General features: G+C 48.0%; 3 protein-coding genes and 2 long non-coding RNA genes across 13 annotated transcripts; 2 read left to right on the top strand and 3 right to left on the bottom strand.

Moving 5' to 3' along the window:
- Nucleotides 1–9,921: 9,921 nt before the first annotated feature.
- PPM1J (protein phosphatase, Mg2+/Mn2+ dependent 1J) lies at nt 9,922–27,887 on the bottom strand. The gene is made up of 10 exons (XM_074935953.1): nt 27,613–27,887; nt 23,906–24,032; nt 23,061–23,384; nt 21,484–21,596; nt 18,208–18,292; nt 15,144–15,262; nt 14,491–14,554; nt 12,853–12,960; nt 12,086–12,237; nt 9,922–11,610 (listed from the first exon to the last, which is right to left on the bottom strand). Exons 1-10 carry the CDS (start codon nt 27,885–27,887, stop codon nt 11,463–11,465), a joined length of 1,515 nt encoding a protein of 504 aa, XP_074792054.1. The 3' UTR covers nt 9,922–11,462.
- Nucleotides 27,888–58,240: 30,353 nt separating this feature from the next.
- On the top strand, nt 58,241–129,678 carry TAFA3 (TAFA chemokine like family member 3). Of its 6 annotated transcripts, XM_074936135.1 has the most exons (7): nt 58,241–58,296; nt 58,367–58,401; nt 90,310–90,398; nt 91,312–91,427; nt 116,759–116,908; nt 123,065–123,189; nt 127,636–129,673. In XM_074936135.1, exons 3-7 carry the CDS (start codon nt 90,364–90,366, stop codon nt 127,645–127,647), a joined length of 438 nt encoding a protein of 145 aa, XP_074792236.1. In that variant the 5' UTR covers nt 58,241–58,296; nt 58,367–58,401; nt 90,310–90,363; the 3' UTR covers nt 127,648–129,673. The 6 variants fall into 6 exon arrangements, with proteins under 6 accessions (XP_074792236.1, XP_074792235.1, XP_074792239.1 ...); XM_074936134.1 differs by lacking the exon at nt 58,241–58,296 and having other exon boundaries at nt 58,312–58,401; XM_074936138.1 differs by lacking the exons at nt 58,241–58,296; nt 58,367–58,401 and adding an exon at nt 63,941–64,115 and having other exon boundaries at nt 127,636–129,674.
- A 58,570-nt stretch (nt 129,679–188,248) lies between these two features.
- On the top strand, nt 188,249–456,198 carry LOC141975786 (uncharacterized). 2 transcript variants are annotated; one of them, XR_012636009.1, is made up of 4 exons: nt 188,312–188,329; nt 188,501–188,587; nt 253,782–253,970; nt 454,629–456,198. It is a non-coding gene; the product is annotated as an uncharacterized LOC141975786 (long non-coding RNA). The 2 variants fall into 2 exon arrangements; XR_012636010.1 differs by lacking the exon at nt 188,501–188,587 and having other exon boundaries at nt 188,249–188,329.
- SLC16A1 (solute carrier family 16 member 1) lies at nt 436,608–468,637 on the bottom strand. 3 transcript variants are annotated; one of them, XM_074936437.1, is made up of 7 exons: nt 468,529–468,637; nt 463,750–463,864; nt 460,245–460,300; nt 448,853–449,110; nt 442,373–442,516; nt 441,023–441,895; nt 436,608–440,235 (listed from the first exon to the last, which is right to left on the bottom strand). In XM_074936437.1, exons 4-7 carry the CDS (start codon nt 449,067–449,069, stop codon nt 439,940–439,942), a joined length of 1,530 nt encoding a protein of 509 aa, XP_074792538.1. In that variant the 5' UTR covers nt 449,070–449,110; nt 460,245–460,300; nt 463,750–463,864; nt 468,529–468,637; the 3' UTR covers nt 436,608–439,939. The 3 variants fall into 3 exon arrangements, with proteins under 3 accessions (XP_074792538.1, XP_074792539.1, XP_074792540.1); XM_074936438.1 differs by lacking the exon at nt 463,750–463,864 and having other exon boundaries at nt 468,529–468,610; XM_074936439.1 differs by lacking the exons at nt 460,245–460,300; nt 463,750–463,864 and having other exon boundaries at nt 468,529–468,547.
- Nucleotides 468,638–491,511: 22,874 nt separating this feature from the next.
- On the bottom strand, nt 491,512–505,938 carry LOC141975702 (uncharacterized). Its single transcript, XR_012635995.1, has 3 exons — nt 505,751–505,938; nt 505,051–505,231; nt 491,512–491,911 (listed from the first exon to the last, which is right to left on the bottom strand). It is a non-coding gene; the product is annotated as an uncharacterized LOC141975702 (long non-coding RNA).
- Between the last annotated feature and the right edge of the window lie 16,155 nt (nt 505,939–522,093).

Below are 522,093 nucleotides of genomic sequence, written 5' to 3'. Positions count from 1 at the left end.
AAGGAGCTGTAGGAACAAGAATTCCCCCCCACCCCCCACCGCACACACACACACTGGTGCTCACTCCTGCCACCTCCCTGGACCCCCACAGCTCTAGGGGATCTCTGGGGACCAACCTGTGTATGGGGAATTGTCAATGAAGCGTTAAGTCCCCACTTCCAACCCCAGAACCTGGCAGCTTGTGTGGTGCACTGCTGCCCTGCTCATCTGGGAGTGTGTTACCCAAGTGTTAGTGACTCCAGCATTCGCCAGCCAGGGGAGAATCTTTAAAATATCCTTTGAACTGGAGGAGGGCTGGTCCAGGCTTGTAAAACCCCATGGGTTGGGTTTTCATTCTGCAGAACCTTGGGGTTTGGGATCCCTGTCCCAATTGCACATCTGGAGAGCTCTAATAAGGGGTTCTGGCTGCACCCAGCTCCTGGAGAACAGAGGATTTCCCCTATCTGTGGATTGCACCAGCAGGAAAAATACCCCTCCTGTGTAATTGGGTACTCAGAAATTAGAGCTAGGATGTCACTTAATGGGACAGGGTTGGGATTAGCATGAGGGGCTGATCTTAACATCTTGCTGACTATTTCCTCTGTTCTCAGGGAATGCACTTGCTGCTACTTCCCTTCACAGTGAACTTTTCCCATGTTCTAAATTATTATTTAATTGCCAGTCTTAATAACAGGCCTCCAAAAACCAAAAACCTTCCAAAAAGCATATCTGGGCCAACACTTTTCAATAGGAAAGATGCAGCTCTGTTCCTTTCTCCTTAATCCCCCACCCCCCAACACACATACCTCCTCATTAATACTTTCAAGCCTTGGCATTTTGGCAAGGTATAGCAGCAGGCCAAGACACAGGATAGATGTGGGTTTTGGTAGAGGCTTGTGTATTTATAAATCGCTGCAACTCCTCAGCCCGAAACAGCTGCTCTGTTCTCCAGTTTCAGTTCGCAGTGCCCAATGCCCATCTTGGAAAGGGTTTTTCTAAGTAGGCAACATTAGCTGCAGCAGCTTCCCGAAGCCAGGATGGCAAATGCCTGTTTTCTAGCCTGACAGAAACCCCTCAGCGACCTTGTCGTCCTCTGCACGGTCTGGCAGGGAAGGGTTGTGCCCAAGCAGCTGAGCAGAACTCACACGCAGAATGGTTACTGGAGCATTTCGTGCACACGGCAGGTGAAACCAGACAATCACGATGCTCATGAATGAGCTCACACAGGAAAATGATACAGGACAAAAACACCCTGTCACCTGTGGGTGAACACTTTTCACAATGCACTCACTCTCTGTCTGACCAATCAGCCCTCATCCTCAAAGGAAACTGGTGTAACGCTTTCAAAAATGAGCTCAGGAGTTTAAATTCATAACTTTGCTAGACACTAAAAATCCTGGTCTTAATAAAGACACGGGATTTATGGTTTATTACAACAATTGGTAACCCACAACCCTTCCTTTTTGCCCCAAGACTGCAGAGGTGTTAACGGGCCATTCTACCTTGAATGGTCCCTTACAATATATGCTAACTACTGGGGCTAAACAATCTGTTCCACCCAGCATTTAGCTGGGATGCTGGAAGTACCTTTTCCAGGCCTGACGCAGAGCTCTGTGGCAACGTCTACGCTGGCAATTAAAGGACAAAACTTTTATCTTTCAGAGGCGTTAACCCCTCCCGCCCCAAAGACAAAAAGTTTTGCCAGGGCCAGTGCCAGTGTGAAACGCCGCTTGTTGGGAGTGGAAGTTTTTCGTCGGCAGCAGAGCCAACAATCAGTGGCTACGCTGCGCGACTCTTAGCGGCACGGCGGTGGCAACAGAACCATATCGCTAAAAGCTGTGTAGTGTCGACAGAGCCTGTGTGGCTCAAAAGCTCATCTCTCACCAACAGAAGTGGTCCAGTAAAAATATTATCTTAGCTTCCTCATCTATCTATCAGCCATTGTGCTAGGTCCTAAACAAACAGTAAATGACACCACCTGCCCTAAAGGCCTTACGATAGCCAGTCTGTGTAGTGTGGGCAGTAGCCAGTTGTGCCTAGTAGCCTGTCTCATATCTATTAGGTAGCTTGGGTCATGCTGCTAGTAACCAGGCTATCGAATAGCTCATCCCTTCTGTATGGCTAGTGGCTAGAATAGAGCGTCTAGGAACCAGTCTGCTGTGGCCCCTAGCCAGCTGACCTGAGATTTAAGGCTTTGGTGAAATAGAAACGCAAAAAACATAATTGTCAAATGTATTCCTTGTTGGGAAAACCTCGAGCAATTCATATTTCGTTCACGAGACACAGGTGAACACACACAGAGACAGAGTCATACGAACCTCACACACACACACTCAGGCTTGCACATGCCCCGTGACGCTAACACCGCCACCCTTAGCCACAGGAGACAGCAAGCATTCCTGCAGCTGTGCAACAGGCAAGGACTGTAATTTACAAACATAAACATGACCCCCAAGGCAGGAATCAGGAAACAGACAAGGTCAGGCTCTTCTGGCTGTGGCATTTCCTGTCTTTATAGCCATCCACAGCAGCAAGACGACTATGAGGCCTTATTTTATGCTATTTATTTACTCCTGAGGGTAGGAGTTTCATGCTGCATCAAATGATGAGGGACTGGAAGAAGCAGGAGCAGAAGGTGATGTAAGCCGCTGCAAAGCGGATACAGCGCAGACTGAACCTGGCCGATCTTCCTGAGCAATCGTTTCATCTTTCAGCAAGAGCTCGGTCTCAAGGGAGAGGAAGAATTCTTACTGATTAAAAGAAAGGATTAGACCTTTACTGTAAGTGAATAAAAACAGTGTTCACCCCTACAGTCACTAGAGCCATCAACTGTCAGGACAGAAGCTGATCTCCACCTGAGTGGGGTGCAGCTCCCATGGGATAGTGATCAGCTTTATTGGTCATTGCTGCGGTCAGGATAGGAGACTGGCTGGCCCATTGGTCTCTTCCAGCACAAAGGGAAATGGGACATTGTAATGGAGGTACAATGACCGAGACACTGAACTGGGAATTGAGAGTACTGGGCATTATTCCAACCTCAGCCTTCTGCTCCATGTGCAATCACCAGTCTGTCCTCAGTTTCTTCATCTGTAAACTGGTGGTGACGCTGCTGACACCTTTGTCAACTACTTTGCGCATGGCGTGTGAAAAACGTTCTACAAACACAGAGCTCTGGATTTACTCGGTTGCGGCTGCCTCCATGGTTTTGTGATTCCAGATTTCAGGGCTGATGATAACTAGAGCCTGCAGTTATGTCAGGCAGTGCTGAGAGCAAAGCTGGTTGGATCATTTCCATCCGTGGCAAGCAGAGGAAAACAACGTGGGGACATTTTCCTGATTTCTTTTTTCTCACCACCTAGAGAACCACTCCAGGCATTTTCATCAGCATCCAGCACGTTGCTCAGGTATGGCTCAGTTATGATTTCCCATCACACAGGGATTTGTCAAGAAAGGAACGGTAAGGCAAAGCGTATCCATCGTCCTGGTTGAAAGTCCCAGCTGCAGGCCGTGAGTCAGCAAGGAGGGAAAGCCAGCCCCGGACTCTGGTTCAGACCCACCACAGCCTATAAACCCTTTGCTATTTTAAACGCGTTTGGCCTCAGAGACAATTGTTCTTAATTTACTGGGCTTCGGATTTGGAGTTGGCTCCAAAGGAAACATTTCCATATAAAGAAAGGGAACCAAGGAGGAAGTTTTAACTTCAACTCCTTCCCAGGTTTCCTTTCCTTTATACAGCCCCCAGCCTGTGCTCCAGAAAAACAAGTGTCCTGTTCTCTTCAGAAGCTAGCGTCTAGTCTCATGCCTTTCCCCCTGCAAACAATGAGCGCGTTTGTGTGCCGGAGAGAGTGTATATGTGCCTAGGTAACACTTGGATACAGGGGAGGGAGAAAGCGAACACAGGAGGGCCGCAGGAAAGGAACCAAACAGGGATGATTTCAGCAGTTACCCAGATCTATACAAATTCCCTGGAATGGCTCACAGTTTCCAGCTTGTGGCTTCTGCTTCTTCCTGCCACCCAGGAAGCACAAACACTGCTGGGAAGAGGGAGTCCTGTTCCCAGGACTGGGGTCTGAGATCACCTGGGGCCTCCTGCTAACAGACAGAGAAGCCCTGGCATCTCAGTGAAAATGACACCACACATAAGCCTCGTTTCCATTGAGAAGCTCCTGGGAACTGGGTGCCCAAGTGCCATGCACCATCGAGGTGCTATGTCCACATACCACCCAACAGAAAATCCACTTCTCCCCATCCAGGATGTCTTCAGAGCGATGGGAGTCACTATTAAATCCCTCTCCCCCGCACCTCCCCCAGCTCCTGTTGACACATGGTCTCTGCCTCCAGTATCTCATCTTCAAGACAAAAGAGGGATGGAGTTGGGCAGGGATGGCTCCCAAGCTTCTCCGCTATACACTGTCTTTTTCCTGAAGATGAGATCCTGGAGGCAGAAATCGAGCATGCTGCTTTTCATTGTCCCTTGCTCCCAGATGGACTCTCATTCTCTCCACCGACCAGAGATCTATGGAGTTTAATGTTCTGCTGATGTCTTTGTACCAGCTGGGTGGGTCTTTCACGCTGCAGATTAGTCACTGCATAATTAAAGCGTTTGCTTCTTTCAGCACAGTCCCACTTGTGATTACTCTAATCTTGCTATTCGGACTATTTATGCTTTGCTCACCCTGTCACCCTGACCAGAGGCAGCTGCTTACGCAGGAGGAACTGTGGCCACCAGGAATTTTCTGAGGGCCAGCATCACATCACTGCCGCATGCATTGCAAAGTGACAACATGCCATGGCATGGCCGGAGAGAGGCTGTTATCCTGTTGATACCGATACCTGTGCCAAGCAGTTTTCTTCCTCTGTGGGGGGGAGATCACCTCTACCAGTGATCCCACGTCTGTGGCTTCCCCAGGCTCATGCCACTGGCAGGGTTTACTTGCTAGTACGCAGTGTTGATTGTGCCAGCCATTAATCCTGCCCATCTGCCAGGCAGCACTGGTAGTGCGCAATGCTCCCGTCTCCGGCTCTCCCTCCAGTGGCAGCCCAGGACGGACGTGCTGCTCACACCCACACATCACGTTGTACCTGTTGCCTGTGAATTTGGTGCTGCTGAAAAGTGCTGGATCAATGGAGGCTCCTGTTAGCCTCCAGGACTGAGATAGCTCAGGCAGAGTGGGGCAAGCTTCCCTCACACTGCCCTCCGCACTGCACCCCGCAGCCCTGGACGAGAAAGGAGCAGTCTTGAACTTTGCTGGGTAGCCCAGGCGGCTAGTGCCCCTCACACGGGTGGCTGCTGTAATGTGGACACCTGGCCCCAGGGTACCATGCTCAAGTCCAGCAACTCACTTCCCAAAGGCTGGCAGCTGGCCCTCCAATGGCCCAGGCTGTCATTCACCCCTGCCCTGTTCTGAGCGGGATCTCTCTGCAGGTAAAGTCCGGCAGGAATTAGCAGGGATCTCCAGGATGGATCTCCTCATCTTTGGAAAGTGGAGAGAGCAGAAATAAATTCCAGTGTCCAGCACAGAGGAGGGCGAGGGTGGGAGCAGCGAGTGAAATACAGTGCAACAGGATATTTCCCCTGGGCTTTGCTTACCTTGTTATTTCCCTTCCACTTCCATCGCCTGAACTTCTTGAGCCCTGGAGAGTATCCTTCTGCATTTTTATGAGAGTCGACTGCCTGGAACGGTGCTGCTCCCCAGACAAATGGGGCAGCATGAGGAATCTCACACTGTGAGCTGTGAGATTTACTCAAACATGAACCTCCGTTAAATAAAAAGAAAAGGAGGACTTGTGGCACCTTAGGGACTACCCAATTTATTTGAGCATAAGCGTTCGTGAGCTACAGCTCATGCATCCGATGAAGTGAGCTGTAGCTCACGAAAGCTTATGCTCAAATAAATTGGTTAGTCTCTAAGGTGCCACAAGTCCTCCTTTTCTTTGTACTTGTAGAGTTAACACGGCACCACTCCCCTCCTGTGGATGCAGGTATACTGGTACAGAGGTGCTTCATGTTGGCATTGCTACTCCTGTATAGGAAGGGGAATGACTGTACCAACATAAGGCAGCTTGATAGTAGAATAACTGCATCCATACAAGGTCTTGTGCCACTAACTATTTTGGCAAAAAATCACCCCCTTACTGAAAGAGTTATATCAGTCCAACAACTGTGTGCAAGCCAGGCCTTTCGCCCTCAGCATCACCATTCCCCTGTCTGCCAGGCTCTTTCTCATTAAATGTTCGGCCTCAGTGTTGCATTAGACACAGAAGCCAGGTTGGTGCCCCCACCATGCATCGTTCCCACTGCGTTGCCAAGGTGGAGTGTTTTGTTGACAGTTTCTGCAGTTCAGGGTGTGCTTTAATGTAGACAACAAATGCGCTGGGGCTGAACTAACATTGCTCTGGGAACCTTTAACTTCTGAACATCCTGAGTTGTGGGTGTTTCCGCGCCCTGCCTTAGCTATGCATTCATTGAATATTATAAGAGACGCAGTAGTAGTGCTCAGGGCCAACACAATTAGTGCTGTTCCACCCCACTGCCAGCTGCTAACAGAGCCTGTCCCCACTTCCTCTGCCTAGCATCTGCCCCGCCCTGGCTTTGGAGAGGTGAATCCCTGCACATGTGCCTTTCCATTGGCAGCAGGCCTGATTCGCCACTGCTCTGCACCTTCTGTCGGCATTTGTATCTGTGCAAAATCCTGGCGTTCTGATTCAGTACTCGTGCAAAGGACAATGCCTGGTGCTGGGCTATAGTGAATGAGGCCCAGTGACTGGAGCCAGGGACCCCTGAGCTCTGTTGCCAGCTCTGTGGCAGAGCAGCTGTGCAATCCTGGGAGAGTCACCACCTCTGTTTCAGTTTCCCCATTTATTCAATGGGGATAAGACCTGCCTCATGCTGGGCTGTTGCAAGACCTGTTTGTAAAGTAAGTTGCAATTCTTCTCCCACTCGCCCTTCCCCAAACTTTGGCTGAGGGCTTGCCTACAAGCAGTTTAACTAAAGGCGTGGTTTTAAACCAGTGCAAAGGCTGTGTGGACTCTATTATTTCAGTTTAAAGCAGGCTTGGCTTATTGTGGTTTAGTTTAAGTCCATTGGGACAGGCTTAAGCTAAAAGAAAATAAGCCACTCAAACCTAATAAGAGGGCCCACACAGGGTTTGCAACAATTTAACCAAACTGCTTCAAATGAATCACTGCAGGTTTGTGTGTAGACAAGGCAGGAGGGGCTCAGCTCCTGCAAGTGCCCACGCAATTCTAATTGTTTGATGATTTTGGGGAGACATTTTCAGTTGATTTCTGTTTGAAAATGTAAAAAGAAACTTAAAAAGCCATGTTATAAAGCGGTCCAAACCCAACGGTAATGTTTTCAGACCAGGGGAAGGACAAGGAGGTGGAGCCAACATGGGGTGACCAGCTAGCACCCCACAGCCTGCCAGCAAGGGGGTGGGGAGCACTGCTTGGGAGCCAGGGCGCGAGCACATGGCTGGGGCAGCGTCCCCGCAGTGGCAGCATACAGCCCGCGCTGGGAAGCACGAGGAGCAGGCTCGGGAGTGCCCCAAGAGACGAATACATTTTCCTTGTAAAGGCTCTTCTGATCCTAATGAATAGCCCATTAGCCAGACGTCAATCAGAGCCTGCCAGAAGCCTGGACTCCATCTAGCCCATTGATTTTGGCCGTGGGCTCTCCTTCAGAAAGTTTCTCTCAGTCAGATTTAGAGGCAGTAGCGGTGAGGGTGTTGTACCAAACGCCGCTGCTGCCCTCTAGTGCCCCGCTGCACGCCACACAGAGCTGCACTCCTGGTTCCTTACCTGGCACCTGCCCATCGTGGTCTAGCTCACACAAGGTGGGCGAAGCGCCAGGCTGACTGTGCAGTCGTGATGGCGCGTTCACCACAGGGGCGCTCTGGAGCTACGCGGGATGAAGACGCGCAGCCCCGGAAGGTCTGAGGAAGAATGAGGAGACCCCATTAAAGCCAGAGGCAAGTCTCAGAGGGCACGTCTACACGGCAGCCGGGACACACAGACTCAGGCTCGTTCTACTCAAGCCAGCATGCTCACAATAGCAGCGTGGACGTTATGGCTCAGGTGGCCGCTCAGGCGAGCTGCTTGAGTCCAAGCCCATCCGAACATGCGGGTCCAAACTCAGGGGGCCAGCCCCAGCCCCAGCCGCTCTACAACAACATCACGCTGCTAGCGTGCTTGCTCGAGCGGAGCTCGCATGAACCTGCCTACCCAGGCTCGGAGACTGCTCCCAGCTGCAGCGTGGCCAGGGGGTAACAAGAAAAAGCCCTGCGAGAGCCGTTACCGCTATAAGCTCAGCTCTTTATGGGTAAAGATCACAGGCCAGGATTTGACTGGGGCACTCGGCAGCTCTGAAAATCAGGCCACTCCTTTGGGTGCCCTGGCTTCAGGCACACCAGCTGCAAAATGCTGGTAAGAATCGGCCCCTCTCTCCTTGGGCGTGTTAGGTGAGCCGAGTGTACGCTGGGGCAGGCCCAGAGACAACCCCAGACACACAATTTAGTTGGCTTGACTAGCACACATTTCAAGAGACTCTCGTATTTCTCATTACTTGAGGTCAGCACTGCCCGTCTTGTTGGTGGCCCCATTACGCACGGGATGGGGGGCACCAATCTCACTCCACACTGCCCTCTGAGAAGGGCTGTAATGCACTAATACCCTAGACAGTATTCGAACCAGGCATGCAAGCTCTCAGGACCTGATCCAAAGCCCACTGAAGTCAGAGAAGCTATCCACTGACTTAAGAGCTTTGGATCAGGCCCTGGGTCACAATTCCCTCTTCCAGCCAGGCCCCAGATTGTTTCAGAATTCACCTGCTCTTCAGTTCTAACTGGAGTCATCATCGGCAGAGATAGCCCAGCAAGTAGTTGCCAAGCAAGTAGTCTGGGGGGGAGGGATAGCTCAGTGGTTTGAGCATTGGCCTGCTAAACCCAGGGTTGTGAATTTAATCCTTGAGGGGGCCGTTTGGGATCTAGGGCAAAAATTGGGGATTGGTCCTGCTTTGAGCAGGGGGTTGGACTAGATGACCTCCTGAGGTCCCTTCCAACCCTGATATTCTATGATTCTAAGACATTTGTCAGCCCAGGAGGGGTGTGAATAGCAGACGGAATACTAACCAAGAGAGTTCCTGTTTTCTTTGGTTTTTTTTGCAAATATTCCCCACAACAATAAAAAAGGAAGCCCTTGCCCGCTTACAAATCAATCAGAAAAACATCCTAACTCCCTTCGGAGGCATGAGCAGTTTTCTGGACTCTGACTGCTGGGAATTTAGTGGGAAAGGTGCAACCAGCTGGAGAGTTCCAAGGGAACAACCAAAAGATTAAATTTCCAGAGAAATATACTTTGTCTTTACAAGCGCCAGGCAACACGCTATGGAGCAACAGACTCAATCTCCCCACAATCGCACATGTAACATCCTGTCTCAGATGGCAGCTAATACCCAGTATTCTGTTTGCTAGCCCAGGGCAGCTAAGATACTCGTATCACATTTTGGGTTAAAAAACCAAACCAAACCAAATAAGAGGCTCTCAGAGCATCAGTAATTTGTTCTCTCTCCAGCTCCTGGATACACAAGAGAGTCAACTCCACTCCTCGGGTGTCATCTTGCCCACTTGAGGTGAGTCAGACTAACTGAGTAACTTTCACTTAGTCGGCACTAAAGAACAACACCTGACAATGGCAGTCAGTTGAAAATATGCACACATTGCTTGGCATCAGGGAAGGCAAAGTTCCACTCTTAGCATATGTGGAGTGGGGGAGGTTTTGCATGATCGGATTTTGTGAACAAGGAGGAAGATACTGGCTCATAGAGGTCTGTCTGGGTATATTTGCTGGCAGCCCTGTAAACTACGCACAAGTGACTGGCTTTCAGGCAAGTCTCCTTCACCAAAGGCTCTGCAATAAAGACTTGGCAGTGGGATTCCTGGTGGCATTCTTTATTTAAAAACACAGGTCTACACAGGGCGATCTAACGATCTCCTTCCAGCACAGAAACGTCAATAGATTAAACACTCCCTGGATGCCTTTTAGTTCCAACTAGGTGTACCCAGTTTATTTACATCTCACAAATTACGAGTTACAAACAACGTTCATCAGAAGGTGACACATCACGATAGTGCTTGGTGCTCCTGGCAGCAGCAGGACACGAGAAATAGTCAAAGTGTGCTTCAGAAACAGAGGGAATTTGCCCCATTTTTACCCTGGGACCGCCTTTTATAGATACACCCCTTCATCACACTCTGAGGAGAACCAGAAAATTCATGTCCCAGATCAGAGGTTTGCAGAACATGTTGCTTTTACTAAATCAAGCATTCCGCAGGGCAGGGCAGAGCCCCAGCTCCAATCAGAATAGAGCTGGTCATGGCTCTGAGATTAATACAGGAAAGAAGGTGATTTGCTTTTTTTAGAGAAACACACAGCTTATTAATTATCCTTGGCTCTCAGCTAAGCACATGGATGCAGCATATTTAAATTGCAAGGTCTTTGGGGCAGGCCTGGTCTGTATTTTGAATAGAACTAAGCACCAAATTCATTACAGCTGGTGGGAAAATGGGATGAAAGTTTTGTGGACATTTCATCCCAGTGGTTTTCATTTAAATTTGAATTTGGAAATTTTCAGACCAGTTCTTCAATTAACAATAATTGGGCCGATTCCCCGCCTTGGCATCTGGGAACTCAACACTGGCCCAGGGTGCTAAAGCAGCTCTGGTGGAAGGTGCAGAGGACTAGCAGGGGCGGTACCAGCTCATGGGAGGCCCGCTTACATATATTTCCAAGTATTTATATAGTGCCCATCACCATGGTAACTGGGCGCCTGCTCCTGGTTACAAAGCTGAAACTAAGACACAGTAAGGGACTGAAGGCTGCATGACCGGCCAGATGGCAAGGGTGCTCAGCCACAGCCCCCGCAGCACGGCTCCATCCCAGTGCTCTCTCTGGCAGGCAATTAGGCACTAGGACTGGACACAGGCATGTGGGAACAGTAGCTGGGACGCAATGGTGCAGATCTCGAGGTGGGAGAAGGAAGGGTTTGCAGCGGGCAGCACGCACTCCCCCGGGTATGCTCCTCCCGCTAATCCACACCATTCTCACATTACGAGAACCAGCCACCACAGCCCTGGGGGCTCTCTCCCATCCCTGCAGAGGACACTTTGAGCGCCGAGTCCTCTCGCAGGGACCAGGTCAGGTAGGGTTGGCTATGGGTGCTGGCATCAAAACAGTCCTGCCTTGATCTCCCCACCCCGAGGGCCCCAGATGGCTTTTCTATCACTAGCTGCTACGGCTCTAGGCTCTGCCCAGTGGCAGGGAAGCAGCAGGCGGAGAGGGGGGCGCGGGGGGAGGCTGGGGTTCCAGGGTTTCTTACTCCTCTTGTAGGAGAGGCAGGAAGCTGGTCAGGCAGCCCCTGTGCCCCCCACCCCAGGTCCTGGTCCCACGCCGACTATAGCGGTGCTGCGCCCCGGGGCAGCTTGGCCTCACGTGTAATTGCCGGGGCCGCCCAGAGGAATCACGAAGACGGAGATGTCGTCTCCAGAACCCAGCTTGTCGTTGGCCAGCCGCCAGCCTCGCTCCTTCAGCACCCCCCTGGACCTCACCACCAGCTCACAGGCCGCCATGGTGTACCTGCAGCACCGCCGGGGACAGCCAACAGTGGCAGCCAGTCAGCAGCAAAGGCTCCCCCTGCCAGCCATTCACATTTGGGGCAGATCCCCCATCCTAGAGCCCCCTACTGAGGCTGACTGTACGCCCTGATGAGAAAGGGGACGGCTGCGGGGGGCGAGGGGGGGTGGGTCAAGCTCTATGGCAGAGGAGGGAGGAATACACTGCTCTCAGATGACCCCTCCTGCCCGCTCCTGTGCGCTGTGGGAAGCAGCATTCAGGGCCCCCCCCCCCAGGACACATGGCGGGGACACATGGCTGTGACCCGGTGCCTTTGAGGAGAGACAGCGGCAGGCTGTGGGAACTGTAGCCCGAAAGGGAATGATGGCGGCAAGCCGGGAGCGCTGGGCGTTTGGGACTGCCGGGCCCCGCGCCGCACTGCAGCCATCCCGCCCTCGCCTTCACTCCCGGGACAATACGCCCGGCCCCCTCGACTCACCTGCAGGGGTCGTTCGGCTCGTAGCCCATCAGCACTTCCGTGACCACGTCAGCCACCTCCCGGTCACTGGTCACGTCCCAGAGCCCGTCGGTGGCCAGGACCAGCACGTCGTCAGGGCAGTGTTCATACTGCGTCAGGTCGTAAACTCTGACCTGGCGAGAGACAGGGGCTCAGCGCAAACACCAGCCACTTGCTACTGCTCTTCAGAAAGGGCCTGTCCAGCTCCTGCCCTGCCCTGTGTCACAGCACCATGCCCTGGCCCATCTCCTCCAGCCAGCACACAGGGATCCCCAGGGTTCCCATCTCGCTGTCGCTTTCAGAGTCATCTCCCTGTCCCAGCTGGGCTCAGAAGGGCAGAGAGGAGGCAGAAGGGAGACCAAGCAAAGCATTGTCCTGCACACCCAGACAGGTGGCCCAGCTCCCCCTCTGTCCAGCAGGGACGGCAGCCCTGCCCTGCCTCACGGGGGGATAACGGACCTAAATGCTGCAAGGCGCTCAGCTACCCTGATGATGGGGGCCTAAGGCCTCAGGCAGACAGCTGGGCCCGGGGGCAATGGCAGAGCTGCATGATGGGCCCAGCACTGGACTAACCGGGGCTGCGTAAGGGCAGGACAGAGGTGCCGCGGCAGAGCTCACGCGGTGCCAGTCCACGTGACCCTATCGCTAAAAGCCCCTCCCTGAGGTGAGCACTGAATTCGCTCACGTTACCTAGCACCGGCCACTGATGGTAACTCTGGGGAGGAGGACAGCGGGCCAGGCAAACTCACCTCAGGGACACAGGAGAGGAAAGGCTTGATGTAGATATTGGAGTTGTACACCTTGAGGTCGTGGTCTCCTAAGCCCCGCGTGACCCCAATTGTCGCCATCACCCGTGCCTGGCGGGAAAGCAAATCAAACAGCTTCACTGTCTGCTCCCCCTTGGCGCCAGGGAAATACACGCACAGTGGGTGCTGCAGTCAGTGCATCTGCAGGGGGCCTGAGTGGGCCCTTGGGCTCACTGGAGAAAACAGGGCTGGAATTTAAACCTTCAGAGACAGAAATCCCCTCACAACCCACCCGCCGACAGAAGTCAGACAAGAAGAGTCCCCCCAAACCACTGCAGACTCTAATGTCCCAGCTCCATGCCTGGATTTCTATGACCCCTCTAAACTCCTGGCCTCCCTGTTCAATGGGGATTGTGTCTGTATGACATCCTGTACCCCATGTTCACCACTTTTATATGGCTATGATGTATTTCATATAAAGTTGGCCTTGTGAGCTATCATTTGAAAACTCATAATCTACTGAACATCATTGTCCTGTTAAAATGTGTGTAACAACAGTGTTGTAAAGCTATGAGATTTTACTATATGTTTGTTACTGAAATATGTTGTAATTCTGGGGAATGCCTACAGACTAGCTCCTCAGAGACAACAAAGGACTGGCCACAGTTGTTAGAAAATTATTAACTGCTGAAAGAACCTTCCACCAGTAATGGAGACTGTACATAAGGAATTTACAGGTCATCTCCAAGACGGCTCAAACTTCACATACACAGAAGGTGTAGGCAAGAAATTTAAAATTCACCTAAAAGACATTTCAAGTTTCATGTGCACAGGGGACTGTTTTGTCTACCCCCCCCGCTGGGGGTAATCCTCAAAGAGGGGAAAAAGGAATAAGAATGGAGAACTCACAACACACAAATTACCTCTCCTCCCCCATCTCTACTCAAGGCAGTAAGATCGCTTAAAAGACAAATGTGCATCATTGAACTGGGGGGAGTGGTCCTGGCCTGGAGGTTTTCCAGCCAGTCCAGACTGCTGAAAGCTTTTGGGCAAGATAAACCTTTTTGCTTTTAATCCTATTAGCCTTGGTAATATTTAGGAATTAGCTTGCATGTTTATCTTTTTATTTCTTTTGTAACCAACTCTGACTTTAATGCCTTATCACTTGTAAATCACTTAAAATCTATCTTCCTCTAGTTAATAAACTTGTTTTATTGTTTTATCTAAACCAGTGTGTTTGATTGAAGTGTTTGGGAAATCTCTACTCAGGACAACAGGACTGGTGCATATTCATTACCCATTGTTGGAATGATGGACTAATTATGAGCTTGTACAGTCCAGTGGGCTACTGGACAGTACAAGATGCACATTTCTGGGGTGCATGGCTGGGACTGAGAAAGATGCGGATTTCACCCTGTATCTAGTCATGGCTGGCTGAGAGAGCATTCATGTATTCAGCTGGGAGAGACTTTACATGGCAGTGGCTGGGAGCGAGCAGAGCCGGGAGGGGTGGCTGTTCGGACAGTAAAGCAGTGTAAAAGGCATCCCAGGCTGGAGAGCTAAGGGGACACAGCAGTCCAGGTTGTACCCTGGGGAATGTCACAGTCTGTAGCTCACATCTGCAGTTCCTGGGCACTTTACCTTTTTACCTTCTCCGTAGATAAGCGGAAACTTCAGGTCGTCCTCTTCTATCCTTTTATAGGCCCTAGTTACAAACAGGGAGATCACAGAATCATAGAATCATAGAATATCAGGGTTGGAAGGGACCCCAGAAGGTCATCTAGTCCAACCCCCTGCTCGAAGCAGGACCAATTCCCAGTTAAATCATCCCAGCCAGGGCTTTGTCAAGCCTGACCTTAAAAACCTCTAAGGAAGGAGATTCTACCACCTCCCTAGGTAACGCATTCCAGTGTTTCACCACCCTCTTAGTGAAAAAGTTTTTCCTAATATCCAATCTAAACCTCCCCCATTGCAACTTGAGACCATTACTCCTCGTTCTGTCATCTGCTACCATTGAGAACAGTCTAGAGCCATCCTCTTTGGAACCCCCTTTCAGGTAGTTGAAAGCAGCTATCAAATCCCCTGGAGATGACCAGGTAAAGCTTACCAGCAGCACCTGGGCTGTTTTCAACAGAGCAGCTTGTGCCCATCAGACACTCAGTCCCTGCCTATGCTAGAAAATCTGCTGGCGGCTGCCAACAGGTGCAGCTGAACCCACCCACAGGGGCAGGAGGGTCTAAGCAGCTAAGTCACCAGGCTGGCACAAAGCGTAACAAGCAGGTCAGTGGCCTTACCAGCCATTCATGTTCTGGTCTCTGTACAGCATCTTCTTCCCCAGCTCCTTGTGCTGAATTCTCCGTGGAAACTCGAGGTGCGTGAACTCATTCCCCAGCAGCTCAGGTCTCAAAAACCCCTAAGGGGAGAAAACAGCAGATTCAGCCACAAAACCCAGCAGTGCCTGATGCATGTGAACAAGAGACACAGCCTGTGCCCCAGGCACTCAGCAGGGGCTATGCTGGAGCGGGAGCCCACAGTGCATCGTTCCCCAGCTCATTAAGACACCGGGCTTCGAGAGTGAAGGCAAACGTCCAGGCTGGGCTCCTGGGCATGCCAAACCCTTCTGCACACCGCAGCAAGGTGTGCTGGTCCCAAGGCAACACAGCTTGGGTGCCAACAGCCCTTTCTCCAGCTGCGCTGCCCTGTCTGATGAAAGTCTGACTGACGTCTGATGGCTTCCAATAAGCGTCCTGGAGAGGAGGGTTCTGATTTCAGTGGGCTTGGGGTTCCCTGGGTCACTCCCTGGGATACAGCGAAAGGGCCAGACACCGCAAGGAAAGGGGCTGAAATGGCTTTTATTATTGGTGACAACAGCAACACATCTCACTGTGATTGGAAAGGCTGCTGGGCAGCCATCTCCCAGCGCTGCACCGGAAAGCCCCAGTTCCACGTGACACCAGAGCGCCTCCATGTAGTTCTGGGCACAAATGCCCCTCATGATGTCAACGGGGGCTTTTGCCCATGCTGATCTGGAAAGGGCTTTGCAATAACTGACCCAGAGGATCTGGCTGAAATATGCAAGAGAGAGAATTCAGGGGGAGGCTGAAATACACCCGGGTCTGGTTCAGGTACCCAGAGGTTACCCGTGGGTTGCAATGGCGAGGCGGAGTAGGGCAAGAGACTATCACTCCACCAGCCTGAAATCGGAACTAGCAGAGACGAGAGAGGGGCATCGGGTACAGACAGCAAACACTGGCCCAACTCAGCAACCTGCACCCGGGGCTCAGAGATGGCAAGTGAAAAGCAACAGGGAGTGACTTCTCTTCTCTCAGCAGGAGCCTCCGTGCCATGGTTAATGCCATGGCCTCTGCCAACCCTCCTGTTCATTTGCCCAGACACAAGAGGAAACGCTGGGACTTAGACACTGAACTAGCCTCTGTGGGCGGTGCCACTGTCAACAATGTCCCATCATTACTGAGTATTTCCTTGGACGTTTAAACACCGCCCACGTGAAGGTTCCCAACTGTTTCATTCTGCAAAGAGGGGGATCCCCTCAAGCACCCAATTCCCTTCCCACCCCCCAGAACCTTTAGTCCTACATTTCTCCATGGGTCCGGGATGGTCCCTGGACCACAGAGTGAGAACCACTGCTCTAAACAAAGCCAATTTCCCCCTAGCAGACCCCTAGCCAATGAGTTGGCTGCCCAAGCTTACATGGGAATCTTCTGCGTCAGCCCAGCCCTGAACCCACAGCAGAGGGGCAGGGCACGTTAACGTGCAGTTATCGCATTGCACCACAGAGTTCAGGGATAAGAGAGACCCGTGCCGAGATGCAGGGAGGGACACGGGCTGGGGGGATTCTAACAATGTTAGCAAATGCCAAATGACTTAGCAGAGGAAAAGATGAGAGCAGGAGGTGAGGGAATCCAGTGCAGAGCTGCAGACAATCTCTGCTGGAAGGAAGGCTCTTCCCAGGGGCTGTGTGTTCTATCTACAGGAACAGAAGTCAAACCGTGAAATAAATGCCCTCCATTTAACTTGTGTCATGGTTACAGCAGTTTCCTGCATTCTTATTAGGACACAAGGCCTACAAAAGGGCTCTGGCTGAAATCAATTCACCCCAGCCCATGGGGCAAATCTAGGGTTGATTTTCTGACTGCTCAGGTTTCCTGCCACAGCCAGTTGGAGAGACTACACTGCTGGGTGCAATTTCCTCCTTTCCAGGGCTGTTTGAAAACAGAGCTGAGGATAGGAAACCTCTTGGGGTTTTTCCAAGGTATAGTTTGAGCCAGGAGACATGTCCAGCAAAACCTCAGCTAACTCTCATGTCACCTTCTCCCTCCCACTCTCTGTGGGGGCATTTCTTTACAACCCTATCAAGTTTCATTTTACAGCAGGGTGATTTTTCCAAGGCAAACTGGAGAGAGAAGCTTTCAGGAACCACAAGAGCGATGCTCAGACTTGATCTGTTTTCCTAGTGCTGTGGCAGGCACCGGGGCGCAGAATCAAGACTTGGCATTAGCACAGTCTCCCATCACCTGCTCCCCTAGAGGAGAACAATGGGGCCTGGGAACATGATGGGCAAAGGGAGGGGCAACGTGTACCGACCAGGAGACGGCTGCTTTCACGGGGAACCAGACAACACTAAATAAATATCAGAGAGGCCTCGCCCTTCCCACCACTCGCCTCGGGCACGGCACATGGTCCATCTTATGCATTGGCTCCGTGCTGGCACGAGGAGCCAGATCGCCAGCTCTGGGGAGCACTGCCCTCTCTATGCCCAGCGTGAACACAGAACAAGCCATGGAAAGGCACGCACTCCCCACGCTGGCCTGCTCGGACCTAAGGGCGAGAGGGAGTTCAGTCTCCATGGCCCGTTCAGCCCTCGGCCTCTCTGTTGAGGCTACTACACGAGAGGTTTGTCTGCACAAGAGGGAACAGGCGGAGACCACTGACTTGCTCCCAGGGGTCCCCGGACAGCTCTGAGTCAGCTTAACTGCCAACCTGGCCTGGACCCAGTGCCCTAGAGGGTAAACACCTCACATGCCATTCCCCAACCCCCGAGACAGTCCGACGTGGGGCTGGATCGGAACTAACGAGGCCCCACTTCTCATTCCCAACCCCCCATCCAGGCCCCGTCAAACTGCACCTATTTCACAATCTGGGGCAGATGGAAACCGCTGCTGATTCACCTGCGGGGTTGTATTTAGCGAACAAACCGCACAAGTGATCTCAGTGAGGCTTTTCCCAGCAGCACAACTGCCCGGAGAGCTGCCCGGCTCATTGGTTTACAGACCCAGAAGCTCAGCGGTGGGGAAGGCGGGTTAGAAGGAATCCGATGAGAAGAAAGTTCTTTCTTACTAAAACCTGTAGCCTCTGCCTCTCTGTTTCGGGAGTAAATTCCCTGGACATTGGGATGATTTCCCCGTTACGGATGATAATGGCCCTGCAATGAAATACGGAAGGATGAGATTAGTGAGAAAGGGAAAGCGGCTGCTCTCATTTCACAGCTACGGGAAGAACATTGCTGTGGGCTCCCTCCAGATCTGCCGGAGGCTCCTGGTTTATTTACTACACAGCACACCTTTGAGGAGCGGGGCATCTCACACTGTCCATTTGCCATTGGGTATTTTTGTATCTGCTGTTCAGATTCCACCAGCCCTGAGCTGAAGAATCACTTGCTGGCTACACAACTGCGATTCCCCCGAAGCTGCTATTGGGAGAGCCAGGCATGGGGGACGCAGTCTGCCTCAGGAAGACCATAGAGGTCAAAATATAAAAAGTAGAAAGCGGGACAGAGAAAATAATCTAGGTGGAAAGTGGAGCAGAGAGAAAAATGAGTGGAGGTTGGCTGTGTGAACAGGATCTGCGTTAAGGTCACAGAGGCATCGTGAACAGGAGAGCGGGACAGGGAACATGCAGAACCCCTTGGCCGTTCACAGACAGGGTGCGCAGGAAATATTATCCTGTGTCACTGGTTCACTGCCAGCGCGGTGCAAGGCAGGATGGGTTGTTCAGCGGATATGTAAAAAAAGCTGCTCACGGCACTTGGCTAGAGGTTACCAAGTGCAGCCAAGGTCCTTGGGTGTCTGTGGCCTGGCTGGATCTCTGGCTTTCGCTGCTCTCTGTGGCAGCGGGGTCTCCTCCACACACTGTGCGACTGCTGCAGGCACCCCTGGGGCCCGCTCGGTGTTTGCTTCCCTGACCAGAGGTAAAGCAGAGACCCTGACTCGGCTGCCGCCGTCTCTCGGGAAGGATCCCAGCGTCGCCGGCCAATGAATGAGAAGCGGCTGGTCGACATTACGGGGCCGGACAGTGGCTGTGTGGGAACGGCGCTCACTTATGCAGCAGGTTCTAGCTCCTGTGCACGCTCCGAGCCACAGCCACTGATCAGCCACCTCACAGTCCTTGTGCTCCCCCGCCTGGTTGTATCCACCTGTTGGCTCAGTTAGACTGCAAGCTCCTTAGGGGAAGGACTGTCCTTTCGCTACATGTGAGCACTCAGTCCCTAGCACGATGGGGCTCGACCCCCGACTGGGGCTTCCCTCGCTTCTGCAACAGAAGCGGCACCAAGAACCACCCCCAGCCATTGCCCAGTGAAGCCAGCGTTATACTAGTGCCTGGGCAGAGGGCAGGGACGGCTGCAGGAGAGAGAGATGGGCTCTACTCTGCCTCGTGCCTCCCCAGCAGGACCCTTAACTGACTTCCCCCGGTGCGGCTGCCTCTGTTCCTGGCCAGGAAGAACACAGCCCACTTCTCGGCTGGCAGGGTGAGTCTGCAGCTCCAGCAGCTGTGTGCGCGTGGGGGGAATTCCTCGTTTAACCGAGCCCCATGGACACAGCTGAGCGTGGGAGCCCAGAGCGGCATGTTAGGTCAGTTACCAGAAGCCACACTCCAACAGGGACACAAGAGATGGGGGGTCTTCCAGCCTAGCTGGGTCTCACCATCTGGGTCACTTTGCCCAGACCCACGCGTGGGACAGCGGCTGGCAGCATGGGGAGGAGCTCATGAGAGGCCTGCGGAGGCCACTAGAAGCTGGTGGAGATGAAACCGATGCCTGCTCTCTCCAGCTACCCGTGGCCGTGACAGAAGATACTTCCTCCATTTGGCTCGGAGCATCTTCCATGCAACACACTGCAGCGCAGGCCTCTACAGCAAGGCAGGGCTCACACTGACGACAGTCACAGCCTGGCCTACTCCTCCGCCTTGGTGCATTTCCTAGCCGGTGGCCAACGGAGAGCTTCAAAGACACTCTCCAGACGGGTGGCTCCGCCTCCCCCCAGCTTCATCAGCCGGGAGCGCCACGCACACCCTCATTCCATTTGCTCCTACGGCGGCTCAGCTGGGAGTGCAACACCACTCCACAGGGCACCAAGTTCACACCCCCGACCTCCAACCAACACGTTCTACCAACACCCACATTTGCGGGGGTGACATTTATGCAAGGGGCTAAAATTTTCAAAAGTGCCTAAGTGATTGAGGTGCCTAAATTCCATTGGTTTCCACTAGTACTTAAGCACCTAAGTCACATAGGTGACTTTGTAAATAAGAGTTAGATTGCAAGTGCCTAAGGGCTTATTACACACAGGTTTTGAACCACTTAACTATCACCCCCCACCCCTCCCAACAACCAAAATAGTTACATGGGTACAAAAAGTGCATGCACCCCTGGGCTCTGACACACAGGGCTCATCTACACTGCAATACAATACGCATGGCACAGCCGCGGCTGGGCTGGCTCGGGCAGTGGGGCTGCTGGGGATCAGGCTGGACTCCGGGCTCCGAGACCCCACAACAAGGGTGGTGTCAGAGCCTGGGGTCCAGCCTGACCCCCAACGGCCACGCGGCGAGTTTTAGCCTCTGGGCTCGGAGACTCTGTGTTGCCAGTTTTTCCTTGTAGTGGAGGTACATCCCCCCCCAGGGGGATTTTCACGCCCCTACAGCCAGCTACGGAGTGAAATGCAAGTCAGGCCGGGAGTCCGATTGAGAACAATACGTGGAGCACACAGCAGAAAGGTCTGTTAGGAAATATTGCTCGGGGAAGAGAGGAGCTCACTGCAGTGGGGTCCCCACTCCGTCCCGTCTTTAATCACACACAAGATACTGCCAAGGAAGGTGTCTGGAGCTTAAGGAATCAAACCCCGAGCTAAAGGAGGCAATTCTGCACTACCCGAGTGCCCCGGGCCAATGGGCGGACAGCAGCATTCATTCTTCAGGGCTTACTCTGCTGCTCTGAACGCCACCATTACCCACAGCTCTGGACAGCGTGCGATTGAAGCACCCCTGTGAAAGTGCACAAACCTGCAGTTTACAGCTGTGTGTGGAGGCATGCAGGGCAGCACCCTCACCAGCCCCAGCCCCAGGCTTCGGGATCCACACCTGACCAGTAGCTGCGATGAGGCGGGTTTCTCCGGGGCTGCCACATGCCTTCACCAAGCTCCTTTTTTTTTTTACGGGCACGTTTATTTCCTCGATCAGTCAGTGACTGGGTTCTGGAGGGGGGGTCAGACCCATTTCCAGCGGGCAGCAAAGGAGTCTCAGCCCATAGTCACACTGTGACTGCAGCTGCCATGCCCCGGCCAGGGGAGGGAGCCCTGGGCCAGACACTGGCCCCTGTACACACTCGTTCTCTCCTACCTACTGTCACCTGCGTTTGCCACGTAGACTTTCCCCAGGAGGTAAACCACAGCTAGGACGCAGCAGCCTCCCGCCACGAGCCGGGTCGTCTGCTCCCGCTCAATCTGCTCGTCCTGAGGAGACAGACAGCAAGACGGACCCACAGATGGAGGCAGCTCAAAGATGCCGAGAGGTCAGCAGGGCTCTTCTAGGCGGGCTGCTGAACCAGACAGCGGGTGGGAAATACCCGTACACATGGAGCAGGGGTTACCACTGCAACTGGCCCTCCAGCATGCCCTCCGCTGGGCAAGGGCCCCCCCAGCGCCAAGCCGCCCTCCCCCGTATGCTGGTGGCTCTACGGCCTGAACACCCTTGCTGTTCTGTCATGTCTCTTTGGTTAATTCCTCATTCTGCCCTCTCAGCCTCCTGACCCTGGGAAATGAGTGTCCTGTCCCCTCCCTACCCCAACCTCTGCTCTGCCACAGCCAGGAGCAGCAGCGAGAGGGTTAACGCCAGATCCTCCTCTCCCTTAGCGATTGCACCCTCATTCACCTGGCTGGGCACCACTGCCAGCCCTGTGCCTGCTGCTGGGTGCGCGAGGTCAGTCCTGCCTGCCCCACACGCACACGGGACACTTGTCACTGCACCTGGGGCCCCTGTCGAGGCAAAATAAAGTGCCTGGCAGGCCAAGGCACTGGCCGAGCTCTCAGCACCAGCGGGGGTTAGCAAAGACAGGGTCAGGCTCCTGAGTCCAGAGACTGCAGCAAGCCAAGCACATGCCCCAGCAGACCAAAATAGCCCTCTGCTGTCCTGTCAGCATGCTGGTTACTAAAGGAAATGAGCGTACATTCCAGCTGGAACGCAGCTGCCCAGCCAGGGCCAGGGCACATCCCCTTGCCTGATCCCAGGGGCTCCAGCCAGCCGGCACTGGACACAAGACACCTGGGTTCCCCCGTGGCTCTCCCGGGGGCAGGCTGGGGAGAGAGGAGTCCTGCAGAGAGTGGCTTCCCTCAGCCTGCTGGGGGCTTGGGAAAGCAGCAGCAAAGAAAAAACAGCCCAGGAGCTGCTTGTGCAGAGCCCCCCTCCTTCTCCCCCTCCTCCTGCTCCCTTGGGTGCCGTGAGGCAGTCTCCGTGTGAGAAAAATGACACATCAGCCTCCCTCCCGCCGCGGGCCTCAATGCTTCCTGTTGCTAATGGTGACGAACAGGACGTGGCGTGGCGTGGTGGGAGCTGATCTCACGTGGCACAACCCCTGAGCAGAGCACCTCCAGTAAGGGGGTGCCAATCTGCACCCAGTGCAGGCTGCGGGGGAGGAGGCCAGGCTTGGGGAGAGCAAGGAACGCTCGGAGGGAACTTTCCTCCTCCCTGTTGTAACTGTGGATGCGCTCATTAGCCCCAGACACGCCTAATCCTTTCTGGCATCCTGCTGAGCTCCTGGCTTCGGTGATCTGTGTGGCAGTGAGTTCCACAGGTTAACCGTGCCATGTATGTTGTGGGGAGGAGAGGTTGACAGGCCTTTCCTCCTCTGACAGTTCTCTACCCAACTCCTCCCCTTCCACCTCCTGCTCTGGGACTGCACACTCCCCCAGCTCGCTCACCATCCGCTTGAAGGCGTTCTCGATCGCACCAATCACCAGGCTTTCACAAGAGACTGCCTTCTCCAGGTGGAATCGGGGCAGGGCATCGTTGGGGAGCTCTGCATCTGCTTCTGCAAGGGGGGCCCGGTTCCGCTCAGCCGGGAGCCCCCGGGAATCGCTCGGAAGGCAGAGTGGGGGAGGGGAAGAGTCCTGTAGGATATCCACCAGGTCCCTGAGCTGGTCACAGATGTGAAGGTGAAGCAGCTTGGATGCCATGACAGCGGCACCACTGCCAGCGTGGCCGTCAAACAAGCCCCAGTAGTGGAAGCAAAGGCCCTCCCTGCCCTGTTGGGAGAAACGGGACGGTTAAGGGAATTCCCCTGGGAGTAAAACCAGGGGGAAGAGAGGGTGGGCCCAGCTGAGCAGGGAGGTTAGTGTCACCGGGCTGGGCTTGGCTTGCCCAGGGCACCGATCCCAGGACGGAAGGCCTGTTGGCCCTCAGTGTCAGTTCTAATCTGGCCCACGAGGGGACTGACCAAGCTGGCTGCTCAGTGACTTGGGCCAGATCGATTAATTGGTGGCTTCAGGGCAGTTCCCTGACACAGGCGGCCCCTTCCCCTAGGTGGCAGGTTCCGCAGTGAGGCCAAGCACTGAATGGACTGAAATCCAATCGCACCCCAGAGGGGCCCAGGCCAGCGTGACCTCCCCTGTCCGTACACGCAGCGGATGGAATTTTGCATGTGTGTTTCCAAAGCCATTTTGCCTGGACCATGGCAGGAGCAGGGCGTGGAGCAAAGAGAGTCAGCATGAGAATTACAGGAAGGGTCCCTGCCAGGGTCCTGGCCTCCATGGTTTACACTGCTCACCCCCTCCGCTTCCCCTGTGCATCCCTTGGGAGCTGGGTTACACCTCGGACTGCATCGCCTGTCCACCAGCACCACCTCACAGCAGGCTTGATCCTCATTGTGCTGGCTCTTCCCAGCATTTATCACCCTAGGGGGACAGAAAGAGATGAAAGAGACAATGATTTGGGGTGAACGCTCCATTTATCAGTGGATTTCACTCTGTGACTGCAGAGAGACACGGCAAGCGCCAGCCAGTCCTTCACTCGCCCTGGTTTACAGCATGCAGAGAACAACTGCCCACCGAGACCAGCTAGCTCACGTGGCAGGCTGTTCCTTCCTCACAAAGCTTCTGACTCAGAACCTGCTAAAGCCTCGGTTGCAGTCGTGCAAGATACACATACCAAATCTTGCAGCCACAGGTCCTCCGCTAATGGGTGAGGTCACGTTCCAGTATGTGCCAAAATCCTCAGTGCCCCACAGAAAGCCTGGTTTGCTTAAGCAGAAGTGGGCAGGCAAGATGTACCAGCAGAAACTTTTGCAAACAGAGTGACATTAACTAATCAATCCCCCCTTGCTAAGCAAATTTCAGATCTCGATTGCAAAACCTGCTTTGTGGGAGGAAGTTGTAGATATGCAAAACAAGAAGTGCTCTTTGGGCAGCAGCTCTTCAAGTGGTTTATAGGGAAGGAATGGTGTCACATGGACAAGCAGTCAGAGCTAAACTTAAGGGTGCTTTTAACGAGTTCCTCTAATACTCTGAAAGGTTCCTACTTCTGAGAACTCAAGTGCAGGGTTTTCTATTCCCATTACCGCACTGAGCAAGTGACATTTCAAAGAGTTCAGAAGTTGGAAAGAAACCCAGAAAAACCCATCCAAGCTTTGGCTTGTTCCCATCACAAATTGTGAGCAAAAAAAGCCCAACTGTGTGTCAACAAATGAGAAAGATGGTCATTTCAGAACTCTCATAATGCCAAAGTCCGAGACAGTGACTGCTGTTTATTATAGTGAAACAGCACCACCAGGGGCCACCTCTGCAATATATCATCTTATAAAAATATCTTACCGCTTCTCCAAGATTTCCAGTAAATTTTTCCCCGCTCTTTAATTAAAGACAAATTTCTACTAGATGACAGATCTTTGCTTGTCCCTGGGGTGGTCACTTGAAGGTAGGTTTCACTGTAATACCCTACATGGAAGTGATGTTTCTGACAATATTTGTTATTGAAGGACAATCACAGAGCTGTGTGCAGCGCTGCCAGGAGAGAAAGGAAAATAGGGAGTGCTTGGAAAATCCAGGTCCAGAAAACTAGCCCTGACAGCACGTGCCACTGTGAAAAGCAGCAGAGCAAGCACCAGACCAAAGACACACTGAAATGAACCCCTGATTGTCTAAGGTCCTTGTCACAAGTAAGATACACCTCCTCCCGGCCTCTCTCCCACCTTAAGAGGAGGCCTTTGCAAAGAATTCCCCATTAAGTCTAGTTTTTACCCACTTCATGGTTGGCATTTCAGAAGTCTCAGGGCTGGCTACAGGATGGAGGTGACAAAGCCAAAAAAAGGCCAGGCTGCGGGAGGGTCCCTTGTGCCCCTCCCAAGGAGCTGAAGTGACTTGACTGGCCTCACATCTCTGGAAATGGGCCAGGTAATACAGCCAAGTTAGCTTAGGGGGCCTCTCCTGCTCCCAACGAGCATGTCAGGAGCAGGTCTTTAAAGAGGAAGTGTGAAGCTGCCTCTTCCCAGGAGCAAGGTTCAAGTCCCTGCTCCTCTGTGATCTTGGGAAGCTCAGGGGCTCTGAGCCTCAGTTCCCCATCTGTGAAAAGGATAGTGTGAGCTACATCCAGAAAACACGTGAAAGATTGTGAGGCACTTGGATATCGCAATAGCAGGGGTATATATCCAGCCGACGGAAGGGCAAAACAAAAGCCCAAACAGCACAGCCTGGCTCCTCTCAAATCTACGTTTGACTTTTCTTCGGGCCAGGTTCCAACACCCTTATTCACACTGAATAACACCGTACTCTGCGAGTCATCTCACTATGGCCAATGTGACTGCTCACCTGCAGAAAGTTAAGCTAACAGGTAAGTCTTTGTAGGTCTGGGGCTAAAGACACTATTCAGTGGGAGGGCAGCAGGCACTGGCCCATCAGGTTTGCTGCCCTGCAGAAGGTATTTGTTTCACCTACGCAGGTACACAGGTAAGCCAATAATAATCCATTTAAAAGGAAAATATAACTTGTGCCTTCCAGGACCGGCACCAAATGGAACCAGAGTCAGCACTTGACCCTTGGCCAACTAGATGATGATACTTACAGCAGACATTATCTCAGGGCTGAGCCCCAGTAACCTTTGCTGCCCTGCAGGGACAGGGTGTCAAAAGACCTTAGGGAACCTCCGTGGACTGGTGATGGAATGAGAACAAACAGAGCTTCCCTTTAGTTATACCACAGGTTCGAAACTGCAGGGGAGGAAAGGAAAGTGGACAGACATCTCTAAGGCAGTACGGACCTCTGCCTTACTCCAGCTCAGCTAATACAAAAAACACTGCTAAAAATGAAACTCCCACGTTGTAGACTCTCTGGGAGAGGCATCTCCTTTTCATTCTGTGAGCACAGACCCCCAGCACTATGGGGCCTGTCGGCAGTATGGCAATTGTACCACCGAATGATGTGCAGCCACTCATTGTACAGTTTACACACCAGGGCTCTAGAAATATAAAATCCTCCGGTTAACGGCAGGAGGGAAGCTGGCCACAACACAGTTGTGATCCTGCAAACAGGCTTCCCTGTTCACTCGTGTTTCTGCGCTCAGACTCACTTCACTCACCGATTACTCATGTGCCTAAGTGTCTGCAGCTTCTGCAGAACGGTGCCTCCAGCTAAATGTCTGGCTCTGACCTGCGACAGGCTCTGGAGATGCTAAGCACCACACAGTGACTGCACAGAGTGGCCACGGCAGTAGATAAGCCGGGGAAGGTGAGCGCCCTCGGAGAGTTAAACACTGCTGCATGCTTGGCTCTGCTTTCCCCGTGTGGAGCAGATGGGAGCAAGGCGAAGGGCTGCTGTCTGCACAAGGCGAGACCCCTGGGGCAGGAACAAGGGAGCTATTCAGAGCCTAGGTGCTGGAACTAGGGGTGCGGCCACCCCCTGGCTTGAAGTGGATTCCATCCCATACAGGGTTTACTTTGGTTCAATGGCTCTCAGCACCCCACCATACACATAGTCCAGGCCCCCGACTCAGGGTCCCAGACTAAGTCAGGGGAACCCTCTCCCGACAGGGATCCTGCTGGGGGCGTCAGGCACCGCAGCGCCCGTAGGCTGGATACCCCACAGCGCCTGGGTCCCGTCCCGGTGGCAGCGCCCTGGGCAAACCACCACCCGCCTCGGCCCCGGGCAGCTGCACCCACGGACATGCCCCCGCTGCGGGGCCTTCTCCCGCCATCCCCGGCCACCGAGCCCCGCAGGAGCCGGAACCTCGGCGGGTCCATCACACACGGGGTTTGCAGTTTGGTTCAATGGCTCTCGGACCCCCCGGGGGACCCCCCGCCTAGCTCCCTCCCGCGGAGCATCTCCCCGGGCAGCCCGCGCCCGGGGCCGGGCAGGGGGAGCGGAGCGCCCCGCGGTGCGTCCCGGGCACGCCGGGCGGGCAGGTCCGTGTCCCCGCCGCCCTGGGACCCGCCCCCGGCTCAGCGCCCGGCCCGGGCCCCGCGCCCCCCGGCGCCCCGCGGCTCACTCGGCGTAGCCGGTGCTCCAGGGCAGGCGGCGGCGGGTCTCCCGGGGGCTCTGCACGGCTCTGCCCGCGTGATCGCCCGCCCGCCGCAGCTCCTCGGCGCTGAGCTGCAGGAAGGCCGGTCTGGAGAAGCCGCCGCCCGCGGGCGGCCCCCGGCAGGCGCCGGGGCCGGGCGGGACCCGGGGCGGCGCAGGCGAGTCCCGCGGGGGCTGAGCGGCGGGCGCGGGGCCCGGGCCCCCCACCAGCTGCGCCACCGCCGTGCGCACCCTGCCCAGCATGCTGCCTCCGGCTGGCCGCGCCGCTGGGGCCGCCCGGCTCCGCTCCCCGCCTCCCCGCCCACGGGCTGGCCCCGCCCAGCGACCCCAGAGACCACCCCACCACCCCGCACCCCTCCACTGCCCCCTCCAGCACCCCAACCCCCCGCACCCCTTCCCTGACCCCCCTCCAGCACCCCAAACCCCCGCACCCCTTCCCTGACCGCCCTGCAGCATCCCAACCCCCCCGCACCTCTACCCCGACCCCCTGCACCCACTGCCCCTTCCTGCACCCCTTCACTGACCCCCCTCCAGCACCCCAACCCCCCCGCACCTCTTACCTGACCCCAATCCAGCACCCCAACCGCCCTGCACCCCACTGCCCCTTCCTGCACCCCTTCACTGACCCCCGTCCAGCACCCCAAAACCCCCTGCACTCCTTCACTGCCCCCTCCAGCACCCCAAACCCCCCCGCACCTCTTACCTGACCCCAATCCAGCACCCCAACCGCCCTGCACCCCACTGCCCCTTCCTGCACCCCTTCACTGCCCCCCCGCACCTCTTCCCTGACCCCCCTCCAGCATCCCAAAACCCCCTGCACTCCTTCACTGATCCCCCCTCCAGCATCCCAAAACCCCCTGCACTCCTTTCCTGACCCGCCTCCAGCATCCCAAAACCCCCTGCACTCCTTCCCTGATCCCCCTCCAGCACCCCTAAACCCCCTGCACTCCTTTCCTGACCCCCCTCCAGCACCCCAACCCCCTGCACTCCTTCACTGACCCCCCTCCAACATCCCAAAACCCCCTGCACTCCTTCACTGACCCCCCTCCAGCACCCCAAAACCCCCTGCACCCCTTTCCTGACCCCCCTCCAGCACCCCAACCCCCTGCATCCCTTCACTGACCCCCTCCAGTACCCCACACCCCCCTGCATCCCGCTGCCCCCTCCAGCACCCCCTGCACCCCTTCACTGACCCCTCCAGCACCCCAAACCTCCCTGCACAAGAGGAACAGCGACATTTGGTGTGGAGGACATTAGAAATGATGAGCTATGTTATGTCCCCTAGCCCAGTGGGTCTCCACCTTTCCAGACGACTGTACCCCTTTCAGGAATCTGATTTGTCTTGCGTACCCCAAGTTTCACCTCGCTCAAAAACAACTTGCTTACAAAACCAGACATTAAAAAAAAAAAGTGTCACAACACACTGTTACTGAAAAATGGCTTGTTTTCTCATTTGGACAATGTAATTATAAAATAAATCAAGTGGAATATAAATATTGTACTGACATTTCAGTGGACAGTATCCAGAGCAGGATAAACACGTCATTGTCTGAAATTGTAGTTTGTACTGACTTACCTAGTGCTTTTTATGTCGCCTGTTGTAAAATTAGGCCACTATCTAGATGAGTTGATGCACTCTCTGGGAGACCTCTGTGTACCCCCTGGGTACACGTACCCCTGGTTGAGAACCACTGCCCTAACCTACCCCTCAGGCAGTGCAAGGTGGCCCCTACAATATGTTGTTCACGGCTTGTTTCTTACTGCTGTAATTTACTAACCTCCAGACTCTGGCATCACAGAAACAAGTCTCCTCATAGGACCTCTTGCCTGGTTTTTCCGTGGAGCAGCATGATGAGCCAGAGCATATCCATTTCTTTTTTCCCTTTTATACAGCGTCTCCTCCCTTTACTGGTGCGCTGGTTTTCTTTTGTATTTGCATTTGCATAGAGACTAGGATGAGGTATGCTGTGTGAAAACCCTCCAGTAGAGAGAGACTTGTAAATAAATAGCTTTGTTTCTGCAAAACACACTCCTGTATTTTACCGAGTTAACATTTAACGTTGTCTGCATTATATTTTATAAGTGGTGCACAGACAGAAACAGGTTAATTGAAAACTCCCTCTGTTTTTAACACTTGTGTTCCTGGCTTTTGTCCCTTTCCTCCAGTTGTAAAATGAATCTTCCATGTGCCAGATCTATCTATTCAGTGTAATACTCACAGACCTACAGAGCACTGTGTATTCTCTGTGTGGTGTCTGAAACATGTTTCCCCACATTTGGAGCACACACCCTGCAGGAGTTCAAAGAATGGGTGGGGAGGACATAACTTGATAGTTCAGTAGCATTTCAGCTTTAATTTTTTTTTAAAAAGGGGGGGTCTCCAAAAAACCTCTGTGATAGTTGTGAAGAAAATCTTCAACATGAGTGTGACCTCTGCTGAGATACCTACCTGAGTTTGCAGAGAGCCTGCAACAACAGTTTGGAGTGGTTTGAACAGCCCCCTATACTTTAAAGGGTTCTAACTCAGGGTCCAGTGAGGATCCTTGAGACGTTAATATGGCTGACTATTTTACTGCTTGTCAGAGTGGCTAAGAAAGGCGAGGAAGTATCATAGCATGAAGATCTGCTCTCAAAGTGGGAGGGGTGGTGGTAAAGAATTAGCTGGGAGGAGGGACTGATGATGTATAGATTGAAATATATAGCCTTTAACAGCAGCTGGTGGGATGCTGGGGATGGGGGGGAGGGTTAATTTTCCTGAAAGGGGGCTCGGCTTTCCAAAGGGCTGTGAAATGCTGCTGTGCAGTATCAGCACACAGAGAAGGCCGAGTGCATTTCAGGTTGTGCATCGCATCACACCATCACGGGAATGCCACTTTCTGCAGGGTTCCTTCCATCTTTTGCACAGTAGAGGCTGAAAGACTCATGAGCAGAGAGATGCACGTGTGGAGAGGTTGGGACCTTGGAGGAGTAGTTTGCCTGGCTGAAATGGGTACAGTGGACAGGTGACAAGAGAGAGACAGCATGGCACATTATAATATGGTTTGCTTCTGCTGGGCTATTTCCCCTCTGTTAAAAGCTGCTGCCAGCACGGGAAGCCTGCTTCAGCCTAGGGTAAGCGTGCTTGGTACAATGTACATCCAAGGAGAGAGAAGTTTCCTGGTGAGCAAGCAGGCAAGATATTAGTACTTCCAGTGCCACCATACAGCAGGGGCACCTCAGCCTTTGTGATGGGAATCTTTAGGTAGCCAAGACAGGCCATTTAAATACTGGGACATATGGCCTGTTCATACTTCAAGGCCTTGGCCTCTGATGAGCAGCCATGCCTGACCCACACAAGTAAGCACTGACCCCCCTCCAGCACCGCAGAGACCCCCATACCCTGCTGCCCCCTAAACCCACACTCCCCCCTCCACCACTGTACTCAGTTCTCACTGGTAACTAACTCACTGGTAACTCACTGTACTCAGTTCTCACTGGTAACTCACTGGTAACTGCCTCCAAACTCTGTTAATAAGGAAAAAGAACAGGAGGACTTGTGGCACCTTAGAAACTAACAAATTTATTGGAGCATAAGCTTTCGTGAGCTACAGCTCACTTCATCAGATGAAGTGAGCTGTAGCTCACGAAAGCTTATGTTCTAATAAATTGGTTAGTCTCTAAGGTGCCACAAGTACTCCTTTTCTTTTTGCGAATAGAGACTAACACGGCTGTTCCTCTGAAACCTGTTAATAAGGAGTAATGGAAAGGACTCCTGATCGGGATTGCCTGGAGACAGATTGCTAGTTGTTTCTTTGTCTACACCCAGAAGTTTCACTGCTTTAACTAACACCAGTTTTTAGACTGATTTCGTTAAACTGGTGCGAACCCCTGTCTAGACACACGTAAATCAGTTTATAACTGACTTACATGGATTTAGCCGAATTAAGCTCAGAATCAGCATTGCTAAATGGCAAGCTCAGCAGAGGAGCTCCTCCTCTTGACCCCTGGAAAATCGTAGGTCCTGGACGGAGCTGAGGCCCTTTGGCACATGCACCGCTGCTGCCTTCGCAGTAGCTGAGAGAAATAGCCTCTAGGAACGTCACTGCAGCACTTCTCCCCCGTGCTAAAATCATGCAACGCGTCCAAGTAAGGATGACTAAATAAGGGCAATGGAAGAAGGTCACTGGGTGGTTTGTTTTACGTTGCAATAAGTAGAAGGCTCTTTTTAGCATCTGCTTGAAATTGCATCGCGGGTAAAGGGGCAGAGTTCTGATTGATTGCGGAATTTATACCCTTTTAGTGTTTCTTGGCATAGAGTCCAGGGAGAAAGAGAGCTGCTAATAAATACAGCGATAGCTTTTTGTGCCACAGCCACCTAAAATGCTAGCTAAGGAGCTTTGCCTGGGGAGGCCTGCTGGCCGTGTCTTCTGCAGCTAGTTTTAAATTACAGCGAGAAGGGTCACAGTGTTACAGCCTCTCACAGCATGACCCTTGGAGCCTTGGCTGGAGATAAGAGGGGGAAGGTGCCTTTTATTGGCTGCAGGAGGGATTCAGGAGGCCAGGAGGGACTTGGCTGGTCAAAGGCATTGGCGTGTATCCATTCACCTTGTGCACTCACTCCTCACCGTCTTTCTTGCTGCGTTTGCTGCCCACCGGATAGGTCTGTCACTGTAATGAGGGCTTGGCTGCTCCCCAGCCCACCCTTCGGCCCCTTGGATATCAGCTACTTCCGTGATAACTGGAGTTCGGTTGCTACCCCTCATTTTGTCAAGTGAAATTCAATCTGTCCCCTTGAAGGAGCTATGGTTGTGTCCTGTCCAGCTATTTAGGCCAAGCCCCCAGGGAAGCAAGGAGTTAATGTGGCCAAGGGATTGACAGCGTCTCTCTCCCTGTTATATCAGCTCAGGCACAATCCAGACCTGGCCAGGGCCAGGACTCGGTTTAATCCTTTGATTAACAGCGAAGCTTTAAGCACCAGTTGGGAGCAGACGCCCGGGCACTAGAAACCGGGCATTTCACCCAGCATCCTTCCATGCAATCCAGCCTTTTCATCGCTCGGTCTCAGCTCCAACCTAGTGAGGTTCCGAGTTTATATGATAACATGGAGCGCTGCTAAAAAGTCTGATGCCGTAGCCCGTCACCTCCAGGGGCGGGAGACGGAGTGGAGTGTGGAGGCAAGGCAGAATGACGGCTGGGAGGGAATGGAGCAGGGCAACTCACAGACGGGAGCAAGGATCCTTTCACTACTGCACCTTGCGTTAGGAACGTGTAGCTTTCCGTTCTGTGCTCTCAAAGCATGTTACAAAGGAGGTGTTATCCCTGTTTTACAGGAAAACTGAGACACAGAGGGGCAAAATGACTTGTCCAAGGTCACACAGGGAGCACCTGGCACAGACTGGTGCAGAACCCGGGAGCGCTGATTTCCTCTAACCATGCAGACGTACTGTACTGTGCATCACAAAATGAACCTGACCCAAGGAGTTACCTTGTTTCCAATAGCACCTGCCTCACTCGCCACAGGACAGGCGAGACACTCAGCAGCAAACAGAAGCAGGGCTCCCCTGCTGTCTCTGTTTGATTTATTGCCCTTAGGAGACCAGTTTCTGACAGAGCTGGGGAGAAACAATCTGTGCTATGCTGGTGAGAGTGTTCTGGTTTCCCCACACTGGTTTCCCCAGCCAGACCTGTTTTTCTTGTGGTACTGGAAAGCCTGACAAATGAATTGCAGAGATCACTGTGCTGAGCCAGGGTGTGTTCCACAAACAAACTAACTGGCTCAGCACCAAACACCCAGAAAAGCTCTGATGCGTTATCCTTGGCCGGGTTCATGAGCAAATCGCAGCACCTGCCTGAGGGGAAGGGTAGGATCTAAGGATCTTGCTGGCTGACCTGGAGCGCACCCAGCCCATGTATTTTAGTTCTTTGCCTGAGTTTAGGAGTGGGCTCTGGGACTCCAAGCCAATAATCTCAGCTCTGACACTGACTCACTCTGTGACCTTGCGTAAGTCACTTCAGTGCAAATCTGAGAAGGGGCGTCTGATTTGGGGTGTGGGTTTCTAGGAACCCAACTTTAGACACCTTGGCTGAGCACCTGCAGCTCCCAGTGATTGTAATGGGAGCGGCTCAGCACATCTGCAGGTCAGGTCCCAGGGGTCTAAATTTGGGTACCCAAAATTAGAGGCCATTGCGGAAAGCATGGTCTTACCCCTTCTCTGCCTCAGTTTCCCAATTTGTATGATGAGGTGAAAGCTCCTTCCTTCCCACACAGGAATGTTGGGGGCTTAATGCCTGTAAAGCGTGCTGCAGCTGAACAGCTGTGGGTGAAACCTGAACCGAACCCCTCTTCTAAACTTGCGCGTACATTCCTCTCTGCTGTGCAGCGAACATCTCAGCCCTGCCCTGTCGTGTCTGGGTTCCGTCACTCGGAGATGCCAGGCTCCAAAATCCTCTTGTTAGACCCCACCCATGAATTGTCACCCTCTTCTGGTTTCGTTGTCTTGTCTTCTCTGACTCCTTAGCCAGCTGCCCTTCCCTTCCCTTCTCAATCTCTTCCCCCTACCCCAACAGCTCCCCCGGCCCCCAGCCCTGGTCTTCCCCTGCTCCCCGCAATGCATTCCTCGGCGGCTGTGGTTCAGTCTCATGCTACCCCCCACCCCTTCTAACCCCATTTCTTTGGCTCCCTTTCCCTCTCTTTTCATGGTTTAAAACCCCTTTCCCCCTATCAGGCAGTGCCCCCAGCTGCTGGTGGTGACTCCAGGTGACTCTTTCATTGCCCTGTCTTCTGTTCCCCTCCACCAGCACTTCCGAGGCAGCACCGAAATGAACCTGCGAGGACTGTAATAAGAGCTGAGCGTCTTTGCTGGCTGTCCCACGAACTCAAGCACCGAGCAGCTCCAGCAGCCTCACACATTTCCCCTCACTCCATTCCTGATGCAAGGTCATTGGCTTCAAGGTTTCACACCAGGACTGAAGAAGGCCCTGTCAGGCCTTTCCAGCCACTTGCCCTCAATCCCGGCACCATGCTCATGTCCCTGACCCCAGCAGAACTGAAATGTTTTTCTGCTTCGCAAAAGGGGGTTCCAGTTCCCAGCCACCCACAGGTGCTCCTTACAGCTGGGAGGGGAGGCAGGTCAAAGGGGCTCCAGGATCTTGGTATCTCTCTGCATTGCTGCTAATACCTAAGGGAAACTCAGCCAGAGATGATCCGGAAGGGTATTTCCTGCCCTATCGTTGCTGTGGAGGGACAGTCCCCAGCCTAAGTATCTGCTGCCCTCCAGTGGGGAGAGCGACTCCCGAGTTAGCTAACTCTGCGTGGGCACGGTCAGACCGGAAAGAGCTCTGTGTATGCAGCATGAAAGCTTGTCTCTCTCACCAACACAAGCTGGTCTCCATACAAGATATTACCTCCCCCACCTTGACTATGTGGTGTGCTTGGATGCAGACTCCCCCGCGCAGACTCACACTGGTGCAGTGGCACTCAGAGATTTCCCCTTGATACCCACTAAGGGCTGTTTTCTCAGATGCCCTCAGTAATCTGGGCAGTTTTTAATGTAGCTGCTCCTTAAAGTGCAACTCGAGGCAGAGGGCTCTGTTCTCAGGAGTTTATGCTCTGCCTTTGCAGTAGATCCTGGCTCCTCTATTTCAGTGCTTCTCAAGCTATCGGATGTGGGGGACCGGCCTCTTTTTTCTCCAATGTGCGCGCAGACCGGCAGCCGATGGCTCACGGGCCGGCACCGGTCCGCGGACCACCACTTTGAGTAGCACTGATCTATTTAACTGCCAGCCATTCACTGTGGAGTCACCTTATTTGTTAAAGAGCCTGGGAATGACTGCCCATAGGACTGGGGCCCTTTGGGGCTGGGGCTGGGGCTGTCTTTCTGTCCTGTTTCAGAGTAGCAGCTGTGTTAGTCTGTATCCGCAAAAAGAACAGGAGTACTTGTGGCACCTTAGAGACTAACCAATTTATTTGAGCATAAGCTTTCGTGGGCTACAGCTCACTTCATCGGATGCATTCAGATGAAGTGAGCTGTAGCTCACGAAAGCTTATGCTCAAATAAAATTTGTTAATCTCTAAGGTGCCACAAGTACTCCTGTTCTTTTTGTCCTGTGTTTGTACAGCATCTAGCACCATGGTGGCCTGGTCCTTGACTGCGGCTTAGTTTTAGGGGCCTCCATAATACAAGGAAGTATATAAATAATGCATGTGACAATGGGTCAGTATGTGAATCTGTCTTCCATCCCTTTGCCCCCCCCATCATTCACCAGCTTCTTACCCTGAAACCCGATAAGCTCTACAGCGCATAACAATGAACTGCTTTAAATCCAGCACCATGCTGAGCACTGAGACAAAGGGATCGCGGAGATCAGCCCCTGGAGACCCAGGCTGCCCTGTCCTCTGTGCCCTTCACTCTTGCACACCCTCACTGCTCCCAGGACCAGCACTGCACATTTCTTCTCACTCTGGCCTGTGCTTGGGGCAGCCCCCTGGTGCCCATGTGCCCGCCTGCTCCACCAGCAGATCCCCCCTTAACCTCCCACACCCCACCTCACACTGGGTTCCCCACACACTGTCTCCCCAGTCTCGCCCAATGTGGCCTCTTGCCCCATGTCCGGCAGCAGGCAGGAAACCCTGTGGGGAAAGGGTGCTGAGTTTCCTGTCTATTGCAAAGAGCCCTGTATCATACAAATAATGAGAGCAGAAAAGTAGTGCCAAGCACCCAGGATCTTTGCTTTACGATGACTAGCGGTGAAACTTTGTTGGGGCCCCTTTAGCTGCCCCCCACTCAGCAAAGGGTGAGAATGAGTTGTGGGGCCAACAGGGAAACAGCAGCAGCAAAATACCTTGGAATTCCCCACCCACAAATTCCCCCTGCTGAAATTGGCAGCAAAGAGGCCAAGGGCTGAATGGGGCATAGAAGCTGAGCTCCCTGCTACCCCAGGGCAGGGTCCCTCCAGGGCAGAAGTGAAGCCCCCTAGTTCCACAGTGTTGGAGAAGCCGGTAGGGCTGCGGGCTGCGTTGTGGGCACACACAGACTTTCTGCCACGCCCGCACATTCCGCCAGCGCTCCGTCCACATTGGAAACATGAAAGAAAAACAAATGACAATGAATAAAAAGTGTAGCTAGGCAAGGAGGCACTAGAGGGCAACGCAGCCCGTGCTACAGCCCTGACACCAGAAACAGAGCCAGGGAGCAAACTTGTCCCAGAGCCATCTTCACACTGCCAGCCGCCCAGGGGGCTGGCTGCAGCTGATCACAGCGCCAGGGCTGGTGGCTCTTTGGAGGAGCCAAAGGAAAGTGGAGAGTGATCTGGGACAAAGAGTGGGGAGCATTCCCAGGCTGTACGCTCTCAAAGGGACCTGCCCTTCGCCGTCCCAATCCCACAGGAGCCCCACAAAGCAGATCTTACAGGGGATGCAATCCAGCCAGAGAGGGGCGTTGTTTGGGCTCACGAGAGAGGACAGCTTCGGCAGCAGAGCTGGTTGAAAAAATTTTTTCCAGGGGAAAAAACTGAACAATTCATGTCCCAAGCAGCGGTATTCCGAAACCTAGTTCTGTGTGTAAGGAGGGTGAAAGGCAAAAGCAGCCGAAAGTCCCCCCTCCAAATAGCCAAACATGAAGGATCCCCAAGGGCAGGGCCTATGGGTGCTTGGAGTTATGGGTGCTCATCACCTCTGGAAATTAGTCCAGGCCAGAAATGGGCATGTGTAGCTGGCATCCTGTGGGGATGCCCCTTCTCTCATCTCCTGTTGACTCCCTTCTCCCCAGGGAGTCTGTTCAGCACAGGGCAGGCTCCCTAGGGTGCTGCTTCAGGGCCCCCCGGCTGCTCTCACTCCTCACTCAGAGGCTGATGCATATGTACACTGTGGAGCAATGTACGGGCTGGGTGGGGAATTGGAACTGGTTGTGATGATCTGGGCCCCACTTCACTTCCTTGGGGCATGTGCTGTCATAACCCTGCAAGTTCTCTGGTCACCCAGAGAGTCACCCAGGAACACTAGGGCAAACAAGGATTCAACTTATAAAGTGTGTGGGGGGCAGGGAATCCCGGCCCTCCTTCTATGTCACAAAGCAGCAAATTAGTCCCCAGACACCCTGGTTGTTTTCCCTTTGCAGACCACCCTTCACTGCTGCACTGTCCCCTTCCATTCTTCCTTTTCTGTCCACGCTTTGTTCAGCCTAGCTCCATTTTGTCTGTATGGCTGACACTTCAGAGCAATTCTGACAGGATTTGGCTGTGTCTCCACAAGGGAGCTCACACTTCATTGTCTGCCTAATGGCCAGGCTATTTGGCTTTGTCTAATCATTACCCAGTAAGTAATGGTTGTGCTAGAAATTCTCCTATCAACAGGCTGCAGCAGGCTCCAGGAGGAGACAGATTCCTTGACAGGGAGATGATTCATGGGCTGAGGGAATGGGAAGAGATGCAGGAGAACAGGTCTGGGATGGGAAGATAAGTCGCCTCCCTCTTTCAGGCAGGAATGCAATGGCAAAATGTGACATTCACTGGGGATGGAGCAGGAGTGCCAGGGGTTGTGCTAGCTGGTGGTGCCAACTCTCGCCAGCTTGGCGTGACTCTCCTGATATCCGGCATTTTTGTTACAGCCCAAGTTCCAGGAGTCAGGTGATTGCATGAGGATCTGGTTTTTTAACCAAGGTAAATTTCTAGCCCTCCTGGTTGTGAAGAAAAGCTCGTGACCTGAGTGCCACCTAAAGGTCCAGAAACCAGAAGGAAAAGAACAAGAACCCAACATCTTTTATTTTTTTTAATGCCATAATTTTTGAGCACTTGGGGACCCAGCCTGAGAAGGCTTAAAAACACCTGGTTTCCAGAGGGCTTGTGCCCAGCCCGTTCAGAAAACCAAGCCCCTTTAATGCCTCTCAAACTGGGCACCCAAAATCACTGGTCTCTTTTGGAAATCTTGGCCCCTGTTTCTTTCCTGGATTCAGTTTCCAGGTTCTCTGGGGTGCCCAGTTCCTACCAGTTGCCTTGTACTGGCATTTCTTCCAAACGCCCATAAGATGGTTGCTCAGCAGGAGGTGAATGGGAGTAAAGCCAGGGTCACATGGACACCTCTTGCTCTGCCATAAAACACTGAACTGAATGGGCTCTATGTCACCTCAGGGCACCAGGCCAGCTCCCATTTCTCATCTCCTCTATCGCATCTGCTGGAGAGGATGGCAAAGTGCAGTGCAGGGCATTGCGGACACCTCACATATTTCTCTTGTTTAGGTTTGTGCTGCTCTGCGATGTATGTGGATGGTCCCCTGCAGACAGAGCCAAGTCCCACAGAAAAGCAATTCAGGAAGCTTTAGATTATGGCTGTCAGAAGTGGCTATTTGGAAATGGAATCTGAGACAATAACAGAGGAGCAGGGAAGAGAGAGAAAGAAAGATTCCAGTATCTGTCTCTTTGGGGTGTAGCCATTAGTTGACACTTACTTAGCACTAACTCAGCTTTAACAAGAGAGACAAGGTGGGTGACGTAATATCTCGGCTTTAACAAAGCAGCCCCCGGCAATGCAGATATTTGTTCCTATGGAGAGCAATTGCAGGAATTCAGAGGTGCTGGTTGTCTGAGCTCTGTATCACCCATAAGCCTCTCCACAGAGGTGGGCAACATTTTTGAACAAAAAACATGTTTGTCCAAAAATGGCCTTTTCCCCCAGACCAGAAATGTTTTCTGAAATTTTCAGTTGTTGTTTGTTTTTACAAAGCGCCCCCGAGTTCCAGTTTAATTTCTTTCTCCCCCTCCCCTTCATCAATGGCAACATGGAAAGAAGGAAAAAGGAAAGAGAGGGAGAAAGGAAAGGAAAAAAAGCGAGCTCTCCAAAAAGTAACTTTTAATCAAAACCAAAAGTTGGTTCTTTTTGAAACCACCAACTGAAAATATTTTCCGAAGTTCCCCTGCTCGGTTTTCCCTGTTTTCTGACCTGCCCCCTTTCCGTACATTTCCTCGTTGATACCACTCAGCAGCCCCGAGTGCCAGGGCGCCTCATAGCTCACTACTCAAGCCAGAAAGAAAGTTGTTCCCAGCCCCTGGGACACTTACAGCTTCTGGGACTTCAGCAATTGATGGTCCCTTGCTCCCCATCTCGGCACCTGCCATGGTACGTCACTGCTGCCCACTCATGCATACTTTCACCTGCTCCGACATCTGGGCTGCTGGCTGGTCTGGCAGCTGTCCAAGCTCCACTAGGATGCACACTGAGAATGGGAGGAACTGGGATGGTTGGGAACTGCTGCACTAGTGCCTGGGGTCACAGCCCCCTCCCCCCGCCCTTGCAAGCAGTCTGCCCTCCCCCCTGGATCCCTCTTACTCTGTCTCCCGGCCTTCCCCATCCCAGTGCCTCCAACCCGCTGCCAGTCACAGCAGGAACCACAAATATTAGCGCAATATCCTCTGTGTTATTAAGACTGAAAACCACTGGGCTCCTTTGGAGCTGTTTCCCATCTCAGCGGGGTTGTAAATATGTGATTTACTGGGAACGCTGACAAGCATTACAAGCCCCAGAGAGGCCCCTTCACGGCTTTCCAAGCTGCCCGTTAACCGTCCCGAGACATTCCCTTCAATGGGAGAGGCACCGTCTGAGTGGGGCGTGCTTGGCTGGTGCCTACATTGCAGGCAGGTGTTTGACACACAAAGGAAGCCAGGTGATACGGTGTCTCAGCAGGGCAGCTGAGCTTTCTGGGCGCGAGCCTTTAATTTAGGTGGGAGACCCTAAAAGTAAGGCAGAATCTGGGGTGCAGGGTGAAAAAACACCAGTGGGAGGGTTCTGCCTGGCTGCTGCACACTCGTACTCAGGGTGAGCTCCCCTCCCCAGCACCCGGCACCCCACCATGCTGCTCTGCCGCCAGCACCCAGAGGAGCAAATGCCCCCTCCGGAGAGGGCCAGACGGGAGAAGCTGCTGTGAGCGCCTTGGGGCAGGGCCCATCTCTTTGTTCTGTGCGTGCACACGGCACTTAGCACTTTGCGATCCGGATCCAGGCTGGAGCCCCAGTGTGTGAGCACCGTGCCAATCGTAAACAACAGTAATAAAAGGCTACGTGTGTCTTGTGCCTTCAGGAGTTCTGCGAGCACACACTACCCATCAGATGCTGTCGGAGCAGGGTCCTGAGACCCAACTAGTCCAGCCCCTCCTCCTGGCTCATTCTTCTGCTGGGTTAACTGGGAACGCAGTGCCTTGCTCCAGCCCCAGAGAAAGCATGGCAATCGCCAGCAAAGTGACTTTCCCCAGAGCACCCTCGTACTTCGCAGAGAAGCTTCTCGGTGCTTCCGTTCCTCCTAGGGCTTGTCTTCTCTCCCAGGGTAAGTCGACCTAAGTTACGCCACTCCAACTACATGAATAAGGCAGGGACGGTGTCCCTAGCCTCTGGTTGCCAGAAGCTGAGAATGGGCAACAGGGCATGGATCACTTGATGATCACCTGTTCTGTTCATTCCCTCTGGGGCACCTGGCATTGGCCACTGTCGGCAGACAGGATACTGGGCTAGATGGACCTTTGGTCTGACCCAGTCTGGCCGTTCTTATGTAAATCCCCTCTCCACCCCCACCATCCTTTGTCTGTCTTGGCAGGTTAGGAGCAGGGCCGATCACTCCTGGGGGCAGGTTATCCCATACTTGCCTGCTGCAGGGTTTCTTTAACCTCCCTCTGAAGCATCTGGTAGTGGCCAATGTTTGAGGCATGACGTTGGGCGAGATGGGCCACGAGTCTGAGCTGGTCTGGCAGTGCCCATGTACCTGTGTTGTGATGCTTAGTTAACAATAGTTTGTAACGTGCTTTGGGATCCTCACTTGACAGGTGCTGGAGTAGGGCACAGGATAATTATTTTAGGAACAAATAGTTTGCTCTCAACTACCAGTTTTGCTCCCCTCAGGGCTGCTCCCAAGCAAGCCTGGCAAACGGGTCTTGTTATTATTAACAAGTGACAGCAGTGTCTTTATTAAGATGCCTCTGTTCACATCTTCTGACTCTCCGTGTGTGACGCTCACTAAACATGCAGTTCTGCAGAAGGTGCCAAACTGCACATCTCCCCAGCATTGCATTTCTCACAGCGCTGCATGGGTGCGAATGCGATGAGGGAGCCAGGATGGCTGCTGGACTTCAAAACACTCCTTAATAAGGTTCCCTGAGGCAGGAGGGAGCTGTAACTGCTTAGAGCTCTCTGAGTTACAATCCGTGTTTCAACGGCTGCAGGCGAGGGGTCCATCTCATCCCTGACTGGGCTCTGCCTCCGGCCCTACTTATTTGCTTGCTATTGTTTTCCGCTCAGAGGCTGAGATTGAGCTGGTTGTCACTGTGATAATAATATGCTGTACTGTAGCCGTGTCAGTCCCAGGATATTAGAGGGACAAGGTGGGGGAGGTCATATCTTTTATTGGACCAACTTCTGCTGCGGAGAGAGACAAGCATTCGAGCCACACAGAGCTCCGCGTCAGGGCTGGGAAAGGGACTCCGAGCATCACAGCTAAATGCAAGGGGGAACAGATTGTTCAGCGTAAGTAGTTAGCACATATTTAGGGCCCTTCGTTTTCCGTTTTTATTTTATTTAATTTTTCTTGGGAATTTATCAGTGTTTATTACCACCACAACAAAACCAGGTGAAAACCAGTGCCACGAAACTATTAATAATTTTGCTGGCTAAATATCGGGGTTTATTTTGGTGGACAGAAAGACGGGCTTTGAATTCCATTCATCAGTGTGGTTTGCTGCAGAACTCAAAGCACAGCGCCACCTCTGAGTTTAAGAAAGCAATACATCTCTAATCCCCAAATAAAACTTTTTATTTGAATAAACAGTTTACTGCTGAAGACTTAGAACTATAAATATTTACATTTAATAATTGGGCTACACCATTTGCAGTGCATACATACAACTTCATCCTTTTCTCCTGGTTTTGTTTTTTTAAAACTTTCAAATACTTCCTTGCTTTCTGATACAGATTTTCATTTTCTTCCCATTTTAGTGTGTCAGCTCTTTAAACCATTGTCTGCTAACAGCTTGAAATGTGTACGTGGTGGGTGTGAGATTCATCAATACGTTCGGATGCGCACGCACTTCAGAGCTTGCGTGCGTGCCTGTTTGTTTAGTGTGTATCTTCTCGCCTAATACAGAGCCTGACTTCGAGGCAGCTTTGCATATACACACAGACTAATGTATTATTGTAATACATAGCTCTCACCCAATGTATTGTGTTTTCCTCATAAAATAAGTTATTTTTTATATATTTGAATGATACAAAAGTAGGGTGAAAATCAGAAAAATCTGAATAATACTTCTTGTAAAGCCCAGGAATTTTGGGGTAAAAATTGGTTTAAACTAAAATCGAAGGGGCTGACTCGTATTGTAAGGGACCATTTGAGGTGCTACAGCTGAAAAGGAGCTGGTCCAATAAAAGCTATTACCCCACCCAGAGTGATAATAGTGCAGGTCCCAGTGGTAATGAACGGTACCAGGTGATCTGCAGATTTGCATTGTCTAGTATCTCTGGGAGCTGACACAGGCTGCCAGTCTAGGGGCCACAGTTTGAGTTGCCCCCAGGGAGAGTCTCAAAAACCAAGGGGCTGGCTTAAAGTTTAGGGGCTGAAGCAGAGACAAGAGTCGCCACACTTTGAGTGTGCTGTGGGCCAGACTCAGAGCGTCCAAGCCTTGTATTCGTGAGGGTCAAATCCTCCCAAGGGGTGTGTGAGTGTACTTAGGAGCGAGCAGCAATAGGGTCTCCCTGCCCGTGTGAAAGGGAGATGAGCCCTCCTTCAGAGATTTACAGTTCTTCCTTGTTCCTCTTCACCTGTGGCTGTGGCAGACCTGACACAGCTTCTCCTTGCATGCCCGCATAGGCAGCTCCCACCTGAAAGCAGCCAGCCATGGCTCCCTGTCCTGCACCTGAGATGTGCAGACTCCTCTTGTCTCTGGTTAATTGAATTCTATTGCCTGGCAGCCCTCAAGGGTAAGAACTAGGGAGTTAGATTTTATTTTGCTGTTGGCATTTGCTCTGCAAAAACAAACAGCACAGCTGTGGATTTCTAAGAATCGAGGACCTCGATAGTGCGTGATTGGAAAGGCCATGGGCAATACGACTGATCAGCACTGATTTGCACTGGACTATTGGGTTTATCACAGGAGCAATGGGATGGCATTAAGGAAATCTTAATGGCTGGATTATCAGGGGGAAAAAATCTCGACAGTGAAATTTAAAGATGAAATGAAATGAGACCTAAAGATGTGGAGCTAACAAGCCATGTGCTGGACAGACCCAGCTTCGCTGACATGCTGAACCCCAGGATAAGAACATAAGAAGGGCCAGACTGGGTCAGACCAAAGGTCCATCTAGCCCAGTATTGTGTCTGCCAACAGTGGCCAGAGCCAGGTGCCCCAGAGGGAATGAGCAGAGCAGGGAATCATCCAGTGATCCATGTTTGGAATATTATAGCCCAGCAGTTCGCGAGCCCGACTCAGCTGACCCTGGCTCAGACTCAGCGCCAAAGGCTTTTTATTGCAGCGTAGACGCACCTTGGAGCTGAACCCCTCTGACGGTGCAGTAGCTCTATGGATCCTGATGCGCCTTATCTGCTTCATAATCCTATGGGAATGAATCTCCCCTATGGCCTTATAAGAAACGCTGGCTGCACTGAGTTCCCTATGGCCTTTTGCCATACATGGGATGTTCTGCCCTTGGCTTGCACTACTCCCCAGGATGCAAAGAGTTAATGTCACACATGTGCGCTCTGACCTAGCTCCCCTTGCTCCTGGAGGTGCCTAGTCTGACATTTGCTCTCCTCGCCAGGCCAGGCATGTCCCCAGGATTGGGGAAGTTCCTGCCACCCTCTCCCCTCAGCAGCTGCTCCTCCCTCGCTACCCTTGACGGAGCTGACCTGCATTCAGAAGAGAGGTTTGTCATGCAGCTTTCTGCCCTTTCCTGGGCTTGGCGTCTATTGTCACTCAGCCAACCCTCCCCCCTCCCAGGCTGGCCACAACAATTTAGGCTGACTGTAGTGACTTATTACTCACAGGCAATCTGCTACAGAGCCAGGGTCTTGGTCGGGCTGCTGCGGAGGTCTCCTGGGTGGAAGGTGAGTGCCAGCTTGCAAAGTGGGTTATTCTCTATTGGCAGAAGATAATTAGATAGCTTCCCCAGGCACTGGAGGGTCACGCTCTGCAAACATGATTGATAGCTGGGGACTGATGGGAATGAAATGATGCAGGCTTGGCATCTCACTAAGCAGCAGTCAACTGTGCTGAAGCTCGCAGGGCTGGGGTCTGCCTGGGAAATAGCTGTCGATGTGCAGGGCTTTCCTTCTGTTCCAGTAGGGCAGGCCTGCCCCTTGCCCCGGGAATGGGAGTGCCCGGCTGCGCGGGAGGGCAAACCCTTCAAAGCGGAAACTGGATGGTGGGGAAAGAGCAGGCCTGACGTGGGGAGCTACAGCAGCTTGCACCAGCCGAGGCTCTGGCCTGGAGGTGAGAGGTGAACAGCACCATTTCACACAGGACAGGCTGCTTTTATTACGGCCCCGATCCTGCAATCTCGAGGCCTGAGCCAAAGCTCATTGAAATCGTTCCAGTGACGTCAGTGAGCTTTGGGTCAGGCCCTTGATGCAGCCCCAATTCCCATGGAGATCAGCGAGTCTTGCCTGAGGTCCTTGGTGCCTTTCTCACCTGGAGACAGGGAGCGGGATGGGAAGCCTTTCAGGGAGCTATCTATGTGCACTAATCCCAAAGGGCCCTGCAAACAGGCTGGGGGAGGGACAGCAGTGCCACTCGGCTCCCTCCATGCTGGGCGGCAAGGAAAGGAACGGCTTTTCTTTAAGGAAGGGGAGCGGGAATGAGTGCAGCTCTAGGCTCCTTCGGAGCCTGGTGAACGCAGGTCCCGCTCTGCTGCCGCCTACACACAGGTCGGGACAATGAAGTGTTGCACGGGAGAAAGGCTGGTCGTGTGGTTACGGCGCTGGCTGGGTGCAGGGGACCCACATTCAGTTTCTGACTTGGCCACAGACTCCCTGCATGACCTCGAGCCAGTCACTTCATCTCTCTGTGGCTCTGTCCCCCAGTGGGGATGCGAATGCTTCCATTGCCTGTCCTGGCTGTTTAGACTCTCCACTTTCTGAGGCAGGGACTGCCTCTGTGTGTTTGCTCAGAACTCAGCACACTGGGGCTCTGGCCTCCTGTGGAGACTCTGGGCATTACTAAAATAGCAAATAAAAATAACCCTGGAATGCCCACAAGCTCCCAACAGCACTGGGTGCCACCAGAGAACCCCTGGAGCCTTCGCTTCGCACACCCAGGGTGTTGTTAGTCGTGTTGTTGTTCGCTGCCGCTCCTTTGCGATGCCCGCAGTTTTGCCTTTTAATTTTCACTGGGCCGCTGGCCCCGTCTCTGTGAGCACCAACCCACGATGAATTCATGAGCTAGTTTGCAGCCACAGATGGCCTCACTTTCCCACTGCCATTAAACTGCAATTTAAAGAGATGGGGACCATAAGAACTGACCCATTATGCTGGTTATTTAATTCCCAGGCAAATGTGAGAGGCTGGAGATTAGGTTTTCAAATAGCTGGAATGGGGAGATTTGCATGGATTGTTGCTGGACGGGAGCCGATGGGGCGGTGACAATGACAGGTTGGAAGTGCAAACCAGTCGCTAGTTTGTGCTAAATTACCCTTCATGTATCATTGTAAAATCTTCCCTTTTTTAAAAATAAAAATGTTGAATTGCAGGGATATAAATCGAAGAACATCACTGGGGCTCCCAAGTGTCAGGAGCTCAGCCCAGGATGGGACTGTCAGCTCAGGGAAGACCATGTCCCTACAGACTAGCTCTCACCTGGGGGAAAAACAGGTTTGGCAACATGTGAGAGCAGGAACGGGTCCACCCAAGGATCATGTTTTTTCTCTCTCTCTCTCTCTCTCTCTCTCTCTCTCTCTCTCTCTCTCACACACACACACACACACACACGCATGCACGCACACACACACTTTCTCATGCACCCACAAATCTGGCCTGTGCAATTTTTTTAAAAGTAAACACAGAGAAAAGTTCTCATCATCAGACACACGTGGTTTTCTAAGGCATGAAATGGCTGCAAGTTCCTGTCAGCTCTGCTTGTCACTTGCTAGTTTTAGGAGAATTTATTTAAGTCCCAGAGTTTTCTCATTCGTTTGTGTGTGGGGCGGGCTGTCGGTGCTCAGACTTGATGCTATTTGCATTATTTATTTTTCTGGAGCTTGCTTAAACCTTCCATTATCCTGAAGTGGTGCTTCCGACAGGAGGACATTGGTGTTTCCAAAACAAATTCCACATAGACTCTTTTTCTGGGTTTTGCATTTGTGTTATTTGGGCATGAAATAACGGTTGTACAGAAAGCACGGCCCACTAATCAAACACAATGCAAGGCTAATACTCTGCTTTCCTGAAGTCCAGGATACGGACCCTGGACTTCAGGAAAGCAGACTTCGACTCCCTCAGGGAACAGATGGCCAGGATCCCCTGGGGGACTAACATGAAGGGGAAGGGAGTCCAGGAGAGCTGGCTGTATTTCAAGGAATCCCTGTTGAGGTTACAGGGACAAACCATCCCGATGAGTCGAAAGAATAGTAAACATGGCAGGCGACCAGCTTGGCTTAATGGTGAAATCCTAGCGGATCTTAAACATAAAAAGGAAGCTTACAAGAAGTGGAAGGTTGGACATATGACCAGGGAAGAGTATAAAAATATTGCTCGGGCATGTAGGAAAGATATCAGGAGGGCCAAATCGCACCTGGAGCTGCAGCTAGCAAGAGATGTCAAGAGTAACAAGAAGGGTTTCTTCAGGTATGTTGGCAACAAGAAGAAAGCCAAGGAAAGTGTGGGCCCCTTACTGAATGAGGGAGGCAACCTAGTGACAGAGGATGTGGAAAAAGCTAATGTACTCAATGCTTTTTTGCCTCTGTTTTCACTAACAAGGTCAGCTCCCAGACTGCTGCGCTGGGCATCACAAAATGGGGAAGAGATGGCCAGCCCTCTGTGGAGAAAGAGGTGGTTAGGGACTATTTAGAAAAGCTGGACGTGCACAAGTCCATGGGGCCGGACGAGTTGCATCCGAGAGTGCTGAAGGAATTGGCGGCTGTGATTGCAGAGCCCTTGGCCATTATCTTTGAAAACTCGTGGCGAACGGGGGAAGTCCCGGATGACTGGAAAAAGGCTAATGTAGTGCCAATCTTTAAAAAAGGGAAGAAGGAGGATCCTGAGAACTACAGGCCAGTCAGCCTCACCTCAGTCCCTGGAAAAATCATGGAGCAGGTCCTCAAAGAATCAATCCTGAAGCACTTACATGAGAGGAAAGTGATCAGGAACAGTCAGCATGGATTCACCAAGGGAAGGTCATGCCTGACTAATCTAATCGCCTTTTATGATGAGATTACTGGTTCTGTGGATGAAGGGAAAGCAGTGGATGTATTGTTTCTTGACTTTAGCAAAGCTTTTGACACAGTCTCCCACAGTATTCTTGTCAGCAAGTTAAGGAAGTATGGGCTGGATGAATGCACTATAAGGTGGGTAGAAAGCTGGCTAGATTGTCGGGCTCAACGGGTAGTGATCAATGGCTCCATGTCTAGTTGGCAGCCGGTGTCAAGTGGAGTGCCCCAGGGGTCAGTCCTGGGGCCGGTTTTGTTCAATATTTTCATAAATGATCTGGAGGATGGTGTGGATTGCACTCTCAGCAAATTTGCGGATGATACTAAACTGGGAGGAGTGGTAGATACGCTGGATGGCAGAGATAGGATACAGAAGGACCTAGACAAATTGGAGGATTGGGCCAAAAGAAATCTGATGAGGTTCAATAAGGATAAGTGCAGGGTCCTACACTTAGGATGGAAGAATCCAATGCACCGCTACAGACTAGGGACCGAATGGCTAGGCAGCAGTTCTGCGGAAAAGGACCTAGGGGTGACAGTGGACGAGAAGCTGGATATGAGTCAGCAGTGTGCCCTTGTTGCCAAGAAGGCCAATGGCATTTTGGGATGTATAAGTAGGGGCATAGCGAGCAGATCGAGGGACGTGATCGTTCCCCTCTATTCGACACTGGTGAGGCCTCATCTGGAGTACTGTGTCCAGTTTTGGGCCCCACACTACAAGAAGGATGTGGATAAATTGGAGAGAGTCCAGCGAAGGGCAACAAAAATGATTAGGGGTCTAGAGCACATGACTTATGAGGAGAGGCTGAGGGAGCTGGGATTGTTTAGTCTGCAGAAGAGAAGAATGAGGGGGGATTTGATAGCTGCTTTCAACTACCTGAAAGGGGGTTCCAAAGAGGATGGCTCTAGACTGTTCTCAATGGTAGCAGATGACAGAACGAGGAGTAATGGTCTCAAGTTGCAATGGGGGAGGTTTAGATTGGATATTAGGAAAAACTTTTTCACTAAGAGGGTGGTGAAACACTGGAATGCGTTACCTAGGGAGGTGGTAGAATCTCCTTCCTTAGAGGTTTTTAAGGTCAGGCTTGACAAAGCCCTGGCTGGGATGATTTAACTGGGAATTGGTCCTGCTTCGAGCAGGGGGTTGGACTAGATGACCTTCTGGGGTCCCTTCCAACCCTGATATTCTATGATTCTATGATTCTATGATTTACCAAGAAAGAAAACCCAGTCTCCTTCCATTTCCGTGCAAGGGTCCCCTGTCTACATATCCAACGTTATAATACTTATCCCCTTGGAGCTTCCCATTAGGGAGACCTCTGGTTTTTGGCTGTGTCATGAGGTGCACCACTCACCGCCGGACTGGCGCCTCCTCCTGGTGCTCTAAGGATTAGCCCGAGGCCGATGCCCCCCAACTGCGGTTTGTACACTGTCACTCCGTCCGCCTGCAGCTCCTCCCGCAGCCTCAGGAACCCCAGTGTCCTCTTTGTGTCTCGGCCCTCTGACCGGGTCACTGTCTGTGCACCCCACTTCCAGGGCGTTTAGCTCCTCGATAGCCCTAGGCAGTCCTCCCACTCACGGCCTCGGTGCCACTCACCCAGTGGCTGGTAGGGGAACCTGGGCCTGCCCTCTACTCCGGGTTCCAGCTGTGGGGCCCTCAGCTCAGCAGTCTGGGCCTTCTCCCTCTGGCCTCACTGCTCTATCCCTGGGCTGTGTCTTCCTACTGGTTCCCCTTTCCTTCCTGGGGCCTAGCAGTTCCCAAAGCCTCCTCCCTCTTCCCTGGCAGTGACTGCAGTCTACAGTGCCCGCTCCTCCCTTTCTCCTGCCAGTGTCTGCCTTTTCCCGCAGTCCCTTCTGCTTTCAGCTCCTGGGCTTTCCACCTATTCCTGCCCAGCTGAGCCTCCCGAAATGCTGCCCAGTGGGTTAACTGGCCCATCTGGCCTGCACTGGACCCCGCAGGGTAAGTGTGAAGTAGCCACCCCATCACACATGTTAAAGCGGTTCTGAACAGAGGCTCGTTACTATTTTGGTCGGTCACCCAGGGCCCCTAGTCAACTTCACGAGTTAGACACTCACAATGTGGTTCTCCAAAGCTGGTCTATCTCTGCCCACGCTGAAACCGGGGGGAACCTCCCACTGAGTCCAAAGGGAGAAGAGCTGGGCCAGCTGTGAGTGCTCCTGAAAATCCCTGCTCCTTTAACCCTAGGCAGGGCTGCTTCTGACGGGGCTGAGCAATGGAGCTCCAGCCGTGGAGGAAGAGAGCAGGGCCTGTCTTTACTGCACTCGGAAGTGGCGTTCTAAGCCCCCTCATGAACTCTCCCTCCATGGTGCATTAATGCACCGTGGGGCTGTGGCCAAATCTGCAGCCCCCTGAGTGAGCTCTGCCGCAGCCAGAACGACAGGAGCTGCAGGCCTGTGGGCAGATCGTCTGGGGAAGGCTGGCTTGGAAAGGCATCAGTGGGGCTCTCAGCTCTGGAATCATATGCAGGCCTTTTGCACATGCCTTCACACGTATACGCCCACAAGGGGGTAGAGGAGTCGCCGTAGCTGGTGATAAGCAGCCAGGAATTAGCAAGCCCCACCGCTGTATCTGCACTGAACCGTCATGGCACGTATAGTTGTCACTAGGAATGCCGTGGACTGAATTGCCCAAACCATTTCTAGCAACCACGCGGGTTTTCCTTAGAGGCCTTTCCCCCTGTTATAGGCCCTGCTTAGTCTGGCAGGACCGCACAGCAGCGTGAGCTGTGGCTGCAGGTAGTTTGATTCTTTAATATCATCATCTGCAGCCCCTGTTTCCCTGTCTGAACCCCTCCTCAGCTCCTCTTTGCTTTCCAACCGGGCTGTGGAGAATCCTCCACACATCTTGGCAACCGCTGGCCTCCTTTCAGTGTCATGAAATTGCAACGATTCCCCTTGAATAGACATGAAATTGCCTGGCACTTTGAACAAAAAGTTGGCGGAATGAGAGATGGTCTGCAATGTCCTTGGAAGAAACGAGCCAGGGAAAATGAATAACCTAGGCTCCTCGCAGGGTTGTTTCAGTCCTTGGGCTTTTCTCTGATCTGCTATCGAAAGCTTTCACTGCTGAGGCACCATACAGCAAGGGCTGAACTTAACAGCCTCCTCAGAAACGCAATTAAGACTCCTTTCTGTGATGCTGGAAGCAATCTTGCATGTCTAGGTCTGGCTCTTCCAGCCCTTTGCCTTTGGAACGCTTCCAAATACCAGATCAAAGGCCTGTGAAAGGCCCTCAGCTGGAGGAGACACTGAAGGGAGTGCTCTAATTCACCGTTCCCTGTTCTCATCTCACCATTAAAGGAAAGCTGCACTGATGACCACCATCCCCTGGCTTACTGGTCTGGGGTCAGAGGACATCATTGTATGTCTTGGGGGGCCCAAGCAGTTCAGTGCTCCTGTGCAGCTATTTACACTCCAGAGGCACCGGAGATGGGCACATCCGAAAACCAAGGAAACAAACCAGCAGGAAGCAGCCTGGCCTGGTGGACTGACTGACCTCAGAGCTGGGAGTCAGAGCTCCAGGGACAGATGGAAAACTTCACACCTAGTGTCCTTCCTCCCTTACTAAATCCACAGGGTCTGTGTAACAGGGACACCTGCACAGGGCGGCCCAGCTTGCATCCCGCCCTCGGTTTCCCTCTGGGCATAAGTCACTTACGCCCAGAGGCTTTACAACAATAGTCCCCCTCCCGGGGGGTCTAATTTATCAAGCAGCACCCAGCTCCCAAGGCAACCCCTCCCCCTTATGTTCAGGGCTCCGCACTCCTCCGCCTCGGAACGGTGTGTTCCAAATAGTGCTATCCCCAGCCTGCGGACGCTCCCCTTAAGTCCAAGGTTTCACAGCCCTCCATCTAGGGACCAAGCTGGCTGGATTCCTCCTCTCCGCGGGCTCTGCCTGACTGGGCTTGGAGCCACCTTTCTGCTTCACCCACCCAGTCACCTGGCCACACTCTGAATCCTGCCCTGGAGGGTCAAATAACCCCAAAACAGCTACAGGAAGCTTGTTCTGCCCACTGCACCATGCTCCTGATCCCAGCCCTTAAAGAAATGGTAGCCTGGGGTTGTCCTAAATCTTCCCTCTCCCAGACACTCACCCTTCCTCGGTACCATCTTCCTCTCACCTGTTTTGGTTATTCTGGACCCCTGGAACAGGGTAACTGCCCTCTTAAAATACCTCTTCCAGCCTCCAAGGGCCAGTACCTGATACAGTCTGATTCACCACGGTCCTGCTCCTTGCACTGTCACTCACACCAGAGCATAGCAGGGGTAAAACTCTCCAAGATCTTTTCGGGTTTTTGACAAAATTAAACAAAAATGTTCATTTTGGTTCATCTTTTAAAGATCTTTTTCAATCCCTTCTCTCTGTGTGTCCTACCTCTCCCTTTTATTTTCTTACTTTATTTTCTTTTTGAAAAATGTGTGTGTGTGTGTGTTGGGGTGTGGGGGGGTGGGAGGCAGAAGGAAACAGAGAAAAGAAAATGGGAAAGAGGCCATAAAAACACCAAACTGAAAAAAACATCGTTTTCCAAATCCTTTTGTCTCATTGCAAGACAGGGACATTTCAAAGGAAGCGAAACATTTAATTTCCTTCAAAAAGGCCATTTAAAAACAAACAAACAAACAAAAAACAATTACCTCCACTTGGAACTGAAAGGCTAAAGATCCGGTGTGCCACAGGGACTGAGTTACCATTTTACGCTGGCAGGGTCCCTAGAGGTCAGGACTGAAGCCTCTGGCGGTGCAGTGTGTTCGTAAGTGTGGGTGTGGGTGTGTAAAGAAGGGATGCTTGCTCTTCTGTGGCCCGTGCTGTACTCGTTCAATGGCTAAACAGGGAATGTCTGGAGCCAGGACTGCCAATCCAGCAGTATGAAAGGCTTTGTTTAAAAATAAATACATAAGGAATTAGCCTTTTAAAGGCTACTGTTTTACTCCATTTATTGTATGACAGTTCAGCATAAAAATCCTTTGAAAGGTTCATCATTTCAGCGTGTTTCCAAAGCCCCGGAGGAAGTAGGATGAAGTCGGGGATATTGCCTTCTGAGTTGTAATGCACTTTCTGGCAAACCCACCAGAGAGTTTGGAGAATGACACTTTGGTGACATTTAAACCAATACAAAAGTAAATTAAACATCTAGATAATAAAAAATACCAAAGGATGTTTTAAAATGGCCTCTTTGCAGCACTGCATTAGTTAACTACACAGCTTTAGTGTGTAATGAGCAATATATTAATTTATAATTAGTGTAATACAGTAAAGCTCAGCAAATAGCTCTGTGCACCCTGGCTAATTCATCAACGGAAGAAGCAGCTCTTAATGGTTTCCAAGGTTTGCCTGTCCCCTGTAATTGGGAAGTCCAGAATTTATTGTTATTTCTTTTAAGGGGTAATTTGATTGCAGCTACACATCTTCATTTTGTGTCTGCTCCCACTCCAGTGCAGGGAAGGAGAAATCTCCAGACCATAGTGTTTCGCGAGCACTTTACGTGACCCCATTTGCAGCTTCCCCCTGCCCATGTTGTGCAGCCCAAGGGACCTCGTGGCCTCAGGGACTTCCTGCAGCTTTGGCCAGGCCTTCTCCTGCTGCCACAGAAAGGGTTGGTGCCAGAGGCTTAGCCCTGCTGGAGTAGTTTGGCTGCTCCCCATACCCTCTTGCTTTTTACTGGAATTGGCTTTCCCCCCCCTCTTCCTTTTCACTTCGTCACATTTGGGAGTGACGTTTTCCTCCCAGTCTCTCACTCTCACAGGATGTTGCTGAATAGACAGGAGAAGAGCAAATGGAGGATTTGAATGAAGAAATGTTTAATCATAAGAATATTTAGCTCTAAGGAGAGCCAGTGGGAGTTAGGCACGTAGCTCCTTGAAGCCCATTGGAAGGTCTTAGCCTTTTTCATCAGGTCGATCAGAAAGTAGCTCCAGAGAGGAAGGGTGATTTGTGGATCAGGTGCTGACTGAGTCTCAGGAGATGTGGATTGATTCCTGGCTCTGCCACAGGCTCCCTGTGTGATCCTGGGCAAGTCACTTCATCTCTCTGGGCCTTGATTCCCCACCTGTCAAATGAGGATAATCGCCCTGCCTTTGTCTGTTTAAAGTCTCTGCAGCAGGGGCAGCCTCTGACTTCATGCCTGGATGGTGCCCAGCATACAGAGGCCTGCTCTGCGTTGCCGCAATGTAATAACACATAGACAATGGGAATGTGACTATCCCCATTTGCTAGATTGTGAAACTGAGGAAGAAGGCAGTTACGGGACATGCTCAGGTCACACAGCGAGAGCCTGGCTGACCTGGGAACTGAAGCCAGGTCTCCTGACTGCAGCATGCTGCTGCCCACTCTAGCAAGGGCACCCCAGGGACAGCTCTAGGGTACCGTATGTCAAAAAGAGAACATCTTCCTTCCTGGGTTCCCTCAGTCGGACACTGCTGCACTTGGGCTGAGCAGTCAGCTCGTAAATCCATTTCTCCCCCAGTTAGCAAATGCGACAGGGCAACTGGTGACTCCCAAAGTTTCTCAGCAGTTCAGAGACGCTTTTATGGATGTGGTGGGGCCTTGCCTATCTACCTTAGGTACCACATCACCAGTGTAGCTGAGCACCTCAAAGTCTTTAATGTTGTTATCTTCACAACACCCTGGTGATGTATGCCCATTTTACGGATGGGGTGCTGAAGTAGAGAGGCTAAGTGACTTGCCCAGGGGCACATTGGACATTTGTAGCAGAGAAACTGAACCCAGGTCTCCCACCTTCTAGACTGGTGCTCTAACCACTGGAACATCCTTCCTCTCATAGCTCTGGATCCACTAGGGTTCTCACTGGTACAACTGAACCATCAGTGGGAAATGTTTGCAGAAGTTCCCTAATGTAGACAAAGCCGAAGAGACAGAGAGAAAGCAAAGCCCTCAGGAGGGGATGTCACATGCTCAGTAGAGCTCGGTGAAAAGTTTTGGCTGAAACTTTTTTCATCGAAAAATGCAGATTCAGCGACACCAAATTTTTGTGTGAATTCATATCAGTTTCAAAATGAAACTTCATTCTTTTGTCTTGAAACGACATTTCATTTCAAAATTTCCTTTAACTTTATTTTAAAAAATTCAAATAATTTTAAAATGTTCAAAATCTAAATGATACATTTCAATTTTGTTTAAATTAAACTTTTTGGTTGATCCCAAACAAACTTTTTTTTGACTTTTTGATTTCACCAAAACTTTTGAAAAATTGTGTTTCTGGTTCAACCTTATACATACTTTGTGTGTATAAAAAGATCTTCTATACTTTCCACAGTATGCATCAGATGAAGTGAGCTGTAGCTCACGAAAGCTTATGCTCAAATAAATTGGTTAGTCTCTAAAGTGCCACAAGTCCTCCTTTTCTTTTTATATATATTTAACTTTTCAAAAATAGCCAGCAAACCAAAAACCTTTATTCACATAGCTCTGGCACTCAGCTACCAGGGTAATGAGTGAGGTATAAAGCCCTAGACAGACGGATTAGATAAATAGCTCCCAAGAATAATTCAGTAGCCCACTGAAAAATGTAGGTGTCCCAAATCTTTCCAGAGCACATCACTGAGAACACAGGGGTTTGATAACCCTAATTTAGGCATCTCTCTCTATTTATTTTTAAATTTGACATCTGTAGACAAATTGATCCCATATTAACCATTTAAAATATTTCTGAGATGCCAACAAAACTCCAGCATCTGCCTGTATATCCTGTTCTAACCCTCTGACTGAAACCTTCATTGTAACTTTTGCATCTTCTTTAGACTGTGAAGCTCCAGCTAATTGCTGAAGCATGTGTGTAACTTTAAGCAGATGAGTAAAGCGGATGAGTAAAACTTTAAGCAGATGAGATTAAAATCAATGGGCCTAGTCATGTGCTTAGATATCTTGCTGAAGCAAAGTCGGAAGGACTGACATCAGACATCTGGAGAGCTGAAGGAAAGACTCAGGATAATGATATTTGAGCAGGTATGTCTGGTCCAACCAAGGCTAAGAGGAAATCCTTTGTTGTATTGTGAGATGGATCTTCTTTATTAGGATTTGCTGTATCAGTTCTTTTCCCTGCCAAATTTTGTCTTTTTAAGGATACTAAAAAGTCTCTTTTGCATGATTATAATGAAGTGGTGGGATCCTTGAAGATACCCAGGAAGGAGAAGGGAAAAACAAACAAAACCCAAACTGAACCAAAACAAAACATGAATTTGTTGATGAAATCAGATAAATTACCCGATTCAGGTTCAGTTCTACATAAATCCGATTTTCCCCCCTCTTCCCCCTTTCCCCCCAACCCCCATGTTGTAACTCCGTGATCTGGAAAGTAATCTATTTGTATTTACAAATCATCATGCCAGTAAGGGTCTAAATTGTGCAGATTTCCTTGTTGAATAATATGATTCTAATTTAATTGGCATTTGTCTGATATGAAAAGTAGTTTTGATAGTGTTTGCTATTGATTGTTTGTGTTAAAACTTTGTGATCTGGAAAGGAATATGTTTGTATTGACTTATTATCCTATCAATAGATGTCTAATTTTGTGAGTTTTTCTTTCAAGTGATCTGATGAATATAAATGGCAGATTTCATTTAGCTTCTTATTGATTTTGTTGCTGTTATTAGAACTCTGTGATCTGAAAAGTAAAATGTTTGTATTTACTTAACAGCTTATTAATGCGGCTGGGTTTATAGGACTTTTCCCTTTGTATTGACTAACCAGGTCTAATTTAACATATTAAAAGAAAAAAAATGCAGTTTTGACTTGGTTCTTTTTTTAAAAAAATGTGTTAAATTCCTATATAGCAAAAATGATCTCCTTTTTACTCTAAGTCGGACGCTATGCCCCAGTGACTAAACAAACTCATGGCAGCCCTGCCCTGCCCTCTCCGGCACTGCTGCAGCTCCTCATCCCCTGCTGGGAGAAAGGTGGGGAGACCCTAGACCAAATGGCACCCCAGGTGAGGAGACTCTCTGCCCCCCCCATTGTTAAACTTTTGAATACCTTACATTTTATTGCATTTGTAGCCCATTTCACAACTTTGATGCATGATTTGGATGCCTGAGTTATCCCTGTCATATAAGACAATAAATTTGCACACTAGGATCTGTGAATCTGTATTTATTCATGCCATATCTGAGCAAATAAAACAAATTGTTTCCTCTAAGCTTATAGAAACGTTTTCATTTTAAGAATAACTGAAATGTACAGGGCATGGCTGACAACATTCTAGGGGGCTGGAGGAAGAGGTAGTTCTCAGAAAGCCCGGAAAGTTCCAGGAGGTTCTACAAAGGTCCAGAACATTCTAGGAGGTTAGTGAAGAATGACTCCACATAGGGAACACCTGAAACATTTCACTTCAGACATCCCATGTTCCCTTTTGTCGCTAACAATAAAAGCAGCCCCCGAGCCTGGCACCCCATGTGGTCGCCTGCCCCTAAATCCGGCCCTGGTCTGTTCCTCCTCACAGGAGCGCTTTGAAATGCTTTCCCCAGCCCCGGGGCCATCACCTTTGCATGACTTAGGCCCCCATTCAAGAAAACCACTTTAAGCCTGTGCTTAAGTCCCATTGAAGTCAAGGGCTTAAAGTTGAGCGGGTGCTGTCCTGCGGGGCAGCCCTCGCCCCAGGCTCTGTGGGGCAGGGGCTGCCTCTTCCTTGGGGGGGGTTCCAGGGTCCAGCAGAGTGGGGCCCCCACCAGACTGGGGCCTCTCCTTACTCCTGCAGGGTGCCGGGCCAGAGCGGCCGGAGCCCCTGGGCCAGGTGCTGAAGACCCACAGGTAGGCAGAGCGTGAAGGGCGCGAGCTCCCCCTCCAGCAGCCCCTACGCCCAGTGTCCTGGGGGCCGTGCCATCGGGTGGGACCCAGGTAGGGTGAGCAGACAGCAAGTGTGAAAAAGCGGGGCAGGGGTGGGGGGTAATAGGAGCCTCTATAAGAAAAAGACCCCAAAATCGGGACTGTCGCTATAAAATCGGGACCTCTGGCCACCCTAGAACCGGGGGCAGAGGGGCTAGCCGCCCTGACGGTCCCTTTGGCGGCCCAGCTACCGAGCGGCTCCCCGGGGCCCCCCCGGCCGGTGGCGCAGCGAGCGCAGGCGGGGAGGCTCCCTGGGGCCGCCGGCCGGGCGCTAGGGGTCGCTGCGCCCCTTCGCAGGCGCCCAGGCTCTGCCCGGCGGCCCCCGAGGAGGCTGCAGCGGGCGGGCGGCGCAGGAGCGAGCCAGGCTGGTGCGGAGCGAGCGGAGCCGCCAGACGCGGCGCGTCCAGCCGAGCGCAGCCCTGCCCGGGGAGCCCCGGCCGGCCCGAGCCGCGCAGCGGCGGCGCGCAGGGCGCAGGGCGGGGATGGGCAGCGGCCGGGGCGCGCGGCGGGGACACCTGTGACGGGACCCAACAGGTAGGTGCGCGGGGACCCGCCGCGGCCGGGCAGAGCCGGGGGGGGAGCCCGGGGCGCCCCCTTTGCCACGGTCGCACCCAGCGCTTCTCCGCGGCCCCCCGGGGCTCGGCGCCCGGACGCTGCAGCCAGGTGCGGGGCTCGGAGGGCGGCTCCCGGCCGCCCCCCTGCTGCAAGGGCGAGGCGAGCTCCGGGGAGCTCCCCGCGCGCCCGGACCCGCCAACTTTCTCTGGCTGCCTCTGCGCAAACTTCCCAGCGAGCCGGGGCTCTGGGGGCTGAGAGCCGCCCTGGGACCCGCGGGAGCCGGATTGTCCTGCCCGTCTGGTCGGGTTCCCGGTGCCGCTGCGCGAAGGGTCCGGGGTGAGGCGGAAAGCTGCCCGGGCGGGGTCCTGGGAGCTGGAGGGGCGCTCCCCGGGGAGCACGAGGCGTGCCGGGGCAGTGGCGGGGGGAGCAGCCCTGGCCGGGCTTCCAGGACTCCTGGGGATGTTCCAGCCTCCCTCGGCGTGTCACGAGGTGACTTGGTTCTCCGCAGAGATGTCAGCCTCTTGGAAAGGGGGCGCGGGAGGACAGAAAATGCAGATCAGCAGCCCTCCCCCCGGGGACACTGCCTGCCGTGAGCCCCCTGGGGGAACACACTTAGTCCAGAATCGCTTTGGAAGCGGAGTCGGCAGAGGGTCCCTTATTCTGGAATATGAGCGTCCACACGGGGCATTAGTCCCAAATAGCTGCTGTGCTTAAATTTCCGCGCTGCCCTAATCTGGAGTAAGTCCCCCGGGGCAGACAGGTCCCTAGGTGGCGTTCTTGGAACCTCCCCACCGCCTCCCATTCCCCTGCTGGGTTAGCGGAGTATGGGGACAGGGTCTGCTCACAGGGAGGAGCAGCGGGAGAGTTTAAACACCCCTCCCACCCCTTTGCATCAGGGCAGGAGTGGGGCTGCACTAATGGGTTGCTGTCTGGGGCAGACTAGGGGGCTCAGGGGGAGAGGGGAATATCTATAGGAACACAGGTGCCTGGCTCCAGGCAGTGTTTTCCTGGCTCTCCGGTTGCTGTTGGGGTTTGAATAACAACATCTCCTCTCCTTCCCCCTGGGTTTCTCTTCCTGCTGTGAAGTCATAACCCAGTGATGCCGCACTGGTGGGCTGTGATCTCAGATTCAGCAGGAGAGCGTCCCAGTGGCACGAGGAGTCATGGCTGGGGGAATGTGGGGAACTAAAGGGCAGGAAACCTTTCTGAAGCATAAGTATGGTGGGTGACCACCTGGCTGGCGTGCGTCTGTATGTGGGAGCCTGGTCTCTGTTTGAGTTTCCCCCAGGCGGGCAGTTCTCCACGGAGGCACCGCCAACGGGGAGGTGCTTTCCTGCGTAGGATGTAAAGCCAGTTAAATCAGCAAGACCTGGTTCCCATTAGCTGCATTTACATCTTGCCTAGCTGCCTCACTCAGCAGACTGGGCTATCTTGCACCTCCCTGTGCCCTCTCTGTCAGATCGGCTCTGTGTTCGTGCCCAGGGTAGAGCCTAGGTGTTGGAATGCAGACACCAGGGCCAGCGGTGGCATAGATGTGAGGAGGGAGGTCTGTGGCTCCATGCCAGACAGGACTGGTTCTAAAGAAACGGTGAACTCCTGCTAGGCGCAAGGCTGAACCAACAGTGAAACTAATTAAATTATCCGCTTGCAGCGTGCATCTAAAAAACCCAGCTCAAAACCTTGCATAATTTGTAGGCGAGAGAGAGACCTGAGCTGGGAGAGTGACTCATGGCAGAGGCAGATCCTTCAGGTCTCAGTGGAAGTCATCTGTGACGGTGATGGGCAGCAGCCAGCTGGCACTGTTAGATTTGATGAGTGACTTGCAGCTTGGCTTGCTTGGCCAGAGGAATGCAGCGCCCAGCTAGGACCAACTTGGGGTGGCTCTTGCTGGCTCAGCAAGGCAGAGGCTCCCCTGGAACTGCTGCTGTCTACACACCCTGGCAAGTGTCAGGTCCTGTTCCCGCTGCTGTGGCCTGCAGGATGCACACACAGTGACATCCAGCCCACCAACAGGGATTGAAGTCAATCCTCCCATCTGGTCACCGTTTGAGAGGTGTAGCGTTTTCCTGCACTGTACCTCGCTATTGTAAAATCTCCAGAATGAGTCCGAGAACTCCTGCTCCCACTCCCTCTGTCCCAGCGTATGCAATAGCCGAGCCTTCTGTTGTCGTCAGCCTCACAGGAGCAGTGGAGGCTGGAGAGTCACATCCAGGCTGCTTCCCTGCGCCAGCACTTGCAAACTGATCGGCTAAAATGACTGGCTCAGGACCAAAAAAGAAGCAAACATTTCCTGCTGCCGTTGCTCCATTGCCCAAACCCTGGGAGGGGGAGAGGGCAGCTTAGTGGATAGAGATTTGAACTAGTGCTCAGTTCCTGGCTTTGCCGCTGGCCTGCTGGCTGATGCTGGGCAAGTCACATCCCCTCGTGTGCCTCAATTTCCCCATCTGTAAAATGGAGTAAATTATACTGACCTCCTTTGGAAAGCAGCCTGCGAGTGCATAAAAGCTCAGTTATAGCAACAGTTGGTTTTCTTTCTGGGAAGGAAATGGCCCTACTTGGCACCAATTGTTCCTGACAGCAGAGGGGTTCAGGCAGGAGTTAAGATGCTAGATGGGTCTGATTCTGATCTCACCTCATTTCCTCTGCTTTAATTTTATTGGCTTAGTGGAGCTACTCCTGATTTATACCAGATCAGAATCGGGCCCAAAGATTCTACGTCCTGTCGAGCTGACTTGTAGAATGAGGTAAGGGGCAGAAGGGGACAGAGCTGTCCTTATGCCTGGCACGAGCATTCCCCTCTTCTCGTTGGCCCCTTTGTGTCCGGGGAAAGATTCCCAACAGGGGCCTGGCATCTAGGAAGGAGGAATGTGCCAGCCAGAGGCTTGGCCATCCCAAAGAGATGGAAAGGGGGGGATCCCACGCCCTAGCACTGGCCTGGCAGAGAGAATAGGAGGGCTTACTCTCTGAATAATCTCTGTTGCATGATTCAAGTTGATTGGCCATCAGTGGTGGCATGGCACAGAGATATCCAAGAGGCTCTCCTCTGCAGCACTACACGCGTGCTCCCGGGGCACAGAGCCGTGCCGGCAGCACTTGACAGTCAGTGGGACAACAACTTTAGCTGTCAAGTGTCCTACTCTCCTGCAATGACCAGACTGATTTAGCTGCTGTTAACCTTGGGTATCAACCCCCCTGCTGAGCTGCCTCTCTCCATCTGAGAGCAGCAGCTCCTGGCCCTGGTTGAATCTGAGGATAGAGCTGTCAATAGAGCAGACCTTCAAAATGCCAGCAGCATCAGGAGATGGGAGTCACGAAGTGCAAGGGCAGGAGTCAGTCCCAGCACTTGGGCTGAATTCAAGTTAAAACCTCCCTTGCTCACCCTTGGCGGAGAAGAGAATGTGGCAAATGCTGACGGAATGAGCAAGGAGGTGAAAGGAAATCAGACTGGAAGAGAGAAGGAGAGAGACCCTTTAATGGGCAGATTTGTTCAGCTCTGCAGGGCTCCCTGCTGCTGCTTTGTCATTCTGGATAGAGTGTCTGTGCCTCCTTTGGGCCTGCCCGGCAGAATCCCAGCAGTTTCCACAGTTTTGCACAACATGTAATTAGCCTGTGGAACTCATTGCCACAGGATGTCATGGAGGCCACCAACTTGGCAAGATTCACAGATGGAGTGGACATCTGATAACAGGAATATCCAGAGTTCTAACAGCTAATTTTCAAATGAAAAGGGGCATAAAACCTACTGCCTCAGGGCTTATGCCAGAACCTAAATGTTGGGAGTTAGGATGAAACTCCCCTGGGGCAGATTATCCCCCATCTGCTGGCTGCTCAGGTTCTTGCACCTTCCTTTGAAGTAGCTGGTGTCACTGTTGGAGATAGGATACTAGACTAGCAGAAGTTGGGGCTGGTCAATTCTGGCAAGTCCTGCGTTCTCTGCTTTCCCATTTCCCACGGTGCTGTGCTCCCTGGCCCCCCAAGATTCAGCAGCAAGGTAACCTTCTCCCACACTGTGTCTCAGCCCTGCCCTGCATTGTCGCGTCACAGGGGCTTTTCTAATGTGTGTCACTTTGAGTACCAAGAAAAAGGGATCAAGAGTCTAAAAGCAAGCAGTGGAGACGTGCCCAAAAGCTGGAGGGACAAGGGGAGTACAGTGTGTCAGAGGGCGGAAGCTGAATGTTTCGATTTCTGCACAGTAATTTCAGGCAATCCGCCGATGAGTGGGAAGGCAAGTTAGCTTCATGGGACACCTTGCCCAAAGCAGCATCAGCGACTCCCCCACCCCGCGAGAGCTCTGCCTCGTGCAATTTGAACAGGTGAATTTGCTTCTTAAGCATGATTCGTCCCCTGGAGGGCACGACAGAAAAGGTTAACCAGTCAGTGTGACCTGTGGGTTCCGCTGTAAGCACTGAGCCCATTTGTATTGAGTTTCCAGCCTTGTCACGATCAGCTTATGTTCAAAGGAGAGTAACATCTTCCTGAGCCGACTTCCCTAGGAATCCTCCGATTCTCTTCAGACCGCGTAATTCTTACTGTTGAGGAGAGCAGCAGGATTTGTCGGAAAGCAGCCACGCTCTTGTCCAGTCCAGGTGATGGGCCCCACTCCTCCGCCTGCCAGGGCTGCCGTGGGTATTGGAGGTGCTGAGACTTGTAGTGCAATGTGCCAGCTGGTTTTCATCCTTTCTCGCTACAGCCCACCCACTGCTTTTGCCTTTTCCTTCCAAACCAGGCCTTGGACACCTGAGCTACAGCGGCAGGGTACCCATCTCCCGCACTGTGCCTGGCCCCTCACCTGGAGCAACGCCTCGGAAGGCCTTCATTCCGCGTGGTCTGGCTGATCCCCAGCTTCCCTTCTGAGGCCCCCACAAAGGATGCCAGTTAGTGCCAGCGACAGGAGTGCTTCTGCAATGGGCACATTTCTCTACTAGCCATTGCACCAAGAGGCACCCCGTTGAACAGCCTTTCACTGCAGCTGCAGCCGGAGGCTGTGCACCCACCATGGGGTTTGCCTTGGGAGAGGACAATGCGCGCGTGCTCTCTCTCTCTCTCTCTCTCTCTCTCAATTTCCCTGCCTTGTGGGATGTGGCATGAAGGATAGTGACTGGTGAGACTAATTCCCCCTGTAATACCAGGGAACCTTTGCTTGGCTACTGCTGTAGCTAACATCTGCAGCCGTTGCATCCAGCTGGGCACTACAGTAGGGCGAGCTGACAGACGCAGCTTTGTCCATTGCGCCCTGCGTGGACTGAACGGGCAGAAACCCTCGCCTGCACCGAGGTCTTGCTCAGCTTTCCGGGAGGCCGTGGCAGTACCCAGAGTGCTCGGAGAGTGAAGGGCTGGAGCATGGGGCGTAATCTTCTCTCCTGTCTGAAAATGGCCATCTTAGCTCGGGGCTGGTTCTGAGAGGTGCTGGCCGGAAGTTAAAACTGCTGCCTTACTCGGCCGTTTGAGAGCAAGTGGGATTGTGATGGGGCTCAGTACTTTGCAGACCTCGGCCCTAAGATGAAGACAGGGATGGCTGAGGTGCACTTACTGTGATCCTGCTTCCCAGGTGCTGCTCTGCAGTGGGTGTTCCAGTTGTGTACACTGGATCACAGAGAGACTTCCTAGTGTTACAGGGAGGCTGCATGAGAATATTCCATATTGATAGATACACATCATACCCGTGACTGTCTGTGTTACTAACCAAACCAGGGGTGAGTGCAATGTCCAGAACTGTACAACCTTAATTTACTTTCATTTATTGGGTTGCTTTACCCTTTGTATTTCACTCCTTTTGGAAAATTGACATGGACTAATCAGTTTCACCGTAGATTACAGTCTGCTCCAAATCCTGCTTTTCATGCATTAGCCCAATGCTGTTATTCTTTGAGCTGCAAACATTGCAGGGGAGTGTTTAAATTCAGCAGACAACCAACCCATATCTTGTACTGGCATTTAGTAACACAATCATGAGACTGTTTTGAGTCAGTTTCTCCCCATCTCATCTACCCCCCCTCCCCCCATCACACACATTGGTTTGATAAACTACCTGATATGTTGTCCCTAGAAGGTTGCGGGCACTGTTGGTCCTTTCTGACCAACCAAAAATGCTGTAAACTCATAGCTGTCCTGAAGTAGCTGGACTATTAGAATAGCTTTCCGAAAGCTGGCAAAGCCGCTGGGCCTGAGGAGGGTGTGATGTGGTATCCCTTTAGAGACGAGTGCTGTATTATTTTGCATTGAAAACCTTGCGCCTAATTCCTATTCCCCCATCTCCTCTTTTTTTTCCCGTGGAATATTGCTGAGTATAATTATCCTCTCTCACAAGCCTGTGCACATAATGTGCCAGACTTCCAAAACTCGGAGCATAATTGATTGTGACAGAAAGTCCCTCATTAACACTGTTGGGCATCAGACTGCATTCCAAACGGCGTCACAGCTGGAGCCGTACCAACTGGAGGTTCAGCATTTTAAATGCTGCTTTAACAATAACAACAAAACAAGGCTTTAGATTTCAGACCATATAATTTGGTAAAAATGAAATCAACACCTTAGTGCTGAGATCATAATTTCCATGGCTGTTGGTGATTAGCCTCTGCTAACTCTCTTTAGCGCTTCATCACTCACAGCTCTGTACCATACTTAATGAATGCGTTACAAAATTAAACACAACTGCTGCAATGATGCTAGCACAATAGAGGCTGACTACAGCAGGCCCAGAAAATGGCCCATGTTAAAAATGATCTCTTCCATTTGGAGAGCATGGCAGTTATTAGCCAGAGCTGAAGAGGAGGCACCAAATGCAGCATCTCTTTAAGCTTCATCATGTAATCTTGCCCAGTTTGTCAGCAGCTCTTCTGGGGCATCAGATTGTTGGTGGGGAGGAACATGAAATGGTGAAAAGTGACCCCAGAGACAAAGGGAGGAGTAGGCCCTGGACACTCTGACACGCTCATTAGCATTCCTGTCAGCCTGCCTTTTGGCAACGGTCCTGACAGCAGCCCATGGTGTCTTCACTGGCATTGTCATGAAATGCATTGTGCCATTTGTAGTCAGGGATCCATGTCTGGCCACCTCACTTGCAGGGGATGGTGCAGCATTTCCCCTGCGTCAGCGTGGGCTTGGGCAGGAACGCTGGCCAGCTGGTTCCCATGGTGGCTGTTGTCTTTCCCTGGGCAGGCGGGGATAGGATGGGTATGTCTGCCACTGGGACACAGAAACCAAAGATGCCAAACCCTCCCCCACCACCCCAGTCCTGATAAGCTAGTGAGCAGGTAACCGGAGCAGGTGTTCCCTGGCTCAGCTTTTCACTCCTTGGAAAGCGGGCTTAGCTCTGGTGAACAAGGCAGCATTGGTGACCCTGGGGGACTCTGCCCACTGAGCAGGTAGAGCATGGGCAGCGTCTGCCCGTGCTGCCCAGGAGCAAGGTGGGTCTTGTGATTATGGCAGTTGAGGGAGACTCAGGTGACCCTGGTTCAATTCCGAGCTCTGTCAGAGACTCCCTGTGTGACCTTGGGCAAGTCACTTAGCCTCTCTATGCCTCAGTTCCCCACCTGTCAGTGGAGATTAGTTCCTTTCTGCCGCTTACTCTGTCTGGTCTGTGCAAGCTCTTTGGGGTGGGCACCGGCTCGGTGTGGGTCCCTCGCACCTCGTGGTTTCTAGTGCAGTCTCTAGGTGCTCTTGGAATGCAGACAGCAGTGGAGATATCTGCAGGGGCTGGCTGGAGGTGCAGAGAAGGGAACCCAGGCTCCATGGCCCTGCACGCTCAGCCTCTGGCATTGGGAAATGAGCCCCATACTCACTGGCTCCGAAGCGCAGGCTCTCAGTCTGGGGCCATGACCCATGGGGCCTTCCCTCGTGTCCCCAGGGTTTGTGGCATGGGCCTGTGGTACAGAGAAGGCTGAGAGCCCCTACCCTGGAGCCTCCCAGTGGATGTCACTGTTAGTTCCCTGTGCAGCTGGCTTGACTCTGACAGGCTGTTGGCTGAGGTGCTGGCCATTGCCAGTGAGTCCTGGAGAAGGCCCTGGGATATCTGCCCCTGTCTCTGGGGTAGGATGACCAGCTGTTCCAATTTTGGGGTCTTTTTCTTATACAGGCTCCTATTATCCCCCACCCCCTGTCCCAGTTTTTCACATTTGCTGTCTGGTCACCCTACTCTAGGGGGTGGCAGGTTTCCATCTCCTCTCTGCTCAGCCTCTCGTACCTGCTTTGTTCTCCCGCTCCATTGTCACCGCTGAGATAAGTGCCTGTCACACCAAACCCATCAGCAAGGAAAGCAATGGAAGCCGCCTCCACCAAGTGGGGAAACTGACTGGTGAATGAAAGTGTCCCAGCCACCTCCCTCTCGGAGCGGAGCAAACCTCCCTGCGGCTGGGCCCCAGTTCCCTCTGATGGCGCACATCAGGGGGGTGCCGTGCATAAAATCCTCCGGGCAGGGCAGGGGAATGGTTTTCACCTGGCCCTGCGACAGAGCCTTGAGCGAGATATTCCCACCAGAGGCGCCGAGCAGCTCGCAGCACATTTCCCGTTGTCTGCGTTCCCACTTGCTGTGTGTGTGTGAGAGAGAGATGGGGTTGGCTGGGCTTTGAGAGGCTCTAACGCAGACAGCAAAGGGAGGAACGGGTCGAGAGGATTCCTTGCTCTTCCTCGTGGCTGGCGTCAGGCCCTCCGGTGTTACTGTGTGTTTATTCACAGGTGCTTTGGCCCTTATTGCCTGCCCTCTAGGCAGCACCACCCTAGAGAGGATTGAAGTCACTCACCCACCCATGTGCCGCAGGACCAGCGCCATGAATTCCCCTCACGCCATTAAAGAGACGGAGCTGGGGGCTACCTTAGCAAGAAAGCTCCAGGTATGGGGTGAAAAGGGCTTTCTCTGTGGTGTATGGGGGAAGGGGTGCTCCTCCTGGCCCAGGTTTGAGATCTCTACGTAGGGGTGTCATGGCAATACTTGCCAGCTCTTTCAGCTGCTGTTAGGATTTGTTATTTGTGTGATCCAAGTGCCTCGGAGCCACATGGTGGACCAGAACCCCAATGTGCAGTGTTTCTCAGCCACAGATCCCAAAGCACTTGATAAAGCTTGTCAGCGTCGTTATCCCCAGTTTACAGATGGGGAGCTGAGACACAGGGAGATTAAATGACCCATCTAAGGTCACTCAGGAAATCTGTGGCAGAGCCAGGAATTGAACTGAGATCTCCTGGGTCCCAGCCCAGCACTTCAGAGCCAGGGGGCATTGGTGGTTAGTTCCCATTGGCTTCTGGGGAGATTTGGGTGCGGGAGTAGGCGCCTGTAACTGGAAGTTGTTTGCAGAGGAAATCTCTGCTCCTATGATCTCCTCTCTAGCACAGTTGTGTGTTTTGCTTTGTCTCAGGAAGCAAACCCATCAGCGTTTGGTGAGTGCATTCCCATGACCATTGGGCGTCCCTAGATGTAGAGCAGGATGGGAAATGGCATTTTCACACCGTGGGAGAGTCAGATGTTTCCAAATTACTTTCTGTTCCAAATCAGAATGAAAACCAGCGCAAGAAAATCCAGCCTGCCAATGGAAAATTCTGAAAACTTTCCAGCTGGGAACGTCAGATTGGAACTGTATCGACAGTGTCAACCAAAGGAAATGATTTGACGTGTCAGAACGGTGTTTTTTATGTCAGAGCGACATTTTGGAATGAAAAATGTCATTTTGTTTCAAAGTGTCCAACTCAAACTGGTTAGGTTGGAGTCTCCTGCTTGGGACAATCAGAAGATTGTGCTGAATTCAGCCTTTTCCCATGGAAGACAGTGAACTGTGCAAAATCATGTTTCCCGATGGGAACAGTTTTTGTGTGGAACTATGTGGACCAGCTCCAGCGAGGTTGATCGGAGCTGGAGTGTGTGGCTCCGGGTGCCGTGTTCCACAAGGATGGATTGTGCTCCACTTTGTCTCTTACAGCATGCAGTGTTTTAGATCCCCTGCACTTCTCTGAGCACCAGGGAGGGCGTTCACGAAGGCGGTACAGTCCCCAGCTCTTCCAATGCCACACAAGAGCTTTCCTGCTCAGTATAGCGTGGCCAGCTGTAATTTATTTATACTTCCATAGCTATCCCAAACAGCTCAGTCTTCCTTAACTAACTGCAGATTGCACAGCTTTGAGAAGGTAGGGGTGCTTGGCACTTGGCCAGCCTTGATTTCTACAGCTGTTTGAGTCCGTTCCAGGAAGAGATTCCCCCAGAAACCCCACGTTGTCTCGCCTTGCTTGGTCACTGTTGTTCGTATCAGAGCAGCACCTGGAGGCCTGAGCTGAGCTCCGAGCCCGTGGTGCTGGGCGCTGCGCAGGGCCAAGTAGCAGAAGTTCCCTGCCCGGAGGAGCTCACAATCTGAATAGACGAGGCACAGAGAGCGTGGGAGGTTGCTGTATTACTTCACGTGAAGGACGCTAGTGACGCCACTTAATGCCCTGCTGGACTGTGCTTCTATGCTCCGGTGACGAGGGTGGACGCTGAACCTGTGTGGAATAGATTCATTACCGTGGCCTAGATGGGGACCCGAGGCCCAGCAGGATAAATGAATTGCCAGGTGTCACACAGGGAGTCTGTGGCAGAGCAATTGGATCCACATCTTTGGAGTCCCAGCCCAGTATTGTGACCACAAAGCAGTTCTTCCCCCGCTCGCATGGGTAGCATCTGGAGCTGACTCTGTGCAGTGCATGCAGGGGCAATGTACGCCGCCCCTAATCCCAGTACCCCTCTGCCTTGTACCTGAGGGTTCACACCCATTCAGATCCACTCCCAAGGCATTTTCTGCTCACTGGGTGTCACTGGTCTCATCTGGAGCGTGTCAGATTGTGCTCATCTCCTGCCGGGGGGAGGAAAGGGGGCAGGTGGTCCCTTCGCTCCATCCCTGCCTGCTGAGCTGGGGCGCCAGTGGAAGGAGGTGGGATATAGATTGAACTCTGGTGTGGATCTGAAAGAGACTCGCTGAGGCTCGTCCTGACCGTGTGTCTTCCAGCCCAGGTTGAGTCCGGAAGCATTACTGCTCTGATTTCCAAGCAACTGAGATCTGAAGGGATCCCCTGTTGTCCCTCCAAGCCCCCTGGCAGCCACGAGGAGGGCTTTAGGCAGCTCCCAGTGAAAGCTGCCAATGCCCCTCGAGTGCTGCTGCATTGGGGTCACAGCTTCTCCCACAGGGACAGGGTCCCAGGCCCTGCTGATGCTAGAGCAGTGGTTCTCAACCCCTGGGGGTCCGCAGACTATGGTTAAGATTTCCAAAGGGGTCCGCACCTCCATTCCAATTTTTATAGAGGTCCGCAAATGAAAAAAAGTTGAAAACCACTGCCCTAGAGAGCGTGGGGCACTGGCTCTGGAAGGTCAGAGACACGAGAGATGACTGTGGGGTGTGATGCAGGAGCCTGAGGTCTGGAGAATCACCAGGCCTGGGGCGAAGACAAGACGACTCCCCGATATCTGCCTTTCATCAGTGTGCATTGGCCAAACCAATGGGACAGACCCCAGTGCCTCACTGCTGGAGTCTGAAGTAGGTGGTGAGCAAAAATCTCTCTCTCTCTCTTTCTGTCCCCTTATACACCCTCTGTCTGTCCTCAGTCACCAGGCACTGCTGTCTCAGCATTGCTCCGTCATCTTTCCGTAGCCTAATGTTGTTACAGGCCTGGAGTTGACAGTCTGATGGTCCTGGCAGCTCCTGTGAACTCCCCTCCGTGTTGCAGCACAGACCCCTCACAGCGTAGCAATGAAGTGCTCAGGCTCTGCTTGTAGTGGGGACGCGTCTCCCCTGGGCGTCAGGCCCCCGGCTCAGGGGAGCAGTGTGCTGGGTGTGCTTTCAGGGCACGTTCTGTCACATGGAGATCAGTCAGTGGAGCTGGGGGGGTTTCAGGACACAAAGAACCAGAGTTATTGAACATTGAAAAGGAGGCTCGAGTGACACCAGTTAATGATGGAAAATGCCTGTTTGTCAAGCATTTTCGGGTCACGGGGAGAGTAGGACACTTGCATCAGAGCTGCCAGGCAGGATGCTTGCTGCAGCCTGGTTCTCCCCCCCATCCCGCCGTCCCTGCCAGCGAGGTGAGCAATGCTGCTCTATATGCAGACGACGTTGCTAAAGTAATTCATTCATTTTCCACATTTCTCTGACTTCCACAAGGACAGAGCCTGGCATTTAAATTGCCTTGGAGGATCTGAAAACATCTGGCCGCTATTGACTGACCTTCAGCAGATGGATGGGGGATGCGGATCAGAGGAGGTTCCCGGGCTCTGCGCAATGGTTTTTGGCCCAGCTTGCTCTCGGAAGCAGCACTGGCCAGCTCTGCCCGGCACTAGTGAGCGTTCCACTTGTGAACGTGCCACGTTGCTAGAGCCACATGCACTTCCCCAGTGAGCGGTTCAGAGAGCGCTCCCTCCCTCCCTCCCTCCCGGAGTAGGCAGCTGGCCCCCGGGCGCTTTGCAGATTGGTGCACACCCAGGAGTCTGCCTCACTGCTCTCTTCCCCTGCACGCCCCACGTAGGCAAATCCACTTGTGCAGCGGCAGGGCCTGGTCTCCTCATGACCACAGATGTTTTCATGACGGCCTTTGGCAGGTCTCCTCCACCGCGAATCAGTACACCAAGCACCTGCTCTCCCCGGGGAGTCAGTGGCATGTGTGGGTGGAAATCAGGGCCTGAACCTTTCCATGCCTCGGTTTATTCCGCAAACCGTGGATAAGAGCAGCTGCCTGGGAGGGGCAACGTGGTCTGGCTACTGGGTCAAATCCTGCTGCTGGCCTGAATGGCGCTGGCAGGGGCTCAGCCATTTATTGCCCCTCGGTTCCCCCTGCACATCTGAGATGTGTTCCTCCATGTCCCCTTCCCACGGGCCCCTCACCATCACGGGCAGCAAATCCTAGCTGCCCTCAGGACAGCAGAGCTATGGTTTCCTGCGCATCTCCTTGCTGTGGGAAAGAGGCCATAGTATGGTATGGGAAAGGCTCCCGCACCCTGTAGCAGCAGGCACTGGGAGATCGGGCTTCTCCTGCACCCCATTTTCAGAGGAAGGCCTGGCGAAGGAATGCATTTCAATCGTGGCTCTAAACGTAGGGTGGGTGAGCCGGGAGCAGTCCAGCCCGGAGAAAAGGCTGATCAATGCACTGTAACCTCCCTGCATAATGCTGAACTCTTCCTGACACCTGATGGAGCCAGGCAGCTGAGGGCAGGTTGGTAAGCATGGCTGACAAGGTGTTTAACCCTGCGGACTTGACAGGAAGGAGGGGACACAGGATTGTTCTTCCTGCTCAGCAAGAGCAATTCCCCTCCAGGGGAGTTGTACGCTGAAATTGTCTAGTGCTGCTTTGCAATAGGATCAGACCTCTGCTCAGAGCAGCTCTCCTGCACCTTGATCTCCTTCACCCTCATCACCCGCTGGGGAGCACGGTCTGCAAAATGGCTGCACCAGGAGGTTGCTGTTTGCCTCTGCTCTCGGGCTAATGCAAAATAATTACTCTTCTCCAACCCCCTGGGAATGCAAGCAAACTGCCAGGCATGCACAGCCAGTTGTGTTACTAGCCCAATTATGGGGCGGGGGAAACTGAGGCACAGAGAGTAGAAGTGACTTGCCCAAGGACACAAGGTGAGTCAGTGGCGGTGCCAGGCCTCTTGGCTCCCCTGCCTGCATTCTCACCATGTGGCTGTACTGAGCAGCAGTTGTTTTGGCCTTATTTGGAATGGCTGAATCCTCCCAGCAAAGGGGAAAGCCCCAATGCCCATTAGTGGGCAGGAGTCCCGCTGTCCCCCGCATTTCACTGTCCTGCGGTCATGGGCTGCGACCCTGGGTCATTCCCCTGCCAGAGGATGCTTTGCTGGAAGGGACCCTGGTGCTGCAAACAGCCCCTGTGACCAGCCCCTGAGCCCCTACGTGCTAGTGACAAGCAGCATGGCCTTTTCCCAGGGGGTCTGACCACCAGCCTTTGGGTGGGGAAGCCTGGGCTCCTGGCCTCCAGCCGTGCCCCTACTGCTTCTCTAAAAAGTCATTGGAAATGAGTAACAAAGAATTAGGATCCTGCCCTGCTGGGGCGTGCGTGAATCATAGAATATCAGGGTTGGAAAGGACCTCAGGAGATCATCTAGTCCAAGCCGGACCAATCCCCAATTTTGCCCCAGATCCCGAAATGGGCCCCTCAAGAATTGAACTCACAACCCTGGGTTTAGCAGGCCAATGCTCAAACCCCACTGAGCTATCCCCCTCTCCCCCCGGGTGGGCTGGGAGGTATTGGGGGTGCATGGGGGGGGGGAAGATGAGGGGTGTTGGGAGATGGGTGTTAGCGAGATAGAGCCTCTTCCCTGTGAGAAATGCAGAGGGTGAGGAAGCCTCTTGCTCTCGTTCTGTGGGTGGGTGTCTCGGGGCAGGCAGGCCCGGTGTGTGCTGCTGGGTGCACTGCTCACCTCTGCTGCTCCGTCAGTTCAGGGAGGAGGGAGGGTGAGACCACAGTACACAGCATCCTCGCCCTCCTTTCATTTCTGCTCCTGGCTCCCGCTCCCTCGTGCGCCGGCCGTGGTGCTGCAGGCCGAGCGTGCTGCATGGGCACCTCTGGCTGGACGTACACAATCGGCCCTAGTGGTGCAGAGAGGGCTGGTTCCTTTTTTATCGAGTAAATAGTTCACATTTTTAAAATGGTCTCAGTATCTCCACGCTAGGCTGTGCCATCTCTGAAGGGGCCAGGACAATGCAGGTCATGGTGTGAAAATCGGAGCACGGATTTAGCCGACAGACCCACTGGAGCTTTTGAAATTGCCTAGATGTGTCTTTACGCAAGGGAGTCACCCAGTTGTATCCCATCAGCTCATGCCCACTTCAAGCGGAGAGCATTCACTTGCGTAATAATTCATTTAATTGATTCAGCGACAGAAGGGGGAAGTCCCCTCTCAGCGATGGGGTCTGGGATGGGATCCCCGGGGTGCAGTCTGGGACTGTGGGACCGCTGTGCCCCCTTAACTCTCCAGCCTGGGCTCTCTCTCACAATGCCTTGCTAGTGACCAGCAGCAACCCCCTCCAGGCGCTGTGATCACTCAGCACAAACACACATGGAGCCCCACACCCAGCTAGGTTGCATGAAGCTCCCAGAGCCACTCATGAATCACCCAGGGAAAGGCACCAGCCAAATCCCCCCCAGCTCCAAGCCTTGTACCTCAGGAATATACCGTCTTGCACTGCTCAAGATGAGCAGTGGAAATTTATTAATTGGTTCACCACTTCATCAGTGGAAAGTGGACATACATCAGCCTTTGTAAACTTGAGCAAGCACCCTGACCAAACGCTTCCGGCAAACCCACTGGTAAAGATAAACTGTTAAACACACTTATTGACTACAAAAGATTATAAGTGATAGGCAAAAAGTCAGAGTTAGTTACCAAAAGAAAGTCTAAGCACGCAGTCTAAACTCTCAACCCTATTAGACTGGGCAACATCTAGATTAAGCAGTTTTTCTCACCCCAATGGATATTGCAGTCCTTAATATACAGGTTTGTCCCTTAAACCTGGGCCAGTCTCTTCTGTTGGAGTCTTCAATCTTCTGAGTGTCCTCCTTGCTTGCAGCATAGGTGGGGGCAGGAGAAAGGCCAGGCACGGGGCCCCTGTGTTCTGTTTTGTACCCTCAGTCCCATGTGCTTGGAGAACACAAGTCCAGGCATATCTGGGGGCATTGCTGAGTCCCCAGGCAAGGTTGAGCAATTGCACTGGTGTGGCCTCAGGCAGGTGAGTCACTGCATTGTAGCTCCCTTGCTGGACAATGGCTGTTAAGGGGTTGTTTGACACCGCCCAGGCATTGGTTACTTTCTTTGCTGTTGTCTCTGGGGAGTGAATATCTGGCTGGTTCCCCAACTTACAGCATGTTTTAGTGCCAAACATACAACACAATTCTCATAACTTGGTCTGCAGTAAAGATACACATATTTAGATAGAACAGTGACTTTCAGCTGATAACCCTTCCCCTGATACCTCACAAGGCATGCTTTCTATGCAATGTCACAGTTTTAGACAGATGAGGAATATGGGGGTTACAAGACCCTCCCCCAAGGTATAGTATATCACAGGGTCTACCCAGCCTCCTTGCTGGGCTGCATCAGCAATGCTGGGTGCGGCCATGGGCATGGGACCATGTCCATCCTGACGGGGGGCGTCAGCACAGCTCTGGAGGGGCTCTGCCCAGGACACAAGTGCCTTTGCAAAGCTGGGTGGGGAGCACAGAACTGGGATAATGTGGGGGGCACTGTAGGCTGAGATTGAGGGGCATTGGCAGAACTGTGTGTGTGGTAGGGAGATCCCAGGAGTAGCGGGGGGCTGTGGGTCGGGTTCAAGGAGCATTGACGGAGCAAGGTGGTAGGGCTTAGATAGAAGGAGGTGCTATATATCAGGTTAGACGGGCACTTGCAGAATTGGTGGGGAAGGTGCCCAGCACCTGGCATATTCTGCAGATTCACTCTAAAAAAACAGAGCGAAGGGCAGCTTGTTACGGGTGATCCTGCCTTGCTGGGCCTCTCTTGCCCTGTGGCCCATCTCCCGCATTGTGATGCGCCATCTCCTCGGTGCTTTTCCAGATCATCTCTGTGCTGATATATTTCCCCATGAGTTACACCTTTCCCCACCCCTTCTGCTTCTGTTCTTTCCTCTGGTCACTTTCCTGCTGTGCCAGCTGTAAAATCCTATTTGTATGAGTATTTTTCTAGCATGCAAATAGTCAGGTTAGGCCTGAGGGAGGGAGATAAAGCGGGTGGTGGTGGGGAGCTGTAAAAAATCCAGCCAGAGAGAGAGAACCCCCCTACAGATTTCACAAACCTTTTCCAGCCGATCTCGGAGACACAGACCAGGCACCTGCCCAGTGCTCCTGTGGGATAATCAGATCCCTGTGCTGAGCAGGCCTGAGGCCGTCCTGAGGGCTGGCACCACACACTGAATCTCCGCCACATTGCTCAGCCAAGCAGCAGTGGCAGGGCTGGAGAACTGGAGTGTGGGGCGTCTGCAAGCTGAGGATGTGAAGAGCCGCTGGGAGGAAGATGACCTGCACTCAGAGATCACGAGCCAGGCAAAGGAGAGAGAAGTGAGCGAAGGTCGAACGGGAGGCAGGCACAAGTGTGGGAGAGACAGGAGAGCTCTGGGGGTGCATCTCGGAGCCAGGCTCATTATCGAACTGTGCAGCTTTGGCTGGGATCTAATGCAGCTGGCAAACACGGCGGTGAGCAGGGGAAATGCAAACCACCCCGGGGAGAATGGAGATCCGCACCTAGGTGCTGTGCTGTTTGCTTCTACAGCAGCCAGTCCAGGGGGCTCTGCTCCCCGACAGGGACCTTAGGAGATACGGAAATAGAAATACCCAATAACAGGAACAGCCAGACAGGCAGACTCTGGGTCTGACCCGAGCCCAGACTCTGATGTCATAGCACCAGCTGCTGCAAAGGGAGGTACAGGAACCCCCAGAATGCAGAGACCGTGGTGGTGTGTGGAGGGGAGGGCGATTCTTCCTGACCCTCTTGGCCAGAAGCTGAAACAGAAAGGCCTGGCCCATACCAGCTTTTATGGGGAGAGGAGCTGAGACACCTGGGAGGGGCCCTCTAGAGCAGAGACTGTGTGAAGATTGTCCCTCTCGGGCTGTGTGGTTACCCCTTGGAGCAGGGGCTCTGGCAGAGGCTGCGGGGCGGGCAGAGCTGCCCTTGATTGGCAAAGGTTTTGGAGCCGCTCCTCTCCTGGTCAAGGTGGGAGCTTGACTCCAGGATGCCGCACGAAGACAGCCCGAGCCCTTGCAATGGGGTACGTGGAGCGGAGGCAGCTTCCCTGGGATGAGCTTTCCTCTCCCTCTTGTGGGTAATTCGGTCCAGCCTGGGACAGAGCAGAAATGTGCATTGCCTCTGAACTGCTGCCTCGATGCTGGGGGATTTCACTACTGCTCCTTTCCAGCGTTCCTCCCAGCACGGCTGCGTCCCTACGCCTACCGCAGGACAGGCTCAGGGGGCGTTATTAGAGGAAAAACCCCTCTTCCCCCCTGCCCGCGGGACCTCCCTCCAGCCACTGGCAACCCAGGATGCAGTCCCTGCCCCGAGTGCAGGGATCCCACTGGCTCAGGGAGACTGTGTTGTGCTAGGTTCTGTACATGCCCCAAGAGAGAGAGAGAGACTCCCCCGGGAGCTTACACTCTAAATAGACACCGGGAGAGAGGGGAAACCGGGGCCCAGAGAGGGGAGGTGACTGGCCAAAGATTGCACAGCCGGTCAGTGGCAGAATTGAAAGAGAACCCAGGTTCCCTGACTGCTAGTCCAGCACCTTCTGCTAGGATACGTGTTAAGAGCACCGCCAGTTTAGCAGAGATAGTCCACAGCAGAATCTCAAGCCATTCTGGCGATCTGCAAGGCTGGGATGCCCGTTTTGTGTAGGAAAGAGTTTGGTGGCCCAAGGCTTCACCGATCCAAACCTTAATTAAGGCAGCGTGTAGGGGATAAAACCAAAGGAACCCCACAGAGCCTTGTGGAGGAGGGAGAAGATACAGTGTCCCCCAGAATCAGCAATAGCAAGGAAGATCTGTGTAGGGGGGCGGGAATGGGGTGTAGCAAGCACTGCTCACCGGTGCTCTGTATCCATGCAGTAACCACTACAGCCACAGCCGCTTTCACTCAGTAAGGTCCCAAAGAGTTTTCGCACCGGATACACAGGATTCAGTTCTCCCATCACTGAAATGCAGCCATTTCTGGGGTGGAGGATGTCAGTAGTTCTATAGTTAATGGCAGGACTGGAGTAAGGGGAGGGTGGGGGCTTTTGGCGAGAACGCAGGGGCAAGCCCTCATTCTGATACAGAGGGTATGCCGGATCTTTGGCTTCTCCCCGATCACACAGAACTTCTGTTCTTAAGGAACTGGCCAAATGACTCCCCGTGAAATAAACTGCACACAGCTTAATTTCTCTGCCACAGACCGATACAGGACAAGGTTAGAGCAAGTTGGGTTTGAACCTGAGCTTGCCAGGCAGTCAGATGGGGTGCTCAGGGCTACTCGCATACCGAAAGTGAAGCATGTGCTTTGAGTGCTTTGCTGGATCGTATGGGCAAAGTGGGGGTGGTTGGCAGGTTGCTGTGGGTGGCTGCTCTGCCTGCCGTGGGACGCATCTTGGTGACGAAGGGAACAAACTGGCTCCCGTAGATTTCCTGACGCCCTGGAGTAGCAAGCCATGAAAGCAAGGCAGGTTTCCAAGCCGGGTAACCTGGAGCGGTGATCACTTGGGGTCTGGAGAGGGGTGTGAGCCCCTCTCCCTGTCCTGTCAGGTAAGGAGAAGAGAGGGACACAGACAGTTATCTGTGTGTGCAGCTTCCTCCTGAGAACGAGAGATGCCCCTGAAACGCATCCTGGTGGGGTCACTCTGGGTAGGAGCAGTTTAACAAGGGCGTCTACACGACCTGCGGGATCGGCAGGCCGCGATCGAGCCAGTGGGGGTCGATTTATCGTGTCTAGTCTAGATGCGATAAATCGACCCCCGAGCGCTCTCCCGTGGACTCCCGCGGAGCGGTGCAGGCCGTCGGCGGGGGAGCGGCAGCCGTCGACTCCCGGCCGGGAGGACCCCGCGGTGAGTGGGGCTAAGGACGTCGACTGCAGCTACGTTATTCCTGTTGACCCCCCGCCCCAGTGTGGAGCAGGGCTAAGAGATGTCTAAGGGAATGTCGGCTCCTCTGGCAAGCTGCACCGAGCACCATCATGCCTGCGTCCTCGGGCTGCCACGTGCCCGCGGTCTGACGTGGTCGCAGCTCCCGCCCACGCGGCCGCTGAGCCGGGGCGAAGGGCTCTGCGAATGCTGACGGTGCCCCAGCCCCACGCAGAGGCCGGGGCGTGCTGTTAGCCCCTGTTTCAAGTGGGGATGCTGGATCCATCTCTGGGATCACCCACTGCGTCAGGCCCAGGTCTCTGGGGGCCTGTGTCCCCTTGCTTCGTTCCGTGTTGGTGGCTGCGGCTCTCGTTTCCAGCAGCCAGCACATTTCTCTCCTCTCTGATGCCTGACCTGGTGGCGCTTGCGCTCTTGGAAGCAGTCCAGAGGGAAGGCTCCAGCCAGGTGCATTGCAGGAGCGGAGAAGCTGCTGCTTGCTGGGAGAACCAAGCGGTTTCCAGGCTGCAGGCTGGTGTGGATTCAGGCACACAGCACTGCTGGGATCCTCCCCCGCTGCACTGGGCGGGTGCCATCTTCAGAGAGAGCAGCTCAGGACAGCCCAGAGACCCTGAGCGGGGTAGCGGCAGCCCAGCCTGGTGCACCCTACCAGACGGGAACCAGAGCTGGCTTTGCTTCCCATGGTCTGTGCAGCACTCCCTGCCCCGGCTGTAATTTCACTCTTGATAGAGGAAATGGTTCTACATTCCCTGTGGTTTCACCACCGACCCTGAAGGGCACGTCCTAAGTCCAGTTCCCCGTGGCCAGTGGCAGGCTGAGGACCCTGGCCAAGGCTGGGAGGGAGACTGTCGCAGTGGCTCCTCTCTTTTGAGTTAGCGGGTGTCTCCCACCCTCTCACAGATGGCACTTATTGGGGCCTGTTAACAGCTGTGTGTCTAGTAGCTGCCCGCTGATACCCTGCAGGCTCTGTACCAGGGCAGTTAGTTAATATTCAATGTCCGTCCATGTGCACGTGGGAATGGTGAGTGGTGTGCTGTGAATAGAGCTCCCTGAGATCTGTACGTGGGAGGATGGGGTGCTGGACCTGGGAAAGCAGAGGAATGCTGCTCTCCTGGCGAGTTAACCCCCCGGCATACCATCCAGTCGGGTGCTGAGAGGGGCAGAGCCTCGATGTGTGAGTGAAGCAGAAGGAAAGGAAAGAAACTAGCCCCTTCCCCATTGACCCCCACAGCCCGCTCCACCAGCTCAGAATACTCAGTGCTCAGAAGGCCTGTCTCCTAAATTCTCATCTGTGGTCCACGTGCCGCTCATTAGCCGGGGGTCACTGCCAGGCATAGACACAGGAAGCAGGGTAATCCCATTAGTAGAGTGCTCTTCAAAGGAAGCCTAAAGAAGGCGGGGGCTGAGTCTGTTATTGTAACAGGAGTGACAGGTCCAACCTCCTCCCCCTGGGATTTGTTGCACACTAGCGATGCCATGCCATGCTGTCCCGTGCCGTTCCATTCCACCTGGGCCGTGCCCTGCCATTCTGTGCTGTCCCATCCCGTGCAGTGCCATTCTCCCATGTTACCCTGGGCCATTCCAGGCTGGCTTAGTCTTGTAGACTTAAGGCCAGAAGAGACCATTCTGGTTATCTGATCTGACCTCCTGCCTAACCTGGGCCAGATGATTCTGCACAATAATCTCTTCGGGGCGTCCAATAGCTTCTGAGTGAGCTAGAGCGTGCCTGAGCTAGACAGAGAATCTGGTCTTGATTTAAAAACTGCAACCTGCTGCATCCCTTGGGAAATGGCTCGTGTGGTTAACAACCCTCCTCGCTAACAACCCCATGTCCTGAGTTCTGCCGGGTGAAGCTATCCTGTGTCATGCCTTGCTGTCCCAGTTTGTCTTGGGTTACACCCCGCTGTCCTGGGGTGGCTCATCTTTCCTACTTGGGAGCCAGGAGGTGCTAACAGAAGAGGTGATCATAACTGTCCTTTAGGCCTCCAGATCTATAATTTTTGCTCAGCCTGAGTTTATAGACCACACAGCTTGTTGCATCCCTGACCCCAGCTGCCCAGTCCCACTGGAGCCTCCCCATGTGCAAATGCCTGTGAAATTCCCACTGCTTATTTATCATTTAACCCTGTTGTTTCTCCAGCCCAGTTGAGTTCACTTTCCACCCCATGAATTATTCCCTGTGCACGACGTCCAGACGTCTTTCATTTCACCCTTTCCTCTGGCAGCTTCGGCCTCACTCATAAATATTTACTCTGCCTGTGTGCACAGCGCTGTAATGAAATAATCAGTGGCTGGCTCGCCAGTGATGGTGGGGAGTGGTTCGAGGTGTACATTACAGTCCCTGCCTCACATTACTGAGAGCAGCTTTGAGCTCCGGCTGAATCATTTATTGAACAGAGGGTGCTGCATATGAATCGCTGTGTGTTGCAGGAAGTGTAATAACCAGGGGAACTGCGCAGGGCTCTTGGGAAGGGCAGAGACTCAGACTGGCACTCAAGTTTCTGTGCTTTTGGACAAGAAGGGGTTCAGTCCTGGCCTGTCTTGCGATGTAAATTATGTTATTAATTGTATTATGGTCGCTCCTGAAGGCCCCCACTGCAGCTGAGCCCCTTTGTGCTAGGTGCCATAAGTATACCTGGTAAGAGGCAGCCCCTGGCCCAGAGAACTCACAGTCTAAAGGTGAGAGGGGAAGAGATTTGCCCAAGATAACTCCCAAGGCAGTGGTGGAGCTGGAAGTAAACAGGTCTCCTGACTCCCAGTCCAGTGCACTATCCACTGGGCTACACATCATCGTTATGGGGTGCAAATGGCAGGGCTCACTGTCCCCAAGGGTTATCGTTAGAGCTGGGTGAAATATTTTGCCTGAAAAAATTTCTCATCTGAAAACATGGGTTTGTCAAAATCCAAATTTTCTCTGGGAAAATACTGATTCTGACAAAACATTTCCATTTTCGTGGTCAGGCATGCCCATGCTAGCTTTGATTGGGCTAGCATGGGGAACAATAGCCGCGAATATGTGGCTGCCTGGGCTAGCCGCATGAGTGCAAGGCCGCTCAGCCCCTGGGTACATACTCCGGGAACTAGCCCGTGCTGGAAGCTGTGCCACCAGTCTACGCAGCTATCGCTTACCCGTGCTAGCTAGCTCACCCTAGCTCCGGTATGTTCCACCTTCATGGGCGGGGCGGGTGTACTCTAACCAGATGTAGAGACGCATGATGTGTTTTCCTGCAACAGAGCAGAGGCTCCTCTAGCCCGTTATCCTGTCTCCAATGGTGGCTGGTCCCAGCTACCTCTGAAGTTGATTGAACTCTAATGGATAACAATGCAATACGAGGCCCATTCCAGCTATGGTTTTGTCCTATTTAGCATAACAGTGAATATTCCTATTAGCAGTAGAAATGCCAAATCCGTTTAGAAACCTGCTAAATTCAGGAGCTCTGCAGCTGTCTTCTCCTCGGGTGCACGAGGCAGAGGAGGGAGACCGTGATCTCGGAACTGGGAGTCTCCGTAATGAACAGCCACATGGCTGGGTTCTGTGCTCGGGACAGTCAGTACAAACTTGCTAATGATCGGGGTGGGGGTTGTGTCTGCTCCCTCTGATACCTCCAGCCCTCTGCTGCCGCCTCCTGCTTTGTATTCACAGGGAGGTGATTGGTGACTGGCACTTCCGCATCCTGGCTAGAAAAGCCCCTCCTGGAGAAGGCCCTTGGCAGAGAGAGATTATAATGCAGGGCCTTGGAGTAGGTAATCTAATGGGCCCCTTCTGGTGCTGTTCTCAGGAGCACAAGTGACCGGAGACCTGGCCAAGACAATGGAGTATTTCACTCCAAGAATGGTGGGCAGCAGTGTGGCATGGGGCTGGGTAGGCAGCGAGGCTGGGCTGCGTGGGTAGCCGGGGGACGGGGCTGCAGTCCTGTGGTCAGTGTCGCACAGGTGCACTGCTCTGCTTCATCTCTGCCCGTTACCCAAGGCCCGCTGGAAATGCGCTATGTGAATTCTGGACCTGCTCTGCGTTCACCTTGCGTTTGCTGTGCAGGTTCTAGGTATTGATGGATTTTCACTCAACAGAGGAATATCCTCTTCCTGCGGAGACAATTTTTTCACAGCATGACTGTATGTGGGGCCAGCCCTGGGTCTGGCCCCCTGGCTGTAGGTTTCATCCTCACCAGGATTCCAGAAAGGAGGGATGAGTTTGCATTTAGGGCGCTGGGCTGGGATTCAGGAGATCTGTGATCAGGTCTCAGCTCTGCCCCACGTTCCCTGTGTGACCCTGGGCAAGTTGCACGAGGCCAGATTGTCCGAAGAGCCCCCCTTGTGACACGGCCAGATTTTCCTGGTTGGCACCCGCTGTGCTGAGCTCCTGTGAAAACCTGCCCCCTTGTTTTGATGCCTCAGTTTCCCGCTTGTAAAATGGGGCTAATATTCCTTCCTGTCTTCCCTTCCTTTGTATGTCTGGTCTGATTAGACTGTAAACTCACCAGGGCACGGACTGTCGTTTCAGGCAGCGTCCCGCGCAAGGAGTCTCCAGTCTCAGCTGGGGCCTCGAAGAGCTCCGGTAATATCCCTAATAATACCCATTGGGATGTGCACATTGCAGCAACCGAGCTTCCATCCTGGCCCTCCAAAGGGTGTTTCACTCACAGGGCTGGAGCCCTGTGTATCCATTGCACATGGATAGATTAACTGCACCCTGGGTAGGAAGTTGCTCTCCCTTTCCCAATAGGAAGGATCCCCAAGGGACTAAGTGGCAGCGTTTTGTCACATTTGGGTTTGGAGACCATTTCTTTTCTTTCACCATGACATAGAAAAGCGCGAGAGAGAGAAGCTCCGGGAATGTTTGTGTCAGGCTTGAGATGTTCCCCCGGATTTTCCCTAATATGAGTGGAGAGTGCACGGGCAGCCCCCCTCCCTGCTGAGTTAGCGCCATAAATGTTTGATGGGTTCTGTCTTGCAGTCGGACCATCTTTCACCGGCGAGAAGTAAATAAATCATCCCCTCTTTGCGGGGGAGAGAAGCTGGCTGTGACGCTGAGTGGAAGCAGCTGCTGTCAGTGTGCAATGCCCAGCCCTTCTGAGCAGTTCAGTGGTGTGCACTATGGTAAACTGTCCCATGAGCTCATGTTTGTATTGTCGGCGCCAGCCGGCGAGAGACGTGCAAACGGTCACTTCTCCCCGCAGGCAGTCCAGAAGGATAACGCATGCAGAGCCGGGGGTGGCGGGAGGTGGCATTGTCTCTTTCTCAGCTGTGTGTGACGTGCCGCTCCCTGCGAAGCTGGTTAGAGCAGGCGAGTGGCAGTGAGAACTCCTGACTGCTAATGCTGGCTCGCTCTGTGACCTTGGGCATGTCCCTTGAATGCCCTGCCTCAGTTTCCCTCTCCTCACTGCTGGCTCCTGTAATTAATGCATTCGCTTTTGTTGTCTCGGTACGTGCCGTCGCAGGGCAGGGTGCTATACAGACAGTGAAGAAGGCAAGGCCCCTTGCTATGGGGCTTACAAGCTAGGGGCCAGATGCTGTCCTCCTATGCGCCCCGCAGGGTCCTGTTGAAGTTGAGTCAGAACAAGGGGGGCAGAGGAGTGGAGATTGCCGGAAATCAGGGGAAAGGTGAGCGGCTCTGTTTGCGCCTGGAGAGCCAGGCAAGGGCAGAAATGCAGCCCAGTAGCCAGCTGTGGGCCACAGGACGGGCTGGGTTTTACTTTCTTTCTCCTGTGTGTGACGTCACAGCATGCAGGGACAGTCCCGCTCCAAGGCAGTTCTAGCCTCTGCTAGCCACACTTCGCAGCTAACCCACTGGCCCGTTTTATTCTGGGGCAAGAAAATGGACACTGGGTAATTTCTGCCTCCGTGGTGCCTGGTCCGGGGTGCTCAGGTGGCGTGGGATGGCTGTGCTGGGCTGTCCGCCAGCAGAGTGGCTCAGAGCAGGGAGGCAGGTTTGTTGCATAGGGGCCTGAAGGGTCATGGATTCAGTTCCTGCTTCAGCCGTAGCCCCCTTCCCCGTGTGACCTTGGGGCAGTGACTTAGCTGCTCTCTGCCTGAGTTTCCCCTTCTGCCCAGTGGGGATAGCAGCCCTGCCCTGCCTCCCAGGAGGATAAATGCCTTAAAGATTGTGAGGTGCTCAGATAGTACAGCCTGGGGGGCCAGGTCAGACCTAGAGGGAGAGCCCATGGGGTGGCACTGAGAGGGGCAGGGAGAGGAGACAATTGATCACCAGCCTCATTAATCTCTGAAGCCACAGCACCTGGCCCTTGGCACAGTTCCCCGGTTCAGATAGCCATAAAGTGAGCTCGGCCTGCTCAGTTATTCTACCTCAGCACCCACCATCTGCCCCGTGAAACGCCGGCGTTAGGTTGAGGTGAGAGTGGCAATACTTGTTGCTGTGTGTGGGGATGTGGGCATTTGGCGGGCCAGGCAGTCTGTAGACACTAACCATCTGAGCCTCAGCAGCCCCCCCCTTCATTTTACAACAGGGAAACAGAGGCACGGAGCACTTAAGAGACACAGTGGCAGAACTAGTCACAGAACTCAGGCATATTGACTCCCAGTGCCGCTTCCAAGGGCACTCCAGTGAAAAGGAGGGAGGCAGGTGTTGACAGTGACAGCAGATTGAGCACTGGCTCCAAGATGCTGCCCCTGCTGCATGGCGCCAGCCAACACCTTCCCTCATTGCTGTTCAGGGAGCGCTGTGGGGATGTGCGTCATGTGCGATGCATGCTCAGCTCCAGCACAGCTATGTCCTGGGTTACGAAAAACCCGGCCAGTGCCAGCTGGCCTGGTGGGACGGGCATGTGGCATCAGAGAACCAGCTGCTGCTAGGAATCGCATCTGCAACCAGAGACAGGGGGAATAAAATGGGGGAGAATGGAGCAGCCAGGCCAGGCACGGAGCTGCCTGAACAAGGACAGCTGCCCACTGCTCTGCCGGCTTGGATCCATCCCTGGCACGTTCCCCGCATGGTGCTGGAGGGGTCACCTGCCATTCTGAACCCTGTAGCCTGCCCATGGGCACAGTGTACCCTGCTGTTTGGACCCTGGGAGCATGGCCCTTGCTTGGCAGTGCCAGTGTGTTACAGCTGGCTGAGGTCCTACGGTGTCAGCGCACGATCTCCAAGTGGAGGGTAGGGAGGGGGACCCATGATAGAAGGGAAGAAATATCCCGGGGCTTGGTATCTGGGGAGGAGGGGAGAAAGAAGGGTTACTCTTTAGATCGACTTCCCAAAGCAATGGGGCGATGGTGCCAGGGCAGCACGCTCCCTCCCTGTCACTGCACTCCTGGAAGGGTTAGCATTCACAGGATCACTTACACTGCCAGGCAGACCCGCCGTGCCATACGGGGATGGTGCCATGCTGCTGCATGCTCATGGGACATCATGCCAGCATTTGGTGCTCCAGTAGGGAAAAACTCTATTGGCACTAGCCAGCTGAGCCTCACAAACCACCACCTCATCTTACGGCTGGGGAAACTGAGGCACAGAGCACTTAGGTGACTTGTCCAGCTCAGTGGCAGAGCCAGGGATAGTGCCCAGGAATCCTGACTCCTAGCCCCTGCTCCAGTCCCTAGGCCGTGCGACTCCCCTTTGCAATCACAGAGGTGCGGTGCTGAGGGCCAGTACAAATGTGTGAGTTAATGAAATGGCAGCAAAGACAGGAAGGGGCTTGACAAGGCACCGCCAGGCAGGATTCCACACAGGCAGGCAGCCAGCAGCCCAGAGGACAGTCGGGCTGATCTGCCAAGCATGGCTCATAAATTCCTTCCTCTGGAGTCGGTGTCATTTCCCAGGGTCCTCAGCAGCCAGGAGCTGCAGCAGCAACAGATTTCCTTGCCTGTCCGCTGGCTCATCGTGGTGATTTGCTTCGTGCATCTGTGTGGGATTACAGCCACTTGGTCTTGTGACCATGCTTCTCTGTAAAGTGGGGAAGGAGCAGACATTCCTTAGCAACCGACATTAATTTCAAGCTGATTAGGAAGGCGTGCCATGGGTCAGTGGTGGTTGCTCCCGCGTATGGCCTGCAGACAGCACTGTTAAAGTGAGGAGGTGGATGTTCTTTCCTGGAGAGAGGCTCAGCTCCCCGGCACTCTCCTGCTCCTGTATTTTCAGTGCCGAGCGCAGGGGCTCCACAAGAACTTCCCCCCTGAGGCGGCGATGCCCCTGCGAACCAGGGGCACACGTGTTTGGAGACAGGAGGGCAAGCGGTGGGTAAATCCCACTAGCTGGCAACCAAACTTGTCTTACTGCCTCTGCTGGAAATATTGAGACTTTGCTCCTGAACAATACCTGGATGTGTGAACTGGCCAGGTGTGCAATTTAACATCGAGGCTGGGGAAGAGGGGACCTATCGGTGGATTCCTAGGATGGTCTCTCCCCTCCCCCATCTCAGTGCTCCCCCCCCCGTACATTTTCTGCAGATGCCTGGCACAGGGTGCAATCCAGTCTATTCCGAAGGCCTCTGACTTCCCCTTCAGGCGTATTGTACTGGGACAAAGGGATGAGCCATCTCTGGCTGGGGTTGATGGAACGAGAGTGACTCTGTCACAGGCAGGCATTATTCCAGCTTCCCTGCAATGGGGTGGTGGGATTTTAACAAAGCCCCGCTGTCCTGTCACGGGGTCCTGCCAGAGCAAACGTGGCTGGCACATGGGGCGAGCAGCGGAGAGCTGGGTGTAGAAGGGGCAGGGTCCTGTCTGGATAAGGAGAGACTGGGCCCAGCTTAGTGATTGTCAATCGTAGAAATGCGAGTGGGAAAGGTCTTTTAGGGCCATTTAATTCATCTGGTAAAAGCATGTTCCTTACAGAGTATTGCTGCTTTCCAATGAATTGCTCAGTCTGGCTTTAAAAGCCTCCAGCCTTGTGCCCCTACAGCTGGCACTGTTCTCCTTCTACGCAGCTGGCTCCTGCCTAGCTGTCAGGAGAGAGGTAGTAGCTGGTCTCGCATTTAGGACATGGGACTGGAGCTTAGGAGACCTGAGTTTTCTTCCCAGCTCTGCAGGTGACTTTGGGCAAGTCTTTTCCCATCTGTGCCTGTCTTGTCTATTTAGATGTAAGCTTCTTGGGGCAGGGACTGCCTCTCACTCGGTGCACACAGCTCCCTGCTGGCCCTGGGACACATCAGCCTGTTCTGACGGGGCTGGTTGCTGGCTGCCTTGGGACACGTCAGCCTCTTCTGATGGAGGCAGGTTGCTGCCTGGCCCTGCGTCAGGTCAGCCAGAGCTGCTCATGAGCATCTGCATCAGCACAGATAGTATTTACTGACTCCAGCTTGTCTGTAATAAATCCTGGCTCGGCACCGAAGCTTTACAGGGGACGTGGTTATTTGCCCTGGACCCTGTCAGGTCCCAGCAGGCAATAAACAGGGCCATGAAGTTGTCATTTTACCTTTCAGATGCAGAATGGACTTTCTGCTATCGAGGCTGTTACCTTGATTGCTGCTTTCTCCTCGCTCCGGCGCTCTGAGCCATCCCCACCCCACGGCCATAAATATTAAGAGGGATCTATTTAAAGCTGCCGAAAGTAAAATGTTGATTTATTTTTTTAATTTCACGCAAGGAACGGAGGTGACATGACTGCTCTGCACCTGCCAGTGCATCCTGCCCCGCTCTGTGGGCAGAGCCTGCAGCGTGCGGAAGGCTCCATGCAGTGGGTGCATTGATGTTTGCAGACTTCCCCTTCATGTGCTGCACATTGGGGTGGGGTGTAGCACCGTTACTGTGGAGCTAGGGGCTGGGAGACAGGGCGTCCCCCTAACTAGGGCCCTGGGCTAGGAGCAGGGGACTTGGGTTCTGGTCCCATCTGTGTGTGAGGGCTGCTGTCAGTGACCTGGGGTACGGCTTTCAGAAGTGCTCAGCCCAGGGCCTTTCAGTAGGCCTTAGGGGTTGTTATTGCCGGCTCTCAGCTAGTCCCAGGCGGGTGCTCAGGTACCACAGGGCTGAGGGCTGGATCAGTCCCTGGGTGCATGATGTGATTTTTTTTCCTGTACAAACATTAAAAAGACCCCCCAAAATCCAGATTTCACAACCTTGAAATTGTTTGAAAAATCAGCCCCGAGTTACCTGGGGGGCCCTCTGGAGTGGCACCCAGGAGCTGTGCGCTCAGTTCCTGCTGCTCACAGGCTCCACCTGTGACCATGGGCCAGTCCCTGGATCGCTTGTCTGTCTTGTCAAGACCCGTGAGGCAAGGGATGCCTCTCCCTAGATTTCTGCATAGAGCCGGGCCCTGACCTCCGTTGGTGCTTCTCCCAACGTAGAAATGATTACAATAGTCCCTAGCGACAGGTGTCAGCATCACACAGCCACCCCCTCTCCTCCCTGTGAGCACTAATTACCCCCATTGGAGGCCTCAGCAGAGGTGCCAGGGCTGAGACTGAGCTCCCCTCCTCCCTGTCGAGCTGGTTTCTCCAGGGCAGGGAGCCGGGTGCGAGGGAAGGCAGCCCTGCTGCCGCCTGAGAGGTAGCTGTTCTTCGGCCAGCTGGAGGACTGGCTCTCCGGAGGCGTCAGTCTGTCACCAGCCCCAGATTTGCTAGAGGGGGCCAGGGCTGCTCCAGGGCATGCTGACTGATGGAGGAGCCGAGTCATGCTCAGGGAAACCCCCACCTGCCTGGGAGGTGGCCAGGGTTCCCCCAGCGGGCTGTGGCCCTTGCTTGGTCCCTCTGTTTTTGACACACAGTTCGGAGCAAAGCAGCTGCATTTATCTCCTCTCAAGTCGCTGCCCGAGGGCAGGCACAGCTCGCCTGGGCTGGGTGCCGGAGGAGCACCACAGGGTGTCCCCAGCGGGCTGAGGAGAGGCAGGGCTGGAGCGCGCAGCTGCTGAGCAGAGAGCAGGCTCCGGAGGTCTCTTCCGAACCCGCGTGGTCCTACGACAGGCGGCGTTCTGCTGTGGTTGGGCAGCCTGTGGCTCTGGGTAGCGACGTCCAGGTGCAGTGTCTGCCCTCTGCAGGTGCCTCGTGTTGCCAGGCCACTGCTGAGGTTCCCAGGAGACCTGCCCATAAAAGTTTTGTCTCTGCCAGCACAGTGCGGTTTTCCCGTGTCCCTCGTTTCACTGTGTAATCAGGGCAGGTGGTAAGTAAGTGCTATGTCTTACCGTTGGGGGAACCAATGTAAGTCTGTATGTATGGATCATGTATTATTTGTGGCAGTCTTACAAACCGAATGCTGCAGCTGTTCCTAAGGAAAGTCGGTCCTGCGGTTGAGATGCTGGACTGGGACTCAGCAGGTCAGAGGTCGGTTCCCAGCTCTTCCACAGTCTGCTTATGTAACCTTGGGCAAGTCATGTCATTGCATTGTGCCTCAGTTTCCCCATATGTAAAACAGGGAGAATGATGGCCCCTTCTGCAAGCCTTTGTCTCTCTTTTCTACCTAGAATGCAAACTCTTCAAAGCAGCGGCTGTCTACCAATCGGTGTATGTACAGTGCCTCGTGCAGCGTGGCCCTGATCCACAGTGCTCCCATAATGATAATGTTGGGGTCAGCCCCTGTCCAGTGAAGGCAGATGCTGTGAAAATATCTCTGTTAGTTTACTCTCTCGCTTTACTTATACTCTGAATCTGTTCAGTGTGTCTGCGCTACGTGCGTAGTGTGGGTGTATATTGGGTCTGGTTCTGATAACAGTGACACCAGTGAAATCAAGAATAGCGCCGCTGAAATCAACGGAGTTTAAAACTGGGACAAATAAGCTCAGAATTAGGACCACTGGAGTATTTAAGGGATTTTTAAGGGTCTCCTTGAATCATTTAAAGGATTGGTTTCTTGATTGGGTGGCTGGTTTGGTCTTTGGCTGAAATTTGTTCAGCGTATTATGTCATGAGAACAGCTGGTCAGGAATTTTTCAATGACACTTTTTTTTGGTTGGAAAAATGTCAGTTTGTTGAAAGCAAAACTTTTTGCGTAAACATATCAGCTTCAAGGAAGCTTTCATCGGGAAAGGTTTCTCAGGTGCAGGGTGAGATTCCTGGTCAGAACCAGAGAGATGTGGGTGTGAGAGAGGATGTGGGTGTGCAGGTGTGAGTGGGTGTGTGCATGGCTTCCTACTAATGGACGATGAGTGCTCTGCGCGGGCACATACTGTCTCCTCCCCCCGCGTGACCTAGGGGCCCTGCTCCATTACCGTGCTGAGTAGGAAACCTGTATTTTCAGAGCCACAGGGTGGGAATGCTGGGCCCTCCTGGTGGCACAGAGGAGACAAGCTGATTGCGATGCCTGGATAATTGCAGCTGTGGGTCATTCCAAGTCAGCTTGCTCCCAAGGAGCTGCGATCCTTTCTGATTTGCTCAGGTGGAGCTCTCATAGACGATGTCATTATTCAAGTGGCTGTTTCTCTCTCTGCTTTCAGATGCCCTGATGTTTGCCCTTTTCTGTAAAGAGCAGATCTATTGGAGACTGGCGAATGCAGAGGCTGTGGCTGCGAAACCCCAGTAAGAGGTAAATATCTCTGCCAATGCGACTGGGTCAATGGCACGGCCTCTTCTTGCTTGAACAGACAATATTGCTTTCAGAAATCTGAACAGATCTCTGCGACAAGGGTGAGTTCTGAATGGCGCATGCTGGCGGGTGGGTCGGTGGGCGTGTTCCCTCCAGGGGTTTCACCTGAAATGACAAGGTGCTTTTTGCCCTCTGTTTTCTAAGCATGAAAATACTTCGGGCCAAATGTGGTGCCAGTTGCCCAGGTGTAAATCCAGAGTAGCTCCATTGGAGTCAGTGGGGGTTAGGCCGGTATGACGAGAAGCAGAATCTGTCCTTTTAGACACCACCCCAGAAGGTAGGTTCCCTCTCACCGCCTCCGTGCTGCTGCTGCCTTTAAAGAGGGAAGAGAGGCTGATGTAATGTGGAAGCTGGGAAGGCCCGAGAAGGGGCATTCCCCCTTGAACAGGAGAATGAGCCCCTTGTCTCACTGTGCAGGAGTGAAAAAGAAGCATGTGGTCAGATTCAGGCATCTCTCCCAAGTGAGCAGTTCTAGGACTCCCATCTCTGTCCCTAGCAAGGGCAGCTCCCAGGGTAGAAGGGCAGAGGCTGCGTTGCTGGTGGAAGGCACCCAAGTGGATGAGAGGGTTTAGTGAAAGGGGAATAATGATACCTTCCAAGCTCTGTGTGCATTGTGTGTGTGCGCTCTGTGAACAAAACGTGGGCAGGGTTTGGTCTTTTGCAGCAATTCCGTCTTTAATCCTGTGTGTCTCCGCTGTGTTCTGGGACAGCGAGTGCCACCTCGCCGAGATTTCGTTGTATCAGCATGCTGCTGCCTCTAACCCGCCTCCCTCCTCAGACCCTCCCCTGGCCTGCTGCACATTGCTGGAGTTCTCTCTTTTTGCATCTCTCTCTTTCTTTTTGTTTTTGGTAGAATGAGTGAAAGAGACATACAAAGTTTGAGCAAATGGGTATTGGTGCTCACTCTCTGCCTTATCACGCTATGGGGAAGATTGACACTGGCCTCATCACATCACAGAAGCCATTCAGGTAGGGCGAGTTGTATATCTTATTTCATTCATAACACCCCTGTATGCTAACCCAAGTCTACAGCATCTGAGTGTCTTGAATGGGGGGGTTCCAATGAATGGTTTGGGGATGGGACAAAGTGATTATTTACAGTCTTACTGGCTTCATTCTTGGCTATGAAGTTGCCATTGCTTTATTAACCCAGCTTGCCACCAGACCCCGTCAACTGCACTGCAGCACCTTGGTAGTGCTCAGCCAGGCTGCAATAGAGTTGCAAAGTTTGCAGATGATACTGAACTGCTCAGGATAGTTAAGATCAAAGCAGACTGTGAAGAACTTCAAAAAGATCTCACAGAACTAAGTGATTGGGCAACAAAATGGCAAATGAAATTTCATGTGGATAAATGTAAAGTAACGCACATTGGAAAAAATAACCCCAACTATACGTACAATATGATGGGGCTAATTTAGCTACAACTAATCAGGAGAAAGATCTTGGCGTCATCATGGGTAGTTCTCTGAAGACGTCCATGCAGCGTTCAGCGGCAGTCAAAAAAGCAAACGGGATGTTAGGAATCATTAAAAAAGCGGTAGAGAATAAGACGGAGAATATCTTATTGCCCTCATATAAATCCGTGGTACACCCACATCTTGAATACTGCGTACAGATGTGGTCTCCTCATCTCAAAAAAGATATGCTGGCATTAGAAAAGGTTCAGAGAAGGGCAACTAAAATGATTAGGGGTTTGGAACGGGTCCCATATGAGGAGAGATTAAAGAGGCTAGGACTTTTCATCTTGGAAAAGAGGAGACTAAGGGGGGATATGATAGAGGTCTATAAAATCATGCGTGGTGTGGAGAAAGTGAATAAGGAAAAATTATTTACTTGTTCCCATAATATAAGAACAAGGGGCCACCAAATGAAATTAATGGGCAGCAGGTGTAAAACAAATAAAAGGAAGTTCTTCTTCACTCAGCGCACAGTCAACCTGTGGAACTCCTTGCCTGAGGAGGTTGTGAAGGCTAGGACAATAATGGGGTTTAAAAGAGAACTAGATAAATTCATGGAGGTTAAGTCCATTAATGGCTATTAGCTAGGATGGGTAAGGAATGGTGTCCCTAGTGTCTGTTTGTCAGAGGGTGGAGATGGATGGCAGGAGAGAGATCACTAGATCATTACCTGTTAGGTTCACTTCCTCTGGGGCACCTGGCATTGGCCACTCTCGGCAGACAGGATACTGGGCTGGATGGACCTTTGGTCTGACCCAGTATGGCCATTCTTACGATCTTAGATAATCAGGGGCTGAGGACAAAGTCCTGTCACTGGGCTCAGGAAGGGACTGGCTAAAACCATGCTAGCGGGAATAATGTCCTGCCCAACACAAGGGTTGGGCTCAGTGAATCGAGAGCCTCATGGACTCACTGCAGTAACATGGGGCTTCCTCGTAGTCCCTTGCAGAAGCCAATAAAAATAGGTCAGTGGGATGTGTGTGTTCTCTCCACTAGAGGAGACACCCTAGGTAAGGCTGTGTTGGGGTTTTCACGTACAGCAGGGACTGCAGCTCTTTGCATGGATAGGGTTGTGTAGCCTCAGAAAACTTACGGCACTTCGCCTTAGGCACTCAACTTTTCTGAGCAGTTTGCCAGTAAATGTGTTAACTGGGCTCTGAGTTGTAATTATTTTAAAACGGGCCCTTTCGGAATTATTGTTTGGTGAGTCTAACCATTTTTTGGCTCTGAATTTTTGGATTTGAAAACTGGTTCACTTCTTGACTATAGCAAAATCTAAGGCATCTATGTTTCAAGTCTATTAATGTGTTAATTTTTGATTGCTGAATACTGTTAGTCATAACCATTTCTATCTAGGTCAGAGTGATTGTCATGAAGTACATTTGTCATCAGATAGACACTCTAGACTTTAAGCTTTCATTAAAAATATAAAATGTTATCCCTCCGGTTGTGAAGGTAATCTTAAAATATGAACGGAGCGTGAACTGATGTAGAACCCAAATCACATGGCAGTACACCTCGCTCTGACATGTTGTGATTTCCTTATACATCATATCCTGAGTATACCTACGAACCATCCCCTATCTGTGAACCTCAATATCATCTCTGTGTGTATCTGAATGTTAAGAGTATGTATTGTGTATGACTGATCAGATTTTTTTGAGGTTCTGGGCCAAAGCGACTGCATGGGAGAGTCAGTAATGTAGTGGTGGGGCTCTGTAGCGGGATGGCAAAGGACTAATGCTTGGAGACTGGTACTGGGTTAGGTGAAAATGCTGCCCTCTTGGCTTCCTTGCTCTCTAGTGTTTGCGTTGCTAGGCGGAAATACACGGCCGCAGCCATAAGTTTACGTTCGCACAGATTTTTGGGTGGGTCTGTCTAATTACACACACATCAGAATCCAGCAGACACAGATGTGTCCCACTTCCTACGCCATCTCCGAAGCAAGTGGTTTGGAGTGCTGGGCAGAGGAAACACAGACCGTTACAACTTCACAGGATTCCGGGTTGAGCCTGATTGCCCCAGCTAGAGCTGAGTGGCTGCTCACTGCAGATCCACAGCCATCATGGTGTACAGCCTGGACAGCACCTCTTCAGCCTGGTACAGGGGCCTGAACCCTGTTACTTCGTTGCGTGGTGTCTCTCTTACAGTGTAGGAATTACAGAGAGAGAGAGATCAAGGAAATGAATAATAAGCGACTGTCTGGGGAGAGGGAACGTAGGCAGCCACAGCTCCAATCCCAGCTGAGCCTGTCTGGGGAACCTGGAGATGCTGGGCTGTAAATGCAGTTTGTTCATTCTGCCCTGCAGTTTATTTTCCATGTCTCCTTTGAAAGCAAACCCCTTGAGTGGGTTGGATCAACTGGTTTGGCAGGGGGGAAGCCTGACTTGACTCTGAGCAATCAAACTCGCCCTGGAAATTTTAAGATTCAGCTAATGTGTCCCACTTGGTCTCCCTTGTCTTCATGTTTGTTCCCCCTGTTCTTCTTCATTCTGCCACAAACTTCAAGCTTTTTAACTGGCAGCCCATCGTGGTTCCAGAAATGAGAGGCTTCTTTTTCTCCTGCCCGTGCTGCTCTGAGCCAGTCAGCCCAGCCTTCCCCTGCACCCATCTGCCAGCATAAAACTTCAGACCAGTTTTGAGCTGCATTATATTCTGTGCATATGCACAACAGCCTCAATGTGAGCCAAGAAAGGAGCGATGGTCACAAAGTAAAGAGATCCAGAATAGGGGCTTATAACTGAAATCCAGACAGAACCATTAACCCTGGCTAGAGATGGTACTGTGGCTGGAGACCAGACACTGTAATAGGATCTGTGTTTGGGAGAGACGATATTTAAGGATTAAACTGAATATGCCCTTGCATGACCCTACACCTAACCCTTTCCCCATTTCTGAAATTTTCCCTGACAGTTAAAACAGTTCTAATCCCGTAATCCCCATCCTTAAAACCAACATGTCTCCCAATGTGACTGTCTCAACCAGCTAGTCAGCACTTACCTGCTTTACTCACTTTGTAACCTGTAACAGGTGCATATGATGATAAACCTCCATAATCATCTCTGGAATTATCTTTAGCAAGAGCTCAGGGCTTCCCAGGATATCTACTTGAGTGATGTCCCAGATGTGATCTTTGATTGTTGGTTGTGAAGTCTGAAACTGAAAATGCAGCCCTGGCTAGGGAAATATTCCTATCAGACATACTTTGGCTGGAGCTTGCTGGATTTGCAGGATTTGCAGTGTTTGCAGATGTGTTTATTCAGTTAGATAAATCCATAGAGGTTTTAATTTTAGCATAATGCTCTGTTTGTTATCACTGCCTATCCCCAGTGTTAATCTGGATGGAGACTGACAGATGGACCACGGGTAGCAAACCTTCACTTCTGTCCAAATCACATACCACAGAGTTGAAAGTCATGACATGTCTTGAGATCCAGACATGAGCAGCTGGAGTGATCAGGAACATGCTAGCAGATACTCTAAACAGGTCTTTGTTCCTTCCAAGAGGATAAGAGAATATATAACCCGGGGACAATGGCGCACACACTGGTGCCTAAAATTAGGTGCCTATATTCCAGTTTAGGCATTGAAATAAGTGGTCCCATTTTCAAAGGTGTGGTGAGCACCAGCTACTCCAAAAAAAGTCATCTAGAACTGCCAGGGTGTGAAAATCAGGCCTGAAATGAATAAACCACAGACTCGAAACAGAGCAAATGCTTAGCTCTATTTGCGTGGTGTGACTTAAATCCAGATTCTACACTGCTTTGTACGTATGTTTGTGAAGAAACACGCTATGTGTTCATGTCTACGGTGTGCGTGTGTGTACATCTGTGTATTTTTGTGTATGGATATGTTACACCCAGATAAAGAGCTATCCGTAATGGGCTAAATCTTGAAGTTCTTACTCAGGCAGAACTCCAAATGCGGACAAAGGGAATGCAATCTGGCTAACGACTGAGCTAGAACTATTGGGTTTGGCCCAATCTGTGTCTCTCTATAAATTTCTTTCCGTACTCCCTGATTTTCATGATATTGAAAGAAGTTCTCACTTTTGGTGCGTGATTCTCATTTCTTCCGGCGTGGCTTGAGTCTCCTTCAGCTTGTACAATGAGTTTCAATCTGCTGATGGGTTTTCTTCTCCAGCTGCCTCCCCCTGGTTCATTTGGGGAGGCTGTTAACAGGGGTTATATTTTATGCCAAATTTTCTAAAGGTCGGGCTCCCAATTGTGGGTTCAGTTTGACCCTGAAAATCTGCCCTCACATTTTTGCATCTGGAATTGAACTGCAGAGGCAGAACTGGGCACTTGCGTCGCTAATACCTGTTTGTGGGAGCAGATCAGAGCGTTAGAGGCGCAAGTGATTTGCCCACATGATTCATTTGCAGTTGCAAATTCTATAAAGGAGAGATTGGGACACACACCTTCCCCCACCATCAGAATGTTGGCTTAAAAACCATGTGACTTTTTTTTAAAGTAAGATGTGCCTGCGTTCTGTTTATTTGTCTTCTGTTTTTTGAAACTTTAGGGGTCATATTCTCCAGCTTTTCTCTGCAACCAGGAGAGCTAGAAACTCACTGTTTTTTTAAATGAAAGCTGAGATCCTTGTGTAATAACATGACTCTAGGAGCCAAGGCTTTGAGAAAAGCACCAATTACTGTGAGACTCGCGATAGCTGGCAACAAGGTGAGCAAACAGGAAACTCAGCATCTCCTAGAGACCCCAGCCAAGATCAGGGCCTCCTTGTGCTGGGTGCTGTACAGACACAGACTGAGAGACAGTCCTGGGGCCACAGAGCTTGCGGGCTAAGTGCCTTGCCCAGGGTGTCCTAGTAGATCAGCGGTAGAGCGTGAAATGGAACTCCCAGCCCCATGCCCTATTCACCAGGCCACACTACTTCTTAGCAAGGGGAAGACTGGAATAAAACCCTCAGTAATGTCCCCATACACACACACACAGAAGAGCTCGAAATCATCACTAAATGTAGGATCGTGGACGGATTGCCATGATCGGCCAGGTTTTGGAGGTATCCTAAACCACAGCAGTGGTGGTTTGTGATGTCAACTGCCATGGGTAGGAATTAATACCATAGTCCTCCAGCCTCTTGGATTTGCAGTCTCTCCTCCCACACCCACTTCAGATTTTCAGATTAGCTTGTGCAAATTCAAGAAAACAATGAATTTTAAACATCTGGCTTTTGAAAGAAGATCTAATCACTAACATCCACCTAGCACATGGAGAATGCTAACGTGTCAGGATCTAGCACCGCTTCCTTGATTACGAGGTTGGATTTAAATAGCCACATAAATCAAGTGCTAAAATTAAGACATTTCTAAATGGAATAGGGAAGCACTTTGGTGAAGAATGGCTCACCGGGAAATTAATCCCCTGCACAGGTTGGTGGCCTCTAATTGGCAAGCTGGGTTTGTTGGTCCATATAATGCTCTTAGTAAGACGTTATTATCGGCATTGCCAGATTGAAGTTGTTAGCGCTGATCATCAGAGCGCCATCCTCACGTGGATACAAGCTCATTGTTGAACGCCTGTGTGGGCAAGCGTGTGTAGTCACCTGAGACCTTTGTGTGTGGGTAGTCCCCAGCTTTGTGGTTAACTTGCTGAAAGAATTACTAGTGGGTGTGTCATCGTGTGGACTGACAGCAGCAGCTTGATATTTTCGGTTTTTATGTTGCTGATCCGTTGCCTCTTGCCTAGGGAAATGGTGCGTGTCCCAGCACTTGAACGCATTACATCGAGATTGGATGTCTCTCTGAAAGACCTGCGGTAGCTCATCCAAGTAATAGACGTGACGCAGGAATCACTGGGTGAGGCTCTCTATCCTGTGCTACGCAGGAGGTCAGACTAGACAATCGTAATGATCTCGTCTGGCCTTCAGCTCTGTGACTCTCTTTATCCTGGTGCCTGGTACCCTGGCTGATTACTTGTTTCAGAAGCCTGATGGTGGGTAGTTGTTGCTGGATGGAAGTGGTAAGGCATCCACCTGGATAGGAACCCTGGACTCTAGGCTGCCGATTTAATTAGTTGCATCATGCACTCCCATTAAACATCAAACAGCCCCCCTATAATTCAGGAGCTTCAGCTGAGCAGGAAACATCACAGTTTTCAGCTGGAAAACTGCTTCAGATAGGACAGGCGCAAAAGGATCGAGTGTCATTTGGAAAGGCTGGCATGCAGAGCCCTGTCTGATGGGACAAGTACACCCTGCTAGCGACCTAGGAGAAAAGGAATAGAAACAATTCTCTCTGCTGATGAACCGTGCACCTCTTCCAAGTCCTTCCATTCCCGGCGTTGCAGAAATCCACGCCTGTGTGTGTTTGCACAGCTGTGTGTGGATGAACTACAAAGCCAGGTTCTCCGGTGCCCTGCACCTGGCGCAGTCATTGGCACCAGGTGCACAGCAGGGGTGAAGTGCTTCCATTGTGATGTAGTAGCTTTTCACACCCAGTAGCACGGGTGCAAATGACAACCCAAGGGGCAGGACAATGGAGAGTCAGGCCCTGGCATACGGCGAAGGGAAGGATCTAGTAGGTCATCTTATCCACCTCCCTGCCAGTGCAGGATCATTCCTCATTGGACATTTGGAAGAAATTTGCAAATCTGTTTACAGGATTTTGATGCCAAATTCCTATTTAACATTAATGGGAATTGTCTGTCCTAATCATTAACTATAGTAATACTAACACCTAGCCCTTATGTCACAGTTTTCATCAGTGGATTTCAAAGCGCTTTACAAAGAAAGGTATCATTTTACACATAGGGAAACTGAGGCACCAGGAGGGAAGTGACTTGACCAAAGTCACCCAGCAGGTTAATGGCAGAGGGAGGGGACTAGAATTCAAGTCTCCCAAACCCCAGTCCAGTGCTTTATCCACTAGGCCACACTGTCTCCCATTACATGGCTTTGAGAATCTCAGCCTTAATAGCATTATGTGTAGGAGGCACTCAGTATTTCTGTGCAGATTTCTCTCTGTACAAATGCAGACTAATTAATCCGCGCAACACTTCATGTATGTCCATGCGTTTGTTTTTCTGTGTTGAGAGAGTCTGTGTGTGCACATTTTGTGGGTGTGAATGCGTTTGCCTTTGCGTGTGTGACTTTAGCAAAGGAAACACAGTGTGCTCTGTTGTCTTGCTACGACAGAGAAGTAAAAAGGTTTGCTGGGGGAGAGTACACCACACAGGTGGTTACGCATCCCGCACCAAGCTACTGCTGGTAATACTGAGATCCTTAAAGTGATTATCCTTTGCATTGTGGTAACACCTCGAAAGACCACCAGAGACCAGCTACCCATTGTACAAGTGCTGTAGAAAGGCAGAAAAAGAGAGATGAATTTTAACTGGACAGGCCAGACAAAGGAAGAATGTGGGCACAGGGAAGGGAAGTGACTTGCCCAAGGTCACCCAGCCCCATGCTGGGAACAGGACCCCGGTCTCCTGTTGCTTACTCCACTGCCCTGGCCATTAGACCATGCTGCCTCCCAAAGGAGTGTCTGGGCAATGAAGGGCTTATCTGAGCAGCCCTATGTGGGCTTTGGTTTCCTAGCGAGGGCCCTCAGTATGGAGACTGAACCCATGTGCTGTGGGGTGGGGATTGTGTGTGCTCCATAGTGGTTCAGAGCAGCTCTTCAGAGCTGGTTATGGGCAGGCTCCGATGCATTTCAGCCACACAGGAGGAGGGAGCCCACCCAGGAATAGTCTTGTTCTCAGCTTCTCTTCACTTTGCAGCACTCCTCACCTGTTAATGGAGTGATATGTACATCAAATGAGCTGGGAAGAGGCTGCATCTCTCCAGGGCTAGACAGCTTGTGCCGTTTCAGGTGATGCTGTACAAACCATGTTCGGCTGCTCACTTAATGGTCAACCGGACTAGGACACCGCTTTTGTTTTCTTTTTACATGCAGGTTTCCAAAGCCGGGTGCATTTACAGTGCCTTTATGCTTCTAGGAGATACAGTTTGTTGAAAGGGCTCCAGGGGGAAGTAACAGTGAGGTTGGAATGAAAGGCATGCAAGCAGCCAGGAAATGGTCATGGGCTCTCTGAGGGTTTCCCACCTTTCCCACAGGATCTGATCTGCATTTTCAGACAGAACCAATAGGAGGTTTCCCACAGTTCAGCAGAAAAAGGAAGCACCTGCCGGCCAGCTCAGAGACACCCTATGTCCCTGACTGCTCTTGTTCCCAAACTCAGGCCTCTTTCTGCACAGCTGAATGACATCAAAGGGGGCCAAGTGTGGAGCTGATCAGTGGAGCAGTGTGCAAGCAACAGCTGCCTTCACCTGGATAACCCGTAACTTGCTTTAATCCCTCCAAAGCTATCAGTCGCCGTCCAGCATCTGCCCCGACGAGCTGCTGTTCATTAAGCTGAAATCCTGGAATGAGGGAATGGCAAAGTCATGTGTTCCAATCCTGTGAATCAAAATATTTGATGCCAAATGATTCATTTGCATAGAGTAAAAAAAGCCCAAATGTCTCCCTAGTCATATGCTGGGAATTGGCCAATTCAGAGCTTTGTCCTCCTACAATACCCAGCCCATGTTGCCCATGGGTAGCAGAAGGCAAACCTGGTCCAGATGAAATAAGAACTGCTCCAAATCTCGCCCCCGAGCCCCTTGCTGAAAGGGAACCTGAATCACTTGCGCTTTTGGAGGTTTGAAAAAGTTGTTACTTGTTGCAGTCCTGCCATGTTTCCTCATCTCTTGTTAGCTCTTATTTTTGCCTGTGCTGGGACAAAGGCGAAGCCTAAGGGAAGGATGTTTGTTTGTGGTATTTCCAGCCAGGCTGAAGCCAAACAGCAGGACCCAGATCCAGCCCACAGCTGAACAGAGAGTGGGCAGCAGCTTGCCTGGCTTTCCTGCTCACGCTCTGACAGCAGGTAACATGTGATACAGACGGCACTCGAGCAGCAAGTTAGCCGCTGCCTGAAAAATATGGAAGCCCAGTTGGGACGTCTGGGATAATTGGTGGCCCCTAAACGGATTCACAGAAGCGTCTCTGCTGCCCTGCTAAAGTCAGAGCTGGACTTGTGCCCAGAAAGACGGAGTGCTGGCAGAGGCAGCCTGTTATTTACATCAGACACAAAGATTTTATTTAATTTCCATCCAGTTCTCTAGCACCCCCCCCCACAACACACACACACCCCACCATCTCCACTCAGATCATCCCTTCCCCAGATGGCGATGGTTCAAACCCCAACCTGCAGACAGTGGGGGCAGGTTTGTACACCTCACTGTGAGGTCTGGGCAGGCTGCATGCGATTTCCCCACGGACAGCAGGAGAGGAGCGGGGCTGCCTGAGTCTGGAGAGGAGCAGTAATGAGCTGTTACAAAGGCAGCTAAGCCACAGGGCTGCCTAATGTCTCCAGCAGACTGTGCCGGGTGCAGCTACACCCCCCGAGCTGGTGTTATGAGACTGCAAAGGGAAAGGCTACCCAGCACTTTCTGCATCACCTGCAGCTTTATTGGGAGCAATTACATCTGGGTAGCTAATGCTGTGTGTCTGCCCCAGGGAGGTGGATAGCCTGGGCCCAGAGGGCCCAATCTACGCAGGGCAAATCTCCAACTCCAGTCTATCCCAGGACAGGGGAGCTGGTGGCGAGAGGCCACACCATCACACAAGAGCCTTCCCCAGCTTGAAGGCAGGAGGCCAGGCCGCAGTGGAAACCCGTGCTGCCATCAGCGCTCTCCTGCATGGCGCTTTCACAGCCAGCCAAGTGCAGTCTGCTGGGTTCGTGCCGTGTGGCGCACACACACGGATGGCAGGGGTGGGGGCTGTGGGCAGAGCCTCCGGGGCTAGCGCCAACAGGCCGGTCTCTGGGGATGCCATGTTGATTCCCTGGCAACACCTGCCTTTCTTGTGCAGATTAGCCGTCCAGGGCCTGAATTCTGGAGCAGCACAAAGCCTGCGTGTGGCTCCATGTGACAGCAGGCGAGGGGCACTGTTACTGTATGCTGGGCAGCAACCACGTGCTCTGTGCGCCGGGCTGTGTCCTGGGGCACAGACACAGAGCTAGCTGCCTGAGTCCGTTACCATCAGGTGCTCACCCGCCAACTGGCTCCGCGGGAGCGTTCATGCCATTCAGATGACGCACTGGGCTGCTCCGTGGCTCTGCTGAGAATTATGGCTGGAAGGCGCCCGCCTGCTGTCAGGACAGGGGCTGACTTGTTTGACAAGCAGGTGTTGCCAGTTAGGCCTCAGGCGACCGCAGAACAGCATGGCCGAGGGCAGCTGGTAGCACTGTCCGGGAGCTCGGCAGGAGGCACGAGCTCACCAACAGCCTCTCTAGGCTGAGCTGGGTTTTATCCTTGCCCCATGGGGCCCAGGGCATCTGGATCGATGCCCACGCACGACTGCATGCTGATGTCTAGGCACTGGCCATAGACAGGTGCTCGAGGAATGACAGTGGGGAAGTTTCTTGGCCTGTGGTCTACAGGGGATCAGATCTCCGGGGTCCCCCCTGGCCTTGGAATCTAGGAACCTCTGAGAAGCTGCTGGCTGACCAGAGGCTGGATTTTTACCAGTCCCCCAAATGAGGCGCTCGTCTCTTCCTTCTGAGCACAGGCAATGTCTGTGAGAGGCTTCAGCGGCACACGCGCAGACCCCAGCCAGGTGCCTCTGCAATGCAACTCATGGCCGTGGCTCCAAAAGGCAGGCCTCTAATCAATGTGCTGTAGCTCCCCGTAGGAGTAGGTACAAAGGCTCAGTGATAAACACATGGGCATGTCGGATGTCACCACCCAGCAGAGGGCGGTGGGGCATACACATAAGAGCGTGTGTTGAGTGAGGGCTGGGCATTAGAGGAATGGATTAGGCATCCTGATGCCTGGGTTCTGTTCCCAGAGCTGCACCTGGGCTGGCTCCTGCCTACGCTGAAGTCACGCCTCCAGCAGCAGCATGTGGTAATTTGCCTCCCTTCCCACACGTGTTGGCCTCCTGTGCAGAGGCTCTGAGCTGCAGCTCACCTGGGATTCATTCCAGAGCGCCGGCGCGGGGAGGGGGCGGCGGGAAATGATCGGTTCTGATCAGGCCGCAGAGATAACTGCACCGGAAGCATAGCCAAGCTGGTGACTGCTGCAGAAAGCGGCAGGGGCCTGCTCTCTCTCAGTCCTTCATGCTGAGGATGGCCCTGTTTGCTCCTCTCCTCGCTTAGTCCCGGCATTACTCCCCCGTGGCTTTAGGCTGCGTCCTCTCCTCTCCTAATTGCTGCTGTGTGCTATGGACCTGGTACAGCCTCATGCAGCAGCATGCATCAAACTGTAGCATGTCATAGCTGCAGGAGCAGCCCATTGGGGCCGGGACAGGAATGGATCTTCCTTCTCCCTTGCACCAACTCTATGCTGCGAGTTTGGCTGTCGTGAGAGCAGAGGGACAAGGAATCGGAGACTCAAAGCTGCAAAAAATGTCCGTGGGATGAAGAGCAAATGGGAATGAAAACGCAGGGAGGTCTCCAGCAGGCTGTGGGGAAGGGAGGGCACAGGAATGACGGACACATTAGAACTGGAGCGACATCCCCATGAGGGCTCCGCCCAGCAAGGCACTTCAGCGTGGATTAGCACATGTAAAGTTAGTGGGGCAGACTAGGACCCTGCTGTCTCTCCAAGCACTGCTGTCTAAAGCAATCACCAACTCCCTGCGCTGAAGTCACTGGGAACGAATCACCAGCATGCACTGGAGCATGGGACGGGTACAGGAGTTAGAAGCACTACTCCTTTTGAATTTCAGTGAGATTTGGGCACCTAACTCCCTTAAGAGCCTTGGAAAATCCCAGCCCAAGTGCTTTGCAGAGAAGGTCTTAGATCAGGGCCCTATTCCATCCGATTCAGTTCTGCTCTGTTCTATGTAGGTCAGACACAGGAGGTAACTGTCCCGCTCTGCTCGGCACTGGTGGAGCCCTAGCTGGAGTACCGTGTCCAGCTCTGGGTGTCACGCTGTAGGAAAGATGGGGATACATTGGAGAGAGTCCAGAGGACAACAAGAAAAAGATCAAAGGTTCAAGAAGCCAGTGGGAATTTCTATACAGCATTTAGGGACCCATGGGAATGAGCCTCCCAGCCCAGGTCAATAGACTGGGGGAGTAGTAGGGCTCACTCTAGCTCTCTAAAAACAGCTGTACAGACAGCACACGGAAGTCGTGGCTTGGGTTGGAGCTCAGGCTCTGAAGCCTGTGGTCAGGATGGGCTTCAGAGCCCAAGCCATGGCTTCATAGTGCTGTCTCTACTGCTATTTTCAGATCATTAGCACGAGCCTTGATAGCCCAGCTATCGACCCAGGTTGGAGGCATCCTCTGCTCACTCCAGAATACTCTGTAGATGCACCCTGGGGCGGGAGAGGACCTGAGAACAGTCTTCAGATATGTTAAGGGCTGTTATAAAGAGGATGAAAACTTGTTCTCCATGTCCACTGAAGATAGGGCAAGAAGTAACGGGCTTAATCTGCAGCAAGGGAGATAGGGAAAAACTTCCTAATTATCAGGATAGTTCAGCTCTGGACCAGGCTTCAAAGGGAAGCTGTAGAATCCCCGTCATTGGGGATGTTTAAGAACAAGTTGGACAAACCTGTCAGGGCTGGTCTAGGTTCACTTGGTCCTGCCTCAGCGCAGGGGGCTGGACTAGCCGACCTCTCGAGGTCCCTTCCAGCCCTGCATTTCTAGGAGTCTGTGATTTGATACTGTTCTAGGCAGATTTGTACACGGCCTCATGACTGTTGGTTCACCCTCTCATCCTGCCCCCTGGGGAGAGCTGTGTGCACAGTGGGGGGTTGGTTTGGTAGGGGTGTTTAACTGTTATTTCGCTGTGTCCCCATTGCTCCGTGTTTCTATTCAAGACAGCAAGTCCGAGGCACACACCTGCCACGCTTACAGCCCCATGCGGCCCACCCCTGGTGGAATAACAGCCAAAGCCTGTAAAGCAGCATCCCTGTTGAGATGAATGGGACTTCTTTTTGGCAGTGGGGGAGGGGCAGTTGGGCTCCCTAGAGTCTCTTCGCTCATTTTTGCTGTTGCTGGGATAAGCCAGTGACAGTAACTCTGGGAATCGAGTTTCTCTTTATCTCCCTGCTGCACCTTGGTGAGGAAATTCAAAAGGCTTTGGAGTATTAGTGTGCGTGGCAGAGCCCGCTTGCTGAACGGCCCCAAGGAGCCGTTTCCCCCATTCTGCCCCCCTTTGCCCTCTCTGCTGCACCTTCCAACATGCTGAAAATGAAAAGAGACAGAGTTTTGAAGTCAAAGGGCCTGGAGGGGAGTTTGGGGTCTGTGCCCTTCCACCCCCACGGGGACCCTCACAGGGATACCTCTGCTACTGGAGTGTTATAGGTCAGCTGTGTAAAAACTCCCCAAAGTGCATGCATATGTGTGAGCACCTGGGAGTTTGTGTGTGTGTGTGATCGCGTGAGTGTGAGAGCATGTGTGTACACGTGCATGGCATGTGTTCGATCATGGGCGCACGCAGGTGTGTTAGTGTATGTTTGTGTGTGTGAATGCTGAGGGATGGAGAGTGTTAAATCTTGGGTGTGACCCACAGTAGGTGCAGAGGGAAAGGGCTAAATAGTGACGTGTCGTTGTCCTAGGATCCAGCGGGACGTAGCTTTGCTTTGTGTGAAGGATCACAGCGTTGTGTAGGTGCTATACGGGGTTTTGTAGAAGGGGGAGGAAAGCTTGTGGGTGGGTCAGGACTCCTAGGTTCCTGTTTCTGCCCCCATCCCAGGCAAGTCACTTAAGGCAGCATTTGCCAAGTAGGGTGATAAAGCCAGATCCGTAGTGAGGCAGATAAATGCGTCTCCTGAATTTCAGGCCAGATGAGCACTCACAGCTCTCACTGAAATCCATGGGTGCGGAGGGGGCTCAGCACGTCTGAAAGTCAGGTCACTTCTTTAGATGCCCACATATAGACGTGTCTGTCTGCCCAGCACCCAGGTTGATCCATCTGGCCTTTAACCTTTCTGAGCCTCGCTTTGCTCTTCACCGGGTGGCTGGGCAGCACAAGTCATGAAGGTGGGTCAGGCTGCGCCCTGGGGCCTACGGGAAAGGAGCCCACTGCAGAAGCACAGAAGATGATTGCTTTGCTTTTCCAGCATGATGAGCCAGCAGACGGAGCTAGTGCTGCGAATCCCACCTCCCGGGTCTCTCTGGGACTACGGTGGGAGGAGCTGGGGGGATTCCCAGCGTGTGCAGAGCTAGCATGCTAGTGTAGCCCCAGCCGTCGCCGTCCCCGGGACCGACCTGCCCAGATGCTGACGCTGTCCATGGTACTGGCGACACTGCTCTGTCAGTGCACTCACTCGAGCCGCGCTGGCGTGGGCACGTCTCTGCGAGCTGGGAATCGCTCCCCTAGCTCCAAGTGTAGACGTACTCGTTGTCGCAGCTTCTCTGCTTCTAGCTGCACCTCAGCCTCCAGCCTTTCTCTGGGCACGCTCAGTCCACTTTGCTAGCTAAACGCTAAAGGCCCGGCTCTGTCCTCAGTCCCTTCTTTCCTGGCTGGGTTCCTGTTATATATTGCTGAGCTGCGGCAGGCCTGGAGCTGGGACAGGGGAAGCTGCCTATGGTTCGTCGAACACCTAGGTCTCCTCAGAGCTTTGCATGCCTCTGAGCTCTGAGTGTTCGCTTCTGCACTCTGTTTGCCTGCCTGCTTGCCAAGTCTTCTGAACAAATCGGCTAAGCAAGCCAAAGGCGCCCAGACGAGCAGCACTTACCAGGCCTATTTGTGAGGTGAGAGGAGAGAGTGAACGTGTTTCAGTGGGTTCTGTGTGATTGCCCTGAGCTCTTCCCTGCCGAACACGTTCCCTCCCACTTCTGCATATTGTGAACATTCCCAGGGCTGCCTGGCTGTGGTGAGTTCTGTGTCCCCTTCCCTTCAGCCCCTGCCTTCTCATTTGCATTAAGCTACTTGACTGTAGAGGGAAGTTTTTGCTCTGCTCTGTGCTGGGTTGTCCAGAAATCTTGCTAATGGCCATCAGACATGCAGCCTGCTCCATAGAGCTCAGATTCAGGGTCACATTAACATGTGCTTAATCTTAAACCTGTGCTTAAGTCACATTGACTTCAACAGGGATGCTCTCCTGAGTCAGGGCCTACATTAACGTGTTCTTGGGGCCAGTGTGAGGCCATTGGGCTGCAAGCTCAATGCTGGTGTTTTAGTTTTGTTTGCCTTTCCTCCTCCTTTTAAAATATTCAGACTAGTGAAATTACTTAGTGATAGACAGGCAAGAACTCCACTCCTAAGCAGTCAGGAATGATACACGCCATACGTGTTCCCTTTAAGCATGTTTGCTTCCTACCCAAAAGGAAGAAGATAGTGGAGACATCTGGGAGCACAACGCTGCATGAACATGGATAAATCTAATATGGGTCTTGCCCTTTTAGTCAGTTCTTGTCTGTTCCATCTGGCTTTGTGTTAGTGGCAGGCAAGCAGCTGGACAGCATGGTGAGTGGACAGATGGACAGGGAGGTAAAACTGACTTCAGAGGGAGTGTGACGAATACCCATTCTTTAATGAATTCCTGCAGGATTGAAAGCCGTTTGAGGTCTTCAGCTGGAAGGTGTTAGGCAGGTACCGAGTGCTGTTCTTAAGGAAGGGATGGAGCTGTAACAGCCTCTATCCCTGAGACATGCACATAGTACTCTTCATTGTAAAGGGGAGCAAGGATCTAAGTACATTTTTAACAGCTCCCAGTAACAGTATCTTTAATGTCCAGGGCACAACCGCAGGAGGGGCCTGCATAGATCTGGATTTATGTTCACAATAAACCAAGCTCCAGGATCACTGCTTATTCCTCAGATTATGCGGCCAATGCCATTAACTATTAAAACTGCGGCAGAATATGACACATCTGTTCCACAAGAAGTTACTTTTCTTTTCAGTTTCACCAAAGTCTGTCATTTCCACATTCAGAAAAGGTTCAAACCTTCATTAAAACTGAATTATGATGGAATTGAAAAGGGAGAATAAAATTTACGGCCGGAGACGTTATTACAAAATACTTCCAGGATAGGTAATTGTGTAATTATTATGGACAGGAATGGAAGTGATGGTTCATTAGCAGAAAATGACCATGAAATAACAATAAATAAAGCCAAATAGAACTGATGGAAATTGCAAAACCTATACTGCCTGCAAGCCAGACCGTGGGGGGTGTACTGGTGTAAAGACTTTAACCCTGGAATGGCTGGTGGCTTCGGTTCAGTCAGTGGGGTACTTTTCAGTCCTAGGCACTGTTCCTACTTTCAGAGGTTTGCATTATTGTCTCCTGGTTCCTAATATGACACCGAAAGTGGCCTTGCCCGTTGTTATTGCCACCGCCGCGTGTGGGAGCATGGCCAGTATTTTCATAGCTGGGCACCCCAAGTGAGGAACCTATGTCCATAGCGAGGCATACCAATAAATGTGGCCTGACCTTTCAGAGGTTCCCTCTCCCGCCCTCGCCCCAGCTCCTGGTGATTGAACGGGAGCTCCAGGTGCTTAATGCCTCTGAAAACCGGGTCACTTTCATTGAGATGCATAATTGTTGATGCTGGCACTGTAGTTTTAGACACCCAGGTGTGAAAATAGTGGGCAGCGTGTTTTGCATTGAGAAGGGCTGGAGAGCGGGAGGCGAACTGAGCTCCCAACTTCATGACAAGAGGGTGGAGCCTGATCTTGTGGTTAGAGCAGAGAACTGGCAGTCAGGACTCCTGGGTTCAGTTTCCTGCTCTGCCAAACACTTGCTACATGACCGAGAAATCATTAAACTTCCTTCCCAATGTAGAGCGTGAGCTCCTAACCCTCACCTTCCTCCCAGAGGGGACATGCTGCTCCCTGCACCCTAGACTATGCTTCCGGCTTCCGGAAGAGGCTGGAGAGTGTAGGTATGGAATCTGGGGCCCCATACATACTGAGCATGGGCTCACTTGCGACGAGTACGTCTACACATAACCTGCTACAGCAGCTAGCTGCACCGCTTTGGGTCAGACACTGCCTCGCCGACAGGAGGGTACTCCACCTCTCTGAGAGGCAGCCGCAAGGCTGACAGGAGAGTTCTCCTGTTGACCTAGCGCTGTCTACACTGGGGGTTAGGTTAGTGTAACTGTGTCCCTCTAGGGGGTGGATTTCTCACACCCCTGAGTGACGCAGTTATACCAACCTACTTCCCTAGTGTAGACCAGGCCTAGCAGTGCATAACCTTTGTATGAGCCCTCTGCACAGAGTGGATGCCCCCCGTGCTCCTGAAATGTATCCCATTGATGTCACTGGCAAGTGCGTGGGGGTCAGCCCCTAGAAGCCTGTTAAATCTTTTCAAATGCTGGGCAGGTGCCCTGATTTGTGGGGGCGGGGAGAGGACGAATAACTCCCTGGTTAGCTAGACTGGCCCCAGAGCCTCTCAGCTCCCTTGCCTCTTGCTGCCAGATAGGTGTTAGCATAAAAGGTGCAGCGCTTAGGAGTAATTGATTAATATAGGCAGCCGCAACATCTTGTCTGGGAAGAAATTACCCAGTGACGTGGCGATGCCTCTGGTGAGCCACCAGCTCTAATGCGCTGTTTGCTCAGATCAGCGGCAGCTCGGCCCAGACAAATTCCTGGGTTAAGGGGATATAAATATTTGATGCCTTCCTGTCGTGGTAATTATTTGCCAATCTACAAGCTGGTGAAGAAGGAGGAGTGCGGTGTCGGGGCTGGTAAATTGGCTATTAAACGTGATGGCTGCTCCCTCCGGAGTGGCAGGAATGCTACTTACCAATGCTGCAATAAAACCAGCTCAGAGCGGGGAATAGGAGAGTGTTCGATGAAAGACACAGCTTGCAGGGTCTGCCAGAATTCCCTGTGCAGGGGAGCGACGGCAGCCCTGTAGCCAAGGGGGATAAGACTCTGCCCCTAATTCACTTATCGACCCCTAATGGTATTGCTGCTTTTCTTGCTAGAGGGTGGAATTCACCCCTGTGCTGTGCAAGCCCCACGTGTAACCGTCACAGATGGCCTCGGAACAGGACTCGGGTGGGACGTCACTGGTTCACAGGCCGCGTTCTGGCCTATTGCCTCGGGCTGAATTTCACCTGAGCTGAACTGTGACACAGGACATGCGTCTCTGGCAGGGTGTGGGAGAGGGACAGCCCAAGAGAGCTCACACTGAGTTGTGTGTGAGCTGCATGCCCCACAGCAGTGACCTGTGTGAATGTCACACCTGGGCACTAGCTGCAGCGTTCTTGCAAGGGGCTGTGGCACGCGCACTGCGTTGAGGAGACACTTTGTGTGTGCACTGAGAATGAATTTACTAGTCCCTGCAATAATCCCTGCAGGATTGTGAGAACTAGGGTGCCCGGAAGCAGCTTTTGTCCATGCTGCACTCTTTCCCCAACTGACCGTGCACTTCCCAGAACACAGAGGGCCATGGCACAACAGGGCTCCATGAGAAATGAGCCAGGTGAATTGCACAACCCACCAAAGCAGCTATCCAAACACAGCTGTGACTTCTCTCAAGGGACCATAACAGTTTGTTCCAGCTACCCTAAAATGCGAGAACACAATGTGCTCTACTGGCTGGGGTGCAGCGTTGCTGGGCTAGCCGTGCCCAGGTGTCCTGCCTGTCTTTACTAGCTCTGCCATGCTCCTTTGCAACACATCAGTAGTAAGATTCTATTTCACCCTGCACCGGGGAGCCCCGAGCACTTCACCCACGTGTTGTCTGGTTCGCCCTCTCCTTCGGTCACTCATGTTGAAGTTCTACCTGTCTGAACAATCTGGGCCGGTTCTGCTTGGGGGACTCACTGCCTGACTGCGACGATGGACACTTTTGTGTTTGCTTCATGGTGGTTTTGGTTTTGAGACAATGCAAGTGCAATGTGAACAAACTCTGGCCCCAATCACTCCACCCACCACTCGAGACTGTAATGAACAGGCTTGTAATCTGGGGTGTAAGTTAACGATTCAGAACATGGCCACACTGAGTTTAAAATCAGGGACCCAGATGTAGCATCAACATAACCAGAGAGGGTTCACTGTTGTAGCCCAGTAGTTTGTGTTTTGTTGTTATTTATTGGAGTTGAAAGCGTTGTTGTAAAGCAGAGGATATTCCCCTTCAGAATCATGGAAATGCCACCCTGGGGAAGGCAGGGGGTGTTACTGCTTCTCAGTCAACTTCACTTGAATGTGCCTGAAAAGCCAGAGACATTTCCCAATGACTCTTCCTGTTCGATAACACAGCTCAGAGGCCCGTGAAGGGCTTTTGCCATGACAAAAAAATCGCCGCGCGAATGAAGTAGAAAGCCTGGAAATGCTGGGTTCTGGAAGGAGCACACAGCTGAGAAACTTGCACTCAGAGACTTGCACTTGTGCTGAACTTCTGCCTTTATCTAACTCCTGTCTGCGGCAAAATTCAGGTTGGTAGGAAAGCAAATTCTTACCCTGGTTGTAAGATGTCCTGCAAATGCTTAGCCCAGAAACAGCACAGGATGGTCACTTGGCCTAACCTAATGCTGCATCTAAGGAATGTAAGCTATTATCACCTCAGGGTGGCTTGAATTTGGGGAGAAACAGAGGTTTGTTCTATCCTCAGGTGAGTGCCCAGTCACTTACCACCCCCCACCCCCAGCACCCGTAGGGATGAGACAATGGTAGCACAGGAGTCCGGGCTGCCCCAGGGAAGGCTGCACCTTGCTAGTGGGTATTTATCAGACTGGAAATGGAAGACAGCTAGTTTCTCCTTTCAGCTCGAGTTTGCCGCGGCAGCCATCCTGCTGCTTGTGGCCAGCAGAAATCTCCCTGCTGGGGTATGTGAATGATTTGCAAGGGTCTATTAGAAGCAGGAACACCCAGGGATTTCTTTTTTTTTTTTTTCCCCTACTGTTGATAAGAAGTGCTGGTCGTCTGTAACTTTCTAATCCCATTGAATTAGAATTCCCATCCAGAGGCAGTTTGATAATGACCGTGGGAGAGACCAGTCTGCCCACAGCAAAGCCTTACCTGTGCTAAAGGAATTTTGCAAAAGTTTCCCACGATTGGCAGCCCCAGGTCAGCTCCCCCAGTTTTAGCACCGTTGGGAGCCCTGGTTTAGATGGCCTGTTGGTGCGCTGAGCATTGTGTCATCTAACCTTGCTCTAATGGCTCTAACGGACCTGATGCATCGAATGCCAGCAGTGGGCTCCCAACATTGTTAACGACAGCAGGACAATGTAGACAAGACTCTAGAGACAATAGGCCAGATGCTGCTGTCTTCTCTTACACTCTGTTCAGACAAAGTCTCCACTGAAGCACTGAGCAAGGCCCAGAGATTGCAGGTGCTTAGCCATTCCCATCGTTTCTACAACACCAATGACAGTGGTGCTGTTCAGTGTTGTTAGCAGCATTGGGTTGGAGGGCCCGTGACTGCAGCATAGACAGACCCTAACACAGAGCACAGGCTGATGGGAGGGTCTGAGGAGCAGCTATGAAAGAAGCCTTGGGCTAGTAGCAGTGCAAAGAAAAATTGTATCTGAATTTCTTTTTACGGCTTATGAGTTGGGACGAGGGGTGCTGAGCACTAGAGACCTTTCACAGCTGAGCTCGCCTGGTGTGCGGTAGAGAGCAGGTTGGTGCACTGCACAATTCTCCATGGTGTCCAACAGAGGCTTGAGCACACCGGGCAGCCGGCTTGCTCATGGAAGGAGGATAATTCAAGCTAATTTAGCTTTGAACCCAGTGGGGGCAGAGGCCAGCCACTGTGCTGCAGCTCTTTGAAGCCCGTGTGCTTCTGCTACTGCCTGCTATCCTGGACAGGGGGCCTAGCGCTTTGTCGCTAGGTCGCTTATAATCACGGCTTATAACCATCTGCATCTCCTTCTGCGGACATCCTTATTGGCCCGTGAACACCTGTGCTCATGTCTGTAACATGCCCGTCACTGGTACCAGTCCTGTAGGAACCCTTTATAACCCGTCAGTAGAGGGAACTTCAACATAGAGAGCAACCAAAATCTGTGTTAACAAGAGAGAGAAATGCAAAGGCTGCCCACAGAGCAGCCTGGGCCTGACTCCTGGCCTCCTGTGGCACCAAATCCTTCAGAGAGGGATTGGACCCAGGGATTCCATGGTAACCTCCCACCCTCCAAGCCAGAGTGTGTTTGGTATGAACTCAGTGCCATCCTCCTGCTGTTGCTTTGATGGACCGGCCACTAAAGAGGGTTTCTTTAGACGTGCACCCTCCAGTTTCTGTGCTTATCTGATCTTAGCCCAACCCCCAGTGAGAATGTGCTTGCTTGGGGTCTCTCGAGGCTTCCTGGACATGGATGTTCCATATAAAAATACCATCTTTTTTAGACCTTAAAAATAATTCTGACTTGGATTCAAATTGGATCAAAGTTTCAGACCAATTCCTCAGCCTCTGTGTCCATCTTTAGGGAGAACTCTTACAGAATCAAATAGAAATAAAAGCAGTAGAATTCCTCTGAACGTACTCACCCAATCTGTGGGGGTTAATAGTGAGTGGGAGCCATGTTATGAGTCGACACAGTCTACAGACTGATTACCTTCAGCAAGGGTGGTATTCTCTATTAAATGCTGTAGGACTTCTCCATAATGCCCCACTCAGTAATCAATGTCCTCTAAGAGCCAGGAAGGGAAGTGGAGCTGAGTATCTTTGTCAGCTCTTGCAGTGTGCAGAGCACTGAGCAGCACATAGATCCTGGCTTGGGGAACCCAGAGTATTTTTGCACTTAACTTGCCATTACTGTGTTCACAGGCTTCATACAGCAATACTTCTGGGGGTTGTAAATTACCACTCTATACATCCTAGATCAGTTTTGAAGCTTGAGATCTTGCAGGTGATTTAGTGGTGAGCACAGGGGTCAGTATTCACAGTCCTCTCAGTTTCTGTGTCTCCTTTGAAATCAAATGGCTCTCACTCATATATCTTCCTGATGAACTCTCCAGCGAAAGCATTGCCTGGCGGGCGCAGTGCTGATCCGGGACTGTTGTGATTGCTAAGACACACGCTTCTGTCTTTGGGCCGGGGGTTTATTTCTTTACACCGGTGTTCATCAGCTTCTAGCACCATGAGATGAAAGATGTGCGCAGGCCGATCAGTAGATGTAAGAGATTAATTTAGGACCAGCAACCAGTCCTAGACTTGCCCCAATTCACTGGGGGCACGACATAGAAGAGGGTGAAGAGACAGTGTCCGAATATGGACGCTGAACTGCAAAAAGGACCAAGCCAGGCGCCTCTGGAGCAAAGCCCAGTACTGACAGGAGCAGGCTCCCTGGCCGTTTAGTGCATGGCCACTCGCTAGAGAGGATCCAGCTAATGTGCATTTCCCACATTGTGCCGTTTACGTTGCACTTGGTTTGCAAGTCACGTGGCAGTGGCAGCCCCGAGGCTGCCGCAGGGTTTTGAGGGCAGCTCGTTGGCTGAGATGTGTGTTGATGACTTGCTCGCAGTGTTTCAGCGGAAGGGTCTCAGCGCCTCCGCCAAGGTGGTTGCTGCTGTAGAGAGAGCAGGGTAAGACCTCAGCAGAGGTGCCAGAGCTCCTGCATCAGAGATCTGGCTGCCTGGCTGGCTGCTCAACCATTTTTATGGAAGTCTGGACATTTACAAGTTGAAAATCCAGGTAAACTTGAATGGGCTTTTATCCATTTTTTATTATTAATGGCAGCAAAAAAATGAGACTCTAGGTAAGTCCCATTTTCAGAAACATCTGAGGCACTTAGGAGTCCACGTGTCATTGAAAGGCAGGCTCCTAAGTGTGAAAATAACTTCTGAAAGTGGGCCTTAGGCTCCTAAATCCCATAACTGCTTTTGAAGATGTTGCAGCATAGGGGGCCCTGTGGGAGAGACAGCAGAAGAAGTTTCATCCATTAAATGTCTTTCATGTTTCAAAATGAGTAATTTGCCTTAAAAACAAGATTGTTTTTTCACCCAATTACTAAATCAGTATTAAATCAGCCGGGTACAGAGGACATTGCAGAGCAGACCGGCTTTCCTCTCGGGATTGCTGAGCTGTCATTAGAAAGAGCCCTGGATGGAAAGGTGCTTGGTCTCTCCCAGAATTTAGAGCCCATCAGTTTAAGATTTTCTCCTTTACTGTGTCTGTTTGCCCCTTGCAGGGTCAAGCAGTCTTTGTTCATTCGGAACAGAAGCAGGAACTGCATCTGCATTGTGTGAGCAAGGTTTGGGGGTCCAGCTAGGCAGCTGGGTTTGAAAATGTGCCATATACATCTCTGCATAATGGTGCTGGTGCATGGGAAAAGCCTGACTCCTGATCACTGCATCCATCAAAGGCAGTGTATTCCTGGTAACACACTGGGGTGTTGTCATCCTGTGTGGCGCTCCATTCACTTCTTTCAGTCCTCATTAAATAAGACCTTCAGGGATCACTCACTCCCAGGTCATGGGATCAAAGTCTATCCAGACCTGTTTGGCTAATTTGTATGGTGGCTGTATGGGCCATTACCCAGTGAAATGCATTGATTTGTGATGCTAACTAGATTCTGAGCTGGGATCCCAGAGGTGATAAGCCAGTGCATTCGTTTTCCTTCTTCCTTAACATTTTAAAGGGGGGGGGGGCAAAGAGCAGCAGAACAACACCCTCCCTTTCTGCTGAGCAGGAAGACATTGCAGCGTTGCTGTAAAGTTAAGACACGCCCAGGGCTGGGGCTCACGTCAGATTGCACACGGATACGGTGCCAGGAATGAACGTCCCTTTGGTTGTAACATTCGGGGCTGGAGCTGATGGTGTTTTGACTGAAGCCACAGGCATTGCGAGGCATTGTCCTCGCTCTGTGGTCTCGTATCAAGTTTGCATCTCATTTTCAGTTCCAATTAACTAACCAACTAGCTGATTTTAGTAAAGCCCTTCCCTCTGCCATGGGGAGAGGCTATTCATTCTGCTCAGCAGGGCGGGTGATTAGGAGTAAATAGAACTCAAGCAGTCTGATGAGCCCAAGCCAGGGCCAGCACTCTTCCTACTTAGAGATGGGCTGGGGAGCCACTGGACACAGCCATACGGGTGTGCTTAGCAGCCTTGAGGCCTGGTTTAGACTCCTTCAGCAGCAGCACCTGGCTAGATGTCCAATATTCCAGCAGGCACCCGGCCTTGGAAACACTGCGTTGATCACTTGCAGCCATGGAGTGGGGCTCTCCTGCTGGGGAGATGGGGAAACTCCCATTGGCCTGTGTGCTGCTGGTTCTTACTGAGCAGCCGCAGGAGTGGGCTAGCAGAGGGGCAGGCTACCCTATGTTCTGTTTTTCCCTGAGCTTCCCACTGCACCTGCTCACTGCTGTTGGGACAATGTTGTGGACTCAACGCACTGGTGCAGTCTGAGAGCCAGCGGCTGGATTGGCTCTGTGAGCGCCAGTGTCCCCCAGCAGCTTACTGGAGCCAAAGTGCAAACCCTGGTGAGTGTGAGAACATGATGGCGGAACATAACGGGGTCCTGCAGTTCTAGCTGACAGTCCCAAACTGTCAGCACTCAGCCACCGCCCTGATGGACGGGGCGTAAGAACCTGACTTACAGAGTGCCAGGCTGCCCCGCTGAGCTAACGGGGTCCCCTCCTCTGGCTGAGACATCTGGAGCTCATGCCAGTTTCTTGCACGTCTTCACGCCATGCGCTCTGCGATGAGGAGGAACGTTGCCCTGTTATGCAGTGGACTGAGGGCAAGATGGCGGAGGGTCTGTGACCACGCCTATTAGGAAGGATCCCCCAAGCCTGGCTTCTGTCTAGTGTTGGTGCAACTCCTGGGGTTTCTCAGTCTGTTTCTAGCGGAGAGGCCTTTCTCATTGCTCCACTGGTGTAAGGAGTTCGCTGGAGCCTGCTTGGGGTAACTGCTAAGCTAGAGTCTGGGACTGGGCTCCGGCCACGCAGCTCCGGGTCAGGTGCGGTTGTTTGCCTCCCCACAGTGCACATAGAGCCTGGCACGTGCGAAGTCATCGCTGCCCACAGATGCTGCAATAAGAACAAGATTGAAGAGCGCTCCCAGACGGTGAAATGCTCCTGCTTCCCAGGGCAGGTGGCAGGGACGACTCGCGCGGCTCCCTCCTGCGTGGATGGTGAGTACACAGCGCGTGAAGCCTGTGCGCATGCCTAGCAGAGTGCCCAGGCCACCCTCTGGGGTCTGCAACCGGGGGCCAGGGGTCCAACCAGGACAGATTTTCCTCCTAGAGTCCAGGCACTTCCACTCCAGCGAGAGCAGCTTCTCTTGCTGTGCTGCAGCGTCTCCACTCCCAGTCCCACCCCAGGAAGGGGAAAAGCACCTTTTCAAATGCAACGTGCTGGCTGGTGTGTCTGGTGCTGGCTCCCTTGTGTAACTGGTCCAGGTACGGATGCTCGGGCAGCGTGGCGGTGGGCGCCAGCGCTAACCTGGGGCCAGGTGACAGCTTACAGCTAGGAGTCGCTCCCTTTGCTCAAGTGGCAGGAGCGTGTGCTTTGGGTGCTTGGTGCAAAGCCCAGTGAGATCAATGGGAAAACACCCTTTGACTTTAGTGGGCTGGGCCTCATCCCCTGGGTGCAGAAAGTCCCTGGTTCTATGCGGGCCAGTGACCTGTGGTGAGCTCATTACCCAGCCATTGCACCACAGAAGGACCTAGAAATGGCCTGTGTGTTCTGTTGGGGGCAGGGAGGGCGCTGGTGTGCAGCCAGGAAGATGAGGACTGTCCCTGCCCTGGGTTCCTTTCTGTTTTGCTTTGGGCCTGATGCAGATAATAGCAGAGCTCTGCGCTTGCTGCCCCTCAGCAGAGCATCCTCTTCTGTATCATACAGCACTCGGGTGTCCCCATGGGGAGTCCTGCTTTGCCTTCATGCTGCAGAGCCAGCCCAGGCTGACTTAGAAGTAGGGCACCCAGCAAAGGAGATAGAACAATGGACTCTGAAGGCAATTGCACATGGGGATGGGTGGCAGCAGCTCTAATCAGCCCCATTGTCCCCCCTTGTTACAGGTGCCCTGTCTCTGAGGTGTTTTTCCCCTCTAGTCAGTGTCTTGTGTTCCCGTGGGCTGTGTGACCCCATGCAGCGTGGCCCTACGGGAGGGATTGAATGCCAGGAGATGTGTCTGAAGTGTCATGGGGCCAGATTTTCAAATGAGCTCAGCACGTTGTGTCCACACTGGGGGCTGGTCTCTTTTGAAAATCTGGCTGCAATTGTGGGTGCTGAGCACTCAGAAATGGGGCTAGGGAAGAAGACGGTCTCAGCACTATAGAGGTGACAAAGCTGAGTAGGGACGAGAAAGGTTCTAAATGCGTCCAGCCCAGGCAGTTAGACCGGAGTCCCTGCCACTCTTCACCTTTGTTCTTGGAAGTGATGGGTCCCAGAAAGATAATAGAGTCCCTGAATGAGAGTGCTTGGGAAATCCCTTTCCTTGGGGCTGAGCTGAGCCAACCCTGCTCTGTTACAGCACAACAAAGGAACTGCGTGTGCTTTTAACCCTGCTGCTGAAAAGCTGTGATGGGCTCTTCCGTGCATGCATCTTAACGTGTGGCTGGGGCCCCAGCACCGTACATGGTACTGGCTTTGACTGTGCAGATCTGGGGCAGCGGAAGGAACTAGGCTCTGTAACGACGCCCTCCAGGATCTCACTTGTTGCCCTGACTTAGTGCTGTGGAGTGTGAGACATGTGACCAGAGTCATGCCACATAATCATCTACAAAAAGCACTAAGACAAACCCAGCCCATCTATATTTTATTGAATGGTGTCACATGGTGTCCCACTGGATCCGTCAGAAGTGGCAGGAGCCTTTCCCAGTGCATTATTGATTTGCTGGGCAGCAGATGTGGGGTAAATGTGTCTGTGAACAACGCCAAGAGGCACAAGCTTCATGTCTCTGGGCAGGTTCTCTTTGTGCCGCGCGGCTTTTCTGTGCTGTCTTTTCCCTGCAGAGTGGTCCCCAGTAATTACTCACGAAGCAGGCATCAGATGCACAGGAGGAACAAAGCTGAGTAGTGAATGTCACTTTACTGAGGCTAGAATACCCTGAAATAGGCTAGTGACTGAAATGGTTTCCCTGCTGTAGTTATGAAGGAGAGGCTCAGTGGATGAGTAGCTTTTACCCAGCCCTAGCGGGAGAAACTAGGGATTCTGCAGAAGCAGACAGAGCAAACAGGTCAAACTGGGTCCCTTGGGGTATACGGAGGTTGCAGCTGGGAGCGACCTCCCGGCTGGGATAAACAGACCCGTGCTAGCTCGGCTGGTGCCAGTGTGCTAGACATTGCAGCACTGGCAGAGGTGTGGGCTAGCCAGCTGAGCTCGGACATGGGGTTGTGCGAGTCTGAGCTCTGGTAGCTAGCACAAGCCTCTACTGGTGCACAGTGTCCACACCATTAGTTTTAGCAGGCTAGTTCGAGCCGAGTCAGTGCGAGTTTGTCTGCCTGGCTAGACGGCTCACTCCCAGCTGCAGTGTGGACATACCAGGGAACTCAGCCAACAGCAGGCCTGTGCAGTACAGAGCGCAGGCTGGGGGGGAGGAGGAAGTGAAAGGTGTGCAGAGCTGGGCAGCCATCTCCCTCTGGCGACATCAGCAGAAATTCCTGCTCTCTGCAGATTTGTGAAATACGTGGTGCTTCTGACCGAATGTGGGCCTCCCCACTGACACATGCCAGGACTTGGCTGGCAGAGAAATGATACTGGTTTCGCAGGAAAGGAAGCTCTTTGTGATGAAATTACTTCCCCCCTGCAGTAATTGCTTGCTGGGAAAGATGAGCCAGAAGAGGAAACGTCCCTTCTAACCTCTGAGGATGGGGTTATTCGCCCCCGTTTTGCCAGCAGTGGGGATTTTTCCATACATCTGTAACACTGAATGTTTTTAAAAAAATATTCCCAATCCAAACATGCTAAACTGGCAGGTTCTCCCACTGTGATCAGTCTCTGCCAAGTGCCTGTTAAGCAGAAGTGTCAGATACGGCTTTCGTGCCCCTGGGTGTGCCAGTCTTCTGCCACATGAGCAGGAGAATGTAGTTATCCCTGATTTATTTAATTAGAACTTCTACAAACACTGAGCAGAGCACCCCTCAATACATACACTCTAGGTACTCCTGAGGTTGCCTAAAAATACAATTAAAATAACCCCGAACCTCCCCAAAGTGCAGCAGTCTAGACAGAACTAGTTGGCACTGGTCTAGTGCCATCTGTCCCAGGTGCTCTTGCTTTCATTCACGATGCCTCCAGCTAGGAGGAGGTGAGTGTCATCATCTCCCTGTATCAGAACGGGGAGCTGAGGGGCAGAGGAATTCTTTGCCCGAGGTCTCAGTGGTATGGCTGGAAATAGAACCTAGCCCTGCCTCCCCATCCCTGCTTTGGGGGTGTTTGCCCAGCCTGATAAGAGCACCAGGGACCTATCCGTCCTGTGTCACACTGACTGCGAAGGCCCTGCCAGCACTACAGGGAGGGACGTGTTTGAAAGCTGTTTCCAGACACTGTTCCATGTTCACGACTGTTTTTAAAGCCATGCACCAGGCTGGCTCCTCACGAGGGGGCCTGCTGGGACTGTGTCTGGCAGCAGCTTTCAGCCAGACAGGGCCAATTAGGAACAGTCCCTGTATTGAGACACTGAACTCGCTGGGCAAAGCAGAGCTCTGAGCAAAGCCGTTTCAGAACTAGCCTAGGGAAGTGGGACCGAGATTCTCCAAAGTGACGAGTGATTTAGGAGCCCATTTGGGGAGCCCAAACTGAGACTCCATAAAGGGGCCTGATTTCACAGGTCAGGCACTCTAGGCACCCGACACCACTAACCACCATGGATCACCTTGGCCAGGGCTCTGGCTCCGTTTGCACTCAGCGCATGGAGATGGACACCAGTCCTTGCTCGGCTCACCTGCAAGACGGTCTCAGGTTCCTAAACTCTCACAGCCTTCTGACTCATCCAATCCACCACCAGCCCCTCCCATCGCACCCTGCTGCCAGCAGCTGGCATCACAGCAGATAATGCAACTTTGCGCAGTTCCCCGGGGCCTGCCTCTAGGCCTCCCAAGTGCTTTTCTCTCCAAGCTCTCACTTCGGCACAGCTTACCCAGGGGCAAGAATAAAAGGACAGAATGTGAGGGGGAACCCCCCCCCCCCCAACACACACACCTGGTGCTGGGAACCTCCCACTGCACCAGAAGAAAGACAAGCAGATTAAAAAGGAAGTGAGTCATCTTCTGCTTGTCATTAAAATGTGGCCCGTGGGCAGTGACCAGGAACAGCCAGGCTGCCGGGGACAGAATGCACATAAGAGGGGTGAGCTGTGGGGATGAAAGACGCTGAGGGGTCTTGGCGGAAGAGCAGCGAGGCAGGACACCCTCCCTGGTGCCGTTAGATTTGCAAGGAGGGCCAGGTTTGCTCTTTGTTTGCCACCACTAACAAGCCTTTCGTCTTCAAAAGCAAACTGGAAAAGACCTAGCAGTGGCTCAGCATGGTTAAATGCCTCTCCGTATGCCTCCCGCCAGCCCGGTGTTTCCTGTCGAGTCCCTGATTCTTAATGACCTCCCGGTTAATGGGATTCAGGCACTGTTTCATTGGGCGCCTCCTCTCTGGCCTCTGAGGGGTTCAAATTATGAATATTCCTCAACTTAGACCACGTTGTTGCTGAACTTTAGGTTGCTATGGTGACGGGCTTTTGCAGGTCTTCTGTCCTTCGGTGATGCCGGCTTGCCGTGGGCTGGGACAGTTGACGATGGCTGCTCTGTGCCTAATAATTCCCGTGCAAGTAAAATGCACCTGCGGGCCCTGTCTCTGTTCAGTTGCTTGTCCCTGCTCTCATGGTGCCTTGGGAGGGGCTCTGTGGCATAGCCCTGTAATCTGCTACCTCCGGAGAGAATCGGCCATGCAACACTCACCCCGATGTGGTTGCGGCTGCCAGAACACCCCAGCACACAGCGACCACGGAGCCTCACTCCCTGGCACTTTACCTGGGAGCGCATGGGACTAGAGCTGTGCGGGGGGGGTATTCCAAACTTTGTGTCCATTTCTCTTCGTTCTAAATGTTTCACCTCAATTTAGAGTCTCAAAATGTTTTGCGTTGCATTATAATATATTCATCACAGGGTGACTGGCCTCTGTAAGGCAAGACAGGGCCAGCCACAGCTGTGCCATCATTAATTTGCTGCGTCCCAGCTGAGGGTGTGAGCCAAACTTAATGGACAGGTGGGCCTTAAAAAAGGACTGAGAGAGATCAGTCTGGCTTGGAACCATAAGGAGAACCAGCCTGGGGGCGAGTACTCTATCCCAGATCCAGAAAGGAACTGGGAACAGGGCCCAGAGGGAGGGTTGAAGGGCAGAAGAATCTTTTTGTTTGTTGGGACTTTTTAGTTTGGACATTTGCTGCCCTAGAAGGGGTTACATTTGTTTGTGACTTGGCAGGGGACTAAGCCACATCTCCAGCACAGACCAGTGTGTGGAGAGCCAAAGAGACCCACCTTGGGGAAGGAAACTGAGGCAGAAAGTGCTGGCGGTGCCACGCTTGGCCACTAGGGCGTGCTATGGGGAAGCCATGCCCCATGATCGTATTTTATATTTATATACATAGTGTTTGTATAATTATATATTATATCATACAAAATAATAGATTATAGTACGTAATTATGCAAACATAATATATAATACATTTTAAAAAATCAAAACAAAAAGTCATTTCAAAATAAAAAGTGGAAATGTTTTGTTCAGAAAATGTCAAAATGGGACATTCCAACATTGTTGGAACTTTTTTCCATTTCTAAACAAAAGTCTGGTGAAACTGACCCAATTTCATAAAGTGGTTTGATTTAGATGGAATATAAATAAATAGGGATGCCAGAAAATGGTACAGAAAATATATAAAAAAAATTTTTTTAAATTTTCACAGAAATTTTTGATTTTTCATCAAAGCAAAATGAAAAACTGTGTTTCAGTTTGACTTGAATTGAAAGAAGCCGTACCAACTTTCCTTTCTTTGGTTTCATTTTTGTCCCTTCTCTCCCCTTTTTTGCCACTGGAGAAGGTGGGGACAGGGAGTGGGAGGAGGAAGAAAAACAAATCCTCCAATTTTTGATTCAGTGTTGACAAACAATTTAAAAACTTTTCATCGTGTGCAAAAAGCCATTATCCGCTCCATAAACTAGCTCCTTGCTGATGAAATGCCGGCCATCTCTCATAGCAAATACTAACTCCCCACCCTGTCTCCATCTCTCCCCTCATCCAGCCCATCTGTATGCACACTGCCCTATCTGCTCTGTTCCTCACTGGCCCTCTCTCCTTTCAGCCTCCATAGTCCTCCAGAAGTGGTGGTGTCAGATGGAGCCGTGTCTAGAAAGGGAGGAGTGTAAGGTGCTGCCAGACTTGTCTGGATGGAGCTGCAGTACTGGCAACAAAGTCAAGACGACCAAGGTATGTGTGCAGTGCTGTTTGGAGTCATACGTTTGCCACAGAAAATGGAGTGAGCCAACTGGAGCACAGGGCATTGGCAGAGCTGGGCAGGGGCTCAGGATGGGAGGAGCTGGCAGGATTTACAGAGCAGAACTGAAGGGCTTTGGCTGAGCTGGTGTGAGGAGCTTCCACCCTTCCCTCACGTCAGTGCGTTTAGTCCCTTCTTTTCACAGCCCAGGAATGTCCCTCCATAGCGCTCAGGTGCAGGAAGAGAAGTGAGGCGCCTTGCCCAGAGTTTTTACATCTCTCTGTCTTTCGTACTGATTATGGTGGTGCCCGAGCACCAACCAAGAATGCGGCCCTGTTGTGCCACACGCCAACTCAGCATAGCTGACAGTGCCTGGCGTGAGAGCTTACCATCTAAATAGATGTGCCGGAGACAGGGTGCGGCCAGGGCTGTGACACACAAGCAGAGTGAACAATGTGACGGTGGCGAACATCATTTTAGTGCCCTGGGTTTTGTTCTGAGTTTAACTCCTTTGGTGGGTTTTGTTAGGTGATTACCTGATGCCACCAAGTAGAAGTGGTGGAGGGATTTTCCTGGGGAAGATATCAGAGTGGCTCCTAGGCTAGTCCTTGGCTGACAAAGGACTGGTTTGCAGTCTGTCCTGGCACTGCAGTGAGGTGCTAGACTTCCCAGGCTGTTCTCTGGAGCAGCAGATTCCTCATCGCCTGCCTTCAGCCAGAGCAGTGTGATTCAGGCAAGGGCTTTCTTGGATGTCAGTGCTCCCCTGGCTGGAGCAATCATCTGTGACAGAGAGCTACATGATTATTATTTTCATGGCTTGCTGAATGCCCCGGAGAACAAGGTATAATTAAAATTTTATCAAACTCATTAGTAATTACATGTATGTCATGGTTAATCAGTTGCATAATTTTGTAATCATTGTTCATACAGTTGAGTATAATTATTCTTTATGCTTTAGCTTTGCTCACCCTGCACCCCCCGCTGTAAAATTATCCTTCAAAAAAGTGATGCAGGGATTTATTTATTATTATTATTTTCCTCCATAAATTGCGCGTTCGTGCTAAACTGTTTTTATGAATGTCAGAGCTGCCTCCCCTGGCACAGGCATCAAATACTGATGAGCAATTGCGGCTGTATTTCCAGACCATTCTCATTTCCCCCCCCGTTTATATTGCTTATTTAATTCCCCTCCCCTCTCCCCTCAATCGCTATCTTAATTTGACGTCAGCATGATGACTCCAAGTTCTTGTAAGGGACAGTTCAGTTGTGAAGGGTGCTGGAGCTGCTGCAGTCCAGGTGTCTTCCCCAGCAGCACTGTTGATGCTCTGCCAGGGGACAAAGCCATTTACGGTACTCCTCCAAAGATGCACTTTGCTTTCATCTGCCCTTCCCTCTGGACTAGCTGCAACCTGAAGATGGAGTCTGACATTTTCCAAAGCACCCAGTGTTTTTTGGTGCTCAACTTGAGACTGCTTAAAGGGGCCTGGTCTTCAGAAAGTTCTGGGCATGCTCCCATCACTCCACATGACTGGCAAATTACAATGCGTTGAGACTGGAAGCAGCACCCAAAGCAGAGTGTGCATAAACAATCCGCAGGGGGAAATATGCATCAAACATCCTGTTAAATAATTGCAACTATTGAATACGTTTGCATCTATTCAAGTCTGTTCAGTCACCGTTCACGAGCAGGAAAATCAGCTGGATGTGTTGGATTGCTTGCTCACAGCAGTTTGACCATTTCCATTAGCAAACAATCTCCAGAGCAAGTATTCTTCAGGGAACTCATTTGGGAAATAATTTCAAACTACAGATAAATGAGAGAAGAGTGTGATGTTGTCACAGTTCATCCCCGAGTGCGAAGAGGGAGAACTCATTCCTCTGAAGAACTTTGTCACAAATTATTTTTCAGCAGGGAGGGGATTTGCCTGTTAAAACTCTACAATTGACCCCTGCAAAATACAGTATCATTAACAATGAGTGGTCAAAGCTCATGCAAAAATCATGGCATTGATTTAAAAATCATCAGAATGAAAAAATAGTAAATGCTGGGTTATTTTTATTTGCCATCTGGTTTTGGAATATTTATAGGGACACATTTTCAAGCTTTTCTCTGCAACCAGGAAAGCTAGAAACTTATTTTTCTTTTTTAAATAAATGAAAGCTAAGATTTTCTCATAATCACATGACTCCAGGACCTGGGGCATTAAGGAAAACATTAAATATCACCAGACTCATGAAAAAAATTGCTGGAGTTGTCAACACTGAAAATATGCTGCCACCCTGTAATGGGGTACCCAAGCTGCTCCCCTCCGGATTCGGCCCCTTGGCACCTCTCCTCCGTGAATCAGGGACACTTCGGTCTGGTGCAACACCTGTGTTCTTTATTCGTGATCAGTTTCCCACCACCAGTTTTCAACTATATACAGGCTTTAGAACTGCTTGGCCTACCACAGGCTAGGAGGCTCCTACTCCCTCTGAGCCTGACCTCCCGTTCTTAGTCTCCACCTTTCCTTTCCTTTTCCTCCTCCTCCTCAACACATTTTTAGAAACATTTTGATTTAGACAAAAAGGGCTGTTTTAATCAAAAACTGTTTTGATGAAAAATGTCTGAACAGTTCTACTGGTAAACTCATTCCCTCTTCCTTCCTCTCTCTGCGTCGTTTACACCAGCTCCCCTGCTCCTTTGTCTTCTCTCCAGTCCTCTTTGAATGCTTGGGTTTAACTGGTGCTGTATTAGCAGCCGGCTAGTTGAGTAATAAGCACATTTCGTCCCCTTAACTGTGGGTCTGTGCTGGGCACAAATTACCCTGTTTTGTTTAGGGTTTTTTTAATGCTCCAGTTTGATCTTCCTGCCATTGTGCATGGATTTGCTGAATTGTTCCTGCTGAACGTGCCTGGTACTTGGCATGCACAAGTGGCCAGGAATGGAATTTAAATAGCAATATTTCAAATGCAGCTACACCTCTCATGGGTGCCTGGAGAGAAAGCTCTAGCCCTGCTATGAAATCAGTAAGAAAGGACATTGTGATGGTAAATAGGATATAAACATCTGAAGGCTGTAAAATTATCCACAGTTGCTAGTACAACCCAACGTTTAAAAGGCTGGGAGACCATTTAAAAAAATTTTTTTTGTCTCTCTGAATATACAGACATGCTGACATGCGCTCACTCACACCCACGTCCCTGCAGCCTGTCTAAGGGGCTTGTGCAGGCTGCATCTTCTTTTCCAGATTGCATGGTGCAAGAGTTGCATTTAGATTTTTATTCCGTTGCCACCAACAGGAACTGAATAGGCCGCGTGCCGTTCCTATGGAGTGGGGTTGTTACCCCTTGGTTACAGTCGGGGAACTGAGGCACACGGAGGAGAAGGAGAAGTGACTCACCTGAGGCCATGCAGTGAGTTAGAGCTGGAAATAGAGCTCAGGAATCTTGAGCCCCAGTCCCTGCTATGACCACTAGACAGCACTCCCACTACAGAGTGACCTGTAGGAGTTGCCATTTCAGTTCAGTGCAGTGGGCCTGATTCTGCTCTTAAACTGTCTTTATACCAGTGTAAGTGTCATCTTTAGTGAAGGTACCCCCCAGTGCAGACCAATGTAAATCAGGAGCGACCCATTTCCCTGCACCTTGTGTTGTCAATGAAATCTTTGCAAAGTGAGTGCAGAAGGGGACTGAAACCCTGCTAGTGTAAACTCGGGGAGATTCAGATATGACACCTGGGTCGAATGGTTCCCTGAGTTACACCCACATGGTCCTACCAGCTCCAGGAGGGCTACAGGGCTGAAGGCATGAGCCCCTCACACCTCCCACTGTGACCACACCTTGCACCCTGCGAATGAAAACAGCCTGGGCCTGGCCCAACACTGTGTAGTAACTGGCACCAGCGTGTGGTGCTTCCAAATCAGAATGATGGTGTTTGACACCCTTCTGCCCTGGGGTCAGTGGCTACAACGGAGAATCAGGTCCTGTGGAAAATATGGGGGAAACCGCCCTTGGAAAATCCCCTGCTGCTGTTTTTACCACAGGCAATGACCCCAGCCCTTCGCAGTTTAGGTTTTAAGTTTTGCCTCCTTCTCCCAACACCATGGCCCTGAGACTTTATTATTATTATCGATAGTGAGGTGACTCAAGGACGGGGACCACCTTATGCTAGGTTCTGTACAAACCCAGAACAATAAGCTGCAAAGAGCTTACATCTGTGTATCAGAGACCTCAGGCGGATACAGACAGGCAGGGGAACACAAGGAAACAAAATCTTGCCTTCTTCCAAATCCCTTCTCAGTGTTCTACACTAGGGAATGCAGGAAGCAATTAAAAGTAGGTCTGGAAAACTATACGAGTTCGCCTCAGTTTTAAGAGAAAACCCAAATCCAGTCCTGCCTTGCCAGTCGATAGGTTGCCAGGCTTTGGTGTGACGTGTTCTTCTCCTTTGTTCGCAGGTCACCCGGTAGTTGCTGTGGATCTCTTTCCTGAGGGTTTCTCTGGCCGGCGTCTGCGTTGCGGCAGCCAGCATTGCGAAATGGTACAATATCATGTTCATTCAGCTGCGGGAAGGTCCTGTCGCGTTCTGCGGAGCCGTGAACAGGACTTCCCGGCGGCGATGGCAGCAACGCAGCAGTGTTGGGATAGGGTGGCTGTCCCTCTGAGCACTTTATTGTTCTGACTACACTGCATCTGACAGCGGATTCGTGCTCACTCCTTCTTGGAGCGGCACTGAGAGTTACAGAGAAGGGGACGGATGCACCCCTCTGGCCTGGAATACTGGGAAACCTCCCTTCTGGAAGTGAAAAGCCGTGCCAGCTCCTGGTTTAATGCCACCTCTGAGGTACTGAAGCAGCAATTGCTATTGAGGCGATAGTAATGGGTTCTGAATGCAGTTGCAAGACTCCCTTTCACTCCATGTTTTCCCTCTGCATCAGGGATGCACATGCCAAGAAATTCTTGAGTCACATAGAATCTGTTGACAATTACAAAGAGAAAAAATGGCTTCCTTCCTTTTCTGCCGCATATTCAGATAGGATAAAATAATTGCCAGGAGAATCATATTTTCCCCCAAGGTCTTGAATAGGTGTCATTGTCAGGGTTTTAGAAATCAATGTCTAAGTCTTCCCCATCCTTGTTTCATTGTTTTTTTAATGAAGACTGGTTTCCAGGAAGAGTTCCTGCAGACTCGGGCCAGATTCCGATCTATCTTCCATCAGCATAAAACTGGAGTAACTCCACTGAAGTCAATGGAGATGCTCTGTCTTTGTCACAGGGTGATTGAGATCAGAATCTGGCCTACTGTATAACAGAAATGATAGTGCAGACTGAAACATCTGACGCTTTGCTGGAGACACCTGACATGAGACAATAGACTCGCTGAGCAAAGCGAGGCTGGTTTTTCCTTGCTCATTAATTGCACTGATCAGGCTGTTAGTTCCAAATCTGAGCTCTGTGATCCAAGTCATTGGAGCCAAATTACTGCTCATGTGTGCAATAGCATTTCAGAGGAATGCAGGGGGGCAAATTTCTCTCTCTTTGGTCTGTTGTATCTGGTGCAGTTTCCATTGTTATCCAGAGAGAGATTGAAATGGCTTAGCTCCATTAATTCAAAAGAGAGAAAAACTCCTGCAATGAGCTCAAATCCCTTCCCAGGGCAAACTATTGTTCCAAATTTTCTACAATATATTGGTGGGGGTGAGAGCCCTATCTAACCCCTTTATCCCAGCTGCAAACATCACAAGGAAAAACTCTTTGGTCTGGGGGACTAATCTCCCTCCCCACCCAGAAGTCAGTGGGGAAATTGCCATTGAAGTCAGTGGAGTAGGACTGGGCTTTGGGCTCCCAAAGGAGAATTGCAGAGGTACTTAAACCCCCCTTTTGCTCCTTTGGGAGTTCCAGCTCTGATAGTCACAGAAGCCTGTTGTACACATTGGTTTGCTGGGGAAGGGAATAGTTAGAACCAACTTAATCCATACTGAATGCACAGGACAGTAGTAGTGAAAGTAACAGATGCCTCCTCAATGGAAACCTTGCTACTCTTCCCTAAAAAGTCTTTCAGATCCAACCCTTGCTGTGTTACACCCCTAGATGTTGGTACCATTATGTTTCTCTTGACTCAGGAAGGCCCATGGATTTAACCCTTGGAAGTGAAAATACTTGTATGACCATTGGTTGCCTACAGTGCAAAGTGTAACCCAAAGGGGACATATGACTGACGCGAAAGCCTGGTGCGGAGATTACATGGATTCCAGGAATAACAGGAGGGAGTGGTGTGGGAAGTTCCAGGCAAAGAGAAAACAGCAGCATATTTCAAATGCAGCCTGGCTCTGTTCTGTTTTGCAGCAGCCTGGTGTCTATGCTACAACTGTACAACCTGCTGGAGTTGTTATTGGAACGTTTTTGTAGCGGGGTATGTAATCCCTGCCTCAGATGCGATGTAAATACCAGACTGTGAAATATTAAATTCATTTTAATCTCTGCAAAGGATCGTTTCATTTTTGAAAAGAAAAGGTAGAGGCAGAAGAGTATTTTTCAAATCAATCTACGAAAGGGCAGAAGGTTTGTGAGGCCTTTATTCTGGGGCAGACCCTACTGCTGTTGAAGTGCGTGCATGAAGGACTGGCCAATTTGTAATGGATGTGGCTTCCTGTCATTAGGATAATAAGCAAATAAGTCACTGAAGCTTGCCCAGGGCTAGTTCAAAACTCTTTCTTCATGGAGCAGGTGGTGCAGCTCGCAGGAATTTTCATTGCTGGCATATTCAAATGACAGACAGCAGTTTCCCCTGAAAAATCAATGAGTAAATTCCATAGGAGCTTGGTAAAGTATACAGAGAGGAAAAGTGCCTGCTTCCTGCTGTGCGTGAAATGCAGGACTAGAGATTGTCACGAGGCACACTGAACTCTCTCTCTGGTCCTGTCTGCTTTAGATACTTGCACCTAACTCCTGCTATCAGGAAGGGGTGTTGCACCAAGACTGGATGCCAGAACAGACCTTTCTATGAACAGGGAAAACTTTCTATTTGCTGAAGGAAGGACTGGCTGGATGCTCCCTACCTAGATAATACTTTTGCGGTAGAATTTGTTCCAAGCAGCAGCAGCAGAGGAGAAGGAAACGGTCACAGAAAGAAGGTTTAGCTGCAGAGACACTGGGATCTTTACGTCTCCCTGGGAGCATGAAAACTTTTGTTTGCGAGACTCAGAATAGATAGCTACGTAAATGGGAAGCTGAGAGGCAAAAGCATTCAGTGTGGATTTAAACATTGTGATATTAAAGCATCAAAAGTGCTTGATTGCATCTGCAATGGGTAAAGATACATGTGGCATATTCAGGAAGGGGTTACGTGCCAAGGCTGAGGATGCTCTGGGGAGCAGAAATATTATGTGATATGGCAGCAGCAATTATTATCAATAGTAAACTATGGTTCAGAATGAAAACGAGTAGATAGCGAGAATGGAAACAGCACCTAACCTGCAGTAACTCTCAGGAGCCTTTTTACACAGTTACAAGTGTTTTCATGAACACACATATTTTGCATGAGATTCTGGTGATCCTTCTGTTCAGCTAGTTAATGAACTAGCTTCTGGGCGGTTTTGGAAGGTGCCATCTGATTCTGCATACGAGAAAGTGATTGTTGAATGATCTCTGAAAAGCCCCAAGAAACCAGGGGTTGCATGTGATTCTCTTCTGCACTTTCATTAGGCACAGTGCTGGCCATTGATAAGTCAGTGTCCTCCAAGAGTCACACTTCTGAGACGCTAGAGGATAATAATAGAAAATAACCGTGAGAAGGATGATGGTTCCAGTGGGACAAATCCTGCCTTTGCCTGCTAACCCCATTGCACTTATTTTGACTTTGTCCTAGGATTGCGCAGTGTAAGTGAGGGAAGGAATTGGCCTGCATTCAGAATGCTGGAAAATTGGGACCACTTACGAGAATGAGATTCCAGTGTCTTGCTGAAACACTTTGCAAATACTTTATTGCCTGAGGGAGATGCAGTGAAAAAGTTGGGCTTGTGTTTAATTTCATTAATATTTAAGGATGCTTCTTAAGTGAGTTAATGGCCCATTGAACAGTATGAGGTTTTGCAAATGGCTGGTATGTGAAGATGCACATAGAGGGTTGTGTTGGTCTGATTTCTATGCATAGGCATGCATACGTTTTTGCATAGGTCTGATATGTGAATGGAGGCAGTGAATTAGTCACAATATTGCAAACAGAGAGTCCTTGCTTATATTCCCAGCTCTACCGCCGACTTACTGTGTGATCTTGGCTAGGGCCCTTCATCTGCCTCAGTTTCCCAATCTATAAATAATGGGCCTGATTCTCATTTACACTGAAGTCCCTCTGCCAGGGTGAAAGGACCTTGAAATAGATGTAAGCTACAGTTACACTCATGTTAAGCCCCTTAACACTGCCAGAATGATGCAAAGGGGTCTTATCGTCAATGAGAATTGGGTCTCTCAATACGTAACCACGTAACTTTGGTAAAGCTCCTATGGATGTCAAGCACCATATAAATGCTACATATCATTGTTCCCTAGGTGGGGTTTGGCTATTAAGTGTTTGGTGGGCGAATGGGGGGTAGTCTGGTTGGTTTGCTCTGCGGAAGGGCATGTGAGGGATATAAAATGGAAGGCGAGTTGACTTTTTCACCGGACAATACCTGATCTTTTTGATATTTCTTATCAATTTTAGTCGACGGTCATTTTACCTGTGTAATTCTATTCTGTTTGCAGCACTGTGGTGCCTTTGTTCATCTCCATTCAGGGTTTGGAGCTGACCCTCTCATGTAGGTCTCATCAGATTGGGTCATTGCCTCTCCCTTCTTTAGGGCTGGAAATAATGATGGCACTTCATGGCTGTGGTTTGATAGGCATTAGATTGTACTGCTTTCTTTATTGTCTAATTATGTGTTGTGGATGTGGAGAGATGGGTGGTGAGTGACAGCCTTGGTCATTTAGCCTCAGTGTTGAGCTGAGGTCTAAGCATTTCCCTCCAACCCTGACCTCTCTTATGTTCTGAAAGAATATCACAAAATTAATGCAAACAGCACATCCCAGCCCTGCCAACTGAGAGCTCTAAATAGGGAGGAAAAAGGAGGACACATTTCTAAGCTCCGTTGGAGCAGGAGAGAATGTTGGAAGAAGCGAGTGGTGAAAACAATAGATACTTGGTTCAAAATTAAAAAAAGATTGAAAAGATTGCCCCCCTAGACAGGGGCCCATTTGGCATGAATGGGACCTGCTGTCATACAACCGCTGAGAGAGAAAGCAGCCGGGGCTGGGGGAGATGCCCCGCTGTCACTGATATACCACTCCGGTCAGGTGATTAATGCAATTGCTGTGGTCACATGGCCAGTAAAGGTTCCTGCCTGTAAGGCAGAGGTCAAGATTGTTCAGTTACATTGATCCAAAACTAACAGCGCCTGCCATGTTTGATGCCTGAGCTGGAAACTGGATTTCTGCCAAGGCTCGCGAACATTTTGGAGTGAAGTATGCAGAAACTCCGGCGCAGACCTAGGGTCCTGTGGCTGTTATCAATTGCACTGGCCAAAGGGAAGCATTAAACGCTTCCTACAAGCTGACATCCAGCTATGAGTCTGACAGTGTAATCACAAGCTGTTGGTCAGATTTGTATTTCTTGCTGAATAGGAAAAGCAAGGAAGCACGGAATGTGCTTCATCACTTTCAAGCAGATGTGGCTGACAGCTGGACTGTGACCTCCCTGGGCACCTATCACGTCCAGATGTGTCCCTGACCAACTAGTCCCCTCTTTCCCACTGCCTGCTGCTAACTCCAGTCTCTGACAATGCATCCTTAGTAGTTATTCATTCTGCTCTTAGATGAAGTGTCCCCATTCTGCTAAGTCATGGGAGGGGCTCAGTCACAGTGATAATGAGGGACGCATAAGTACCTGGCTGGACCGATGGACAGATACCATGCTATGTAGCTCCTCTGTTATTTGGACCTTCTCAGCCTGCCCAAAGCCTGAAGTTTCCTCTTTCGTGAGTAGCCCCTAGATACTACTAAGATGATAGACAAATAGATAGGAAGACAGCTAATGATACTGTCCCTCAGCTCTCTGCAGTGCTGTGTAGTTAACTACAAGTGCCTCTTTGAGATGGGACTTTGAAACCTATCTGTGCTGTACGGACACCAGTCACTTTTTGTAGGCTTTGCCTCAGTGTTTTTGATCCAGTTTCCCCTCCCATTCCCCCGTCGTGGCCCTCCCTCCTTCCTAGAGGTGGCTGCATTTCTGTGCCATGCCCTGCATGCCGTTCGGGGTCCTTTGGGGTGAACACTAGGACAGAATGATCATCTGTTTTGGTAGAGCTTCCCTTTAACAGGAGGAATTGTTTACAATGTTCATTTTAAAAAAAAGATAATTTACCCCTTTCTATCATTCTGTAACCAGATTATTAATTCTATGACAGGTTATGAGATACGTTTAACAAGAAAGCTGCTCCATAAAATAGAGCTGTTTATTGTCATGCTGATAAGCTTTCTGCCATTTATTTGCCTAAGACGCCTCTGATGTATTCGCGTTTCACTCTGATGAATGCAGTCAGAAGAGCCGTTGCTAATTCTCTAGCTCCACACATCCTGTGCACACACACCCCTGCCGCCCCCCCCGGCTCTCTGGCATCCCTGAGTTATGCTTGCATTGCCCGTGGATGGCAGTAACTTCTTTGTGTACAGAGACATGGCTGTTTGGTGAAAGAGAAACCCTTAAGCCATTATTAGTGGTTGCAATGCATAAAAATGAATTGTAGTGTCATCAGAGAACGAGGATTTATAACCATTTTCCCATGGTATTCAAATACGTGGCTGGCTTTTTAGTCCTTTGCGCTTCTACACCTCATGGGACTTAGGGTTTCTTTTAGTTCTTTAAGTGAGTGGTTGAGAGGGAAGAATATGTTGTGAATGAACCTAGGGAGTTGATTTCTGTCCATCGGATTTAGGAGCTGCAGAGGATGGCAGGATTTATACAATTCCATTGTTTGTGTTTAATACACATATTCAGCAGATGCTTCTCTCCATCCTGCACTAAACTCTCCTCCAGTGGCACTGCACTTGCAAACAGGGACAGGCTGAACATCAGGGGAAACTCCCCAGCAGTGAGCTCCATTAGCCTTTGAAATAGTCTCTCAAGGGAAGTGGTGGGAGACGCATTGCCTGAGGCATTTTAAATTAGGCTGGACAAAGCCCTGGAGAATATACAATACAGCACAATTCTGCATTGTCATTAGGGTTCTACAAGATGGGACTGTAAAAATGGCATTGTGGGGGGCCTCCTTTATTGTCTGTCTATGATTCCAGATCAAATACAGTCAGTGTAACAAGTAAAAAGGTATTTTTCTTTAGCTGCCAGCCCTGCAAATGGAAAATGAAGCTGGATTCTTGCCTTCTCATGCATTATGACTAGTAATAAAGGCTGTGCAACCAGTTGTCTTCAGTGGGCGTGTCATGGACTTGAATTTAGTCCGCAGTTCTGTTGCTGCACAGGCAGGAACAGACTCCAGTCCCCTGTAGCCGTATTGGCTCTGCGGGGCTAGCAGAAGTAAGTAGCTGTAAAAAAATTTAGCAGACTCCAAACCTACACTGGGAGCAGGTGTCATGAGAAAGTGCCAGTTTTGCTTAATAGAACCTCACTGTACTAGTTCTAGCATTTGTAATTCAGCAGCCCAAAAACACAAACAAAACTCCAGTAAGAATTGCTCATAGAGCCCTTTAGAGCTGAGGGAGTTTCCCCTCTGGAGCACCAAGACTCACGCCAGCCTCAGCATATGGCACAAACTCACCAGCAGGCCATAAGTAAAAACAGCCGAGGCCCTTGAGACAGCTGAGGTCACATGCACGGACGTGGAACTTGGGAAGAGACTAATAAAGGTCCCCATTGATCTTCCTGTGGCGAAACCAGACAAGGGAGAGGCACAGCCCATGGCCAGTGAAAACGTCCTGCTACTGTGCCATAACTAAAATCAGACAGTACCAGGCCAGTTCCAAGCAAAGCTAATCCCCCTAGTTGTACATGTGGGGTAAGCAGTAACTATCCTGCAGCTCTCTCTGCTGTATGCACAAGGACAAGGAGTTTTACACCAGTGTACTTGCAGTCATTAGGCAGAAGCTACTGTAATTGGCGCTTTTCCTTTTGCTTCCCAAGTGGTCTTCCCTTTGCACCCCACGTCACCAACCCCCCTTCCCTACTCCCTCCCCCCCATCGCCCGACAACTACAAAGCGAGCCGGGTCTTTGTGAATCTCTGATGGAAGCAAACAAGGGTGGCTGGCTGATGAGCTCCAAGCAGAGAAAGAAGGGCCAAATGAATCAGGACAGTTGGAGAGGGGGAGAGCAGGCAGTAATCACTGCAATACCCAGGATATAGGGCCCGGTCCGAAGCACGCTGAAGTCAGCAGACAGACTCCTCTTGACCTAAATGGGTTGTGGATCAGCCCTTCCTTCTTTCATGTCTCTAATGGAGCCAGGATCTCCCAGCAAGCCAGCCAGTGCACTGACATCAGCATGAACACAGCCTTCACCAGGAGGTGGCTATTTTAGTTCACTATTCCACATTACCAGGTGACAGATTCCAGAGGCTTTGGATCTGCCCAGGTTTCCCCTTCCAAAAGAAACGTTCACTCTCCCTGCCACACGCACACCTCTCCATGGCCCTGGCTCCTTCACCTTTCCCAGTCCAGCTGCACCTTTCACGCATTCCTATCTTGACCCGAGGCGTGACCCGGCTCCCAGGGGTGTCAATGACAAAATGCCCCCTGGGTTCAGAGGGAGCCCCGTTAAGCCCCACATGGCTACTGGGTTGTTCCCTTCTGTGAGGAGCCCCTTGTGGAGTAGGGTTTTCACTGACTCACTTGTGACACTGAATAATTTAGACCCCACAAAGAGTGTTTGTGCTCTGAACAGGAAGCAGAACACGGGAATTCACATACCAAAGCCTGTTTTGTGACATTTCTAACCCAGTTCTGCAGACTGCAAGGTTTTGATAGCTCAGATAGACTTTAGATGAAAACAGTGCTTTGGAACATAGGGAAATGAGTATTGCCCTTCCCTGTCAAACCAGTGTCCCACCTGCTCCAGAATCCCCTCTCTGGAGAAGCCAGTCCTAGATGTCTCAAAAGAAAGTGTAAAACTCCCAAGTGGACAATTAGGTAAGAACATAGCGATGGAGAAGTTGCTTCCTGACCCCTAGCAGTTAGTGGTTTGTGTGCATCCTGAAGCATGAGAATGTCCATCCATGATACATTCTAAACTAGCTAATGCAACTGCAGAAGTTCTCAGTAAAATCTTGTGGCAGTCAGTTACACAGGCTAATGTTTCATTTAAAAGGCATATTCTTTCATGTAAGCAAACCAGAACTGCACAGTGTTAGGTTCACCCAATGTTACATACAGCAGGCTGAACCTAATCTTGATTTCACTGAAGTAACACCAAGGATGAAGTTGTCCCAGTCTCTCTGTTTTCCAGCTTTGGGGTGTTAAGATTCGACAGAGACAATGTCCTATTCCGGTTTGGTTGATAGGTCGCTGCATATTAGGGGCTCTCTATAACACTTTTTTGGGTGATTTTCAAGACCCACCCACCGCTTTTAACACTTTGTAATACTGAAACAAAAAAACAAACAAAATTAAGGACCCCTGCCAATACGTTGTATAATTTATGGACAGACAGCCCCTTAATGTCATAGGCTGCTCACATTATAACAGTATTTGTTCTACTTAAAGGTCCTTCTTCCAAGCTCGTCACCGTAGTATCCAACAGCATTGTCTTGCCTTTGGTCAGCCTTGTTATGAATCAGGTTTATTACAGCAGTGCCTGAGGCCATCCAAGCATGGGGCCCCACTGCGCTAGGTGCCGTATGAACTCAGAATTGTAGCTGGTCTGTGCCCCAAACAGTTTCATAGGCCAGACAGCCCCAGGGTGGGGGAAAGCTATCTGTTATTGGACCAACTTGGGCTTGGCAATTAGATTGCAAAGGAAGGGCAGTAGAGTGCTCTGTTCTGGCAGGAGCATTGTAGAACAGCACATTGGGACAGGAGCCGGTAAACGTGACACATTCACATATGCTGAGCACAGCAGGAGCTGCCGATTTTGGGGGCCCACCATGAGACACCTTGCTGAGACGCCTGCCTCTAGCTGAAGGCAATGGGCACAGTGAGTGCACAGCACCTTTGGAAAATCAAAGCCCAGGAGTCTCAGACTGAACACCCCTGAACAGAGGCACCTGAGCCCATTAGCCACGTCTCTCATTTCTGGCCTTAGTATGTATGAAAGGGGGGGCAGGGCTTCTACTGCCACTGTGCCAATAAAAACATTAATGAACAGTTCTAATCCCTAGTTCTCATCTAGCGCTCGTCAGGAGGTTGACTTTAAAGTACATTATGAAGGAGGTCACTGTCTTTATCCCCATTTGACAAATAAGGAAACTGAGGCAAGGGGAAGTGAAGTGAATTGTCCAAGGTCAGCCAGCAAGTCAGTGGCAGAGCCAGGAATAGAACCCAGGTGTCCTGAGTCCCAGACCAGTGCACTCTCCACTAGGCCTCACAGCTGAAAACAAAATGTGCCCCTTGCGACCCCAGTGCTGCAGCCATAACTCCTGCATAGCTGGGCAGCCCATTGGTTTCCTTAGGATGATTCACTGTTAGAGCAAAGCCCGTGTTGGGGGGTAGAGCCTATCCCTGGAACCACGGGGACCAGAGCCCGGAGCTGGCCATTTGGATGGTGTGTGCAGTTGAAGCGGGACAGCTCTTGCAAGGCTCAGGATAACAGTTCCTTTTACTCCTTGTTCCACCTACGTGTGCCTGACTCGTTTGATGTGTCAGAACGACCCAGATGCCCCACTGCCCCAGAGGAAGGGCCCGAGGATGGTGGGAATTACGTAGAACAGCTTACGAGGATTTAACGTTTAAATAAATCCCCCTTTAATCTTGTCTGAGGAAGCAGGAGCCGTCACTTTGCTCCAGTCCCCTGGGTATTTTACTGTTTGAAGCCCCAGGTATTGCTGAGTCCCTGATTCATTCCAGCGTGGAACGGCCAAGACCTCCATGGCTCCTGAATGGCATTGCTGCCACCCTGCAGATGTATCCCAAAGCTGGGCTGCCTCACCTCTTAAAGACGGGCCTCAACAGTCACCGCTCTGGGCAACGTGGAACCAGGTGGGGGAGCAGCGGAGACGGGACGCAAGCCCCTCCGTCGTGCACCCAGGCACGGAAATGAGCATGCGCCGGGGGCTGGCTGGCTGAAACAAACAGCTGTGGGCACGATCTAGTCTGGCTTGCCTATTGATAGCTTGTTTACAAGTATACATAATTTATCTGGATGCTTTTCAGACAGACTTTCATGGTGGAAGAGAGTGGTGCTGGACGGGGAGGGCAGGCAGGGAGTGGATTGAGCATAGAAACGCTTCCTGTGGGCCTCCCGGCTCACTGCCGCTGAAATAAACAGGGTGAAATCCTGGCCCCACTGAAGTCAGTGGCAACATTTCTAACAGAACCAGGATTGCACCCACTCTGTGTGTGATGTGAAAAGCTTCAAGGTTCAGCAGCGCCCCAAGAGCAATGAAAGGGGGCCACAGGGAAGTTCCCAGATCTGAACAATCACAGCCCCTGTTCGGGGGAGTTTGTGGCATCTTAAATCAGGGAGGCTTCAGGATCCGTGTCTCTCCCTGTGTGCAGCCATCCGCGGGACCGGGAACACGTGCCCAGCCCAGCAGGCGTGGACCAGCCCCTGCACTATCTGTACGATGATCAGCAGGGGCAGGGAAGCAGCTGTGACGGGCTGTGATCTCCATGAGCACAGCATCAGGCAGGAAAGGTTAAAGGGCGTGGCGCACACACAGCTGGTCCCGATAGCCTATCTGGGCCCTTTATAAAAGGAGGAGGATGGCAGGCTGTCTCCCTACAGTGTGGGAGGGGAGAGGTCAGGCTGGAGGCTGTCCTGTCCTGTCCTGTCCTGTCCTGTCCCGTCCCGTCCCGTCCCGTCACGTCACGTCACAAGGGGCCCTGATGTCTCTCTGAAAGGGGTTGGGGTGTTTCTCTGGGTTGTTATTGTGCCGGGGGAGAGAAGAAGGGTTTGTTGACTGGGCTGTTGATCGTCACACTCAAGGGGAGGCTCAGAGTGGGTTTGCTTTGCTGGGTGTTTGCTCACAGCTCTGAGGAAGGAGGGTTATGTGGGGGCTGTTTGATGGGCTGGGCACAAATGCAACAGGAGGGGGAGATGCATTTGCCCTTCACTGGCCCCCAATCTTCCCTGTAAAGGTGCTTTCCCTTCTCCCTGCTGTGTGAACGGTTCCAGGGTAGAGCATTTCCCCAGCATCTCTCCCTGGGGCTCCCGGGAATCTAAGGACCTATTTTTGCCCTGCCCTCCTTACACCCCATTCATACACACGGGCTGCCTGTCGTAGGACTCCGGAGGATCCTCAAGTCTAGGCCAAGTATGAGCTCAAACCCAAATGTCAGTTTAGTTCTTCCAATCTGGCAGGGAAGTAGGGGGGCATGTATGGGGGAGGTCCAGGGTTCTGAAGGACTTGGCTCTTGGTTAGGCCCATAGCTGACATGGCCAGACATTCAAAAGAGCTCAGCAGCTCCCCTGAGAGCACCGGGAGCGCCAGCTGCTTAGAGAGTACCTGATGGGAGCAGCTGTGGACTGTTCTCTAGTGATGTTCTCTTGTGCCCCTGATCACGTGAATCACAGCAGCTGGATGCAGCCTTCTGAACTTTGACTCCATGTTTTGTCAGATTCAATTTTTGATGGAACCCCACCCCCCCAGAATCTTTAATAACACTCCATTTTCCAAAGGGGGAACAGAATTTTCAAAACATTGAGGGGTTTTGGGGGAGTTGCCTGTATCGTTTTTGGGGTGATACACACAGCTGTGTTTAGTGGGAGCTACAGCTCTCCGCTGTCCTGTCAGGAAGCTGGGGCTAGTTTCCCCATGCACAGGATGGGATCGGCCCAATAATGCAGTACAAAATCAATTTCCAACTCAGTTTGCTGTGTAGTTGGCAATTATAAAATGACACACACCAAAGAGTGTGATTTCAGCTCTTTCCTTCAGAGCTTGCCCCATGGATGGGAAAGCAGGCTGGGACAAGGAGGGGAGTAACAGCAGTATGTATGAATGGGGTGCATGCCTCTCTGTGTGTGTTCATTTGGGGTTACCTGCTCTGGAGTGAGATTGACAGGGAGGGTTTGAGGAACCAAGCAGGAAGGAGAAAACAAGGGCCTAGATAAGGAGCATCCCAACGAACAGCCTGCAGCCAGGTTTAGAGCAGTGAAGTGGGGATTCTTTGGCCCTAATCTTGCTGCTATAGTTACTGTGCCAAGGCAAAGAAGAGAGAGATCCAAGGGAACACTAAATCATTCGAGAACTCCCAGGCCTAGCCAAGGCTAGAGCTCGAGTGCGTGGTCTAGGTGTGCCAGTGGAAGCCAATAGGCTGGCCAGGGACCAAGCAGGCTGTGAGCAGGACAGTCTGCTACGCCCAGCTGAAGAGGGGGATTAGCTGGGTTGAGGGGAACTGACAAAAGCCTGCAAGGAAGAAGGTGTAAGACAGACCAAAGCGTAGAGCCTGGTGCCTGATTTTACCCTTTACTCACTGCAGTTTGTACCTTTTGGGGAATTAATAAATAAAGCTTTATTTGGAAGACACCGTTTTTGAGTCATTGTAATCAGCTGGCTCGGCATACTTCCCAGGAGTGAAAGAGCTGACAGGTGCCAAATACGATCATCTCAAATCTATCGGGGCGGCCCTGGGGACAAGTCCAACGTGTCTGAGGGAGATAATTGCATGCTCTGTGACAGCCAAGCTGTAGAGCGGGGAGCTGTCTCCGCTGCTCTGAAGGCATTGTTTCTGTTGCCACCACCCTTCGCACCACATTCTTTCTGAGAGACGTGGCCGTCACCTCTGCTTCCGTGTATCAGGCACCGGGCTCCCGCTCTGGAAACCTGCTAAAGCCACAATCTGAGCACTGTGATAGTGACTGGCCTGACCACATCCTCCTGCAGAGGTACTGCTAAATCCTCCGAGCTAACGCCCCTTGATCTCCTGAGAGGGCTGCAAACCACTTCCCTGGAAACCAGGGAATGAACACAATCAGTTGGTGCCTGGTGGAAATTCCCACTGCGGGGGTGAGGGAGGGAACAATGGCAGGCACGATTGCTTATCTCAGACCTCCAGCTTCAGGCCCCAATCCTGTGATATTGCGCCTCCTTTGTAAATAACAGGAAATGTGTGTTAACTACATATGCTAAGCAATCTGCTCCACCTTGCATTTAGCTGTGATGCTGGCAGTACTTTTCTCAGACTGGAAGAAGAGCTCTGTGTGGCTTGAAAGCTTGTCTCTCTCACCAACAGAAGTTGGTCCAATAAAAACTCATCTATAGCTATATCTACTATCTCATCTATAATATCTATTCCTTACACAGTGCTTTTCAGCTGTAGATCTTGAACAAGTTTATGAACTGGTCAGGATCATCACCCCCATTTTACAGATGGGAAAACTGAGGCCCAGAGTGGGGAAGTGACTTGCCTGTGGTCACCCAGAAGGCCAGTGCCCTCGAGGGGACTGCGTGCTTTATCAAACACAACAAACTGCTCTTCCAATTCTTAGTTTCCCCCCCGCTCAAAAAAACCCCAAAGTCTCTAACAAACACTCGATTCAGCAGACTGGGCTGCCCAGGCAGCTGCTTCCAGCTTGGCTGTTTCATCTCGGGAAGCAGATGAGAGTGTGCAGGTCTCCTGCAGTGAGTGGGTTGAGATGATTCAGGAGGTTTTTTGGTTAATGAATTTTTAATATAGTAAAACATAGCGTTGTTTGCAGATTAGGCACCGAGCAAGCTCGGAGAGTCTTTTTGGGAATTATAGGTTCCTGCTGCATGGGGGTGCCTGCCACGTGCTCACTGAGCTGCTGTCTGTCACTATTTCTGCTTTTGTTCAGTTATCTCCAAATGCAAGCAAGCAGCTTCTTTCATGTGGGGAAGGATTGATTATTCATTGCTATAATTGTGCAAATGTCTTCAGCTTCTCTGATGTCCCAGAAGCAAAAAAAGTGCAGGGAAGCTCTGCCTCTGATTTCAGCAACTTTGCCAGAGGCCTCAGCTGCTGACGTGAATGGGGATTCTAGGACTCCAGATAGAATGCGTGTCCCCCTGCCTGGGCCTTTACCCTCAATGGGAGGATGCACAAGCACACAACCCGTGCCCTGACTCCTTCACCCTCGCTCCCAGAGCCCTTTAAGCACTGCTGAGCCGATCAGGGGTATGCCTGGCTAGCATCATTCGCACCCAGGTGGATGAGCAGTGTGGGGGTAGCGATCAGAGGGACACAGGAGCCTCAGCAACCTTGCCGTGATGTTTCAGATGTGGCTCCCGGCAGGCAGCATGTCACCCAACACATCAGGCCAGGTCAGCTGGTGGATGTGTCCATCCTACTCAAAGGAAATCCCCAACCACCGGCACCCTGTGCTGCATCCTGCTGGATGTGGTGCCTGCTTTCGGGGAAAGGGCAAACACGGCACACCCCTAGACTACGTGGTTCTGCTGCTCTGGAGAGGACAGAGAGAGGAAGTGGCTCATGGCGTCCCGCAGTGCTTTGTGCTTTTTCTGTTTCAGTGCTTGCTACTTTTAGACTTGATACAGTAGGCTTAAAAAATGAAACTCTGCAGCTCTTCATACTCTGTCCTTGATGGCTGCTTGGGGGGGGGGTGAAAGAAAACCCCTTTTCCATTTGCTGCCTACTCTGCCCTTTGACACTGCTAATGGAGTTGGGAGCTTTAATTGATTCTCCTCACTGGGCCAGGCACTGATGTTCTCATCTTCACGAGCATGGATAGTGCCCTCAGATCCGCTCCCACCGCTTCCCTGGCATTATTATTCTCAGCTGCAGCTGCCAATGTCAAGGCAGCCTGGGTGCCGACGAACTCTGCGCAGAGCAGTTCAGCTAGACGAGCTAGAAATGGCTGGAGCTGGGAAATGGGGGATGCAGCAGTGGGAAGTGGCATGAAAAAGACTTGTCAAGGCTGCCTTGCCCCCAGTCATATCATATGCGAAACCCAGACGCTGCTCTGCCCTGAGGTCCTGGGTGGTCCCTTTACCTTGAGCCCTACCCCCTGTGGCCAGTAGATCACACATACAGGTGCATGTAGACGTGTGCATGCTCGTGGACAATAACTGTGTGTGTTTGTAAGCTGTGAAAGACTTTAGTCTTTCGCGGACATAGGGAGGGGCCTATACAACTCATTCCTTCCATTTTCTGTTTGTCAGAACTTTCACCAGAATGAACCTGTTTCAACCAGCGTACAGAGCATGTGCCCCTCCAGCCAGGATTGCTTGCAACCACTTTGCTGTACCATTACAATGATCAGCTAGTTAACGGACTGTTTCTTAATACTGATTCCCTCACTATTAAAAAAAGAATTAAAATAAATGTGGGGGTTACTTTAAAAAAACCCTCTTTATGCAGCAAGGAAAGCGTCATGTCTGCATGGTGATGCTTTTCTTTGGGCTTTGTTCGGGACAGCAAAGGCTAATTCGATTTGGTATTTCCAGAACATTGAGCTGTTGCTTTTTGTGTATTACTGTCTCCAGGATACATTTTCCTGCAAGACGATCATTTCACATCCCTGTTGACTTGTTTTTGGTGATTATAGATATGCTTGGCACAAGCTGTATAGATCTGATTGCATACCTCTCCCTTCCTCCTTTGTACAATACCTGTCAGTTTAGATTGTGACCTATTCAGGGTAGTGACTGTGTGTTTGTGCAGCTCCTAGCACGGTGGGATGCTGCTCCTGATTATGGCTTCTGGGTGCTACTTCAGTATACGTTTATTAATTATGATGATTAATAAACAACACTCACATTCTCATCCTTCTCTGGTTGCAAGTATCCCAGCTTGGCTAAACTAATAATTCCAGTGAGCCACTCTATAGCAGTGTTGAGCTCAACATGCAGAAGGATATAAAAATATGGTGTTGTCTACATAATAACCGCCCTTAATGCTTATTTTTCACTTACTGCAATCTGATGTTTAGTAAAGAAATGGCCCCTTGGTATCTCTGCTGAGCGCCGACCTTGCCAGGTCTCTAATCTGTACACCCATCAAGGTAATACATATAAATATAGAAAATCACTGACTCTCTCCTTGGAGTGTAACCGATTTCAAATGAAACCGCTCCAATAGCTGCTTCTCTCTTACAAGTGGAACCCACCAGGGTTTCGTGCCCCCTCTCTTCTCCACTCTTTTCAGTGTTTTCAGGAGGCACACATTAAAACCTGAGCTCTTTTCCTTTGGCAGAACACAGAGAATAGATTTATTTTTAACAGCAAAATTAAATAGAAAAATAACAACCGCGTGAATTCTGCATTGTTCAGTGTCCAATTCTCTAATGGCAAGGAATTATAGCCTGTATGTCCTGTGGGAACCAATCTTTTCCATCTCTGATTCCTGTGCTTGACTCTGTGATTTTTCACCACTTCTTAGGAAACTTTTGAAGTCATTCCTGGAAGGATTGGGTCCTGCTTTGAGCAGGGGATTGGACTAGATGACCTCCTGAGGTCCCTGCCAACCCTATGATTCTATGATTTTCCCCTTGAGTTCGGCATCATCCATCCAATCCGTAATCGACTGCCAGCATACCCACTGCATTCTCCTCTCAAAGCCAAGCATGCCCCAAGGCTGCAAGCCTCACAGCTGATCTTGCAGGGAACAATCAGGTGATAACGTGTTCATATAAGAACTTCAGGGTGGCATCCAGTTCAGCAAAGCCGCACGCTGTTTCTGCCTCATCAGTCACCTTTATGGCTCATCTAATGAACAGACTTGCTGCAAAGCAGTGATGGTCCTGGCATGTTTCAAAGTGCACACAAGTCCAGACCCCAGCCGGGCAGAATCCACTGGTAGGACAGAGGTTACCCCAGTGTCTGCCCAACATGTGCAGTTTGCTCCTTGACCCTTGGCCAAACTACTGCAGCAATAATAAAAATGTGTTTTTTCTCTTCTCCTTTCCTGTAAGCCACACACAGAGTCCCATTCCCCAGGCTCTCCTGATGGGCAAAACTTCCCCGCTCACTGACAGTTACAGCAGCATTTTAAAGACTTGAGCTCACAGCCGCTAGGTTACAATGTGACCAAAGCACTGCTAAGCCTTGGTCTTAACACATTTGGGCATTAACTGATGTGGGAACTTGCACAGCCAAGATTTATGTGTCACTGGAGGAGCTTTTAGTCACAGGGAACTGTCACCGTTAAGATGCTTTCAATATCATCTCCTAGGGTGTTGTAATTATACCCCATTCAATTAGTCCTCGGAAAAAGCCTTTTGTATCCAGGGTTATTAGAGAATGAATTAAAAGACAAGGATTCCATTTGACTTCACAATAATACAGGCATAATGTATAAAATATCCAAAAATTACAGCTGACTAAATTTAGAGCTCTGCCAGGAGGTGAAATGAAAGGTAAAATGAAAACTCTTTGAGCAGACGCAACACCCAGAACAAGAGGGGTATTATCCAAGAAATAAGATGGAAACATAATTAACCATCCAGCATTATGCTGAAAGATGTAAAATTTGAAATGGGAGACAAAATTAGGTGAAATTGTTCAGCCGGCTCCAGTTTATTTCTGCTTTATAAATCACGGCTACCTGTCAGGAATAAGAGAGAGCCCTTCTGAGACTGGGAGCGCACCGCGCGAGGATGCTGCCACCTCATGTCACTGCCCATTCAGAGCAGACATCGGAAGACTGGTGCAAAATTCACCCTTTCTCCTGGCGATGATCTTAAAATTGTTGTCCAAAGGCCCCAAACTGCTTTGCACTTGCCCATAATGTGAACTGTGCATCCGAGTGAGGGCAAGCTTTGGGGGAGAAGCAAATGGTGAAAGCACAGGGGTGAATCAGGGCTGGGGTTAGGGTTCGCCTCTTTCAGTGGGGCTGAGATCATGTTACACGAGCTTTCCACCATCTTGGCTCTGAACTGGACCCAGAGACAAGGGCCCCAAGCTGCGGGGGCAGAATCAGATCCAAGGATTTGACAGTGTCCCCAGTGGAATTCACACTCTGGTCTGGGCCCCTCAGGAGACTGGCTTCCCTACTGCTGTACTGTCTTTGTGCTCCTCCTCCCGCTCTCCTTTCCCTCCCATGAGGCCTCTAGTGTCCTCCCGCTCCACCACCTTCCACTAAACCCATTTGGTAACCTCAGCTCTTGTGAGGCAGCCTCTGACTGGCTCTTCCTGGCACTGGGGGCCAGCCCTGGACAGGCCCGTGTCTTCCAGATGTTTTTTCTGGGCATTGCACATACTACATTCCTGGAGGAGGAGGCAATACGCAGAGCTGCTGGCATTTAAGCTTCCTGTTTAAGACACAGGAGGTAGGACTCCTGGGTTCTATTCGTAGCTCTTGTCATCGACTGAGAAAAGCTGCTCCCGCCCTCCCCCCATGTCTCCATTCCCCTCTCTGACATGGAGACAGTACTGGCCCCCCGAGGACGGGGGTTAATTCATTAGTGCATGCAGTGTGCTTTGAGATCCTTGGGTGGAAGGCACCGGGGAAGGATGAATAAGGAGATCTGTATCTTCAGCACCGAGCGAGGCAGATGAAAACAACGCACGTGATTTTGTGCTGGATGCCATCCACAGTTGCTGGCCTTTTCTTGGCGTTTGGCCTCTTGTTCAGTGAAGGGTTCCAGTAGACGGTTCTTTAGATTGTCAATCAACGAAATCCGAATGGGCTTCGATGATTGCAGCACCCTGTGAAATACCCACCGTCGAAAACAGGGCACCGGGGCTATAGCTACTGGGCTGTGCGTAAAATGCTCCAGCGTGGGGACACTAAGTATCCTCGGCTGCTAGGGAACGCTGCCGATAGTTTGTATTACATATTGCCTTCCCTCCCCACTCCTCCCCACATCTCCCTCGGGTGCTTCAGCACTTCCTGGATCCCTCCTGACAGCCGGGAGGAGAGCATAAATGCGAAGCTGTCCCTGGCCATGCGGATCAATACCTAGCTAAGTGATGCGAGAGGGCTCAGCGACAGAAGATTACTGCTGGCTCGGTGCCTTCTACTACACTGCACAGGCACCTAGGGGTGGACAAGGAGTTATGCAGCAGGTGCCGGCTGGCAGATTCAATTAGCTGGTTATGTCTATAAAGAAAACAAAATCAGAGATAAACTAGACCAGCTCTTTGTTCAACATAATGGCTCACAGGAAGGAGCTAAGCCGAGGAACAGCAAATTTACACTGCATAGTGCAAAGGACATTGTATTCTTCTTTCTGTTACAGTAGCACTCAACAACGATTAGGGGCTGATTGTGCTGGGCGCTATACGTACACGTAGCAAAAGACAGCGCCTGCCCCGAGGAGCTGACAGTCTCCGTAGATACGACAGACAAAGGGTGAGAGGGCAGCAGAGAAGTCACTCATCAGGTCCGTGGCAGAGGTAGGAATAGAAGCCAGGTCGCCCGCATCCCAGCTCAGCTCCCTGCAGGGGACTGGAACCATTTTTATAGGGGGGGTGCTGATGATGGAAACCATGGATTTGGGTTGCTACTACTTCAAGCCAGGGGGTGCGGCAGCCCCCCCAGTTCCAGCACCACTGGCTCCCTGTGGATCATGCCGCCTCTCCTAGGTGGAGTGCTATTTGCTCAAGGACAATTTTCTTTTTCTGGTTAGTTTTTTCTTGGTCTGGAACCCCCTCCCCCTTTCCTCCTGCCCCCAATCCCCAGAAATTAGAAGCCATCACCCGGAAAGCCACTCTGTCACCTTGCCCATGGGCTGGTAGCGCCTGCCTCTGCTCAGGCACGAACTGGCTGGAGAAAGGAAATGGTTCAGTTCGTTATCACATTGAAGGTTGCTGTGCCACAAGGACATGGGCCAAGTCCCAGGGAAGTGGCAGCATCTCCACTTCTCTCCCTCCAGGAATAAAGGCAGTTCGGGGCCCGGTGCTCAGTCCAGGAAAGTGAAATGGAAAGTGTGACTAGGTGCAACAAGCTGCAGGTGCTGAAAGAGGCTGCAGGACCCCTCCTGATAGTTGGGCTCTGTGTACACTGCGCGGCTTTTAGCAACACAGCCGGGCCGCTACAGCCGAGCCGCTAAAAGGCGCGTAGAGTAGCTGCCGTTTGTTGGCAGGAGAGAGCTCTGGGCAGGGGACAGAGCTGCCTTGGGGGCCAGTCCAATACTGTGGAATAATCTCCCTCAGGAACTAAGGCCCATCCATCCCCAACCTCCCCACCTTCTACTCCAAGTGCTGGACCTGCTGCTCTGACTGTCCTTCTTTGATAGCAACCCAGAGCACCATCGACATATAATAGAGGTTTTTTTAAATCCCAAACACTCTGCAGCACACACAATTCTCCCCGCGGGGAGAGGATGAGCCGTGTGTAATACACCGGCCATGTCACTTGGTGCGTGACCGGAAGGTGCTCCAATACTGCCGTGTGGAAGGTGAGAGATGACTCTGCATGGAACAGAAGTTTGTATTAACTCCCTTTTACAGATAGAGAAGCTAAGGCACAGGGAGGTGAGAACAGCAATTTCCAAACTTGGAAAAGTGGGGCACCGAAATCTGTGTTTAGGGATGGAAATAAACTTGCCTTCTTTTCCAGCGCCCACAATTCCCTGTGGAGTCAGCGGGGATTTCAGCTGCCTTTGTGTCTGAGTAACCAGATTCTGTACTTCTGCCTCTGAAGGCAGTGGCAGCTGAGGGTGCCAAGCACCTCGGAAAAATCAAGCCAATTTTATTAGTGCCTGAAGGTGGGTTTGGCTGCCTAACCAGTTACGCAAGTTTTAGCCTAAATGACTTGCCCATCATCCCACAGTAGTAGAAGTGGAATAGAGCCCCGGAGCTGTGATCCACTAGACCACGCCCAGAGCTGGGACGGGAACCCAGTAGCTCTCACTCCCAGCTCCTGCTCCCAACTGCTGCACCCCACACCCTGCCCAGAGCTGAAACAAACTCTAGGAATATCCTCTCCCCCCACCCTCCAGGCCTCTGCTCTAAAACTCCAAACTCATTAATTTTCTAGAAGGAATAGGGAAACTATTATATTAGTCTGCTATGGTTCATACATAGAGCATCAGCCTATTTGCTCAGGGGCTCATATTGTTTATTTAGGTTTTCTTTTATTTCTCCCCTACATCTGGATGCATTTTCTCCCTACACCCACAAACTAAAATTCACGTCATTTTTCAAAAGGACTCTGAATCCTGTCATAGCCTTATGCCGCTGGGGTCTAATATTTCTCTGTCAGCACTGAGCTGGCTACACAAACAGAACTGGCTTTATCAGCAACCAGTCCCCGAATGTCAGTGGCACATAGCCTTCTCAAACTCACTCATTGCAAGAGGTCTAGGAGAGCTTCCATCTCCATCACTCCCCAAGTCACAGAAAAATGGAAATGCCTTTTCCGAGGGGCTGCATGTGTCCACCTCCTGGAAGACAGATCCCAATTCTGAGATGAACAAGGGCTTGGTCTCGTCATGGGCACTTCAGGCCAAAAAGGGCCCTGCAAGTTAGGGAGGGGAGAATATTAAGTGTTTGGAACCAAGGTTTGGAGTAGCAGCCACCATACGGTCTGAACTTTTGGAGTCTTGTGGCAAAAATGTGACGAGAGCAGGGCTTGCCCATTTGGACCAGAAACTGGACATGCCACTGTAACACACTGGCAAAGCACATGTTGCAGACTCAAATGATGGCGATTTCACAAAGGGTTAACAGCCTACTACTACTGCCAGCTAATGGAGTTCCTTTGTTAGCACTCTGTGTTATAGCTTGGAAGCTCTCAAATTTAATGCCTTGTGGGGTGGGGAGTGTTAAACCGTAAGTACACTGAAATCCAGCCATTATTTCAGGGACTAAAATATGCCTCCGTTTCAGATGGGCTCTAAGGATTGATGAAGATTTAGGGCCCGGAACCTTATTTCCCATACCTGCTTTAGCCAGCTCTTGTCTCCACCAGCCTGTGCTCTATAACAGGTGCCTCCCATCTACTCGGCAATGAAAGGGTTTATTTCTGGCCCCTGTCCATAGCTCCCGCCGCAGAGCCCTCATCCCCCACCAGTTCCCTTCTTCACTGGGCTGTGTGCAGTTTTGGATTCCAATGCATTGGATTCTCAACTGGAGAGAAGGGCCCTTTTCTGGGCTAATTTCAGTGGCTAAACACAACTGGGAAAGGAAGCACACCATTAGTTATGTTCTGGGCAGGTTCTATTTACTGATTGGATCAAGGATTAAAAATAGATTTTCATTTTTATAAAGTGATTTCTAACCTTGTTTTCCTGCCCAGAAAGGCTGCTTTGGATGGAGCTAGGAACAATGCCATTGGCTTGTGCAATGCAACAAGAGAAACTACAATTTAATTTGTACATTTCCCAGCGTGTTGTTAATCTCCTGACTTATTGTGGGCATTTGATTTCTGCAGCCTTACTTTGTAATAAGGGGATTAGCCAGAGCCATAGCTCTCTTGTCCGACTCTCATCTGTTGGGGATTACACCTAAATTTTGTGGTTAATTAATGGGTCAGAGAGGTAAAAATGAAAATCTGAGTAGCACTGTGCCCCACATTTGGGAGAGCACACATCTTTGAAGTCCAGGAATACTTGCTCATATGCTTGGTCAGCGAAATGCCTATCTGAGTCCTTTAGCCTTCTGTTTGCTCAGAGCCCTTTAAATCCTTTTATCACCAGAGGTCAAAGGCACAGGGACCATGCAAGGTATGTCTACACAGCGAGGGAGCAAATGTGGCTCATTCTAGTGCTCTAAAAACAGCTGTATCAGCAGTGCTGGGAATTGTGGCTCGAGCTAGAGCTTTTGCTCTGAACTCTAGGCCGGGGGCTGGGTTACGGAGCCTGAGTTCCAGCCCAAGCCACCACTTCTCAGCGCCGCCTAGGCTGAGAGGCTCAGTCCAAAACCGCCTTGTAGACATACACACCAAAGCCGTTGCATTGGTGAGAGGTAGCTGGACCAAGAGGAGTGGGCTTCAGTTTGCAACCGCCTCAACTGAATTTGACGCCTACTAGGATAGCCCGTCTCAATGTGTGGGCCCAAACTTGTTAAAGATGCTCTTGAAAGAGAAATTGCAGCAGAGGGGGATGGGTGTCAGCTCGAAGGCCTGTGGGCCAGGTTCTGACCATTTACACTGGTGTACAGCCAGGGTCACTCTGCAGACTTCAGTGGCGTGACTCTGGAGTAACACTAGTCGAACTGAGCCCAGAATCTGGTTCTCTTTTGTGCAGCCCTGACACTGGCACACTTTGCTCAGGAGAACGGAGAGTGCCCTGCAGTCAGCCCTGGCGTCAGCAAAAGCAGATCCCAGTGAAGTCAGTGGGAGTAATGCCTGCCGATGCCAAGATTGACTTTTGGCCTGTGTTCAGTGGCTCCCCATGGAGCCGCCAGTGCCAAATGATATCCAGAGCAGGAAGGGCACCCTCTTCTACTCCACGCCTCATGCGGAGGCAGTCTCTATTGTCAATATGGACCGTAAGCTTGACTCTGCTGCCCCTCTGGGTGGCTCTCCCTGCGCATAAAGAGGCTTGTGCTCTCAGGCAGAAAGGGAATTTTTCCAGTGTAATCCAGGTCAGTGACAAAACTCCTGTTTCTCCTTCATTTCCCTTCCTCTCAGCAGCACGCTGAGCAGGCCTGGCTGGCAGTTTTGCTAACGGGTGCCCTCCGGGCAGTAGTCACTCAGTCATAATATCTCCTTGCCTAGGTGATTTCTCTCTCATCATCTTCCCCCCAGAGATAAAGAATAGCTCCGTCTGCCCTCCGTTCTCTCTCCCATGTACTGTGACTGCTGTAGTACAAGGGCTGGAGTTTTGCAGGAGGTGCAGGGCTGGGTGGGGGGAACTGGCTACCAGTTCTCTGTGCCCCTCTTCCCTGCCTGCACAATGGGGCTGCTAGCACTGCCCTGCCTGCCAGGGGTGTGTGAGGATAAACACATTAATGCTGAGGGGGGCCAGAGATGGACCTAAGGGAGCACGGCACCGCTAGCCTTCGAAAGGGGCTAAGCAGGAGACGTTGCTTTCTATCACCATGGTGCCAGGGTGCAGGTTAAGCTCTACAAAAACTTTATAAATAGCTGAAAGCTGTTTAAAAGGAGGCAGCAAACTTTGGCTCCCTAATTACAGCCTGTCTAGCTAACGCTCAGTTTTCTCCAAGAAATCAAGATCTGCTATTGACTGTCTTCCCGTAAATACCGTTTTCCTTCCGTGCGCCTCATTTCCTTCGTCTGTCTAGCCATGGTAATAAAGGGGCTCAAGCTATCCGGCCCCTGGGGCACTGAGCAGCAGTACCTTGCATGCTAACAGAAGTGGTTGCATTGTTTAAGCCCTGAAGTGGGGCTTGGCACAGGTGGGTGGGTGCCACCCAGCGCCCTCTGTGGCAGGCTCCGTGTGGAGAGTGTGTCGGCTGATACAGTCTTCTCCTGGAAAACCCCTGTACCAATGGTTAGACTTGGATTGTTCACATCAGTAGAATCAGAGGCTAATATAATATTATTAGGTTGCCCTGCATATGAATGAAGTCAGACATCTTTATAAACACCTGCTAACTGGAAACACAGACAAATTAGCACATGCTCCATTGCCTTTCAATACCATCCTGCCTTCCTGTCTCAGCTTCCGCACCTGGGGAAAAGCTCATCCTCCCCAGGGCAGGCTGAGGTTTTAACTCTTGTTTGGTGGGACTAGGTTCTTCCTCTGCCCCCGCCACCTTCACGTGTGCCCAGTGGTGTTAGAAGTACGGGTGCTGGGGGTGCTGCTGCACCCCCAGGCTTGAAGTAGTAATAACAGACACCAAATACATGGTTTCCATCAGCAGCAATCCCACTATAAAAATGGTTCCCGCATCCCGGAGTGTGCCTGGCCTGGAAATGTTGCACTGTTCTGACTCTTCACTCCACACGGTGCCCCAGCCCTTATTCCCTCGGTGCCGCAAAGTCACTGTGCTTCTCAGTCCCTTCCATGCCTCCCCATGGCAGAGCTGGTATCCCTGGGCTCTGCTCCCCCAACCAGTTGTCACAGTTCTAGGGGTAACTGCCCCGTCCTGGGTATTCCCTTAGGTCTCAAACCTCCAGACAGCACAGTACTCAGGGTGGGACCCAGGTTCCTCACTCTCCAGACCAGAGTATTTAGGGCTCCAGGGCTCCCCTGGCAATTCACTGTGCTAATCCCAGCAGGTCTGACTTTAGTTCAGCACCTGCAGTTCTGCTTTCTCCCAGGGACAATGACAGAGTTAACCAGTGACCAGCCAACTTCCAGGAAGCATGGCATGTTTATTGAGGACAAAGCCACTGCAGAGAAAACAATAGACAATCTACCCACATGCTCAGCTTATCAGGTGTCACTCATCATCTGCACAGGGGCTCCTGGGAGCTTGAGACACTAGTTTGTCCGTTCTCTATTCCAGAATGAGTCTCTCCTATGTCAGATCAGGCTGGCTCTTTAATACTGTCGGGGACCTTTGTTCCAGGTCTCCTGAACCAGGTAAAACCAGTTCATCCTAATTCCCCCACAGGGGCAAAGCTTCAAAGGACCTAGTATGTGCATAACCAGCATTGGGCATTTGCATTCATTACTCCTCTCCTGCGATTTCAGATTCCAGATTTCAGATTCAGAGCCAGGAACACAAAATACTTACACTGCTGATGGGTACAATGGTCTGTGAACATCCCATGTGCCCACAGTCTCTGGCATGTCTCAGTATAATACCCTGTGAAGTGTCCATGTTCATACCTGTTACACCAGTGCCTCCAACACCTTTGTTTCCTAGGGGATACGTTTCTGGTACTTGTAGGTTGCTGCTATGGCAATGTATGGTGACCGCCGACTGCCAAGGAACAGGGAGGAAGCCGGGTGGGTTAGTATAGAAAGCCTTTTATCTCTAGCAGATCAGTGCAAATCCAGCCCAGTGTGGTAGTGACTTAGGGGTCACCCTTTGAGGGCTCTTCAGTAGCGTTGGAGAAATGAGCCCAGCAGCTCGCCACTCGAGTTCCCAGCGGACAGGTATCCACACTGCAGCATCACCCTCCCACCCCACCCCCCCGCACTCATTTGTCTGTGCTGGCCTGTTTGCTGGGAGCACCAAGGAATGACCAGGCCAGGGACTGCGCTCCTGGGTCCCTCACCGCCTGTGGAGCGAGGTGGAAACAGGTGCAAGGCGGGAGGAAGCTTGCATGGGTTCTTTCTATGGGTGCATGGCGGACTTCAGTCCCCGATGATGCCACCTTTGCTCTGCTAAACCAGTGATGAGGTTTGTTCCTTCAGCTACACTGAACCCCCAAAGCTGGGATGTGTTTGACCCGCCTCCTTGCCATTGATTCCCTTTGACAAAGTTGCAGGCCCCCACTCTGCTGCAAGAGGAAAGGAAAGGACATGTGGCTGTATAAGGCACTGGAGACGGGAGCCATTCTCATTTATAAACAATTGCACAGTAATCCCACGACAAGCTCCAGATGAAACTGCTGACGACTTTGTCTCCATGCTGATGAGGGGACACATAAATAATAGCTCAAATTAGGGGCACAGCTGGTAGGCAGCAAGGCGTGCAGCCGTGCCAAGTGCTACACACACACTATTTGGTTTAAGGTTTTTTCTTAAATATTTATTCTAAACTTGAGCAAACAAAATATCAGACTTTTAGAATCAAGCCCATTTCTACCTGCTGTCTCCTCTGACATCTCTTCCCACTTTGCTAGGATCATCGCAACCCTTAAATTTGGATCTAATCCATCCCTATTCTGCAATACATTAAATACATATTTAAGTCCCCACTCTCCCTCCCTACAAGATCTGACCACTTGATTCAGCTAGGGATGGGGGTGCACCTCCGAGCTTCTAGACTGGAGAGATTAAAGGGGATCCCGAATGGTCCAATCAAAACCAGACTAGACATAATATGGGACACATGTTCTAGAGCAGTGGCTCTCAACGCCGTGGCCTGTGGAGCAAAACAGTGTGAACCAAGTAGTAGGTGCTGGCCAGGTGGGTCCATGAGACAGCCTCTCCGGCTGGAAAGGCTGGAGAACACCTTGGCCTGGGGCATTCAGTGGGTCCCCAGGACTCCAGTGGCTGAAATCACAGATGAGATTTGACTCTGCAGGTGATGGGGAGGATAGCACTCTCCTGTTACAAGGGCCAGGGCCCAGCCAGCCTCTCTGCACACCTCTGTATCCCTTGTTAAGGCAAGGAGACCTTGAAGCCCTATGGGGAGGTGGATGGTAAAGGTTAGAAATACTGGGGAAGAGTCTTCATGACTACACAGCCCAGTGGCGAGGGCTCTGCACTGGAATTTAGGAGATTGGGTTTAAACTACCAGCTCTGCCACTGATCTGCTGGGAAACCTTGGGAAAGTCCTTTCACCTGATGCTCTTTCCACCTGGGTCTTCCTTGTCCGTTTAGATTGTAAGCTCTGTGGAGCAGGGTTTGTCTCTCACCGTGTGTTCAGAGCCCAGCATAATGGGGCCACCAGATGCTGCTGTAATATAAATAACCACTTTGATATTAGAAAACCGGGGCAAAGGGAGGCAGGTGCAAAAGGTGACTAGCAGAAATAGAGACCCATGAAAGCCAAAGCTTTGGGAAACCCAGAGGAACAGCTGGCTATAAAACAGAGCATAGGACTGTGCCAAGCCATCAGGGCAGCCCTTAAAAATTAAACCACTGCCACTCTCAGAACTGTCCTAAGGACACTGGGGCAACAGGGGCAGAGCCCAGCATTGAATTGGCCCCACTGTGGTCAAGCTGAGCGTGTTCAATACTTGCCAAGCCCTGCCATCAGAACGCTGCGTTTCCCTGAGGACCATCTTGTGTAGCAGTTCCCAGACCAGCTGTTAATGAGGACGGAGGTCAAAGATTACAGGGGAACACAGAATCCTCCACTCACCGCTTGGCAGGTGAGTAGAGAGGAAATAATTGAAGTTTTCAGATTTACTTATTTGTTCAGTAGCTTGTGCTAGGGCCAACTCTCCATCTCACAGAAGAATGGCAACACTTCCAGAGCAAAATTGGGAAAAAAATGGGAAAAATTTTAGCCCATTTGTTTGTTTAAATACTTTTCAGTCCACCTGCAAAGTAGCCCTAGCTTCCAGGGCACTGAGGCTGAAACCCACCTTGGCTTGTGCTTCTCGTATCTCGTGATCTCAGAGGAAAAGGGAACATGATGTAGCAGTGAAAGAGCCAGTTTTGGTAATCTCTGGCTTCCTGCTGAGCCACTAGGATAGACACTTCACTGCAGAGAGAGAGAAAGATGTAAAATTGATTTACAGGTAACATGAGACATTGCATGGTGCTGGGATCCAGTAGCGATCCAATTAAATTCTTGTTGATGCATTTGTATTAGTGTGTAACCTCTAAGTCAATCAATTATTTAAATGCACTGGGAATCATGTCCTCTTGTTACTAAAGGGGATGAACTCATGTTGCATTAATAACAATAATAAATATTGTGGATGCTCAGTTCTAAAAATGATTCCAGGAGTTCTGAACTCTTAGCAGGAGTTGGGAGTCTGAAAAGTTGACGATGGCTCAGTAGGACTGTTCCATCACAGTGGGACAAAATCCGAGTGTTTAAAAATCTCTGCAAAGACCAAAGAGAGAATATGAAGGCATTGGCAATCCATTTATAATAATGACATTTCCATTATGGAGCTATGGCATATCTGGATCATGCATAAGTTATTGCACAGATCTTCAGGGCCAAGTAACAAGCTGGAATAAGTGGGAGCAGTGGAATTGCACTGGCTAAATTCAGCAGAGACAAATGCAGGTGCATAAAAGCTGGTTGAGAAGTGGAAGGAAGCGACAGAGCAGAGTGATTGCACCCGTTCTGGTATTTGGTGGGTAAATGTAGCTGACACAGGGGGGAGGCAGAAGGGAAATGCTAGGAGGAGAGTCGGATGAAGCGGCCAGTCCTGATTTACCCCTTTCCTTTGCTGTTCCCAGAATTGGGTCACCTGCGTGGCTCCTGCTGAAATCAATGGGGTTAGGTTACCTAGTGATGTTTTTACACTACCTACCCCAAGGCTGAACCTGGGCTCACAGAACACATTGTTACACGCTCCCTGTCTGATACCATGAGCGGCACTTATGGCTTCAAATAGCATCTGGGTCAGGGAGCCCAACACAGCTGGGCCTACAAACCCGGCTGCCCTTGCCCCTGCTTTTCTGTCACCCAGTTGCCAGTCAAGCTGTTTCATGCTGCCGCTTTGTTTAAAAGCACTAAATGAGAGGGTTTCCCTGCCGCTGGCCTGTTTAGAGCAGATTCCCAACTGGAGAATGAAGAGCAGCAACTTCTGCCCATTCATCCATTTCTGTCGTGTGGTCTGAAGTTCCTAACGTGCTCCATGAGCCTTCTCTGCATCCCCCACGCTCATTCGCTGCCCCCCAAACTAGCCTCTGCAGGCCGGGCTGCCATTCGGCGTGTGATGGGGAATGTAGGGGGGAGAATCTTTTCCGTTGTCTTCCATGTTCCTATCAGACAGTGAGGGACACTGCCATGCTTCTCACCTCTCCCTCTTCACTCTGCAAGGGGAGCAGACAGACAGCTTCTTAGGTCCTTCCACACTTCTTGTAGCAGCTCGTTTCCCTTTGGGGACACACTGCTGCTTGTGACTTATTTTAAATCAGCGTCCGGATGGGACTTTGCTGTGTTTGTGAGAGGCTTAGTTCTAAGCAGCTTCCAGGGCAAAGCTGTGATTATTTGAGGCCGGGGCAGGGGGGGGGAGAGAGAGAGAGAGAGAGAGGGAGAGAGAAAAGAGGAAGCTTCTCTTTTGTTTTATGTACTGCTCCTCAAGACCTGGTGGAGGGTTTATTCATGGGAATCTGAGAAATGTTGATACATCAGTAGTTTTAATGCCTGGACCTTTTTTGGCATGGAACCATTAAAGACGCCCTGCACTCAAATATACTCTCTACACACTACTATAATACAAATAGACAATAAAAATAATAATATTAACAATAATGAATAATGCTCCGGTGGAAAACTAACTATCAAATCCTTGGAATGCTGTAGTGCTAACTGTGAAGAGTACAAGTTTCCCCACCTGGAGTGGATCCTGGGCAGGAAAATTCTGATCAGAAATTTTAACACACCGGTCATTTTACAAAACAAACAGATGTAAAATTCCCAGCCCAATCAATCTCTATCCCAATCTCAGAGTAAATCTGGTAACTGAAGTCCTCTGCTATCACTATTAGAAACTAGTTGCAAGTAGCAAAATATTCTGCACTAGCCAGCAAATTACAAGTAAATGAAAAATATTTGCTAAAATACAGATTAAAAATGTCACTGGCTGCCTTATGAGATGATTCCCTGGTGCAAGCATAGGGAAAATCTGGGGTGAACAGGGCATCCTGTTGGCTGGAAAGACACTGCATTAAAGCTCAGTCAGAGGAGATGCAGACAAAGGCCAATTTAAGGAGTAAAAAGGAAATGAAGTGCAACCAAGAGCATAAACCTGAACCAGGTTGTGTGAGGTTGAAGTAGTTAGCATTGTAGAGGTTAATGCAGCCCTAAACCTTTCAGTCTTTCCTTTGAAGCTGAAAGTCAAAGGAGTCATGTTTTGCTCTCCAGTGAGTATAAATATTGTTATAAGAAGCTGCATGCCGGCAGTAACTCCTGAACCACAAAGCTGATTTATGTCTGAGAGCAGTGAGGGACTGAATCTCTCCTCTCAACCCCTCTTGCTCTGCCTTGGCATCTCCTCCAGAAGCTTCCAGAAAGTGGAATATTTTTCTTGACTTTTTGTTTGTTTGTTTTTGGTTCATATGCAGCCAAAGGAGGAAGAATCTGCACCACAGGTTCCTGCCGTTCTTATTCAGAGTTATTATTCCCGTTGCAGTAGCACCAAGGGACCTCAGCTTATCTCTGTACAGACAGTCCCTGCCCCAGAGATCTTACAATCTAGGATTAAGGAGATACGCAACAGGGAAGTACACCACCATAGGAGTGCGGAGCATGAGGTGACTGTAAATCCTGGAATGTTTGCATGTTAGCACTCACAGGTCTCAGGGGTCACAGTGCCGTTTTAGATTTGATCACAGGTTCATTCTCCCTTCCAGGTTGACCTCGAAGGGCAGGAGAGATGCAGTCAGCTTTGGAGGTTCATTTTAGCCTCTCCTCACTCATGGTACAGCACACACTTGTTACAAATGAAGAAAAGGAGGACTTGTGGCACCTTAGAGACTAACTCATTTATTTGAGCATAAGCTTTCGTGAGCTACAGCTCACTTCATCGGATGCATCACGAAAGCTTATGCTCAAATAAATGTGTTAGTCTCTAAGGTGCCACAAGTACTCCTTTTCTTTTTGTGGATACAAACTAACACGGCTGCTACTCTGAAACTTGTTACAAATAGTGTTTCCTATAAAGTTGGGATGTCTTCATCCTTTCTCCAGGATGATCTAGGGCTGGGTTCTACTGAACAAACAAATCAATGGGGAGTTGCAGGGAAGCCTTCCCACAGGAGACCCATCACCTGTGCCTTGCAAATACCACAGGGAACAATCCTCCATTCCCCCCAGGAGGATGGATTTCCCACCTCTAACTGAGCTTAGCTGAGCTCTAGCTGAGCTTTCCCACCTCTAACTTCCATGATCCCTGTGGCCACAAAAGTAATTTAACTTGCCCATGTCTCTTAGAGGGCAAGGTGCATCTGACCCTGAGCTGCGGGGTGCTGAGCAGAGAATCTTCTGGACATAAAATAGCAATTCAATGACTAAAGATGCCCAGTCAATATTGTCCAAGAACAGGCACAGATCTTTACCTCCATCCCCCAGCAAACTGCAAACCCAGCTCCCGAGAAAGAAAAGCAGTTACAGAGCCTCATTAACATCAGCCAACAAGAGCCTGGGCTTGCCTCCCCTAGATTTGTGTGCTGTTTATGTGGAAGAGAGCGGGGTGGACTGTTGCTGTTTTTTACACCCAGTGTTCCTTCAGCTATTCCACTCACTTGCCATGGGCCAGCCTGCTTTCCCCACACGGCCCCTCTGTGCTCTGATCCAGAACAGGCTAGTCGTACAAGACTGCTCAGTTCCTGAAGAGGTTGAAGGAGCTGAAACAGGCAGCATCCGAGGGGCCTTGCATGAGGCATGAATCTTCACTGAACCAGCCCAGAGCCATTACAGGGCTCAGCCTGGGCGGCTGCTCTGAATGATTGAGGGCTGAATGCACGGATGAGCTCCTTGCGGGACAGTATCCTGACTAAGTGCTTCCCTACACCTGGCCCAGATGGCTAGATGTTTTTGCATAAATCTGTAGTTTCTCCCTCATGAATCACTGGTGGAATTTGCTCTCTGACTTCTGTACATAGCTGAAAAATAACAGGCAGTGTGACTAGTGTTTGCTTATTTATTCATTCGCACAGTATAGCCAAGGCTCCACAGAAGGTGCAGAACTTGAGTTCAGGAGCAAACGCACGACCACCATTTCTCTATGCTGGTACTGTGTTCTCCAGTACCTCCTACCAGCCAGTCCACAGGGCAGCGCTGAAAGGGAATGGGGTGGAGTGTCTGGGTGCAGGAAAGTGGTCTCAGGATGAAAAGGTGGCTATTATAGTTTACCCCAAAGTTTCTGATCCCTGTATTAGCCTTCCAGGACCTTTACTCTGTTGTGTTTTCGGTGGGCAGCTCCTGTAGCTTCATTGGTTTCCCTAAACCTCCCCCTTTTTCAGTCTTTCTGAATTTTGTTCAGAAAGGTTTTAATATTTTGGAAGAGGTCCTTGTACTACTCTGGTATCTGCAATATCTTCTCCCCCCGCCACCACCACCCCTCCAATTACTGTAGAGAACAATGAGACACTGAACAGAACAGTGATTGGTGCAAACGAGAGACGAAAAAATTGATAGAACCATGAGGGTGTATTAGAGATTGGAGGAGAGAGGAGAACTAGCTGGAACATTGTATTTTGCATCATATGGCCTAGGTTTGTCCCAGATGATCCCAGGATCATTAAAACACTGTTAAAAAACATACTGCTATAATATTTGTAACACACATACATTTAAGAGAAGAAGAGGGAGCATACTCAGAAATTCTAATGTAGCATTTCAAATTGATCTATCCTAGATACCTCCGGGGCCCTATTACTCTAGTATCTGAGCAGTTTATTTATTCATATAACACTCCTGTGAGGTGGGGAAGTATCATTACCCCTGATTTTGGGATGGGGAAACTGAGGCACAGATAAATTAAGTGACTAGCCCTAGCTCACACAGAAAAACTCCAGCTCTCTGGAGTCCCTCTCCAGTCCACCACAAGACCATCTTCGCTCCCTCTTATAAACAGAGGAGGCAGAGATCCTGTTTTGCATGTTTTCTGTTCATAGATAGTGGGGAAAACAGAGCACAAATTATTTAAGCGGGCAGAAGATAATTAACTCTAATCAATCTGGTTTCTGCGCAGATTATAGCTCTGGAACAGCATTAATCTTACTAATTATTTAATTTTACTAACACAGTTTTCAATGAGTTCAACAATGCATTCAGTGAACCCAGCTCTGAGTAATAGATATAGTGTGATTGATTTTGAGTTGAAACACCCTTCAGTACTGCAAATTTTACCATTTTATTAATCAAATTATCACTTTTAGGGCATTTGAGGTGGAACTGCTCAGTCTCAAAGGGAAATCATTTTATTACACTAGTGGGCTATGCTGAGATTGAATTACAGAGTATGTGATTTAGGGGACATAAAAAAAATGAAGAATTTAGACTAAATTAACAGTCTTCCGTATAAAGAGTTATTTAAGTTACTGGCTGAGCCTTTGTCTAGCTTGTTGGAGGCCCACTTCATCTGGAGTAGTCTGCCGTCACTTAGCCAGATACCTGCCGCAGAGGAGAACAAGCAACCAACAATGTTTTCTGTCCCTACCAGCCCAGTGCAGGCACATCTGCTTGGGTGCAATTCCCCTGCCACGCCCATGGTTTATTTTATGCCATCCAGCCTGAGCTAGACTTCGAAATACTCCCATGTGGTGATGATTTGTACTGGAGTAGCATCTAATGGTCCCAGTGGAGATGGGGGACTCGGTTGTGCCAGAAGCTGTACAAACGCACAGTAAGGGACAGGATCTGCAGAACTTACACTCTGAATAGGGAAGGGCTGGGAGGAGACGAGGCAGAGAGACTTGCCCAAGGCCTCTCAGCGGGTCAGGACTGAACCCAGGCATCGAGTCATGGCTCAGTGCTCTATTCACTGGAGGACAGTGCCTCGCTCGCGGTACTTTTGCCACTGGCCCTAGTGTGATTGTAGCCACCTGCGTTTTGCCTAGTGTAAGTCAAGGAGCTGGGCGGAAAAAATTCTTGCCACTGGTGAAAGTATCCAATTCCTGCAGGTTTCTGAAGACATCAGAGACGTGTCAGGCCCCCACCCCGGGCACACTCACCTGCCACTCTCCAGAAATCTGAACTCCAGCAAGGTTAAAGACAGAAGACAGTTGATTGATGGGCTCATGCTCCTGTTTGTGGGCACAGTTTAGCTTACCCTGTAAGGGTGAAACCAGCTACTAAACCCATCGTTTGAGGGTGTTCGTAGGCTGGCCCTCTGCACAGGGCTGAACTTCAGCCTTGTGCTGACTAAAAGGAATCTGTTAAAAATGCCAGTGGGTTTGTAATTTGTGGATAGACCTGACTGACTAAAAATCAAAGGCTGCTTCCCCTTCATCAGTACCTGGGTGAGGGGCCCTTTGGAAGTGTTCTAGACAGGCAGGAAAGAGACCCCTGAAAGCTTCAGCTGTGGGTGAGGTGCATGAAGTCTGAATGGAGAAGAAATTGCTGATCACATGTCCCTCCCAACAGGAGCGTTCCAGCCCTGTGGGCAAACCAAGCTGTATAAATCCCGTCTGGAGGCATCAGCTGCCATCTCTGCAGACACCAAACATCTCATTCTGTTATTCTAAGGCGCCCCAGCCTGCGAGTTGCTGGAATCTGGGGAAATGAAAAGGTGAGAATGCATTATTGATTAATTACTTAGTCATCTCCAAATGGTTATTGAGCACAGCTGTGACTTTGACAAATTACTTCTCAATTTTTGTGACTGATATGCAATTTGAATCATGCCGTTTTACTATGCTCCTATCAGAGTGTGACATGGAATATGATTCTAGTGTCTTGCATAAGACAGCGGTGTCATGTGTAGGTAATTGATGATATTTGCAAATGGTTAGCTAAAAAATAATTAAACACTGTGATATTTTCTTTGAAAGGAACATTGGATTCATTAGTTGAGCTGAAAGTGAAACATCAACTTTCTGTTATAGCCACATTTAACAAGAAAGTCTTAGGCCACTGCTCTGCAAAGACTAGTGATAGCCTGAACCTACTGACAGGTTTCAGAGAAGCAGCCGGGTGAGTCTGTATTCACAGAAAGAACAGGAGGACTTGTGGCACCTTAGAGACTAACCAATTTATTTGAGCATAAGCTTTCGCGAGCTACAGCTCACTTCATCGGCTGCATTCCTGAACCTACTGACACCAGTTTATCTCATGTTCCACTCACAAACACCCGCTGCCCTAGACCTACACAAACACACTTTTGCCTGGCTGCCCTCATTCACACACACACACCGCTTCTCCATGCAAACATGCACCCACATGTGCATGCTCACATCCACAGCGAAACACAGACATGGGGGGCACCCAGACCAGTTCGGGGCTCTGTCACCACTTGCCCTGTATCTTCGAGGTGCCTTGGTGCCGTGGTGCTATGGCTGAGATCCCTGAAAGCAGGGCCTCACCTACAAGCCTAAGGTCTCACCCTGGCTGCCAGCAGCCTAGTTACTCCTGGCAGGGTGACACCAACAGCCCTTCCAGTCCCAAGGCTCCCCAAATCCGTCCTCCCCGAGTTCTGAAGTACCAGACACTGGGACCATTCCCCTCTGGTTCCTCACCCTCAAAAACACAAAACCAGCCCCCCAGTTATCAGTTCACTCTGGCACCCACACAATCTGCAGACCAGGCACTAGCTGGGGATAAATATCAACAGACAGGTTATTTCGTAAAAAACCAGGGATTCCAAGGTGGAATAGCCAGGGAAAGCAAACCTAGACAAAGTGCACAAAAAAATAACATAAAGCCGCACCCTCAGGGGCTACACTTCCATATTAGATAAAATTTTCATTTCTAACACGAGTTTCCTATTGCCTGTGAACAGTTTCCCAGCATACCCCTTCGCTACGGGGGGGGGGGGGGGGGCGGGATCCAGCGTTCTCAGACAGCCTCTGGCAGGAAGCTGTCTCTCAGTTTCTGGATGGATGGATTTCATTTCACGTGGAACCTCTTCCATTTTAAAAGGTTTGGCAGGTTTTTTCTTCAGACATTATAGATCTTCAAAGTGGGAAATTCCCACTTGTCTCAATGGCTTTCCATTAACTTTAATGGTCCACCATTGTCTTTTCCTGGGTTGGACAATGGAGGGGTACTTGAAGCTGGCTTTGTGTAAACACCTGGCTTGGGAGGTACCCCTCCCTGCTTGCTTGCTTCACCACCTGTTGGGAGGTGGTGTTGAAGTCATAGTACAGATTATAAACACAGTTTTCTATACACACAAATACACAGATACATAATCATTGTCTGTATACATATTTCATAATGACAGGTTTCAGAGTAACAGCCGTGTTAGTCTGTATTCGCAAAAAAAGAAAAGGAGTACTTGTGGCACCTTAGAGACTAACCAATTTATTTGAGCATAAGCTTTCGTGAGCTACAGCTCACTTCATCGGATGCATACTGTGGAAAATACAGAAGATGTTTTTATACACACAAACCATGAAAAAAATGGGTGTTTATCACTACAAAAGGTTTTCTCTCCCCCCACCCTACTCTCCTGCTGGTAGGGTGAGGGGAGAGAAAACCTTTTGTAGTGATAAACACCCATTTTTTTCATGGTTTGTGTGTATAAAAACATCTTCTGTATTTTCCACAGTATGCATCCGATGAAGTGAGCTGTAGCTCACGAAAGCTTATGCTCAAATAAATTGGTTAGTCTCTAAGGTGCCACAAGTACTCCTTTTCTAATATTTCATAATGACTATCATGTTCAGAATGTTACAAGCTTTCATAAAATACCTCACGTGATACACTTCCATAGCACAATAATACAGTTTGCAATCAGTTCAACTGCTCATTTTGGGGGTTTAAACCTTCTGTTCTCTCCTTGGGATGCCTGGACCCTGATGTTATAACATGGAACTTGCTGAATTCCTAGGTGTGATCAGAAAGCAGGTATCAGCCTTTGAATCCTCTTGCAGATCAGGTAACACTTAGGGTCGGCAAGCGTAGAGGCATCTGCTGTGAGTGTCAGAAAGTCTAAGCTGGGAAAAGGAGCTGAAATAGAAGTTGCAACCAAGAGCCCCAAGACCTTTCATTAAATACTGTCTCACTCAGTAAATAACCATTTTTATTCCCAGCACCTCAGGAGATGAATAGCTGATCTCACACTCATAGCAAACAGCATAGGTCAAAGTACATGCTGAAGCCCATTACCTACCACTTCTTACAAAGGTTTCAGAGTAGCAGCTGTGTTAGTCTGTATCCGCAAAAAGAAAAGGAGTACTTTGTGGCACCTTAGAGACTAACAAATTTATCTGAGCATAGCTCACCTTACCTGATCGCTCTCATTACAGTGTGAATGGTAACACCCATTGTTTCATGTTCTCTGTGTATATAAAATCTCCCCACTGTATTTTCCACTGCATGCTTCCAATGAAGTGGAGCTGTAGCTCATGAAAGCTTATGCGCAAATAAATTTGTTAGTCTCCAAGGTGCCACGAGTCCTCCTGTTCTTCTTTCAAAGGGGAGCTCAGGAAGTCTTTCACTTCTGATTACATGGGATGCTGAAGGAAGTTTATTCCTGCCAGAACATCCCCGTGGTGTATGGTTCCCTTTAACATACAGGGCTGCTCTGAGAAGTGACCATGCTCAGCCCTACAGAGCCAACATAACTACAGGAGTGGGAGGTGGATTCTCCTCTGTCCTGCTTTTTAACTCTGGAAGCAAATGTAGGCTGAAGACTCAGACTCGAAGTATTCTGCATCATCCTTGTGCATGACAGGCTGTGTCTGTGTCAGAGAGCACTCCAGGAGGTGATATGAAGGTGGATGGTCACATGGCTGCCTATTTAAACTATTCTAGAGAGGAAGTAGGTCATAAGCCTTAAAAATGCCTGAGCATGTTTTAAATAGACCTCGGTAGCTCTCCTGGCCAGTGGTCTCTTTGGCAGAGGAGTCCTGGGAGAGTTTTCAACTGTCTAATGCCCCACTGCTAAATATTTAGGAAAATGAAACAGGGAAAAAAAATCTCCCAGCCAGAAATAAGTTTGCTTGTTCTTAAAAACAACGGAATCCCATGCAGGCCTGATGTGATGCAGGCTTTGCCTGAACCCTTGCTTTGGCTTCTCTTCAATTTGTCATCCCATGCCAGATGCCACTGGCTGGTTCACTAATCAAACTAACGAGTTTCCACTGGGGAGGAATGTGGGCTGCCATGGTAATAAGAGTGGATAATCATTGTGTTGTGTGTTAAGGCATCATCTTGATGGGGAGGCTCATCTGTTGTTCTTATTAAGGCAGGGGAGAGCATGTATTTTAATGCTTTGATTATTTTAAATGCCTGTTTACCCAACTCTAACATAACAGCAAACAGGGCTGGTGGTGACTCCAGCCTGCTGGATCCTTGCAGTGCAGAACACCACCTTCCCAAGCAGAAGGGACTTGGGGTCTGATTTCCATTTTTGATTTCAGTGGGAGTCAGGTTCCTAAATATTTTTGAGGATTTGGGCCTCCATTCCTCCATCTCAGATTCCGAAAGCTGAGCCAGCTGCCTCAAACTGCTGGGGAAGTTATCAGGGGCTGCAAAGGGATTGCAGAATCCTAAACTCAGCTCTTGAGAAGTAAGTAAAGGGGAAGACAAGTGATGCTAACAATATTGGGTAGCTCATCATGTACTGACTTACTCCTACAGAGTCTCTGAGCACTTCAGATTATACTGTTACCTACTCTGCGACTTGCTACTTCGGTGAGAGAGAAAAAAGCCCTTTAAACAGCCAAAAGCGCACTCCACAGTCATTCTGCACTGGCTCAGCCTGTTGTTGAACTGCTCCTTGCTGCTGTCAAGGCTCCCTTTGTAGGATTTCATGAGCCACGGCATTAACGGGTAAGCGGGGTCTCCAAGGATCACAATGGGCATTTCGACTTCCCCTACAGTGATCTTCTGGTCTGGGAAAAAAGTCCCAGCTTGCAGCTTCCTGAACAGACCAGTGTCCCAAAAGATGCGTGCGTCATGCACCTTTCCGGGCCAGCCTACGTTAATGTCAATGAAATGCCCACGGTGATCCACAAGCGCCTGGAGACCCATAGAGAAATACTCCATCCGATTAACATACTCGGAGGCTAGAATTGGAATATGCGTGCCATCTATCGCCCCTCCACAGCTAGGGAAACCCATTTGTGCAAAGCCATCCACAATGTCATGCACGTTACCTGGAGTCTCGGTTCTTCTGAGCAGGATGCGATTAATGGCCCTGCAAACTTGCATCAACACGATTCCAACGGTTGACTTCCCCACTCCAGACTGGTTAGCGACCGATCGGTAGCTGTCTGGAGTTGCCAGCTTCCAGATTCCAATAGCCACCCGCTTCTCCACCGTCAGGGCAGCTCTCAATCTCGTGTCCTTGCGCCGCAGGGTGGGGGCGAGCTCAGCACACAGTCCCATGACAGTGACTTTTCTCACCTGAGGGTTCTGCAGCCACTGCCCGTCATCCCAGACTTGCCTGACGATGTGATCCCACCACTCAGGGCTTGTTTCCCGAGTCCAGAAGCGGCGTTCCACGGTGGTGAGCAGGTCCGTGAATGCCACAAGCAAACTCATGTCATATGCATTTCTCAAGTCGATATCATCGTCGGAGCCCTCGCTGTCACTTTGGATCCTAAGGAATAACTCAACTGCCAAACGTGACGTGCTGGCGAGACTCATCAGCAGACTCCTCAGCACTTAGGGATTCATTCCCGCAGAGCGCGCAGTACAAAAAACGTTGAAAGATGGAGCCAAATGTGGACGGAAGCAAAGGGATTGCTGGGATGCGAACCGATGTCTCACGGGGCGTTGGGACAGGACCCAGAATGCCGCGCCCCTCCCACCCCTTTCCCACAAGCCACAGCGCCAGCCTGGGAAGAGGTGCTCTGTGGGATGGCTGCCCGTAATGCACAGCTCCCAATGCTGCTGCAAGTGCCTCAAATGTGGCCACGCCAGTGCGCTTGCAGCTCTCAGTGTGGACAGACGGCCGCGCTTTCCCTACTGTGCTCTACGAAGGCGCGTTTAACTCAAAGCACTCTGCATCTGCAAGTGTGGCCAGGCCCTTAGTTAAACTGTCCTGACTCGCTGGCTCTGTAGCAGTAAGTCTAATTATTTTTAACCCTTCAGCTCACACTTACCATCCAGCGTGGTGCCATTCGTACTCAGATTGGGCTGACAAGCCATGGGCGTCTGTGGTGCTGCTTTAGGACATATGAAATATTGTGCCCGGTGTGTGTGTGAGAGAGAGAGAGATTCCTGAGGCCAACTCTCCCTGGCTCTTTGAGGGCTTCCTTTTCCTCAGGACAGTTTCATCAGAAAGGAATCAAATGAGGGGCCAGGGAGGGAAGCTAAGTGATTTAAAGGGCACAGAAGAGTGCCAGACTTGTCAGGGCTCCAGAGGAAATAAATACGAAGAAGAGTGAAAACTGCAGTCTGTTCTGCAAAGATAGGCTCCAACTGCAGTGCCATTATATCACTGAGTGCGGGGCAGGGAAATCAGATTGGGCTGCAGCCAGAATGGATAAAACAGGCGCTCCCCTCTGTTAGGATGTTCAGGGTGTACAAACATTATATTTACTTCAATGTCTAACCTGGCTGTTATTCACTCTTCAGGGTTTAAATTCAGGACCTTTCCATCAATTTAACCACTTGGGCTATAATAACAAAGGCTGAAAGAAACCTGAGTTTCCATAGGATCATGACCGTTAGAGATGGGAAGAGCCCATAGGGCTCATGCCCTGGTCTGTGGGGTGCTGGGCACCCTCATCTCCCAATGCTTTGCAGAGGTGGGGTGAATTCCATTAGTATCAAACTAGTACTGCACTGGGTGTGAGCAGCACAGGATCCTCCCGTCTCCAAACCGCCAGCCAGGGTATTCCCCTCAGCCCTGGTCACTGTCACGGCAGGGAAGACACTAGGCATAGTGGAAGCAATATGTGCCTGATCCAGCAGTGCACAGACAATCCAGGGCATTTTTGGAGAGTGTTGGGAACAACTTCCTGGTGCAAGCGCGGGAGGAACCGACTAGGGGCTGTGCTTCTCTTGACCTGCTGCTCACAAGCCGGGAAGAATTGGTAGGGGATGTAGAAGTGGGTGGCAATCTGGGCAGCAGTGACCATGAGATGGTCGAGTTCAGGATCCTGACACAAGGAAGAAAGGAGAGGAGCAGAATATGGACCCTGGGCTTCAGAAAAGCAGACTTTGATGCCCTCAGGGAACTAATGGGCAGGATCCCCTGGGAGAATAACATGAGGGGGAAAGGAGTCCAGGAGAGCTGGCTGTATTTTAAAGAAGCCTTATTGAGGGCGCAGAAACAAACCATCCCGATGTTCGGAAAGAATAGCAAATATGGCAGGCGACCAGCTTGGCTTAACAGAGAAATCTTCGGTGGGCTTAAACACAAAAAGGAAGCTTACAAGAAGTGGAAACTTGGACAGGTGACTAGGGAGGAGTATAAAAATATTGCTCACGCATTCAGGGATGTAATCAGGAAGGCCAAAGCACAATTGGAGTTTCAGCTAGCAAGGGATGTGAACGGTTTCTACAGATACATTAGCAACAAGAAGAAGGTCAGGGGAAGTGTGGGACCCTTGTAGAATGCGGGAGGCAACCTAGTGACAGATGATGTGGAAAAAGCTGAAGTACTCAATGCTTTTTTTGCCTCGGTGTTCACAGACAAGGTCAGCTTCCAGACTGCTGCCTTGGCAGTATGGGGAGGAGGTGAGCAGCCTTGAGTGGTGAAAGAACAGATTAAGGACTATTTAGAAAAGCTGGACATGCATAAGTCCATGGGGCCGGATGTGCTGCATCCGAGGGTGCTGAGGGAGTTGGGTGATGTGGTTGCAGAGCCATTGGCCATTATCTTTGAAAACTCGTGGCGATCGGGGGAGGTCCTGGATAATTAGAAAAAGGCAAATATAGTGCCCATCTTTAAAAAAGTGAAGGAGAATCCAGGGAACTACAGACTGGTCAGCCTCACCTCAGTCCCTGAAAAAATCATGGAGCAGGTCCTCAAGAAATCCATTTTGAATCACTTGGAGGAGAGGAAGGTGATCAGGAACAGTCAACATGGATTCATCAAGGGCAAGTCATGCCTGACTAACCTAATTGCCTTCTATGTTGAGATAACTGGCTCTGTGGATATGGGGAAAGTGGTGGACGTGATAGACCTTGACTTTAGCAAAGCTTTTGTTACAATCTCCCACAGTATTCTTGCCAGCAAGTTAAAGAAGTATGGATTGGATGAATGCACTATAAGATGGATAGAAAGCTGGCTAGATTGTCAGGCTCAATGGGTAGTGACCAACAGCTCGATGTCTAGTTGGCAGCCGGTATCAAGCAGAGTGCCCTAAGGGTCTGTCCTGGGTCTGGTTTTGTTCAACATCTTTATTAATGATCTGGAGGATGGTGTGGATTGCACGCTCAGCAAGTTTGCAGATGACACTAAACTGGGAGGAGTGGTAAATATGCTGGAGGGTAGAGATAGGGTCCAGAGTGACCTAGACAAATTAGAGGATTGGGCCAAAAGAAATCTGATGAGATTCAACAAGGAAAAGTGCAGAGTCCTGCACTTAAGACAGAAGAATCCCAGGCACCGCTACAGGCTGGGGACCGACTGGCTAAGCGGCAGTTTTGCAGAAAAGGACCTGGGGATTACAGTGGACAAGAAGTTGGATATGTGTCAGCAGTGTGCCCTTGTTGCCAAGAAGGCTCACAGCATACTGGGCTGCATTAGAAGGAGCATTGCCAGCAGATTGAGGGAAGTAATTATTCCCCTCTATTCAGCACTGGTGAAGCCACATCTGGAGTATTGTGTCCAGTTTTGGGCCCCCCACTACAAGAAGGATGTGGACAAATTGGAAAGAATCTAGCAACGGGCAACAAAAATTATTAGGGGACTAGGGCACATGATTTATGAGGAGAGGCTGAGGGAACTGGGATTATTTAGTCTGCAGAAGAGAAGAGTGAGGTGGGATTTGATAGCAGCCTTCAACTACTTGAAGGGGGGTTCCAAAGAGGATGGAGCTCAGCTGTTCTCAGTGGTGACAGATGACAGAACAAGAAGCAATGGTCTCAAGTTGAAGTGGGGGAGGTCTAGATTGGATATTAGGAAACGCTATTTCACTAGGAGGGTGGTGAAGCACTGGAATGGGTTACCTAGGGAGGTGGTGGAATCTCCTTCCTTAGAGGTTTTTAAGGCCCCGCTTGACAAAGCCCTGGCAGGGATGATTTAGTTGGTGTTGGTCCTGCTTTGAGTAGGGGGTTGGACTAGATGACCTGCTGAGGTCTCTTCCAACCCTAATCTTCTATGATTCTATGATCCTGCATCCATCAATGCCAAACGCAAACCTGCACCTGCCCTTTGAACCTGTGGTGAACCTTCTGGGTGAAATTGTGAACCCACTGAAATCAAAGGGAGTTTTGCCATTGAGTTCAGTGCAGCCAGGATCTCACCCCCTGTGCCTGTGGCCCTCTCCGGAGCAGTACTCTGAATCTCTGCATGTTGAGGCTTCATGCCCCATGCATCTGTGATGAAGTCTTGTTCTTCAGCTCACCCTTCCCTGCCACTTGGCACTAGACACAGGAACCAAACTGCAGTTTCAAAAGGGAAACACTCTTACAATCCTTTGCAGGACATCGAAAGATGAACCAGCTGTGGTTGCTGTATCTGCTAGTCCTTCACTCTCAGTGCTGGCCAGTTTATCTTTCCATCCGTAACTGTTAGCAATCTGAGCGCAGGACAACTGCCCCCCAGCTGGACTGACAGAGTCTAACAAATAACCACTGGGATAACAGAGAACATTAGACATTGCAAAAGGCCATTCCTGGAGACCAGAAGGTGAGTGGCCTCATAAAGAACAATTTCACACTATTTAAACAAGTCCCTGCTGACTGACCTGTATGACTCCGTGTTCTGGTAATAGCTACAGGGACACTGTTGCTTTTCTACCTCTTCGGGGAAAAAAACCCTTTACCATGAAAACTGATTGAAAATGAGGAATGTCTGAGATGCCCTGTCTCAGTCCATGCTTAGAGTAAAGGGAAGAGCCATGTGAAGTAGCAATTAGGAAATTACTAGCCTTGTTCACTACATGTATTCAGTGCCTCCGTACTTAAATGTCCTTTAGAACCCAGCTGGCCCCAGGAAGTGGACCGCAGTAACAAAACTCCTTCTTGCATGTGTCCTCTAGCCTGCTATCAATGCTTGGAGTCCCCCGGTCTCAGCATTAGGCGCAGCAGAGCAGTGCTGAGATGGGAGAGCCCTGGCTGGCAGGACGGGGACATGTTAATTGGGTAGCTGGGAAGTGTGAGTCGGGGGCTGGAGGTGCAAAGGAAGGAGAGGGAGGAGCTGTGTTGAGTGAGGTGGTCTGTAATGCAGAGTAAAGCGATGGAGGGCGCCATCCCAGGCCACACTCCTACTCTCCACTGGGAAATCCAGATCTGCTCTCTAGGTGCCATGTCTTTTCTTCCTGCCTCCAAATATCTCCTCCTGAGTCACCTCTCATTCCCGTGTGTCACATGGGTGATTTGGATCTCGCCTACATTCATTTCGTTTCACACGTGTGTCACTCCACTAACATCCACACTGATTCAGATGGGTATAAGGTAAAACAAGAATCAAGCCTCTATGCCGCACCTTGCCATGGACAGCTGGACATCCCCTGGCCTCAGATTCACTCTGGCTCTGTGCCCTGGGTCTTCAGCAGTGAGCCTGAAGTGTCCATTTCTTCACAAAATCCTCAGGTGACCTGCACGCCAAGAGAGGAAAGAGCCTGGTAGCTATGGCACAGGACTGGGACTCAGGAGAGCTAAATTCAAGTCCTGTCCCTGCCACAGACTCTGGGTGACCTTGGGCTGATCACTTAATCACTCTGTGCCTCAGCTCCCCAGCTGGGGCTAATAATCCTGCCTTTCTCCCACCCTTTTCTGTCTCATCTCCTTAGACCGTTAGCTCTTTGGGTCAGGACCGGTCTCTTCCCATGTTCATGTAGCACAATGGGCCTGATGGTGCTCAGGGACTGTGGTTGCTACTGTGGAAATTCCTCATCGTAATTTCAGCCAGCCATTACAAGTCTGTCACTCGGAGCTCCGTTGGGACCAAATAGCTTAGTGCAAAATAGAGGAGAAACAGAAGAAAATGTTTACTCTCCTGTTTTGGTTACTCTGCCAAAGTTCAAACAAACGTACCCTCTTCCTGGGCCTATAGCCAGCCCTCCCTTCTCATTGCCTTCACTTGCCTTTTTTACTATTAATTTGCTACTCTGCTACTTTGCATCTTATTATTTTGTCAAAAGTTAGGCTGGCATGCAATTACCTTGGTCTTCAGTGTTATCAGATGGTTGGATCAGACAGATAAGGACACCTAGTAGATGGATACAGATTTTTCAGGACAGATCTGATGGTAAATGCCATATTTATAATTTTTCCAGTTTTGTCAACTAGATTGCCAATAATGTCAACTATACAAATCCCATTCAGTGATTTTGAGGGTTTTTCTTCCCACTCCTCCGTTGGCTTAATAATTTATTTTAAAAACATTTGGCTCTACATTCTAATTGGAATCCTGTCTCTCCCGCTGCTCAGTGTGGCATTTACAATTTCATGTGTTTAGTAAACTACATATTTTTAATTTTCACATTTGTTCTTTGTGTGGAGTTCTATTTAATGCTCTTGCTCCAACTGCAAGCGTTAATAATTTGACTGCTAAAAATGCAGTTGAGTGGAAATTCATTCCAATGCAAGCTATTTCTGCAAGTTTGATTGACTTTTGTTAGCACCTTTTTCACTTGAGACTTTGACTGGAGTATTGACATTCTGAAGTTCTCTGCCTGGAGTGAACAATTATTGACAGTACACAGGGAAAGGGGAATTTTAAAGGTGACAAGACTAGTAATGAATATTTTAACTGCTTTGCTGGAATAAATTCAGCTTTAATGAAACAAACCTAAAACAATGGCCTTGTGCCAAATGAAAACAAGTGACAGAGCCCGGCATGAGACAATTGATGGGGGGTACGCGAAGTTCCGACGATGAATATTTAAAGAACCAACACATTTCAGGTAGCAATAAATTATGGCCTTCAGGTTGTCTCACCCTAACAGTTACCATATGTCAAGCTGACACCATTTGTTGCTTTATTTGCTCTACAAATATTAATTTTTTGGGGGAAAAACATCCTTTGCGGAATAGGCTTTTCTGTACACATTGGTCAAAGCTTTAAAATGGAAAAGGGGTGTGTGTGTGTGTGCGTATGCGTTTGTGACCCAACCATTGAGATCAGCTGAGATGCATTTCCCAGCTGTCCCAAGACTTGACTATCTGAGAGCAGGGGAGACGACATTTTCGGTGGAGGTCTTGGACTCTTCTATTCACTCTGCCCATTATTCTGCTGGAGCATGAGTCTGACATCAGAGCATGGTGAAAAGTTCCTCTGTTCGCTCGGTGATGGCCTGGCTTTCAGAAGGGCTGAACACTAGCAGTTTCCACTGAAATCAGTGAGGTGTGGATGCTCAGCTCCTCTGGCAATCCAGCAAGAGCTAGTGCAGGGCGGGTAAAGGAGGCTGTGGCAATGATGTCTTACCATTAACAGGCAGGCCCGGCTTCTGCTGCGTTTGCTTCCACTGACTAGCCCTTTACCCGGATTTACTGGAGCAGGACGTGACAAGGAATCCAGGAAGGAGGGTTAAGGATAGTAAGAAGGAATAATAAGAAGGATAGTAAGTGTGGTGTAGCTGAAGTGTATACGAGCACAGACAGCAGGACAGAGGATTTAAACACAACTGCTTCTGCTCAGCCATAAGCAAGGAAGGAAGCATCATTGCCCAGAGGCTGCACTTCGCGGGGAAACGTTGTCTCCTGGAAAATATATTGTCTATTCATGGCAGTAACGAGTTCAGCCTGTATAACTGGAAATCCTCTTGTGTTTGTGGGAGTGGGTGGTGTGGTGACATGTCTGCAGGGTAAGGGTCTTCGTGGATCTTGCAGGCAGAGCTGGGATTCTCCTCCTCTGGGAAATCTTTTGAAAATATCCCTATTGGGTGCAGTCTGGTCCACTCTAAAGCCAAAACCCCTTCTCTTCCTAGAGCGAGAACTTCTTTGACTTCTGGGATTTAGCAGCCTCCAGAGAGATGGAGGAATCACAGCAATTTCACTTCATTTCACTGGGGCTGGAATTTTAACACTAGGTTTCCAAGGGCCCTGTCCAGAATATGGCGCGTGCTGGCATGTTCCAAAGTGCTGAGGAAGAGCCGGTCCCAATCTCTAAGGGGGAAGGTGCCTTTGAAATTTGCTCATGACAGTCAGGAGAACTTTGTTGCAGGGCTAAGCAGAATGGAGGCAGGTTCCCTTTCGCACGGATATGCCACTTAGCATGACCGCTCCTGCCACTGGTGCCTCTTCAGTACTGGGGATACAAGCAACATCCCCCGATGTCAAGAATTAGAGGAAGGGACCAGGGGACTGGAATCAGGTTTCCTCCTCCATTAGTCAGTATTTGTGCTGGTTTTAATTAGTTTTGATTGCATTTACAAATGTAAATGCATCTCCCATGACATCCTCCTCACCTCCTGGAAATCTGAAATGAGTGTTTAGAGCAACAGCATCTGTGAATCATGCACAGTAAGAAAAACAAACAGAGAGAATCCCAGTGCATGCAAACCACCATCACAACTGCCAGCAAGCACACACCCCCCCTCTTGGTAGACACAGCAGAGAGGCTAACGACTGAATGGGTCATGCAGACTAAGCTACCCTGGACCACCGGTTCCTAGAAGGTACATTGATAGATGGGGCAGTGCATGCAGAAGTTTGCAAACCCATTCTATGATTCGCTATCACCTCAGAAGATGGAGATGAACAAGATTGATGAGAGGTTTCAGAGTAACAGCCCTGTTAGTCTGTATTTGCAAAAAGAAAAGGAGTACTTGTGGCACCTTAGACACTAACCAATTTATTTGAGCATAAGCTTTCGTGAGCTACAGCTCACTTCATCGGATGCAGTGAGCTGTAGCTCACGAAAGCTTATGCTCAAATAAATTGGTTAGTCTCTAAGGTGCCACAAGTCCTCCTTTTCTTTTTAAGATTGATGAGGTAATCCAGCTGTGTCCCTGCAAATGCAGGATTGTCCATAGAAAGGGCCTCAGTCCCTCAGGGCCAGCATCTTTTGCCTGGACTGCATTTACCATCAAACAAGTGAAGGAAATAGAGTTTGCTAAATGTGTGAAATTGTTTTCAATTTCCCCTTCACCTCCCTGCTCCATGGTGGCTCATCATTAAATGTGAGGAAAGTGGTTTTTGAGGATGGTAAAATTAATGAGGCTTCACTTAAAAATAAAATAGCAAAGGCCAGATGTGAAAAAGTTGCAATGTAGCTGCATGTTCAATTTCGTCCACTCGTAGCATCTCAGACTAACCAGTGAAAGTCATCCCAGTGTAAGTCCATAGGAAGTGAGGAGTTTACACCAGAGGTGAATCTGGCACAACAGTCTTAGTTAAAATACAAAAGGAAACACAAATATGAAACATGGCTGCATTTGTCTGAAAGAGTCTCTGATGAGCTCCAAATAAATTAAAAGGGGAGGAGAGTCTTGAAAAGAAAAGAGAAATCAATCTCCGTGTTCCTTCAAGTGTCTGATACTCCAGGAACAGGAGTCCTCAGCCGCTGTGAGGTGTGCAGGAGTTATTGGCTGCCCCATCATGCAGGACCTTATGCCTGGCAGAACGAATCATTTCATGCTGAATATTCTGTCTCTTGATGATGCTAAAGGCCTGCCCCTCAGCCCCGACACATCTCCAAAAAAGAAAAGTCTCAATAAAGGAAGATTTGCTGCCATCGGTTCCTCTGTTCATGCCCTGGAGCACTTGGGATACCTTGATCAAACTGTGAATATGATTAATCACGCTGAGAGCTTCCCAGAGCTACTGACTCCTTCGCTGTAAGAACAGCATTTGTGCCACAGCAGAAAATGCAGCGTTCCTCCTTTATTGTTTTTATTACAGGAGTGCTTAGAGACCCTGGCTGAGGTAAGGAGCCCATTGTGCCAGGCACTACTCAGACACAGTCCCTGCCCCAAGAGCTTACAATCTAAACAGACAAGACAGATGAACAGTGGGAGGGGAAATGACTCACCCAAGGTCACCCAGCAGGGCAGCGTGAAAGCCAGGTCTCCCAGAGCAGAGCCTAGCACCGGACCATACTGCTTCTCAGTAGAACTCGTACATTTGGGCAGGAGTGAAAGCCTGCCATGCACACAGCTAAGCAGTAAATAGGCACTTTGCAAAGACCTGCCCCACGATACACATTCCCCTGGCATCCCATGATCTGACTGGTTTTTACCAAGCCCAGGGGGCCCTGCACTCGAGTCTAGCTGGCTCCTTACAGCCCTGGCGAGTGAAGTATTCACACAGCAGGCACAGCAAGGGCTGTGGCAATGCAAGTAGCCCCTTTCCTGCCACCTACCATTGTTCCTTTCCCTCAACCACCAGGATGCAGCCCCTGGTGCAGGGGTGGAGAGGGTAGCTCTCTGCAGACCCATGCAGCTCTTTGCCTTCCCCTCTGAAGCTACCAACAAAGGTTGCCACTTAATGGCCATTGTGAGAGAGACACCTGTCCACCAGGAACTGAACCCAGACCACTGATCTTCTGCTTTTAGGACTCTAAAGAGCTGCCAGCTAGTAAAATTGGCCACTCCATGTGGGGCAGATTTGGAGCCATTGGCTTGACAGTGAACAGTTCCATATTCCATTCCCAATCTCCCAAATTGTAGCTGGCCCCACGATGGCTAGCCTCCTTTTCTGGACGTGACTGAGTCCTGCTCTGGGCAGGGTGGGCTAGGGAGGTGTCCTACCAGGTTTTGGTCATCTTGCATTTGTTTCTTTGAATTCTGTGGGCAGTGGCTGGCAATTTGGTGAGACAATCATTTGGCTTCCAGAGTTGGGCACGTTTATAAGATGGCCTATAGGTCAGTTAGCAAGTCTCCCTCCATGCACAGTTAGGGAACCAAGCAATCTTAACTCTGCCCTGTAGGAACAAAATGAGGGGAGGAAAATGAAGAAAAAAAAGGTTTAATCTCATCTGGGATCATAAATACTGAAATTCCTTAATCCTGCTCACATGGTATCACACGCATGGTTTCACTGCAGGGCAGAGTTAAGGTTGCCTCTGGGCCCTAACTGTGCATTTCCAACCCTCAGCATATTTGAATTTCTTTTAAGTGTAACCTTAGATCTGAATTTCCTGGGTTGATAATGTTTGGTTTAGGGATAATTACAAACACCCCTGTAATGTATTTTACATTCAATTACTGATATGTACTCTCAAGTTTAACCACATCTTAACTTCGCTTTTGTCTTGGAACACGAACACACACACCCGGGAACATGGACACACCACTGTTCCAGGAGAAAGCCATTCGTTCCCTTCCTCATGAGGAGGGGATTCCTTGGTGGCCGGGACCTTTACTTTGCTTTGGGAGTTTCTCAGATCCTCCATCAAACGAAGGAAAGGTTCCTTACCGAGAGGTTAATACATTTGATTCACCACCTTCAGGGATATCATCTTTCTTATTAGTGTTTGCCATCATACCATTTAATTAAGGTCGCCCAGGGGGCCTGTAAATGACATCTTAATTAATAGCCTAAGATCTCTGCCTCTGCCAGCCAGTCCTGCTACAGAGGCAATGCCCAAAGAGGAGAGAGAGAATAGAGAGGATATAGACACCTGCAGTTATTCGTCAGCAGAGGAAAAACACATGTGCATGTTCTAACAAACGTGTGTATATATAGCTACTGCCAGTTTCTAGAAGCATCGTGATCAGACAAGTATCTATATGTACAGCCACTCAGGGGAGACCTTATACAAGCATGCTCATGTCCCACAGGTGTAATGATCTCCACAGATCTTGGGACCATACTTTCTACAGGCACCATGGAGAAAATCAGAGACCAGCAAATGAGGGGAGTGTGGAAATATCAATGTGAGAGGATTAGCACATGTAATGTACTGTCAGGAGCTGAGTGCTGCCCTTCTGTTTTCTTCCTGATACTGTAACCAGGTGGCAGTGAGATACAGTATGTATTGGAACCAGGTGTAGGTGAACTGAATGAGTCAGGTAATGAGAGACCTGACAGCCTTCCCCCAAAACTCAATCCCAAACCCTTTGAGGTTCAAACAATGGGTGGATAATGCTTGCTTGCTTGCTTGCTTGCTTAAAATTAAGGTCACAGTCACATAATTTTCAGCCCTATGCCATATCAGTGAATGAGCTTGGGGCCCCAGAGGCTGAGTGACGGTAGCAGGTTAAGCCATCAGGTAGACATGGGGTGTCTGGCTCCTCTACAGAGCCTTGAGTGTGAGCTGCGTCGCTAAGGCTTCTGCGTTATTCCCACGTGCGCCCTGTCAGCTGTTAGAAGAGGGGGGGCTGAAGTGCACAGGTGTGTGGTGGCCAGGAGTGCTGCTAGCAAGGCATTCTGGTTCTGCTTGCTGTGAACACCGGGCGAGTCCACTTACACACTTTCCTTTCCTTTACACTTGCACTTTACTTACACACGCCATCACAGTATTGACAAAGCATGGGATAATACAGATGCCATCTCACTAGCTCATCAGTCACTAAGTGTTGTCCTGCCAGTGCCTGCCAAAAGGCCTGGAGAAGAGCAAACCCACCTTTACCTGACCAGTCTCAGTGAGGGGGCTCGCCACGCAGCTGGGACCTTTGTATTCAATCAAGGATTTATTGTTAGTGCAGGTTTGATAAATGCAGATTTTCACTCAGTACGGCTTGCAAAGCGGAGCCGTGATTTGTGTGTCACAGCTAAATCCATCCACCATTTTCCAAACAAATGTAGGAAATGGTGTTCTAGCACCTGACCAATCAGCTCAATGTATGTGATACAGTTACGTGACTTGCAATTCCGTGGTGTAGCCACATGCATCTCTCTCCTGATTTATTACTCAGCTTCGTGACGTATAGTTCTGAGACACCCTATAATTTAGTCCCATCACTTATTCATCAGTGACACAGAACTTGGATAACTCAGGAATAACTTCAGAATTAATTGTGTTACTTATAAAGTTACTGACATGACTTATAAATTGCCATATGGTCAATAAATCAGTGAGAAACCTGAGAAATCCATCTTTTTTTTTTTTCAGTCAGAAACTTGATGGTCCTTATAAATCAAGCATTTGAACAGTACATTATTTGTATGTCTAGCCTGCACTTTGAAAACAACTGTTGTGGGGGGAATGTATATTCACCATATATCCACCACAAAATGTTCAGCAGGGTTAAATAAAACATAAGAGCAGATGGAGAGAAACATGCTGAGGAAAATAGATACAATTCCAGATAAGATCTGAGAGCAGTGGATGCAGTGTCTGAGTAACATATGGCTGCATAAGGCGCTTATGCTGTCTGAGTTCAAGAGCACCTGGGTTTTATTCTCAGCTCAAATACTGACACCATTGGGCCTTGGACAAATCAGTCACTTAACTTTTCTGCCTTCGTTACAATGGGTTGGATTCTGTGCTGCTGTAACAAGACACGTATCTGTTGTCTTCGACAGAACATTGGGCCCATTGTAAAGTGAGGCTAAGAGTATTATTCACTTAGCTTCCATGAGGACTGTGAGGACTACTGACTACTATACTGGCATGCAAGGGCTCACATTGGCACAGAGATCATTCCGATATTCAAGCAAACAAAAGCCTATTGGCACAGAAGCTTTTGGGTAAAAATGAGCCAGAAGGGGCGAGAACATGGTGGAATTGAAAAGTGAGTCAGAATTTGCAACAATTGCAATGAATAGTTTTCCTCACAATTTGCCAGTTCTAGTTCCAGGGGATTTAATTTCCCAATCATAATGGTATTGTGTATTAATAATTTATCTTAGATCACATTTAGAGGTTTCTGCAACACTATAGTTACAATCTGTTCTCTCCTCGTGAGTGCCGTGTGACTCATGCTACCAAGTGCCAACCACACTTTAAAACACAGCTCTCTAACATGCTATGTCTGGTGAATAAGCAGCATATCTAGAACACGATGGGGGACGTCAGGTGTAAAGATTCCAGCGGCTCTTGTTCAGAAGGACCTGATAACGCATTGGTGCCTTTGCCACCTGTGAGTTGTATGGCCACTGCAAACTCAGGAGGACAATACTCTGGTATTCCTCACTGCATTATCAGACATTCCTTCTTTCTCTCTCGCATGCGCTCTCTCTCTCTTTCTCTTGTGTGCATACATATAACATAGGCGTTTGCATTAATTGTGCATGCAAGATTGTCCATAATGCCATGTTCCAATTTACGGAGCTTAGATTCTCCCTGCAATTCTTGTGCATGGATGTGCACAATTCTTTGTGAATGGATGTGTGAGCACTAAGAACACATGCTCCCATTCGCCAGTATTCGATAGGAGCATGCCATCTGTTCATGCGATAACGTCAGTAACACTGAAGTGGCTGTGGCCTCCTAATGGGATAGGAGATTGGTATGTATTATTTTGCTAGACTGAAGCAGCATTATATTCCAATTAGGGGCAGTGTCTGACACACAAGATTAAACTTCCTCAATCTGCACTATACTGTTCCACGTTGTTGAGAGCCAAGTGCTTTCCCCAGCAAAGAAGTTGATTAAGGAACATTTAACAAACTACACCATGGAAACGCAAGTGAAGTCTTTGAGCTGTTGAACTTTTATAATAGTTATCACAGGGCAGCCCATGAGCTATAATTCACATCATGAAAATTCTGAGCAGTTCTAATAAGTGCAGGATCACAGATTATGTTCAGGTGAGAGGCACAGAGGACTCTGGTTCAATAAGCCTTTTCTATTTGCTGGAGCAGCATATTCTTAGATCTCAGTGAAGTATCTGGATCTGCAAAAGTTTTTGTATTTCTTTTTCTGCCAGACAAGCACCAGCATGTGTTGTGGACTTAATGACTACCTATCGCCAGCAATAAACAAACTTCAGAAGGTTCAGAGTGCAGGTAGTAAGCACCCAAGAATTTGAATGTTAAAATGTCTCTGATCAGGCTTTGGGGTTTTGGGAATGTTTCCCTGCATTTCTGCTTCTGTTCCCAGACAAAAGTACCAAGAGAGATGCTTTTCCAATCCCGAGTCAGCACAGCAAGTCCTGCCCTCAAAAGTGCAAATGCAGACCGGAGAAATGAAAAAGGCACAACATTTTAGAATCTCAAAGCAGTTTTGATTTGACTTTGGTTCTAGGACCCAGCAAAGGATTAAGGGGAGAGATGCTTCAGTGCTTGTGCACCTTCCCTCCCATTTCCATCTACACCCTGCCCCAGAGAATTCTCCTTAGTCATTGTTTTAGGTTCCTCCAGTCTCTCCTGACGAAGCTCCCATTCTGTCATGATGGCTCGAATGGTGAGGAAGCCTCCTCTTGTGTGACCAGTGCCACTGTTCTCTTTGCATAGATGTCAGCAAGCAGTAAACAGTGATGTGCACTAACCACTCCCTCTGCCCCATCTCTCCAAGCAAAGTGCTAAAGCTTCCCAGCAAATGTGTTCCCTGAAGGCCTGAGTTTCCTCTTCTCTCCACCTGTTTCATTTCCTTAAATACATCCTTTCGATCTCTGCCCCCTTGTACCTTGCTAACTTTGCTAGCCGTCAAGTCACCTCTTTGTCTGTCGGTGTCTCTCCATAGCCCCAGTGCACATAACGGGGCCTGATTCCCCTCTCGCTAGCCCTGATGTAAATCAGAAGTAACACCTCTAAAGCCAGTGGGCTTACGCTGGTGTAAGTCATGGCTATGATCTTGCAGTATCAGCAGGAGGCTGTCTCTCTCACTGGGGTAAAAGGCAGCTGGCTTTCTTCTCCTGGTTTCATTTCCCTTTTTTGTCATTCTCTCATCTAAATCGAATAATGTTTTGGCTTCTCTTTCCATAAGGCCCATTCTCGAGCCCAACCACTTTACTGTTGTCAGCTCATCTGTCTGCATCTTCCAATTCTGCTGCTTTCTTTTCCCTGTCACATCTCATCTGCGTTCTAAGTTGTCTTCACTGCCTCCTCACCCATTCACCTGCCTAACTTCTCAAAATCTCATCAGTGCTTTCTCATGTCATCTATGTTTCTGGGGCCTGATCCAAAACCCACTGGTGTCAGTGGGAGTGTTACTATTCACTTCAGTGAACTTTGGATCAGGTCCTTAGTTCGTCATCCTTCTCCAGAACAGACAAGATGCATGTATATATCAGTGGCAGGTTTATAACATGTCAGGATTATACATGAACCGTAGCCTGATGAGATTTGATGATGGCTGGAGGGCTGAGTATCAGTGAGGAGAGTTATGCATGGTACTCAGACCTGAACGCAAATGCAATGACAGAGGAACCCCCATCCCACCTACACCCTGAATTTCCAAAACACAAATATGAGGGTTGATGGTTCTAAAGGCCAGACCAAACGAGGGCCATTACAAATCCAGCAGCTGATCTCCATTATGGGCAGAAGCAGGGTATCCTGAGCTGACGTTTTATCTCCGCACCTGTAACTGGTTCTGCTCCCGGGTCTCAGTGGCATACGCCGCGCCATGATGCCAGGGCCAGTTCCACAACCCCAATGCAACCCATGTGCCACTTGATTCAGAAGATCTCGCACTCGTCTACATTTATAGTTATTAGAGCTTATAATTAATAATTATTGCTGTGAGGCCGACACCTTCACAACATTAGGCTGGTACTGCTGCCTATTGTCTCTGACGATTCTGTGTCCATACAGTGCCTCACACAATGAGAGCCTGATCCATGACTGGGGCACCTAGGTATCACAGCAGTGCCAATAAAGAATAAATAAATAATTATTATTATTGACAATAATAATAATGGCAAGGGCCTGGTTCTGGGGCAGAATAATCCTCGAGCTAAGACAGAACACAGTGCAGTTTGCCCTCACTTTCCATTTGATACCACATTCCTATGGCTGGGGCAGGAATGGTCCATGTGCAGTTATTCTGTGAGGCTTTGCACAATCAATCTTAGACAGTATAGGATGGCAGTGGCCATTTTAAGTCTGTCTCTCCATAGAGAAAATACTTACTAAAAGAAAGAGGTTGTTGCTGACCTGAATCTGGTGTGTTGTTTTATTTACCTGAGTGTCCAACTCAATCTCAAACTTACTATGCGCTTGGTCTGTTGGGTCTGGATGGGCTGCAGATGTAGTCGGCTCAGCCACAGTCAGCAGTGGACAGAGCACTGATCTGTGTTCCACTAGCCTGCTGGGTGACCGTGGACAAATCACATCCCCACTCTGTGCCTCAGTTTCCCCATATGTCAGATGGAGGTACTGATACTTTGTAAAGTGTTGCCTTGAGACCCATGGATGGCAAGTGCTATATAAGAGCTAGGCCTGATGCTGCTGGTACCTGGTGGGAGTAGGGGGTGTGGTGGAAGCAGGGTGCAAGGAAACACCTGTCTGGGTCACCAGGAACTGGGAGTGCTGCAGAGACAGCACCCTACTTTATCAACCTTTTGAGCCTCTAATGGAAAATACTGTGGAGGAAGTAGGGAGCTCCATCCTGCCTTCCGCCCTGAAGGAAGATGGAGATGGTGGTGTCAAGGTGCGAGCCTTCGGAAGGGGCTGGCAGAAGTCAGGCCTTACAAGGGAGAGTGGGGGAGCTGTAGGGATTCATAGCATCCCCCCTCCTGGGCAGAGACGTCGAGTGCCCTCGGGGTTTTATAACATCAAACAAGAAACGGCAGGGTTGGAGCTCTGACAACATTCTCCTAACACAGCTCTCTGCACTGCACAAACTGTCCCCTTGGAGGGGACGGTGAGTGGGGGAATTAGATCCTTTCATACTTCAAGAGGAAAAAATAGAACAAACAAAGCTACAGACGCTTTATCTACTCTATTTCCACCAAACACGGCAGGCTGCGTTCCAGAAATACGCTTCTGTGGGCTCCTCACCAAACTTCGGTCTGCTCGGAGAGTGCGCTGTTCAAGACCACTGCTCTTCTTCCTGCGGGGCAGCAGCGCTGCTGGGACGAAAGGAGGGAAATGCCACTTCACTGTGTGGAAAGAGGGCCCTTTCCAGTGGTGCACTGGGGAAAAGGAGAGATGCTTGTCAGTTAGTGGGCAGAACCGAACTAACAGGAGACGGCAGTTCCAACCCCTTAGGAATGGAAAATCTGTACACTGAGCGTTCCACATTGCAGGGTCAGGGCCTCAACGACACCCACAAGGGCAAACACCTGAGCTGACTTAAATGGGGCTTGAGCCAGGCACATGGGCTCAGCCTATGGAGCTCTTTGCAGATTCAGAGCCTCCCAGTGCTATGTGTAGCCATCCAAGCCCTGCTATAAAAGTGTAACGAGTATGTACTTAATGAGGATAATCAATAAATTCAATGATCAATTGGATTTTATTTAATGCGCAATTCAGTTACAGCCCAATGCATCTATTTGGATTTATTAAAGCAATTCTTGCACATTGATTCCATACTGATTGATTCCTTGAAATACACTGTAGGAAGGTTTTATAATCACATGTAGGATAGCCGTCTTTTATATGCAGTATTTAAACCACCACAAGTACAGTGTATTCTTATCAATAGGGTTCCATTTAGCATACTGAATCACCCTGTTTTCATTCTATATGGAAAGAACAGAAGAGTGCATTTAGGACATATTTTAGAAGTGTTTGCCATGGTTTTTATGAATCTGAGGCCAGTTTACCATAAATTACACATGGAAATGTAAAAACTAATCAAGTAGGAACACAAGCAAAGCCATATGTGCAGGAGCAGAAAGTGGAAATAAACAAATTAAATTAATACATTGAAGATTATTTGAATACATTAAGCCAATTTTTGAAGTGCTTCCCTAAGAAACACTGGCTGCACAAAGCGGTGTCACTAATAGAATGGGAATCCTTGCCAGCAAATATTTACATTGATAGCGTTAGATGGAAAAACATAACTCAAGGCAAAACATCTTAGATGTCTCGTCAGTCTCATCTCCAAGATTCTTTTTCTTCTCTCGCTGCTCTTCCCCGTGGGAGAAAGATCGTGGAGATAACACTCTACCTAACACAGAGAAATTTTGCCTGAAAGGAGAGCTCTGACTTCAACTTTGCTGACAACTCCTGTGATTTTACAACAGTGTTTCATATTGTTGTGAGACATTGGCAGTGCTCATTTTGGCTCCTGGTCCAAAATCTTTCTGTCAGCTTCAATGGGCTTGGGATGAGGGCCTGAGTTCCAGGACCCTTCCTTGTGAACTGATGATCTGCTATAGATCTGTGGTGATCTTTGCACTCTCCTCATAGACAGCAGGGGATGAAGCTACGGTGACATGTCTTAAAAAAAACGGATCAGGCTGAATTCTCAGTTATACAGGGCCCCATCACCACTCTTTATTTATACTCAATGGCATATGTCACTTAAGTGGCGTAATTTATTGGAAATGCAAATCAGGCCTATATTATTATTACAGTTCTCTCAAATGGTACCTGCTCCTCCTCCTATTGAAGTCAATGGCAACACTCCCAATTGCTTCCTTCAGAACACGTCTGAGCTCCTTAGCCATAGCACATCCGTGCTCTGTGGTGGGTGTCCCATTGATATGGACTGAATGGCCTATTAAGGTGCCTCAGGTGTCATATTATAATATATGGCCCGATCCTATTCCTATCCCACACAAGAATGATGCCTTAACAGTTATGGATGAGTTTTCTGATCAAGTGATCAGTGGTTTTTTTCAAAGTCACTGGATCACACAATGCATGTGTGGGCGGGTTATTCATATTCTGATTCTTTGATTCATAGACTGTGTTCCTGAAAGCGAAGAGAACTCCAAACTAGCATCACGTGCAGACAGCAATGCACAGAACACCATTTCTGGGTGGTAAATGAATAACCCAAATGTCCTGTTAGGAAGTATGGGACAGCAGCTGTATTAGGGCAATGGAAACCAGAACTCCTGGATTTTATTTGATACGCTAGCCTGTTGGGTGACACAACAGTCATTTAGGCCATAAATTCTCAAGAGTGTCCAATAATTTGGGGTGCTTCGAGTTGTTAGTAACGAACCTGAGAAACCTTTGGCCTGGTTTGTGCTGAGCCCTTACAACTTCAGCTGGAGTCGGTGGGATCATGGGAGTGCTCAGCATAAGGCCCTGGGCCTTCATTTTCAAAAGTGACCAATACTGTGGGCGCCTCCATTTTTGATGCCCAACTTGAGACACTTTAAAGGAGCCTGATTTTCTGAAAAGACAGAGCACCCAACCTCTGAAAACCAGGCTTCTTTTTAAGGTGTCTAATGCCTAGCACTCAAAAATGGAGGCGCCCAAAATTAGAGGCCACTTGAGAATGTGGGTCTTAACCTCTCTCTGCCTCCATGTTCTCCTTCTGTGCCATGGGCACAATAATCCCACTCTGCCTCACCAGGAAGTGGCAAAGGTTAAGTATCAGTGGTCTCTGAAGCCCTTTGAAGTGCTTGGATGAAAGACATTGTCACACGGCAAAGTCTTCTACCATTGGCATCAAAATGCACGTCCTCAGAATGCTGTTGGGCAGTGATATGTTTGCCGGCTAAGGGGCTCTGTTACACCCAAATAATCAGCAGTGACGGTAAATTATTAAATAATCTGTCTTGTGCTAAGGAAACACTCTTTCTGCTAGAACTTTGTTTACATGTCTCTTGACTGACTGCACTGTCAGTAAACTGTTGCCTTTCCCCATTGTGTTCACTCAGCCACAAAGAACTTTTCTCTCGGCATCGCTGGAAAATATTACATGATCACAGCCAGCGGAGTAGATTACTCAGTACGCGTGTCTGTCGCTCACCTCAGCATGAGTGGTCCCAATCAGCTGAAGAGACATGCAATGGGGTAGGTCACCGTGGCTATTCAACTGAGAGAGAGAGTGCGGCTAAAATTAGACAGTATTTGCTCCATACAGCATAAAGAAAAAGAGTACTTTTCTCTCCTTTTTATTTGCTAGTCTCTAATTTGTTAGTCTCTAAGGTGCCACTAGTCCTCCTTCTCTTTTTGTGAATACAGACTAACACGGCTGCTACTCTGAAACCATCCATAAAGCATGTTTCCCTGCCTTTCTCGTCTGGCATCTCTGGATTTCCATCTGTCTAGGTACGTCCATGGCCATATCTGAGCACCTCGCAATCCTCTGGTGAGGTAGGGAAATATCACCATTTTTACAGCTGGGGAACTGAAACTTAGTGTAGATTAAATGATTTACCCAAGGCCACTTAGAGCTTCTGTGGCAGAGCCAGGAATTGAACCCAAGTTGCTTGAGTCATTGCGACGAGATCCTCCGTCCAAGGCAACCACCTTCATCAGCTAAGCCATGCCACACCTAGCACAAGGGACTTCAGGGCACTTTGAGAAGGCTTTAGCAATGGAGAATTCGGTTACAAGGTCTGCAGTTGCCGTAAAGATTTTGGGGCCCTATCTACACTGAGAAGATGGCCTGTCCCTGACGACGGACATGGCCCTCTGGCTGGTGCAGAAAATGGCTGGTCAGTTGGTGAGGAGAGGTGCCCATGGCACAGTGGCTCCCTTGTGCACAGTGGCTGGCATTCACTAGCAGGGCCTAGAATGCCCTAGAATGGCACACAGGGCAGGCAGATCCAAGGTTCTGCACACTCCCCAAATGCTGGCACACAGGGAGGGCCTTAGGGACTCATCTCTGGTCTCCCCACATGCCAGACAGCTCTGAGATGACTGGGGAAGCAGAAGGGGGCTCACCTACCTCACGTCCCCCACATGGTCACATTAAACCCAGACACAACCTGGCCCTCAGTTGTGCATGTGTACTGCAAAAAATGAAGGCTACTTAGAGATATGAAGCATCATTCCTTACCAGTCATCACGAGAGGGTGGTGTGATGCAGGGCAGTCTGGCGGGAATTTGAGTTGTGATGCTTATTGTGAATGTGGGTTCATTGGGCAAGTCACTTGATATTGGTTCTGTTCCCTGATTGGATGAATGCAAGTGTTGGAATTAGATTTAGGATGCAAATAAAATGTGCTTTGTACAAGCAAGTCAGAGCTGGTAACGGATGTTTGTGGGGACCAGGCTCAAGGAGAGCACAATGCAGCTAGAGCATACCTGTGAAACCCTCAAACTAACATTCACAGCAAACCTTTTGCGCAATTCACCTAGCTCAATGAGCACCAGGCATGTTACAATAAAGAGCCCATGCCTGACCCTGGTTTTCTGGGAGTGGATGGGACAGCATGACCATTCATGCCAGCATCAGGCAGCTGTCAACTTGGCTTTCCAAGGGCTCTAGAATAAAGATCTGATCATACTCTTTAATCAAATGGAAGGCATGACACTACAGTGATATGCGGTTGGTTTCTATGGGAACAGGTTGAGCTGGTTGATTAGAAACTAAGTGAAGGCGAGGGAGGGAAAGCACTGAATGGTGCTGCTGAAGTAGAGATTAATTAGTATGAATCAGGCTAGGTTTCTATATCATTTGCAGCCATCCCTAATGCTGTCTATATGCCTGAAATGGGGTGTAATGGGCGAGAGATGCTCACAAGGAGAATAATACAATCACTTGTTGCAACCATTGTGGCTCCTTCTTGTGTGTGTGTGGGGGGGAAAGAGTCTGAATAGATTCGCTTTGTCAGCTGGTTTTTCAAATCACCTACAACTTCACTCTCTCTGTGATCTGAAGCTGGCCAGACTGACTCTCTGGCGGCACTCAGGGCATCTTGGGGAGCACCCACAATGTTGTGTGAGCAATGGGAAGCTCTTTTCTTTGTTCCAGATTACATGGGTTGGCCCTCACTTCAGACAGTCTCCAGTCATGTGAAGGCTACATGCCGTATCCTGGAATGACAATGTTCCATTGTAAACTGCATGCACAAAACTCCTTGCTGCTGGACAAAGAGGGGAATGTAATCAGGAACTCACAGTAGTATTATCATGGCTGGAAGCCACGGGAAATAAGAGATCCAATGACCTTTCATGGCTTCTTGCAATTGGCATGAAATGATCATGGATTGTCACATGATATTTATCCTAGAGCTCTTATATAGGAGCTAAGAAATATTAACAATATTACTACTAATAAATATGCTTCTCTGAAGACAACTCAGGTATTTCCTGAGTCTGTAACAGACTCAGAACCTTGCAGGAGATGCTTAGTACTTCCTGGCTCTGGCTAGGACAAAGACGTTGCAAAAGCAGCCTTTGCTGGGGGTTTCCAGTTCCAAAGACAGGTATGACAATGAAAAATAGAAACTAAAATCAAATTATCCAATTTCTTGGACCAACCCCTGGTTTCTGCTGCAGTTCAGGGCTGTCCCCACCTTGTCCACCCTTAGCAGATGATGATAAGAAACTGCAGACATAAACTGCATTGAGCCCATTTTCTATACAGACGTTATTCAAAAAGCCAAGCTGAATCCTGGGAGCCCATTTCAATGGCAATGTTCTTGGAGGATTTGTTTCTCCATTAAAACTCTTCTGCAATTCAAAACAAAGCATGAAAACTTGACCCTTGGGAATGCTCCCAATACTATTTATTGGGTGGCTTTATTTTTGTACTGGTGATAGAAGGGGCTGAGTCTTTGCCTTCCTGTGCAAAGTTGGTGGAGTGAGTGCGGAGAATTCTGATTTGGAAGCATCCTGCCCATAAACTTTGCACAGGCATAAATGACTTCACCATGTGCAGGCAGTGGAGGGTCAGGCCCAAAATATTTTAAATATTAGGGTTAAAAAGTGAAATTCTACCCATTAGACAGCAGGGTGATGGGTTTGGGGTTTGTTGTTTGGCTGGGTTACAAAGTGTAGGTCTAATGATTGGTGTGGACACCTGTATGTGTAAACATATCACTTCATTTATAGCCAGAGGTGTCATCATGCTCTGGAAATGCTCATTTCTCTAACCTTTGCATTGAAATACTGTGCAATTAAAAGACCTTCTTTATTTAGTTAAATGTCATTTTTTGGTAGGCAATGGATTTGAGAGCCATCTGTTGGGCTGAGGAATATAAAAGCAATAGACATTATATAACTTATCTGTTTAAAATGGCCGTTGAAATTCCAGCCATGTTCCCTGTTGTAAAGGTCAGAATCTGCCCCTGCTGGATATCAAAGTTTGGCCGTATTCCATAGTTCAGCAGTCATTGCACAGGACGGTTTCATTTTTCTCTCCTTTCTGTTCTCTCTGGCATTTTCTTTCTCTGTGGACTGAGGTAAGGGACACCTCTCCAGCACAGGTGCATAAGGCCATGGAAATGCCACCCATTTCCACTGGCAGGGATCAGCAAGGATACTGGAGAGGCATGCAGAATGTGTACCCTACCACGCATCACCATGCAGGCAATGGTCTTGAAGCCCTAAGATTGGTCCCTTGCTCCCTGGGCTCAAAGCTCAGCCATGTAGACCTGATCCAACTCCAGTGGCCATTGGGCTGGACCCTCTTATGTAGCCTGGCCCCCCAGCTGGTGCTTGGAATGTTCTGACAAACCAAGCACTGGGCAACCCCTGAAAACAGGAGCACCCTTTTAGCTAGCCTCTGAAATAATACCTGCAAATCCTGCAGGCATTGTTCTGCGAGCATATGCAGCCCCTGGGTGCATTCCAGCCCCAGAGGATTGTAGTACACATGTAAAGCACTTTGTGATGGTTAGAATGACAGAGATTATTATAGATTCAAAGATCAGACGGGACCGCTGTGGTCACCTCCTCTGACCTCCTGTGTTGCCCAGGCCATTGAATTTAACCCATTGATACCTGTAGCAGAGGAAATTGTACTTCTCTGTTATATACAGGAACCCTATGAACAGCTGAAACTGGCTGCATATTTGATCAATAATTTATTCAACAAACTTCATAACTGTTTCAAATAAACAAAACGTTTCCACTCATTTCTCCAGCCTTAATAACAACAAGGAGGCATTTGATCTGTGTAGTTGTTCCTTTTGGCTCCAAGAAATGCCACCCTTTCATTTTCTGAAACAATATCAAATTCAACAGATCCATTGAGCTGTTAGTAGAGGAGGTGGGATGCAGCTTTTCTCTCCTGTGAACATTGTCAGGACTTTTAAAAAAATTTCCCGTCATGATTTGGGACAAAAAGTTGAAATCTTGAAAATTTTTGGTTTGGATCAATCAAAATGTTTTATTTCAATTGAAACTGTTACTTATTTTATTTTATTTTACTTTACTCTAATTAGCTTAAGTTTCCAAATGAAAAGAAATCTTGAACTGGAAAACTGGAATTTTTGGTTATCACCAGAAGTGATATTCACCCAAAGTGACCTTTGGCTGTGAAAAGTTTCAGTTTGACAAATTGGCACTTTTCACAATTCCTGACCAGTTCTCATTGTTAGGGGACAGGGGTACCTGCGATAGAATCCTTGCCCATGTGCCTTTCTCATTCTTGTTAGCAAATACCATGCAGTGCTGTGAATTTACATGGAGTCAGGCACTTTTCCTGCCCCAGATGGGGTACATGCTCACTAATAGGGCACATGCCCAGGACACATACTCAAGACCTATACTGAAGGGGAATGAAATTAAGTACATTCTTAAGGTTAGGCCGGTACTTAAATGCTTTGTTGAATTGGGATCTCAGTCTGATAGATCTGTCTGTCTAGCTGCCCCCCGTTGCCACAGTGTCTGAACTGCTCTCATGTAGCCATGTATTTCGAGTCCCCTTTGACTCTGTTTCTATGGGGTTTTTGTTTGTTCTTTAGTGTGTATTTCCGTGAGATTGTCACATTGAATCCCAATCCTCCAGCTGCGGTTTCTTTGGATGTTGATGGCTCCTGTGCCCATCCTGAAGGCTTAATCCTGTCTTGGGCTAAGATGCTCTGCATGTCAGCAGTGCTGAGCCCTCACTGCTCATCTCATTTGTGTACATTGAGTAGCTGTCAGGACCATCTTTATGCTTTGCTGTTTCATGTTCCTCATTCAGGATCTATAGCTCAAGGTTGCACAATTTACCAGCCACAAACTTTCTCTTTCCCCCCTTTCCTCCTACGTTCTCATTAGCCGCTACTTCACATCTTAAACTCCTGGGATTATCAGATCAGGGAACAAGTCCTTGTTATCATCCCAGGGCTTTCACAGAGAGGTTGCTCTCTCGACTGTGAAGTCACTCAATCAAGGGGGGAGGGATAGCTCAGTGGTTTGAGCATTGGCCTGCTAAACCCAGGGTTGTGAGTTCAATCTTTGAGGGGGCAATTTAGGGATCTGGGGCAAAAACTGGGAATTGGTCCTGCTTTGAGCAGGGGTTTGGACTAGATGACCTCCTGAGGTCCCTTCCAGCCCTGATATTCTATGAATTAATTTGCCAGCCCTTCCCTTGGATAGAGTGTGAGATCATAAACTTGCTGGCAGAATAAGGATTGTTTTTGCAGTTCAGGGAAGGCTGTGCAAAGCTGGCTCTGTGCTTTAACAGGACAGTTGTCATGTGGTGACATTTACAGGACACAGTGCTTCAGTCAGTGTGCAGTTAGCCATTGCCAGCTTACAGCCTCCGTCTGAAAAGGAGTGACAATACGCTGCATGGATTAGGTCATAGCGAGTTTAAAAAGCACACATGAATCACTGGGGCAGAAATCATGTGTTTTTCTGTCTTTTAGCAACAAAACTAGCAAAATAAGCAGACATTTCAAAAAGGCGCTGCCAGCTTTGTATTTCAGCATTCCTAAAAATCATTTTCTTTCTCACTGCTTAGAATAGCCCCTGGTGACCTTGTCACTGTCACTGACAAGGAGGCCTGAGATTTTCAGAAGTGACTACTAGTGATTTTGTGTGTCCAGTTGGAGACATCTGAATGCACAGCCCTAGCCAAAAGAGCGTCAGGATCTTTTAGATATCCTGAGCCCAGACCAACATTTCTGCCCGGGGAGTCCCTGAGCGTTACAGAACCAGAAAGCAGTGGTCCTATGGGCTCTGGCATGGGGGTGGGGAAACTGAGGGAAAGGCATTGTGCCCGGAGTGTTTCTATGCTCTGGCTGTTCCAGCTGCAAGCATGGCCTCTTGGCGTTGTGGGCAGCCTGTCATGGTGAGAGCAGACCAAGGCTGCTTTCACTGAACACAGACCAGCTCCTGGCTGGCCCAGAATTGGGGAGCCACAAATGACGGATAAAGCTGCCTTTGTCATCTCTCGGGCTCTGCACCGAGCACAGCTCAGCCAGATCCAGCACCATGGCCTGAAAATGTTGCACGAAGAATCACACAGATTATTTCTGTTTGTTGATGGGATGAACATAGCTTCTGGTGCAAGGTGTCAGAAACCAGTTCAGAATTCGCTTTCTGTGAATATTCTCCAGTAGTTGTTTACAATTCTCCAGCTCACCCAGTATTCCTGCCAGCGAGCTCGTCGACAGGTGCCTTCCTGGGACACAAGTACAGCTGGTTTTCCTACAACTTCCAGAGAATGTTCACAGGTCTGTCTGTGCAGTGTTTTCCCCACTCTGGCTGGTTATTGCTGGGCTGCTCTGTACATGAACATCACTGCTTCTTGGAACAGACCTTTTTCTAATCAGCATCTAGTAAACTACAGCCCTGAGACTCGGCTCCATTACTTTGCTCCTCCGGCATAGCCCTGCAGAGTTAATACATTGCAGCACAGGATTCATGTATTATAAAATAGGCTGAATCAGCTGGGGGAACTAAGGGCTTGATCGAATGGGCTGCAGAGCACTCTCAACTCCTTGGAGAAATCTCTGAGACCTGAGGCTGCTCAGCATCGCTCAGAAAGTGCTCGGCTCCTTTGCAGGAGCATCTCCTGAATGCTTCGGGACAGATTAATATTTGGTGTAACCGTAAGGACTTCAGTAGTTATCCTAGGGCTGAACTTGGCCCTTTGTGTGGTTTTATTTGATTAGAATTAATGAGCTAGAGGCGGTTCGGGCACTGCCTTAATCCACCAGTTTTTTCTCAAGAGAGCGGGATTCACAACATGAGTTAGAGCCAGCGCAGGACTTTGCTGTGGGAAGCCAGCGCTCTGAAAACCAACCGGCTTGCATTGTTTCTGAAAAACAGGCCTGGGTGTCGGCACAAACAACAAATGGCCCTTCCCGGCTATTCAGAAGGGGCTGTTCTTGGCCAGTCATGCTTGGCTGGTATTGACTGAAATGTCAGAGGAATTTAGCACACTGTGCTGTCTAACGGTAGTGTAATTGGCCTATAAATAACCCACCAAACAAAGCAAAACAGCCCACTGTTCAACACTGTCAGGCAAATGTGTAAAGAAAATTCATAACATTCTTGGCGTATGATGGCTTCCAAATCTCATGAGGTTGAGCTGATATATGTATGAATATGGAGACATGCCCAGGTACGTATGTATGTGTCTGTACCTAGTGTTTGGAGAATGTGCCCTCACAACACCAAGTAAATGTCTGGGATTTCATTCCTTTAAGGTGAAATTCATCCCTGACGAGGCCAACAAAAAGGCCTAGCTATGAGTTAAGCCCTGTTTTAATTTAGATATGTGGGCCAAAGGTATTAACATAACCCAGTCACTGTCCAACATTAAACAGTATTAAACAAGGTCTGTGGTTTGGTATTCAGAGTCCTCAGCCGATTTAGCACCAAGGCAAACACACCATGAAAAATCCCTTTTACTAAAGATACAGAAAAGAAAGAAAAACAGTGAAAGCATTTGAAATGTGAAGTATGAAGTAAGTAGGGTGACCAGATGTTCTGATTTTATAGGGACAGTCCCGACATTTGGGGCTTGTCTTATATAGGTGCCTATTACCCCCCATCCTCTGTCCTGATTTTTCACACTGGCTATCTGGGCACCCTAGAAGTGAGCCTTTCATTCTAACAGCATCCCTTTTTCACTTGCCCTTTAGCTGGAGAGAGTTTTCTTCAGGAAATCCCCAACCATCACCACCAGTCTCTTAGATGGTATCATAGATGGTAATAACTGTCCTTTTGGGAGGAAGAGAAGTTGGTTGAAATGAGCTGGAGCTGTTGCTGCTGCTGCTGTTAAAGTCTGATCCCATTTCATCCGGGGCGGTCATTGGGATTCAGCGGGAGCTGGTAGAGGTGCCCAGTTAGCCAGTTGACCAGCTAAGAGAATGACATGCACTGCTGTATGTAGAGAAGTGATAACTTGCCCTGTAAGGTGAGGAGGAGACCTACAGAGCAGAAACAAACTCACTCCAGGAGCAGCCTGCTGGAGGAGCCCACAGACAGTCAGCTAAAACCCAAAGGACCAGGTTGATTTTGTTGCTGTTTTTAAAATTCTCAGTTCAGTTGGCTGGTTGTGACACCCTTGGGACCCCACATGGGGTGACAGCATGGGCGGCAGGTACAATAGGCTAGGGGAGGCAACACAACCATCCCTGCCACCTGACACTTGGGCCGTGGTGCCCCCCCACACCTCTTCCCCTCCCTGCTCTGACCCTTCCCTGACTCAGCTCCCAGGGCTTGCTGCTGCTGCCTGGAGTGAATCTTTCTCCTCTCCTCCCCTCCCCTCCACCCCATGCCCTCCCCCCTTGGAGGTCCCCGCAGCTGCTGGCTGTGTCTCTCCTAACCGTTCCCCCCCCCTTCCCCCGGTGGGGCACCGGGGGTGTGTGAGAATACCAGTGGGGAGTCGGTGGCAGACGGGGGGAGTGAGGAGGCGAGCTGGGGGATCCCTGAGTAACTTTACACAGTGAAAAAGCCTTCCAGAGCCCTAGTGGCAGATCACTCAAACTGTTTAGGAGCCATGACAGTGGTAAAGAAGCCATTCACCAGGCATTTGCCAACGCCCAAGAAGCCTTTGGCCACATTCAACTGGCTCTTCTATTGTAGGAAAATGTGTTATTGGGGTTAAAAACTGTTTCCAAATGACAACCCCTCAGTTAGTCTCTGTACCCAGAAGAAGTAACTGCTGACCTGGCTCAAGGAGGAGCTGACATAGCCAGTGAGTTTATTTCTTGATCGAGTCGTTTTATTCAAAGCCAGTTTAAGTCAATGAGTCTGGCAAGGAATTCTGGGTAAGGAAGGTGATTAAACTAATGCCCTAATGCCGGCTGCCAACAGCAAGCACTTGTTCAAAAGGAGAGATTAGGTTTCAGGTTGGTGCAGGTAGCTTGAGCTGGGGCTTGAGCCGGACTTACTGGAGGTGGTGCATGGGCTGGCTGCTGGCCCTCTGCGGGTGAGTGGATTTTGCCACTCCAGGGCCTCGGCCTGGGCAGAGGCGGCGGCAGGGCTGTGCTTTCATCGCTAACGAACCCACTGCCTTTGTGGGCAAAATGATCACTTTTGTACAATCAACGAAGACGTGTATTAAGAACCAAAACCACTGACAACAAATTGGTCCAAAAAGGTAAGAAAAAGCCAAGTGTTTCCTGGAAAAACCACCCACCTTGTTGAGAGGATTCATTGCTGCACAGGAGAGACATCCCGTAACAGCTTGGAGAGAGAGTCCAAGGGCGAAATATCCTGGGAATCTTGTCATTGACTTCAGTGGGGCCAGAATCCCCCAGCCCCTCCCAAGTTGGGAAAGTGCTCCCCAAATCCCCTCTCTGCTTCATTAGCCAGAACATCAATTGTCTCTATCTTAGGTACTTTCCTACACCCCATTATCCTGGTACCTGAGCACCTCACTCATGGTATCGTATTTAACCTCACCACACCCCTGGGGGAAGGAGGGGGAAGTGCTGCTGTCCTGCAGAGGGGGAGCAGAGGCATAGAGACTAGATGACTCACACAGGGAGCTGAGCTTGGTTCTCCTCCGTCACAGGCGACCACCCTGACCAGTAGGCCATTCTTCCCTCTCAGCTACAGCTGAATGAGTCTATTTCTAAGCCCTGTACGGTGGAACGCAGTGAGCTCATTGAGTCTGGAGCCCAGACATGCACACTTACAGCCGGGCCTCATGAGAGCTTATTTCACCCTCAGCAAGTATTTCTCTTGGCAGGCCAGAGGATTTTGGGGTCTGATCCAATCCAATCAAACTGAGCCAAGGAATTAGGAGAAATTTGTCCATGTCACTTGCTTGTTTTTGCTTAAATCAGAGGTAGGGCTTGGGTTAGCGTTAGCTGCCACAAAGCTGTGCTCAGCTCCGGTGCTGGTGGCAAATCTCCAGCGAGGTGAGGATGAGGGCTGTTCTCGAGACACTTCACTTCACAATTATCTATTTAAGAACAACATTTCTGAAAAAATTCCTAAAGAAATCAGGTTTCAGAGTAGCAGCCATGTTGGTCTGTATTCGCAAAAAGAACAGGAGGACTTGTGGCACCTTAGAGACTAACCAATTTATTTGAGCATAAGCTTTCGTGAGCTACAGCTCACTTCATCCGATGAAGTGAGCTGTAGCCCACGAAAGCTTATGCTCAAATAAATTGGTTAGTCTCCAAGGTGCCACAAGTCCTCCTGTTCTTTTTTCTAAAGAAATCAGGCATTGGTGATGGATAGGAGGCCCCTGCTCTCTCTCAGAAATAATACAACTGCTCCAAACACCATCTCCGTTTCAGTGTCATGGGGGGAAGAGCAGTGAACGCCGGTGTGCTTTGCCCCCAGGCCTTTGTCTATTCATTTACTGATAGTCCATTTTAAAATAGTCACTGATTGGTGCACTGTTTTGGTGATGACGAATCCCCCGGCTGTCTGAGCACGGTGGAAGCAGCAGCCTGCCGCTCGCAGAACTGGCCGGGGTGGTGAGGAGCCTGGAGCGGTGCGGGTGGGAATCCCGGTGGCAGCGGGCAGCAGAGTAACTCTAATGGAAGCAATGATGACAGTCAATCTGCAGCATTGCTTGCAGCACAGGATACTTCAGTGCTTCTGCAGATTGTGCATACGGAGCTCACCTCCCCATTGCTAGGACCAGCCTACCACCTCCATCACCATGGGACGGGCTCCAAGAGGACCTGCTGAACCAGTCCCCTGGAGAGTGAAATCCAGCAGCTGCTGAGTGTTGCTGCTACTGCACAGTGGTGATGAAATGTGCAATGTAACTTCTTCCAGTGAGAACCTGGTGTAGGGACGGCCCCACCCTGAGTCCTGAAGCAGACACCAGGTAGCTGTTTGCCATGCAGTGTTTTCAGCAAAGGCTGGACTTCCTCTCCCCCCACAGAAGTGTCGCAGTCTGGGCTGTGAGAAATCCCCTGTGGTTATATTTCTAAGCAAAAGAAATTCTCCTTTCCAACACCCGGCAGGGGAGTTAGTCATTACTCACTGTGGAACAGGTCACTCTCATTAGCCTCAAGGCCAGATTCTCTTTTGCACACCTACTCTTTTTCACCACTCCACTGGAGAAGTGGGACAAAAAGCCTGCAGATCTCCCCAGCTGGAGCAGAGCTGGCATAGTTAGCTCCTATGCCTCTCCCGTGCAGCCCCGGCACCAGGATGCTTTGGGGTGCCCAGTGCTCTGTGCTCTGACCGTTCTTGGCCTGTGTAATGGCCAAAAGGGGCATGGCCAAGAGCAGACAGCAAACAGGTGTACACAACACATGCTCCAGTCACAGCTTGCACTCACTGCTTAGTGCTCCATAAAAGGGAGTCAATCAATATTATTTCTATTTGCAAGAGCTGTTAATTGAAATGCTATGAAAATTTTAGAATAAATTCAATTTATTCTGTGCAAGCAAGAGCTCACTGTTAAAAGAGGAGCCCAGCATCATTTAAAGAACTGGAATACATGTATTCTAATGAGGGAACCTGCCATTTTAAAGGTTTCAGAGTAGCAGCCGTGTTAGTCTGTATTCGCAAAAAGAAAAGGAGTACTAGTGGCACCTTAGAGACTAACCAATTTATTTGAGCATAAAGCTTTCTTGAGCTACAGTGAAGTGATGAAGTGAGCTGTAGCTCACGAAAGCTTATGCTCAAATAAATTGGTTAGTCTCTAAGGTGCCACTAGTACTCCTTTTCTTTTTGCCATTTTAAAGTTACCACTCGCACATTTCCTCCCTTGCCAGAGTGGTGAGCTCTGATATTCAAAGGCAGAACTCCCAGCACAACTAAAAAGGAGACATAGAAGCTCTGAAAGCAGTTTTTTTTTTTTAATTTCAGGATCATCAGAGCTTGACAGAGGTGAAAGTGACCTAAATTGTTAATGCATTTGCTCCTGCCATTCCAATCCCATTTTCTATCTTATTTTTAGGTTTTTTCCCATGCATATTTAAGAATCAAGCCGTGTGCTGGGCTGCTGCGTTGTTGGGTCATCTGCTGGGAAGCGGCACACACTCCGGGTGATGTGGGAGTGAGAAGTGTGTGCTGAGGACAGAAGCCTTAGGAGATCCTAAGAGGTGTTGCTTTATAGCAGAGAGGGAAGTTCCAGACTAGGTTTGCGTTTGATTTCTGTGAACTCCTCCCTTGATTGGGAACTTGAGACTTCCCCAGTGAATCTGTTGGGGGTGGAAGTGTAACCGGATAGCTTCAGGTCTGAGGTTCATTCGGGCTTGAAGGCACATGGATGGGCGATGTGTGCCTAAAATAAAGCAAACGCAAAGGGAGGGACATCCATTTATTTCTCCAGATGACATGACTGAATGTGCCTGCTCATATAGATTTTCATGTTTAATATTTTACTACACGCACTCAGATATTGATGGAGAAGCTGCAGAATCCACAGACGTTCACAAATGAAATAAACTCATTATATTTTAGAAAGAGACTTTTTTCCGATGGCCTTCTGCAATGCAATTCACCTCAGGCCATTTGCCTGGTAACACTGACCATTCCGACAGCATATCTCCCTTCACTGTGTAAATATCTAGCTCTAAAGATGAAGCTGAGACGTTATATTATGAACACACAAGGCTAAACTCATCCCTGCTGTAACTCCACTGAACCTGGCCTTATCTCAGGGGTGGATTTGGCTAACAGCGTAATGTGGAAGCCAGATCAATTTGTACTTTTGGCACAATTATCATTAATCCCATTGGGTCTGCTCCAAAGCCCATCAAAGTCAATCAGAATCTTTCTGTTCACCTCTGTGGGGTTTGGATCTGGCCCATATTCTTAGTATACTTCAGCTGAGAGTTTCAAAAGCATGTAAGTGACTTTCCATTGGAGTTGGGCTCCTGATTAAAGACTTGTCTGCACATGAAAATTAATCTGGAATAATGCAGGATTTAAAGTGGATTAACTATTTCTAATTAATGCCATGTGTGGATGCTTTTATTCTGGAATAAGAGTGCCTTATTCTGAATTAGTTTAATCTGCTTCCAAGAGGTGTCATGATCAGATGCCAGAACCCCTGTCAACCACAGGGCATGGCTTTCAGGCACTGTAATACCTAATGTCAAAAAGTGGCAATTCAGAACATGGGCAAAAAATGGCATTTGGAGAACTTCAAATAAATGGTTTCATTTTCTGGTCTGGTTTCACTGGTAACGCTTCTGCTTTGTGGTTTGTTGTTGCTGCTGCTGCTGTTACATTTAGATCTTGTTAATTAGGGTCTAAACTGTGTTTCAACAGAAAATTGCAAAAAGAACAGGAGGAGTTGTGGCACCTTAGAGACTAACCAATTTATTTGAGCGTAAGCTTTCGTGAGCTACAGCTCACTTCATCGGATTACTCCTTTTCTTTTTGCAAATACAGACTAACATGACTGCTACTCTGAAACAGAAAATTGGATTTTCCACAATACAAAAATGTGCACACAAAGTGTCTGCTTTACATGGACAACTTCAACTTTTCATCAAAGCTGAAAACTGAAAAATTTTTAGACAAAACCGTTTTTGGTTTGGGGTGTTTTGATGAAAACTCAAAATTTTCCATGGAAAATTTTAATGAAGAAAAACAAACAAACCCTTTTTTTCATATTTGTTGAAATTTTCAGCAGAAACTCATGCTCCTCTAACCCCCATTTTCCAACCAGCTCTACTATTAATGCAGATTTCCTTTTAATTAGTTATAGCTTTTTGGTGTTACTTTGCTGGGAGAATTTTCTCCAGGACAAAAGAAACTCTGTTGTTCGTAGGGCCAACTCACCACCTGCATTTTCCTTCTGGACTCTCCTGTGTTTTAGAGAAAGGAATCAGACAGTGTGGTTCATTAGTTAGTGTATATCTGGAAGTCAGGAGACTTGGACTCTAGGTGTGGGTCTGACAGCAATTCAAGTGTTGTTCAAACTCTTTGTGTTTCAATTGCTGCATCTGCAAAACTGGGATTAATCATCACCTGCCCCCATTATAGCAGGTACTTGGGAATCTAGACAAAATGTTCCACCAAAGTGCTTTATTAATATTAATAACATCACCTCATTTGGAAAGAAAATGCATTTGGAAACCAAAATTAGACCAAAGTGAAATGATAAACCCTGTCCCAGCTCTGTTGTAGGCACTTGTAAAATAGAGTTTAAGAAATGGATTAGGAGGGATTTGTTGGGTCTCTGAGACAGAGCCGCTCCACCAGGAGATCTGATTATCAGCACCGTGGAGCACGCAGCGATGTCAATAATAAGCCTCATTTCTGAGTGGTGAGGCCCTCGCCTCTTCCCCAGATGCTGTCAGTTACAGGGAGCCTTGAGGACTGACTTGCCGCCCATTCCCTGTCAGGAACAAATCATGTTAGACAAGGGTGTGCTGTCCGACCCCTGTCTAACATGTTGCTGACAGACAGTTCAGCCATGCAGAACTCTTAGCTAAGGGTCGTTGGGCTCTCGATAGACACAGGGAAATGCAACTGGTGGTTTCTATCGGTGCATCTGCTCCATCGTCTCATAAGAGGCCGTTAATAGGAAGCAGCCTAAAACTCGAATTTCAGGGGAGTTTCCCTTGGAGAGCCGGTTGTGGCGACAAGCCGTCCAGACTAACAGGCGCGGCTGTTCTGATGCAGGCAGGAAAGGGAGAAATGCCACGCAGGGCTTGATCACAATCCTCTGCTGAAGTTTCTTTTTGCCTCCTTTGCCCATTGAAGCAATGAAGATTCTGAAGCCAATGCTAGTACATATGGTGTAAGTGGGCACGACTACCTGAGCTTGCCCCACTCTGCTGGTCACCTGCTTCCTTCCTCTTACTTCATAGTTTGCTCTGCAAGGGCATCACTAATCTTAGTAACTCCTAGCTCTGGTTTTTGGTGCAATCAGACCGAACAAACATGCCTGCCAGCCACGCTGCGCCACTGGTCCATTCGGAGTGGAATGGGTTCCTATTGCCCTGATGGACAGGAACACAGAGAGCTGGGCCTGGACGGAGCTAGGGAGCACGGCATCCTCCTGTTCTATCCTGACAAATCATGAAACCTGCAGGGCAGGCACTGGTTTCCTGGGGAAGAGGATGGCCTGCTGCCATGCTTCTCTGTCTGGGTATTGATACAGCGCCCCCGTTGCAACAGCACCTTTCATGAGGACAAGAGGCACGTTTCTAGCCACATCAGTGGCTGTACAGAGCCCGGAACACGGCAGGACTAGACGCCACAGGGAGTAAACTTCATCTGCCCTCTTTTGTGGCAGAGTGGCTGAGATGCTCTTTACATCAGTCCAAGCCAGACCCTGCAGCAACGAGTGAGTTACCAAACAGAGAGTTAAAGAAGAAAAGAAAATCTCCACAAGATGAAAGAGGGGAAGGTGACATTTCAGAGAGCAGTGATTCGTTTGGATTCAAAGGAAAGGCCATGGTAAGCAAGTGGTCTCTATCACAATGTGAATCAAGATGTAAACCCCAGGTTACCATTCCAAACATGCATCATTAGGCGCTGCAATTTCACAATCACTGCATTACAAACAGTGTCAGGCCCCCTCTCCCTCCAAGTCTCCATAAGCTGCAGATTCCCTGGAACTGGCCGGGGTAATTCTAAGGAGAAGACTATAAAACCTGTACACTGGTTTCCCCGCAGAGGTACAGGTGAAAGCCTGTGTATGCAGGGTGGCATTCCCAGCAGCAGTGTGCCGGGATAAAGCGTCCACCTCCATTCATGTGAATGGGCGTCACATGCGTCACTCCACCCCCTAAGCGGGCATGGCAGGGTCCAGCTCGACCAACTTTGCACTGTACTTGCTGACATACGAGAATGGTGCTTTTTAAAAACAAGTTTGAACCCAGTGGAGTGTGAATCTCCTGCTGGAGGAAGGAGCTTCATTGACAGCCCTGGAGATGGAGGTTTCCTCTTGCTGCACACTGTGAATGGGCGTCAGTTGAGAGCTGCGTGGGGAGGCGCTTCTAGGCCTGAGCAGGGAGCCTTCACTGCACCCCCTGGCTCATTCAGCCCTCAGCCTACCTGTAGAGACGGCCAATAAGTGGGTCAGTTAGTGCAAATGGCGGCGTAGGGATTTTATTGCTGTTGTGGATGTTGGTGTCGAACTATGGGAGGAACTGGACTGAGACCCCCCCCCCCCCCCGAGTTTCTGCTCCACATGTGATAATGAAGCCAGACTCTCTGGGCAACCCTCCCCATGCCGCAGGCTAGCACCAAGGCAAACTTCACATTGATATTTCCGGGCCTTCGAGTGCATCACCTGGCAACCAAAATGTCCTCTGAAGAGGGTTTGGGGGTGTTGGCACACAGGGCCATACAGTTCACTTACACCAGTTGGTCATTGACACAGCCATACGCGAAACAGAAAGAGACAAATATATATTTTAAAAGGCAACTAATAAGTCTAGTGCCAACCTTCACTCACTTTGCCTGTGTATTGTATCCCTTTCCCCTACCTTTCATCTGCTTTCTGACTTCTTTTCAGTGGCAAGCTCTTTGGGACCTCAACTGTGTCTTCTTGTAAGTCTAAGACAACCTAGCACAAATTGGGTGTTACTGTCATGTACGTAATAATAATAGTTAAGTCCACTACCGCAGGGCTACCTGCTAAAGCCCCCTTGTACAAGGAGCAAACTGTGTCAGAAATCACCTTCCAAGCAGTGATGAAAGGGGTAAGATGTGATGATTCAGCATCCTGCAAGCTAACAACAAAGGGAATTGAAGGCACAAGGCCAATACACCCCAAGCTCAGCTGGAAGATGAAGGATAGTCTTCTCTTCTCTGCTGCCACAGAATTTGTGAAATGCCATCAGCGCATTTTCAGGCCTCGCACTGTCATCGGGAGAAGCTAACCCTGGAGCAGGGATAGTCAATTATTATTTGTTACGGTCTCAATTTCTTGGTCAAGGGATTGTCAAGGTCCAGACTCCAGAGAAATAACAAAAAATAATAACAATAAGTAAACAAAAAAATTTCAGGTCCGTTCAAAAGTGTCTGGCAGTCTGGATTTGGCCCGCGGTCCTCTTATTGACTAACCTGGCCCTGGAGAGTATGAATAGATCTGCTATTAGCCAATGGATAGATGCTGTTTTCTAGCTTTTTCCTAATGAAAGATGCTTAAATGCAAATAAGGAGACATTATTTATGTGCCAGTGAAGGATGAATTATTCATTGGTGAAAAAATCACCTGGGACCAGCCAAAGGAAAGCACAATAAGCAATTAACTGCTCTCATCACTACTGCTTGCACCTCGTGAGTCTGTATGCATTTAATCAATACTTTCCCCCAGGAATATATTTGTTGCAGAAAGCTGTAAGAGGGCACAAGGCCTGCAAAGTCCAGGATAGCACATGCTAATGTTCCCAGGAGGGCGGGGGGACAGTGAAGGAGGCTGCCCCTGTTTTGTCCTTTGTGGCTGGGTAGTTTGTTTTTTGATTTATTTTTTATGGAGTTGGCTTCGGCAGGCTTTGGGTGCAGGAAACACAATTCTGCAAAGCAGGGGAAAGTTTTCATCTTTCATCATCACTTTCTCTGGATTCTTTCATTTCTGCAGTTAGGGTCTGATTCAAAACGTGGGAAAATCCCCATTGATTTCAATTGGCTTTGGATCAGGCCCTTTGCACTTGATTTCCAAAGCAACGGGACACACCTCTAGTCCACAGCAATGCTAAAAATGCCAGCTCCTAATAGAGTTAAGCAGCTTAAATTCTCAGTTTTGTGTTTCCTTCTCACTATGAATCCTAGTGCATGACAATTACCAAGGGCACAATGACAGGTTTCAGAGTAGCAGCCGTGTTAGTCTGTATTGGCTCCTTTCTTTGGGGCTCATATTCAAGCCTTGGCCAGAGTAAATTTTCCTTTCAGACATACATATAAAGCCGGGCCATTGCTCTGAGCTGGAAATCTCTCCTAGTAGACAGCAGACAGGTCAGTGTACGTTACATCAGGAATGTGCAGCTAAAAAGAAAATATCTTCATTTGTGACTTGTGTTCTATGGCCCCCTTAAATACCACTATGCAGATGCCCTGGAATCACTACCTAGTGCATTTCAGGGGGAAACTGCTTACAGAGATACAAAAATGAGGCCCGAATTATTTCAGGAAGTGGGGGAGGGGGTGTTACCATGTTTGGGGCAGACACTGCGGGGGGGTATTTTTCTGTTGAGGGGGAAACCTGCACCCTGACGGGATGTTGGGTGTGGGGGGAGATGTCCATGCGGTCTCCTCGCAGATGTCATGGATTCACAGAGTGTAAGGCCTGACCTCCTGCACAGCATAGGCCGTTACACTCATTAAATTACACCCCAGAACCTGGGGTTGGCTCAAGCACACTCCACAAAGGCAGCCAGTCGTGAGCTGAAGACCTCAAAAGCTGGAGACTCCACCATTGCCTTTGGAGGACGTGTGTCTAATTCACATTTGTCTGGACTCAGCTTCCAGCCACTGGCTCTTCTGCCTTTCCTCCCCTCTCTGGTTGGCTTTTCCATGATGGGCTATGCCTGGTCCCCAGTTAATAACTGCTCCTCTTCATGAGGGTCTCCCTACGTATAGTCCATTGAGGAATTCATCTGTTCTTGGTCTGGCTAGTTCTTAGCAGTCTGGTATTGTCCCTCTGTGTGTTTCTGCCAGCACCTATCACAACTCGGGGCTGATCTCCGCTGAGCCTCGGGGTGTCACTGCAACAATGGCAGGAAAGTTTCTAAGGCATTTGTGTCCGCCTCTCCTTGACATATGGGTCTGAAATATGGGCCCTCCTGCTCAGATTAATCAATGCACAGCAAATAACTTCTATGCTTTGTAATTGCCAATTGTTCTTGAAGATTAACACGTCTCATGATCTGATTAAACACTGACAATCAACTGAAAATGTTTTTTTTAATACAATTTACATGGAAACAATTGGCCATAATTATAACAATTAGTTTGTTATGAGAATTACGTGTGTGCAGGGAGATGCAAACATTCTTGCAAAGAAAAAGAAAAAAAAAATCAATCATGATTACAGGAATTAACTCCCTGCCATCATAACTTGGGCCAGGATCCTGCACTTTATGGACACTTATTGAGGCTCTTCACATGCTTAACTTTAAACATTAGCTGGATGGAGGCTTTACATTTTAATCTGCACAATTATTGATCTGATCATTTTTAAACCACTAGAGAGCTACAGAAAATATTTAAAAAAAAAGCATTAAATTTTTACTATTGATTTTTCTAACTTTTTAGCAAATCCTTTTAACTTTTTCAGTGCAAAATCCTCAGAGCTCTTGGAAAATAAAGAAACCACTGAAGGCGGCAGAAATATTTATGGAAATTAAAGAGAATATGATTTTTTTAATCAAGTGAGAAGCCCAAAGCCTTCTTCCCTTGTCCCCAACCCTAGCATTTCTGAGCTAGAAAACTCATATAGCTTGGAGGAAAATAGTGAAAACTCCAAAATCAGTGCTGTTCACAGTCTGTGTTGGATAAGACAAAAACAAATGTTTCCGGAAACTCCAAGTTCAACTCCAGAAGTCATTAGCTTGGCAGGAAAAGCCATTATTTGCTCTCTTCACAATGTTACATATTTTATTAATTTTAATAAAGTACAGAAAAATGCCAAAGTAATCTATTGGAGTGTAATAATTATGAAGGGAGAGGAAGTTAGAACAGGGCTACATGAGAGCGAAGAAGAAAGCAGCTATCCTAGCAAATATTGGCCTTTATTGGCTGTTTAAATCCTAAACTCTTTTTAATGTCACCATTTATAAATAGAAAATGTTTAAGTGATGCTCTTAGCCCTTAGGAAATTCACTAATGCCTGGCTGGCTGGTACTTTAGCATCGGGCTAAGCACTCTGCAGGGAAGACTGATTCCTCGGGGATTCATCTCCATCCATCCACAATTCACTAGTAAGTATTGACAGTGTCTGTGTGGTGTGTTGGTTCCTGACTCCTCCATCAAGCCAGAAAGCAGCACGGGGAACTAGATAACATTGGGACTTGAGGCCAAAAGAAGACAGAAATGGCCTGGAGCCCAGTCTGTCTCCAAGCAGGGAGGTAGGATCTCTGGCATTGCCAGCTGTGCTGGACTGCAGGCTGGTAGTGGGAGGGGAGCGGGTTGTTCCAGGTTGCAGGCAGGAGGTCGAGGGTCGTGGTAAGGTTCTGGCTGTGGTTCTCTTTGTGGCAGAGATGCAGGTCTCTTGCTGAGACAGAACTAGGGGCTTCCATGTCACGGGGATAGGTCCTTTGGAAAGAGAAGGAGAAAGGAAGAGATGAAGACCAGTTCTCACTGACTTAGAGACTGCTAATTAAGCTACAAGACAGCTCGAGTGATTCTGAACCCCGGAAACCCTATTTAGACTCCAGAATACAACTAGCACAAATCTATATCAGTGTTTGATAATAACAAACAGGGATCAAAACCCCAAGGTGAGGAAAACAGTGTACCTGTTACGTTTGTTTTAATCTGATAACATGCATGTTTGAAATGCAGTGCTATGCAGGAAATTGGTTACAAATTATGCAGCTATAAGTCACATTATAGTCAATTGGTCACAACATATTATTTGGTGAAAACAAGAATAAAAAGAGAGAGAGAGAGAGAATTATAGTATCAGGTGCTCAGATCCTGTGGTCAAGAGCATCATATAAATAGAGAGAGAGGGAAGGCAGCATGGCCTAGTAGGTGGAGACCTGAGTTCTGTTTTCAGCTCTGTCACTGATTTGCTGTGTAGCCTTGGGGAGTCATTTCCCCTCTCTGGATCTCTATTGCTCCTCGCACCCTTTGTCTGACGTGATTATAAGCTGAGGCAGGGACAGTCTCTCTATGTATTTGTGCAGCACTGAGCACAATGCGCTCAGTGGTAGTAGGAGCCTCTAGGCACTACAGTCATACAAATAGACACAGGTAACGGGAGGGTTTATGTTAGAGGTTTGCTGAACTGATAACCATGGCAGGTGGCTGGAGGCTCCATTTCCATTTCAATCGGGGTGGTGCAGTCTCTCAGCCAGCAAGGTCCTAGCCACATTTGGTAGCAGATCTGTACTGGCTGTAACTTGTTGCTAATGATCACCCAACACACTGCTGGAGAAGCTGTACTTGGCAGTAGTTTCCCAGCAGGTTTCCGGACCAGCAGGTTCCACTGGAGCAGAGCATGAGTATCCTGGGCGGCCATGGATTTATTCTCAGCAGCAGAACTAACAGAAACTGCTATAGAATAACACCCCTTGGCAGCGAGGTGCTTCACACACTTGCAGCGTGGGCTGGGTGCAGAATGTGTTACAGCTGCATTTGGCTGTTCTTAAAAAGACAGAGTTTCTTGCAATGCTTCTCCCCAGTGAACAGAGCTTTGCAAGACCCCGAGCAGATATTTACCAAGACAGTGCCAGGTGCTGGAACCTTAGAGGTGCCAGATGTCTCCATTATGGAAACCTGCAGATGATGATGATGATATTCCTCCCACAGAGGAAAGCAAATGTGAGGTACAGATTTAGGGCCTGATCCAATGGCCTTTGGAGAACTCCGTTTTACAGTACGTAGAGTCATCATAAGCACTGATCAATGTCTGTGTAACTTGTCTGTGCTTTTAAACAGATGATCATGAAAAGCTGTCCAGTCACACAAAGTATCAAATAAATGGTATTTGTTGCAAATTAAATCTATAGAAACTCTCTTTGGTCCACTGATAGAAATATATCTCTTCCCTGCTGGATTATATTATCCTGCATAACTTTCCTGGCTTTGCTGCCTATAAATAATTGTTTGTGATTTTCTGTTACAGGATATTTTTTCTGGCTGCTTTGCTTTAGCGATGCAGAGTGCCTTTCTCTGCTTCGTTCTAGTATACTGTATCGCTTTTCACAATGTATAAGTGTCAGACACTGCATCTCACTTCGCTGTTTTACAAATCATTTCCCCTAGGTTCCTCGCCCCCCCCCCGAAGTGAGATAAGTGTTCAGCTTTGTTTTTTGCAACTCTTTCATCTCCCCACCTCCCTCTCCGATTTTCTTTCCCTTTAATCTGACATGATGGCACTTGTAAAATAAATAACTAAATGAATGAATGAAAGCTGCGGATTTCTCTGCTGCTGTGATCACTGAACAAACAGGTTCCCAGTTCCACTGCAAGAGCCATGACCATGTTGTTCTGAAACTAGAGGTTCACTTTTAAGCACCTGCTCTGGTTCATCTCTGCACTTCTGTGGCTACCCTTCTAGTCCTCTTCTGCAATCTGCTATTTCCCCCTGCCACATGCAAGATCCCTCTGTGGTGGTTTTTGAGGCCTCAGAGAGAGCTGGCCATCAAGATTTCTGTGTGTGGTGCAAAATAAGAATGCTTCAGCTTCTTCTGCAGTTACGAGCCTTTGAAAAACTCCCTCTTCAGTGATTGGTGTCTCTGCTTTTTGTGGGTGTCACCAGCTCTGTCAGCTTTCTTTGATCGTTTCTGTCACCAAACACTGCTGCCTCCCCACAGTGAAGCCAGCAAAGCTCTCTGGCTCTGCACACACTCATGTCAGATCTTCAAAGCTAATGAACTCCCAAACCTCCCAGTGAAGTCAGCAGCCCTGTCTGTGGGTGCTGTGCTCAGCACAACATTAAGTAGCTTCCGACTCTGGGCCCTGCATGGGTGGCTCCGTGAGCATGTCTCTCAGCACACTGAAGAGAAGGAACTATTCGAGCAAGGAGTTTCAGCATACTCCCATGGAGGACCCTGTTCCATGCGTGCGCACACAAGGAAGGAAGGGTGGTTAAGGTTAAGGCGCTGGACTGATAGGCAGGAGAGCTGGGCTTAGTCCCTGTTTTGCCACAGACTCCTTGTGTGACCTTAGGCAAATCACTTGTCCTACTATGTCCACACTGCATCGGAAACCCAGGTCTGTGGGATTCAGGTTTGTGGACTCAGTGTTTCCAAGCCCATGTTTGAGTGTCCACACTGCCTTGTAAACCTGGGTTTGCAGTCACTGGCCCCAGGTCTTACCAGCTGTGCTAACACATCCCTACTACACTACGCAGACCTCTGACTCTGGCCTGCGGATTGAGCTGCATCCACACTGCAAAATGACAGGGGACTCAGGCTCTGACTCTCGCTGCCCACAGCAGGGTCCTAGGACTCGGGTCCGGTGTGCTTGCTGACCCAAGCCGGACTGATTTGTGTGTAGATGGAAGTGGGGCTCTGGCTCAATCCTGACTCAGCGCCTAGGCTTATTGTATAGTGTAGATGTGCCCTATATCTCTGTGTACCTCAGCTCCCCAGCTATCAAATTAGCTCATAGGTGTATTGTGATAAATCTGTAAATACGGGGAGATGTTTAGGTACTACCATGATGGAGGATGTACCTAGACAGAGAGAAGTGGATATATTCCAAGAGCCCCTAATTCTACCATCTGAGATCAGCATTATAGCGCTTGACATCGAATTAAAATTAGTGACCAAACACCCATTTGGTTCAAGGGGCAGGATCAGGGCCCTTTTTTGCATTTCAGACTCACAATTACAAGGAGAAAGAGTTATAAACACAGGTCCTTGATCACTTACTGAAAGCAGGAAACTCCTGTTGGCTGCATGACTTGTTTGCTATCACAACTCCGAATATAAGTATGGGAAACGTCTAACATTGCAGTTTTCATGCCAAGGCTTGATGTATAGTTCAAAGACAGAGCACATTGCCAGCAAAATAAAATATTTAGTGTCACTATTAGACACGTGTCTGTTTTGTTCTCATCTGTCTTGTGAACAGCATCTCTAATGCCCACTTCTTTGCCAGTTTCCTCTCCATCCTGCAATTTGTGCCTAGCAGATAGTAACTAAAACAACAAAAGCTGCTGAATTATTAAATATTTTGGGTTTTAAAAAAAAACCCACAGCTTTTGCAGCGTGTGATGGGAAGTGATGGGTGAGTGTCAAATGGCATCCACAGACCATGCACTCTGATAAGGCTGAGGTGGAAATTTGCCCAGAGCTTCTGGCTTTACCTGGGCTCTGGATACTGCACAAATTGCCCTTCTTGCTCTATCTTCCCAATCCCAAAGGAAACTGGTAAGGACAGAAACACAAACACTTTAAAAAGGAACCCAACATTTTTGATGTTAGGCTTGGTTTAAGGATTGACGTTTGAGTGGTGCTGGAGAAGATTTGTGCCAATGTTGATTTTATCTGAATGGAGTCACCCAGCCCCAACTAATCTATGTCGTGAAAAATACTCTCAAACCTAGGGCCAACTTTTCAAGTGCTCAGCACCCAACCTGCTGATAATCTGCCCTTAAAGTATCCATGAGGCTTCTCAGCCCGTTACACAGAGCAAGGGTAGATGCAGGATGTTCGTTTCCCCCGTTGGAGATGGAAAGAAGGAAGTTATATGAACAGGCTCTCTGGCCAGTCCATAGCTATGTATATTGTACAGGGTGTAGACTCAATGAAGACCAAACTATGAGACTGATCTCAGATCCCTAAGAGGCTGTGATTCATCCTTATACTGTCACTACAGTCCTCAGCTGTTTTTCTTTCCAGGACCGAATAACATTTTCTCACCTGTTTGGATTCAGGGCGTTTATTGGTTTAACTCTGACCCAGTTAAACAGCAATTACATTAAGCCTGACTGAGAAAAACTTCATTCCCAAAAGAGCCCCCAGAGCGTCGCTGCCCGCTGTAATGCAGGCTTGCGTGTGCACAGCACTTTGCCAACAGCAGGGAACATCTTTCTGTTTCTCTTTGGCCGGCCTGAGCAGTCTCTATCTGTCAGTTTCGGGTGATGCTTGGCATCATTAATGACCATTGATTACTCTTCAGTCAGAATGCTGCCGGACTCTCTCGAAGGCTCGTAGTCATCCATGACCAGCGGTCCTCAAAGTGGGCCCTGTGCTGGTTTTGTCCACAGGCGTGGATCTCCCTTAAGGAAAGTAACTATTCCATTGCCTTATCCGTTCCTTTACGAGCTCATTTTTAACCCTATGTGCAAAGAGGATTAGTTTAGAGCACAAACCTCCTCCTCCATCTGGACTCAAAACTGACACGATTCTATATCCCCTTCTGTCTCTGGCTCCTCCCCATCCCCTCCTCCGCCTGTTGGTATCACGACGAGCTACAGTTTATGCTCATCTTCTACCGTGAGTAGAATTTATTTGTAATTGCTCAATGGGCTCTCTGGGGGAATGCCACCATTTTCACTTGATTCAGATCTGGCTGAGTTCACAGGTATCTGAACCTGGGGCTGAGCAGTGAGAGCCTTGAGCAAACTGACAGTAGCCCTGGGCTGTGGCAGGAGAAATGCTCTGCAGCCCTATTAGGCCTGAAGGATCTGGAACAAGGTCAGTGACATGCTGGCAAGATGACAGAGCGGACAAAAGTGTTTCTCTTCTCCCTGCCTTGCTTAGGTCGCATTTAACAAACCCATTTAACCGGTACCTTCAGAAGCAGAGCCAAGTGCCCTGAATGCTGCTGGGGACCAGGAAGCTCGTGCACGAGTGGGGTTTTATTATCCTACAGAGAGTCGTGGGAAGGGTATAGTTTTGGTGCCCTTTGTTGCTCTAACAGACTGATTTTAGTCTGTCCGATGAAAAAATATTAGCTTGCTCCACTCAATTTCCATTTCAGCTGCATACAGGCAAGCTGTTCTTAAAGATACTCCCAGGGTGTAATTATGGAAGAACATAATCAATTAGGAATCTTGTCAGCCTGAAATCTGTGTGCTTAACCTTCTGGGAGGGGGATGACCCCAATGATTACAATGCTTCTGAGATAAGATTCTCAGTCTCTCCTCTTGCAATGGCCTTCTAATGAGACTCTGAGACAGGTGCTGCTAACAGCAGATGTAAGGATCAGCGAAGCGCCTGGTGATGTTTGTCATACCCGCCAAACCCTCCTGTCACTTTCTCAACAATGCTGCAGCTTTTTATAGCCGTCTTCCTCAGTCATTTTGATGGCGATATTTTGAGAACCGGGTGACGGGGGGAGCTGTGCATAGTTTCCCATTGTCCTCCTGCACCCCAGAGTGGAAGAAAAATGAGGCACATTGGAACATGACCATGTATGGGTGCATCCCACCCTTTCTGGTGTGCCCCATGGCTTGGGCTCCCCGCCACGTTTGAGGGAATCTGCCTCTGTTCCTCATTCTGGAGGAGGAGATCTGACATGCCAGAAAGGACTGGAAGGGAGTCATACTGCATCTCCAGCACTGTGATGGTTGCCAGTATACCAGCCATTGTGTTTCCTTCATGTATATGGCTCAGGAAGGGATAGAACAAAGGACCCAGTCTATTGTTCGCACAGGGGCCAGACAGACAATGTAGAGGAAGATGCTAAAATAAACATATGAAAATAATGAGCACACTTTGCCCTTGACAGACAGCTCCTAATATGAATTCCTTGGGAGGCCTTTACTGATACTTACACATCATACTCAAATGCGGTTTCAACTCAGTGAAATAGATGCTTTCTCAGCATTTTAAATTCTGGTCACCTGCATTTTTTGGCACTTGTCAGTTCAGCGAATCCATTCCTCAAATGTTGGTGTGTGTTTGGGGCTGCCTTGAAGTCAAAACTCTCCTAGGGGATAAAGAGAGAGAGAGAGAGAATACTTTGAAATGGTTCTCAGAAGCCTGTTTTAAAAGGTAATTGTTAATAACTCTGGTAATATCCGTTAGAGGGCAGTACACAAGAGACTTTTAGGCCTGTGTCATGAATGGTGTCACGTTGCCCACGATATGGAAAGTCCTGTTTCTGGGAAGTGAGAGCTACAATCTAGAAACTAAAAATGAGATTATATCCGAAAGATTCAATATTTCCTCTTTCTATCAAGACCCAGCTGTTGTAATGGCTCAAAGAAATGGACCAAGAATTAAGGGCTCCCAGGGCAGATGGGATTAGATGGCACTTATTATAACTCCATCTGATTTTAATTATGTCATTCTGTTACATTTATATAATTGTGTATCACTACAATAGAATTCTCCCTGTACCTTTACCAACTGTATAGATAGTTCTGACTGGGCAGAGGCAGATTAGATTGTATCTCTTTTGCCATTTCCACATGTTGCTCATCTTCTCAGATGATGAGCTCTGTGAGCGAGGTGCTTTGTATTCTTATGGGTCTGTACAGCACCTGGCACAATGGGCCACTGACCCTAACTGGGGCCTCTGTGCCCTATTGTAATATAAATACAGACTGCACCCACCCCTGCTTCTGGTAGAGACCTGAGGGCTCTGTCTCTGTGACGCTCGTCCAGCTTGTCCCGTCACTAAAGTGTACCTGAACTGAGCGAGATGTGTGGCCTTCACTGCAGTGAAGAGGGATGCTGGCTTTACACTGAGGGGGATTTTATACTGGTCGTGGTTTGGGCCTGATCCTTGGAGATGCCAACTGTGGTATGAAGAGCTAAATAGAGCTCTCGGCTCCTTGCAAGTGATGCTCCATAGCTGGCCGGATTGGGCCCCTCACATCCTCTCCTTACCCTTGGAGGTACATGAGGCCGGGGAGAGCCCTTGTTACGCTCCAGCCTCCATCTACTGTTGCACCTGTTTTACACGTGCACATTGCGACAAGGCCTTCGCAGTGCTTCCCACGTGCTCTTTGTTTGGCTGTTGGAAGGTGCCAAGGTCACCTGGCTGTTTTCTCGGCTGTGCCTTGGAGAGGCACTTTTCCTGCTCTGTGGTGATCGAATAATATCCCTTTGTTAGAGTTTCTCAGGAGAGCGCATTACAATAGATGCAATTGCTGTTGTCAGACAAGGGCATAGCTGTATGAGACTTGCCACTCGGATCAGTTCAGAGCTTGCCTTAGCAGAACTTCCAGAGAGCAGGACTCTGGTCACAGGACTGGCTAGTCACGGGCAGCAAATGGGCTGGCTGGTTCAACTGCTGGTTCACTGTCTCCCACCTGTGTAGCCGTGTCAAGGTCAGACAATACAGCAGCCACCACGTTGCATGGATTGGTTGTAAGACTATCTGATGGGGAATTAAGTGGTTCACAAAACACAGTGTGATTCCAAGTCCACCGGGTGTGATAATGCTACAGCTGTGAGGTACATTTGTAGACAAGGTGGTTTCCATAGAGTGTCTATCCCAGCTTCAATATCTGGCAAACCGAAGAAGGCAGGTGCTTGTGTGAGGCTGGTATTTTTCCATGCGTTGTGAGCATCCTGCAGACCTGAATTCTATGGAGGGGAGCCAGACATTTGGGGCTATTTATATCATGTGTCCATGGTGATACTGACCCAGCTACCACCTTCAAATAGAAAAAATACTCACATCTCAAGGGAGCTGCAGTACTTCCCGCTGCTCTGCAGCATTCAGCTGTGCACGCACCTTCTCCATAGACTGTGGGGAAAACCTAGCTCCTTAGCCAGGGGGCCTTTCCTCCCTCCCTGAGCACACACACACCGGTACACTGACACAGCCTGTGCTCTCATGCACCACACACAGACACATACACTCATCTCTAAAAGAGGGACCTCTTCCTCTCTCCATCCAAACACAATGCCCTCGGCCAGCACCTCAGCAGCTCTGCTGCTGCATTAATGCTTTTCATCCGAACCCCTTCCCTCACGCAGCTACACGCTCTAGAAAATCGTCCTTGTTCCTTTCTGAGAGCAGATGGGTCAGAAATGCACGTCCACCAGGCCACGCAAATGCCCCTGTGTGGAGAGTCCTGCCCAGTGTATTAAGGTGACTGGGGAAATCCAGCACGCTGGGCACTAATGCTAAAGAAATCCATGGCCTAGGGAACTGACACAGACGGACATTGGCAATGTGGCCTTACACAGCTGGCAAAGACCAAAGTGCCCCCACCAAAGTACTTGATCAGTAACGGCGGCAGTAGAAAGATCAGTTCTCACCGGTGGATTGCACAGCCTTCGAGTGAGACTGCAGGCTTACAACCTGCCCCGAGTGAGGGATGGTGTGTAGCTGTGCCAGGGAACGAACGGCGGCTCTGAGAATCACAGCTCATTCCCTGGCTCCAGGGGGCTGGAATTCGCTATTGCTCCTGGCCAGCAGCATATGACTACCCCTGCCAGCAGAGCAGAGCTGGAAGGGCAGAGGCAAAGCTCCATCCAGCTGTGCAGGAAGAAGAGGGGGCTCTTCCCATGCCAGCTGCTCCACCCCCAGCCCTGGGATCTAGTTAGTCCTTGCACTGTCATTCCTTGGGTGAACAAGGCCATACCACGCTTGGCCTACATGAGACACGGCACCACGAGGGATGGCAACAAGCAGAGGCGAGATTGCAGGAGACACTCATTGGTACAGACACATTTTGTGGTTGCCTTTGAATTGATTACAGTTTAAGGGCAGGGACCGGATTGAAGGCAGGGGGAGCGAGGGGAATGGAGGTCAGTGCTACAACTCCAGAATAAGAATCAGCTGTGGGATTAAGGGGTGTTGGTTGGCAATGGGGAAAGGTCAGTACTGGGAGCAGGCAGAGAGGGGATGAGCCAGCAGAAAGCAATGAGTTTGGTTGTTCACATGTTCATCTCATAGCAGAAATAATGAGCTTGGCACATAGCACTTCCCAAGCCCTGTGCTCTAGGCTGTTGCTTGCACTGCCCTCTCCCGCCAGCCAGTGATTATCCTCAAGGTCTGCCCCACACCTGCTGTGGCTTAACTGCATCCTCTCTCATGCTGGCAGGGTTAGGGGGCTCACAACGAGCCGTAGTTCTTGGAACCGCCAGCACAAGGAGGGTCCCCCCTCACCTGTGTGCATTGTGTGGAAGCAGGAGGCTAGGCCCCTTTAACTGCATTTCTCGCTGTTGTTACTGGGAAAGTTTATGGACCCCACTTTCAACGGTGAAATATGCACCCAGACATCACAGGCGATCTATAGACATGAGCAATAAACCAGAATGCAGAGCATACCCAGGGCATCTTGGTACAATAATTGTCGTAGGCCTCGTTATTTTTACTTTACCTCATGGATAAGCCATACCTCAGGCTGCAAGGACCCTACCCTGCGCAAAGAAAAAAAAATTAACAGTGCCGGAGACATCAAACAAGATGGGACTCACGTCTCCAGCATAAATAATCACTCTGAGCCCAGCTCCATGAGTCAGCATTTCTGAGACGAAAAATTCACAGCTGCCCGCGTGAGAGGAACCTGGAGTGGGTGTTTTGGGTTTCGGAGTGGGGCAGGGTGGAAGCCAGGCACCCCTCCGAAGGAGGAGAGAAGGGAGGCGCAGACTCACTTGCAGCACAAGTCCAGTGGCCTCAGCAGAGTTACACCAGGAGTGAGCTTGGCTTACTTAGCGTGGGTCAAGTAACGTTTATGTGACCAGTGAATACCTATCGGTGCACTAGTGCCCGTAGGTGTCTTTCTATCTCAGGATCACAAAAAGTCTTGCAAAAGGGGTTATGGCTCATTATCCCCATTCTGTCCCTGACTGGGGCGCACACAGAGGTGAAGTGAGGTGATTTGCCCCAGGTCACCCAGGTACTTGGCTGGTCCCCTGACTCAGTGCCCTCTCCACCAGCCCACACTGTCTCCCTGCAGCTTTAATAACCTTTGCGGCCCGGTAGCTTTTATAAACACAGGTTAGTACAGCATTTGTGTGCAAAGAAGCCTCTCTGCTAACGTGTAATGTTAGCCATCATACTGTGCCATAGAGTTGTGTTGTGGGCGTAATTACAATCAATCCATATCAGCTCCCCCGCTCCATCCCCTATTACCCCTCACAGTGGGTGTCATGAGATTAGTGAAGGCAGCTGCAGCAGAATCGTTTACGGAGACTGCAGGTATATTCTCACCTTCTGCATCATATTTAACAGAAAGTAAATGGAAGGTTGGCGTAGGGCAGCTTCCTGGAATACTTATTAGCTGCTTCTCCCTGCTGAACTCCCTGCAATCATTCTGCACGCGTGCCTGTCCTGAAACTGGTTCTGTTATTAGATTTAAAACAAGTTTCAACCTTTACAATCTTGTCTATAAAGCAATAAACCCAGAAGGCTCATGTTAGGGACAGCAGGATAGCAGGGAAACAAGGGGCTTTGTATTTTCCCAATTACTGACAAGGTGAAGGAGCAGGATCTCAGGAAAAGGTATTCTCCTGCTCTCTTCTTCTTCCTGCTCACCCATCCTTACTGCAGCTTGTGATAATACGGCCAAAGGCAAATGCATACAGCTAGGAACAAAGCATGCAGCTCATGCTTGCAGTATGGGGGACTATCCTGGGGGGCCATGACTCTGAAAAGGACTTGGGGGTCATGGGGGATAATCAACTGAAGATGAGCTCCCAGTGCGATGATGTGGCCAAAGGCCAAATGCAGCTCTTGGAAGCATAAGCAGGGGAATTGCAAGTAGAAGTAGGGAGATATTACCTCTGTGTTTGGCACTATTCGAACCGCTGCTGGAATATCGCATCTGGTTCTGCTGGCCACAGTTCAAGGAGGAGCTGATAAATTGGAGAAGGTTCAGGGAAGAGCCACAAGAATGATTAAACCCACCTTATAGTGTAGACTCAAGGAGCTATCTTACCAAAGAGGAGGTTAAGAGGTGACTTGATCACAGCCTATAGGTATGTACATGGGGAACAAAAATTTAATAATGGGCTCTTCAGTCTAGCAGCCAAAGGTGTAACACGATCCAATGGCTGGAACTTGAAGCTAGACAAATTCAGCATGGAAATAAGATGCAAATTTTTATCAATGAGGGTAATTAACCACTGGAACAATTTGCCTTCACTGGCAATTTTCCACTCAAGTTTGGTTGTTTTCTAAAAGATCTGCCCTAGTTCAAACAGGAATTGTTTGGGGGAACCCTAGAGTGTCTGTGACAAAGGAGGTCAGACCAGAGGATCAAAGTGGTCCCTTCTGGCCTTGGAATCGGATTCAATGAAGAAGAAAGGAATCTGAGTAATAATGGAACAGGAGGATGACCGCAGTAATTGCTGGCAGCCTCTCAAGCTGGGAAACCAATGTCTGGCCTAGGAAAGGAGTCAGACTAGTGCAGGGAGGAGATAAAGGAAACCAATGGAGACATTTCTATAGCCTGAACCACACAGAGCCAGACCCCAGATGTAAGCTGAGAAGCACCCCCGAGTGCAAGAATACAAAGCAGGCTGGCTGCTCTTGCTGGTTATTTTAACCTGGAGGGGAGCTCACGGCTAGAATGAAATCAGCACAGCTGCTATCAGCCATCATCACCACATGGGCTTGATCCTCCAAGCTCAGCTTCCGGTGATGGAGTTGGCAGGTTCTCTCCCAGCCTCCTGGGAGTTCATTCAGCTCAGTATCAGTACCAGATTTCCAGATCGGGTCTGTGGGTTGTGTCGGTCTTCCTCCTCACCAGAGGGGGCTATTGACAGCCCCCTACACTACCCCAGCACTCAGATTAGGAGTCAAGGCTGAGACACCTTAAAATGGGCCTGAATTTCAGAAAGTGCTACGTATCTTCCTCTGCCCCACTCTGGGGAGATGTCCTCAGGAGGCGTGGTTTTCAAAGATTCAGGCTTCCTTACTCAGCGTCCTGCCGAGAGGAAAGGGTTAACCCTACAGCCAGCATGCGGAGATCCAAGGGGCAGGATTCACGCACCTTGGGGAGAAGTTTTACCACAAGTCTTGGAGATTTCGAATGGTGTAAATACTCTGCTCATTAAAATTCCCCCGCCCCGGGGCTTTGTGAAGGCGTCGGGGAGTGACAGGGAGCCTGTCACCCGTGCAGTCGCAGTCACACTTTTCGGGATAGAATTAACTTTTCCAAAGCACATACTAAATTATCAGCTAATAAGGGCAAAGAGCTGCCTCTCCTCTCCTGCGGCTGAGAAACCCTAACTGTTCACAGGTGCAGGCATGTGCTGATTACTGACAATACCCGTGAGAACCTGCAGGGGCCTGTGGTGAGACGGAGAGTGAGCGCCATTTAAGCCCTTGGTCAAAGAACTGAATCTTTTCCCCTGAGTGAATCATGCGCCAACAATGCTGAGTTGTGAAACGCACATCCAGATTACCCCCCACACCTCCCAAGAGCCGCGGGGCTGCTCCCCAGCTGGGGCACTGGGAGTTATTGTGAATGCAGACAGACCAACTGCATACAGGCTCAGTCGAGGTAATGTCCCAGGATCCCTCAACGCCCCAAAGCTCTTGGCATCTGCAAAGCCGGGCTAGAATTCTGGTGCAGACAGGCTCTCTCCTCAGACGCCTGGCACCTCTGCTTCCCAGCCCAGATCCAAAGCCCACCAAACTCAACAGAAGGCCCTCCCCTGTCATCACTGGGCTCTTGGTCTGGTCCATAGTCCTTCCTGGAAGGTGCCCATGAACAGCAGGGTCTTGTATTTTTGACCCCTTCCTTTCAGCCCATCTGGGAACAGGAGGCGGAAGGCACTTGCCTGCCCATTTCAAACCCTCCACACAACTCAAGGCACTCTCTCTTAGCCCTGTGCAGTGTGCCTGGGAAACACTGTGGCTGAGGTCAGACCATGCAATGCCCTTAGACTGGCTTTCAAATGATTCTCCCCCTCAAGGTATCAGTAACATTCTCTCCCTCAGCCTGCATTGACTTTGCTTTGCCTTTCCTCACATCCAGAGACATCCTCTGACATTACCTAGACCTCTTTGCATTGTCTCTAGGGAGGATCATTGACATCACCATGCCAGCGCTGCCAGGTATCCTGGCTTATAAAGACAATACATTCTATTGAAATAAATGGCTTTGTTACCCAACAGGTGATGAAAGTGGCTGTTGCACATACACGCTCATCACTAACTCAGTATCTTCATTGCCTCCTTCTGTTCTCTGAATGTCTTCAGACATTTCTCTGCAGTGATGGCAACATCTGTGTTAAAACTGGAACACTGGAGATCTAATACGCCAAAGTGTGAAAAGCCAGTCAATTATTCTGGAGACCATTATCATAATCACATAGTTCATTAGAGCTGGTGAGTAATTAAAATGTTTTAAAAAGCCATGATTATTTGCCAAAGTATTTTTAATTCCTTAGTTTTGCCTTTATTTAGAGATCTGTGCGCTAACCTGTGGTGGGCGGCAGATGCTGATCATTGAAGTCATGATTTAGACCCCAATCCTACAAACAATTAGTTTGTATGCTCTTTGGGGCAGAGACCATCTTTTTGTGCTGTGATTGTACAGCGCCTAGCACCTTGGAGGGAAGGTCCTTGCCTAGGGCTCCTGTATGACACTTCAGTGTAAATAATAATAGCAATACATACGCATCAGGTGACTTGGTTTGTATGCATAGTCCTATGTGACTCCTATGTGGGTACAGGTACCCACATGGATCAGTGTGTGCAGGACTGGGGGGTCTTATTATTATTAATTGTACAGCAGTAGTTCCCAGCAGCCCCAATCAGAGATCAGGGGGAGTTTACTGGGTTATTGCTTCTCTAGACCCAGCCAAATATTGGGTAAATAAGACTCACAAGTGTTGCACAGTATTAGCAAAAAAACCCGAAGAAATGGTAACTGAGAAGTGACGAGAAAAGAAACCGAGTTTTAAAGAGGTGAGTGAGTGCATCACCACAAGTCATTCTCCAGGTGCATTTAGTTTCACTTTCCTCTGCAGAATTTTTCTGTTGCCTTTTAACATCTGTGGAGTGTGTATGAACAGATCTCTACCAATAGCCAATTCCTGAGAGCTGAGATTTCAGCTGTGTGCTCTGGCTGCGATGGGCCAGAGAAATCACGGAATTACACCAGAGGTACAGCAAGTGGGGCAGAATAGATAATCCAGCCCCTACAGTAATCTTTAATCCATTGCCCAAACCAATGATCGCCAGTACACTACAGAACAGACGTAAAGAGTCATACAGTCAGAGAGTCCAAGTCCACAAAAAAGAAAAGGAGGACTTGTGGCACCTTAGAGACTAACCAATTTATTTGAGCATAAGCTTTCGTGAGCTACAGCTCACTTCATCGGATGCATTCAGTGGAAAATACAGTGAGGAGATTTATATACACACAGAACACGGAAAAAATGGGTGTTACCATACACACTGTAAGGAGAGTGATCACTTAAGGTGAGCTATTACCAGCAGGAGAGTCGGGGGGGGGTCTGGGGGGAGAAAACCTTTTGTAGTGATAATCAAGGTGAGCCATTTCCAGCAGTTAAAAAGAACGTGTGAGGAACAGTGGGGGGTGGGGGTGGGGAAATAAACAATGAGGAAATAGTTTTACTTTGTGTAAGGACCCATCCACTCCCAGTCTCTATTCAAGCCTAAGTTAATTGTATCCAGTTTGCAAATTAATTCCAATTCAGCAGTCTCTTGTTGGAGTCTGTTTTTGAAGTCTTTTTGTTGTAATATTGCGACTTTTAGGTCTGTAATCGAGTGACCAGAGAGACTGAAGTGTTCTCCGACTGGTTTATGAATGTTATAATTCTTGACATCTGATTTGTGTTCATTTATTCTTTTACCTAGAGACGGTCCAGTTTGGCCAATGTTCATGGCAGAGGGGCATTGCTGGCACATGATGGCATATATCACATTGGTGGATGTGCAGGTGAACGAGCCTCTGATAGTGTGGCTGATGTGATTAGGCCCTGTGATGGTGTCCCCTGAATAGATATGTGGGCACAGTTGGCAACGGGCTTTGTTGCAAGGATAGGTTCCTGGGTTAGTGGTTCTGTTGTGTGGTGTGTGGTTGCTGGTGAGTATTTGCTTCAGGTTGGGGGGGCTGTCTGTAGGCAAGGGCTGGCCTGTCTCCCAAGATTTGTGAGAGTGATGGGTCGTCCTTCAGGATAGGTTGTAGATCCTTGATGATGCATTGGAGAGGTTTTAGTTGGGGGCTGAAGGTGATGGCTAGTGGCGTTCGTTCTGTTATTTCCTTTGTTGGGCCTGTCCTGTAGTAGGTGACTTCTGGGAACTCTTCTGACTCTGTCAATCTGTTTCTTCACTTCCGCAGGTGGGTATTGTAGTTGTAAGAATGCTTGGTAGAGATCTTGTAGGTGTTTGTCTCTGTCTGAGGGGTTGGAGCAAATGCAGTTGTATCGTAGAGCTTGGCTGTAGACGATGGATCGTGTGGTGTGGTCATCTGCCTGACCCCCTGTACAATGCAGGCCCCCAGGAGTTCACCCAGTTACCCCTGTATTGAGCCAATAACTTGTGTCTGACTCAGAAAACAAGCCAGAGAAAGGAGAGAATTATTTACTAATCGCTCTATTTCTGTTGGAAACAAGAATAGTGCCTGGAAAGTGAGGGAAATCTCCCAGCTTGGTTACTATGTTTGAATTGTTTCAAATAAAACTCAATAAAAATAATATTTCGAAAATGTGAAATGCACAATTGTTTGAGAGACGGTCCGTGCGGGATTAGAGAGAGACGGTTGGACACTCAGGATTTCAGTGCTGTTTGCCAGGGGGAAGAATGTTTGATTTGCTGTGGCTGAAATTGACTCAAATCAGTCTCTTAATGTATGCTGTGTTGTGCTAATCACCATTTCAGAACCTCTCAGCTGCAACTCAGAGCCTCCTGTATTCACAATGTGGCCTCAATACAGGCAAACAGTACTTAGAAGTTACATTTCATTCAGAACTGCTGTATCCGAATAAAATTACACCAAAAAGATGCAAATGAACTGTAGTTTCTTTTCATTTCCCCCTCTTTATCTGCCGTTATTCTGTCACCAGTGGATTTATGTATATTGGCTGCAGGTATTAATTGCTGTTTGCATACACAGCAGTGTTATTTCCAGGCAGTAAAAATGCATTTCCATTTTACTTCCAAATCTAAACCTCTGCAGAAAAATTATTGCCATGTGCGTTTGATACCAACTACATCTTAATCTGCATTTAGAGTTAGTGAAGAGAAGGAACTAAAGACATTTGTTTTACTTTAAACACTTTGTAAAATATATAGCAATACAAGAAGCGAACCAAAATGTAAAATGCTTCTATCTGAGGATAGACAAGTAACAGGGGCTTTGTTGGACTCTAAGGGTGGAAGTGAATGTAAGGAAATAATTATTACACCGTGATGTGATAAATTCTCCTTCATTACCCAAAAATGGTGCTGATAAATTCCCATCCTCAACTCTTAGCTGGTTGGACTAGAGTCGTCTTCTATTGTACTAACCGGGATTCAGATGCAGTTTTAATTTTGTTAAAAAAAACCCTTTGATTCAATCTTGCACATGTTCTAGTTCTTAATAAACCAAATCTAGTCATTTAAAATAAATACCTTTAATAGCTGTGCATTCAACTTATCTGCAGATTGCCACAAATGCTCCCTTGACAGATATATATAACCTCCCACCCCATCTTTCATGTGCGATCAGAGGCCTGGAAAGACTTCCAGATGAGGAAAGAATGAAAAGATTGGGACTTTTTGGTTTAGTGTGGGGACAAATAAGATGGGATATGACTCAAGTACCCCAAATAATGAATGCTCTGGAGAAGATCTGTCCTCTTTCACAATACAAGACCAAGAATGTAAATGAGCATCAATAAATAGGAAAATACTTTTTTACACATTGCCCGATGGAACTCGCTGCCACGAGATATCGCTGAAGCCAAAGTTTAGGATTTCTGAAAGGATTCATACAGCTAATGAGAAAATCCACAGTCACTTCAGAGGATAAAACATTTATAAGGGCTAGAAACCCTCAGGCATCAGGGCATAACCCAAGTTCTGATGGAGGTCAGGAAGAAACTGCCCTGGGGACAAATTATTCCATTACAACTTTCTTCCACCTTCCACTGAAGCAGGTGGTGCTTACCATTGTCAGAGACAGGAGACTGGACTATACAGGCCCCAGTCTAATCAGCAATGACAATCCCTACGTTCCGATGCATTCACCTGGATATCAGACACTTGTGTAGTCCATATGTCAGCATCCAGGGCTGGAAACTGTTGCCAGTGTCAAGACCTGGTCATTGAATTCCCAAGCATGACACTGATTGGCTTTTCCTGGGTTTGCTGTAAATCAAGCCAATTGCTTGATGCACAACACTTGGTTTGCAGAGTCGCCCTGCTGAGGGGTCTCCTCCTCCTCTGGATTCTGGTAGCAGAAGGCTTCTGGAGTCATGCTGGGTCCATTGCCAAAGGAGGGCTGCTGGGAAAAACACCCACTAGAGGGGCAGACCGAACAGTATTTCCTCAGCACTGGGTCAGGTTTCAGTGGATCTAGCTATGGCATCTAATTGGGTCCCATGATCCCATTGGTTACCTTTCACGTCATGATCCCTAGGCTCTGCCATACAGAGCCAGCTGTCGGCTGCACTCTCTCCCCATCACCCTGCACATGTCAGACACACGGTGAATGTGCAGAGTCAGCAGAGGAAGTGGGGCCAGTTGAATGCAATAGTCTGGCTTATTTCTATGCTGCAATTGGCTGGTTCTCACCTCAGTTAGGTGAAAAAATCCCCTCTGTAGCTATAGTGATGCACAGGGCTGTGATGGGGACAGTCCCTAGGAGATTCTCCTGAGCCAGTTGGGTGGCTACGTTACACCATCCTTAAAAGACATCGTCCCGTTGTGGGCAACAGGGGTTTCATCTTATCCCTGCCTCTTTTAATTGGCTATCACAGAACATCTCGATGTCTGTTGACCTTGGTCCAGCACACAAAGGGGAACATGGTGCTTGCTGAGGATAAGCTGTGAAAGGAAGCAAGTCCTGGTTGTTATCACTGTGTCTGGTGCTACAAAGAGTTAGTTTATTCCATTTTCTGTTCTTTCCACAGTCTGTGTCAGGGGGATGAAATAGGTTGCCAGTCACCGGCATGGGTAAGGTGACTCAATGCAATCTGCAGCCAGAGACACACTTTATCAGAGGAAAAGCAGACTAGATAGCTGGCACTATCGCCTCTAACAAGCTGTTCTGATGCTATGGTGGTCAACGGCTGTGCTGGAGCCACACCTCCCACTATCCCGAGAGAAACAATTGCACCGGGAAGCTGCCAGACGCTGTGCAGGAAGCAGAGCTGGGAGATGTTGTCTGTGAACACGCTTTGGGATTTTCACACCAGCTCACTGCCACTTTACCCCAGTGCCCTTTGCCTTCATGTTCTAGGCTGGCTGAAAATATTTGAGTTTTGAAAACTTTCATCAGCTTTTTGAATTGTTACGAAAAAGAAGCAAAAAATGTGAATGAAACACTCGCCTCCGTTTTCGATGTGACAGCTGAGGCAGTTTCCTCAAATATCCTTGAAAAAATTGCGTGTATTAAATGCAAAGTTTATGTATTATTGTGGGCCGGGATTGAATGTAACCTCTTTGTGGGGGAGAGAGAGGCATTCAAAGAACTATATTGAAATTGTGCCAGACAAGGATAGACTTTTGGGTCAATAAGTGAAGAGGATTTCCTGGGAATACCTAGGGAGAGGTTAATGCAAATTCCCCACCCCCAGTTATGCACAAACTCAGCCTTTTGAAGCTGCACCTGGAGGAGAGGGTAATCGTCTGCTGATTACCTGATGTTGGAGGTTGGTGATCAAAGCCCTGAGCTGTGTGAAGACACAGGCTGATCCACCCAGTCCGGGTCTGGTTCTGAAGCAGAGACCATTCTGAACATGTAACCAGGGGGAAAACCCAGGTGTGGGGTTTGAAGGATTGACCCCTACCAAAGCCCCATGTTGGAGCTGCGGTGACCTCTGGTAAGCGTCCAGCCCATAGATCCCAAACTGGGACCCACGGAACACCCGTGAGCTATTAGCTCTCTGGGTACATCTCACAGAATCCAGCTCTAACTCCTGCCTTTACCTGAACTCCTCGCAACTGTTCATTTTCCTAGGGCTGCAAAATGAGTTTTACACCTCTGGAGCTAGAGATATCTAGTGGCAACAACATAGGAGCAGGAGTCATGGTTCTTGAACTCTTTGTGACCAGAGCCAAGCCACTTGACCTTTTGTGTCCTGGCTTTCCGGTCAGTAAAATGGGGATAACGTTACTTCCCTTCCTGAGACCCTGCTACATGACCAAAACAAGCGAGTTGCACAACAGGTAAACACAGCTGTGCACAAACCCGTTATGGCTGTGCTTCTCCTGATCACTACCAGGGCTTTTTTAAACGTGGCTAAACACAGTTTGGCCTCATGGGTAGGGCCCTGCCAAATTCATGGTCCATTTTAGTCAATTTCACCGTCGTAGGATTTTAAAAATCGTAAATTTCATGATTTCAGCTATTTAAATCTGCAGTGTCATGGTGTTGTAATGGTAGGGGTCCTGACCCATAAAGGAGTTGTGGGGTGTGGGGGGAACAAGGTTATTGTCGGGGGGTTGCGGTACGGCCACCCTTCCTTCTGCGCTGCTGCTGGTGGGGCGCTGCCTTCCGAGCTGGGCGCCCGGCCAGCAGCCACCGCGCTCCGGCCACCCAGCTCCGAAGGCAGCAGCGTAGAAGTCAGGGTGGCAATACCATGACCCGCCTAAAATAGCCTTGCAACCTTCCCCGCAACTGCCTTTTGGGTCAGGACTCCCAATTTGAGAAACGCTGGTCTCCCCTGAGAAATCAGTATAGTGCAGGGTAAAAGCACACAAAAGACCAGATTTCATGGGAAGAGACCAGATTTCACGGTCCATGATGGCCATGAATGTGGTAGGGCCCTGCTCATGGGCATCTGCTTGGGCCACTACTTTAGTCACCAATTGTTAATTCACCTGGTTGTTTTCATTTGGACTGGTGCAGCTGCTGTGCAGGTTGGTTAATGCTCCTTTGTAAAGTGCTCTGAGACTTTGGGATCAGAGCTGTTTGGAAAGGGGAAACTTGCCAAGAAGTCTGCTGCTGCTGCACTTACTTTGGAAGTAAGGCTTACTTTAGAAGTCAGACTTGCAAGCAACAGGAGGAAATGTATTATTATGACTTCGATTGCAGTAATGTCTAGGAATCCCAATCATGACCCAGGACCCCACTGTGCTAGGGGCTGTACAAACACAAAACGAAAAATGGTTCCTTCCCAAAGAATGTACAGTCTTGCATGGCTTTTACTCACAAGTCTACTGCAAAAATCTCTTCCTTAGTACACAGGCTTTTCCAGCAGTGGCAACCTGCTTGGCTCCTAGATGCACCGTTCTTTTTTTATAGAAAACACGAATAAAATAAAAAACAAGCAGAGAGAACTAGGTACCAGAACACAAAGCCTGAGGGGGTTCTGGGAAGAGGACAGGGGGCTCGTGTTGAGTTTTTCTTGTTGTTGAGCCTAGCCTAATTTGACAGGTTATTGGTAGGACATTCTGGAAAGCTAATCACTCTGGGACTTCTACCTTGCCACTCACTAATTAATTATTTAATTAACCCCTGCCTGAGGCAAGTGACTCCAGAATAGCATGACATGTTATGTGCTGAATGTTAAAACGTGTGTGTTTTCTCTTAAGCTAGTTACACTATACAGATTTCTTTCTTCTCTAGTCCCTGGTTGATCAATTATTCAATGCATTTCATCCTGGTTCAGAGCTCCCTGAAGTGAGTTGTTTTAAATTAAATACATTTCTCTTTGAATCAGCGTGAGTCCCTGGGAAATTTTTAGCTCTGCAAATGAGCTCATTTGAATTTTTGAGGTGTACCTGAAACTTGTGGGTGTTTCTTTATTTTTATTATTTCAAATCTCATTTCACTTTGTTCCAGGTTCAATCTTTTCCCTGCAGCAATGGCCTATGCACCGACTTATCTGAATAATTTTGAAGAGAACGTATTAAGGGGTCCAATGTGAAATTTCCTAAGACAATTGGTGTGGGTTAACTGTCTGTAACTTACTGTGTCAGCTTGATTCAGCAGCTTCTAGCAACCTTTTATTATAATTACAAGGCTAAATAATGGCTACACTTACAGGAAAACAAGAAGAAAGGCATTTTGTATGAAGGACTGAGCTAGGATTTTAATACACATTTGGCTGCATGTTTCCAGCCAGCCCAGACTGAAAAATGCATTTCCCCCTTGATAGCATTTGTATTTGTATGATGCCAGCTTTCTCTTATTCGCTAAATACATTTGCAGGAGTCAAGACACATCCTTATGTTACACAGCGGATGATAGCTCCTAATATGTAACCTACCCCGTCATTTCCCCATCCACACAGGCACAAAAAATGCTGTTTGCAAATGTAATATTGGTGCAGAACATCCTTTATTCAGTTTTTTCCCCTGTTGCAGCAGAAGCAGCTGCTTGTTGGCTGGATGAGTGTCTCAGTACGCTTCTGCACAGCCAAGCCAAGAGCACTTTCTAGTCTCTCTGCAGGGCACCAGATGATCCCCTGGAAGACAGAGCTCAGCAGCCCAACTCACCAGTCACATCCCTTGACTCATGATGCAGAATTTCCTCTTGGTTTTGGCCAGGGACCTCTAGGATTGACGTGGGATTCCTCGCCCTCCCCTACACACTTTCCTCTCATTAGGAAAGGCTGGATGCGGTTTCTCCTGGAGCCCATCAATGCCCCCTGCAGGCATTAGCCAGAGGAGCTCAGTTCAGAAGAATGCAAGATGCTGCATCCCACTAAGAGCCCAATCCCAGGAGATGCTGAGCACCTTCCACTGCCATTGATATCAAGGGAGCGTGGGAGGACGCGGTGCCTGCTCTGTAGTACGCAGGATGCACTGCCCGCATGGTGCTCTCAAGCCAGTTCAGGGGTGTCAAGCGCTCCTGCCCCGAGCGTGCTGCGTCTATCGCACACACACCACCCCTGCCAGCCGGGGGACGTGACAGCCGCTGCAGGGCCACTCTGCTGCCCGGGAGGCACACGGTTCTTACTGCGAGATAAGAAAAGGCCTCACTGAACCAGTGAAGCAGCCTCCCCATTTCAGTGAGTCGTCACCTGTGTGTCCTGGTCCGGCAAGATGCCTTGCTGAACTGCAGGCCCTTCCCCTGATCACCAGTTAGCAATGCCCTGTGTTGTCCTGCACTTTGATCTCACTGACCCACCTGCAGTGGAGCTGGGCACAGAGTGTTTGCCAGTTTGTAAAACGCCCCCCTCCGGATGGCACTTGCCAAGCCCCAGAGATTGACAGGAAAAGCTTCTTCCTGTTGCTAACATTGGAGAGCCAGGGCCACGTTGTGGCATCTAGCACCGGGCCTGTGCAGCTGCACAGCAGGGGCAGCACGATCTCTTGGGAGCACCTTCTGGCACCTTTCCTGAGCCCAGGTCTGCACCATTCAGGACCCCAGACAGCCTGTGCAAAGGAAGAGATGCTTCCCCACCCTTCCCCTACACCCATGTTGGAGCCACTCACAGCCTGGCCCTCTTTGGTAGCCTGTGTGGAATGAGGGGGAGAATTTCTAGTTCCCACTAGATGGGGATCCACATCACCAAAGCCCCATCCCAGCTTAGAATCATAGAATCATAGAATATCAGGGTTGGAAGGGACCTCAGGAGGTCATCTAGTCCAACCCCCTGCTCAAAGCAGGACCAATCCCCAATCAAATCATCCCAGCCAAGGCTTTGTCAAGCCTGACCTTAAAAACTTCCAAGGAAGGAGATTCTACCACCTCCCTAGGTAACGCATTCCAGTGTTTCACCACCCTCCTAGTGAAAAAGTTTTTCCTAATATCCAACCTAAACCTCCCCCACTGCAACTTGAGACCATTACTCCTTGTCCTGTCATCTTCTACCACTGAGAATAGTCTAGAACCATCCTCTCTGGAACCACCTCTCAGGTAGTTGAAAGCAGCTATCAAATCCCCCCTCATTCTTCTCTTCCGCAGACTAAACAATCCCAGCTCCCTCAGCCTCTCCTCATAAGTCATGTGTTCCAGACCCCTAATCATTTTTGTTGCCCTTCGCTGGACTCTCTCCAATTTATCCACATCCTTCTTGTAGTGTGGGGCCCAAAACTGGACACAGTACTCCAGATGAGGCCTCACCAATGTCGAATAGAGGGGGACGATCACGTCCCTCGATCTGCTCGCTATGCCCCTACTTATACATCCCAAAATGCCATTGGCCTTCTTGGCAACAAGGGCACACTGCTGACTCATATCCAGCTTCTCGTCCACTGTAACCCCTAGGTCCTTTTCCGCAGAACTCCTGCCTAGCCATTCGGTCCCTAGTCTGTAGCTGTGCATTGGGTTCTTCCGTCCTAAGTGCAGGACCCTGCACTTATCCTTATTGAACCTCATCAGGTTTCTTTTGGCCCAATCCTCCAATTTGTCTAGGTCCCTCTGTATCCTATCTCTGCCCTCCAACGTATCTACCACTCCTCCCAGTTTAGTATCATCCACAAATTTGCTGAGAGTGCAATCCACACCATCCTCCAGATCATTAATGAAGATATTGAACAAAACCGGCCCCAGGACCGACCCCTGAGGCACTCCACTTGACACCGGCTGCCAACTAGACATGGAGCCATTGATCACTACTCGTTGAGCCCGACAATCAAGCCAACTTTCTACCCACCTTATAGTGCATTCATCCAGCCCATACTTCTTTAACTTGCTGACAAGAATACTGTGGGAGACCATGTCTAAAGCTTTGCTAAAGTCAAGAAACAATACATCCACTGCTTTCCCTTCATCCACAGAATCAGTAATCTCATCATAGAAGGCGATTAGATTAGTCAGGCATGACCTTCCCTTGGTGAATCCATGCTGACTGTTCCTGATCACTTTCCTCTCGTGTAAGTGCTTCAGGATTGATTCCTTGAGGACCTGCTCCATGATTTTTCCGGGGACTGAGGTGAGGCTGACTGGCCTGTAGTTCCCAGGATCCTCCTTCTTCCCTTTTTTAAAGATTGGCACTACATTAGCCTTTTTCCAGTCATCCGGGACTTCCCCCGTTCGCCACGAGTTTTCAGAGATAATGGCCAATGGCTCTGCAATCACATCCGCCAATTCCTTTAGCACTCTTGGATGCAACTCGTCCGGCCCCATGGACTTGTGCACGTCCAGCTTTTCTAAATAGTCCCTAACCACCTCTTTCTCCACAGAGGGCTGGCCATCTACTCCCCATGTTGCGATGCCCAGCGCAGCAGTCTGGGAGCTGTCCTTGTTAGTGAAGACAGAGGCAAAAAAAGCATTGAGTACATTAGCTTTTTCCACATCCTCTGTCACTAGGTTGCCTCCCTCATTCAGTAAGGGGCCCACACTTTCCTTGTCTTTCTTCTTGTTGCCAACATACCTGAAGAAACCCTTCTTGTTACTCTTGACATCTCTTGCTAGCTGCAGCTCCAGGTGCGATTTGGCCCTCCTGATTTCATTCCTACATGCCCGAGCAACATTTTTATACTCTTCCCTGGTCATATGTCCAACCTTCCACTTCTTGTAAGCTTCTTTTTTATGTTTAAGATCCGCTAGGATTTCACCATTAAGCCAAGCTGGTCGCCTGCCATATTTACTATTTTTTCGACTCATTGGGATGGTTTGTCCCTGTAACCTCAACAGGGATTCCTTGAAATACAGCCAGCTCTCCTGGACTCCTTTCCCCTTCATGTTAGTCCCCCAGGGGATCCTACCCATCCGCTTGCCTTGCTTGGAGCCCCTGTTGGCAGCAGCAGCAAAGTGGCTGCTGACTGAGTGGTCCGTGGACACGGGCTCCCGCGCAGCTGGCCCCTGCAAGTCAGGAGGGGGTGGAGAGTACTCAGTGACAGCTGTGTGAACCGTCCTCGGCAATCTAAATCCATGGGAATGGCTCACATGGGCATGTGCTGCTAAAGGGGGACGATCAGGCCCTACCATTTCTTATTCATACCGTCTATGTTTAGATGCAGGCTCCTTACATCTACTCCCCTAACAAGTAGAAAGGGCTATAGCCTGTTTTGTTCTGATAGTGACAGGCCAACAGTGAATCATCTCCCTGCCTGTCATGGGCTAAAACCAGGGAAATAATTAAACGGCAGAGAGGATTACTCTGGGAGAATAACTTAAGAGCAGGGTGAGTGAGACTCAGCACGTGGATGTGGCTAAATGTACTCAGTTTGTACTCCTCTAACAAAGGTCTCCAGCGGGTTTGGCTGGAGCTCTCTGTGCCCCATGGAAGATGAAGTCACCTCAGGCCTGCGTGTTTTCAGTCTCCTCCCAACTACGTAGGGCTGCAGTGAGAGACGGTGCCATGCGGAAAGGCAGAGTCTGATTTTACTCGCAATTCTACTGGCACTGATAGCAACAGTAAAGTATAAGAGACATAAATAAGGTCAATAAAATGATGTAATGGATAAATTACTAGGCAATCTCATTAAAGGAGAATTTTACTGAGTCTTCACGGCTCTGGCCTTGAATACACACTCCCTGGGCTGACAGTGACAGCAAAGACTTTTTTTCCCCACAGTGGGAAAAGAAGAGATTTGAGATTCAGTGAGTTCACTGCTGCACAGACTTCCAGGGATTTTTCTCCCAAACTCCAGACCGTGGAAATTTGGGCACTACTCCCTTCGCTTCATTATCTGCGTAACCCAGATTTCTGTCACAGTGAAATTTTCACCCATGTGAAGTGTTGCATTAGCAACAAGCTAGTTTGAGGTCTTCAGCAGTGCTTACGAGATTGTGTCACCCCTGTGTATAGGAATCGACTTCACCTTTAGCTGAACTGGTAGGGGAAGGGAATAAAAAAAAGAACAGATTTTTGTGCTTTTCATTTCACAAACCTACCTAAGGCAAAGTTTTGTGGGCAAGTCCCCTTGTAGTTCTTAGGCCAGTTTAGATTTGGAGTAGCTACACTGACTTCAGTAGAAATACGCTCACAACAATCAGTATGGCTGTGTGAATCTATGCATATTATTATACCACAAAGTTTGCATGAGAAAAGTAAACATCCCCTGATTTCTAACAGATGAACACTCAAAGACACTGAAAGTAAGTTGCTCCTTAAGTCATAGTGAAAAGGAGGACTTGTGGCACCTTAGAGACTAACCAATTTATTTGAGCATAAGCTTTCGTGAGCTACAGCTCACTTCATCGGATGCATACTCTAAGTCATAGTGGAAGTTTTGATTTAGGGTATTGGGTAACATTAGACAATCCTCCACCAGCTTCCATGAGTAACGGAATCCTGGTTAGATGCTGTGCAGTTTCAGAGCTCCAAGCCACCCAGAGAAGGTTAGGATCTCTTGCAAATATAATATGGATCTTTTATCCCAGAAATCAGATCTTCAAAGGACAATTTTTACTTATCTTTAAAGATTCTATTGAAACAAAATATATAATTTAAACCTGGATCTCTGCCTTTGCAATGCAAATGTACAGTACTTCAAAAACTGCCTGGCTCTCCTAGTAACCTGGTTTCTTTTGATCCAATCCTGGAAGTGAAATCTTCACCCAAAGTTCCTTTAATAGAGCCTAGTAGTTTTGGTAACACTTACAGTTCCCGTTCCAGCCTTTGTGAGCAGCGGTTTGCTTGTTCCTACAGTGCTCTGAATAGGATGCTTGTCAGACATGTTCTCTTAGAATCATAGAATCATATAATATCAGGGTTGGAAGGGACCTCAGGAGGTCATCTAGTCCAACCCCCTGCTCAAAGCAGGACCAATCCCCAACTAAATCATCCCAGCCAGGGCTTTGTCAAGCCTGACCTTAAAAACTTCTAAGGAAGGAGATTCCACCACCTCCCTAGGTAACGCATTCCAGTGTTTCACCACCCTCCTAGTGAAAAAGTTTTTCCTAATATCCAACCTAAACCTCCCCCACTGCAACTTGAGACCATTACTCCTTGTTCTGTCATCTGCTACCACTGAGAACAGTCTAGATCCATCCTCTTTGGAACCCCCTTTCAGGTAGTTGAAAGCAGCTATCAAATCCCCCCCTCATTCTTCTCTTCCGCAGACTAAACAATCCCAGTTCCCTCAGCCGCTCCTCATAAGTCATGTGTTCCAGACCCCTAATCATTTTTGTTGCCCTCCGCTGGACGTTTTCCAATTTATCCACGTCCTTCTTGTAGTGTGGGGCCCAAAACTGGACACAGTACTCCAGATGAGGCCTCACCAATGTCGAATAGAGGGGAACGATCACGTCCCTCGATCTGCTGGCTATGCCCCTACTTATACATCCCAAAATGCCATTGGCCTTCTTGGCAACAAGGGCACACTGTTGACTCATATCCAGCTTCTCATCCACTGTAACCCCTAGGTCCTTTTCTGCAGAACTGCTGCCTAGCCATTCGGTCTCTAGTCTGTAGCGGTGCATGGAATTGTTCCATCCTAAGTGCAGGACTCTGCACTTGTCCTTGTTGAACCTCATCAGATTTCTTTTGGCCCAATCCTCTAATTTGTCTAGGGCCCTCTGTATCCTATCCCTACCCTGCAGCGTATCTACCTCTCCTCCCAGTTTAGTGTCATCTGCAAACTTGCTGAGGGTGCAATCCACACCATCCTCCAGATCATTAATGAAGATATTGAACAAAACCGGCCCAAGGACCGACCCCTGGGGCACTCCGCTTGATACCGGCTGCCAACTAGACATGGAGCCATTGATCACTACCCGTTGAGCCTGACAATCAAGCCAGCTTTCTATCCACCTTATCGTCCATTCATCCAGCCCATACTTCTTTAACTTACTGGCAAGAATACTGTGGGAGACCGTGTCAAAAGCTTTGCTAAAGTCAAGGAACAACACATCCACCGCTTTCCCCTCCTCCACAGAGCCAGTTATCTCGTCATAGAAGGCAATTAGATTAGTCAGGCATGACTTGCCCTTGGTGAATCCATGCTGACTGTTCCTGATCACTTTCCTCTCCTCTAAGTGCTTCAGAATTGATTCCTTGAGGACCTGCTCCATGATTTTTCCAGGGACTGAGGTGAGGCTAACTGGCCTGTAAGCTCCCAGGATCCTCCTTCTTCCCTTTTTTAAAGATGGGCACTACATTAGCCTTTTTCCAGTCGTCCGGGACCTCCCCCGATCGCCATGAGTTTTCAAAGATAATGGCCAATGGCTCTGCAATCACATCCGCCAACTCCTTTAGCACTCTCGGATGCAGCGCATCCGGCCCCATGGACTTGTGCTCGTCCAGCTTTTCTAAATAGTCCCAAACCACTTCTTCCTTCACAGAGGGCTGGTCACCTCCTCCCCATGCTGTGCTGCCCAGTGCAGTAGTCTGGGAGCTGACCTTGTTCGTGAAGACAGAGGCAAAAAAGCATTGAGTACATTAGCTTTTTCCACATCCTCTGTCACTAGTTTGCCTCCCTCATTCAATAAGGGGCCCACACTTTCCTTGACTTTCTTCTTGTTGCTAACATACCCGAAGAAACCCTTCTTGTTACTCTTAACATCTCTTGCTAGCTGCAACTCCAGGTGTGATTTAGCCTTCCTGATTTCACTCCTGCATTCCCGAGCAATATTTTTATACTCCTCCCTGGTCATTTGCCCAATCTTCCATTCCTTATAAGCTTCTTTTTTGTGTTTAAGATCAGCAAGGATTTCTCCGTTAAGCCAAGCTGGTCGCCTGCCATATTTACTATTCTTTCTACACATCGGGATGGTTTGTCCCTGTAACCTCAATAAGGATTCTTTAAAATACAGCCAGCTCTCCTGGACTCCTTTCCCCCTCATGTTATTCTTCCAGGGGATCTTGCCCATCAGTTCCCTTAGGGAGTCAAAGTCTGCTTTTCTGAAGTCCAGGGTCCATATTCTGCTGCTCTCCTTTCTTCCTTGTGTCAGGATCCTGAACTCGACCATCTCATGGTCACTGCTCCCAGGTTCCCATCCACTTTTGCTTCCCCTGCTAATTCTTCCTGGTTTGTGAGCAGCAGGTCAAGAAGAGCTCTGCCCCTAGTTGGTTCCTCCAGCACTTGCACCAGGAAATTGTCCCCTACACTTTCCAAAAACTTCCTGGATTGTCTGTGCACCGCTGTATTGCTCTCCCAGCAGATATCAGGGTGATTGAAGTCTCCCATGAGAACCAGGGCCTGCGATCTAGTAACTTCCGTTAGTTGCCGGAAGAAAGCCCTGTCCACCTCATCCCCCTGATCCGGTGGTCTATAGCAGACTCCCACCACGACATCACCCTTGTTGCTCACGCTTCTAAACTTAATCCAGAGACACTCAGGTTTTTCTGCAGTTTCATACCGGAGCTCTGAGCAGTCATACTGCTCCCTTACATACAGTGCAACTCCCCCACCTTCTCTGCCCTGCCTGTCCTTCCTTATTATGGTCATCACCTTAACTTTCTCCTCTTTGACTGTTTAAATCCCTGCTATATCTCCAGTTTCTATGTTGAGCTTTTGCTGGAGGAGATAGTTATACATCACGAACCAGGCGCTAGTTCCAAAATAGGATGTGATGTAACTCAGGTGACAATAAAACTCCAGTCCTCCCGTAACATCAAATCCAGTAATAAAATAATTTAGAAATTATTATTAGAAATAATAGGTGGAGAATTTCAAATGAGGCTAAGCTGTTGGACACCCAGCTCTAATGAAAGCCACTGAGAACTGGTCTCCCAGTTATCCTAGGCCCTTTTGAAAAATCTTCTCCAGCCTGAAATATCAGGGAGACCAAATTCCCACCTTTTTTGTGGAATTCTGGGGCAGCAGGTAATTTCCCCCCACACTGAATTGTACAAAAGCCACTTGAAATTTCAAACAGAAGCAGAAAGGTAAGAGAGAAGCCATCTTTGAATTGTTCTACTGTCATATTTCTCTGTGGCTAGGAGGGAGTGTGGGAGAGACAGAATGAGAAGAAAAACTTCTCAAAATCCTCACCTGCTCCTTGTCATACACAGCATGTAACCCCAGGGAGATGGGCGGTTGGGAAGGATTGTCTGTCTCTTTAGAAACACTACAAAAATGGCAGCCATGGGGAATGAATCACTTCTTGCCTTATTTGAATTATGTGCTTCTGGCTGCAGCCTTCTAAACAAGCCCTCCAAGGTGGTAACTAGCCGTCCATGAGACCAGTTCCTAACGCTGAGAACAGCTGGGCTCCTTAGTGAAGCGATAGAAGTGGCATCACTTGAGTCCTTTCAAACTGGGTCAAGCACTAGGAGAAAGTGTTCTCGCTGTAGTGCCCAAAGCCCCATTCAGGAAGGGGGGCCCATTACAATGGGCACTGTACAAGCCTGGATAAAGAGGCGCTCTTTGCCCCATAGGGCTTGCAACCTACGAGCCTGATTCTGCAACCACTTATGAATGTGCTTAATTTTACATGCCTGAGTAGTCTTATGGGTAACTAGGAGCAGCTGGGGTGGGAGGAGGGAGGAAATGGATAAAAGAAAAAAATTCTCAGCAGTAAGAACTGGTAGAGAGTCCAACAGGCTCCTCGGGAAAGTGCTCCCTTTGGGAACAACATCTATGTCTATAGTTAAGCACATGTACAAGTGTTTGCAGGATCGGGATGTAAAAGGACTGTGGGAAGTAATGACTGAAGAGTATATGGTCCCAGAAAACCCCTAGGTCTTTTTGGTCTCTAGTAACTCTGTGTGTGTGTGTGTAACCTTTCCATGGATCAAATAGAATTTTTGGAATGTGCGCATGTGCCTGCTTTTGCTGGAAGATTGTACTGGCTAATTGCTGTAATTTGTGCTCTCTACAGGTGGTAAACTTTCTAGTAAACAAAACCCTATTGCATGCCTGAATCTCAGCTATCTCTTGTCCTGTCATTCATAAAAAAGGAATAAGAAGCAAAGCCAGAATGGCTGACATGAAGATTCCTCTGAAGGTCCCCAAATAAAAGCTGCAGAATGCAATAATAGATTCCTTCCTGTTTGGTTTAGTTTAATAAACTGCCTTTTCCTCTCCCAGCTGAGAGAGTGCCATTTGGTTTGTTTGCTGGAGTTGAGAGAGTTTAGTCCATTTTCTGCTGTGGTGTTATTTTATTTTAAAATATTACTAGTTTAAAGACCCAATGATCAAGGGTAAACCTCAATGAGCGCTCGTTAAAACCACCAGTCAAATAAGGACCACAGCACTACCTGCTCTTGCACCATTCTGTATTGCAGATGGATGAGCACAGAGAGAGCTAGAGAGTTGACAGTGAGGGTTAGAAATTGCTTCCTTCTGCTATTTACAGGCTTCCAGCCTTTTAAGGGAATGCCTCTTTTGATCCTCTGAGCCAAAACTGAACCTTCCAATTTAAAGCTCAGAATGAGCTCATTTCTTTCAAAGAGAATAATTTTGGGTTTGTTCACATTTTAAGCCACACTGTTTCCCTACTTATTACCGGAATGTGCCGTTTAGATAGTAAAACTGATTGCTTTGTTCAAACAGCATTTGTGGTCTTCTGGGGTTCGGTTACATTTCTGACAGCTGCAAAAGACAAACAAATAACAAATGGGAAAAGTAATGTTAAAACAATGGAGACTTTCCTATTAAAAAGTCCAGCTTTGGGCTTTCTATTCTCTCCCTGACTTGCAGCCAGGTTTGCTTGTTCGTTGCCCGTATGCCAGGCAAATACCACAGAAGACGTTTGAAAATAATGGAAAGAAAGAACAACACATAGCATGCACAGAGGCACGTATACGACCACACCTGATTCTCCTCTAGTTGTGCTAGGTTTACACCAGTGATTCCACAGGCTTCAATGGAGCACCTGCTGTACACCCACGCAAGTGAAGACAGATGACAACACATGTACATGGGCTAAATTGTAGTCCAGGTGAGCAGCTGATTATCTGCTGGCCAAAAGAGAATGGGAACAGACAAAAGATGATACCTTGTTGCAGCTAAATGTGTTAGCCTCAGCCTGGGTTCACATAAACAGAGCAGTCTAAGAGCTGCTAAGCAGAGTGCTTCCTGGAAAATTGCAAGACAGGTGGTCTGATCTCTGGCAGCCATCAAAGACCTTTTATTTGTTAAATAAAAGCTGATAATTGGGGGCCTGAACTTGCTTCCATTGATCTCAGTGGGAGTTTGATGGTTGATTTCACTGGGAGCAGAATCAGGACTTCTGTTAAGACAATAAAAATGAGTGTCTGTCATTCTTCACTACAGTGCTTGTAGAGTAGCTCTTGGGCTTGCTAGTGCTCTAAATCCTGCAGGGATTTACAGGGACCTGCTGCAGAGAGACAGTCCTGCTCCAAAGAGGGCAATCAGGTTGCTGTGCAAAAATAATCATAAAAAAAGGCTGTTTCATGGAGTGGAAACATACTTGCCAGATACTTCATCTGACATGTTTTGGGGACAGAAAAAGAGGTTACTCTCCAAATAATGAATTTCATATTTTGATAACAGCACCTGTTAATTAGCTCCAGGTGCTGTTAGAGATGGATGTCAGCTGTAACAAGTGTGAAAACTTACACTTTCAAAAAGTCTTTTAATAGTCCCTTTAATATGACACCTGGGAGAAGGTTTTAGACAAGTCGTCACAGCGATTTCAAAGAGAATCTACTGAAAAATATAAATAGATGGGTCCACAGGAAGCGAACTTTGCAAAAGAAAAATCTCTCTGAAATGAGAGCTAGAAGAGCCCTAACAACTGTGGCCCCGACTCAGTGAGGTGCTAAGGTATGTCTGGAACTTTTAAGCTCATGAATAGCCCCACTGAAGTTAGCAGGACCCACCCACCTGCTTAAAGTTAGGTGTGTGTTGGCAGCTTGCTGAACTGGGGCCTGTCATGGCAGAGGAGCATGGTCATGAAGGGTGACAGCAGGTTTGACCTTCTCCCAGTGCAAACAAAGGATGAATTGCTTTTGGTGTTGATGGGAGCAGAACTGCATGGACGTAGGAGAAACTTTCCCTTCGGGGTGTCAGCATTTGTGTCTGAAAGCTCAGAAGGCATCAGCTGTATTGGGGGCCTTGATTGAAATGGGATGGGGTATTTGCAACTGCCAGAATCTAGATTTGGTAATGCTCAGGTGACACTGAAGGGTCCCCAGGTACTGTCTGGGGGAGGGTTGAGTGCACAGGAGAGGCAGAGGGCTTTGGGACAAGGCATTTGTTCCAAGAGGATGTAAGAGTGGGAGAAGACACTTAAACAGGTGCCATTATCGTGGCCTCAGGTACAGGCCATGGCCAGACCCCCAGCTCTCCCGCCCCCGCACACTGACCCATGCCCATGAGGCACCAGCTGCACAGCTGAGAGGGGTGTTCCGTCTTCATGGCCCATCCAGTCCTTGGCTTCTTTGCCAACTAAGGGCCAACTGGTCCTATTGTGTTTTCTGCTGGATGCTCCCATCACACCAGGAACACTATCAGATACAGCCCAGACATCTGCATTAAGCAGGACTAGCACAGGCCACGTGCCAGCTAAGTCTCACTGAAGACTTACTTGGAATGCGTAGGTATCACAAAGACCTTGCACATTCCCCACGCAGGGGGGACATCACCCAGACAGGGCGGAGGGCAGTTTCTGGTTGGATTCTGGTTGGCCACCAGTTCTAAGTTTCCTCCTCTCTCCCCCCACCACTGGCAATGAAAAAGGCACAGTTCTTGTTCAGTATTTTCAAGCCAACACGCATTCTGTGGCCCATTTCTAGCTCACTGCAGCTTCCATTGACAAGTGATGGGTGATAAGCACTCTCAATCTTTGCAGGGAACAGAGAATTTCAGCGTGATCGATGACTTCCCAGCCCCAACGTGCATGGGCAGGTGCACACTGAAGCTTACTGGGAATAATGAAAAGATGCTCAGCTTTATTACTTTAATATGTGAATTCTCTGCAGTCCATTACTGGCTTATTGCTGCATCCCTTAAGAACTCTGGAGGCATCTGACAATTTATATTTTCTCAGCTTACATTTTCGAGATGCAGTTGCCCATCCTACCCTCACAAACACACGCTCTCCCCATCGCTCGGAGAAGGATACTGAGGAGGGAACCCACCGATTTATTATTCTAGCTGAGCAGAATCCAGCAGTCAGACTCCACTTTATTGCTCCCCATCCCCTTAATGCTAAACTCTCAAAGAGCCAACTGTCTTATTTATTTATTTATTTATTTATTTATTTATTTATTTATTCGACAGTCATGAATATAGAAAGTTCCTTTGAAGTTCTCTTATTTATCTCCACAGCTAGCGAAGGAATATTGCACATCTTTCTATTTTATTCCTTTTGATCTTACTACACTGATCCCGCTACCACTGCCAACCTACTTGCTAAGGTCTCCATCTTTGATGTGGGTTAACAATACTTTCCAGATCCCTTTGATGCTTCCTGTAATATTTCTCTTACATTTGATAGCAGCAGAGCAAACGGTTTCTGATGCAGGGGCTGAGTTGATCGGCTGCTAATAATATTCTTACAGCAAGTCCTGTTCAACGTTCTCCTTTCCACAGATGTTCAGTTACTGACTCCAGTTAGAGACTCCATTCGTGAAAACTGAACGAGTTAACGTTATCACTGAATTACTTATTTTACACTCATCCCAATGACATTGATAAAGGAAGAGAGCATAAACTGAATCACATTATTATGGGGCGGTAAAGAGTTGTAGCAAAGCATAGAATTGAAATCAACCCATTTGATCCAGCCCTATCCTGTTATCCCTTGCCTCTCTCATCTCCCATTGCAACCACTCCAGCTGGCCTGTATCAGAGGGGCTGGCACAAACATGCTCCCTTCTACAGGCTCAGTGTCTGTCCAGGCTGCGATGCTCGCTTCCAGATAGATATGCTCAGTCTAGAGAGCTCCTAGACCAAACCCAGCTTCCTGGGTTGGCAAACCCTCTTCATCATGCTTAGGGTAAAAACTATGCCTCAGGGTATGGGGCATCCATTTAGGAAGAAATAAGAATGCCCCAAAACCTTCAGCCCTAAACTCTAACCAAACTAGAGTGGAACTTTTATTGGGTTCTTAAAAGCTTGGCCAACTCTACTCCCACTCAAAATACAGTGAGCAAAGCTGTTCTAACCCGCTTTGCACACACAAGTGACTTGGGCTGAGTATTTGCCTGGTTGGGTCTCACTGATTTAATGTGTTTTGTACTTCCATGTTTATTGAAGGAGGCATCGATGACTAGCAAGAGGTGCCCTACAAACAGGATAGATAAATAGCCACTTCAGACAGACTTTAAACACCAAGAGGCATAGCTGATTCTCTGAGGGCCACCCCTCTCTGTACTTGAGCTAACCATTCCTAGAGGAAACTCCATCTCTCTGGCACACCAGATGAATATCTGATTGACCAATCCTCCTGAGGAAGACGGTGAATAATTAAATACCACCTCTTGTGCGGCCAGCCTCATCTTTCCTGCTCTCAGAACTGGAGTCCACAGATTCTCCATGCCTCCCAGGAATCTGTGAACTTCAGCTCTGTCATTGTCACTCTTCCTGCATGCCTGATTGCTGCGCTGCTAAGTTCTTGTCAAGGGGTCTGTACATAAGGGTTTAATGTGCAGGCTGTTACTTCTACTTCAGCTCCTACAGCTCAGTTTAGGGCCCTTTTTATGGAAGCAGAAGTGTAGGACTGGAAGGGACCTCAACAGGTCGTCTAGTTCAGTCCCCTGCACTCAAGGCAGGACTACGTGATCACTAGACCATTCCTGATAGGTGTTTGTCTAACTCAGTGCGGGGCAACCTGTGGCCCACCCACCACCCATCAGGTTAATCCGCTGGTGGGCCCAAGACAGAGCTCAGGCCAGGTCTAGTATAACATGGGCACTTTCTCCCATGCACCTTAGTGCCAGCCAGGCATGACTGCCATAAGCCCTGTTAACACCATTTGGCTCTTGTGCTGAGCAGAGGCCCTAACTGTCTTGCTTTGCACTGAGGAGGTAGAAATTTGAACAGTGATGTGCACACAGGACAACCAGGGAGTAAACAGACTCCAAAATCATTTTGCTTTTGAACCAAGCCACATTTGAACCCCTCATAGCTATAAGCATGGAAGCTGGAGAGGTTAGTGCGTTAACCCTTATTGCCACTGGCTAGGCATTTTGTTTCATTTTCTCCTCTGGTTTAAAGCTACTGCAGACTATAGACAGACTGAAAGGCATCCAGCGAGAATCCAGACTGCATTGAGAACCCTCCCTAGCACTGTGATGAGTGTAGTAATTCAGTTACCAGTGTGTACATCTGTCTGTCGAGGTACTTAGCCCATGTTCTTGAACAGTCTGAGCACTGCTGAGTACCTGACACACTGTATTACCTGCCAGCTGTATTTCCAAGGGGTGAATCTGTTAAGTGATATTCTGCATGTAGTTATTGTCTTCTGGCTCTTTCTATGTCCTTTTCCTGCTGCTGTTTTGTCATCTATGTTAATCAAATCCCCTTTCTGTAATAGCAATAAACCATTATCTCACAGAAATGAGCCAAATGCCTTCTGCAAACTATTAACATGGTTATTTTTTCCCCCTTAGAGTTAGTTGCTTGCTAATTACCACCTGTTCCAATAGCAAACTGAGAAGGAGTATCTGAGATGTAGGGGTTCTATCTCCACAAGGCATTTATCAGAGCTACAGACTCCTGGAGGGAAGCATTACAAATGTGCTAAAGTCAGACAGTGGATCTAAAACAGACAGCCAATGAGAGAGTAAGAGACAAACACACACATTTCCTGGGGTGAGCAAATTAGAGAGGCGCTTGCAAGGTAAGAGGGCAAAAAAGGCCAATGTGACTTTTGGGGCTGCAGGTACAGAGAGCCAGTGGCTCTTTCATATTGTTTTCATCCATGTCATTGCCCTGCCATGGCTCTGCTAGTTCCGTTAGACATGGGCTTTGACCCCTTCACACCCACCCCAGCCTCTCCACCCTTTGCATCCTCCATAAAGTTGTATCGCGTATGTCATGAGAGCAGTGAGGTCATAGATACGGGTTTGAGATCAGTGGTAGGTGAACTAGTCTTGCCTAGTTTTGAATCCAGACCTCTGGAAGTTCAGCTCCCGCTGATTGGGTTTTATTCTTCCACTTGTGGGGTGGTGGGGAGGGGAGGGAGTGAAGGCAGAGGGGAAGAGTAAGTATAGAGACAGGATGAAAATCAAACCCAGAGAGGGTGAGTGATGGAGCAGAGAGGAAGCCAGAAAAATTCTGCTAACCAAAATAGAGACAGGATGGAGCCTATACCATGGCCAGGGCCTGGGCCTGCTGCCAGGTAAGCAGTTTCCCCTGTGCCTAATGCAGAGCAGAGACAGCCCATTAGCTATAAAGACACAGTTTTAAAAGTATTGAATCTCCCTTGAAAGAAAACCCTGAGTTTATATCCCCAGGGGAAAAGTGGGGAAGTGAGTTTGTGAACCCAACAATAGTCTGAGCGAGTCACAATCCCTTGGGTTCTAGGAGCCTCCTCCCTTCCCTAATTCCTGCTTTCCTGCAGGGTCGGGCAGTAGAAAGTGCGTTGGGGAGGGAGAGGCTTCGTGGTCACACATCTGTGACATTAGCGAGGGGAATCCCGGGAAATGCCGTTCCCGGAATGCTTGGTGAGCATCCCGGTTCTTGTTTCCAATGTGAAACCCAACTCTGCAGCTTTAAAGCAGCATCTCAGTGCAGCCACACCCCGCTTTTTCACATTTTAGACCATGTTTAATTTGTAATCTGTCTTTATTCAGCCAGAGCTAATAGTGTGATAAATAGCCATGTAAAAGCTGCTGGCGGTAATGGCCTCTATCCTGCAACCCTTCAGTGTTTCTGCCTCCCTGTTCACAGCCCAGACCGGGTTGTGATGGTGCAGACAGTAAACACTGGCAACTTCAGTCAAGGTAATGAACGGTTACACAGAAAAACAGAGCTACCTAAATAGACCCACATCTCCTGGAAAAAAATGTAAAGATTGCAAATGAGCATCATAGGGATGCCTCTAAATTCTCATCAACCGGATGAGATGAAGATATGACTGGCAGGAGAGTGGTTAATACCTTGGAAATTTTCTCCAGCCCTTACTGTGCATAAGCAAGCACCATTTAATGGGCACCTTTAAGAAGACCCCACAATGTTAGAGTCCTCTTCTCAGATACCAAGGTGATCGGCATGGGAGAAGAACCTCAGCAGCACAGAATACTCCAGCTCTGGGGAAATGGTGCTGTACGTTAGCTACTACTGCGTCCATTTCACTGCTGGTATGTTCGCACAGGACAAGGAATGAAGGCTGCCAGCAGTTCCGAAAGGGACAGCAGCCTGCACTAGCTCCCACGCACACAGGATCAACAGGTCTCTGTTTGCACCTTTGCAGAGAGGTGAGCCACAGTTTATTTTTGCATTATGTGAAAAAGCATTTCCCTAACAATATCAGCATATTCTTCCCTCGAGGTGTGAACTTAGGCAATGGTACCCCATGAGAGCTGGAACTCATAAGAAATGGGGGCATATGCATTTCACCTGCTCCATTGCTTTAGTCTGGGTGTGTCTCTGGGTCTCACCTAATAAACTGCACAAGTGAAAAAAGAAAGCTGTCAAAACTTAACGAAAGGGGAGGGGAATGGCGCCTGGTATTGTACATGATGCCACCACAAAACTCACTTCCTCCCAGTGGGGAAATAATGCACAGAAGGAGAAAAGAGGCAATGAGTGATCAGAGAAAACTGCTTCGAAGAAAAGTGCACATTTCCTCCCCCGAGGTTTCAGAAGAACATTACGTTATAACCTGGGAAACACAGAGGCTCCTTACAAATGCATTTGAAAATGGCTTTGAACTTTTGCATGAAGCTTGATCTGCACACATGCCGCAACTCAGGGACATGAGGTCACTGAGATTTCAAGCTGGTGAGTATATAAAAATAATGTAATTCCCCCAAAGGGAAGTGTAAAACATTTCTCCAAGACATGAGTTTGTAAACCTGAGTCTCTCCCACCGGACTGTCTCCAGGACCCCTTAGTACCATGCAGGCACAGCCTTGCATTAGGGGAGGCGCAGGGCTGCACGGGACTACAGAGGAGCAGCACACATAGGTGTGCAGAGGCTACAAATGACATCACTTTGTGGTTTGCACCTTTCTTCCCCATGTCCCCATCCTCCTTGCAGTTGGCCAGCTCTGTTGGTGCTGTGAGAAGCTCCTGTGCTCACCCACACTGCCCACCGCCTTTGGGCCCTCTGGCACTCTCAGTGAGTAACTGTGCTTCTCTCGGACACTTAGCAGTTTGCACAAGTGGGAAAGAAAGGGTCCTTCCCCATCACTGCACACGGGGGTAAGGGAAGGAGAGGAGGCAAGGAGACTTTTTCTGCCCTGGCTTGTGTCCACTGAGCAGGGCACAGGCACAGTGGGCAGCCTTGTGTGCAGGGGAGCCCAGGCCCTGTTCCAGAAAGACTGACATGACTTATTCCTGTGCCTGGTGCCCAGAGGCTACAGCAAACGCCAGGACAAACAGAATCACGCTGGCATTTCCTGCCGTCACCTGGGCCAGGAGAGGAACCTTTCTCACTGTCATTTGATGTTCACTCCTGGCTCTCACCCACACATACAGAGGCAGGGGACACTGGGTATCCTCAGCAGGCTTGGGTGTGCCACGGTGAGATGCATCTTCCCCTATCAATTTCAAAGGGGCTAGTTGCAGAGGAAGGTGCTGCTTACTGACAGTAAGGGTCACCAACCCCGGCTCAGTCTGAAACTCACAGCCATCCCGAACTCTTTCTAAGCTCTAGGACAACTCTTCTCTTACCCAGCCCAGCCTCTTGTTCCCTGGTTTTCCATGCACATTTCAGGAGAGGCAGCATTCTCCTCCTCCTACTGTACCTGGAACATTTAAGGCTCAAATCCAAAGGCCACTGAAGTCATGGCATTCTTTCATTCTTCCCGGATTTTTGAGCACACCCTAAATCATTAGCCTGGATGCATTTCTGTCAGGATCCCGACATGGGCAATCAGGGCCAAGGATCAGAACCGGGTCAAACCCGAGGCAGGGAGCAGCAGAGAAGCTCATTGTCAGGTTCAAGGCCAACGTCAATACCAAGAGCCAGAGTCCCAGTCAGATTTCAGGGTCCAGGTCAGGAGGCAAAGACCAAATCTAGCCAAAGGAGGTCAAAGCCAGGAGCAGGAATGGCCACAGCAGCTACAAGACAGCCATACTGGTGCCAGGCCACTTCATGGAACGCTCCTTGGCTTTATACAGAGTGGGGAGCCATGAGGCTGCTGCCCGTCAGACTCCTTGAGGTGGGACTTCACATGGTCTGCGTCCATTGTGGGTCATGGGCAGTGGCGTGCAGGGTTAGCTGGGGTGAGAGCCTAAAGCTGCTCCCTACAGGGCAGCTCTGCAGACCCAGGTTCTAGACACAGGGGGCCCTGCACTTTCTGACTGCAGGGGCTGAGATTTTTCTGTAAAATGTGGCCATATGTAGCCGCTGGGTGCTCAGAATTTTCTGAAAATCTAGCCTCTTATTTCTACAACTACTGCATGTTAGACTCTGTGAATCTAGGAATGAATTCGAGGCCAGAAAGGACTGTTAGAACATCTCCTCTGGCCTCCTGTGTACACAGGCCATTATATTCCAGCCAGTTACTCCTGGATTGAGCCCAGTAATTTGTGCTTGATTAAAGCAGCTTTCAGGAAAGCACCCTGATTCATCCCTCACACAAAGAGAGCGTTGCTAACCCCAAGCACTCAGAAATCATGAGTCAGGCCCCCCAAAATCATGAGACCAGCTAAAAAATGATGAGATTCCAAACTGAGTAATACAATTTGGGTTCTTCTTCTTTACCTTCCAAGATTTGACCCCGGAGGGTCCTTCAGGTTATATTTTCCACCTTTTCTCCGCAACCAAGAAGGCTAGAAGTTTACCGGGGGGGTTGGGGGTGGGAGCTCAAGGAACTGGGGCTTTAAGAAGAACACCAAATACTGTGATAAAATTGTGAGAGTTGGCCACACTGCAGAGTCCCAGAGGCGATAACCTTGATGTGACATGATGGACAGATCTTCACGGGCTCTATTGACGCTCTCTTCCACCCCAGAGAAAGCATCCCGCAGAAGCTATGAAGTGGAAGTCAAAAAGCCATTTGGAAGTGAAAAACTGGCTGACATAAAATGTGTCACACGTCTCAGAGAACTGGAGATACCGATGCTAAAAAGAATTAGACGATTCATTAGCAGTGTGTCTGGTTTCCACATTGCAAGGTGTCGGGAAGCCCCTGAAAAATTAGCCCACGCAGCAGAGGAGCTGGAGAATTTGTGAGGTTAATCAGAACTCATTTGAACACAACGCTGTCGGCACATCATGGGCACTCCAGACCCTACAAACACCCGGCGAACCAGCTGCACTCTTGGGTTATTATGGCTGTTATTATTATTTTTAGCAGATATTCCCTAGTACAGCTCTTCTGTTTAGAACCATGAATCAATATCAGACTGCAGGGGCTGGTATCTGAAGCTTGCCAAGGCATCTTTAATTGGCTCAAAGGCAGCTGTTCTGTCTCTGCTTCATTTGTAGCTTTCAGGAGGGTCAGGAGAGAAAGGGAAACAAAAGTATCCATGTTTCAGCTGGAGGATCCCTTCCTTAGCAAGACCTGACTTCAACACAGCGACTGCACTCTCCGCCTCAAGCCGGCTCTTTAAAGGGGAAAACCGAGATTGTGCCTTCCCCCTTTTGTTGTTATTATTGGTGCTTTAATATATATTTAAAAGGCCTGTGTATATTTTCAAAGGGGTTGGGTTTGGCTTTTTTTGCTTTTGGTGTTTCAGGAATGTCAAGGCAGGGCAGCCGTGTGTTCATGAGGGCTCACTGCAGGGCTCAAACATGTATTTGGGGCATTGGAAGAAAAGAGCTCTTTGTTAAAGGCTCCCAGCACTCCTCCTTTAAAGGACGAGAGATCTCAGACTGTACAACAGCTACCTCTCAGCCGCTCCTCATGTCCAGTGACATGAGCGTATCCCATCCTATGGGTAGGCCCGGGTGGGTCTGAAAATCCAGAGACCTCACAAGTGACACCTGGAAGAATAAGGGAAGCGCAGACTTGACATTTCTTTATACTTTTAAGGGGATAAAACAATCAAATAAAACCCCACTTAATTGTATAGACTTATTGACCGAAAAAAGGCGCAAACTCCATTGTTTTCCCCTTTGCAGATCTCATTGAACTACCAGAAGGACGAATGTTCAGAGTCCGTTGAGAGCAGCCAGTGTTCCTGAGGCTTTCTTCCTCAGGAAGACCAGGCTGTCTGCTATTGCACGAGGCTAGAAATTACAATCCTAACTCTCCTCCGCCATCCCATTCCCCAACTGTAGTCACATTTATTGCTGGTTCTTTTCAGGACCTCCCCTATTAGAGGTGGCCCAGACCACTGGGGATTAGCTACTTGTAAGAAAGCTCATGTGTTTGATTAGTGCAGAGAGAGTCCAGAAATGAGCAGTTTGTTCGGTCAGTATTGTTCTCTCTATGAAAAATACCCAGATGCCTTCACTCAGGAGAAGACCGCACAGAATTCAAAAATGCAGGGTGGGAAATATGGAAGATCCAGAGCAAGGGTATATTATGAGATGTGTAGCACAGATAAACCTTTAATAAACATCTGTATTATGCAGCTCAGAGAGACCCTTTTTGTAATACCACGGCTTACATACGCCATCCTTCTCACATCTCTCCAAAAATGAAAAGAGCCATTAGGGCTGTAGATCACACAAAATTAGCAGCATGAGCCTCTGTCAGCCTAGATAGATATAGTTAATCTTGCAGAAGTGACAGATTGTTGCCTTAACAGGTCAGATGGTAACTGTAAATCTCTGCAGGAAAGCAGACTTTCTGTGTGGCATGGCTAGACACTCTGGGGCCTAGCTAAAAGGCAACTCAGGCTACTGTGAATTAGGCTGGCTACAAAGTTTGCTTTGAGAGACAATCAAACCTCATCTGCTGGAAATCTGAATAAGATGACTAAGCCACTGTCTGTCCGTCTCATGTTGCTTCTCACTATATGTCAGGAGTGTCCCCTGGTTACTGGAGAGGTGTGGGGGGAGAAGTGGGGGGCAGGAACTTGTGCTTTTCTGACAGATTACCGGAAAGACTCTGAGAAGTGTTTTGGGGGAGCGGAGGGGGAGCTCTTGTTTTCTTTTGTGTAGGACGCTGTTGGCAATTGTTGAGCTGTGGGGCACTGACAATCTGACCAAGCTCTTCTGTTTAGTCTAAGTTGCATTAATGAGTCTCAGTTTAATTGTATGTGATGTTTTTAAAAGCCCAGAAGTACTACTACCCATGGCCCCAATCCTGCAATGGGATCGAAGCGGTGCACCCCACTGTCTGTGCTCAGCCCAATCAGCACCAGGGGTGAAAATACTGGCTCCACTGAAGTCAATAGCAAAACTCCCATTGACTTCAATGGGGACAAGTTTTTGCCCAAGGGGTCTGCCCATAGACTTCTGATTGCACCTCCTAGCGGTGAAAGTCTCCAGGGAACGGATCCCACAGCATTTTAAGCCATTACTGATCCCTAGAGCCATCCGTTCCCCCCAAAACCCAATCCTCCGAGCCATCCAATCCCAACAAAACAAAATCCTACTCGTTCCTAATGTTGCTGCTTTTGCTACCTCTCCTTTCTTACCTGACAACTTGCGCCTGAATAAACAGGGCCAGGAGCTCTGCTACTGAAAGAAATCAGATGTCGAGCAAACTTCCTTTGTAAATTGTGCAGGTAGGTGGCCATGCACTGCACCTCACCATGGACTGGAGAAAGTTTGCACTGTTCATGCCTGTGAATGGAAGGCATCTACAGCAGGGGATCATGGTCGGTCATGCAGCATGGCTGCCCAAAGACCGTGCTGTATTGTGACTGCATCTGCAGATTCTCTGCTTGTGGCAGGTACTGTGAAACATGAAGTCAGGTTTTTTTGCAGGGTAAGTAAGGTCACTCCGGGAAATCAGTCTATGAAAGCAACTGTGGGGTAGCATGGGGTTTCCATTTGTCATTTTAAACATTAAAAGTGGTGTTTTTCTTCAAATACAGTCTTAAGAGTTATTCATTTTAATTTGCTACATCCTTGAAGGTGAATTTAATACCATTCATACATTTTCATTTACAAATTTGTCAGTAATAAGAGTGCTGGCACATGGGAGAAAGTAACTGCATAATTGCAACTTACACGCTTGTCTTACTGAAAAACTGCTAGCTCAGGAATCGTCCGCTCCTGTGCGTCATGCATGAAATTGCAAATAGAATTTAATTTGCCCTTGTATCCTGTAGGATCAGCTTAAAATGATTAATGCAGGAAAGAATATTGTCAAGATTTTATTCATTACAATCTCAGAGGACTGCAGTGCAAAACCATCATGTATAACATGATAATGTATAATATGTAACTATTTCTGAACTGCTTTCTTATAACAAACAATCATATTTCTGCTATTTAATTTCAGCGCTGAAGCGAGTGGAATTCATTCATTGTGTATTGTCGAGATCTTCCGGACAGTCAGAAATGTAATTTGTTCGAATTTAGAACATTTCAAAGGACTGTCTCTGGTGCAGCTCTAGAGAATGGAGTATTTTGAAGGCTCACAGAGATCTGAGTTGTGACAGTGCTAAGACCTGCAGGTTACAGCACTGTTAACTCTTTCCTCACTGGCTGGATAACAAAGAGAATACACAGTGAGAGGTCAGGCTCAAAAGATTGGTAGATTGATTTAGTTTTGATAAGAAACAAAAAATCTGAGTGATTTTCCAAATTTTTGTCTAGAAAACTTCAGATATCAGCCTTTGCAACAAGATTTCTGCTATGCCCTGGTGTAACCCCAGCTGGAACTCTGAGACAACCAGTCAGACTCTGCAGTGATGAGCACAGTGCCATTTCTACATTTTTTAAAGCACAGCATTGTGATGTCAGAGAGTCTTCCATGAAAGCAGGCAGACATACAGATAAATAAAGGTATGGAAAAATATCCTCTTTGGGAATATTTAAGCACCTGTCTTTCCTCTCTCTACCTACCAATGGAACCTGGGAGAGCAAAGGAGCATTAAATTGTAATAATAAGTTTACAGGCTGAAAAAATAACAGTTTGAACGTCCAGCAAAGGTTGCAGGTTGACTCTTACCATGTCTTTTTCCCACAGCACCAAGAAAGATATTGAAGAAATGGCCATTGCTAAAGCAAAAATATTTCAGTTAAATTTATGAGGGGAAAATTAAAAGCAACTTCATGGAAATATTTTTATGGACATTATTGGTTCCATAAAGTTTTGTAAGGATGTCACAAATTGCATGAACAGTACTGGTCATTTTGGATCTGTTAATGCTCCTCTTGTAACGTTTTTTTGGTTGCAGGTTATTTAGCTGCATAGAAGGCTAAATGATCCTCAGTCCTGCAAACACATAACTCACCTCAGTAATTCTACAGAAGTCAGTGAGACAGTGCTCATGCTGAGTCATGCATATGTTTGCGGAATTGGGGCCTGAAAATATATCTGTGCTGTTCAAAGATGAATATTAGTACCTATTTATTATTACCTAATTTTTTCCAATCTTTGTTTCACTTACAACCAATGTCATTAGCATCAAACAAACATTAAACAAATACCACAGGAGAGACATTCAGTACAGAGACTGAGGGAAGCACCAAAGTCTTGTTAGAGCTGCTTTTATGGAGACACTTTCTGGACAAAAAGAAAGGGAGTACTTGTGGCACCTTAGAGACTAAGGTGCCACAAGTACTCCTTTTCTTTTTACGAATACAGACTAACACGGCTGCTACTCTGAAACCAACTTTCTGGACACAGGTTTTTGAATAAATACCTTAAACCTGTTTCAATGAAAATCGGTGGAAATATGTTACTTTTTACTAGCAATTTGTTTGAGAAGGCTTTGTACTTTCACTTTTACCACGTTAAAGACAGTGAAAGTTTTATATAAAGAATAAAATAAAAAGGACCATCTTACCACTGGTGAATGTCCAACAAGCCAAAAGCCTTTCTGCTCTGTTAGCACTGGGCTAATTAGCTTAACATGGCGTGAGTAATTATTGGATTGTTCTCTTTTTAAAAATCATTTTAGCAATGGGTTTTTTGAGGAGGTCATGATTTAGAAATTACTCTAATCAGTGCAGTAATTGAGGAATGAAATATGGGTCCGTGATTATGTTATTGAAATGGATTGCCTGGTAATTATATTAATACAACAGAATTATTGTAGATCTTGTGTAAGCTGCAGTCAAGAGCATTCCTCTCTCGGAGGAGTATTCCCTCCTGTTTCAAAGTTAACCATATTATTATTAAAATTTCATGAGAAGTTGCTTCCCCAACACTCCAAGTGAAAGACAAAATGTCCTGTCCCTTGGTCATAAATCCATGGTTTTTACTCTTTGATTTGTTTTTTGTCACCTGTGGTTAGTGATCATAGGAAATGCTCTATGAGAGTAGCAATATATCTGGTACTTTATGATTCCAGGTGTAAAGCATTTAGTTGTTCCATACAAGACCGTGGGGTGGCAGAGAAGTCATTGCCCACCTTAACTGGTGATCAGCAGATGCCCCAAAGGAAGAGGATAGTGAGGAGTAGTGTAATTTTTTACTGGCATAACTGTGTGACACTAAGCACCCCTGTATTCACACCTACACACTATTGTAATCTTTCATTCTTTCTTTCCTTCTCCCAAGCAAAATTTCCTGGTGGAAGCACAGGCAACCTGAAGGTGCATATTTATTATGATCAGAGAAATACAACCTCTAGGAGGTTAGAGAGTTAACACTGGATCACATAGTTTATTACACTTTATTACACATTATCTCATTAGCATCCCTGCTGTGTGTGATTGTCAAAGAACCTGAATATAAGGGTTAGTATTCTCATATTTGGGCTCTGAATTAACTTACTTGTAGTAGCTTATAACAACCATGACATTTGCCAAATATGCTTGGTAGCTGGTGTGAAATCCCCCATATTGGCTCTCGGGGAGCTTTTTTCTTTTTTCGGGGAGCTCTTTTTTTCTTACTGTCTTTCCCACACAATTAGCTGTTTGCTGCCCCATTTGGTCTGTTGTTGCGGAGTGGTTTTTGTTAGGTGTTACTTTCTGAGCCGTCTCAGGTGGGTGTGCTTTTCTGGAGGCCTCTGAGATGAACAGTACGTCAAGCAGCACAGCATCACTATTGTCCATATTCTCTCTCTGTGCTATGACAGCAAGTCTCCTTTTCATGCATCATTTAACCCTTGCTGCAGTGATTCAACAAAGTCGATATATAACACAAAGGACACATGAGTGTGTGCATGTGTGTATATCAAAGGAGGACAAATTCTGCTTTTTGGATTTTGAATCAGTGTAATCTGGATTTGAATCAGTGCAACTTCAATTAAATCGATGGCTTTATTCCAGGTTTAAACCACTCTTGTGGGGTGTTTTCTGCCCTCACTTCAGATAGGTAGGTAGGTAGGTAGGTATTAAAGGAAAATATACTGTACAGAGTTCCCACATTCGAATTCTAGTCCTCATCTAGAATTGTTATATCCCAAGATACAATATTAAATGCAACAATAAATGGGTGAAAGGTAACTCACAAATCAGAGAAAAAGAAGCAATGTGAAGTGAGTTCATCTCAAAAGTTAGAGATTCAAACAACAGAAAGACAAGCTATTGGGTCCCAAATGATTTGACCGTCATGTCTGTTTAATACTAAAAGATTAGCACAGATCCATTTGGAGATATTAAACAATGAGAGACATGAAGATGAAGAGCCTCTGAATATAATTCACCTATCTGTACATCATCTGCTTATAAATGATAGTTATGACCATAAGAGCTGAATAGTGTGGCAAATGGCTGAGCATATAATGAAATACAAAGAGCGAAAAGGGACCTAGAGCAAACTCAGAGGAATATGCCACTGGTACATGATGAGGGAAAGTTAAGCTAGGTCTGCAAGCTAGCTGGGAGTAGTGGTTAGAGACAAGCCTTTCGTAGTGTGAGGGCATGCAGCCCCTGAAACCAAATGTACACCCTGATCCTGCAATCAGACCCATTGACATCAAGGGAGCTCCATGCAGGTTCAAAGTTCTGCCCCCATGGATCCAATCTCAGGACCAGGGCCTTAAATGGCATATGTCACTACAGAACCTTCAAATGCCTTTAGCCAAAGGCCATCAACAACTCCAGACTTTCAGCTAGGCAATTCCTGCTGAGTGACCTGCACTGAATCATTGACATTTCTGACTATCTCCTTCTGCTGCTTTTAAAAATTGGCTGAGATGAAATCATCTATTATTCCCTGCTGGCAATCAGCTCTGATTTCTCAGATACATCAAATGATTCAGCTTTAATCACGTTCTCCTTCCTTGGCCTGGATGATTAGGTTATTTTTAATTTATTAACAATGTTATCAGGGTAGATCTCCCAGGAACTATTTCTAGTAGAAGTCCCTGATTACAATCTTGTAGCTTTCTATATCTGCCACTTCTCAGTCTAGTTTATGGTAAAGGATTGCCAGTGCCAGTCGATAAACCAAAGAGGATGGAACTGCTCAAAATCATCCGTGCATTGTGCTCTCATGTTGGCCCATGAAGCCTGGCCCTTCCCTGGGCTGGGTGCATGTGAATGTGAGTTGTGCATCACCTGTTCATTTTATTCTTGTAGTGTCAAAGAAATTGAACACTCTGGGTCTCTAATCCTAACTGACCCTTGCAATGTCCGGATGGGTCAGTTAATCTTCTCTACTGTTATTCATGCTGTGGGAGTCAAATGGGAATCACCAGTTCTTCCCTCTTATCAGTCTTTTGACTCCAGGGCTGGGTTTGTTTTAATAACTGACCAGGAATACACAAGTCATATCAATATCTTCCTTCCTTCTGAGCTGCAGGCAATTAGTTTCTCATCTTTTGCTGGGAGAATTATGACCATCCCTAGTTTCCACGCATGAGATCTGACCATATACAAAGTAGGTCACTTTTGGGGAAACTTTTGACAAGGGCACATAATAAGAATCCCATACCGTTGGGGCTCCCTACGCATTGCATTGCAGTGTGGGCTTTGGTGAGGGGAAAGGCCAGTGCACTGGAGACAGGATTTGGGGAGCTGGGTTTGTTTATCTCCTGAAAAACAGGCTCACTGAAATTCTGTATGGAGGGATTGTACAAGCTGCCCTCCAGATCTGACCACAGCTGCCTGGCCCTGGTTTCATCTTTGTTTCTGCCTGCTTCTGTGAATCATCTCAACATGAAACAAGTTTTGTAAGTGACAGCCTGGAAACACACATGGCAGGTGAGTGTTCCACATGATGCCTGAGTTGCAGCCCCTGTCTCTAGGGTGGGATCACCAGCATTACCCCTACCAGATCCCAGACTGGCAACCTGAAGTCTTTACCCTGTGAACCCCTTACACCAGGAGCCTCGTCTTTACAGGCAAAAGCAAAAAGTGCCCTGCACAGTGCGATATAAATAATAAAATAATAATAAGTCACTATGGGACTGAGTGCCAGATTTAATCTGTATATAAATAAAAAATAAAGGGGCACAACTGCATCATTGGCTTGGGCTGGTATCTTCCACCCAGCAATAAAAATCTGGAGTTCCTCAGCTTGTGGATGGTTCTGAACTGTGTGTCGAGCACGGTGAGTTGCATTTCTGTCTTGGACTGCACATGGAGCTACCTTATCCTAGTGTCTGGATTCAGTCAGCGGCTTCTTCAGTGCCCCTCAAATCGAGGTTATGTTACAGCATGCAGCGTTCTGTGCTACTGAATGTGGGCCTCTTGGCAACAAATTTTGAAAGTGCTTAAACAGCATTTCTTTTGTTATCCATGTTCTCTTTGGCCCCCCCGCCGCACTCCGGCGTGCATTCTCACGTGTGCACGCTCACTCTGCCTGGTGCAGAAACCGTTAAGCCAGCACATATCGTCTGCATACATTTAAATGCATCTCAGTTTGATGGGTTCTGTTTTTGCATTAATTCAGAAAACTGCTGCAAGCAGTAATTCTGTCTAATCTCTTCTGCAAACCTCATGCCAGATTTTGTAATTAATTATTAGCAAAGAGAAATACATCAGGCTTGAAGAAGCAGGCTGGACCTCCCAGAGTGAACGGATTGACTAATACCTTATTGGTTTAGCTGCCGGTTTCAAGGAGATAAATCAATGTTAATTTCATTGTATTACAACAATATTGATTTCCTATTAAACAACAGACAAAGCAGGTTATGGCTTTAGGAAAGCCATTAGGAGTTAAAACAGAAGGGCATTTTGGTGGCAATATGGGGAGGAATAGGAGGTGTTAGTATAACAACAACTGGAAGGTCAAAAGAGGAAGGATTTTTGCATGTGCGGTGGTGAGTCACGGCCGGTGGATGGCCTTGGTGAAATGAGCATGTGGCTCCCAGGGCAACATTTTCATTGACAGTCAATGGGACTTAGGCTCCTCAGTGACAGAGAAGCTTTTGGAAATGCTACCCTCAGTTAGAGCTGTCATGGTGCATTAGAAGTTGAACTAAACAGCCACCTTGCTGGCAGTCTAAGCTCTGACTAACTTCTCAAGTCGAGACTTGATCTCCCTGGGCCATATTTGAAGCACAATGGTTCCCTTACACCATCAGTGCCCACAAAGTACCTGCACTGTGGGTGAAGAACTCCAGTCACCAAGTGGGTGTTTAACCATCAGACAGTGCTGGCATCTGGACACACTGGCCAGAGTTACAATGGGATGAATTTGTTCCACCCTGTAGAGAAATGAAGCCTTCAGAAAGATTGACAATGCTCAAAGAGAGCAGGGTAAGAATTCCCCATATGGAGTGCAGTGGGTGCCTTCCTAGTGAAAACACATCCGTTGCAATGAGGAGAGAAATATAGTGGGGGGAGGTGGGGACAAAGGACCCAGGGCCAGGAGGAGGAGAGATTTGAGGAGAGCTGTAATCCTCCCTGCCACAAGTTCCTGCCATCTCAGGGGCTAAGACTGCCACATTTCACAGGGAGTTCTGCCTTTCAGAACTGGGTCACCCCAATGATTTTATTAGAGATTTGCACAATAAAAATGGTTAGAAAACGTTCTCACTTTGAGTCTAATGCTCCATTAAAAAAAAAACCCACTCTGCTTAATGCCCGATGTCTGCCTTCCCCAGCATGGGCGCAGTGCGCAGGGATGTCACTGGGGCACCTGATCCAGCAGCTACAGAGGCAGAGGAATGCAAATTCTCAACCTGTCTCTGCCTCTTTCTCCTTTCTCACCCACTAAGATCATTCCCGTGCCACTACTCTCAGTGGCCCATTGTCACGGTCTCTGAGTGGCCTCAGCTGGGCTTTTGAAACCCATTTGCCAGCTTTGCTTTCGAGACGCGCTTTGTGTTTTGTCTGACATTTTAAAAAGGGAGGGGCATGGGGGAGGAAAGAGAGCAGGAGGAAAAGTGTGTCAAGGATAGACGCTGAAACATCTAATAGCTCACACTGGTAGGACCTTTCCCTTCTCCACTCAGTCAGTGCCAAGCGCGCTGAAAGTCCAACTGCAGAGGTGCCCAGGCTCCTCTGCTTTTTCCCATCAGAGCAACCTGAGCAGCAGCAGGCACAGAAAACCACTGTGCCCCTGTGTGCACCACACATCAGCACCTTAACGCTGAGTGCCGGTGCGCAGCTGCAGATGCAAGTCAGAGAATGGAGGATGGGCACTGCTAAGAGTCTTTTCTTTTCTTTCCCTAGTCGGGCCTCAGCATCTTGCTGCTGTTTGCACTAAGAGTTCTGGCCCTTCCTGTCTCGCTTGTCCTGAAATGCAGGAGTCTTGATGATGATCATGATCCACCCATGGCACAGCTGGGGTGAATTCCTGGCCGGCCCCCTGAAGTCAATGGTAAAACTCACTTTTGCTTCTGTGGGGCCAGGAGTTCACCCTGGGCTGAAGGTGAACGTAGAGAACTGCATGGTGAGCGCAGTATCCCAAGCTGTAAAGGAGGAGAATGCTGTGGCAGTTTGGATTTCCCTTCTCCTCATTCTTGTGGTTTTGCTCTGCTTCTGGGAAATGGCCAGAGGGGACAGAGCACTGACCCAGTGAAGCCCTTTGCAGTTAGCACAGCCCTGCCAGAGAAGGTTTCCCCTGAGCTCTTTGATCTGCAGCAGTGAAAGGTGGAGGCTGGTAAGTGAGAAGAGGAAGCTGCCTGGCATATGTCAGTCTGTTGTGAGGAGTCTGATTACTGCCAGTCTGTGTTATATTCTGGATTGAAAGAACCAAAGGTCCCCTTTGACCAGTCCCTGCCTCGCAGCAGGAGTCCCTGTTTTTGGATGGCGATATCTAGGAATATTGTTTCACATGCTGCACTGGATTGTCTCTGTCTCCTCCTGCTTTAAAGACATTTTTCATTGTTAAAACACAATCTGCAAAGTGGCTGTAAGCTTCCTAGGGCAGGAACCCCCTTTGTGTTATTTGCCCACTCAGTACCTAGTACAATGGGTTGGATCCAGAGGCACTACAATAATACTAAAATAATATATACGTAATATGTGTCAACTGTCTGGAGCAAACTTGTGTTGTTTTATTGTAAATGCATTGCTACAGGCATGGAAAAAGTCCTGAAACTGCTACAATGTTTCCCAAAACAGTCTGAGTTTTTGAAAAGTTCTAATCTCAGATCTAAGTTTTCCCAGTGGGAATGTTTCTCCACAGAGCTGAATCACCTGCACTTTCCGCAGACATCAGTCTTGAGTGTGTCGTGTACAGAGAGCTTTGAGCAGCTCTGCGGCTGGCTTTTTCATTCAGGAAAATGCAAGAGGGTCAAGGAAACATCTCACTCGTTCATTCTGTAATGGTCTGACCCTGCTGCCATGGAGGTCAGTTAGAGCTGGTTAAAAAAAAAAAGTGAAAACAATTTTTCATTGGAAAATGACTTTTTGACGAAAGAGAAATTGTTGCCATTTTCCACCATTTTGTACTTAAAATTTTTGTGTTTTTGTTTAAAAAAAAAAAGAAGCAGCTTTTTCCCCCATTTCTGCAAACTGGCCCATTTCTGGACGTTTGCTTCTGCAACACATTTGTTTGACAAAAATGAAGAAAACGAAATTGTTTTCATTGATGTTTTTTTCAGAAGGAAAAAAAAATCCCCAAGCTGCTTTCAAGTCATTGGCAAAATTTCTGTGGAAGTCAGTGGGATCAGGATGCAGCCGGTAGCCCGTTTGCTGTGGGCACTGTTCAGTTCCCATTTCTCACTTACCTTTCCCCTGTTTCCTCATGGGGTTTCCTGAATCCCTCCTGCATTTGAATTTTGCTGATGAGTGAACTGTGCTAAGGACTCTATTCATATTTTAGACTGGGCCACACCCGACAACGTGTGCTAGGGACTGTCTGCCAATAAACCAACAACATTTGACTTCGGCTGACAAGTCAGCACATTTAGCACAGTCATTTTATTTAATCAAAGAACAGCTGTTTTCAGCTGCCTCTGTCACGTTTCTCCATGTGCAGGATGTTGTCTCTGACTACCATGTAGCCGTCTGGACTCCAGCTAGTTGTGTGGAGACCAATGACGGCGATAGGAGAACTGTCAGTGGGTTCAGCCACTGGAACGGAGTCATGACTTCTGGGAAGTTGCTATGACGTGCATGGAGTGGGCTCTGGAGCGTTACTGGGGTGTCTGTTTGGGCCTGCGGTCACCAATATGCAGTTTGCTCGCTCCTGGTTTCTAGCTGTGGAGGGTGACTCTAAAGTGCTGGGCCCGGTCTCCGGTTCCCCTTGCCCACTACACACACACACCCCCAGAGAACGAGTTCAACCTTCGTCTTACAAGCCGCTTCTTTTGGCCCAGCAATAAATTGGTCTCGGCAGACAGTGGGGTTTCTGAGACAGCCCAGGGGCTCATTAACTTTGCCTGTTTAATAACGGCTGTAATTGGATAATGCAACTTTTGCTCCACTCCAGCCTCCTGGTTGCCTTATTAAATGCTAGATAACGATGAGGCATGGGCATCATTCTTCCCACACTGCATATTTCTCTCTACTTTTCAGAGCTTTCGCACCAGATTGTGCCCAGCCCTGTACAGGTGCACGTGCAGATGTCGGGTGGAGCGGTGCGAACCCCGGTGCAGGGGCCCTGTTGGGAAAGGGAACACGGACACTGCTCCCTGCCAGCGCTGCAGCCTGCAGTGTCATGCTCCCGCAGTGCCAGGAGAACTAATGGCCAGAGTAGAGCCACGGGGGACATTGCACCGATTGTCCTTGTGCCTCTGCAGATCCCCTGGCATATCCAGATGGTTACTGGGGGGTCCCCCTTTGGGATAGTGGAAATGCCTGCTACTTCCATCCTGAGGGGCAGCCCCGGGGGCTGAGGGAGCCAATGGTAAGGAAAGTTTGTGAGTGTTTCCCATATCTGTGGGTAAGCAACCTGGATAAGGGATGATACAGCCTCTTCATTTCTAGGGCCTGAGCCAAAGCCCATTGGAGGCAATGGCAGTCTGCCCATTGACTTCAGTTGGCTTGCAATCAGGCTGATACATGGTTTCCAGTTCTGCGTCAGGCAGATTCCCAGCCCGAGAGTCTTGGTTTGTGGAACGGGCCAATCATGGCATGAGAAGGATTGAGCTCTGGCCTGCATGTTTTGTGCCACCACCGTCATGCTTGGCACTGGAAAGGATATGAAGAGGGGGAAAGGTTTGCAGCTGCGCAGGGTTGTGTTCCATGCAGCCCTGGCCTCCCTTCCAGCCTGGAACGTGGAGCTTGGAGAGGGAGGGAAAATCCCCTCAGAGCTGAGAGGAGGCGGCAGGGAGGGCTTCGGTCACACGACTCAGAAGAACGGTGTGGGGGGAACGTGCCCGAGGAGGTGAGTGGGTTGGAAACGATGACCCTTGACATGCCTTCTAGCCTTGATGTCTATGAACACGATCGCTGTGTGTGACTAGATTTTACCACAGGCGTCATTACGAACACAGAATATATCCTTTCCCCATTTAAAACTCTCTGCAGTCCATCCTCTCCCCGTTCTAGCGACAGGCTGCTTACTCGGACGTTGATCTTGGCTCCCTATTGATCATCGGGTGAAGCCACCTCTGCTAGCACAAGCATAAAATTGCTAAGCAACATCATTTGGGAGAGAACCTTTCAGCCTGCTGGGTTTGAGAGGTGAGCTGACTGGTAGAACACTGGGCAAGATGTTTATTTCAAGAGTTAAATGGGCAGCTTCCCGGAGCCCAGCATTCAGATAAATAATTATTAATGGAATCAATACTGATAAAGCAAGCGAAGTGGAGCTATTAGTTTATTGACTCTTCAAGTGTCCCTTTTAATGGTTCTTCACAGAGTGAATACCATGTAGCCTTTCGCTGATTGGAGAGCATGACACAGGTCCTGCAGGAATTGCTCTGCTTAGGAGGGCGATAAAACTGAGGAATTATACACAGTAATTTTTGCTGTTAACTACCAATGACGGAGTGGTAATCAACTACCTAAAAATGGGAAGGGAAGGAAAACATGGTTCTTATTCCCCCAAATGAAACACGTATGGCCTATTTACTCCAACAAACACACAGACACGCACACCATTCAAATAACATTCCAGGGTCTGGCTGGCTCTCACAAAACCCAGGATATTATTTAATGCCTTTGGAAGGAGTCAGCTAAGCAGCAGTGTGCTGCAAATCTTAGATCTGTCCTCAGAGCAACAGGTACAGCAGGGTTAAGTGGAGTTGTTGAAATAGAAGTTTACGGGCCCCTCTCCCAAGCTGCACTATTTACACCAGTCACGTGCTAGTCCGGTGGTGGAAATAGAGACCCGCCATCAGGATCCTCCAGCTGAAGTGGGCTATTTTGGATCTTCTCTGGGTGTACATTTGCCTTTTCCCCCCCCTAGAATATAAAACTGCTCTTAATACCCACCAAATGGGATTTTTGGTTCTACAGAAACTGCCTCCCGTTACGCACTAAGCATGATGAAATTTTTACAGATATAGCTTTTAAAATGGGATTTTCCTTGGGGTTTTTGGTGGTGAATCCGTTTTCCCCTGGCTCTCTTCTTTGTTCACACTCTGCTTTGGGGAGACCCGGAAGCAGTGCAGGACTCCAGTGCCACCGCACAGCTGGGTGAGGGAATAAGAATAGGGACATGGCTACAGGTGGGGTGGCCCAGGGTCCAGGGCAGGAGCAGAGCTGTGTGTGGAGCCCAGACTGGCACAGGAAGTGTTGCTGCACATCAGGAATGAAGTGCCACTTACATCAGTCAGTTTTTTCATTGTAAATAAGAATAGAATTTGGCCCTAGGAGCATAAACTGGAAATACTCAGGCTCTGCAACTCTGATTTTGAACCAAGATGGGACAAGAGATAGAAAGAAGCACACACCGAGCTTGTGGATTTCAAGTTTCTCTTGTAAATAAGAAAGAATCTTACCAGGAAAACAATGTGAAACAACTTTGGGGGTATTAGTTCAGTTCACTGGCAAACAGGAAGCTAATGAAGATTAACCAGAACAGGGATTATAGAGATTACAGTTCTGAGTGCGTGTTAACACTGATACTGCAGCATGCTGTACCGCTGGCACTCAGGATATAATCGTTGCTGGGCAGCCCAGGAAGCACTGAATTGTAATAATCCAATTTAGGGAAAGCAGAAGTGTGACTCGCGGAACACTAGTTGCAGCAGGGTCATCCAGGTATGAGTAAATGTGAGCAATGTTCTTACAGTGATAAAAAGCAGCCTGGCAGGATTTAAAAAAGGATGTTGAAAGCTAAGCAAGCAGCTTTCTCAGTGAAATAAATAAATAAATGCTCAGGTTCCAGGCAAATACGAGCTTGGAGGATAATCTAAGTGGAGCCTCGCTTGCTTAAAGCTAATTTTGGAAGAGAAATTGCAGAGACCCCAAGGAGCAGTTCTGGTTTTCTCTTTGGAACTTGATCAGGGCAGCAAACAGTTTTGGTAACTACTTCCCTACGCACCTAAAACACCCTTTCCATTTATTCTTCCCTGTCACACAAAAACCCTGTCTTTGTCCTGGACAGCCAAGCTGGGAACGATTGCTGAAAAGGCTCAGCATGCAAACATTGGAACTAGATGATTGCAAACTACCACCCCCCGCACCTCTCCACCCCCAAAGATTAATTGTCTTTTCATGGAGAGTTGCTGTTTCTCCCACCCACATGACCCATTCCCCAGGTGATCCATCACAGCCGATTGACTCATATTTTGTGGCATTAGACTGCACAGTGTAACTTAACACACTTCAACCTAAACTGCCCAAGGGCTCCTGAACTTTTCTGAACCATTTGTCATATATGTAAGGTGCTAAGATTTTATGTGAGGTTTCCAAGTAACCTACCTTGCATATAAAGACATTCCACATTCAGAATTCAATCCACCTATTGCAGTGGACAAGACCTGGGAATCACATACCGTAAACTCCCCTCCCCATTCTCAGAATGGAAAAAGACAAACAAGGGAAGAAGATCAGACATTTCCCCCCACCATGGCCGGTAGGTTGTTTCCTTCCCATTATAAATGCTTTAAGGCTCTGTTTAAGTCAGGCACTGAAATAGTTTTACAAACATTTTTCAACAGTCTTAAAATCCTGTTTTTAAAGAAAGGCATCTCCTAGCAAACCAAAGGCCGAGGGCTCTCTGCCGCTGGTTACTCTCCCAGATGGTATCTGTGCCTGGGCTGTAGAGGAAATACTTGGCCTGGACACCAGAACCTATGGGTGTGTTTCATTCATAACGAGGCCCCTTTTCGCTACTCTGGCAGCTCCACTACAGTGATGGGCAGCAGAAAACCTTCAGTTAAAAGGCCTTACAGTGGGCATAAATGACATGTACAGCCACTTTAATGGCACTTACCACCACCAGACCCTCAGAGGTAGGAGCTGTCCCTGCCAAACCAAGGGAAAAGGGTGAGGTGTCCTAGTGGTGTCCTCATTCCAACTAGCCATTGGGACTGTGGGAGTCTCCATGTAAAAAGGGAGTTTAAGATACATGAGAACCAGAGCGGGAAGCCTAACATACGGAGCGGCCCCCTCTTGGCAAGCTGTGGCAGGGGGTGCTGGCGTACTCAGGTCCTCACAGGATCAGGCTCGCTGCTCAGGTTTGTTTACTGCTGGCTCAAAGCAACTGATATTTGCCGAGCGGTTGTGGTTGTGAGACACTAAGCACCCCTGTATTCACACCCTACACACTATTGTAATAATCTTTGTATAGAATGTACCTTGTGAGGTATCATGTGAAAACTAACAACTCCCTGATGGTTAATGCTCTTGCGTGATGTACGTACACGGTGGGTATTAAGAGTCATAGATATATGCTAGAATTATGACTAAAGTGTGTTTAAACGAGGCTTGTCAGGGGGATGTGACAAGGAATGTGTATTTGATTCTCTGGCCAGACAATGAAGGCCCCGTTTTATATATTAAGCTAACAAGTGGGAGAACAATGAACAAGGAACTTCCTTCACCACCAGACTCCAGGTCGTCTTCCTCGTGTAAACTTTACTTTGAGGGGTAACCCTCGGAAGAATCCATTTCCTAGGTTTACTGGTCTATAAAGACAGGGTGTCTTCCATCACTAGGCAGACACAAGGGACCGGAGTTCTTGAAAGCTGAGAAAGATGGGTCCTTCAACCAAGGGGGGTTGAAGTCTTTGGAAACTGAATATAGGTGAGAAACCTTCTTGAACAAAGCCTGTACCTTGCTAGATTGAGTTTTAGACTTTAAGATGCGTGTTTTCACTTTTATTTTCTTGTAACCCTTTGTAACTTTATTCCTGTCACTTGGCATGGCTTAACGTATGTCCTATTGTTAATACATTTGTTTTATTTTTACTATAGGCCAACTCAGTGTTGTGTTACCTGAAAGGGTGTGTTTACCCCGGTTAAGTTCATAGGCTGTGGTGTGCTTTTGTGTACTTAGAAGAAAAAATAAATCTTTTTATTTCTCTGAACTGTCCAAGAGAAGGCTGCACATTACAAGACAATTCAGGAGGGGGATTGTGTTGGGATCACCTTGCTGGTTGAAACTCAGGCTGAGTCGAGCTGTGGGGCTCTGGACAGGCTACTGGGGTCAGAGCTGCTAAACCAGGACTGTCGAGCACACTGACATTTCAGGGTGTGGCCAGGGAGCCGGCAGGCAGCCTGGGACCATCCCAGGCTGGGAGCTACAGCAGCAAAGCACTGTAAGGCACCTAGGGTTGCAGGGCAAGTGGTGACACAATCCCTCGCTGGTCAGGATTGCACCCCAAACCGCGTCACAGTTTGTGCAGGCCGCAGAGCCTGTTGGAGCTTAGTTACTGCCCACAGACTGGAATATGCAGGCAGAGAGCAAAGAGAAACCCGAGCTCAGAGCCTGCATGGAAATAAACCACCAAGACAAATTCTCAGCAGCAGGGCCCATGCTAGTGCAGCTTGTTTCCAGCTGGGGAGCCCACTCTTATGTCTCACCCCTGTGACAGGGACGTGTTGGTCCAGTTAGATCAGTGGAGGGGACCCTCTTGCCCTTCTGCTTGTCCCTGGTGTCTCACTTTCAGTTTTCTAGGCCCCACCCCATCGCCATGAAATGCAAATGAAACCCACCAGAGGTTTCACGCTTCACCAGATGTGAAGGATGGCTTTTCCTCTCGGTTCACAAGCAAGGAGGCCTTTTTGCACAGGTTTAGTCCTGGCGGATCCCATGAGGCGTGAAGAGGAACAGACCACAGACCGAGGACTATGGGAGGGCCAGAGGGCCCGCCCCAGGCTCAGTTACCACTTACCCTCTGTTGGAGGGCTGAAGGAGATCAGCTGGCGCTGGTCCTCTGCGCAGGGGCACATTTAATCCAAAATGTAGGCAAATGATAATACAGGCACCTATTCTTATTCTTAGCGTTGATTTGTATTGCAGTAGCGCTAGGAGTCCGAGTCACGGACCAGGGCCCTGTTGGCTCGGTGCTATCACCCGCCCCGTTAAAAAATGCTGTTTTCCATACACTGCTGACATTCTGTGGTCACGTAATAAGCAAGTGAATCTCTCCAGCCATGAGGCCTCCTTCCTTGGTTAGCTGTATTGCTCACCTAATCTGGAGGATGGAGGAACTGGTACGTTTCATTAGCTACTGTTGATATTACATTCATTCTTTAAAGACAGCCACTTCCTTCCAGTTTCTCCTTGCAAGGAATCCAAGCATTAAGAATAACAGGCGGCCCTCCTAAACTCTAGTTATTCTGAAAAGCATCAGACTTCCAGTATTTTATTAACCCACCTTCTAGCTCTACTATGCCTGGGTAATGTTGGCATGCAATTATGTTAATGAGGTCTCAGTTGTGCATAACTCCGTTGTTACTGGCTCGGCATTTGCAAAGAACAGGATACAAATTTCACATCATAGGAAGACCAGATTTACAAATAACAAAGTGACTAGTGATATGGCGTAAAGAGTTGCTGTATCGGTGGGTGATATTATTCTGATGCAGTTCTTCATCCCATAAAGAATATGCATGGGTTTAATGATGACACAAAACTCAATTCTGTTTTGTCTAGGTTCCTACACCCCCCTCATCATCATAGCATCTGAGTGCCGTCCAGTAGTGCAGTCAGCACCGTGACTAACAGTTGTTATCACGTTTGGGTCATTCTTTCTCACATCCTCTCCCCAGGAGGAGAACTGTGCCCGCTGTGTGGGGTTTGGTTTGGTTTTGTTTAAATGTACACTCTACGCTAGGTTTCTATCAGAGAAGGAAGGTCGGAGACGTGCGTCTGGCACGTGGAGTGCAAAGTAATGAGGTTTGTGATGGTCTTTTGTTCCTGGGGGAGAGCAGATACACTATTTTGATTGAAATCATCATTATTTGATACTTTGTTGCCATGCTCTTCTGTTATTTTAATAGACTGGCTAAAATAAGGAAAATAAATTATCACAGAATTGTAAAACAAAATCAAATTACAATAAATAAATGATAGACCACAGTTGTGATAAGGAAGAGGAAAAGGACAAAATACATATGTCTCTCCCTCCACCTGCTTTCATGGCTGTAATATCTGGGCCTCTCAAGCAATGGACCGATCCTCTCAGCACCCAGGTGAAATAGGAAAGAGTTGTTATCACAATGGGAAACTGAGGCATGGCAAGATTATGTGATTTCTCCAAGATCCTGCAGGCTGTCTGTGGCACAGACAGAAATTGAATCCTAGTCCAATGTCTTAACCACAAGCCTTCCTTCTTCCACTATCTGCAGTCTCACTCCTGGAAGCAACTGCCATGTTTGCTTCTTGACAGCAACGGCTTGTTACATGGTGTGGTTTCTTTAGGACTGACACATGCCATAGAAACGTAAACTATTACCATCACCATTACTATGACCATTCCTTTTCCGGCTTCCATGCCATGCTGCAATCAGCCTTCAAGGCAATTTCCTCTGGCTGGCGGGGGATGCACTCTCCCTACATAGAATATAGGTGGAATTGCAAAAACTATTTTAGTTGTCATGTGTATTATTTCCCGCTAGAAACATTACCCGTATTTTGTCGCTTTCGCTATTTGGATCACTTAATTTGTTTCAGACTAATTAATACCTCATTGTAGGGGTAAGCCCTCTGTGAGCACAATTTCAACTATTTTTTTGGGAGGGGGTATGTTACATGCATTATTCTCCTGGAGATTTGCACCATCATTTTGCTTAATAATTTAATTAAAATCCAGGCAAACCCCAAGTGCATTGCAAGCCCCCTCTGGAACACTGAGCTCATGTCTCTCCTAGCATCATTAGCACAGCTCTGAACTGCTAGGGCTGTGTAATACGTAAATGAGATTTTTTTTCAATGCAAGCACGATGTCAATTTTTTTCCTGATAATTTAAAATATCTCTGTTTTCCCTTCCTTGATTAAATATCAAAAAACACTGGGATCTATCATCAAAATTAGAGCTGTTCAGGTCACATTTCACATTAGCACAAAGGGGGAATTTTGGATTTGTATCATCTTCCTTTCAGATTTAAACCTCCATGATCAAGAAAAAACATATTCACCCCATTTGAAAACAATGCTTAGGGCTTAATTCAAAAGCATCCATCGCCCACCATGGCAGTCCCCACAGGGTCCTTTGTGCCTCCTCGCATCCCAATAAACCTTTCAGGGATTTCATAGTCTGTTTTTTTTACTATGTTCCACTGAATTATGCCCAAAGATTAAAGCAATAAGAAAATAAAGCTGAATTAAGCTGCTGAGAATGCAAATAATGTCATTTGTAATTAAATCTTTTGTATTTCTATTTCATTCTCTTTCCAGCTTTTACATTGGTTCTTCTCTCTTTTGCATTTTTTCAAACCCCTCGCTAAGCTGTGAATAACATGTCTTTGTTATGTAGTCCTCAGACATATAATTAACCAAGAGCGGGTCTGGCATTAGAGCCTTCAGAGGGGTCTAATCTTCCTTTCTGGCACGATTACTAGTTGCTACCTTAGGCTTGCTTTTGAACTGAGCAGCCCCTGTAAAATCGACAGCAATGCACAGGAACATTTTGGCATTCAGAGGGAGTGACTGACCCTAGCGGTAGAAAAGGATTAGTCTTGTATATATATGAGTGAATAGTGTGTCCAGTTCAGAAACTGGCCCTGAATCATGTAGCGTAAGAAAGGATTTCTGAAGAACTTTCAGCATGTGCAAGAACAGTGGCATTCTAACCTAGCAGCATTCTGCACCCGCTTCACATTAAATGTCTGCGACTGCAGAGAGAATATGGCTCACAGTCTGACTAACATGATTAGGAATAAAACAAATAACCTCTTAATCCAAAATAGGAGTGTCTCACGTACGCTCCCACTGGTTTAACTGAACCAACACAAGGCTATGTATAGACAAGCTTTCAGGCCCAGATCCTCCAGGAGATTTAGGTGTTTAAATCTCATCTGGATCTCAGTCTTGATGAACACATTGCTGTCCTAAAATAGCAATGTTTTAGGGTGAGGTTCACAAGCAATGCTCATGGGATCCTGAACCACTTTGAATGAAATCCAGCCGCTTTCATTCTAGGCTTCTACCTGAAACAAGTTCTTTTCGTGATGTGAAGCTACATTTTTGCACTGCCCTGCTGCGGTGAGGTCTGGCAGCTCTGTTCTATTCTTGACCCTCAAACCCAGACAGCAATCCCACCAATCATGTGCATGAAATATATCCTTAAACCTTACACCCACAATGTCCTTCACCAAACAGTCTCTCTTCCGACAGCATTTTATGTGGCTCAGATGTTCTGGGCTCTAAGCAACGTTAACTGATGCAGCCTTAGAGTTGTGTTTTTCCTTTGAGCATGGACTTTGAGAGTTTTTATTATCCTCTTTTTGCGTTCCTTTGTCTCTTTGAATAATGCCTGCTCTGCTGGCTCCTTTCTGCTTGGCAGGACTGTTTGGCAGGAAGAAGATAATCTGCATAGCAGAGCTGCTGTAAAGTGGGGTGGTTTAGATTTTTTTTTTTTAAATGGATTCACTGCTGCTGAATGGCATTGGATTGAGAGCCCTGGACACTGACGTCCTGTCCTCTCTTTAACCATGTAACAAATGCAACTTGCAAAGGAGCAGTGACCTACATCCATCCCTCTGCCAACGTACCTCAGCTCTGTACCAGAGGGGTCCCTCCAGGATGAGTGAAACTGAAGGGCAGTCTCCATGGCCCATTCAGTCCTGGACATCAGCTGGCTTTCCCAGCCCAACAGTGATCTCTGTGCTGTGGTCACCTGCCCACTCAGAAATGGACTGAGACACTATCCCGTTTCCCTTGAGCGAGTGTGAGCAGACGGGTCTAGTGAATTAATTGGGCACCGCACTGGCACGCGGGGGCTTATGTTTAACTCCCTGGGTACCTTGGCCAAGTCATTTAGGCCCAGATTTTTAAAGGCATTCAGGCGTTGCTGTGACCAGCATCACAATTCCTAACTGATTTAGGAGCCTAAATCTAATTTTCTAAAGGGATTTAGCCAGTTAGGAGTTTAGTCCCATTGGTTAGCAATAGAATTTAGATTCCTAAGGGCCTAAATTCCTTTTGAAAATGATATTCAGGCTCCTAACTCAGCTAGGTGTTGTGACCCTGAGCACAGCAGTACCTAAATAGCTTAGTCTCTCTGGGCCTCAGTTCCCCTCTGTAAAATGGGCATAATAGCACTCACAGGGTTGTAGTGAGGATAAAGCCAGGGGTGCCCATGAACTGCTCAGATGCTGTGGTGAGGAGGGCCAGAGAAGTGCCAGGACAGATAGCTTGTAGATAGCCACTGTATCCCATTCCCAGCCCTCCTTCAGAGCAATTCTGGCAGGGTGAGTACACAGGTGCATTTAAAAGGCAAGCTCAGAGTGAAGTATCACACAGAAGAGATGGACCCACTGCCAGCATGAAAAAGCAGGCCCATTAGATGAACTACCGACTCAACAGGAAACATGTTTATTAATTATTATTATTATTATTGTAAAATTTATATGTATAGCTCCTCTCACCAACATTAATGCACAGAATGGACTGCAGGTAAGCAAGACATCAGGCAAATCAATAATAAAACAAACGTCCTGCAAATTAAATGGGAAACAGGTCAAAAAGAAAGTGTTTCCATCCTAGAGATAGGTGGAGAAGAGCAAAGAGTGAAGGAAACATTTCCATTAATATTCCATGAATTTGTAAGGGTATTTTGATTCAACCATCTTTATGGTCCTTTCCTATTTGCTTTCCATAAACTTGTAACTCCCAAGCTTTGCTGGTGCAAATACTCACAAAAACCACATTTATAATGAACCGTATAATATTTCCTCCAAGTGGATTCTGTAACTTGTGTTTGCAATTTGTAATTCATACTGTGTTGACTAGTTACCTCAGTCATATGGTTCCCTGATGGGTCACTAGTTGAAACAGTGCAGATTGTGTCAAATACACAATTCAAAATTAACAGCACACTGGCTATTATTGTGATTATAAGACAGGCCCACCACAAATAGGACAAATAGAATCAGAGCTCTGTTATACTTGGTGTTACAGGAGTGCTGTCTGAATGCAAGTTGTCTGCAGGGCTGTAAATAGTTAATCATAGAAATCATAGAATCATAGGGCTGGAAGGGACCTCGAGAGGTCATCTAGTCCAGTCCCCTGCACTCATGGCAGGACTAGATATTATCTGGACCATCCCTGACAGGTGTTTGTCTAACCTGCTCTTAAACATCCCCAATGATGGAGACTCTACCACCTCCCTAGGCAATTTATTCCAGTGCTTAACCACCCTGAAAGTTAGGAAGTTTTTCCTAAATGTCCAACCTTAAACCTCGGTTACTGCAATTTAAGCCCATTGCTCCTTGTCCTATCCTCAGAGGCTAAGAAAAACAATTTTTCTTCCTCCTCCTTGTAACAACCTTTTATGTACTTGAAAACTGTTATCATGTCCCCTCTCAGTCTTCTCTTTTTCAGACTAAACAAACCCAATTTTATCAATCTTCCCTCATAGGTCATGTTTTCTAGACCTTTAATCATTTTTGTCGCTCTTCTCTGGACTCTCTCTGGACTCATCCTTCCTGAAATGTGGCGCCCAGAACTGGACACAATACTCCAGTTGAGGCCTAATCGGCATGGAGTAGAGCAAAAGAATTGTGTCTCGTGTCTTGCTTACAACACTCCTGCTAATATGTCCCAGAAAGATGTTCGTTTTTTTGCAACAGCGTTACACTGTTGACTTGTATTTAGCTTGTGGTCCACTATGACCCCCAGATCCTTTCCGCAGTACTCCTTCCTACGCAGTCATTTCCCAATAGATAAAGTGCCAGCAGATGGTGCTCAAGAATATTTAGCCTAATTCCTGGGCTTTGTAGGATCAATAAGGTTTGTTGAATGTTATGCACTGCAAACAGCTTCTTTTGTGTAGCTCATTACATCAGGACTAAACACTAGGTGCTGTATATATACATACATAATGAGAGACAGTCCCTGCCCAAAAGAGCCTATAGACTAAGTAGACAGGACAGACAAAGGGTTGGAGAAAGGAAGTATCATTCCCATTTTACATCAAAAACTGCTTATTGTTTGTGGTTATCCTGGAGTAAGTAGTACCATTGTCCCGTCTTCACTTCCCGTGGGCTATGGCAGTGTTTCCCCAGAAGGTGAACTGCATGCGCAGTATGCGTCTTTGAGGAGGTGTCATTTAGACCCTCAATCTAGACATCAATTGTCTTCCCATCTTTTATACAACTTGGTCATTTTCTTCGGCATGTCCTGAGATCAGTGATGGAGTTACTCCCCAAAATATCTGTCCATGAGTAATGCATGTACCCTTAGAAAGCGACAGTCTCCCAGCCCTTTATAAAGTTTAGAGTAGACATCTCCTGCCTCCCTGCAAACAGGCTCTGAAGCACACACAACATTCCAGACTTTTAGGGTTATACCCTGGCAGTTCCAGCTTGGCATTTGATTTACGAAAGACACCAGTGTGTGAGGATATGCTTTCCTGCTATTGCATGGCCAGCCCAGCATTAGATATGCTCGTGCTCTGCACAACACATAAATCACCACTCCTCAGTGATGAGCACTTTGAAAGGATGTAGGGAAGCAAGAGTCAATTTGCCTGGAAAGTGCCCTTATACTTTGGCTTCACCTTTTGCAATCAGCAGGCAGGCAGCTTCCTGCCAGGCCATGGGCTATGGATTTGTGTGTGACACCCTCCTTTCCTCCTGGCCTCAGCTGCCAGCTCAGCCTGGGATGTCTTACATTGATGGGGATCATCCTGCCTTGTTCCCCAGGGTGTTCCGAGTGTCTTCCAGACAGTCCCACTCAGGCCAAGAAAGCTGTGCCCCACATGCTGAGTGTGGCACCTGGGATGTGGTTTGTCACAATAGGGGAGCTTGCTCAGCCATGCAAAGCAGACCTGTCCTGCTCCTAGAGGCGTTTCCACTGAACGGGTTTTCAGGAGGCACCAGTGGGTCTGTAAGCACAGGTAAAGGGACATAACTGCACTCAGCAGCACCTTGCAGGGTCAAGCTCTGACGCTGGAGTAGCTGCACAGATCCAGATGCTCATTTGGTCAGCAGGCCTGACCAACCAGCTGCTCCGTGGCTCAGCTCAAACTACCATTTCTCTATTTAAAATGACATGTTTAAACCTGGTTTCTGAACCACATTTCGGCTGAGACAGTTTGGATGTGGCTCCCACTGGAAACCATTAACACAACTCTAAACTTGCCCGAGAGGGCCTCCTTTTCCCCTCGGGGCTCAGCAACCCAGAGAGAATGGACTGAGGTAGGGACAGGAACCTCAGCATAGCAAGATTATCCATGGAAAGGATCTCTGCTGTTGAGGCTATGAATAGGGAGCCCTGTCCCTCCTGAGCCAACGCTGACCCTGGCTCTGCTCCGTTATGGAGAAGCTAACCGTTCAGAGGAGCCATGCAGAGTTACTTGCCCAGCTCCCACTGGCATTCACTGTGAACTGGGCGCCCAGGCCCCATATGCGCCTTTGAAAAGCTCACCCTTATGGAAGTGACTCTGGGCCTCCTAGTTCCTTGTACTGTGTCTCACTCCTGGAATCATTTTTGATCTGCATATTCAAGTATTTTCCCCCATGCAAGCCCCACCCCTGCTCCGATCCACAGTGCTTCTGTTAACACTCCCTTCTCGCCCCCACCAACCAATGTGCGGCTTTTTATTTCAGCTCTCACTGAAACAGAAACATTCCCGTTTTGAATTACATCCATTTCAGGCGAATGGTCTATTGGTGAGCAGCCTTTATGATCCTCTTGCACTGCTTTGCAATTGACTAAAAGGAGACACAGGTTTATTTTCGGGTGTATATAACTCTGGGCACATGCAGCGAGCACGTTCCCATGCATTGATTTCTGGGCCAGCGCTGCCGCAAGGCAATTCAATACACAATTAGATTAGCAGCTGCCTTTGTCATTTTTGGCCCAAATGAGATTACAAGAAGAAATCGCCCTGCTTTATGCTATGAATTCATCACTCTACAAGGAATATTATAAGTTAAAGAATGGGCTGAATTGAATCTTTGTTAGCTGGGGATTCTGCCTGTGAGCTGATGATCTCAGAAATACTCTTCTGGACAGATTTAGAGATTATGGCCAAATTTTTAACAGCTTGGGCAGAGACAACACGTAACATCTTTGAGGATAACAGATCCTAATGATTCTTTTTATATTGATTTCAATATTTTTTTCTTTAGCATTTTAGTCTTGTGTTATGATTTTATTTTCTTTCTTCCAAATTCCTAACAACCTATATGAAAAGGCAGCCATTATTTAAAATAACAATACAACACAGACAAAACCAACAGCAAATCTCCAGCATAGCCCAAGAGGCAGGACTTCCCCCACCCATCTTCTATAACTATTAGGAAAATATGTATTTACAAATCAGAAGTATCTAACCCCAACCCTGCATCTTTTAGGGGGGAAATTCAAAATTATGGTTGAGATTTTTGGATCTGTCTGAGATCTGCTTTATGTAGGAACCAAGGTTGTGGAAATGGGATGATTGCTTTCAACTACTTTTCCCTGCTCCCGAATCCTGGGGACTGCTGGAAGCAGAACTGTTCTGTCGCATAGGATGTGAGCCTCTGGGGTGCTCTAAAGCATAGCAGTTGTAGGAAGCGCTGCTGTGGTGCGGGCCCTTTGGAAGTGTGGTGGAAAGCCCAGATGCAAAAAGCCATGTTCCCTTTGTGCTGCAGCCTGGTGCAAAGGGGTAGGTAAAGGATCTCACCATTTGTGCCCCAGTAAAATGCTACCTGGAGATATTCAGCATGGAAAGTGTTCAGGGTGCTTAGAGCTGAACCAGCCAGTCCTCCAGCAAACGGGAAGTGATGTGGACACACTCGCACATTCAATACTGCGCCAGTTCCTGAGAGCAGATAAGCATGGTAGCAATTCACACCACTCTGCACTGGTGTAAGTGAACACACGGGGCAATGGAGAAAGGGGCTCATTCTGTATCTCTGCCTGTCTCAGCTAAAATATTAGGCTGCATTGTCTAGCCATTACGCATTTCAGTAACTCAAGGTTTGTCTGCACAGAGCAATCTGCATTTGGTGCATCCAGTCTAAAAGGATTCTGAGCACCATCCAGTCCTCTACAGCACCCCCCACCCACTCTCACCTTCCTCTCACCTCTCGTACAGGAGATCAATAGCAAGAGAAGAATAGGTAAATCTCTCCTGTTCAGCCTTTGACTTGTCCCAGCTGCACTTCTCCAAGGGGAGACGTGCTAGGTCACAGCTTGTGAAATCTTGCATTCTCATTTCTGGGTCAGTGTCCCTTGGTACTTGCTAAGGTGAATAACGAACACACTGTCTTCTATTTTGTTTTGGCCGGGCTATGTTTCTCTCTCCTGAGGGTGGTCCTTATGCCAAGCTCCATCTGGACCATCAGCTCCCTTGCCTATTGCCTCACAGCAGTATCGCTTGTCAGTTTTTGCCGGGTCTCTGAGTTCATTGTCAGTGTTGGCTGGTTTTCAAGTGGTGCTGGACGGTTCTTTCACCCATAATTTATAGGGCACGCTGTATCAAAGTGAGAAGCTTCCCATCAGGAGGGCATTGCATGCCTGTTAACATAGCACCTCTCCGCTCATGTCACCCGGCACAGCCCTTCAAGTGCAACGTGTCTGCTTGTGTTCATTGCTCTGAGTCAGCTGTGACTTCCAGCTCACAGGCCATAAAGGGGATTGCATTGGGAATGCTGTTGAAACTCTGAGGTTCTGTTCTCCCTCTGAGGTTTATAACCTAGGTGTAAAAATGTGCTTTTGGCTAAAATTTGCTACATATGCTTCTGAGCCTCATCCATTTTCTATATAATTGTATTTTCCAGTATTTATGCGGTGTGTCAAGCCCAGGCTGCCTGGCCACACTAGCAATAAAGCTTAAAAACACAGATGAAAATAATATTCCCAAACTGTCAAAAAAAGTGACATCAAAGAACTCTCCTAGCCCCCAGAAACATGTAGCAAATCCCCTAAGCCCCCAGGAATAATCAGCAATGAATCATTTCTTTGAGGGTTTTCACTTTTTTCTCTCACCCTGGGTGAAATTCCTCTTCTGCAGCAGGTGAGCTAAACACCTGCTTACACTATAAAATAAGGCCCATGTTTGACTTATGTGGGGCACAGGCCTTGAGCTAACTCTGAATTTCACTTGGACCTCTTTGCTCCGGAAACAGTCATACTGGCTTCTTGTTGGAACATCGCTTTAAAATGCTCAGCCTGCTTCCCAGACATTGAATTATACTGAGGAGCATAGGCCAAGCCAGCCTCAATGCTAGAGACCTCTCAGATGTGACATCCAGAACTTCTGTCCCACACGGAACATGGCCTCTCCATGAACCAGGGAAAACAGAGTCCGTTTATCTACTAAACATGACCCCCAAAAAGAACCAGGATCATATTCCACCTCAAAACTGCCCAGGGGGAAAATCCTGGCTCCATTCAAATCAATGCTAATATTGCCAATATCTTCAGACAGCTGGATATCAACCTGTGTTCCCCATACCACAGCAAATGCCTTTCCAATTGGGCTCAATATGGGGGTAGCTGTGTGAAATTCTCTGGCCTGTTTTATGCTGGATGGAAAACTAGCTGATCTAACGGTCCCTTCTGACCTTAAAATCTGTGCAAATCCCAATCAATCAATAGGTCTTTGCTAGGCTGACAGGTGAGGCAGGGAGCCTTTGAATGTCAAACTTTGGTAACTGTTGTAAATAATTTCATTTTTTAAGCAGGTGAATCTATGAGGACACTGTCCTCCCTGTAAATGAATTAACAGATAAACACCGTTAACCCTACCTTAATCAACCAAGGAAGGGATATCTCTGCTTGTGACATTTACTGAAGAGGTGAGCTCAACAGAGATCATAATTTGCTGATTAAAAAACTAATCCTCATTTTAAGGTCAGAAAGCATCAGTGAAATGTCAAATAATAGAAGGTGAGAACACAGCATGGCCAAGTCTCCAAAACTGAGTCTTTAAGAAAATAAAAGTAGCAAAGCCTGGGAAAATCAGACCTGGGGATGTTGATTTAAGCTTAGGTGAAGGTATGTTCAAGAGCTTAAAGATTTGATTTACGAATATTATATAAACTCTACTATGATTTAGTTACTTGTCCATTGGGAAGTGGATTGAGATCCATCCTGTTTTCCCACCCACACCACCAAACAGCCATCATTTTGTAGCAAGATTCACTCAAGACATTTTTCACTCACTGGTAACATGGGCTGGACTGGAACCAGCACATGCAAAATGAAAGGCTCCCATTCTCATTAGAAATCCCTGAGCAGTAGCTACTCCACTGAGGTAGTGTAGTTTTAAGACGTAGCATCACAGCTATGACAGGTTTCAGAGTAGCAGCCGTGTTAGTCTGTATCCGCAACCCCTTAGACAGAGACAAACAGCTACAAGATCTCTATCAAGCATTCTTACAACTACAATACCCACCTGCTGAAGTGAAGAAGCAGATTGACAGAGCCAGAAGAGTTCCCAGAAGTCACCTACTACAGGACAGGCCTAACAGAACGCCACTAGCCGTCACCTTCAGCCCCCAACTAAAACCCCTCCAACGCATTATCAAGGATCTACAACCTATCCTGAAGGATGACCCAACACTTTCACAGATCTTGGGAGACAGGCCAGTCCTTGCTTACAGACAGCCCCCCAACCTGAAGCAAATACTCACCAGCAACCACACACCACAGAACAGAACCACTAACCCAGGAACCTATCCTTGCAACAAAGCCCATTGCCAACTGTGTCCACGTATCTATTCAGGGGACACCATCATAGGGCCTAATCACATCAGCCACACTATCAGAGGCTCGTTCACCTGCACATCTACCAATGTGATATATGCCATCATGTGCCAGCAATACCCCTCTGCCATGTACATTGGCCAAACTGGACAGTCTCTACGTACAAGAATAAATGGACACAAATCAGACGTCAAGAATTATAACATTCAAAAACCAGTCGGAGAACATTTCAGTCTCTTTGGTCACTTGATTACAGACCTAAAAGTGGCAATTCTTCAACAAAAAAACTTCAGAAACAGACTCCAACGAAAGACTGCTGAATTGGAATTAATTTGCAAACTGGATACAATTAATTTAGGCTTGAATAAAGACTGGGAGTGGATGGGTCATTACACAAAATAAAACTATTTCCCCATGTTTATTTCCCCTCTTCCCCTCTGCCCGCCGTTCCTCAGACGTTCTTGTCAACTGCTGGAAATGGCCCACCTTGATTATCACTACAAAAGCTCCGCCCCCCCCCCCCCACCACCACTCTCCTGCTGGTAATAGCTCACTTTACCTGATCAGTTTGTATGGTAACACCCATTGTTTCATGTTCTCTGTGTATATAAATCTCCCCACTGTATTTTCCGCTGAATGCATCCAATGAAGTGAGCTGTAGCTCACGAAAGCTTATGCTCAAATAAATTTGTTAGTCTCTAAGGTGCCACAAGTCCTCCTTTTCTCATCACATGAATCCTACATGTTTCCATCACTGGCATGGCTCCAGGGGGAACCGAGGAGAAATGTTCTGAGAAGTATGTAAAACAGGTGAAAATTACTTACAACCTGTAACATTCCTGTGACATTGGTCAGTTATCCACAGGCCCTCATTTGTTGCTGGAAACCCAAAGACAGTGACATGCCTTGGCTTCAGAGGCACTTATGCTATCCTTGATCTGAACAATCTATCATGAGCTATCTGTGAGGATCATGGCAGTGCCTGGACATTGCCATAAGACTGGGCCCCATTGTAGGAACCTAGAAAGAGACAATCCCTGCCTGAAAGAGTTTACAGCCTGGACAAGACAGACGATGGGTGGGGGAAAGGCAGGATTATTATCTCCATTTTACAACTAAGGAATCAAAACACAGAGATTAAGGCTCTACTTCTCCCACGGATTTAAGCACATGCATAAGTTCAGTGTGAATACTCCTGTGTTTAAATGCCTCGCTGCGTCAGGGCCCAAGAGGCCTGAAGAAAATCTGTAGCAGAGCTGGGGACTGAACCCTGGTTTTCTGAGCTGCAGTGCAGTGCCTGAACCGCAGCATCCTTGCCACCCCCGAGACCCGTCGAAACCTGCAGGTGGGAAGGTGAGGGTCGGAAGGCTTCCCAGAATGCACTGCAGTTGGTGATGTGGACACACTTTTGCCTTACTTGGCTCTGCTGATGCTTTTAATTTCATTTCACTCCTAAGCTTTAATTAAACCACAGTCAGCCTTTCTAGCTTTGCCAAATTTATCCTCAGTTCCTCCTATTTAAGATACCATTGTATCCTCAAGAGAGTGCACTTCACGGAGGAAAGAGGGCTGCAGTGTGTTGCTGTGTGCGTGTGTTGCTGATGATTCCAAACTCTTCCCTGTTATATTTGTTGGCTCCCATCCCTTGTAAACGCGAAATACAAGCCATGGCTATGATAATACTCAGTACCTCTATAGCACCAGTTCACCCGAGTACTTCAAAGTGCATTGCAAAGCCCCCAGGTGAGGGGGTGAAGTGTTGTTGTCACTGATATACATATACAGAAGGAGAAAATTTGAACCTACAAGGATCTATTGTGTGTGGGGCTTGCAGGTCATTTGTATTCCCTGCTAAGAGCTAGCTTGTAAAGACCCCAATTCTTCAGGGTGCCACGCACCGTCAGCTCCCAAGGAAGTCAACAGGAGCAGTCAGTGCTGATCACCTTTCCAGGAACAGAGGCAATGCTGCACCCTCTAGGTGAGCAGGCCTGGCCTACTGTATACTTTCCCTTCCTGTCTGGGGAACGGAGGCAGGAATCCACTCCCAGTACTGAACCTTTCCGTGACAGCAAAATGCATAGGTACCTCTAGCAGCAGTGCCTCCAAGGCCTAGTCCAGGGGCAAGGTAGCAGAAACAAACCAAATGTCCCTGGATATTGGCTCTCACCTAGGCTCTAGCTGGGATAAGATGAAAGACAATGATACAATTAAAGTACTGGGCAAAGGCGGGGGAACAGAAGTAGGACTGCTGAGCTGGTTATTCTCTGCTCTTTCGGTTAACATGCTCACGTTTGGTTGTAGGGCCAGATTGAATATTTCAGACTTGCTTGTCTCAATTATTATTGACAGTTGCTGCTCCTCTCTGAGAGCACGCCTGATGTCAGACTATTGTCCGGAGCTTCTGCTCCCAAGAACAAAAGTTAATAGAACCCTCTAAAGCGAAACTTAGCTAGTGAGAGGATACACGATGACAATATTTCTGCTTTAGCTGAACATTTTTCTCCAACCTCCTTAATTACGCAGGTAAGCAGATAACCCAGCATTCCTAGCTAACTGTCCCATGACACCTGCCATCTGTTCCTGCGTTCTGGATTTGTGGGGGTACAGCTGTAGGCAGAGTGCTTAGTGCAACAACTGCAAGGTTTTATTGATGCTTATAACTTCTGTAGCAATCAGTCTGTTCTAATTAGCACTTGAACTAAATGTTCATGATACAGAAAACGACAAAATGTATTTATCACCCTGCTAATAACTCACCACAGAAAAATTTGAGGGCCAGACACACAACATGAATTGAGATGATTCTTTAGGTGGCACAACACAGTTTACAGAGCTGCATCAGATTTAAGGGCTATGTGCTAATGAAACCAAAATAACCAGCGGTAGGTGCTCATTAAAACCAAATGGTGGCCATCAACTTTTCAGACCTGTTGTATTTATCTTTAACTAAAGATGTCCTTCTGGACTACAGTAGATGGTTGAAATGAGAGAAAAACTAGGGACATAATTTCAACTGGCATGCCATTTAGGGTCTGCGATGTTTCAGGTGTGCTTTCGTTCGAAAAGGTGCATGAACTAAGTCCCTCCGCCACAGAAATATGTCGCCCTGTGCCAGCTCATCACAGGACGTAGGAGCCTAAGAGCTCAGAGCAGCGGTTCCCAAACTTGTTCCCTCGCTTGTGCAGGGAAAGCCCCTGGTGGGCCGGGCCGGTTGGTTTACCTGCCGCGTCCACAGGTTCGGCCGATCGCGGCTCCCAGTGGCCGCGGTTCGCTGCTCCAGGCCAAGGGGAGCTGCGGGAAGGGCGGCCAGCACGTCCCTTGGCCCGCGCCGCTTCCAGCAGCCCCCATTGGCCTGGAGCAGCAAACGGCGGCCACTGGGAGCCGCGATCGGCCGAACCTGCGGACGCGGCAGGTAAACAAACCGGCCCGGCCCGCCAGGGGCTTTCCCTGAACAAGCAGCAGAACAAGTTTGGGAACCGCTGGCTCAGAGCATTTCAACATGTCATTTAAATACAAACCAAGCAGCAAAGGAAAGCGAGCATGTTGCCTGCTGCCTCCAGGTGATTTTCCCCTCCATGGCTTGACCTGTCTGAGGCAAGCACAGAGGCAGTGGCTGGATGGGTTTTTACCTGGCTTGGTGATAATGCTCAAACCGGCAGATTCTGGTGAAATTCCAGCAATATGAGTGTGGTGATGGAGATGCCAAGGCTCCATGATTCCATCAACACAATACATACAAGTAAATTGAACTGCATTTGAAAATATTTGCACGGCTGCAGGAGAGAGAGGCTGGGGAGAGAGAGTCTTAGGAATTATGGAGGGAACATGGGACCGGGGTGGGCATAATTTAAACTGGTCCTGGTCCTAGCTAAGGCAATTTTACCATTGACTTCAGTGGCAGTAGAGTTAAGCCAATGCGGAATGCTTTGCAAAATCCCATCCCAAGCCTTTCGTGCATTGTGCAAGGCAGAGCTGATGGTGTATGCTTGGCGGTGGGATGTTTGATGGTTACATTCCATAAGCCAGCCACACAAATGGGAGAGGAGTTACGCGGCACCTCTCAGGAACAGTTATTTAAAATACAGAAATTATCTAGTGATGTGGATTCATTACCTGACACCGGTGACTTAGCTGGTGTCTAGGGACTTTGCTGATGAGGTAATTAGAAACACCTTAGATAGTTTATAATCCATATAACAGACCCATCCCCACAGCTTAAAATTAGACAAGTCTATTGTGATTTCTTCTTGCATGGGACAAAAGAATGACAGGTTGCTCCAGACTCTCTTTCCAGCCCTTCCATTCTGACATGCCAGGTCCTGAGACAAGTGGACACAGTGCACATGACACGGGTCACCTGGCAATAGATTTAGAAGCCTTTTTGAGTGAAAGGGATGGCAGGATGCAGTCTTTCCAGCACCTCTCAACCATTCTCCAGCACATGGCAATGATTTAACTCTGAACCTTACCCAGTAGATCCCATAAATCAGCAGAAAGGGCCAGTGTCATCCCTTGGCATGATATAATGGAGAACAGTTTAATTATTTCTCCATGATATAATGGAGAACACTGGGAAAATGATGAAAAATGTAATTAAATATTTGGCACAGATGCTTCAACTGACATTATCCTGTATGGACCTTGCTTCTTCTCTCTGAACTTGACAGTACAAATGAACCTAACAGGGGCAACAGGAATGCAGAGTTACAAATCAAGCAGTTTTTAAAAGTTCTTTCAAGTAATTTTATCTTAGGAAGTGATAACTGAGCCTAACACAGCTGTGTGCTACAGCTGCATTAGGTATACCGTGCTGATGAGAAGACAGACGGGCTTATGGTTAAGGCACTGGACTGGAAGTCAGAAGATCTGGATTCTAGTACTGGCTGTGTCACAGACTCCCCATGTGCCCTGGAGTTAGTCACTTAATCTCTGTGCCTGGTTGCTCATCTGTATAATGGGTATTGCAATATGTCCTTTCTTCCACACTCTGTGTCTCGTCTGTCTAGGTCAGAAGCTCTTCTGTAAAACCACAGAAGGCTGGAGAAATTCACCACTGCAGAATAGCTGGACCGGGTTATTCCCAGGTCCTAGCTCCCATCCCAGTGTAGACCAGCCTGGCTGGGGGAGTTAATTGCTTGAATAGAAGTGCATTCCTAGAGCTCACAGAGGAGTTTTTTCACAGCTGCTGCCTAGATTTACTTTTGTTTTGACCACTATAAGGGACAACAAGCCTTGACAAGCCTGGATTGATAGGACTATTCGGAGCCTCAGAGCCTAACAATCATGCAAAGCAGCTGGCCAAAGCAGTTTTTCAGGAGCTGTCAGCATGATGGAGTGCTGAGCCGGGAAGCCCAGTCCATTCCAAATGCCGGCAGGACACGCGATCAGCTCTGAAAGTCAACATTTGGAGATGGATTTTTGTTTCTCTTCTTCCAAAACTGACCCTTCCCACTGCTCCCAACCCCCAGCTCACCCCTCTGCCTCAGGGGTATCTCTATACAGCCCAGGGCAGCCAGCCTCCTAGCTAGGTAGACACTGCTGCTCAGCTCTGAGGCCTAGGGTGGGAGACAGGCTGAAGAACATGAGCCCCAGCCCAAGCCACAGCTTAAAAGTGCTGCCCAGGCAGCTATTGTCCGTGGGGTAGCCACGTTGGTGGACCCAGGCTCCCTGCTCCAGGCGGTGTAGACGTACCCAGGGAGGTCCCAGCTCCAGTCGCAGCCCCCCGCTCAGGAAGTCTCGTTAAGGCAAGAAGCAGGGATTTGTTTTCATGAAGCAAGCAGGGCAGCATTGTGCAGGGAGGGGGCGTTTTCCCTCCAGCTGCTCGCTCCCCGCAGGGCCTGGAAAGAGGTGGGCTCAGGCAGGCTTATTTTTCACACCCCGTCAGTGACTGAAGCGGAAGGATGATTAAGGTTTTGAGAGACTGAGTCCATCACTTTCAGTGATCCAGCCAGACCCTCGGGGATGGGAGGAGAAGTGGGAGGGACTGGAGTCATCACTTCTCTTTACAGTGTATGAATGATGGCTTCAGGTTTCAACAGATCTCATTCTGGGCTGGGCAGCATGGAGGTATGGGGGGGGGGCCTTACAAGATGCTCTGTGTGGTCTACTGAGAAAGTCATGAAAAGAAAGGAATATCCTTCTCCTTATTCAGCTAAAGCCTTTGTTTAAAGCAGAATCCAGAGAGGAGCCGTTTACGTCACCCTGCTTCTTGCTGCCTTCCTCTGACAGCCTCCAGGAACTAATGCTTAGACTTCAATTATTCCAGCACTATAAAGAAAAACATTGCAGGGAAATGTGCCATTCAATCTTCGTGGCTCCCTTGTAGATCTCAGCATTTAGGACTGGTGGCAAGAAGGTGATGGAAGCTGCAGTTGATTAGATGGGGCATATTTAGTTAGGTGATTTGCAGTGAAAGTTGCTATGTAGTGCAAGTCCTACCCAGGGCATCTGTAATGCTCCCAACATACAGAATGTGTAATGCTGATCATGGTGAGAAGTGCAGGCTTCAAGCTAATGAACAGGTGGGGGAGATGTCCAGGGGTGGGAATATCTGCCTCTTAGAGACCCTATCTTGGAACCCTTAAAACTTCATCCTGGTGAGCAGGCAGTGAGTAGATAGGCCTACATTTCGTAAAGTCACTTGTGAGTTTGGGTTTCCAGCTGGAGACACCTCAAAAGTGCCCAATTTTCAGAAAGTGCTGAACACCCGCTCTCTGAAAATCAGGCCCCTTTCCCAGGTTGAGGACCACAAATCACCAGACACTTTTGAAGATGTGGGAAATAGAATAGCTCCAGGCAGCACGGTGCCCCATAAACCCTTGTAAACAGCAGAATGCATGAGCCACAGGCTAGAGCACACAGATTTCAAATGGGTGTGATAAAAGTCCTGATGTTTATGGTAGGCACTTTGGTCGAGCAATATTTTAGTCTAGTGACTAGCTGCCGTGCTCCAAAGCCCAGTGCAGTCCATGGAAAGATGCCCATTAACACCACTGGATGCTGAGCCTGTCTTAAGTGGTAAATTAGCTCCCAGTTATGTACGGGGCTAGTCACCCGGTTGTGTATTGTAAACCGATCTGTTCCTATTGGTTGGAAGTGCCTGGGAATGGCCAAAGTTGATACCTTGTCGCACACTCGGTTGCCTGATTCAGAGCCGTGTCTACACAGCGTGCTGAGAGACAGGCGTGTTCGATTGCGATGTTCCTTGGACTGTTCTGTCTGCATTAAAAACCCAACGTTTAATTAGGAAATCTACAGGCCTGGCTTGTTATCCACACACAACAAACAGAGATGCTTGTGGCCTTGTATTTTTGCACTAACATCTCCAGTGGGTTTTGTGCTCCACTCAGTAGTTTGCTTTGGCCAAAAAATCACAGAGCAAAAGATTTTCTTCTTCTCCTTTCCTGGTCTGGCTGAGTTTTTGGAGGGTTCAGGAAGGTCAGGGTTCTGAGGGTCACTCCGCTGGCCCAACCACCAAATCATAGAATCATAGAATCATAGAATATCAGGGTTGGAAGGGACCCCAGAAGGTCATCTAGTCCAACCCTCTGCTCGAAGCAGGACCAATTCCCAGTTAAATCATCCCAGCCAGGGCTTTGTCAAGCCTGACCTTAAAAACCTCTAAGGAAGGAGATTCTACCACCTCCCTAGGTAACACATTCCAGTGTTTCACCACCCTCTTAGTGAAAAAGTTTTTCCTAATATCTAATCTAAACCTCCCCCATTGCAACTTGAGACCATTACTCCTCGTTCTGTCATCTGCTACCATTGAGAACAGTCTAGAGCCATCCTCTTTGGAACCCCCTTTCAGGTAGTTGAAAGCAGCTATCAAATCCCCCCTCATTCTTCTCTTCTGCAGACTAAACAATCCCAGCTCCCTCAGCCTCTCCTCATAAGTCATGTGCTCTAGACCCCTAATCATTTTTGTTGCCCTTCGCTGGACTCTCTCCAATTTATCCACATCCTTCTTGTAGTGTGGGGCCCAAAACTGGACACAGTACTCCAGATGAGGCCTCACCAGTGTCGAATAGAGGGGAACGATCACGTCCCTCGATCTGCTGGCTATGCCCCTACTTATACATCCCAAAATGCCATTGGCCTTCTTGGCAACAAAGGCACACTGCTGACTCATATCCAGCTTCTCATCCACTGTCACCCCTAGGTCCTTTTCCGCAGAACTGCTGCCTAGCCATTCGGTCCCTAGTCTGTAGCGGTGCATTGGATTCTTCCATCCTAAGTGCAGGACCCTGCACTTATCCTTATTGAACCTCATCAGATTTCTTTTGGCCCAATCCTCCAATTTGTCTAGGTCCTTCTGTATCCTATCCCTCCCCTCCAGCGTATCCTCATCGCTTGGGCACTTAGCTTTGGAAGAGATGGCTCTGCCCTTTGCATTCTGACTTTAACGGCTGCATTTGGAATGCATCATTCCCATCTGTCCCGGGAAGCTGCGATCGCACTGCCCAGGGGAAGTATGACAGCCTTAATCAGCATGGCTGGAATGGAGGCTAATTGGCGGTATAGCCATTATAGCTTCGACTGATCAATGATTGGAATAGCTGATACAGCTGGGATACAAATCCACAGCCTAGGGAGACTGGAAATCCAGTGCATTAGAAGAGTGTTACAGCCTTAATTAAATTTTTTGAAGCACTGCAAATCAGCTGTGCAGCTCATAGCATCTCAGATGCTTATTGACTGGAAGGGAGTGTTATTGCTGTGCTGCGACAGAGCTCCTAATCCACCCCAGGGACTGGTGCCTAGTGCTCGCAGCAGGGAGATCCGCTCCAGGGACTGGTGCCTAGTGCTCGCGGCAGGGAGATCCGCTCCAGGGACTGGTGCCTAGTGCTCGCGGCAGGGAGATAAGTGTGTGGCTGATGGTCCATTATCTGTAACCCCTGCTTTGTGATAAGGGGCCCCAGTGACTTCATCAAAGGTCCCTGCTGAAGACTCCCTTTCTTTTTCTGCTTCCCTCTGTTTGAATTTGGGGCTGAGTTCCATTTGGGTTCTGGACCCATCCTTCAGTGCCCTCAATAGCTCTGGAAGCCCTTGTGCATCCATAAAGCTCTTTAGCATTTTGTTTTCCTCGCCTAGGAAAAGTATCCAGGATTTGACTTCCAGCTTCCTGCTCAAATACCATACTGAAGGGTTTATACAGGGTCTTAACCATCTGTCACCAAGATCTCTGCTCTGCAGATTTCTACGTTCCCCCCTGGCTCCTGCTGGGTAACAGGCACCAGAAAGGCTCTCAAGTAATGGATACGCAGTGAGTGGTCGAGCCTATAGGACAAGGCACTGGCCTAGGAGTCTTGGGTTCTAGCTTTCCCTACCCTGCTGTGTGATCTTAAGCAAGTCATTTCACTTCTTATCACTTGTCTAAGTAGACTAATTTCTTCAGATCAGGACTGTCTCTCTCTCTCTCTGTGTTTGTGAAGCGCCAAGCACAATGGGGCCCTGATCTCAGCTGTAGCCAGCAGGTGCTACTGTAATATAGATAATAGATGACTCTGTGATCTAGAAAGTAGGTATTCCAAGCAGATGAGTGGCCTATGAAATCTGCATCCTAGCAAGAGGAACTGGCTCAAGGCCGGGGGAACTGCAAGAAAGAAACACTCTTCAGGGGTCTAGGTTGAAACACAAAGTCACCCACTCCAGGTGGGGTTTTATCTGGGGCTCTGGTTAACCAAACTTGACAAAAGTCTCCAGCTGCAGCTTTTCAAGGAGTGCACTTAAAAACACCAGACAAAAAATACAAGCCATCAGAGTAGCATTTCTCTTCCGCCGAGGCTCCTTGCTCTGGCTTCTGGACTGTGCAACTCTTCTAATCAGAGCTCAGCTGGAAGGGCCTTTGATCCCCAGCTGAGAAATAACCCTCCAAACCCAAGAGAATTGGCTGGCTCAGCTGTGCATCCTCCTCCTGAGGATATTGCAGGGACAGAGTGCAGCATGGCTGTGGGGTCCGTAAAAGGGAAGGTAAGAATAGCGGGGAGGCTTGGACTTCACAAGCATGTGCTATTTGGATTCAGTATAGTAAAGAATGGGTTTATATTTGGATACAAATAGATAACAAATTCTATAAAATACCTGGGAATTCAAATCTCAAACAACCTGGAAGTGCTCCATCATTTAAATGCCAAGGATATCTTTCTTGTTTCAAAATTTTTCTGTGATTATCCAAGATAAAACTCTAGCAGGAATGCAGAGGATGTTGTCAGAATTTATGTGGAATAAGAAAAGACCAAGAGAGAGAGAGCAGATACTTAGTACAGACCCATTAAACAGGGTGGGCTGGCTATTCCAAATCTTCTATGGTACTATTAAGCCAGCCAGCCCAAAGCAGTGGATTGGGGGGAGTTCCAACCCATCCAAACACTGGATCTCTATTGAACAAGAAAATTGTGGTAGAGTAAACATCACTAGGCTACTGTGGATTAATAAAAAAATCACACACTCCAGAAATTTACACATACCCTTTAGCAAAGGCTGCGCTATGGATTTAAGATAGAACTAGAGATAAATCAGTTATTTCCCCTCACCAATTACACCCATTGCAAATAATCCAGATCTTAACCCGAATCACAAACCAGAGAGCTTCAAAGATCGGGAGAGCCATGGAATACATATGGTTGGCCACCTATTCAGTAAAAAGCTTTTCTGACTTAGTTAGAGGTCAGATAGATACTTAGATATTTTGGTCCTTTTTATTCAGTATTCAGATAAAGTACAATCACCTGCAAAAACACCAGCACACCTGTCCAACTTTTTTGTATATTGACATTTGATAGACATAAGCCTCTGACTGCCAGATACTGGGACTAGCTGATAGAGGATGGATCATTTGATGATTGCCCTGTTCTGTTCATTCCCTTTGAAGCACCTGGCATTGGCCACTGTCAGAAGACAGGATACAGGGTAAGACCATTGGTCTGGCCCGCTATGGTTGTTCTTATGTACATGGTCTGTTAAACGTGTGTGCATAGAAATTTCACTCAGTTTAATAAAGTCACTAGAAATGACAGAGGTGTGGTAATGATGCTCATTCTGTAATATGGTAACACTCTGTTAAATAGAAAGATCTGATGACTATAGTCCTGCATAATGTCTCTTTAAACAAAAGCTAACTGTTGTAATAATTGTTTTGTTTCTGATATTTACATGGCAATGATTTGTAAACTTGTTAAAACTACTTAAATAAATTGTTTAAAAATGAGTTTATTTACAGGCTTTTCCATGGGGAAAGTTGTACTCTCTCAGACTCATTTCTGGGTTCATTCTCGCAACACCCCTGGGAGTTGGGAATTATTGGCATCAGACTCTGGCTCTATGGGTCAGATTTGAAAAGATCATGACAGAAGCCTAGTGAAGGTTTTCAAAAGCACCTCGGTGTCTAACTCCAATGGGTAGATCAAGCACCTTTAGGCACCTAACTACCTTTAAAAACCTGACCCTACAACAATTTGCCCAAAGCCACATGAGAGGTCTGTGCTAGAGCCAGGAACTGAACACACGTCTCCTGACATGCCTTAGCCATGAGACCATCGTTCTCCTCGGCTTCAAAGGGTGCAGCAGGCAGCCTAAGGGTTCCAGAATGCAGGAAATACATCGTTTAGAACTGATTCGATGCTTCTTAGGGAAGTTAAATAGACTTTTCATTTCACCACTCTTCATTGGGGTCCCCAAGGTGAAAGGTCTATATGCATGTGCACGTACACACACTTTGACCCTTTATGGCTATTGAAAAAACGCACACAAAAAGAAGGTGGGGAAACTATGTTAAGAACAGAGTAATGTGAGAGCCTGGGGCAACCAACACAAACTATGCTTCAGCCCCACTCAAATGATAGAAAACAGATTGTACTTCCGTCTTCAGCTCCTTGCAGACAGGTTCCTGTGATGGTTCAGTGGTGAAAATTCAAGGGCACAAAAATAGCATATGAAAGCAGAGATCCCAGCTAGCAGACTTGGCAAGTAACAGACTCATGATTGTTGTATACACAACAGTGCTGAGCTACCCTTGGCATTTTGTATGCAAATCTAGAACAAGGCTATTTATACATTAAAAGATTTTTTTTTTAAAAAAAGGAGCCATGAGACAGCAATGAATTTGTAAAGTTCACTGCACATACAGTCACTCCCAGAGAGCTGTCGATGTGCCCGCCAAATTAAGCTGGAATAGGATGTTGGTGCAATGCATGTTGCCGATGTGTATATCTTTCTACCTAAAGCAAAGTCTCTTTCATCAGCAAGAAGATCCTTTGGTAGTGTCACTCAATCTTGTTTGTGAAGAATTTGCGGCGAGGCAATCACCAGTGTTAGTTTGCTGGGAACAAAGTGCAATGTTTTTCTTCCCTCTCCATCTTCAAGTAATAAAACTTTAATTATATAAAAAAGTGAATCAAATAATCAAGTTTGTTTCTTCATCTCTAGAACTCATATTCCCAGGCACAAACTCGGATAAATCATCTTTATTTCAATAAATCTAATGCAATTACTTTCCTCTAGTAGGAAAAATTTCTACTATTTTGCCTTGAAAAAGAGCCCGTAACATCCCTGCATTCAATATCTCCACAAAATTGTATTCTAACATGATTAAGGGGAGCTGAACTACTCCTGTTAAGTAACATTTTCCAGGTCTTGATTTCTCTTCCAATATTTCCTCTGTCAATTAGCCAAAGCAATTTCCGCTGACTAATAAAGCAGTTGGTTAAGCTTATTTTCCAATCAAAACTCACTTAATTTCAGCAAATAAAGGCTGAAAAAAGAATTGATCAAAAGCATTTAAAATAGTCAGCCTTCCCTTCTATAGAAAATCAAATTGTCTAACAGAAAGCGAAACGGCAACTTCAATCCAGATCTAATCTGCCGGGGTCCTCACTTTAATTCAGGAATTAAAATTCCTCATGCATGCTCAGCCATCAGACTCAGTGCACACATCGTCATAAAATGATATGTCGCCAGAGACATGCTGCTTCAGTGCTAGTTACTCCACGAAGCCAGGCCCACTGTAATATGCTGTAAGGTGAAACAAAATGGGTTCACATTTTACTGTGGGATTTTCCAAAGCTCCTAAGTGAATTAGGAGCACAAATCCCACTAACTTTTAATGGGACTATGAAGTTTGCATGAAAACTGAAGGTCTGTATAGTAATGAATACAGTTTTATATTGATCCATGTGGCTAAAAGGACTTTCCTTTGCTTTCCCTTTGTACAGTTTATATAGCTCAGCATGGCCAAATGGGATTTCTCCTTTGTTTTCCCTGTACAACCTAGTGTTGCTGGTATTCTATAGAAACCCAGAGCTGCATTAAACTTTAATTCCAAATCCATAGGAGACTCATATTTAAAGAGATATTTAAAGTTTGATTTATATCATTTTAGAAATGTAAACATCTCAGCACCATCAAGCTGTGCACACACCCAGCCTGTACAAACTTCCTATCACCCTCATTCTCCCTCTCCCCTCCCTCCTCATGTTTGTTACCGCTGTTTATCTTAAATTAGGCCCCAATCCCGGTCGGGTACACATACTCCTATTGAGCTGGATGGAATTATGCATGTGCAAAAACCCAAGCACATACATAACTGTTTGCGGGCATAAACAAGGGTAGAAAGGCTTGTCTGCTGGACAGGAACTGTCCTGGGATGTAGGAAATGTGAGCTAAACTCCTGGTTTTCTGTGTGATATTGGTTACTTAATCTCCCCTGTGACCCAACTGCTGATCTGTGCAACAGAGAGAATCCCACTTCCCTGCCTCAGGGGGCCATGAGGATAAAACCCAGTGAGATACTCACAGACTATGGTGAGGGGAGGCCCAGATAAGTACCTCAATAACTCTTCCGGATTGGAGTCATGTCTTCCTATGTGTTAGCACTCGATGTGCCCTCGGGGTGCTCCTATCATGATAATTAGCATTGGTTCTACTTACAAAAAAGCAACACTACAGAATTAAGTTGCAGCAGCCTGCATCAATCCGTAATCAATTCCTGTAGGTCCTGGGTTATTTCCCTTTCAGACTGCTGAATGATTGATCAGTTAGGAAAGTTGTCCCATCAATCATCTTTGTGGAGATTCCCAGTAACTCTCTTGATATTTTTTCTGAAGGGAGTAAGGAAATTGTAATATTTTGCTTCAGTAATGGCTGCTGTTCTGTGTTTCACAATATAACTGACACCTTCCACCATTTGTTGATTCAGGGCACTGACAATTAACACAGCAGATGAAGGAGATGAGACACAATAGATCTGTATTTCCTACCTGGAGTATTAATCTGCTAGGTGAGCGGCATTGGGTTACTGTTTGGTATTATAAAGGTTGTTGTGGTGGTGGCTTGTTTCTTTTTTTCCCCCCCACATAACTATACTAATGTTTTCCCTCTTATTATAACCTTTTTAAAGTATTTTTCTAAAATTGCATATCGACACTGGCAGGTTTCCCTCCATGGTCCCATGCCAGCTGGCATAGCGAGATCTTAAACTGTGAGAGTCAGTCTGTGCTAAGGAGTCACTGATAGACTCTCCCACCTCTAACCATACTGGGTGAAATTCACCCCTCTGCAGAAGGCAAGCACAAAGCTTATGCACTTCTTAACTCCCATCTGAGTCCTACTTTGTGAGTTTAAACCAGACTTCATTGTCCCATAGGCCCTGTGCTCTGCCCAGGGGTTAATTTCAGGCCGGGGTGCTGAGTACCTGGCTGCGGAAGTCCTGGTTTGCTTTTATTAATCCATGAGAAGTGAAGAGCTCACCATCACAAACTGGCCCAGTCCCTGCTTTAGACAGACACCACTTTTCTGATTGGACCCAACTCTTGGTTCCCAGGTGCTTTTAAGCCAACTGGGTCTAGGCAGAGTCTAGTCACTGTTGTTAGCTAAGGGTCTCTAAGACACATTTCCGGGTTCAGTCCCCTTGACTAAGCCCTTCCATGGGTCACTGCAATCCAGCTGCCCCCAACACTGGAACCAGTGCCTCAGGCCTCCTGAGCTCCCCTTTTCGTTTATACATGCTCCCTCTGAGTCCCACTAGGCTGTGGTCACTCTGGTTTCAATTCAGATCCTAATTTAACCCCTTCAGGGACAACATGGCAGGAAAGCAATTGCGGGTTAGCAAAGGAATTCTTATCTACAGCCTCTTTGCTCTTTAAAAGCACTAGAGAGTTATTGATCTTTGCAAAATAACTCACATCCTGAGAAGCACCCCACCCTAGTCAGACCTCAACCTCTCTGTGAGTCCAAGGTCTTGTCAGCATTTCAGGTCAGGCAGAGTCCCTTTTGCTTCCTCTCTGTGCAGCCAGTTCTTTGAAAATAGTGATAGACCCTACTCAAAGAAGCAAGCCCCCTTAAATACAGTCTCTCTTCTTTTGCCCCGGGCCCATGCTGAGAAGCTGCAGATCCACCAGCCATGCTGACCCCAAATCAATCAAACATGGAAAGGCTACTGGGACTATTGTGATGGTTGGTGGTGTCACACCAGGCATTGTGTAGTGCCGTTCTCAGATCTGGCTCAATCCTGCAAATCCACAGATCTTTGGGGCGGCCCTACAAATGGCACCAGGTACGGTCAGGACGTGCATCCCTTTGCACACTGACGGAGAGTTTGAGAGCGATGTGTGCTGGGGTGTTCAGCCTGGTGACGCGGATGAAGAGCAGGCAATGCTGCCTTTGAATCTAATCAGCGATTGAAGAGAGGCCAGATCTTTGTGACGGATTGTGACATTTCACACAAAACTCCTGTGATGGTTCTCAAGGTAACCAGGACTAAGAGTTGCCTTGTTACCCTTTGCCTCTCACGAGAGGGAGTCTTGTCTGTGATTGCCAGACATTACCTCCCTCCTTTTGGATCTATGTATTCATTAGTGACATAGGTATGTTCAAGGAGGCTTTGTAACCTGTTTTGTTACACAGAGGTGGATCACACTGGAAGGGTAACCTGCTGGCACTGGTTCTATCATTGGTTATTGAAGCACATTCTTATTGATTATTGAAGTATACCTTACCTGGATTGCCTGCTTGATAGAAAATGGTCAAGGATTTTTTATTAATGGTAATTACTTAGCTTCCTTCCCCCGTAATGGATTCTAATTATTCTTTCAGTTTTACAATACATAGCATGCACTCTCCTAGCACAGTGGAAAGACACTGAAAAAATGGCTTTAATGTAATGTACATAGGATATTTCATGAATATTAACTGATTGAACAGGTACAGTTTTGAAAGCAAAATGCTAATGATTAATTTACCTGGTGTTCATTATTTGATGGTTTCATTCTCTCTCTCTCTCTCTCTTTTAGAATTAAAGTTCTGTAGCATTAGCCAAATACCCTTCCAGAAATCACTGCAAAATTTCACTGGGCATTAGTTCATGAGCTAAGTCCCAGCGTCAGTATTCCAGGCAGTGCCTTGCTGCCTAGTTACTTCCCCAATGGCTTGTAAAAAGACTTCAAAGGAAAACTTTAGACCAGGAATCCTACTTGCCATCAGAATGTTTTAACCTTGAAAACAGAACCCGAAAGAATATGTTTCTGAATGCTAACAAGGCTCAGGGAAAAAGCCACCAGAGAAGGAGGCAGAAGGGGGTGAAAAAGCTCTCTCACTAATCCTGTAAAACAGCCCTAAAGGACAAATAAATTTAATGAAGATGAAAAATAATACAGCTAAGCCACAAAAGGAGTTTAGAGCCATGCAATGACAAAAGCTTGAAATTTCAGAACAAGAGAGGGCTGGGATTAGATCTTCCAACAGTAAATAGAATGTGAATAAGGTGACTCAATAAAAAAACCAAGTAAGTTGCACAAGATCAAATGTTCAGAACTCCGGGCCTGCCTTTTTTATACCTCCTGGAGTTTCAGTCACACCAGAAAGGGCTACTTTTTTGAGATGCATTGCTAATTACATTTAGCTCTGCAATCACAGCAGTAAATAACTTCTTACCTTTGCACTGTAACATTAACAGTATAACATTGTGTTAAATAAACTAGAACGGGGGGGCCCTACTATTGCATCTGAAATGGGTCAACAGGGGCAAGTCCTCATTCCCTCAAACTGAATTTGTATGTTGGTTTTTTACTTAGACCTTACCCCATAAGCTTTTGGGTGGCAATATCTCCAAAATACCATCAAAGGTGACCAGGGCTTTATTTGAATTCTCCTAGAACCATAAGTGTAAGTAAATTCTAAATAGGAACTTGAGCCAAACCTTGTATTTGTCTTGAAAGGGACCTCCACCCATAACCCTGGAAATACATTGAACTTGTCCTTTGTACCACCTGTATCACCCAGGAGAAGGAAGGTTTGCATACATTACAGATACAGGTGGTGGTGACAAGTAACTTTCTCTGCAGAAAGGAGCTATCTTTGACCATCCTTTGCTGTCTCTGAAAGGCTATAGTTTATTTTTACTTGCCATTTTCCATTTCTCTTCTTCTCTAGACTGATACAGTCTGTAGCTATTTTAGAAATTGATTAATAGTGACTTCTGTTTGTAGGAATGTAAGAACCTTAAATCCATTATAGACAAGGAACCGGGCCCTTTATTTACAAATATATCTTTTTTTAAATTTTCCTGTCTCATTTAAAGGCAGGCGTGACACAGATCAGAATCTTGCTGTAGCAACCAGGTAATGTTGAGAGACCGGGACATGTTAAATTGAATGCATATGTGTGGTCTTCCAAAGTTTCAGCAGCAGCATTACTATCATTTCCAAAAATATAGAACCATGTAACTGAAATGTGAAAATGCTGCAGGCTATAGAAACATTAAGAGGTTTCAAGGTTGGGAATTTATTTATGTATTTATTTATTTATTTATTTATTTTGGTCTTGTGTTTTGAGGCGGTTAGGGTTGGTACTATCTAGTTTTCCTTTGAAATAGGACTCATCTTGTCTTGAACCATGTGGTCAGTTGTGAGCATTTAGATCCATTCTAGTTCACTATCAGGATTATATTATTTCTAGTTTGTAATGTAAACTTCTGAACCAAAACCAAAGGAGCATATCACTCAGGAAGAGGAGATGGAAAGCAATTTAGGGGCATGTTTTGGAGGCAGCCAATGTGCATGGTTTCAGAATTGATTCTCCTTAAGCTCCAGCTTTGAAGGCTTTGTACCACCCAGATCAATTTCCAAGTGAACCTTTTTTTGTTGACAACAGAGGATTTCTGCACAAACCAAACGTGCAGTGAAAATTTCTGGGGGAGAGAAAAAATACACAGGACTTACAGTGCTAACATAGAATGTTCAGGGAGAAGATCCTAAAACTAAACTATTTGCAGTGTCATCATGAAACCTGCTGAATCCCGAGACAGGAAAAACTCCCAGAGTCCAAAGAGTTTATATCACTCTGTCCTAGAACATCCATCTTCAAAAGATTAAAAGCACCTTAGGACCTACTTAAGTCATTTTAAACTCTGCTCGAGTTTACTATCTCTTTCAGGCTGAATCAGACAAGTGCTATAAAAGTGGAGCTAAACAAGGCTACAAAAATCCTTTTTCATTATTCGGCAGCATATTGGGAAGCACTAAAAATATTCGATTTAAATAAAACTCCTGGTTCACTATCTGGTTCAGCTGTAAAGGCTGAAGATAAATGCACAAAGATGTAGGCTCCTGTACAGTTTGTTTATTCAAGGTTTAAAATTAAATCTCTGCCATACTGGACATTGTTGCATGCATGACTCTTAGTTAAAGGCAATGGCCATATGTCGTAATTCTTCATTTCACAGTGGCAGCTCTTGAGCATGGTAAAGCCAGTGCAGTTTGAATCATTATGTGTCACTGATGGTTATACCCATAGAAGAGAAAACTGAGCACTCACATTTTGGGAAATCTAATAGTATACTATGGTATTTATATAAATATTTTGAAAATAACCTAAATACTAGGAAGCAATGCATCCTAGATTTCAGGGGAATATTATGCATGTTGTGGAGATGGGCTTAATTTGCTGTCCATATATCATTGCTTTGGTAACTCCATTCTCCTTTGTGGTAGCATTCATTTTTGTTTTTGATAACCCGAAGTTACCAGAAAGTTTAAAGAGACAAGGTGGGGGAGGTAATATCTTTTATTGGACCAGTTTCTGTTGGTGAGGGAGACAAGCTTTCGAGCCACACAGAGCTCTTCCTCTAGCCTGGGAAAAGTACTCCCAGCTTCACAGCATACAGAAAGTTTAAAGGCGTAGAAATGTCTCTTGACCCCTTGTGAGATTAGCTGCCCGCCACATTGCAGAGTGTTTCCATGGCAACTTGTTAGAGTAGGAGCCTCCCTCCCCAATGGTTCTGCTCTGGAAGAATCTGACTGAGTCAGGAAGAGAATGAAAAGACAACTCTGATGTGTCTGGCTAAAAAGTTTGGATCAGCATCCAGACCTTTCAGGGCTTATTAGAAGCTGGAGCTTTGAACATCTAAGATTTAGCCAGCTCTAGTGCATTGCCATCTCTCTGCATTGCTCTCTTCCTCATTCGTTTGAACACTGAAGAGTAATATGAAGAGCCAGAGCCTCAGTAAGGATGGCAAAGGTCTCCAGAGAGATTTGAAGAAAAAACAGTGGATACATCCAGCCCTGGGATCATCGCAAGGAGTAAAGGCTGGAGAGCTTGCTGCCCTTGCAATGTGCTTACCTGGCAGACAGGCTCTCCGGGTTCCACCAGAGCGCTATTAACTGTTACAAGGGATAAGGCAGAAGCTCAGGCTGTTCTTGCCAGTGACAGGCGGAAGGTTTTTTTTAACCCCCCTTTGTTGGCATTTAGAGCAATGTCATTTTCTAAAAATGAGTGGCAAAAATTACTCCGTCTCCCAAGGGACATCAGCAGCGTGCACGTAGGGAAATCAAATTAGAGTCTACAGCCTGTCATCTCTGACTAATAAATGATTTTGTGACATTTATTGGAGTAAGGGAAGAGAGGGGGAAGAAGACTTTAAAGAATTAATGCTGATTATTCGCTACAAAAGAACAACAGGCTAGATGGCAATGTGGGGATTAGTGCATTCCGAGCCCTAACACAATAATCCCCTTTACAAGTACAAATTTAAGGCATTTTTCCTTGCTGAATGAACACAGGAATAATCTTTTCCAAGGCTGTTCCTGTACTGGATGACACAGAAACATTTGCATTTGTCATCCCCTGTAACTCCTTTGACTGTAGTTATTACTAGAATGGTTTGTGTGAGCTGTCCCCGCTTGTCTGTACCCGAGTTTATCACTTGGCCATAAAATCTTTCCTGGGAAGCCAGGTCAGACTCTGGGGTGGATGGAGGTCAAGGTGTGTATTTTGGGGACGGGAAAACAAAATACAAGTGTGGGGCCCAAGAGTGAACCCCTTGCCTGAGCCGCCATGCAAGCATTTATGGCGTTGGCCTCTTGACTTCAGTGCAACTTTGCCTGTGCTTAAAGTTCAGCAGGTGGCAGTTTGAGGCCTGCCTGGGGACCCACACACCAGGGCAAGTCAGGGACTCAAAGGCCAGCCCTTGGTTTGGCTGTTTTTTAAACTATAAACAAATGTCACCCGCAATTAAACCTGGATGGGACCAGTCACTGGGGAATATACTGTGGAGGAGAATCCTGCAGGAGCCCATGAACAGTGGAGTAGATAGAGCTGGAGGGGGTTTTACTGCCCATAACCTCTCTGTGGCAGAAGGTTCAGAAACTGCAGCGTCACTGTATCTGGGAAATGGCATACAACCTTGTCGTGCCAGGGCCATTAGAGTCTAGCATTGAGGTAGCAGGTATCTAAGAGTCCATAAAAACCTCTCCATCCCTTTCCTGGAGGATGCATATCCCACTAGCGAACTCCTGCGCTATTAGCAGTCTTGCTATGTGGATTATGTCGCATTACTGTCGTATCAGCACTGGCTTCCTCTCACATGTCTGAAGTGTAATTGTGATGAGAGCTGTTCAGACCACATCAAGGGAAACAAAGACTAATATGACGTGATGGAAAATTTCTACTCAGATCAAACTTTCACATGCTATTAGCAAGTCTGGCCCCTTCTGGCTCCTTTTCCAGAGTGTCCGTGAGCAGAATGGAAAGGGAAATGCAGCTTGTGTCTTGCAATCTTGAGCTACTTTGGCCTTTGCTGGGGAAGTGAACCCATTTTATGGCCTGAAAGAGATCATCTATTTTTAAAAGACGTTCTAAAATCACCTGCTATGAATATATTCAGTTCCACATATACTAATCCTATTTCCAAGGCAAGCTGCATCCATAGTGTTTGTACAGGCAGCCTTGGAGAATTCAGTCTCCCAATCAACTTTTTATTTTGTCCTCAAAAGAAGGTTGAAAAACTGTAATAATTAATCAGCAGTCAGAAGGCATTAGCTACTCAGAGCAATGAAATTAAATTACAGTCACAGCAATTTTTGTTCTATTTAATGAAATAAATGGAAGGAAACTGGAAATGACTGGAAGTCTGGACTTGCCATGGAGCAGTGAGGTTCTAGTGATGTCTTGGTGCCATATGTACTGCAGGAGTTAATCACCGTGTGTGTAAATCTTCTTTGCTTTCCTCTGAGCCTGTAAAGTTTTACACTCTGAGTTGCATATATTGTTAAGCAGTTTGGGTTTTTTGACTTTGCTCAAATGCTTCTTAAACATCCAGAAGCCTGGCAAAACCTGTCTAAATTGAACATTATCAATGCTCAGAGTTTTACCCCTTCATATCCCACCACACCCCAGAATCAATTGCTTTCTTTCACAATAGTCAACCCCCTATTAGTGGAGAGACTGTCAGACTCCCAGATTATCAGCTGCAATGGAATGGCAAACCAGCAGCAAGGTAGGTCTCCAGCAATAGAAACCAAGCTTTGGACAACAATCATTTCTTATTAGTTCTTCCCCATTGGATTTTACTGCTAGATCTATGAATTCTATCGAGTTTTAAGAGAAAATGCAGACTGGTTTTTGCATTGCAGAGGTCTAAATCCATCTCAGGAGCTTGCACTTCACTCTCAGCATTTGGGGAAGCGCCCCACCCCCACCCCAGCCTCCTGGATGGAGCCATACTCCTGTGGTGCATGAAATGCCCGCTAGCTTCAGTCTGTGCAATGAGTGATTTGCTTTCTGGCCTCATTTAAGTTTATTATGCTGCCCTGAACTTTCCTCAGAGCCTTGCCTCCCCTAACCTCTTCTGAAAAGGTTTAATTTGCTTAAAGAGCTGATGAAGTGGAAGAACAATGTCCCTCTGGCATTTTATACCTCAGAAGCTGGATCAGCTAATGTCAGGTGAAACTCTTTGACGAAGTTAGAAAAACTGGGCCCATCACTGGAATCATTCAGGCCAGAGCTTTCCCAGTGCTCTGGGGTGGTTTCTAGATTAGAAGGGGCTCCACGTGGAAGAGGGCTCAATGCTGCAGGCAGAGTAACAGCGATTCAAACCAAAGCTACAAAAATGATGATGGACGTTCTCCTGCTTCCATTGCAGCCAAAGGCAAACCTCCCATGGACTTCGATGGGAGCTGCACAAGGCCCCGTGTGAGTAGAGAAGTTGCCCCACACCCAGTAGCTTCAGAGGTCTTGGAGCCACTTCTTCTCACTCTCACGTGTAAGCTCACTAGGACAGGGACTACCTTTAACAAGAGTTTGTACAACACCCAGCAAAATGGGCTCCTGATATGGACTGGGACCTGCGGACACTACAACCATACAGATGATAAATAATAATAATACAGGAGCTAAACATCCCTGAGTTCTTTTTCTTTCTTAATGTTTTGTGCACCTACCTTAGAGCCAATGCAGTGGGGATCTCTATCCATCAATCATGTAAGACCCTGCCCATTGTTGTTGTCAAGGACTACAGGGCTTGAACCTTGGTCCACCGGGCATGTTCCGACCCCCACCCAGTGACCTGTTAACAGCTGTCAGAACTTGAAGCTCAGCTTGGCGGAAGACTCCAGTCCTGGGCTCTGACTGGCAAAACTCCGAGGGTCCTGACTGGTTTCCTGCATCTATTTAAGCCAAGCACAGGAACAGGAAGTCATCTGTAGTAACTGGGTTTTCCCCTGCTTGGAACTGCCTCCCCTACACCACCAGCTCCCAGATTCTGACCTCCTGGTAGCCTGCCCATCTATTCACCCTGACTCCTGGGCTGCCCTCTGGCCTACCTCAGTCTCTGGTGTCCTGGTATCCAGACCTGGCCCCTGACTCCCACTCTGACGACTAGATCAGACCACCCAGGTCCCGCTTGTCACAGCTGTACATCACTGGCACTTGTAGGTCGCCCAGCGTGAATCTTCAAGTTAAAAATTCTTTATGCTGTGGCCGTCATGATTTTGGTACTATGAGCTGCAGTCTAACCTCTTCCTTTCCTCTCTTCCCTTTGGTGCTTATGTGCAATGCACGGTGTGTTTCCATTTCTGCCCACCATTGTCTTGGGTTTTTTTCTCTTTAAAAAAAGGAGATCTTTGACTAATTGTGTCAAAGTTCAGTAATCTTCATTCTTCACAGCACAGAGACAATGCTTCCTCAATTCAGGACCTTTTCTTTTTCTCCAGTGCTCTCGCATAGGGAGATCAATGTTACTTCTCCCATTGGAGGTGATAGCCAGAGAGTTGTGAATACACTAACAACACCAGCAAAAGCAAGATGTGTGGGGATGGCGGTAGTAGTAGATCATGTTTCCAAGCATCCGTGAGAAAGCAGAGCGTGGGTTGTTCTTGTGTCTCACTTGCAGTAAAAACAAAAGGAATGTTTTGGTTGGAAACTGTTTATTTTGCACAAAAAAGGGGATATATATATATAGTTAGATCAAGATCTGAACATTGATGGTTTTATCTGGGGTGGACTTGTGCTTGTTCTGTTGCAGACGGTGGCACTCGCTGGTGGAAAGATTGCTTGTGTCTGTTATTACTGGGAGACTCAGAAATACCAGAGCCAATAGTAAATGCTTGAGAAAAGACCCCTAGCTGGAGTTATGCACATCGTGACAAAGAGAAAAGCGAGCCAGGCAAGGAGTTTGAGACATAATCCCAGTCCCTCCAGTCTCTCCAATGGAAGATGGCCTCTGTGCAGAGCCCCTTGCAAGGCTCAAAATAGCCAATATTATTTTTGTGAAAAATTTCAACCAGAAAGATTTTGTTCAAAAAATTTTGTGGAAAGTTTTGATTTTTTTTCAATATGAAAAATTTCAATACAAAACAAAAAGAACTGAGCTTCTCCGGTCATTTTTGAAATCCAAACCAAAACTAAAATTTCAATTAGAAACTAAATAACATTTTTCATTTCAATTCTTGTTTTCACTGGAAAAATTTGAAAATGTCAAATTGAGCTGCTTTTGCAAAACATATTAATTGTGATAAAACTGCATTTTTGGATGAGGAAACATTGCACTTGAAACATTTGGAGCACCTCTGCTAAGATGTGTGTGCTGACAAATCATGGCGTCCCTGTTTTTCAGATTTAAGTTAGCTCTGTGCAGGGTGCTTTCCAAGCAGACATCAGTGAGCATGGACAAAGAGTAGTCATAAGTGAGAGACTGATTAGAGACTGATTCTCTCCATGGACTGGCTTTCGAACAGAAAGACAAAGCCCAAGTCCATACTAGCAAATCCCCTAACGACATGTATGTGTCAGGCAAGGCACAGTTGCAGCAGCCAGTCCTGTTGGATCAATGAATATTGATCGTTTCAGAATACATTACAAGGCCTGTCACTTGTAGGAGAAATCACACTCATCAGGGTGGCTGGTTTATCCGTGGAGCTGAGGAAACAGTTTGATGAATCGAACATACAGTGCCTATGACTCTGAGCTGTAAGAATGAAGCTTTGAAGTGTTCCATTGATACCATTATATCTAGAGAAGGCCCTGGTAGCTAGTGACACCTCACCCTCCTGCTAACCATGGCCTGAAGAGATTCCATCACTTTTGAGAAGACATCTTTTGGAATGTCGGATATTCCCTTTGCAGACATGGCTAATTATATTGTATCTTCTGGCTCTTCACTGGATTCCATTTAATTAACATCAATATTGCAGATAACCCTGGAGCCCTTTCTGGTAGGCCCATGCTGGTAAAATTTGCTTTAACACTTCCCCCTATTGATTTAAAACCCAACATTAATGCAAACACCCCTGGGCCTTGGCAAACCCCTGCTAAGAGTTACTCACCCAGCTGGCCAGACCAGGATTCACGACGGAAAGGCCAAGCAGAAGTGCTCCTAGGAGAGTGGAAGATCAGATACATTTAGCTACTTTGCAACCAGATTCATCCCTAATTTAGTGCAATGGCTTGTGGAAAACGCTGGTTGTTTGGGGGCCCAAGAGTAACGCTAAGCAAGTTGCAGCCCTTGAAAAGAGACAGACAAGTGGCTTTGTTTATGCCAGGAGAGTTCCCATCTAGGCAGAAGGCAAGAGACCTGGGTGCTGGGGAGTGGTCCAGTGTTTTTTAGAATACAGACTTTGGGGCAGGTACTGCCCTTTCCTTTGTGTGTGTGCAATAAAATAATAATAATAATAATGGCTATCACGGTACTGAAAATGGCACTGATTTGTGGCAATATGAATGCATAAGTTGTAAACTAGCCTGTATCTATTGTAGCTGATTCAGGGATTCAATTGGTGCATGTGTTTATTTCACAAAAGCTTGTCATTCCTCTGACCAAGGACCTTTCTCCTCCAACACTGTCTGTGATACTATCTGAAATGCTTCCACTGCCCAAATTCAGTGCAGCCTGCTTCGTTCAGCTGCCCAAACTCAGGCAGAGTGTGTTTCTGAGCCTGACACTAAGTGATGTTGCCATGGCCCATTGTTTCAGGAAATCTTTTTAAAAATGCACAGCTGTAGCCAAACACTTGCTCCACGCTGGGTGCTCTCCTTGTGAATCCCAGACGAGAGAGGAGATTTCAAAGCAGCCCTTTTATTCCTCTGTTATTGCTCAATCACTGAAAGAGAAACGCACGAGAGATAAATGAGATCTCTTCATCTTCTCATGTTTCTCAATTTATTTTGTGGAGCATTTTTCCTCACCCTTCTCTCCAGACAGCACTTTATGTCGGCTTTTCTTCCATTACATCTCATCCATTTTTCATTGCTTTTTTTCTTGGGTTCTCTTTTGTTTTATCCAACGATTTCTCAGGATTGCCTGATTAAAATGTGATTGACAAACTTCTTTCTCTGTAATAGTTCCTGGTGACTTTTCAGGTCACAGGCATCTGCTGCTGTGCACTTGAGATATGATGTGTGTATCCAAGTGGCTACTTAACATTATCCACTTCTCCTAAGCAAGCTGCTCTGGAAATGATTAGTGAGTGTGCATTGTTATTGGGGGCCGTGGCAGGAGATGGCAAGAGCCTCGGGTCATTTCCCAGAGCCTTCAAGAAATGCTGTACCTCGAACACAATAAAATTTCCAACATGCTGCAATTGCAGTGTGATGAATTCTAATCACTCCATGCCATTTCACTGCCATGACACTTAATAACCCTGTTTATGCTTCTTCTTCACCAGCCCATCTCTAGATCAGACTTTCTCCAGTGCCTCTCCCAGTGCCTTGATATTTCCTCTCTGCATATTATCTCTCTCCCCGCTATTGTCTGATCTCCTAGTCACACCCTGTCTTCTCTCCAGAACTGTATCTCCATCCTGTCATCCTCAGAGCTCTCTGGTCTCATCGAATTCATGATCCCCTACTGCAGATGACGCATACAATAAGCAGGGTACATTCCTGCCCCTTTCTGTGTGAAAGTCGTGCTGTCCTGTCTTCTTCCTGAGATGTGCCTGGGGAAAGGTGTTTGGCATGCCGAAAGTCATCACCACCTGGAAGATACTGGATAGTCTATGTGCAAAAAGTTGGTAGGTTTCAGGTAGGGATGGTCAAAAAAGGCATTATTTTCTGGGGAAAGTTTTGAATAAAGTGTAATGATTTCATTTTGTTTTGACTTTTTAATGGGTTTTTCTATAGGGATTCGAATTGAAACAAGTGCTGGCTGTCCCGCTAAAAGAGACACTGTAGCTTCAGCAGCCGTTAGGGGACAGATGGAGGGAACCCTGGGGTGGTTCTCTGCCCTGTGTCACAAAGGAGGTCTGACTAGAAGGCTACAATGGGCCCCTCTGGCCTTGAAAGTGATGAGTCTGTTTGTGGTTTGGGTTTCCTTTTTTGTTTATTTTCCCCTGCTTCCTCCCTTAAAATTGTTCACATTGAGACCTTTTTGACCACCTGCCTTTCCAGGCCAGTTCACAGGGGGAAGTGGTCATCACAAAAGCACCACCCCACTAAGCACCCATTGGCATTGGCAGTATCAGCTGAGACTAAGGTTTCTCCAGGCTAGGAATGAGGCACAGTGGGGGAGCTCCAGTGTGAGTGTTGTACTGACTTCAGGAAGGCAGAAAGGAAGACCACATGGTGAAGAGAGAGGAGTTTAGCCTCTGAGATGGTTAATCTCCAAGATCTCACCAGCACTAGATGAAATACAGGAATACAATTTCATTTCTGATTCTTATGATAAGGGAGTGTTAGCATTCTTTATTGGCTAGCCACTGAATTTTGTTAACAAGCTGCACTTCCACATGGTTGTCGGCTATAGACCGTGGTTGATATTGGATTCAGGAGAGAAGCGGGTGTTTGTTGTGATGTGATTAGAAATGAGTATTTTTCCAATCTGGTAACTCTCTGATCTCCTTTCACTTCTCTTTTTAGCTGTCTGAACCTCTTTAAAAAGGTACTTACTTCCAAAGGGGCCTAGGTGCTAATTTCTTGAGCAACCCTTGCTTTATCTGCTGTGATTGGAATTCTATGAAAAGCACCCTGACCTTTCCATGTTCAGTGCTGCACAATACCATGAACTGAACAAGTTCAGAATCTCCCATGCTGATTATTACTTTGCACTTAATTAGTGAGGAATGAGATAGATATGGAAGTGGTTAGAATAGCAAAGGGGAAAATGCCAGCCAGCCTGTGTGAGGTGAGAACAGGCCTTCATTTCTCCATAGATCTATCAATCAGATCTTGCAACACAGCCCAAACTTTCATAATTTAACCACGCTCTGCTGAGAATGCTCTAGTATGGGCATTATCTGCTATTACATCCAAACATACCTCCTCCTCCCCATGTGGGAAACAGATTAAAAATCCAATCCCAGTGATCATATTTTGCCAAAGCATGGATCTGACAGCCCGTTTTACCACTAGCCTGGTGCACAGGGATTGTCATTAAGCAAAGAGCAGAATCCCCAGTAAGACTTTCTTCTCTGCTTAGGTGTGCAAAGCCATGTTTTTAGGTTATGTGCACAGTCCTTCAGAAAAGCGGACTAACCCCTACCTGGGAAGTCTGGTCGGGATTCATTGCTAATGGAAAGGGTATCAACTGGGAAAGTTACCTTGAATTTCTCATCTTATTACAATGCAGTTACATAAATAACTTCAGTTTAAATAAACACATCTGCATACAAATAGCTATAAATCTTTATGTCAGGTCATGAGAGTATTCAAAGGAGGTTTAGTTGGAGGCAAAGGCATAGATCCTACATAAGTTTATTTTGCTTAGGAACTTCTGCTCAAACAGACACTTCCCTGGGAAGATCAACTTTGAAACAGAAGTATGAGCTTTGAATTTTAAACAGCCTCTTGTAAACACCATCTGGAACAGCAGCGGCACACAATCTTATAGTAAATATTCCATCTACTCAGCCTCAAAGATAATTTAAATGCATGCATTTTAAAATAATGTGTTCGGAGCTGGAATGCGTCCAGATCTATGGTACATTTAAAAGGTTTGGGTTCTTTTTCTTCATCTCATCAGAGTTTCATAGGACAAGCTGTGAATTTCCTGTCCAGCAAGTGCTAAGGTTATTTGGTCATAACTGCTCATTGAAATAGGACTTTATTCTTCCATGGAACTTCTCTATGGCTACAATTGTTTGTCCCGTGTGATTTTTCTGGTTCTGTACACTGGGACAGTGAGCTCCTGAGAGGACTTTTAGCAAATTCATGCTTGAGTTTTGCTTACAAAAGCAATCCCACATTTTAAAAAGTCTGGATGAAAATATTCATGCACCCTTTTGTGCGTTCAAACAGTCCCCAGGGTGTGCACACAGATCAGGGATTTGCACACACATAGTCTTAGCAGCATGCATCCTGAGCTACTGTATGCCTATTGCTATGATTCACACACATAGACCTTTAACTATTTGGGCAATAATAATGATTTGCATTTCTATGGCACTGACCATCCAAGGATATAAAAACCCTTGGCAAACATTAATGAATTTATCGTCACAATTCATTTTACAGATGTGTCGGCCTCTGTTTTATTTAAGCCATCAAGAGATTAACACAAACTCAGGGGAAACACTGAGGCAGGAAAGTGTTGATGGCTATTACCTGGTGGAAGCTATTTTACTGCCACAAGAAGGAACTTCTCTTGTGTTCAGCAATAATTACTGTCTACCTAAATACACTTACTGTGCTGAGAGATTCGTGTTTTAATTATACTTGCAGTTACCAAGTCATATTTTTGACACAAAGGAGCAGATCTCAGCTGGCATCAATTGTCCTAGCTCCACTGACTTTAATGTCCAATGAAGGCCATTGTTGCACTTTATTTCCTGTTTGTCTCGTTATCTGCCACCAAGAACTTTTCTCACAGAAGCACCAGGATCTCTTTTTAATCTACTTTCAGCTGGGTGGGGGAAAGCATCTACAGTGTTAATGGCTAGGGAATAAAAACCTAAGAATAATCTACAGAGATTTAACTATATATAACTTGAGCTGGCACCTGAAGCATGTGCATCAAAATGTTGGCATAATCACAGAAGGTGAAATTCACTATGCAGAGGGGGCCCACTTATGTGCTATTTTGACCTTAACAAATATTTTGGGTGCTTAAGTGGGGCAAAACTGGCCTGGGTCCTCTACGTAGATCTGAGCATCATGCTGACTGCAGGAAGCCCAAGCACTGTAATAAGTCCCCAGCATTCAGCACCAGTATGAAACCCCAATACTGCAAAATGAGCAATGGATGGAGCAAGAAGAACCTGTAGCTTGGGCATTCAGCAATGGAAGGAGAGCCACTATAGACCGGGCTTCTCCATAATTAGTTAATTCACATGTCCAACATGTCCAATGAAGTGAGCTGTAGCTCACGAAAGCTTATGCTCAAATAAATTGGTTAGTCTCTAAGGTGCCACAAGTACTCCTTTTCTTTTGGTGAATACAGACTAACATGGCTGCTACTCTGAAACATGTCCAACCTGTGTAGGTGCCCAGTGAGTGTACAAACCCGCCCCAGGACTGTCCGTACGTTCCCCAACCTCCTAAAGAACCTTAGAGAAGAGAAAAAGAGATGATGAGCTTCTAGGGTGCCCAAAAAGCTGACAAATCTTGGCTCCAGCAGACCATGGGGCAGAAAGGGTGGGTGGATTGAGCTCCAGAATCATGGAGAATGCCCTGCCAGCAGCTCCAATGGGAGGCATGGGGGAGCAAGCCTGTGGCAAAGGGATTTGTGGAAGATGCTGTTCCTAAGCCCCGCCCTGCTTGCCGGTGACCATTCCAGGGCAGTTCTGAGCAGGGACAGAACGGGCTGTTAGGATGGGGGTTAGGATTTCATTCAACTCTCTGCTGACTTTCACAAACCTTCCAAGTCTCTGGAATATTTTTCCTTTTTGTTTTTAAACCATTGTTTTCAGAGTAAATTAAAAAAAACAATCCATGTTTTTTCTAGCTAACCAGAAGCCTGTGTTCTGCAAATGAAGGGTCTCACCTTTGAAAGAAATTGCTGCTCTGCTTCTGAGGCAGTTAAGAGCACCGGGATGGAGGCCAGGGCAATAGAAAGAGCATGAAACAGCCCATTTAGCAAGAGCTGTGCAAAACTTTCCAGATTCAAATGTTCCTCTCCGGGCTGCCCCCAACTCCCAGGGTCATTGCTCTGGTATTTAATCTCACTCAAAGAGCTCTGTAGCCTTGGCACCAGGCTCCTCTGTTTTCTTAACATATTGTGTTTAAAGCCCGTGTTTGTTTAAACTCTTCCTTTTGTTTACTGCAAGAGGATGTGTAATTGTGACAGTTCTATAGCGCTGATTATCTTGCCTGTCACATGGGCCTTGTTGCAGGCAGTAATTGCAGGGTTTTTGCTATTATTCCCACCCAGTCTCACTCCTGGCTTGTCGCTGCTGGATTCACGTCTCTGTTTGTCTCATTCACACAATGTTTGTATTGATCACAGTTGCATTGGGCTGATCCCTGTGTGTTTTCCTTTAATTGTTGAGTCCCAAGACTGACACTGTGAACTCCTTGTGTTTTGCTCAGTTTATGCAGATGCCTGACTAGCTTACATTCCAATATCTGACAGAGACCGCTGCCCCAGCCGCAGCAGGTACTCGGAAATGCTTTTGAGCCGTAGCCCTAAACTTTCCACAGCTCTTCCCCCCGTGCCCCTGCTATGCAGAGGCCCAGCACAAATCAGGGCATCGCTTTTGCCCCACTAAGGGCTTGTCTCCATTGGCACTTTACAGCGCTGCAACTTTCTTGCTCAGGGGCGTGAAAAACCACCCCTCCCCCCGGCGCTGCACGTTTCAGCGCTGCGAAGTGCCAGTATAGACAGTGCCCCAGCACGGGGAGCCGCACCCCTTCGTGCAGGTGGGTTTTTCAGAGGGCTGGGAGAGCTCTCTCCCAGCGCTCTGCCGCGATTACATAAGCCATGTTAAAGTACTGCCGCAGCAGTGCTTTTACATTGCCAGGGGAGACTAGCCCTAAAACTGTCTTCTGATGGCTTAAATTGTGTGGGCCCTCCGCCTGGCCTGTATGCTGCCTCTCCCCCCACCACACCTGCATTCAGTAGTGGCACCGAAGTCATGTGAACTCTACAGTCAGGTTTCTTGCAGGTTGCTTTCTCTCCTTTGACTATACTGAACCTGCTTCTTATTTTTAAGACTGAAATTTTATCCTTTTTAATGCCAAATATAAAATTAATTCGTGCAACCTTCTGGGAGAGAATTCAAATCCACAACAACAGGGAGATTTCAGATTATGGTTCTCATGACAAACATAATTCAGCTCCCTTGTATGTGTGTGCAGGGCCAAATGGCACCCCCATCTCCATTGGTTAAATTTTTGAATACCTTTGATGCACAATTAGCATGCATGAGTTATCCCTGTCATATAAGACGATGAATTTGCACACTAGGATCTGTGAATCTCTATTTATTCATGCCATATATAACCAAATTAAAAAAAATAGTTTCCTCTAAGCTTATAGAAACTTTTTCATTTTAAAATGTACAGGGCATGGCTGACAACATTCTAGGGGGCTGGAGGAAGAGGTAGTTCTCAGAAAGTCTGGAAGGTTCCACGAGATTCTACAGAGGTCCAGAACATTCAAGGAGGTTAGTGGAAAATGACTCCACCTAGGGAACACCTGAAACATTCTACTGTCCCTTGTGTTGCTAACACCAAGAACAGCAGCCAGAGCCCGGCGCCCCCCAAGCCTAGCACCCCAGGCAGTTGCCTGCCCCTAAATCTGGCCCTGTCTGTGTGTAATGAGATGTTCACCTTACACAGGGCCTGGGAGAGATAAGGTGGCTAAGGGAGCCAATTAACTGCCCCGGCTGCACCTGGAGAAGGAAAAAGGGAGCAGGGATTTACTAGAACAGGCTCAGCTGGGCAGGAAGCTGGTGACAGAAGGGGCTGCTAGAAGGTAGGCTGCAGTCAGTCCCTGAAAGGAGGGAGATAGGAAGCTGGTGAACCTGGAGATGGAGGAAAGCAGGAAGGTAGGACAGTGGAGGCCTTCGCTGTTGACTGAAGAGCCCCTGAGCTGGAACCCGGAGTAGAGGGCAGGCCCAGGTTCCCCTGCCAGTCCCTGGGGAAGTGACACAGACCAAGCATTGGAGAGCAGCCTGCCTGGGATAGTTTGTCTCAAAAGACTGTGATACCATGGAAGGGGGAGACATGCATAGCGACCTAGCTGAAGAGCCAAGTGTCAAAGAAGGAGCACCTTGGAGTTGCAGAGAGCAGTGGACAGATCACCAGAGGGGGCAGCTGCACCTGGAAGGAGCTAATCCCCAGAGCAGCCAGGAGGAGGAGCCACCGGTGGTGAGTGTGCCCTGAAATAGTCTTTAATTGCATGATCACATATTGCTGGGAAAAGTTACAGGCCAGCCAGTAAATATTTCTTCTGTGATGAGGGTCTAACAGTGTGTGTTGGGGGGGGGACAATTATTGAAATGTTCTGTCTATCCCACTAACACAATGGTAATAGTTCCAGTCATACTTGATACATTACTATTGGTATAACTAAAGTTCCTAGAAGTGCAGATAATGATTTCACACTAATCATGGGGAATGTAGCCTGTGGATTCTTAGAGTAATTGTCTCTTTAATTAATGGTTGGTCAGATACTGGTATTACTCTGCTTGTCCGATCGATTAGAGAGAGAATGTAACTTTCATGTGCCTAGTGACAGGGACCCTTTATCCAAATCCTGTAGAGAACAGGGCAGTGGGGAAAAACCTCAGAGAAACTCATTTCTCTGAAAGAGGGACTCTATCTCCTCCAATAATTACTTTTTGAAGCAGAAAAGAATTGTTCACTGACCAGCTGCATTGACAGTGGTAACAAGGCATGGAGAATCTAAGTGCTGCAGTGTGCAAATGGGAAGAAAGGAAGGATGGGATATAAATGAATGAGTTGCTACAGCAGGAAACAGTTTTTGTGGTATTTCAGCTGAAGCTGTTTGGACAGTTTCAACAGGCACTGGCAATGAGCTTCAGGTTGCAACCAGAGAGATCCTCCCAGGCCACACTAATCACGATGGGGCTGATTCTGCCTATCCTTGCATGGTCCCACTGCTTCTCCAATGAACTCCAGCCCCTCCTATCAAAGGGAACAAGAAATGAATTTTTTGCTATTCAAGGCATTTGGCTTCAGCCTTATTATGTAGCTGGCAGTTATGGGAGGGAAGGGGAATCAGCACTCATAGGGTTCCAGTCCCAACTCTGCCACGGACTCACTGTGCATCTTTTGGCAAGACACTTCGGGGCCAAAATTGCCCTCTCTGTCCAATCAGGATATCACTGACCTACCTGGGGGAGGGCTGCAAACATGAATGACTGTAGGGAGATTTGGGACAACCTGGAGGAAAGATGCCAAATACAATTAATCTTCCCCTCTGCAAAAACAGTCAAAAGGTTTTTCCTAAGGGCTCACAGGCTGTCTGCAAATTAAACAGCTGTAATGGGCATCGATCACTTGTGGCAGGGCCCTGAACAGTGATGTCACAAGGAGATTTTAGTTATGTAAATGTTTTATAAATGTTATATACAGAATTGTTGACAGGCCAAGTTATTTTCTGGCATAAAGAAATTAAAAGAATGTAAACTGCACCACTTGGGTTTAAGAATAATTTCATCCTCGTTTCACTGACACAGGGTCCCTCGGCTGCATTGTTATGATAGAAGATTTATAGAGCAATTGATTATCAAATATTAAAAGTGAAGCTGACAGGAACAAAAATTGTTTTGCGGCACTAATTATAATGAAAATAGCGGTCAGCATATTTCTGCAAAAATGTTCAAGCCAATATATTAAAGTCTTAACAATTGCAAATAAACCTGAAATTGCAAATGCCCCGCGTTTAAATTAGGAAACATTGAGTCAGTATAAACAAATCGAGTTGGAATCCCACTAAATCAAGAGAAATTAATGCTGCACATTTTCATTTAAGCTTTTTCCCTTTTCTTCATGAGAGGGAAGGAATTACAGACATAATGCACTTGTTCCTACCCAATACCGAATGATGTTTTAAAATATATCCTTCCCTCCATATCTGGCTCACTAGCAGGTAGCAGAATGTGATTCTTATGTGTTCTGTGAGTTGGGGTCCTTTGAAGAAGGATTTCACATATGTTGCCCTTTGAAATGTTGCAAAACCTTTTTTGTAAACAACCTACATTTGTGGAACTTTAATTATTTGTTGTTGGTGTGCAATGTTTGTTTTAATGTACTAAAGCCTGAGTAGGCAATCAAAAAATAACAGATGAGCATCACATGGAAAGTACCTTCTCTTTATTTTACTGGTTGATGTTTTTTGGCGGATGGGGGGGTTGAGTAGCTTTCTGCAAAAAGTTAATTGTGTTCTGTGCTGTTTCTCTCAGTGCCTCCAAAATATATACATTTTAGCACAGTTGCCAGGTGAGCACACCATCTGTATTAGCAAAACTTTTTTCAAATAATGAAAAAAGCATGTTTTAATATTCTTTTCTCCCTGGTGTTGCCGATCAAATTTTTCTTAAAGGAATTTAGGTGAAGTAAAGCAAAATCTCTGCTAGTGAGTTGTTTGTTTGCCTTAAGGAAGTATTGTGCAGAGGGCCAGCACAATTCCCAGGTATCAATTAAGCACTCTAAATAGGATTTAGACAGTATATAGGTCTTGTACAAAGAGGTGAATTTCATTCACAGAAAGTAATAGGCTAGAGATTGGTCAACACAGCGCTTTAATAATGGGAAACGTTCAAAAGATTTAGAACTCCGCCATCTCTCCATCATGTAGCTAGCTTTTAAATAGTTTCATTAGAATGATACTGCTTTATATTGGGGGTGAGTTTGACACATTGGCACTCACTCATACAGACTTACACTAATTTATCAACAGTAACATTTCTCTGTAGCTGTCATGGGAGTACTGCAACTGATTTCAACACACACACACAAGAGTTGCATTCAGGCCCAATGTTTATCATGCAGTGTTAAGGCCAGGCAGTGGCAGAGATAGGAGTGGACCACAGGAACCAGTGTTGCCCAGATCTGTGCTTTATCCTCTAAATCATGTGGACGGTGAGTATGTGCCATCATTCTGCGCTGGCAGCTTGCCAAAAATTCACAAACACCAACTTTGATGTGAAAACAGGATGAGTTTTCAGGTGCTGCTTTTAGAAATTCGACAAACATTGATATATCAAGAGGTTCAAAATCATGTGAAAATAATTGGTGAAGAGTTTTGCATCATTGCCCAGCTCTGCTCAGTAGTTAGCAACACTTGCTGACAGAACTCCAGCAAGAAAGGGTCTATAGAAAACCAAATTCCTTGCACTTCTGGCTGAGAGCGGAGTCTGTTCCTGCCCAGAACAAGCAGTACAGGCAGATGCCTGACTGTCTCACATGTTTCTTAGGAGAATAGTTTAGTTCAGTTCTAGTTGGTATCCAGTGCAGTCTAATCTAATGGAATTTCGGGTAAATTATATTAAAATTCCACAAACGTCTCCTGAAAGTTTTATAACTAACTTGTACCCCCTGCTTTAAGCCTACAGACAGACATTATACACGTGGTATGTGGCATTGTAAGTGAATACTGCAAATGGGCACAGTGACATTTTGGTATCAATTACAGTGAAAAATTGAAGTTATGTTCATTTCACTGCTCCACCATTCATTGACTCCATCTGTCTTAGTCCTTTTAAAACAGCGACTCTGCTGTGCTGATTGACAAGGGGATAGATTTCCTGCCACAAAGTTTTGAGGTCAGTCAATCACTTATGTATATCAGTATGCAGATCTGAAAGTCATTCTGTGGGAATTTTATTTCAATGAACCCCTTGTAGTGAGTTACTTCAATTTTTAAGCAAAATGCATGTCAGATGTTGGTCATAGCTCAGTGTAACCAAAACCAAAAAAGGCGTGGCAGTTATAACAACTTCCCAGTCTTGCTACTCTGTTCCTCAGCCTTGCGTTAACTGTACCACAATGGAGATCAGGGTTCTTGCAAGAGACGCCACCCCAGGTCTTTGGCCTCCAAACTGCAAAAGGGCATTCAAACATAGCAGATGCCTTATTTGTCAGCAGGATAGAGCAAATGTATTCATCTTTCCTAAAAAGGGCGTGGAATGGCAGGCTGGTGAATCAGCCTTAGAAATTATCTTAAATAGATTTTGTCAAATGTAACTTCAATTCTTGTGCTTTTAACATCTTTTTGCAGACTTCAAAGTTAATCCGCAATCATTCATTACTCGCATACAAAGTAGACAAGGTGGGTGAGGTAATATCTTTTACTGGACCAACTTCTGTTGGTGAGAGAGGCAAGTTTTCGAGCCACACAGAGCTCTGCTTCAGGTCTGAGTAAGCTTGAAGCTCGTCTCTCTCACCAACAGAAGTTGGTCTAATAAAAGATATTACCTCACCCACCTTGTTTCTCTAATATCCTAAGACCAACGTGGCTATAGCAACTCTGCATATACAGAGTAGGATACTTTGCAATTATATACATTGTGGTGACTATAATGCCTTATAATGATAGACTAAAAGAGCTCAATCTATTTAGCTTAACAAAGGGAAGGTTAAGAGGTGACTGGATTACAATCTATAAGCATCTACACGGGGAACAAATATCTAATAATGGGATCTTCAATCTAGCAGAGAAAAGCAGAACACAATCCAGTGGCTGGAAGTTGAGGCTAGAGAAATTCAAACTAGAAATATGGTGTAATTTTTTTTACACTAAGAGTAATTAACCATTGGAACACTTCACCAAGGTTATGGTGGATTCTCCAGGACTGCGAATTTTTAAACCAAGATTGGACATTTTTCTAAGAGATCTGCTTTGGGAACAATTGTGAGGAAGTTCTCTGGCCTGTGTTCTACAAGAGGTCAGACTAGAAGATCAAAGTGATCCCTTCTGGTCTTGGAATCTATTAATTTGATCATTGTTAATTCATTAAGCATCCCAGCACCTCCCCGCGTGGCAGGTAAGAAATATTATACCTATTTTAGACCTGGATAAACTGGGGTACAGAGAGGTTTAAGCCCAATTTTGGGGAAAAAAAAGGGGCGGGGGCACTGAGATTCAGAAGGGCTGAGCCTCCACTACTCCCAGTGGAGACCAGGGGATCTCATCACCGCTGAGATCTAGATTTCTAAAGTCGAGCACCCCAAATTAGTGGGCAGTTTTAAAATCATGGACCTAAGTGTTGTCCCAAGGTCACATCAGAAGTCTGAATCCCACCCCACCAGCAACTACAGTAACAAACAACTTTCCAGAATACATGTGTAAGTGCATCAGTGGCAAATACTTAAAATCAATACAACAGCTCTCTCTCTTAAATCCAAACTCTGGATTGTTTCTTTTTGTCATTGACATTCCACATAATGTTGTATCTCCCAGTGCAGAGTTCTATGGGAGTTCAGAGGAACAAGTCTCTGATCTGGATACACGTTTTTACTGTATTTGAATTAGAGAATTGATCAGAATAAATGCAACCGCAAGCACAGAAGTGATGGTGGAGGATTTTATATTTTGATTAGAAAGTTATGGCTTTTAAACCTGTTCAGCCATCTCTAATCTCTCCATTTGGGATAATGAAACCTATGGGTTTCTAATCCCAGTAATGTTCAGAGCTCTATGGAAAGATTGTTTCACCAGGGCTTGTGGGGCAGTTGCCTGTTGGGGTTTTGTTCAGATTATTTAGAAGATGAAAAACACCTCCTCAAATAAGCCCAAGAACATGGAGAGAAAGCAACAAACAAATTCATGTAATTAATCATTTCTTCTGTGTTGTTAAAAATATTGATTGATAGGCTTTGAACAGGATAGAGCAAGTAGAATGCCAAACTTGAGCAAACATGAGGCAGAGCATAAGTGACGAGCTCTTTTTATATATGCAAACATTTATTTTGAGAAACTTTAATTCTGTGCCAAATTCTGAAAAATTATAATTATTGCCAGCTGATAAACCAGTAACATTATGCAAGTTCTTGCATTTTTGTTTTGTACACATGCAGAGCTGAGGAGAAATGCTTGGCATGCCTTTAACAAGGGGAATTTTAGACCTCACCATGGGTGTAATTTACTCAGCACAAAAGCTATGCACCACTTTAGTCCCACGTTAGATCTATTTTGAGGGCTTAAACGATGCATAAACCTTGTACTGATCCTCTTCCTAGGTGTGACTATCACCCTCTTAAGGGATGAGTCTTCTCTTAATCTGATTAATGGGGATGACCTGAATATGCTGACGTTAAGGTAGACTGCAGCCACACCACCTTAGCTATGATCCCATCAGGTCCCACAAGCTAAGAAGGATCAGAATAGGTGGGATACCTCCAAGCATGATCTATTTATCTCAGTGCCCCAAGCAGTGCTATTGGTGATTCGGGACATGGCACTTTCCAGCCATATCTGTGTAGAACCAACGGCTCAGCAGAGCACTGAGAGGCACTGTGCCAAACCGGATGTCATTTTCCAAGTGAGAGAAGGACCTGGGTACTTTTTTGCAGGAGCAGAGAGATCTGCTGTGGCAGGAGAATGGTCATTTAAATCTCTAGATCCTATGATTTAATTCCACAGTCCTGGCCATACTGTAACTTCGCTACCAATACCTCCTCCTGCACCTCTAAATTATCCTTGAAATTACAACAGGACAAAGTACTCTTCTTCACTTCATATCCATAACTGATTTGTAAAGTTGTTATGAGCTGTTAAACAGCTACTGCATTTTAGACCAGAGATGCCTGCATTTTTATGGTATCTGGTATCTATAGATAGCAGATCAGTTTCACTTTGTTGGATTCTGTGGGATTAACAGCACAATGTAATTAAAGATCATACACCCAAAATGTTTCCTGGTGAGGTACATAATCATAGAAAGGTAGGGCTGGAAGGGGGCTCGAGTTCATCTGGTCCCAGCCCCCTGCACTAAGGCAGGATAGGCCATTGCTGACAGATGTTTGTGTAGCCTGGTCTGAAAATCCAGCGATGGGGATTTCACAGCCTCTTGAAGAAACCCATTTCAGTGCTTAACTATCCTTACAGTTAGACAGTTTTTCCTAATATCCAACTGTAGTGGGGTGTCCACCTCACACAAGGCAGAGCACATTAAATTAGAGTCAAGAAATCTGACAGGCTGCACCTGGGGGCGAGCCAGGGTTTGGAAGGCTAACTGACGATGAAGCCCAGCTGGGCAAGGGTAGGCTAAGCCTGTATGAAGCCAGCAAACTGCGCACAGCAGGGGTTCTGCAGGGCAAGTAATCTGTGGCTGTTTCCTTGGAGAAGGGAGAGGTGTTTGGGGTTACCAACTCTGATGAGACATCAGAGAGGGAAGAAGCCTACAGTTTAACCCTTGGGGGAGGGAGTTGTAGGCTGGTAAAGCCAGGGTGGGGGCAGCCAGATGACAGAGCAATGAATTAGGAAAGAGTCCAGGGAAATAACATCAGGGTCTGGGAGGAAACAGACGGCAGTTGCTAGACCTGGCCGGGAACTCTGAGTAGTGGGCAGGCCTGGGTTCCCCGACCAGCCACTGGGAACGTGGCACGGGACCTGGTCTAGGACTGGAAGACTGGGGCAGATGAGGACAGCTGATCCCATGGGACTGTCACTTTGAGACCCCAGAAAGGGGAGCACTATAGTGACCCAGACAGAGGGCCGAGTCAAAGAGAGGACCCCGAATCCTGGAGAGAGTAGGGGGGGAATGTGGTTTAAGCAACCAGCAGAAGGGGGGCATCAGATCTGAGTGGAGTAGGCGCCCCAGCGGTGAGTGGACCCCACAACACTAATCTAATACCTGTCTAAGTCACTTCAGCACATTGTATGCAATTCATACACTCGTGACCCAAAAGAACAGTACATGAATTCACTCCTGAATGAGAGCTCCAGGCTTTCTATTGGATTGTGCAGCTGGTTTTTAAGCATCTAGAGTGGTAGGCTGCAGTCGCTGCGTGGCAGCTACATTGCTTTCCTGTCATACATTTCTGATAGCCATTGATCAGCATTACAGTCACTAGGGAGAAATCAAGTATAACGTCTATCTTCAGAGTATTATACAACTGATTTTACAAGTGTTAGGTTAAAGTAGGTATTGAGCCAGATGAAGTCTGCCAGCCCACATTCCCTTCTGCCTCATTAGTGGAATGAATGTAGAAGTGGAATCGGACAGCTCACCAGGGTGAACACGCAGATTTTCTTGGGCTATTTGGGGCTCTTAATATTTCCTGTGTGCGCAATAATAAAGCTGTGAGGCAGGGAAGTGTGTGCTCCAGCAAGGAGGGGAGCATGCACCTGTGGCTGGTATATGCTATTTGAAGGGGAGGGGGGTATGCTGCACACTTTCAGAGGAGGGAGAAGATGTGCTAAAGCAGAAACACCACAGGACATAGGAATTCCATTGTTCCTGGATCTCCTAGGGCTGCTTTACACAAAATCCAAAGAGCATCCGTATTTTTATATTGCAGTAAGGAGAAAAACTGCTGCTCTGGTCTGCATTGATTCTGAATGGATCAGGAAAGCTCTGAGCACATCCAGGATGACTTACAGCTGCAGAAATAATATCCTATTCACTCCATCAGTCAACTCTACCTGCTCTAGGGGGTGTCAATTTCCAGGAAATGCAGTAATCTGACTTTCCCTTGTTTGTATGTAAATTCATATCTGTGGGGAATTATTGCACCTCAGGTTAACGTCAGAGTCCCTAATCTCCTAGGTTCAGATCCCCAACTAGTGTAAATTAGTGTGCTGCATTTACATCAATGGAAATATGCTGATTTACTCCACCAAAGGATCTGGTCCCATGTTTTATAAACTACTTTATAAGCATGCTTTAATCACCCAGAAGTTCATTGCCTGCCAAGCATCTTACCAATCAGGTATCCTCATAAATCAGTGTGGGGAAAACTTTTGGGTCAAATAAGAACTGGCATCAGCCCTTATCCAAAGCTGGAAATGGAACTGAGTTCTTTTACAGAGCGGAAAAGTTCACTCAACTTTTTCTTTTTACAATGCTCCTGCTGTCTCTGCAATTCCTGATTGGAGCCAGGACTAGAGTCAGCAAAAAGTGGAGCTGCTTTTTATGGCATTTCTGGCTAGTTGAAATTGAGGAAGCGGGAAGAAAGCAAGAGGCAGGTAGAAGGGAGACCCATTAGATAGGGTTAAAGGAAAAACTCTGGTATTTTAAGCTTCCTACTATATGAATTGAAGCAAATCAATCAGGTAATTGGACAGAACAGCACTCGCAGCCCCATGATGAGTATAGGCAAGGAGATAAGTCGGCTATACTAGCTTAGCTAACTGCAGCTTTTGCAAATGCTGAACAGTGTACAATTTTAAGTACTTTTTGGGGGAAGCTTAAAATGCTTTATTTTCTCCAAATGGAACATTAATGGGTTTTTTTAATTCCTCCAGCTGCAACAGGATATCCATTGTAATATCCACCTTGGAAATGAGTGGTGTAATTAAAACCGCTCCTTAGCCTCAGACACAATGGAGGCTTCCAAGATGAACTGCACATGGAATAAAGCAAAATGCCTCGATCTGGCAATTAGCACTTTATTAGAGCCCTGCGCACATACCTCTCACCATACAGCGTCTCAGAGTAACATGGGGGAGCTGTAGAGTACTTGCTAATAACTCTTCCTGAAGTTCATTTCAGCCATTCATCTGCCACCTTCTCAGAGCTTTCCCCACAGCTCCCAAGTTGTTTAACCATAGTTAAAGCTGGTTTCCTAGCTTACTTATGCCGCTTCAGCAGCTTTTTCCTGATACAGACTATATACGATGATACCATGATGATGGGCACAGTATAAGAACCTGAACAGAATGGAATACAGAATAGAATCCCTTTGCATCTGTTTCACTGCAGAAAGCCAGTTTTTTCATCATGCCTGTAGCCCATCCATGGCTCTGTTTTAAATTGATGAGTGGAATGAAAATGAGGCATTCATATTATTGGCCTGAGCCAGAGGCAATATCAGCCATTTTACTGTCGGCTCCCCACCCTCTGCATCACAATACCTCCCTTCTGTTGCAGCATCACACTCCAGAACAGTAACATCCCAGTTTCACAGTCCTGCCTCCCCACGCCCTGCCAGTACAACTCTATCCTGACCTGAAATGGCCCTTCTGTGTCAGCCCTGAGAACCCTCACATGGCTCTGCCAATTAACTCCCGGGAAACTGGGAGGAGATGGCTTGCGTGGGTCTGCCGGGGCAAAGGAAGAGGTGGAAATATCTTGGCTTTCTTCCCTCCAAGAAGGAACTTGCAGGGTTAGAATAGTGGGGGCACATTGGTGAGCCCTGAAGGGCCAGAGAGAAGTTAGTGGATGGGAGATTAAAAGCCTAACTGAGGGAAAGGGGCCCCGCCAGTGAAGTGAGCAGGCCTTTAGTACTGCAAACCCCACAGGATGCTGTGGCAGGGCTGGGCCAGGAAGGCTGGCGTCAGCACCATTGCAGGGTGGTGGTAACGCAGCTGGTACAGCCCTTTCCCTTCACCGGAAAGTTAATCGCTGCATTCAGGGTTATAAACACGCACCTTCCCTACGCTTTGCTGGCTTAACACACACACTTGCTTTTGACTCAAGTCCCCATCCCCACACTGAGGGGGCAGAGGGAGAAATGCAATAGTCACCCAAATGTGCTTTTTAAAAAGTAATTCCTCTTTAATGGCTCTGTGCAGGGAACACGACCTCCCAGCCCCAGGTGCCGCACTCTGGCGTCAAGCCCAGCCCCACACCCGTAGTGGTTTCAGCTCATGGCCTTCACACAGGACCTTTTGCACAGCCCTAGCAATAAGCTGCCCCAGCATCCCCATTATGGCTCTCTGCATGGATGATGGTCACTTACTTGGGTCCACAATTTCCTTCTGCACCTCTTTGCAGACTGAGGCTCCCCCAGTTCACAGCACCATATCACCATCTGCAAGTTAGTGCCCAGTGCCTGGGCTCTCTGGAAGGCACACGCTCTCCATCTGCACTGCTGTCTATTGGTATCTTTTGGATGGGAGGAGGGTGTTCCTCTATTTCACCCCTGCATCTGCCAGGTCTCTCTCCAGCCATGGCTGCCAGCCACCGATGACTCTCGGATCGTGTGTACTGACTCTTGGAGGGTTGGCAGATGGCCCTTCACAGCCCTTTCCTCCTTTGTCTTATCCTCCAAATAACCTCATTTTGCTTCAAAGGGCCTATCTAGGTACAGCTGTGGCCCCTGAACCTACAGCTCAGTGCCTCCCAAGTAGGAATGAGTTTGTCCTCCCAGCACTCAACCTCAGGAACACTGCCGCTACCAAGGGTCTGAGCCACTGACAGTCTGTGTACACTTAACTGGCTGTGCCGGTTGCGGGTTGGGTCAGTACTGCTGCCATTCTGAAGGAGCAATGAGTGTGTGAGGCTTCATGCCAACAGCCCTCCCCACTGCCAGCCATTAAAGAAGAAGACTGGACAATAATATAGTTACTGTCCCACCGCAGAAGGGATGCTGCTCCCTTAAAACAGCATGGCCCACTGAGTGCCGTGCTTGTGCAGCACAGAAAGGGTTAAGGAAAAGGAAGCGGGGTACAATCCCCAGTATCAGAAAAGGGCTCAATAATTAGCGATGGTCACAGGGCTTCCAGGGGCACTAATGCTGTTAACTGCCATAATTAGGCGTTTAATCCCCAGCATCATGGCTTATTAACGTTTGCGGCTGAGCCTGTCGGCTTTATTTTCTGCATGACTACTGACACCACAACTGGGGCTCTCCTGCTTCTGAACTGGCAAAGGAATGGTCCGGTGCTGAGGCGCTTGTGAAACTGCCCAAAACCCAGCTGAAATGTGTCTGAAAACCAACATGTATTTGCCTGGAGATCCAGCACTCTGCATCCTTCCACATGTATGGCACTTGCTTCCCCTCTGATCACCTGCACTTGCTGAGGGAGAAGCAGCCCTCATTTTATAGATCTTAAACTTAAACCATTGGTACCTGTAATCGGAGAGTAGTCTTCCAACCAGTTGTGCACCCATCTTACAGTAGGTTTATCTGGAGTATATTTCCCTACTTTGTTTATGAGAAGATCATGGGAGACCATGTCAAAAGCCTTACTAAAGCCAAGATATACCACATCTACTTCTTCCCCCATCCACAAGGCTGTTACCCTGTCAAAGAAGGATATCAGTTTGGTCTGACATGATCTTGGGAAGTCCATGTTGACTGTTACTTATTGCCTTATTATTTTTAGGTGCTTTACAAGTTGATTTATTTCCTCCATTATCTTTCTGGGTACTGAAGTTAAGCTGACCTGGTTTCCAATTCCCTGGCTTGTCTGTATTCCCCTTTTTAAAGATAGGTACTATATTTGATCTATTCCAGCCCTCTGGGATCTCTCCCATCCTCCACGAGTTCTGAAAGATAATCTCTAAGAGCTCAGAGATCTCTTCAGCCAGTTCCTTAAATATTCTAGGATATATTTGGTCGGGCCCTGCCAATCTGAAGATCTCTAACTTGTCTAATTCATTCTTTACTTGTTCTTTTCCTATTTTAGCCTCAGACCCTACTCCATTTACACTGATATTCACTGTTAGTCATCTGATCACTGATAAGCTTTTTGGTGAAAACTGAAACAAAAAAGGCATTTAACACTTTGCTGTATTTTATCTTTCCCTTCTCCTTGAATAACAGCCCTACCCTATCCTGGGTCCTTCTTTTGCTTCTAATGTATCTGTAAAATGGCTTTTTTTGTATTATTCTTCATGTCCCTAGCTAGTTTCATCTTGTTTTGTGCGTTGGCTTTTCTAGCTTTCTCCCTACATGTTTGTGGGCACGGGGTTAATATATATTCATCCTTCATAATTTGACCTAGTTTCCACTTTCTGTATAATTTTTTTTTTCTTTTGGAGTTTCAGGTCATTGAAGATCTCCTGGTTAAGCCAAGGTGGTCTCTTACCATACTTCCTAACTTTCCTGTATGCATTGGGTTAGTGTGCTCTTGTGCACTTAAAAATGTCTCTTTAAAAAACTGCCAGTTCTCTTGAACTCTTTTTTTTTTTTTTTTTTTTTTTTTTTTCCCCCCCCTCCCTTTCCCATGGGATCTTACTTACCAGTTCTTTGAGTTTGCTGAAGTCTGCCTTCTGGAAGTCTATTGTCTTTATTCTGCTGTTTTCCTTCTTATCATTCCTTAGCATCATGAACTCTGTCATTTTATGATCACTTTCACCCAAGCTGTCTTCCACCTTCAAATTCTCAGCCAGTTCCTTCCTCTTTGTCAGAATCAAATCTAGAACAGCCTCTCCCCTAGTCACTTTCTCCACCTTCTGTAATAAAAAGTTTTCTCCGATGGTTTCGAAGAATTTATTGGATAATCTGTGGCGGCTGTGTTCTTTTCCCAAGAGAGGTCTGGGTAGTTAGTTGCCTTTCACTACCAAGGCCTGTGCTTTGGATGATTTTGTTAGCTGTAGACCAGGGCAGGTCAAATGGCAAAACAGAGATCAAGGAGAGATTTGGGGCCAGATTCTCAGCTGGTATAAATCAGCATGGCTCTATTTCTGGCCCTTTAACAAAATTTCTGTAGTGGTTGCATATAGAGTATATATTCTATACTGGTGGCATATTCCCTTCTTTCCCCACCTTCCCACTATTTCTGTTATATACAGGTCTATGATTCTCAGTCTAGTTTAAATACTTCTGTTTAATCAGTTACTATGAAGGTCTGGCAGACCTTTAGTGCAGGTAAAGCTATTCCCTGCCATGACACATCCCTGAGCTGCTCTGGGTCTGCTGAGCTGTTGTGCTGGTGCCTGGATATCAGACAAAAAGTGTTAATATGTCAAGCCAGAGAAGCTCCTGGCTCCTCGACTTGTCTAGATAGGCATCTAGATTTGGCACTCTCTGTCATGGAGGGGGAAAATCTCACCTACTATAAATGTTCAAAATCACAGGGAAGGCTGTAAATCTGAAGGAGATTCTCCGTGTGGATACAGTGTCTGGCTGCACATTCCCTGCAATCCCCTTAGCACAAGAAAGATCTGCTACTGTGACATGACAGTCACATCTTTATAAGCACTGTCAGATACAAAAAGAAAAGGAGGACTTGTGGCACCTTAGAGACTAACCAATTTATTTGAGCAAAAGCTCACGAAAGCTTATGCTCAAATAAATTGGTTAGTCTCTAAGGTGCCACAAGTCCTCCTTTTCTTTTTGCAAATACAGACTAACACGGCTGCTACTCTGAAACCTGTCAGATACAACAGCTCTACTTAATTGAAATAAATATTTCAGTGATTGAAAAGTGTCTGGGCACATAGTAATTGTAACAATGCATAGCTCTTATGTAATGCTTTTCATCAGTAGACCTCAAAGCACTTCACACCCTTTAATGCATTTATCCATAGTTTACAATCTCTTGCTAAAGGAAACACATTAAACAGTGGAATGTGAAATGTGAGTGAATATACTGCAAAGCAGGAAGGATTCATGGGCTACAGTGCGTTTAGAGTCATGTAAGAAATGTCAGAAAGATGCCATGGCTGACGGAGGCCTTCTGGGCCTACAATGAGCCCTGGCATCTTTCCTGGGACATCACACTCAGTGTAAATGCTCTTCTCTTGCATGCTCTCACACTCATGTGCGCGCACACACCCCTATCAATAGCTAAATTCCAACACAGTGTGGCAGATACAAGAGTCCCCATTTCAAAGGCCCTTTATATTCAGAGGCTGCTGCTTCCTTTTTCAGACAGAACAAATAATTTATTCAACATTTTGGTTTTTTTTCTTTTCTTTTATTTATTTTCCCTTTCAAGTAATTTGCTGAATTCTTAGCCTTGATCATGAGTCATTCATTGCAAATGTTCTCTGTTTGCAGTTCCAGATGTGTTGGTTATTTCTGACTGGGCAAGTACAGCTCATGGTCTGGTTCCTGTTCTCACTAGATAAGTGTAATTCTTAAATCGCCACATTTTCAAGTTCAAAATCCACTTCCCACAAATAGTCTCTGATATTATCCTAAACGTTGCTGGCCCAGCTCCTCAGCTGGTATATTTTGGTATCACTCCCTTGAAATCCAATGTGAAACCAGATGAAGGTGGCTGATCCACTGTTTCTACAACTGTTTTTTATATAAGCAAATATTTGCAGAGATTTTTGGAGCTATTCCTCTTCTTTTGTTGCTTACACCAATAGGTAATGAAAAGAAGGAAGATCTCACCCTCTGTACAGGTTGCACAATATTGGCTGTCATAGCCCACCCTTATCAGTTAAGCATCTGTATTAAGCCATGTGCAGAGATAAGCTTTGTTTGTGAAGTCTTCTGTTGATGGAAAGACTGCAATAAGGAGTCTCTGCTCCACAGGAGTGATTTTTTTGAAAATGATGATGCAATTATAATATTTTGTATTTGAAATGGCTCTTCATTCAACTGAAAATTTAGTCCAGTCAATTGAAATTCTCAGCCTCTTCTTAGGGGAATATCGCTAAAGAACTCAAGGCTGCAGAATCGTCTGTGCTTTTAGGTTTCTATTTATTGAGAAATAATTTCCCTGTGCAGTTTTCTAAACTGCATTGACAGAAACAAAGCGGTAGGTCTTAGTGTTGGTTTCACTAGACAGCAGCCTTGCAGAATTGCAGGTTTGACCTCATTTTATCCTCTGAGTATTTAGAGATTGCATTCATGCCTAGAAACCATATGAGAAGAATATAGATTCTTTCCAGAGCACATTGAACTTGGAAACAATAAGTGACCTCTAAAGTTGAATTCTACAGCCACAGGAAGAGGGGTTTTTTCTTTTGAAACAGGCTTATATCAACACAGAGAAAAAACAGCTGTCCAACTAAAAATAACCAATAAAGAGGAAATAGCTTTTCTATTTCCAAAGCATACCCTTTTGAAAAAATCATGATGCCAGTTCTGGGATTCCCTTATGCTTACCCTATCACTGCTGCTTTCTAACAGCAGAGGCAAGAGCAGTTAAGGGAACTGATAGACGGCTGATGGGGAAACTACGCAGTGTCCCTTTGCAAACATGTGCATGCAGAAAGTGAGTTCTGTGCCAGGTCCTGGCAGAGATTCAATATCAGGAGAAATGGCGACATTGCCATTAGGAGAACATGGTTTTTGGAAGTCAAAATAGGCAAAGGGAAATTTAGACTGAATAGCAAGAAAAACAACATCTTATGGGTTTAGTTTATTCAGTTGTGGAAGAGCTTCCCCAGAAAACTAGGGAAAAACACTGTCACTTGAGCACAAGTGCAACCACTGGGAAGGGGAAGCTGAGCAGACGCATTCCTCCAAATTTTGCCATCAGTGTGGTTGCTGGACTCTTGAATTCAGTCCTGTTCCCCACTTCTTACCCAACCCCCTCAGGCAGCAAAATACAGATAATTTCCGAAGCCCTGCTAGTTAAAGGTAATGCTTTAAGTCTGCTGCAAAGTGACCGGAAATGGAGGCAAATGCACATCTGGTAGTGCAGTCTGCAACTAATAATAGCTTTGCACTACGCAAGAGCAACGTAGGCACCACTACCCCACTCTGCTGTAGTTACGGTGGTGGGGGCTCGGCTGAGATTCTCCCGTGACTCTGTGTGTGTGTGTGTGTGTGTGTGTGTGCTTAGCTTCGGCTTGCTTTCAACTCCCCACCCTTTTCCACTTCCCCCCAAAACAAGCACACCTGCATAGGCAGACACTGACAATGGAAGATGCTCCGTGCCCAAAGTCTTGTCAATGAGAGCTGGCTCCAAGCCCGGATTCATCAAAAGAAGAAAAGTATCTGGTTCCTGGCCCCATGGGACACATCAAAAGCTAGCCTCCTCCTTGAAGTCATGAACGGCCTCATGAGCTGGAAGGTTGCATCGCTCTAAGAAGTGGAGTTAGAGAAAGGCATAGGAGGAGAACAGTCTTTCTTTTCGTGACTGAGCATGAACCAAACTATCTTTTCCCTCAACAAGTAGGTGGATCCTGTAACTAAACATTCCTGTAACTGTTCACTAAAACGTTGCATTTAATTCACATACCGCTGCTGCTGAAAGGTCTGGCTTTGCCCTATAGCAGGCATGGGAGGAGAAGCACCAAACCAGTGCCCTCAGTGAGTCAGTATTTGTGACTTCTCCCTTCAGCAGCCAGGATACTGGGCTAGATGGACCATTGGCCTGACACAGTGTGGCTGCTCTTATATTATTAGTAACAGGACAATGACAATTGTTTAAAGTTAAAGGTAGTGACAGCTGTTAGAGTTAAAGACTGAAGATCTCACTCTGAGCGTTAGCACTGCTCTCGCCATAAACAGCAATAATGGGCTGGATGCAGGTATCACTAGGTGAGGTTCTTTGGCCTGTGTTAGGCAGGAGGCCAGACTAGAGGATATAATGGTCCCTTCTGATCTTAAAATCTACGAATCTCCATATGTACTTATATTTTCTCCATCCCTGGATTATGTGAGCACCTTTAATCACTTCATCCTCCCTTTTAAGGCCCCAGAGCCAAGCCTCCATTCTCTTTTCATGGAGAATTTCTTAATTGTTGGCTTTGGTTTCATTCTAACTTTGAATGAAAGTTCAAAATATCAAAACCCGCTGTGAAACGGAATTGCCTTTCTCTGCCCAGCTCTAGCTGGGATCTCTTATTTGTCTTCTGGATGTTGAGCCTTTAGGTTGCACCTGGCTGACACTAATCCCATGTCTCTGGAGCTGGTGCTTCAAGTAAAACACCTAATATTGTGAGACTGCTGATAAAATCACAAGTGTTGGCTACACTGCACCCCATTCACTGCTAGCCACCATCTGATATGGCAAACTACGCATTACAAATAAGAAGAACGCTTGCCAATTGTTTTGGCTTCAGCAGATTCCAAATGGGACAGCAGAGACTAGAAAAGAGCATATGCTATGGCTCTTCTAGGCAGCGATGCCAAACCAGGTCGGTGCTGAGCAGCAGCTTGATGCCAAAGGCCTGTGATTCTCCTCTCTCTCTTTCAATAATTTTACACCAATGTAACTTTACATCACTGACTTCAATGGAGTTGCTCGTGATTTGCAGAGATGTATACAAAAGGGGAAGCCAGGCCTGTGGCTTTATTACAGTTAGCGACTGCATTTTTGTAGAGGGAAGCCAAAGAATGTTCTAATTCTTTTACACCCAAAAAGCACCACAGCCTTACCTTCCTGTTTCTGGCTCGATTCATCCCCCATGAAACGTTCTCTGACTGCAGTACGTTTGTGTACCCTGAGCCGTTTCATCTGAGACCTTATCATGGATGTTTTAATCAAACACTGTTTATTAGAGATCTGTCTTCCCTGGGTCTGATCAACACAGGTGTACAATTCCCTTGGCAACCCACAAAATTGGTTGGAGAGGAGACTAGAGGGAGGTACCATCAGGAGTGCAGAGTCGGATTACTGCAGTACGGATTTCTGACGCAACCAAAGGGATTCCTTGGGAAGGGCTGCTGAGTGCTAGAGTGTGTTTGGGAACCAGTGAGTCGGGAATAGACATGAATAAAGTGGTCTGATTTAATAACGGACTATCCTCCGCTTAGCAGCGCTGATGTTACAATTAGGATGTGCTTTTTTTTGTTTTTTGTTTTTTAAATGTAGGCAGTTTAAGCAAGTTTAGAAGTCCTCACTATACAAGGCTCCGAATTTTGTCTTCAGTCATCTTAAACTCAGGCAGAGCTATCAAACTTATTCATGTTCAAAAGGATTTGTCAGACGCAATTGTTTTTCAGGTGAATGCACTCTCGCTGAAGGTAAATTCTGGACCCATTTAAATCCATGGCAAAAATTCCAAGGTAGGTCTCTACTGCAGAGGTCACCCAGGTGATTGGCACCCAGGTCTGACCACAGGGTCTAGCCTGGGTGTTAGCTACTAGACCAGGAGCAGTCAATTATTTTTTTGTCAAGGTCCAGACTCTAGAGAAAATAATAATAATAATAAAAATATTTCAGTGTGTTCAAAAGTGTCCGGCGGTCCGGATTTGGCCTGCGGGCCGCCCATTGACTACCCCTGTGCTAGACTGGTGCTGCACTCCCCCATATGCATCGCTGGGGGCACACCGCATGGCTCTTTGCACTGCAATGAGCAGAGGTGCTCTAGGATTCTTTCCCAGTGAATTGTGGGAAAACTTGTCTGCCCTACTGAGCTCATGGGGTGAACTGTGGGAAGGTGCTGGAGGACTATCAGCACGTGAAGGGGTTAGCTGGCATCCTTACTGCAAAGGAGGCAGGTAACCAGCCTCACTGAAAGCGGAATCCAGGCTCTTACCCAACCCCCCGCTCCCCCCCCCCCCCGCACAAGCCGAGCCAGCTAGCCCAGTTGAAACACCACTGAAGTTGGATGAGCAGGTTGTGTGTATGGACAGGAAGGGGTTGGGGCAACCCCAAGTCAGAGCCTGGGGTAACTCTTCTGTCAAGACATAACCTCATTGACTTCAGTGGGAACAAGATTTCTCTGCACTGAATAAATAACTCACTAGTCAAGTGTCTATTTGCCCTCTTTCTATTTTGCAGGGTATGTACATGATGCATTAATGCTTCCATGATGATAGGCCCCCAAATTTGGGGGGAACAATTCCTCTACTGTTGGGATAAGAGCTCATTTCCTTTGTGCTCCAAATTCCAAACACAAGTCATTCTCCAGGTAGGGTCTGAAGGCTGCAAAACCGTTAGCCCAAATGATGGGATGCTGCATAGAGCAATCACGCCAAAGTACCTCCAAAGAATCTCAAAGTATTCTCTCCGAAGAATCGTAAATTACAGACTGGGATTACAATGGCTGAATAGTGCTGCCTCTCTAATACCCGTTAAACAGTGAGCGATTGGGCTATTGACTTCTCTTCAGTCCCAAAATATAGTGAATAAAATACTTATATGCTGTGAATTTCCAGTGCTCCTCGGGTACCTCATTTTCCCATGGAGAAAAATGTGATTCCTCTTCAAAGTGGTTAGATCTAATATGCTCTCAAACTGTTCATGGTTGTAGGATGCCGTGCGAATTTTAAGTTGTTGATGTTATCACAAGGAAAAAAAATATACCGGTGACTTTTAAATACAGAAAGATTTTCTGCAGGTTAGTCAGCTTCCAAACCCAGCCAGGGACCATGTTTAGTTATAGGTTTGTCTAGGGCCAAACCAGTGGGACCTGGTCCTAAATGAGGCCTCTCAGCGCTCCCACATAAATAATAAAAGCCAATAGTAAGTCTGCAATGGAGGGAATATATCTGTACTGAGGGTGAAATACAAAGTAAATTTAAACTTTAAATATCTCGCTGACTATATCCTCTTCTACAAAATAAATTCAGTACTTTAATCTTCCCATATCTCTTTCACCCCATCAAAAACATAAACTCAGTACAAGAAGATCCCTGTTCATAGTGAGTTCAGTAACCAGATTACACCATCCTGGCAGTGGATGGTGATACAGAAGGTTCTCTCCTAGAAGAAGTTTGTCAGATGAATTCCATGCCATGGGTGATTAATTAGAGAGAGCCAAATAGGAGCCTCAGATCTGAGCCACTTGAAATTTCAGGGGGATTAAAATCTCTGTAATTCAGTTTGTGTGTATAGATTAGAGTCCAGGTGAACTAAAACCAGAAGGGGTCTATTGTCCAATTTCTCTTTAGGATGCAGCAAAAATCTCACGAGAAGGTAGTCCAGATCAGGTAACTTTGCAAGGTTTCCACTACCTGGGATGAAATCCTCGAGAGCAGTTAAAGATTTTGGCACTTTCAAATCCAAACACAAACTGCCCCACCCTCCCAGCCCTGATTCAGCCTTGTTTCACTGAAAACAGGTCCAGCAAGAATTCCCTTTGGCCTCCCCAGTGCCCCACTCTATCCAGCGTCCATACGGTCCTACCCTTTGTTAGAACAGCTGCAGTGGAAGGCTTCTTTTTTGGGTGATTCTAGGATTTGTGATCCTTCACCAAGGAGCCATTGTGACATTTAGTATGCATCAGCTCTAGGGTGCTTTATCATTCCTGTCAAAGCCACAGACTCGCAGCTTCCGTTATTAACTTAGCAGTGTTGGGGAGCTGGAGCCAGGTTCTTACATACTCCCTTAGTAAGAGAGAACTGCAGAAGGTGCCTACTCCCCCTCTCCCTCCCCACCCCACAATGTGCTCCAGCAGCCACTGGGAGACTTGCCTCAGAACAGCCTTATTGCATTCGTTCAAAGCATGTTAAATAAGAAAACTGGATTTCATGGAGTTTATCGAATTTTCAGCAGAAATTCTTGGTGAAGAAACCTTTTCTTTCCACCCTCCCTGTAATATTTTCTCTTTCCTCTCCCTGCCCTGTGACTGCCACACACTGAGCTCTTTCAATAAATTTATTTTCCCACATACAGGGGGGAATTATCAAAGCCAGAGGGGAACCCTCCATCACAGTGCTGATCTGTCATTAGCTGGGGGAGGAAAAACACTGTCCTGAAAGTTATTAGCATGTATTTGTTAATAGCATTGAAGGATACAATATATCCAAGTGCTGATTGCCCTGAGCAGCTTATACTACTTGCAGTTTGTCCATCTAAGTTCAAAGAACTAATTGAAATATCTTAGAGTAGGAAGTATAAACATGAACAATTTTGGGGACTTTTACAAAATCTGCTCTCTGCTGCCTTGGGCCATTCGGTTCTGCATTTTAAAATGTTCAGTGAGCTCCAGCAGATGGGCACCTCCCCAGCCTGGAGTGAGCACACTCATGGGCATGCAGTCCCAGGGCAGGCACACGGTCCTCAAACCACTCAGGCCCATTGTCAATGTCACCCCCTCCCTAATGCGGGTTCCAGCTGTCTTCCCATGTCTCCACCGGCACATCAGTCGCAAGTCTCTTCTCCTAACTGACCATCTCTGCCATTTCCTATGCAGCTTGATACATGAGAAACTTTACCTTCTAGGTCAGCTGCACTCCCTGGGAGGAGAGCAAGGTGTGTGTGCGCACATATGCACAGCTGCTCCTTTGCAGCATTGGTGGCTGGTTGCTTTCCTAAGAAGGGTGATGCTCCTTTCAGGAGCAGATGCGTGGTGCTGCAGAGGCCACTGGAATAAGCAGAATCTTTTGAACCACATGGGACCATGGCATGTGTCTTTTGGTTGCTGAGAAATGCCCACTGGCTCTACTAAATGCTGCTGTATTTTATTGGCCTGCTGAATGGACCTGGGTTGTCAAGCACTGTTAAAGAGCTCCGTTGCACCTTAGATGTGGCTGCATTTTGGTAACCACCTTGGTGTACATTTTTCATACTTATCAAGGTATGTTTATTCCTATAGTAAGTGAGCATGTATGTAACCTCACAAGACTCATGTGACTTAGGCAGATACCATCATCCCCATTTTATAGTAAAGGGAAACCGAGGCACGGAGACATTCAGAACCAGATTAATCTAAATAAGGGACCAGACTTTCAGCAAGTGATCAGTGCGTCGCCATTCTTACTGTAATACCTATGGGCACATTTCCCAACATCCCCTCTGCGCAGCCTGTGTTGAGTTTGCACAGCACTTAGGGGGCCTGCAGACCAGAGGGAGCAATGGGGACAGTCTCATGAACAGATCAGTCACTCTCCTTCTCTTAGTTTGCTTTTCCTCATTTCAGTTCAGCCCGTTTCCTACAGGGAGGTACAAACCCCTTCCACCTCCCTCTACACTAAAACCACCTCTCACCCCCCCAGGTGAAACCTTCTTTCATCCTCCACTAGGATACCCACAACACCTGCCCTAAGGGAACACCCCTCCAGCCTGCCTAACCCTGGGTTAAGGGAAGACTTCAGCTCAAGTAGTGTCAGGTGCTTCTCATTAGCCCTATGCTGTGGTGCCCCTTTAAAAGGTTTGCAGTCAGCCCTGGCAGGCCCTTGGGGGCCAGCACTTCCTGGAGGGGGAGTGGGGAAACTTGCTGTGACAGTCAGGTGCCTGACCAGGGCAGTGAAGAATTAAAGGCTCTCAGTTCATAGATTCATAGATACTAAGGTCAGAAGGGACCATTATGATCATCTAGTCTGACCTCCTGCACAACACAGGCGACGGAATCTCACCCACCCACTCCTGCGAAAAACCTCTCACCTATGTCTGAGCTATTGAAGTCCTCAAATCGTGGTTTAAAGACTTCAAGGAGCAGAGAATCCTCCAGCAAGTGACCAGTGCCCCATGCTACAGAAGAAGGCGAAAAACCTCCAGGGCCTCTTCCAATCTGCCCTGGAGGAAGATTCCTTCCTGACCCCAAATATGGCAATCAGCTAAACCCTGAGCATATGGGCAAAATTCACCAGCCAGATACTACAGAAAATCCTTTCCTGGGTAACTCGGATCCCCACCCATCTTCTTCTGCTGTTTTGTTCTTTTGCTCAGAGAGCTAGACTGAGTCCCCCTGGAATGAATTAAAAACCGGACTGACGCCTAGAAAAAACACCAGTGATTCTCTTTGTAGTTTTCATTTTCAAGAATAAAAGCCAAATTAGGGCCTTTTAAATGGAAACAAAAAATTCCCCCGGGATGGGAACCCTTTGCATTACCCCTAGCCTAGGCTTCCTAGATTACTCTTCTGTTGCAGGAGTAAGCCAGCCCCTTAACATTCCACCAGCATCAGCGGCACTGTCCTGCCCCTTCCGGGGACTGTGCGCTCAGGCTTGTTCAGTCTGTGCACAGATATTTAATATAGAGAAATCTCTCCAGCCCCCTCTGGTAATTCAGTCTGACTTTTCGTAGGACCTCAAACCTTAAAGGGACATGTCTATACAGACTGCACTCGAAGAAGTACTTAACACTAGGGATTCGATACACTGCAGCAAACTGGGGAATGGGGGGCGGGGGAAGCAGCTCTGTCCAAATATGACCAGGAGCTGTGTGGAGTTTTATTCCTTTGCAAACATATGCAAGGTGCCACTTAGCTAATCTCTCCAGAAATGTCTCACTGAGATGGCCCCTCTGTAAGAGCCTTATTTAGTATGGCGGTGGCTGTTTTACAGGAGTATGGATAATTATCCTAATGCGAGACTAATCCATCAAAAGCAGCACTGTGTAGTGTGCTCTGCCTTTTCTAATTATGACATTAATAAGTCACTAATAAAGTGTAAACGTCCTTCAGGAGACCTTCACTGGGGTGCTAATTAAAAGGGACCCTTTCAGTCCTGAGCAGTGAGCTGGTGACGGGGCTAGCAGAGTCTGGGTCCTAGGCTCGGACAGCTGGAGGGAGGAAGTGCAAAGGAAGCATCTCGGAGGGGAAAAGGGAACTGAGTGCTAGGGCGGGTCACTCAGGGACAGTGCAAAGCTAAGGGGGGTGTTTGGGGGAGATGTCCTGCTATGTGATGACATAGGAACTTCCAGTACTCTCCTCTCTTCCCATCCACCCCCTGATCCACACATCTCTCGTGCGTTTTTGGACCCTGGGATGGCAGAATTGTGTCTGAACAAGACCAGGAGGCTTGGCCTAAGCAAACCATTAGTTAAAGGAGCGAGCTGGGTGGGTCAAAGAGGCAAAGCTCCCTCTGCAAACTTATTGGAGCTGCTTTGGTGTAGGACCCAGGCTCCTGCACTGGTATATTTGGCGGTTCCTGGTTCCTGGCCTGGCTGGGGTTAGGCAGTGCACAGATAGAATGAAATAAAATGGTCACTTTGGGTTTTGTATCTTGCTGCCAAGGGCTCTGTGTTTCAGTTGAGCTTATCCCGCCTCTTCCCACCTGTCCCCGCTAGCTGCCTCTGCTCTATATGCAAATCGCTGTGGTCTGTGATGCTAGCAGGGCTTTGACTAGGGTGCAAGTCTCCAGGCTTTAGGAGGAAGATTCATTATCTCCCAGCTCCAGAGGGGCCAACGTGCATAGATCTTCCCCCACACTTACAATCAGGAGAATAAATATGTGTGTCTGTCATTTCCACAGATATTGGTTACAGCAACTCGAATGGCTGCTGTTCATTGGCAGGAAACTCCCATGCCACCTTGGTGGCCTCCTTTCCGCTGATTGCTTCTATAGTTTCATTTCAGGTCATTCCTCTCCAGCAGAGCATTTCTGAGGTGGGATATCGATCTCATTCTCCAGTCAAGAAACTCACCAAGTGCTAACACATATCGAGGTTTTTTTCTTTGGAGCCAGTGGGAATAGCCAGATCCCTTTTAGAAATGAAAATACACCTTCAGCTCTGTTACTAACAGACTTGCAATAAGTGTGACTGACTGGCATCTCCATGCAAGATGCTTTTTAACAAGTGAGGGTTTTTTTTGGAACTTCCCTTCACTGATCTCATCTGCCACACTCAAAAAACCTCTTACCCAAGGCTAGCTGGGACACTGAGCTGCCAGTGTAGTCTGTCAGGCTGCCCCTTGTGCACAAACATTTGGACCCAATGAGATGAAATTGTCCTGACCTCTGTGGCTCTGACAGGAGCAGAGATCTCTGACTTGCACACTTGGGTCAGGCTCTCCATTTGGATAAGAGAAAAGAGACCAGTGAGCAATGTGTTGTGAGCACCGAGAACTGCCACTGACTTGAGGGGAAGGTGCTCAGATGCTATAGTGCTGGGCGGCAGAATAAAACCCTAAGGTAATGTAGAGATGGAGGGTGAAGGAGGCACCTCCCTGGATTTTCTGTATCATAAACCGCTGTGAGTGACCAGGCCACCATCCTTCACCTAGTAAAGATGACTCAGCAGAGGGGATCTCTGCCCAGCACTTTCAAAACATTCCCCAAGTACCTGCATGACTTCCATGTATCCTGAACTGTGAGGAACATCCAGGTACCAAAGCCAATGAATTTCAGCTCACTAGAAGGACAGACAGAGCCCACCCGTGTTTTGCAGGGGGTTCCATGGGACCCCCAGGCTTTTCTGGAGAGAGCAAATAGGTTTTGGATTCCATTTGCCTTAATAGAGGATGGCACTGATGTAGAAAATCTCCTCCAGTTTTACATGCAAATGCTCAGCAAAACTGAGGGGTTTCACACAACTCTGGAAAAGTCCATTGGTTGAAAGCAAGCAAAGAAGATGCCAGATGAGGGCAATATCCTTGAGCTAGAGGTTCCGTGCTTGTGTTCTGGGCTATGCTGCATTGTCCCCTGGGTGATTTGTGTAATACTAAAGGGGGACAAGGCTGAAGTCAAAGCTGGTCTTGTGCATAAGGCACTTGCCGTTTTTTTGTTTGGTTTTTTTTGGAGAGCTGGGTTCAACTCCTAGCTTAGCCACAGACTCCCTGTATGACCCTGGGCAAGTTATTAACCTCCCAGTGCCTCAGTTCTTCATCTGTCAATGGGGCTAGTAATTCTCCTCTCTCTCACCCTTTGTTTGTATAGAGATTTCAGGTACTTTGGAGCAAGGCCCAGCTCTTATTCATTGTTTGTCTAATGCCTATCACAATGGGGTCCTGATCTCAACAGGGGCTGCAGGCACTACGATAGTACAAATAACTAGAGTTGTCAGGGTTTTGATGGCTCACAGCCATGATGGCCAGCCTCTGAGCTGCTCAGAGCCGGGTGCCGTGGCACAGCCCAGGAGGCTGTGAGGGAGCTCGGTGTGAGATGAGGGGAAGAGGAGAGGGTGAGCAGATTTATTACTTGTAAATACAGATTCACCCAAAGGCCTCAGCTGGGATCAGGGCCCCACCAACATAGAAAAGAGACGGTCTCTGCCCCAGGCAATGGTCAGGGCTGGGGGTAGAGCGGACAAGCAAAGGAGACTGGTGAAAAGTTGGCCCAGCTTTACCAGCAACTTGGATTGTAGGTTTGTTTTTTAACAGAAGGGGAAGAGGAATAGTCACCGTTTGTCACCTGTCTAGCCGGGCCCAGCAGGCTGGTTCTGCAGGCGCTGTGGAGAGGTGAGCCTTTCGGAAGCATTTGAAGGAGACAGCAGTAGTGGCTGGCTTGAATCTGATCAGGGAGTTTTCCCCTGTGTATATGAGGTAGTGTGGGAGGTGTTTAAGGGAGAAGCTGACTGGCGGGGTGGATAGAAAAGAGGACAAAGAAGATGGCCTGGAGGAAAAAGCAGAGATGAAACAATGGGAGAGAGAGAAAATACAGCCATGATTTTAAGGTTAATAAATTTTAATTTGGCAGAGAAGCGGGGGCTCACAGCAGGATTTTGTCTCCAACTGTTGAAAGGCCATTGCAGACTCCTGGGCCTGGCCGATGTTTCCCTTCGCTTTCAACCCTCTGCAGAAGGTGCAGTCGAGCTAGCAGAACGGCGTGCTCTGTTCCTCTTGTGGCCAAGCATGTCAGGGCGTGACTCTGGCTTGCTAGTGCTCACACTCTGTTCAGACATGCACATCTTTCTGCTAGGAAAAGTGATTCAGGGATGGATAAAGCAACATCCCCTCCTGCTATGAGATCTCGGACAATGTGAATAGGATGACCACGTTTCCCAAAGAGAAAATTGGACACAGCGCAGGGCTAGCCCAAGCCCTCAGCAAGACTATCGTTGGACGCTGGAACCATGCCAGCCCTCCCACCGGAGCCGTGCCTACCCCTTGCATGGGGCTGGCATCTCCGCTCACCGCCCTGCACGTTCCTTCGCACCACACCTCACTGTGTTGACAAAAGTGAGCATTTGTCCCGTTTGCTCTTGCCAACCGATCAAGTCAGCAGGATCAAATGCCCACTTTTGCTCAAAAAGTCAGAACGGCCGGGACAGGGCTTAAAAAAGGGACTGTCCTGGTCAAAATGGGACGTCTGGTCATCCTAAATAAGAAGCTGGAGGGGAGACAGGGCAGCCTGAGCACGCAGATACACGTTTCATCGGCCCACTCAGCAGACACAATAATAGGGGTATTTGGGATATGTGCAGCAAGCACCAGTTCCCAGCAGCAGCAGCTCATTAGATTAATGAATAGACATGTCTGAATGGACTGTGAAAACACTGATTCATTGCAGATATCTAGTTTTTAGAATTTAGCAAGGATTAAACTGATTCATCGAGACTACACATTGAGTCCCAGTGAAAAGGCAGTCCCCGTGTTCAGCACTTAGGCACTCTATCATGGTCAGTTCTGTACAGAAATACCTAAGCCAGAGATGCACAGAGTTCATGCCACGTCCCCGTGCTCTTTGTCCCATATGCTGACTTGGATGGATCGGGGGGGGACGCCTCAGCATCAGGCCCTACATACGCCAAGTGATTTTTTAAGCTGATGGGGGTTGAAATGAAGGTGATAGTGTTAAAGTACTAGGTACTTGCATTTACCTAAAGGGCCCAGACCTTCTCTTTTAGTGAAGATATAAGGTAGGATCAAACCAATCATTCTCTACCCTACAAGTATATGCTCACACCTTGATTTAAATTAGAAACGGTGTCAAAATTCATTACAGGGTTCAAAAGTAGCATCTCGCTGTCATGTGTGGTGGTGCCCCAGTGAGGGCAGGAGGCAGCAAAGGGCTGTCATTTACCTGAAGGAATACAAGAGGTTACGCTGCATCACATCAGAATTTAGCAAAGGTAAGGAAGATAAAACCAAGCCATTTTGCAATGGGACAGTACCCTAGGTTCACTCTTTGGTCATTTTTTAAAGCCAGTTAGAATAAGCTTGGAGACAGAGAAATGCTGGAAGTAAAACGGGGACATTGCTCCAAAAGGATGATTTTCATGTGCAGGTCGATCGAGAAATCTGTCCTTTATTTACATCGAGAAAGAAGGAAAAACAGTTTCCACAAAGTGCTGTGAACTGAACAGTAAAACTCCCTCTGGCTGAGCTTTGCCCCCCGTCGGGTCGAAGTGCGGCTGCTCGGAGAGTCTCTGTGCTGACGCTCACGGGTGGCTCCATAGAGAGCGGGCTCCTGCTGCTGTGTGGCACAGATGCCAGCATGCCGTGGGAACGCCAGGCTGCCTTTCCACAGGCAGCACCTGTCTGCCCTGGGGAATTTCTGCCGGAGGCGCGCACACTTGTAAAGTGAAGAACTGGTTGAGCTGTCTCAGTGTGTTGATAACTGCAGTCAAGAGGGGAAGTGAAATCCGGCTGGCATTACGCCAGCACCCTCCCGTTCACCCTTGCTGATGCTTTCACACTGCACATGCTCATCATCGTACATGGAACCTCAATGATCCTTTTGCAAAACGCTTAAATCTCCAGGTCTCTTCTCCCCTTGAGGACAGACTCACGTTGTTTTCTGACGGTATCCCATGCTTCCTGGGAGGGACCAGAGCTAGAGGAAATAGAGACAGGAGATCAGAAAACTTCCCTGGCTGTAAAATCACTTTGCCATAAAATAAATTCCCAAGGGAAGGGGTGGAGGCCCCATTGCTGAAGTTACCCAGACCTTGGCCAGACACTGCCACCGGGAAGGCTCCGCTAGGGAACAATCTTGCCCTCCCCTCTCCATCTACCGTGAGAGACAAGGGGCTCTCTTGGCTTGCTAATGGCTGTGTCACTACACGGGGAATCTGCTGTGGACAGTGCAGCAGGTCATAAATATCACAGCTGCGGAAAAGGACCTAGGGGTGACAGTGGACGAGAAGCTGGATATGAGTCAGCAGTGTGCCCTTGTTGCCAAGAAGGCCAATGGCATTTTGGGATGTATAAGTAGGGGCATAGCGAGCAGATCGAGGGACGTGATCGTTCCCCTCTATTCGACACTGGTGAGGCCTCATCTGGAGTACTGTGTCCAGTTTTGGGCCCCACACTACAAGAAGGATGTGGATAAATTGGAGAGAGTCCAGCGAAGGGCAACAAAAATGATTAGGGGTCTAGAGCACATGACTTATGAGGAGAGGCTGAGGGAGCTGGGATTGTTTAGTCTGCAGAAGAGAAGAATGAGGGGGGATTTGATAGCTGCTTTCAACTACCTGAAAGGGGGTTCCAAAGAGGATGGCTCTAGACTGTTCTCAATGGTAGCAGATGACAGAACGAGGAGTAATGGTCTCAAGTTGCAATGGGGGAGGTTTAGATTGGATATTAGGAAAAACTTTTTCACTAAGAGGGTGGTGAAACACTGGAATGCGTTACCTAGGGAGGTGGTAGAATCTCCTTCCTTAGAGGTTTTTAAGGTCAGGCTTGACAAAGCCCTGGCTGGGATGATTTAACTGGGAATTGGTCCTGCTTCGAGCAGGGGGTTGGACTAGATGACCTTCTGGGGTCCCTTCCAACCCTGATATTCTATGATTCTATGATTCACAGCTACCTGCAGGAAGGTTGGAGGGGTCACACTGTATCCTCGGAGAAACTTACAAAAGAGGGAGCCTAGAGACCAGAGAGAAGTTACCTGCAGCACGTGGGGGTTGAAGTCTCAGCTTGGGGCAAGGTGTGGTGGGGGAAGGGAGAGGAAATGGCTGCAGAGGTGCTCCAGTAATGAGCTCTGAGGTGGCACATTTGTCCCATGGTCCTTCCAAGACACTTTTGGTTTTGTGCAGGCTAGCAGTTGGAAGGGGTGAGGTCAGTGGGATAGAGGAGGGGAAGAGAAATGCTGAAGGACTGGATGATTTATCTCAAACCTCCTCTAGTACTACGTATGGCGAGGTCATCCACAACTCTCTGTGACACCGTCTGGGGTGGAGTTATTGTAAATAAAAATTAATAAGTAATAAATAATTTCCCCCATTGGCTGTAAATCAAGGTCATCTGCGCTGACAGATGTCTATAATCTCTGAGGGAGCAGAGCACTTTCTGCATCCAGGTACCATTGCTCTCCGGGATGCTGAGATTATTTTCTAGGAACCTTTGCTGCCGGGCTCCCTGACCTGTGACGGTGCCCTCTGCCTCAGGAAGCCTGTGTTCTTGTGATATGTCCTCTATAATCACAGGTCACGGCACGACCTATTTCCCTCCAAGATGGAAAAAGAGCTCTCTTCCTTTTCACCGTGGCAGCATCACAAACTCTTATCTGTAAGCTGAAGAGCAGCACTTTGTAAACCTGACCTGAGGTGCCCGCATGGAGAATACTTTGATGAGAGAGACATTTCAGTCTTTAGTTAGCTGAGCCACTGCATGGGCTATATTTAAATGGAAAATGACTGAGCTGTCTTGGGTCATGCAGTGGCAAAAGCTTGCTTCAAGCTGCACACAGCCTGAAAGACTGTCCATCAGCACGGTCACAAGAAGTTTGGGTGGGGAGATGTATGAGCAATTCTATTTCTGCTGTACCAGGGACCGGAGTGATCTCAGACACAGAGATACCATGCACACCACTGGCCTTCCATATCGTTTATTCCTTGGCAGATTTTTATTTGCTGTTGTTTTTTAATGGCACTGCGGAGGAACTGACTGAGCTAAACTTAAAGCTACTTGACTCTGGAGATGTGGAATGAAATATTAAGAAATGAATGGTCCCAGCCAGCTGGGGGCATGCTCACGGACATACACAGCGCGAGGCAGGTTGCACTTAGCAAGTTTGTTCAGCTAAGAAGAAGGAGCTGGCTTTAAAATCCCAACTTGGTCTATCAATCCCAATCCCGCACCATGCTGGGGAGTTAAGGAGATAAATGCTGCAAATATGAAAAGCATATTATACCTGGAGCTGATGGGGCTACACTGAGATGATGCTTTCAAGAAAAGGCAGATTACAGGAGATTGTGGAAGAGGCAGATCTGGCTATTCAGCAACACATGTGAAATGGCCTAACTGACCTCAGCCCCGTTCTTTGTCCCTGTCAAAGAAAGCCCCTCCACTACCCCGCCACACATCAGCGCTAGAGCTGGGTGGACTTTCCCAGGTGGATAGTTTATTCACCGACACGCCGTTTTAGTCGACTCAAAGCTATTTGTAAATTTGGCACAGATGGCTTTGGCCATTCACAGACCACTTGAGCAGGAGGAGGAGGTGGTGCCAGTGCCTCCATTGCCCACCTTTAGTCCAGTTTCGGGCACTCAGCTGGGCTGTGGGAGTCCCAGGTTCAAATCCCTGCTCTGGAACAGACCCCAACAAACTTTTTCAATGCACTGAAAATTCCAAAAGATTTCAGCTTTGGTTCCATCCAAACTGAATTTTTTTTCAATTGTTCAGAACTGCCACCAAAAGACCAAATCAGTTATTTGTCTAGCTCTAATCCGCACCCCCTAATGGTCAGCCCCAGTGGAGACACCGAGGATTAAATGGGCCATAGTGCCTAGATTCCCCTCTCGCCCCTGCAGGTCAGGGCTGAGACATGTTGGCAGAGAGGAGAGCTCCTCTCTGTGCTCTCCTCACTGGGGATAAATAGAGGTGTCCGCCTGCAGAGCTGTCAGCCGCCACTTCTCACCAGCCTGCATTTCCGAGCCATTGAACGGAGATGCTGCACATCGACTATTGGAATGGGGACAGAACAGGCCCAGTCGACGGCACTGTTCTTTAGAGCCAGGTTTCTTCCAGGCTGGCTGAGAGGGGCAAAGCTGATTTGCTCAGATCAGTTGCTGGTACCTGGAAAGTGTTCCTTAATACATTTCTCTTGATGTACAACTGTCTGGAGCTTAATAAACTCCACAATTAGTGATAGCTCAGGCTCCCCGTCCTGTTTATGTAACTCATCTCCAGATGCAGCTGCTCTGCAAAACATTCATTCAATAGCAGCCTTCCATCAGAAAGCACCGAGAGGATTGGAAATCCCATATTTTGCATTATTTAGTGCTACAACTGTTTGAAAGGCCAGCTGCAAACATAAATCTTGGGGATAACAGCTCAAGGACAGTTTAGCGAAACAACCAATGGGTTAATTAGGAATGTTATGAGCTTTCCGATACACCCAGGGGAACCCTGTTGGATGGGCTGCTCATTCCAAAACATCTGGGATTTGTTAACAGCATTCTGCTCCATTTAGTTGCCATCCTCTTCGGGAGCCAGTACCTGGAAAGCTCGGAGTGGAAGATAACGACACACCAGTAGCTTGCAAGGTATCGGATTATGCACATTAACTGCTACGTACTTTCCGTAATGGAGAGGAGTACTTGGGATTTTATGGAGTCATCTCCCTGCCGCCCCAGCTTTCTCACAGTCAGCTACTCGTAACCAGACGCCACATATTTCACTCCCAAATCTAGCAGGGCAAGGGGAAAGAGAGAGTGCAGAATGTACTCTGGCTGCCCAGGGCCACAGGTTCTCAGGCATGCTGAAATCTATTGCAGTAGAATGCACTGGGTGTCCTAATTATCACCCTGATTAAGAGTTTGTCCCAATTAAGAGAAAAGGTCATTAAAGAGAAATTGCCTGAAAAGATTAAAAACGGACATAAAATAATGTGCTGAATGAATCATGGAACAAACAATGTTACTTGGGGCATTTCATCTGCCTTTGATCTTTATCCTCTCCTCCTAGTATATGGGGCTTGGCGATGTCTGTTATTAGCAGGCCAGAATTTGGAATTTCATCCCCATTGAACATGTGATTAAGCACTAGGCAGTCACCTTGCAACCGCCCATTGTGACCCCATTAACTGACATTTATGCTAATACTGTCCCAATTAAGCAGTCATCCATAATTCTCATGAGGCTACATCCATTCCCTGGACGATGTCCTAATAAAGCAGCCGTCCCAGATAAGCAAGTCTCCATAAAGTGGAGTAAACTGTATTGTATTATATAGCACCGGGCTGGGCCTGGCCTCGATTGGTGCTGGGCGCCTCCTGCTGACGAGATGAGGACGGTCAGAGCTTATTTCACCCATTGCTGAAATGTAGCTACCTCTGGGATTCAGTTATTGTTTGTATGATGGTGGTGTCTAGAGGCCACATCTGACAAGGGGCACCATTGTGCTGGGAGCTGCTCATACGCAGTAACAGTCCCTACCCCAAAGAGCAGGAGAAGGAACAGGCACAGAAGGGTGAAGTGACTTGCCCAAGGACACACAGCAAGTCAGTGGCAGAGCTGGAATAGAACCAGTGCCCTCTCTACTACAACCTGTTGCCTTCCCTCAGCAGCTAGGTAAGAACATGCAGCAACAGAACAAAATGGTGTCAGACAACAGGTGCAGGTTGCTGAGCGTATCACTCCTGGCAAGGGGAGTCACAGCATCACCCCACGGATTATTTTAATTTTTCAGTTGTTTCACTAAAAAAAAGTGGGGGTTTTGTTCTCAGTTGTTCTCCCCACACATACACTTTGGCTAGCTTCTCCCTTTCTCAGTTGCAAAATTGAAAAGGAAAAAAGGGGAGGGGGGGGAGGGAAAGAAAAGGAAAGAAACCAAAAAGAAAGAGAAAAATCATTCAAGACATTTCAAGAAACCCCAGAATAGTCCCTTTTGGAATGCTACAGAGTAAAAAACATTTTAGAATTTCTGGGAACGTTTCATGAATAACGACTAGCATTTTTTAACCCTTTCTGTAATGAATAACACTTACCAGGAGCACTGCCTTCAAGAATGGATGTTCCTGAAAGTGGATGGAGGGCTGGGGCAGCTGTCAGGAGTAGCCAGACAGTGCGCGCATGCTCCTCCTTCACGTGGATTGCTCAGACTCCCATTGCTGGGACTAGGATCCCAGTGCAGCCCCATGTAGCCATCTCCTCTCAGTTTCCTTCTCTAGCTACTGACACTTCATTGCAGGTGAGCGTGGTGTGTGCTCTAAAGCACTTAGTGCACAGTGAAGGAAAGGAAACTGCATTTTAGCTCACTGTTTCTGGTAAGGAACTTTAATCAGGTATCCCCAGACACTCAAATTTATTTGTTCTGAGTGGAAATTAATGTCTTTGGACTGTCTCATTTTCAGTCTCTTTTCAACTCCCATCTGTTTTCTTCATGGTTTGTGAGCGAAAGGGAAAAAGAGTCGATCTGAATTTGCCTTATTGAACGCAGTTACTGTAGTTAGGCTCTTGGGATCTTAAAGAAAGGTTGCACAAGTCTCAACTGAAATCTAAACAGCTGTCGGGAATGCCCTTTAGCTGTAAATGTTGAATGGAAGTCATTAATAATCTGGAGTTTCATTAGATGTTGCCAGATGTTAAATCCAATGCATGATGAGAATAATTGGAGGTCACAATCCAGTTATATAATCAACAGTTACAGAACTTGTTTCTCCATTGGCAGTTACCACGTGGGTTTATGGGCAGCATGATTAAAATCACTGTACTGTGTTTTAAAAGCACTTTCCAAAAGAATGGTTCATAAAATGCAGCCTCAATTTTAAAAATATGTACCGACCCTCCTGCAGTCCCTCGGCGTTCCAGATATAGGATGGGCCTGAAATAGCCTAGTTCCAGGCTGAACTGACATCCGTTTGAGCAGCAGCAGTTTATATATGCTTTTTACAACACTACTTTGAAAATCTGGAAATAATACATGGCATTTATATAGCACCTTTCATCTGAGGATCTCAAAGTGCTTTAATTACACTCACAATGTCCCTGGGAGGTAGGTAAAAGATTTTACTCAAGTGCAGCTTTCTTTGATATGGAACACCACAGACAGTAGAGTACACAGCGACACTGCTCCTTAGTCTGAAGGAAAGTCCTTCCAAACTTGCATGTCACTGGAGAATGGTGTATCCAGTGATCAAAACACAACTGATCAAAGGCTCCTTACAAAGCGAAACAATAATTTTAATATCTAATTTTTCCATTCATAGCAGACACAGAGAGGAGTTAGATAAAAAACAAATCATACCAAATAAATACTTTTTCTGGAAGCTTGTGACGTAACACTATTTCCTTGCTTAGGATCCAGAAACCTAACACACAAGAGCCTGAAACTGAAAGAGAGAAAACAGGCTGCTCCCCAAGGCGGAGAGGCACAGCTCACCCCACCTTGCTCTAGATAGGCTCTTTGCAGAAAAACTGCTGGAGACCCAGATCGCTCACTTCTCTAAAGAGCCACCTAGCCTGCAAGCAGCAGCAGCAAACCCCTTCAAACATCAAGTGATAGCTTGTAATTTTAACAGTTTTCAATATATACCACACTAATATAATCAAAATATCTATTTTTGTATCACGGTTTAGTTTGGTTCACTGCTTAGTGAGAACATTTAAGAGAGGGAAAAATTAAAATATAGATTTGAACGCTGATCTCATGCTTCATTATTGTAATTCTATACCCAATATATTTTAATTTCAGTTTTCCAGACCTTGGCTTTTAGCATTGTCAGAAGCAAGGCACAAAAAGTAAGCTAGGGCAGGCCTAAGGCATGGGCATGACTACTTTTGCTGTACGTTGTATGCCACCTTCAGGAGCAGAACCCTGAAGTGGAGCTGATACAGTGAGAGCAAACCTGGCCTCTCCAGCTGTAAGATTAGAAATTCCCTAAAATGTATGTTGCACCCTAAGACTCAAGTGAAAAGTTGGGATGCTCAGAGTGCCTCGTTTTCATGCTGTGGCCAAAAACGCTTTTGCCAATTCACAGCAGTGCTGGCGGTCTGAGCCTGGGACGTGCCATTGGAGCCCACTGTGCTTTTTCACCACTCCTATCGTCTGGAATCATAGCTACTCTGTTTGCAGGTAGGCCCAACAACAACTCCTTTCAAAATGGCTGCAAGATCCGGATCACTCATTTGAAGCCCCTGTTACTGGGAGATTAATCTCAGTTACTGATCTCTTGTTTCAAGCTGAGCACTTAAACGAACCAGCAGGAGTTGGGCAATGATTAATTGTTTCAAAGCTTTGATTTGGAGAAGACAAAAACTTGCCATAGTTAATTTTAAAAATGGGATTTCTGTTTTAACAGAAGACCAATGATTCATAATGAAAACCAGATGGCTCAACATTGATGCAGGAAAGAGTCCGGAAAAGCTGTTTTCCAATTATTAGACCAACCAAAACGGGTACCAGGATGCATGGGTTCTAGTCTTGGTTCTGTCACTAGCTTGTTATGGTACCTTGGGCAAGCTATTTAACTTTGCTGTTCTGTAGTGTATCTGACTATAAAATGGGGATATTACCTGCCTAGTTTACGAGTGGGCTATGCAAGGTAATTGTTTGTGATGCTCTCTGAGATCGTTTGGTGACAGGAATTAGAGAAGGGCAAAGAATTGCTACAAAGACAAATACTGACAGATTTTCTTTGAAGAAGTCTCTTCAGTACAGCAGGAGCGTTGGTCTGATGATGGAAAGGCCCAATAAGCAGAGATATCAGCGTGAGGGGAGTGCAAAAAAAGTACCTGCAAGACCCTGGAAAAAGCAATTACACACTTTCCCCCAGGAGGCTGTCATAATGCCCAGGAAAAATGTAATCAGTTCAGGTCTTGAAAGCTCAAGTTCACCTCCGATACCATCACTAACAGTGTTTTAGAAATGGAAATCATGGATCACAATAACTCATTTGGCAGCAAGCCCTAGCCACATCTCCCTTCCCCCAGAGGAGTCACTTGTAGGGGGGGAGCAGATGTCAGTTCGATGAACCCCTTCAATGATCATTAATAAGGTAAGTCAACTGGGGATCCAGAACTCCCCTTCACTTTGCTGTCATGAGCAGATTGCTGATGTCAGTTTCCCTGGCATGCAGCTCAGTCTCTGACCTGACAGTACCTGTGATTTGTGTTGGCCCCACCAGAAGCCCCATGGGGTTAATATTTACAATCATTTTGCAGTCTCTTTAGTCAGTGGCCTCATTAGAGCACCAACTGAATGTGCATTGCAAATCCAGGCCAGTGTTTTCACTCCTATCCAATATCATCTGTACTTGGAACCTGCGGGTTAGAACTGGGACTAGAAAAGGGGCCCCAGAAAAATTCGGGATCCTGCTGGAGCTACACTGGTGGAGTGGTATGAAAGAGTCCATGGGCAGCTATTCACAGAGCTGGAAATGAACTTCTAATACATCACATAATCCCTGTGCATTTCCAGCCCTCCTGTCTAGTCTAATAAAATTCCCTTTTTCAGGTAGATTAAACAAAATACAATATCCAGTCCACGTGCCGCAAGCGAGCATCCCCTGGCCTCTCCCAGTTTTAATCCAAGTTAATGTCTTGACTTTGTTGGAAAAAAGCACGGTGCTTTTTTTAGTTACATTAAATGACTATTTTTTAAATATGTTTTTGCAACAATCGGCTTTGGTGCTTGGTGATTTGGGAGAAAGATTTACAGGGCTAATGTGGTCACCCCCCCACCCCCCCGACCTCCATGGTCCAAGAGAGAGACATCCCTGTTTGGCAGGTTGCCTTTCCTGCTCGCTGGGGGGAGACTCCTACCTGAATTTTAAAGGTAACAATAGAAATTACCCTGGTGCTAAGGAAAGAGCAAAATCTGCTCCTCGTATTGCATTAAGAAGCAGCCTGGCAAGGAGTAATAAGGACCCTCCCTTCCTCACACAACTGCCTGTGATTCTCCCTCTCACAGTAGTGAAGTAAAGGTCTGCTGGCTCACACAGCAAAGGAAACAAGTGCTCCAAACACAGCTCAAGCCACACCTTATCTACATGGGGATAAAACACCAGCGGTTGGCCCGAGTCAGCTGACTCGAGCTCCAGGGGCTCGGGCTGCAGGTCTGGAAAATGGCAGTGTTAGGCATTCAGGCTCAGTCTAGAGCCCGAGCTCTGGGAGCCTGCGAGGTTGGAGGGTCCCAGAGCTCAGGCACCAGCCTGAGCTTCTGCCCAGCCATTTGTACCCCTGCAGCCCAAGCCCTCAGAGCCCGAGTCAGCCTCAGCCGTGCTGTGCAGCTTTTCTCCCCATGTAGACGTACCCCATGGTCAGAGCGTGCTGGGCATCGTTTGCGAGAGTGCTGTTTTTTCTCCTGCATTCCCAGTCATTACACAGCACTGGCCACTGACGCAGGACACGTCACACGATGACACTAGGCTGGTCCCCCCCACGGGCAACTGGTGCATTGTTAGTATCTCTACACTTCCCTGCGGAGGCTGACCTCAGGTGTCTGAATTTCATCTTGACCAGCCACATGATGGGCAAAGGATCCTCTTGAGGTTCAGGCCCGGGGGGGATCAGGGTTCAAGTCCCTGCTCTGCCATTGACTCCCCGTGTGACCCTGGACAAGTCACCTCAGCTCCCCAGCCATAGGATCACAGTCCTTGTACCACACCATCTGTTTCCTTGTTCTTACTAAGCTCTTTCCTGAGAGTCAGTGGGGCATGAACTGTGGGCAGAAAGAGCGATTGAAAGCTGAGAACTGACCTGAGGAGGGGGAGGGATAGCTCAGTGGTTGGAGCATTGGCCTGATAAACCCAGGGTTGTGAGTTCAATCCTTGAGGGGGCCATTTAAAGATCTGGGGCAAAAATTGGGGATTGGTCCTGCTTTGAGCAGGGGGTTGGACTAGATGACCCTTTGAGGTCCCTTCCAACCCTGATATTCTATGAAAGCAACTTGCTCTCTCGGGTGTCAACCTGAGGGAATGTGCAGATGAAAGAGAGGCTCATGCCCACTGTGGAGATGTCCCAAAGGGAGAACAGAGGAGAGGGCTTCTGTCTGAGTGACGGGGTGGCAGGGTGCTGTGCAGAAGGGGTGTCAATCCGGAACCACAAACCAAAGGAAATCATGTACCAGCTGTGGTGCACGAGCAGCGCTCCCATTGCACGGACAGAAGGGTAACGCGTGATCAGCAGGAGACATGGGATTGTTGTTGGACATCTGGAACGTGGACTATTGCCACCATTGTACCTGGCTCTTTCCATTTTTCCTTTTCTTCTGCAATCTCGTCTGTATCTTGCAGTCATGCATTGTCATGGCAACACACACACACGTGTGTGCACACTCACAACTGCAGCCAAGGCTGTCCTTTTGAGGTGGCATCTGGTCAGACAAGTCATGTATAAGACGCCATCTCTCTGGAGAGTCAGACACACAATCACAAACCAACTGTTGGGTGTAGAGTCTTTGCGCATGGCCCAGTGAGTCACAGCATTGCATTTCCCAGGGCTTCTTTACTCCTCCATCATTGCAGCTGTAGGAGAGTTAACAGGCACTGAAATATTCAAATTGAGCTGAGGGTCTTGGTTTCTGATGAGTCATCAAGATAAGCATTAGTGCTGCTTTTGTCTTTCCCTTGGAGTTTACAGGAGGGCTGGGAATAAGCACATGCTGTCAGAGCAGGGTTGGAGGATGATTTGGGCAGCCAGCAGGCACACCACAGTCCTTGTCAGGCACCAGCAGAATCAGCTACTGCGCTAGAATTAGGAGCATACAGTGGAAAAATGTCACAGGAGAGCCATGAATCCCTTGTTAAAGCTGTAAACAGGGCCTCGGAACCGGACTGGCCAGAGAGTTCGGGATAATGCTGAGCAATGTGGGGCTTCACTTCCTAGGCATTACAGCTGGATAAATAGATTTTTGCTTCCATTCTGTTCAGATTGTAATACTGCTTCCATCACCATGATATCTGGGCACCCTCTGATGCCGTAAGCAGTATGACTAGCTGCCTTCTGTCTCCCCTCAGCGCATTCCCACCTGAGCTTTCACGGGGGTTGAGAGTGGTCAGAGTTCTCAGCTTTCCTCCAAAATCCTCTTTAGAACAAAAATGCTTGAAATCCCTGAAACCTTTGCAGAGCTACTGCAGGCAGCAGCCAGAATTATCTCTGTGTCACAGGACCATAGGGAAAGAACCAGCCCAACTTGAAGAAAGCTATATGTTTCAGGTAGTGTGGGCTTTGGGCCCTTTTCTTTTCACTGTGGAGAATAAAATCAGTCATAAAATGGCCGAGATATTTAAGTTGGGGAATGAGCTACTCATTACACCCTGCAGTTGATTTTCATAGCTTTTTTTATATGGCGCATTAGCAGAGTAACAAACCTTGTTACAGTTTAATAAACCTTATTTCAGCCTGAACAACCTTGTTGCAATGTTGGCTTGTGCTCAGATCAATGAGACAACTTGGGCATTCGCTCAAGAGGCCAGGGAGTGACCTGAAAGCAAAAGAGAAACGTGCATTAGAAAAGAGCATTTGTAAGACTGGGCTTTTTGAAGTTCTGTCTTCCTGAAAGCTCAGAACAACTCCCCCCAAGCTCCAGGTGTAGGGTGACCATACATCCCCTTTTGGCCGGTACAGCCCCCTTTTTTTAAGCCCTGTCCCGATGTCTTGATTTTTTGGCAAAAATGGGCATTTGTCCCATTTGCTCTTGCCGGTTGCAAGTTGCTGTGATCAGTTGGCAAAAGCAAATGGAACAAATGTCCAGTTTTGCCACAAATGTGGGTTGCGCTCCTTTATGGGGGTCTGGAGGAATGTTTGGGGAGGCCAGTAGTACCACGAGGTTCTGGGCAGTGGGGTTCGGGCTGTGAGCCCTGGGCAGTGCGGGCCTCAGATAGTACAGGGCTGTGGCTGTCAGCCTGGGGTAGCGTGGGGATGGGGCTGTCTGTCCGGGGTGGTGTGGGGCTCAGGTGGACAGCCCCAGCCCCACTTCCGGGAGGCATGGGGCTTGCACAGTCAACACCAGTCCTGGGTGGTGCAGGGTTTGGGTGAGCTGCCATGCCAGGTGGCTTGGGACAACCCCATGGAAGAGAGGGGCTCAGGTGAGCCATCACACCAGGCACCTCAGGCCAGCCCCATGTGGTGTCCCAATTTTACTTTGGTAAATATAGTCACCCTACCCAGGTCTGAGCACACCCCTGCACTCATGCAGGCAGGTAGGCACTAAAGCTAGGGGTTTAGATTAACCTGGCCAGTCACATGATGTACTCTTGGTATTGCAGACATATGGCATGTAAGACACACATGAACAGAGTATAATATTTCCTTCTATGGCCACCTAGATGCAATAGAATGAGTATCCCATGAGGGCCTAAATCCTGAACTCTGTGCAGGGCCTTTAGGATCAAGCAAGCACAACAGAAGTGCGGGGTCCCTGGTTAAATCCCTGCATGCGGCACTAACTAATAGCACATTGTGAGGGGATCCCCGGGGTGCAGCCTGGGACTGTGGGACCTCTGTGCCCCCTTAACTCTCCCCAGCCTGGGCTGTCTCTCACAATGCCTTGCTAGTGACAAGCAGCAACCCCCTCCAGGCGCTGTGATCACTCAGCACAACCGCACGTGGAGCCCCACACCCAGCTCTATTGTATGAATGCTCCCAGAGCCACTCATGAATCACACAGGAAACGGTACCAGCAAATCTCCCCAGCTCCCAGCACTGTACCTCAGGAGTATACTGACTTGCACAGCTCAAGATGGGCAGTGCAAATTCATTAATTTGTTCACCACTTCATCAATGGAAAGTGGACATACTTCAGCATTTGCAAACCTGAGTCTTGCCACACACTTCATACAAACTCACTGGTAAAGATAAAAAGTAAAACAAATGTATTGGCTACAAAAGATAGATTATAAGTGATACCAAAAAGTCAGAGTTAGTTACTAAAATAAAATATAAGACACGCAGTCTAAACTCTCAACCTTATTAGACTGGGCAACATCTAGATTAAGTAGTTTTTCTCACCCCACTGGATATTGCAGTTCATAGTATACAGATTTCACCCTTGAAATCTGGGCCAGTCCCCTCAGATGGAGTCTTCAGAGTGTCCTTGTTGCTTGCAGCATAGGTGGGGGCAGGAGAAAGGCCAGGCAGGGGGCCCCTGTGTTCTGTTTTGTACCCTCAGTCCCATGTGCTTGGAGAACACAAGTCCAGGCATGTCTGGGGGGCATTGCTGAGTCTCCAGGCAAGGTTGAGCAATCTCCCTGGTGTGGCCTTATGCAGGTGAGTCATTGAATTATAGCTCCCTTGCTGGACAATGGCTGTTGATGGGTTGTTTGACGCCCACCCGGGCATTGGTTACTTTCCTTGCTGTTGCCTCTGGGGAAGAAAACTGGAGATTTTGAAATAAGGTGCTGGTGAAGACTCTCACATATCTCCTGGGTGGGAAAAAAGATGAATGCCTATGTTAAAAATATTATTGGAGAGAAGCAGCCCTGATATTGGAAATCCGCAGACGCAGACTTGGGCACTTTGGTCGCATTAGGCATAGAAATGGAATTCACCTTGAGAAAGTTGTTATGGGTAGAATGGTGGCAGGTCATCTTTGTTGGGGACAACCAGCGAGTAGACGGATGGATGGTGTGTGACAGATCTTGGGCAGGACAGCTGCTGAGCACTCTAAGGAAGGCTTCCAAAATTCTAGTATGATGTCACCAATATTCAGACATGAATCAATGGGTTTATTTACAAAAAAGAAAAGGAGGACTTGTGGCACCTTAGACACTAACGAATTTATTTGAGCATAAGCTTTCGTGAGCTACAGCTCACTTCATCGGATGCATGCAGTGGAAAATACAGTGGGGAGATTTAAATGGTTCTGTTCTGGAAAACCCAGGCTGGCCAGCCACCCCGTTCAAATGCATCAGCAGTTTATCACTCTCAGGATGGCCTTTTTCTCCTTTGCAACAGGAAGCTCCTGATGGGGCTAAATAGGATGATGTCATGCCATCAGGAAAGCTTGGCTTAAGTGCTGTTCCATTTCAATTCCCCAAGCCCGCTAAATGTTAAAGCAATATTTACAAATTAAATGCTTGGGTAAAAGCCGTTGAGGCAACACAGAGAGGGTAATGGCTTCAGATTCAGATCTTGATTACACTGCAAAGCAGGCCGAGTGGCCACCTGATTCCTTTCTACTTGCCACGACCTTCTGAGTTGCTTTTATTCCTGGCAAAATGAATTTACTTTCCATGTAATTATAGAAAGAAAATAGTTTTGACCTCGGCTTCATACTTTTCAGCTTAATGTGTATAATTGCTTTGCCAGCCATTTATTACTGTCAACATTTCCAGGCAGGGGCAGTGAGGAGCAACAGAGGGGAGGGGGCTGGGGATGGGGAGGTCAGAGGTGGGCAATAATAAAGAGCTGTTTACCATTGCATATTAATAATAGATACAGGCCAGGTCTAAAATAACCAGCCAGGTGCTATCAGGCACCAAGTGCTCATTGCCTAGAGTGAGTGCAAACGGCATTGGGATAAACACTTTGCCCTGCTCATCTGAGGATCTGAAAGTGTGTTGCCAACATTCAGTCAGTTGCACAGGCAAAAAGTTGTTCTCCCCTTTGCACAGATGGGGTAACTGATGCACGGAAATTCTTACAGTCACACACGTGTCTCCAGCTTTCAACAGCCCTTATAGGGCTTGGAATAGAAACCAGGAGTCCTGATTCTCAGTTCCCTTCCTCTGCCCACAAGAGCATGGTCTCACATTTCAGATGCACAAGTGTTCCTGCAGGGGAATATCTCTAGCATGCTGTTTGCCATCTGGTTCCAGTTGTATAAAGTCCTGTATTCTTAGCACTTGGTTATAGAATTAGTTTCTCTCAGTTTCAAAATTAGTCTTCCAACCGTATTTGTCTCGACTCTCTGCCTTCACCATCATTAAAAGCAAAAACATGCCTAGAGCTGAGACCGGCACTTACAAAGGTCTGGGAGGCTCAAATTGAGGAAGCCCTTTAACAATGCAGCCAGTATAACTGGCAGAACACCGCAAAGGCTTGGAGAAAGGCACAAGAGGGGAATTCAGATGTGTGCACGTATTTACTTGCCTACCTTAGTTTTCATAAAGGCTAAGATACGTAGGGGAGTGTGTGTGTGTGCCTGTGTTGTAAGCTTACAAATAAGTGAAGATAGTAGGTAGATATTTACAGATGTCTATGATACGAGTGAGATGAGGAACTATGATTGCTGGAGACTGTCTACGTTAGGTACTTACCTTGTCCCTCTCACTGTAGGATTTGAGAACCTCACAATCTTTAACATATCTATCCCCACCCCCCCCACTGGGCCGGTCAGTGCCGTGCTCCCCGGGGACAGACAGATGGGGAACCAAGGCACAGAGGTCAAGTAAGTTACCCAAGAAGTCCATGGCAGCTCAGGGATTTCAGGCAAGGTCTTCCATGGCCCAGGTTAGTGCCCTAACCATTCAGCCATCCTTCAGAATCTGCCTGTTGAGGGCTCCATTCTGCCACCGCCGAGCTTGGTTCAAAGCTCGCCGAAGTAAACCGGCTTTGGATCAGGTCTGTGAGGACAGATTTTCAAAGAATCTCGGCACCCATCTTGCTGAGCTCTCCTGAAAATCTGGCCATTTATTCTGATGCCTAAATGGGAGCTGAGCTCTTTTGAAAATTTGGCCCCAAGCCCCTAGCTATTATGATCCTTGGGTAATCTTATTCGTCTTCTGCTTTTCCATCTCACAATGTAAATGTACAATCTGCTTTGATGAAGGCCAATGGTCAAATATATTGGATAAAACTGCGGGATCCAGCAGTGTGCCTGAAATGAAACTACAGCCATTTGAAAATCATACAGAGAGCGGGGAGGGTTGAAATCTGGGGTGCTGGACAATGCTGTGGCTGTCTGTGTGGGAGGCAAGCCGGTTATCCAACATTAGAAATTTCTGCTTAAGTATAGACGTACTATGGGATTAAATAACTGGCTGAGTCAAGACGATATTTGTACTCCCATGTATTGATGAGAAATCATGTAGCAAAGCCCTTTTAAAGATGGGATGTAATTGCCCTTGGCTCTGCAAAGAGCTTAATCCTGCGAAAGTGGAATCATGGATGTGCTGAAAGACGGGTACACTGATGTGTTGGAAATCGTATCCCATGAGCGTGTCATTTATCATGTGAAAACTGAAGCATCCCACGTGCTATGTGTGGCATTGATAAAGGACAATGTAGATATGCTGAAGGTACATGAAACTGCAGGTGTATGTGTGAATGGATGAGTGGCAAAGGAGCAGGGGTTGAATTTTTTTTTGTCCAGGGTTTTAGTTTTGGTTGATGTTTGTACATTAGAGTTTAACAATGTTATTGGCTCATCTCTATATTTTGTAACTGTTATGTACAGCCTGGAAGCCTTGTTTAAAAATAAGGCAAACTCTTGCCCTTTGAACCAATGGTTGTGGCCTCTTCTGTCTTTGATATGAGTCATTTTAGACTCCTCCTTACTAAGGGAAATCAGCCTGTATCAATGTAAAAAGAAAAGAAGTACTTGTGGCACCTTAGAGACTAACCAATTTATTTGAGCATAAGCTTTCATGATGCATCCGATGAAGTGAGCTGTAGCTCACGAAAGCTTATGCTCAAATAAATTGGTTAGTCTCTAAGGTGCCACAAGTACTCCTTTTCTTTTTGCGAATACAGACTAACACGGCTGCTACTCTGAAACCTGTACCAAATGTAGTAAAGCTAAATAGCCTCTGGGGCAGGCGGGGAGGGGATGTTACTGAATATATCCTCTAACTTTCCACCGTGATGTTTATCCAGCAAGACAAATCCAGTTTAATATGCTCTCAGCCATTCGTGATGGAGTGAAAAGTTCATTTTCAGATCAAGGCCACAGCATTCAGATATCTTGTAAGGGAATCACTCCCTTGCCGAATTACTGAAGTCGTGTATTCCATGATGGGGGGGAAGGGGGGACCTACCAATCATTTAAACTCTGCTAGAGTAAAAATACCAAGTACAGCAGAAGCGCTTACTTAAAGAAAAAGCCAGTTGGCCAAGTCTCTGTTTCTACCATGGGAGGCTGCTCCCGGAAGGAAAAAAAAATCTGTTTAAATGTCTTAATTTCTGGATGGCTAGGCCTTTGCCCTTTTACTATTATAAATTCTTTGTATTATGGGAGTGCCTATAGATAAGGCCCCTGAACAAACACATAGCATGACACAGTCCCTGCCTCCAAAATCATAGTCTATATAGACAAAGAGGGCACAGAGTGGGAAGCGACTTGCCCAAGATCACATAGTAGTTCAGTACCAAAGCTGAGACAACAACCCAGTGCCCTCGCCGCTGGCCCGCAGCACACCTCCTCTCTTCTGCCCGTATTCCATGTCCAGGTAAAGTGGCAGCTTTGTGCAGTGCAAAAATTGCTACTTCTAAGATATTTTCCGTACTTACACTCTTTTTTCAATTTTTCCTAAATGTAGCACCTCATGTGCTGGTCAGTTCTTTCTGGGCATTACTCAGATTGGAGATGGGCTTTGTACAATGTTTCATCCCCTCTGATGAAGAATCCACCCTGCTCCGTCTTCTTCCCAGGCCATTTCTATGACCTTCAGTCAGATTTGCAAGGCCATATATGTTACTCAGAACAGCACATGCTTGTGGTTCCTTTGCAGGGTTCTGGAAGTGTTATCTCACAGCTACACTAGCCTTATAATGTCACTACCCATTAAGTCCTTGAGCCACACCTATCAAAGTCAGTGGAAGTTCTCCTGTTCCCTTCAGTGTATATTGAAATGTGCCCCACTCTTTCCCCCTAGTCCCTGTCAGATCCCCCAATGATAAGTGTGGTATAAGAACGAAGATGCTCCTATGTTATCTATCATTTCCTCCCCTTTAGCAAATTATTTGCAAATTCATTTGGAAATTCAGCCCATCCCAAGACTTATAAAAGGCATCTTCCTCACTTGATGAAATTAGAGGCCATCAGTGGGATCAGATTCCTAACATCTTCACTTCACTGACAGTCTGGAATGGAAACTGGATTATTTGTTGAAGGTTATTACTATGGTTTCATGAAAATAGTGACTTTCTGGGAAGATGTGAATAATTAACAGGAAAGCCATGAGTTAAATAGACACAGGTGAAGGATATTTAATACTGTTGGAAAAGTTCCAGGGCTTACTGCAACTCACTTAAAAATATAGCCTTATTCACTGGAATGTCTCAATAGCAATACATTGTGTTTTCTGCCCTTCCAAAAAGCATAAACTGTTTCCTCAGGAAATCCATTTAGGTTAATCTGGTTTACAGGTGCTTTCTAATTCAGTTTACGGTTGGGGGATGTGGGGTCATCAGATTTGTATAAAGTTTCATAACAGTCTGCAAAGACTCCCACTGCTGTGATAGACATGCGGATGTACAAAATGCATGCACTCAGGTAGGTTGTACGTCCTGCAGTGGAAGGAGGCAGAGACACTGAATGAGGAAGTGGCTTGCAACTCTGCTGTCTGCATAGTCATTTTGCTTCACTGCTCCCTCTTTAGGGAGAGGCTTCCTGACTGCAGGTAACACAGAGGTGTGCAGAGGATGGCAGGGCATTGAACCACAGCATGAAGACCTCCCACATTTGCAAAAGAAATGGAAGCCAAACAATAAACAGAGCATGGGATTAAGAAATCATGTGAATGTTTACACAGAGAGAGAGCGAGAGGGATGGTGAGCAAACTCCGTCATAAAGTCACAAGGGTCAGTAACTTCCATTAAAACTAACGGGAGGTCAGATGTGAAGCTAAAGCTCCCTGCATTGGTGTGAATACGGCTTTTGTTTTTGTAGTGTAACCTCTTCTTATTATAAGGTGCTATAAGGTAGACATGTCTAAGACTAATGTACTATTGATTAGCACATAATAGGAATGGCTTTACTTGTAATGAGTTGATTGCTTGCTGGTCATGCGCTCAAATGCTTGTGTTCCTAAACCCACACTTACAATACTAATCACTGCAAACATATTCCCTTAAAATTAAAGCCACTCCGTGTATTGATGAGGGCACTATGATATAGCTCAAAAGAGGGTATGTAGTAAAAGTGGCATGTGGACCCACCCTCCCTGGTCATGAGCTCCATATGTTCGACTGTGTGTCATTGGATGCACTGGTGCTAGAGTATTGGTCTGAGTTTTTAAATGACTTTGCTTTGGTTGTGTTCACTGTCCATGAATGTTCTTGTGAACGTGTTTGATGGCAGGAATCGTCACTGAATGTGAAGTGGATATTGGTGAATACTCACATGAGATCTCTGAATTTGCAATCCCACAGAAACCCGATTCTAAGAGCTACACTCTTCCAGTTCAGGAACAGAAATGTATCGAGTGATCTTTCAGAGTAACAGCCGTGTTAGTCTGTATTCGCAAAAAGAAAAGGAGTACTTGTGGCACCTTAGAGACTAACCAATTTATTTGAGCATAAGCTTTCGTGAGCTACAGCTCGCTTCATCGGATGCATACTGTGGAAAATACAGAAGATGTTTTTATACACACAAACCATGAAAAACTGGGTGTTTATCACTACAAAAGGTTTTCTCTCCCCCCCACCCCACTCTCCTGCTGGTAATAGCTTATCTAAAGTGATCACTCTCCTTACAATGTGTATGATAATCAAGGTGGGCCATTTCCAGCACAAATCCACGTTTTCTCCCCACCCTCCCCCACAAACCAACTCTCCTGTTGGTAATAGCGTATCTAAAGTGATCACTCTCCTTACAATGTGTGTGATAATCAAGGTGGGCCATTTCCAGCACAAATCCAGGGTTTAACAAGAACGTCTGAGGAACCGGGGGGGAGGGGGGTAGGAAAAAACAAGGGGAAATAGGTTACCTTGCATAATAACTTAGCCACTCCCAGTCTCTATTCAAGCCTAAGTTAATTGTATCCAATTTGCAAATGAATTCCAATTCAGCAGTCTCTCGCTGGAGTCTGGTTTTGAAGTTTTTCTGTTGTAATATCGCAACTTTCATGTCTGTAATCGCGTGACCAGAGAGATTGAAGTGTTCTCCGACTGGTTTATGAATGTTATAATTCTTGACATCTGATTTGTGTCCATTTATTCTTTTACGTACAGACTGTCCAGTTTGGCCAATGTACATGGCAGAGGGGCATTGCTGGCACATGATGGCATATATCACATTGGTAGATGTGCAGGTGAACAAGCCTCTGATAGTGTGGCTGATGTTATTAGGCCCTGTGATGGTGTCCCCTGAATAGATATGTGGACACAGTTGGCAACGGGCTTTGTTGCAAGGATAGGTTCCTGGGTTAGTGGTTCTGTTGTGTGGTGTGTGGTTGCTGGTGAGTATTTGCTTCAGGTTGGGGGCTTGTCTGTAGGCAAGGACTGGCCTGTCTCCCAAGATTTGTGAGAGTGTTGGGTCATCCTTCAGGATAGGTTGTAGATCCTTGATGATGCATTGGAGAGGTTTTAGTTGGGGGCTGAAGGTGACGGCTAGTGGCGTTCTGTTATTTTCTTTGTTGGGCCTGTCCTGTAGTAGGTGACTTCTGGGAACTCTTCTGGCTCTATCAATCTGTTTCTTCACTTCCGCAGGTGGGTATTGTAGTTGTAAGAATGCTTGATAGAGATCTTGTAGGTGTTTGTCTCTGTCTGAGGGGTTGGAGCAAATGCGGTTGTATCGCAGAGCTTGGCTGTAGACAGTAGATCGTGTGGTGTGGTCAGGGTGAAAGCTGGAGGCATGTAGGTAGGAATAGCGGTCAGGAGGTTTCTGGTATAGGGTGGTCTTTGTGACCTACCAGAACGGAGAAAGGTAAATACTGGTGTTCCCAGGGGGATCTGTACTGCGCCCAGTCCTATTCAACATATTCATAAATGATCTGGAAAAAGGGGTAAACAGTGAGGTGGCAACATTTGCAGATGATACAAAACTACTCAAGATAGTTAAGTCCCAGGCAGACTGCGAAGAGCTACAAAGGGATCTCTCAGAACTGGGTGACAGGGCAACAAAATGGCAGATGAAATTCAATGTTGATAAATGCAACGTAATGCACATTGGAAAACATCATCCCAACTATACATATAAAATGATGGGGTCTAAGTTAACTGTTACCACTCAAGAAAGAGATCTTGGAGTCATTGTGGACAGTTCTCTGAAAACATCCACTCAGTGTGCAGCAGCCGTCAAAAAAGTGAATAGAATGTTGGGAATCATCAAGAAAGGGACAGATAATAATAAGAAAGAAAATATCATGTTGTCTCTCTATAAATCCATGGTACGCCCACACCTTGAATACTGCATGTAGATGTGGTCACCCCATCTCAAAAAAGATATATTGGAATTGGAAAAGGGTCCAGAAAAGGGCAACAAAAATGATGAGGGGCATGGAATGGCTTCCGTATGAGGAGAGATTACTAAGCCTCAGAATTTTCAACTTGAAAAAGAGACGACTAAGGGGGGAATATGATTGAGGTCTATAAAATCATGACGGGTGTGGAGAAAGTAGATAAGGAAGTGTTATTGGCTCCTTCTCATAACACAAGAACTAGGGGTCACCCAATGAAATTACTAGGCAGCAGGTTTAAAACAAACAAAAGGAAGTATTTCTTCACACAACGCAGTCAACCTGTGGAACTCCTTGCCAGAGGCTGTTGTGAAGGCCAAGACTATAACAGGGTTCAAACAGGACTAGATAAGTTCATGGAGGATAGGTCTATCAATGGCTATTAGCCAGGATGGGCAGGGATGGTGTCCCTAGCCTCTGTTTGCCAGAAGCTGGGAATGGGTGACAGGGGATCGATCACTTGACGATTCCCTGTTCTGTTCATTTCCTCTGGGGCACCTGGCATTGGCCACTGTCGGAAGACAGGATACTGGGCTAGATGGATCTTTGGTCTGACCTAGTCTGGCCGTTCTTATGTTCTTATGTATCAAAGGAGCTCAACTTTTGAACATCTGAATACTTTGAGCAAACTCCTTAGCAACCCACAGGCCTAGACTCATCCCATGGGTGCAGTTCATCTTGGCAGTCCAGTGTGGGGGACTGAGTCCCTCTCCGTGCTAGAATGCTGTGTTCTCATTTTCCATGTTAGCTGTTTTCCATGACTGAGAGGCTTTGCCTTGCAATGATTGACCAGGACAGAGAGATGAGCCTGCCCGAGTATCAGCAGTGCATGGAGTATCATTTACCTGAAAAAGAAAGTGGCTGCTTGATACAAACAACCCCTGCTGGGCAGAGGGAGGGGCAATGAGAGAGGCACAGGGAGTTTGCTTACAACTTGCAGACAAAGGACTTTGTATTGCACTGGGGCCAGAATCTTAGGGCACAGAGTGGACTCCTTAAGACTGGATTGAGAAGCAGCCAGTGCATTCATTTTACTAAGCTAGTACACATCAGTACTACAGTACTGAGTTCTTGCTCCTTATACCAATGGGCCAAGGGGTATTTACCAGAATCAGCCAGGTTGGAAACTGAGCAATGGTTATTGATATGAGCTATAGGGAAATGGATTTTTCAAATTATTAGCTCCCCATTGTCCTTTACCCCCAGGAGATTATACAAATATTCAGACTGTCCTTGCAGTTTGCATTTCAAAGTAATATAGGCAAAAATAATCATACATTTCAGCTGCTGCAATATTAGCAGACTAAAACAAATTGACTCTGGGTCCTTGGCATTTATATCAAATTCATTCCACCTTTCTGCTCCCCAAATGCATTTAGGAAGGAGGGGGAAATATCGCTGCTTGTTACCTTGAGGTAGAAAACCCAGACACCAATGGACTGAGCTAAACTTCTGCCCTGTGTCCAGTCATGCTGTTCCAACTGGTTTTCAAGAGAAAGTTTCTCCATGAGGGAAGGATCCCTGGGGAAAAGGGAGGCGAGAGAGAAGAGGCATTTCTCTCATCAAAGCCTGGCAGAGCAACAAAGGATCTGATTAGTTCTGCAGAGATACCTGCCATTTGGGTGCTGTGCGGGGGAGCCGATGAACAGAGCACAGTGGAGGGCAGTGAAAGGAGAGAATTAAACAAGCAGGTTCTGTGAGTTCTTGGATACACAGAGACATTTCCCCAGCCAGAGGCCATTACAGAACCGGGATCCCAGGCTGCAGCTTCCAGAATCCCTCTGGTGAAACCAGACGCGATTCCTTGACTATTGTTTGTATTAAAGTAGCACCTAGAGGCCCCAGCTGAGGTCAGAGCCCTGTGGGGCTAGGCACTGTATGCATCCATGGGCTACGTCCACACGATGAGCTGTGGGGGGAGGGCATGATTCCTGCCTCGTGCCGACAAACTCGCACTAGCTCTCCGTGAGAGTGTGCTAGAAATAGTAACATAGCTGCAGTGGCACGCGCAGCAGCATGGGCGATGTACATACCCACGGGTACACCCGATGCACATACCCACGGGCTCCGGCTAGCCTGCGTCTGCTGCCAGTGCAGGAGCTCAGTGAGAGCTAGCACAAGTACATCTGCACACGCTGGAAATTGCTCCCCCAGCTGCAAGTGTGGCTGTAGCCATAGCGAGAACCCCTGCCCTGTACAGACAAGGCTAGCAAAGGGGGGTGGGAGGGGAAACTGAGGCATCCAAAGGGAAAGTGACTTGCCCAAGCTCAACCAGCAGGTTAATGGCAGAGCTGGTACAAGAATCCAGATCTTGAGTCCCAGACTGTCGCCCTGGCCCCTCCCAATCAGTGTGATCTCTTCCCCCATGCCTAGACAAGTGCTGCCCCTCACAGCCATTGTGATCTCTCCCCATCCCACACTAATGCAGCCTGTCGGCATCCAGCCATCCTGACGTTGTTAGTTGGCACATGGCTGTTTCTCAAACACAGAGATGCGTCTTTCTGCCGTCGTGACCACGCACAGGAGGTGGATTCCTTGTGGGAAGTGTCCCAGGGCTGCTGAGGCTCCTCAATGGCAGCTGAGTGCAGGAGAGGATTCCCTGTTTGTGTGCGGATAAGCCTTGAAGCATTTGTGTGGAAGTGAATGGGAAGTGGGAGTTCATTCACAACTGTCAGTCATGCCATCAGACTGCTCCTAAGTCAGTCTCCATTGAGTCACACTCTCCCTCTTGCTGGTAGATATGCTGATCTATTACAGTCAGTGTCTTATCCCCCTGCTCTTCTCATCCATAGCCCTGCCACTGACACCTGCCTTGGGGATGCTCCTTCCTCTGGTAGGTTTGGCCTTTTAAAGTTCGGCATTGGGTGCACTAGCTCATCCCCTCATTATTTTGTTCACTAATGAGGCCTAATTTCTGACACACCAGTTTGGGTTCTTTGATTTCAGTCTCAGTGTTTTTGTTCATCAGGCATGATTTTCATGCAGTCCTTGAATTATATCAGGAGGCCTTTCTGGTTGCACTAATTCAGTCTGTCTGTCTCACTTTTGCTCCTTTTTCCATCACCATTTGTTGTTGTAGGTCATGGTGACATCTTTTTACAGTTGAGCTCACAATTAGGGTAAGTTTGTAGGCCCAACTATCACAACCCAGGGCTTCCAGACCTCTGCATTTCCTCTACCCTCTTCTCCCCTACTTGCTTTGACACCTTCACATGCCCCTGCTCAAGATAAGCTATTCCTCTGCACCCTAATCTCTTCCCACTAGTGTCTTCTCCCTCCCCACAATAACAAGGGTGGGTTCTGTTGCATAATTTCCCTTGAAGGCTCGTATGTGTGGTAACTGTATTTGGTGGCCTGTGGAAACCGAAACTAATCCAAGGTGAGCTGTTTGCCACCACACAGCCCAGTGTGTGAGTAGAACTGGGTGATCCTTCCTATAAGTGTGGAGCCTGGGAGTGGGTTTCCTAGCCTGACTGTTGGCCCTTTGAACTGTGTGTCTGGAGCTGAGGTCTTGACTCGCAATCCATGCTGTAGTGTGCTGTCTGTTTGCTCGCAGAGTCTTTATCGGGGGTAGTGAGAGGAAGGATGGTCTGGTGCTTCGGATGCTGCCTGGTACTTGGGCAACATGGGTTCAATTCCATACTCTGCCATGGACTTCCTGTGTAAGCTTAGGGTAGAGAAGTAGCCTCTCCGTGCACCTGTTGGGTAAAACAGGGCTAATGGCACTTCTCTATCTTGCTGGGGTTCCTGTGACAACAAAGGCATTTAAAAGACTCAGACGCTGCAGCCATAAAAACCCTTTATACAGATAGTCTTCCTCTGTCACATGCGAGGCCAACTTTTCCTACCTCACCCATTGCAAGAAGTAAAAAGGGCTTGGAAATGAATGCCTCCACACTGTGTGTGCTGTGTTCCCAGCCATACAGAGGCCGACTGGATACAGGGTTAGTCTACACACGCACTTGCTTTGTTTTCACTTAAGGTCTAGTTTTAAACTGACCTTTAGTTAAGCCAGGGCAAAAGGCAGGGTGGATGCTCTTTTTTTGGTTTAAAACCAGGCTTATCTGAGTTTGGCACAGATCAATAGGAACAGGTTTAAGCTAAACTGAAGTAAGCCACTTTTAAAGCAATATAAGAGAATTCACCGAGGAGCTTGCACCAAATTTTGTGAAGACAAGGCCTCCAACTGCATTTCTTATAGAGGTTTGCATGAGCTCTGCTGCGCTCCAGCTCAGAAAGTGCTTCCCAATGGGCGCCCTCACAGGCACGGAGCATCAGATTGCCGCGGATCCAGGGTGTGAAATATAATGGCAGTGACCAAAGCTGCTGCTGCTCTGCACGTTCGCTGTGCAAGATACAGGGTATTAAGATCATCTTACTAGCAATACACAGACACAGACAGAGACACACGCACACAGCGTTCTTTCTCTGCATTTCCATTAAAATCCAGTTTAATCACTCCTGTTAAGTGTGGCGTAAACCACGCATTCAATGTTCAATTATTCAACAACTGAGAGAAATAATGATAAATATTTAAAGCCGTTGGAGCCATGGGGCATTTGGGGGCGGGGGCGTAGAATTGAGTCTGTTTGTTTTTGCAACAATCACTTCCTTCCTCCTGGCTGGCCTTGCTCCCCAGACAACATTTCTAATTAAAAGAGCAAGAGTAAAAGTCTCTGAAACCAGCCTCCTGCATTTAGAAAACACTCGCTTTTGCATAAAGAGACTGGGGTAGCTGAAATGGGATAAGACCGGGAGGGTTACAGTGAGGACAATGGGTTTTCATTCTGTAGGGCTACACACTGTATGTAAATATTTACTGTATTTGAATGCTAAGGCTATGTCTACACTGGCAATTGAACGACAAAAGTTTTGTCTTTCAGAGGTGTTAAAAAAAAAAAAAGGACAAAAGTTTTGCGAGCGACAAGTGCCAGTGTGAACAGCTCGTTGTCAGCAGGAGAGCGGACGCCACTTGTTGGGGGTGGAAGTTTTTTGTCGGCAGGAGAGCCGACAAACAGCGACTACACCGCGCGACTTTTAGGGGCAGGGCTGTAGTGACACAGCCATATCACGAAAAGCTGTGTAGGGTAGACGTAGCCGTAGAGGAGGACAAGAGGAGCCTGGACTCCTGGGCTCTAGTCATTGCTCTACCACCAATGCACTGTCCAGCCTTGTTAATCAGATCTGTGCTTCATCAGATGTGTAAAGCTCAGTGGATATTTGTAAAGCACTTTGAGAGTCTCTAATATGCCTTGCTAGAGATGTGTGAAGTATAAAGCACTCTATTCTCTGGCCATCTCCTGCCTCTGCAGTGTCCACCCTTCCAACTGGGGTGTAAATCTGGAGCCATCTGGGGGTACTAAGCAGAGCCTCAGACTTTGCGGTTGTATGGGGGTGGCTGCTACAGTGTTGGGGAACAGAACTGGTCCATGCCTGCTCCACACTACCATGACCTAAAAGGAATATTGGCTGGGGTCAAGCCCAGATGCTGTTTTGCACACGGTTCAGTGTGTTGACTGGTTTAATACATAGTACTAGGCCACACTGCTCATCCAATTCCATTCCCAGAGGCTCTGAAACCATAATTTCCTATGATGCATACACCCTTGGGACCAAAAAAACTTTCACTGAGAACCCAGGTTCACCCATAAGGAGTCATCTGCCTTTGGTACGGAGCAGGAATGGGACCCAGAACCCTTCTGACCCAAAAGAGCTGGTACTTCCCTCTTCTTTGTTTTCATTCGTGTTATTTCATTTGGCTCATGCCTCAGAAGAAGCCTAAGTCCGTGCTGCTGAAGTGACTGTGAGACACTCTGACACACGGGCTTAGCTGCATCTGTCACAAATCCATGGATACGAAGAAAAAGAAATGAGGTGAAGCCAGGGGTCTGAGAGACGCTGATGGAAGCCTCAGAGAAGAAGACAATGCAATGTTAAGCCCAGAGAGAGATTGGTGAAGCCAAAGTGCAGCTGAACAGAGAGAATGCGCGGGATCCCAGCCGATTTGATCTCAGTCATTTTAACTCCTTCAGTTATCCTGACAAGCTAGATGGACGTGAGTTTGCTTAGTGAAGCAGAAATTTCCAGGCTGATGTCTATATGAAGCCCAGAGGTGAACAACTGCTGACTGGAAGGTATAAAGCAAAGAAATGATGTTCACATTAGTTTGCACTTTCCCCAGTAACATATAACTCAGCCAAACAATCTTTGCAGGCTTTTCCAATTCCCTGCACAGGGTGAGAGAGTTCACCCAGATGGTCAGTGATGGATGCCACTCTAAAGGGAACAGCTGAGGTGCAAATATTGACATAGAGGGACTGCTTCTCTTCTGCTTCCATCTTGTCATTGTATATGGGGTGAAATGCGACCTAAGCAGAACTGTCTGTTCGCTAACACAAAAGGTATTTTATGCCCATTTTGGATGGATGCAAATGACCACATCACGTGCAAAGAGTTGTTCTGATGAAAGAAAAGACCAAGCTATTTGCTAGAAAATGCATGGAAAGTAGGAACCAGCTGCAGTCAGGCACCAGGGGATATGAATCACCTTTAAGAGGTGAAAATATGTACATTAAAGGGCATGACCCAAAGTGAGAGAGGGAGGCACAGAGCCAGCTCCTGGCTAACATCAACTCACCATGCATTAGGAAGGAGTTACTTCTTCCTATGCTGTATCTGATTGTACTTTCCAATTAAAAAGAGCATCATTTTTTTCCTGCTGATTAGTACTAGCCAGCCAGCATGCAAATGCCAGTGAGCCCACACTTCATCATTTCCCAATCTAATTACTCGTGAAGAAGGCGGCGGATGAGCAGCAGAATTGACTGCATTATTGACTGCCGCACTCTTTGCCTGCCATACGTACAGGACGGAGATTAGACATTAATCCTCTGGACACTGAAGGTCTCTTCCAGCTTGTCACCAAATCAGATATTGGTCCTATAACTTATTTAAGTTGGCACTGGGTTGCAGCAGCAGCTTTTGTTTCCTTTGCAGCTGGAGCTTGTTTCTCTGCAGTGACCTTCCTTTGAACAAATAAAGCTGGGAGCCAAAAAAAAAAAAAGAGGCAAATAAGGTTGCAGGGTGAACATATACCAAGGGAGAGGCTTAAAAATGATGCCAAGTTATCCTGCGTGCAGCCTAATGAAACTGGCAATAAAGATAATACTTGTGAGCTCATTTAATTGTTCAGGGCACTCTCTAAACTCTACCTCATCCTCTGGGGACAGCAAATCGGACTGTCCCCATCGTACAGAATGGGGACACAGTGATTAACAGAGGTATTTGAAAAGGCAGCCTCTAATTTGGGGCCTCTGCATTTCTGAGTGTCCAACTTGAAACACCTTGTGCCCGATTTCCAGAGGCACAGTAAGAACGCGCAGGTCCCGTTGACTCCAGCTGGAGTTGTGGGTGCTCAGCACCTATGAAAAATATCAGCCCTCCAATATCTCAGGTTGGGTGCCCAAAATTAGAAGACATTTTTGAAGACTTTGCCCTAAGTTTTTATAAAGCAACCCCACAGCAGCAGAGCAGGGACTAGAACCCAGAAGTTCTTGGCTGGGTCCGAGGACAGCCCTGCCTTTCAGAAATGGAGGGTACACAAGAGTTGGCCAAATATGGTAAACCCAAAATCTCTGACTGTACATTTGCATGTTTAAATGAGCTAAGCATCATCTGTGTTCACACCCCTGTGTGCTCCTGTCCCATCAATAGTCTGGGGAACAAGCTCCCAGGAGGGAACAATCATGGAAACAGCAAACTTTATGCAAATACTGCAGAATATTCACAAAGAGTGAAGTGTTAATAAACATGAGCTTTCAAGCCAGAGACGAGACATTGAGATTGACACTTGTCCAGCTGGGAAACAGAAACAGCAACGTGTAACCTATATGTCCAGTCAAAATTAACCAACATAGGGCCGATCTACAGTACCGCTTAAATCAACTTACATCACTCAGGGGTGTGAAAAAGCCAACCCCTCCCCCGAGCGATGTAAGTTACATCGACCTAAGTGCTGTCCACACCCGCGCTCTCTCCTGCCGACATAGCTTCCGCCTTTCGCGGAGGGGGAGTTATTACATCAATGAGAGAATGCTCTCCCATCAGCATTGCATATCTTCACCAGACGCGCTACGGCTCTGCCAGTGCTTTAGTGTAGACTTGCCCAGAATAGCTTATGTTGTTAATCTCATCTGCTCACAGCAAATGGCTGGGGGCCCAGCCTCAGATCCAGGATCAGTCAAAGAGATCCTTCAGCAAATGAATGAGGAAAAAATAGTGATGTGGTCAGGGACAACGCAACAGCAAAGGGTGACGGCTGGACTCATGCACTCACGTATTTGTGATGCATTGCTTGCCCAGCCCCAATAAGCAGCTGGAGAGGTGATACTGTGGCAGCATGAGTCCACAGAAGAAGAAAGGGACGCTCATAACTACTGGGGCCAGAGGTGTTAGGGTGCGGTCTAGCGCTGTGGGAGTGAACCATCCATTCTCCCCGAATTGTTTCTTCTCCTTGTTTCTAGGCAGCAGGGCACTAAGGGAGAGACGGGGCAGATTATTGACAGGCAGCCTCTCTCAATACAACGTATCTGCAACCCGCATGTCCCCTTCCAGGACATCATTCCAAAGCTGTCCCTTCGGCAAAACTCAGACCATACTTCGGCTCACGGAGGTGAGCCGCCTGGCTCATGTCAGTCCCCCCCGGCAACTGGCACAGTGTCTATTTATTGAGTTTAAAGTAAAAGTAAGTGTGTAAATGTAACTAGCACATTGAACCCACCTCTGCTCAGGGATTTCTGGCCGTGCGGAATGCCCAGGCATTCGAGTTACAGGTTAGATCTCACTGACACTCTGAGGCAGGTGTGGTGGATTGTGGAGCAGGGAGAGGGCCACTGGTCAGGGAGCAAAGGCTGGGGACAAATGAGGCTGAAAGGTCAAACCCTGCGGCAGCCAGCGTGTAGCTGGAGTTTGTTGCCAGAGGTAGAGGGTCAGAGCAGGCAGTGGGTCCCACCAGTTCATGCTTTTGGGAGCTCAGCCTCCCGCACCAGAGACTGTCAAAGGGGTGACTGGGGCAGCGCATTTCTGCTCCTCCCAGTCCGGGGAACCCCCAGAGGCCAGCGGCTGTGGCTGGCACACAGTCAGGCTGAGAGGGGTGATGAAGGGACCCCACGCACTCATCCGTGCACATGATGTTATGCAGGGCTTGTGAGCCATCAGGGAATCATCGCTGCTGCTGTTCCAACCAGGGCGGCTGAAGCCTTGGAAGCTTTGCGGGAGAGGCCTGGAAGGAATGCCGGCCGTTCCCAGGTTGGGAACGAAGGGGCTTTTGTTTCAGTAGCTTATAAACAAAAGGGAAAGATCTTCTTCCTCTCTCTGCCTGGGAGATGGCAGGGCTGGGCGGGTATGGGGAGGACACATTTCTAGCACCCACAGGGGCCTGGAACACAGACAAGTTGCAGTTTGAAACTGGTGCCAATTCTAGTAGCAGGCATGAAAGCCACTCAGAGCAAAAGTTCCCAGCAACTCCCTGCTTGCACCCACGGAGGGAGTGAGCATCTCCACTGAGGGGACGGCAGGGGCAGGGGCATGTTCAGCTTCCCATCAGCCCCACTGAAGCTCAGGACCAGGCCTGTTTGCGACTGACATGAGAAAAGCAAAGGAAGAGCTCAGTGCAGGGCCTGAAAAATGAATGTTCCAGGAGACGATCTGGACTTAGTGACAGATGGCCACTTACACCAAAAATCACACACATTCAGGTTGCTTCCGGTCCCAAGAGACCAGTCACTTACCCGGATCAATTTGTCCCCTTGATCCTACACCAAAAACAATGCCTGTAGCCAATCCTCTAATAAACTCTCCAGAGGTTTATTAACTAGGGCAAAGGAATAAGAGAGTTATTAACAGATGATTATTTACAGGAGATTGAAAGTCTGCAGGATAAGGGACTCCTCAGGAGCATTTAATTTAACATATCTGTGCCAGGCCCAGATCCGGCATCTTGCACCCGCATGCTCTGTTCCTCAGGACAGGAAGAAGTGAGCTGAGTGCAGGCAAAGAGTCCCTGGGGAAGGAGTGAGGTGCCCCAGAGCTGTTTGCCTTCTGTAAGGATTCAGCTAGCTGGGTCTCGGGTGCATGATGACAGCCCGGCTCTGGAGAGGAGATGGAGAGGTGGGCACGTGGGCCATCGGTGGGGCACCCTCAGCCCTGGAACCTTGGGAGCCAGCCAGAGCCCCAGCGTGGGGCTGGCTGTTGGCTCTGGCTCTCCCTTGCTTTGGGCCTGCAGCCACGGGGGACATGTCCATGGCGGTGAGATGGCAGAGCCTGGCTGGCTCTGATTCTGTACCTGCTGTTGGCAATAGATTCCATTTACTCTCTGCGACAGGCCCAGCTGCACGATGGGTGCACTGTACGTGGTTAACAATCTGCCGATGGGACCTACTGATGTGCAGGTGACGCACCAGGATGCCCTGCCCTCTGGGCAGATGGAGCACAGTGTCTGCCCACTACCCCGAGCAAGCAGTTCCTTCCCCAGGAACGTGGACCCCCCAGCTCCATCAGAGCTCAATGCAGCCACATCACCCTGACATCTAGTGGCTGAAAGTATTTAGCCTGTTGCTGGTTGTTTAAAAGCATTTTGCTGTCCTGAACAATTGTGGAAACACAATTAAATATTCCATGCATTGCACTAGGCCTTAAGCAGACAGCTCGTAGCAATTAATGACCAGGACTAGGAATGTGGTTTGGATTTCTTGACATTACCTCACCCACCTGTGTCTCGCCAGGAATAGGAAGTGCAGTTTCCTACATCTGCTGACTAATTTGCATACGCTCTGTGAGGAGGTGCTCCTGGGCTCCAGGGCTGGGGCTAGTTTGGTTTTCCACGGGCATCTGGCAATGCCAGAGGCCAGATAGCATGCTGGATGTCGTGTGATGTGTCAGTTTCCCTGTGGAGCAAGGCCAGTTACTGCGTTTCTTTGGACCCACAAACACTGTCCGGAGCCAAAATACCTAGTGAAAAATGAAATTACAGCAAGAGCAGGAGGGCCGGTCTGATGCCAGGCTCCTACAGCAGCCACAGCTGGCATGAGCCCACGCCTCAAACCTAGGCCCTCCCAGCATCGAGGATGCACTCGGCACTGCAAGCCCAAGAGCTATAAACCCCAACAGAAAAAGAAAAGGAGGACTTGTGGCACCTTAGAGACTAACAAATTTATTTGAGCATAAGCTTTCGTGAGCTACAGCTCACTTCATCGGATGCATTCAGTGGATCCGATGAAGTGAGCTGTAGCTCACGAAAGCTTATGCTCAAATAAATTGGTTAGTCTCTAAGGTGCCACAAGTCCTCCTTTTCTTTTTGCGAATACAGACTAACACGGCTGCTACTCTGAAACCCCAATGGGTTTCCCAGCCCACCTCCAGGAGGGGAAGTGATGCTCACAGTCAGTACGGCAGGATGTCTTAATCCCTTTTCAGAGGGAAAGGGTGGAATTGCTCTCTTCACATGCCCTCTGCCCTCTCTCCTGTGTGCTCTTACTGAGGCTAAGCGTGGATTAACAGTGATCTTCCCTCTTGCTTGGGAGGATTAAGCATCTCATCCGCCTGCAGTCATTATGCAGTTGGCTTACACTTTTCATTGTAAAAAGATGCTTTTCTTTATGGAATGTCCCTTTTTCAGCCCTTTCGAGAGGGATCCAGCGCTGACTTTGGGACATGACCAGCAGCTTTCTGACCATTTCTGAACACTCTTTTCTCTCCCGCCATTAGCACATCTTGTTAAACAACACAGGGAGCTGCCTGCACATGCTGACGCTGCTACTGATCTTACTAGACACCACCTCTGCACTGTGCACTCCTGCCCGTCCAGTTCCTTTTTCCACCTGCTTGAGGTCTCTACCAGCCACCACTGTTGTGGCTTGACCAGACCAAGATGTGTGGGTAGTAGTCCTGTTTCAAAGACTATGAGCTATGCAGTAGTCAGCCTGAAAGGCAGTGTGGACTATCAGTTACTGCTTGGGACTGAGGCTCAAATGACCTGGGTTCGAGTTCCCACCTCTGCCAGTTACTTGCTGCATCACCTTACTTAAGTCACTTAATATCTCGGTGCCTGACTTGGCTCAGCTGGGGATAATGAGACTTGCCTTCCTTTCAGATCCATGGAGGGAAAGTGCTAAAAACAGCAAAGTGTATTATTTATCATTGTCCTGGATTTGTTGTTATTGGTAGGTGACCTAACTAGCACATGCATACTGTACCCTGAGCTAGCCCCCTGCTGTAAAAACGGGTCTTCTCTCCCTGGGGCCATGCTGGGAGCTGTGCATTATAAAGGTCTGAACATCAGATGCCAGCCTCATGTCCAACAGCCCATCAATGTAGGTGAAGGGATTTTCCAGAACTCAGTTTCCTTCTTGAGGCTGAGCAGCTGACCCCCCTTGCACAGAGCAGCAGCCCAAATCTGCGCCTCTGCCTGACTAATGCAGCCCCCTGACCTCTGTTGGTATGTCTGTACCCCTCTGTGGAGAGGACAGGCTGTCAGAACAGGAGAAATATGCCTTAATGAGCAGAGGAAAAGGAGGAAGTACAGCTGGAAGTTGGCAGGGATATTACTGACTGCACAATTAGCAATGAACAACTCCCTAATGATTGTTATAAAGTTTTAAACCAGCTAATGGGTCCTGGAAAGAAGAAGTTCATTGAAAGTACAAAGCATAAAAGAGTGAACACAAGCTGTGACATTTGAAATGAGAAAGCAGGAGCTAGTTTCTCTAAAAGTGATTATGGAATTATAGTACTGCAGTAGTTATCAGTTAGCGATGTGCTTGGAATATAATTCTAGGACGCTGCTTACGGCTTCATCCGTGTGACACTGAAGAATGTGCATCTGCGTGGTCCTGGTGGCCGGGGAGTCAGCCACCCAAGGCAAAAGGTGAGATTGGCAAATCACCAATAAGAATTTGACTTTCAATGGGAGCTGGGCTCTGACCTGTCCTTTCTGCAGTTAAAATGATAGCTTGCCATTTCAACACAGGCTTCAGTACATCCCAGTTCCTCTTGTGAGCTGTCTGTCTGCCACCTCACCTGGAGCCAATGCAGATCAGCTCCAGCCCAGACAGTTGTAGCAAATGGTCAGAATTTTGCAGGCATATTCAGATAAGTTGGACGCTAAAGAGGTTTGACTTTTCCAGCCTCTCTTCTCCCATAACCTTGTCTCTCAGACCAGGGCACATGAAATCCAAAGTTCCCGACATAAAGAATCATGTGCACAGATGCCTGTGAGTTGGTCACTGGACCAATCTGACATCCCCTAGCTGAGCTGTGTTCTGCAGATGGGCTCAGTAGTGGTTTGTAACTGGCCTCTATTCTTTCTGATTAGCATTAGCATGTTAGTGACAATCAGAGCTGTCATGTACTCATCCCTAAACAAAAGAGCTGGTCACAAACATTCAGAGGAGGCATTGCTTAGTCAGAATTTGCCAGCTCCATGAGAATGAAACAATCCGGGGAGAGAATTTGATTTTGCTGAAGTTCCAGTGAAACTCAGGTAGGTTGCAAAACATGCCTGGCTTCCTGCCAGCTTGCCCACCTGGCTCCTTGGCAGCCCACCTGCAGGGTGCTGGGGAACCTGAGTGTGCAGAGTCCATGACTCGCTAGCAGCCCATTAGGCAGACTTCACCAGGGCCAAGGCTCCATTCCCTTCCAGGAAGAATTTTGACATTTGGGGGTCTCATTCCTAATCAGAATAAAACCGGATTTCAAAATATTGAAACCCCCAGTGAAACTGAATTCCCTTTCTCCACCTAGCGATACTAAACACTAACCTTTTCCCCCTTCTCTGGGGTCTTGAAGCCATGGTTTTGGGAACCGTAAAGAGAAGAAATGAGCAATGTACATGAAATCTTGGGGCTCTGGCTTGTTTCTTTTTGGCGCATGGGCTCATGCACAGACAACTGCTTCATCCAAACACTCTGACTTGTGCAGAGGTCCACTGCTTTCTTCTCCATCCAGAAATTTGGAGAGGCCCCTTGTGTTACCCAGATTGGCAGCTGGTGTCACATTGGCCCATAAATGTTCCTTGGAGTTTGTAATTTCTGCCACTTCCCATCACACAAAGGCACCTGGTAGGTTGTCAAGTCATATCATGGCATGTCACGTCGGTGAGGGTAGCTTCTTGACCTTTAATTTGCATTCTTCACTTTTGTATGTGGGAACAGGCACGCACGCCCACCAAGTCTTCCTAGCTCCAGTCTGGGGAGATAACGGACTCTGAATGAACCAAGAGTTTCTATTATTCACCAACCAAAAAGTTATGTTCTGATGACTGGGCCTCCCCGACTTGAACCCCAAAAGTCAGTGGGCTGGATCCCAGGCTCTGGCTGAATCCAGGAACCTTAATCCATGAAAATCCCTGCCACTGAAATTGCCTTCCTCTCCTGCTTGTCTAGCCTTCAGAGCACTCACAGACGTTCCCACTGAAATCAATGGGGAAACGCCCATTGACCTGGGGAGGGCAGGTTTAGGCCAGCAGTGAGTGGGCACTTTTAGAAAGGCCATCCTCATTGTGTCTGCCCCACGGTGACTGGTGACAGACAGTACAGAGCCTTGTCTCCCACTTCCGAGAGCCCTTTGCAGTCCTCTTCTCTTCTCCCATGTTCCATTCAAGTGTCTCCGTCTGGCTGCTCCCCTTCAGCGCTCCCTGCGTCTCTGGCCTTGAGTCTCTTCCTCCCCCTAAGCTCCTCTTCTCTCCAACCTACTTTGCACTCTCCGGGACATAGACCTTCATCCAGGCCACCCTGCACTCTGTCTCTCTGTCGGTCTTTGTCAGGCACCCTCCCTCTCCACCTCCAAATCATTTATAAAAATCCACCCATCGCAGCTCTCTGCAAGCACATCCTGCCATCACATACACCGGTGTGAATCTGGAGTGACTCCACTAAAGGCAATGGGGGTTCAGAATTCCACTGGGTTAAATCAGGGCAGGGCTGCCCATAATATCCCAGTGCTACTCCTTGTCCATTATTGGTACTGAGCCTAGATGGACCCTGATCAGTAAGCTCCCTGTGCCCGGGTTTTGTTTTGAATGGCTGTGAAGCACCCTCATCCTTCTAGAACTGAGGTTCCCAACCATCATTCCCCAAGGACCCCTTTGGCCTCTGACTACATGTCCCAGACCCCTTTCATTCCAGTATTACCGGAACAATGTCGCCAGTGTGGCAATGCCACCCTAGCACAACTGCTCACGCACTGTATGTGTTCACCAAATTGAAGATCGCCCTGTCCTGTGCTGCTAACATTTATTACTCTTTTTTTCGTTACACGTGACTTTCATTTCATGTGCTGCAGACACTGCAATGGCACCACTCCAATTTAATTAAGTAAATAAGGTTAGAAATGATTAATCACAGTAGCATGGCCTCTCACACATCAGACTTTCTGTAACACTTTTCACTGTAGCCTATACTATGAGAACTGCCCTAATCTGTGTATATGCCCCCGTCTAGTCTGGTTAGCCTTTGCCATTGGGTCAGTTAAACCATCTGACCATCTTTATGCCAACTGATGGCATTTGACCATCTTTATCAGCTTTATCAACTAGAGCTTCACTCAAGAACAGTACCAGCAGCAATGTGATGGGCTGGTGAAAAATGTAGGTCCCTTTTTAGCCGTACCTCAGATTTGTTGTGAAAATGAAAGGCACTTTCCGTACCCAGAAAACCATCATTTTATTGTGAAATTTCTCTCAATATGGCAGATTCCCAGCCCCGGTAAGTTCACAGTTTTGGGCAGCGCTCTCATGATTAGAGTCAGGCAAATACAACACAAAAGGGTTTGTGGAACATTCATTCAATGAAAAACAGATATTTGCTTCCGCGGTGTCCACAGCCCCTTTTATTTGTTCTCTTTTAACTTTCCTCTTGGTAATTTTTAGTTCACAAGGATGTGCAGAGACCTCATGCATCTTCATGCCATAAGCGTTTTTAAAAAGTTTCACTCCTCCAGTCCGGGACAGAAACAATACCATGTGACTGAAGTCACAAGTCACACAGCACAAATCCAGCACCTGTGATACATCCACAACACCTTTACCAAGAACCAACCTAAAATGTCTCCTGATGTCACCCTTGTTCTTAGGGCTTATCCTGACTACCAAGGACTAAGGAAACCCATTCTGCTGTGCCAAACGGAGTGACTGAGCTTAGAACCCTTGCCACAGTCTTCCTCTGGGTGCAGCTCGTTTACCTGAACCGTGGTCCTGGGCAAAATTCTGATAGTGAGACCCTAGAGGAGGTGGAAGGTGCCTCCTTTGAGGATTTGCTACTGTTCTGAAACTCAAGGCTGAGTTTATTGAAGTCCACGAAACTCAGCCTGGCTTACAGTGAAGCAAGGTTGATTTATGCTATTGGCCATAAGCCACACAAAGCAGGGAGCTGAATCTTTCAACCCAAAACCAAAAACTTCGTGATTTTGAGCTGACTTCCCCCTGGAAATTTTTCCCTCCAGAGCGCATGCAAACAGTGGAGTCCCTCGCAGCTTGAAATGGTTTGAAGCCCTCCTGCTATAAAGATCAGTGGCCAATCAGCACTGGTGTCCCACCTTCTGTCCGATCAGATAGGATCAGCAGGGTATAATGTCCGGTGATACAGAGAGCTCTGTTATAGCAGAGGGCCAGTCTTGCTATAGGTAAGACTGAGTGGTGCTCTCTGTTTAAAGTGGACGGTTCTTAGTGTATGTAAATAGTTAATAGGTAGGGTGCGACTCAGTGGCACCCAGGAAGATGTAACATAATTCCTGGGTTTTGTAGGGCCAGTAACACTGTCTATTGTAATGCACTGCGAATGGCTTCCCTGGGCAGCTCTTAACATTGGTCACCAGTGGCGGCCAATGTCCGATGTTTCAGGAAGAACACGCTCTCTCCTTTGCAATGCAGCTAGAGATGAGGGGGCGGGCGGACGGAGGAGGAGAGAGAGATTAGGAAGGTCTTCCTAACCCCGCACAGTGATCAGTTTACACCCTGCAACGTGAGATTTGCTGCCCTCACCTTATCTGAAACCACCTCGCTATCCGTGCTGGTAGTGGTATCAATGGTATCCAGCCCTCTGTAAACCCTGACCCCCGCACTGCCTGGGATGGGGCCCCTCTACCTACCGCTGCCACTTCTTGTTCTGACATGGTGATGAATATTCAGTGACAAGCCATGTCAGGTTTCCTCTTCTTCCCTGCACGTCGGCTCTCATCCGATGAAGTGAGCTGTAGCTCACGAAAGCTCATGCTCAAATAAACTGGTTAGTCTCTAAGGTGCCACAAGTACTTCTTTTCTTTTTTCTTTTTACAAATACAGACTAACACGGCTGTTACTCTGAAACTTGATTCCATTAGTCACTTTGTATTATTTACCAGGAGAGGAAGCTGGGAATGCTGGCTGAATGCAGGTTTGCTTTGCCCGTTGCATTCCCTGCCTGCATAGTTAGCCCCAAAGTCCCTCTCCTGGGGATCATTTGGCAGAAGAGTCATTTACTTGATTCTCCCCCACCCTCCAAATAAAGATTCTTAATCTGCTCAGTTAGGAATCAAAACAATCACTGCTTTCCCACTTCCTGCACAGACCTGCGGGGGTGGGCGCAGCGTCTCTCCCCAGCTCCCAGCAAACTTCTAATAGCACATGCTATCACAAGGCCTCCTATTGCGAGGGTTTTACAAAGTCAGTCAGCGCTTGTTTCCAAGTACGCTACCACGTGTCGTCGTCAGTAACTAAACTTGAACAGTAATCGTTCCAAATAATCAGAGCACACTTAGGTGTGATGCCCTTTGGTTTGGGTTTTGTAGGTTTCTCGGTTCCCCAGTAAAGTGCTAAACACTTAGAATCATAGAATATCAGGGTTGGAAGGAACCTCAGGAAGTCATCTAGTCCAACCCCCTGCTCAAAGCAGGACCAATCCCCAATTCTTGCCCCAGATCCCTAAATGGCCCCCTCAAAGATTGAACTCACAACCCTGGGTTTAGCAGGCCAATGGTCAAACCACTGAGCTATCCCTGCCGCCCCCCCATTCCTGAGAATGTGGTCACACTAGTGCCGTGCTGGCTGAGTTACCCACGCAGGGGGAGTATGTCTGAAGGAGCATGAATTCCCCTGGGAGTTGAGCAATCCCAGTTGGGGCAAGGGCAGATGCTGTAACCCTCAGAATATCAGATCTGAGCAGGGGCTTAATAGAAAAACAAATTTTCTTGCAAAAAGTCAGGGGCTTTCTCTTGTGTGCGTGTGACTTTTATAAAAAAATAAAGAAAAAGCTTTCCTCCATTTAGCTGTGATCAAACATAAAGGGCCTTCTGAAAATGATTCAGGGGACGATTTGGAATAACTCTAATTATTTCTGCTATTGACCCAGGATTCTCAGCCTGTTCACTGCTTTGGTGCAGTACATGCTTTCTCCTTGAATATGTTGTTTTCAAGAAGCCACAAAATCCCACTTCATTACAAACCCCTGCCCCCCACACCTATCCATGTAACAAGCCTCCTCCACTCTAAGCCTTTCTGCAAGGGGTGAAGTCAGAGGGCTCAGGGTCATAATGAATCTGGGGAAACATTTCTTAGTCTCGAGGATTGATTCAGTGGATCTCTGCCTCCAATGATGCTGGGAGAGGCCAAATTCACAGCTCAGTCCTTGGCACATTAGAAAACAGACTTTCAAGACAGAGGGCACCAGTTGATTCAGGAGGACTGTGAGAGATCAGGTGCAGGGCGGGAACATGGAGGTGAAGTCAATCAGAGTGGTGTTTGGCTGCAAAGGATGATAAGGGAAGTGGTGTTTTCTGGTGATTAGAGCAGGAGACTGGGACCTAGGACATCTGTGTTCTAAGATCTACCTCTATCTCATTGTACCACCTAGGGCAAGTCACTTAATTTCTCTTTGACTCACTTCCCCAGCAGTAAAATAACAGGTATTAATGTTATTTACCCACCTCACAGGGATGTTGTGAAGCTTGAAAATGTTTGCAAATGCTTTGAGGCTCATAGGTGTCTAGTGATAATTCCATTGTTATTACATGCAGTTATAAGGTGCTCGTCACTGAAGTATTTTGATGCGCTTGACGTAGCATTCACCCTCCTCATCACTTGTAGAAGTAGCAAATAGGCACTTTTCTCTACCCCCAGATTCCTCAGAGATGGGAGCATTAAAGGTGCATGTGAAATAGATGCTTGTAATACATAATAGATGCTTGTGTTTAATTGCTGTCAAGTCACCCCACTTTTTTGTGAGTCCTTTTCTCCTTTCTGTTGTGTATGCTGCAGAATTGTCACCAATTCAGATCAGGGAAGAGACAGAGGGGGAGAAATGTACTTCATAGCTGGAATCAAGTAGGTTGGAATAAGCAAAGTGGCACTCGCCATAGGCCAAGAGTCATCAGAAGGATTTCAGGGAGAGGAGCAATAATATTTATGGTATTAAACAAACCAGGGATCACAGCCAGTGGTGAAGGTAGCAAAAAAAGAAGATCAATATAATAGTTAATGGATACAGAAGGGCAATTTAATTGGGTGTTGTGTTTGATAAATTATTTGCGAAGTTAAACACACCATGAAACTAGCACAGGCCTGCCTTCTGAGGAGTTAAATGAGTCAGCCAGCATAAATTGAGCCCAAATGATTAATGTTTATAAGTGCCTTTGTTTGCTAAGCTGACAAGTCACCAGGAGTAAAAACAAAGCTGGAATATTTTTAATTGTGTTTTACTCGTGTTTCCCCATTTTGAGTTGGTTGTAGGAGCAGGACTTTATTTGGGGAGGGGAAAGTGAGTTTCTTGCTAGTATGTGGGGCTTGAATTGTGGGCATTAGTTGACATTGCACAGCTCACCCCCTGACAACATCTCCTCAGTGGCTATGGGAGACGCCTCTCATTTTGCTTAGCCGGGGGAGGGAGCCCTTTTTACAAGGAGCAGACTGACATGTGCTGGGCATTGCCAAGCCACCGATGGCGGGCACCCCGGCTGGGAAAAGGGATAGTTTGTGACCCTGGCAGTATGATGGGGACACCAAAGTCTGTCTCTCTAAGTAGAGAATAAATGTCACCAGAACCAAGACTGTCACGGGAAAAGTGGGAAAACGTCTTTTTGCAGCGTGATGATGAAGTGCATCAGGAAGTGTATTTAACGTGCTGTTGGGACACACAGTAATGAGGGACAGGAGGCACAGGATGCATTGGCCATCACTGTCTTGCCAGACAGCACATGCCCTGGATTTTGCAAGGGTATCTGAGAGAGAGTTAACGCTAGTCTGTTGATCCTTTATGCCACAGTACAAACAAGGTGACAATCCCTAGCACAGGGCCTTGTGGACAAAGGCACTCTAGGTGGGGAACTAGCAGGCTGCTATAATGGGCAACTGGTTGAATATAAATAAGGTTGTGTCTCATCGCCTGGCGGTATTTGTGAGGATGTCGCACTGTGCAGACATAGGAAATCAGGCAAATAATTTCAAGTGCCTAACTTCATTTTGAAACTCCCCAGAATTTCTGTCAGGAAAAAACGAGCGTACAGTGAGCAGCCGAGTCCAGGTTAGACAGGGACTGTAGGAGCAGGGGAGGGAGCACTCCAGCAAGTGGCCAAAATACCTGCCCTGCGTACTCCCCGTGCTGACCAGCTCAAGCTGAGTGTGCCTACACGGCCGTTAAACACTCCCAGCTGGCCCGTGTCAACTTGCTCGGGCTGGGGCTGCAGGGCTGTCAAATGGCTGTGTACACGTTCAGGCTCAGGCTGGAGCCTGGGCTCTGGGACCCTCCCCCCATCAGGCTTGAGCCTAAACATCTACACAGCAATTTGACAGCCCCGCAGCCTGAGCCAGCTGCCCCAGGCCAGCCACAGGTGCTTAATAGCAGTGTAGACACACCCTCTGAGTCCCTTGTGCTCCAGCCATGGTGCTGAAAGCGACTGAGGCTTCCATACTCCAGTCCCAAGCAGTCGTGCTGACGGTTCGCCTCATCGTTAGGTACGAAATAAGCTGGGTCATTTTCCCCCCATTTGTCTGTTTTTAAACACGTCAAGGACACAGAACCCATCCAGATGCTCTAGGCGCCCTGAGAAACGAGTAAGAACACAGACCAAAGTATCACTCCTGGGAGCTGAGGCACCTAATACCAGAGGTTTGCACTTTTAAATAAAGTTGTGATCCGATTTTCTGAGACAAGACCTCAATGTCAGCTGAAGGTCAGTTGAAAACCAGGTCCCTCACTTTAGGCAATCACTTTGGCTACATGCTCTATCAAGAACAAAGCCAGAAGTAGCTGACCTCCCCAGCAAGCCATCCAGCAAAACATACTAAAGCTAATACTATACCTTGATTCCCACCAAGCCCCATGTCCCACACACCTCTGGCCTCTCCTGGAGATGAGCTACTGCCCTCTATTCAGGTTACCCCGAGCATATTTGTGATACTTGCAGATACTGCGCCTGCCACATCCCTCAACACGGCTATGCCACCCTGAGACAGACAGGTCCGCTGTTCCGCAGCTGTTCCTTGATCTTTCTGTAGATGACCGGAATTGCATTCACACCGGATGGCCTACCACCACATGACACTTTCAAGCTCATAAGGTTGGTTTACAATGTAGACGTTCCCATTGCCAGGTAGATCATTATGCAGAGAGCAGATTTCTGATTAACAGTTTTCTCCTGCTCATCAGAATCTCTGTCATCAGCATTTGATCTCAGACTCCAAAATCCGACTGCCTGGTATTCTGTGAAAGGTCAGAGGAACTGAGCTGCTGACTCACTGGTTTACAGCCTCAGGGCCCTTTGAGGAAGGGCTGAACAGGGAAGCTCATTCCAATATAAACATGGAGAGCACTAAAACAGGTGTTGCTAAGTCTATAAATAGTGGATAGCCTGACCAGGCATATTCAAATGAAGCTGCTGTCTCATTCTTCCAACAAAGAAAACTGTAACAAGGATGGCAAGTGACAGGAGCTCTGATAGCAGTGGATTAGGCTTCCCTCTTTAGTCATCTCAGCTTTCAAAAATCCATGCCTATGATTTCCCTATTCCCTTGGAAGTTAATGGGGGGTAGGCAATTTACCAGCATCCTGGGTTTCATAAGCTTACTGACGACTGTATTTTCTCCCTCTGTAGAGCAAAAATATCTACTCCAGTGTCTAGAGGAGGCTTTCTATTGCTCTCATGACTAGAGTTAATGGCTGGAGCCATGCACAGCATTTGTGATGAAACACAAAATCAGGTGGAACTCTCCTGGCTTGATTAAATCCTGGATCTCCTTTATAAAATGTCCTGGGCTGAGTTCAGAGTAAACCTGGATTTTGTATTTATGGGGATGGAAACCAAGTGAATCTGAATGGTGTCTTGTAGTTTTGCAGTAAAACTTAAAAGCTAAGAAAAATTCAGCCAAAGCTGCTAAGTTCTTTTGAGCTTGAAACTCAAAGGAAAACTTTGGAAGAGAGTTAGGGAGGGTGGATCTCCATAGACCAAAACACCAAAGTTCACAAGCCCCTTGCACCTCAAAATCACTGAATTTCACCCAACTCTGGCTCTGAGTGCATCAAGACTCATTTCTTGTCACCATCTCACTGTTCTGTCATGTAATGAACGATTCTGTGTTCCTCCTTGTAACATGCTTGCTACATTTATCGTGTAGTCCTATTTTTGCAGAATAGGCAATTAACTTATTATGTGCAATTTTTAAAAAATGTATTGCAATACACTGTGTTCATGAAAGCAACTCCATGCTACTGGGAGCTCTGTGCTGGTATGGTTGCACTAGTGCATAACGTATAAACACACGGATATACACTCCAAATCAATTGTGAGAAAATATAGCATGCAATTGATTGCCTGAAAATAAGTGGCAGTATTTTGGTCTCACATTTAAGCCTATAAAAATGCTTCTGTATATTACTCACATGTAGCCATTATGGGAATTTGTGCCGAGCATAAGCCAATTAAATTTTAACTTTCACCCTCTTTTTTTTTTTAACAGTTCCTCCTACTAATAAAAAGGACACTTCTTCCTTTTAATTCTTTTGAATAGCATTTGGAATGTTGGTACTCAGACAGGGCTGGCTTCTGAAGCCAGTTACCAAGGTCAGCATTACGCTGTGGCTGCTTGTCTAGAGTAGATTTGGCCTTTGGTTTCCCTTCTTTGTGCAGCTTCCACCATCATTCTCTAAACCACAAACACACAGGAATGCGAAATCTGACCCTAGCCAGGTCTATGCTAGGAAAGGCTTGAAGGTGCAGCTATACCAGCAAACCCTCCTAGTGTAGATTCAGCTTAAACTAAGCTAAATTGGCAAAAAAAAAAAAAAAAAAAGTGACTTTGCCAGTACAGTTTATATAGGTTCCCTGTACAAAATAAGCGATACCATCAAAAGCACATTTACGCTGGTATAAACTGCTTCTACACGAAGGCTTTTCCTGCTGTGGAAATGTCATAAAATCACACTCCTTGCCAATATTACTATGCCAGCAAAGTTTCTAGTGTAGACCTGGACTTAGACATACGCTGTTTGTATCCAGAGGCCACACTCTAAAACTCCCAGAGATCCAGAGAGAGACACACACATGTACCAATCCTTTCTGATACACCACACTCATTGAGTCTAGCCGCGGAGCCACGGGGGTTATATCTGTTGAGATCAATACATATGAACCAAATCCCTAGTGGCTGTCAATGCAGTGTCCCAGCAATACTCACCCTCTATCTTCATCACAAACACAGTAACCCCATGTCTTCCTGCTCATAGCCACCCCTCCCCAGATGCCTGGCAGGATCACAAAAGAATAGGAAATCTGGGCTCTGATGACCGGGAAGGGGTGACTTCTCAAGGGAAGGGCCCCTCATAGAGCATTCCCTGCCAGCAGCTACCTCTCTTTTAAACAGAATTATCATCTTGTGCCACTCCACTAATGGCTATGGCCATAATCTCACAGGGTGAGAAAGAGGCGCAGCCCATCAGGTAACAGTGTCCCAAGCCATTATAGCTTTACAGATTAAATGCAGCACCTTCAGCTCCACCCGGGAGCCTGTTCTCAGTGCAGATTTCTGGAGGCCAGTGCAACATTTTCGTGATGTGACTTATAGGTTAGTAAGTGAGCCCTGTACCAACTTCAGCTTCCAGATGGTCTCAGGGTGCAGCCCTGTGTAGAATACACTACAGCTATCTAGCCTTAAGTCCTGCTCTATTTAATGTTATTCTATTCTGGTAGCGCACCCACCAATGCGGTACCCTAAAGCGAGTGAAGTGAGACCCTTTTAACTGCTTTGGCTGGAATCTGTGTTTCTGGAGAATGTTCTGAGCGCAAGTCCTGCAGTTGGCTATGCAAGCTTTGTGCCTACGGACAAGACAGGCCGGCGCAGTGACAGAACCATGACAGTGGCACTGGACACACTTCTAACCTTACCATGGCATTGCAGACTGCACAGATTTTGCTCAAACTACATACACGCAGTAAGAACGATGGCAGTTTAGTTAGAGGCTATTTCTGCCATCTGCAGACCAAACAATTCATTTCTTTCATTATATCGCAAACACTGTTAACAGATTCATGGAGAGAAGAGCAAACAACTGTGAAGAGTTCATGTTGTAAAATTATGTTAAATGGTGTGTAAAGGCCGATTCAGCATCCAGACCTATCACGCTACATCAGGCAGGATCTACCTTGAATACTCCCCTCTGCTGCTGATTTCCAGTGTTGAGCTTGCCTCAGTTATTTTGCCTGTTCTGACTCTTGTGCAATTTCTGCAGGGTAAGATATCAGGGACACCAGAAAAGTGCTCTTAGAAAGCTGATGTTATATCCTGCACATGAGGAAAGGTAGTTTCACAAACTATCATTGGCCGGCACTTGCCTCTAACATGATAAATGAAAAGACCCTATATATGTTTCAAATGGCATCCGAAGGGCTCAAGAACTTAGCAAAAACAATATGCACAATACTCTTCACTTATATAATGCTGCTTGTCGTCCCTGGACCCCAGAGAGCATTACCAACATTACCTGCATGCTTGGCGGTGTTTTTATGTCCTTTTCCCAGATGGGGAACAGAAGCACAAGCTGGTGAAGTGACTTGCCCAACAGCACGCTGCAAGTCAGTATCAGAGCAAGGACTTTCTCTGAGCACTAGACCCTCCCAGTCATCTGCACTGAAACAAAATTTGGTTGTTGAATAGTGATCGTTTTTCTTACAGCAATAGAAAACACCAGCTCAGACATCAGAAATGTCCCCCAAAACGCAGGCAAAATATGCATGGTTCAATAGTTTATCAAGACTGCTGCCGCCTGTTACTTATGGGAAATGCATAAACATTCTAGACTTCCCTTCTCCATACCAGCCACAGCCCCGTTGGCTAGCAGCTGGGAGACGTCTGCACAGCAAGGGCCAGACAAGGTTGAAGGAGCAGAGACCCTTCGACCATTTGGCACCACTCCTGTCAGGCTGAACTCCCAGTCGTGAGTGTTGTGAGTGCATGGCAGAACGGGTTGCTTTTGGCCAAAAAACAGAATGGGTCTTTTGTCTCCAAGGTTGCTTTTTGCTGTGCTGTGAAAAGCCACAACACTTCCTAGGGGAGTGAGCTGCAGCCTTCCTGTGCATTTATAAAAGCCCTCTCACCCGCTGTCATAAAACACGTCACAGGGTCTATGGCATGCTGGGGCAAATGGGAAGGTTTTAAAGGGAGATGTAAAGAGAGCGGGGGACGATTGATTAAAAGGCTCTCAATAAAGTGCTGAGAATTCAGAGCGTGGTGACAAGAATAATGAAAGAATCAGGAGGTCTTTGGCTTACGAGGAGAGGTTAGTTAGTGCGACTGACTGACAGGGGAGAAGACAAAGGAGTGATGTGCTAGCTGCCTGTAGATCTCAAAGAGGCAGTGATGGACGGGAAGGAGGGGGGCTGTCCAGCAGGGAAAGGATGGCAAGACAATAAGCCACAGCTTGAAACAAAACAAAGAGACAGTTAACTTGACATTAGCTGCGGGGGGAGGATTCCGGACTGGAATCCTCCGCCCCAGAGCAGCACCATCAGCAAGTGGGAGAGGAGGCCCTCAAATGGGCAACATCACCGTGCTGACATGTTGCCCGGGAGATGCAGTGGGTGCTTTTGTTTGGCCTCGTGGGTAACTCCGATGTGTCAAGCCAGTCCTTTCATTGACACACCTAGAGCACAGCTGTCAGGCTGCTGCAGCCACAGCAATGCATGCTGTGGGGAATGGGTCTGCTGGGGGCAATGCCCAGCCTGTACGCTGGGGCAAGTGATGGGCTTGAGATATGGGAGAAATGCGATGGCCACTTGCTCCCATGAGAATGAGCATTGTGACTGTGACTGACAGCTGAGGGGAGGGAAATGACCAGGGTGTTACAGAGTGCGTTCCATGGAGAAGGGGACCCTGGCCCAGCTGGGCTCTGACATAAGCATGGAGAGACCGTAAGCCCTGCTCTTGGGCTGTAACTAACTAACTATGCTTAATTTGTAATGAAAAACATGCCGGGCTCAAGCAATATTTTTACTTTCATAGCTGACACGGCAAGCCCAGAGGGGTCGGGGCTATGAACAGCCAAGCCCAGAGGTCCCAGGGCTCAGCCCTGGCACAAATTAAGCACTGCATCCTACCAAGGCCAAAGTCTTCAGACTTGGGCCCCAGCCCTGCAAAGACTGATGCCTCTGCTTGATTCTACCCAGGAGCAGTGCCATCAGAGTCAGTGGATCTACACACGGGTCATGCGTGTGAAATTAATTACACACAGGGTCACAGCCTTGGGACATCGGAATTCAAGTGGCTTGATTTTCAGAACTGCCAAGAACCCACAGTGCCATGTGGCCTGCAGCAAACGTGCCTCACACCAGGCTCCTAAAAATGGAGGCAACCACCTTCAGTGTCTGCTTTTGACAATGTTGGGCTAGAGGTGTGAGTGCTCGGCACCTCTGAAAATCAGTCACTGCAGATGCTCCTTGATATACATTTCGCCACCTAGCCTCAGGTTGCTGTATTGGAAAATACCAGCCCATACATAGAGGTGAGAATGGAATAGCCATTTCTGCCGCTACCCTCTCACTGCTCATTGGCATTTGAATTCATTTCACTCCGTTGGATGTGTCTCCTGCGTCTAATTCATTTACAGAATATTACTCTTGTGGCTGGACATTTTTTAGTCTGATTGACCTTTATGCACCAATCACAAATATCCTTTTTTATTGTCTCAGCACCTGAAGGAGGAAATTCGGGATTGCTCTTATTTTTTTCCACCCCTTAAATGACTGGTAAAATAATAACGTTAGTCTTGGTTTTAGCCACAGATTAAAAAATTACACCAGCTGTTTTCCCACAAGGACTGGGTAAAAAAAATAAAACTGATGGTTTCCTGAACAGTAGCTGGACTGGAGCCGTGGGACAGATCAGGACAGAAAGAAGGTTCCTGAACTGATGCTGGCAAATGTTTTAGCCACATTAACCTGGCTCTTATTTTAATCAACTTAAAATTCTCTGTTTTAAAAATGTTAAAGTAATTCATTGTGCAAAAGCCAAAGCTGTGAGATCCAGTCACAGCGCAGAGACTGATATCATGGTGAAGACTGGGGAGTGGGAGACCTGGCTTCTATTGCTGGCTGTGCCACAGATTTTCTGTGTGACCCTGGCCAAGTCACTTAAGCTCTGTGCCTCAGTGCCCCCATCTGTAACACAGAGGTAATGCAGCCCTTTTTGTCAGGCAGGGTTGTGAGGCTATACTCAGTCAGGTGCTCAGACAGTACAGCGATGAGTGTCCTAGCAAGGTCTGTGCTTATAAGTCAGCCTGTAGGACTGCTAGCATGCCAGGAGCATCAGGAAGGAGCAGTGTATGTGACAGAGCTTTCCTGTGCTTCGGGAACCTTGCACTGCTACTGCCCAGGCAGTACCTGTGCTGTGGAGAGAGAATATCGCTGCCCTGGTCTGTCATGAAAAATAAACAGGTCCTTAGAGCCCCACCTTCTTTCCTCCTCCACGTCCGTTAGTCGTGACCGTCCCCCCATGGGAAAACAACAGTTAAATACAGTCGTGTCTCCACCATTCCTCAGGCTGTTGCTTTCCAAACTGTTTATACCACACACACCCCTGCATGCCAGCCAGCCGCTCCCTCCGTCGCACACGCTTTGCCCGTTATCAGAAAAGGATACTGCAGAGTCTCTGCCCCCACCCTGGGCCGAATAGTTGAACCCCGCTGGGGGGAGCCATCATCTTCCCAGCCATGTGAGCCAGCCCACAGTGATTTGAGCTCAAATAAAATGGGTGAAATGTGGCCGGTTTGGCTCAGGCTCCATCCCCAGAGACTGGAAATCAGGTCAGCCGCTGGCCCGCCTGGGATGGATCATTAAAGTCGCAAACATTGAGCTAATGAAAGCAGTGACGAGGGTTTACAATGGTAGGGCATCTGAACTGAGTGATAGCTGGCACCCTGTCAAATTGATTTTAAATATGAACTCCCTTTAATCCCTCTCCTTATCTCATACTCTACATCACTGATTCCTCATCAAACAGCTTAATATTAAATTAATTTGAGCCTGCCATTCTCTGCCCTGTTATCTTTTCCCCCCTCATCTATGAATTTTAAATCAACTTGTTAACAACCTACTTAGTTGCAAAATTTTGCTGTAATAATTCACACCCCTGGTGATTGTGTATTAATTTTTAGAGATAACATACGCTGCAAACCTATGACGTTACAGGTGTGTTTTTGTGTTCGACGCTGCCTTAAATGTGTCAGCAAAGCAGCAACCCCAGCAAAATGTCTTTTGAGAAGCAATAGCACAAACGGTGCCTATTAACCCCTTAAGATAGATCTTGGGCCAGAAGTAGGAAGAGCTTCAGGAATCGTCCTAGATTTCCAGCCATAATCCACCCTCCATAACAGAGAAGCTGGATCATGTTCTTGGGCTCTGCCATATTTGTCTGAGTTACATTGTAAACTATTTGGGGCAGGAACTTGGGGTTGCTTTAAAATGCATTTTACAAAGCATTGGGCCTGGGTGAGGCCAGGTTTTTAATGCTCATCTGACAATCTTGCTTTAGGTAGGTGCCTAAATGGGAGCTGCCAAGCACCGCTCCTGCCACTCAGCCAGTGAGTGGAGCAGATGAAGCCAGCTCAGCCAAGATGGGCTCAGAGCAATGGCTACCGGCCTGGCCAGTTGGAGGCTCTTTTGTGCTGCGTACAGACCCCAGGGCCCAGTTTGAGGCTTGGCTGTGCTATAGTGCAGGACACACACACATTGAAGACAGGTGCCCTGCGGATCCTGCCACAAACTGGCTCAGTCTCTCTATCCAGCCACCAACTAACAGACACGTGGTTGATCCTTGTACAGCCCAATTCTCCTGTGTTAGCAGCTAGCTTGCACCCCACTTGCTCATGGCAGGACAAGAGGCCAGCAGCTGAGCACTGTGGTCTCATCAGCAAACACACGGCTGCCCAGGCATGTCCGTGTCTGACCAGGATAAGGTATGTCGCCATTTCCTGGGCTAACGGGGATTGCGTCATCCAGCCCTAGCACTTTCTGAAAAAGAAACATGTTGTTGGAAACAAAAATGTCTCCCTTATAACAACTCCATAACCATTATTGAAGGGAAGTGGTGGGAGCCCTGCTGGTATAAATCAAGATCAAGCAAAGCCCTGGAGGATAGCCTGTCTGGGGAATCTATTGAATCAAGGAATGCTGGCTTTTTGGAATGGCTCATGATGCCCTGTTAGTATTTCCCCATCTCTCTTGTCTATGGGCCTGTGATTCCTAGTCCTCTGATGTGCTCTGGAAGGCTGAGGGAGTTGTTTCTCCTGATGCCTTGTCTCTGATTAAAGACCTCTCCAAGGCTGGAGAAAACTCAGCCAGCTGCTGAGACCTCCTGCTGCACTAACATCACAGGCTCCTCATGGCAAGTCTTCTGCACCTTTGCAGCGGCCTACACAGAAGGCGCTTTTCATTGCTTGTGCTCAACAGAAATGAAGCAGTTTTTCCAAACTGACAGCTGAAGCTGCTATTCTGAAGGGTTTGGTCTCTGTCCCTAGCCCATAAAATCACAATCTGCTATGTATGGTTATACATTATTCAGGAAGAATGTACATGCGTATTAGACATCACAACAGAGCTCCAGAAAGCCTTTTTACTGGAGCTGTTAACTGGTGCTTCATGCTTGACCTATGCTAAAATATGATAAAACAAAAGATTTGGTGACTGTTTAACTGAAAGACATTAACAGATTTGAATATTTCATGTGAGATGCATCAGAACAGCCAGCATGATTTATTGAAGGAGATCACATGTAGTGTATATTAATATTGCTTTGTATGTGTCCCACTAACCCCCAGCCAATTAATTTTAAGTGACATGTGGATGTTTTGAAGTCTTGTCTGGTCTTGCTGATGCTCAGCAAAGCAGTTCAAAAGGTAGAGCCAGCATCATATGAGGCAGCTCAAGAGAGGGCTGGGTCAGTGAATCCTTGGCCTGAGGGCAACTGCTTCTCTAGGGCCTGACCCAAAGTCCAGCTGAAGTTTGAACAAGCCCAAACCACGTGTTTCTTTGCAATCTCCTCTTTCATGGGGGGGCAAGGGGGACTCTCTTCTTGAGAAGTTTCAGAGTAGCAGCCGTGTTAGTCTGTATCCGCAAAAAGAAAAGGAGTACTTGTGGCACCTTAGAGACTAACACATTTAGTTGAGCATAAGCTTTCGTGAGCTACAGCTCACTTCATCGGATGCATGCAGTGGAAAATACAGTGGGGAGATTTTATATACAGAGAACATGAAACAATGGGTGTTACCATACACACTGTAACGAGAGTGATCAGGTAAGGTGAGCTATTACCAGCAGGAGAGAAAAAAAACCTTTTGTAGTGATAATCAAGGTGGGCCATTTCCAGCAGTTGACTAGAACCTGTGAGGAACAGTGGGGTGGGGGGGGGAAATAAACATGGGGAAATAGTTTTACTTTGTGTAATGACACATCCACTCACCAGCAACCACACACCACACAACAAAAACACTAACCCAGGAACCTATCCTTGCAACAAAGCCAGTTGCCAACTGTGTCCATGTATCTATTCAGGGGACACCATCATAGGGCCTAATCACATCAGCCACACTATCAGAGGCTTATTCACGTGCACATCTACCAATGTGATATATGCCATCATGTGCCAGCAATGCCCCTCTGCCATGTACATTGGTCAAACTGGACAGTCTCTACGTAAAAGAATAAATGGACACAAATCAGATGTCAAGAATTATAACATTCAAAAATCAGTCGGAGAACACTTCAATCTCTTTGGTCGTTCGATTACAGACCTAAAAGTGGCAATTCTTCAACAAAAAAACTTCAAAAACAGACTCCAACGAGAGACTGCTGAATTGGAATTAATTTCCAAACTGGACACCATTAACTTAGGCTTGAATAAAGACTGGGAGTGGATGTCATAGAATCATAGAATATCAGGGTTGGAAGGGACCTCAGGAGGTCACCTAGTCCAACCCCCTGCTCAAAGCAGGACCAATCCCCAATTAAATCATCCCAGCCAGGGCTTTGTCAAGCCTGACCTTAAAAACTTCTAAGGAAGGAGATTCTACCACCTCCCTAGGTAACGCATTCCAGTGTTTCACCACCCTCCTAGTGAAAAAGTTTTTCCTAATATCCAACCTAAACCTCCCCCACTGCAACTTGAGACCATTACTCCTTGTCCTGTCATCTTCTACCACTGAGAATAGTCTAGAACCATCCTCTCTGGAACCACCTCTCAGGTAGTTGAAAGCAGCTATCAAATCCCCCCTCATTCTTCTCTTCTGCAGACTAAACTATCCCAGTTCCCTCAGCCTCTCCTCGTAAGTCATGTGTTCCAGACCCCTAATCATTTTTGTTGCCCTTCGCTGGACTCTCTCCAATTTTTCCACATCCTTCTTGTAGTGTGGGGCCCAAAACTGGACACTACTCCAGATGAGGCCTCACCAATGTCGAATAGAAGGGAACGATCATGTCCCTCGATCTGCTGGCTATGCCCCTACTTATACATCCCAAAATGCCATTGGCCTTCTTGGCAACAAGGGCACACTCTTAACTCATATCCAGCTTCTCATCCACTGTCACCCCTAGGTCCTTTTCGGCAGAACTGCTGCCTAGCCATTCGGTCCCTAGTCTGTAGCGGTGCATTGGATTCTTCCGTCCTAAGTGCAGGACCCTGCACTTATCCTTGTTGAACCTCATCAGATTTCTTTTGGCCCAATCCTCCAATTTGTCTAGGTCCCTCTGTATCCTATCTCTGCCCTCCAGCGTATCTACCACTCCTCCCAGTTTAGTATCATCCGCAAATTTGCTGAGAGTGCAATCCACACCATCCTCCAGATCATTTATGAAGATATTGAACAAAACCGGCCCCAAGACCGACCCTTGGGGCACTCCACTTGATACCGGCTGCCATCCAGACATGGAGCCATTGATCACTACCCATTGAGCCCGACAATCTAGCCAATTTTCTACCCACTTTATAGTGCATTCATCCAGCCCATACTTCTTTAACTTGCTGACAAGAATACTGTGGGAGACCTTTGCTAAAGTCAAGAAACAATACATCCACTGCTTTCCCTTCATCCACAGAACCAGTAATCTCATCATAGAAGGCGATTAGATTAGTCAGGCATGACCTTCCCTTGGTGAATCCATGCTGACTGTTCCTGATCACTTTCCTCTCGTGTAAGTGCTTCAGGATTGATTCCTTGAGGACCTGCTCCATGATTTTTCTGGGGACTGAGGTGAGGCTGACTGGCCTGTAGTTCCCAGGATCCTCCTTCTTCCCTTTTTTAAAGATGGGCATTACATTGGCCTTTTTCCAGTCGTCCGGGACTTCCCCCAATCGCCATGAGTTTTCAAAGATAATAGCCAATGGCTCTGCAATCACAGCCGTCAACTCTTTTAGCACTCTCGGATGCAACGCATCCGGCCCCATGGACTTGTGCACGTCCAGCTTTTCTAAATAGTCCCTAACCACTTCTTTCTCCACAGAGGGCTGGCCACCTACTCCCCATGCTGGGCTGCCCAGTGCAGCAGTCTGGGAGCTGACCTTGTTCGTGAAGACAGAGGCAAAAAAAGCATTGAGTACATTAGCTTTTTCCACATCCTCTGTCACTAGGTTGCCTCCCTCATTCAGTAAGGGGCCCACACTTTCCTTGGCTTTCTTCTTGTTGCCAACATACCTGAAGAAACCCTTCTTGTTACTCTTAACATCTCTTGCTAGCTGCAGCTCCAGGTGCGATTTGGCCCTCCTGATTTAATTCCTACATGCCCGAGCAATTTTTATACTCTTCCCTGGTCATTTGTCCAATCTTCCACATCTTGTAAGCTTCTTTTTTATGTTTAAGATCCGCAAGGATTTCACTGTTAAGCCAAGCTGGTCGCCTGCCATATTTACTATTCTTTCGACACATCGGGATGGTTTGTCCCTGTAACCTCAATAGGGATTCTTTGAAATACAGCCAGCTCTCCTCGACTCCTTTCCCCCTCATGTTATTCCCCCAGGGGATCCTACCCATCAGTTCCCTGAGGGAGTCGAAGTCTGCTTTCCTGAAGTCCAGGGTCCGTATTCTGCAGATTACCTTTCTTCCCTGTGTCAGGATCCTGAACTCGACCATCTCATGGTCACTGCCTCCCAGGTTCCCATCCACTTTTGCTTCCCCTACTAATTCTTCCCGCTTTGTGAGCAGCAGGTCAAGAAGAGCTCTGCCCCTAGTTGGCTCCTCCATCACTTGCACCAGGAAATTGTCCCCTACATTTTCCAAAAACTTCCTGGATTGTCTGTGCGCCGCTGTATTGCTCTCCCAGCAGATATCAGGGTGATTGAAGTCGCCCATGAGAACCAGGGCATGCGATCTAGTAGCTTCTGCGAGTTGCTGGAAGAAAGCCTCATCCACCTCATCCCCCTGGTCTGGTGGTCTATAGCAGACTCCCACCACGACATCACCCTTGTTGCTCACACTTCTAAACTTAATCCAGAGACACTCAGGTTTTTCTGCAGTTTCGTACCGGAGCTCTGAGCAGTCATACTGCTCCCTTACATACAGTGCTACTCCCCCACCTTTTCAGCCCTGCCTGTCCTTCCTGAACAGTTTATATCCATCCATGACAGTACTCCAGTCATGCGAGTTATCCCACCAAGTCTCTGTTATTCCAATCACATCCTAATTCATTGACTGTGCCAGGACTTCCAGTTCTCCCTGCTTGTTTCCCAGGCTTCGTGCATTTGTATATAGGCACTTGAGATAACCTGCTGATTGCCCCTCATTCTCAGTATGAGGTAGGAGCCCTCCCCTCACAGACGTTCCTGCCCGTGCTTCCTTCATTACACAAAGTAAAACTATTTCCCCATGTTTATTTCCCCCCCCCACCCCACTGTTCCTCACAGGTTCTAATCAACTGCTGGAAATGGCCCACCTTGATTATCACTACAAAAGGTTTTTTTTCTCTCCTGCTGGTAATAGCTCACCTTACCTGATCACTCTCGTTACAGTGTGTATGGTAACACCCATTGTTTCATGTTCTCTGTGTATATAAAATCTCCCCACTGTATTTTCCACTGCATGCATCCGATGAAATGAGCTGTAGCTCACGAAAGCTTATGCTCAAATAAATGTGTTAGTTTCTAAGGTGCCACAAGTCCTCCTGTTCTCTTCTCGAGAGTGTCCCCATTGCAAGGGTAGATGGCGCCTTACCTCTAATATCGTTGCGTGCTAACAGCTGTTTTGTGATGCAGAGAATTGGCTTTTCTGGATGAGCTGTGAAGAGTAGCTAGGAAGCAGCCGCTGCTGTCAGGTTAATCTCATCCCTGTGACTGGTAGAGTTTTGGTAGGCAGGCGGACACAGTGGAGAGACTGGACCAGGGGAGTTTTGGTGTGTTCCAGCAAGGAGCCTGGGGCATGGAAGCATTGGAGTGAATTCAGGCCCAGTTGATTTGCTTTCCATTACCATGAACTTTACAAGGTGAATTTCTGTCACTGACTGGTCAGAGACTTGCTTGTGGGCAGTTCTAGCTTGAGACTATCCTCTCCCCACCTTCCTCCAGCAGAGAGATGAATCCATCTGAGAGCAGTGAAACCCTCCCTCCCTTAGGTGCAGCTGAGAGGTGGAAAGGAAGGAACACCAGTTTAAGGGTATGTCTACACTGTAATTAGACACTCATAGCTGGCCCATGCCAACTGACACTGGCTTGCAGGGCTCAGGTTGTTTAACTGCAGTATAGATGTTCGGGCCACAGCCAAGCTCTGGGACCCTCTCACCTCTGAGGTTCCTAGAGCCTGGGCTCCAGCCTGATCCCAAACATCTGCACCGCAGTTAAAGAGCCCCTTAGCCCAAACCAACTGGCCCAGGCCAGCTGCGGGTTTTTAATGGCAGTGTGGACATACCCACAGTCTCGGGTTAGTCCATCTGCACCTCAGGATTCCAAACCCTCTTTCCCCAGAACAGCTGGCTGGATAGCTAGCTAGCCGTAGGCAGAGCAGAGGTGTGGAGGGGGGCTTTCATGAATGATCCAGAGCAGCCAGTCAGAGACGTACGGCTACAAGGCTGTCCGTAGGGAAATCTAAATCCAAGAAGCAAAGGCCTGCTTAGGCAAAAGGCTTTGATGGCTGGAATCAATTGCATGCCCGGGATTTGTTTATAATCATAGCTCCCTGTTGGCAATGCACTGATGGTTACCAATCCCTGAGCCATGTGACCATATTTCAGGACCTGTTCAGCACCAATTCATTCAGAATAATAACTTTGGAACCTTGCATTTGGAAAAGGGATTGCAGACCTCACTGCTTTGGCTGAATAACCCTCCTCTGCTTGCTCTGACAGGGGCATGGCTCTGATACAGCCACCTGGCCATTACTCTTCATTCAGTTTGTTACCAAACCCCAAACTGTTTCCAGTGCCTATTTAAGAGCCTCTGCAAATGGCATTCAATACGAGCAACTATCCCTCCCTAACCCTCAAAATATGCACGGCTGCTTGACACTGTACACAGAGGCAAGAGCCACAATTTATAGCTGGATGCAACTTTGTGCTACGCGGGATGTGAGAGTCCAGAAATGACTTCATTGCCCTGAAAAGCAATCTTATCATCTCTTCCCCTATGTGCTGGACACACTCGCTATCTCTATTCATCTTCATAGCCCAAAGGTTTTATAGCAGGCTCTGATGCAGAAAGGCTACTGTCTCCAAGATGGAAACAGAAGATAAAAACAATAAATCATTTCCAAAGAGTTATGATAATGGGTTATTGATTAATAGGAGAGGGGGGAGAAAACCTAGGAGGCCCTGGAAGTCATAAATCCTGAAAATTAGTTAACCCTCTCTATTCCAAAGGATGTGAGCTGTGCAATCAGATCATCACAAGGAGCTGCAGCCGCTGCTGCTTCTCAGACTTGCAGGCTTTACCACCTTTTAATTGTCCGAGGTGAGATGAGCGAATGTAATGTGACCATTAGTTACATCTGCCCTTCTCCATCTCTGGCCATGCAGTGCTAGCTGTGGGGCCCCGGGGAAAGGCTGTGGCCATAGAAAGGCTACGCCCTGCATGCCATTCCCTTCCTTCCAGCCTAAGAAAGATACACAGGACAGGCTGGTACCAAGGCGCTGCTCTGCCTTGCCCCCCTCCCCTGAGTCTCGCTGTTCCTGGGGAGGTACAAGACCGCTGCCCCTCCCTCTGCCTCTCATTAACTCCCGACTTGTGTCCTCAGTTCATTTACATAATGCTGTTCCATGGGTTGAAATATGAGATGCCTCCTCCAATTAACTTGCATTTTGCGATACCATTGGTTTAAATGTGAGCCAGAGGCCCATGAGGACAAATACAGAAACGAGCTGTGTGACGATTGCTGGACGGTTGGGTAGAAGGGTACATACTGGGATGCACAGGGGGGTGGAGGGGCACATATGAGAAAGGGTGGATGAATGGATGGCTAGCTAAGACATTTATTTGTTTTCTGCCTCAGAAAGAGCACTTCTTTATTCCATGAGGCTGTGAATTACCCCACATATCATCCTACCAGGGTTGCCCCTTCCATCCTCCTCTAGGCCCCTCCCCAACGTCTTACAGCATCACCAGGGATCCCTGGGGGCAGGAGTCATGTCTTATCTGCGTTGCAATAAGCAAACTCTTGGGCACCGTAACAACACGGTAAGAGCACAGAGGGGGAGCACCCGGACATTTCAGGTATGATTCAAACGATGGGCATGTCCTCTCTAGCAGCGTTAAAGCTGCCGTGGCAGCACTGTAACGTGGCTGTGTAGTCGCGGCAACAGCGCTGGGAGAGCTCTTTATTTATAGAGCTCTCTCCCAGCGCTATAAAACCCACCTCCACGAGGGAAGTAGCTCCCAGCGCTGGTGCACTCTCTACCCTGGCACCTTACAGCACTGAAACTTGCAGTGTTCAGGTGGATGTTTTTTCACCCCCCTGAGTGAGAAAGTTGCAGTGCTGTAAAGTGCCAGTGTAGACAAGCCCTGTGACTCATTTCCCCGTGAACTCCTGGGTGAATGGATGCCCTAAGGCCGGGTGCCCAGAATTCCTACTCCTTAGTGACACGAGGGCAGATGGCTTTGACTGACTTCCTCCTGAGTTGGTATTTTGTTTTTTAATGTTTTACATTGTGTTGATCATAGGCCTTTGCTGGGTGACAGTGTTTGTGTGTGTGTGTGTGTAATGTAAGGTTGCACTGGGCTGAATGCATTTGCAGCACGGTTGTGGTAGCATGATACAATCAGGTAGATGATGATCCCTGTGTGTATCATTCATTCTGCCAAACTTAGATCACTAGTATTTTTTTCCTGTATTTTGACTTTTGAGTGTAAAGAAAAGTTGGCAGTTACCTCTAATAACAATGAACCCAAGGACTGGAATAAGCAGACAGTGTGTTTCAAACACACCAATGTTCTCCCTCAATAATAAATCTTGCTTAGCTACAAATCACTAGTTCTGAGAGAAGCTGCTGTCTCTGTAAATACAATGTGATCAGTGATCATCATGAGACTTGGAAATACAAAACATTCCCACTAGATGCCCTAAACATCCCTGTGAACGAATGGGAATTGCTGCATTCTTCCCTCTCCCACTCATGCCACGTAGCGTAGTCACCAGTTAAAATGTTTTTGCAGTACAATTCACTTGCCTGCTGCCACTAGACAACTAAATCAACTCAACAAACACCTTTAAGGTATTTGGGGCCAATCTAATCATCCCTTAAAGTAACATTTACGTGCAAATGCTGGTAACAGCAACTTTAATGGTCTGCTTTAACATCACACTGCCCTCTTGTGTCTCCCAGTGCAAAGGACTCTGTTAGAGGCGTTTATGAGGAGGAACACGAGGAGTTAATGTTTCCTTGCCCTTTCACCCTGCTACAATGGGCTATTCTTTCAGGCCAGTCTCCTGCCTGACAAGCTAAGAACCAGTCAGACCTTAGACAACAGAAGGCAGCTCTGTCAGAACCAACAGAGAAGGGAAATTAAAGAAAAAAGGATAAAATAAAATATAAGAATAAGAAACATAAAGCAAGACTGAGCCAGAGAGATGGAAATGGAGCTGACATTCAAACACCAGGGCTACAGAGCCCTGATTTCTGTTTATTCTGTCCCCTGAGACCACAGTCCTGGTGTGAGAGAGACACACAAGCCCCAGGGTGCAAAGCCAGTGAGAGAAATGGGGTGGCAAGTTGAGCAAATGCAAGCAGCACAAGGGAAATGAGGTTTAGAAAATTTGTCCAACTTTAGAGCAGCTACTTTGCAAAAGGGCAAGGAAAGAGAGAGAAACACAGAGGATGGAGAATGTGCAGCGGCCTGGAAGAAGAGAAAGAGCCTTCCTGGAAAAGAAAGACATGTAAACAACTGTTTCAGATCCCAGATCAACACCAGAATTGCCATCTATGCATTTCTAGCATGCCAGTCACCATGGAATCTAGGCCCCAATGTACATGCAGGCTTAGGCGTTGCAAACAGAGCTACAGTGTCAGAGAAAGTCTTTGACAATCATTCATTTCCCAGTCTAGTCCTGACCCCAGGATTCTGGGTTTCCTCCAGGAAGAGGTGACATGATCACTGGACCCCCATCCCCACAGGGGTGCAGGTAGCTCAGGGGAACACTACTCTGCTTTAGATGCCGCGTTGGGTGGAACAAACAGAATCCAGCAGCTGGAGCTAAGTGAGAAGGGAAAATGGCTCAGAAATGAGCCTCCGCAGCTCCACACCCGGTCCTCTTGCTGGTTTGGAGTCGTACAGGTTGCACTCCCACCCTCAGCTCCACACAGCCCCTCCTTCTCTTGTACTTTTCACTCCTCAACTCCCTTGCAGTAAGAAGGTGTCGGGTATTTGCTTGGTCCAGGAGAACCACAGCAAACGTCAGCTCCAGCTCCTTGTGAGCTCCGCTGCATGCAGTGCATAATTCATAGGCTCAAAGACAACATTTCTGCCGGGGGCCCGGTCCCACCAGGCCAGAACCCTCCCACCCCCCAGGGCAGCTGCGGCTGTCCATGATGCTTTTCAGTCAGTATTTTGACACCCTAGTTTTGATTCTGCTGGGCTAACAAAGCACAATCCGGCTGGTGACGTGAAGAGATTCTGACCACTGGCAGAATGAGCAGAACCCCGCAAGCCCAGTACCCGTGTTTCAGATTGCTGCAGAGGGCACATTTTTCATTCTTGCTTTCCATGTGACTCCCCCCCCCCCCACTTTTTGGTGGGGCAGCAGGGAGTTGTTCCACTGTGAAAAGCTGAGGTCAGTGTGAAAGCAGTAACACTTCCCCACTCAACAGGGGATTTTCCATAAGGGGCAAACTTACAAAGGGATTCATGCTATTGAAATGGGCCCACAGGTTTCACACAGCTCATGAGTTCTGAGCAAGTAGCCCAGGCAGGTATCCTGTAGAAATGCCTGTCTGTAAAATAAATAATTAAATTCATTACTTAAATGAAGGCTGTCGGAGGTGAGTCCTGGGAACAGCAGTTAGTTTGTTGCATGCTGCACTTTTTGCTACCCAAGTATGTGGAAAAATTCAGGTTAGTATAGAGATGGACCCTGAGCTAGATCCAAACTTCCCCACATGGCACTGGTGTTAGGATCCTGGATTTTGGTTCTGCCCATTAGAACCAGCCATAAAATCCAGAGCCAGCCCTAACTGACACCAATGTTCCAGGGGACTAGGATCTGCAGGTCTGGCTCTCAGCCCTTCTCTAATGTTCTACATGAGGAAATTGCAACTCTCTTCTTCCTGTTAGAGCCCTCCACACTGGGATGGGCAGAACATAAGAGCATAAGAACAGCCACACTGAGTCAGACCAAAGGTCCATCTAGCCCAGTATCCTGTCTTCCAACAGTGGCCAATGCCAGGTGCCCTAGAGGGAATGAACAGAACAGGGAATCATCACGTGATTGATCCCCTGTTGCCCATTCCCAGCTTCTGGCAAACAGAGGCTAGGGACACCATTCCTTCCCATCCTGACTAATAGCCATTGATGGACCCATCCTCCATGAACTTATCTAGTTCTTTTTTGGGCCCTGTTATGGTCTTGGCCTTCACAACATCCTCTGGCAAGGAGTTCCACAGTCTGACTGTGCATTGTGTGAAGAAATACTTCCTTTTATTTGTTTTAAACCTGCTGCCTAGTAATTTCATTTGGTGACCCCTTGTTCTTGTGTTATGAGAAGTAGTAAACAACACTTCCCTATCTACTTTCTCTACACCAGTCATGATTTATAGATCTCAATCATATCTCCCCTTAACTATCTCTTTTCAAAGCTGAAAAGTCCCAGTCTTATTAATCATTCCTCATACAGAAGCCGTTCCATATCCCTAATCATTTTTGTTGCCTTTTTCTGAACCTTTTCCAATTCCAATATATCTTTTTTGAGATGGGGCGACCACATCTGCACGCAGTATTCAAGATGTGGGCATACCATGGATTTATAGAGAGGCAACATGATATTTTCTGTCCTATTATCTATCCCTTTCTTAATTATTCCCAGCATTCTGTTCACCTTTTTGACAGCCGCTGCACATTGAGTGGATGTTTTCAGAGAACTATCCACAATGACTCCAAGATCTCTTTTTTGAGTGGTAGCAGCTAATATAGACCCCATCATTGTATATGTATAGTTGGGATTATAGATTATTATAGATCGAGGCTTCCTCTGCCAAATAAACCAGCTGACAGCTCCAGGGTAGGCTTATCAGCTTGTAATTGCCGGGATCACCTCTGAAGCCTTTTTTAAAAATTGGTGTCACATTAGCTACCCTCCATTGCTCTGGTCCAGAGGCTGATTTAAGTGATAGGTTACATACTGCAGTTCTGCAATTTCACATTTGGGTTCCTTCCGAACTCTTGGGTGATACCATCTGGGCCTGGTGACTTATTGCTGTTTGTCCATTTGTTCCGAAACCTCCTCTATTGACACCTCAATCTGGGACATCCCCTCAGGTTTGTAACCTACTAGCACAGGCCTAGTAAGGCAAGGAAGGCCCCAGTGGTTGGTTCTTGCTGCTGCTGTCTTGCACACATGACCTGAAATGATGTAAGAGACACAGTAGCTCCGATTCTGAAGCCAAGGTTCAACCGTCTGCAGACAGACCAACAGAAGATGCCAGCTGTTCTCTCAGGAACTGCTGCCTTTCTCAATTTCAATGGGCTTTGCAAGTGCATGAGGACACGTTTTTTAAAACAAATGGTGGTTTAACCACAGCAGAGATATGCCCAAGTAGGCAGACATGCTGCAGACACTGAGCTACATCTACTGTTTGGGCCCTGCTGCTCCCCCGCCTTGGACCTCATCTAGTCATTTACCTCTGGGCTGTGTGGGTTTACAAAGAATGCTCAGCTCACTCACATGTCTGGAGCAGTTTTCACCCACTTGGCAGCCTGTAAATGGTTACAGTGGGATTCCAGGTAATGAAGAAAACGGACTTTTGCCTTTAAATAGTTTTGAGGGTGGAGGCTCTTAGGAAAAGTACAAAAGTCCAGCTGATAGCACCATGCAACCTGAAGAGAACATGAAGATAAACAAGCCCTGCGCACGAAGTGGAGAAGTTTGACCATTGGGGCTGTCAGGGAAGCCCTTTCCACCCGAGCCAAATTCCCCTTCAGAACTAGATGGCATCAAAGTGGAGGGGGGAATCCCATATGGCCTCACAGACCGATTTGTGATACCTCAGGTCTGAATTTCCAAAACTTTTTTCCTGTCATTAAAATCTTCCTGATCCCCAGGGGTGACTCTATTTTAAAGACGGGCTTTTTAGCTTAGAAGACCCCTGTGTTATGCACAGAATATAAAGGAGCCACCTCCGGTCAAAAAGCAAAGCCTGGGGCAAGGGGGAGGGCTCTGAATTCTTTTACCATTTGCTCCCATCTGCTCTCTCGCAGGCTCCCTGTATTGTTTTTCAGGGAATTGCTCAGAGGCTCATTCCCCGTCCCTCCCAAATGGGAAATGAACACTACAACATTTTATGTCAAACCTTGGAGCCCCAGTTGGGCAAAGTGAGTTAATCCCTCCCTACTCTGAAGGGGAGTAGGGGCTAATTGGTGCAGCAGAGAGTTGGATAAATCAGGAGACTGACGGATAGTTGAGAATGAAGGTACAATATCCCTGGCTAAGCCAGCACCCAAAATGATAGTTAAGGTTATTGAGGTGACTATGAATAAGGCCAAACATGGCATGTGACAATCACAGCCAATTGGAGAGTAATGGGAAAGAATATAAAATAATCCATCAAACATGTCTATGAGAAAGACCTCAGTCTCAAACAGGATGAGTCATCAGAACAAGAAATATTTATGCAGACCAGGGAAGCCTATTAAAAAAAAAAAAAGTAAGAACATTGATCAAATGAAATTGCAATTACTTTGATGTCTACTGGAGAATGACTAAGACAGGGCGAGTGTCTCTGGAGGTAAAACATGAGTCTCTCTTTAGCAATGCAATTAAAACAAAGAAATGGGAAGGCCTCTTTGGATGTAGCCCTGGGGAATTAGCAAAGGGCAGGAATGATCTGGAGAGCATCCTGCTCCCAGTGTTTGCAGTGTCCTTATACACAAGGCATTCGTGCAAGCACTCTATATGACTTTTATATAGTAACGGGGCAAAATTGAAAACTGCAGAATGCTGAGAATTTTAACACCTGCAATGAGAAAGCAAATTAGGCTAAATCACATCTGATGGACCAAGAACAATGGAGTCGATTTGATAGGGGATGCATGGAAAGGAGTAAACTGAACACTGTGTAAGCCTGGATTGAGCATCTCAAGGAAGCATCAAGAAAAGCGCATAGGGGAACTGGGAAGACATTCCACTAGCTAAAGGTTAGCATGAGATTCTGCCCTAGTTTGGGAATTCATCCTTCTGGTATTCTTATAGCTGTCTACATGATGGTTTATTGGAGAATCAGTACAGTAGGTTTCAAATTCTTCAGTAGAGCTGGTCAAAAATCTTCATTTTAAACATTTTCCCATTAAAATGGCCTTTTTCCAAAAAATGACTTTTTTGTGTGTTTTTTCAAAATATTCCAAACTTAGATGAAAAAATTCCCTGAAATTGTTTACATATTTTTCAATTTTCAGAAGCCCAAAATGAAATATTTTTGTTTTGTTAGGGATGTTTGTTTGTTCATTTGTTTTGTTGAGAGATTGTTTAGAAGGGAGTTGCCTTGCTTTTTGTTTGGTTGGGTGTTTTGTTTTGCATGGTTTATTTGTTTGTTTTTGTTACTTTTTCTCTCATTTTCAGTATGAAAAGGAAGAGAGGAGGGAAAAATCAGAAAAATACAATTTTCATTGCAAAAGATGTCAAGAAAATTATTTTAATTTTTTTCATAAAACATACTTTCCAGCTCTATTCTTCAGTGTAGGGTCTGATAACATTTTGCCATTTAATAACTGAAAGAAAGAAAGAAAAAGAAAGAAAGAAAGAAGAGCTTCTTTCAAATGAATTCCCCTGAGGAAAACACCACTTGCCTTTAAAAATAAATAAACACTAAGTGTTGATCAAATATGCTCCCAATAATCAAAGTCAGTGTAATTCACCAGGGCGGGAGGGAGAAAGCTGTCTGACTTTCAGAGGGGTGGTCAGTTTTACAGACACCACTGCTTTGACCACTTACTTAGACTCACTCACGTGCTATTGGCTGGCGTTTTGAATTAGCCCAAAGACAAATGGAAGTTAACTCCACCTCAGAATATATGAGACTTGGAGAGCCCTGAGTATGGATCCACAATGGCTTTGGAAAAAATGAATCCAGCTCAGCTATACTAACTATTCAATAAAAAGAAAAGGAGCGCTTGTGGCACCTTAGAGACTAACCAATTTATTTGAGCATAAGCTTTCGTGAGCTACAGCTCTCACGAAAGCTTATGCTCAAATAAATTGGTTAGTCTCTAAGGTGCCACAAGTACTCCTTTTCTTTTTGCGAATACAGACTAACACGGCTGTTACTCTGAAACCTAACTATTCAGTGAAACCTTCCCCCGTCTTGCTGGAGGTCCTGCTGTCCTTCCATTTGTCCTTAGGGGCCATTTTTTATTTTTCAGATCGCTGCCACAGCCTGAATACCCCATCTCAACACAGCTTGGCCCAAAGTGGCTGCTCTAAGAACCCCTGGGGTGAATCCCAGGGATCTTTAAGTCATTTTGCCGTGGAGTAGTAGGTAACAGAATCAAAAGATACTAGAGCTTTTCCTCACCAAACAAAGGCCTTTGAGTCAGTCTAACAATAAAGTCAGCCAGTGAGATAGCTTGGGGAGAAATAAGTGCCCAGCAAAAGGAAACCAAACCTGGCTGCAGCTGCCTGTGACAACTTGAACTGTCTAGGAGACTGTAATGTGCGCTCACAAATCATTATAAATAATTATTAAGGCTGGTATTCTAGGGTGAGACCCCATAATTAAAAATAATGATTTCATGGTGCTTTGGCTGAGTAAGAACCAGACATTGCAAGATAATGGCTTTTCTTGCCTTTTATTTGCAGTGTGTTAGCTCCCCATACAGCCTGAAAGGCTTTTGTTATCACAAGTGCATTTAGGTTTATTCTAACTTGTATGCTATTCATTAACTACTTAAAATCAAACCTGATAAGATCTCGTTGCTAGGACAGGACAGAACTGAGGTCTGAACTAATGGGTGGTCTTATTCTTGTTGACACAGCCCTACATTGAGCTGTGGCAGGGCCTAATATCTATATCCCTTTTACAGCTCCATTAGGAGTAGTCACTCAGCCTCAGAGCCGGCCACAAGACACAATTTCAATACCTGCAAAGTAAAAGTTACAAAGTATAAGGATTTATAAGCAAATCTGTAATGAGGTGAGAATGGATTCTGCGCAGCACCAGTGCTTTTCAAGGGATTATTGCCAAAGCTCAGAGGCCTTAACCGTTTGACCTGCACTGAGGAGTTGTTTTGTTTCATGTTTTATCCTGATTACTAAAGCAATCAAAAGTGTTTACGAATAAAATAAAAACCAGCAGGATCTTATTACAGGGCAAAAGGCAAAATACCACATTTATTGTGAATACAGAAAGAATCATAGTAAGCAGTTAGTTATAGCTATAACATTCCATTCAATCTCATATTTATTCACACATTCATTCATACACACACACACACACACACACACACAGAGACAGGTTCTGCAAGGTTGTTATCATAGTTACCAGCCTTAGAGTTGCTCATGCCAAGCCACTGGCCACGTGGCCTGGACATGAGGAGGGAGCAGGGCCTTGTCAGATGTACATCTGATACTCCTGGAAGTTGGTTTGCAGAATCAGACCCCAAGGTTCTCAGTTTCTAGAGTCCATTTTTATAGGAATTTCTTCCTAGGCCAGTCTATGGGAATTGCTTCATCATGCTGTTGCTGAATCAATCAGCAGGTGTCACATTCCTGACGGCTCCGTGCTGCCAGATGTTATCTTGTTCTTTGGTTCTCCCATCCTTGAGGCTGTTGGGTGGATTCCAGTCTGCCCTCCGGGGGTCGTCTGGTTATTTCCACTTGATGCCTTCTTCAGCCGATGGACACTGGATTCTTAGGCTGGCACCTCCCTGATCATTCAGTTATTATCCACACCAAGCATCCATCCACATACATCCTCTATCTCTATTTTAATCACAATTGTTAACAAAGCAAGATGAATACAACAAAAGGGCGGGGAGTCTCTGGGTGCTGTTTCTGTTGTTACAGAGAATTGCTTTGAGTCTCTCTCTGTGTGAGTGGTTGTTACAAAGAGTTGCTTTGAGAACAGACTCTGTCTTAGAATATTAAATCTGTACTAACACAATTAGCAGCTTGCAAGTTTCACACAGAGAGGGAGAGAAACAGTACCAAAAACCAAGAGACCTCTTAATTAGTAATATCCTAGAATTTAAACTATGGGGAATCAAACTCATTTGTGATTTTAATACAGAACTTCTTTAATATCATCCAACAAAAGACCCCCCTGGTTCCTCCAGCTCAAGAGCTAACACGACAAGGCTGCTCACTCCAAGCTGAGTGCTCTTTCTGATCAAGGATAGCCCACTGAATCAGTTGTTTTTCATTGGGGTGAAATTCAACCATTGCATGGGGCCCACAGAAGGCTGATGCACCCTTCAGTCTCACTTAAGGCCTCTCTGGAGGGCTTAAGTGGTGTCTAGGCCTGGCACTGGGGTGAATTTCCAACTTAAGGAATTATTTTATAGCATGGGTTATTTTCTTTCTTTCTCACAGACCTGCTACAATCCTCCACCATTTTAGCTGATTTGACTTCATCAGCAATCTGAAATCAGTGAGAGAATATAACTCATTTGGCCCTGTTCTTTGAACCTGGCCCTGGCATTTTGAGCTTGGTGGAGGCTGAGATCATTCGTGGCACTCCTTGGGGAGACTGTGTATCTTGCACAAACCCTTGCAAAGTGCAGGCCTCAGCCGCCCTCCTAGAGCACTGAGTGCATCCTAGGTGGTGACACATGAAGGCTACAGGAAAAATATCACCACCATTTAGATGGTTTGTTTCCATATCCCCAGTGCAAGGTGCTGAGTACCCATAACTGAAGTCCATTGGAACTTCAGGGCCTCACACCTCTGAAAATCAGACCTAAGGCATCTCCGGCTGGGTACCCAGAAATGGAGGCACCCTGGTGAAATGTCCAGGCCCCACCATCTGTGAGCCAGGGGCATCCAGGAGGAAGCATGGTGTCGACTGCCCTTTCTGTGGCACTCCTGTCTTCCTTGTAAAATATTCCCTGCTGTTTGGTCTTTGCCTTGCGGAGGGGCGGTGAATGCAGTTCTCAAGCCGGATAGCTGCTCACGCTGTGAGAGGAACAGGCTTACCCCCAAGGAATAGCGAAGGCTCGCACACTTCAGCGGTAACTACAACTTAGTTAACTTTCTGAATTATTGAGCATTCACCCCCCTGTTAAATACATTCATTGTGCCAACCTCACAATACAGCCACCCTGCCGACTGCTTTGCATCAGATACTCCTTCATCTTCCACAAGCAGAATCTTAAAGAAACTACTCTCCACAAAGGTCGATTTTCTGTTTTCTTCATACATATTTGAAATTAACGTCAAAGGCCATTTTGCAAACACTAACGAGGTGACTGGCAACAGACCGACAGCCAACACGTCTGCTCTGGCAGCTTGGAGTTCAGACGCCATGTCCCGGGGTGTCCATTTACTGTGCTTTCTACAGCACATTCTCTTTGTGCGAGACCAGCCATGTAAGACCATGCCTCTCAATATTGTGTAGACATTTACAATTGTTCCCTCAGATCCTGTGCACGCTTTGGCCAGCATGTGATGGTCAAAGGTTCTGGCTGTGCAGCCAGTGCGTCTTTGTGTATTTGGTCAGGAAGCTCCTTGGAAAGGTTGATGCATTGTAATTGTGTTGAGCACATTAATGTTTGGCACACAGTTGCAGCAGCTTGACTGGCTTGGTGTGCAAGACAAATAACGAGCAGAGGGTGAGTGGAAGAGGATGCCCCATACCTGCAGGGTGATGGCCAATATGCTTTGCATAAACCATCCCCTGCTTCCTAGTGATTATTAGCTGGCTAATTTCTTGTAGATTCACAGGTGAGGTCTTGAGGACAGACTGGAACAGTGAGAGAATACAGTGACCATAGCAGGACAATATCTGTCTAGGATACCTATCACAGTAATATTGGAGCATATTCCTTTCCCCAGCTACTAAAATTGCCATCTTGCACACTGAAGGTTTTGTAGTGTGAGGTCCTGAAAGCAGAATTCATGTAATTGCAAATGTTGTTTGTGTGAGTAGTAACATTTTAAAACAAAATTTTTAGACAATCTATTATTCTCAATAATCTCCTGCAGCAGGGAGTTTCACAGGGTAATTATATGCTAGCTAATAAAATACTGACATTGAAGGTAAGCAGTCAAGAGCTGATGTTTCCAGCAACAGTATCATTTCTGGATATTGATTTTAGGGGGCTGGAGCGCCTGAAAATGGAATAATTATAAAAACCCCTCCAGCACATAGTGCTATTCTGAAGTAGGTTTCAATGCAGCTGCAGTATCTGGGATTCTGCAAACCCCCTTTGTGCTCAGCTCTCGCTCAGCCTGTTTGGTGTATCTCGGTTTGATTTTTAATGACCCTTAACTAAGCCAGAAGACTGTTTTGCTTTTAACTGACTCTCAAGAAGGCTACTTTACCATGACTATTTCCCACATGGAGGGGGAGGGAGCTGAAAGGAAGCAAACTGTGTTGCACCCCATTTCCTGAGATGTCATGAAATTCTGATGAGCATACACTGGTCTTGACCTCCCCTGCTGTGTGCTTTCTCCAGCTCAGCAGTGTCCTTACAACAAGAGGAAGCAGTATTCTCTTTTGTTCTTAGCATTCCACCAGCGTCTCTGCACTCAGGGCTGGGCTTACCGGCTCCCACCAGTGCTGGGCTCAAGAACAAGTTCTCATGAATAAAGAAGCTGGTCCATATGGAGCTAGTTCTGTGTCTAACCCCTTGGAAGGCAGCAAGGTCGGGCACCTTCATGCCATTTGCATTTTTGCTTTTGTGCATTGAAGATTGGAAACACTAACTGAGCTCCCACTTGCCTTTGTGAGACACTCTCCTTTCTTACCTCCTGGGGCATGCCCCTAGCTGTGCTCTCTGCTTACTGCTTCACCAGCTCAGGGTGACTCCCTCTGGGCACTCCTGCTTGGCTGAAGGTCCCAGTTTACTCTAAACCAAAGGGGAACCACCTGAGATTGCCGAATGTGAATCATGGCATTCAGATGCCAGTGTGTGCACAGAGGCTGGGACCTGAACTGATGAGTTTTCTGACCTTGATCACACCGTCCATTCCATGGGGGGCTGGGAGGATGGACAGTGTTAGCATCAAAGATGTAGTTCTTCTTGCAAATAAAGGTGATGCCCAGGGGCCATATTGAAACCAATGCACATGCTAGGTAATTGTACAGGTGCCTTCCACCATAGGTCTGTAAGAAACAATTGTCTGGCTGCAGTTTTCAGCGCTCATTGCTCTCTAGCCGGGGGGGGGGGGGGGGGGAGGGAAGGGGGAGGGAGGAGAGGTATTCAGGAATGTTAAGGATACTGCAGATTAATTTCCTCACACTCCTATTGCATGTCTCTCACCTTCCCTATCTTGTCCTTTCACTGAGCAGTGTTCTCTAGTGGTTAGAGAAGAGGTGTGGGAGTCAGGACTGCTGGGTGCTATTCCCAGCTCTGCCCCTGACTCATCATGCAACCTGGGGAAAGTCACATCAACTCTCTGTGCCTTGATTTCCCCATCTGTATATCGGGACTGCACGCTCCTGCCTCACAGGGCTATTCTGAGGATTAATCAAGCAGATGTGTCTAGGTCACTTTGCTCTTCACTGGCCCAAGGATCACCGACTGTAACAAGTTTGAAATTAGCTGGGTACATTATTTATAGCAATTCCTGTGGGTTTTAACCCCTTTTGCTCTCATGTTTCTCATGCATGGTCTCTCTTCCCAGGCCACGTTTGAAAGCCATGTGGCATGAGCTAGTGCATATAATAAAGCATAACATGCTAGAAACACCAGTGTGATTAAACACACACCTCTTCAAGATTAAACTCCAGAAGGCTGGATAGCTAGTGTGTTGTGTGGGGGCAGGGGAGAGAGAATGGCCCCCGCGGGCAGTATGTGGAGGGCGGATCTTGTTCATCATTCACAAAGCACGATGGCCGGATGTGGGAGGAAAGGACGCTATCGAAAGGAGTGACTGCCATGCCTCTAGTTCTCCCACAGCAAAGGCCCTTTCATGGTCTGATGTGCGAGACCCCTAAAGACACAGTGTGTCAGAGCTTGTAGTCATCAGGCCAAGGCCCAGCGTTAGCCAGAACCTGCACAAGTCAGAGCCAGGAGTCCACAGGCACTGCTGTGTTTTCCTGCTGCAGTCTCTGCCCCCAGGGCTTCTCAGACACTAGCTTCACTCTCAGCTGTGCCTTTTCTGAGTGCTACCCACAACCCCGGAGCCTCCTGCATGCCCTTCCCATGCCAGAACGGCTACAAAAACTAGTGTCCTGAAAGGCATGGGGTGGCTGATTGCTCGAGGAGCTGGAGCTGAGGCCTGCCCTTCCATTTGGGGGATTTCCTGTGTGTTGCAAAGAATCACATCAATAGATCTTAATATCTGCAGTTGACTGATCCTCTGGCTTTTGGGGGAGAATCGTGGTCAGTTTCTGAAGCATTGTTCATTATTTAAACGTTAATCAAATGTTAATGGAAGCTCAGGTCAGCTGCGTCCATACATTTGCTTGAAAGTCTATTATATCACCTAGGAAATCCATTTTTCTTTCTTGACCTTATTACTGTTGATGGCACATGGCTAAGAGTTCCAATAAATCACCGTGGATAGTCCCGGAGTGGCTGTCGCTCTTGCCTCAACTTCTACCCCACAGAGCAGGGTGAGCTGGCTTGCCCAGCTGCTTTGCCTTCTCTTATGGCAAATCACCACTGAAGTCATATGAGACAATCTTCCCCCAGCAGCCCACTGCCACAGCGGCGGTCTGGTGACTTTTTGCCGTCCTTGGCACAAGGGAACACGTGAGCGAAGCAGGGGCAAGAGGGGCGTGTGCGGGAAATCTCCCATTAAGAGCCCCGCTGGGGCCTGTGTGCAGGGTTCTACTGTCCCAGCCTCTCATTCCAGCAGGAGCCGCGAGTGAAGTGGGGACAACGTGCCCCATCCCCTGTCCCCAGGAGGAGACACCTCTGCCCGCTGGCCAGCCGGTGCTGCGAGCAGGAAGGTGGCACGTGGGGTCCCCGTGGGGCAGGAGCACCAGGCAGCTCCCAGAAAGGTTAACACTAGCCCATCAATGGCAGCCTTTCATCCCTCGGGTGCAGGCGTCCCTCTTACCACACGTGGATGCCACCAGGGCAAGAGGCCCAGCCAGGCACAGATGCTCTTGGGGATGTTTTGCTGCACAGTGACACGTTTCCACGTGCTCAGCACCATCCCCAATTCCACCCTCGGCAGCAGGGGCAGTGCTGCTAATGCACTCAGCCCCATCTCCGTGCAGCTGGGAGCGGTGCTGCGTAAGGGATTGCACCAGGCGACTTTCCGGGGAAAGCCCTGGGGCTGGGCAGGGAAGCTGGGCAAACACATCCATGTTTTCTGTAGACTCCTCTCTGCTTCCCTGACATCCTCTTACTGTCTCCCCGTGCCCCCAAACTGACCTGCACACTTAGAGCAAACCCCCAGCCTTAGGAGGAAACTAAACACGCTTTAAAGACGCCAGCACATTTCAGGGAGAGCCTGAAAAATCCACCAACAGCTGTTTTGTGCCAGACACAGAACGTCTTGCTGGATCCCAGCCCAGTGTCCCCCAACAGTGTGCACATGCCAGAAATCCACCCTGGCAATCGGCCCACTCGTTGGGACCAGAGAGAGAGGCCAAGGACTGAATGGGTCATGCAGCCCCAGCTCCGTTTCCCCACTCGCGGCTGAGGCACTTTGGCAAAGGGGCAGGCCCGGTGTTGGAGGAAGCTTGCCCAGCACCCATCTTGTACCCGCAGTTAAGCAGAGGGATGTTTCTCATGCACCCCAACGATTAGCATCCAGTCAAAGCCAACACCCCAAGTCCTGGCTACGGGGGATGCCAAGCTCTGTGTCCAGTGACCATCCATCCCTTCCCACAATGCACTGTGGATCTTAAATAAACAAGCACATCTAAGGCACTCTTCCATGTGCTTCCTGATCTAACCCTGGCCCTCAGAGGGATGGATCACACTGAATTACACTGAGAGAAGGTCAGGCCTGCCACGGCGCTGCAGACTGCAGTGTGCCATTTATCAGTGCCATGGCAATGCTGCCGAGCAGAGCCTGTGCCAAGAGTCTGTGAAAAATAAATACAGAGCCAACAACTGTGTGCACGGGGGTGCAGGGTGCGCTTCACCTGGATCAATGATTGGTGTACAGCTGGCACATGGGTGCTTGATTTGCCATTTAACAGCAAAGCTGGAGCATAGGGGAGACCAGGGACCCACATCATCACCCCAAAGGACCAACCAGTCACGAATCAACTTTACTTGCACCCAGGTCTGGCCTGATCGACACACCTAGCTAACTCCACCCCAGCCTCGAAGCCACGCAGGCTACAAAACAAACTGCTTGCCAAGGGCCAGTCAGCTACCCCCAGCCAGCTGCAGAAACCACCCGTCGCGGAGGCCCTGCTATTCCAGTATGTGAACTCCACAGAGGGAAGACGGGAGTAAGGCAAATGGCTGCAGCATCAGACTGAACGCTCCCTCAGCTGGAATAGGAAGCACACATTCCCAGCACCCGGCCCCAGGTCTTCCCCTGCTTGTATGCAGGGGGGTGGTGATTGTAGGGTCGGGGGCTCGGGTGTATATGGCCCTGGCTTAGGTGCTGGCCAGGATGCATTCTCGGGCACCAGTAGAGAGGGAAGAGGATTTTCAGTGCAAAGGATTTTTTCTTCCTCTGCATTCGTCGGTGGGAAATTGCACATGGTCCTAGCACTGACACGCTGACTCCCCGTCACTTCCAAAGATGAATCATCCACGGCGCGAGGTCTCCTCTCGAGTGTTAATGTTTGTTTTCATCCCCGACTCGTAGAGCCCTCATCCCACCCGGCAGAGAGGCACTCCAGTGATCAAAAACTTGAATGTCAATATTACCCAGGCGATGCCCAGGTGAATTCGCACCCCAAAAAGCAAGACTCAGCCCTACCAAAGCTATTCTGTCCTAGATTCATAGAGCTAAACACCAGACACCCTCTGACACAGGCCATTCTGTTCCACTCAGTTACCCTTGTGCTGGGCCCAGTGACTGCTTCTTTCACCCTACACCATCACCATCTTTCAAAGAACCAGAAAGCTTGTCCATGTGCCCCTACCCACCCCCCCATCCCCACACACACACACACACCTCTCTCTCTCTCTCTCACACACACACACAGAATCATTCTCTTAGGCAGCAGCAGGGAAAGCTGTCACTTTGCCATTCACCCTGTTGTTTGGCTGCGTGTGGCTATGCCAGGGCTTCAGGCAGCTGTGTGAAACCACCCCATCAATCAATGGAACTTCAGCTGCTTTGGATTCCAGTTTGGCTTGTTGGATTGGGGGTAACTGGGTTGCCCATCCCGGAATCCCTCTCTAAGATGAATCACCTCTGTGCAGAGACTTATGCACCAATTAAGCCCTCACAGTGTGACCTGAGTGGTGCACAGACCTCTGCATGGGGGTGAGCTTTACCCTGAATTTCCACAGAATCAAAGAGCACTGAAGCAATTATTATTCATGATTAGGGCTCTTAAGTAGCTTTCCAGTGACCCAGATGCTCCTTATCCTCCTGGGGAGTTAGCAATATGTGAGCCCAGCCTGAGATGAGAAAGGTCCCGTCTCCCTGAGTAGCTGAGCCAGCACAATTCCCTGGTACATCTTCAGGGATTGATTATTCCCAAGCCTGACGATTTCCCATTCAGACCTCTGCTACTAACTCTTCCAGAGACCACAATGACCTTGTGAAGCTGGGAAACATCATGCTCCATTATAGAACTTTCCCTCTAGAAACTGTGACAAGAAACGCAGCGATGCCACCGAACACTGCCAGTCTGGCAACAGCCTCTTGTCCTCAGCTGCCGAGACAGCACAGGGGCTGGGCTCAGCAAACAGGGATAAAGACTGAACATTTTGTTTTTGTCAGGTCAGGGTCTGCTGAACGCATTCAGCTGAGGCCGAGTGGGAAACAAGAGGCTGTGACTTGTCTAATGCGAGCAGAAGCCAGATAGAGAGCAGTAAATACACTAGGATGACAAATAAGCTGGGGGACCTGCTCCAGAATGCCGTGGGAAGTTTACAGGAGGCACCTGTGCTCTTTTGATTATTTCATTCCCCTCTGCCTGCCCATCACCTGGGACAAGGCATGGCTCCCAAGAATGAACATTGACACGACCCTGCTGTACAGCAGGGCAGTTGGGATGGCTTCCATACCTCACCAGGGGCCCTTCTTAGTGACTGTGGTGTCCTGACACTGGCTTTTGACTCCCTGCCGTGTAGATATTATTTTCCACCAGACCTGGCAACAAAGTAAGGGATAAGTTTAAAAGTCTAATTTTCCTCCCTGGCCTTTCCTCCCTGAGCAGGACATTCCCCCCTTCTCCACCCGTAGCTGCCCAGTGGCTCCCTGTATAAATGTGTCTAGAGCCCCGAGGTACAAATGGGCACCCGTTGCAGCTACCACAGAGAAGCTAGTGCTGCATGGATGAGCTTCACTTGCACAGCTGGGACCTGTGGAGGTCGATCAAGGGCTTAACCTTCAGGTCTTCGGCGGGAAGAGACTATTCACCAGGCCATGTGATGGGGGGGGGGGATCCGCTCCCTCCATGCAGATAAAGGTGATGAAGATATCAGACAGGTGACACACTGCTGTGTGGGACTTGACTCTTCATTACTGAGTCATCAGGCTGCCGAATCGATTCCATTTTCACACACTTTATTGTAGTTCAAAGCTTGGCTGGGTTTTAGCATTTCATTGTCTGCGGGCGCCGCGCTCTCCTTAGACAGACATCAAAGAGAGAGGAGTAGGAGAAGGGTCAGCAAAGCACTCACCAGCAGCATTAGCACCAGGAGAGCCAGGGCGCTTCGTTCATTAAGATGTAAGACAAGAAGTCTTTCAGTGAGAACATTCGGAAGGAAATAGCCTGTAAAGAAGATGGCTTGTTAATGTCAGGCCCGGGGGGCGATTCGCCACCGCCGGCACACGCCTCAGGAAGGCCTTGAGAGCCCAGAACAGAGCGTGGAGGCGATCTGTGCACAAGCAGAGTCTCACTTTAAGGAGAAATGCTTTTTCTTTTCCCAGCCGGCCAGAGGCTAGACAGGTTCAGAGAGCTGGTGGTCTCAGCACCCCTCCGTTAAGCCAGAACAGGTGTGACACAGGCAGCAGCAAGGTCCTTCCCCATAATGTGGAGGGACCTTGAGAGTGAGCCTGGAGGTGCAACAGACGAACCCAGAGAGATACACAGACCAAGGGACTGAGCTCTTACACCTTTGTCCCTCCCCTGACGCCAGGATGGCTGCACCAGTGTAGCTGGGAGCTGAATCTTGCTCTCAGTCCAGCCCTGTCCACCAGAGCGGAGATACATTTAAAATGTTAGGAGCTAAATAAAACAGCAGTCCAGGGTAGCCCTCATTTCCCAGCTGACTGTGGGTGCCAGCCTCAGCATGGACATGTATTACACAGTCACTCCCCAAGCAGCTGTCCCTGCTTGCGTGCAGAGGGCAGCTCCAGCATTGTGTTTGTTGCTGTGCCTGTCAGCTGGGGCCAGACAGCAGAGGAGGCTTCACCCATCCATTTGTGAGGGGCTGGGTGGTGGGGATCACACAGAGAGAGTGTAACATTGCTATGGAGGGAGTCACCAGATGGGCTGTTACACCGTTTCATTAGCATGTGAGAAGAAATGCTGTGATGTTAGTTTTGTGATGTGGTTTCTTTACAGGAGCTGTTGCAATAAGCGAGGGGGTTTGTTCTCTGTCCCAATCTCCCTAACTAGTCAGTGTTGTGGGTAGAGTTGCTCCCTGAAGCCTGGCATTGTTGTTGGGCTGAGACTCCTGAGGGGTGGGGTTTCCCTCCATGCTGTTTGTGACCACCTCTGTTCCAGGACTGGTGTGAATAAGCCAGTTACACTAAAAAACAAACTGATTTCTCCTGCAACAGGAAACTGATCTGCAAGGCCCCAGACTCTGCAGAGGATGCACTGAGCCAGCTCCAGCCCAGGACCACACTGATTTCCCAACTAAATTAAGGCTACGGACCTTATAGCAGCACAGATGTACCACTACAGCTGTGCTGCTGCAAGGTCTCATGTGTAGACGCTCTCCTGCCGGCATAGCACTGTCTACACCAGCACTTTTCTCGGTGAAACTGAAGTCGGTCAGGGGTGTGTTTTTTTCACACCCCTGACCCACAAAAGTTTTACTGACAAAAGTGGTCAGTTAGCCAGCCCTTCCTGGCTTTCATGTGACTTCTCTGCTTTAACAGGTGCTTATCAAAACAAGTCAGACACTATTTGGTTGCAAAACCCTTATATATAAATGTTCTACTCCAGAGCACAGCTGGTAAATGGCACCTTAGCATAGGACTCATTGTATTCCTCGGACTTCCTGTGTGCCCCAGTTTAGCTGCAATAAGACCCAAGAAATCCCTTTTGGTCGGCTTGCCACAGAAAACCCTATTGGCCTGCGGGAAGGGCTGGCACAGGGAGTGCCGTTCTGAAGCTCCATATGCCTTAACTAGAATTCCTATTTTGAAAGTAACTGCTCACAATTTGGTCAACACCAGAATTTTCCTTCTACTGGAAAAATAAACTCAATAAAATGTAATCTCCCAGAATCAAACAGACACAGCTAAGGACATGCATTCTAACGGAACCGGGGCTGCTTCGCTGTTGCTCTGAGTGGATGAGCTGGTAGCTCAGCAGAACATGGAGAACGTACGGATTTTTCCTGTGCACTGGAGCCCAGCGTTTAATGGGCGCTGCACCAGGCAGCATAATAATGCAGCAAACAATTGCTGTAAACAAACTGCATTGTAAAAAGGCCACGAGACCAGCCGGGTGGGCAGCAGGCACGGCCACTCTCAGCACCTTCACTTTCCCACTGGTAGCCAGCCAAAGGAATGGAGCGGCTAGTTTGGTCCCGTTTCTCAAGTAGAGACAACCCTTATCCGGGTTGCCCTAATTACCAGAGTCATATAGGTGCCAGTTCAGCAAAGCACTAAAACATCTGTCATCTAAAAGTCAGGGTAGATAGTAGCCAACTGGTTAGAGCAAGGAGGCTGGGAGTCAGGACTCCCGGGCTCTAGTCCTTACTCTGGGAAGGAGTGTGGTGCAGTGGTTAGAACTGGAGGTGGGTATCAGGACAGCTGAGCTCTATTCCAGCCATTGCTTATGCCAGTTAGACTGTCTGTTCCTCAATTTAGGCATCTGGAAAATGGGTATAATATTTCCATACTTGACAGGTCTGTTGAGTCACGTTCATCCCTGGTCTCTCTTCACATATTCTAACCGGCAGATAGCAGGAATGAACTTGTCCCCTTGTGAGGTTTAACAAATGAATGTCTCTAAACACTACAGGGCTGATTTTACCACCGTGATGCCTATTCCATGCTACCTGCTGCTGCGAGCTATCCCAGTGATCCATTGATTTCAGCGGGGAGTTACTTGCCGCTAAAGCTGGCAGTATCTCAGCATAAACACTTTGCACTTCTACATCACTTTGCATCTGAGGGTCATAAAGTATTATTGTTATTATTGTTTATTAGCACCAGCCCCCTAGAAGATGCAAATGCAAGCTGTGTTCAGTACTTGATTCCTGGATCCTTTCTCATGGGAAACAGGAACAAGGGGCTATGACTGAGGTCCTTAGCTTTGTTCACACCAAAGCCGAGTGTGAGGGACTTATCATCATTTAAAGCCATTGAATGGCAATACGGCTTTCCACTGAGTCCTCTAAAACCACAGGAGATGAGAGAAATTGTAAGAAAATGGTACTGACAATGATATTTCTGTGTAACAAAGCGAAAAAGCAGCTTTTCCTCACCCATGCAATTAAGACGACTTTAAAGGAAAATTGAACTGAGGCCCAAATGAGGCCCCTTGTCTTGAGAGTAAATTGAAATATTTCTCTAAAACATCTTCCCTTAATTCCTGCTCCATCAGACTAGATCCTTGAGGTTGCTTGGCTAATTTCCTCCCCATTGATTATTAGTCTGCTTGGGCACGGCTAGAAGGGCTTTGGGCTTACACATAGAGTTTCTGGAATAAGCACTCAGCTAAGATTTAATAGGATTGTTTTCTGTGTTAAAATGCCAGCTTGTTCTGAATGAGTTTCGCTAGCCTGATGTTAAACAATTATGTACGAGCGACACCTAGTTGCGAGGTAATTATCTCACAGGGGTGTGCAGCTTGTTGCTTTTTATGCCTCACTCAATAGCTGATCTCTGTATGGAACATAGTTAAGCACAAAGTGATTAAGATTCATCCTATGCGGAACCACATACCCTCAATGCTTAATCTTCATCCTAAATGTAATGGGATGAAATCAGGCAAACGTAAATTCAGCCTGAATATTAGGTAATGCTTTCCACAGGTAGGGTTATGGTGGGTTTCACTAGATGGCACTGTTACGCATAGTCTTACAAGTTCTTTTTGTTAACTTCGAGGCAGGAGAGAGTGTTTGAATCAATGCTGTCTTGTTAGTTTTGTGATGCACAGATTTTGGGGGAGTTGTGGCAAGCAGTGTGGGAATTTCCTACCTCCTTAATCTCTGTCTGTGCCTCTCTCCCCTCTCACACGTGTACTCAGTGTTGTCCCACAGTGCGGGGAGGTGCCACTGTCTCCGTTGGGAGTGGGAAGGGACCCTGCGTGAGTCATGCCTCATCACCCTGAGCAAGTTTGCCCTCTGCAGCCTGCAGAAATCTGGTTAAAATACAGCCCCCAAATTCAATTAAATGAGGCTGCAGGGACAGCCGAGCACCCTGGATAAAAGTGACATGGGAAGAGTGCACCTCCCCCGGGGATGACAAAGCACCACTGATCCTTCCCCTTCTGCCTCCATCCTTCAGTGAGCGCAGGGTCTGACTGGCGCTGCTGGCCTCCCGCGTGGTCTCCCCACCGGCCACCTCCTGCAGCGTGAGAAATGTCCCTTAAACTACCTGGACCCTGTTCACGTGAACGGAGACTCCCCTCCGCTCCTTCCGTCAGCACCGGAGCAGAACGGGTCCGCACGGGGGGAGCAGAGATGGCCGCCCGGAGTGGAAGGAGAAATCATGCAGGTTGTTTGATAAAGCTGTGCCAGAGCAAGGCATTGAGGTGAAATGGGCAGCCTGATGCCATTATCACTGGCTGGCCGGGATTCTCTCGGTCCATGAGAGCAAGGCCTCTGAGATCCCACAGCCAGGTAACAGCCAGTTGCCCGGGGTCAGAGGTGGAGGGGCAGGGTAGGGCTAATTAACAGGGTATGGCTAATTAACAAGTGGAACAATAGAACCGTCATCACCGGGGGCAGTGCTGGTGCTGCTTTGACACAGGAACCCGGCTCCGGCTCTGCTCCAGCTTCTTCTCGGTAATGGCTCACCTGTAACCATCCCCCAAGAGATTGGCATGTTGCCAGCCACGCTGGACAGTCCAGTGAATCTGCTGTTTTTCTTGGAGACTCCTGCCCAGCTGGTTTGTTTATGCAGCTATGGTAAGCCTTTTCATGCATAGAAAGGTGATGACGTTATTCAGCAATAACATTTGCCAAGCAGTGAGTCCGGTGAGAGCTGGCAGCGTTCTCCTTCACCTGCTCCACTGCTCGATGCTCATCAGCCGCTGTGTGCTCTGCTTCATTGCCAGCCAAAAGGAGAGCGAAATGGATGTACAGAGCCGTGCGAGAAGGGATGCAGCTAATTGCCTGACAGGGAGGAGATGAAAATGAGACACTGATCTTTAATTGCAAACAATTACATTCACAAGAAACAGGCTCATTCTCATGCACAGCGTGCCAGTGCTAATTAAATTTTAAACACATGTTTCATTTTCTCTTCCCCCCCTTAATTTTCTGTAAAACGTAATTAACTTTCTTTTCTGCAAGTAAGTCATTAATTAATACTTTGTTAATTATGACCGGGATCATACTGTTTTGATTTATGTAGTGTTATTTTTTCCTAATACAGTTAGTCTCCAGCTCTCAGGAAGTAACTTTTTGGTGGAGGCTGATTCTCCAGGACTGGAGTGTTACCCTGGAAGCATGTGACTCGTGAGTTCACCTCACGCCAAAGCCTTGGGGAACCCACTAGCTGCACGCAGGGGACAATCCCGCACTGGCCTTTATAGGGGAGGACCCGTAAACAAGTGGAGATGTCTGCGCTCTGTTCCACTTGGAAGAGCCCACAGGCCACCTGTCCTGCCACAATTCTCTCTAAATCTCCATTTCCAAATGGGGCAGAAGCCAGAGAACTGAGGCCAACTTGCTGCTGCTGCAAGAGCCTCTAGCCATGTGGGGACAAAAAGGGCTCCCCCAGCCCCCACTGTGTGCCTGCCTCCGGCAATCACCTCTCCAGAGCCCGGTCGCCATGCTGCTGTTTGTTAGGCTCTGGTTCCGAGACGCTCAGACGCCCTGATCCCCACAGAGTCCTGTCTCTACAGGCCCTTGCCCACCTACAAAGTAAGAAAAGTCATACCTGTGTAGGGCCCAGCAATGCCCCTCAGTCCTGACCCAGTGTGCCCCCCCCGAGCCCCCCATTATTCCCTCCCAGGCTTCCCACACAGACACAGCTCTGCTGATACCCTGCTGATCTGTATTCCCGTCCCTCCCCTGCTGTTCCATCCTAGGCTCTTCGCCCATGCCCCTGAACCTTGCTCTTCCAGACAGGGAAGTTCCTGTCTCCAAATGCTGCAGGACTTGAGTTAATCACCACGTTGTATAATACAATGTGACGACTAGAAGCTAGCGAGCTAAGCACACACACACAGGGCTCCAGTGCAGTGATCCAAGCCCTGGGCAGCAGACCTCCCTTCACATCTTCGGGAATATCCCGTTGGATCTTTATTTATCCAGCTTGCAAATTAAAGCAAACATCCCCCACACCCCTGGAAGAACAACTCTGTAAAATGCCTCAGAGAAAATCAGCCACTGCCATTCTCCTGCACAAACCCACAGGCAAAGAGGCTGGGGGCCAGGGAGCCATTTATTCTGCCCCCTCTTGAAGGCATCTGTGGTTATCCCTTAACTATATGCAGCAACAGTCCTTCCAAACTAAGCCCTGCATTAGCATTCAGATGTTCAGATTTTTCTTTCTGTACAAGGTGGCAGAGCAAGAAACGGAGACCTGCCAGCCCGGGACGGAGAGTCACCCTGCCCTACGCTAGCTGGGTCTGGAGCCGTTTGCTGCACGGCCCCTGAGAAGGCGATGGAATTTGTCCCAGGTCCATGCTGCCCCCAGGGCTGGGAGCAGCAAAGGCTCCACATGCCCCAGGCAGGTGTGAGCTCTTGGGGGCACACAGCGCTCTGCGTCTCTTATGGGGCCCTTCCGCCTGGGACACCTCCAGGCAGGGACCTGCTATTTCTCCTGGCTTCATTCCCAGCCTCACACACACTGCTATGCATGTGGAAAGACCCACGGGAGCCTGGGTCCAGCCTGGTCCATGTGCCAGCTCTGCAGTAAGCAAACCGTGCAGAATGTTACCTGCCAGGACGGGATGCAGGAGCAGCAGGAGTGAGCTGAGACAACATCCCCCTGCTCCTGAGCTTGCAGCACGAGTCAGATGTTGGGAGGTGAAGTTGAAGCCATTGGCCACGAGAGGGCGCTCAAACTGCTGGGTTGTACCAAGCCATCATGCTTGGGGAAAGTAACTTCTCTTCCTAATTGTACTGAGGTGTCATTACCTGGGCTCCCTGCAGCTCCCCCAGGACCCTGGACCTGGCCCTTTCTTGTGCTCAGACATCTGGCCACTGATGACAATCCATCTCCCGATGCAGGGAGATCCCGGAGCAAAATCTGCCTGACTTCCAAAACCAAATTCCTCCCATTTTTCCAATGCGAGTGGGGGGGTCTGATGCTGCTGCCTCTCACCTACCCCCCTGATCAGCCAGTCCAGCCAACAGGGCATGAGCGGTGTGGGGTCATCAGTGCCACAGACAATAATAGGTCCCCGAACTACCTGCTTCTCTCTTCGTCAGAGGAGAGATGCCTGGGGATGGCAAGGGAGCCAGTCCCCTTCGAAAGCAGAGGGGATGATTCAACTTGAATCGTTAGTTCAGTGAATTTTACCTTTTCCTGCTGGAATAATAGCATCACATCCACATCCACTCAGCAAATATCCAGCCAATCGCAACTAAGCAACACAGTTCACTTTTGGACTGTTGAGGGTCTCCCATAAAGCATTTGAAATGCTAGGTCACATGGTCTTTTGTTCTGTTCCTCGAATGGACAAACATGCCAGTGGTACCACCCCTGAGGGCCATAGGGGTGTGTAAATGCCGGGCACTTCATCACTAGCAGCCTGAGCCTCAAGCACTGGAGCTGAATGAATAACTCCGTTAGGCTGCAGCGGTTGTAGGCTGTTGTCCTCAGTGTGAACCGCGCGCTAGAGGTGAGCATGTGACATGCTGGACCAATGGCTTACACAGGCGCGTCCTCTCTGAATACCTGGATGAGCCGATTTCACAAATAGTTTCCACGAACATTTGTGCCAATGAAACTTGGTCACATTGTGGAAAAAGAAGGCAGGCTGAACATGAATGAAGCAAATTCTCTTACTAACTCCCCCGACTATTGCCGAGAAGCGTTTCTCAGGGTTCACCCAGTGCTGAGCTACACCCACCCACCAGAGCCTCTCAGTTAATTAGCCTTTCCCTCGGGCTGCAAAGCCGTGCCTTGCAATTAGCAGACATGCCCTAGCTGTGAGGTTCAAAGACTTCTTTGGGAGCGAGCAACAAATGACCACGCCCTGACACACTGCGAGTGGGGCCTTTTATGCTGGGAGCTGCAGCCCATGCGGCTAAACCTGGCTGAGCGCGCACCCGTTTGGTTGAGTTAGGAGCACGAGTTCGCTTCACGTTACATCGCAGCCCAGCCTGCGCCCTCCCTGCTTCCAGGAAAGCACACCGCGCGCCAGGGCTCAGCAGGCCCCGTACTCAGCTTGACTCACAGGATGGCAGTGGGGCCATTTGTGGGTGGCTGAAGTGTCCATCCCAGCAGGGGTATGTCTTGGGCTCTGGCACAGCTGCAGGTCTGGGAGCAGCACTGGGGCGTCTTGTGAAGTACGGAGACCTCGCCCCCAGGCCAAGGCAGGGGCATCCCAGCCTTCTCACTCGGCAGCTGCAGGGCCAGTGAGCCCTTCGCTGGCCTTTCTGGGGGAAAAGGCTCAGATGCACCAAAGGGCCTGTAAGGGCATTTCCATTTGGGGCTGGACACTGTCTCATGGCCCATCCCCCAGGCATCTCTCCCCCAATACAACAACATTCCCTAGAGGGCCACCCCCCTGCCCCTGGTGCAGCAAACGTCCCATTCTGGCACCCCCCAGTGCTAGAACATGCCCACAGCTCATTCCCCTCCCAGTCCCTGCCCCTCTCCATTCCCACCCCCAGGACAGGAACCTTCCTTGCTTGACTAGCTAGTTGCTCTGGAGGGTGAGCCTATGGGGGTCGGGGGCGGGGGCTGTAGGTCCCGGACACCTTCCCCTCATCTTCATTCTAACAGCGCCCAGCTGCTCTGGCGAGAAAGCCCAGTGGCTAGCTCTGCAGTCACCGGCTTGGCATCACTGGCCATGATTAATAGCAATAATTCAATTCACATCAAACAGCAGGGAATGTAATGGAGCAGCTGGCGAGAAAGCTGCTGCCCAGAGGCCGACAGCGGAAGATGGACGGGGACTCTCTGTGTGCAGGCCTCAGTCGGGGAAAGCTCCCCGCATGGCGGGGGGAATTTACGGCAGGTTCAGTCGTCGCCATGATGGAGAGGCGATCTACATATGCCCAGAATGAGCCACGGCCACAGCTCCCCTCCTCCCCTGGGGAGAGCAGAGCCCCAAGGGGCTGGAAGGGAGCTCCCCAGTGGACGTGAGGATGGACTGGTCAGTGCTATACAGCATTTTGTACGTGCTGTGTGCTGTAACTCAGCATTGCCCTCCCTCGGGATGGGCACGCACGCCAGCCCAAGGCACGGCCTCAGGGTACTCCGCCGCTTTGGCCACACCAGCTGCACCAGAGCTGGCTGAGTTCAAAGGGAGGAGCTGGGGAAGTGTCTCTTTCAGCTGCATACAGGATGTGTGCCAATATTAATCCCAGCTGCGAGCACTTGGCCTTGCTGCTGTTGATGAAGGTGGGGGGAGATGGGCAGAGCTGTGTGTCAGGTCCCATGGCCAATGGGCATTAGTGGATCTGGGGGAAATGGAGTGTTCCCCAGACTGCAGTCACAGGGGGTGCTGCATCTCACCCTGAATTGCTGCTCCCTAGTTCACCTTCCATGCAAAGCTTTGCAACTGACTGGCTCTGCGAGGAGAACGCACTGCTCACTGCTGTCACTGACCAGAGAGACACGGAGCTGGGTCAGGCCGCCGCTGCCTCCGGGGGAGCTACGTCCCACAGCCCAGTGCTCCAGCAAAATGCTTCGAATGCGAAGGTTCCAGACACAGCAGCGGGAGCTGGGCTGTGAGAGCCCAGAACCAGACAGTGCCGCAAAGGGTTAACGGCTGGCACTGAAATAGAGAGCAGCTGAGCAGTGCGTTACATGCACCCCCAGGTTACACAAGAAAAGGCACCATGCAGGACATGCCTGCGCCCAGCAGAGCCTCAGGCTAGCCTTACTTACATACACCTACGCTGGCTCCTTGGGCCTGGAGCTGCTCAGAACATGTCTGCACCCGGCCTGGCGCCATGATGCCAGCCTCACCCACTGACACATGCCTGCTCTCCTGCCGGAGACGGAGATGAAGGGATGGGGCTTCCCCCAAGGCTTGGCCTCTGTGCTACATCGTAATGAGCACCGCTGTGCTTACGCTGCCTGCAGATTGCAGCCCTGAGTGGCAGGTCACGAACCACCCCCATGCTCCCCACCCAGAGCCATGCACTGCCAGAAGCGCTTCAGGCCATGGAAACAGGCCTTCTGCTGCAGGGTGACAAAGTTCTGCCCAGGAAGCACAACGAATCCATGGGGCTTATCAGCAAGAACAAAGACCTTTCGGGCACCCACCCTCCTGCATTCCCTCTGCTGAGGCACCGAGCCACCAGAACCCGTTTGTCCAGAATAGGGGGAAGCAAGTGGAGATGGGTGGAATCGCTATTCCTTGCCCGGCACTAGGCACACAGCATCTGTCTACTGCTCGTAATGGACGTGGGACACAAGTGCAGACTCTCATTAATAGAATATAATGTGCAGTGAGAATCATTGATGGCCATTTTGCAGCAATTATCTGTCCTTGGTGACACTGCTTTGTTAATATATTACAGGAGATAATAAGCCTCTCTCCACACAGCTTCTAACCAGGCAGGAGCAAACACAGCTGTCTGCTTAGAATTCTGTGCTGGCTGGCGTCACTTTCCCTGCCCGTCTGGATTCAGCACAAGCAGAGAATCGGTGCCAGGTTTCCTTGCAGCTTGCTTTAAATATTGCTTTTGCCACAGAGGCACTAGGAAACGGGCTTCATTGACCCTGTCTGAGGACTCAGTCTGGCAGTTTGCAGCTCCACTTCCTGGGGAACATTGTCACATGAGAGCCTGCCCCTGGGGGACAGGGTGAGGTCTGAGTGCATCATCACTGGAGGGAAAACTTGCCTCACTTCCTGCTGTGACGCGAATTCCCATGCAGGACATGACTATGTGATTTTTTCAGTCAGACTCAGTTGAAAGCATCAAGAAGTTAATAGGTGGGAGAGGAAGCCTTTTTTTAGCCACAGAAAAAGACCTTTCATCATGGGCTTTGCGCTGGATCCTTCAGGGAAATCAGCACTGCGAAGTCAGTCATTTTCATGACAACAGACTATGATGTCATGTGCACATGATGCCCTCACTGCTAGATGTGGCAGGGAGGGGTGTGCAGGGAAAGGACGGGGTGGAGAGGCAGAGTCGCCCAGGGCTGGGATCAGGAAAGACAAAGCCCTTGCTCCGCATGGACACTCAGTGGAATATCAGTGTCAGACCAGGGCCAGGGCTGTCTCTTTTCCTACAGATGTGTTCACTGCAACATGCATCCCAAGGGAGAAGCTGCCGTGTCCCAGGTCAAGGCACAAGAATCACTTGGGTTCCTGGTACTCTGACTGGATAGCCATCTGGCTGTCATCCGCTGCCCTGGGACCCTCATGGCCTGCCATTGTTTTAGGTTAGAATACTGCCAGGGCAACCCCACAGGTCTACCCGGCCCCCAGTGCCCACCTGCCCTTTCAGAGCCATTCAGCGCTGCCTTGGCTCAGCCAGCCCAATGAGTGACCCCCGCCCCATGACCTCCAGCTGTCTTCAGGGCCCTGCGGTTCCTCGCAAGAGCCGCAGGGCCACGGCACATTCCCCTGCCCTGAACATCTGTGCTGCACCTCCAAAGGCACTGGGCTGAGGGGGACGTGGCTCTGGGGCTGGGTAAGTACAGGCCGGCTGAGAGGGGAGCTTAGCCACTGAGGCTGGGTTTCAGCATGTCTCTCTGTTTCCTGGGCCTTGTTTTTCCAAGTCACTGAGCTCTGGATAAGCGGTGCTTTCACCCTCCATGTCCCTGCGCTCCTCCATGGGACTCACTCTGGCATCTCCACAGAGGCATTTGGAATAGAAACGAGTGTTTGCAGAGCTGCAGACACAGCAGAGCTCCAATGCCCTGGAAAATGGGAACAAACTGCCCTGAACTCAGAGCTGGGGAGCAGGGCAGCAGGGAGGGATGCAGCTCCCCTCCTCCAGCCCACCACACGAATGAGCTCTGCTACCTGGGCTGAACCCATCTGTCTTGGACGTGGATTGCAGTGCGCTATGGAGGGTTTAGGCCATTTGACGGTGGCCTGAATGACTCGGTGTGGGCGAGCTCCAGGGATTGTGGGAGAAGAACAGGACTGGCACAAGGGAAGAAGCTGCCTTATGCTGCAACCTGCCTCCGTCCCTGCTGGAATGGACCTGGGTGTGGGCACCATGCTCTGCAGGCAGGGCAGGAGAATCAGCTGCAGAGGCTGAGCCCGCACTGATAGCCAGGTGAGCTTAGCCAGGAATGGCCAGACTGGATCAGCCTCGGGGGCCATTTAGCCCAGTATCCTGTCTCTGCCAAAGGCAGCCGCTGCTTCAGAAAGAGAACCCCTGCAATGGGCAGATGTGGGATAATCAACCCCCAGGATGGTCTCCCTCTGGTCTGTAATAGTTAGAGATTGGAAACCCTGAAGCAGGAAGTTTTATCTCCCTTCTAAAATTTCTTACCATAAACTACTCTAGCTCTGGATAGTCTGGTTGTCCATCGATGTCCAGTCCCTCTGTGAAGCTTGCGAAGTTCTTGGCCTCAATGAAAACTTGTGGCAGTGAATTCCAGTCTAGTTATACATCATATGAAAAAGGATTTCCTTTGGTCAGCTTTGAATTTGCCACCTTCCGGTTTTTCTGGTGTTAGGAGACAGGGAGACCAGAAGCCTCTAGTCACCCTGTTCTAGATCACTCACTTTTATCATGTCCCCTCTAAGGCACCAGACCCTCTTTTCAATCTCTCGCAGGCTCCTTATCATTTCTGTTGCTTTTCTGTGGGCCCCCTTCTCTGTAACGCTAGCCTTATCTGTGCTGTGCTGCGCGTTGCAGCAGAGAGGGAAAGCAGCTTTCACCTCTCTTGACTTTTGCAGCTCCGTATTGTTTTATCACTAAGGCAGATTCATTGTACCAGCCTTGCTATGGCAGTTATAGTAGAAAATTGTTTTGCCCACACTGATGGTAACTTGCTTCAAATAGAACGTAGGAAAAAAGTGACCCGAAAGTAGGGTAAAACTGAAGCACGGCCATGTTCCCACTCCTGTTACCAGGTGTCTCAAGGTAATGTGGATAAGGGCTATAGGAACAAAGCCACCTGCCCAGCATCTGCAATTCCTCTGGGTGCTCGCGTGACTCCTCGCTGCTCTTTGCAAGAATGGCAAGCTGCAAGGCCATTTGTTTTATAGAGGAGCCATCAGTTTCCAGCTCATTTTATTACATAAATAAAAAGTCAGGTAAAAATCTAGTGGTGTAAAGTAAAATTGCTGCTTGTAAAATTAAAAATGTTCAGGTTTAATGAGTGGAGAAAGTTACTTTTGACTCAGCTGCCTTAACGGCTGCAGTGAGTTGACATGTATTATCCACCGCTGCAGCTGTACCTTGTGTTCTAGCACATTGCCTTCAGGGTGTGAGAGAGCTGAGAGAAGAAACATTCCCCAGCCACACATCAGAGTCCTGTCCAGTGACTCCAGTGGGAACCGGCCTGGGAGATTCAGATTTAATCCCCAAAATTCTTTCCCATGCACCGAGAGAGAAGTTTAGTTGGGACTATTTATCAATTCCATTAAACTAGCCAGGAGAAATCTGAATGTGTGTGTGTGTGTGTGTGTGTGTGTCTCTCTCCTGTGCACACAGAATGTTTGTCCAACAAGGCCTAGTTTCCATCTAGCCACACACTGACAGCAAGCCGACGAGCTTTAGAATGCCTTGCTTTAGAGACATTTTCTTGTCACAGCTCAGCTGTTAAAGCTAAATATATTCAGGACCTTCTCAGTGCTATGGAACAGGCTCTGATGCTTTAAAAAAGGACCATTTATTCATCTGAAGACAAGCTGCACCAGAGAGCATGCATTGCAATTATATCCAGCCAGACACAGTGGCAGCTTGTGTGGAGTGAACTAGGGCCCTGTCCACTTCCTCAAGATTGTGGTTCTCTCTCATGTTTACCCCCGTGGTGGCTGTGTCAGGTGACATCCGGAACATGCCCCAGTGACTGGACTAATCTCAGGCTAACGTGTGGCCCCTATGGACCAGAGCCACAGGAAAGGGGCAGCATAGGAACATGTATGTTGGACTAACTCACTCTGAGCTGCAGCAACAGACGTTCGCTCTCCTGTGCTGTTACACTAACACCGGGCGCCTGGGCTCAGTTTATTAAGACATAATTGTACAGCGTCAGTCTGAGCCTGCAGCACAGCTGTCCCCTGCCTCCAGTGCCAGGTGCATGCAGATTCAGCCTCACGCTGGCCGGTTACCCTGTTGGGCTACTGTATCCGTTTGTATGGCTGGGCTTAGCCAGGCACTGGCAAGTCCGGCCTGCACCCAGACGCTGCTAGTACGTGGGCAGATGCTTCAGAACACTTTGACCTGCCATGCACAGAACCATTGCGAAAGCATTTCTGGCAGACGGCCCGGAAGAAGATTGGGAAAACAAACGATGCGGGAGTTAATTTCCAGCTACTTCTACAATTGCGCCTGCTATGAAGAGAATTTTTGTTTGCTACCGACAGGGAAGAAGGAGGGGGAAAGCCTGACAAAGCATTCCAAGGAAATCTCTAACAGCCTGCAAGGGCTTCTTCCTTTGGGCTCATAGAACATGCCAAATGGGGGCTGGATGCATCTGGCTAGTGAAAACTCACCCATGCTTGCCTCCAGTTGGCAGCAGCTAACTGCTTGGTCTAACTAGCTAGAAGCACTCTTTGGACAGCTCCCAAACATGTAGGATAATCAAGGTTCTTCAGTCCAAGGTGTTACAAAAGCTTTTTTTTTTTTTTTTTTTTTAAACCAACCACCAATTTTCTCCCCACTGTCAGACCCTTCAAGCATAGGATAATACTGATTATGTTAAAATCCAGTGCATTAAATTAACATACAAATTAATGGCAAGTCAGAAAACTGGCCTGAATTCAACAAGGTGCCATTCAGCAAAGACAACTGCAAAGTACTTCACTTAAGCAGGTAAAATCGAACGCACAACTACACAATGGGGGATAACTGCCACGGTGGCAGTACTGTGAAAAGGATGTGGTGGTTACAGTGGATCAGAAATTGAATGAGAGTCAGCAATGCGATGTAGGTGCAAAATGGGCTAATACTCTGGGGTGTATTAACAGGAGCATCATATGTAAGACATGGGGGGGGAATTGTCCTGCTCTACTCGGCACTGGTAAGGCCCCAGCTGGGGTCCTGTGTCCAGTTCTAGGTGCCAGATTTAAGGAAAAGTGGCTAACCTGGAGAGTCCACAGGAGAGCAACAACAACGATCAAACGGTTAGAAAACCTGACCTGTGAAGAGAGAGTAAAAACTGGGCATGTTTAGTCTTAGGAAAAGGAGACTCCAGGGGGACTTGATAAATCTTCAAATATGTTAAGGCCTGTTCTGAAGCGGACAGGGATCAATTGTTCTCCATGCCCAGTAAATACAGGACAAGAAGTAATGGGCTTACCCTGCAGCAAGGGAGATGTAGGTTAGATATTAACTAGGAAAACACTTTCTAACTCAGGCGAGTTCAGCTCTAGACCAGGCTTCCAAGGGAGGCTGTGGAATCCCCCTCACAGAAGGGGTTTAAGAACAGGTTGCACAAACAGCTGTCAGGGATGGTCTAGAGTTACTTGGTCCTGCCTCAGTGTGGGGGGCTGGGAGCCTCTCAAGGTCCCTTCCAGCACCACATTTCTGATTCCATCCAGGTGTTTCTGCTAAGAGCAAATTAGTCCGAGGTTCTGTTCTGCATCTGAGCTCGGAGGAGCGATTCCCAGCCCGTGCAGGCACACCCACACGAGCTCTACTCCAGCTGGCCTGGTACAAATAGCAGTGCAGCTCGGCCTAGGCCCCTGAATACACACCCAGCTGGCCCCCCTGCGCACGTACTCGTGCGGCTAGCTGTGCTAGTCCAGCACCACTATTTCTATTGGGCGTAGGAACCGCACCTTCCCGACCTAGCCAAAGCGAAAGCGCAAGGCTGCCTGTCACAGTAAAGCAACATGGTGGACGATTTCACACCTCCCCCGTCTGCATACCTCACTGCACAAGTCCTAAAAACAAGTGGTTCCAGAAGGCCTCCGCTCCCAGCTCGGGCAGGAGAGCGCTGCCATGTCTCCAGCCACATGGGCCTGGAAGTGGAAGAGGTGGAGACACATGGAGAGATTCGACTGTTAGGGACCTTCGCTGCTTCTACCTCTTCCACCCCTCATCGCCCAGGTTTAACCCGGGTGTGTAGTCAAGGGAACTGAAGTTCATTTATTATTATAAAAAAATTAAGTCCTGGGAAATCTTAAACCAAATACAACCCCCTCCAAACAAAGGGCCTAGAGGACAGCGGCAGGACTTTTCCTTGGCATGTTGCAGAAACGTGCCACCGCTGTTTTTCAACTTACTGCAGGTCGAGTCACTGCTCATTGCCGCTGATTAGGACCATGAGCATGGGCCTGTCGCAGAGCTTTTAGAGCAGCCGCCAATCTCCATTTTCAAATGGAGAATCCACACCACGCTTGGCAAGTTGTTCCAATAGTTAATTACTCTCTGGGTTAAAAATTTACACCTTATTTCCACTCTGAATTTGTCCAGCTTCAGCTTGCAGCCCTGGGATCATGTTATCCTTTTCTCTGCTAGACTGAAGAGCCCATCATCAAATATTTGTTCCCTGTGTAGATACTTGTAGATTGTAATCGAGTCACCTCTTAACCTTCTCTTTGTGAAGCGAAAGACTCAGCATCTTGGGTCTACATGCATCTACACACATTCCATCTTCAGCTAGTTTCTAGGCCAAAAATGTTTTAGGCCCTGATACAGCAAAGCCCTTAAGCAGGAGTAGCCCTATGGACTTTACAGGGACTTCTATCGTGCACAGGTGCTTTGCCTGACTAGGCCCTTATGCACGGTTATGGACATCTCGGTGGAAGAACGCCTGGGAGAATGAGAACGCAGGGAGCAGAAGCCAGTGCTGGGAAATGGGAGCAGAGGTAGCAGCCTGGCTAGGAAGTCCAACAGCCTGATCATTAGCTAAATATTAAATTTCCTGAGGTCTGGACAGTAAGTTTCTGTAAGAGGCTCTCCACCCCCATCTGCCAAGAGCTCCTTAAATATCATGGGCTCTCTTTCTAGCTAGAAGTACGTTTTCACTGTGCTAACCAGTGCACATTTGCTATCCCACCATGCAGTCCTAGGAGGCAAGGCACTGTCGTTTTACCACTAGGTAAACCTAGGCAAGCTCCACCTCAAGCAGCTGGTGGTGCAATGCAGTGGTCACCCTCATGGGAAGAACTACAGTGCCTAGTGTCCACTAGGATTCTACAGCGGGGTCACTAACCTGCATTATCTTGTTTAAAAAACCCCACCACCTCAGACCCCAAGCTTTTTGGCAATGAAGACACTGCCTAAGAGGCTCTAGTACTCATGGCACTGTGTAAGATTAAAGATACAGAAAACACACTGCTTTGGCCAAGACTGCAAAAGGGCACAGTGCAGCCATTTCACAGCTCCTACAATCAAGAGAAAAGCACTGAAACCACAGCAAGCCCAGCACCAGTCTCCAGTCACGGGTAGCAACCAAGAGTTGTCACTATATGACTGTTTAGTGATCCAGTTCCAGGTGTTCACATCACTGTGAGTGGCAACCTTGTGGAAAGCGTAAGGGACTGAATGGTCCCTGGCAGGCAATGCCCCATAAAACTAGTCCCTCTAGGTCATCACTGAGACTCACTGGTGGGGAAGATTGTCCAGCTGGGGACAGAACCTAGTCTCCAGGGGTCAATGTGGTACCTCATTGGTGTGACATTTAGTGTTTCCAATTTACCTGGCAAGACTCCACTGTGCAGTCAATGGAAGGACAAACCAAGTGCAAGAGTATGTAGCAGCTGGTAATTTGTCTCCTCGTATATACGAGAACAGCAACCACACCTGCAGCTCTTTAAGGTTAGTTTATTGCAATGTGAACTATGACAGACATATGAAGTTTATAAACATACAATATCTTGGTTTTACAAGGTCACAGCTCAGTACAGTACAATAAAATCTGTTTATACAAAATACTCTATTGGCTTTATAACGTTATTCTAGAGTATGAAAACACCCTGACCTGTTCCTTTTGTAGGGTTAGAATAGACTGAAATTAAACAACAAACAAAAACAACTCACTAAGTCAGCAGCCAAGGAAACAGGGCAGAGGACTTCACAGTTCATTATGTAATACTGTCTGGGGCGCCAAGTGACAGAGCAAAGGCCACCTGCTGTATGTTGTATATATGTAAAGTCTCAAAAAAAAAAAATTAGCTTCAACTTTATTCCTACTAGCCCTAGATCTGTATGAACTACCATCACTACTGTTTGTCTGGCATCTTATGTTGTGCAAACTCAGTTCTTCAGCAAAGTTACAGCTTAAAGTTTCTTTCTTCAATATGAAAATTGACCAGGTAAACCTAGGACAACGGAGAGAGGAAACGCTAATAGAACTATGGAACCAGATGAGGTTTAGTTTCATAAAACCCCCTATCCTTCAGCTGTCCGATTTAACATTTAGGTTTTTTGTTAAGAAATTTATATTTAGGCTTTTTCTTAAAACTTAAGTTATATATTTTAACAAGCCAAGACAGCATGAATGGCTTCTAAGGCCTTGTCTACACTACAGGGAAAAGTTGATCTAAGCTACGCAATTTGAGTTACGTGAATAGCGTAACTCAAGTCAACATAGCTTAGATCTACTTACCACGGAGTCCATACTACACTATGTCGACGGGAGACGCTCTCCCGTCGACTCCCCCACTCTTCTCGATCTGGTGGAGTACAGGAGTTGATGGGAGAGTGATCTGCGGTCGATTTAGCAGGTCTTCATGAGACCTGAAGGCCGTGCATTGATCCCCTGGTAAGTGTAGACAAGCCCTAAAAACTCCTCTCTAAAACCAAGTAAGGCAGTGGCATCACTGTGTGCGGAGTCCCTGACCATCTGGGGCTACAAGCTACCCACATACAAAAAACCTCTTTCTGCAGTTGAGGAGACTTCTTTAAAAAAAAAAAATTAAGGTATGTGAACACACTCAGCCCTCAGTGGAGCTACAGAAGTCAGTATCTGGAATGGAACACTTCCTTTAGTGTTTTTACTTTCCAATGAGCTTTGTGGATCTCAGTTTTAAACTGAGTTTGCATCAGAGTGTGTTGTATTCTCCAGACACACAGAGAACTACAAGTCTTTGTTTTTGTTCTGCTTTGACTTAATCTCACAAGAAATGCAGCTCAGATGATCCCCAACATGCTTCTCTGTGAAAGTGCTCATGGATTAGGTGAACTGCATTACACCACTACCTCTTACGGGCCAACCTGAAGAATCTGTAACTTCAAATATCCCACATGCTTCTCCCCTTAAAAAAACCTACCAAACACACACCAACTGGTACATCTCTAGAATGTGGCTATGAAACATACTAAAATATTTGACTAGGAAAAGGAAAAAAAACCAACATTTGGTGGGTGAATTATACAAAAGTTTATTAGAGGAAAAAAAACAAAACCTATGCCTCTTACAGGATATCTGTTTAACATTCACTAAAACACAAGCACCAGGAGCCTACGGGTCACAGGCCATCTGCTTAACCCTCTTCACGCAAGTTGTGATATTTACCAGTGCTAAAAAAATAAATATGTACAAACAGAAGATATCCTCCCCTTCCCACTTTAAGGGTCTTTGATTGGAGCAGTTAGAAATTGCTTTAAATTCTCACCTAAATAGGAGCAAGTAGAGTTTTTTGAGGGGGCAGTTACGCAGCTTTAGCTATTTTACCTCATGGGCATATGAGAGTATTTGGCCCCATTTAGTGTGCAAAATAATAGGCCTCAGAGCACAGGACAATATGCCACGTACTCAAGACCACATCCATACTAGTAAGGGAGCCAGTCATGCTCTGAACACAGGACAGACTCCGAGAATATGTAACACAACTGACACCCTCTCGCTAAAAGCCAACTCCACTCCCACTGAAGTGAGTAGCATCCACCCTAGAAGACCAGCAAGCCTTTGCAACATCTTGTTTGGAACAGAGCTCCATGAAGAGTAGAATACTCTATTTTCCTGGAGGGGTGCACGATCTAAAGGAAGCTTCAGGACAGAGAAGCCACCTCTTAGGAAGCTCAGGGTCAGGGCTAGGGAAGAGGAAGGGACATAGTACTGGCCAACACTGGTAGAGATGCTGATTTCCTAAATGAAGCAGCAGTGGAAGACTTCCAGTTCCAAAGCCAAACTCAGTAATAGGATGGGAAAGATGGATGCACAGACCCGATATGTACCAGTATCAATTCCTTTAGTTCTGGCTAAAGCAGGTTCCTAACTAAACAACTCAGCTTTCTGCATTTGTACCCATTTGGTTTCATAGTGTTACTTTGAAGAGAGGCATCAAAGAGAGTTTGGAAATTTCTTTGCCTAGGAAAAGTGGGATGATCTAAACCTGAATCCTTCCTGCATCAGCAAGTGTTCTTTATGAAAATGGGATGATCACAATAAAATGAGGATCCACCCCAAAAGGAGTGGAGTGAAGATAGTTATTTAAAAAAAGCCTTCCATTAATTTCAGTCATCAATTCCAACCCAAGTGTTCATGAAAATTTAACTAAAGGGGGGAGGTTTAAAAAAACTACAGCAGCTAAAAATGTTTTCAAGAGGTGCTAGAAAAGCCTACAAATAGAGCCAGGTTGTGTCTGTCATCCAAAGGAGTTTGGACTTTGTCATATTTTATTTTAAGGCCACCCCTCCCACTAACCCACCTCAAAAATATCCCAACTTCCACTAAGAATCTGGCAGTTAAGAAGTATGTGAAGCAGTATTCATTTTAGACTCAGCATTGAAGCCAGTTGAGCCTCAAAATATCCAGTAGCCTTTTTTGTGGCTTTAAAAACAGACATACCCTAAACAGATCACAAAAAAAACTTAACTAAAACACGGTTTACAGAGTGGCATTAAGGCTCTTCCAGAGTAGTCTAGAGGTGGAAACTTTAAGGCACCTATTAGTACATTCATGTTACTGTTAAAAAAGCCAGAATATAAAAAAGTTTCCCACCCACGTAAGAGGATATGGCACATTTAGCTGTTACCTCTGTTGAATCCAGATGGAAAAACAACTGAGAGCTTTGTTTAAAAATGAACACCTGGTTTATACACTTCTGATGACTGCTCACTACCAGCACAGCATTTTCCCCAGACACTATTTTAGAGGAACAGCACTTCCTCCAATCCTCCAGGATTAAAATCAGTCCCTCACATACGACTCTCCTCCTCTTTTATGCCATCTTCTGTGTTTTTCTGCGGCACACTGGCCACATCATTGTTTGCCTCTTTTTGTTTCTCGGCCTCTTTTTGTTTCTCCACCTCATCGATATTGGTTTCCTCCTCTCTCCCTTTGTTTCTCAGCTTGTCCTCTGCCTTCCGTTCTTTCTCCAGCAGCCGGTAGTTGATGCCCATTCCCACAAACAGGTAGATCCCAGAGACAATCAAAATGATTCCACAGGACCAGTATGTGTATTTGTAGTCACCGTACATGTCATTGAGTTTACCTGATGGACCAGAGAGGACAATACATTATGTGGCTGACCATCTCCCATTATACAGCGGGAATCACTCTAAGCTAACATGCATAAGCTCTCCCCAGATGTCTAACCCGTAATGTGTGCGCATGCACATGCATCTGGCCACAAGAACAATCTCTGCTTAAAAGCTTAGGTTTCTTAAAGCCTGACCTAAGTGTTGATCAAATGCAGTGCTGGTAAAATGGCAATGCACATGGCAGTAAGCTCTGATCAATGTCCACTTAAATTTTAAAAGCAAACCCACTAGGAAGAGGCTGTTCAGGTATGGTTTGGGTAGACCAAAAAGTCCAGCCATTTTCCAAAACTGTCTAGGAGTCCCCCAGAATTTTCTAGAAAACCTGTTTTTCAGGTGACATTCTTTTTTGACCAGGGTATCCAAGCTGTCACTGTAGCTTCCTCTAGTCACATCTCCCCAAGGTTAAAAACCAAAGTTTCCTTTGCTCTAGGGGAAAAGCTCAGAAACTTTCCATGGACCCTGAAATTTCATATAGAAAAGAGTGTGGACACTCTCCTTGCAGGAAGACCCTCCCTGCACTGGGATATAACTCTAGTATGTCTATAATCACGGGCCTCCTGTTGGGAGGAGCCCTCCCATGTGTGTTCCGGCTACACTCATGCCTTTCTGCACTTCTGTGCCTTCAATTCTCAGCCTTCCCAGCAACTGTCCTTTGGGAATGAGCACTAGTTGTTCCCTCCCCACCTTGGTATTCTCACAGTACACAGGCACGCCAGGAGATACATAAACATACTCTACCTAGGAGAGGTGGTCCCAGGAGCACAGGACAGCATTCCACAATAGTCACCAACCCGACAGCGCTGGAGAACCTCTGAGCCCCAACCAAATCCATCAGTGTTTCAAACAAGACAGAGCTGAGCCAGCCAAAGGCAAATCCAAAGAACCCAGCATAGACGCAAAACCCAGCATAGGTGGTGGAGAAGGGTGCCAGGAGGTGGCACACTCCATTATACACCACAGAGACAGCAAAGAAATATTGGATCCTCGGTCTAACCCACTTCGTGTTTGCCACCAGTCCCATGGAAGGCCTAGCCACCATGTCTACAAAGGCCAGAATGGAGAGCAGAAAGGCAGCAGACTCATTACCAAACTCTTTACTTTTGGCATAATTGCTGAGGAAGACTAAGGGAGTAAACAGTCCAAAGAACATAATCACATTGCCGGACAGATAGAGCAAGAAGCCTCTGTGTGTAAACAGGGACAAATCCAAGAACTTGTTAATAGTCTGGTAAACTGTGAGCTTCTGCTTCTTCGTCTTTCCAGCAATAAGGTCCATACTGGCATCGCCAGCTCCTTCATCCGCTTTCATAGTGGACTTCCCAGCTTCCTGCAATACTTCTTTTGAGACCTCTTTCTTCAGCTGATCTGGCTTGGGGCCTATAGGTCGCATCAGAGATCCAGCTACACAGCAGTTCAGCAAAAGGCCACCAAGAATTAAAAAACTCCCCCTCCAGCCAAATATACTGAAGAAAAACTGGTTCAGGGGGGCCAGTGTAGACAAGAATACAGGGCTACCTGCCATAGCTAATCCATTGGCCAATGGACGTTTCTTATAGAAGTACTTGCCAATCATGGTCAAGGCTGGGTTCAAGTTAAATGCAAGCCCAAGACCTGGAAAATAAGAGAATACATACATGTGAGTTTAAAAATGAGAGATCTCTACACATCTGTAGATTCTGGGATTAATGGATTGGGTACTGGGCTGAGTTCTTCTCATGTTATACTAAATTTAACTTGCACTGATCTCAGAAGTTATGTAGGGGGTAACTAATGGCAGGATTTGGCCAGTTACTGCAGATTCTCAGTGATATAGGAAGAAGGTGCCAATTTTGCCAGTGAGCAGACTATTGGGGGTTTGTTTGTTTTTTAGAGCCAGAATTGAAGGAGTTCCAGGATACAAGAGATAAGATGGGGATGTCCAAGTACCAGAACACACATCCTTCTATACACACATCCTTCGCTGAGGAGGATTTCAGATTCAGAGTGTGTATAGATATATAGCAATTTATATACTGACTTAGGACAAGGCTAAGATGAACTTTTACGATTCTAACCCTAAACATGAGGAGTCATGAAAAGACCGCTCACCTCCCACAACCCCAACACAGAAGTAGAGCTCTTCCACAGTGTTACAGAAAGAGGCTGCAATCAAGCCACACCCAGACAGACAGCCCCCAGCAATCATTACTGGCCGACTGCCGTACTTGTTCACCAGGATGCTGCTGATGGGACCTAGAAGAGATCAAAAGAGAGTTAACCAAAGGGGAGACATCTCTGGGTGGTATGCATGCACTATAAAGCAGATGGACACTAATAGGAGTGCACAGAGGTTTAGCTTCAGGAGTCCGTGAAAACTGGGCATGGGTGATCAAGATGAGCATTAGCCATGGCTCTCCTGACGAGAGGAGGGGGGGTGGTATAGAAGCGCAGGAGAGCGAGGTGGATGACATAAGGCCATGCTGGGTTAAGTGCTCGGACATCTCACTCCAGAGCACCATGTTCCAGGCGGTTTAGAATCCAGACTGAAACAGTTCATAGTGGAACATCGCACTGGCTCCCCGTAAGAGCCTGTCCACTCTGCTTTTTGCAGAGCTTGAGAAAGTTTAAGTCCGTAGGGTTGCAGAGAGCCTCACAAATATGAACGGATACAGTTCTGCCTCCCCAAGTTTATAGAGACACAAGGGGACAGATTAGGCCCTGGTGTAACTCCAGGGAATTCAGTGGTGTTATACCACAGATTAATTTGTCCCAATAGCTTTGACACACAAGATCTGGTCCCACCCATCCCTTTGGAGTCAGTGTGGCCTAGTGGATAAGGCACTAGGCTGGAACTCAGAACTCCTAGGATCTATTCCTGCCTCTGGCCAACTGGGTGACCTTGGATGAGTCACTTCCCCTTCCTTTGCCTCAGGTTCCCCATCTATAAAACAGTGATGGTACCATGCTGACCTCCTTTGGAAAGCACTGAGAGCTAATGATGCAAAGCCCTATATAGGAGCTAGTTATTTTTATTATTCTCTGAACCCCAATGCAAACTCTAGCTATTCTGGGCGTGGCTCTAACAACCCACCACACGAACACCCATGAATATGCTGCATGCAACAAGCTGGTCATTTTTTTCCCCTCAGGAGGGGGTCATGATGTACAGAACAGATATTTTCAAAAGCCTGTACATTGGATAAGATTCTCTAGTAACTTTTAGATGTTGTTGGTACCAAAATATCAAGTGCACGTGGGGGCAGAAACAGGGAGATTTGAAGGGATTTTGTAAAATGCTTTAGTGAGTCAGAACAGAAAGAAGAAGAGCAGAGCTCAAGTGAGACTGGAGTTTAAATTGAGTCAATGTTGGGTTTGGGTTTTTTCGCTGTTTTAAAGTTTCACTTTGCTTCAGCCACAGAAGCCTGATGGAAACTTGAATGTTTGAGTCAAGCCATCCCACCACTGTGCCCCAGAGACCCTAGTGTGATACCATGATTGGCTTTGTTAGATCCTGCTCCTTATTTTCCACTGGAGTTCTACACATCAAAAGCCACAGTCACATGGAGATCTTGTCTGCATGCATGTTACCAATCTAGGAAAGGAAAAAGCAGGATGGTCCCCAAACTAAGTGTTTTTTCCCCAAGTTTTCAAGAGTCATCAGTTGCTCTTTAAAGCCTTCGACCAACTGACATCTGACTCAGTCTGTGACACTAGCTGTAACCACCTCCGCCAGACCAGCAGAGCTTCTGAAACATCAGCATGACTCATCCCCTGCACTAGCTCAGAGTACTATCTTCCTCTACAGCAGTGTGAAATGTGCTCATGTGTGTCTGAGGAGAAACCTTTTAAACTTGTACATACTCTACTCCTCTGGCTTGGAGGGCAGCACGAGAAAAATTCCCCCCCCTTTATACCCAAAGAAAATAGTAACATGAACTTTCATTATAGCTACCCAGGAAAAGAAGTGAGGGGCAGAGAAGTGGGGATGCAAAGCAGTTGGAAAGAAACTTTCGCACAGCTACTTGGAAACAAGAGAGCTTGTGTTTATTTGTGCTGCATGTTATGCTGTCCACTCTTTAGGGATATTTCTGTCCTGAAGATCAGACTGCAGTTTTCCAAATTGGGTTATGTGGGTCTATCCTGTTTTCAACCATCCAAAATTTGATTGATCGTTTATCTTGTGGTAACACCTAAGGGAGTCAGCCAGATCAGGGCCTTACTATGCCAGGAACTCTGAAATGTAGGAACCATCCCTGCCCCCAAAGGGCTTACAGATCAGGCGTAATATGAGGAGGAAACACAGAATCGGGTGGGAGAGCACAGATGGGTAACAAAAACAACAGGATGTTTAGCACAGACTAGCTGTGTGCTGAATGCACAACCCGGGAGTAGCCACAGCTCCAAAGCCCCTCCAGCAGAAACATTTGTTATTTTAATTACTCTTCCAATGTTTGAGAAGTCAGATTGCTGTGTGCACCCACAGTTTAAAATGCTTCATTACAAGAAACCCTAATCCAAAGTAAACAGTGATCAGATACAGTAGTGCATGCTCTACAGACACTAAAATGTAATTAAATAAACTGAATGAGCACCCACTGAACATTAACAGATCTGGTTTCACTATTAACAGACAGCAAGGTCAACATGTTATTCCTGGCTACTCAGATGTGGCTTGACCATTTCACCTCTAGTTGAGCAGAACCTAGAAAATGTTTGAAGAGGGTCCAGTGGCTGTGTCAGCAGCCTGGCTTCCTACCTGGAGCCAAGGCACTCAGAAATCCCAGCGGTATTCCAAATAGCCTATGCCCTCCATCACATGCAGGGCCCGTGCAGGTACTTCCCAGCAGGCACAGAGCGCTGTACAGTTCCCGTAAGGAACCTCTGCAACTGAGCCAAGGCCCTGTGCAAATCCGTAAGGACTGACTCTTCCTTTTCACATCCGCAGCACTGCATCTGGAGGCTGGGACGCTCCCTCCCTCACCCACCCACCCACTGTGTAGAGACACACCAGGAGTTTAGCAGAGTTTGAAAGATTTGCACATTGAACATGAAACCACTCCCTGATGTCCCTGGAGCAGATCCTAAGGACAGCACTGCAACATACCAGGGAATAGTAGGACTGAAGGCCTGCTAATATATTGTCAGGGAGCAGTATGTTAAGCTTGGCTTCATGACATTAGCTCTTACTGTGGCAAAAAGCAACGTTCATATCAAGTTGGGCCCAAAATTTAGGCTTCATAAAAAACCCAAAACTGCTCAGGGCAAGAGCCAGGTCCAAAGGGCTCTGTGCTGGATGTGACACTTGGCAGTGCTTAAGTATCCTCACAATGGGGAAGGGGATCTTTGGTTTTGATTAAACAAAAGCTCAAAGATTGTGGTAGCGCTGTAGCACGCACACCTTTAAAACTGGCCAGAAACTTAACAAAATACTGACTAGTCTATTTTCAGTGTGGAGAAAAAAAAAAAAAGACAGCAAGAAGCAAAATTAAAATGTGTTTTTCCTAATTTTATTAGTAACTGAGACAAGGTCATTTCAAATTATTAACTTGTGTCCCTTTAACTCACTTGGACCAAAATCAAAAGCAACAACTACAAACCAGCATCTGAACTCAAGTGCCCTCCCCAGCATAGGCCCAATTATCCTCTGACCATTGACTTCAGATGAGTCACAACAGTGTCAAACTAGCAAGAGTTCAGAATTAGGCCTTGCTTTGCTGCTGCCCATTCGCCTCTTATTCTGGGGAGAGCTAGACCAAGTCCATGTCACTTGGTCAATCTGGCAGCTTTCACCAGAATAAAGCATCCTTTCGACACTATGAAGAAAACTGAGTTCCTTCAAGAATGTGCTTTTCAGGATCCAAATGAGTCTGGGAGGAACAGACCATGCATTGTGGCTGCTCAAAGGCTCAGCCAAGCAGAGTTTAGTATTCTTGCTGGCTCTCTGCAGATTTGTGAAAAAGCATGCAGAGCAATAGTACAGTCTGTCTGGGGTGGGGGGTGGCAGGAGGATGAGGAGCTGCCTTTGCAAACATCACACACACACAGAACTTCCTCCAAAGAGATATTCAGAAGCAGATATTGTATGCAAAGCACCCCTGCTTCCTGGAATGAGAGTTAGTCAGACATCCTAAGGTTACAAGAAAAGCGTTACGTGTGGAAAGAGGGTGGGACTGATGTCACATCTGGTGACTAACGCTTAACTCTAGGCAACACAGTTTATTATTTACTTAATTATCTCTTTACAAGCTCTTGGCCCATACTGTAAAAAGCTGTGGAAAGCCTGAAAGCAGTAATGCAGTCCTTGTGTGTACTTGTGCCACCCCTAAGTGAAACACCAAAACTATTACAGAGGAGCATTCCTGCTCTGGAAAGTTCTAGATAGTTTCAAACTTGGGCCATAGTGCAAAACAGCACTTAGGTGACATACACATCAACAAACCAGTTTGCAGGACCAGGCACGAGTGAGCTGTTGGGATTTTAAGACTTTTGCAGCTATCATTGTGAAGGAGCTCCCCTAATGCCTGGCAACTGAGAGAGGGAGGCAAATCACTTTAGAAAAAGATTAAGAAGCGTTTCTCATTCCAAGAGCAGGTGACTGGTTCCGTCTTGCCATGTCCCCGTTAGCCATTACCGATCCTTCTGCATACAGGCTCCCAAGAGCGTTCAAGAGAACACGTTCACAGGACCACTAGAGACGGACAGGGAGTGGCCTAGATCAGGTCCCACGAAGCCAGTTACAGTTATAACATGGAGGCAGGGAAATGTGCCCACTGCCTCACTAGCTGAGCTAGGACAAAGCAGGGACTGTTCCCCCATGGAAAAGCCTCATGCCCAGCTCCTGCCGGCAGCTGCTTTTGATGCACAAATGCAAATATGCGTCAGGCGGTTCGCCAGTTTGGGACAGCAGCAGCATGACAATCAGCAATGCTCAGAGCTGCCTCCAGGGTGGACACTATGGCTGTCGCAGTGGGAGCTTCTTTTAGCCACGTAGTTTACCAGGCACATTCACAGGCTGCTACAGAATACTGAGGAAGTGAGGACGGGGGTGAGAACCCACCTCCCCCATGTAATCAGAAGTTACCTATTTAAGGAAAGTAATGTAAGATTGGAGGTGGTCTGGAGTCTTGCCCCCATCAGTCCAAACCCCCAAGATGTGGCAGAGGGGGGCTTCACCAGCATTTAAAAAAAAAGTTGCTGTTTGCCTTGTCCCATTGTTTTCCTATACTTTTGGTCCCTGCTGCCATCTTTCTGCTGTTAAAAGGGGAGTTTGAGACAATCCTTTTGGCTAGGTTTGCAAAATGCCCTTGCTAAAGTTAGCCCAGGACCAGGACTCGCTCTGACCAGGTCAGATTTCTCAGCACTACAAGTGAGAAACACACTGAAAAGAAAGAAAATAAAGGAAGAGCAGTTGTGTTGTTAGTGTTCGGGCCAGATCCTCAGTTGGAACAAATTCACAGATCGGTCCAAAAGGGAACACTGATAGTCGAGTCTGACCTCCTATAGAGCACAGGCCATAGAACCTCCCCAAATTCTTGTTTGAACTAGAGCCTCTCTTAGAAAAATATCCAGTCTTGATTTAAAAGTTGTCAGTAGATTACAGCCCCTTGGTAAATTGTTCCAATGGTTAACTATCCTAATTATTAAACATTTGAGCCTTATCACCAATCTGAATTTGCCTAGCTTTGGCTTCCAACCATTGGATCTTGTTATACCTTTGTCTACTAGACTGAAGAGACCATTATCAAATATCTGTTCCTCACGTAGGTACTTACCGACTGAGCAAATCAATCCTTAACCCTCTCTTTGTTAAGTTAAATAGATTGAGCTCCTTGAGTCCACCACTGTAAGGCAGGTTTTCCAATCTTTTAATCATTCTCATGCCCTTTCTCTGAACCCTGTCCAGTTAAACATCCTTCTTATACAGTGAACATCAGAACTGGACAGACTACTCCTGTAGGGGTCACACTGGTGTCAAAGAAAGAGGTAAAATAACCTCCCTACTCCTCCTCAAGATTCCCATTTATACATCCCAGGATCACATTAGCCCTTTCAGCCAGAGTGGCGCCCTGTGAGCTGATGTTCCAATATTATCCACCATGACCCCCAAATCCTCATCTGCATTCTTTGTTCCTAGATCTATCACTTTACCTTTGGCCACACCACAGTGCATACTTCTATTGATTTGCTGGGTATAGAATCAGCTCTGCAAGCTGTAATTTCTTTCATCTATGACGACTCTCTGTAGGGACTCCTGTATTCACCATAGTTTCGTATGCTGGCCTTCCGGAAGATGTTAGAAGCAGACAAAATGTCACAGCTACATTCTAACGAAGGCAAGTGCAGAATTACGCAAGTCCTAATTCCTTGGAAAGATTTTACTTCTAGCTTTGCAGAGGAGCAGGACAGATTAACCTCATTTTCACACTTTGGGCATTAAATAAAGTTTACGCCAAACTTTTCCAAACAAACCAGTTTAGAAAATTTTCACCCAAATGGGAAACAGTCAGTCCCTATTCGTGTTTTGGAGAAAGGCAATACAATAGGAGACCATTAAATCACCTCCCTGTTGTCTCTCGTCTGCTTGCTTACCTCCTGCGTACATAACAGCCAGCATGATGGAGGAGATCCAGGAGACTTTGCTGCTAGACGCATCGAAGATGACCTCAATCTCTTTGAAAAACACAGTAATGGATTTGGGAAATGCATAGGAGAAGCCAATGGAGATGAAGGCTCCGATGACCACAGCCCATCCCCATCCTCCTTCTGGTGGGGTGTATCCCTGAGGGCCTCCAATTGCTGGCGGCATCTTGAGTGAAGTTGGTGGTGATTAAGCTGGGTTTCAAAGATCTGCAGAGAACACAAGACGTCAGCACTTAGTAAAGAATACAACAGCATTTTACTCTAGAGTCTTTAGGAGGAAGCAGGTCCCTGGAGCTGTCCAACTGTCGCCCTTCTTGGCTTCCCCTAACACACAGAAGAATTCCCCATCAGTGATGGATCAGAATTAGATGCAACACTCATGTGAAACTCAGAAGTTGTTTAAGGGCGTTAGAATAGGAGCAAGGTTACCTGAGAGATTCAACAAGAATCAAGACCACCACCCATTTAAAATAATAAAAGGCAAATACTTTCAAGAGTGATTAATGATTCCAGGTGCCTTGGTTTTTAGATTCCCAACCGGCAACACCTTGAACAGAGCAGATTTTTAGAGGGTGGGTGCTCAGCATTTTCAGAAATTCAGGCTCCTGAAAGGTGTCAAGACAGTCACTCAAAAGATGCTTTTGAAGGGCTTTGCCTTAAGATATTTATAAGCAGTGAATTAAAAGCATAGATAACCCTTTGAAAGCTGAAAATAGAAGGCAGCTTCCTTGCCAACTACATACAGATCAGTCACACATGTTTATTGTGGGGTTGGTCAGCAGTGCTGAGTTATTGGCAGCATTGAAAATCTTGCTTCTGGAAAGTGCAGGGGTTGCGCATGCTGTTCAGTTATTGTAGAGCCATGGGATTTTACAAGGAACATACTGTACAAACACAATCATGCACTGTCATTTACTTTTTAAAATACTGTTATGTGGATTTTTTCAAATTAACTATTTTGGGCCTCCAACCTGGCTAGTATCCACTTCCTCTTCTAAGCTTTAATATTCACAGAGCCATTATCAGTTCACTATCTATCACACAGTGGGGAGGAAAGACAAGATATATTCCTGCAAAAGTAGGGCCGCACAGGAAGTGCAGACTAGCCTTGGGAGGCACCGATCTTACCACAGAGAAGGACCGTGTTAGAGCAGTGGTCAGGGCAAGTTAGAAAGTGACTGGAGTGTGAAATAATTTGGGAAGCTGGTTTCGTTTTCTATAGGAAGTTAATATATGCGGGCTCGCATCCACATATCATGCTGATACTACTACTTGCAATACTCATTCTAAGCATGTGAAGTATCAACGTAGCAGTTATATAGCCCAGATCGCCCCGTACCTGTGTTATAGCCCTGTACACTTATGCTGAGTATCCCATAACACTTTGCATTAGCTAAAGTAAGTCTTGGCTTGAGTAGATAGGAAAACGGTCAGTATCAGGACAGATGTCTTCATAGCAACAGGAAAGGAGTCACCCATGCAAATCTAAGAGGTGCCTTCATGCCCCTTAGTACCAGTAATCTATGTGCTCAGAACAAAAATAAGGGAGCATCATGACCTGGAATGCATGGGTTCAGAACAAAAGATAAGGGGTACACCATGATACCAGAAACAAACAAGATAGACAGTTGATTAATTAAATCCAGTTTCAAATGACATATGCAGTACCTTTTACTGGTAAACAAGTAGGGTGTACAGGGATGGATTTAGAGATGTAACTTTGGAGAGCACACCTTCTGCATAAGGGGAATATCACGGCACAGGACTGCTCTTTGGAAATTGGGTATCATACAGAACCTTCTTCCTGTACCATATTAATAAACCTGACTGACGTTGGTTATTTGGTCTCTTGCGTATATTTCATAACAAAATACCACCACAAAGTACAGCCAAGCAACTGAATATACAATATAACAACCACCCCTAGTGCCCTTACTAAAAGGAAATTGCTTTAGAAGTTAGTGCTGGACTCTCCCCTTATATCCAAAGTTAGATTTTAATACAATCAAAAGGGGGGATGGCAGGTGGAAGTGGGAAGAGACAGGAGAAATAATATTAAATGACTGAAATGTGCCCCTCAGAGAAGAAACAGACCTCTCTCTTTGAGCTAGGTACCATGTCAATGCTTCTACTCTGCTTGTGCGCGAAGCAATCTCTGAAGGTCACTAAATGCAGCTAAACTTAGCAATGACTGATAACAATGGAAAGTTTCAATAGGTGCCTACATGCTTGCCACAGAATTCACAGGGCTTGAATTCTTGTCTGGTTTGATGCAGCTCATGTTGCAACTTCACTATCAGGCCATCCCATTACATATAATTCAGGGTGCTTCTTTAAAGTCTAATTTCACAGGCTGAAACCACCAAAGGTTTCCTGCAAGATTTTCCAGTTAGTCTTTGGCAGTTTCTAGGCATTTGGTTCATCCGTCCCAATTTCTCCTCTCTGGCCCACTCCTTAAATACAATTCTGCTACTCCATCACCCCCTCTGTTGGGCCCTGGGGTGGAAAGCAGAGCTGCTGTCTGTGCTCACGATTTTCATCACAAATCTCATGCTATTCGTTGGTTTCGGTAAAGCCCAGCTCCTAGAATCATGTAGTTACAAAGTATATCAACTTTCATTTTTAAAGTAGTACATTTCTAGCCAGCCTGGTTGCAGAGAAAAGCTTGAATGCATGAAGCAAATTTATGCCAAAGGCTCAGAAACAGCAGACAAATACAGAGGCTAGAATGTATTTTTTTAGTCTCATGTTATTTTAGGGCCAGAGTCATAGTTTTTCAATGCTTATGGCCGGCCATACTGAGTAAAATTATACTCATACCAACAAGAAAAGGAGGACTTGTGGCACCTTAGAGACTAACCAATTTATTTGAGCATAAGCTTTCGTGAGCTACAGCTCACTTCATCGGATGCAACCTTGATTGTTATCTCAAACTGAACTGACTTGGGACTTCATTGTGCAGCCATAACACTACAATGTGTAGTTGTAAGACAGTTTCCATTATGAGCCCAAGAAAGTCAAAGGACAATAGTATTTAGACACATTTCTGTATCCCCAAACAGACCGAAGATCCCTAAAGTTCTCCCTTGGTCTTTTGTCACGGCAAGCATTGCTAAAGGAAGAAGAGCTGCTCACAAACAGATTGCAGGGAGGATGTCATGCGGAAGGTAGAGCTCCATGCTGTAGGATGGACATAGCTATTTCATATTATGAAGTGGCCTTGTTTTGACTGAATGCCTCTCACCACAAGCAGCAGCTGAAACAAGGATCATGCACAAGAGCGAGTGCTGAACATTTGTGCTGACGGCAACAATGCAGGGAGAGGATGGAAGAACTTGAAAGGAGCAGATGAGCCGAGGACAAATGCTGTTTGTTTATGCATTCGCAAGTGCTATTGACATGCTTAGCTGCAGTTATACTGACATTTCAAAACAGCACCCAATATCTTCAGACCCAGGATACAGAGCAAGACAATTAGAGCACCCCAGACAGGAACCACACACTAACCAGCCTGCCCCTTCAAACAACAGCTTTGCTACATACAACATAGCAGGCATTCCTACATGCACATGGGACTTGCTAAGGATTTACAGTGTAATCTTGTGAGCACTTATCTCCCCACTCCACAGTAAGACAGGCCCTTGAAAGTCACCATGGAGGAAATGCAGAAGCATGTGCAGCTTTGAGCAGGAAACAGAAGCTTCCTGAAAAATCAGCAAAAAGAAAAGGAGTACTTGTGGCACCTTAGAGACTAACCAATTTATTTGAGCATGAGCTTTCATGAGCTACAGCTCACTTCATCGGATGCATACTGTGGAGTTGCATACAGATTAACACGGCTGTTACTCTGAAACCTAAAAATCAGGTAATTGTCAGTTGGCCCATGTGTGTCAGCACAGTCACTGCACCTGAGCTGTTGCAAACCCAAAACGCAGAAAACTATATCAGTGATAACAGAACGCTCTGTAAAGAAGGCATCTCAGGCCTGGGAAGCTCTTCCAGGACCCCATAAGCATGGCCTGGCAGGATAGCATATGGAGATTAATCCTACTCTGGCAAACTGCATCTTGTATTAACTTCGTGAGGAGAGGGTTCCAGGTATTCTACTGCTGCAGAATTTGGCACAGAATCTACCCCTTGCTGAGCAGTTGTGCTCCACAATCTAGATGTTAAATGAAAAAATGGAAAGAATTTCTAGTCTGTAGTTAGAGATTTTTCAAGGTTGACTGGATGTAAACAGACATAGCACTGTCTTCCTGAACCTGTGAGCAGCCTGAAACAATGGCTCCAAGAGGGGCAAATGGCCCTATTTGTAGCAATGCATTCATTGAATGGTAACTGTGAATATTAATTCACATATGACTATGGGCTTTTCTCCACTTACGGGTGGATCGAGGCTGCGACCATCAATCCACCAGGGGGTTCAATTTAGCGGGTCTAGTGTGCTTATTCCACTGTCCTACACTGCCTTGATACCTGCCAGAGTGCCAAAAGTCTCAACTTCCTTTCCCCCGGTGGCCAAAACCTCCAGCTTCACCTCCAGTGGCTCCTACAACATCAATATGAGTCATATCAAGAACTGAAAGTGCAGGGACAATGCAATATAGACTAAATTTCACCTAAAGATAGAAGAGACCACTATATAGAAGATATTGTTCATTTTCATACATGATCAATTAAACAACTTTTATTTAATCTAAATGAAGCTGATGCAGAATTGGCAGCCTGAAGCATCAGAAACCCTGCTGCAGAATTTCGTTCCATCCACCTGCAGATTACAAGGGGCCTTGGGTCAACTCACCCCAGCTGAGAAGTACCTCGGGAACACTAGCCAGGACTCCTGAAGATCAAGAAACCTTCTGCTGATCACACCAAGTACCATGAATGGTGATCTCATGGAAGCGTAATCTGGATCAAAACTGGAGGTGAGGTTTTCAGAAGCCACCTAATACTAGTTCATGTTCAGGCATTTGTGCCTTGAACCAGCATACAGCAGCAGCAAGAGGAAACAAAGCATTGGAGACGTTTTAATTAAACCTTTAAAACTCGTTTAGTCTCTGACACCGCCACCACTCATTTCTTTTTTGCTAGAAACATATTTAGACAGCTTTTTGGCCAACACATGACCGTCACGAGCAGAATCAAGTCACACTGTAGCTCTGACAAAAGAATCATTTACAAGGTATTCCCCCTAAATAAACCCCATTAGTTTAACTATGCTCCCAAGCCCAAAAGAAGTGTTTCTTCTCATTGTGTCAGGTGACTGCAGCTTCCATTGAGCTCACTCAATACAGAGAGAAAGTCACATAAATTGGAGCTTTAATGCAGATTAAAGCACATAGGCATTCGGGAAAGAGCTCAGGATTTACAGATTCGTGGCCCGCTTCTCCAGCAAAATGAGATGCTACACACTGGCTAGCAACTGACACGTGCTATTCAGACTAAATACTCACGTGGCTGACAAGACATGCTTACAACCAGAGTGGAGATCAGAGAGGGTAGGAGAAGACCCTGTGCAGGGTAAGACACAAATGTCTAGAAACCACATCTTAGGCCATTTTCACTCTCAATACCAAAAGCAGATAGTCTACCATAAGGATTGTTAGCTTTTTCTGTACAATTTAACTCTTTCAATAGCATCTAAACAAATGTATGATTTAACAAGTTAACGTCACTTTCCAGAGGAGATTGCATGCACTAATTTCCAACTCTCTCTTACTTTTAGAGTCATATCGAGCGTTCATAAGGATCAATGAACTTCCCCTTTCAGCTGCTGTTATACCAAGATTCTGGACTAGTCCAGTGCAACATTTGAGGACGAGGCTACGGAGAGATCAATCTTTCACCCACTCCAGGAAAACTAAGTTGACTGATCTTACTCAGACTTGGATTCGTTTGCCCTTTCCCAGCAACCCTCTCCCCTTCCCAGCACAGACTAAGATTGCATCATTTGATAAGCAACAGAAATCTCAGTAGGCTATTTCTCCCCCCTCCCAATTTAAATCTAAACAAAGAGAGAATTACAAACTACAAGTCACTGCTAACACTAGATTGAAGTAGGAGTTTCACTAGATCTGAAATCACAAAGCAAAATTTGTAGAGAATAGTGCCAGACGAGACCATTAGGGCTGATTTACATTACCAATTCTGCATGCTACATTTTCCCTCCAGCCACTGAGAAGACCAGTTTTAAAGGCTTCTCTCACGGCTGTTACTCTGAAATCTCTCAACTGTGTTTCAGGTTTTATCTTTCCTATTTCTTTCCTACCCTCATATGGAAGAAATTTCAGCCGAAGGAAAAGAACCACACCCAGAAATAGGAGTCAGTTCAACATGAAACATTTCCCCAAAACCCAAGTAATAGTTATGACACTTCCAATTCTGTTTTGGAATAGCTGCTACGTGTCAGACGTGTTTAGAACTCAAATTCACAGCTGCCAAGCAATCAGCTACAGTTTGCCCTATTTAGGCATTAAAGTAGCCACATTTGAAGTAATTAAGGCTGGTGAGACCAAGCATTGACTGCAAGGGTTGCATCTTCTATGTTGTAAACTCTTTATAAATCCCAGGAATGAATCGCCTCAGGCAACCTCTTCTCCCTGCACGCCACCTTCCCCTGTAGCAAATACTGGTATAAGAGCTAGACTGAATTCCTTTTTGGCATGCAGGGCTGCAGACTCTGGAAGCAAGCCAGAATCTAGTCCCCTCATGTAGCTAGCACCAGGTCCTTCGGACTGCTATAGTCACCCCTTTTGTTTTATTTAGAGGTATAAAAGCAGAATATCCAGGATGTGTATTTCTACCACGCAGTAAATTACTGTATACTGAAAAGCCCAGCTTGGCAGAATTCCACAGCCAAAAACAGAAGCTCTCATTTAGAGACCACAGCAAAATGCAATGAAATATTTCTGCAGCAAGCCCTTCGCAAAATCTCCTTACAATGCCCCTTTATGAAGGTCACAGCACTAGCCTTTACACAGCTAGGACCAAGAGGGAGTGCTCAGGGTGGGTGTTTGTTGTTGTTAGTTTTCTGTATAAGATTATAATCCTGCAAGCATGCATCTCATCTTCCCCATCTGCTGAACTGTTAGAAGCCATCACTGTGGAGCAGGGGTGGGCAAACTTTTTGCCTGAGCGCCACATTGGGGTTCCGAAACCGTATGGAGGGCTGGGGAGGCTGTGCCTCCCCAAACAGCCTGGCCCCCTGCCCCCTATTTGCTCCTTCCCACTTCCTGCCCCTTGACTGCCCCCCTCAGAACTTCTGACCCATTCAACCCCCCACTCTTTGTCCCCTGACCGCCCCCTCCCGGGACCCTCCACACCCCTACCTCCTGACAGGCCCCCCGGGACTCCCACGTCTATCCACCCTGCCCCGTTCCTTGTCCCCTGACGGCACCCCCACCCCCAGAACCTCCGCCCCCTGTCTTCTGACTTCCCCCCGGGACCCACTGCCCCTTAACCAACCTCCCCACTCCCTGCCCTCTTACCTTGCCGCTCAGCAGCAGGACTGGCAGCCGTGCCACCTGGCTGGAGCCAGCCATGCTGCTGCACTGCCCGGCAGGAGCTCACAGCCCCGCCGCCCGGAGCGCTGGCAGCACAGCAAGCTGAGGCTCCACGGGAGGGGGGGACAGAAGGGGAGGGGCCGGCCTCCAAGGCCAGGAGCTCAAGGGCCAGGAGCTCAAGGGCCAGGCAGGACAGTCCCGTGGGCCGTAGTTTGCCCGCCTCTGCTGTGGAGGATGTTACCTTGAGCAATTATCAGAATTCATCCATGAAGGCTGAAAAGAGAAAGACTTCCACCCTTCTGACTTGCAAACAAGACAAAGCCTCAAGTGGGCAGGACCCAAAACTTTGTTCCCAGAGTTCATCACAAGCTCTAGTGTAGACAAGACAAGGATTTTTACTACCATGCCACCCTACCCTGCTCTGAGCTGTCTGACTAACCCGTGACCTGTCACTGACAATAGGTATGCAGTTGAACGGGTTCTGAGCACCAATCTGCTTCAAATTCAGACAAACCACATTCAACCTTATTTCAGAAACAGAGGCCAAGACTGCTTGGAGCAAGGTTTAAGTAACACAGTAGCACATTGCTAGAAGCTGCTAGGCCTTTTTCTCCACTAAAGCTCCCATCAATGGGAATTTCCCGCCCCAGAATTCCCTGGTGGAGATTCACATGAATTTTACATGCTTTACAGTGTCTGGACACAAGTTTTTCTTTTTACCTATTTTTTTGTAATACAGTAGCAACAGAAGGTCCCAGCCAACAGGAAGGCCCCAGTGTGCTGGGTGCTGTCTAAACACATAGCAAGAAACAGTCCCTGCCCCACAGTGGTTATAATCTAAACCCAAAGGCTAGCTCAAGACAGGGAAGGGATAGATAGGTGAAGTGACTGGCCCAAGGTGTCAGAAGGTGCTGGCAGTCAGGAATTATTCCTGTTGCTGTTTTAGAAAGTTTCCCCTTGGCTCCTGTAGCACTAACTGCAAAGCAGAACCCAATTCTCAGTGTCTACACTTCAGAGGAAACTAGAAAAAACCCACAGCCACTGGAACAAGGATTACCTACTATTCCTACTAAAGCCAAACATTGTGTTTTTCCCTGGGCCGTAAGATTTGGCATGCCACTGACCTGTTACCGAAGCCATGGTCAGCGTTCTAAAAATAAATTCCCGAGTAAGATGCTCTTATCAGGCTTTATTTATGTTTGTCTGTCTTCCCACTGATTACATCCTCATGCATTTGGGAAATATTTTGCTTCTTCCTGCTGCTGCAGAAGCCAATCCAGCTGCCTCCAGTTTAACTTAATCTGTCCAATAGCCACATGGCATCTGAAGCTTCAGAGACAGGTGTTTTCAGTAGATCTGGTCATTAGCAGAGGCATGGCCATCTCAGCAAGCCTCGCTCTGCTTTCCATTCAGAGCCTTGCCCCTGTACTAAGCAGCAAAGTGTAGCATTAATTGCTCCTTAAGAACAGCACCAGGAGCTGGACAGGAAGAGCCAGTCTTTTGGAAGAGAGGCACATGGAAAATGCAACTGGTTTAATCTTCTGCTTCTTTCCTGCTGCTCACTGCCATCTGCATGCTCCACGGGCAGCATTTTAAAAGCACTCCCATTCTTCCAAAGGAGCCAGCAGGCATCTCTAACATGTCCAAATTAGAAACTTGGGCACTTCTGAAAACCTTACCCTTTATTTTCAATCACAATTTAGTTTCTCTCATAGAATGACAATTTGAGCCAAATGCACACAGCCTCCGCCAGATCCAGCCCAGGCTCCCTTCCCACCACACACACTCTGCTGCCCTCCCCCGGCGAGAGGGCAGGAGAGGTTGAAACTGTCCCATCTGATAGTTTCCCTCCCTGTATCATAAACAGCTAGTCTCTACCATGCCAGCTCCCCCAAGCCCTCCCTTTCCCCCACAAAAAAAACATGCACTGATAGCACATCCCCCATATTGAATAAAATGAACCAGTTACAACCACCCTCATCTTGTAGCCTAGAGAGACTACAAGTATCAGAATGCTCTATCCCACCTTAATTTACAGACCACATGCTAGAACCCAATCAGACGCATTCCTCTGTTATAAAGGGCTCGCAAAGCAACCCAAACTCATTCCCAGGGCTAGCGAGTCTCCTATGAGAATGGAAACAGAGGCCTACTAAACACTGAAGAACCAAAGCCAAGTCTTACGGCTATGAAATATAATGAGTTACTATCCGGACTCTGCTCAGGGAAGTCTGATTGTGTAATGGTTTCTATTAGCAGTTACAAAACAGTGACATCTGAGATCAGACAAGAAATAAGTGAGCTACAGGAAGTGGTATTCTGTGGTAACTTGTTAAATACTAAAAAGAAAAGGAGGACTTGTGGCACCTTAGAGACTAACAAATTTATTTGAGCATAAGCTTTCGTGAGCTACAGCTCACTTCATCGGATGCATTCAGTGGAAAATACTTGTTAAACACTGAATCTTCTAATCAATGTACCCATTATACAACACCACCCCAATTCTAGCAGAATGCAAAGCACTTGACCCCACACCACCTCTGCATCACTAGGTCAGTTTACATCGCTGCCTGTCATCCAGGCAGTACACTTCACAGAGCAAGGGGTAGTGTTACACAGTGCAAATTCGGGTGGGAATTCTGCCCCCAGCCATAAGCTTAGTCTGGAAGAACCCTATGACAGCATACTTCCTTACTGGTTTGCAACAAGAGCGCGTGCTCCTGAGCAACTCAGAGGCCTTTACTCCAGTTGGAAGTGGTTTTTATTGCTTCAAATTCAACAGTCCTTGCCTGGGCAGGAAGGAGCTGAATTAGGGCTCACTGCAAGCTAATGAAACACCAATTTTGCTGGCTTTAAGCGGATTTAGAGAATTAGGTTGGGGGACAAAAGTCCACTCCGTACCCCTAGCTGGGGGTTTAACCCAGCTGCACATGGGATATATGACTCACAAGGGCTCTGCACTACACAATGGGCAATTGAGGACCTACTCAGCCACAGTATTTGTGCAAGGGGTGAGATAAGGTCAGCAGCAGGCATCAGGGAACTTAAGGACATCAACCCACAGAAAGAGCTACAGACAACGCTCATTGTTTCATGCTATCAACAGTTTAGTTTGTCCCACAAGTAAATGGTAGTACCATGACACCCCCCACTCACCCCCAGCCAGGCCTACTGTTATATTAAGAATGGCCAGCATCTTTTGAGATGCACTCCAATCCACAAACCACAGGGTGACAGACTGATAAATGCCCAAAGGCAGCACCCAATACTCATAAAACAGACTAGATAGCAGCTGTTCTTATCTGTAGTCCAAAAAAGCAGCCTCCAGAAGCTGTGATACTATCATAGCGAAACTACATAAATCAGAAGTACTGGAGCTGCCCACTCACCCTCACATCCTTATGCAGTGCCAGCTGTTAGATTGGCACAGATTCCCTTTCTGATCTGTTGCCTACTTTATACCATCCCTTACTAAAATAGGGGATGGGTGTTGGCTATAGCAAGATCTCTCCAATCACAGTTGAGGGCAGGATGATGTTTAAGCTTGGAATAAAATTCTGAAGGACATCCTACGGAAACATGCTAGAACTCATGAGTCAAACGTGGAAGTGGACTCTACCCCAGTCCCTAGTGAGGGGAGAGTGAGTCACTGGGGCTGAGACTCCATGTGGTCAGAGTTGAATTGCATGCATTATTGTGTCCCGTCTGTGATGGGACTGTAAGAGGCAAATGGAGCGACTCAGAAACGGAACAGGGGAGTGGATGGTATCACAAAAAAAATTAGGCTTTTTTATATTTGAGCATCTGCTGCCTGTGGAGACACTCCTTGGCTCACATACCTTGTGATGCAGATTCAGAAGATTCTCATAGACCAGGGAGACGGACTCAGCTCCTCCTAGTAGGGAGAAGGGGGAAAAAAGGGGAGTGGGTTAGACTGGATTACCCTTGTGATCTCTGATTCTATGACATGGCCAAAGAGCACCCTTTGTGTGTCAAGTGTTTGGTGACCCAGCAAATACAACCAACACTATGAACCATAACTGCCAATCCCTTGTTCCAGACAGGTGAGGAGTCAGACGAGGAGTGTTGAGAGCAGGGTTACAGCAGAATTTTAAGAGCACCAGAAGATTTGGAGAGGAAACGCTTTCTTGGCCAAAATACTTCCTGTTAACAAGCATTTTCCTGAATTCGCCTACAGCCAATTTGCCTTCTAACTAGGTGGGGACTAGAGTGGATTACTCAGAGATTCCCCAGGCTCAGCAAATAGAAAGTTTAGTGGTTGTAGATGACATTGCAGGTGAAGTAGCACAGAAAAAAGTGAGGGGCTAATAGCAGAAACTTCACATCAGACCCTGTTAAACTGCACAGAGATAAAAGTTTCCTATTAAGTGATCTTTAAAGTCTGTCCAAGCCAGTAACAGGAATCAAATCACACGACAAAAAGGTATTAAATATCTTCAGGATTTAACACACACACACACACACACACACACACCCACCCCACTAAAAAAAAAAATCACTACTGGGGAAATAGAGTCCCCAGTCCACACTGCAGAGCTTGCTAAAGTAACTATATGAGGCCCTAAATTTAATTACTGTATTTAACAAGCATGGAGCCAGACCTCTGCAAGGCAGAAATAATCAAAAGCAGATTGTTTTGCTCCTGGCCTCATAGTATGCCTAATGCAGTTCCTTCACTTTCACACTGCACTAGGGCTGGTCAGACATCCACATTTCTATGGCTGGTCCATAGCTGTGCTTGCTCAGCCTCTTCTGCGCCTGTGGGGAGATCAGTACCTCCTGCTTGCTCCAGACAGGGGCATGTCTAGCGCATGGAGACAGCATGGTCAGCTGCACACAACAAGGGAGTACTGCTGGGTGTGCTTGCCGAGCTGGGCACCCAGGAAAAGGCATTTCAAAAATACACAGGCTTTTCTTAGGGGATGGAGGTGGCTTCCAGACTCTGTGACCCCTGGGCAGTGGAGTTCACAATAGTGACCAGTGTGGTCACTGTAACAGAGAATGGGCATTATGCGGCAACTTCTAGAAAATTGTTAGTATCAATGCTCACCATTTCGAGCTCAGTGGGTGGCTCCGTGCCATGTAGGGAGATGGTTTTACTGCGTCTCTTACGTCAACGGGAGACAAATTTTAGTGCGGATGTGTGCACAAATAGGTTGACCCCAGCTGACTTACCGTTCACCCAACTTAGTAGCACAGATGAGGCTTTAGACTATCAGGGAGTGTTTTAAAGTCACTTATGTGACAATGTTTGATCAGAAGTGGCTCCAAGTGTTAAATATAACCCTGCACACAACATCTTTGAATTTTACATAATTGTACACTGCCAGCTTCTAAATGCTCTCTCATAAATGAGTCATACTAACAATGGTGGGAAGAGACCCACATTTCCTTGTAAAACTACTTCATATAAGCTGGTTTCATGAGGGGAGGAGGAGAAAAAAAGTCATAAAAGCTGCAAGTGCAACAATAAAACCAGTGCCACAATGTTTAATTAGATTTAACTTGCAGTGGAATCTCTCCTTAGCTTACATGCAGCTTTTCAGAAGTTTGATGCTCTTAGTCCAGTACCTAAGGGACCAGGACAGGTTGAGATCATGTCCAGGGCAGCATAGGGGAGCATATAATGCAGTTGCCCAATGCAATTGGTCTGTAGATTTAATTTTTAAGTCAGTATCTAGTTATGTAGATTTCAAGCATGAGACAACACTCTCCATCCACCCCCATCCTTGCAAACAACAGAGCAAAATAGAATTCTCCTCTTTTATGCTGTCAGAGATCTAAATTACAGACACCCCATCACAAGTACCATGCATTCAGAACCAAAACTGGCACATCTTCCATTCATCTTCCCACTTCATACTATGCCCAGACAGTAGGGTAGCCTCACATACCATGTCTTCCAACAACAAGGTACAAAAGCACCCAAGAATGCAGACAACCTGCATTGAACTGCCTTATTTATTGGTTTATAAAAGGTGTAATTTAGCATGAGCAGGGGACTCTTACACTTATATAAGACATGTTCAGGTACATAGAGGCAGCAATGAAAGTAAAATTCTTGTTTTACTTTCAGATTTCAGACGTCTCTTTTCATTAAAAAAAAAAAAACACGCTATTTTCATCATGATTTTCTGTGAAGTAGCTTGATCAGTGTTCAGGGTTATAAGCTAGAACTGGCATCAGGAGATGGTCACACCAAATCTGAGAAGGCATGGAAGAATGGTAGAAACATCTGAACAGCAACTGGACCTCAGTGGAACAGCTCCACACTTGAATGGGGTCATCCAACAGATCTGCTGCCTCCAGGAAAGGACAAGCTGCATAAACACCATCTCTACACTCATTTAATACAGCAATGAGAACTAGCAGTTCCTTGGGCTTCTGTCTGTCTGTCCGTATCCACCTGCTATCTCTTGTCTTGTACCGAGATTGTAAACTCTCTAGGACAGGGACAGCCCTTGTTGTGTCTGTACAGTGCCTAGCACAATGGGGTCCTGGTCCATGACTGCAACACATAAGCACTACTGCAATACAAATAAAAATACAGCAGTGGCAAGTGGGTCATAGGAGACAAAGATGAAATGCGAAATGGGACAGCTACAGTGAACTTGTACAGTTTACATAGAGTTACACCTCTGAAACTTGGCTCCTAGATTATTATTCCAAATTTATGAACTGTTTGCCATCTACAGCAGATTAAGGCCAGAACAGAATCACTGTGCAGGAGGTGAGACCAGAGGAGCATAACACAAGCCAGAGAATTCCACCCAATAATCCTTATATCAAGTCCAATAATGTGTGGCTGCACTATAACATGTCTGTCAGAGACACAGCCAATCTTCTTTTAAAGACTGCAAGTGATGGAGAAACCAGCAAATCCACTGGTAAGCTGCTCCACTGGTTAATTACTCTGACTGTTAAAAATGTAGACCTTATATGGCTTAGGAGTTCTTTGAGTTATTGTAGGTCTACTGGAAATAAGCCAGCCAATTCATACACTAGTCAACAAGAAAACAGATAGGACTCCACTCTTTGTATTCTCCTCCCATACAAGCTTCTATTACCTTTTAGCAATTTCAGTATCAAGGCTGTAAAATGGCACAAGGACATTAAAAGAAAAAACCCAAGTGCAATTAGGTCAGAATGGTGAAGCTCAATATTTTTATAGGACAATTCAGTTGACTCTGGCTTGATCTTTACAATTCAGTCTTGCCCATTTAGCTAACACTTGCAATTTGTCAGTCATAAAAAACAGATCACTCTGAAGCACTAGTACTTTATGTTACCAAGTGTACAAAAAGAAGGCGGACTAATTCTTACCGTGTAACCAACAGAAGTCTGAAGTTTTAAAACTTGCGTTAAGTCACTTTTAAGCTGGGGCAGTCAATTATTTTCTGTCAAGATCCAAATTTTTTGGTCAAAGTATAGTCAAGGTCTAGACTCCAGAGAAAAAAACAAACAAACAAACAAACAAAGATAATAATAAGTAAATAAAATGATTTCAGGGTCCATTCAAAAGCATCTGGCGGTCCAGATTTGGCCTGCAGTCTGCCTATTGACTAACCCTGCTTTAAGCTATTTTCTTTTACTATATGTAGAAATTAGGCTAGCTACTTAGATAATGAAGGCCTACATTTTCTTAGGATAAAAGATTTCTTACCAGGTTTCAGAGTAGCAGCCGTTTCTTACCAAACAGCCTATGCAATAGCACATGCACATCAGACATCCTGTGGTGTTAAAAACAAACACTAAACGCTGAGATCTGCTTAGGGAGTACTGATCTGGTTCAAAACTGTTTATTTAGGCTACAATGGTCTGATTTCAGAACTACTGAGCACCTGCCATTCAGCAAAATCCTGAAGCTCTGCAGCTATTTAAAAATAAATAAATAAATCAGGCCATACATTTTTGCACTCTCATGTGCTCCTGGTGCTAAGAACCAGTTAAATGCTATTTTTGTACAGTAATAACAAAGTTCTACTCTACTCCACAGGTCATTTCAGTACATAATGAGATACAGAGTGCAATTTGTTAGGAGAATCACCAGCGATTTTTTTTGTGGGTGTAACAGCAAGTGGACTAAAAGGGCTCCATTCCTTCCATATACAAGATATGAAGATACAACTCACCTAAAAGGCCTCACACTTGAAACCTAAACTTACCAGGCTTGTCAGTGGGAATTTTATTTAGAGGGGTTGAGCAGAGGTGAAAGTAAGTCAACCGACTTACCGGTACCGGTACGCTGGGGCCAGCTCTGGCCCCTGGAAGGGGTGGGGCCTAGGACAGAAGGGGGAGGGCTGAGGGGGGTCAGAGCCAGAGCCAACCCCATCCCACCTCCCCCACTGGGGTAGCAGCAGCAGCCCAGGGATCCAGGGGCTATTTAAAGGGCCCAGGGCTCCCCTGCTTCTACTGCCCTGGTCCTTTAATTAGCTGCCAGAGCCCGGGGAAGCGGGGCGCCCCAGGCCCTTTAAATAACTGCTGGAGGCCCACAGCCTCTACCCCAGGGTTCCAGCAGCAGGGCTCTGGAGGCCCTTTAAATTGCCCCTGGGGAAGCCGGGCTGCCTCAGTACAGTGCACCAGCTCTTGCCAGTACGCCGTACCGGGGCATACCGGCTCACTTTCACCTCTGGGGTTGAGCGCTCAGACCAGAGACAAGCATAAGCAGAAGAGATGCTGTGTGATATGTTATGTTAGTCAGTAAAAAGCCTGAAATTTTTTATTATAAATCTCAACCCCAGAAAAGGTAAACCAGCAATATTTTCCTTCTTTTGGTACAGGGAATCAAGGAGGCTATTGGCAGTTATTTTGGGTACAAATGACCTAGAAGGACAAGAATGAACGACCCCTGAAGAGTACAAATGAAGTTTGCATATATTGTGCAGACCCACTCCTAACTAGAATTAGGTCCCTGTACTCCCCTTACAGATGGGGACACAGCATTAGCCACTAAGCAAAGTAGGTCACATTTTACTGTGCTGTTCCCTGGATTGCATCAGTCATGAGAGACAGTGTCAAGCATTGCTCCCAACAACTCACAGATTGACAAGAACATGAACAGCTGAAGTGCCCTTCCAGAGCAAGGTCTTGTGCCATCTAGACAAACAGTAACTGCCTTATATTACAGTATTATATTAATAGAGCAGATACAAGCACATGGTTAAATGCAAGGAATCAAGAAGCAGGATGCACTCTGCATTTCAGGGTATTCCTGATAAAAATAGCAAAAGTTTAAGAGCATCTTTAACTTCCTCTAAATTAATTCTTAGAAATGTTTCATTCGCGCTCTTCATTTGGAAGAGCCCTCTAGTAGGTAAATTCACAAGTCCCCAGTGACATAGCTAGCTGCAGGAAGCAGTCCCCTCACTTGTCCACCCATCCTTATTGCTACAATGAAAGCCTTGAGGTGCAGGAATGGTGTAGTGTTTCATCAGCAGGAGTGAAAGGGGAAGTACAGAGAGAAGCAAGCAACAATCCCACAATGATATGTACCCAATATCCACCACTAAAAATTGTTAACTTAACCAGCCTCATTGTGCTAGGACCACAAGCTTAATCAGTAGTAGAGTGAGGCAAGTTTTAGCGTTGAAATCCTTTACACCATAGACTCCAAGGCTGTAACAGGAACTACCATTCAGGGTGACTCACACACAACATTCTGCTCACAGGAAGCGGCCAGCCAGGTATCCCCCTTTGTTGTTGTTGCAGATCTTTGTATAATAAGGGCTTCTCCCTTCCAGTCCCCAAAACAAACTTTCAGCTGCCAAATCATAATTCTGAGTTTGACTGGCACAGAAAGGAAAGACATGATGGAAAAGGGCTTCTGCTCTTTCCTAGCAAGTGTCAATTATAAGGCCATACCTACGCTATAGGTTTCAGAAGCTATAGTGGCATAGTTACTGCGCCATCACTGTGCTGCTGCAACCTCATAGCATAGATGCAGACTAGAGCAACAGAAGGAGAAACTCCACCTCCCCAAACAACGGTAGCTAGGTTGGTGGAAGCATATTTCCATTGATGTAGGTGCGTCCACACCAGTGGTTAGGTCTGCATAGCTACAGAGTCAGGGGTGTGAATTTTGCACACCCTGGAGCATCATACCTATATCAACCTAAGTTTAGGCCTAAGTTAGAGTGGCAGAAAAAAATTAAGGTAGCAAAGTTTGTATTTTTAAAAGTTTCAAAGATTTTCTTAGTAAGAAAGAAGGGAAGAAATCAGGGACAAGCAAAATACAACACTCTAAATGCTTCAGGATGTAAGTGCGCAGACCCTCCAAAATATCCAGCAGATTTAAAAATGAATTTAGGAGAGAAACAGGATTAGCAAGTCAGGTACAGTAGACAAATGAAGAGCCGAAACATCCACTGCTCTATCATAGGGAGAGATGATTCCACATTGTATCATTTTTTCCTGTAGCTCTTCCCCTTTAAAAAAATAATATCCTTACTAGATGGAATTATGAGTTCAGGCCTCCAGGAGCAAGCTGGCACCTAAAGAACAAGGGTCCCATTTTTTAAGTGACAAGTCATTTGACTTCTGTAGTAGTTTTCAGAGGATTTGAAAGGATTTTATGAAAATTAAGCCTTAGTACCTCTGTGATATAGGCAAGTAGTTTCCCTAAATGGGGGGAAATGAGGCAGAGGTTAAGCAACTTGCCTACGCCCACAGCACGTCAGTGGCCGATCCAGGAGTAGAACCCAGAACTCTGTTCTATGAACTAACTGCTAGACCACACTTACTACTGAAGAAAGCAACACAGAATATAGGATTTCAGCAGAATGGTGTCTAAGCAGGGAACATTTTCAAAGTTTGTCAGGAAACATCAGTAATTCAAAAGCTCAGACTGTTACAGAACTGAAGATGCACTAGACAAATCCTTTCCAAAAGTAAATGGAGAAACTTCATTTGACCCAACCGAGAGCACATCCCTTGCAGCGATCAAAAACCTACTCTAAAAAGAGCCATATTGGTGAGTTTGAAGCTAGCACTGCTTTGCAGCCTGGAATCACAAGTTCTTTCCTAGGGGAACACCAGCAATGTACCCAAAAAGTGAGGTTTGCCTCCTGGAAACTTTGTAATGTATCAAGTGCTGAAACTGTACTTTATGCTTTCCATCCCAGTGAGCACATCTGTGCCAAAGTTAAGGAGAGTCATCCACAGCCAATTAAACCAACTACATTAAAACAAACATTTTGATGATAGTACAGTGCACCAGATTAATAGCCCTGAAACAGAAATCCTGTTTCTGCCCATATGTAGCAAAGGTACAGCATGGGAAGCATCAGCAAAGCCTTCCCACACACAGTCCCCACTTGGGGACTGATTCTCCCATTCCTCCCAAACAAAGCCAGTCCCCCCAGCGTGGGGCTGTAATGGAATACCTTTAGAGGCAAAAACCCCCTATTAATACACTTCCCAGAACTCCCAAACTCCATTCCAACACATGCCTTAGCAGCTAAAGGCCCCACGTCCTTCCCCACAAGCCCTGTTAGCCATTTAGTGCCCCCTGACCTGGGACTAGAGAAAACTGAGGCCCTAGAGAGGAAAGGCCATGTGCCACAGAGAGCAAGCATCCCCGATAGGGGCCCTCATCCATCAGCCAGCACGAGCTCAAACGCCCCACCAGTGAGCTCTTACCTAGCCAGAAACCTGCAGCACCCACTCCAGTGACCCCCCTCCCCACCATATCAGGCTTCCATAGCCCTCCCCACCGCCAGTGCCTGCAAGTCTCCTGTGAGCCACCCCCACATCAGGCTCCCCTACCCATATCTCCCATCCTGCCCCCAACCCCCACAACAATGACCCCCCCTTCCCCAGTCCCCGTAACCCCCAATCCCATCCTGCCCCCAACCCCAGTACTTGTAACCCCTCCCCCACCCTATCACCGCCCATCCCTTCCCCCCACCAGTGACCCCCCCCATCCCAGTCTTTGCAACCCCACTCCCACCACCAGTGACCCCCCCGCCTCATCCTGCCCCCAACCCCAGTACTTGTAACCCCTCCCCGTGACCCCCACTCCAGCCCTTCCAACCCCTCCCCCGCTCCCCGGCCTCAGGCCGGCCCGGACCCCCGAGCCCGCCACGTGCGGGGGGGCGGCCCTACCTGTGCACACGGCGCGCGCCGCGCTCTCCGCCGGCCGATCCGCTCCCAGCCGGCTCGCGCCCGCCCCCGGCTCTTTAAGGTCCCGGCCGGGCGCCCGCGCGCAGGGAGCGGAGCTGGGCGGGGCCCGCCCGGCGGGGCGGGGCCAGCCCGGCGGCGGCTGCCCTCCGCGCGGGGGGCGCTGAGGGGTGCAGGCCTGGGCGGGGCGCTGGGGGGTGCAGGCCTGGGGGGCCGAGGCGCTGTGGGGGACCAGGCTCCTGTGACCCCAGAAAGTCCCGCTGCGAGGGGGCGGCCCACGCCCGGCCCTTCACGGCGGGGGCGGCTCAATTCTTTTTTGTCAAGGTCCAAACTTCTTGGTCAGGACAGAGCCAAAGTCCAGACTCCAGAACAAATCATGAGACACGCCGAGCACAGCGCCCGTGACAAGGCAATAGCCAGACTGCGGGGTCTGCTCCAGCCTCTGGTGGCCCGGATTTGGCCCCTGGCGCCCCCGGCGCTGTGCCCCCCACCTAGGCCCGGGGCTCCGCCGGGCCCCCGGCTGGCTCCGTGCGGGGCCACGGCTGAGGCCCCCCGCTTGCGGAGCCCAGCGCTTGCGGAGCAGCCCCTGCAGAGCCGGGCACAGAGCGCGGCACCGCGTGGCCGGGCACGGGGCTCGTGGCCTGGGCCTGGCTGCAAAACAACCTTTCCGTCCGGTGAGACGCTCGGAGAGTTGCACGTTTGTTTTTCATTCTGCTGTGGAATGGAAACAGAAACTTTCTGACATTTTTTGTAAAACAAACAACCTCACGCACAAAAGAGCCCCACTGGTGAGAGCGAACAGCCCTATGGTTAGGGCGGCAGGTCTCAAGTGGGGGTACTTGTAGGCTGGGGGGTGCACAGAGGTCTTTCAGGGGGTACGTCAACGCATCTAGATATTTGCCTAGTTTTACAACAGGCTACATAAAAAGCGCTACCAAAGTCAGTACAAACTAAACTTTCATACAGACAATGACTTGTTTATCCTGCTCTAAATACTATGCACTGAAATGGAAATACAATATTTATATTCCTATTTATTTATTTTATAATTACATGGTAAAAAATGAGAAAACAAGCAATTTATCAATAACAGTGTGCTGTGACACTTTTGTCTGATTTTTGTAAGCAAGTAGTTTTTCAGTGAGGTGAAACTTGGGGTATACAAGACAAAGCAGACTCCAGACTGGAAAGGTTGAGAGCCACTGGGTTAGGCTGTACCCTGGGGATGTGGGAGACCCCAGTTGTTCTGCCTGGTCTCAGAGCCACTGGGCCATTGACTATTCAGGGGTCTCACTTCTCTCTTGCTTTGACCAGGAATTCCATTATGGACCTTAGAAACATTTCACAGCACAAGTTTTGTCAAAACGGATATATTTCTGTGAAATGTTTCAGTTTCAACAAATTGGCATTTTCCCATGGAAACACTTTTAGTCAAACGTTCCTGACCAGCCCTAATCATTTTAGCTGTGTGACAGAATGGGGAGCCAAGCCAGCCCTGCTGGTGTTTGAACCTTTGGTTACAGCACATCTCAGGTCTGCTGCACAGACCACAGAATCATCCTCCCGCCTTCAAACCAGGGACTGTATTGCTCATTTGGGGGCTTCCAGGTTTGGTCTTCTACTGGGGGGTAATGGACTCCTATCTGGTAATTTGCCACTGGGCACCTTTCAAGAGATGACTGTAAGCAGTGGGAAGTGTTCCAGTGGCTTGTTTGAACAAAAGACTTTAAGGACTCTTCTTTTTTAATAGTTTAATTATGAATGCATAAATATTACCTGTCAGCAAATAAAGCACTTCATGTATTTTTTGGATTTGAATCTTGCACGGAAATGGACCAGATCGGTCTTGTGTACTTAGAATGAAGGAAGATTAATGCTTCCATTACCTCATCAGAATCAGCATACCTCATTCCCTGTTATATTAATATCTAGTTACATCCCTCAGTGTTAATGGCATATGACATGTTAGCTAGCCATGAGGCATTTCAAATGTCTGTTAAATGTCCATGGAACATACGAGTATTTTTTTTTAAGTTGTATATTATCTGCAACTAGCTGGGCACTTTATAGACATGTAAAAGACAAGGTCTTTGCTTACTGTCTAAGTAGAAGAACAGAGGGAAATGGGAGAGAGACAAAATAAAATGTCATGAATAAGCAACAAGTGAGGCAATGATATTGTTCTGCCATTTTTTCTCTACATGGAAGATTAGATTATTAAATTATTAGGTTATCCCATTGTGCTCCAAATGCAGCTCAGACATGTTGCTGGTGTCATAGCTCAACCCCTGTCTGGGGTTTGTCTTTATTTACAAGGAACCTAAAAACAATATAACATACATTTAAAAGCAAGAAAGTTTTGCCTCTATGCATCCGTTTTCAGAGCCTTGGTTGTGCTGTACCTTTGAGCTATTTTATTTTATCAGTGTGTTTTATTGTATCAGTCTGTTCCCACCTTTTGCTCTGAGGTGCTGGAAAAACAGAATTTTCAAACTTTTCTACTTCACTCTGTTTTTCCTTTGCAGCTGATAATTTCTTGATCATTCAAGATGGGGGCCTTACCTGTTAATACTAAGTTCTGTCTCCACCCAACAAGAGGGGATAAGTGCATGGCACTCTGAAGCACCACACCACTCTTCCTTAAAATGGAGCCCCAGTAAGCTTGCATATAAATTCTGTGACTTTGATCCATTCCTCCCTGCTAGGGATCCCAATTTGATCTAATCCGTGGCATTTCTAATAAGTGTATCACCGTAGTATCCAGGCACTTAGGAGTCCAGTGCTTTTGTTATATGTTTTATACTCCAGCACTTGTAACTTTTGCTCTAAAAGGCTGTAGTATTATTCGGAATTTCACTTACAGCTTTATTCCTCTCTCTCTCTCTCTCACTTTGTTGCAGGCCTAGATTTTGGCTTCTTGTTTTGCTCCACTTGAAACTTGCTCCTATCTAGTTTGTCCAGTTTTCAGGAGAAAGCTTCTGCTTTCCCCTAATGGGAGGGCAAAAATTCCAGCATTCCATTAGCAAGTCTCTGTGCCAACTAGGAGTTACACAGGATGGGGAAGTGTCTTGGCTCTCTTTCTAGGACACTGAGACAAAAAAAACCCCCAACCATCATTAGCAATTTTGCATTTTAGGCATACTTTCCCATCTAATGGCCTCTTTAAGGTAGTATTGACTTTTTCTACTGTTTAGATGAGGAAATAGATCAAAAATAGAAGGTATACAAGGTTTCCAATGATTTAGTTGTAATATTCTGAAGTGATGTTATTAATGGATGTAAGAATTTTTATTATAATTTTTAACCTGATTGTGTCTCTTAATGATTTCAAGTCCATTCATGATTACTGCATGTCACAGCACACAACTCATCCCTGATGGGTGACTTCGCCAGTTGGTAGTATTATACATATTTAAGAATGTGAGGCACACTAGGATTGTTTTAAAGCCAAAAATGTGTTTTTAGGAGAAGGAGATGTATTAATTATCCAACACAATTCAATTAAAAATGCATACAAAATATTTTTTAAAATAAATTATTTTAAAGAAAAATAGAAATTGTGATGGAAGAGGTGGTGTTGATAAATTGTATAGTCAATTTTTTTACCACACTTTGGTTCATTATGAAATATATTCAAGAGACCAAATAACCAGTGTCAGTCAGGTTTATTAATATGGTACTGGAAAAGGTTCTATGTGATACCAGTCTCTGAGGAGCCATCCCATGGAACAATGTTACATTCACCTTACACAGAAGCTGTGCTCCCCCAAGTTACGTGTTTCAGATGGTATTATTTAAATCATGATTTTACAAGTTACATCTCTCTTTACACATCACTAAAATTCAACCCATCAGTTTGTCCCAGTTCCCTAACTTGTTCTGTTCCTTATCTTTGTTTTGTTTACAAGCATTCCAGGTACTTGTCCATGAAAGTACTGTGCTAGCTTGTACTAAGACATAGGACGAATGTATCTTGATTTTGACCAGTTTCCTATCCACTTATCCCAAATGCTTACTCCAGCAAATGCAAGGAGTTATGGGAAACTTATCATAAGTGAACTAAACTATGGGATAGGCCAGTTTAGGCTACATCACTGGTACAATGTTTGTGCTTCATGGTATTGGTGCTTAATGCATACTAACATACATACATATATATGATTGATATATATTTATGTGCTAGCCGGCATATATTGGTCACTAGAGCTGTAGAAAATCATATTTGAGAATATGAATTAGAGAGAGATGTGGCTACTAGTGCAAAAAGGTCATCTACAGAATTGTCTCCGTATTGCCCATAGCAGTGTCATCTGAGTCATAATTAGTATTTATCGTTATGTGACAGTGATATAGTTCTGCACATTTACACTGCACTTTAAAGAATTCACTATGGAATGCCTGTTCCGAAGTGAGCTGTAGCTCACGAAAGCTTATGCTCAAATAAATTGGTTAGTCTCTAAGGTGCCACAAGTACTCCTTTTCTTGTTCCGAAGAGATTACAGTCAAAGAGCCTGGTCCTGCCAGGGCCTAAAATGCTCAGACTGAGTGAGTGACAATTCAGTTGGAGGTGAGGGTGCTCAGCACATTTCAGGGCTGAGCTGTACATTTTTGAATTTCTGCGCTCATGTAGCTACTTGTTGTTGCTATGAGGCCCATCTGAGTGGGTAATGCAGCAAAACGTCTTCATTTAAAAGATATTCAACATTATGCAACCTGACTACAGTGCTCACATATTCACAGGAAAATTGCTTACTGCTGCTAACCTGAGTGAGTAATTTTATTGTCATGAACCTGGTGACATACAATATCTGGGATTCCCTTTTGTATCAATGATTACTCCAAAGTGATAGATTGGCTTGTTATCAACATTGAACAGAGCAGAGCACCACACCCGTGGCATCTGACAACAACTTCAATGTAACTGAGCCTCCAAACCTTTCAAGGCTCAGCCTCCATAGTAGCAATCCACCCAATTGGTCGGAAATGTTCTTTATAAATATGAAGCTCTTCTGTCTGGAAATCAGAGAGAGTGTTTCCCAAAGCGGCAGCAGCCTGTGGCTGGGTGTTTGCTGAGTGTTCGGGATTAGCCTAATGAAGTTTGCATCTCCTAGTGCTGCTAAATCATCAGTGATATGACTGCCAGCCAGCAGGAATGATAAGAAAGCCAAGAGTTCATGTTTTCATAGCTTTATGTATCGGTTGGGCTTTGCTTACCCCATTATGGAAACTGCCTATTGCACCAAGGCATGAAATAGCCCTTATTCCCTGTGCGCTTACTGGGACCTGTCACAAATATTGTGAGAGAGCTAATCCCCATCAACAGGGTTCCTCATGCATGTTGCTTACCTTCCGACAACCATGGAGCTATTCTGGGGAACCATAGTGAGATAAATTGAGTTAATTGTTTCATGGGTTAAATTGTTAATAGCTGGTAATTTTCTTTAGATGAGTGAGAAATATGGCTCAGTTTGACTCAGAAAGAACACACCGCAAACCAGGGACTCTCAACAGATGGAAAATGGAGCAGCTGCCAAAAGAGGTTAAGTCCCTTTCTCACCAAAGGAAACCACTGTCCCCCATCACAGCAGCAGGCTCACTTCAGGTGCACTCTGTACATGTCAAGGCACTGAATGGGCCTCCTAAGAGAAAACAGTACCACGTGCACAGATTATAACAATTCCATTCACCTCCTAAAATGACACTCAACAGACACTGACGAGCTAGTGGGCTGAACAGACTTTTTAAACATCTACGTGGGTTAAAAAGCAGGGATAGTTTTCATCCTAGGCCTCAGCACTGCTTTTTGCCTAGAAGATAGGATGTGCCATAGCTAGAAAAGGAGACGCTTTGAGCTTACCAAAACATCACTTCACCTTGTGTGTCTGTGGCACCTTTCATTCTGAAGCAGTGACACTGGAGGCGCTGTATGTTTACGGCCCATGGGTTCTGTTCCGGCACTGAGCTCTGGAGTGACCTCCTCCACTCTGTACCTTTGTTTCCGGTCCCACCCTTTGTCTGTCTTTCCTGTGTGGACTGCAAGCTCATTGGGGTAGGCACTGTCTCACCGTCTGTGTGTGCGTGTATACAGTGTCTAGTACAATGAGGTCTCCATCTCCTGCCAGAATACCAATAATAAATAATGATGTGATGTGAAATGATAATATGGCCTAGTGGACAGACCACTGGCTGGACTTAGAAGATCTGGGTTCTGTTCCTAGCTCTGACACTGGCCTGCTGGTTGAATGTGGGCAAAATTGCTTCACTGCTCTCTACCTCAGCTTCCCCATCTATAGAATTGGGATAAGGATACTGCCCTCCTTTGTGAGGCACTTTGAGATCTGCGATGAAAAGCACTACAGAAGAGCTAGCCATTACTTCTATTAATTATCATAATGGGAACCCAGTCCTCCTCCACTGAAATGCAACCACTTCTGGAAGCAGGCCCTGCTCACAGAAGCTGGCAAGGAAAGGGCTGATACTGCAAAAAGATACATACCTAAACGGTACTGGACACTAGATATCAGAACATCCCAGTACGAACACATTCCACAGAGATAACAAGGAACAGGCAGACACCTCCTAAAGACAGGGTCAGAAGGACAATATGATGGATAGAGTTGTTTTGTTCGAACCAACATGTACAAGGTGAGAGGTGGCACCTTGCTGCGTAAAGAGGTTGCACCTCAATACGTCAGGAGTGATGTGTAACTTGTTTGTACCTGTGTATAAGAATGCATCTCTGGGGCGGTATCTTTGTCTGGCATAGGGGGCAGTGGAGAGTCCCCCCACTGACTGAGCTGGTCCATTGCCAGGGGGCACATATTCGTAGTATGTCCTGCAGAGTCTGCGGGGAACTATTACTGGGCTTCGTTTGACAATAAACCTGGCCGGGTGCCTTCGTACCTTATCAGCATCTGTGGTCATTGGGGGTTCTCTCAGGGTCTGCTGTGCCAGCGATCTGCAGAGAAGGGGCAGCACACAGAGGGAACACACTCATGCAGCTGACTGTTATCAACATTGAACAGAGCAGAGCACCACACTGGTGGCATCTGACAACAATTTCAATGTAACTGAGCCTCCAAACCTTTCGAGGCTCAGCCTTCATAGTAGCAATCCACCCAATTGGTCAGAAATGTTCTTTATTAAGTCCATTAATAAATCATCCACAGAGAATCCTCTGAGTCTGTCTTATCAGATTGTAAAGATGTGATATTGTATAGGCTAATTGTGGTGCAACAATCTCTCTGATTGCACAGAAAATAATCTGCTTTAGAAAGCATCAGAGGAGGAAGAAAGTGTTTGCTGATACAATGCTTAAATTAGCAATTAATATTCAATATCTCCCTTCCAACTGTAAAGTCTTAATTATTCTTGTTCAAGTTTTAGACCAATTAGCGAAGAGCTAAGGAAGGTTCATTTTTAGTACTGTATCTTTCACTCAATAATAATGGGGGATTTTGGATAGCTCCAGATTGACTAGAAACATGCCATCTCAGGATGGGATACAGACATAACATTTCTAGACACCATTAATGACTGCTTCTTGGAGCATCTAGTCCTAGAATGCACAAAGGGAGAGGCAATTCTTGATTTCATCTAACGTGGCACACAGGATCTGGTCCAGGAGATGAATATAGCTAAACCACTCAGTAATAGTGACCATCATGTAATTAAATTTAACATCTTTACGGGGGGGGGGGAAATACCAAAGAAACCCACCGCAGTAGCATTTAACTTCCAAAAAAGGGAACTACAGAAAATGAGGCTAGTTAAACAGAAATTAAAAGGAGCAGTCAGAAGAGTAAAATGCCTGCAAGCTGCATGGAAACATTTTAAAAACAACATAATAGAGGCTCAAACCAGGCAGCAAACCAGGTCTTGGAGAGATTTTATCCCCACAAAATAGCCCTGGGTCTCTAGATGCAGATGCTGACAATGCTGTGATCTCTGAACCAGCCAACTTTTATGTTGGTGATTGAGAGATTTATCTGTAAGTGCTTTTCTCCTACCTGCTCTGCATGCTCACCATGCTGACCAGGGTTTAATGGTGACGATAGAGCTAATTCCTCATTAAAGTCTGTTGCATGTGGATGGTGCACGCACCTTCTTCTAGCAACGATTCCCCACTCACTGCTCCATGTCCCTGCCAGCATGCTCTTCAGGGAGCATGAAGACTATACTCCCTCACTGAGCCACATGTTCCAACGCTGTGACTCCTTCCTTCCCTTCCCTTCCTGCTGGTTTTCCCACTGTATGCCTGGTAGCATATCTTTTTGGTAATTCTGAGTCCTCCACTCTGCTAAGTATGCTCCCTTTGGCAAACGCATGCCAACAGCCTTCAAAGGGCAGGCAGCAAGTGGTGCCAATGCCTCCAGGCAGGCAGAGATTTGCCTGACATTTGCAGCACTAGGGAGTAACTGACACCCGCTGTAAAGCCCAGGGCAGAAGTTCGGCTAACACCGCAGTAACTGGGCACCATGCCATGCATACAGCTGTATTCTGGTGAGGCATTCACAGCCTCTGTGTGTGTAACAGCCATGGGGGTCAAGGGCAGCTTCCCCAGATCAGGATGACAATACCTGCCATTGAGGAGTGGCTGGCGCCCCTGGCAGCTGCAGGAAACACTGGTCTGGGTGGGCAGATTAACCGTCAGAAACACAGAACCTTCCAGAGCAGAGTAGCCTCTTTTCTGGTCACTTGAAATCAGAATGGGTCCTACTGGTCATGCCTCGCTTGGGGCGAACCACCTTTAGAATAGCCACACCTGTCTCGTTATTTTATTGCATTTTGCTGAACTCTGCTCTCTCCAAAATCTTCCCAGTGAACAAGCCCCTTGTCTCTCTGTACCCTCCTTCACCCCTATTGCCAGAAGCTGAGTAGGCTGTTTCCCTCTCAAGGCCTTTGGGGAAACCTTTTCATCTGACAGTCCCGATTCTCCAGTCCTTCAGATTTATTTTCTGAGGCCTGGAAGGGGGACCTAGCCCTCTGCAACCAGAGTCGTGCTCTGTGCTACATCTTCTGAGCTGTATATGCTTCGCAGCGTCTAGTCCTTTGCTCATGTATTTATTTAGCATAGACTCTATTGTTTCAACTTTGTTTCCAGGTTTTGCAGCCCCAGTCTCGTGGAGCTGTGCTCCTCAGCTGGGGGTGATTTCCGTTCTCTTCATGCTGCTTGCATGGTCACTGGTTCTTCCTCCTCTGCCCTGCAAAAACCTGCTTTAGTCTCCCAGTGCATTTCTTCCTCCAGTCCCTCTAGCCAGATCGCACATGTGGCCTGTGCAGATCACAGGGATAACATCAGTGAAGGACAGACCAGAGTCCCGGGCTGCTGTTCCAGCCAGAATCCTTCCTTCCCCGCTTGCCCATGGCAGTTATTCTTTGGGCTATCGGACAAATCTCCCTCTCCATCCTTTGGTCCTTTCTCATCCTTGGGGAGTTTGTCAAAGGGACTAAGAAAGAGAAGCCGTTTTGTAATTGGCTCTAGATATTGGTGGCCAACTTGAGACACCTGGAACTTTATTTTCCAGAGGTGTGAGCACCTGCAACTCCCACTGACTTCAGCTGCAGTCACAAGTGGTCAGCATCCCGACACTCCCCCCAAAGGTGTCTCCGGCTGGGCACCCAATAGTGAAGGAAGCCTAGAGCCCAACAGAGTGCGGGAACATGCCACAGGAGGTTCCTCATACCCAGCAACCCCTACATGGGTCAGAGCCCTGTTCAGCTGCAGGAACAGATTTCTGGCTGCACCTTTCAGTGCAGAGAACATGAGGCAGAATTGGATGAGTATCATCAGCCCTGGGGGCAGAGGGAAGTGTGTGTACTTTTGCAAGAAACCTGTGTGAATGAGAATTGGACCATTTTCACCATGGGTTTCTCTCTGTCTTTGCCAGCACAATAATCGGGTTGAGGCATCCTGGCAGGGCAGTGTGTATCTGAGACACTTGTCCAGCTGATGCACCTTGCATCTTCACACAGATCTTTATTCACCCGAGCTGCCACCTTGCACCAGCGCCACATCTACGCATGATTTTGTTCTATGCTGAAATTCAGTTATCCACAAATATGCACATTAGCTCAATAATGAAATTGCATAAATATTCACATGATAGCATGTCCACCTCCCCCCACTCCACCCCTGCCCAAAGGTGTAACCCCTAGGAGAGGATGAAAGACCCGTCACTGGGGCCAGGGCTGAGAAAAGAAAGCTGTCAGCAGTGGTGACAAGAGGAAAGGGGAGAAGTGAGGCGGGAAACTGGGAAGAATAGAGAGGGCGTCAGGGCAGCTGAGAGAGCAAGTAGGTGGATTTGTTGTAGAACACTCAGTACCACAATAAGGGCTGCTGCTTCCCCCAGCACAGAGCCTGCCAAAGCCGCTCTCCAGGAGACCTACCTTCCTCTGGCTTTCCTTGCAGAACAGGAAGCAACTCCCTGCCACTAGCTGCTCCGGCCCCACCTCACACAACCCTTCTGTGCTTGGACAACAGGGCCTGGCATCCCTGAGATCCAGCTGCAAGGCTCAGAGGAATGCCGTTATTTTCCTCTCTTCTCCGGCTGCCATCCCCACTCCCCAGTCCTGGGCGTTTGGGTTACACAGCAATGTGCTGGTGTGGCCTAGGAATGAGGAACCAGGCTGGAAATGGCTGCCTTGACTTGGAGGCTGGAGTGGATACACTAGGGAGGGCCATTCTGCTTACTCGGATCACAAAGTCCCGAGAGCCAAGTGCACCCGCTCCTGGAGCCCGGGACCAGACACTTCCCAATGAAGCACAAGGAGAGTGACTCCATAGCAAACCATATTACGTGTGCTTCTAGTTAGACAACCATTTCATTTAGGGGGAAATCCCCGCACTGCATTTATCAGCGGGGACACAGAGAGATGAGATCTCAGAGCTGCCATGTGGGGGAGCCAGGCTGTGTTCATCTCAGCAGCCTTTCCATTGGCTTTCTTCAGGCCCTTCTGGGTGGGTGAGCCCTTCGGCTCAGGGAAAGTCTTCGGGGTGGACGCTCAAATTACAGGACGTGGGTTGGCACGATAATTCTCTCCGGCTCACAGTCCACGTCAAAAACTGATCAACTTGGGGTGAGCAAGGCTCTGCAACGCTCTGGTGAGGGGGACCTGTGTCCTGTATGGGCATTGCGGGCATATGCAGTTCAGTAGTCACGCCATAAGGGTCCCCAGCTCCTGCACGGGGACCGTTTCTTCCTTACCAAATTCCAGTTCATGGCAGTGTTTAGGAAAGGGCCGTAATTCTGGGCTTGACACTGGGAGAATATGACTCCCACTCTTTGCACACAGGGGCTGAGTGCATTTGAGGTTAAAGGACAGTAGCGCTCCAGGCCCTTTGAGGCCTGTCTGCAGCTACCTGATGGGACGCCAAGGCAGGCAGTGGGCCATAAGCACAGCAGGTTTTAACCGTGTCTGCTTACCTCCCCCATCTGTCACCTCGGATGTACTGCAGCATCCCCAGGGCTGAGGGTATGCAGGTGTAGGCACAGCACTGGGCTTACAAGAGAGCGTGTAATTCAGCAAGGTGCTCGCAGCTGGGCCTCAGGCAGGCTGTGATTTTCTCTTGGCATGGCAGGCACTGCATGCAATGGGACTAGGAACTCGCTCATGTAGGCTCCAGATCCACAATGGCATCCTAAGGCCACCTCCGTACAAAAGGGGGCAACGTATCTAATCCCTGGGGGAAAATGTGAACCATGGGTTAGGACACTACCCTGGCAGGACTGCCCCCCATATGCTTTACCATGGCGCTAGTGGGGTTGTTGAGGACCCCCGTTGCCTCAAAAGGGATGAAAGGGGGAGGGATGCTAGTGGGCAATTGAAGGTGCCCAGAAAACCTCCTAGTGTGATGATTGGCTCTGCCTGCGGTGGGAGCACTCAAAGAATTGGCAAGGGATGAATGGGGTGCAAGGGACTGCACTGGGATTTCTCCCACTGGGAACCTGGGATGCAATTTGACTGATCAAGTTGCTACCTGGTTAAAACCCATCTCACTTGTTCTTGCCTTCTTCCCTGTGGTGAGCACACAAAAGAAAACCATTTGCTTTAGGGGAAATCCCCTAATTGCATTTATCAGTGGGAATACAGATAAATATTTAAGTCTCAGAAGATTTGGAAGTCACACTTTGCAGTAGCCCCGAGCTGTCGAGCTGTCGGCCGATTGAGTCAGCAGACAGATCTTGCTGAGTCCCATTAACATGGGAGCACAGGGAGTGGGAGCTGCAGCTTATGGAAATCCACAAAGATCTAATCAGCCAAATTCCCCAGCCAAAGCTGGGCACATCCCTTGCACTGCCAAGACGTGATCCTCTCCCTTAACTCTGCCCATTTCCCTGTCTCCCCCAGCAAGCAGATGGGACAGTTCATAACAGCAGAGAGAACTGGAGCCTGCAGAGCACTTAGAAAAAACAAATCCCCACCCATATTTGCTCCGCAACACCCACGTGTCTGTTGGCCTGGCTGGTGCTGAAGGGTTATTTTCTGAAGTATTTCTAAACCTGCAGCCTGCCAGACACGCTTGGCTGGCAGCTGGGGTTTCCCAACATGACCAGCATGGGTCACAGGCGTCCAGGAGCCTGCTCTTTCTGCACGTCTGGGGAAATCCTGATGCCTAGCACCAGGCGGTGCATAAAGATGACGCCACTGGCAGCACTGTGGGAATGAAGGCCTCCGCAAAGCAGGCTGCACATGCAGATCCAGGCAGCCCAGTGCACACTCCCCTCCACAGAGAACCAGCCCTGTCGCTGAGTACCACTCTCGGGGAGAGGTGCGGGCCCCACCATTCCTCCAGCCTCTGCTGAGAAAGCACAGCATTCTGAGGGTCATTTCCGACGCACCCGAGATAGGCAGAGCGGAGCTTGGTTTGGTCCGTTCGGTCTATGGAAGTCGGTGGAGCGGCACCCACGTAGAGCAGGTTTGTATTTGGCCCAGTGTCTGGGACTGGGCCCAATCCAAAATCCTGGAACCAAACTCTGGGAAAATTCAGAGCCAGACTTTGTGGCGTAGTTAGGCCTGGAAGAAAGCCCAGCTGCAGCACCCCTCTGGTGAGCTGCCCATGTGGGGCGCCTCTGTCCCAGTGCTGCAGCTCCACTAGCTAAGCTGTCAGGAAGCTGCCACTCACCCCAAGGGGCTGGCCCATGACTAGGGTTGCTCAGTGCTAGGGCAATACAGATAATTAACAATAATGTGCTGCTTGGAGCGGGGACCTTTGTCACTTTCTATGCAACATGCACACCAGCGCCCCTGCATGCCCCATTCCTGATTTCTCTACCAGGCAGCCAGATCTTGTGTTGTGGCCCATCACACATTATACCCCTGTACCTCTGGGGCTAGATTCCCAGTTACACTGGGGCCCCATTATGCCCTCTGGCAATGTGTGAAGAAGCCTTGGGGGCAGAAATGTCCTTTGGAAATGCCCCCTCCGTAGGAAGCCTCCCCCGCAGGTATATGGGCTCTGTCTCCGCTCTGCTCCCAACCCCAGGGACAGGGGAGATGGTTTGGGTAGCTGGGAGTTGGGTCAGAATATAGGGCTACTAGGACAATGCTCTGCTCCCCAGGACTCAAGGGGAGCGTGGGAAACAGTGCCTAGGTCAGAGCCACGCTGAGCTGGGAAAAGTCCCAGACAACAGGAAACACAACGGTAACTTCACATCCCCGGAACCCCATGTTCACCCTCATCCCTGTCCCATCACAGGAACAGAGTGACTATCAGACCCTGCCATGTTATCCCACCACACAGCCCTGTGCTCTGCCGTCCCTTTAGTGCCCATCCCACTGGTTCCACCCAGCCACCTGCGCTGGACACCAGCAGATTTGCAAGTGAACGAGAGCACGCGAGGCACTCTCCTAGCTAGCCAGGACTAACAGGAGCCTGGTCGGAATGCTGTGTGGACACTACTTCTGGTTTCAGAGAGCAGCCGTGTTAGTCTGTATTCACAAAAAGAAAAGGAGGACTTGTGGCACCTTAGAGACTAACCAATTTATTTGAGCATAAGCTTTCGTGAGCTACAGCTCACTTCATCGGATGCATGAGCTGTAGCTCACGAAAGCTTATGCTCAAATAAATTGGTTAGTCTCTAAGGTGCCACAAGTCCTACTTCTTGGTGGCACAGCTGCAATAATCTGTGTTGCCATTAAAATCTTCTCTCCAGCATGAGCAGGATTCAGCAGTTACAGCCGCTGCGTTGACCCTTTCGTTCACAGCCGGTAGGTTGTATATGTGTGAGATGTATTCCTTTCACTTGTTCCAAACATTTCACTCCGACCCTTTCTCAAGAGCAGAGATTGGCTGAGGGGAAGCAGAGTCTGCCTGAGAGGCTCTGCTCAGGGGCTCTCATTTAAACAAATGATCCCTGGAGAGGAGCACACAGAGGGCCACGCATACTTACTGTTGACAGGAATAATAAACATCACCTCACATGGAAATGGCAAGCCAGAGTTGCCTTCCACATGTTATTTTTCTGTTGCCAAAGCTAAACATTCCACAGGTAACACTTTGTCTCTGCAAAGCCCAACAGGGAGGAGACCCAGGCAGTAGCAGGAAGGTCTGCAGAGAGTGGACACATGGGAATGCAGTGGAGAGAAACCAAAAGGGGAGGCAATGGCACTGGGGAGGTTGCAAGGTGCTTCCCTGGGAAAACTCAGCTCGGGGCCAGTGTCAGGGTGACCCACTTGTTACCCCAGCTGATCGACTCAGGTCATTTGCCTGGATGAACACAGGGCCAGATCCAGCACCCACCAAAGTAAACCAAAAGACTCCCCTTGAGTGAGAGGTTTGCCATTGACTTCAGTGGCCAGGATTTCATCCATTGACCTCAGTGGGCATTGGCTCAGGCCAGCAGTGAGTCGGGCAGTGTCCTGGGGCAGAGCCCTTTCCTCCTAACCAGCTGTTTTGAAACCTCCGTTCCCCTTTGGCTGCTGCTGGGCCTGGGTCTTGCACCTTCATGCACCTCTGGTCATCCGTGTGACAGCGTGTTTCCTGGAGACACAAGAGGGCAAGTGCTCAGCGTGAGCCTAATGCTGTCTCCGCCAAAGAGGGTGGGAATTGACCATTGATTTCAATGGGACTTCAATGGGACCATTGACCATGGGAGCATAGTTAGGCCTGCACTGACCTGGAAAATCTCTTCCAAGATGTATTATCCTTTTGAAGGCTCAGATATCCTCCTCTGGGGTCATCCATCTGCTTGACATGGGTTCTGAGCCCAGTCACATTAAGAAGCCCACTGATAACATTAGATCTATTCGGAGGAAGTGTAAACACATATATACGCATGGTTCCACCTATGGCATGGTTTTCTGCTTTGGCCTGAGGAGCTCAGAGGCCAACAGTCCCGTGTCCTTTTTTCAGCAGTTATCCTTTACTTTAGTTATTCCCAACTCAGGTGATACCACCCACCCTGTGTGGGCATTCTTCTGGAGTGCGTGTGTCCTGCAATCAAAATATCTAGGATCCTGCACTAAATGAAGAAGACAGTGTTGTAGAGGGAAGGGGCCTTCCCTAGAAGGGAGCCAGAAAGGGGACAGGGCAGTGTTTGGACTCCCAAATCCTACTGCTTTTTCTTACGTCCTTCCACAATTTCTCCTTTCCATTCTCTCCACCGTACCAGAACACTAAGCCCTCTTTGGCTGCTGCCACACTCTGTTCCTGATTTCCAGCACTTCCAACCATGGCTCCACACCCACAGCTCACATCTGAAACCCATGCTTCTCCGTCAGGCCTCCCAGCCAGTAGTAACAACCACTCAGCTCTCCTTGCTCCTTTTGTTTTCTACACTGATGTCTTTAGATTGCAAGATTGTCAAGACTGGGGCTGCATTGCTTTGTAGGGGATCTTCTGTCTGTTGGAAAGTGCTGTTTTCAGGTAAGTGTAATGTAAATGATAACAAGAGTTGGAGAAATACCTGCCAAAAGGTGTGGGTGAATGTTTACCCAACATGTTTAATGAATTTGCTTCAGTTCGTGTTCACACCCCTTCTGTGTTCACTTTACACAAACATTGGTGTGACTAAGCAGGCATGAGTATTCACAGAAAGTAAATTAGTGAATCACATGCTCAAGAATTCAGTGCAGGAAATGCTTGTGATACAATGTTGTTTGACCTACCTAGCCAGTCACAACTGAGCAACACTGCTGGAATTTCAAATACTCGAATGCCTAATGAACGCAGAGCTGTGTTTGTGACCCATTCATAAAGGAAAGAAATTCCGAAGAAAATCCCTTGAATAAATTCAGTAACAATTTGAGGAACTCCACATGCAGAAGAAGCTAAAGAGGCCTGATCAATTATTTACTCTGAATTATCCACTCTGCTCTAATAATAGTTAATAAAGTTGTCTGTTTCTGCTGTAAGAAATATACGCTTCCCTATTGATTCCCAAACCTAACTTAATATTTAATAATTTTATTAAGATGATGTTAAAATAAAAAGAACACGGTACAGAGTTTAAGCATAGAAGTTTCTGGTTATCGGGGAATAAGGTACAAATTATCAAGGGGTGCAAAGTTCGGTTTAGGATCGGGTGGCGTAAGGCAGTGCTTCTCAAGCTATCTGATGTGGGGGACCGGCAATTTTTTTCCCAATGTGCGCGCAGACTGGCAGCTGATGGCTCGCAGACCGGCACCGGTCCGCGGACCACCACTTTGAGTAGCACTGGCGTAAGGAATACATAATCTGCAATATCCCCGATTGGAGGTAAAAAGTTAACGGGTCAAAGCACAGACATTGAGATATGGGGGTATGTTGTTCATATAATGGCTATGTTCAGGTGTGGAGTATAATGAGTGGATACAATGATGAGGATGGATTTACCCGCATTTGGTGAGATTTAATGTTCAGAGAGCTCTGATTTCCAAGGAGAAAGACATGTTGCATCTCAAGATAAAGTCTCCTTCCACGGCCTAAATCCTGTTGGCTCCAAGGTTAGCTCAGTGGAGGGGAGGAAATGTATTGAGTGGTACAAAAAGTCAGGGAATATTAGAGCAAGAGAGGCTAATGCAAAGTTAAACATGCTGACATCACTGAGCTTTCAAATGTGTATTTGGAAGATAATTTGTTATCATCTTGGTCCAAAGTTAACCTGCTTGAAACCTGCTGTCTGGCATTTGGCCTCCTGGCCAATGACTGAGACAGGAGTAAACAGTCTAAAAGGGCTCCAAGCTCATGTTTTGATTAAGTGCTTTGCTGCCAGGTTCAAAAAAATTCTCTTTGTAGGTGGAAGTTCACTAGGACCAACAATGAAGATCATTAGCATTGTGCCCCTCCCCCAATGGAATATGGACTTCAGGGCCCAGGGTCTTAGAGTAGTCATGCCTTGCCTGCTTTGGAGGGGTGAGCAGTGACCTAGTTTGGTAACGCTCCTATGCCAGTTCTTTTCCGAAGGGCCTTTTGCAAACTGCTCTTTGATGGCAGCAAAGGTTAGGCAGAGGGGACTCTCTCCTGAAGCTAGCCTCTTTCCTGAGCACTCGGAAGCCCCACAATACAAACTTAGGATGAAAAGGTGGAGTGGGAAGTCAGAACTAGTGACATTCTGGCAATGAGGGTTGTGGGGGCAGGAGGGGAATAAATCTCCTTTTTTTCTTACAGATACCTGGAAAGTCCAGGTGCTTTGATGGTAAATAGGTGGTGAGGTGCTGGAAGCTGAGTGTTTCCTATGTAGACAGTGCCCATTCCCAAACTTTAAGCAGAGGTAGGAAGCAGCCAGGGAAAGGTAGCGGGAGCTGGGAAAACCTATATCATCTTGGCTGCCACAAGCTGAGCTGCAGCATAAAAAATCGAAGAATAGAGCCCAACCTGCAAGGCATTTTATCCCAAAGCAGGGGGAAGGAAATTCCAGTCACTGCCAGTTGCAGCTCAACTCAATTCAAACTCAGCTCAATACAGTGACCAGCCTGACCTCAAGCCAGATTCAGCTCAATTTGAACTCAAGTTAATTCAGTTTAATGCTGCTTCAGTCATGATTATTACTGTATTGCTCTCTTTGCAGAAGCCGATTCTGTTCAGCTGAATTAGAGCTGGAACACATGTGCGATGTTGAACAGATGCAGCCCCATCTTCCTCCCCAGCAAGTCAGGAGTTTTACTGTTGCCTGCTACAGAAGCTCCATGAGACGGGAGATGGAGGTGGATTCGAAAGGTGCCACGTCCCACTAGCCAGTCCCCACTTCCAAGGGGTTCCGGTCTGAGCCTTGTCGGCACAGGTGCTGGAACGAGGGGCGTGGCTGCACCCCCGGGCACACGCAGAGGTTGCAGTTTGGTTCGCTGGCTCTCAGCGCCCCCCGCTGTACAAATTGTTCCAGTGCCCCTGCGTGCCTGCTCCAGTCACAGCCATCGCTGCAGCTGCGCCAGTGCGAACCCCTAGTGCAGACGGGCCAACCTGCTCCCTGCACCGGTGCGGTTTTCCCCTGCTTGAAACTGGAGTAACCCTCACCAGTGCCAACAGCAGTACCAGGCCTGCTCCTGCTCCCTGTGCAGCCAGTGGCCACAGTGGGGTAGGGCCGGGCTCTTACCATCACTACACTAGGGGTCTGCTCCACTGCAGCTAGAAGTGGAGAAATCCCCCATGCAGGCCAGGCCTCAGCCTGCAACACGCACCAGAGCTTTCTGTCCCCTGAGCTAGAGACCTCGGGCTGAGGAACCGTCAGAAGCAATCACCACATTTTTGTATAAATTATCCCAGCTGCCCACGCTCTCCTCATGCTGCTTCCCCTCCTTGACTAGGTGGCTCTCCTAACGCAGTCAAGGCTCTGGATCATGCTGCTCTTGCCAGCAGCCAAGGCGCTCTCCCTCTCTGTTTGTGGTTTAGTGGCTGGGTTCCATTCAGCCCAATGCAGGAGACCACTGAGAAAGGAAGAAGCATTTATGGACCTGTTTAAAGCCTCCAGATTCCTCCCCGTCTTTCCTGGGGGCTTTTTCTTTTCCTTTTCCTTTGTCCATGGGGGTATCCATGCTGGGCCAGGCCCTGCAATTCTGTCCCTGGCAAAGTTCTCTCCCTGGAAAGGCAGCCAGGGATCCCTTGCAGCTTCCATTGTAACATTTTAGTGGCTCGCAGGACTATAGTGTGCAAAGATCATAGAAGAAATAACAGCTAGCACTGGGGTCTGCTTGTTTATAGGCCTCTCCTCCTTGGGTAGTCCACGGAAAGGCAAGACGTGGAAGCTGCAGGGAGGTGTGGGGCCGGGGATGCAAGGCTGATTGAGAAGGATGGGAGGTGGGGAAGCTTTTAGGGGTTTCTTTCAATGGAGTTTCTGGGCTAACTACCTGGGATCCTTCAGAGTCAGTTGCAGCTGCTGGCTGGTGACCTTAGTTTAGTCAGTCAAAAAACAGGAACCATTTACAAGACAAGAAATCACTTTTCCACAGTGAGGAAGAAAATCTCGTATCTCTAGTAAGAGCAGCAGCAGCTCTAATCCTGCCTCAATAAGGGAAGCGAGGAGAGGGGAATGTTACTGGAGAGCGACCAAGAGCTGGAAAGGAACCAGCCAGCAGGGACAGGAGCTGGGGAATGTGAAGAGAGCAAGGGGGAAGCCCAGTGGGAGGAGAGTGAGAGAGAGCTCTGTGGCAGGAAGAGAGATGCCAGGGGGGCAGAGGGGAGAGATAGGAGATGCTGACATTTTCTGGCAGGAGCCTGGAGATAACAACCTGGAGAATTGCCACCCTCCACCCCACGCTGATCACATCCCGCACCCCTGACACCTCCCCTCCTACTGTTCTGCAGCCAGAGACAGCGATGAACAACGCACATTTGATGCTGGCTGTCATTCCCTTTGCCCTCACCCCATGCCCGCCCTTTGATTCATGGCAACCCTCCCAACAGCCTCCTTCCAGGTGCTTGGGTGAGGTGTTGCATCCCTGCGCTGTGCAGGTGTCACGTAGGCTGTGGTACCATAACTGGGTGCACAGCTCTCTCTCCTCCACCAGTGAGGGCAAGTGCCAGTCCTTCCCAGTGATATAGGCAACTGCCTCAGGGCCATGTCTAAAAGGAGCAACAAAGGGTGAGGTCACCTGCTCTCCCAGGAGCAAAGGATCCTGCAATCCCCTCGTAAGGCGCGAATGCAGAGCGAGCAATTGCCTGGCAGGCCCTGGCAGGCCCTGGCTGTAGGAGGGGAGAGGCCCAACATAGGATGTGGCTCCTCCCACCAGCATGGCCATGACCTAGGGTGACCAGAGGTCCCAATTTTATAAGGACAGTCCCGATTTTTGGGTCTTTTTTTAATATAGGCTCCTATTACCCCCCCCCCCCCGTCACACGTTGGGCACATATCTCATGGTTGTCTCCATGGGGACGGAGCTGCTGGAATCGATGCAGTTTTGTTGTATCATGTAAAGTTTAACCATTATCGGGCTTGCAGGCTGAGAAAGGATTGAATCACAAAAAGGGCCAGAACTTGTAGAAACAAGAGTTTAATTTTGACCAAAATTGGCAGAAAGCTTCTAAATACATTTGTTAATGCAACTATGTACTCAAACTAGTACAGCTCCAGGCGATATTTTTTATGCATCTTCCCGTTCTTTTATGCCTACATTTAAAGCAGCAGTCTGTAGTCACACGACAGTATGAGTTTGTTTGTGCTATGTAATACATCAGAATATTGGTCACGAGTTGAAGAATGGACTGATGTGAGAAGAGTTTTTCTGTCTGCTATTTTATATTTTATGAATATTGGCTAACTGTCTAATGATTCCTGCACTGGCAACTGATGTTAAGACTGTGTAACTGCGATGAAATATTTTCAGGATGTGTTCCTCTCACTGGGCCAAGGTTGGACCTGTGCTGTCTATGACGAAGCAGTCTGCCGCAAAGCACAGCTGATCAAATGGAGAAATCAAAGTGAAGTTGACAATGCCCCTGAGAAGGGAGGCATGCATAGTGCAATGGATTTCATGGGTGAGATAGGCAGTGTGACTCAGGAAAGTGGGCTTGAAGAAATCCTCAGGGAAGCCAACATCTGTGGGGCTTCAGTCATCAGCCCGGCCTTTCACAGAGTTTGGTCCCTATCTCTGCTTGAGAGCCAAAGCCAGGAGCCCCTCTCCTGTAGTCAGGTGACTTAGGTGCCCAAACTGTTTCTTGGAAGATTGTCAAGGACCTGCCCAGCATCACACAAAACAGCCAGGGGAGATGGAGAAGGAAGAAACCACCTCCTGTTTAGCTCAGTGGTTAGGGACCTTAGCTGGGGTATAGGGGAACTTGCTTTGTGTTGCTTTCCCTTGTGAATGGAGTCTCTCCTTTTTCAAGTGAGCGCTCTAAGCACTGGCCTCAGGGGTGTTCTGATGTGGGTTGTTCTTCATCTATTATTGAAGTATTTTCACTTTAATTCCATAATTATACATTAATTGGGCCACAGAAAGCCTAAGAATCGCTCTCTAGTTCAGTATTTTGGGCACTCACCTAGACTATGGGAGAGTTGGGTTCAACCCCTTTCTGAAGGGCTTTAAGCAGCATGCATGGCAATTGAATGGCCTAACTGCTGGACTTTGAGGTATTCTGCAGTGAGGCTCCCTCAGTCTTTCCTGTTGCAGAGGTTCCACTTTAATTAACTCTTGATGAGGGCCAAGCAAGTCTCAGCCCTAAGGAGCATGCTGTAGCCCAGTGGCAAGGTTAAGTATGTGCCATAGTAGAGACTGTAGTTCAGTTCTTCTCTGGGCCAGGTTTGAAGGGCATGTCCCCTCAGTCTAAGCTGTTCAGCTTTAATTAACTATTAGTTGGGCCAAAGCTAAAGAGAAGCTCTCTGTAGCCTGGGGGCTAGGGTGTATGCCTGAGATGTTGAAGGTCCAGGTTCAGTTCCTCTATGGGCCACATTAGCCACGATATGCTATGCATCCGATGGAGTGAGCTGTAGTTCACGAAAGCTCATGCTCAAATAAACTGGTTAGTCTCTAAGGTGCCACAAGTCCTCCTGTTCTTTTTATTAGAATAGTGGGTGCCCTCAGTCTTTCCTGTTGCAGTGGTTCCACTTTAATTAACTACTGATTAGGTCAAATCAAGAGTCAAAAGTAAGAAGCCTTCTGTAGCATGGTGGCTAGGGTAACCACACGAGATGGTGGAGACCCATGTTCAATTCTTCCCTGGGCCAGCTTAGAACAACATGAGCATTTAGCCTTTACTGTTGAAGCTGTTCCCCTTTAATTAACTATTGATTGGGCCCAAGCAAATGCTAAGAGTGTGAAGCCCTCCATAGCACAGTGGTTTGGGTGTTCACCTACATTATCAATTGTATTTAGAAGTCTTCTGACAATTTTTGTCAAAATAAAACTGTGTTTCTGTGAGTCTTGGCCCTTTCTTAGATTTGTGGGTTTTTTTCAGATTGGATGCCTGATAACATTTCAACATTACATACTATAGAGAAATTGCACCACTTCCAGCAGCTCCAGCCACCCTGCTGATGGCTGTCACGCTGCCTGGGGTGGTTCATGACCGTGAATGCCAACCTCCGGGCAGACTGCCAAGCGGCTTGTGTGGTCTATAATTGGCTGTCACCAACGCAGTAACAAGTGTGAACTCCTGAAGCAGAACAACAGTAGTGCCGTGGTGTCACAGAGAGTCCCCTTGGCCATACCAGTCTCTCTTGTCCCCCCGGCAAGCGGCACGTCGTGATGGTTGGTTGCCCTACACCAAAAATCATAAAATATTCAGGATGCTTCCAGCCCCAAGAGATCAGTCACTTACCCCAGGTCAATTTGTACCTCTCTCACCAAAAACAACACTTGTAGTCAGTCCTGTAGTAAACTATCTAAGGATTTATTAACTAGGAAAAAGAAATGAGATGATATTTACAGGTTAAAGCACATAAACATATCTACCCAAATGAGTTACAGTCTATGGTTCCAAAAGGTGACAGAGTTGCAGTAATCTGTCAGCACTGAACGTCTTTTAGGATTGACCCTGGGGATCACTGCTTCTGTTTCCTAGCTCCAGCCCTGGGAGAGTCCAACAAGTCAAGGAGATGAAAAAATGTCTTGTCCGCTATTTTAATTTCCTTCTTCCAGAATTCAAGCTGATGGGATGAGCCCTTTTGCATATGGCTGCTTCATGGGTGTGCAATGACAATTAGCGAAGTCTTTTTATTGTGATGCCCCACAATGGCCCATTTCATCCTGATGGCAGTACTGTATTGTCAACCCCAAATGATCAAAAATCATGAGTCAGATTCCCTGGAAATCATGAGATTGGCTTTAAAATCATGAGATTATGTCGAAGTAACAGATCTGGGGTTCTTTTCATTTGCCTTCTGATTTTTGAGCCTTTTGGGTGCCCTGGGGTCACATTTTGAAGCTTCCTCCACAGCCACAAGGTCTAGAAACTTATTTTTTCTTTAAGAAAGAAGGTTAAAATCATCACGTATCCATTTGACTCCAGGAGCTGGGGCTTTAAGGAAAACAATAATTATAATGAGACTCATGATAAAATCGTGAGAGTTGGCAACACTGTGACGGGCAAGAAGTAGTACCTTTCTCAGGGATTTACCACTTTGCACTAGCTAAAGTTTTTTCTTATTTGTGAGTGACTTAGTTCAGAACACACATTTTACAGCTATAGCACGAACACATAAGTATTACATTACAGAGTGGGATATAGATGTTATAAGTGGGATTAACACATGTAGCAACTTACAAGCATTTCATAAAGTCTAAACACTAAACACATTATCACAAGTTCAAGCTTAACCATACTAACACACCGGTGAGCTGGACTGGGGTCCAGCAACAAATTTGTCAGCATTCGGCTGAAGCCTAAAGCCATGGCAAGAGCTGGCACCTGGTCTGCGCGCATCACAATGCCCATCAGATAGGGGCCTAACGAGGTAGCAGTAAATTTTTCTAGCTGAGGGGTTACCCCTTAGTGCCCAAACTGGGTCTGGCCAACCCACAAAGGGCAGTCACTCTCCTTCCCCTAACTTAAAGCTGAGAGTTTGGTTTCTTTTTTACCTTTGGTATCAAAGTCCAGGGCCAACATTTCAATACACAAAGGGAGGTGTGTGCTTCACTGAGACACTAGGACTGTGCTAGGAAGCTGCAAATGAATGGCATGCTGCTTGCTAAGGTGCTGCATGGAGACCACGGTGGTTGTTCCAAGATTGCTGTACCAAAAGGAGACTGTGTCAGCTGATGGGGCAGGGATTAGGAAGTGGCTGGGTAATTTTATCAGCACTAATAACACTTAGCACTATACATGTGAAGAGAAGTATAATTTAATGATCAGAGCAGGGGACTGGGAGTTAGGAGAATGGGTTCTGACACCAATTCACTGTGTGACCCTAGGCAGGTCTGTGATTCTGCTTCTCCATCTGTAAAATGGAGATAGTAATTCTTACCCACCTCTATAAAGAATTTGGAGACCCCTAGATAGAAGGCACACACGGGCTCATTTTGCCTATGATGCACATTGCACAGCTGACCTGATGTACTATGGGGTTCAGTGGAGGGTATGTACTGGATGGGCTAGTGTTCAGTCTGGTCGAGCAAATGTTATATTCCCACATTACTGACCATCTGTTGCTCATTTGCTGATGAAAGTTGGGGATGGTGAAAAAAGGTTAATCAGAAACCAGCTTATTCATAAAAACTGATTTTTTTTAAAATGGTGTGATGAGGAAAGCAGTTTGGTTTCTGGTAGGCAGACACAAGGTCAGCTCTGCCCGGGCTAGCCAGCCCGTCCTCTCCAAGTCAGCCCAACCCAGGGCAGACCCAGCTGCTGCCTTGCTGCTACATGGAATTATCAGTCTTCTTGTGTTACTTGTTCCTGTCCAGCCAAATACTTGAAACAAAGTCATTGGAATGAATGAAAAATTATGACAGGAGCTCTCTCTCATCTGAAATCGCTGGCTTGGTGTGGCCTTGTTGCTAAGTCTTGATAAAACCTTGGTGATTTCATTGCAGGGCAAAACTGTTTCTATTTCACATCATTTTGTTCCTTTGACACTAATGAGAAGCCTTTTGAAAGGAGGCCTTTTCACTGAGTAATCAGCATATCATTCATGTTGCTTATAGATTACTGCTGTCTGCTCCCATTGCCCAGGGACGACTCAGCAGTGCTTTTCTTAAGAAGGGAAAATAGAATAGTTTGATGACAATAACTTTTTGTGGAAGACACAGCACTGCTTCTGCTAATAGAATCACACACAACAGAGCTGCCCCACCGTATTCCATTTACAACATGGCTTTCTTTCAGGTAAACTCGCTAGACCACTGAGGATAATTGTCTGCACAGGGCCTTGCGCTATAAGGACATGAGCGCCCTCCAAACCAGGCCCAGAGGAAAAATACAGGAGTAAGTTTCAGGGCAGATCTCTGAGGTCTTGTCCACTCCACGACTTCTAAACGAACTGGCCACTAGTTAGTGGCATGTAGAGCTGTTTGTGTTTGCACACCAAGCACATAACCCTGGCAGCGAACAGTGTGTCACTCCTGCCCAAGGCCCACATTGTCTTTCCGTAACTGACTCCACACCCTGTTATTTTGCAGTGTCAACGGGACCCTGAGCAGGTCTGTATGATGGGTTGGCAGGACCTGCTTCCTCCCAGCTCCCTGTGCAGCAGGACATCCCAGAGCACAGGGCTGCTCCGTGTCCATGTCTCTGGACACTGTGTCCTGCCAAGGCATGATGGGGGAGCTGCCCAGATTCTCCCAGCATGCACTGCTATGGCTTAGCAGCAGCGCAGTTGTCAGCACAGTCCTAACTCAGCCCCATGTATGATGCGGAGAGCTGCTGTGCAGACATAATTCCCGTATCACTGAGTCAGGAGGGAGGGTCCCAGACTGAGTACAGAGACACAGCCATGCTATGGGTGAAGCCCCTTAGGTCTGTGCCGTGATGAGACACTAACTGGATGGCAGAGTGGCCTTTAATGACCCAGCAGATGTCTTTGGCCACTGCCAGGTATCTGGGTCAAAGCCTTTCTCACCCCCAGGGGTGTATGTCAGGGTGTCTCTCACTGCTCTGAGGCAGTGATACAGGTCCTGGGACTGCCTGCAGTCCCCCTATAATCTCAGCTTCTCTCTCACCTGTAACAGCAGCTGCTCAGAGGAACATGTCTACATGGGGAAAGAGGCTCTGACAGACATATCCTGAGGACTCTGTCAGCAAAACCACCTGTGTAGCTGGCCAGTCCCAGGTTTCCAGGAGCAGCATGGCCTATGGCTAATTCCTTTTTACCCACTCACCTCCTGAATCATCCCCAAAACACTCGCGGTACTGACAGGGAGTGGGCACAGATAGCTCCTGTCCCAGGTTTCCCATGTGCTGGGGCATGAAGCACTCAAGAAAATAACTGGACTACTTCTAATATTTGCCTTTGCCAAAGGTATCATTGCAAACCTAAAAGCCTAGCTTGGATTGTGGGCACTAACCTGAGCAGAAAACGTTACCACTCCAGAGTGCAGTCTGGAGAGATCTGATCCAGCCCTCAAATGGGTGTCTAAAAATAGATACAAAGAAAAAGACCCGGGATCAGAATTTTCTCTGTCACTCTTCCATTTTTCTCCCTAGACGAATCAGGAATATTCCTGTTTATCACTGTAAATTTGCACGTGCTGCATGTTAAGCTCCATGTAAGAATTAATATCTTAGGAGAGCTCCGCAGTTTGTCCTTTTGGTGAAATGGGCTGTTATTGCTGGCTCAGGTCACCCTGATTTACCTCGTGCAGCGGTGATATGTGGGAATTTCAGCATAAGCCAAGGCCAGTGTATCTTGGCAGTGTGCTCCTGCCACTGGTTATTTAAAGTCCCCCATCAGTTTGCACGCCACAACGTGTCATCTGAAACAGATGCAGTTATTAACCTTTTTTTATCGGATGCCGTTACTGAACTGTTGACGCTGCTCGTAAATTCAGCGAGCTGCTTGTGAAAAAGCACTGGGTGGTGATAACCCCAGCTTCCAGCCCCCTTCTCCATTCTTCGGGGGGAGGGAGGGCACATAAAGCCATGTAATTTGCCCTTCTCATTTTTTCCTGTTTGTAATTCATTTCTTGAACTCAGATGAGATGGTTTAACAACATATAAAGTGGTTCCACGGGAACTGAGCTGCTTCTTTGCTCTGAAGAGGCAAGGTCCTGTCTTCTTTTCCATTCACACATCACATCCTTCGAACAGTTAGTGTAGATGGAACCTAGCCATGTCTGTTACCTGGTTAAATCCCTGGACAGGGCAAGGCTGTGAAGTTCAGTGGTGGAGACACAGCTGGATCCTATTCCTATCTACAGTACCGCTGCCACCGGCCTGGGAACAGCACAGCTAATAGGTGCGGCACAGACGGAACCGAGGTGCCAGTACCAGTGCCAGAGCCTTGGTGTGCCCAGCACTTTAACCCAGCCCCACAGCTGGAGCTAGATGCCGTCTACACTACAATTCCTGGCCACTGTAACCAGCTCCTCTGGATCAGTCATTGGTGCAGTGTACTCTGGCCATCGGAGAAGTCCACAGGAAGGTGGAAACCAGCCTCACCAAACTGGGACATAGGAGTAGTTTCCAGTTTAAAGCTGTTTTATTTATACAGCACCACAGGTGTGTATGGCCATGTTCCCAGCCCCACATTGCTCACTGCCCTGGTATTATACAACGGCATGTGCTTCCAGACCTGGCATCTGGTCCACTGAGGGAGAGGCCTTCTCCTCTTTCTGTCTGTCTGTGAGACTTGAGGTGCTGACGCAGCAGCATGCAGAGTTAACGTCCCTGGGCGTGACCCTCCATTGCTCTCTCCAGTTCACAGGTCAAGGTAAAGGACAATGGGGAGCCTACGGACTGCCTTGATCATGTGAAAACTACACACTGCTGTATCTTCACTAGGATTTCTCCTCCTGTTAGTTACCACGTGTTAGCAAACACAAGGCAAGAACACACTTTTCCTCCTAGTGAAGACAAGGCCAAAGAGAGGATTCAGGGCCCTCTGGCAAACTGCACAGCTGCCCCAGTTTAATTTAACCAGGTTTTTTAAGCCAGGCTTATTCCGGGTTAGTTTAAAACCACTGGGAACAGGTTTAATCTATACTAAAATAAGCCATTCTTAAACCAGAATAAGCGTGTCCACACAGGGTGTTGCACCTGTTTAACTAAACTGGTGCAAGCTTGTCTGTAGACAAAGCCTAAGGCCTGCTCTACATCTAAAACATAGGTTGGCCTAGCTACACTGCTTAGGCATGAGAGACCCCTGAGAGACGTAGTTAAGCCGACTTAAGCCCTGGTGTAGACATCCCTAGGTCAATGGAAGAATTCTTCTGTCACCTTGCTACCACCTCTTGAGGGGGTGGATTTACCACAGCAACGGAGAAGCCCCCGCTGTCGTTGCAGCAAGTGTCGACACTACAGCACGCCGTGGCAGCACCGCAGCTTGTACTGTAGACAGAGCCTAATATGCCATCAAAGCCAACACAGACACAGGCCAAAAGTGAACCTGCTCTGGCACACAGGCATTGCCAGATTGGCTCAGACTAGGGTCCGTCCTGCCCTGTGTCCTGTCTTTGACAGGAGCAGCACCAGATGCTTTTAGAGGAAGTTTCAAGAACCGCACAGCAGGCAGACGTGGGCTCATCTGCTCCCCAGAAAGATCTCATCCTACCCCTCAATAGTCAGAGATTATTAATAGTCAGGAGGGACTGTTCTGATCACCTAGTCTGACCTCCTGCAAAACAGGCCAGAACCTCCCACAGCGACACCTGCATCCAGCCCAGGTGGAGCTAGAGCCCAGCCATTAGAAAGATTCAGCTAGTCTTGATCAAGCCACTCCCGAGGGCCAGAAACGTTCTGCCCCAGCGGCTGAAAGCCCTGAAGGAAGCCATCCCCCTGGGCTCTCCAGCCAGCACCAGAAGTGCCAGTAAAATTGTGTGAAAGCCAGCCTGAAAGCTCATCCAATGTGAACCAGAATTCTGATCCTTTTGCAAGTCACCCAGCGCTTGCGGTCACTGCTCCTTCCCTTTGCAGTGATGCAGAGGTATGATGTTCTCTGTGTCCTCTCTGTTCTGTGGCACTGGAAAAAAATTAACAAGGGAAACCAGGCCCAGTTCTGCACTCAACAGCTGCTGTAGGCCGCTGACTCTGGACTGGATCCGTTGTCAATGACGCTACCTAGGGAAGTTCACCTCAGCTTTGGACTGGAACTGGGAAAACCAGTTTGGCTGAGCTCAACAGCAGCAGGGTCTGAACACCAAACTCCAGCCCTCCCCTGGGGTCTGGAAACAATGCACTTCCCCTCACCACCTGTGCCAAAATGCCACCAGAGAACCTGTGATCACGAGACCCCTGGCGCTGAGTTAGTCACTGGTCTCTCCGAGCCAAACCTCAGAACCACTTAGGCCTGGCCCGACGCTGGTGTGAATGTAACCCAGCTGGCATGTGGGTGCATGCCAGTGCAGCTCCCAGACAGCCTCTGCTGTTAGCATCTAACCTCTTGCCGCACTGGGGTCAGAGCGCGGAGGCTTATGGTACATGTGCAGTCACAACTTCCCTAGTCGATATTCCATCTGAGAAAATAAAGCATCACTGTCCTATTAATTATGTGAGCTACGGAGCAATTTTTCTCCCAGAGTCACCTACTGGTTCACATATTGGTCCTAGAGGCAGCTTAGCTGGTAGCGTAGCAACAGGGTGACCTGGTGCTCCATTCAGCTTTGCACGTTGTATTAGCCACACTGGACTCTCTCCATCTCTGCCCATTGCTCCGTGTTGCTGAGCCCCTCATTAGTACAATTAATAAGACGCTCCTGTCAGTTCAATCAAACGCCCAGCTCGAGAGCAGCAAAAGGCTTTGGCAGATCAAGTGCGGAGATTCTGGGTAGCACTGGGAAGTTGTAGGAAACCTTTCATCTCCCCCAAGGAACTGAACAAGAATGGAATTGTGGGACTGGGATTCTCTCAGGTCATGTTTATTGATCGCCGGCTCGTTAGTATAATAAATCAGATCCCCTGTCATTTTGAATAAAGTCCCAGGTTCACTGGAAGGAACTTGGCAGAACACCTTGATATGATTAGTGATGCTGTGGACAAAGCCCTGTGGAAGATGGTGTCTTGGCCTGAGCGCGCACACATGGATGCTCACGCACACTTGCTCTCTGTGCGCCAGCCTGCTGGAAGGCCTTGCCTTGGGCAGCTTGGTTCATTCCAGGGCAGGCCCTCAAAGGAGCACCCCGTGCTGCAGGAGCACACAGAGATGGCGAGGGGAGCTGCGCCATGATACAAGGGCACGGCAGCGTTTCTCAGACATATGCTGACATTTTAGGAACATGCCTCCAAGCACCAAACCAACTCTTCAAGCTTCCCAGACCAAGCACCAAATTCATGGTCACACTAAAGTCCCAGCGCATTTGAACACACTGAGTGCAGTGTTCTCTCTGCCCCTGAAGTCCTTGGGGCAGCTCCCACATACAGCACTTCCTTCTGCCCATCCCATGCAGTGCCCCTGGGGGGCGGAGCTGAAAAATCTGTTTCAGTGGGGTGTAGGATCAGAGTAGGAGCTTGGCTCAGTGGCTTCTTAGAGCGGTAGTATCAGCCACTGGCCTTGGACTCAGACGCTCTGAGTTCTGTTCTTGGCTCTTCCACTGATCTGCTGAGTGACCTTAGACAAGTCACTTTCCCTTTGCCGTGTCTCTTTAGATTGTGAGTGCCCCAGGGCAGGGATTGTCTCACGCTCCCTGTGTGTACAGCACCTAGCACAATATGGCCTCATTCTCCACTGGGACCCACAGATGCTATTGTACTGGAGATAATGCTAGTAATAACGGAAACCTCTCCTTACTTCTGGCACCAGAGAACCACAGTTTGGTCTTATTGTGCGAGAAATCCATTTTCTGCCTTTGCTCTGCTTCCCACAGCTCTGAATTGACTGCTGAGATTCCTACACTGAGCTTACACAGAGCAAATACAGCAGAGGGAATCTCTCCCCTGTACACAGTCCCAGCTGGCTGTGCCTCATTGCTCTCATCACTCATCACAGCTCACCCACTTATTCCTTTGCTGCCTCAGGTCACTAACTGGCCCCCAGCTCTCCTCAGGTCTCGTCTCTCATCCTTCCTAAGGACCCAATTTTGCAAAATTCTCCTTTGCCTCTTTGGGACTTTTGCCTAAGCGAAGATGGCAAGATTGGATAAACTAATTCCTTACCTAGCCATGATTCAGAAAAGCTTTTAAGCACACACGTAAGTCGATCCCTATTTGGGACAGCACTTAAGCATAAAGTCCCACTGAGTTAAATACATGCTGAAGCGCAGTCCTGGATCAAGGACTCTAGATTGCCAAGAGACCGAAGTCCATTCCAAGCCAGCCTCACAGCCTGGTTCAGACACACTGATGGATGAACTACAGAATGCTCCAGGGCTTGGTTGGCGGAAACACCCAGAAATGCTCTTTGCAAAACCAGGCTGGCTCCATGGTGGGGTTTGGGGCCCATCCACTCCCTGCACCAACAGGGAGAGCAGAGACAGTGCCAAAATGGAAAACAACAAGGAGGAAATGACCCAGGAGAGGTTTGATTTGAATTCCAGGCCCCTGTCCAAGTTGCTCTTATTTTATCTGAACCAGGTAAGCGTTGCTAGCGTGAAACGCCAAGGCCAAGAAGTGTAGGAGTGAGACTTTGTGCTAGTTCATCCTGTGGCTATCAGAACAATGCCGGCCGTGCCAAAGCAGATGCCACCACAGGACAGGGCAAATGATGGACCAGGCTACAGCCCAGTTCCAGCTCCTTTGCTGCCAGCTGCACGGTGCTGCACTGTCGTTATTTATTATCTCTGCATTTTATCTGCAGCCTGAGGTCAGGACTGCAGAAGACTGAGGCCCACGCCAGAGATGCCTCTTTCACCCACTGACCCCAACCTGCCCCAAGCTGAGGTTTTACCCTGAGAAGGGAGAAGAGTGAGACGCCCTATAAAGTTCATTAGGAACATAGCTATTACTATGGATTATATGTGGAAGGTGCCCAGATACTATGGTGATGGGCAGCACTATAAGACCCTATGATAGAAACCACTGGGTCCAATGATCTGTCTTTCCAGCACTATCAACTCCAGCATTTGGGGGAGGCTCCCTGCCATATTCCACACATCTATTTGAGCTCCAGCCTCAGCTGAGAGAGGCAAGAAAGGTGCAAAAGGTGATCCAGCCTCCCGCCTGGCCCTGCCTGTGAATTGTAAAGATTCTCCCTGACCTGTGGGTGTAAAGATTCATCTGGTATCGGAATTCTCCGGTAGCAGTGAGGAGCTAAGTGGAGAGGCCCTGCTTCCCATGGCTGCAGCTGGGGCTGGATGTGGGAGTCACTGGGAGTAGGAGGCAGCCGCTGCCAGTGTCTGAGTGTTCTAGATGGAGGAAAATGTCAATGAAGTGGGCACTTGGGCACTGCAGCCTGTGAATTGCCAGGTCAGGTCAAGGAGCTTTCCTTTGGCCGGGGAAGGGGAATCCCCCTCCCAGCAAAGCAAGCCCAGCTCTGCTGCGCTCAGAGAACTACACCGATTTTGAACAAGCCTCGCAAGCTTGTCTGGCTCTGAGCAGCACCAGCAGGGACAGGGCTAGAGAGCAAACCTGCTGTTCCCTGGCTAAGGCTTAGCCCTGCGGTAGTGCTGCCCACATTCTCCAGAAGGGCAGGCTGAGGCCCAGAGAGGGGTGGGAGGAGCAGAGGCTATCAGGCCAGCACTGTGTGTGCTGCCCTGTCCTTTAGCAGATAATGGACACGGCTTCTGTTGTTGCCTTCCACCCTGCAAACCCCATGCTCTGTTTTGCTGGACTTTGCTCCAGCTTTTATGTCAGTTAGGAAGGTGCAGCCTTTGGATCCAGTTCCAGGTTCAGGCGACTTCAAACCACAGATCCTGCTGCCTCGGAGGCTGCCGACAGAACTCTCCTTGGCTTCCCCGGGACCAGGATCAGGGCCAGTAGGATTAATGCCTTTTGCTAACAAAAAACCCCCCCAAAATCCCACCTTTGTTTGCAGTTAAGATTAAATGCTCCTTTCCCTGAAACAACCAGTCCCACACACCCTCATCCACAACCTGTCAGAAGTGGGGCTAGTGTCTGAAACACATCTCAAAGTATCCCCAAAAAATCCTAAACTGCAGGGTCTACCTCAGCACAGCTGAGACATGCGGAGGGCTTGCAGTCATTGTATCCCTACACTGAGACCTTCAGACTGGGGCAAATGGGGAAAGAGAGACAATTATCCAACGAGCAAAGCCCTGAGTAGGGCATGTCTCCCTTGAACTAGGCTCCTTCCCGTGCCAGATCCTGCGATGAATGATGATCCTGTGATGACACCACAGTTTGTTGCTGTGGAAATGATTGTGATGTCACCAATCCAACATTCTGACTTCACTGCAGGATCCAATCAAAAGAGCAGATTTGGGGAGGAAGGGGTAGGGAAGGGCCATTTCTGAAGTCCAAAATCATCTTTGATAACGAGGAAGAAGGCATATGGGAACAACCTGGTAGGTCAAAAACACAATCCCATGTGTCAGAGGGTGAACGCCTCTCAAAAACACAGAACCATGGGTCCTAACCATGTACGGAAGTCTAAAAAGTACCGTAAAATAAACTTTTTAAAAGATGCTTTGCTCTGATTTGGAGCTGAAAATGCAAATTTTAATGAAAGGGTTTTTTTAATTTTTAAAGACTAATTTCCTGAAGTGCCACTGAATTTAAATATCATTTAAAGATTACAAAATAATGGCCATGTTTTACTGTTAAATTTATCACTGTATTTGGCCTCAGCACTGGGATAAATATTAAATTGTTCCTAATTTATTGCTCATAAAATCTAATTTAGGCAGATCGTTAATGCTTAATTTCATAGTCTCTGAAGAGGGCCGTCCCTACCATTAAAAATAACTAGACCATTAATTCAGAGCCGCCTGTTTGTTTAAGAGGGAAAAAATATCCTCCTCCAGCGGACACCATACCCTCTCGGAGCAGGCCTGGGGGGAAGGGAAGGGGTGTATGTCTGGCGTCCTCACAGCCTCACCTGTGTCTGTGCCCAGAGAGCGGAGGTTTGCATGTGGGATCGTGGGCACTGTGACGGAGCTCGCTGTAGCACCCTGGACACTGAAGGTTCTGCAACACGAAGAAGGCTGCAGGCTTAACCTGTTCCTAGAGGGGAATTCCTGACACTGCTGGGCTGATGGACCATTGGCTCAGTAACTGGGGGGGTATAGAGCTGGGAGGAACGGGAGGCTCAGAGGGTGAGGTGGGTGGAGGAACAAACCTGTGCAGAAGACCCCTCCCACTGTATATGTGTGCCAAGTCCCACCCTGTGTGCAAACAGAGGATTAAAGGTACATGGGGTAGAAAAGTAACAGACTGTGGCCTGGTCTACACTCGATAATTAGATTTGTTCAACTACATCAGTCAGGGGAGTGATAATCCACCCCCTGCGTGGTACTGTTAAGCTGACCTAAGTCCCCACACAGACAGCGCTAGCTCGTCAGAAGAGTTCTTCCATCGACCTAGCTACTGTCCCTCGGGGAGGTGGGTTACCCACGCAATGGGAGAGCCCCTCCCGGCCGTGCAGGTGGCGTCTGCACTGAAGCACTACAGCCGCACATCTGCAGCCAGTGCAGCGTTTTGGGTGTAGACAAGCCCCGTGCGTGTCTGTGACTGGGGCCATGAAAACAGGCGAGGCAGCGTAGCTGAAGCAGCGCCCTGTGACAGGCACTTTGTCCCCCCATGTCCAGGACCAATGCGGTTTATTGCTAAGCCTTTTTGCTGGGGAGATGCTCTGCTTTTAGATGCCTTTCTTCAGTATGTTGTTGCTGGCACCGGTGCCTTTTGGAAAAATGCTGGACCATATTCTTCCCTGGTACAACTCCATTGACTCTAGCTGACGGTGGTGAGTGAATGTCAAGCACTCGAGGAAGTGAACCATACTCCGTTCCTGGAGTGGGAGACCACACCTCTGCAAACCCTAAGCTGGGCTCCAAAGCTCCAGCTGACACTTGCATGTTGCAATGATCCTCTGGGAAAAGCAGCCCCGGAACTCCATTGGGAACACTGTGTCTTGGAGCAGTGGTTAGTCACGGCTGGGCGGTGCTAGTCACAGAAAGGGATTCCAGTGGCTAGGTCATTAGCCAGAGAAAATGGTAGAGGCTAGAGGATTTGAGACTGTCATGTTTAATTTAAGACACAGTGAATGACAATGAGCAAACATAGATTCATAGGTACCAAGGTCAGAAGAGACCATTATGATCATCTAGTCCGACCTCCTGCACAGCGCAGGCCACAGAATCTCACCCACCCACTCCTGCGAAAAACCTCTCACCTATGTCTGAGCTATTGAAGTCCTCAAATCATGGTTTAAAGACTTCAGGGTGCAGAGAATCCTCCAGCAAGTGACCATGCCCCATGCTACAGAGGAAGGCGAAAACCCCCCAGGACCTCTTTCAATCTGCCCTGGAGGAAAATTCCTTCCCGACCCCAAATATGGCGATCAGCTGAATCCTGAGCATATGGGCAACATTTGAGAGATTAGATCAATGCAGATATTGTAAAGCGTATTGATCTCAGCATGTGGGTGGCTTGTGTACAAGAAGCTAAGCTAAAATCAGGAAAGGGCAAGGAATGGACTTGGGACATAACAGGAAAACGAGCAAGGCAGGTTGATTCCTTCATAACCTCTCGTTCATTACAGGTAATTACTGCTAATAATATACACGTTCATCCCAAAGGATCCAAATCAACATACAAACTATGCACAGGAATCAATGGCCCACCACTGAAATGCAGACCCTTCTGGGCTGGAAGCTGGAAGCTGGTTAACAGCATACAGGGTACACAACCATTTGGCACAAGAAGTGAACAAGAATACCAAATATCTATTCTAAACTACAATTCTGCCTCCCTCAATCTCACTAATATCAGCATCTGACCTGAACACAACACTCCAATTGTTGCAGCAAATGCCAGGGAAACTTTCTTGCCCATAAATGTCAGGGCCTCAGGTTTGCATCCAGCTGAAAAAAGTGTGCTTCAAATTAGTCACAAGTTTCTGTACTGTAAAGAAACCCACACGCATGTGTAGAGACACACACACACCACTGCTGCATATGTTACTGAGACCAGACATTTCAGGCACTGGGATGTTTTTATTCTGTGACCTTTAAACCAAATTTCATTCTTAAAAGTCCCAGGATCAGAAGTGGAGATAATACAAATTTCATATTTTGGTGCTGTTATTAATTAAAAGAGTTACCTGGCTCCCCTGCCAGGCAGTTGCCACTTCTCAGACACATAGGTTCTTTTCACTGAACTTTGTTATTTTGTGTCAAAGGGCTGTTTGCAGGCTCTGTGGATGATGGAAAGTGCTTTCTCTAACTTTCATCATAATGGGCATAGCAATAAACTAGGCCAGTATGAGGCAGCTGCTGTCTGCATGGCCTCACTCACCCCACCAACTTTAGCATGCTACCGTCACCTAGTGGTGCTCAGAGGAATGGAGAAGTGTCAAGTGCTTCATTTTCTGTACTTGATTTGGCTCCAGAAGGCTGAGAGTATAAATCCCCATAAGCAAAGAAATTCAAACTCACATACTTCCTACAGGAGCCTACCTTAGCCTCCTTGGGCACAGCCAGGTGACTGCATGGCTGCTGTTAACTGGAATGTGTCCACGGCCAGTGTTCTTACATGCAACGTATCACTTAGCTCCTAGTAGCAGCTTCCCCAGGGGTGATTGGCTTCATGCATTAGCTATCGATGTGAGACTATGTCCAACAACACTCCAGGGCAGTGCTGTGGGGAGTCCATAGAGAGTCACAGAGTTTAAGGGCAGGAGAGACCAGCAGATCCTCTAGTCTGACCTTGTGCACATCACCAACCACCACCACCCACTAAACCCAGCAAGCATCTCATCTGACGAGAGCCTCATACTGTAAACCAGCAGCCCTCACTAGAGCTGGCTGAATAAAAAGCATCAAGGCTTTTTCCTAAAGATTTCCTAAAGTGACCAGTGGATTGGAAGTCTCAGTTTTTGTGTCCAGCTTGAGACATCTGAAAGGGATCAAATTTCAAACAAGTGCTGAGCACCCACCACTGAAAAACCCCGTAAGATGCCTGGAGCCAGTAGCTGCTCCTGGAAATCTTGGCCTAAATAATTAATTTGATGAGTGTCCCTATTAAAACATTCCACAAGCCCTTCTTTCCATCACCTGCCCAGCTCTTCTAACCCATCTCGCTTATCAGTTAGGACGGAGATTTTGGTGACCCTCAGGAGTCTTCCCCTTCCCAAGCATGAATGTGGGAGGTGCGTACCTCCTGAGGTGATGGCTGGTCACTCAGAGCTCATTCTTGTGTGTAGCTAGAATGCACAGTCCTCATCCAAAGCGCACATCCTGAGTGGAGGCAGGAAAGCGAGCCATGTTCAGGTCAGTTGGAAGGTTCTCTTTCCACGGCACCCTGGGTGTTGGGTCCCCCATGTGGGCTCACCTCATAACCTTGACAGTTCCCCCACTTGTCACAAAGGAAGAGTGCCCACCACCGATCTGACACCAGCGTGTCTGACAGCAGCCTGGATCAAAGGGAGAATGGAGGTCAGCAGGATCTCAAACGAACAGGGACTTCAAGGTCCCTGGGTGTGGAAAGTCACACAGATGGCAGCTCCCACTTTTAAAAAATGTGACGAGGGACACAAACAACCCCCCAAATCCAGCAACGGATGCCTCCTGGTCCCTTTTCCATCCATCCCCCACCACAGCAGGCTGGAGCCAGAGCAGAGGGAAGCCAGGAAGGTGCGGCTGGGGCAGAGACAGGGGAAGCAGGACACCCAGTGCGTCCCAGTGGGACCAAGCCAGGCCCAGAGCAAAGGCAGAGATGGGCTGCCAGGGGGCTTTAGTGCAGCCTTGTCTGTCATTCCAACTGGCCGAGGCAGGCAGCAAGACGCACGCTCATGTAGGGCCCCATAGAACAGCTGGGGGCAGAGGTGCAACGGCGGACAGACTGTGACAAGAGTGCCCTGCACAAGGGAGATGCCAGTAGATGTGTGCCCAGGTCAATACCGGCAACAGCACAAACACTTGAGGGGATCAGGAGTGAAAAAGCAAGAACCCTGGGCCACAGTGACACAGGGGCAGGGAACAGTCATGGGGGGGCACAAAGGGGTCAGCTGAACTTCTGATCAACTATTTAAAACGGCCAACTCTTCACAACACTGCCCTAGAGCAGTGGTTTTGCAGTTATCAGACCAGATCCTCACCTGATGTGAACTGCTGTAGCTCTGACAGGTTTCAGAGTAACAAATAAATTGGTTAGTCTCTAAGGTGCCACAAGTACTCCTTTTCTTTTTGCTGGAGCTCTGTCAACTTCCTTGGAGCTACACCGATCACACCAGCAGGGCGCTAACCAACATCTCCAAGGGCAGCGCATATGCCGCCTTTGGATGTAAAAACCAGGTCCCCTCCTAGGAGATACATACCTCTGAAACACAGCCTCATTCACATCACTGTAAATCAGGAGTCACTCCACTGAAGCCAACGGAGCTGCACAAGTGTCAGCGCGAGCGGAGAATCAGACCCTTGGTTTCTGTCTGGTTACTCCCATGGCCCCACACCGCTGACACTCACAGTGTCATGGTATTCATCCTCTCAATGGCCCTCCTAGGTCAGGAAGGAGCATTATCCCCACATTACAGATGGGGGAAACTGAGGCAGGGCGCTTCAGAGCTGGATCTAGAGCGCGGCTCTAACACAGACACCTTCACGAAAGGGCTGGATCTCCACAAGTACTCAGCTCCCTTTGAGAATAACGAATAGCCGAGTGGATGCCTGGCTCAAGGTTACACAGGGAGCCTCCAGCAAAGCCAGCAGCTGCTGCCCAAGGTGCAGCTCTGTCCCTTAACACTGCGCAGTCACAGAGCTTTCTAGGCTGGGTCCCTCTCGGGTGAGGTTATGGTTATCTTAGGGGATGTCGACACTACACAATTATGTCAACCTAAGTTCTGTCAACGTCCAGCCACCGCAGTCATTAAATCGCGGTTGCACGTCCACACCACACTCCTTGTGTTGGCGGTGCGTGTCCTCACCAGGAGCGCTTGCACCAATTGACTGCCAATGTGGGGCACTGTGGGACGGCTTCCGAAAGGCAGCAAGTCGCTGTAAGCAGTGCAGTGTCTACACTGACGCTGCATCACCCTAACTACGCCAACCTAAGCGCTACACCTCTCGCGGCGGTGGAAGTAATAAGTCGGCCTAGATGGCACGTTATGTCAGTGGGAGCAACATTTTAGTGTAGACGTTTACAGAGTTAGGGTGACAGAAGCTGCCTTGCATCAATCTAACTCTGCAGTATAGACCAGGGCTCAGTTTGCACCTCTTCTCATGAAGACACACTCCCGGCTAGATTGGCTTTTCCATGCTCTGCCCCGCATTCCTATACATTCAGCATGGGCTGTTAGATATTCCTGAAGTTCAGCGCTGGACTAGATCTGGAGCAAGGGGCTTGGGAAGCACATCCTCAGCCAGCCATGCTGCTGGAGCTGCAGCTGAGCCTGGGTTTCCCCCAATCCTGCGTCCTACCCACCAATGTGCCTGCCATAAAAAGCGAAGCCAGAGTCGCAAAATTCCCATGGAGGTTTCATGCTGCTGTGACTACACTGACATCAATGGAGCTACTCCTGATTTACACCACTGCAAGTGAGAGGAGAATCAGGCTTGTTCTGTTTGAAAAACTCCTGTGTAGAGGCAGGGCCTCTGATGACAACTGGCTTAGCTGAGACTAAAGCTGCTGGTGTAACAGAGCAGTCCCATTTCTCATCCTGCAGGTCCGGACCAGCTGAACATGTGGAATGGGTTTCCATTAAGATGTAGATTCCTGCTGCCATGGCAATGCTCTTGTAAATGCAAATCCTGGAGGGAAGGGTTGTTAAAGAGACCTGCATTCCTTTTTCTCACCTGGATTTGTGCTGGAAATGGCCCAACTTGATTATCATACACATTGTAAGGAGAGTGATCACTTTAGATAAGCTATTACCAGCAGGAGAGTGGGGTGGGAGGAGGTATTGTTTCATGGTCTCTGTGTATATAATGTCTTCTGCAGTTTCCACAGTATGCATCCGATGAAGTGAGCTGTAGCTCACGAAAGCTTATGCTCAAATAAATTGGTTAGTCTCTAAGGTGCCACAAGTACTCCTTTTCTTTTTGCAAGTAGTTTCAGCAACTCCTTAGTTGGTACAGAGAAGACTTTGCCCCTCCCTGAGCAGCTCCTGCCTTTGCAATATGATCTGCAGGTTTGCATAGATCTAGGATACCTGCCAGGAGCAATGAACTCAACCACCCTCTGCAGTGACTTTTCTCTGAATGTTCAGGCTTGTTTCCATTCAGATCATGGTCTTCCGACCCATAACCTAAAAGCTGGGAATGGCCAGTGTTGTGTTTCATGTTGCTCTGAGAAGCAGAAATCTGAATGGCTCCTGTGGCTGGAGGAAGAGTCAGAGTTTATCAAGTGTAAACCCTCACCCAGACTGGCACAGTCCAAGTGAGCTCCAGTAGAAGGTGCTGGCCAGGGGATTAAGACAAAGCATCACTGGCCGGTGAATGCAGAGGTGTGTGCATTGGCTGGTGGGAACCACAGTCCTGAACTCTAGTGTGCCTCTTGCATCCCACGCAAGCTAGGAGTACTGTGGAAACAGAGTGCCCAGAGCTGGGGGGAGATCCTCGCTGCACAGGCTGGAGGAGCAGGGAGTGCTGTGGGAGAAGCATGTTCAGCCTGGAGAGGTGCTGATGCGATCTGCACCTCGACACGCCCTGCTCAGCTACCAAGGGAAGTGAGGGCAGGGGTGTGAAAATCACAGAAATTCAGGGAGCCAGAAGAACCCCCAAAATGAAATATCTGGGCATTTCCATCTCAGGTGGGTGAGACTCAGCAGAGCAATGTAACGGGGACTGCGTCCTATGGGTCTGGACATTGCACAGCCCTTCGTCAGGGGCACCCAGAGCAGGTGCTGTTTGTCCATCGTGCACCCTGTGGGCTGCAAGAACGGGGCAAAACCAGGCTGAGCAAAGAGTTGCTGTGGGTGTTCTGTCAGCAGCAGGGTCCAGACTGGCAGAGGCATTAGGACAGGGCTTGTTTTTCTTGTATTCCTAATCCCTGGAGACAGCATTTGGAAGGAGGAAGGGAGCTTTCACCAGCACTACCCCACCACCTTTCTGCTGAACATGGGCTGTGGTTGACAATACCCTGCTTCCTTCGAACAGTGAATCACAAGGTTGCTGCCTGTCCAAAGTTCTGTGTGCAGAGCCCAGAGGCTCTGTAAACACAGTTCTTCTCCTTGGCAGTTCCGGGGACACTGACAACACAGGCCTGCGTGTTTACAACAGCCACCTGCCCATTGCACCAGAGAGGAACTAGCAGAATCAACTCCCTTCCAGCTACAGACCCTGTTCATGTTCAGAGATTGCTGTGAATGTGCCAGTCTCTGAGAGCAACCGACAGGTGGCGTGATTTTCAGAGGTGCTGAGCACGGATGTATTGACTTCAACTGGAACCGTGGGTACTCAGCATCCTGAGAATCAGGCCCCGACTGTAAAACACACCTGAGCTCACCAGCTTGTCATTTCCAAATGACCACCAGGTAGCGGTTCAGGCATGGGCATGGAACCTCCCCACCCCCCCACGCCCCCCAATTGCTAGACACATAACCACACTTTCAGAAGTGACCGCTGATTTGGGGATACGTTTGGGGCCTGATTTTCAGAGGTGCTGAGCACTAGGCATGGGTTTGGGGCTGTGGGTGTTCTGCACTTTCCAAAAATGGAGGCACCCAAAACCCAGAAGCCACTTTTGAAGATTTTGGCCTTAACACTATCCTGGACAAAGCCTTAGAAAATACACTTCAGGGGATACTCCTGCACTGGGTTCCAGGCAGAGGGGAGAGGTGATTAGCACTTTTCCATCTCTGCCTTCTGTGATGCTACAGCAACCAAGACCAACCTCCAAGAGACGCTCCCAGCCCTTGTAGGAATGATGGTGCAGCTATTTCTACTTATATCTTTAATGCTTTTTATTGCCTGCCAGGATGGGCTCCTCCCTAGCTAGGGCATATGACAAAGGGTGCCTCAAACAATGTGAGAGGCACCCTCTGCCTGCAGCACATTCATTACAATCCCTGAACCTGAGCTTTCTGCATCCTCCTGGACTGTGGCTGCCTCCAAAGCTAAGCAATAGCAACAGCCAAAGCAGGGCCAGCCAAGGCTGCTCCTGTGGGTAAGGCCCTGAACTAGGACTTGTGAGCTGTGGGTTCAATTGCTGCTAGGTCATACACTCCCAGGCATGGGCCAGTCAGAAGTTCCCAGCACCCACAACTGGGGCCTAGCCAGGTTTTCAGAACAGCTTCCTGCCGAAGACTGAACATGTGTGGAATGCCAGGGTCCAGCCTCTTAGTTAAGGAGTAGGTGAGGCTCTATGGAGCAAATACATATCACCCTAACTGTAAGGAATCATGACTCTTTTAAAGTAAACTGGATGTAAGATACTTCATGGACAAAGCTCCATGACAGCTCCCATTATTCTCCTCCAAGATGGCTGGAAAGTGCCAGGGTTGTAGTGCAAAGCTAATTAAGGAGACTGATGGCAGACAGCAGCCTACATGCCCCCGGCTTCCTCGGGAAGGATGCTGTCATTAGTGCGACCCATTATTGATATTTTTCTCATAACTATTCCCATATGAAATGGAGGGAGAAACCAATGAAATTAAAGGGAAAACCACCAACGAAAAATGAACGGCATGAATGCAGACAAAGGACTGCCTGGTTGCCATTCTAAGGGCTAGGAATTAGCCCTAGACTGGACTGCAGTTCAGGAGACTTGCTCATGGTGAATTGGCTAATCACTGTGTCAGATTTGGACATGGATCCAAGAGATAATTTGGAGATATGATATAACAGGCGGGCCCCACTCTTCAAATTCAATGGCTCTGATTGGCTGGGTGCATTCATTGTGTTGTGTGGCTTAGAGACGAGAACTCAGGGAACAATGATCAAGCAAAATGCCCACCCAGTACTGGCCCTAGGGGAAGAGTTCCATATTCTAGTCCTAGAAGAGGTCAGGAGCTGGAATTCATTCTCTGGGTTGGGAAATTTCTCCCAAGAATAGTATTTTTCTCAAGAAAAACAGTTCTTCAAAACAGGTTTCAGAGTAACAGCCGTGTTAGTCTGTATTCGCAAAAAGAAAAGGAGGACTTGTGGCACCTTAGAGACTAACCAATTTATCTGAGCATAAGCTTTCGTGAGCTACAGCTCACTTCATCGGATGCATTCAAAAAAGTCCCTGGTTTTATCATCAGTTTATTAAGTAGCTCTTTGCAGATTGCAGCCACTTCCTGATTTTACAAACTGAGGCCTTGACCCTCCTCCCATTGAAGTCAATGGTGTCATTCTCCTTTGCCTTGGCCCTTTGAGGACTCATTTACACCTGTTCAAAGTTGTTTTCAAACACAGCTATTTTGATTGGGTAGCATTTTACACTCACTTTATACAGGTGTGAGTGACCACACAAAATACAAGGCCGTGGAGAATCAGGTCTGTGGAGTCCAATTTTTCAAGAGTCCAGGGCTAGATCTTCAAATGCTCAGCACCCACAGCTGGGGCCAGTTTTTCATATGTACTCTATACCAGTGTACTGAGCCCCTTTGGAAACCTGCTCCTAGACTGTAAATAACTAGATTAAAAATCATTCAAATGAGGGGCAGAAGACAGATTTGGGAAAAGAAACATCTCCATTTGCGTGGGTTTGTTATCAAGCAGATTTGTTCTTGTTTTAACATAAACAATGTAAATGTAGTCAGCTTGCACTCCAATTAAGATGTGAGGGGGAAAAAAAACAATAACACAACACATGTATCCGGCATATGTGGGCAGAAATGAGTCCATTTAGGAAATAATATCGTAACGGAACTGTTATTTGGTCTGATTTTTCTTCACACTAGAACCTGCCACAAGCACTTATTTCTCAGGCTGCCTGATAAAGTGTGTAACTGCTAACGACAGGGACTCTGTGTGTGTGCAATGAGTAAAACAGACTGTACTGCCACTTTGTATGAAAACGAGCTGGCAGCAGCAACTGCTCAGAGCCAGGGGAGAACTCAGCAAGCAAAAGGTGCCAGATTAAAGAGCATCCCTTGTAGGGGATGGAGAGTTTGCAGAACTGATCATGGAATACAGCACCTCAAATCCAGCCCAAGTCTGTAGTGACCAAGCAGCAGCACCACGGGCCGCTCAGTACCATTCCTAGTGGCCAAGCATCCACAAATGCCACCACCTAATTTGGTGCTGATTTGTTGGTAAGCCCTCTGCTGAAATGCCTGTGAATGAATGAGGCACAAAGATGGAATGAGTGTCTGGAGGGCAGGGCAGGGAGAGGCACTGGCAAAGGAAGGTGAATGTGGGAGTCTTGCACTGCCACTGTCCATCTATAGCTGTTCTCTGGATAAACAGAGGATTCAGTCTCGTGGGCTACCAATTTCACCAGCACTAAATTCCCCCCGGGGGCTGATCTTGCACCGTACTCAAGGGGAGCAAGGTTCAGATCAGGGAATGTACTAATGATTTCTAATTGCACTGCTCTATGCAAGATGTAGCTTTCCAATTGTGCCACTAGATGGCACTCTTGTCTTTACCACCAATACCATCAGGCTAATAAGGCCACAGCAGGATAGACATATCCCAGGAGCGGTGATAACATAATCCATTCCATTCTTCGGAGTCAGCTCAGGACACAGATGGATTAACACAGACTTCATGATGTACCCTCAACCTAGAGAGAGGTGAAAGTGAGGGCCTCTGCTACAGGAGGATGGTGTTTATCTCTGAATACCCGACAGACATATTCCCCTGAGAGATTAACTGACCCTTCTCTGCACTCGGATGAATTGTTTGCATTGTATCTCAATTATACACATACAAACACAACTGCCCTGCTTATTTAATTCTAAACTTGCTTCCTAGAATAACAGGAGGAAGGCACCAGCCTTGTAGGCAAGCAGCAGACTTCCCTATCCCCTTAACTATAGCCCATTGCTGTATAAACAAATACTTATTTTCCTTCTTGGGACTGAGAACTATACAGGCATCTCAACATATAATGGCTGCAGACCTATAAGGCCCAACAACCTGTAAAACTACAGGAAACTGTATTGAGATCCAACCGCCGGATTCAGTGTGGGTTACCCCTAGAAGCTCTAGTTTCTCCCTGCAGGGCTGGGCTGCAGCCAACTGGTAGGGTTACCAGCCCTCAGGATTGTCCTGGCATCTCCAGGAATGAAAAGATTAATCTTTAATTAAAGATTATGTCATCTGAAGAAACCTCCAGGAATATGCCCGCCCAAAATTGGCAACCAGTTGAGACCTAATCAGTGTGGAATAGAGCAGAAGAATTACTTCTCCTGTCTTGCTTACAACACTCCTGTTAATACATCCCAGAAGGATGTTTGCTTTTTTTTGCAACAGCATTACACTGTTGACTCATACTTAGCTTGTGATCCACTATGACTCCCAGATCCCTTTCTGCAGTACTCCTTCCTAGGCAGTCATTTTCCATTTTGTATGTGTGCAACTGATTGTTCCTTCCTAAGTGAAGTACTTTACATTTGTCCTGATTGAGTTTCATCCTATTTACTTCAGACCATTTCTCCAGTTTGTCCAGATCATTTTGAATTTTAATGCTATCTTCCAAAGCACTTGCAACCCCTCCCATCTTGGTATTGTCCACAAACTTTACAAGTGTACTCTCTATGCCATTATCTAAATCATTGATGAAGATATTGAACAGAACCAGACCCAAAACTGATCCCTGAGGGACCCCACTCATTGTGTCCTTCCAGCATGATTGTGAACCACTGATAACTACTCTCTGGGAACAAGAACAGGAGTACTTGTGGCACCTTAGAGACCAACAAATTTATTTGAGCATAAGCTTTTGTGAGCTACAGCTCACTTCATCGGATGCATACTGTGGAAACTCTGTGGGAACTGTTTTCCAACCAGTTATGCACTTAAAGTAGCTCCATCTAGGTTGTATTTCCCTAGTTTGTTTATGAGAAGATCATGCGAGACAATATCCAAAGCCTTACTAAAGTCAAGATATTCCACATCTACAGCTTCCCCCATATTCACAAGGCTTGTTACCCTGTCAAAGAAAGCTATCAGGTTGCTTTGACATGATTTGTTCTTGACAAATCCATGCTGACTGCTACTTATCACCTTATTATCTTCTATATGTTTGCAAACTGATTGCTTAATTATTTGCTCCATTATGTTTCCAGGTACTGAAGTTAAGGTGACTGGTCTGTAATTTCCTGGGTTGGCCTTATTTCCCTTTTTATAGATGGGCACTGTGCCCCCTACAATTACTGATTACACCCGCTTGCGCAGCCAGAGGAAGAACATACACAGAGCATGAGTGATGTGATGCCATGGTGCTACTGTATGAGGTGGTGATGAGTGATCACTATGCTTAAAATGCTTGCAAGAGATCTGCATTATTCTGAGTCTGGTTCCAACTGACTGTGCATAAAAGCAAGAGCTTCACAGCCCACCCCCCAGACTCCCTGTCTGGGAACCACAGTCCTTAAAGGCACAGCCCCAATCCACTTTAGAGACAGGAAATGCAACTGACCATCTGCAAAACAGTGTAGTGGACCATCCATAAAGTGAACAAATTGAAAAAAGGTAAGGAAAAATAGAGAAGTCTCTCTGACCTTTCTTCATTATAGAAATCCTAGGGGTTATTTGTGACGACAGATAGAAGGAAATTTTCAGATGGAAATGTGGTTTTTAAGTTGACCGTATCCCACTGATTGAATTGCATTTCAACCATATGTTCAGCTCAGCATTTCTGCAGGGGAGATTATTGCTATACAAATCAAATATCATTTTAAAGGTAGCAACTTGGGCCTTTGGATGTGCACATAATATAATAATAAATTACAACTTCCTACACTCCAGATGCTGTTCCCCCCCCCCAGCTGCTCTATGAGAAACCCCCCCCCCCCCCAATCCCTTTGCCTGGATGGGTTTTAAGAAGAACTTTATTCAATGGCTGAGTCTTGAGTTTTCTTTCCCCTGTCCCCTGCTTTAGAAGTTGCATTCAATTTTAATTTTACATTTGGTTGCTATGGCGTGTTAATGACACGCGTCCGACGAGCTTCGGGCTGGTGCGTGGGGCCGGATGATGAGCCCTGGCGAGCGCGCTCTCGCTTTACCCCTGGACCAGGTACAGCAAGAGCAGCAGCACGGCCACATCTTCCCCAGCGCCCCGGGCTCTGGCTCACCCACCTTCCCCGCTGTGAAGGGCCTGGGTCAATGTCCTCCCACGTGGGAGCCAAGAACCCGCCCAGGGACAGAAGCCCCACCCCCTCCCCAGGCTGGCTCCTCCCACGTGAGCGGTCACGCTCTAGCCCCACCCCTTAGAGCGCGCGAGTTGTCGCCTCACCTCCTCCTATTGGCTCCTCCCCCTTCAGGTGCCAGCTCGTAGCCCCGCCCGCTGCTGCCTGTCACCTGGCCGGTCGGACGCCGCGCGCGGGGGGCGGGGCTCGCGGCTCCGCCGGCCTGTGCGCGCCCCGCAGCCGCCTGGGGCAGGGCCGCGGCCGGCAGGATGCGAGGAGCGGGGCGGCGGCGGCGCGGGGCGCTGCCCCTGCTGCTCTTGCTATGCGGGCTGTGCGCGGCCGGGGAGCCGCCCGGCGAGGCCTGCGCCGCGCCCTGCTCCTGCCGCCGCGGCCTGCTGGACTGCAGCCGCCTCCGCCTGCCGGGGGGGCCGGGCGCGGGCCGCCGGAGGATCCCGCCGCTGCCCGCCGGCACCACGGGCCTGTGAGTACGGGGGGGCCGTTGCTAGGGGCCCGTTGCTAAGGCGCCGGGCCCTGCCCCGCCTCCCTGCGCGCCAGGCCGCCCCGGCTGGGGGTCGCGGCGCCGCACAGCCCGGTCCCGGCGGGCCCCCTGGGGCGCGGCCCGCGGGGCTTCAGCCTGCCCGGCCCCGGCCCCGGCCCCGGCCCCGGCCGCGGCCGCGGCCGCCCCCAAGGCGCGGTGCCGGTGCCGGGCTCGCAGCCCCCGCCGCGGCGAGGCGCTGCCGTCACGGGGGCTGCCGGGCCGCCTCGCGGCGCCCCGTTATTCCCGCCCGCGGGCTCTGGGGCGGCGAAGTAGGTGAACTCGGCCGGTCCCTTGGGCCCTGAGGGCGGGGGCAAGGCCGAGCGGACGGAGCCGCCTGATGCCCCGGTCGCTGAGGTCTGGGGCATTAGCTGCCGGAGGGCCGGGCCCGTGCAGCGTGAAGGGAGGGTCCGACTCCGGCCGCCGCGAGGTGGGCGAGACGCTGTAGCGCTCGGCGGGCCTGCGGCAGCCGAGTCCGGACTGAACCTGTTCGCGGCTCTGGTGAGGCGGGCGGGGCGTGCTGAGCGCTCGGCCGGAGGCCGATTTCTGGCTGCACGTTAAGTGGAATAGGTCCGCTCTTAAAGCAGCTGGCTGTTTCTTTCCTTTTGATTGAAATGAAATAAACTTTAGTAAGCAGAATTTGTTCTGGGAAAGCATCCCTGTTCTATAGGGCTTCGTTTTCTGAAAGCTGTCATTTTCAGATGTGTCCTGCTTCTTGATCTTTATTTAGCCTGGAAATTGACTTTAAGTGACAGCTAATCTTCCAAACTATATCATGAAACTGCAATTTTCTCTTGTAGAGTATGTACTACAGAATAGTTTAGCAATAGAAAGAGATGTCTTGAGGTAATGCTTTTGTAGAAACTGAACCATAATGTATGTAATCTGATATCTGGGGGAAAGGAAAGATATCATTGTATTGTTGCGGATGAGAAAGTGAATCTAATCATTAGTATTTTATTGGTATAAAGTGCAAATTTGCTTTCCTTGATTGCCAAGAGAGGTGTGTTGTGCAAAGTTTCTGGTTTTAGTCTGACGGAGAAAAGACTGGACGTTAGGAACCTAAATATCTTTGTGGATCTGGGCCCAAGTTTGAGGGGAAATAAACGCCATTAGCTGTGAAAGAATGGGCTGGCCCTATCGTGGACCAAAACACTGTCTCAATTTCCTGCTGTAGATTAGGCCCAGTTGTCTTATATTGGATTGATTAAAAAGAGAATTTAAATGCTCCAAACTGTTTAAAAACATCTTTCTTCCACGGTCCATGGTATGAGGTAATGACTTGATTTGAAATGCCAATTCTGATCCCAGTGGATTCTGCCCTTCATCTTCTGGAAAGAGAGAAACTGAGATTCATGCAGTTAACTTTTCAATATCACCTTGTAACCTGGGGTCCAGTGTAGTCCCCGTGAATATATTAGAAAGCTACTGGTCCTTTCTAAAGAATTGGATTTGACTTGTTCTTTGCCAGTTTATTTCTTCTCCCTGCACCTCCTGTGCTAGTTAGTGGTTGCAATTCAGTGGTGCTGCATGCACATGTTTTGTGAAGCTCTGAGATCCTGTGAGTTGTAGATTTAAAGGTATTATAGAAATGTAATTGACTTCTTTATTGGAACATCCTCTTTGGACATCTACAGATTTTAACGGGCAGCTAATATTGGGCACAGTGAAAATGTAACTGCTTAATTTTTTATTTGGCTAATCAAGGTATTTGCTAGTATCTGTGATTAGTTTAAAAGTGATAGTTTTAGGTAAGCCAAAAAGTGTCAAATTCCCCTGGTATAGCTTGTAAGAGTTTATAAATTTTCTATGAAGCTAGACAGATTATATGACTATATGAAATTTGCATGGATTTCACACTTCAGGTGGCAACATATGCAATCATAGGTGTGGTGTTGCAGTCATTTTGACTGTTCCACTCTATCTTCTTTCCTATCCTCTTTACTTCGTATAGAGATTTCCCCCTTTAATAAATTCTTCTCCAAGAGATGTCTCTGCCTGAACCATATGCTCCTTCACACCTGTCAGCTTTCCCCTAGTTTAAAAAATATCCTACAGTCTTTTCAATTTTACATGGCAGCAGTCTGGATCTGTTTGTGTTTGTGTTTTGTTTTTAGGTGGAGCCCATCTTTCCTGAATAGGATCCTCCTTTTCCCAAAAGTTGCTAATAAATCTAAAACTCTCCTCCCCACACCATAGTCTCCTCCAGGCATTTAGACCTTGCAATTCTGCCTGTCTTTCTGGCCCTGCATGTGGAGCTGTAAGCAGTTCAGAGGATGCTCCCATGGGAGCTCTTGGACTTCAATCTCTTATCTAGCAGCCTAAAGTTGGCTTCCAGGACTTTTCTCCTACCTCTCTCTATGTCACTGGTTCGTCTCCAGCACTGCACATCTGTCTAGATGTCTCTTGAGATCCACAACCTTTGCACCTGGCAGGCAATTTACTGTGCAGTTCTCCTGGTCATCACAAACCCAATTATCTATACTTCTAATGATCAAATCCCTAATTATTATTACCTGGATCTTCCTAATAACTAGGGTTCCCTCCCCAGGAGGGGTATCCTTAGTGGGAGAGGGTACCAGCACATCATCTTTAAGGAGGGTCCCAACTATGGGATGGTTTCCCTCCACTCCAGATTAATGTTCTCCTTCCACATGACTTTCATCCTCCTTAAAAGCACAGAATGTGTCAGACTGAGGGTGGGTGGGACTGCTCTGTTATGTCCTTGAAAGTTTCATCCTTAGACACCACTGTATTAAACATAAATACTAGTGATCTTTGCATAACACTTACTGCTATTTGGAAGAGAAAGGGTAAAGTCCCAGATCCACAAAAGTATTTAGGCTCCTAACTTTGATTGCAATCAGTGGATGTTAGGAACCTAAATACTTTTGTGGATCTGGGTCTGAGTTTGAGGGAAATCAAATGCCCTTGTGTATAAAAGAACGGGCAGGCCTTATCTTGGACCAAAACCGTCTCTGTGTATTTCCCTATGTAGATTAGGCCCAGTTGACTTGCATTGGATTGATGAAAGGAGAATTCAGATGCTCAAAACTGTTTAACATCCATTTGGAAGATAAATGCAAAACCCATATTCAGATATTTATAACTGGAATCCCAAGTTCTGAAATCCCATAGCTTATGTATATAGTCATAAACAAGAATTGCCTGTGAAAAGCTGTAGCTTTGGGAGGAAACAAGGATCTGAACTGTGAAAAGTAGGGCATGTCTCAGTTAACATGCTCTGTCTTCCGCTCACTACCCTGTAGGTGGGTAATGCAACACAAAAGGTATGTTCCCTCCTTGCCGTAAACAATAAGAACTGATAAAGGGAAGCTACAAAGTTGAATTCAGCACACAAATACAGCCTGCTAACCAGGCTATAAGATTTAACAAAGCTTGAAAACCTCTGCCAGTGTTATTTGGGAATGTCTTAACTCAGACTTTCTCCAAGGAAAGTCCTGAAGAAATCCCTGAAGAATAACTGTAGTTCATCAGGTAGCTAATCACAAAAACAAAACAAAAAACATCTGTTTTATTTAATGAGAGCAGATTTTCTAGCTTACGAAAGTACTTATGTCGTTCTCCAAGCAGATAAAGGGGTGTGTTTAAAACCTTCATACAGAATGCAATGGGAAGAAGTGTTGTTGGCTCCTTTGCAAGATTGTGCAATCTGACAAATGCTGTAAACAATAATTAAGTATATGTTCTCTGTTATGGTTTTCAGGAGTTTAGCGCAAAAAGCATCTGGGGTGGGGAACATAACTACTTCCACAACTACTCTAAATGTTCTTGGTCCAAACAAAAAGATATAAAGCACAAAAGCCATTTAATATTCAGTTATTTACCTGCATTGTTGTGTAAATTAAGAATTAAATCTCTTAACACGAAATAAATGTCAACACCCATGCACTTTGACATCAGTTCTGCCCCTTATTGCTTTAAAGGACCAAAAATTCTTATCTTATTCTTTGGGAAAAATTTATGCAAACTATTGGCAGATATAGCTTCCAGTAGGCTGCTTTTTTTTTTCTGGATAAGTGGGTGAGTCCTAAAATGTGGGCTTGTGATGAAGTGTTCAGAAAACCATCATTCCAAATGTTTCTCTTAGGACGTAAGGGAGGAAAAACATGGTTACCAATGATGCAATATCCCTAGTATTGATTAGATTCCACAGTTTGTGTGGAAGACAAGCACTAAAGCTAAAGATCTTTAAATCAGCATGTCCGGATAACTCTTACCAAAGAGCTTTAAAAGCTACTGGAGGAGCTGTAGGGACCATTTAGAACTCTCAGAACACTGGAGAAGTTCAAGAGGACTGGAAGAAAACTAACATTATGCCAGTATTTAAAAAGGATAAACAGGGTCAGCTACCTAGGCCTGATAGCCTATCTGGGGGGGGAATAATGAAATGGCAGATTCAGGACTCCATTAATCAATAATTAAGAGGGTAATGTCAATCAATGTGGATTTATGGGAAATAGTTTGATAAGATCTATCACATTTTGAGATTTGAAGTTTGATAAAAGGAATAGTATTGATTTAATATGCTTGGACTTCTGTAAGGCATTTAATTTGGTATCGTGCAGCACTTTGATTAAGAAACTAGAATGAGACAAAGTCTAGAGACCCATTTTTTCATGTTCTGTGTGTATATAAATCTCCTCACTGTATTTGCCACTGAATGCATCCGATGAAGTGAGCTGTAGCTCACAAAAGCTTATGCTCAAATCGGTTAGTCTCTAAGGTGCCACATGTACTCCTTTTCTTTTTGCGAATACAGACTAACACAGCTGCTTCTCTGAAACTAGACTAGAGATGACACACCTTAAATGAATTAAAAACTGGACAATGCAGTAATCTCACAATATAACTGCAAATGAGGAATCCTCATCAGGATAGTATGTTTCTAGTAGGGCCCTACACTATTTAATCAATGAGCTGGGACAAAATCATTACTGAAAGTTTGCAGATGACTCAAAGACTGAGGGAGTGATAAATAATGAAGACAGGTCGCTGCTCAGTAAACTGGGAGCAGGGTTTGGTTTTGTTTTTTTAAAGGGTTTTTTCAATTAATGCTGAGTAACATTTTTCAGCCAAAACGTTTTGGGAGAAAGATGCAGGTTTGGCAACACCAAAACATTTTGTGTATTTATCAGTTTCAGTGACTTGTTTGTCAGGAAAAAAGTAAATGTTATTTTGGATATATGTGTACATTTTTTTCAAAACACAATATTTTGATGTTTTTGGACTTGAAAGGAATTTCACTTCAAAATTTTTTTAATTGTATTAAAAATCAAGATATAAAAATAGTCAAAGCCAAAACATTTAGGTTTTTAAAATGAAACATTTTGTATGACCTGAAACACATTTTTTGACTCTTCAGTTAACTGAATTTTTTTAATTGTTTTTTTTAGTTCAGCTTGAAACAACTTATTTTAGAATTTTCAGAATTGCCAGCAAGCTAAAAAAATTGGTTCTTCTCACAGCTCTGGTTTCAGTGTGGCCAAATGCAAGGTCATATATAGGAACAGAGAATGTAGGCCATATGTACGGGGAGGGGGGAGATCAATCCTGGGACAGAGTCTGAAGAAGATGGAAGGGGGAGTCATGATGGATAAGCAGCTGAAGATGAGCTTCCAGTGTGACTCTGACTAAAAGGACTAACATCCAAGAATTATCTATAAATAGGGGACTATCAGATAGAAGCAGGGCGATCTTATTACCACTGTATGGCACTGGTGAAAC

This window comes from Natator depressus, chromosome 21 (genome assembly GCF_965152275.1).
Source record: "Natator depressus isolate rNatDep1 chromosome 21, rNatDep2.hap1, whole genome shotgun sequence".
Classification (NCBI taxonomy): Eukaryota; Metazoa; Chordata; order Testudines; family Cheloniidae; genus Natator; species Natator depressus.
This window is presented reverse-complemented; position numbering and strand designations above follow the sequence as displayed.

Excerpts from the sequence above, each read along its gene's own strand:
- PPM1J (XM_074935953.1), bottom strand. The coding sequence starts at position 27,887 with ATGCTGGGCAGGGTGCGCACGGCGGTGGCGCAGCTGGTGGGGGGCCCG. Across the intron at positions 21,597-23,060 it reads AGAACGCCTTCAAGCGGATG|GACGAGCAGATTGAGCGGGA; the intron begins GTGAGCGAGCTG and ends CTGTCTCCTCAG. Across the intron at positions 15,263-18,207 it reads GGCAGAGGCTACAGGTTTTA|GGGTTTTTGAGACCTGAGCT; the intron begins GTAAGAAAGAAC and ends TTCTCCCCTTAG.
- SLC16A1 (XM_074936437.1), bottom strand. The coding sequence starts at position 449,069 with ATGCCGCCAGCAATTGGAGGCCCTCAGGGATACACCCCACCAGAAGGA. Across the intron at positions 441,896-442,372 it reads CTGTGTTGGGGTTGTGGGAG|GTCTTGGGCTTGCATTTAAC; the intron begins GTGAGCGGTCTT and ends CTTATTTTCCAG. Across the intron at positions 440,236-441,022 it reads CCTGGGACCACCTCTCCTAG|GTAAACTCAATGACATGTAC; the intron begins GTAGAGTATGTT and ends CTGGTCCATCAG.
- TAFA3 (XM_074936138.1), top strand. The coding sequence starts at position 90,364 with ATGCAGAGGCTGTGGCTGCGAAACCCCAGTAAGAG. Across the intron at positions 90,399-91,311 it reads CTGCGAAACCCCAGTAAGAG|AATGAGTGAAAGAGACATAC; the intron begins GTAAATATCTCT and ends TGTTTTTGGTAG. Across the intron at positions 116,909-123,064 it reads GGCTCCCTCCTGCGTGGATG|CCTCCATAGTCCTCCAGAAG; the intron begins GTGAGTACACAG and ends CTCTCCTTTCAG.